The sequence below is a fragment of the Biomphalaria glabrata genome, chromosome 12, assembly GCF_947242115.1.
Source record: "Biomphalaria glabrata chromosome 12, xgBioGlab47.1, whole genome shotgun sequence".
NCBI classification, from domain to species: domain Eukaryota; kingdom Metazoa; phylum Mollusca; class Gastropoda; family Planorbidae; genus Biomphalaria; species Biomphalaria glabrata.
In genome coordinates this window covers 26,120,985-26,672,004 of record NC_074722.1, presented here as the reverse complement: position 1 = coordinate 26,672,004, position 551,020 = coordinate 26,120,985, and the positions used below count along the sequence as shown (strand labels likewise).

The 551,020-nt window shown below is 35.4% G+C and overlaps 25 protein-coding genes, 3 long non-coding RNA genes and 1 pseudogene across 64 annotated transcripts in view; 13 read left to right on the top strand and 16 right to left on the bottom strand.

Annotated features, from left to right (window-relative positions):
• The window catches only part of LOC106079083 (collagen alpha-1(XII) chain-like), a 171,696-nt gene extending 150,076 nt beyond the window's left edge, over positions 1-21,620 (bottom strand). Inside the window, exons 1-2 of one of the 5 annotated variants that reach the window (XM_056007152.1) lie at positions 21,473-21,620; positions 12,287-12,540 (exon numbers count right to left, since the gene is read on the bottom strand). In XM_056007152.1, coding sequence (XP_055863127.1) covers positions 12,287-12,334 — 48 coding nt within the window. In that variant the 5' untranslated portion in view covers positions 12,335-12,540; positions 21,473-21,620. Of the gene's footprint in view, positions 1-12,286; positions 12,571-21,316 lie in introns of all 5 variants that reach the window. The other 4 variants (XM_056007149.1, XM_056007150.1, XM_056007154.1 and 1 more) reach the window with 4 other exon arrangements.
• A 52,726-nt stretch (positions 21,621-74,346) lies between these two features.
• LOC106063029 (uncharacterized) lies at positions 74,347-93,889 on the top strand. The gene is made up of 7 exons (XM_056006334.1): positions 74,347-74,498; positions 82,868-82,981; positions 84,151-84,277; positions 85,771-85,847; positions 87,714-87,858; positions 88,978-89,147; positions 90,425-93,889. The coding sequence occupies exons 2-7, from the start codon at positions 82,946-82,948 to the stop codon at positions 90,650-90,652; spliced, it is 783 nt and encodes a 260-aa protein (XP_055862309.1). The 5' UTR covers positions 74,347-74,498; positions 82,868-82,945; the 3' UTR covers positions 90,653-93,889.
• Positions 93,890-102,128: 8,239 nt separating this feature from the next.
• Positions 102,129-112,017, top strand: LOC106063032 (uncharacterized). Its single transcript, XM_056006918.1, has 4 exons — positions 102,129-102,578; positions 103,987-104,051; positions 108,308-108,445; positions 111,527-112,017. Exons 1-4 carry the CDS (start codon positions 102,349-102,351, stop codon positions 111,784-111,786), a joined length of 693 nt encoding a protein of 230 aa, XP_055862893.1. The 5' UTR covers positions 102,129-102,348; the 3' UTR covers positions 111,787-112,017.
• A 516-nt stretch (positions 112,018-112,533) lies between these two features.
• On the bottom strand, positions 112,534-118,614 carry LOC106063030 (uncharacterized). Its single transcript, XM_013221339.2, has 6 exons — positions 118,436-118,614; positions 117,906-118,060; positions 116,188-116,411; positions 115,620-115,803; positions 113,297-113,494; positions 112,534-112,737 (listed from the first exon to the last, which is right to left on the bottom strand). Exons 2-6 carry the CDS (start codon positions 117,978-117,980, stop codon positions 112,702-112,704), a joined length of 717 nt encoding a protein of 238 aa, XP_013076793.2. The 5' UTR covers positions 117,981-118,060; positions 118,436-118,614; the 3' UTR covers positions 112,534-112,701.
• A 15,691-nt stretch (positions 118,615-134,305) lies between these two features.
• On the top strand, positions 134,306-152,357 carry LOC106072572 (Na(+)/citrate cotransporter-like). The gene is made up of 16 exons (XM_056007092.1): positions 134,306-134,462; positions 137,155-137,318; positions 139,031-139,180; positions 139,318-139,433; positions 140,719-140,873; positions 141,679-141,733; positions 142,824-142,935; positions 143,706-143,899; positions 144,156-144,272; positions 144,810-144,905; positions 147,695-147,799; positions 148,016-148,113; positions 149,671-149,789; positions 149,972-150,133; positions 151,512-151,649; positions 152,115-152,357. Exons 2-16 carry the CDS (start codon positions 137,208-137,210, stop codon positions 152,274-152,276), a joined length of 1,890 nt encoding a protein of 629 aa, XP_055863067.1. The 5' UTR covers positions 134,306-134,462; positions 137,155-137,207; the 3' UTR covers positions 152,277-152,357.
• A 2,153-nt stretch (positions 152,358-154,510) lies between these two features.
• On the bottom strand, positions 154,511-162,519 carry LOC106058570 (uncharacterized). The gene is made up of 4 exons (XM_056005592.1): positions 162,376-162,519; positions 159,213-159,379; positions 158,603-158,780; positions 154,511-156,349 (listed from the first exon to the last, which is right to left on the bottom strand). Exons 1-4 carry the CDS (start codon positions 162,448-162,450, stop codon positions 154,715-154,717), a joined length of 2,055 nt encoding a protein of 684 aa, XP_055861567.1. The 5' UTR covers positions 162,451-162,519; the 3' UTR covers positions 154,511-154,714.
• A 520-nt stretch (positions 162,520-163,039) lies between these two features.
• Positions 163,040-165,215, top strand: LOC129921986 (uncharacterized). The gene is made up of 2 exons (XR_008773914.1): positions 163,040-163,534; positions 163,748-165,215. It is a non-coding gene; the product is annotated as an uncharacterized LOC129921986 (long non-coding RNA).
• Positions 164,974-177,040, bottom strand: LOC129921985 (uncharacterized). The gene is made up of 4 exons (XM_056005593.1): positions 176,888-177,040; positions 173,562-173,734; positions 168,049-168,226; positions 164,974-166,039 (listed from the first exon to the last, which is right to left on the bottom strand). Exons 1-4 carry the CDS (start codon positions 176,960-176,962, stop codon positions 165,116-165,118), a joined length of 1,350 nt encoding a protein of 449 aa, XP_055861568.1. The 5' UTR covers positions 176,963-177,040; the 3' UTR covers positions 164,974-165,115.
• LOC129921987 (uncharacterized) lies at positions 168,106-171,507 on the top strand. The gene is made up of 3 exons (XR_008773915.1): positions 168,106-168,245; positions 168,388-168,531; positions 171,101-171,507. It is a non-coding gene; the product is annotated as an uncharacterized LOC129921987 (long non-coding RNA).
• A 3,323-nt stretch (positions 177,041-180,363) lies between the features above and the next one.
• LOC129922184 (uncharacterized) lies at positions 180,364-184,420 on the bottom strand. Of its 2 annotated transcripts, XR_008774164.1 has the most exons (4): positions 184,309-184,420; positions 183,032-183,157; positions 182,622-182,689; positions 180,364-182,259 (listed from the first exon to the last, which is right to left on the bottom strand). It is a non-coding gene; the product is annotated as an uncharacterized LOC129922184 (long non-coding RNA). The 2 variants fall into 2 exon arrangements; XR_008774163.1 differs by lacking the exon at positions 184,309-184,420 and having other exon boundaries at positions 183,032-183,680.
• Positions 184,421-192,974: 8,554 nt separating this feature from the next.
• On the bottom strand, positions 192,975-193,805 carry LOC129921932 (probable ATP-dependent RNA helicase ddx20). The gene has a single exon (XM_056005301.1). It carries the CDS (start codon positions 193,803-193,805, stop codon positions 192,975-192,977), a length of 831 nt encoding a protein of 276 aa, XP_055861276.1.
• Positions 193,806-195,716: 1,911 nt separating this feature from the next.
• LOC106058571 (uncharacterized) lies at positions 195,717-201,936 on the bottom strand. The gene is made up of 4 exons (XM_056006857.1): positions 201,777-201,936; positions 200,463-200,635; positions 197,049-197,226; positions 195,717-196,701 (listed from the first exon to the last, which is right to left on the bottom strand). Exons 1-4 carry the CDS (start codon positions 201,858-201,860, stop codon positions 195,985-195,987), a joined length of 1,152 nt encoding a protein of 383 aa, XP_055862832.1. The 5' UTR covers positions 201,861-201,936; the 3' UTR covers positions 195,717-195,984.
• A 10,128-nt stretch (positions 201,937-212,064) lies between these two features.
• Positions 212,065-218,125, top strand: LOC106058568 (prisilkin-39-like; annotated as a pseudogene).
• An 8,230-nt stretch (positions 218,126-226,355) lies between these two features.
• LOC106076351 (uncharacterized) lies at positions 226,356-282,301 on the top strand. Of its 5 annotated transcripts, none has more exons than XM_056005262.1 (4): positions 226,356-226,900; positions 277,993-279,370; positions 279,986-280,054; positions 281,587-282,301. In XM_056005262.1, the coding sequence occupies exons 2-4, from the start codon at positions 278,042-278,044 to the stop codon at positions 281,770-281,772; spliced, it is 1,584 nt and encodes a 527-aa protein (XP_055861237.1). In that variant the 5' UTR covers positions 226,356-226,900; positions 277,993-278,041; the 3' UTR covers positions 281,773-282,301. The 5 variants fall into 5 exon arrangements, with proteins under 5 accessions (XP_055861237.1, XP_055861239.1, XP_055861242.1 ...); XM_056005264.1 differs by lacking the exon at positions 226,356-226,900 and adding an exon at positions 245,003-245,089; XM_056005267.1 differs by lacking the exon at positions 226,356-226,900 and adding an exon at positions 245,139-245,217.
• A 1,762-nt stretch (positions 282,302-284,063) lies between these two features.
• Positions 284,064-291,937, bottom strand: LOC106053667 (tektin-1-like). Its single transcript, XM_056005268.1, has 7 exons — positions 291,804-291,937; positions 290,179-290,368; positions 289,906-290,071; positions 288,872-289,000; positions 288,131-288,274; positions 287,067-287,289; positions 284,064-286,000 (listed from the first exon to the last, which is right to left on the bottom strand). The coding sequence occupies exons 2-7, from the start codon at positions 290,366-290,368 to the stop codon at positions 285,644-285,646; spliced, it is 1,209 nt and encodes a 402-aa protein (XP_055861243.1). The 5' UTR covers positions 291,804-291,937; the 3' UTR covers positions 284,064-285,643.
• A 58-nt stretch (positions 291,938-291,995) lies between these two features.
• LOC106053673 (RUS family member 1-like) lies at positions 291,996-309,587 on the top strand. Its single transcript, XM_013209270.2, has 15 exons — positions 291,996-292,130; positions 293,188-293,346; positions 294,812-294,889; positions 295,120-295,234; positions 295,317-295,362; positions 296,210-296,242; positions 297,057-297,162; positions 297,321-297,422; positions 302,308-302,378; positions 302,577-302,761; positions 303,046-303,103; positions 303,286-303,362; positions 303,630-303,739; positions 304,001-304,073; positions 304,944-309,587. The coding sequence occupies exons 2-15, from the start codon at positions 293,197-293,199 to the stop codon at positions 305,114-305,116; spliced, it is 1,377 nt and encodes a 458-aa protein (XP_013064724.2). The 5' UTR covers positions 291,996-292,130; positions 293,188-293,196; the 3' UTR covers positions 305,117-309,587.
• Positions 309,588-310,881: 1,294 nt separating this feature from the next.
• LOC106053669 (acetoacetyl-CoA synthetase-like) lies at positions 310,882-329,313 on the bottom strand. Of its 5 annotated transcripts, none has more exons than XM_056006651.1 (19): positions 329,220-329,313; positions 327,793-327,999; positions 327,282-327,385; positions 327,072-327,189; positions 326,753-326,866; positions 326,196-326,293; positions 325,199-325,313; positions 325,002-325,080; positions 323,129-323,279; positions 322,439-322,519; positions 321,429-321,553; positions 320,635-320,699; positions 320,346-320,468; positions 320,101-320,214; positions 318,959-319,084; positions 317,055-317,124; positions 316,893-316,951; positions 316,481-316,686; positions 310,882-316,027 (listed from the first exon to the last, which is right to left on the bottom strand). In XM_056006651.1, the coding sequence occupies exons 2-19, from the start codon at positions 327,944-327,946 to the stop codon at positions 315,890-315,892; spliced, it is 2,040 nt and encodes a 679-aa protein (XP_055862626.1). In that variant the 5' UTR covers positions 327,947-327,999; positions 329,220-329,313; the 3' UTR covers positions 310,882-315,889. The 5 variants fall into 5 exon arrangements, with proteins under 5 accessions (XP_055862626.1, XP_055862627.1, XP_055862625.1 ...); XM_056006652.1 differs by having other exon boundaries at positions 329,191-329,312; XM_056006650.1 differs by lacking the exon at positions 329,220-329,313 and adding an exon at positions 328,884-329,020.
• Positions 328,935-347,178, top strand: LOC106053671 (isochorismatase domain-containing protein 1-like). 2 transcript variants are annotated; one of them, XM_056006656.1, is made up of 5 exons: positions 328,935-328,994; positions 342,533-342,580; positions 343,815-343,976; positions 344,552-344,668; positions 345,649-347,178. In XM_056006656.1, exons 1-5 carry the CDS (start codon positions 328,950-328,952, stop codon positions 345,793-345,795), a joined length of 519 nt encoding a protein of 172 aa, XP_055862631.1. In that variant the 5' UTR covers positions 328,935-328,949; the 3' UTR covers positions 345,796-347,178. The 2 variants fall into 2 exon arrangements, with proteins under 2 accessions (XP_055862631.1, XP_013064721.2); XM_013209267.2 differs by lacking the exon at positions 328,935-328,994 and adding an exon at positions 329,677-329,889.
• Positions 346,286-367,075, bottom strand: LOC106053670 (lissencephaly-1 homolog). Its single transcript, XM_056006655.1, has 13 exons — positions 366,926-367,075; positions 365,381-365,523; positions 357,589-357,667; positions 357,398-357,472; positions 357,069-357,275; positions 356,198-356,294; positions 355,406-355,477; positions 354,526-354,628; positions 353,828-353,924; positions 352,766-352,897; positions 352,284-352,385; positions 351,563-351,719; positions 346,286-350,736 (listed from the first exon to the last, which is right to left on the bottom strand). The coding sequence occupies exons 2-13, from the start codon at positions 365,410-365,412 to the stop codon at positions 350,663-350,665; spliced, it is 1,227 nt and encodes a 408-aa protein (XP_055862630.1). The 5' UTR covers positions 365,413-365,523; positions 366,926-367,075; the 3' UTR covers positions 346,286-350,662.
• An 8,048-nt stretch (positions 367,076-375,123) lies between these two features.
• Positions 375,124-407,518, top strand: LOC106053666 (putative transporter SVOPL). 4 transcript variants are annotated; one of them, XM_056005529.1, is made up of 14 exons: positions 375,124-375,419; positions 395,497-395,759; positions 395,952-396,050; positions 396,828-396,899; positions 397,476-397,600; positions 397,686-397,749; positions 397,927-398,052; positions 398,189-398,317; positions 398,490-398,637; positions 400,221-400,301; positions 400,688-400,881; positions 401,822-401,911; positions 402,544-402,657; positions 403,707-407,518. In XM_056005529.1, the coding sequence occupies exons 2-14, from the start codon at positions 395,586-395,588 to the stop codon at positions 403,860-403,862; spliced, it is 1,572 nt and encodes a 523-aa protein (XP_055861504.1). In that variant the 5' UTR covers positions 375,124-375,419; positions 395,497-395,585; the 3' UTR covers positions 403,863-407,518. The 4 variants fall into 4 exon arrangements, with proteins under 4 accessions (XP_055861504.1, XP_055861503.1, XP_055861506.1 ...); XM_056005528.1 differs by lacking the exon at positions 375,124-375,419 and adding an exon at positions 383,257-384,170; XM_056005531.1 differs by lacking the exon at positions 375,124-375,419 and adding an exon at positions 384,258-384,372.
• On the bottom strand, positions 407,517-417,294 carry LOC106053672 (protein N-lysine methyltransferase METTL21A-like). Of its 2 annotated transcripts, XM_056005538.1 has the most exons (6): positions 417,178-417,294; positions 415,733-415,755; positions 412,435-412,561; positions 411,994-412,178; positions 411,465-411,576; positions 407,517-409,717 (listed from the first exon to the last, which is right to left on the bottom strand). In XM_056005538.1, exons 1-6 carry the CDS (start codon positions 417,179-417,181, stop codon positions 409,335-409,337), a joined length of 834 nt encoding a protein of 277 aa, XP_055861513.1. In that variant the 5' UTR covers positions 417,182-417,294; the 3' UTR covers positions 407,517-409,334. The 2 variants fall into 2 exon arrangements, with proteins under 2 accessions (XP_055861513.1, XP_013064722.2); XM_013209268.2 differs by lacking the exon at positions 417,178-417,294 and having other exon boundaries at positions 415,733-415,920.
• Positions 417,295-417,732: 438 nt separating this feature from the next.
• Positions 417,733-436,749, top strand: LOC106067731 (SAGA-associated factor 29-like). Of its 12 annotated transcripts, none has more exons than XM_056005532.1 (11): positions 424,762-424,873; positions 427,489-427,604; positions 428,046-428,353; positions 428,465-428,540; positions 429,115-429,187; positions 429,632-429,705; positions 430,129-430,231; positions 431,722-431,907; positions 433,368-433,461; positions 433,740-433,808; positions 435,505-436,749. In XM_056005532.1, exons 3-11 carry the CDS (start codon positions 428,048-428,050, stop codon positions 435,619-435,621), a joined length of 1,098 nt encoding a protein of 365 aa, XP_055861507.1. In that variant the 5' UTR covers positions 424,762-424,873; positions 427,489-427,604; positions 428,046-428,047; the 3' UTR covers positions 435,622-436,749. The 12 variants fall into 12 exon arrangements, with proteins under 12 accessions (XP_013082433.2, XP_013082441.1, XP_055861507.1 ...); XM_056005537.1 differs by having other exon boundaries at positions 427,489-427,608; XM_056005533.1 differs by lacking the exon at positions 424,762-424,873 and adding an exon at positions 425,065-425,083.
• Positions 418,909-424,679, bottom strand: LOC129921981 (TLC domain-containing protein 3A-like). 2 transcript variants are annotated; one of them, XM_056005541.1, is made up of 5 exons: positions 424,480-424,679; positions 422,838-422,921; positions 422,095-422,218; positions 420,041-420,136; positions 418,909-419,814 (listed from the first exon to the last, which is right to left on the bottom strand). In XM_056005541.1, exons 1-5 carry the CDS (start codon positions 424,608-424,610, stop codon positions 419,560-419,562), a joined length of 690 nt encoding a protein of 229 aa, XP_055861516.1. In that variant the 5' UTR covers positions 424,611-424,679; the 3' UTR covers positions 418,909-419,559. The 2 variants fall into 2 exon arrangements, with proteins under 2 accessions (XP_055861516.1, XP_055861515.1); XM_056005540.1 differs by having other exon boundaries at positions 422,095-422,302; positions 424,480-424,677.
• A 934-nt stretch (positions 436,750-437,683) lies between the features above and the next one.
• Positions 437,684-450,388, top strand: LOC106067730 (spermidine synthase-like). 5 transcript variants are annotated; one of them, XM_056007004.1, is made up of 10 exons: positions 437,708-437,810; positions 441,030-441,165; positions 443,175-443,346; positions 443,555-443,675; positions 444,858-444,950; positions 446,548-446,701; positions 447,019-447,102; positions 447,249-447,394; positions 447,931-448,053; positions 448,650-450,388. In XM_056007004.1, the coding sequence occupies exons 3-10, from the start codon at positions 443,183-443,185 to the stop codon at positions 448,674-448,676; spliced, it is 912 nt and encodes a 303-aa protein (XP_055862979.1). In that variant the 5' UTR covers positions 437,708-437,810; positions 441,030-441,165; positions 443,175-443,182; the 3' UTR covers positions 448,677-450,388. The 5 variants fall into 5 exon arrangements, with proteins under 5 accessions (XP_013082428.1, XP_013082431.1, XP_055862979.1 ...); XM_056007002.1 differs by having other exon boundaries at positions 443,143-443,346; XM_013226974.2 differs by lacking the exon at positions 441,030-441,165 and having other exon boundaries at positions 437,684-437,810; positions 443,141-443,346.
• A 5,876-nt stretch (positions 450,389-456,264) lies between these two features.
• On the bottom strand, positions 456,265-469,824 carry LOC106067729 (uncharacterized). The gene is made up of 4 exons (XM_013226972.2): positions 469,667-469,824; positions 468,059-468,237; positions 462,330-462,507; positions 456,265-458,027 (listed from the first exon to the last, which is right to left on the bottom strand). The coding sequence occupies exons 1-4, from the start codon at positions 469,742-469,744 to the stop codon at positions 456,357-456,359; spliced, it is 2,106 nt and encodes a 701-aa protein (XP_013082426.2). The 5' UTR covers positions 469,745-469,824; the 3' UTR covers positions 456,265-456,356.
• Positions 469,825-473,872: 4,048 nt separating this feature from the next.
• Positions 473,873-477,077, bottom strand: LOC129921931 (uncharacterized). Its single transcript, XM_056005300.1, has 4 exons — positions 477,005-477,077; positions 475,511-475,641; positions 475,044-475,290; positions 473,873-474,514 (listed from the first exon to the last, which is right to left on the bottom strand). The coding sequence occupies exons 1-4, from the start codon at positions 477,075-477,077 to the stop codon at positions 474,408-474,410; spliced, it is 558 nt and encodes a 185-aa protein (XP_055861275.1). The 3' UTR covers positions 473,873-474,407.
• A 2,361-nt stretch (positions 477,078-479,438) lies between these two features.
• LOC106058844 (proteasomal ubiquitin receptor ADRM1) lies at positions 479,439-492,938 on the top strand. The gene is made up of 10 exons (XM_056006820.1): positions 479,439-479,681; positions 484,081-484,197; positions 484,445-484,571; positions 487,915-487,977; positions 489,125-489,215; positions 489,579-489,811; positions 490,523-490,549; positions 490,688-490,845; positions 491,759-491,861; positions 492,373-492,938. Exons 1-10 carry the CDS (start codon positions 479,484-479,486, stop codon positions 492,447-492,449), a joined length of 1,194 nt encoding a protein of 397 aa, XP_055862795.1. The 5' UTR covers positions 479,439-479,483; the 3' UTR covers positions 492,450-492,938.
• A 4,113-nt stretch (positions 492,939-497,051) lies between these two features.
• On the bottom strand, positions 497,052-529,881 carry LOC106067728 (sodium- and chloride-dependent GABA transporter ine-like). Of its 2 annotated transcripts, none has more exons than XM_056006818.1 (14): positions 529,624-529,881; positions 528,097-528,477; positions 520,807-520,941; positions 511,292-511,517; positions 510,202-510,334; positions 509,788-509,922; positions 508,338-508,441; positions 508,003-508,127; positions 506,848-506,960; positions 506,132-506,276; positions 505,940-506,035; positions 503,985-504,085; positions 502,579-502,749; positions 497,052-501,660 (listed from the first exon to the last, which is right to left on the bottom strand). In XM_056006818.1, the coding sequence occupies exons 2-14, from the start codon at positions 528,212-528,214 to the stop codon at positions 501,502-501,504; spliced, it is 1,761 nt and encodes a 586-aa protein (XP_055862793.1). In that variant the 5' UTR covers positions 528,215-528,477; positions 529,624-529,881; the 3' UTR covers positions 497,052-501,501. The 2 variants fall into 2 exon arrangements, with proteins under 2 accessions (XP_055862793.1, XP_055862794.1); XM_056006819.1 differs by having other exon boundaries at positions 528,097-528,474.
• Positions 529,882-540,707: 10,826 nt separating this feature from the next.
• Positions 540,708-546,397, bottom strand: LOC106067727 (X-box-binding protein 1-like). Of its 2 annotated transcripts, XM_013226968.2 has the most exons (4): positions 546,043-546,397; positions 542,674-542,901; positions 542,115-542,207; positions 541,548-541,992 (listed from the first exon to the last, which is right to left on the bottom strand). In XM_013226968.2, the coding sequence occupies exons 1-4, from the start codon at positions 546,243-546,245 to the stop codon at positions 541,806-541,808; spliced, it is 711 nt and encodes a 236-aa protein (XP_013082422.1). In that variant the 5' UTR covers positions 546,246-546,397; the 3' UTR covers positions 541,548-541,805. The 2 variants fall into 2 exon arrangements, with proteins under 2 accessions (XP_055862817.1, XP_013082422.1); XM_056006842.1 differs by lacking the exon at positions 546,043-546,397 and having other exon boundaries at positions 540,708-541,992; positions 542,674-542,814.
• Between the last annotated feature and the right edge of the window lie 4,623 nt (positions 546,398-551,020).

Below are 551,020 nucleotides of genomic sequence, written 5' to 3'. Positions count from 1 at the left end.
ACGTGAATCGCTGTTTGAACTGTTTCTACGTGCCCTTCATGTGACCTAACGACAAACGGTTTGCTAGATGGGTGAGAGGTTCGAAAATGCAGCTATTTCATAAAGGCATCTGTTTCATGAAAGCAGCTGTTTCATAAATACAGCAGCTTCATAATTCTTTCTTTTTTTTTAAATGTTATTTCATAAATGCTGCTCTTTCAGAAATGCATCTATTTCAGAAATGCTGCTATTTCATAAACAAATCTGTTTCATAGATGCCTTTATTTTATCCAAACAGCCAACCTCACCAACCCCAAGCTTACTGTTATTATTGCACCTACTTAATACATTTCATAACTCTTATACTGCTAGAAACAAAGTGCATCAGACCACCAGGACGACTTGTACATCCCCAAGTCAGAGGCGTATATTTTACTCGCCATTGGAAGGCTAGAGCGCCCCCCCCCCCCAAACAAAAAAAATAGGGCTCTCGATAATCTGGTTGAATTTAACAAGCTTACAGTACAAGAGTCTGATTGAATTTAACAAGCTTACAGTACAAGACAAATATGGCAACCTTCAAACATTAAACATAGGCCTGGGACATTTTAAACAAAACTGTTGTCTGGTTCTTTACTGTAGGGGGAGAGGGGAGAAAAGAGGGACAGAACGAGAGAGTATGGAAAAGACGAGACTGGGGGAGAGAGATCGAGAGAACAAGTTAGGGAGGGAGAAAGAGAGTGAGAGCGCAGAAAGATTGACAGAGAAGTGATGGAGGAAGAGTGAAGACAATAATGCAAAATCTTTTATTTTTTACACTAAATCAAAGTGCTATTTAATTATTATATCCGTCCCAAACCTAATTGTTAATAATGATGTATACAATAACCTTTGAACACCATTAACAACGAAAGAAACAAATCATCCCTCTACCTGTTTCCACTCCGTCACGCTCAACCGAAGCTGAAAGATTGCAGTGTGCAGTACCATATCATTTGTCTACATTGGACTAAATCTAGTGTCCTCTTCCCCCCCCTCCCCAACCAGAAGTTTCTTTCCCATATTGGTAGTCTGTGTGTGGGAGTGTTGGACAATAAACAGAATGGAAGTCAGCGGCACTAAGACCGAGGGATTAAAGGCAACCCTGTTATAATAAAAGGGGGAGGTGAAGGTATAAAGCTATACGCTAGAATGTAACAGAGAAACACCAAGGACTAAATCAGTGGTTCTCAACCTTTTGCATATAACAGACCCCGAAAAATTTCTTCCGCGCATCTCAATCAATAGAAAGCTAGAGAGTATGAGAGAGAACTGGAAAATCTCTAAACATTTTGAAATCCACAGATCCTAGAGAATTGTTTCACCTTCCAACTACCATTTTTTTTATATTAACCTATTCACGATTTCAAACATAGCAGATCTTGTTGATAATAATGTTCATTTAACTTGAAACTTTGTTAAAATATGGATTCATAACTACACTCCAAAAAAAGCAACAGATTTTTGTTCGTCCCTTGAACAAAAAAACAACAACAAAACGAGTCTTCCCGCACCAAGTTGTGTCACATATGTTGAGAAACACTGGGCTTCAGGAAATCTGGGTCTCTTTATTGGGGAACGAAGAGTCTCGAATAACTATGACTGAAATATATAGCGTTATATTCTTTAATTTAATCATTTATCATTTTATTTCATCTATGCTTTCTTTTATTAGATCAGATTATGTTCATGCAAAATACTTCCTCGGGACAGAAATATTGAATGTTGACGAAGATGTCTTAAGTAGGTCAGAGTTACGGACTTGTTATGACAGTTCTAGTCTATAACCCAAACAAGGCTTTCCTAGACTGTCAGGCTTGTACTACTTTTAGACTACAGCAAATACTTCTATTACTTTTAGACTACAGCAAATACTTCTATTACTTTTAGACTACAGCAAATACTTCTGTTAATTTTAGACTACAGCAAATACTTCTATTACTTTTAGACTACAGCAAATACTTCTATTACTTTTAGACTACAGCAAATACTTCTATTACTTTTAGACTACAGCAAATACTTCTATTACTTTTAGACTACAACAAATACTTCTATTACTTTTAGACTACAGCAAATACTTCTATTACTTTTAGACTACAGCAAATACTTCTACTACTTTTAGACTACAGCAAATACTTCTACTACTTTTAGACTACAGCAAATACTTCTATTACTTTTAGACTACAGCAAATACTTCTATTACTTTTAGACTACAGCAAATACTTCTATTACTTTTAGACTACAGCAAATACTTCTATTACTTTTAGACTACAGCAAATACTTCTGTTACTTTTAGACTACACCAAATACTTCTATTACTTTTAGACTACAGCAAATACTTCTATTACTTTTAGACTACAGCAAATACTTCTATTACTTTTAGACTACAACAAATACTTCTATTACTTTTAGACTACAGCAAATACTTCTATTACTTTTAGACTACAGCAAATACTTCTACTACTTTTAGACTACAGCAAATACTTCTATTACTTCTAGACTACACCAAATAATTCTATTACTTTTAGACTACAGCGAATAATTCTATTACTTCTAGACTACAGCGAATACTTCTATTACTTTTAGACTACAGCAAATACTTCTATTACTTCTAGACTACAGCAAATACTTCTATTACTTCTAGACTACAGTAAACACTTCTATTACTTTTAGACTACAGCAAATACTTCTACTACATTTAGACTACAGCAAATACTTCTATTACTTTTAGACTACAGCAAATACTTCTATTACTTTTAGACTACAGCAAATACTTCTATTACTTTTAGACTACAGCAAATACTTCTATTACTTTTAGACTACAGCAAATACTTCTATTACTTTTAGACTACAGCAAATACTTCTGTTACTTTTAGACTACACCAAATACTTCTATTACTTTTAGACTACAGCAAATACTTCTATTACTTTTAGACTACAGCAAATACTTCTATTACTTTTAGACTACAACAAATACTTCTATTACTTTTAGACTACAGCAAATACTTCTATTACTTTTAGACTACAGCAAATACTTCTACTACTTTTAGACTACAGCAAATACTTCTATTACTTCTAGACTACACCAAATAATTCTATTACTTTTAGACTACACCGAATAATTCTATTACTTCTAGACTACAGCGAATACTTCTATTACTTTTAGACTACAGCAAATACTTCTATTACTTCTAGACTACAGCAAATACTTCTATTACTTCTAGACTACACCAAATAATTCTATTACTTTTAGACTACAGCGAATACTTCTATTACTTCTAGACTACAGCGAATACTACTATTACTTTTAGACTACAGCAAATACTTCTATTACTTCTAGACTACAGCAAATATTTCTATTACTTCTAGACTACACCAAATAATTCTATTACTTTTAGACTACAGCGAATACTTCTATTACTTCTAGACTACAGCGAATACTACTATTACTTTTAGACTACAGCAAATACTTCTATTACTTCTAGACTACAGCGAATAATTGTGTCAACTATTGAGGTATGGTTATTTGGCCTTAAAATTGATTGTTAATTTATTTTAATCTCTAATTAAAGAATCAAGTTTTGTATGTATCAAATGTATCTATTCCTGTTTGGTCCTTCCTACAGTCCATTTACTGATAGTAATACGGAAGTTGTTTTTTTTAAATGGTCGTCAGAGGAGTCACATATTAACAACAGGAAACCAGTGACTGACAATCTTATCTTTTGGTCTTTCAACAACAGCGTATCAGAAGTGAAGAAACTATTTGATCCAGTCTTGTCTCCACTGTTATGTTGTAAAGCCAACACCATGAAAATGTTCTGCTTACGTTATTAAGGGCAGTAACTAGCCTCATCAGACACGAATTAAACGCGAAAGTGTCTCGGACACCTACAAGTGACGGTTTTGGGTAAGAGATCTAACACGTTGTGTCTTAGTGTCATAAACTGTATCAGAGGCTTTTTTTGTTGGGGGAGGGGGGGGGGGCTAGGGACGTGGTGGCTAAGTGGTAAAGCGATTGGCTTTCGAATAGATGAATCTTGAAGTCACGGTGATTATGAATTTCTAGATTTTTGGGATGCTCCTGAGTCCACCCCAACTGATATTAGCTGGGGAAAGAATTGTCGGTAGGTCGTTGTGCAGGCCACATGCCAGCCACATGAAGCCTCGTCCACAGAAACCGAAGACCTTTACATCATAAGCCCTAATGATGGCAAGGTCTGAAAGATGCACTTTATGCAGTTCACTTTTTTTTTTTAAACTTAGTTCTGGACAAATCTTTCAATTGTATCCTGGGGAAATCTTCAAAGAGGTTTCTTAAACGTTTATAAGTCACATTCCTAAAGCTCAGTGTTTCTGCTGTTATGTCTTTAGACTGCCATGTATTTTCCTACCGAGGTTTCGATGATTCGCTTTATGTATAAAGAAAATAAAGATAGCTTCTGTCTGGAACAGAACGCGGATTAAAAACAACATAAATACAACAATCACTAAGAAAATATTATGACTTTCTATACCCTGGATGTATCGTGTGACATAAGCATCTGAACTTGATGTTTTCGCCAAACATTTTGTTGATATAAAATAAAGATGTGGAAATAAAACCAAACGAAACAAAACTTCCCTCTCTTGCCAAACTTTAGTTTATCACAGGTGAGTATTTACAGTTAGGATTACCTTTGTACATCGCGCCTTCAATTCTTCAATCTCTTTTCTGGCAATGTCTGTGTAAGGGGACCAGAGACAGCCTGGGCGAGTGTCATTATCATTGGGCTCTTTGTTTCCCCCTTAGGCCTGGGGCGGTTGCCCTACTCGTATGTAGGAGAAGGTTTCCAGACATCTTTTAGTTGCTCAGCAAGCAAAACTCAAGCACAACTTGGTTCAAACACAACTTGGTTTAAACACAACTTGGTTCAAACACAACGTATTTCAAACATAACTTGGTTCAAACACAACTTGGTTCAAACACAGCTTGGTTCAAACACAACTTGGTTCAAACACAACTTGGTTCAAACACAGCTTGGATCAAACACAACTCAGCTTCAAAGAAATCTCGAGCACAGATTTTACATTGGACATCATGATTTGAACTCAATCCTCTAGTCAAGTGTTCAAGCTGTATATGTGCATAAAATTACTAAGAGTCATTCCATCAGTAAAAACGAATAAAATATTAAAAACGATTTAAAAAACAAACAAACAAACAAAAATAAAGCTTTAACAAGGGAACATAACTCTTCGTTACTGTTATTTTTCTCAAGATTACAAAATGTATCCTCAAATTTTTCTATACACAACAAAATTAACTAATTACCAAATAATTAATAAACTAATTAATGAACTAATTAATCTACTAATTGGTTAATTATTTTTTTTATATATGTGTTTTCATCGTCATTGAATAATTATGTAAAGTTTCAACTTCATCCGAGAATGCAAAGTGGGAGAAATAGCCTGTAAAAGAATCCTGACAGACAGACAAACGGAAGGAATTAATATAAGCTTTGTAATAATCACTAAATAGAAGAAGAAACGGTCAATTTAAAAGTCAAGTAACATTAATGCACACAAATGCTCAACTCAAACTAGTGCCGGATTTTAGTAAGTGGAGGCCCTTACCCACTTCAAGCTTAGATGTAAATGCCCTTAATAAAATAAATATAAAAGTTTGTCATAGTCTATTTGTGAAGTAAAAAAATAGCTTCTTGTGGAAATGTTATCATATTTCCTTTATTGACTCATATTTCATATGCATAATTTGCTAATAGTTTATATTTTTGAATGTTGAGCCCCATTTAATGGAGATTCCCTGTACCTACACTTCGCATGGAGATATAACTAGACCTTGAAGACATTATGGATATAACTAGACCTTGAAGGCATTATGGATATAACTAGACCTTGAAGACATTATGGATATAACTAGATCTTGAAGACATTATGGATATAACTAGATCTTGAAGACATTATGGATATAACTAGACATTGAAGACATTATGGATATAACTAGACCTTGAAGACATTATGGATATAATTAGACCTTGAAGACATTATGGATATAACTAGACCTTGAAGACATTATGGATATAACTAGACCTTGAAGACATTATGGATATAACTAGACCTTGAAGACATTATGGATATAACTAGACCTTGAAGACATTATGGATATAACTAGACCTTGAAGACATTATGGATATAACTAGACCTTGAAGACATTATGGATTTAAAAAGACCTTAAATACATTATGGATATACCTAGACGAAGACATTATGAATATGACTAAACCTTGGTGATATATCTAGACTTTGAAGACATTATAGATTTAATTAGACCTTGAAGATATAACTAAACCACGAAAAAAAATGCTAGATCTTCAAGATATCACTAGACCCGGAAGATATAACTAAGCCTTAAACATATAACTAGACCTTGATGATATATCTAAACGTTGAAGACTTTGCTAAGTTAACCAGAACTAGAGGGAGGTAAGTATAACTTGTCTGATCCTCAAAGAGAGGAGAGAGAAGACCTATGTAGTTAGGTGTGTGTTGTGTGTGTGATGTGTGTGTGTGTAAAGAACTAGCACACCTTTGCTGCCCGATGACAATTCGGGTCGATGACAGCTCTTTTATCCCAATGTTTGATACCCATAGCATGTGTCGCATTGTACTCTTGCACCTATCTCAGACTACACTCTATTAACTCCGTTGTTTGAACTTGCAAGTTTAGAGTCCATTGAATAAGAGAGTAAATATCGCGCTTCTAAAGTAGTAAAACTTGTCTTGTCAGCGATGTTTGCATTCGTTAATATGTTAACGTGGAGGATGGAAAAATGTCATAGAAAAGGGGGGATAAGTGTCTCAAGGGTCTGTGTATTTCAAAAAGTGGTGAAAGCTAGTGTGCATAAAACTAAAAACTTCCTGTATGTCTTCCTAACATCTTGTGTTATCTCGTTATATCATACAAGGTTATCCGAAGGCTAGCAATAGGATTCTTTGAATAATTTTCTCATGTTTTCTGTAAACAGAAGATTATGGTCTGTTTCACAGTTGTGTTAGCCAATCTTGAATGTGTGAGGCATCATGGTTCTGCTAGGCAGCAATTTTGGCGCGAACATTTTTTATTTTTTTTTTGGTGCTTGACGTTTTGACATGAGAAGCTCTAACAATAATTAAAAAAAAAAAACTTGTTATATACATTTTATTTTTCTCTTTGCTTTAGTATATATAGTATCTTCCCTCTTTTTGGGGAGAGGGATTCACAAATCCTTTAAAAGGATTTGAACCTACGATCCTTGACTAACCAATCAGCTTCTCGACCAAAAATGTATCGTTGATGTTAGTAAGATGTCAGTTAAACCAATTAGCCAATAGCCTGCCTTGTCAGTGTCAGGTCAGTGTTGCAATGTAAAATAATTAGAGTCTTAGTATGTCAAGAAGATATTAGTAATTTAGTTCAATAGGACTATAGCCTTTGAATACTTTTATTGCGGAAAGGCTGGTTGGGAGCCACAAAGACATGCCTAAAAATTCCGAGTACTATGTATTACTATATATACATTCTTGAATAAAATTATTATGACATACATCTCTTTACCTAGGCAAGCTGAAAACATACACATCAGGCATTAGTGCTTCGGACACTTACTCTCGCCGTTGATAATAAGGCCACTCAACTAATTGAATGTAGCAGTGTCGATGACGGAACACAACACTGGTCTCACTCAAGGTCACTTCAAGTTATATCATTACCTGATACAGTGATGCTCAAACTAAGACCAGCGGGCCACATCCTACCCCTCGAGACGTCTGCTAACCATTAGAGCTATAACTCCCAAACTATCAGAAATAAATAAAAAACAATCGAAGGGTGCAACTAAGATTCGATGTTGACCATGAAAGACTTAAAATTAAAGAAAGCAAAAGTCGCACTTTAAAGATGAAAACTGTGGGTTTTAATTTTAATTTGGTATTATTATTATTTTTTAACATATTAGTCATTTATATATATTTATTGAATAGCTTTTGTTTAACGAGACTCAGATGATTATGGCTTGTTCAGTGCTCTATGGATCCATTCTCTGTCGTAGACATGTGGGGGAGAGGGGGAGGTATCTGGGAGAAGGTTTCCGTGCTGCCTGTAATCACTCAGCAAAATAAAACTCAGCTCGCGTCAGGATTCGAACTCGATCCCCCACACAAACGTGTTTAGCCACTCAGCCACACATTTCATAACAACAGAAAACGCAATATTGACAACACTTTGACCCCCCCCCTCTCCCCCGGTCGTTCCTCCCTCAACACCACGTGCCCCTGTACTCAGACGTGTGTACGGTAAGAAATGTATCACGTGAAAACACATGCACACAACAACACCTGTGTTCACACCTCCACCAGGTGAGACTGCACGAGCCCGAGCGTGAAACGTGAACATGTGAAGATTTTCTTTTTTTTTTTAAAGCAAGGCAGTTGTAGATGGAGTGAGTTTGTAGAGACATTCACATTCCAAGAGGCGCCCACTCTTTCATACGCCCCCCACTTCTCATTTCCAGATGTGAGACTAACACCCACACTTAATACAAAACACATACAAGCATGGCCTAGATTTTGTGTGACTTTTATTTTTATTCGGACTAGTCCCCACTTCCAGACACAACCTTGTTTCATAACGTCACCCCAGACAGACGTAAATGTTGCAGACAGGTTTTATTGTATTTGTTATCAGTGGATTATTCAGAGACACTTCAGGACAGAAGAATAAAATGTAAAGTCGATTTAATTCATAAAACACTGAACCATAATTTAGAAATAGAAAAACAAAACTTAATGAAATCAGAAAGATACAAAGATGAGAACATCCTACACACTCCATATGCTAGAACAAATTCGTGCTCCTTCTTCCATAGTGAACAGGGCCGGTCTTAGGCCGATTTGACCAATTGCTTAAATCGGGCCCCGGGCATGAAAAAGGGCCACGCAAATTTAGCATATGACTATTAATCATGGCTCTTGTCACAGGCTTTTAAAGATGTAGGACTTTAAGGGTTAACGTATTTAGTGTATCGTACGATTTCGAGTTATTTCGTATGCATGTTGTAGAATAATTTATATAATAATGTAATTAAAAGAAACCGTTGTTATTGAAAAACAAATTAGAAGATGGGTCTCGCAAGCATCCATTAAATCGGGCCCCGCAATTAGTAAGGCCGGCCCGGTTAAAACCCAATGTTGAAAGACTATTTTGAGTGTAAAGCTGAGAAATTAAGGTCCACCTCTTTATTATGTGCGGAGTGGAGTGGCCGAGCGGCACAGAGCTTTGATTCCGAACTGAGGTTCAAGAGATCGAATCATTTCGAAAGACTATGTATATTATTATTGTTCCCTTTTCAGACCTTACGATCCATGGGGCGGATGATGTAAAGGTCATCTATTTCTGTTTCCCAAGGTTAACGAGGGTGTCATGTGGCCAGTACAACGACCTAACGCATTTACTTTTCCCCAACCAATGTCAGGTACCCATTAGAGGTGCCCTAAAGATCCCAAAATTAAAAAAATCCAATATTGACCTGGATTCGAACAAAGGTAGTTGGTCGTTGTGCTGTTCCAAAGACATCCTCGTTGACCCTAGAAACAGGCGAGCTTCACATTCTCATCCATGAACCAGAATATCTGAGAAGTAAACTTTGGATTTTCACTTTCTATGTACAAAAGTATCTGGACGAGTTTCAATCAAGCAAACCGTATTTCAACTCAATAACAAGCAAACCGTATTTCAACTCAATAACAAGCAAACCGTATTTAAACTCAATAACAAGCAAACCGTATTTAAACACAAAAACAAGCAAAATAAAAAAAAATATTAAAAACAAAGCAAAACTAAGATTCAGTGAATCAATTAGTTTAGATCAGTCGTGTTGTTAAATTTGTAATAAATCTACACTAACAATAGAATATTTATGCGATACAAATATTTTTCCCCATTGTTTTTGTTTAGCGCAATTTCATGAAAGAAGTGGTATAGGGGGGATCGCTTTTTAAATGTATTTTTTTTTTTAAAAGGGGGAACAACCTGAATTCGAACTAGTGGGTTAAAGCCTTCTCGAGCTTCTGAAATCAACGTGGTAACCACTCTGCTAGCGAAGTTATCTCTTGTTTCTATTTCATGTTTGTGTTCACTAAGCCTCAGACGACGACCTATAAAGGGGACTAATTCAGCTTATAACACCACTTCAGTCAAGTAATATTTCTTTTCCTTGTTCGAGATACCAAACAAAATAATTAATTAACAATAGTTAATAAAATAAATAATTGTGCAAAAGTTTAGCTTGACCCGAGATTGGGTGTGGGAGAAATAACGTGTACAAACTTTTGGCCAGACAGTCAGAGTGAGTTGATACCATATTTCTAAGAGGGAGTACGTTTGAGAAGGAAAATTTAAAAAATTTAAATTTTGCTGACCAATACTAAAACATAAACGTAAGAATACAAAAAAAGGGAAAACTACCACTTACATTTACGCACAGTAAAATTAATAAAGTAGTGAGACATTAGAGAATTATCTCGACATCGTAATTACAATAATCATATTATCAATTAACTAACTCATCAGCATATGACCTTTACGCTTAATCTGATGAAATGGAAAACTCGCTGTGTACACGTTAAGAAGGAGACTACAATGATCTTTTTTTTTCAGTAACATATTTGAATACTAAACTAGTTGTGTCACAGATTGACTAATAGTATCCTGTGACAATGATTTTTTTTTAAAGAAAAAAGCTTATATTAACTCACTCTGTATGTCTGTCTGTATGTCTGTCTGTATGTCTGTCTTAAACAAATTTTGAACACGCTATTTCTCTTAATTGCCATTCTCGGATTTAGTTGAAACTTTGCACAATTATTTATTATCGAAGATAGCACATGAATCAAATAAGAAAATTGACCAAATAGTTATTTGATGAGTGGTAATCAAGTTATTACTTTTGTTTGATACCGAAATGGAGAAAATAAGTCTTACATTATTGAGAGATGACTGTAAATGTGGAGCTATTCTGCTTAGGTAATTTTTTTTTTCTAAAGTATGTTTTCATTTAATATAGTTATGCTCACAGGCTTACTGGTCGTAAGAGAAGTGTAAACAGGAAGTTTATTTATACATTGACTTCTCGTAGCTTCCAGTTTCTACGCAGAATAGTAAATATGTAAATATATATAATGCATATGTATATCGACTAGCCGGATATATATATATATATATATATATATTCGGCGTATTTGTAAATGCAATAGGCTTACAGATGACACTTTGATCAACAAGACAATCCAAGACACCCGCTAAAAGAGACAGGTTGATAAGTATTTAGAATTCTCTCTCTGTCAGAATGTATGTTTTACTATATGCCTGTGATACACCGACGTAGGCTTCAACTATATTTACGTTCCAAGCGCTGTGCTATCATTTCAGCCAAATGTCTGGAGTGCATATCAGATACCTCATTAGAATGTCAACACTGCTAACACAATGTTCGTTTACTTAACACGTGAACACACACACACAAACACATTTGAACACGTACACACTGCATATGTAAGTATGACAGAACAGGACCATCCAGATTCGAAGACAGGTATTACGTTCCGAGGTCTAGTACATGTCTACTGACAGGTGTGTGTGTGGGGGGGGGGGGGGAATCAGTCAAGAGAGACGGGAATCACTGTCCTTATGATATTGGTCTCTTCTTGCATCCTAGTGCTGAATAAAAACTCTTTTTAAAAAAATTAGTTTTTTTTTTGAGAGAACAAGATAGAGAGGGAGAAATAAATTGAGAGAGAGAGTGGCACACTAAATGTTGTAGAGAGGAAGGGAGATAGAGAGAGAGGCAAATAGAGGAGGTCAGATAGTAAGAGAGAGAGAGAGAAAGAGAGAGTGGCAGAGAAACGGAAACCGAGAGGATCAAATACAGAGAGAGTGAGAGACAGAGACGTTGGCGGAGAGAGAGGACAAGAGGGTGCACAGAGAGAGGTGGAGAGAGAGAGAGGGAGAGCCGGCGACAGGACAGAGGAGAGAGAGCGGAGCGGAGATGCAACGTTAAAGAGCTAAAAGCAGAGAGAGGGAGCGAGTAAGGTTTTCAAATCTATCTTAATGCACAGTAAACAAATACTGTCAAAAAATATTCCCCCGCTAACCTTGAGACTTGTGTCTGCACCATAAATGTATTTCAATTTAAACGTAGATCTAACACACACACATGACAAAACTTACCTGGCAAAGAAATCCAAATACAAGCAAAAATGGGATCAGGAAAGACATGGCTGTCGACGGGAACAATACGAAACAAATAATGTTGTTCGCCTAGAAGCACTCGTCTCTTTCAACGAAAGAGACTCGGAGAGTTAAACCTTTTTTCTAGGCTTTAATATTCCTCTGTTCCTTTAGTCTAGATGTTTATACTCCAAGAAATAGGGTGAATAACTCAGGCTTCACAGTTAATAACTTTGACACTAGTTAATTAGTAGCTGTTTGATTTTGAAAGTAATAAATTTGAACTATTAGTAAAAACAAATATTGAAAACAATCCCACATTGAACTATGCATGCCCTATCTTACCTCTGCCTCATTAACACAGCTAGATTTACCCCCTCCCCCATTAACATACGCAGCTACACCTACCCCGCCGCATTAAGACCCGCCTCATTAGCATATGCAATAGACTTACCCCCCCCCTCCAACCCGCCACATTAACATAGCATGGTAGACCTACCCTCGTCACGTTAACATAAGCAGCTAGACTTTGCCCTTATCACGCAGCTAGACTTACCCCCTATCACGCAGCTAGACTTACCCCCTATCACGCAGCTAGACTTACCCCCTATCACGCAGCTAGACTTACCCCCTATCACGCAGCTAGACTTACCCCCTATCAGGCAGCTAGACTTACCCCCTATCAGGCAGCTAGACTTACCCCCTATCACGCAGCTAGACTTACCCCCTATCACGCAGCTAGACTTACCCCCTATCAGGCAGCTAGACTTACCCCCTATCAGGCAGCTAGACTTACCCCCTATCACGCAGCTAGACTTACCCCCTATCACGCAGCTAGACTTACCCCCTATCAGGCAGCTAGACTTACCCCCTATCACGCAGCTAGACTTACCCCCTATCACGCAGCTAGACTTACCCCCTATCAGGCAGCTAGACTTACCCCCTATCAGGCAGCTAGACGTATCGCACATGTTCATGATAAACTCGAGAATGTCAAAGACGCTAAATAAAACTTGAATACTGCCAACTAAATAATAATAATGAAGAAAGCTAAAAAAAAATTGTTTAAATGGAAGAACTTAAAAAATAGTCATCTGCAGTATAACCGTACTTTTAGCTACACACTGAAACAAACAACTCTAGAGTTGATCGACACTTTCTTTCTTCCGTACACCGGATACACCATAAAGCTAGCTATTTATAGTGTTGTGTTTTTTTTGTTTCCGCCATTGATGAGCATCTCTATTTGTGGTGCCCCCCCCCCCCACCTTGTTATGAAGACTTGACATGAAAATGAAATTGATCATATGTAAGGTTCATTACAAATACGAGTAAATGCACTTATACTTTAGCTTGTTTCATATATTAAGTTTACATATTATTTGTATTAATTGAATTTTTTGTTTTGTTTTATTTGTTGAGGTCAAGTGGCTGAGTGGTTAAGCACTTGGCTTCTGAACCTGAAGTCTTGTGTTCGAATCTCGGTAAAAACTGGGATTTTGAATTTCGGGATTTTTAGGGCGCTACTGAGCTCACCCAACTCTGATGGGTACCTGACATTAGTTGGGGAAAAGTAAAGGCGGTTGGTCTTTGTGCTGGTAACATGACACCCTGCTCGTTAACCGTTGGCCAAAGAAACAGATGGCCTTAATGTCGCAAGGTCTGAGAGGGGAACTTCACTTTACTTTGTTGAGGCCACATTTTGAGGGCGAGGCTCTGCACATTCGTAAATCCGGCACGGAAAATCTCACAGAGACAATTATTAAGATCTATTTATACAAAAACACAAGAAGCGATTTAACATTCTTAAGTTGTTTTTTTCCCCTCTGTCTGTCTGATTTCCGCCAGTTAATAGGGGTAGGTGGGAAGGGGAGGCCAGAGAATGGATGACACTAGCGGGCTAACGTGACGTCATTGGATGACACGCGACAAAACAAATAGTGAACATCGGATTGCGTGTCAGAGAAAGACAGGGAGGGGGAGGGGGGTGGAGATGATGTGTCTGGACTGTCTTGTTATTGCCAATGACTGCAACGTCTGCTCCACCCTTCAGCACCATCCCCCACCCTAACACACACCCACATATCTTCATAAGCACTTTACACACCCCTTTTGCTTAGAAAAATAAAAATTAATCTCCTTTTGACCCGAGAAGAGACGAGACTCTGTTAAAAGTGCTCAATTAATGAGCTGTGCATGGAGCTTTTTCGTGGTGTCGTTGTCAAAGTGCATTAATGTCAAGACATGTGACATATCACAGACACTGATAAGGTTGTCGCGGTAAAAGAAATCTTAACAGAAATCTTAACAGTTGTTACAATAAGTCTTTAGAATGTCTTCAAGTCTCATCAAGTCATGGCGATCTCCTCAAGTAATAATGATGTCCCTAAGGCATCACGATGTTTTCAGGTCACCAGAATGTGCTAAAGATGTCTTCGATTTATCAAATGTCATGCAATCTGGATGTTTTCAGATCACCAGTATGTGCTCAAGATATCTTGAAATTATCAAGATGTCATGTCATTAATTTTTTTTTCAGGTCACCAGAATGTGCTAGAGGTGTCTTATAATCATCAAGATGTCATGTCATGAAGATGTTTTCAGATCACCAGAATGTGCTAAAGATGTCTTCAAATCATCAAGATGACATCAATACATCAAAATATCCCTATGTCATAAAGATGTTTTTAAAAGCTAAACTTTACTTCCTGTATTTCACTCCACTCGTGTCTCGTTCCAAACAAAAAATGTGTTCAACCCGCACACACATCCTTCCTTTACAAAGCTTACTACATCAACTCAATCTGTCCGTCTGTCTGTCTGGTCAACATCTTTTACACGTTATTTTTCCCACAACCATTCTCGGATTAAGTTGAATCTTTTCACAATTAATCATTGGCATAGACAGAACATGAATCAATAAAAAATTAACAAATTAGTCAATTAATCATTGGCAATTAATTATTTTGTTTGATACCATCAAGGGAAGTTATTCCTTCAGTATTCATATGGCTAAATATGTAGGGCTTCGTCACCTTAGATGATTAAACACCTTATCTATCCCGCACCCATTCTAGGAACAATTATTTATTGCACCTAAACAAATCATGACTCAATTTTTAAAAGTATTAGTTGGTGTTGAATGAGGGAGATAGTTTCTACATTATTTAGAGATATAGCCGTAAGTATGGATCTTTTTTCCTTTGATAAAGTTTTTGAAAATTTTTTTTTTTAAGTTTTTCGCTTGTTTTCCATTTGAAAAGACACATTTACGCGTTCTATGCAATTGTTTTCATTAATGTCCTGCAATTATTAATGTTATATTATTATTTAAATATTACTGTATCTATTGACCAGATTTCAAAAAACTATATTGATCAATTAATGGTCATTTAACAGTGTATCTACATTATAAAAACAACAACACGATAACACTAGATCTCCGAAGAGAAGGTCGTTGAGTTCGAGCCCCTAACATTTCCCGGTCTATCAGATGGGATACGCTCTATCTTGAAGACGGTGTCGGCTTACTCTGGGAGTAGTACACTTCAAGACTATCTGTTACAAGGAACACTCTGTCGCAGTGAGTGAATTGTTCGATATAGCCTTAGCCTGTGACTCAGCCTACAGTGTTTGTATCTTGTGTCAGTCCATTTGGCTGTCTGTGATATCTTTCTAATTGTTTAGTACTTTTAAATCTAGTTCAGACATATTAGAGACGATATTATTAAGAACTTGTGGATATTATTTGATATTTCATCTTGTGATAATTACTTTACTGTGGCAACCAAGACTAAAAATAGTTGTTGTTTTTTTCAGAATTCTTACATTTTTTTAATGTAATAATTGTTATGTTTGACATTTCCGATTACGTCACATCCAAGCCCAAAAACATCTCGTAGGACGACGTTGGATGACGACAGGCAAGGTTCGAACCTTGAGTCATCGAGACGACAGTCCAGAGCGCATACCACACGGCCAGGTAAATATACACTATGGAAAGATTATAATCAAGAAATGCGCAGATTTAAAATTTTATATAAAGAGATTAAAATATTTCTGATTATTTATAAGATATTGAGAGTAAAAAATCTTAAAACGTTGGATTAGTGTGTCAGAAGTAACATGGACATATTGCATTGAAAGTCCTCATTTAACTATCACTTTAAAATACTGCAAACAAATGTCTATCTAAAAGTAAATTTTAAAAGTTCCCATTTTCAGACCTTGTGATCTATAGGGCGGATGATGTACAGGTCATCTGTTTCAGTGGCTCACGGTCAACGAAGGTGTCATGTGACCAGCACAACGAACAACCGCCTTTACTTTTGCCCAATCACTGTCGGGGAGGAGTCAGAGGCGCCATTTAAAATCCCAATGGTTCACCGAGATTCGAACCCAGGACCCGCAGTTTGGGAGCCAAGCGCTTAACCACCCATCCACCACGCCTGAACGTTTGTGATAAGAATATGTTTGAAATCAAATTAAATTGAATCATATTCTAGTTCTTTCTAGAAACAAATTTAAACTCATGGTTGAAAACATGAAACGATATAAACAAGCAAAATATTTGTTTAAAATCCTCTAAATAAAAATACAGCTTATTAAAGGGGAAGAACTCCGCACTTACAACTATATTTCTCTTTAATGTAGAAGTTATTTTTCTTATTCGATATAAAATATTAATTACCAATGATTAATTGATTAAATGGTTAGTTTTTAAATTGAGTCAAGCTTTGTTAGATACAATAAATAAGTGTTTACATTTTCAACTTCATCTGAAAATTGGCGTGGGAGAAACAACAAGTACAATTATGTAAGGGGACAAAACCCTACCTATTTAATGATATCTGTGGATACTGAAGGATGAATTTCCCTTGTTGGCATCAAACAAAATAATTAATTACAAGTAATTAATTGAATTATAGGTTACATTTTTTTTATTGATTAATGAATTGTCTGCGCCAATGTTTCCCAGTCTGTGTTCCGCGAGGCCTGAATCGGTGTTCCGCGAGGCCTGAATCGGTGTTCCGCGAGGCCTGAATCGGTGTTCCGCGAGGCCTGAATCGGTGTTCCGCGAGGCCTGAATCGGTGTTCCGCGAGGCCTGAATCGGTGTTCCGCGAGGCCTGAATCGGTGTTCCGCGAGCTAATGCAATAATTAACTAATAGGGCACCGCGTGAATAAATCTATGTAAAAAGAATAAGCATAGTGTTCTGCTGAATACTTAGAATGTGCGAAGTGTTCCGTTAAGGAGTACGTATTGGAAACACAGGTCTACGCCAATGAATAACTGTGCACATTTTCAATTTGATCCGAGAAAGGGTGTTGGGAAATAACATGTACACATTTTTTTACCAGACAGATAGACAGAGTGAATTGATATAAGCTTTGTAAAAAAAAAATGGTTGAAAAATTATTACAATTTATAAGAAAATATTCCAGTGTAAGATCCAATACATTGTAATATAGGTTATATGGTATAGTATAATATAGCGCAAAATATTGATAGTAATTTATGGACCGTATCAGGATCTAATATAATATAGTCTAATATAGGATCAGATAGCGGTTCAGATATAGGTCCACGAATAATAAAGATTATTATTAGTAGTATTACAGAAAAAAAAAGGGCCAGTATAGGGTCAAAAAACAGGGTCTAATGTATTTGTCGAATTTTTTTAGTTTAATATGGGATTTGTTATGTTCAAATTTGTCATATTCAGATTTGTTTTGTTCAGATTTTTATGTTCAGGTTTGTTATGCTCAGATTTGTAATGTTCAGATTTATTATATTCAGATTTGTTGGTTATATTTTCCTTCCCAATGTTCACGACTAAGAAATGACAAGCCCTACTAGAATCAAAGTGGAGATACAATATTTGCTAGACATACGATTCAGTAGAATGTCGTGTTTCTTTTACTTTTGGCTCAGGTTAAACAAATATTTCTAAGAAGGTTTCAAGTCTGTGAGATCAAACTTCTCGAGCTTTCATTTAATGCATTCGTTTAGTGCCATAACAAAAAATGTGTAAATGCGACTCTTGTTTTTTGGTTTATTTAACAAACGGACATCCCTGACATCTTTTGGAAGAATAATTACAAAACGAAATGATTGGTTCGACTCTAAATCAGCTATTTTAGCACCTGTCATCAGAGGAAAGAGAGATGCACTCGCTACATACAAGGCAAAACCTACCCAACGCAACCTGTTAAATCTGAAAGAAGCTAGAGCCACTGTACAGAGGACAGCAAGGATCTGTGCCAATGAATACTGGGTAGAACTCAGTCAGAATATTCAGCTCGCAGCAGCTCCATCCGCCAACTTCAGGAAAAGTTCAGAGAACAAAGGATGCCTTTGTATATTGCGTTCATTGACCTGACAAAGCCTTCAATCTAAGCAGAGATGGCCTCATTAAAATTTTACAGATAATAGGTTGTCCACCCAAGCTACTAAATGTAAATGTCTCCTTCCACCAAAATATGATGGGTACAGTGCAATTCAACGGTGCCAGCTCTGAAAGTTTCAGTATAAACACCGGAGTTAAACAAGGATGTGTCCTGGCCCCAACCCTTTTTGGAATACTATTTTCACTGCTAATCCACAACGCGTTTGACAAATCCACCGAAGGCATCTATCTCCATTCCAGATTTGATGGCAAACTCCTAAATATTGCTAGACTGAGGGCCAAAACTAAAATCAGAACCACCCTCATAAGAGATATGCTATTAGAAGATAATGCAGCGGTAGTGGCACACTCACAAGAGGAATTTCAGTCACTAATGCCAAGCTTCTCTTAAGGCTGTAAAGAATATGGCTTAACTATTAGCACGAAGAAAACAAATGTTATGGGACCACCTGCTACAGCACCACCCTCCATCCTCATTGACCATAACAAGCTGGATGCCGTAAATGAATTCTGCTATCTGGGATCTACTATTCAAGATGACCTTGTCTCTAGAAGAGGAGATAAAAAAAACGCATAGGGAAGGCTGCCTCGACCTTCGCTAGACTCAGGTCAAGAGTTTGGGAAAACCAGAAGCTCACTACAGTGACCAAAATGGAAGTCTGCAAGGCATGCCTTATGAGTACACTACTGTATGGCAGTGAATCATGGACTACCTACGCAAAGCAAGAGAGAAAACTAAACTCATTCTATCTTGAAAATCACATGGAAAGAGAAAGTGTGCAATACTGAGATCCTTGCGCGAACAGGTATTCCCAGCATCTTTACAGCCCTTGCGCTCGCGCAGGCTTGGACATGTTCGCCGGATGGAGGACAATCGTATCCCGAAAGTCATCCTCTACGGACAACTCGCGACTGGCTCAAGAAAAACTGGTCGTCCCCACCTCCGTTTCATAGATGTAATAAAACGTGACCTCAAATCAGTGAACATCAATACTAACAATTGGGAAGACATAGCTCTAGACCGTATCAGATGTAGAGAGACAGTGACCAAGAAAGCTATGGACAGTGAAGACATAGCTCTAGACCGCACCAGATGAAGAGAGACAGTGACCAAGAAAGCTATGGACATTGAAAGAACATGGGTTTCAGCTCAGGGAGAAAAACGTACAATGCGAAAAATGGCCAGCTCCTCTACCACCAAAGCGAAAGCCACCTTAACATGCAATGTTATGGACGGGAGTTCTCTCCAAAGTAGGGCTCCACAGACACACGAAAAAGTGTTCGAGATGAACCATAGTCGTTCTACGACTGAAGGAGGCCAACAACTTAACAAATGGAATCATGAGTTCATCTAACGCGCGTTGTTCACATGTTTTATATTCAGATGTTCATTTGTATTTTCTTTCTAATGTTTCATCTTTCTTTGCATGATATCAACTTGTTGGAGAAGTTGATTTCAAATATTAGCTTACTTTTCTTGTGTCTTTATTGTAGGGTTGTCATTTCTGTACATTTTTATATTATAAAGTGCAAAGAAAATATGTATTTGTAAATCTCTAATTATATAGTTTTTTTCTAAGAAATTATTTCAACTGCATTGAATATTGTTTGATCAAATATTCCACTTCGTTTCAGTTATTTCTAGTTTTGGTAAGAATGCCAAATAAACACATCAGTCATGGTCTTCAGCTGGCCGCCTGGTATTTACACAGCACACAGACAGGACGCACTAAGTAAGGACAAAAATCAGAATAACTAATTTTAAAAAAATGACATTTCAGGGTCTGCTTGTTGGTAATATGTATGTGTGTGCACGTGCCTTAAGTGATCGTGTAACAGATACATTTAATAATTTCCGACGTGGTATTTAGAATCCAACTTCTAAAGATATTTAGATTTTGATTTCTCATGGTATTATGATTTCGACTTCTTATGATATTATGATTTTGAATATTCAAGATATTATTATTTCGACGTATAGGGCAGAAAGGCTTCAATTCGAAATGTGACATTTGTGTTCATGTTGATTACACAGTTATCTCTCATCTTTGTAACTCATTTCCCGAGTTTCAAACCTATTCTAACCATTTATGCTAACCTACGCTAACCTGTGCTAACCTACGCTAACGTGCTCTGTTTTTGAACAACAAGATGTACGCTGTTTAGCACGTTACAATAAGCAGACGACACCAAAATTCAAAATGTAATCGAAAGACACTTTCCATTTAAAACATCACCAGTCTTTCAGCTAAGACATCTTTAATTCGTTTCAATTGTTTGGAATTAAATAACTCGTAGAAATTTGTCAAGTAATTCTTTCGCTTGAAAAAGGAAGACTATTTAGTAATGACCAACTTAATCTGCGTACACTAAAATTAATGTCATAGAATAAAAAAAAATATATGTGTAATTTAATATTGAAATCGAGGTCTAATTGTAACAGGCAATAGTTTATTGTACTCGTAGATCTATACACTGATTCTAAATCTCAACTCATGTTTCTGCTACATTATTCGTTTACACTGGAAAAACACCACACTACACTACAACAGTATTTTGCCGCTTGATTCTAATGAAATGCTATTGTAGTTCCCAAAAATTCAAAATATAGGATTCATTACCCATTCACTATGAAACACAAGGAAAAGAAACAAACAAAATTAGAAATGAATAATTGAATTATCCTTTTTCAAACGAATTCTGGTTGAAGTCAGAAAAATTATCACATATCACATATATATCCCAGCACACAATACAGAAATGTTATAAAAACAGACCAAACAAGAAGCTTAGTTTGGCTTTACTCTCTGCGAAAACCTGGCTACAACTGGTTCAGTCGTCTGCTTTTCCCCCACTCAAATAGTCCGGGACGTTCACGCAAGGAATACAAACTGTTCCTGTTACTTCATATCGCGTCATTCAAAGCGAGGCGATGTCACACCATTATGTTTTCGACCCCCCCCCCTCTCACCCCTCTCTCTCTCTCTGTGATCTTCCACATGTGCATTATATTGACATCTAAGTGGAAAGACAGGATCGTTTATCTACCTATTTTATTTTTTTCTGTCTCCTTCTGTCATCTGGCTTGTAGTCGGTTGAATTGAGGGAGATCTAAATAAAAGATTATTTCAAAACTACAACGCATTCTTTTTTTTATTTCTATTTTATGTGTTCGTCTATCCAACTCTTATCTTCATTCATAGCGTTCATATCATTAGCGAAGCGACCACTATCCGAGTGGCAAGACGCGCGCATTCGCGTTGGGTCGTCGCGACTACTGAGCGTGCGAGAGCTTCACGCGACGTATTAGTGGACCAATCAGAGAATTGAGAGAGAGTCCAATGTGTAATTTGTTTCCTAAAGCGCGGGAATTTATTGTTGAGTGTATTGTGATGATTAGATGTCTAGTTTGACGAGCAGCAATCAATCTCATTATAACATAAAACATCATGGTTAATGCTATAATATCTTTATTTGTGGGCTAGTATCTAAAATGCTGTATTGCCTCCAGCCTGCGGAGAGTACTATTAAAATGATAATTGGCTCGCGCAGGCCAATACCACTCTTTAAACTAAATGTTGTCCACAGTGGCACAGAAGTCTGAGACGGCTGTGCACAACAGATACACTAATATAAAGACATTTTCTTGCCATATTTGCATTCTACGTCACGTTTTTCAGAGTCTCAACCTAGATCCAGCGATAATAGGCTTTATAATGGCATTGAAGCTGAACTATTACTGCGATTCGGTCTCTGGGCAGACTGTGCTCTACAGCCTTGGTCGGCAGCCTGTCTAGGAGATGGAAACTCCGATGTAAAACCTATCTGTTGTACATATAGGTATTAAAAGCAAAACTTCTATTAGCTAAATTGAACAAAAAGTCCTTCATTTCTAATTAGCTCTCATTTAACATGTTTACAGTGGCGTAGCTGGGGGGGGGGGGCGAAATTTGAGAGTCCCACTTGAGGAGGGCTCCCAAATAAAATAAAAATGTTTACATTTAACATTTAAATATTACGCCACTGCTATGTAATTTTGCTAATGTATAAATAAACTGTTTACACTTGTCTTGCCACCTTTAGGTTTACACCACGCAACAACCAGCAATTATGGCCGCCAATGGGTTTATTGCGCCCGGGACCACGACTACACCATGATCACACCACGACTACAGCAACTACACATTGAAAGATAATTGGGTATTACTTTAAGATAAATGTGCACAAATGCTCCTTCTTCCCTAGTGCTAGTAGAGCATTCAATGTTTTGCCTGAATCAGCCAGTAAAACCAATGACTTGGCAGAGTTAAAGTCCTTGACTAACGTGTAGGACTAGATTTCCCCAGAGACACAGTAAGAAGTAATCATCTTCTTTTTTTTTTAAAGTAACGTCTTTTTTTTATAAGATTAGAAAAGATGTGCAATACACTGAGTCATTACAATATAATTTGTAAGACGTCGTTGCTAAACTGAGTGTTAGGGCACTCATACATTCAATGGAATGTTTGTTGCTTTGTTTTGTGTAAACTTACGGATGCATACATGAAGACTCTCAAATTTTTTATGTTAGGGTTTGTTTGGAGAAGGGGGGATTACACCATCGTGGGCATCACAGATTTATTATGCGTCTTCTTGTGTCACGAAAAAACAATGGATGCTCCTTTAGTGTCATGATGTCATGAGTGAACTAGATAGGCTATGGCTATAGTACCGTAGATACAGGAGTGCTCTGAACAGGTATAGTATCATGTAGATTAGAGTGCACTAAACAGGCTACTGCTATTGCTGTAGTATCATGAAGATTGACCTGCACCGAACAAAGTCGTAATATCACAAAGATCAGAGTGCACTAAACAGGCTACTGCTATTGTTGTAGTATCATGAAGATAGACCTGCACCGAACAAAGCCGTAATATATCAAAGATCAGAGTGCACTAAACAGGCTACTGCTATTGTTGTAGTATCATGAAGATAGACCTGCACCGAACAAAGCCGTAATATATCAAAGATCAGAGTGCAGTAAACAGGCTACTGCTATTGCTGTAGTATCATGAAGATAGACCTGCACCGAACAAAGTCGTAATATCACAAAGATCAGAGTGCACTGAGCGTAATTAGAAGAATTGGAAGACGTTCTTATAAAACTGATAACAAAACTAAGTATGCTCCAAAAGCACTTTAAATGTGAATGTTGTCTAATGATATAAGCGCGCTCACTTATTTCTTCTTATCATTAAAACGAGGCTTGCTCAGAGATATAGAAACAGAAGTACTTCAAATACAATCGGTACCTAAACTGCAATATTTCCAATCGACATGGTCGAACTTTGACTTGAGCATATAACCAGGTTTGGGTATTCACAACACTTCCAATTCTTTTATGTCAGCAGAAAAAGCTAAAGAGCAATGACGCTTTTTACCCCCCCCCCCTTTTCCTCCCACGGCCTTCAGAAAAAAAATCATATAACTGATACAAACGACGTTCATATGTTAACGGTTTTACAGCTGTGAAATATTCCACACCTTGGTGAGACAGGCCAGTCTTGCAGCAGTCAATACTTTGCTTAGAGATCTGTTCCCGAAACGTCATGACGTGTCTTGCCAGGTAATAGAATTATACGGGATAACATAATTTAATCGTTTTGTCCTGTTTATCTGTGTCAAAAAGGTGTAACAAAGGTGTGCGTGTGTGTGTGTGTATGTGTGTGTGTGTTATGGGATGAAGACATTATTCTTGAGACACATATTTATTTCTTTTTTAGTGGTGTGCCACTGACCTAGATACACCTCGTGACCCAAATCCTGATGTTGTTAAACGGAAGTTTCACGTGCTTCCCAGCACGAGGACTCTGCCTGCAGTGAGTTTGGTAGTGTACAAGTTACATCCTGGCATGCAGATTTCATGGTAATGGTAGTATGTTTAAGTGCGAGAAGTCAGAATGGTATGATTTAACACCTCGTCTGAAAAAAACAACTGAATTCCTTTTTCTATAAAAACCAAAAACAAAATGCTAGAAATATGTATAAAGAATTCTGTACATCTTTACAAATAACAAATTTTACATTTGTTCAAGTCTGGATATATTTACCATTCATTATCCAGTTCAATAGAGTTCTGTTCCAGTTCCATAGAGTTCTGTTCCAGTTCCATAGAGTTCTGTTTCAGTTCCATAGTAAATGAATGGACAGAAATTTAAATTCGAAAGTCCCTCCGGGACCCCACTTGAGGCGTCCCTCAAATGAATACCTGAAATAATTTTTTTTATATTAAATATTACGCCACTGCCGTGTAATCTTGCTAATTATGTGTAGCCAAAAATACTTGGCAGCACTGATCTAGATAATGTTATAGATGACTAGGCTGCACAGAGCCAAGTCCCTTTAAGGACTGGAAACATTAGTTTATATTCCTTCGGAAATGAAGGTCATTACGAAATTACCCAGACCTCCTGCAGAAGATGGAAGTGGGCAGGATTCGAGCTCAATACTACAGGTGGCCATTCTCGTTTAGATGATTGTCTTTGTTGACATTGTTTAGGTTAGAACTCTGAGTATTTCAGTGTAAGTGGAGCATAAGTTGAGTGTTATGTACATTGCTCTATTCGGCAAGTATATTGTTGACAGAGATAAAGAATCTTTTCTTTTGTTAATATATTTTGAATGTTTCGGATGTTCCTTTCAGATTCTGAAGACAGCCAAAACTTCCGGCAGGAAGAAGGGAGATGGCAGCGGGCTGGTTTCGAACCCTGGAACTTCGAGATTACCAGACGACAGTTCAGAGCGCAAACAACACGACTAGTCCGCCTTTTTATTTTTTAAGGAACATCTATAATTTACAAAATACGATAGAAATAACGTAGTAATAAAATATTATTTTATGTCTATGAAGATTGAGTTTATCTTCTGCGACGATTATAACCAAAAGAATAAGAACACATTTTTTAAATCCAGATCTGAAGAGCAGGGCTTGGGTTCGAATTCTGATCGCTCTATCATAAATACCATGAAACGAATGTATCTTCTGAGGCGGATCAGCTCTTTTCCGCCCTACCTCACATCGCCGTCACTCCGCCAGTGGCATGAAGGGTGAGCAGTGCAGGTATATAAGAAGCAAGCTAGTGCTATGTGAGTCTGTTTATTGTTTGGCTAATAAGTCTGTACGAGAAATTACAAGTCTTGCCAGACACGTCAAGGTCTAGAGAAAGAGGAATGTAAAGGTGGTGCTGGTTCTTGTACAAACGTGTAGGAGTTTGTGTTATTTGCGAGTTCGTTGCTTGGCAAAACATGGGAGTTTGTGGATTTTTAAAAATATTTAATATAAAACGTTATTTTTAAATGGAATCACTTGATTTTGTTGACTTACTGATTTATTTCCATTTTGTTTCAATCTCAAGACTCTACTCGGTATTCTGATAGTATCTATAATGAAACAAGCAAGGTAATAAATAAAAAAAACAACAAAGCTTATGATATGGAAAGAATCACTCAATCTCTTAATACTACAAGATTTGTTCCCCTTCGTATACAAAACAGTATTTATTAATTACAATTAAGTAGTTAAAATAATTAGTTAATATTTTGTTCGATTCCTGTGTTGTAATCGATTATCAATATATGTGCAAAGTTTCAACTTGATCTGAGAACGGGAAGTGGAAGAAATAACGTCTGCAAGATTAGTTCCAGACAGACAGGGAGACTGACTTCATTTAAGTTTATATAAGCTTTATACAAAATAATAGAACTCTTTATGGTAATTTAGAGTCTCTACAAAAATAATAATTGAATCGTAAAAACTTGCCCAAGTTGTTACATTGTAAGATTGTCTTAATTCTTATATATAGATGGTCAGATATTTGATTATGATCTAATAGTTTTTTACTGCTTTGTTTTGCATTATTTTTTTTACTTTGAGCAATAATGGTTTCAAATATTTGCATTAAAAAGAATTACATTTAATTGCAACGATACAAACATGAAATGTGTCGGTGTCAATTAATTATTTAACTATACATCTAACGACTTCTAAACCATGCTCGAGTGTCTCCAAGACGTTGCCATATACCAAAGGAATAAATGACTTTCTCGAACTATTCACATAAATACATCACTTTCACAAATTGACAGTTCTTTGGGCTGGCCATAACGCAAGTGGTTGCAAGCATCACAAATCTGGCACTTGGAGTTTAGGAGCAACCGTTTTTCGTCGAGAAGTTCTGTTTATATTTTAACAAAGAGCTGTTTTAATAAACCTTTTCTAAACACTATACTGTATTGTAGAATATGCAATATACTGCCACTCCTCAAAACATGAATAAAGGTTTTCACTATTTCATGACTACATCTTTCCAACTAAAAGAGCTCAGCTAGAGACAACAATGACGACATGCTAACCCTTCGCCCATTTCCGTATAAATTATAGGCGAAGTTTGAGAGACGCTTAGGATGACATCCATCTGTTTGTATTTGGAGTGCACTTTATCCATAAACATATTGTCTTGGAGTGCAAATGAATCATGAACACACTGTCTTAGAGTGCACATGGTGCATGAGAACGCTGTTTTGGGGTGCACATGGGGCTTAAACACCCTGTCTTGAAGCGTACATGGTTCATGAACACGCTGTCTTGGAATGCACATGATCTGTGTCAGACTGAACATTGTGCATGAAAGCACTGTTTTGGAGTGCACAAGGTGCTTCAACAGGATATGTCTGTATTGGACTTGACGTAGCGTATGTGCCTATCAGCAGAACCAGTCTTCCAGTATCAATGATATTACTTTTCTGAGGCCAATGATCTATGTAAAATGGCTTCTAAGAACTTCAGAAAATTTTTTTTTTTTTCGGTACAAACGAAGTTTCTCTGTGTGTGGCCCGCTGCTGTATATTAATGTTCTTAGTTCTTTAGCACTTACTTTCTTTTTTTTTTACAAACTTTTAGGAGAGCCGTGGGAAAGGTGGGGCATATCTTTGAAAGAACTTGTCCTTTGAATGTATTAATTCGCAACATGCCTGATATGTCTCAGTTGACTTCATTCAATGCGAATGTTGGATGGTCTGCCCTTTCAAATTCTGGGTAAATGCTAGACATTACAACATTGTCATAGGGGCTAAATTGATCAAAGGAGAATACCGTACTAGAATATGTTTTCACAGACCACATATAATATATTTATAAGAACCTTGTTGATTGAAACAAGGTGATATTGGATATTCGTGTAGCAGCAGCAGAATTGAAATACTACTTCTTATTTCCCATTATCTGTTTTTAGTGCTACCTTTATGGGACAACCGTCATTGTTACATAGGGCAAGGAGTGTTATAAGGGACCTCTATTTATTTTTTTTTGACACTATGGCATTGGAGACTCCACATTAAAAAAGAAAACGCAAGAAAAAGAAGAATAATTGGATATGAGTGCTTCTTACAACCAAATCTGAAACATTTTTTTACAACGCTTATACTAACTCGCACTTTATATTTCTGGAATACATTACACTACTAATTACTTTTTCGACCACTTCTACTCACCCAATCGTTATCAAATTTTGCTTACAAGCTCATGATCCATGACAATATATGAATCAATACAAAAATTAACCAATTAGTCAATCAAATAGTCGTAATTAATTAATTTGTTGCAATATGAAGTATTTAGAAAAACATACTAAGCTTGTGTAAAGAATTAGGCGATAAGAACTGAATATGTTACATTTTTTTTTACAAAGCTTCTATCAACTCACTCTGTCTGTCTAGCAAACAATTGTGTACACGTGATTCTCCCACACCCAATCTCGGATCAAGCTGGATTTTTGCACAATTATTTCTTTGACCTGACAAAACAAGAATCAATTTTAAAATTAACCACTTAGTTAATTAACTATTGGTAATTAATTATTTTGTTTGATATCTCGAACAAGGGAAAGAAATTGTACTTGACTAAAGTGGTGGTATAAGCTGAATTAGTCCACATTCAAATATGTTCCTCTCAAAATTTACACACATTCAAATATGTTCCTCTCAAAATTTACACACATTCAAATATGTTCCTCTCAAAATTTACACACATTCAAATATGTTCCTCTCAAAATTTTCATATTTACTTTTAACCTAATTTACACACATTCAAATATGTTCCTCTCAAAATTTTCATATTTACTTTTAACCTAATACTTTACATAAAGCGCACATCTTGTAGGACCCGCCGTAATTTGAACCCTAGGCCACTAAGTCAGTCTGTTATTGATATTATTATAAATAATTAAAATCTCCTTATGGTTTTTAATAATTACATTATAATTCGTTTTAGATACCTTAGATGTAGTTATAATTAGCTTTAATTTATTTGACATACCTTACAATTAATTTCAATTACCTTATAATTTGATTCTATTACCTTAAAATTAATTTAAAAACCTTATATTTTGTTATAAAATTACATTATGATTCTTTATGAGGCCGACCTTATAATTCATTACAATTATCTTTTACTTACTCTCTACACATTTAGTAAAGCGCTTGGTTTCCGAACCGAGGGGTACCGGGCTCGAATCCTGGTGAAGACAGTGATTTTTGTGATTTTTTTATTTCAGGATCTTTAGGACGTGTCTGAGTCCACCCAGCTCTAATGGGTTCCTGACATTAGTTGAGGAAAGGTCAAGGCGGTTGGTTGTTGTGCTGGCCACATGACACCTTCGTTAACCGTGGACTACAGAAAAAGATGACCTTTACATCAGCTGCCCCATAGATCGCAAGGTCCTAAAAGGGAACGTTACTTTACACTTTTAGTACAACAGTATTTAAGAAATATAAAAAAATTTTACACAGTTAGTACAACTGTATTTAACAAATATTAAATCTGAATCTGTGAAGACACCTGTTGTAGGGAAAATTAAAAGGGGGGGGGGGACTCTAAGCTCCCAGGTGTCGCCTGTCTCCACAATTCATTGCACGGCTCAGTAGGCTCGATGTCAAGAAGTCCCTGGACGTTTTCCACTTGAGATGAGCTAATGGCGGGAGACGGGGCATAAGAGGTGGGAGGGGGATGCCTTTCACCCAAGATAACTATTAACTAGTGTCTCCGGTGACATAATGCCTCCAGTATTTCATTAATTAGCCCCCGAGATTAACCCGGAATGTAGCCTTGACGGGACTCACAAAAACAACACAATGATAATAATGAGACAATAAGCAAGGGTGTACGATCATCTGTTTCGTGTTTTGCGCTTTAAGCAGTGCATTGCATCAACCAGAGTCTCAAGTTTCGCTAAGGAAACCCTGTCCACCAGGAGAAATCCTTCGAGGTGTCTGTTGAGAATGCCATCTCAGTAAAAGTATTTTGGGGCTTTTTAAATGTCAAGTGTCTGAAAGCTACATCTCTTTATGCACATATTCTTTCATTCAATGATGCAGAGCGGCAAGGATGCGTTCATGAAGGCAGTGACGTAACGACTATGACATTGAAATAAATATAGATAATAATAATATATATATATATTCACTATTCCGATAGAGCCATGGCTTGCTAAGGCCTTGCTTATTATTTTACATGGAACTTGTATGTCTCTACAATTTAAAAGGGAGAACATTTTAATTAGATTTAGTTATTTTTTTAAAAAAGGAGACTAATCAAGAACGAATCGACAAAGAATGACGAAAGCCTTACAAGAAAAATAAAACATATATATCTTCTTTTTGAGACAAAAATTAATTTAACTTCCAAAAATAAAAGAAAGCAAAAGTAGGGGCCTAATTTATTAATATTAGCTACTGTCCAATAAGATTAATTTCAATACTATGGAGAATATTTGGAAACGGAAGAATATAGAGAAATATGTACAATACCAAGCTCTACCATCCAGACTCTGAACTTCAGGTCGAGTCTGTCCATTCCAAATATGTCCCAAGTTTGTTTCAACAAATCATTCCCAGACCCGGACGTAAGAAAGAAGACAGAAAAAAAAAAGTTGTCAATGATGTCAAGAATAAAACCAAATGCTGGAAATATGTTAACACTTAAAATTCAGAATACAACAGATATATGACTTGTGGAGAAGAATAGCACATATCTATAACCGCCAACAGGGCCGCCCTACGATATCTGGAGGCCGTAGGCGAATAAAATTTTTTTTTGCCCCAAATAAAATAAAAAAAAAAAGAAAGAAATAGCGAAAAATTAAAATTACGAAATTTATTAAAAACCTGTGTGACTATATCTAAAACGACAAATAACTGAAATTTAAATGTCGCAGAGCTAGACAACCAGGCACAGGGTAGTGGTGCTCTACTATGTTTGAGATCGGATCCAAGTTTCGCAATTGTATCTCCGAGTATTTTTTTTCTTTTTTTTTTTAAGTTCTGTGCGAGGCCCCCACCAATTGTAGGCCCTTAAGCGGCTGCCTAGTTTACTTAGGCCTAAGTCCGGCCCTGCCAACACCGACTGGGACTGTGAAGAATTATGGATTCGAGCGATTGAAACACAAGCAAACAGCCAGTCCCTCACCATTTCAATACACCCCTCCTTAACTTCATTGTGTTCAGTTTGCTCCTTCGTTTGAGAATGCCTGGACATTGTGGCCTGGTATTTGATCTGTTACTTATTAACGTGTTGTTTTGGATGTAACCAATCGCTGGCGATGACCTCTGTGACCCCTGCAGTGGTACTACTCACCTGTGACATTAATGAACAATGGTTTTAATGAGCTAGACTACTAGACTAGACAAACCCTACAGAACCAGACCAAGATCTATTAGTATACGTGACTATACTCTCGTTACTGGATGCGAAGTGTATACAGTATAATAAGATGCAAATATCTTTAGCCAATTGCGTATTAATTGCAAGCTTAGTGAGCATGTACCAACTGTCTTGTAAATTAACTACACATGTGCTTAAAGGTGTATTTATGTATGTGTATATTTTATTATATTTATTTTTTTGTTACGAGTCGTGGTGGCTGAGTGGTAAAGCACTTCGCTTACGAGATGTCTCGAGTTTGAATCCCAGTGAAAACTTGACTTTTAGGCCGACCCTGATTCCACCCAATTCTAAATAAAGACCGTGTTGGTCCGACAGTTGGTCGTTGTTCTGGCCTGATAACACCCAGCCCCTATAGATTGAAAGTTCTGAAACGGGTGTCTTCATTTTTGTTTAAATTATTTTGTTTATTTCAAGCACAAAACAGCTTTTTAAAAATACGAATCTTCTTTGTAGTAAAGCATGCATGACTAGGTTTACACATGAAAGCATAGGACGTAATTACCTTCGCCTTTGAAGTAACGTCTGTAATCTGTAAGATAAAACCAAACCAAGCTAAATCCAAACTCAAAAGTAAACTTACAGAAAACCCAAATTAACCGAGATACAGATATATGATATTAATATGTTAATATATAATATTGTTTTTTTTTTTAAATAATGTTAAAAAATATTCGACTAAAAACTTCTTATTTCTAAAAAAAAAAAAAAAAAAAAAAATGTGAGCTCAAAAAAATTCTACCTCCTTTTTGGACTGCTGAGTCTGACACTGTCCTGTATAAATTACAAATACCTGATTAATTCATTCCACCTTTCACATTCTCACCAGCGGCAGGTTTTAATTTAGAATCTGGCACGAGATCTAGTCCCTGACTCCTAAGTTCACTGATGTGTTGATGTCGTTTCTCCGTAAACAGAGCTCAATCTATTCATAGCACCTTGACGATGATCTGAGGAACCAATTAAACGCTATCATTTCATTGCGCTCTCATTAACCACCAAACGAGGTTATGGAATATACACAGCCAGAGTTAGGATTAACCCCACTTCAAAATGTCAACAGTTTTAATGTTTTATTTGGTGATTCTCACGATAACTATTCAACTCTACTCTTTGCTTACATTTTCATTTTTTTTTTTATAAATCTGCTCTAAATTCTTTAAACAATAACACACAATAACACAATAACACAATAATGCAATAAAACAATAATAATAATAATAATAATAATAATACACAGAACAAGCAAAAAAAAAAAAAAAAGAAATATAAAAAAAAACTTTTAAATCTGGAAGCTTTTCTATGGGGAAGAAGTCCACATTTTCAGCAACATCTCTCATTATTGTGATATTTATTTTCCCATTACGATATCAAACTAAAGAAATTAATTACCATTCTTTAATTAATTGGTTATTTTTTAATTGATGTTTTGTTAGGAACAATGAATAATTGTGTAAAGTTTCAACTTGATCCTAGAAAGAGATGTGAGAGAAATAACATGTACGAGACTTATACCAGACAGACAGACAGATAGAGTGAGTTGATAGAAGTATAGTAAACAAAAAAAAAGAAAAAATTAAGAAATGGTGGGGGGAATCTTAACAAACGTTTGTGTCACGTAGCATAAAGCAGCTGTTGCATTAAGTTTATTTTTAGATTTCTGCAGCGCCTGCAGCGCAAGGTCATGGTTGTGTTGTTGACGAGTATCATTGTAAGGCGGCAAGTTAATTCCAGACCATAAAAGGAGCGAGATTGTTGGTTTGAAAGTGCAGGAAGACGTAGATGGTAACAAGTATTTAAAATGACGGAGATATTCAGTTGGGAGCTGGAACTACATTGTATTGTACAGTGGGTATTATAAAAGGGATTCCGTGTGTATTATAAAAGTGATTCCTAGTTCCAGAATTAAAGCTTTGTATTTATTGTTTGAGAATTTCAGTTGTTTGAATATTAATAGTTTACATTTGAATCTCCGGCACCACGATACTGTTTGAGTGTTCAGTAATTGTTTAAAAGTAAAAAAAACTATACTTATTTATAACATCAGAAACGCATTGTCTGATCAACACAATCTCATCGTAACGCCAAGACATCTAGCACTTAACTATAAATGTCGTTACAGTTTTTACCTTTACCTTTACCTATCCCTTAGTCTGTTGGACCGTTGGGCCACCAAGCAAGACTCGTCGACCGTCTTTCTCCATTCCTCCCTGTCTTTTGCCTTGTAGTATCAAAGCAAAAAGAGGAGGCTCACTGTCGCCAACTAAAATATGAATATGTGCTACAAGAAAAGAAGCTTTAGAAATTGTATTTCACAGTGCTGATCAAAGAGTGCAACAGAAATTATCCTGTACTTTTAAAAATACATTCCTAAATACCTAGCTTATTAAAACAATTCTATCCTACACTTTTAAAAATACATTCCTAAATACCTAGCTTATTAAAACAGTTCTATCCTACACTTTAAAAAATACATTCCTAAATACCTAGCTTATTAAAACAGTTCTATCCTACACTTTAAAAAATACATTCCTAAATACCTAGCTTATTAAAACAGTTCTATCCTACACTTTTAAAAATACATTCCTAAATACCTAGCTTATTAAAACAGTTCTATTCTGTACACCGGATAAAACCAAAAGAAAAGCGAGCTGTTTATAGACAATCTTTATTCTAAGAACCTTTTACATATTTCTAAGTATCAGTCTACGGGACTAGCTGAGTGCGGACAAAGTATGGCAGTAATCAAGGCTCTAATGATGTCCTATACTCGAGCATAACAAATTCAATGTATGCATACACACGTTGAAGGTGTCCCCATTTCCCACATTGGAAACAGATTTCTATAATTGTTATCACAGTCCACATTATCTTTTTTGTTTTTTTGTTTGTTTTTTTCGTTTTGCACGTTAATGTTTTTACAAAGCTTATATCAACTCTGTCTGTCTGCCTGTCTGTAAAAAGTTGGTACAACTTATTTCTACAAACTAAATTTTGCACAATTATTTCTTTTTTTAAAGTGTTTTTTTTTCTTCATGTTTTTAACTTATCGAAATGTTGTTGCAGTCACGGCTAGTAGTAACCCAAAAAAGAACGGTCACGCATTAGAGGATACCGAGATAAATGTTTTAATGACAACAGAGGAAGGGAGGGGGGGAACTAGCATGCCAAAAGTAAAACATGCACCGTAACAGTCTGTATGTCTGTGGGGTAGGGGAGAGAGATTGAACATGTACAGGCTGTTTCTACCAAGGTCATTGTTGAATCCCAGGGTCAGGGTGACCTAAGTATAACGTTGTGGATCTAGTAGCATCCCAGGTTGAAGTGACATAGAAAGACAGAAAACAAGGGTCATAGGTTACTGATCAAAGAGGTTTCCTTCAAAAGTGTCTTAGGACTGGACGAAATCTATTTTGAGAACGTAAAGGGAGTGCAGTCGTACTGCAACCATATTCACCTTCACCTTCATCTATCCCTTAGCCTTTTGGGCCGTTGGGGCACCACACCAGATTTGTCGACCATCTTTCTCCATTCCTCTCTGTCTTTTGTTTTCTACACAACCTCTTGCAATGTAACCAAGTTACCTTCAGATTATTGCTAGCCTTAGGAAACTCAAACATTTTAAGAGTTTTGTTTTGTTTTATAAGTTTCGGCTGTTCCTTCAGAAATAAAGATGATCTCACCTTAACCCAAACCTCCTGAAGGACGGTAGGGGGATGGCGTCGGCAGGGTTCAAACTCGGGCCCCTCGTGACGATAGTCCGGTGAGCTTACCACACGACCAGATAACCACGGTGGACAAATTTTAACCAGTGCATGTTAGGTACTTTATTACTTGTGGATTGAATGAACGAATAGCTAGGTCTCCTAGGGGTTGAATAGGGTGTGGTTGTCGTTCTCTAGACATTTGGATTAAGGACTGTAGCAAAATGCGTTGTCTTCTAATAAGTCTTATGGTTTAAACTTAGTCTTGGAATCTTATGTTATTCCGAGAGAATATTGCCCTCGAGTGACGTTTATTTTGGACCTCCTTTCCTGTGATGCCCAGAGCAGGTGCTTCTCGTGCTAACAGATTAATCCAGCACTCTGCCAGGGTAGCGCGTCATTTTGGGATAGTTTAAGAAGTAAGCCACATCTAAATATAGTGTTCGGGAAACTTCTATAATTTAATCCTGTCTGTCTCTCAAGAGAGGTAACTCTTCACCCATCACAACTTAAAGGGGAGACAAGTAAAAAGGAAATACTTAAAGAACCAGTTTAGCGATTAGTTTCTTGTATTTTGCCAATTTTTTCTTTCCTCGTAATGTTTTCACAGCTGACATGTCGAGATCTCGTTTGGTGGTAAAGTTTGGAGAGCATACCCTACGTTAATCCCAGGGTTTGTCTGTATTTATAGAATGCCCGGCTACAACAGCGTGAGAACTTTCAACTGCTCACCTTCAACATGCAACGCAAAGTTTTGAAACTTGATTCTGCAATTTGAAAGACGTTGGTCCCGGATGTCGAAAACTACTTAAAAAGATTTATGCGCATGCCGATTTGAAATTTAACATTCGAGTTGTATCTATTTTAACATTCGAGTTGCAACTATTTTACCTATGTTCCACTAGTGATGCCCAAAATACGGCAATATTCGGCCGGAAACGTGATTTCATCCGGCCCGTCGAAACGTCGGCACAAAGTGTAGAGAATCCCCCCCCCCCTTTTTGTTTTTATCAAAAAAAGTTTGAAAAATGTATCTTTACCTACGTTAGGGCTCTGAATTTTTGGGTGATGGATTGGTACCATGACGTTTAAAATTTGCAGGCTTATACAATGGGAGAGCCGAAGAAACTTAAAGTGAATTTAGAATCTACCAGGAAAAATGAACGGATCCTTACTTTTTTTGTGGAACATGATAATAAACCAACATTTTGTAAAGTGTGTCTGTTATAAAGCTCAACATATAAATGAATTATAAAACATTCTTAGTTTGACTGCGAATTAAAGATGATTAAACTACTCCCGAAGGATCGATGGGAATATTTACCAACAAGAGACAAGAATATTAGTCGTTGGTAAAGATATTTACAATGTTGCTCACATTTTAAGTAGAGAAATGAGGCAGTTTCCAAGTCTTAAAAAAAAGATAAATTTCCAATATCTCATAAATTAATGCAAGTAATAAATGAAAGATTTTATAATAAACTTGTTTTAGGTCAATTTTATTTCGTTTTGTACACTTTCGATCATGTGGCCCGCGACACCAGTGTCGGAAATAAAATTGGCCCCCAGGTGGAACTAGGTTGGGTATCACTGTACCAGAGGAAAGAGACAAAAATCATTTACGTTTTGATTCTATTCTTTATGTTGCTGCTGTTACTGGAAGATGACGAGATGATAAGCAGCGAATGATTGTGAAGCAAGAGCTGTTCCCTGACCTATAAAACAGTTGTATACATTGTAGTTTAGGCTTATAAAAAAAAAAGTTCATGTTTCCGTTGCCCAAGGTTATTAATGACTGTGTCATGTGACTAGCACAACGACCAATCGCGTATACTTTGCGCCTGCTAAGGTCAGGTACTCTCTGGGTTGACTCAGAATTGCCTTAAAGATCCCGAAATAAAAAAAAAACCAGTCTCCACCAGGATTCGAACTCTCGCTTCGGAAGCCAAGCGCTTTACCACTCAGCCACCTCGCCTCACGTTTTATGATTATAAAGTCATTTAATTGTCTTTGCGTATTTTCTTAAACTGTCTGTAATTTATATCAACATTGGGCCTCAATTGGCGATGTGTACAGTTATAACTACTGACCTTATGTACTCTTCGTTGGAATAAAAACATATATGAAAGGATTAGGTATAAAGTTTATTGTTGAAAAAAAAATTGAATTATTCTATTTTAAAATAAATATACATATTCACCATATTTAGAACTAACATAGCTAAAATGTATACAAGATTATAAAACACTTTTTAATATTTTGGTACACCAAAAATTATTAATCAATACTTCGCAACTAATTCATGTTCATTTAATTTACTGTAATTAGGAATGCAAATTAAAAAGAGACAAAGGGTTACGGCAGTGATGCTCAAGCATATTCGGCCGAAGGGCCATTTTAATTTCCAACACTCGTGTCGCGGGCCGCATAAATAAGTTCTTGTAATGATTGTGATCATCGTTTACGGTTGCTTTGGGAGATTTAGAAAAGTTTCTGCAAGCAACACGGGGTGGGGGGGGGGGGGAAGAAATCAATTGTCTGCGTCACATAAAATTTGTCAAGCAGGGATTTCTGGCTTTGTAGGTCAACCAGTTTCAGTTGCACATTGGTAACAGATGGATTTTTGAAAGGACTAACATTGTTCGATCTGAACACGAACATCATCACATGGTCCGAACTGAACACAATCATCTTCACATGGTCCGAACTGAACACAATCATCTTCACATGGTCCGGACTGAACACAATCATCTTCACATGGTCCGGACTGAACACAATCATCTTCACATGGTCCGGACTGAACACAATCATCTTCACATGGTTCAGGCTGAACACAATCATTTTCACATGGTCCAGACTGAACACAATCATCTTCACATGGTCCGGACTGAACACAATCATCTTCACATGGTTCAGGCTGAACACAATCATTTTCACATGGTCCAGACTGAACACAATCATCTTCACATGGTCTGGACTGAACACAATCATCTTCACATGGTTCAGGCTGAACACAATCATTTTCACATTGTCCAGACTGAATACGATCATCTTCACATGGTCCAGACTGAACACAATCATTTTCACATGGTCCAGATTGAACACAATCATTTTCACATGGTCTAGACTGAACACAATCATCTTCACGTGTTCAGACTGTCCACCTTACTACATAGATTTTGTTGGTAATTAATTCAATGAAGACATACACGGTACTTTTGTCTCGACAACTGTTCTAATAACTCTTGCTTGTCAACCATATTTGTGGCACCATCAGAAGTTACCACCACTAGTTTATCCCAAGGAAGAGAAAGAGCCTCTGTGATGGTTGAAACTTTATTTACAGGACTTCGCCAGTGTTGGTTTTATGCATGCTCCTCGTAGCTACTAGCCGCGAATAAATACCAAGATTTGGAGTGGTATCATAGACTCGTCAGCGCCAATAGAAAGCATGTCGAAATTTCTCTTGTCTGTTAGTTTTGAAGGGAGATATTTACCAACATCTTTCACTAGGCATGTAATCGTTGTTGACAGCTACAACACTATTCTTCTTTTCAGGACACATTTCTTCAATCATTGCCAGGAAGCACTTCTTTGTAAGCATTCGCCGAAAGGAAATGGCTTCATGTCGCTACTTGCAATGTGGACAACTCTGTAGCTAGCCGTACTGCAGACTCATTTTCTTGTCTCTTTTCTGTAAATAGTCTCATCAATCCTCCACTCTATGTGTAATCTAACAATCGTGTCTCAAACCAAAAATGCCGCTTTATTTATTGATGTGTTTGGTTTCATAAAGCTGTTATGTTCTTTACAAAGAGCTACTTTTTCCTTATAAAATAAATAGCATGACTTATTATCGGCACCAATCCATTTACCCTTATGTACGGAAATGTAATTATTTCAATTTTTTTTTTTTTTTTTTTGGAGAGGGAATTTTCTACTTTGTCCGATTCACGTGGTGGACCGTGTTTGGCCCGCGGGCGTATTTCGGGAATCACTGGGAATTGTTTTAAAATATTTTTGAAAATAAGCATAGTGCTATTACTTCCCCTCCCCCCATGTTGTTACAGACAGTTGACACTAGATAGCTGTAAGTTTCTATCTACATATATAGCAGATGCTTTGATTAAAGTCAGTCTGTAAGTCTGATTATTTTAAATATACCTTTTTTTTTTCTTAAAAAGATTATTTTCCTTGCCCTGTTCTTTAACCCATTTTCTAAATAACTTTCCATTTTGTTTTCCAAGAGATGAAAAAGTCATTGTCAAAACAAAACAAAAAAAAATTTTGGCTTCGGTTAAAGCCTTTTTTTAAGTTGTGATATATTCTTGTATGAGGTATAACATGTTGACCTAAGCTCTTGAAATCAACGTGATTCTAGTATTTCAGTGTGTGTTCTAGATGTGTGGCTGGGTGTGTACAATTCTACCTGCTACAATATACATTTTGACTACTTAATTTTTTTTTATAACACACAAAATGTCTCCCAGTAATATTATTTTTAAAAAAATATTTTTTTTAAAGAGATCCTTACTAAGCCTTGAAAGAGTCAATTATCAAATTAAAAACATTCCTTCATTAATTGTGGAAACTTATAGCATCATTCTTAACATTGTTTGTTTATTTATTGTTACCTCTCCTTTTATTTTAATGTCAGGAATGTTTTAAAGTATTTCCTTGTTGTCACTGAGTCTGGTGTTAACAGATTGACATTAAGAAAGTTAAGTGTTTTCTTCACACATTGATGTCTATACATCTTTAAGGATCGACCTTTTTTAAATCAACAGTTGCACATAACTCTACATCTATTCTGTGTAACAGCCGTAATTAACATAAGAAGTTTGTAAATGTTTCATTGATTAGGTTTCTTTAGTCTATTCCCTTCGAGTGATTTGTTCATTTAATACTTCAGTATTTGAACATATGAGTTTAACGTGAACGTGTGGGTAAATGAACATATTTACCAGTTGTAACAAAAAAAAAGTAAATCCGTTCATTTGAAAACATTTTTGTTTTAAATGTCAGTAATATTTAAATGCACATATTTCTTTAATCGAATAAGCCACGTGTGGATTACCAATCTTCGACGATACTAAATCACATCAATTGTAAAATAAAAAGTTAATCTTTTTTTTGTTTTTGTCTAAAAGACTGCTATCTTGTAATGTGTCTATTATTTGTAATAATAAATAATGATTATTAATGAAACACTTCCAGTGATACTATTAAACGGATAATTAAAATTTTTCTTATCATTTTGCAAATTCATTGGTAGAACACGACTCTCAAAAGGCTCTAACGATTTTCTTAGAAATTTGGCAATCTGAGTATTTCTTTAAGGAATAAAATTACTAGCTAATTGGACACATAGAGAGAACTCGGCTTTAACTGTTGTTTTTTTTTCGGAATAAAATGATGTGAAAATTAAATTCGGTCCTGGAGTTCAAGCGGGTCAGCGGGTATTCCCGCATGTGTTCATGATGAAAGAGTTAAATCCTGGTGAAATAAATGAAGAGAAGCTCAGTTTGCGCACCGTCTTGTCTAGATCTAGAAGCCTCCTATCAACATTGTATATACTCTAAGTAGATTTATTCGCTCGGTTAGCCAAGATCTTTTTTTTTTTAAAAGAAGGGGGGGGGGGGAGGCTGAATTGGGACAGGGGTAAACAATGCTGCGTTACAATACCTCTATTCAAGTCACACTTTCGGAGTGGGCAAAACCTTCTAAATGAGAAAAGGGTGGGTGGACGCGATGCTCGAAGACGCCTCTAACGATTTTCCTAGAAATTCGTATGTCGATGTATATCGTAGGGAAATAAATTACTAGCATGCCATAGTTGGAAACTCTAGTTTAAAGGCTTTAAAGTATAAAGTATAAAGTGAAACTACTTTAAACTTGACTAGAGGACTAGAAATTGTTTATCTTGAACATACTTACTACTTCCGGTATTTCCGCACGTAGGCAGTATTTAGTAATGAGTTCATTAAATAATTAATGTTCAGAAACATTTTGATCACGTCTTCTAAGTCTAGATCTAAAGGCCAATCATTGGAATATTATAAAGTCCAGTAGATTTATACATTAACCAGGACTTTTGTCTCGGGCTGGAGGAATTGGACTTTTTTTTTTTTTAAATGAAACTTTTAATATTAAAAGCAAAACAATCTGTTCTATAAGTTTTTTTTTGTTTTTTTAAAATGTGGTGTTTCTTTAAAAGGAGTATTTTTAAAATGTTTTTCTTGTTTAAATCTTTTATCCATTCGATGTTAAGAGTAAAATAAGCGCTCTCACAACGATTGGTCAGCTGCATAAAGGAGGCGTGGTCTTTTAAAAGACACTTTTTTATAACTACTTCTTTTATACTTCTTATTCTCCACTGAAAACAAACAGCTGTCACGTGACCCGAGTGCAGCGCAATGTCCTGAACAATGACAAACGACTAGTACCTTGAAGTAACAAAAAGTAAAATAATCCAATCAGACCTTGCGTTCTATAGGGCAGATGATGAGAAGGTCATCTTTTTCTGTTGCCCACGGTTACCGAGGGTGTCTTGTGGCCAGCGCAAGACCAACCTATCCTAAGCTAGAGTTTTTAATTATTTTTTTTTGGGGGGGGGGGGGGATTCTTAAATATCTTTCCATCGGCCTTTACGAGAACTTTTCAGAACAAACATCTAGACATTGAACATAGATGGAGACCATTGGAAACTAATGCCCAACAACTCATTTTAATAAAACTACGAAGGAAAAGTCAAAGACTGAAGTGAGAAAAAAAGAAAAGTTTAACTCTCGACAGGAACAGTTCAGTTTTTTGGTCATCAATATTTATAAACAATACACATGTCTACATTTTTTTTTTTGGGGGGGGGGGGGGCAGGTGATGTGAAAAAGGGAGGGGGTGGAGAAAGAAGGGGAGAGGCAGGGAGAGGGAGGGAGAGGCAGGAACTTCTCTGAATAGTTCATCCTTGAAGCACGTTTACATGTTTGAGTTTCTGTTCAAACGACAACAAAACCTTATGTTTCAGAATTTGATGGCGTGTTACCAGGAGTGGTAAACAAAAAAAGTTAAGGTTTCGAGGGGTGGGAATGGTGGGAGACTGTAGAACGGAGATGTGATTAAAAAATATGACATTTGTCTAATTTAACTACATCACTTTTTGTGTGTGTGTGTGTGTGTGTGTGTGTGTGTGTGTGTGTGTGTGTGTGTGTGTGTGTGTGTGTGTGTGTGTGTGTGTGTGTGTGTGTGTGTGTGTGTGTGTGTGTGTGTGTGAGTGTGTGAGTGTGTGTGTTAGATTATGTGTGAATGAGTGAGCTTGCGTGTGTAAGAGTGTTTCCGAGTGTGTACGAAATGGTGTGTGTATTTGTGTGAAAGAAATTATTTGCTTATCCGTGTATGAGACATATAGTGTGTGTGCGTGCGTGAAAGAAAGAGAATGCGTATGTGTGTGTGTGTGAGTTAAAAAAAAAGATGCGAGTGATCGAATGTGTGAGGTGAGTGTTACAGAGAGATAGTGTGGTTGTGCTTGAATGAATAAGTGTGGAGTACGAATGAGAGGGTGTCACACAGGGTGTGTCAGAGTGAATCAATGTGTGTGTGTGTGTGTGTGTGTGTGTGTATATAAGAGTGTGTTTACAGATCTGGGCCTCTAAGCAATGAAAACTGAAATCTGAGGCACACCGTCTGAGACAGACATGTGGCCCAATTAGACAAGCGACAGGAAACTTCTTTTTTGGCGAGCCATTTCTGTTGATCAGTGACATACAAGTGGAACGAATACAGTTCGAGATCAGAGGGTGAATTAGGCATGTCATGCAAGATTTACCTTTTGACCAACCGGTAACCAGGTGTAAAGAGTCACGGACCTGTCATCTGGATAAAATTCTTTCTGACGGTCACAATGATATTGACGCTCCGATTCACTAATGAACTTCATTGAAGATAGCCAGAGACTTTTCCAATCTAGGCGACCAAAACCAGAACTAGCTTAAAACTACATACAACTGACATTAATATAGCTTATCCCCCTTCTCTTCGTAGGAACTAAAATAAACACCAGTTCGAATGGCAACAGAATTCATGATCTAACTTCAGCTATTGGGCTCTGGCTGTTTGCTATTTCGACTAGGCACTTCTAAACACTTTCGGTACAACCTTAGGGTGACAGGATCTGTTACATACCGGCTTCTATGACCCAAAGCTTTGGGCTTTTATCAGATCATATCTGGTGGGTCTTGAAGTCTGACACGTCTTGTCTGAAAGATCTTCACGTCTGATATTGCTTGTCTGACATGTCTTTTTTTGTCTTTTCTGACAGGTCCTGACATCTGATATGACTGCCTGACAGGTCCTAACGCCTGTTATTATCATTATCAAGTAGTGTACATAATTCACAGCCACAAAATAATGGTAAGAGGAGCTAGCTTCTATGAATTGTATAACTTGATTAGGGTTACCAAATCAGTGGTAGGTTGGTTAGTTAAGAAAAGAGCTGGCCAGAGGCGTAGGCAGTGAGCAAAACATGCTCCGTGGAAACGTCCGCGGGATGTGAGAAAGGCCTTCTTCCCAATCGGACACCCATGGAACCGTACCCCAGCGGGGGTCATACGGGCGGTGATGACCCAATGGCATATTATAGGCATATGAAGGGCCCCAAGTGGGCTCGGCCTCCGGCCTCGCATGAGCGGAGGAACTCATGTCGTTGGCTTAAGGGACCGTGTCCCATGACCAGACGGGTGTGAATAAATGATCACCTTGTCGCAGTGGGACTTCAGACAGAGGGGTCGGTGAAGAGACAACTCCTCGTCCTGGCCACGGGATAAAATCCTTTCCAGGGTCATATGGTTCATAAAATGGATTCGGCAAAATCTCGAACCATAATTTGAACTATCCACGGTAGTTTATTGGTACCCCCTTCCCCCCACACGCAGTTTCCATGAACAACTCATAGAAATATAGGCATCCTTATTGGAGAGGAGCCGACAATTTTCCGCAAATCTGGTGTAGCCCAGGTAGTCTTATTGGAGTGGAACCATTTCACGCAGATCTGATGTAGCTCAGGTAGCATTATTAGAGAGGAGCCAACCATTTCACGCAGATCTGGTGTAGCCCAGTTAGCCTTATTGGAGAGGAACCAACCATTTCACGCAGATCTGGTGTAGCTCAGGTAGTCTTATTGGAGAGGAACCAACCATTTCATGCAGATTTGATGTAGCTCAGGTAGCCTCAATGGAGAGAGAAGACCATTTCACGCAGATCTGGTGTAGCTCAGGTGGTTATCGTACTCCTTTTCTATTCTTGGTGATCGATCCAATAGCCTTAGAAGCCTGTGTGGAATGTTGCAACTCTAATTTCCAGTCTCCCCACACTTACCGCTTAGCTAGTTAACTGTTGCCACTGGACTTTGATGGGGCTTTTTTTTGGAGGGCTATGTGACTTGCATCGTAATTGTGTCTGAAGAGAAAAAGACAAGTTGACATTACCCTCTCGCCCTGAAGTTCATCCTTTTCTGGCAGCATGGTTGGGTCAAGACGTCCGAGGACAAGTTTGAGTGTAGTTGATGACCATGTACTTTCTACATGTCTTATCCTAGTTTTGATGGCTCTGCGGCGATGTGCTGGTCGTTGCTGTCCATGTCCTGCTTGGGTAACATTGCGCACAAGGTGGCAAGTCATGAGCCTAGAGTTCTAAAGAGTCATTGACCTAAATATTATGACAATTACAAAAAAGAAGAAGAAGAAAAGGGGTGTGACAGCTGTGAATGTGAGTCAAAAGTGAGAGTTGTGTGCCGTGTTAGGGTAAACAGTGACCCAAGCTGTCGTCCATGGAGGATACAGCTGTCTGGATACTAAATGTAGTACCTCTCCAAGACACCTACAAACAGCCATAAAGTCTCCCTATATATGGTATGAAGAGCAAAGGGAGATGATGCTTCCCCTACAGGTTCATCACCCGCCCCACTGGCACGCTGAACGTTATTCAAAGTTTTCTGTGTGACGTAATTGATGTAATAGGTAGACAGAGATACCAGGCAGCCTGGGTGTGTTTAATTACACCTACCAAATGAGTTAATACCTTGGCTCAATCAGTCCCACAACATGGGAATACCCAGGACTCACTTGGGGAATAAAAAAACAAACGAAAAGTAAAATGAAAGCGAGGCAGTCTAAGATATTAGAGCAAAAGTAACGGAGGTGGTATAGAGAGAGAGGGGGGGGGGATAGGAGAGATAGAGATGAGAGAGGGGAGATTTAGAGATTGAAGAGTAGAGAGCTAGAGATGGAAGAAAAAAGTCATAGAGGAGAGACCAATGAAGGTGTGCGGGGTGAGAGATAAGAGTGGAGGAAAAAGGGAGAGAATGCAGTGGGAGTGAGAAAGTCTCCAACTTCTACATTTTTAAAAGGTCAACAAGTTCCTTTCGTAATTTTGATCTAATAAGTGAGTGTGTGTGTATATATTACTGTCTATAATTACACTGCCGCAAAGGAAGTATACTTTTATAAAAAAAAATAGACACTTCGTCAGTTTGTGAAATATATTTCCTTTTTTTTTTTTTTTTAGAGAGAGGGGAGCTGCACAATAAAAAAACAACAACCTAGAACGAGCTTCAAGACTCTGACAATTCAAATCTATTTTTTTCTTGTCACTTTCTACTCTTCATCTTCTGAGAGGGCTTATTACCTGCAAATAAAATTACATGCAAATAAAATTATCTGCAAATAAAATTACCTGCAAATAAAATTACCTGCAAATAATAACCATCCCTCAGTAATGGCCAGGGTGCTTTAACGTTGTTATTCTGCATATGTTAACATTAACCCAGATCTGCTAACATTCGGAGATTACTTCTACACTATTTTTCCGTCTTGAGATCAGCGAACTCTATTATTATTGCCATATCAGCACACCTTTGTCTTGCGTCGCAGGACAGCTGTCACCGTTTCACGTAACTATGTCCGTTCACTCTTCCCGGGCAGAAGCTGTCTTTACTACGAAGGATGTGCATTCATCCACATTGTAGAGCCAGCTTTTCTTCGGAAGGCCCTATGTTCGGGCTCCCTTCAGTGCACCTCCAAGGATGCTTTCTGTCTGTGGCTTGTGACTTACATTAGGACAAAAATAGCTCAGCTTTTGACTTTATAGAGTACTGAGAAGCAGAGGCGTAGTGGGGGGGGGGGATGGGTCACGATGCCCCGGGAGCCATCCCCGGGGTGGTGGGCACACGCAGCCAATATTTCTATGAACATGGGGGGGGGGGGGAATAATGTACCTTGCCCTGGGCGCACGTTACACCCACTACCCCTTAGCTGAGTAGTGTTCTTCCCTTTTACCAGCCAGAGTGTTGATTTGTAAAAGTAGAAGTTCTTTTTTTTTTCTATTCCTACTATCTGATACCTAGAATTTTTGGCAGCATTTTCTCTCAAAACCTTGAATTCAGCCTCCGACTTTCCCGAACCTGTTAAAGTGTGAAGAAGTCTTTATCGAAGTCTTAATTTAGCATGAGAGCTGAGCTTACTTCCATATTTGTATGACAACACTTACATCAGCTCACTCGGTCTGTTTGTCTGTCTGTCTGGTAAAATGTTTGTATACGTTATTTCTCTCACACTCATTCTTTGCACAATCATTCATTGGCTAAGATAAGACATGAATCACTAAAAAAAAATTAACCAAATAGTAAATTAATTACTAATATTTGTTTTTGGATATCAACAAGAGAAAAGGATCTTTCAGTATTCAAAGATATAGCTAAATATGTAGTGTTTCGTCTTATAAATAATTGAACACGTTATTTCTCCCCCACTCAAACTGAAACTTAAACAATTATATTGTACTTAACAAAACATAAATCAATTTTAAAAAATTAACCATTTACTCGATTAATGGACGTCATTTACTAATCGTAAACAAACAACATTGAGTCACGTGATTCTCTATCTCTTCTAAAAAAATTACTGTCTAATTTAAATCAACAATGGCTATTACGTGACAGTATTTTTTGTTGTTTTATTAATATTATCACGTGATCGTTCGTTTTGGTGAATGTCATTATTGGTAATTAATTATTTTCCTTGATATCGAATAAGGGAAATAATTTCTACCATACTGATAGATAGGCCTATAGTTAATGTGCGGAGTTCTTTTCCCTTAGATAAGCTTTGTTTTGTCTTTTAAAGCATTTTTACGTTTTGCTTGTTCGCAATTTACTCATGACAAGAAAGGCTGAGACTTCTCTCTTCTTGGGCACTACACAGACATTTTAGTTGCATAGAAGCATAGTTACATAGTTATAGTGTCCCTTTACTCCATTTTACATATGAGTTTTGAGTACTATATCTATCCCTTAGTCTGTTGGACCGTTGGGGCATCACCCAAGATTTGTTGACCATTTTTCTTCATTCCTCTCTTTCCTTTGCCTTGAATAGAACCTCTTTCCATGGCAGGCTCGTCCATTCTTGTATGTTGTCTTCCCATCGCTTTCTCTGTGTGCCTTTTCTTTTTTTTTCTAGTACTGTTCCCTGTAGGAAGGTCTTGGAGAGCCCTGAGGACCTTGTAATATGGCTATATAGTTATTATTTTGCATTTATTTAACACTATTTAGCAGGTTGTCATGGGTCCAATTGCTGTACTAATCCTGTCTCTAAGCTCTGCGTTTGTGATGCGATTTTTATGTGACACCTAAGATCTTTCTGTAGCTTCTCCTCTCTATTGTTATGATCCTTCTCTCTAGTTCTACAGTCAGCATCCAAGATTCGCAAACACAAGAGAATGTGACCATGACCAGGGAGTGCGTCAGTCTGATTTTCATCGCTCCAGTGACATATCATTTTAAGTCGGCATTCAATGACTGTGTAACTGGAAATATCTTTGATTCCAATCGCCTGCGTTTGATATATGTTTATCCTGAGTGAAAGATCTCCTGGTCAGCTTGAGTATTTCTTTTTCTCTCTCGATTTGATCTCTTTCATCTCATCTTTAAGACACACACTCTCATGATCACGCACAAACACACACACTCACACAAACATCAGGAAACAGTTCAGCGACGGAAAAAAAAACAAACTCATAAATCGTTTTAGTTTATTTTTTTAAATACTGAAAAGTAATGTGTGTGTGTGTCTCTATAATTAGACTCTAGCAAGGGGAAGTAAATCTAAATGAAATCGGACATTTCTGCCACGTTTTTTGAAATGCGTTTCCGTTTTCGCCTTTTGGTAAAATGCAAACTACGTGAACATGAGAGCGACTTGACAGCATAACGAGATCAAACACTGGTCTATCTAGAGTTAACTCCCTCTTACATCTAGCCTTTGGACAGGCTTGAATAGAACCTGACAAAGGTAGAGAAAGAGAGGGAGCAAGAGAGAGATTAGAGAGAGGAAAAGAGAGAGGAGGGGAGAGATGCAGAGAGGGAAAAAGAGGGTAAAAGAGAGGGAGAAACAGAGGGAGAAACAGAGGGAGGAAGAAGTAGAGAGAGGGGTAGAATGTGAAAAGAGAGAGACAGAGAGAGGGCAAGTGAGATAAGGAGGAAGAGAGAAAGAGGACGAGGGAGAGAGGAAGAGAGAGGAAAATAAAGACAGAGAGAAAGAAAGAGAGGTTTATGATGTAGCAGCCTATCAATTTTCAAGACCCTCCCCCCTTCAAGCTCATAAGCTCTGGATCCAGGGTCTGCCTTTTCGTTAAGATTATAAGTAAAGATAATTCAAATTTTCATTCGTTTGGCCTCTTAATAGTATTATACACCTATGAAATATGCATGAGCGCGAACACCGATTCTAATGCTATGAGGCAGGGGCGGTCCTATAGATTGCGGTGCCATATGCGAAACGAATTGCGCGGGGCCCAGTCTGGGCAGGATAAGGATAATAAGTGAAAATTAAGATGTTGTATTAGAAAATAAATTCGTCTTTGCATTTTATTCATACTTTACTAAGTACAAAATTAACTTTACGAGTCATCTACAATAGATAGTAGTTTTCCAACAAAATGCCTATAAAAATTCAGATTTTCCTATTACATTTACTACCGACTAGCAAAATATTGCTTTTGGTGGTTGTTTTAAGAGGTCGAGATAGATTTAGATCTATATTTGTATGCCAGTGACTATTGAAGTAAATTAAGTATTTGAACTTCTTGTTTTTGTAAAAATTCGACTTCGCATTGCATTTTTATTAAATGAAAGCTGGCAATGCCTTTTTTTTTTTTAATCGCGAGTAGGATTGGTGTTATCCATACTGAATGCCACCCCGAAAAGACAATTTTGTCTGTTTATAAATAATTTACACCTAGAATTAGCGCGGGGCCTATGAAAGTGCGGGGCCCACTGCGGCCGCATAGGTTTCAGTGGCCTAAGACCGGCTCTGCTATGATGCAAGTGGCAGATCGTCTGCTGTATCTTCTGTTCAAATGTGAAAGTGGATAGTGCAATGACTCAATAGGAAGACGCGTAGAATTTGGGTTTAATTGGGGATTTCCTTTGTGACGCGAAGATATCTTAAAAAACTAACGAACTAGAGAGACCTCTCGTAGCTATAAAATGTTTTTAACTGACGACTGGGACTGTGCCCTTCTCTTTGTAATGAATGTTACATTGCTAAAGAACCGTATTAACATTCTATTCATTCTGTTGTTAGAGTAATTTATAAATAGAACTCGCGACTACGAATAATATCATAACAAGTTACATTAGATTCAGAATCAAGTCAACAGAAATAACACAACCTCCCTCAGCTTAAGTTGAATCGTTTCAAAAGTCTGTTTATAAATACCGATTGAGAGTTGGTGTTAAAGGAGACTGAGTCAATCACTTCACTGAGACTGAAAGACTTTGTGACTTCACTGAAGCTTAGGGACTGATTTAGGCCGAGAGACTGCATTTTTTCCCCATTGAGGTCGAGTGACTGACTCATTTCACTAACGCCAAGGGACCGACTGACTTCACTGAGGCCTAGTGGGTCACTTCACTAAGGCCTCGCCAAAGGAGAAAGGGACTGATTGAGTCCACTGAGGCCGAGGTATCGACTGGCCGACTCCACCGAGGCCTAGCCTTACAGCACTAAGGCTGAAGTACTGACAGAGACCACTTTGGCTTAGCAACTTACTTCACTGAGGCCTCGCCACGCGGGAAAGGTGAGTAGTGCAACTTTACTTTGACTAAAAATTAAAAATAGAATTTTCAAGCTTTGAGGCCAGTATAATGCATTTCAGCTGCTCAGAATGCAGGAAATTAATTAATGGCCTTGTTTCCGCCCCATGGAGCTCACAGTGGCTCACACCAGTCCTCTAGCCCCTCTCTACTCCCAAATTACAAGGACAGGACCGTAAATAGACCCTCTCACTTAGTAATAAAAGGGCATGCATTGCCAATATGCAGTGTTCCTACAGTTGTAGCAACAACTTTCAGAAAAGAAAGAGATTTTAAAAACAGTACCTACTAACTACTGTAAAAAAAAACGCAAAATAAAATTCTATGGATATATTATAAGTTCCTCAAAGCTCGCAAAGACCTTCCTTCAAGGCACAGTACCAGGGAAAAGAAGAAGAGGCAGACAAAAAGCAATGAAAAGACAACATACAAGAATTGACGGGCCTGCCATTGAGAGACATTCTGTCCAAGACAAAAGACGAAGGATTGGAGACGAACGGTCAGATCTTGTGTGGTGCCCTAAAGGTCAAACTAACTAAAGGATAGGTGAAGGTGAACATTTAATATTTAATAGTTCAAAGTTGTTTTAACTTATCTAAAGAAGCTTATCAATTTAAAAACAAGATTACAAAGAGAGTTAGTGTTATCACACAAACTCAGAGGCGGCCCCCATCGGAGTCTGATCCCAGTCGGATCCGCCTATTCGTAATGAATACTCAAGACGTGATTTAATTTCAATTGTCAAAAGTAATAATGTTTCAAAGATTTATATGGCGTTGTAAAAAATGTTTTTTTTTTTGTAAAATGTTTTACTTGTTTTACATGTTCCTTCAAAGTTAAAGATAATTTACTTCCCTATCCAAACCGCCCGCTGGACGACGGGGGATGGCAGCGAGCAATGTATGAACCCTGGACCGTCGAGATAATTAGTCCAGCGCGCTAAACGCACGACCAGGCATTAACTTAATAACAAACTAATAGCCTATTATTGATAAAGAGATATATTACACATTACGCATGACTACTACCGGATATGTACAATATGTCAGACGAGCGATTTCAGATAATCTTTTGGCATTAATTTGTAATTGAAAACAAAAGAAAAGAACAAGACATCGAGCTTGTACTTCGGCAACGTCTGCTCGATGTGCCAGCACAGTTACCAACAGAGCTATTGGCATTTTCATTGTAACGGAATTAGAATGAGAATGTAGATCTACCTAAGCTAAACTTCTGATTTAGCACTCTTAAAATATATATCTACTAGATCTAGATCTAAAATATAAATTTGAATAATGTAGATGAAATTTAGATAATATTTATGTAAAAAAAAAGCTTAGATAATCTATCAATAGACTGAATGCAATATTAAATTTAAAAATAGTAGATTAGTTTTTATAACATTGCAATATTGATCAGACGTTTTGAAATTAAAATCTACACTATAAGTCTAGAAATTGAAATTATAGATCTTAATCAAACTCAAACTCTATATCATTCTAAACTAGACCTAAAAATTCTAAATCTAGAATATATAATGATTTTAATTACAATCTAAATCTAAATCTAGTTTAAAAAATCTAGATCTAATGTAAAAATCTAGATCTAGTGTAAAAAATCTAGATTAGATCTAAATCTATCTAGTATGTCTTTTTTAGCGGCCCCCGAAAGGGGAATAGACGCTATTAGTTTTGTGTGGCCTGCCTGTCCGTCTGTCCCGTTTAGATCTCAGAAACTAGAAGAGAAAATAAAAATCGGACATCATGATATTTTAGATCATTCAAAGTTCTGATGCAATGGCTACTTTTTTCTTTTCTGAAAGCGAAAAATCTAATTTTTTAAATTAATTATGCAAGCAGTTTTTTTCATAAAAATACACCATTTTTACAACTATTCACAATAGTAACAAACACTGGAGGCTTTTTTTTTTTTAGTAAGCTCTGCAATAATATACTACTTTATAACACATTTAGGCAAATATATATATCTATAAAAAAAAAAAAAAAAGAAAAAAAAATATTTAGGCAAATGGATTTAGCTTTTTGGTAAAAAAAAAAATAATTTTACTATTGTATTGCTAAGTTATGTAAGTTCTATCATATTAAATACCACATTTACAAAATATGCTAACTTTTATTTTTTAAAAGGGAAAAAATCCATTTACTATGCAATAAGTTGGACATAATTTAAAACAACAATTAATAAGTAGTTTTTCATATTATCGCGTGAACTGTAGTGTTCACAAAATGGCATAGAACACATAACTAAAGGAATTTTTTGTTTACGGAAATGTTTTATTCTTGAGGCTTTGAATAAGAAAGCGACTGACCCTTTACACAACAATTAGATCTATTAGATACTCATTATAAGACATCAGTTAGGCCAAGTTCACATCTAATTTCACATTCACTTTCACCTATCCCTTGATCTGCTATACCTTTGGGGCACCACACAGGATCTGTCAACCTTCTTTCTCCATTCTTCTCTGTCATTTGCCTTTAAAAACATTTCATTATGATATTCTTTACGAAAATATTGATACCTGCCTTTTTACCTGCCTGGGTGGATCACTTCTAATATAATTTAATACAGATATTCTTCTAAAAATATTGAAACCTGCCTTTTTTCCTGCCTGGGTGGACCAATTCGGGGACCGATTTTGAGTTTGTGTTTCCACACAAACTGTCTTTGTAACCTTGTTTAATACAAGAAATATGTCGGGGGCCACTATAAAAGTAGAGTTCTTTTTACAAAACTTTTTGACTAACAATGTTTTCTTAAACTATTATAATCGAGCAAAGTAGAAACGTCCTCTACAAATCTACCACAAATGTTGAATCCTGATCAGTTGTTTTACCATCGATACATTTCGAACTGCAATGATTTACAGACTTTAAGACCTTTGGTACTCGCTACAAGGCAACAAGCGGTACACTAGTAGTGTCACGAGCCTCCCTTTCCCTTAATATCCCCCCTCTCTAATCTTGCCCAGACATTTCTGCTTTCATTCCTCACTGATGTATCGGGAGGAAACTTCTGGTACGTTCAGGCCAAACAGAGGCAGAACATCTAAACTGTTGATAGCGACTTGCTTGTTTGAACGTGATCATCCTCAAGCTAGTGCACTGGATACGCCCACAGCTCCACTTCTGCCACGTTTATTTGATCGACATGCATGCTGGGAAATTCCCAGACACCTTTTGGAAAGACAACATGGCAACAAATCCATTTTTTTCCCTCAACTGTTTCCTTAAAGACAGTAAATTTAGAGTTATGGCACTTGGCATCAAAAACTTTCTCAACGTGTGCGACTTCAAAAAAAAAAAAAAAAAAATGGAGTGAGATCTTAAAATAGCAAGTGTAACATCCTGGTACAAGGATCATTGAAATAGACAGCGTCGACATTGTATCGCAGAAAACGAATGATGATTTGTTATCATATAATGAATTGTTGTTATCAACATGTCTGTTCTGTGATGTTCTAGTTCTTGTTAGCAAACTCGAAGCTGCTTTGTATTAATAGGAAACGAGAAATGTAAAAAATAAACATATTTCTTTTTGTTATATAAATTCTACACATGGTGATAAATTCTGGTAGAAATAGATTTATCACCACGTGTTTTTTGAATAAATTCCACACGTGGTGATAAATTCTGGTAGAAAGAGATTATCAGCACTGTTGTTTAAAATTCTACACTTGGTGATAAATTCTGGTAGAAAGAGATTATCAGCACTGTTGTTTAAAATTCTACACTTGGTGATAAATTCTGGTAGAAAGAGATTATCACCACTGTTGTTTAAAATTCTACACTTGGTGATAAATTCTGGTAGAAAGAGATTTATTACTACGTGTTTTTTAAATTCTACACTTGGTGATACATTATGGTAGAAAGAGAAGCAGGAGCATAAAAGATGGAAGGGGGGTAAACTGGAAAAGGAGAAGGGCTGCCTCTAATAGGCTCTAATTTACCTATAGGCAACACAAGCTATAGCTTAGAGCCCCCACCCCTACCCCAAGACATATTTAGCACTGAATTAATGATGCCCAAATCTCAAATAGCTTAAGGCCTTTTCAAGTCTAAATAAGGCACTGGCATCAAAGATGTTCGTGCTGCTCAAACAGATGGCTCTCATTCTTGTTTTAAGATGAATGTCTGAAATGATAACTATAAACCAAGTATTACCTTCTCATACATTTCTGATGCGCCTGCGACCTCCCAGCGGCGGCATTTCATCTGGCTACCCCGCTGTTTACGAACAAACATGCAAATTGACATTTTTGGCCGAGTGACAAAGTGCCGTGTCGCGTTCATTTATTTACAGTTTGATATGTGTTCGTGGGTGTATGTGTTTGAGTGAAGCTCTTTCTGCAAGCACGCACGCAATTATAACAATTTACCAAAGAGACTGAACTTAAAGCACTGTGAATATGTTGTCTTACAGTATCACAGGCTATCGCCATTAGTTCGTTGACCTGACTCAAGATTCATCAAGTGAGAGGAAATGTTGAGGTTAAATTTTTTAGTCGAACAATCTGGAAGCTATTCTACATAACAAGCAAGATAAAAAAACAAACTTTATAAAAAAACAAAAACAAAGCGTGAGTGAGACATAGCGTTAACAATTATTTAAGGGGACTAAACCCAACAAATCTAACCAATTCTCGTTTAGAAGTAGTGAAACCTAGAATCTAAATGTAATCTATATTAGATTTATGTAAAAAATATAAGCAACATTTATAAACTTCAATATAATTAAAGCAACTTTACATTTACTCAGAGTTGGCTTAATGACGATAATACGGCTGACTCTAGACCTATATATATGTCTCCAGCCAAATTTATATTTATTAATTTTATACTAAAAACATATAGGCCTAACGGTAAAGCAAGAGTTTTCCAGTGTGGCCAACGAGCTAGTAATTATTTTCTCAGCGATATACATCGACTGTTATATTTCTATGAGAATCGTTAGTGGCGTTTTTGAGATCAGCTGTCTAGGTTACTGGATCCAGGTTTCTGAAGGTTCCATGAAGTTTGGAATAAAACAGAGGTATTGTATTTCCTAGAGATTCTGAAGCTTCAGAGATGGATTTTCTAGTAAGCAGATGGAAAACCTTTTATGACATAAGATAATGTTCTTGGTGTTTCATTTTAGTGTTAGAAAGTTCTTTGAAATTAAAGAATTTTTTTTTTCTATTATCTCTCTTTGGACTCGAAGACAAATGACAGAGACTTAAAAGACGCAGATAGTCTGTCGCGGTGGCTGAACTTTAGTTGTTTACTTTAGATAGCGTTAAATTTCAGGAATTCATTCATTGTCCTGTAGTTAAACTAGTTTGACTTCTCAGTCAGATAGCCTACGCCTCAGTCTAATATCCTCAAAGTCTCACACTAAGACAGATAGCCTACGCCTCAGTCTAATATCCTCAAAGTCTCACACACACTAAGACCGATGTGAGTGCACCAGACTTCATATACTCATAATTAGTGTTAATTCAAATTATTGACCGGAAATCTATGCCGGAACTGAATAGACTTTGTGGTCCTGCCATTTTCTATGACCATGGATCGTGTTTCTTTAACAATTGTTATTTATTTAAAATGAAGACCTACTCTGTAGCATTAGTTGATTGCTCCTTTCAACTAACATTATAGACCTACCTGTTTCACTGTTTCTAAGGCAAAAGTAAAGTCGTCCTGATCTATCTCAAGCTAATCCAATTTCCTCTCCAGATGTTTTGCCAGTTAGCAGGTTTCGGTATCCAAAAGCTAATAGAAAAATAAAAAAAGAATAAATTACAGGAACATTAAAGTGATTTATGTAAAAGAGGAGGGGAGCTGTGTATTTCTTTGCCATCTTCGGAATTCAAAGCTCGTTTTTACTAGAAGTTTTATGAAAGTAAATTCTGTCGGAAGTAATTTACAAATAGTTCACTGAGACTTTCTAGAGTTCAGAGATTGACTTTCTAGAGATTCTGAAGACTTCAGAGATTGACTTTCTAGAGATTCTGAAGACTTCAGAGATTGACTTTCTAGAGATTCTGAAGACTTCAGAGATTGACTTTCTAGAGATTCTGAAGACTTCAGAGATTGACTTTCTAGAGATTCTGAAGACTTCAGAGATTGACTTTCTAGAGATTTTTCTAGAGATTCTGAAGACTTCAGAGTTTGACTTTCTAGAGATTTTTCTAGAGATTCTGAAGACTTCAGAGATTGACTTTCTAGAGATTTTTCTAGAGATTCTGAAGACTTCAGAAATTGACTTTCTAGAGATTTTTCTAGAGATTCTGAAGACTTCAGAGATTGACTTTCTAGAGATTTTTCTAGAGATTCTGAAGACTTCAGAGAGTGACTTTCTACTAAGAAAAAGAAATACCAACTATTATTTTTGATAATGTGCTTGTTGATTTATACATAAAATTGTTCCATAAAATTGTAATTAGGCATAATGGCTTTAGGTTGTTCCCATACAATTCAGATTCTACAACATCTTGCATATTCCTCTCTCCTGAATATTCTGAATTTATCCCCATTCCCGAAATCAATTAATTCTGCAATTGACTTCGTATAGTATTGGTATCGTTGTCAAGGGAAAGATTTGATCAATGGCTTTTATTTTCTTGTTACACTTTTCACGAACAAATGCTTTATTGTTGATTATGATGTGGGTTTTTTTTGGTGGCATTTCGTTCGCTATTAGAATTAAACGGAATATACATCCTTAAATATAAGAGACTTCTAGAGCGTAAGGTTCACCTTTCAGCACTGGCTATCTATGGGAACAGATGACGTAGAGTTCAACTCTTTCTAAGGCAAACGAGAGTGTCATGTGGCCGACACGAGGACCAGTTGCTTCTATCTCCCTAACAGAAGTCAGGTACCCATTAGAACTGGGTGGGCGTTCCAAGTTCAAAATCACGGTCTTCACTCGGATTCGAACTCAAGACCTCTAGTAAGTAAATAAGTAAGTGCTTTACCACTCAGAATTTTATATTTCTATTAATATTGTATATTAGGGTCAAATACTTTTAGAACCATCCTATATCAAGTTCAGTATCATCGTTTTTTTTTTTGTTATGAATTTCTGGACATGTTTATTTACTCAAGATGACTTGATCACAAACCAGTATGAACTTTTACGACACTCAAAACATAAACAGTTCGAGCCAATCAGAAATTAATATCTAGAGAAATATGTTTATATATGACAGTATCTGTTGCGTCGTGTCTAGGTGAGACACTTAACCATCTGTTTATAGAAAGCCATATTTTAGAATGACTAGTAGAGTAATGCCAAAACTACGGCTCGTGGACTCATCCGGTTTGCGCTGTGGTGCTAACCGACCCCTTAAAAATTTTTGCTAAACTTAGCGCTTTTAAAAGTGGTGTTACTCTATTGAAATATGAATTTAAAAAAAAACAACAACTACACCAAGGAAATTTGTGGAAAATTTTGAAACTTGTTGAACAAGTTATGACCAACTGAGGAAATATTTTTGTTAACTGATTACTCGGTCAGACTATATCAACGCCACTCGTTGATCAGGAAACATGAAAAGGACCAAATTGCCTGTGTGTAATCACTCAATGAACTCTTTATGTTGTGTTTGTTTTATTTATGTGTATGTTTCTGTTGTGTTGTCTTTATATGAGAAAAGAGTCCTTGTAATCACAACAAATTTTCATAAGGATCAATAACGAAGTCTTAGTCTTAGTCTTAAAACAAAATAGGATAACAAAATGAAAAACGGTGTTAAGGTTACATTATCGATGTCTTAAAATACGTAGTAGTGGTACTATTAAAACGTCCGGTACTAAAACCAGGTCTCGGGTTCTCATTCCGGTGAAGACAGGGATTTCGTACTTTGGGATTGGTAATAAGCCCATGAGTTTACTCTACTCTAATGTTCTGGCCACATGATCAACTTTTTAACATTTGGCCATAGAAATAGATTTGCATCATTTGCGTCAATAGATCGCTAAGTCTACAAGAGATATATATCGGTGACTCATTCTGTATTTATCGTCCTGTAAATGGAACTCGTATGTGAATCTGATAGCATATTCTTCATACCAGTTTTTTAGTTAACTAGAATTTTTTTTATCAACATTTTGTTTACGAAATTCACACCCTAGTGACAACGCAATATTCTCGTGATAACCAAGTCATTATTCCCCTTTAATTCATACTCTTTATCTATTCTCGTGATAACTAAGTCATTCTTCTCTAAGAGATCATAATCTTTATTCTTATTATTAATAGTGTTTTAATATCTCGCGCAACATGTGCAAATAAAATTGAGGTTCAGTTTGAAGAGTTCTTATCTGTGAGGGTTAAGGGGTCGTGTTAAGGAAGAGGGGACTCAAAGAATGACTTACTGCTTGATCAATACCAGGTTAGGCTAAAATAAACCTTTCCTGACCTTGACATCAACTCGACACAATAGTCAAGGATTACAGATCATGAGTTTTTTGTACGGCTGGTCGAGGAAGTTATAAATTACATGTGCTATTGTATCCAAAGTGTATTAGGCAAATAAAACTGTCCCATTCAGGAAGAGAGAAAGTCAATGAAATAAAGTGTAGTTTTGTCTGACGGTACAAGGATGGAAGAAGCGTCTTTCACTCTCTCTCTCTTCTCTCTCTCGATGAGTCTCTCTTTCTTTTTCTTCACCTCTCTCTTTCTATTTTGCTTTGATTCTCCCCCCCCCCTCCGTCTCACTGAAGTGCTGTATGGGCGACATCAATTCTATCTGATCTAATGCCCAAGTTTTCATTTCTATGAGATGATTCATAGTCTCTTCATAATAATGAAGGAAGCCCAAGAGAGATAGAAGATATACACACATACGCGTATACATATATATACATATGAATGCTAGTAAAAGAGAAATGAAGAGAGAGAGAGAGAGAGAGAGGAAGATTAAAGAAAATGATCTAAAGAATAGATAGAGAGCGTTGGTAAGAAAGGTTGAAGGAGACAGAGAGGGCGAGTATAAGAGAGATCGTGAAGTACAGTGTGAGGAGGAGAGACAGGGAAGAAGAGAGAAAAAAAAAAGAGAGAAAATGAGTAAAAGTAAAAGAAAGCCTGTGCGTGTGTGTGTGACTACACATATTACCGTTCACAAGTTCCATCCTAAGAAAAAAAAATGTTTCATCTCTACCTAAAGTCTAAAAGTTAAAAGAGATGGGAATAGGAAGTGTACGTTTCAACAACTGCGCATGCGCGACAAAACTGACATGCAATTAACATGAAAGAAGGTGAGGTTTAAAAAAAAAAAAAAGTAAACATGCAAACAATTAGCATAATTAGCTAAACATGGATTACATTCTCCTAGCTACTTGCCATGAATGTTTTATCCAGATATGGATCGTCATTTAGAGGCTAATGGTATTTCTTTAGTGCACAGTCTATGTTGTTTTTTTACCCAGCTTCTAAAGCCTGCATTCGTTACATGTACTTGGTCATTACACACTATTATTGATATGCTTTGCTGTATGTATATATTTACATACTTCCAAAATGTGTGAGATGAGTTGTTTTATTTTCAGCATCGTAATGCGTATAACTTCCTATCATGTACCAGCGTTCTTCAAATGCAACTTGTTGAGTGATAAACACTCGCCTTCCGAACCAACAGTAACAAGATCAAATAATGTATTTCTCAATTTCGATAACGTAACTGAGATCATAGAGTTCTACTGGGTAGCTCAAATCGATTGGATGATCGTGGTTCTAAACACGTGTTTCCTTCTTGACCAGTGTTGACATAAAAACATCTCAGTTTTACATCATCTGTCCTATAGACCAGTGAAGCCCAACCTAATTCGACCATTGGGCCATTTTAATTTCCGACACTCGTGTCGCGGGCCACATGACCGAAAAGGTAAAAAAAAAAAAATGAACTAAACAAATTAAAATTGACTTAAACTAATTTTATGAGAAACCCATGGATGTAGTACTTACATTACTTAATAGGATATTGGAATGTTTTTTTTTTCAGGCGTCGGAAAATGGGTTCATTTCTTTACTTCAAATGTGAGCAACATTTTAACAAGTCTCACCACCGACTCATTTTCTTGTCTCTTTTTGTTAAATGTTCCCATCAATACCGCTATATTTGTTTCATAATGCTGTTTATATGTGTTTGTGTGTTTAAACAGCCACACGTTCTTCATAAAACAAATATGTTGGCCTATTATCATATTCCACAAAAAGTAAAGATCCGTTCACTTTTCCTGGTACATTTTCCATTAAAGTGTTCAATGTTGTGGTACCGATGCATTACAAAAAAATAAGGGCCTAACGTAGGTAAAGCTACATTTTTCAACCTATTTTTTTTTTGTGTGGGGGGGGGGGGGTGCTGGGGGATTTATCTAAACTTTGAATTGACGTTTCGGCGGGCCAGGTAGAACAACTTCGCGGCCGGATCTGGCCCGCGGGCCGTATTGTATTTTGGGCATCGCTGCTATAGACCATCAAGTCTCCTAGGAAAATGTAATATTTTAGAAAAAAACGTGTTTTTATCTTTCTCGTATCCTTGTATAATAGTTCTACTCTGTACTTTATGTCAATTAAAGTTTGCTAATTGACTGACAGGTTTACGAAGGGAAGCAACTGCCTTACTTTTACCCCCTGATAAATAAATATTTCAACCGAGATTCTTACAAGTCAGCATTACTGCTTTAATGCCAGCCTCGTTTAAAGTTACCCTCACCAAAAGTAAACCTTATTTTTTAGTAAACTTCGCCTAATTTAATCCTTTTGCAAGTTATATCAATTCAGACTGAGCCTTTTTTAAAAATACAGTCTTACGAATTTGATATCAGGATGGCTCCCTGGTCACTTGGAATGCACTTCGATAAAGTCCAGTAAGAAATCTGCGCCGAAAGTCCATTATCCCGTTGATTGATGGAAAGGCTTTTATCCAACGAACAGGCCTGGACCGGGAGCTCTACATCCCAAGTTCTGTCTGAGGGTTACCAGCAGTAATGGACCGAGTAAGGTACACAGCGTACCGCGCCTCGGTCCTAGGTCCACTCGCTATAAGTGGCCGAATGCAGCGCTTAACGTGGAACCATGCCTCATATTCGTATTCTGTAACCGCCACGTTCCATGCAGGGACCGCCACTCCAGCTTACTGGCAATGATGTCGGCTCCCTTGTGGAACGGTGTGGCGGATCTTTTGGACTGGGTCTACGGCAACTTGTTCTCTTTCTGTTCTTAGCCCATCAAGTTCCACTACTAGACGTTTCCACGGAGGCTCCACGCTGAAGTGAGGGGGCTGAATCCTCCCCGTGGAAAGGCCTAGAAGATGTCACTAATGCTGATGCGTTCCCCTGTCGTCCTACAGCAGGTTTTGGCTAAGACGTAATTATCTTTAAACTTTTTATGTTAAGTCATCTTCTCAGCTAAAGTCAGCTTCTCAGCTAAAGTCAGCTTCTCAGCTAAAGTTAACCTTATTTATCTCAAGTCAGTCTCAACTGGTAAACATTATTACTTTAAAATCATCCTCATTGAGAGTTAGCTTTGCAGGTCTTAAGTCAGACTATATAAAAGTAGATATTTACCTATATAAGTATTATAAGATATATCTTATCTTCTAAATTACAGACATTACTTAAAAAAATATATAAAAAAAATAGATAATTACGTCCTTCGGATTTCATGTGTCAATCTAGTCATGCATGTTAATCAACTACTTCAACTCTGCTTAGTCGTTGGTTTTCCTGGCTGATTCATGCCCATTCAATTCTCTAATAGCATTAGCAAAGAAGGAGCACTTGTACGAATTTTTCTAGTATATGGAATAAGAAATGTGTCTCTATCTTTGTGCCTTTCCGTTGTTTTATTGTGTTTAATTTTTCAATTTATTAATTCCAATGTATTGTTTTATTTATTATACTTTTATGATTATAGTCTTCTGTCCTGAAGTGTCTCTAAGTGATTTTACTAATGTTACTTTAATATGCTATTGTGTAGGTATATCTGAGAATAGAATACTACGCTGTAAACAGGTCGGTTTCTAGATAAAAAGACAACTATTTTGTTATTAGATTCATCTCTTTGAAGTGTGTCACTGAATCAATTGGTATTGTTTAATAGAAAGCAATAAAATTACCTCCCTTGTTTTACATTATTGCATATAGATTTATTTTGATATATATTCTCTTAATAATATCCAGATGACACTAGTATTAGTATTGGAATTAATCTGCCTCCTCTGTCTCTCTCTCTCTTTCTCTCTCTTTCATTCTCTCTATTTCTCTTTCTCCCTCTCTTTCTCTATCTCTCGCTCTTTCTTTCTCTCTATTTCTCTCTCTCTCTCTGTTACTCTCATTCTCTCTCTCTTTTTCTCTCTCTTACTTTCTACCTCTCTTTATCTCTCTTTCTCTCTCTCTCTAACTCTCATTCTCTCTTTCTCCCTCTCTTTCTCTCTCTCTCGCTCTTAATTTCTCTTTCTCTCTCTCTTACTCTCATTCTCTCTCTCTTTCTCTCTTTTTCTTTCTACCTCTCTCTCTCTTTCTCTCTCTCTCACTATCTCTCTCTCTCTCTTCCCCCCTTTCTCTCTCTCTCTCTCTCTCTCTATGTGGCCATCAATTATCAGATACAGATGGTGGCAGGACATCAAAAGAGTCTTTGTTTTAATGTCGTTACGGAACTCATAAATGTACCAAATAACTAATGACTTACATTCTACAGTAGATACTCACCGTGATGCTATAAATAGATGTCCCCCCCCACGCCAAAACTAGCTTAACATTTCTCCCCAATCTTTGGTTGTGTACAGGAAGTATTTGGGTCAGTGGTTCTAACTTTATCAGTAAGCATATTTGATACTATCGGTATTTTTCTTTTCAATCAGAAAATGACATACAGCAGTGATGCTCAACCTTGTACCGAGAATAATTACCGAGATTTTGAGCGGCATCAGATATGTTTATAGACTCGCCAGCGGCAATAGAAAACATTTCTAAATCTGGTTTGTCTGTTAGTTTTCAATGGAGATGTTTACCCATATCTTTCACTTGCCTTTTAATTGTTATGAGAAAGTCTCACGGCTTCAACAGTATTCTTCTTTACAGAAATCTTTTCTCCCATCATTGCTAGCAAGCACTTTTCTATGCATTCGTTGTCGTAAAATGGCTTTACGTCTCTGCTTTCAATGTGACCAACTCTGTAGCTATCTAGCCCTACAGCTGACTCAGTTTCTTGTTTCTTTTTTGTTAAATATTTTCATCAATCCTGTACCCAAGGTGTAATCTTACAATTGCGTCTCAAACCAAGAATGCGCCTTATTCATTTATGTGTTTGGTGTCGTGAAGCTGTTAAATGCTACATTCTTTCAAAAGAGCCACTTTTTTTTCTTCAGAAAACAAATATGTTGGCTGTTGGCTTATTATCGATACCAATCTATTTACTCCAACTATTTTTTTTTGTGGCGAGAGGATTTTCTACATTTTGATCCTACGTGTTCGGCGGGCCGGATGGATTCATGTGGCGGGCCGGAAGTGGCCCGCGGGCCGTATTTTGGGCATCACTGACATACAGGATGATACAGCACTGATTTCCTAATTTAATGACATATAGGATGATACAGCACTGATTTCCTAATTTAATGACATATAGGATGATACAGCACTGATTTCCTAGTTCAAGACGTTCATTGAAACACGTTTTTTTTACGGCCTAACCCTAACCCTAACCCTAACCCTAAACCTTTGCATGAACAGAAGATAACTGAGGGCAGGCAGTGGCGTAGCAAGGTACCTTTGGGCCCGGTCTCAAGAATAGGATTCTTAGGTCCTCCCGCGCCGTTCAGCTCAGAAATCTGTCTCAAGCGAAAATCGCAATGGAAATCGTAGCGTAGCTTTTTTTTTTTTATTGCTCTATCTCTGTTAGAAACATAATAACACTTTTTGTTTTCATTTTTTTAAGTACCTTTGTGGGCCCCTATTCTTCATGGGCCCGGGTTCATTGAACCCCTTCGCACCATGGATGCTACGCCACTGAGGGCAGGGTCCGGACCATCGTGACTACAGTCGGGCGATTACCGCACGAGCAGATTACAATTTAGGATATACGTAGTGTTTGGCTATAGTAGAGTATTAGTGAAGTATCTCTACTGTCAACGGTGTATCCGAGATGGACGAGAGAGAAGAAGAACAGTAGATAAACTATACAAAGCCGAACGTTTAAGTGTCCACTGACCATTGATGTAACGCGCACAAACACACACAAAAATACATCTTATCTTATCAAATAGAGACGTTACTTCAAAAAAGAAGATGATAACGTCATAACATCATTCTCGCCATGCATCTAGTCATGTATGTTAACCAATGACTTCAATTTTGCCAAGTCATTGGTTTTCCTGGCTCTAATAGCACTAGGAAAGAAGGAGCATTCGTACGAATTTGTACATATAGTATAATCATTTTTATTTATCTAATTCCGCATTGCGGCTTTAGAATTTCACAGTCAGGTTAGCAGCAGCAGAGCCGGGTTTAGGAGCAGGTAAACTAGGCAGCCGCCTAGGGCCTCCGATTGGTGGGGACCTCGCACAGGACTCAAAACAATGTTCTTTTTAGAGAAGAAATCACGAAAGTAGTACCCAATGTTATTAGTGTATTACAGTAAGATTATTCTGTTGTCACAGGTCAATACATAAAATAATGTAGACATTAATTAATAATAACAACAATAATTACATAGACTTTGTGTTTATACAAGTAGACATAGAAGACTATCATATTTTTTAATTTCGTCACATCCTTTCAAGCAGTTTTTCACAAAACATTCACAACAAACAATGCTCGCAATATAAACATATTTGCACAAGGTTTTCATTTTTTGATTTCATTTGTGGCCACCAAATTCACTTCGCTTGGGACCTCCAATTATCTAAGACCGGCCCTGGCAGCAGGTTATATATCATTAACTGGAGAAACTGCAAATGTGTTTTAACATATGTGTGAGTGTTTTGTAATGTGTATGTCTATGTTTGAGTCGCTGTCTCGTTCCGTATCCTTGTATTTCTGTCTCTGCTCGTGTGTTTGTGTCTCTGTCGCTCAGCGTATCTGTGAACGAGTCTCGACCTGTTTGTTCCTCTTTGTGTGTCTTCCTTCTAAAAAAAAAATGGGGGGGGGGGGGGGTAACTGGCTAGAATTGTACGATCAAAAATCAAAATAAAATCCGTTGAGACCTAATGATAAATGACTTTCACGGTGTCAAACTGTCCTGTTTGTAAAGTCCAAGGTGAACGTTAGTTAAATCTCGGCAGTCCTCACTGTGACTAAACTGCTCTTACTTGCCTCTTTTCTCCATTTTCAAAAATCCAAAACATGAACACTTAGGTATAGGCTGGCGCAATCGAAGGGAGATAAATTACTTTAATATTCAGACTTTTAATTTCCTAGATTAAGTCCCTTGCTAAATGCAGCCGAATCTGATTATCTTTATGGCAAATTGACATTTCCGAGACAACTAAGAACAACAGCCATTACCGTTATATCTATAGATAATAGTCATAGCTTTCTATCATTCATGTTCACCGGCGACTCTCTCACCTACAAATGTGCCAATCTTTGAATAGGTGTGAACTTTAAAAGCATATTAGCTTTGTTAGGAAGTGTACGCGAGTTTCTGATGTAAACATATGAAAAGAGGGACGGATGTATTTAGTTTCGCGGGCTGAAAAGAATCGAAATCACGAGGTTGTCTGACGTAGTTAGTCAATAAGTGTTAGTGTGAAAGTGGAAGAAAGGGGTGACAATCGACAGGCGCGTGAACGGCTAGACAATATTTTTTTTTGAGCAAGTTAAAACTTGTTTTCCAATGATTCCGTAAGGTTAACTTAATCTTCCAAATATTTATTTATTTATAGCTTTTATATAGCGCTACCTTCATGCTTCTAGCAAGCTCCGAGCGCTTTGGTCCAATCTCATTTGTTGAACAGTGGGGGTGGGGGGGGGGGGAAGGGAGTATCTGGGAGAAGGTTTTTTCGTGTTGCCTTTCGGCTCTCAGTAAACACAACTCGGCTCGAGTCGGGTGTCGAACCTCGAGCCCCCTCATAGGTAGCCAAGCCATGCTAAGTTCAAGCGTACTTGGCCTCTCGACCACGCTTACTTTATTATTTTTAAAGTGAAAATTGAATCCAATCCATGTTTCGTAAATGGTATGTTAAGTTTTAAAAAAATTCATTTTAAATCGACTGATATAATTAACTAAGCTAGGAAACAATTTGTTCTTTACCTGAAGTTTAAATTGACATCCATGAGATGGCAAGTAACATTACACAACTTGCTCTCTCCTCGAGCATCTTTCTAATCTTTCTATTTTATAAAATCATGTACATTATTTTAAGGTTTCCAGATTCTAAGAACTTGTTTTATAGATTCTAGAAAGCCATCGCATTGCAATCAATGACCATATTTTTCATGGAGGCCAATAATTTCTTCAAAGATTCTGAAACATTCAAGCATTACCTCTTGTAAAAAGTCATTAACTATGCGATGTGAGCAGATTCGTTGAAGACTAATGAACAGATAGAACATGAACACGAACACATTCGGAGATAAAAAAAAATAAAAAACATTATCCTACTCTGGACTTTTGGGCTAATTACTAGTGTTGTAACCCTGCCTTGCACCAGTGCTTGAGATGCGCACTAGCGCACTGTTGAACGTAAACAGGAAGACAGCAGAATAGAGAGAACAGTGCCTCAGGGATTGTGAAGAGTCTGAATGTTTGGAAACTAAGAGGCCAACTTTTGTGCTGCCTGAAGGTTGTAGTAGGGACCTGGAGCGAAGCGGGGGTGACTGTCGTTGGTCCACATTCGGGTTAAGTAGCAAAAGACTGGTATACTTAGTAGTAAGACTCTGGGGAAGCTGAAGGATGTTATGTGTTTGCCCTAGTGAATAAACACAACTATTTATTTCCTGTTGAGCTGTGTTGAGTTGCCTGCCTTTTCGTAGAGTGCCTACACTAGAGTTGCAACACTATTCTAATCATGTTGGTCGTAATAAAGTCCTGTTGAGAGTTTTTCTAGAAATCGGTTATTATTATTATTATTATTATTGGACTGAAAAGGATGTCGACATTAGGAATAAGAAAACAAGTTCCGTCCAAGTCTATAGGCGATGTGAAGTGACTGTGCTGAAGGAAGATGTTATTATAATTATTTGTGATGTCCCTGTCAATAAACATCATTGCCTCGCTGAGTTGTCTCCCGTTGATTTCATTTAAGAAATCGTTGTCACGTCTCTCGTCTTGAAAGTCACACCCACAAAAGGTGCCCACAACACAGTCACACCCACAAGACTTGCCCACAACACAGTCACACCCACAAGAGGTGCCCACAACACAGTCACACCCACAAGAGGTGCCCACAACACAGTCACAGACGAGACTCCAATCCCCAACGTTTCTGTCCCCACTGTTTGTGCAGCCGCAGTCCTGACCATGCATATGACTTCTCCTTCACCAACGAGTTTATTTCTCCTTTTGCTTGCGACACCATTTTATCAAATTGATCTATTTGTCCTTTCAAAGTCATAAAGGAGGGGGCTGTGTTATGACCCGGCATTAGTTAGTGAAACAAAAAGTAAAGTTTCCCTTTCCGACCTTGCGATCTATGGGGCAGATGATGTTAAGGTCATCTGTTTGTATGGCCAACGGTTAACAAGTAAGGTGTTATGTGGCAAGCACAACGACCAACCGCTTTTACTTTTCCCAACTAAAGTCAGGTACCCATTAGAGTTGGGTGGACTCAGGGGTGCCCTAAAAATCCCGAAATTCAAAATCCCAGTCTTTACCGAGATTTGAACCCAGAACCCAAGGTTCGGAAGCCGAATGCATAATCACTCAGCCACCTATGGCTTCTCACCATGGTACACAGTGTCGCGCCTAATGACAGTGTGCAATGCAGGGTCATAACAATACTTAACTTAGAACGATGCCTTTGATCTGACTTTTTGCATTTACCATTGACCGTCCAAGACCACCATTTTCTTGTCACCTTTTGCTTTGCTTTATTATGCCAAGACTAATTCGAGTTTTCAGCATCTGAAATCGTTTTATAGCTAATAACACGTTTTCTACACAATTACTCTATTTACGAGAAGATTTATTTCTCAAAAAAAAAAAAAAAAAATTTATAGAAATTTGACAGTTAATGTATATTTTTATAACAATATTTTATTGTACTAAGGACCCTTCAAAATGCCCACCATTTTCGTGAGAGTCGTTAGCAACAGTATCGATTAAAAACTTTTTTGATGAAAATATTTCAAAACTTTTCCGCTAACGTGATTTTTCTTCAACGGTCAGATTGGTCAAAATGTTCTCAAGTGTTTAACATCCATAAGTTGACGACGTTTGTATGACAACAAAACTGAAATGTTGGCGGCAAGTAGTGGTGTCACTAGGGGTGCGGTCCGAACCGGGTCCGTTATGGGGGTGACAACCAAGCAAAACAAATGCACTTTGGCAATAATTGACCTTTTTTTTTAAAATTTTATATCAGTGTCTTAACATCAGAAGGTGTTATTTAAAAATAATAAATAGATCTATATACATTTTTATTTCGGCTTAAGATATTTTAGGTTTTATTTAAATTTCATCAAAATGTCTTAAAAAATTAAATAAAATACAACTCTAATGGGTACCTTACATTAATTTGGGAAAGTAAAGCGGTTAGTCGTTGTGTTGGCCACATGACACCCTTGTTAACCATGGGCCACAGAAACAGTTGACTTTTACATCATATGTCCTATAGATCGGATGGATACTTTATGACTTTTACATCATATGTCCTATAGATCGGATGGATACTTTATGACTTTTACATCATATGTCCTATAGATCGGATGGATACTTTATGACCTTTACATCCTATGTCCTAGAGATCGCGTGGATACTTTATGACTTTTACATCCTATGTCCTAGAGATCGGATGGATACTTTATGACTTTTACATCCTATGTCCTAGAGATCGCGTGGATACTTTATGACTTTTACATCCTATGTCCTAGAGATCGCGTGGATACTTTATGACTTTTACATCCTATGTCCTAGAGATCGCGTGGATACTTTATGACCTTTACATCATTAGACGTGGCGAATTTTCTCAATTTTCGATACTTACAACATTCAAACTATCAGGAAGCTGATGGACAAGGTGTCAAGTTATGCAAAAAAATTAATGTCACTAAATAAAACCATTTCAACAAAGAATATAGTCATTTATTGAAATACAATGTAATTAAAAACTAATTTACCGCGTTAACGAATGAAAATTTTCAACCTTTTTTCGAGGAAAGTCTCGGATGCAATCTAGCTCCGGGACGAAATCCTTTTCAAGTTTTGTCTCATCATCGTTCGAAGAATTTGATTTACAATTTTCCTGTTTGAAAACGAGCAGATCTCAAACGCACGTTGAGACCATAACCAAAAAAAAAATTGTAATTGCACAAAGAAATATGACAGGAAAAAAAAAAAACCTACAATCCACGTAGACTAATAGACGGAGATTAGGAAAAATGTGCATCTGTTATAAATTGTACGCGGCTTCTAATAAACTTTTGAGAATTACTTGGGGGTTCCCCGCTACGGCATGCTACAAGCGGACTACTAAGACGAATGTGGTCGCCACACTTTGTCATCAGTGTATATATAACAATAAGATGCCCTTGTACCTTAGAGAGCTGATTACTCCATATGTCCCCGAGAGAGCCCTGCGCTCAATGGACTCAACGCTTTTAGTGGTGCCACGTTTCTCCCTCAAAAGCTACGGTCTGCGGACCAAAGGTTTGGAACTCACTTCCCATTGATCTCAGACAGACAACATACCACTTTTAAGAAGAACATTAAGACCTACATGTTTAAAACTTTTTTAGATAAGTTTTTGATTTCAATTGTCGTGTTTGTGTTTGTAATGCTATTACAGCGCCTTGAGCCTACATTTTGTTTGTTAACAGCGCTTTATAAATAAAATTATTATTATTATTATTTATTATGTGGTAGCCTCTAGTCATTAATATGTTTATCTTGTATGCATTCTTGTCAAACAGCTCAGCATTTATTTCAAGGGTTAACTAAGACAGTGTTGCCAGGGTTTAAAATATTGTCGGTCAAAAAATATTTGAAAAAAAAAAAAAAAAAAAAACACGTACAAGTTGCTGACCCGTCGAAATTATGATTTTTTTTTTAGATTCTTTTGTTGAGGCCCCTATCTTGTGGAGTCTCCTAGGCTGTAGCCCCGCCTGCACTGGGTCTACGAGACAAAAAGGATTGGGAACCACTGGTTTAAATTAATAGTATCTATATATATAATTCTCTTCATGGCTCAAGAGTTTGGAGTAATGGAAAGATCACTCTTTTAGTTCTGCAAGTCGGACGGACTACGTAATTTTAGAGGCGAAAAAACAAAGAGGGGGGGGGGGAAACGTAGTAATCACCGGTCACTAAATAGCAGGGACGGAATCAACCGTTTTGGGGCCCTATGCGAAACGGATTTCGCGGGGCCAAGTTTGGGTAAGGATACGGATAATAAGTGAAAATTAAGAGTTAGTATTAGAAAATGTATTCGTCTTTGCATTTTATCCATTCTTTATTACGCACAGAATTACTACAAGAGCCTTGCGTGTAGCGAAGTCGTACAGTATATCATAAGAATTCTGTTTCCTACATAGATCACACTCAATAGCAAGAATTACCAAATGTTTCAATCTATCTTAGAGAATTGTTGATCTCAAGTTATTCTTCATTAGTTTGAGGCTCGAGAAGCTTCTTTCACAAGATTCCACAATTACCGGTATTTCATAATGCCGTTTTTTTTTAATCGCAAAATAGCGGCGTATGCTACGCCGCCGGTCGACTCGTTTTTATTATTATTTAACTTCTTCACATGTTCGAATAAAACGTTATATTTACAATTTAATAGTTACCTTCCTTCAATCTATATTTCATTCTATAATAATGTGATATGTGTCTGTTTGTTGTTTCACAGGGATGAATATAATTTAATTACAATAACGGATACAACGATTTCAGTAAAATAATGTTAACAATTTCAAACATTTAGATGTTATAGCCAACACAATTTTTTCACTTACAAGAGGCTGTCTGGGCCCCTCTTGGTCATGGACTGGAGCGCAATGAGGGCCTCTTCGTGCTATGGTTTGCATGGACACTCTACAAAGGAGCTGCCTCTGTCTGGTTTTGTTTACCATTTATTCTAGCTCAAGATATTGTGATTAGCTAGGATAAACAAACACTGACACAAGATGCAATGTTGAACCTTTACGCTGTTTATTCGGAGTGATAACTGTAGGCCTACTGGATAATATATAGCAGGGGTGGCCAACCTATGGGGCATGCACCAAGGGTGGCTCACTACACCAATACAAATGGCGGACTACACCCCTTAGATAATGAAAAAAAGCATGTCTCATCTTAAAAATAAGAAAATCGATCTGCAGAGAAGAGATTAATGGAAATTAAGCTCATTAGCTACTATGATGTCAAAGAGACCCACGTAATAATACTAATGGGCCCTAACCCAGAAGACGATAATTGAAGGATAATTTTAAAAATTTGAAAAACTTAGTGATTAGGTTTGTAATTATCATAAGTAGACCATCATAAAAAGTGTTTGTTCTTCCTTATTTAAGTACACATGATTAAACTTATAATTGGTAGAAAGGTTTTTAAATGTGTTTGTCATCTGTAAGGAAAAAAACATTACACTGCAAACTGTGATCCAGTGCGATGGTATGGAAAAAAAAAAAGAACTAAAAGGACGTTTTATAAGCAATAGTTCAGTGAACATAAAATTAGCTGAGAACAAAACACAAACTAAACAAAGAAATAAACTATAAGATGCTAAGACTCGGAGATTACCAAATATTTCTAAATTTTTTAATATAGTGGCGAGTCCCCAGAACCTGAAATTTTACAAATTTTTCCATTGTAATTTAAAACAGAAGATGTCTTCTAAGACATTAGATAAAAACATGAAGTTAGAATACAAGAAAACAAGAAGATAGTATTCAACTTTGATTTTCGCAAAGAATGTGTGGTCAAGAGAAAAAAAAAAGAGGATTTAAAAGAGGCGAAAACTGTTTGTTAAGAAAAGTTGTGAAAGAAGCAATACTTGAAGTATCCTACGACCTCGCCCTTGTCTTGGGTCAAAGGTTAGAACAGTATTGAAAATAGATAAATGCGGTTTGCACGCTGGACTGTCGTTCGAATTTATCGATGGTCGAGGGTTCAAATCCTGCCGCTCCCATCCCCCATCGTCCTGCGGGAGGTTTGGACTAGGAGCTGCTATCTTCAACTCTGAAGGAGTATGTATGAGCATGCTCTTTCTTGACATTGTCCTTAATAATAATAATTTAATTTATTAAGCGTTGTTAACAAACAAGATGTAGGCTCAAGGCGCTTTAATAACATTACATATAGATATGTGCCATTTGGCTGTGTTGTAATCAAAAAACGTTCTAAACAAGTAGGTCTTAATGTTCGTCTTAAAAGTGGTGTAGCATGTTGTCTGTCCTTGAACGAAACTGCTGACATTTTGGATGTTGCACAGTTAAACATTTTATAAAAGGAATGGTAATGATTGAAACATCTTTGAAGAACATATTGACCTTGATTCGCTACAATAAAAAATAAGAGAACCCAATATATTTTAGAAAGCAAAGTCACGTTTGGAAAATAATCAATTAAATTGAGAAAACTCGTAAGTGTCTGTTTCTATGGAGCACCGCCAGTGATTGAACAGCGACCAAAGTTATGCCTGTCTATTCGGTTCAACATACAGATTCGAGCAAACATTTTCATCCATGAAAATAGTCGAAAAAAAAAATTAGGTCGCGACTGATTCGAATGTGAAGGACTGTCAGTCGCTTTAACGATTAATATTTCAGATTTCTTGAGATCAGAACAACTTTAAATCTCATTAAATCTAATTAACTTGCCCGCGTAAATATTTTTAAAATTTAAAACTGCTAACAGTGTTCATAATTAATTAGTAGTATATTCAGAAGTAATCCATTAAAATGATCAATGCTACCTTAGAAATGTCAATAGAGTAAGTCAAATGTAATATGTTTGTGTCAGTGTTGACAATATCCATTTCTCTACAACTACAACATCTGCCCATCCTTATCATAAATGAATAGGATTTTGATAAAAACGATTATACTGGATATACTGGACTGGATATACTGGATATACTGGACTGGATATACTGGGTATACTGGACTGGGTATACTGGACTGGATATACTGGACTGGGTATACTGGACTGGATATACTGGACTGGGTATACTGAACTGGATATACTGGACTGGATATACTGGGTATACTGGACTGGGTATACTGGACTGGATATACTGGACTGGATATACTGGGTATACTGGACTGGGTATATTGGACTGGGTATACTGGGTATATAAAACTGACAAATATATCAAAATTATCTGTGTGACAAAAAGTTAGCCACCATATTGATCTATAGAGAAGCAGGGGCGTAGCTAGGAATTTTCCATCGTTTGGGGGCCCGGGAGGCATGATCTCTGAGGTGCTCCAGGTGGGATTTTTAAATTCTCCCGTCTCCTTCCCTCACGGGCCCATCCTAGCTACGCCATTGTAGAGAAGTCTACACTTTATGATATAGAATATCAGCGAGCGTCGAAAAATATCCTGCGTAATTATTTCAATAAACAAATTCAGATAATAATTAATATTTATGCCTACGGCTACGGCCAATTAGACTATCAATGCTGTCGTGTGTAGTCACTGTAATTGTGCACTGTCTACTATCAAGTAACAAGATTTTCATTTAGTCAAGTTCTAGTCTAGCTATTATATTAATAAATGTGCAATTATACGTATTTAAAAAATGTTATTGTTCATATCAGTATACAAAACTTGAATGTAATATTTCAGTTTAAATTTTTTTTATCATATCCAGCAAAAAAACTAAATATAAATAGTCTAACGGGAACACGACTAGAAATAAATAGGGAATTTCCATAAATAGGTCACACGACTTATCATGTGACTTGAGCTTGCTCGCTTGATATGTGTTTACAAGTGTGTTAATGTGTTGTTTTTGGTCAATGTTACGTTCCAAGTTTAAGATTTAAATGTAAATATACATTTTAGTATATTCTAGGTCTAAATACCAAGAAAGTAAGTCAACTTTTCTTACTAATAATCTAGATTATTTTTTTTTCGAATCCCGGTAGGCCTAAAATGGCCTAGTGGCCTAGTAGATCTACCTTGAATGCCTTTAATTAAACTAAGAAGTGTAACAAGACAATTACAGAGTAACATTAATTTATTGTAATCATGACGACTATGTTTACTATGTATATTATCATATCGAGATCTCTGGGTCTAGTTTATCCTATAGATCTATCTACTTTCCAAATTTAGAATACATATACTCTAGATGGACTAGATTCTATATTAATATACCTAACTAGATGTAAATATAACTAACTCGCTCTTATTATAAATCTAGAGTCTAGATCTAGATCTATATTTAGACTTTACAGTAGCGCTTTACCTCTCAGCCACCGCTCCTATTATAAATATAATTACGTTTAATTGGGTTTACATGGCGTCCAGCAAAAGGACGACACGTCCAGCATAAAAAGGACATGTCCTCCTTTTTGAGGTTTTTTCCTTCGTCCGGCAGGCATTGGGCCAGACGTGCGAAAATGTTCTGTCTTTAAACGCTCTTGTAAAAATTGTATTTCATTTCATGACCAAACTAATTTAAGACAGCCCAGACACACATGATTTCAGGAAACCTACTGCGTAGGCCTACTTTGTTGACGAAAGCCTAACCTTTATAACCCAGCATTTATTGGCTATACTTGACTTCAATAACACTTACAAACATTACTCACCGGCTATTTAGCCCCTTCATGTGTTCCCCCAGGCTCTAGGGGCATATATTGCTTTTTTTTTTTTTGCTGTAACTTCTGCTTTGAATTCCAATAAAACGGACAGCAATTGAACGCTCCCCCTGACATACTTTTTCTAGCCCCCGCTACATTAAATTGGAAATGTTCTCTCTTTTTCTCTCCCTTTCAATCTCTCTTTCTCTCTCTCTTCTGTCTCCTTCTCTCTCTTTCTCTCACCTTGACCCCTCCCCCCTCCCCGTTTATTTGTTGTTGCATCTTAGCGCTTCGTAATGCTTTCTTACAAGATTTTGTTTACTTGAGTTATAACGGCTTGCTTTTAAACGACCCCCACCCACCCCCAAGATACATGCACATATACCTTTGGTCCGTGAAGTGTAGAACCATGTTTGTTCCCGCCCCCTCCCTGGTCGTGAGGTTTGCGCGCTGGACTGTCGTTCGGATTTATCGATGGTCGAGGGTTCAAATCCTGCCCGCTACCATCCCCCGTCATCCTGCGGGAGGTTTGGACTAGGAAGTAAACTATCTCTGAAGGAACATCCGAAACATGTGAAACATTTGACAAACAAACAAAGTACTTACAAGCTGTGATATTCTTAGGCTCTACGTTGTTGGTTTTTGTCGTCGCATCTCTTTTAAGCCTTAAATGGAGCATTACGCAATTTTCAACATGTACTTTCATTTTGCCCACCTCCTACACCTGTTGATTTGTTTCCCAGGTTTTGTATAGTTTATGGACACCCTCCCTTTCGTTTCTTACTTATAACATGTTGTGTTTTTTTATGTTCTTGATGTGTGTTGTGAACTGATCTGTTCTTGTGTGTCAAAATGTCTTGGTTTCCAGGTCAGCTTGTGTGTGTGTGTGTGTGTACTGTGTTATCGTGACCTGTTTTGTCATTCTTGTCCAATAGAGCCTAGGATCAAGACATGTCTTCTTGTAGTGTTCCATTAGGTGACTACATGACAAGGACAGGCCCGTAAATTCGTGCATCCCCTTTCTCTCCCTTCTCCAATACTCCGCCTTAACCAAGAGTCTTAGTTACACTATCTGGCTATTATTGTGCTTCTAGTTTCTTATTTCGAAATATTTGATAGGAAAGTTAGGGAAAAGTAAAGGCGGTTGGTCGTTGTGCTGACCACACGACACCCTCGTTAACATTATCTATAGACCATAAGGTCTGAAACTGGAACTTTACTTTTTTAATTTTATTCTATTATACGATACGTACACGATACGTACACTTGATAGGCCAGCACTAATATAGGTTCCCTAACACACTCACTTCTGCCGGTCAATACGATATCACAAATTCTCTCCCCCTCCCCCCTTGTCGGCTTAAAAAAAAAAGAATAGTGCTTATAAACGCAAGGAAATACACTCTTGCACTTTTTAATATGTCATGTCATACATTCTCTATATTGATTGCTCTTATCCTACATTTACTATTTACTTCATTGTTACTGTGTGTGTGTGTCTGGCCAAAAGTTTGTACACGTTATTTCTCCGACACCCAATCTCGGATGAAGCTGAAATTTTACACAATTATTTCTTTTACCTGACAACGCAAGAAGAAAACAAATTCACAAATCGGTTAATTAACTATTGGTAAAAAAAAAAATTCGTAAAGGTAAAGAAATAGTACTTGACTGAAAGGGTGGTATAAGCTGAATTAGTCCCCTTTTTATTAGGTTGCCGTCTCAGGCTTAGTGAACACAAACATGAAATAGAAACAATTGATAGCTGTACAATCTTCCAAGTTCATAGACTCTTCGGCAGCTGAGTGGTTACCACATTGGCTTGAGAACCATGAGAAGGCTTTAGCCAACAAGTTCAAATTCAAGTCGTTTCCTTATTTTTTTTTAATACATTTAAGAAGCGATCACCCAGATACTCCGTTCTTTTTTACCCTTGCCAACTGGTCTGAAAAGTGATAGGATCATAGCGTATTGAGAGCGCTAAACAAAAACAATTGGTAACAAAATATTTCTAGTCGCACATATCTATTATTGTTAGTCTAGATCAGGAATGGTCAAACCATGGCACATACGCCAAAAGTGGCGCACTACCCCTATTTGATAATACAAAAGAAATCGTGCTATTAACACTAATAGGTCCCAAACCCAGAACACACATATGAAGATTAATGCTTCTAATTTTGAGACTTAATAATTAGGACTTTATTTTAAGCCCAAAATATAAACCGCAATAACCTGCAAATTCTAAATAAGCTTGATATTCTGCCTTATTTTACTACAGTTTAATAAACTTATATTTGGTAACATGGCTTTTAAATACATTTGTCATCCCTAAGAAAGAAGAAGGAAGAATAAAAAAAAATTACACTACATAAATGTATATATAAATGCATAATGTATGTATGTATATGTATGTCCCCCCATAGAAATCAAAACCGTTTGACCAATCTAACTCAAACTTTAGATCTTAAGATGATAGAGCTACTTTATGCTTGAACACATCAACATACAAAATAAAGTCCATTCATTTCATATTTAAATCAAATTAACATTCAAATGTATGTTTCTGAAGCATTTACATACATTTGTTTGCTATAGCTGCGAAATGTGCCTTTAGTCGTGTTTACATACATTTTATAGTCCCATTCATGTGTCGCGCACATCTAACATGCGCTATGTAAACACATTAGGATTGGGCAGGCTACTTGAGGCTCTATATAAGGGATATTGAATATACTAACAATAATTAACAGGCATCTTGAGCCCTTGATTTTTTGAATTCAGTCTTATAATAGTAGATCTACATCTTTTATAATAGTATGGACTTTAGATCTGGATCTAAATATATGTAGGCCTAAAAGCAAATGTTTTATTTAAATTATGAATTTAGGTCGATTAACTACAGCCACGGAACACTGACCAATTAGATTTATTAGATAATCATTATATGACATTAGATAGGCCAGGATCACATCAAACTTCTCCTTCACTTTCATCTATCCCCTGGTCTGCTGCATCGTGGGGGTACCACACAAGATCTGTCAACCTTCTTTCTCCATTCTTCTCTGTCAATAGCCTTTGATAGAATTTCGTTCTGAAAATATTGAAACCTGTCTTTTTACCTGACCTAAGTTGTGGAACGTAAAGGCGGTTGGTCGTTGTGCTGGCCATAACCATAACCCTCGTTAACCTGATATATCGTAAGGATTGAAACCACCTCAAAGTTGGTGTCATTGAGTGGATACCCCATTTTAATATTATGAATGGTATTCACAAGTCATGTTTTAATAAGGTGATCACTTTTAAGTTATAGTTAACTAGAGTAAAGGGCAGTTAGTTGGTGAGTCAGTTGATAGAGTTACTTGATAGCAGTCAGTGCTTCCCTGGGTGAGCTTTTGTTTTTTTTCTCTCTCTCGGGGTTGGGATGGAAAGAACGCCCGGAACCCAGTCCAAAAAGTCCGCCACGCTGTTCCACATGGGGGCCGTCATCAGTGTCCCGTAGCTGGAGTGGCGGTCCCTACACGGAACAGTGGCGGTTACAGTATAGGAATATGAGACAAGCTCCCCGCAGTTAGCGCTGTTCTCTGCCACTTATAGCGAGTGGACCCAGGACCGGGGACGGTGCGCTGTGTACACGGCACGGCCCGGTCTGGCCCAGTCAACCGATATGGCCGCCTACCGTTGGGTGCCCTCAGACAGGACAGGGGTGAAGAGCCCCATGTCCAGGCCTGTTGGTTGGATAAAAGCCTTTCTAAGCATCAACGGGATAATGGCGCCTACGGCGCCGACGCCCTACTGGACTTCACTGAAGATAGCAGTCAGTTGATACAGGCAGTAGAGAACAGTCAATATGAGTGAGAGTTAGTAGAAGTCAGTTATTGTAAGCAGCCACTATGGAGTTATTATTATAAAGCAGTTGAGACTTGTACCAATTATTAAGTTATTACTTTATTCGCCAAGTGTTCTATATAGGATTACTACTGATTAATCTTGAATTGTGTATCATATTCACTATGTTGTGTTGTTGTATATATTAAACGTATTTCTTGGGGACTGCTATAAAAAGAGTTATTTCCTCATTTGCAAGTGAAGTATGATCGCATGAAGTGTTAATCTTGACATGTATAATATGAACCCAATGTCACCGCGCCTACATCCATGAACCACACCAGTAATAGTATAGTGTCAGAAAATAACATCGGTAACAGGTACCTACTTCTAATGTGAAGTGTAGCTATACATGTTTAAGCTCACACACGTAACGTAGACTTTATTTCATCCCAACCCGAGGTCACTACTTCAGCAGAACCTTCATAACAGTCAAGACATGGATACTAAGTTTTAATATTTTGCCGAAACAAATTGAATACCTTTTTTTTATACCACGTGTTTTATCTTTTTCTAGGATTTCACTTTAGAATTGCAACAAACGCTTTGTGAGCTATTTAGTTTGTTTTGTGGTTCATCAACCAGCTTTCGATTAGCGAGGACAATATCTAGAACTAAGCCTTCAAAACTTAAACGTGAAACAAGCATAGATTTAATAGTTATTCTTCTTCTTCTTGAAACTCTCAGGCAGAGTTGAGCCCTAGGCCAGTGGTCGGCAACCTTTTGAGTCGAAAGAGCCAAAAATTACAATTTACCAAATTTTAAAGTTTTTAAAGAGCCACACATTTTTTTCTTGCCAACAATAAATAGTACTCACACAATTAATTAATATATATATTAATTCATATATACTTGTTTTTCACACCAAATTATATAATATATATATATGGTTTTTATTGGATAATTATTTTTTTCGTTCGATAAAAACTAAAGAAGTTACTTACAACACTAACTTGTACTTCAATAACAAACAATTGAGAAAATTCAATGGGAGGTTACCTTTGCAAGGTTTTAGAAAGTTTGGATACATCAGGCTCATAACTTGTTTTTGGTTTCAAACACGACTCTAGATTTTCATTTGTTAGTTGACCTCTTACTTTACTTAAATTTATAAATGAATATAACACTTGCTCGCACGAATATGTCAATCCGAGGATAGTCAGTACTTCAAATGCCAACTTCACCTCACTCTAGCATTCTGGAAGATTATTCCATGCTTCGAATATAGGCTAAGTGCCTCAACTCGAGATATCTCTTTTAAAGTTGTCATATTTGTTGCGTAAGTGCATATCTTCTGCAAAAAAAAAAAAAAAAAAATTCTTAAAAATAAACTAATTCTTCTACCAAAACAGGATGGGTTTAACTTTCCTTGCAGTTTTAGATTCAGCTCATTTCCTTTCACTGTTATATCAACCATAAAGTAAAAATTTTGCTACCATTTGTCTTTCTCTTATTCAGGGTGATTAATACCTTTTTTTATCATTTAGGAATGTACTTTAATAGTTTAAGCACAAAGCTAAACGTTTGAAATGCACATATCATACAATAAAGAAGGATGTCGAAATACTGACTGTGTCTCCATCTCGTTAAAAAGTTCCTTAAACTGAAGATGGTAGAGTGCTTTTGATAAGATGATGTTTACAATCTTGATTATCAAATTTATGACTTCAGCTATTTCGGCCATAAATGTTTGGGCACAAAACTCCTCTTGGTGTATGTGAAATGTAAGAATTGGGTGATTTGGCTCGAAGAATTGTTGTTGCTCCTTTATTTTTCCTGTCATACTTCTGGCTCCATTAGTTGCTGTTTAAACGATTTTATTTAACTCGATCTTATTGTCTTCAAGGCATTTCTGCATGGCATTTCCCCTCTAGTTTGTCATGAGAGTAGCAATCCTGGAAGTTCCTCTTTTGGACCTTGGGAAAACTTATACCAGACAAAATGAGCAACTTGCGCCGTGCCTCTTATGCCGCAAGACTAGCAAGTGATAAGGCAGAAGAAAGTTGAATATCTTCCACCTGGAAATATGTTACATTTGAAGATATTTTAGCTATTCTATCTTGTACTGTTTTAGCGAATAGTGGCATATCTTTGATTTTTTTTCAAGTTTTTTTTTTTGTTTTTTTTTTTTAAATCACGAAACAGTTCTTCAGATGCACGTAGGAAGCAGTCTTTGACATACTCACTATCTGAAAATGTTTTGCCTTTTTTTGCAATTTCTATTGGTCCCGCAAAGCGTGCCAGATTAGTATTACTTGTAGATTGCTTCTAACTTTGAGAAGATCATTTGCTTCTAACACATTTACTTGAAACAACAAACTATACATCACAGCCAAAGCACGTAGTGAAGATGCCGTTTCGTCTTGCGTCGAAAGCAAATTAAAACCTGCATAGAAACACCCGACGACGGCCTCATTTGAGAGCTTCTGACGACTGACGGCGCATGTAATGGGGGGGGGGGTATAAGGCTGAGAGATAGAATCGGTGCCTATTCTTCGTTAAAAGAATCAGAACTATTTTGAAAAATGTTTCGATAAAATGACTAATATTTGCGTATGGAACTAAAGAGCCGCAGCTTCACATCTAAAGAGCCGCATGTGGCTCGCGAGCCGCAGGTTGCCGACCCCGGCCCTAGGCTCATGGAACTCTTAAGTCAGCAAAAGTGAACAAGAGCTCCCTCTCACCGGCCTGCACGAGAACAGTGTACACTGTTCTGTCTGGCGGGTGGGTCAGACTCGTGGCAAGAGGCCGCATACACTAAGACCCCCGCCATTTTCCTTTTCTATACCAGGCTAACCGTGCGGGCCACGCCATTAATGTAACTGCACCTTGAGGAACACCGTCTAGATTGTGACAAGTTTGTGGGAGCTTTTTTTACAACTCCGCACAGTGCAATGAGGATGCTCTCGCACCCCAACGGGAGTCTTGTTTTGCTACCCTTTAGCCTAATCGTTTCCTCCTACGATCGTTTCCACCCGGGCGCCACTATGAGGCAGGGTAGCATGCCCGGGTTAATAGTTATAAAGGCCCACAGTTAGCTTATGATTCATTTGGAATATTCCTAAAGAAAATAGGTTTCCCAGTGTATTGACTCAGCTATATATCCCCAGCTGCCATACTGCTTGGCTTCCGGCCTCGCTCTGCATGGAGACCAGGCTTGGTTTTATAAGTTGTCGACCCCACCACACACACACACAATAAACAGATACGATTTAATGATCCTCTATTTCAGTGGTGCCCAAACTACGGCCCACAGGTCATATCAGGCCTGTGAAATGGTGCTATTCGGCCCTTCGAAACTCTACATTCCCTAGTGAAGCCGCAGAATATCTGTTTCCTTGGACTTTTTGAAGTGTTGCGGCCAGTTTCACTTGTGCCGGAAATGTAAATGTGACCTGGTGTTTAAAAAAAAAAGGTTGGGCACCACTGACCTAGTTGATGGGTGACGTCAGGTAGAGAGGTTGGTCAAGAGCTTTTTTTATTATCTCATCCCTGTGTAAAAATCCTTCCCTTTGGTCAAGAGGCCTTCATTAAAAGTACCCAAGTCAGAGATCGTTATTTTGCTTCCACCAACAGCAAGTGTATATATTGTCTGAGCTAATAATTACATCATTACATATTATGTCACATTATGAGATGATATGTCAGACTTTAACAAAGAATTAGGTCACCTTAAAAACAAAAGCCTAAACTATAGACTATATCAAAGATTATTTGTCTATTTCTGGCAAACAAAGTTTTTTTTTTTTTTTTTTTTTATTACAGGGACGTTTGCGTAAAGTCATTATGTTCTAGATTCTAATTAATGTAGACTAGAACTCTTGATCTAGACAGCAGAGACTCATGGGAAATATCTGTGACTGCTTCAAGGACCATAAGGTAAGCTGTTATATGATATATATCATATATAGCTGTTATATATAGGTATATATATATATATATGCTGTACGCGCGTTTATTCTTAGGGTTAGGGTTAACTGGGTCTGGGCGTTAGGGTTAGGGTTTGGAAAAAATCCCCCCCCCCCCCCCACTCCAAAGTTCTGGATCCGCTAGTGCATGTACTAGCATCAGATATAGAGTAGCCTTCCCTTGTTTTTGAACCTTTTTTTATGTACGTTTCAAATGTATTTAAAAAAAAATATTTATAAGAACCAAATTATTTGAGACATGAGTAGAAGTAAGATCATTAGGTCTGTCTCTAGAGAGTCTATTACAAATAGATTACTAAATTAGCAAAAACCTTTTGGCAACTGGAAGACTAGCTATAAATTGACTAGAGTCTTGAGCATGTAATTTTATTTTCAGTATAGACACCACGGCTGTGAATTTCTCACCACCTCCAACAATGTTCATAAATCATAGCAATAAAAAGATGTACTTTATTCTGATATGTGATTCACATACACTAACAAACAGTTAGACCTAGAAAAGTATTTATATAGCAATCAAGGAGATATGAATACATATAATACATATAATGATAATGTAAATAGATTCTATATTTTTAGGCCTATATTATCATTTACTTCACTGTTACACTGTGGGTTATATGACATAATTTTTTTTAAATTTTATTTACGAGTTCTTTTAACTTTAAAAAAAATGTTAACATGAGTATACAGCTAGCCAGATATTATAGCTTCAATTTAACTTTCTAGTTACCATACAACAGCATAATGCCTGATTTATACTCATCACTTCTTTAGTCTAATTTAGTTCTTAATATATATCAAATGTATATCTCTGTAAAGTTTGAAAATTTTTACATTCACATAAATGCTTTTGAAATATCTCATAAAAATATTTTTTTAAATTTCATAAAATATTACAATATATATAAATAAACTCACAATATATATAAAGGCCTATATATAACTGTAGCCTACATTTAAAGATCTATAAATAGCTTGCACTTTAGAAAATTTGAAAAATTTGATGTTGTGGTACTTGCAAATTGTGTTTAAAAAAATGTAAATAAGGTAAACTATAATTATGAGATTATAATTATCAATTTTTATGTATGAATGTTTGCACACTTTTGTTTTCAGCCACCATATGAACCTACCTCTAGGACGCCACTTTTGTCAGCACAGTCTGGTCCAGTGAACTCCCAACCAGCCACAAATAATGTTGGTTCTTCAGCTCGGAAAAATAAGCTGGTACAGCAGGAGCTAGGTAGGATGAATTGAACTTTAGTGTTCAGTGCAAACATAAAATGAATGGTAAAAATAACATTTACAGGTCTTGTATAAATTATAAAGAACTTATCTGACTTTAACTTCTGCTTTATCAGAAATTAGTTACTTTTAAAAGCTTTTCAGTTTGAGACAATACCTGTTTAACTCTTTCTCTCCTAATTGATGATGCCAATGTTGATTCGATCCCATTAAACTAAATTGATTTTTGGATTTATAAACTTTTAATTTGTGTTGATAAAAAAAAAGCATTCATTCCCCTATAATTGAATACAAATACAACATTTTCTGATAACAAACAAAATAGTTATTGAAGTTTAATCATATCAGAATAGTGAAATACAAATGAGCAAAATGAATAATTTTATCAGAATGAGAAAAAAAATATTGCGGAGAGAAAGAGTTAAAAAATCAATACATAAGTCCTATGTCTCAATGTCTAGTTATTGATCTTTAAACTCTTAAACTCTCTCCTTTTTTAAATGTTATTCGCTTGAAAGAGAAAGAGTTAAAAAATCAATACCTAAGTCCTATGTCTCAATGTCTAGTTATTGATCTTTAAACTCTTAAACTCTCTCCTTCTTTAAATGTTATTCGCTTGCTCTAAGATGTTAATACTTAATTATTAGTCCATGTTAAGGGCAATAAACCATAAAGTAAAATTAATTACAAAGCATATTTGATATCCTTAAGTCGGATTCATTATCCTGCACAAACTGTGGCAAAGTCTGCTTCTATGAAATTGTATAGAAAATACAATAAACATGCAAATATGTAACCCTGCAGAATCAAGTAAAAACAAGGGACCCTTGTACCACAAGGCCTTCATCAGCTACAAAACAAACAAAACAACTAACAATTAACACAAAATAACTTATATGTCTGATGCTGTTCAAGCCGAAAAGAAATAAGCTATGCTGGTGTAAAAGTATGGGACTTCAGAGGGGGGGGGGATGTCTGACAAAAATGAATGGAAAAGGGTGGAGTTTTGGTGCCCATCTCATTGGAAATAAAAGTGTGTTGGTTGTTGATTCCTTGAGGGGCCTGACATATAAATAAGTTTATTTTAAATTTACAGACAGATGTTTTTGTCATTGCATTATTGTGTAGCAGTGATGAGGAGATCTAGACCTTAGAGATGACCAAAAAAAACATCCTTCTGATCTAAAGTATCTCACCAGTATGCAATTAACACCCTCAGTAATCAATAGTCACATGCCCCAGCTCACAGCCATTCGTGTTCTTCTCTGAAATTGGCCTGTTTAGTTAGAGCAGCATCTGCCCACTTTCTAGCAGCAATCAAGATCTCTAATTCATCTTTGCGCATCCATTGTTTGTCAAGGCAGAAGATATAATATACATGTATACTTAAGTATAAAGGAGCAACAAATACTCTCTTTTTAAAAAATAGCAACAATATTTCTATGCAGACTAAATAAAAGTGACTTGAATATGTTTTGTTTTGTTTATTAGCTTCATCTCTGGAACATCTGACAGCCATTAGTTTGGCTCCTGTGAAAACTGTAGCCACACTGGATAAAACTTTTCAGGTTGGTCAATGCCACTTCACATTCCTACACTTTCTAATTAAATATCTGTATACAATATATTGATTAAAGATCATTGTATGTACTTCTATAAAAATGTCTATCCAGAATAGAGCTTTAAAGACCTATAAAAAAAAGACACTCTACAAGATCAACCATAGACTAAAGGAGTCCAACAACAAAAAATAAATTAATATTCATTGATAAAATTATTATAAATAATTATAAAATTAATAGATGCAAAATGAATCAATTCTTTTCATAAATATATTGAAATGTAAAGTTCCCCTTTCAGACCTTGTGGCCTATAGGGCAGATGATGTAAAGGTCATCTGTTTCTTTGACCTACGGTTAAGGAGGGTGTCATGTGGCCTGGACAATGACCAACCGCCTTTACTTTTCTCCAGCTAATGTCAGGTACCCATTAGAGCTGGTTGGACTTAGACATGGTCAAAGATCCTGAAATTGAAAATCCCAGTCTTCACCAGGATTTGAACCCAGGACCCCCGATTTGGAAACCAAGGGCTTTACCACTCAGCCTCCTATAAATATATTTACACTATATAAATTACAAACAAAAATAATACAAATATTTTTTAAAATATATACCTGGTATATGTTTTTGGATTGTATTTATATAGGGCATCTATTATGCTTTTAGCATGGGGGGGGGCAGGGCAGGGGTATTTGGGAGAATGTTTCTTTGCTGTCTTAAGGTGCTCTGCAAAAAAAAAAACAACTCAGCTCAGATTCAAACTCAAACCTCCTTGAAAACTAGACTAGACTAGTTTGTCATATAGATCTACCTATTAGTAAAGCTGAACATATAAAGGGATACAACAGAACATGCTTAGACATGTACTGTCCTAAAAATGTAATTTTTATTACTATGAATAAAACATAGTAATCCAAAGTATACAACTTCTTTCAAAGCAGAAAAAGCAAAGCTCATTCTAATGAATATATATAAATTGAATTTCTACATTATAGTCCTAATACTTTCCTATTAATCAGTATTCATTCATATTGTTTTCTAGGAATTAAGAAAAAAACTTTTTTCTCTCTTTGGATCACATTCAACTTTATCTTGACCTGTGCAACTTCTTTTTACACATTTTATATCAACTCACTCTGTCTGTCTTGCCAGAAGTTGGTACACATTAATTCTTTGACACCCAAAATCAGATCAAGCTGAAATTTTGCTCATAAATTTCTTTTACCTGACTACACAAGAATCAATTTAAAAAATTAACCAATTATTTAATTAACTATTGGTAATCAATTATTTTGTTTGTTACAATGGAAAGAATGTGCACTTGACTGAAGTGGTGGTATATGCTGAATTAGTCCCCTTTATAGATTGTTGTCTCAGGCTTAGCAAACACAAACATGAAATAAAAACAATAAATAACTATACAATCTTCCATGTTCATAGACTTTTAACTAGTTGAGTGGTTTATACCACGTTGGCTTGAGAAACCTAGAAGTCTTTAGCCCACAAGCACGAATTCAGGTAGTTCCTTTTTTTTAAATACATTTAAAAAGTGATTACCCAGATACCCTTTTCTTTCTTCCCTATCCCTTTCCAACTGTTCCAGACAAGTGATGGGATCATAGCGCATTGAGAAAGCTAAAAGCATGAAATAGCTCTAAACAAAAATACTTGGTAAAAAAATATTTCTAATCACACAGATTTATTATAGTTAGTCTAGATCTATTACAAATTTAATGACATGACTGACCTGGACAGATTGATACACTTAATATAAGCTTTGTTTTTTTGTTTTTTTTTAAAGGATTTTTTGGTATTTTGCTTGTTTTCCTAAAAAAAAGGATTTTTTTTTTTGTATTTTGCTTCTTTTCCTTTAGGATCACAGTAAGCTTTACAATGACTTGTATAACAACTTTTATGAACTGAGGAAATGCTTGTTTGAGTTCAAGAGTAAATTTGTCTCTGAGACTGCTGGGATACCAACAATTGTTGACTGTCTGAAAGTTTTATCCAAGAGATGTGGTCAGTTATGTCCCTTGTGTTATTTTTTAAATTGCCTATCTTTAGACATAAATGAATAGCAGCACCAGGGACCACGTTTTTAAGAGAGAAAGTAGTGAATTAAAATGCTACAAGAATTTTAACCTGTTTATAGCTTAGCAAGAAATAATTATATGATACTATAGTAAGTTATGAGTTCGATAGTAAGTCATGTGTTGAAAATAAATGAAGTTCTCTAGTTTGTGACTCTGGATTTGACACCACCACCTAGCGATAACGCATTAAGCAAACTTAACCTCTTAACATCGGAATTTCCAAAAAAACATTCCACTGATCCAGAGTCATTTTGCCCGTATGCAAATTAACACCCCAGTGGTCAAAGGTCACAAGCCCTAGCTAGCCCCTCCCCCACCTCGCAGCATCCGTTCACTAACAACTTCAATAGAGCCGACACAGCCGTTAGGCATGTATTAGACAAACGATGGTTTTTATCTAATTGTGTATCTCTCCTAATGACAAGTGGACAACATAAACACATTACATATAGAAGCTTCAGTGGGTATGAGCAATCAAGCTGTGAACGTAAATATGGAGTTGAAGCTAGGTGCTGAAACAAATGTGATACACACATATATTAGACATAAATGAATAGCAGCACCAGGGACCAAGTTTTTAAGAGAGAGAGTAGTGAATTACAATGCTAGCAGTGGTTTTCAACATTTTTTGAATAAGTTGGGCCTACAAGTAAACTGAAGTACTATTATTAATTTAGCATTCATTTTTATCCCTTTCCTTTTGAAGAACAAGTCATTATATTCACTATAATGAATGGATTAAGTGATATTGAACTAATTATACTTTAATTATAAATGAATTATTTTATAAATTGGAAAGTGTATCAAGTAACGAACATATAAATAGAGGAAAAAAAAGATCAAGACATTGATTTATTGAAAATAAAGTAACCATTTGGTTTGGCTTGAAGTACTATTTCAGAAGGTTTTCTCTTTGACTATTGGCTATTGCAAATAAATTTCAATATTATATAAATACTGCCGTTTCTGCCAGCGATAAAAAATGTTGGTTTATTTTTATATCACTAGTTGCATTCATAAAATTGTTTCAAAACCTATTTCTTAGGTGGAGCTCATCTGACTGGATCCAGGACCAAAAACTGCATACAGATTGTGTATGATAAGCGAGAGGTGTCAGAGAAGTGTGAAGGTCCACCAGAAGAAGTTGTAGAGATACTGGAGCTGTATAACAGAACCAATAAACTCATTAAGAACATTCTGGATAAGGCTTCACAGGTTAATACATCAAACCTCATGTGTTGACTCATGAATTTCTATCAAACTTAATGATTTAACTCATGATTTGCTATCAATTTTCAGAATTCAACCCATAACTTACTATGAAACTACATGATTTGACCGAAAATTTACTATCAAACTTCTGAATTCAACTCATTACTTACTACCAAACCAAATGATTTGATTCATGACTAACTATCAAACTTGATGATTCAACTCATGACTTAATATGAACCTTGATGATTTAACTCCTAACTTAGTGTCAAACAAAATGTTCAATCTCATGACGTCACTTTCATAACGTACTATCAAACGTAATGATTTCACAAACTAGAGAACTTCATTTATTTTCAACACATGACTTACTATCGAACTCATAACTTACTATAGTATCATATAATTATTTCTTGCTAAGCTATAAACAGGTTGAAATTCTAATTTCAGTGAGTTTAAACATTTTGCAATCTTTTTAGTCCCTGGATAATCAGACCATATAAACTGAAATGTATTATGGACGTCACCATGCAGTAGAATATTGATTTGACCTTTGAAACCATTCAAAGGACTGTAGTGCACATTATTACAACTTGAATAATAAACAAATATTAAAATCTTAATTATTTTTTTAGTAATATTAAGTATAGAAATATTGAGGATTCTTTAAAACTATATGGATGGTTGGTTGCCTGGTAATGAGTTGTGTGCTTCAGACTGTCATCAAAATGGTCCCAAATTTAATCCTTACCAGCTGCCATCCCCTGATGTTCTGCATGAAGTTTGAGCTAGAATGTCGTAATCTTCATTTTTGAAGTAAAGTTCAATGCTTACAAAAGCAGCTAAACAAAACTGGCTAAAGAAGAAAAATATGATAATTTTTTTTATTAAGAGGCATAATTTTTTGTTTGTTTTTGCTTTAAATTGTATTAAAAATTACAATTGGTAATACAAACTAAAACCTTGCTTTTGTATACTTCTCTTTGTTTTTTTGGTTGGTATAGATTGTTTCATTGTTGTGAATTTGTATACCAATAGTTTTATATGATAATAATTTTTTCATCCATTCCACAATCTTTACAACCTTTGATTAGTTTATGGCTTCAGTTGCCCTAAGTTGCATACATTTGGATTATAGCTAGTTTGGTCTAATAATGGAATCTCTTTATTTTTGTTGTTATTCAAATAGTCTTTTGTTTCAACTTAGCCAATGTATTTCAGTTTAAAACCAAGTCTGTATCACAATTGTTAATCAGTTTATACCTTTGTCTTCAATCTAGGTATCAAGTTCTATACAGCTAGTTCTAGAGGAGGAGCAGAAACTGAAAAGGGAGGTAACCAAAGCGGACCCTGATGGTAAACTTGGCCCTGAACCTTTAAAGACTACTGGAGAAAATTTTATCAAACTCCACAAAGTACCAGAATACATAGATACCATTCAAAAATATACCAACAAGGCTTTTGTGGAGATTATGAGTGGTTCTAAAGCTTTGTTTGAAGAAACCTGATTTTTTTGTGTTGTTTTGTATTAGCTAAGACATTATTGTAAGAAACAAATGAAGACAAATACACATAGGACATATGATTAACTAATTGCAGGACATAGGATTAACTAATTTCAGGACATAGGATTAACTAATTGCAGTAAGGTCATCCTTATCATCTATTCTGCTATTTGCTTCTTTTATGATTAGTTTTGTGTGTTAGGGTTGACAATGTAGAGTTAGGAAGTGGAAAGTCAAATGACATCTATAAATGCCATTTGCTCAATCACTTCCTACAGTAGATATACCAAAGCATTATATATATCTTTTAAAATCATTGTCAGAAAAGATACACAGAATCATAGGTCAGAAAAATGGAAAAAAAGAATTGATTGATTACTTTAAAAAACATTAGTTAACTTATGTGCTACTATAAAAACATAAGTTAACTTATGTGCTACTTTAAAAAGCATTAGTTGCCTTATGTGCTACTTTAAAAAACAATAATTACATTATGTGCTACTGATGGACCAAGAATCTTCATGATATACTGTGAATTTATATGATGGAAACATCAATATCAATACCTTATGTCCATAAATAGTTAAATTATCTATTTTTTTTAATGTGTAATGCAATTCATAAAAAAAATATTTTCTTTTCTTTTTTTTTTTACCATCTTCTACCTTTTTAAGTGTGTTCAAATTACTATAATAAATTTATATAAATTTTACTTCTCTGTAAAAGTTTTTTTTTAAAACCCACTTAGAATAGATTGTTAGAGTGTTAAATATCATGTTTAATTATTCTGATTGTCTTCCATCTTGTTATATATGTTTAACGTCTTCCTGTTTTAATTTTTTTTTTTGGAACGTTTTGATTTGCCATATTTCTTATACAGTAAAAGCAGTATTACAAATGTTATTATCATTTTGTAACATAAAAGACATCAAGTTATTTTGGAAATTCATCAATTTTGATGAGAAATGATACAATTTTTTAAAATATATAAATGTTATAAACATGCACATGTTTTGACCACTACAAGTTTCAGAATTGGAGTCAAAAGAAGGTTGTTTTGTTAATATCAAGTTACCATAAAAATCTATATGTTTCATTAGATGGCTGCCATAATATGTCATGGAGTTCCAGTTGATGGTGTTTTATGTTTGAATCCTTTCCACCCCTCATCCCCTGCTGTTCTGCTGGAGGTTTGGGCTTGAATGTTATTCTTTTCAAATCTGAGGGAACATTGTGAAGAAAAAAACACAATATTTCACACAATTCTATTGTTTTGATATTGTCATCATAAATTTCACAAAAGTCTCCATTTGTTATGTTTTTTTGCTTATTAAGCAGAGATAATGTCATAAGATAATGAAGTAAGTATACATATTCTATACTTGAAAAATGTGATATCATCTTCAATTCTCAAACCCCTAACAACCACTAATTGAAATTTTCTTTTAAATAGGAAAATTATTATTGTTTTTTTTTAAATGTTTGTACCAACTGGCAATATTTGATGTGATGGCAAAGTGTTGCTGGCCACAAAAAAATCCTTAGTCTATATTTTACAACAAAATTAAAACTCTAATTAAAATTGATCTTCATTTTTTTCAACCTGAACTGATATGCATTTTATTCTGTGATATTTTACTTTATTTGAATCAGTTTGTGTGTATAAACAGTATAAACAATTTGAATACTTGTATTTGTTATGTTATATTTTTTTTCTTTGAGTTTTTCGTAGCATTCAGATTGAATAATGAACAATGTTACTTTTCTATTTTTTTTTCCAATTAATGAAACCATATGATTTCTTGTTCATTATTTTCTTTTAGAAATTTTTATTGTCTAAATTATCATCATTTTATATGGAGGCTAATTTGTGATGAAATGTAAAACAAGAACTACTCTTTCAGAACTGAAGGACTGCACTATGAACTAAAGATGTGCCACAAATCACAATCTCAGCTTGCCTGTAAGAAGATCCTTACGATAATTGGTGCATCTCTTATTTATAAATCTTATTTATAAAACTAAAATGTTATTTATTTAGAATATGCATCCTCTGTTTAAAAAAAAAGTAAAGTACCCCTTTCAGATCTTGTGATCTATAGGGCAGATGATGTTAAGGTCATCTGTTTATTTGGCCAACGGTTAATGAGCAGGGTGTTATGTGGCCAGCACATCGACTAACCGCCTTTACTTTCCCCAACTAAAGTCAGGTACCCTTTAGAGTTGGGTGGATTCTGGGGCGCCCTAAAAATCCCAGAATTCAAAATCAGTCTTCACTGAGATTTGTACCCAGGACCCCAAATTCGGAAGCCAAGCGCTTAACCACTCAGCCATTGCTCCTCATCCTCTATTTGGGATTCCTCAATTCCAGAAAACATTAAGAAACTGGAACAGACACAAAATAGAGCAGTTAGATTCATAACGAACGAATATTACCCAAATGGGCCGGTAGGACCACCTTATCGGCCTCATGAATGCCACTATAGAACTTATTAAATTGTTAAAGGTTTTATAATATTCTCTTGTAAACGGGGCCCTCTGAGCGTCGTGTTAAAAAAGTCTTCAACAGTCTCTACAGTGAAATGCTAATTTAAGCTTACACATTTTCCGAAAAGCAACATAAGGCCTACTATATTTCTTCAAAAGATACAGAGTTCATTGTATGCATGCGCTCAGTTATCGACACATTATCATACTTAACAAAATGATTTTGAGGACAGGTAGATCTAGAATAGGATGGCCAGATTGTATAGAAATGCCCGGGCCGATTTTAATACCCAGTCCGCCACTGCTAGAACTATTAAATGATGGAATGGGTTGCCTGAGTCAGCCAGGAAAACCAATGACTTGACAGAAGGGACCACAGTCAGAGATGAGATGACAGAATTTGTCATTGATTAACATCCATGATTGTATTTACCTAAGGACACGCGCAAGTCATAATCATATTCTTTTTTGAAGTAACGTCTGTATTTTATAAGATAAGATAATCCAACACTGAAAGAAGAATAAGTTAGACTGTATCTGCAATAGAGTAGCCAACTAGTCCCTGACAAGAGCTTAAATAAATGTATTCTGGAGATTGAAAATTGACATTCATTCATTGCAACGTTTGTGTCATTAATACATATATTTGTTTGTATTAATTAGCTTATATTCTCTCTGAGATTTGATCTATATTTAGACTATTGTTAATGCTTTGTTATGGACAACTTATGGAAATAAAAATATTTAAAGTTATTTTGTAGTTTTTTTTTTCAAATCCTTCTAATAGCTCAATCTTTCTTCTTAGTTGAAGAGTGGTTAAAACCACAAGTTGAAATTTTACCATCGTCCCTTGAGTGAACGTTGCATGATATTCGCGGGACATATCCTTAGACAAGACGAAACACATTTACCAAAGTCAGTCATAACATGGACGCCCAATAGAAAAAAAAGCGAAAACAAGGCGTCTACTTATTAGAGGCCTATGGCATAACTTAGAAGACATAAATCCGTAGGCACCAGCCGAGACCAATCGTTATAAAAGGCCTGAACACTGACCTGCAACGTCACAACCTGTGGACAGTTTAAACCAATAGCTCGTTGCCACGTCACAGGTCTGTAAAGCTGTCGATTGTTCTACTATGATTTATTGATGTTGTATTCTAGTTAAAACTGTTTAAGAAGATTGTAATGCCAACTTTCTTTTGACATTCGATATCCCCCCCCCCCCCAAAAAAAAAAAAAAAACACAAAACAAATGTTCAACACATCAAATTTATTGACTGAGTTTTTAAACAAAATAAAATGTGTCAAGAGAGACGAAAAGAGCCTCAAGTTTATTAATGCTTTTTAATGATGAACAACATCGATTTGTTTTCTGAGTTGATGACAGTAAGATAAATCTTAGCTGACTTGATTATCATCTTGCTAATTCGATCATGACACAGCAGTAATGTGGTCATCAAGTCTTCACATAGGACATCAATACGAGTTACAGATTAATTAGGCCGAAATGAAAAAAAAAAGCATAAGACGCGGAGACCTGCAATACAAGGAAATAAAAAACTTGTAGACACAGGCAACAAGAATGTATATTGTCATAAATTATCACTACACTAATCCAAGAATATTTATCAGTTTTATGGTTCATCATTTTTGGTGGGGCTTTAAGGTCGCTAGACATTGTCCATTGACTGAAAACTTTCTTTAGAACTAATGCTCTCGCTTACTCGAAGTGTTCCTAGAGATCCTAACTTAAATAAACATAACTTTTAGTAATCTAAAACCTTCCCTCGATCTGATTTTTCTCTTTACACATATGGCTTTGAGGAACATGACGTCACATCATGTTTCAGTAGGGTCAATATCTTTGAGTTATCGCCGCTGATTTTTGAATTACGGGATAAGTTGCGTCCCATGTCAGAATAACGGAAAGAGAAAATGTTGAGTTATTAAACCTTGTCTACCCACAATTCATTCATGTTTATTGAACCTTAAATGCTATTGTTGTAAGATCGATACAGATATTGATTTAACTTAACCTCACTTTAAATAAAACATGACGAGATCGCTTTAGTTGGTCTAAACATAGAATATATAGTTCAAGGACTCTAATCCTTGGTCTAAACTTCAATTTCGGTGAAGAATATCTTTTTCAAACAGCTTATTTCAATTCACTCAGTCTGTCAGGTACAATTGACATCTTCTTATGATTTTAAAAGCCCAACCATGTGTCGTGGATGTCTATCAATAATTGGCTTCATTAGTTACTTGAGAAGGGAAGTAACAAGGGTCTGTACGTATAGTCAAAGACTTAAATGCTATAATATATATAAACTTCAAACTATTATTTATTGTACCTAGCAAAACACCAATCAACTAAAACAAATTAACCAATTAGTTAATTAATTGTTGGTTGTTAATTATGCTGTCATTGAAAAAGGGAAATAACTTCTACTTTATTGAAAAATATAGTTGTAAATGGGGAGTTCTTTCCCTTAGTTAATTTTTTTTTTGTGTGTTCGCGTGTATTTTTTCTATATTTCACTTGTTTTAAAATGTTTTGATTCTTTTGTCCATTCTTCGCCCCCCTCCCCCTCACTTCCAGCCTTTCCCGACCAGAATCCAGCTAGTTAATTTGCAGAGCCCGGAGTTAAGTTAAAGCCAAACATTGGATATGAACTTAAACAGTCCAGCGTCTTGATCAGTATCGAACTCTTTAAATAGCAGTAGAGCAAATAATCAAATGGCAAATAACGGAAGCAGTAGAGGACCAGGAAAGAGTCACTTCTGCGTCACTTCTGCAACTCTTATCAACATAACGAGCAGGGCCACGCGCCCTATTATGTAATGAGTGCATTGAAGACAGATGAACACATTTTGTAGGCGGAAAAAAATGTTCCAAGTTATCTTTTTTTTTTAAAGTAAAAGTTGCTAGTGTTATAAATAAAATTACATACATCCATATCTTTAAAAAAAAAAGTGAAATATGAAAAACACTATTTAGAAACCTCGCTAATTTTAAGTGAGAGTGAGCTGATATAGGCCTAAACGTAGTCAGCAGTGGCGTAGCTAGGGTGTTTGATGCCTAGTGCGGCATCTCCTCATGATGCCGCCCCCCCTGGATATAAAACAACGAAAATACGTTATTATAAAGTAGTTTATGTTTGTTTATGTATGTACAATGTGTGCCGTTTTTTTTTCCTAAGAAATTTTGCGATCAGTTTGATGTCCCTCATCACTTGATGCCCCGTGCGGCCCGCACCACCCGCACATGGCTAGCTACGCCACTGGTAGTCAGAAAAAATATCGCAAACGCTAAACCTTGTTGACACCATTTTTAAAGTTTGAATTTCTAATCTCCGGAATGGTTATGGTTAGACGTAGAATTTAAAACCTTTTACTATACCAAATTTGATATATCAAAAAATTCGCAAGATTTGGAATATTGAAAGAAAGCATTACATGTAATTGCCATAAGAACGAGTAGATCGAGCGTTAGGAATAGGAGCAAGGAAGATTTACATATCGTTCTAGTTTATTGTATAGATGAACTGATCCTACGTAGGCCTAAAACTAATCATATATGAATGGAAAGAAGTCTTATAAAGACTTAAGAGCAATAAAAATTTATCAGAAACCTGAAACTAGTCCCCTAGAACCGGGGTCGGCAACCATCGGCTCGCGAGCCACATGCGGCTCTTTGGATGTGAAGCTGCGGCTCTTTAGTTCCATTCGCAAATATTATTTATTTTATCGAAACATTTTTTTAAGAAGTTCTGAATCTTTTAACGAAGATTAGGCGCCAATTCGATCTCTCAGCTACTTGTACTCGCTTTTCACCACACCCCTCCCCCAATTACACGCGTCGTCACTTTCGTCAGTCCGTCGGAAGATCTCGGCCGTCTTCGGATGTTTCTATGTAGGTTTTAAGATGCTTTCGACGCAAGACAGATTGGCATCTTAACCACGTGCTTTGAATGTGACGTAAAGTTTATTGTTTAAAGTAAATGAGTTGGAAGCGAATTATCTTCTCAAAGTTAGAAGCAATCTACAAGTAATGCTAATCTGGCAAACTTTGCGGTACCACTAGAAATTGCACAAAAAGGCAAACCATTTACAGATGGTATGTCTAAGACTGCTTCCTAATTGCATCTGAAGAACTGTTTCGTGATTTTAAAACATACCACAAATCTTGAAAAAAAAAAAATTTGCTAATAGCCGTTGAAACAGTACAAAATAGAATAGCTAAAATGTCTTCAAATGTAACATATTTGCAGGTGGAAGATATTCAACTTTCCTCTGCCGTATCACTTGCTATAGATTAGTCTTGCGACATAAAGACACGGCGGCACAAGTTGCCTTTTTTGTCAGGTGTATGTCGTTCCTAGGATTGCTACCGCTCTCGTGACAAACTTGAGGGGACGATAGAGCGAATGCCGTGCAAAAATACATTGAAGACAATAAGACAAAATCATTTAAATAGCAACTGATAGAGCCAGAAGTAGGACATGAAAAAGTAAAAGGGCAACAACGATTCGTCGGAGCAAAATAAATCAAGAAATTCTTATGTTTCACTGAATAATGCACCAAGAAATGCTTTGTGCCCAAAACGATTCCGACCGAAATAGATGAGGTCATGAATTTGGTAATCAAGATTGTTAACAGAATCTTGTGAAAAGCACTCTACCCTTTAAACGAAATAGAGACTCAGTATTCCGACCGCCTTCTTTCCAAAAAATGCTATGACTTTCCAAAGGTTGAAACGTTTTGCTTTGTGCTTGAATGAAATAAATACATTTCTAAATGCTAAAGGCATTGATCACAGCGAATTAGAGAACGACAAATAGTTGCAAACATTTTATTTTATGATTGATATAACAGCGAAAACTAAAAACTAAAAACAGCGTAAATTAAATGAGCTGAATCTAAAACTGCAAGGAAAATCCAATCTATGTTTTGGTAGAGGAATAGGTTTGTTTTGATGAAAAATTAATTCTTTTTGCAGAAGATATTCAGAGCGGTCAATTACTTCATTTTGAATGTCTAAAGCAGTATCGCGATAAAATCAGTGCCACTTTTGACACGAATTACTTCAGCACAGTTATAAAAATATTCACTGATGAATTTCTTGACAGGTTTAAGCACTTCAAAACCAACAAAACCATTCTAGCATTCCGAGTAAACCATCTCAACACAAATAGTAACGAAATCCACCTTGATTCATTTGTAATTGATACTGGATTACAGAGTTGAAAAGCAAGTTGGAAGAGTTGAAGGTCCAGAAATGTAAGTACGAAACGCAACAAAAGTGGGCAACTTTAAAAGGAAGTCGATTCGACTCATGGAATAATCTTCCAGATTGCTACAGTGAGGTGTATTTGGCGAACAGTAATTTTCATAATTAAAACTGATTTAATGAAGTACCTTTGATGAAAGAAATTACAAGAAAGACCTTTAGGCTCTTTTATTTCATAAAGAAGAATTTCAGAATTGTTTCGCATAAACGAAGACTCCCATGCCTACTATGCAATACGGGTCGTCACTTTAACTCCTGTAAATATTTGGACATATTCACCACCCACAAACAGTGTAACAACTATTTTGAAGTATTAAGACTGTTAAGTTTATTTGCGTTAGTGGTGATATCAATCGAGTTAGCTGTGATATCAATCGAGTTAGCTGTGATATCAATCGAGTTAGCTGTGATATCAATCGAGTTAGCGGTTAGCTAAAAATATTTTTTTTTTGCTTATTGTGGTGATTGTGTTTGTATAGAGCATTGTAGACAGCACTTGATAGAACCTTGGTTGTACGGTTTGAGAAATTGTATGTTTTTTATTATTATTTATAATTATTTCATTGGTTGACTAGGTAAAGTGGGGTAAAGGCCCTTGACTTTTGTTATTGTTTGACAGGGACCAGGGTTTTATGATGGAACTGGAGGAGTAGGCTACAGTATAAGGCAGTTTTATAGTTAATATTTATTTAGGAATTCAGAGTTTGTTGGCGTTATCTACAGTTATAATTCTTCTTATTACTTTATTAACTATATCTTATTCTTAATTCATCCCTGGTGTTTCTTGAAGTCTTGCATACGTTATGTATCCATGTCAAAGTCATAGGCTAGGAGTTCACAACAATCACAACACGTATACTTATCTAAAATGAATTGTATTCATTTAAAACATAGATCTATAGATTTAATAACAAATTCTTGTAAATTATAATTTAAATTTAGCTTTTTAAAATCTTTGGGCTTATAAAATATATTTGACAGGTAATTTAGAATAATGGACATCCCGCTAGTCACTAGTGCACTCATGTTCATAAAAAAATAAACAAAGAATTTTAGCACTTTTTTGTTTTTATTTAGTTGGCAACATCGGGGGTCAATTTGGCGTCCTTGACATTGTTTAGTTCAACTTGAGAATCTCCTATACACCGCAAATAAGAAACTTTAAAATATAGAGTAAGAATTATTTTTTGATAGAAAATAACAAGGTGGTGGGGGGCTTTAATTAATTTCGCGGCGGACCTGATAACGATGAATTGAAATACAGTTCTCTCCCATGACTCTGATGTAGCTACGTCACGTGAGCTTTCAAGGCTACATACCTTGGTTCCAGGTTTTAGATTACGTACTGGTCAATGTTTCTCTCCTGGAGGGTCGATACTTTCCCTCCTCGTGGTCAATACTTGTGTCGCGCAGAGAGCTCGTCAGATACAACAATGCATGACTAGATTGCTATAAATGTCAAGGCTGTCCCCCAGTACCTGGACACTTTTTAATTGGTTCAACGCAATATTTTTATTTTGTCTTTTTGTTTTGTTTTGTCCTGTATTTGTTTTTGTTTTGTTTTGTTTTTAGTTTGTGTGTATCTCTTTTTATTCTTAATTTTTTCCGTTTGTATTATTGTGTGCTGTGCTTATTTTGTCGGCGTTTTTTTTCCTCTGTGTAAAGCGATTCTCTATGGGGTCGTATGGTTCGATTCATATGAACTTTCCAACTGCCATGCTAAAGATTCAGTAATCGAACTTATTGACAATCTGCATGTTAAATATGAAGCCCGTCTACTGTTGTGATCTTAATCTATGGAGTCTCCGCCAGCAACTAGAACAAGATGCTTAATATTAATGGGGGCAGGTCTGAGAAAATCTAAATAATAAACTCTCGAATAAACAACGTTACAAAAGACAGTTTGTGTGGAAACACAAACTCAAAATCGGCCCCCGAAAAGGTCCATCCAGGTAGGCTTCAATATTTTCAGAAAGAACATGCAAATGAAATTATATCAAAGACAAATGAGAGATAAGAATGGAGAAAGAAGGTTAACAGATCTTTTGTAGTGCCCCAACGGTCCCGCAGATCAAAGGATAGGTGAAAGTGAATGTAAAGTTAGATGTGAACCTGGCCTAACTAATTCCCCTTTAAGACCTTGTGGTCTATAGGACAGATGATGTAAAGTTCATCTGTTTTTGTGGCCTACGATTAGCGAGGGTGTCATGTAGCCAGCACAACGACCAACCGCCTATACTTTTCCCCAACTAATGTCAGGTACCCATTAGAGCTGAGTGGACTCAGAGGCGCCCAAAGATTCCAAAGTTGAAAATCCCAGTCTTCACCAGGATTTGAACGCGGACCCCCAGTTCGGAAGCCAAGCGCTTTACCGCTCAGCCGCCGCGCCTCCCTTGGCCTTACTGATGTCTTATAATTGATCCAATTGATTTGAAAAGGCTCAATCTCTTATTTGAATCCTCAAAAAAAAAAAAAAAAAACAATTTCCGCAATAAAATAAAATGTTCATAAAATGAAATTTACAAGATTACTATTCGTTTTAAATTAGGTCTAACTTATAATGCATACTAATTAGCTTTTTCTCTTTAACAAAACTGCTTGCATAACTGATTTTAAAAATTAGATTTTTCGCTTTCAGAAAAAAAAAAGTAGCCGTTGCATCAGAACTTTGAATGGTCTAAAATATTGTGATGTCGGATTTTCAATATCTTTTCTAGTTTACGAGATCTAAACGGGACGGACGGACAGACGGACAGACGGTCAGACGGACAGACGGACAGACATTTCGCACAAAACTAATAGCGTCTTTTCCCCTTTCGGGGGCCGCTAAAAATGCATAGTCTTTATCTCGGGATTCAAACGCATACACCTGCAGTTAATTTTATCCTTGCGGTTCATTCAACTCCGCCATTTAAAAGATAAACGAGGTAGCTTTTTTTTTCGGTGTATCCGGTGTTCAAAATAAGGGTAGTATTGAAAAGCTTTTCGTTAAAAGTAGGCTATAAGATACCTTTTTTTTGCACTTTTTAGCATTGCAGAATCCAACTGTCTCTTATATTTTAAGCACAAAATAATTCCGGTATTGTAAATCGTATGATCATTATTAAATACCTTTTTATTTATAAGCCTATACTTCTATGTGATGTTAATGGAAAATGGGGAGGGGGCGCCAATAAAGTACCTTGCCCCGGGTGCAAGCGTCCACCAGCATGTCTCTCATGCAGTGCATTATAAGATAAGAAGAAACTATCTGAAACTGAAGATGTTTTATCAGCATTGGTTAATAGCAAAGATGTGTAACTCACTAATCATATGTAATGTAACAATCTTATTGAGATCGACCCAATCAACGACTCTATCATCACTGCACAGTAAATTAATTGCTATTTTAATTAATGAAAATTCTTCTTTTCTTTCAACAAGAGAATTAAATGAGTAGCTCAACAACCAAATTCCATTAATGGCCTCCGTGTAGCCTAAATCTAAAAAAAAAAACCCAGAATAATACAGATTTAAAAATTAAAAAAAATAAAAACTCCGAAGGTTTTCTGGATCACTTTGCCAATATTTGTTGTACTTTGTAAAGCTCGATGACCACACAGCCCCACATCCGGTTGGATAACAGAAGTGATCTAACAATCGATACGGTTGACACAGGGCGGAGAAAATTGCGTTAGCACCCAAACATCAGCCAATGTCCAAAATAACTAGAGAGGGAGGGGGGGTTACATTGGTGAACTTACAGCGGATAAAAGCTTAGTGAACTCTGTGATAATTTAAGATTGTGTGAACGTAAGATTGAACTGTTCATTATTCATTTCAAAGTTTTTGTGTTGATTGAGCTCACAGCTGATCTGATAGTCACAGTGAGATATCAAAACGCGTCAATGATCCTGAGAATTGTTTTTGCTATATCATGATATCTCTATGTGATAGAGTGTACGGAGCAGTGTGCTTCTCGCTGTGGGCTTCACTATTGCTAGATCTGGCATTGCTAACAAAGGGGCAATTCTATCTCCTTGAGGACACTCAAAGGAACTATTCCGACGCGGTGATGAAATGCAAGAGCCTCGGCTACGATGGTCTGGCTGTGGTAGACACTAAGCAATCGCTGGACACAGTCTTAAAACAATTGAGATATCCAGCGTAGGTACAATGTACATTTCTTATCGTGTAAGGTACTTTTGATATACTGTTATACTGTTTGATTTGTTAATGTCATTGTGGCTGTCAGGGCCGGATTTGAGTAAGATGAGGCCCAGGGAAGGATTCTTGTAGAGGCCTTTACTCTTTTTCCAATTTCAATTATCGGCTTCTTTTATTTCTTATCATTTGTCTTCGAGTCTCAAGAGGGTAAAAAGTTTTTTCTTTACTGTCTGAGAACATTACAACAATGGAATGAAACAACGAGAACTTAAGTCATAAATGGTTTTCCATCTGCTTACTAGAAATCTGAAGAACATAATATCTTCAAAAGGAATGTATAAGTCTTTATTATCTTCAATGGTCTTCGATATCGCCTTCAGTATCATCTGTGAAGCATATAGTATCGCCGTGTAATAGTACTTGCAAATTTAATCTGATCCTTTTGTCTCGTATATTTTTTATGTTTTGTAAGCATATTATATAAGTTTGGATATTCTTTAGTTTTTAGAGACCCGTTTTGTATATGAGGTCCTTGGTGGCCCCGTGTGCAGCCAAATGAATCATACAATGTTGGCACTTCGTTTAGAGTGACTTAAAATTAATTTGATTTTTAATTCTTTTAGCATTTACAAAGACTCTCGTTTATAGATTTTAGGATTTACTTTTTATTCTGTCAATCAAATGGAAGGCTATCAGTCAGTTTGTAGAACGAAACAAACGCTGACAAGTCCTCTAGGTTGAAAACTTTGGACTTATTCAATTACGGTTCTTCCAAGTGTCATATGATGTATTTAAAATAGTATAAGTGAGGCGACTACACGAGAGAGCAAGGTAAATGATGAGTGATATTTATTACATGGGATAAAAGATGTGAGACGATCACAGTAAACATAAATGTCAGTCTTGGCTATCAGGTCGCCTACACTTTCAGATTGTCTTAAGAACGGTAGCCTTCTCAAACCAACAGTGATGTCTTTCAGTACCTGGAACGGCACTTCACTGTTTTATAAGATAATTCCTTGACCAGACAACCCACACAGCGAACCTACATTGTTTTTCACCTCTGTAACTCGTTTTACTCTTGCGAAGCTCCTTTCGTTCCTCTAGTCAGATCGACCCACATTCTAACCCCAGACTTTTTTTTTCACCTAGGAGGAAATCAAGTCTTTCCTTTTCTCTTGATGTAAACATTCCGTCCATAGTCGGTGAGGAAATAGTGCAGTGGTGCGCACTTTAAGCGGCTTTGCAACAGTAAGACTACTACACAATACTCATTTCAACTAACGGAATGAGTATTTTGAGGTGATACACTTACTAGAGAGTGTCAAAAAGATCGTCTGGGTAGATGGTCACTTTTGTGTGGTCTGCATATAAATTAATTCTCATCGTTTTTTTTTCTTATTGACAGCAAGGAACAGTACTGGATCGGCATGCATTACTCTGTCAAGAAAAAATATCATATCTGGGACACAGGTAAATACATGGAGCAGATACATGTTCCTATACATTCATGAATTATATAGGTTTTGTCGAACCCGGTTAATAAAATAATCGATTTATCGGACTCGCAGCTTATTTGAACCAAATCCTAAATTACCGACAAAAATCCTCTTGTACAACTGAAAACGGTTAATAGGACCAGCCGGATATTAAGAACAAATCAATTGCGTCCCGATGTGGTCTGATTAACAGGATTATATATATATATATATATATATATATATATATATATATATATATATATATTTATTTATTTATTTATTTATTTATATTATATAAATCATTTGTGCGATTAAGTCGCCAATAAACAACGCCATGATTCAATAAAAGAGTCTTAGTGATTTTTTTAATATTAATTTTACTTATCTACTGTAACAAATGGAGTTTAAATATATATTTATTAAGTACATTATCTAATGTCATGTGTCGAATGGGGGCCTAAAAATGTCAAGTCCCCCAATACCTACCTAATAGAATAGAATAATAATAAATTATTGTATTGGGAAGTTAGGTCATGTATTGTCTGCAAGCTTTATCTGTAATATTTTCTTTATTGTGTTTGTATTTTATCGATTATCTGTAGTCCACCAGATCGACCTTGGCTAATTTCGTTTTATCTTTGTTTTGAAAAGGATCAACAACTCTGTAATCACGTGATTACTATCGACAAGAACCGTAAACAATAATGCTGCTGAACTTGTGCAGGCGATAGTCAGTGATGGGCATTGCCATATCGACCGCATGCCAAAGACGATCTCTTTTGGCGAGATAAAAGGAGCTCGATGTAGAAGGGATGCCCCTCTCCCCCTAGGAAGCGCGATAAAGATTAAATCAAGAGCCATTTTGCCCCAACTGGCAGAGAAACAAAAAAAGCAGCTGGTAGTAGACAGCTGGAGGAATGTCACTAAGACCACGTGACACAAAGAGTTGTCCTCGCCGAGCATGCGCAGAAGACGATAGGAACAAATAGACTTCCGGAATACAACGGGATTGTCTGCATTGACATGTGCAGGTCGCAACATTATTTTTCGTGATTAACTGACGTCACTCATCCTTAATCTTCAAGATCGAACCGTAGAATGGACCTACTTGTCAACAAATTATTATTTCATTGTAATAAAGTTAACATCGCCCCCCCCCCCCTCCGGGGATTAATAAGTAAAATACAGAATTTAGATTTGGTTAAACTATTATTGAACTGGAAGTATACACCGGCTATACCCGTTGATTGATTCTCGTGCTTTAAATTGTTTATTATAACCTGAACACGCCTCCACCCCCCCCCCCAACCTTTTTGTGTGCAAATTTTAATAAATGGGTCACATCCTAATGATTTAACATACTTTCTAGCCCGTGAATGAGTGTCTCTGTTACATTGACATTTCACTGCCCGCTCTCTCTCTTTTCTTCTCTCTCTCTCTTTTAACTCTCTGGAACCAACATTTTGTTTTGTTTAACCTGCGCACCGAAATTTCTCCGACATAGACTTTTGACTTGATTTGGAAAGACCCGCTTCATAATGCATCCCTGACAATTACATGCTCTCAAATTTTGGGCCCGCTTATTTTAGTACTTACCAAACGTCCAACTATAAAAAGTGAGTCCTTCGTACACCTTCCCGTTCCCCTTTCTACATTTCTCTTGGTCTTTTGTTCTCTAAATACAAAGCAATATCAATTGGGTTTTATTCAATTGTAATCGTTTATTTGACCCCATTCGAATGTAGCGAATTGACACTAGATTTAGATTTAGATTTTCGTTGCTAGTAGGGTTTTGTTGTTATTGTTATTTTAATAGTGTTGCAAAGTCCCACTCCTTGCTTTCTCTCTCTCTCTCTCTCTCTCTCTCTCTCTCTCTCTCTCTCTCTCTCTCTCCCTCCCCCTCTCTCCCCCCCTCTCTCTCTCTCTATCTCTCTCTCTCAAAAAGAAAAAAAAAAGACTATCTTTTTAATGCTATTAGGATTTGTTATGGTTTTGTGTGTGTGTGTTTTTTTATTTCGACCGCGTCCTAAAGGAAACGAAAAATGACGTGTAAAATAAGTAGACTTAGGAGGGGGGGGGGAGGAAATGGCTTTAAAAAATAGAATAGTGATATTTTTGTAAAGATTTAGACTGCGGCCTTTTGGGGAAATACCGAAAATTAAAATACAAAGGTTTGATAGAAAGCTTGATGTTTTTCACGAATAACAGTCGTCAGGTTACGAATAGGTCAACTCCGGTTCTTAATGAGCACCTGGAAGGTAAAAGAAACCTGTGTACGAAATTTCATTAGGATCTGTACGACAGTTTAAGAGATCTCTTGCAGTGAGTGGTATTTGGTAACGATATAGTATATTTGTACTTTATGAAAATTTTAAAATATAATTTCATTAGAGCTTTTTTTTTTTGGGGGGGGGGAGGTTGTCCTAGGTTGTTTTTTTTTATTATCCGGGGTACATTGATTGTTTTAAACAAGGTTACAGAGATAGTTTGAGAGGAAACAAATTAACTCAGAAACGACAATCGAAGTGGTTTACTGAAGCAGGCCAAATAGCAGGTCTTAATAGTTTCAGCATGAATATCAGAAATTTGTACTACAAACTATTAACAACCACTACACTATCTCCGTCAAAACTAAAGGAATAGACGTATGCGTGTCACAACTGTTGCCGATATTATTGTATTGTTGGGCGAAGTCACGACACGACGCCACAGGATACCGAGTTTTTTTGAATGTTATTATTGTTACATTGTCAATATTTCTGTGTAATTAATGAACTGATAGTTCTGAAGATGTAGTTCTATGTAAACCTGGCCTAATGGATCTTATGGAATGATTAGTGAAGTTCATTTCATTTTTGGATTCGATTTATAATGACGGGAAGAAGGGATTATAGTTTGGAATTATTTAAATGATCAATATAAACTTACTATAGCTAGTATGTTTTTGACATAGACATATGTATGATGGAGTCAGCTTTTAATTAGAATTTGATTTTATCTGTCAGAGAGTCAAATAGAGAGAGAGAGAGAGTGAGAAAGAGAGAGATAGAGATAGACATAGAGACAGAGACAGAGAGAAACAGAGAGAGAGACAGAGATAGAGAGAGAAAGAGGAAAGAACTAGAGAAAAAAAAATACTTTAATAAATCTTTCATGCTTGTAGCCAGATCAGTGCGCTATGGTCCAATCTCTTTTGTGGACCTGCGCCTGCGCAGAGAGGGTCCATCGGGGAAAAGGTTTCCTTGTAGTCTTTAGGCACCAAGCAAACACAACTCTGCTTGAGTCGGGATTCAAACTCGAGCCCCCTTGTTAGGTGTCCTAGCCTTAGCCATTTTGGCCTCTCAGCCAGAGCCAGAAGGAAAAAGAAAGAAAGAGAGCTTAATATGAAGAGTCACCGATAGAGAGCAAAAAAAAAAAAAAAGCAATAAAAAGAGACATAAAAGAAATTCGCCAAAAACTGAGTAGTAAGTAATGTACTTCACTATCAGTAGTATCTAAACTTTCTCAGCTTGGGGGCCATTTACATTTCCTGATAGGTTTAACAGGGGCCGCAATCACAGGTAAAAAGCAAAACAGAAAACTCGTCGATTCAAAATGAACTGAACCACTGCGGCTTAAATTATGCAATGTGGGTAGAAGTTTTGATGGACCGGATATGGTCCGCGGGCCGTAGTTTGTACATCACTGCACTACTGTCATTTAAGTCGAGATGTATTAACAACACTTCTCTGTAATAGTTTCAACAACACGAAAATGTGTTGTTGTTGTTGTTGTTTTAAAGTCAACCAGATCTATTACTTTCTGTTATACTTTGGATTGAACCATACAGGTCCCCATGTGGAATTCCTCCTGTCCGCACTTGACTGTAAAAAAAAAAGAACAAAAAGAAAAGAACAAAAAAAAAAAAACTTACATATTTTTGAATAATGGAATTTGAGATTTGTTGAACATTTTAATTATAATCTGGGTTGAGATTCTAGTGTTAATCTGGGTTTATCTTTAAACTTGTGCAGTTCTACAAGGAAAAACAGAGAGGTTTGATGGCATTGCTAGCACATTGAAACAAAATAGGAGGCGAGGAAGACATGTTTATTATAAACTCCACAACTCCTGTCTCATACACAGCTAAATCTTAATATATGAGACTATTCCAACAACTGACTTCTGTTATGTTCTTTCGACTTACCAGTTGGAGACTTAAGCCATGTTTAACATACCACGGGTAAACGAGCCAATTTATTTTGCCAGGTGTCGACGTCACGTGGGCAGCATGGAACACCGGGGAACCAGACAACATGCCCACAGACAAGTGTGTCCGAATTAGAACAACCCTGAATTTCGGCACGTGGACCTGTTCCGCCCTTTTTATGGCAGTCTGTGGACGTTGTAAGTGTTGTCAACACTTTAATTTCATTAATTAATTTTTAAAAATACATTCTTCAGCTGAACGATTATGACGTTTGAGTCGAGTAGAGTGTGGAGATTAAAATCTAGGGTTTCACAAGGAATGCAGACCTCTTTTACTCTAAGCAGTATTCCACCTGTGTAAGCTTCGCCTCAAATCAGGTTACGTTTTGTATAATTGAAGTCCGAACGCATTTAGCGCTATTTGTAAAAAGTATGATATCTCTTTGTTTCCTTTCAAATTGATAGAAATGTTTACTTGCATATTCTGAAAATTTTTTAGTTTCTCCCAATATCCATTATCGGATCAAGTTGAAGCTTTGTACAATTTTTTTTATTGCAAATGAATCAATAAAAAAAATAATTAATTAGTAAAAAAAAATTAAGTAAATCAATTTTATTTAATATCGAAAAAGTAAAAAAATCTTTCAGTGTTGAGCTAGGTGGACTCAGGGGCGCCCTAAAAATCCAGAAATTCAAAATCTATGTTTTCACCAACATTTGAGCTCATGATCTCAGGTTCGGAAGCCAAGCGTTTAACCATTCGACCACCGCGCCCCCTTTTTCAAAATATAGCCTGTAGTCTTTTAGAATGGCTAATTCTTAGCAAAACAGAAACTGTCAATAATTTTGTTTACTTTTCTTCTCTGTAAATGATTAATAGACACAAATCACGTTTTTTTTTGCCCTATTTTTATTCTTAAAAAGTATTTCTATAGACTTTATTGAGAAACAGCTGAATCACTGAGTTCTTGCAAATAATAGATATTGACCAAAAAGGAGAGATCAATCTATGATTTCTGGGAGGAGTGGATCACTTCCTTCAAGTAGATCGATTGTTTGAACAAGACTGAATGTAAGCTAACAAGGGCTCAGGTATTCATAATGGGTTGGGGAGGGCGCCACAAGGTTCGATGTGACAAAAGGCTATTAGAAAACATGGCATGAAATTTAAATTAGCTCGTCAATATTGGATGGCATGCGAAACACAGTAGATGCAGTCTTGTATGTTCGTGATTGTGGGACTGATTGTATTAGGATCACCGCTTACAGCGGCCAATCGTGCATCCCAAATACTTCTTCCCAATCTAAAAGCAAACAGTGTTTTAAATAATTCTAAGCATTTTTGTCTTTACAAAATAAAATGATAAAATATGATGTGTTTAGAATCTGAATAGTAGCAATTATTTTTTATAATTCTAACTAGTTTTTTTTTTGCAAAATAAAATGATCAAATATTATGTGTTTAGAATCTAAAAGCTAATAATTTTTTTTTTTATAATTCTAAATAGTTTTATCTTTACAAAATAAAATGATCAAATATGATGTTTTAAGATCACACCAGGTTTTCATTTAACTCCCATTTCGTCTCTTGATTTTCGCACAAGTGTCGTGGACGGTTTTGCAATCAGCAGCTATCCGTAGCAAAATATCAAGAGAGATTCCGATCCAGTCTTGTACGTTGTCCAGCCAGCTTTTTTTTTGGACGACACTTTGTACGAACATTTCTTCCTGCTCCCTCCACTGTACCTTGAGGGATGACTTGACTTGCTATAGGAACAAACCAGCTCAGCTTTCCTCAGTATTGAACAGTTCGGGTTTTTTTGCCAGTCAGTGTTCAATTTTATTTGTTTTATTTTCCTGGTCTCTTTTACCCAGCACGCTGTAGCGTTTGCTCTCTAAGTTTTGCATTCTTCTTTCAGCCTTAGCGTTCAAGGCACAACTTTCACAGCCATATTGACCACTATTGACCACTATCGAAGAATACAGTTTCAATTTTTAGCTATACTGCAAGCATTCTACTGACCACTAACACCAGTGCTAGTTAAGGTATAGGGAGGCAGGGTTCTGGGCCAATTTGAAGAGGTCCCTTGCCTTCGTTCTAATAATGACTTCAATGAAGATGGACTTTTTGTACGTGTGTACAGTGAAACATTAGAGTACTTGTTCCCGTTGTTTACCACTAAAGTAAATAGTGTTATGACTCAGCCATGCGCACCGCCATCCAGGCCAGTGCAGAGATGCGCACTTCTAGTAACCAGACTAGAAAAGGATGTTGACATTAGGGAGAGAACGATTTCCGCCCAAGTCTAGAGCTGATGTAAAGATGTTGTGATCAATACATGTTGTTCTACGTGTAGTTGTGATGTCCTGTAAATAAACATCGATGTGGCTCGTTGAGTTTGCCTCACTTCAGTTATTTCATTGGTCTCAGAAGTGGGATTATAGGCAATAGTAACAATAGTTTTAAAAATGATGCAGTTTATGAAAAAATTGCTTGCATTTTTAATTTTTTTTAAACTAATCGCTTCACCAGAATTTTGAAAAATCCAGAATATCATGATATCAGATTTTAAATATCTTTTCTAGTTTTTGCAATCTTATCGGGCTGGTTGGACAAACAGACAGATGGACAAACGTACAGACAGACTACACAAAACTAATAGCTGCTATTTTGTTTCTGGGGCCGCTAAAAAATAAAAACATCCAAAACGTTTTGCACATCTGGTGTTACACTCCAACGACATACCAACAACACCTGGCCTATATTTTTTCCTGGAGGGGGAGCATGTCAATATCGTCTTAAGAATCTGAGCTGTCATAGTTCGCAGTATGTAATTATCAATCGGGCGGGGTGGGAGTAGAATGTGAACTATATGTACCATAGTATGGTATAGTGACCAAACAAAATGTTTATATTGAAAGTTGTGTGTTCATTTATTTATCATCAGAACTTCTCGAGCAAAATAGGCGTACCAGTAACTGTTAAGTAAGATAGTTATTGTTTTTAATAACGAAAGCGCCGTTTTATTGTATAAGAAATATTTGCTTTATGTTATGTATATGTTTCTATTGGGGAGACGTCGTGAAGATATGTAGCTATCTAACTGTAACAAGGCGCATGGCCCAAAGTAAATTGTGATTTTCTTGTAAATGTATTTTGTGCTATTTAGTTTCATATAAAGAGGTTTAGGTGGACACAAGAAATTAGGATCAATGTTTATCAGAAATATTAGAATTCAGAAATAATGTCTTTATTTTTTTTTTCGTACATTCTTTCAGATTCCAGTGTCTACAACGAGATGCTACTTGAAACCCGGCAACACATCACTTTCTCTGACCCTCTGTGGTCAGGCTGGGCTCGTTCACTGCTGGACTGTGCCGCCAGGTGCACCACTGACCTTCGGTGCCAGTACAGCCTTTACGGCAGTGCTGATCTGACTTGTGTAACACTGTCTAAAAACTACAACGGGTCCAGAGTTGGCTCCCAGCAGATGCTTAACGGTGTCATGGTCGCAAAAGACGATGTGAATTTGTCCTGATGCCATGATCTTCATGTCAGGTGGCCACCTGGTCATAGTGAGTAGAAAATATATCGCATGGATTTAATGAGAGGACAACGGAATCTGATTGCCAGACTCGGCATTAGTTTCAATCTCTTGTTTCTAAAAGTACTACTTTCGTATTTTGTATTTCTTTTAGATTCCATTGTTAATACGTGATTAAATTAATTTGCATAATTAAACCTACAAGAATAAAATAACTTTTGTAAACCTTGTGTTTTAGACTTTTGGTGTAAGAATTATCCTATATAACTTTACATCCTCTGCAGTATCGCTGCTTGGTCTTGAAATATTCCCTCTGGGCTGTCGATTCGGTGGTCTCAGGTTCGAACCTTGCCACCCGCCATTCCTCAACGTCCTTCGGGAGTTTCAGGCAAGGACGTAATCATCTTATTCATTATGGACGCCTGAAACGTCTGAAACCGAACAATGCAAATCTGCTACCTTGACTTTTTAACTCTCTTTCTATTACTTAATTCTTTCTCTCCGTAATTATTTACCACATTCTGGTGGAATAAACGTTGGTATCGTCAGTTAGGAGAGAAAGAGTTAAAAACGTTGAGACTGTTAAATTCATTGAAATTAATACTCTTATATTTATAAATGTCCAAAATGATATCACACACATTGAGCAAAGAAATACTATGAAATTCTAGGAACACCAAAGTAAATACCAAGTCTAATACATTCAGCTATTAAAGTTTAAATCACCGACACGATATGTAATTAGAATATACTCTTGAGATCATATTTATTTTATATATTAGAATAATTAGATCAAGTTGTAGAGGAAATGCCAGTCGAGGTAATAACATTAATTGGAATACTGTCTTATTGAACTTGGTTTTGAGTTCTTGCCTGACGTCATTTGTGTTTGGGACGTCACGTTGTCGGTCAGTATCGCCTGGTCGTCCGTGATGACGGCAGACGCTGTGAACAAGAAAGAAATAGCATGATAACTGGATGTTTGACGAGTCCAGGAAGAGATAGGATAACATGTTTTACCTACATTCATTCATGGCCAAATATAGTAAAACAATTTTAATCTTTTAAGATCAGATTGTTGACTTACATAGACAAGTTTAACTTTTCAAAAGTCGACTACCATAGATAAAATAAAAATTAACTTTACATGAGTTTTTGTGATTGGGTGTACTGGTGACCATAGCAATAGATGGTTTGAATAAATAACTGAACCAAAGTTTAGAATCTTATCTTATCTGATACAGACGTTACTTCAAAAAAGAAGATGATTACGTCCTACGCGTCATGCATTTAGTCATGCATTTAGTCATGCATATTAACCAATGACCTAAATTCTGCCAAGTCACTGGTTTTCCTGGCTAGCTCAGGCAACACATTCCATGCTCTAATAGCACTAGGGAAGAAGAAGTATTTGTACAAATTTGTCCTAGCATATGGGACGAGGAATGTGCCTTTATCTTTATGTATTTCTGGGTATTTTATTACATTTTGAATATAATTTTACCGTCGAAGGCGGCATGGAGGTAGCGTCAGGTAAGAATATACTGTAGTAGCCACTTCTGTTACACTTGTCCTTGTAGTTCTCGGTGAAGTCACGTGATAAAGCCGTCGTGATGTATGTAATTTGCTTCTCACTGGACCCTGAGCCAGAGGTGGGGATAGTGACGGTCTTGTTACTGGCGTGGTAGGCCTCAAGCACTGCCTGGTGACAGAAGGATTGGATTGAAGACATGAAGAATTTGTGATCAATTTTGTAGACGCTTATTAAACACAAGAAGTGGGAGATGTTCATAAAATGAAGTCAAATCCAAAAACCAAAATATAAAACGTACTTTAAAACAAGTAGATAAGAGAAAGATCTGCAGATTTACAGTAATATATTTCAACATCGTTAGATTTATTTCCATTTTTCTATATAAACGACACAAACACTCTTTTGTTCCCCTGGCAATCAAATCATTAAATAATAACAATCTGGTATAAACTTTGTCACATGTAAATTATGAGTGAGTCTTGTGTGAATGTACACTTTGGTTTCTTATAGTTATAATGTTTTTTGTTTGGTGTAATGCACAAATTGTAAGACAAATTTCCTTACGGATAATAAAGATTATTATTATTAGTATTATTATTATTAAATAATTACCTCTATTTAATTAAAATTAATTAGGTGATTAAGCTTTATCGATTATAGGTTATTCAGCTTTTTTTCAAGTTCAAAGTAACACCGAATGATTTTTTATAATTCTATTACTTTAGACCAGGGGTTCTCAACCTATGGATGGCGACCCCTTTGGGGGTCGAATGATCATTAGCCAGGGTTGCTTAACACCATTGGAAAATTATTATTTTCATAATTGTGTTTTTGGTCTAACGTGCTATAACAAGCATATTTGTACCAGAGTTGATAAACATTTAAATTTGGAATAGTAAATGAAATGCCCATTACTTAGATTACATTACTATGAAACAAATTATGACACGATCGTTCTAAGAACATGGACACATTGCCGGAGGATACAAGGCTGAACTTTTATCTGCCGAACGTTTGAAGCGGAACTAACAGCCGGGCTTTGACGATAATGACATTAAGTATTTTAGTTTTGAATGCTGATGGAGTCAAGAGATTCAGACTTCACTCAGGTGGCAAGTACCATATTTAGCAATAAAAACATGTCTGTTATGTATGCAACATGAAGAAACACGCAATAGAACAGTAAATAAATGAAAGTCATAAGGATACACTTTTTTTGCAATTTAAGCGCAAATATGTTTCTCACTAAATAAATATGTATATGTTTAGTTTCTAGCAATGGAATTGGCATCACAGATACCAGTATCAGATATATACCTTTTGATAAATATATTATTACTTTAGCTAAAGCACATTTACTTAGGCCTATGAACGAAAAAAAAGGTATGGTTGGGGGTCGCCGCCTAGTGGAAAAAAATGTATTAGGGGGTCGCGGAGTTAAAAGATTGAGAACCACTATCAAAACAAAGCATGACTTTAATATTTCTTGCCAAATGATGGATCCGATGTGCGCCACACAAACTATCTTTGTTTTCTTGTTTTATTTTTATTTTATTTTTTGTTTACATTATTCTTAATGCAATAATACTAAGTAAATAATTAGATCTAACGTTTGTTAAATAAAAATGCTACGCAAATTAGTTCAAAATATCTTCACGGAAGCCTGAACTCAGAACTGGAGCAGCAAGTAAAAGGGCCTGACATGAATTGTCCGTCAGAGTAAATCAAAGAATTCTTAATCTATTTCTAGCTACCTTTCGTTGGTTATGATGGTATTGTGTAAGTCATTACACTAATGCATGTAAGCACAACGCTTTTCAAGATTTACACCAACAGTTGGGGCAAAAATAAAGAGCACATAGTAGACAACATTAGGGCAAGCTTAAAGGAATGGTTCTGGAAAAATGGTTGACACACTACAAGTAAGATTACAAAGTCCTAGCTTGTAACAGTAGATGTGTCTCTTTATCGACATTAGAGGTTACAAAGGGAAAAAAATTGTCTCACAACACGTAAAATGGTAAAAAAAAATCCACTATGTTCCCCAAGACTAAAGCTGGGTAGCTATTAGAGATGAACAGAACACTAAGTCACAATTTAATGGCAAAATTCAACCAAGACTTGGTGGTTAAAAACCTAACATATTATCACTAAACTACATTGTTCAATATTTCTAATGAAACTGGTTAAACCGTTCACACGGGGAAGACCAGATTGAGTAATTCGCCTATAATGTTACCGATACTAATATAAGAGTATTTGGATTACTTAAAGAAAGGTTTTGGCTCTGTACCTCAAATCCAGTTTTGGTGATAGCGACATCTGTGGAGAAGTACAAGGTGAAGGTCTTGTGAGCTGGCACGAGGTACTCAAACACTCTCCTGGAGGCCCAGTCACCGCAGAACTTGACGCCATTCACACACAGCCAATCATAATCACAGGAACCGAAATCCAAGGCCATCTCAAGGTCAAACGAACTTTGAAGAACAAAATAAAAATTAGGGGTCATTTATTTCCACGCTGTGTTTTGTTTTCTCTGCAAGTTTGACTTTCTTGTTCTTACACACACACACAGACGCACACACGCATGCACACACACACACACACACTATACCAGACACTGCACAGTGATTTACTGTCAAGTAAGTTACTTTATATTTCCCCACTACATATTACGATGTAATGTCTGTTGTTGTGTTTGTCACACGATACCCTAGTAAACCGTCAGCAAAAGAAACAGATAAATGTTACATGAATTGCCCTATACATCAGAAAATATGAAAAGGGCACTTTACTTTGTGAGTGTGCGACATACAAACCTATATAGGCTACTGATTTAAAAAACCACATAGTCCACTCACTTGAATTGAAGCAGCACCATCATGGCCTGATCACCGGTACGGAACACCACCATGCACCTGGCGTTGTCCGGATACTCTCCGTCTCCGTAGTTCGGACTCCTAACGGTCACTGTCGTCTGGTTGCCTAGGTAAACCTCAGTGGAATGTCCATCGTCGCATAGCGTGACGTTAAGGCGTCTGTTTCTTGCGTCATGATTGGGAGTGTCGTCGTCTTTGGTAGATGGCTGTTAGAGTGTCAATTGGAATCAGTTGTACGACTTCACCTAGTTCTACGTCCTGCCCTTAAACTAACACTTACATCCTTGGAGAATGATATCTATATCTGCTAGGAATCTAGTTTTAAGTATTGAAATTCTGAACAAAATAATCGATGTATTGAAATTAATTAGCCATGTATTGACTTAAATAGCCAAGACAACCTTTCGATTAAAAAAAAACAAAAACACAAAATTATAAAGAGAGTTTGTGTGAAACACAAACTCAGAGGCGGCTCCTAGTGTGTGTTCCGGTGGGTCCGGTGTTAAACTAACACGAACCACTGCCTAATAAAATTCACAGTTCGTGGCTCTACATTTAATTACATTTTATGAATATGAATGACTGCCTCGTGGGACTAGACCTACGGTTTCACCACGGCAAGGCTGAAGGAGCCGTTACCACGAAAACTCTTTGATAGGGGACTTTCGGAACTGCATTGAGCTTATCGTCATTGCTGGCCACTGAAAGAAATCATTCCCTTTGAGTAAAGGTTTAATGTGCAGTGGATCGTGTTATGTTTTACTGTCATACCACTAGGATTCGAACCCTGCTAGCCACTCGTCCCCGCTTTCCTACGGGATGCTTGGGCTAGTTTGTGATAACCTTCAATTCTGAAGGAACATCTGAAACATGTAGAACAAACAACAGAAATCTAACACAAGACATTTGATATTTACTTTGTATTAGATATTTGCGCAATATACTAATTGATTTGTCGTTTACATATACCACTAGGACAATGTAATGATGTTTATGAGTCGAGCATGGTTATAAGAATAGTTTTGCTTAGTTACAGCGCCCCAGATTCTTTAAAATAAACTGCGATATTACTTTAGACCAGTGATCTCCAAACGTTTACCATAGCTTAAAGACATTAATTCACGTGGTTGCCTACTACTTGATTATCCCAGTAGTTCGTAGAACATCTATTCAGGCCTTGCGGAGCTCTAGGATTCTGCGGAACACAGTTTGGGAAACACTGCTTTAGAAAATCAAAAGAAGACCATTGCTTAAATATTCCTTGTCCAGTGGAGAAGCATTTTAGATATCGTGTACTAACACAAACTTTCTTTGTTATCCAAGACGAATTATTTTTTAAATGTACTAGCTGTAGTTCCCGTACGTTGCTCGGGTTAAATCAAAAATCCAAAATCATTTTCTTTTATATCCCAATTGTGTACTGTCACTTTACAGTAAACAATACAAATCTTAAAAATAATGTACATGAAATTAAAGGACGTGGCGACAGAAATATATTTTACGTAGTGTTTTAATACACTTCATCCCACCCTCTAGGGCTAGGCAGATATTGTGATTTTACTATTAGATACGATTAGAATAATTCTACCATGAGTTAACTGATTACACTGTTTTGTTTGTAAACAAAAGATTATGATATGAAAATAAACAATACTATTCTTTCAACTCTTCCTTGTACAGGTGATATGAAGGTGACTTACCTGTGTGGGCTGTATGACACCGGCACTGACACAGCAAATGACGCTGACTGCCAACACTGACACAGAAGTCAACATTTTTGTTCAAGTCCTTGTCACTGTAATAACTGAAAGTTCACCTTGTGACGTAAGCTACTCAAGAAGTTGTTGTCCTTTCACTTTGGAAAATAATTAATTGTTTCACTTGCAAAGTTTTTTATGTTGTTTTATGTTTTTAATTTCTTTTCAGGTTTTTCTATGTGCTTTTTGGTTTTGTTCCTATTTGACTGTCTCAAATGTACTTGTTATTTCCCTTTCCTAGTATCTTTCACATTCAAATCTCTTTAAATTGAAATGTTTTCTATTATCTTAAGCTTAAATCGTCCTAAAGAAACTTAACTGTAATGATCTTTTCTAACAAATAATAAAAGTGTTTACAAATAATTAAAATTCTTATAACTGTGTTTCTTAAAAAGCCTAAAAAAGTTTGTGTATAAGTTACGTTACACTACTTAAAACATGCCTAAAGTTAAACTAATAAAAATAAAACTGACCGAAAAATTTGTTCCAAATATTTTCAATTTTCCCACGGGCTGAATTTAGAATCTTTCATCAAACGCCCGACATGTCAATCAAATACATGACATTCCGTGTGTAATTTCTTTTAAAAACTACCTTAAATATTTCATCACACGATTCGTTTATCCGGCCTAATTACCTGGAGGATACAAGCTAATTAAAGGATTATTGATTTCCACTTTCGTTCCTCTTAGCCCGAGTTAACTTTTTTTAAAATTTCGTGTCGCAAGTGCGGCGGTTCTCAAACCTTAGTTCAAGGAAATTCTGGTTAATATATAGGTAACTAAATACATATGTGCATTCTATAAATAATATAAAAAAATATCTAGATTATCCAGGAAGTTAAAAAAAAACCTAGATATTTTTTTTTTTCTTGTTGGACAGTTTCCAAATCCACAGCATACAATGGAAAATGATAGTGGTTCTATTATTAATGAGTTCTTCTAAGGTAACAAAATAATGTTAAAACCAAACGAGTGATCACATCCTGTTTCCGCCATGTCGACGAAACAATGACACAAGGCGTAAACCTAATAGTCTTTTTTTTTAATTAGGTTCTATCAACTCTGTCTGTCTGTCTGTCTGGTACAAAGTTTGAACACATTATTTCTGCCACATTCTCGGATCAAGTTGAAACTAAATCTCTAAATACTACAACAGAAACTTCTCTGGATATCTTTAAATACTACCCATTGGATTAGTATAGTCACTTTGCTTTGCATTTGTTCCACACAAAAAAAGTTATGAATCGCATCTTTCCTGCTTATAGCATGTTCTTGCGCTATGGTCCAATCTCTTTTGTGGACCAGTGCGGGGAGAGAGTATCTTGGAGAAGGTTTCCGTGCTGCCTTTAGGCGCTCAGTAAACACAACTCTGCTCCAGTTGGGATACGAACTCGAGCTCTCTTGTTAGGTGGCCAAGTGGTTTTGGTCTCTCAACCACATATCCCACACCTTCTTCTCTCTCTAGTTACTGGCTCTCTGAATATAAAAGAAACTTATCTTTTTCTGCGTTCAGACAATTTGACCACTGACTGAAATGAACTGCGCAGTGGTAGCTAGACCAGGCAGCTCTCCATCTAGTTGTTTTTTTTTAGAGCGATGTCATAGGGCCAGTGTTTTGTTAGGGCCTTTTGTTAAAGCAATTTTGAAGGACAGGGTTAGCATTATCTGGTGACAATTGATACCAAATTTTACTAGTCTTAATCTCGGAACATATGTCGCATGTTTATATGTCGCATGTTCATATGTCGCATGTTCATATGTCACTTTCTCAAGCGAAAAATTTTACGTTCTCCCTGTCGGATAGGTGCCACGTTCATGTTTCTGAGTCTTGACGTTAATGTTGCCAATGTTAATGTGTCCATCTAGTCGTGTATGTTAATTAAAGATCAACTCTACTCACATTTCTGTTCCTGGTTGATTTAGGTTTTATGTTCTAATGGCACTTGCAGCCTACGAATTAGAATGTTTAAGCATTTAGATAAAAATGTGATTTTATAGTTGTGTCTGAGAATTTTATACTAGTGCTACCGCCTTACTCTCAAGTTCTGTTTAATCTTTTGTATAATAAATGAACTTCCTTTATGTCGGATTTTTAAATGACAAATATCTCTGTCGTTGTAGGTTTAGGAAGTAAATTTGCAAACTAAACGTCTTTAATAAATCCGGGAATAAGACAGTTGAACGTTAGGCCCATTTTGTTTTTACTGAATAGTGAGTGACTATATATTATTTTGCGTAGCTCTGGACCAAACTCTTTCATGGGTATATTTGAAGGAAGTCTCTCTCTAGAACGCAATTTAGTTCCAGGAGAAATTGGAATGAAATATTCCTTGCAACCAATGGGATTTAAACTCGAGCTTTTCAGCTAGCCGTGTGGTTTATGACAGCCACACATCTTACAGAGAGAGTAGTATTTATACTCCATTCAGTATAAAACATCGCGCATTGTTTATTTATAAATACCTCAACACCTATAGAGCTGACAAAGGAAAGAGTGTCGGCAAGTTATCGGTCTATAATCTAGGTAGAAGCTATGTCACCCACGCCATATAACGTTTAGAAAGAGTCGGATTGTATTATCTCCCATTTTTATTATTAAATGTAAAAAAAACCAAAGAAATGATAATCGATTTTCGTAGGGACAAGAAGGAAAATGATATTATTTCTGTAGCTGGAGAGACTATTGAAATTGTGCAAACCTTTAAATACCTGGGTGGACCACTTCGGGGGCCGATTTTGAGTTTGTGTTTCCACACAAACTGTCTTTTGTAACCTTGTTTTATTTCTAGACTCTTTTTCAGCTTTTTTTTTTTTTTTTTGAATGTTTATCTCAAACAGCTGCCCAAATGGGGTTTTGTTTTTTGCCAATGACTTTACCAGCAGCATTTAGGATTCTGTGAAGTTTATTTTTATTTGTAATGTTCAGATGTGTTCATGCGTTCTAGAGATGGGAGAAAGGAAGAAATGTATGCATTCATGTGACAACAAGTTCTTGACTGTAAGAAATGTTTGTTGAATGGAACTTCTGGTCAAGTAAAAAGAACAAAAGATAATTTTTTATTATTAAATGTAAAAAAAACCAAAGAAATGATAATCGATTTTCGTATGAAGAGATGAAGAGATGGAGGGTGCCTCAACTGTTCAACAGATTAAGAGATGGAGGGTGCCTCAACTGTTCAACATATTAAGAGATGGAGGGTGCCTCAACGGTTCAACAGATTAAGAGATGGAGGGTGCCTCAACTGTTCAACAGATTAAGAGATGGAGGGTGCCTCAACTGTTCAACAGATTAAGAGATGGAGGGTGCCTCAACGGTTCAACAGATTAAGAGATGGAGGGTGCCTCAACTGTTCAACAGATTAAGAGATGGAGGGTGCCTCAACTGTTCAACAGATTAAGAGATGGAGGGTGCCTCAACGGTTCAACAGATTAAGAGATGGAGGGTGCCTCAACGGTTCAACAGATTAAGAGATGGAGGGTGCCTCAACTGTTCAACAGATTAAGAGATGGAGGGTGCCTCAACGGTTTAACAGATGAAGAGATTGGTGAAGGTGAGTCTAACCTTCTCACCACATATATATGTTCACGGATCTCAATATTTCAGCTTTAAAACATCCCGAAGTACTTCTTGTTCAAACAACCCTAAGCCTCGTTCTGGAACAACAAAATCATCAAGTATTTGTAAACTATTGAATGTTTTATTTCTCCCAATTTCCTTTAGCTTATCCTTTTTTCACTTATCGTGTATTTAATTTGTCGGTAGCTGCGCTTTCAAACTTTAAAAAAAAGGTAGCAATCTTGTGTTGTTTATGCTGATTAGATTGCGTTTAGCAGATAATGGTTAACCAATATTTTAGCTGTAGGCATACATCTGAAGTATTACGTTGGTCCCACCAGCCTTGCATTCTTCAAAGGTGTTTTGTCTTTGGTCAGTGGTCTAAGAAACGTCAGCCTAGAAAACTCATTATTACAATACCTCTATTCAAGTCAGAACTTCATGGAAGTGAGCGAAACCTGAACGCTGATATCAAAAACGTGTGTAACGATTTTTCTAGAAATTTATCAGTTGATGTACAGCCGAATGGGGGAAACCCTACTTTGACCGTTATAATTTAAAAAAAAAATAAATGTAAATTTGTCTTGAATACTAGACTTAGATCTAGAGCCAACATCGGTTTTGAAAGTAAAAAGTTAGGCATCATTGATTCAAGAATTTAATAAACTAATGTTGATGAAAATTTTGCGAATGGTCTTCTATGTCTATATGTAAAGGCCTAGATCTATATCATTGCAATTAGTGATAGATTATCTCAGCTTTGTTTATATTTTCACGTACATGTAATATAGATTACGTCTGAATTCTAGATCCAGAAGTAGATTTAGATCTAAACTAGATCTTCAAAGATTTACATGTAATAAAGGTACCAATAAATACTACGTTTCTTATACAATACTCGCTGACCTAATTGGTAGAATCATTCGAGCAAGAGGCTGGCGGTATCAACATCACGCACTCAATACCCAATTTGAGTTAAACAAAATAGTATTATGTTATTTTAAGTTTTATAATGGAAGTATTTTTAAAATTCATTTTTAATGTTTTTCTTGTTTATTTGGTTTTTTTTTTAGTTGTTTTTTTTTTGTTGTTTTTTTTTTGTTGTAGATACCAGAAAAAGAAGATAAATGAGTTTGTACTTTTCCATGTGAACACTCTGGCTGGCAAAAAGGAGGAGCCTCTAAATACTGTGAAGAGATGAAAGCGGAACTGGTTTGCTTATATTGTAAGACCCTCAAATATCATCCTTTAGTGTGGATTGAGTACGAAGAAATGGTTGTTCAAAGAAAAGCTGGGTGGACATCGCAAAAAAATGGACCGGCCTCTCTCTTGATATCCTGACAAGAACAACTGCTGACCGGGAAAACTGGATGGGGTTTGTTACGAGAACTGTCACAGCACACCTAAGCCGAAAGTCTAGGGAAGAATGAGACGATAGTTTGCCCGTACATAGGCCAATCATAGCTTTGCCTCAATGGACTATACTTCAATGCGCCCTTTTTTACCACAGTTTTCGAGTTCATGTTTGGCAGCTGACAAATAACAATTTGTATTAGTACGCCTAACACTTTAGTCATTATAGTACAGTTTTCTAAAAGCAAATATTATAAAACCTCTCTCTTTCTCTCTCTCTTTCTCTCTCTTTCTCTGTCTATCTATCTATACTTATATACAGTGCTTTTTTTGTAAAATAAAAATAGGTGCTGGTACTCAGTGATTAGGTGCTGGTCCTCAGTAGTTGATTGCCTAGCTTTTAACTACTAAAAAATAATAATATACGTTAAAATACTAGAAAAGTAACATTTTTTTCTAAAAGGTGCCGCCTCGCCGTACTGTCACAAAAAAAAAAAGCCCAGCTTATATACATATATATTAACAGTGCTTTTTTGTGACGGTACGCACCGGTACGGCGTACCTGCACCTTTTTCAATGTGGGAAAAAGATATTACTTTTCTTGTATTTTAACTTTTTTAAAATATTAATTTATTAGTAGTTAAAAAAAGTTAAGCAATCAACTACTGAGTATCGGCACCTAATCACTGAGTACCGACACCTATTTTTATTTTACAAAAAAGCACTGTATATAAGTACTAAAAAAAAACAATATAGATAGACAAAGGAGACGAATTCCTTCCATTGCTCAAGATACCAAACAAAATAATAAATCACCAATAGTTAATTAACTAATTTTTGTTTATTTTCTTTTTATTGATTCTTGTGTTGTCAGGTACAATAAATAATTGTGCAACATTTCAACTTGATCCGTGATTGGGTGTGGGAGATATAGCCGGTATATAAACCTTGTACCAGACAGGTAGAAAGAAAGAGTTCATATAATTTTTGTACCAGATAGGTAGAAAGAAAGAGTTCTTATAAGCTTTGTACCAGACAGGTAGAAAGAAAGAGTTCTTATAAGCTTTGTACCAGACAGGTAGAAAGAAAGAGTTCTTATAAGCTTTGTACCAGACAGGTAGAAAGAAAGAGTTCTTATAAGCTTTGTACCAGACAGGTAGAAAGAAAGAGTTCTTATAAGCTTTGTACCAGACAGGTAGAAAGAAAGAGTTCTTATAAGCTTTGTACCAGACAGGTAGAAAGAAAGAGTTCTTATAAGCTTTGTACCAGACAGGTAGAAAAAGAGTTCTTATAAGCTTTGTACCAGACAGGTAGAAAGAAAGAGTTCTTATAAGCTTTGTACCAGACAGGTAGAAAGAAAGAGTTCTTATAAGCTTTGTACCAGACAGGTAGAAAAAGAGTTCTTATAAGCTTTGTACCAGACAGGTAGAAAAAGAGTTCTTATAAGCTTTGTACCAGACAGGTAGAAAAAGAGTTCTTATAAGCTTTGTACCAGACAGGTAGAAAGAAAGAGTTTTTATAAGCTTTGTACCAGACAGGTAGAAAGAAAGAGTTCTTATAAGCTTTGTACCAGACAGGTAGAAAGAAAGAGTTCTTATAAGCTTTGTACCAGACAGGTAGAAAGAAAGAATTCTTATAAGCTTTGTACCAGACAGGTAGAAAAAGAGTTTTTATAAGCTTTGTACCAGACAGGTAGAAAAAGAGTTCTTATAAGCTTTGTACCAGACAGGTAGAAAAAGAGTTCTTATAAGCTTTGTACCAGACAGGTAGAAAGAAAGAGTTCTTATAAGCTTTGTACCAGACAGGTAGAAAGAAAGAGTTCTTATAAGCTTTGTACCAGACAGGTAGAAAGAAAGAGTTCTTATAAGCTTTGTACCAGACAGGTAGAAAGAAAGAGTTCTTATAAGCTTTGTACCAGACAGGTAGAAAGAAAGAGTTCTTATAAGCTTTGTACCAGACAGGTAGAAAAAGAGTTCTTATAAGCTTTGTACCAGACAGGTAGAAAGAAAGAGTTCTTATAAGCTTTGTACCAGACAGGTAGAAAGAAAGAGTTCTTATAAGCTTTGTACCAGACAGGTAGAAAGAAAGAGTTCTTATAAGCTTTGTACCAGACAGGTAGAAAAAGAGTTCTTATAAGCTTTGTACCAGACAGGTAGAAAGAAAGAGTTCTTATAAGCTTTGTACCAGACAGGTAGAAAAAGAGTTGTTATAAGCTTTGTACCAGACAGGTAGAAAAAGAGTTCTTATAAGCTTTGTACCAGACAGGTAGAAAAAGAGTTCTTATAAGCTTTGTACCAGACAGGTAGAAAGAAAGAGTTCTTATAAGCTTTGTACCAGACAGGTAGAAAAAGAGTTCTTATAAGCTTTGTACCAGACAGGTAGAAAAAGAGTTCTTATAAGCTTTGTACCAGACAGGTAGAAAAAGAGTTCTTATAAGCTTTGTACCAGACAGGTAGAAAAAGAGTTTTTATAAGCTTTGTACCAGACAGGTAGAAAAAGAGTTCTTATAAGCTTTGTACCAGACAGGTAGAAAGAAAGAGTTCTTATAAGCTTTGTACCAGACAGGTAGAAAGAAAGAGTTCTTATAAGCTTTGTACCAGACAGGTAGAAAGAAAGAGTTCTTATAAGCTTTGTAATTAAAGCAGATAGCCATTTCTTTCTTAAAAATCAAAGAATTCTCGAAAATAGGTTATCCAAACATCGATACATCGAAGCGAGTGAATGCATTATTAAAGTCACGGGAATGTAGTCTCCATCTAGACTTATATGAGGTGTAAAATAATAATTACTAACAGGTTTCGATTAACGAACGACCTATAAATAAAAAAAGGCATTTCTTGAAAGGTTCAAATCTCTAGCCTCAAAGCCCTGGGCAGATTCCCTGCAGCACGTCACCGTACAGGTCGAGTATTTGTGGAATGGTTAAGATGACATAGGCATAAAATCCAAATACAACATACACTCTCTTCACTTAATGATGTTTTGAGATTCGCCCCTGAATTAAAAAGCAGGTAAACCAAACGAAACAGAACCATGTCACGTCCAAGGCTATATTTGTGCAGACGACAACGTTTAGTTTTCTATTTAGGGATCAACCATTTCTCAAGTCTAACCTCCGGCTAAGTAATCTACACTTTCCCAGGCAATACAGGAGGGACACAAATACTCTACACTTTCATTCTTAAGAATATTTTTGTATGTAATAAATACCCAGATATTGGTTTATTTCTTCATCAGAAGACAGACTGATTCTACCATCATTCTATCTACCCAATGACTGATTTCTAAACCATCCTACCAGACTACAGGCTGATTTTTACGTGATTGTACCAGTCAAATGACAGAATTTATCATCCTATCAGACTAAAGACTGATTTTTAACTCATCTTACCAAACTTTTGATTGATTCTTACATTGTCTTACCAATTTATTGATTGATTCTAACATCGTCCTACCAATTTATTGATTGATTCTTACATCGTCCTACCAATTTATTGATTGATTCTTACATCGTCCTACCAATTTATTGATTGATTCTTACATCGTCCTACCAATTTATTGATTGATTCTTACATCGTCCTACCAATTTATTGATTGATTCTTACATCGTCCTACCAATTTATTGATTGATTCTTACATCGTCCTACCAATTTATTGATTGATTCTTACATCTTCCTACCAATTTAGTGATTGATTCTTACATCGTCCTACCAATTTATTGATTGATTCTTACATCGTCCTACCAATTTATTGATTGATTCTTACATCTTCATATAAATTTAGTGATTGATTCTTAAATCGTCCTACCAATTTATTGATTGAATCTTACATCGCCCTACCAATTTATTGATTGATTCTTACATCATCCTTCTAAAGAAATTGTACTTAACAGATGAAGTGGCATATGTTGAATTTTTTCCCCTTTATAATTTGTGTAGAGAATTAGGTAGTAGCTAAATGCTTGAAACTATCAATATATAACTTTTTAAAAACTTTTTTCATGAGCACTTCGTTGGCACAGTGGTGGAGAGTAAAACTGAAGAGGCTTGAGCTCGAATCAAATGCACTTTAAAGTGATCACGGTAACATTTCCCCGTGTACCACCTTCTTTCTCCCCCTCCCCCTTTCCCAACTGGTGCAGACAAGTGTGTGTAGTATCATAGCGCATTGTGATAGTAAACAATTCGCTAAACAAACACAGAGTAAACATGTTTCTAATCGCACAGATTTATTATTGTTAGTCTAGTAGATCTATAAAATATTTCAGTACTTGACTGATCCTAATTGATACAGTTACTCTATGAGCTTTCTATTTTTGTTAGTATTTTTTATTTAGCTTGTTACATAATCCAGTTAGCCTACCAACTGATTATTACATCCCCTGTAGTCCCTACCATCCAAACGACTGATTTCAACGTCATCGTATCCACCTACTGACATTTCTTTTTTATGACATCTAATGACTGATTTCTACAATAACCTACCAGCCTACTTGTTATTTAGTTATTGTGCGTGTTTCTGGTGCTGTGTTGGCCTATCGCAGTTTGATGGTTTGGTTTTGCAGGTGAATTAAATTCTGATGTAACCACAAAGTGGTCTGCCGTTAATAAATACTGGTGTAAAAGCTTCAGGGGAGAGATGAATGAGCTATTCAGCTCGTACCATCATGGAACCTGGTACCTGGGTACCACCCGGGAGGAACCTTGACACGGAACTCGAAAACGGCTCTAACGATTTCCCTAGAAATTTTACAGTTAATGTATATTGCTGGGAAAACAATTACTAGCTTGTTGGCCACACTGTGAAAAAAAGTGTAGTTGGCCGTTATAATTTGTTTAAATTGTAAAATTAAATAAATTTAAATTTGGCTAGAGAACAATAACATATTTATTTTGAACGGACCATAAGTCTTTGGGTATTTCCGCACGTTGGCATTATTTAAGGTAGACCGCACGTAGGCATTATTCATTGTAGGGCCGGCCTTAATTGACAGCAGTGGGCTCCGCACTTATGAGACCGAAGTGGGCCCCGCACTTTCATAGGACCCGCGCTAATTCTAGGTGTATAAATTATTAAATTAAACCATTGTATAACTTATAACAGATTTCCCGCGGCTTCCTGTCAATTTACCAGGAGCTCCTGAAAATCTCCTGAAATTGCAAAATATACGAAAAAGTCCTGGAAATATCCGGATATTATTAAAATCTTTAGAAAACTCATACGAATCTCCTGAAATATATAGACGAAAATTGCCATTTCGGGGTGTCATTCAATAAGGAAAATACCAATCCTACGCGCGATAATTTCGGAATGTTGGAATCTGGTGAAAGAAGCTTCTCGCGTCTCAAACTAATAAAAAAATTACTTTAGTTCAACATTTCTCGTAGATAGATTGAAACATTTGTTAATTCTTGCTATTGAGCGTGATCTATGTAGGAAATATAATTTTTATGATATACTGTATGACTTCGCTACACGCAAGGCTCGTAAAGTTCGTGGGATAACTCTATCCGCAGAAATAAAAGAGTGATCTTTCCTTTACTTATTCTTCTCGTCCAAACTCTTGAGCGAAGAAGAGAATTAGATATATAGAATAGATTCTTCATTAGCCCTTTTTAGTTGAATGTCTCACTGGGTAGGACATTTTTTTCCCGTTCCGGTCGAATGTCGCACCCAGTGGGCCATAATAATTAGGATTGAATTTGAGTATCAAACTTTTTGTTCCAATTCCTGATTCCTAAATTTTAAATAACTAATTTATACAGAAAAAAGTAAATGATAATTGTGAAATTATTCCGGAAAATAAATAAAATAGATTGACCAAGATCGTTTTTCACAGCATTAAGGGCAGTGTGGAGGGGATGGGGGGATAACTCCAATCAGAGACTAAACAAAAGACAGCATTTCATAGTTCACTTTCCAAACAGAAAGACTTAAAGACTGCAGTGTTTGCAGTAACAAAAAAAACACCTGAAAGTGGGCGTGACAATATTCTACTGTGAAACTTACAATGTAGGGTCAGCTACGTCACCAAGGATTGCACCCTTGCAAAAAGTGTAAATTCAACTTTAATGCATAATGAGTTACGAATTGCAGAAGTTGAAATTTACATTATATAATAGTTACATTACTTTACTATAACAGTACTATATAGTGAATTTAATTATATATTTATACAACAATATTCTGCAAGCCATCCTTCTTTTCATGTAAATTCATTTTTCTTAACAAAAAAGTATTTTTACATCAATATTTTTCTTCTTTTTAAATCATTTTTAAAACTAATATATCAGTATTAGAATATAAATAAAACAACATAATCTTGAAGACAATATTGTATATTTAGATAAAAATCTAGCTCTTTTAAAAAATACATATATTCTCCTTACTGTCTCCCTTTATTTAAATTAAATCTATTTGATGATTTGGACCAATTGAAAAAATGGAGGAATGTTTTACTTCAGTTAGTGAAGGGACATCTAAATGACACCCAAAAAAAAGTCCTAATTGTATAATGTAGGATTTATTTATAGATAACAGAAATTCAACATTAGAAAATTAGTCTCTCAATTTTTGTTGATTGAAAATATAATTAAAATTAGTGTAATGAAATAAAAAGTGAAACAACAGCTCCCTTAGGACTATAACTCTGCGCTGCGAGGACTTGCCTAGTGTCAAATTAGGTCAAGCTTACGGAGGCATGTTGGCTGGGCCTGCCCTAATAGTTGCGGGCCCTATGCGAAACGGATTGCGAGGGGTGAAAATTAAGATTTTGTTTTAGAAAATAAATTCGCCTTTTGCATTTTACTCATTCTAAGTACAAAATCATGATCAATTTAACTTTACCCATACGTGTAGCGAAGTCATATCATCAAAATTTTGTTTCCTACATAGATCACGCTCAAATAGCCAAATTGTTCAATCTCTCTTTATGAACTGTTGACCTCAAGTAATCCTTGATTAGTTTGAGGCTCGAGTAGCTTCTTCACCAGATGCCACAGTTACCGATATTATTATTAAAAATATTCTGAGTGCAACAAAGTAGTTTGGGAAAGCAGTGTATATTTTCCATTAGTGGACAGATAAGCTAAAATGTCTACCTGTGTTTTAGCGGTATTTGGTAGAATATACCTTAAAGATTCCATTTCATCTGTTAATTCTCGCCCACATATATCTGCTCACTGCTGACTGGTCTATTGATGACGTTCCAAACTTTCGTATTTCATCACGCCGAAGGCTCTTGAAGTGGACAAAAAAAGATTGTGGCCTGATTTCAGCTGTTCAAATCTCGGCTGCAAAGACCAAAAATGCATGGTCCACAATTCTGTTGAACCAATTTCTCATGATAGTGTGTGGGTTCTCCGCACATTCATTTTACTGCCTTTTCGTTTCCTGTTGAAAGATTGCTACAAAGCCCAATTTTTAGCAAATTTTTTTTTTCTGAATCAAGAATTTGAACAAAACGGGGCTTGTGAAACTGCGGGCTCACTGCTGCGGCATAGGTTGAAGTGGCCTAAGGCCGGCACTGCATGTAGGTACAGTGACTAAGCGTTTGGCTTCCGAACCGAGCTGTCACTGGTAACCATTAATAAAAACAAGTTCTTAAAGCTCGCCCAAAAAGTTCGACTTTGCGGAAGTCCCCCCCCCCCTACCGGATGGATGTGTGACCCAGAGCAGCTGTCGTTGTGTCTCAACATCTCTGTCTTACTCTCTATTTCTCTCTCTCACTCTCTTACTCTTTCTTACTCTCTATTTCTCTCTTTCATTCTCTTACTATCTTTTCTCTTTCTCTTTCTTACTCTCTCTTTCTCTCTCTCTCTCTTTCTCTCTTACTCTCGCTTTCTCTCTCTTACTCTCTATTTCTCTCTCTCACTCTCTTTCTCTCTCTTACTCCCTATTTTCTCTTTCTCTTTCTCACTCTCTATTTCTCTCTTTCTCTCTCTTACTCTCTTTTTCTCTCTCTCTCTCTTACTTTCTCTCTCTCTCTCTTATTCTCGCTTTCTCTCTCTTACTCTTTTTTCTCTCTCTATTTCTCTCTGTTACATTCTCTCTCTCTCTCTTGCTCTCTTTCTCTTTCTTTCTCTTTCTTACTCTCTCTTTCTCCCTCTTTCTCTCTCTCTTTTACCCTCTCTTTCTCTCTCTCTAACTCTCTCAGTGTATAACTAAAAGGCCCATAAATATATAACATTTAATATTGTTACGTATTTCTGAATCTACTGGCTAAATGTACTAGTAGGCACACAAATAAAAACACTGCAATGAACTTGACGACTCAACTTTCAGCTTCATATAACTTTATTGACTATTAACTCTAACAATTTGTTACTGTAACGTGTAGCGTAGAAGACTGTACAATATCTGTCAGTTTACAGTTAGCTATACTTCGTTGCAATTCATCTCTTCACTTCGTTGCAATTCATCTCTTCACTTCGTTGCTATTCATCTCTTCTCTACTTGCATCGAGCCGTATTCCACAGAACAGACCAACGACACACTTCCCAGTGTCGCTCCAGGTCTCCCAAGGCAGAACCAAGTCGTACTCAAGTCTACCGAATCAGAGCCGCACACGTCTTACATCGACTGTATCGACTGTAACGGCTCAAGTCCACTGTAGTTCGCTGTATAGACTTTAGCGACAGTAGTCCACTCCAGTTAACTCTACCCTAGTTAACTTGCACCGAGTCGTACACATTTCTCTTCCACAGAGCCGCACACGTCTTACATAGTCTGTATCGACTGTAACGGCTCACTCACGACTCCATACGACTGACTTTCACATTAACTCTCTGGCTTATATAGAGTCCCTAATCGCTTCTCCAAAGTTGCACAAACACGGCTAGTATCCTTTGGAATAACACGTAAGGAAACGTCACATCCTGTCTTTGTTTATACATGTAGATTCCAGAAAACATCGGCTGCAGTGTCATCTTGCCGGGGTCACAAGTTGTGACCTCTATCTGTCACTATTCATTAGTAACTGTCCCCCTACTTATATCTGTTCGTCCCCTGGAACAACACGTGTGGACACGTCACATCCTGTCTTTGTTTGTACATGTAGATTTCAGAGAACACTCGCTTCTGTGTCATCTCACCGGGGTCATACGTTGACCTCTACCTATCACTGTTTATTTGTAACACTATGCATACTAATAATGCAGCCCCAAACCAGGTCCACATTTGGTAACGCTGCTGTTCTAAATGCTGTAGCGTTGTCCAAACGTTGGAAGAACAATCCTTTGTAAAACAATCATCACTGGTTTCTTCTGTTTCTTCATGCAAAGATGCCTAAACTAAGACCGCAGGTCAGACCCGGCCCTTGGCACGGTGATATCCTGCCCTTAGTACAGAATGAATCCACAGAGGCGCGGTTCCATGGACTCGACGTGTTGTTGTTGCGCTATCGCCTCTGATGTTTACGTATCTCCCCTCCCCCCTTGCTCCCCAGGTCGAAACAGGTTTGTGTCTATTTCTTCACCATTTATTTCTGCTGTTATTTGCATTCTTCGTTGTTGCTTTTAATGTATTTTATAATACAATATTATTTGATGCGCTTGAATATACAAGTAAGACTACAGAGGCCTACACTTGAGATCCATCGTTTATTTTTGCATTATTTGTTTGCGCTACAAGTTTAATTGAACAAAAAAACAACAACAGAAAACAAACTCAAAATCTGCCCTCGATGTGATTCACTCAGGTAGATAACAAGAACATATAAAGAGAAAAAAAATTAAAAGATTTATATTGTAAAAACTTCAGGGAGGCAACTCAACTAGGCAAAGATGTTTAATGACAGGGACATCACAAGCCCACAAAACAACATCAGTCTTTAGCACAGCATCTTCATTTTGGCTCTAGACTTGGGCTGAAATCGTTCTCCTCTTCCTAATGTTGACGGACAGACGGACAGACAGACATGTCACACAAAACTAATAGCGTCTTTTCCCCTTTCGAGTCCTCTAAAAAGGGGGGAGTGATTACCTGAGTTGGCCTGAGAAGGCTTGAACCATAGTTTGAATTCAGGTCGTTCCCCTTTTTTTAAATTTTTATAAATGTTTTTTTAGCGGCCCCCGAAAGGGGAAAAGACGCTATTAGTTTTGTGTGAAATGTCTTTCCCTCTGTCCGTCCTTCCCGTTTAGATCTCGTAAACTAGAAAAGATAACATCATAATATTTTAGTCCATTCAAAGTTCTGATGTAACGGCTACTTTTTTCTTTTCTAAAAGCAAAAAAATCTAATTTTTTAAATCACTTATGGAAGCAGTTTTTTTTTCATAAAAATACACCACTTTACAACTATTCACTATTAATAGTAACAAATAAGCGAGGCTCTTTAGTAGAGTAGAAGGGATAATTATATACCGTATTTCTAACAATTTTATGCAAATGGTTTTAGACTTTTGTTAAAAAATTATTATTTTTTTACATTTGTAATGCTACGTTATGTAAGTTCTGTCCTACTAACTACTAAGTTTACTCCAAAATAATGTTTACTTTTTTTTAAGAGAAAAAAAGCTATTTAGTATGCATATAAGTTGGGCATAATTTATAATAACAATTAATAAGTAGGTTTCGTAGGTTTTCATATTATCTGGTGCACTACAGCACAGTAGAATGGTGAAAGAATACTGAACTAAAAGTTTTTTTTTTTTTTTTTTTTTTTGAGGATTTGATTAAGAGATTGACCCTTTCCAAAACAATTAGATCAATTAGATATTCATTATAAGACATCAGTTAGGCCAGGTTCGCATTTAATTTCACTTTCACTTTCACCTATCCTTTTGGTCTGCTGGACCGCTGGGGCACCACACAAGATCGATTAACCTTTTTTCTTCATTATTTTCTGTCATTTGTATTTGATAGAATTTCAACCTGCCTTTTTACCTGCCTGGGTGGGCCACTTCGGGGGCCGATTTTCAGTTTGTGTTTGTACACAAACTGTCTTTGTAACCTTGTTATTGTAATTCTCGATGTATTAAATTTTTCTTTTAATTACATGGCTAATTGATTTGATACAAGTTTGCTTAATATAAGCTTTAGCTATGAATTAGCCATTTGCCATGTGTAAATTGGAAACAAGAGTTTCTTGCCGTAATCCACATAAAATTTTTCTTTAAGCTTCTCACATTAAGGATAACTTAATTCCAACGTTAGATCGGGCTCCCTTTCAAGTTGCATTTATGCTATCAGTACAGTCACAGACACAAACGAACACAGGAATATACACGAAGTCACGATAGTTAGTTAGAGACTACTGTATCACAGGTCATTACGACAGTTACTTAGAGACTACCGTCTCACAGTTCATTACACATTTAAAAAAAAACGTGCTGGTGGCGTGACAATCTCTATTGGTCACTGTCCATTACTGTCCGACAATCGAGTTTAAAAAGTGGACTAAATATTTAGAATCCTAGATAGTGTATATTATCTGTATTCATTAATATAATTGTTAAAGCGTTATCATACAGATCTATTGAGTTTCTTTGTTTTGGTTTTCATCTGACTGACGAGGGGTATGGCTGTTAAATAAATATTTCTTTAGTAAAATATTGACACACAATGGATTCTATGATATCCGAAAGTTAAGGTAATTTAATAATCTAAGTATTCTAGTTCAGAGTTTTTATGTTTGATTTTCTAATACACTTTAAATCCAAGGACATTCGATGTATATAAGGTGTAGTGAGCCTGGTGTACAGTGAGGTTTCCCTTTCAGACCTTGCGTTCTATGAGGCAGATGATGTTAAGTTCATCTGTTTCTTTGGCCAACGGTTAACTAGCAAGGTGTTATGTGGTCAGCAAGATGACCAACCGTCTTTACTTTCCCCAACTGAAATCAGATACCCATTAGAGTTGGGTGGACTCAGAGGCGCCCTAAAAATCCCGAAATTCAAAATCCCAGTCCTCATCGAGATTTGAACCTAGGACCTCAGGTTTGGAGCTACGCCCTTAACTACCTAGCCACCGCGTCCCCATAATGAGCCTGATCTTCGTGAGATAATCTTTTTGTTTTATTACACGCCTGTCGCGATGGACTTGTAGCCGTGTTTTGTTACACGCCTGTCGCGATGGACTTGTAGCCGTGTTTTGTTACATGCCTGTCGCGATGAACTTGTAGCCGTGTTTTGTTACACGCCTGTCGCGATGGACTTGTAGCCGTGTTTTGTTACACGCCTGTCGCGATGGACTTGTAGCCGTGTTTTGTTACACGCCTGTCGCGATGGACTTTTAGCCGTGAACATAAGGTTGTCGAGTGTTTTGAAATGTTTTCTTCAAAATTTTTGGAGTCTATATTAATAATAATTTAATAATAATAATTTTATTTATAAAGCGCTGTTAACAAACAAAATGTAGGCTCAAGGCGCTGTAACAACATTACAAACATAAACACAATTGCCAGAATAACAGTTAATCTAAAAAAGTTTTAAACAAGTAGGTCTTAATGTTCTTCTTAAAAGTGGTATAGCATGTTGTCTGTCTGAGATCAATGGGGAGTGAGTTCCAAACCTTTGGTCCGTGAACTGAAAAAGCACGTAGACCGTAGCTTTTGAGGGAGAAACGTGGCACTACTAAAAGCGTTGAGTCCATTGAGCGCAGGGTTCTCTGGGGGACATATGGAGTAATCAGTTCGCTAAGGTACAAGGGCATCTCATTGTTATATATACACTGATGACAAAGTGTGGCGACCTTGTAATCGATTCTCGCTTTCACGGGAAGCCAATGGAGCGTGCGCAAGAGCGTAGTAGCAGAATCTTGTCTAGTTTTTTTAAGGACTATTCGAGCGGCGTTGTTCTGTATACGTTGCAGCTTGGCTATTTTGTCATCAGGTATACCTGCTAGCACGGCGTTGCAGTAGTCAAGGCGGGAGAGTATGAATGCCACAGCTAGCGTTTTTGTTGACTCCGTTGTTAAATATGGTCGGATCTGGCCTAATCTGCGCAGCTGCAGATAAAGACCTTTGCAGAGCTGATTTATGTGTGGGTCGAAAGATAGTGTTGAGTCGAAGAAAACTCCAAGATTCCGCACTACATGGACAAAAGGAACATGGCAGTTCGTGATAAAGAGAGAATCTGTGCTTTCAACTTTTGAGACATTGTTCCTAGTGCCAATCTTAATTATTTCTGTCTTGTCTTCGTTCATCTTGAGTTTATTTTCAACCATCCAATCGCTCACCCTTGCAACGGTACTACTGATTTTCTCTGCCAGATGCGACACCTCTGAGGGTACTGATGAATCGTATAACTGTGAGTCATCGGCAAAGAAATGGTACAAGATGCCGGTTGGCCGTATGACACCGCTGAGTGGATATGTGTACATAGTGAACAGTACTGGGCCTAGAACTGATCCTTGGGGTACTCCGTACTTCAAAAGTAAGCTTGTTGATTCCGTCCCGCTAACAACGACACTTTGGGTGCGTTCCGTCAGGTAGGATCCAAGCCACTTTAGGACGACTCCTGCTAAACCAAAAGTTGCAGAGAATCTGGCCATCATAATTTCATGGTCTAGCGTATCAAAGGCTGCGGACAAGTCCAGCATAGAAAGAATTGATATGTGGCCTTTGTCGGAATTGTGAAGTAAGTCGTTTAGTACCCTGACCACTGCTGTCTCTGTGCTACGGCACTTCCTATATGCAGATTGAAATTCTTCCAAGAGACAGTACTGTTCAAGACAGTATTGTTGCAAACGTCACTGGTGAATACGAAACACATTTTTAATGGTTTTACTTCGAATATAAACCAACGTTGCTAAATTTAAATTTATAAGTTTTTGAAAGAGTGTCATTTTACTTGGTGAATATTCAAAGCTGGATCTCTAGCTACAAAGAAATCGCAACATTTTTTTTATTCACTTAAAAGTAAATTGAACTCCCTCTCCCTTCTCCCTCAGCCCACCCCCACCCTCCGTAGTCTGGACGTCGGTCCACCCGTTTGAGAATCGCTGCTCTATATGTTGTTAATGGAATATTCCGAATCATTTCTACTTTTTGGCTCCTTTTAATTTAGCCTAGCTGTAGATTAACAAAACATTGACTTTATTACAATAGAAAGCATGTTTTGATTGTGAATTAGTCTTATTAATGCGGTAAATTATGAGTGAGTCTGGTGTGAATGTACACTTTGGTTTCTTATAGTTATAATGTTTTTTGTTTGGTAATGCACAAATTGTAAGACAAATTTCCTTACGGATAATAAAGATTATTATTATTATTATTATTATTTAAATAGTTCTTTTATGGTATTATATAAAATAAACCGTATATATTTATCTATATTTCATAGGTTAGGTCAAACAAAAAAAAATTAAAAAGAAAGATTTAGTCCAGCCAGCTGTCATGGTCGGAAGTGTACTGATATTTTGCAGAACCAGTTGGAAGACTATTTTGGTCATCCTGACCCCCGTTCTACTGTCTCCTCTTGTGTTTCCTTACAGTCAGAGATCGCAGGTACTGGTCGGATGTTACTTGTAATATGTAATAAATAAACTATTTTTCGAACAAAAAGGAAAATTTAACAGACTCAAAATCGGCCCCCGAAGTGGTGTACGTAGAATCTTTACCAGGATTCGAACACGGGACTTCCGGTTACAAGTGCTTTACCCCTCAGCCACAGCATCTCAATATATTCATTTAGCGTACACTTAGCCTACATTCATTTTTTTAAATAATAATTATTAACTTTATCCATACATTCAAAATTAATAACATGTTACATGTAATAAAGAGAAACTAAAAAGATTTATTCTTCTTACAAAATTAGATAAATTGGCAACACGAAAAAAAAATAAATTCTTGACCTACATTTAGGTAGTGAGCTATCTAGAAATGACATGTCGACAGACTTGGACAAGACTTTCCCCTCGCAAAAAAAAAAAGTAATATATCTCCATTGCCATTGGTCATACAAACTAGATCTCGATCTAGTTAGATCTAGACTAAATCTAAGTCTAGATCTAGATCTAGATCTAAGTCTAGATATAGAATTAGATATAGATTAATAATATAGAACTAGATCTAGAACTAAAATCTTGATATAGAATCTAGATCTAGACTAGAATTCGTTCAACCTTAAAATTACTAGACCTAGGCTTATGATCAGGAATAGTAGGCATTTTGGTAATGTGTAATGATGTAGTTCTACTATGGCAAACCATAGCAAACTATGCTGTTTCGTATCCGATTCACTTCTTAATTAGATACTACACTGTTTACATAATAATTAAATGAGCACCCCTAAGCTGTCAGAAGATAAGCTATTGCCTTAATAATAAAAATTTTATTCAAATTATTAATATATTTCTAATATATAGATCAATATCATAAATATATCTAGATCTGGACCATATTTAGTTTTATTGAGACTGTCATGTATATTATGACGATATGTCAAAACTGCGCGTTATGAAAGTAGTTTGTTATTTTTGAAACTTATAACTAAAACGAAGTTCGTATCAAAATTCTTTTTAAAACACATCATTTGAATCAGTATTCCATTCAATGAGATAGTTAATAAATGGAAAATATATTTTAGCATGATCCATTGACACTTTTTCCATTGTGACCTTAGATGCACATTTTTTGTACCAATGCGCGAATCTGTGAATGAAGCTTAAGTTATTAATGAAGAAGTATGTGACCTTTTTAAAAAATAATTACCTTCCCGGAAGTTTTTTTTATTAAATGTTGTTTTTTTTTAATCTGCTTGCAAAGATAATTTAAAAAATTAGATGGTTCACTTTCGGAAAACAAAAAAAAAAGTAGCCGTTGCATTAGAACTTTCAATGATCTAAAATATCATGATTTCCGATTTTCATTTTCTCTTCTAGTTTCTGAGATCTAAGAGGGACGGACGGACGGACGGTTGGACAGACAAACCACACAAAAGTAATAGCGTTTTTCCCCCTTTCTAAAAAGATATATGTTTGTGCACGTGAGAACGTTTAAAAAGTATTTCATTATGCTGTAATAATTGTTGGTTTTACTTGAACTGTCAACATGAACATCAGTTGTTATAACATTGATTGGAAAATCAGTAATTGTTACTAGACTACATGTAAAATCAGTGAATGTTATAAAACTGATTGTAAAATCAATGATAGTTATAAGACTGACTGTAAAAAACATTGATTGTTTTAACATTGTTTGTAACTGCTGTACAGGAATCCAAATGTGGTTTCATAGTTCTAATCATGACAGTTTATTGGGTGACTGAAGCCTTCCCGTTACCTGTAACCTCAGTCATACCCATTGCCCTGGCGCCGCTGCTGGGTGTAGCCTCCTCCTCACGCATGTGTAAAGTATTTCTAGAGGTAACAGACAGATAGATAGATAGATAGATAGATAGATAGATAGATAGATAGATAGATTGATTGATTGATTGATTGATTGATTGATTGATTGATTGATTGATTGATTGATTGATTGATTTTATCATGATAACATGCAGGATGTCTCCTTTCTTCTGATTGGTGGAACCATTGTGGCTATAGCCATAGAGAAAACAATGCTGCATAAGAGAATAGCCTTAAGAATACTTTTGCTGATTGGAGTTGAACCCAGGCGGTAAACTGCTGACTACCTCTCATAACTGTTTTAGTTTTAAGTAAACTATATAAACCTTTAATTTTTCAAGTACGTAATATCACACAAAAATTTGACACGTGGCCAAGACAAAAGCCCAAACAGCTTTAACGCTTAAATAATCTAAAACACAAAAAGAGTCAAAGTCAAGTCTCAGTCACTAAACGATCTTGTCGTAGAATCTAAATGCCAACTTTTAATAATCTATAAATATTCCTATACTATCTTTGTTATGCGGAGGACATCGCTGTCTAAATAGGTCTACATCACAGTACCCTATCAATACTATCTGCTCAAAGTAAGAACAATAATTTTCTTAAAATGTCAGCTCTGAAACAAGAGTTTTAATGAATGAACAAACTTAACATGTACTTTTAAATTTCATACTACTGGCTGATTGAAAAAAAAAAAGGAACGTCGTCAGTAAAGATGAAGAAAAGAAACATCACACCCACAACCTTGATTTACTTATTGATTATTATTAACGGAATTTACAGGATAAAACAAGTGGTGCGGTGACTGAATGGTTAAGCATTTGGCTTCTGAGCCGGGGATCCCGGGTTCGAATCCTGATGTAGACTGGGATTTTTAATTTCGGGATCTTTGGGCGCCTTTGAGTCTACCCAATGGGTTGCTGACATTAGTTGGGGAAAAGTAAAGGTGGTTGGTCGTTGTGCTGGCCACATGACAACCTTGTTACCCGTAGGCCACAGAAACAGAGGACGTTTACTTCCACTGCCCTATAGACCACAAGGGTTGAGACAGTGTATATGGACGTGCTAATGCCAAATCGGATAGCGAAACATTATCACCGAGGTTTAATCTACAAGAACAATGGTTTATACCTATGTGCATAATATGCTATAACTTTTTAAAAAAAAATGCTTTAGGGGCCGCTATAGCATAAAACACAAGGAGAAGAGTCTCCTGAATGAAGTACATCCCATTCAATATCAAATCAATTTATTTCTGCTATTTTGACTAAGTATTCAAAAGAAAATGTCGAATCACAGATATCGCAACAAACAAGCTAAGGAATAGATGTAAATACTCTGCGATTTACATAGATATCAGTAGCTAATCTTTAGATCTAAGGACCTCAACAAAACTTACGCATACATTTGGTAAATAAAGTGGTAGGTCTCAGAAGATTTCTATCAAACTCGTTTGGCAAGGCAAAAATTGTTAGTAGTTTTCTTTTTTTTTTTTTTTTTTATAACATTATTTTATTTTAGCCTTTTCTTTTTTTTTTTTTTTTTAATCGAAGACTTCTCCTGGGTGTCATGGTGACCACAGCCTTCCTGTCTATGTGGATCAGCAACATGGCTACCACCGCCATGATGATACCTATCACTAGAGCGCTTTTGGTCAAACTTTTGACAACCACTTCCGAGGTCAATGGTCAGTCCTCAGAAGAAGAAGGTACAGCCTATAGAGACACTAATTAGGTCTAAAACCTTATATCCATGCTAATATCCATAGGTCTTTCTTTACTGATAGACTATTAAACAAACCTGTTTAAAAACAATATAAAACCCTGCGTCTTTAATGAGTGGAAATGTCACTTAGGTAGACACAGTTTCTTTATCTTTAGTCTTATTTTTAACATTCGAGGGTTTAGAAGGTAATCTAGAGATAAATTGCACGCTGGACACAACATATGGAGGCGACGTGGCTGAGTGGTCGAGCGCTTGAGAACCTAAGTTCGAATCTAAGTGAAGGCTAGGATTTTGATTTTGGGATAAGGTTAGGGTCTAATGGGTACCTGACTTGGAGACAGTAAAGGCGGTTGGTCGTTGTGCTGGCCACATGACACCCTGCTCGTTAACTGCTAGATAAAGAAATAGAAGACATTAACATCATCACAAGGTCTAAAATTTTGATGCACCTAAGTAATCTTTCACAAATAATTTAAATTATTGGAGATCACTGATAATTCTTCTTACAGCTAAAAAAAAAAATAGATTTGCAAAATGAACAATCCGACTTCGTAACTGTTGTTGTTTGTTACTGTAGAAGTCCATTCTAAAAGTTATAATTCAATTGATTCTTTTATAGTAGGAAGACATACTACACACATTGTTTCAAACATAATTTAGTGACAAGGATTTGTTGTATTAATTTTATAAATAGCTTACCAAAGACTTTATTTGTTTATTCTTTGTTTGGTTTTGTTATATATATGTCGGTGTCTGCCCTAAATACGGTTACGTTTTCCTTTCATTAGATATATCAATCGAGCAGACATCATTGCCTTCGAGTGAATTAACGGAGATATTAAGGTGAGTTTAATCTCTATTATTAACTTGAATTATCTTATTGTTTTGTCAGCTGTTTAAGCGACATAAGTGATCTCAGTGTTTAGTTGACTATGTTAACGTATCTATACACCATTCTCCTCAGACATGTGTGATATTGTTGGAATATTCAATCTATTTTAAGACTAAAAAGTCAAATCTATGTGCTTGTTAAGTGAATATAAAAGTTTTAACTTAAGGAGCGTCATTAAATTAGACATTGTAAGAATACTGAAATACGAGACGTGAGCAACAAAACAATTTGTCGATCTACTCCTATCTATCTAGCCATCCATCCATCCACCTACCTACCTAACATATATATATGCTGGGTAGGGCACGTATTCCGTATCGGAGACGAACGTATGCCAAATGCAGTCTTTTTTTTTTTTGGTGAGCTAAAAGGTGTTCGACGTAACAGAGGCGCCCCACGGAAACGCTTCAAAGACCAGCTAAGGCACCAACTTGGCTTGGCTGACATAGAAGAGAGCACCTGGTTGCATGCGGCCCCAGAACGAGACAGCTGGAGGTCACTCACGAAGGCCGCGGGATACACATTTGAGACCAAAAGAAAATCTGCTGCCGAGGACAAACGCAGACGGCGAAAAGAAAATCTAAATCGACCACCTGCGGACAATGGTTATGCTTGCCCTGGAAGTGGCAAAATATTTAGGTCACAGATGGGACTGCGCAGCCACGGGAAATACTGCATTCCTCACTAATCTTCGGACTCGAAGACTAGCCTTACTATCATGTCTATCTAGCTATCTATCTTTCTAGTTTTATTTCTATCTATCTATATAGCTTGAAAAGATTTTAAATGTAAACTTTTTTAAATAATGTCATCCTTGAAGTCAGTATTACTTTACACTAAGCCTTGCTAGGTAACAACAACAGAGAATTGTTTCCTTTTTACACTGTCCACCAGCTGTATATGGTGGAAAGATTCTTTATGCAGTCTCATGTTGTCTTTGTTTTTATATTTGTTGTTTTCAATGACAACTTACCCCCATAGAACAGCTCTCAATTCAATTCTTGTATAATGATTGTGTACCTTTTTCTGTTACATGTGTAGAGAACGACTTGAGGTGAATGACTCCATGACAGTAAGAACTAAACATTGTGAGAAATCCGTGGAATTTAAAGAAACAGTTATTGGGCGACATGAAGAGTCTGGACATTCATCGGTATAATTCAATTCAGAGGGCTTTAATATATTTTTAGCACTTAAAACTTTATATTAAACTCTTCTGAAATTGGATAAAATCAAGGTTATCATGTATGACATTAATATATCATGAAACGTGCAAACGAAATAGTTTCCTTGATATGCAAACGCTGGTCAAATACATACATAAAAACAAACCTTGTGGAATCAAACTAATTGATACAATTATAATTAATATAAGATTTCATTTCTATTTGTCTGTCTTTTTGGTAAAAAATGTCTACACGTTATTTTTCCCACACCCATTCTCGTATCAAGTTCAAACTAACATTATTATCCATTGTCATAGACAAGACAATAATAAACAATAAAAAAAAGTAACCAATTAGACAATTAATTACAGGTAATTATCTATTCTGTTTGATACCAACAAAGGAAACTAATCCTTCAGTATCCACTGATATGGCTAAATTTTTTAGTCCGCTTAAAGAAGTGTTAACTCTATTCTCCAATCAATTTCACACTTCAAACAATTAATCAATAATTTTTAAAATACCCAATTAGTAAATTAATTATTGGTAATTAATTATTTTGTTTGATATGAAATAAGGAAAATAACTTGTACATTATTGTTGGATATAGTTTTAAGGGCGGATTTTTCCCCTTTAGATAAGATTTATTTTGTTTTTTAAAAGGATTGCTTTTATATTTTTCTTCCCTTATATTTTCCTTAAATAGTGACAATGTGAACCTGATTTTCGGACCTTAACTATTAATTCTTTCAAACAGCGACACGAAAGCAAGAAAAGAGAGAAGCGTGATGATAAAGTCGACGAAACAATTGAGCTCCATAATCTGGACCCCAGAAACATGGTTCTCCTGAAGATCTTCAGTCTCTGCGTCTGTTACTCCTCCAACATAGGAGGCATGGCCACACTGACCGGAACTGCCCCTAACATGGTGCTAGCTCGCATGGTCACAGAGTAAGCTGCCAATGCTTGAACCCGTGTTGTGTTGTGTTCAGTCCTTGACGTAGTTGATATAACTATGTTAGGTTGCTTGTATGACAAGGTGTTTATAGCAAATACTTTCTCTTGGTCCATTATGTTTTCTAGCATTTTGCTTTCGGTGCCTTTGTTTGTGCATATAAGTCTCTATCTACACAATAAAAAATAATAATAAACTTTTTCGTTCATTAATATTGCTAACATGAGGAATCGCTTTTTTTGTCTCTTACAGTCTGTACAAAGAAGCGCCTGTCACTTTTGCCAAATGGTTTCTTTTTGGGTTTCCAATGTCGCTGCTTCTACTGTTTGGTACTTACGTTTGGATGTATAGAACAGGTTTTGGATTTAGGTATTTTAACTTGAACAGGTCTTTAAGATTTACATGTTAATTAAAACATTTACTTTGCAATATTAAAAAGCGTTCGTATACTCAAATGAGTCAAGCATTTGATTCCAATCAATCAACTAATGGTGCTCAGTGCAGTGGCTTTCAGGGGGTGGGGAAAGGGGTGCGTACCGCACCGTGAGACACATCAGGGATGATAAATACGTAATAAATTGTCTGAGAGGGAGCTCTTGAATAAGGCTCGACTGATGAGTTATATTTATGTACCAATCAAACTAAACAAACGAACATTTTGACAATATCGACAAAGTTTATTGTGAAAAAAAGGCAATATTCGCAATGCCAGTGATGCCTCATCGAGCAAATAATACATTACTTGTCTTAAAGGTCTAGCGTTTGAGTCTGTTTCTATATTATATAGCATTTGATTAAACACGAGATATTCAGACTTTAAAGCCTAGATCTTAATAATAAAACTAATGACCAAACCCGCTCTTCCTACATGTTGCCAATGAAAGCAGCCATATGACTCTATTGCAGGTCATTCTTCAGATGTTCGTCTTCAGTTTCAAGGAATGAATTAGAAAGAACAAAGCGAGCAGTCAGAGAAGAATTTGACAAGCTGGGGTCATTAAAGTAAGTCAACCGAAATGAATATTTGTTCAACAGTAAGAGACGTTTAAACGTTCAGTGTCGTCGTTAGCAATACACAATGTACAGATAAATGTTCTTTGAAAGTGTAAAAATTGATTAGAAAACACATTCTGTGTGTGAATGTAGTGTTTCAGAATCGTTTGCACCTGGCCTCTTACAGGGGCGAAGCTAGGAATTTGATATCATTTGGGGGCCCGGGGGCTTGACCTCTTTGGAGGCCCATGCAATTTGCGCAATATTTAATATTTAATGTAAAAAACATTCATGTGGGCCCCCTTCAAGTAGGGACCCGGGGATGGGATTTTCAAATTCTCCCCCCTCTTGCCCCACACTAGCTACGCCACTGGCCACTTAATTTTAATATTTTGTTGTCATCAAATTTATTTTCATTGTTTCCTGTCTCCACGTATGAAACAGTTTCAAATAACGGCATTGTAATAACCTGACTTGCTAAATTTGGGCAACAGTTATATACTTCGTACTTGCGTTGAGAATCATGTTGTCCGTGGCTTGGTCTAGCCGCCTAGCGACTAAAATCATAATTGCTTAAAAAATATTTCTTTACCCTGCATGTCTGGCGTTTTGTTTCTGAGTCATGTACTTAAGAACTATTGTCACCTATAAAAGTATAGTGTATGACTTTGTCCACAATGACGAGTGATAGACTTACTTCGTCGATTTTTTAGAGAAAAAAATTGCGACTAATGGAACAAATCTCCTACATAGCGGAACTCTTTGGCTCTATGTATACAAGCCTATCTCTCTAAGTCTCAAGCATGATGTAAGGTTGATTCGCGAATGTTTAGATGTACTCGTTAAGACTTTGTTAGAAGACCATTGCTTCTTCCTTTTTGTGAAATGTCGAAACGTTATTTAGAGTCTTGTCAACACGAATCGTCCATGAAGCACATTAGCGCAAGAATTTAATCTGTTTGTTAATTTTAATATTGATACAGGACGGTTTTATAATTTATTGCGTATAATTCGGTCTTAATTTGTTGTTTTTCTATTTCATTAGGCCCCCCCCCCCCATTTACTTTATCTAGAGCCTCCCTATTCTCTTCACCTAGGGCCTCCAATTACCTATATCCGGCTCTGGTATCATGTTTCTTATCTTATAAATTAGAAGAGTTCCTTCCAAAGATAACATATTTCCGACCTACTCATAATCTAGTAGTGCAAGTTATGCACTATGCTAAGTCATAGGTTTTCCTAGCTACTTAAAACTCGCCCCATGGTCTATTAGCTCTAGGGAGGAGGAGCACTTGTACTGCTTTGTCCTAGCATATGGAATAAGAAATGTGATTTTATCTTAGTGATGGTTAATAAAACAAACTCTGTTTGATAGTTTACTTAATTGTCAAACTATAATACAAAATATAACAATGTCTATCAATATCAAAGTTTAAGATTAAAATGTAGGGCGCATTGAATCATTTATTAATTTAAAAACAAAGTCAGTGTAGAAACCAAAAGACAGACTTGCATTCAATTTCAAAGTTGAATGATCTTTCAAAACGTTTCTACACACACGAAGCTCAGAGCTACATATTTTTAAGCTCAGAGCTATATATTTTGAAGCTCACAGCTACATTTTTTGAAGCTCAGAGCTACATATTTTGAAGCTCAGAGCTACATATTTTAAAGCTCAGAGCTACATATTTTAAAGCTCAGAGCTACATATTTTAAAGCTCAGAGCTACATATTTTAAAGCTCAGAGCTACATATTTTGAAGCTCAGAGCTACATATTTTGAAGCTCAGAGCTACATATTTTGAAGCTCAGAGCTACATATTTTGAAGCTCAGAGCTATATATTTTGAAGCTCAGAGCTACATGTTTTGAAGCTCAGAGCTACATATTTTGAAGCTCAGAGCTACATATTTTGAAGCTCAGAGTTACATATTTTGAAGCTCAGAGCTACATATTTTGAAACTCAGAGCTATATATTTTGAAGCTCAGAGCTATATATTTTGAAGCTCAGAGCTACATATTTTGAAGCTCAGAGCTACATATTTTGAAGCTCAGAGCTACATATTTTGCCTTATCCAACACAGATTGAATATATTTCTTTATTTCTGGAAAAGAAAATAGTCTATGTTAAAATACAATACTTTAAAGATTATAACTACCAGAGACCAAGATTTTATTATTGAGAAAAGAGAAAAAAGTAAAGTTTCCTTTTCAGACCTTGTGGTCTATAGGGTAGGTGATGTAAAGTTCATCTGTTATGTGGCCCACGGTTAACGAGGATGTCATGTAGCCAGCACAACAACCAATCGCCTTTACCTTCCCCAACTAATTTCAGATACCCATTAGAGCTGGGTGGACTCAGGGGCGGCCAAGGATCCCGAAATTAAAAATCTCAGTCTTCACCAGGATTCGAACCGGGACTTCCAGTTCCGAAGTGCAATGCGGAACATTTTCAAGAACGTATATTTGACAAAAAAATTTTTACAAAAGATAAATTGAAAGTGTATACTATAGTCAGTGTCATCTAATTAATGGTATGTACAGGATGGTAGAAGGTGATGTACTCTGCAATATTCTATCCATCTTAGTCATTCTCCCAATTATCTTTCGGTATAGTAAGTATGAATACATTTATCTTTAAAATGCAATATAAATGAACAGGCAACATCTATAAAAGTATAAAATATTATATTACTTGTAATGGCTTTAGTTTTTATGTTTTATATAAAGTTGAAAATACATTTACAATTTAGATAGCCATCTATCATCTGTGTGATTTAAATTCACTTTTCTAATACAGATTTAACGAAGTTATCGTTCTTATTCATTTTGTACTACTAGTCTCCCTTTGGTTGCTACGAACGCCAGGATCATTCCCTGGTTGGGCCACCTTCTTTAAACCAGGGTAAGTATTACACGGCCCAAGTGAGACTTAGTTCTACAATGTTTAGTTGATTTCATAAACGTCAAAATGTATACCTCCACCATCATTTTAGACTCTATTCAACTATTGTAATAACAAGCCGTTAATTGATTATTCTTATTGTAGTCAGAGACCTAATAGACCTAATCAAATTTAAATCGACAAAATCAATAATATACGAATCGTCTCATTTTGCAGACACGTGACGGACGCTTCTGTCGCCATTTTGGTGGCCAGCAGTTTGTTTGTTTTCCCCAACGAGAGGCCTAATGTATTATTCTTTCGGTCAAAAGGAGGTTAGTGGTGATAACATCTTTATGTTTGAGTTCCTTAAAAACTTTCAATATGAAAAATAATAGGTTGCTGTATGAATAGATAGATAGATAGATAGATAGATAGATAGATAGATAGATAGATAGATAAATAGGATTAAAGAAATTGACTTTAAATGAATGCATGGATAGATACAGTTGTGAGTTAACAATTTTATGTTAGCCTATTTTCTCCTTGCAACCGATGGCTTGCAATTATGTTGTATTGCAACATTAGGCGTAATGATGTTTTAGGATATTACCACACATTTTTCTATGTTAGGCACTTCAGTGAAATTCATGTCAGACCACGAGAATATTGTAGAATGCATTAATATGTTAGCCTTTTTTAGTCTTAAAACAACTTTTATCATTTTGTATAAGTGCGTTTATCTACCATACTTCGATGGTTTATCGAGTTAGTTTGATTTTTTTAATGTCAAGTCATTGCAATAAATGTACAAACGTTCATTTTCATATTAGGACTTTTCATGTTGGATTCGCGAGACATTGCAATACGTCTCAGTTTTATTCGACTCTAGCGCCTCAACCGTCTTTCTAACGTCACAGTGGTCAAATGTCTTCTAAGTTGACCCGACTTTCTGACGTTAGAACTTTCTCCCTAATAATTTACCATTTACCATTCTATTGACAATATTTTGTGTGAATGAAACAGGCTAACCACAAGCAGTTTTACTGATCATGATAATGGTATTACATGGATGAAGCCCATAACAAAAGTACTCGTTCTATTGCCTCCAATCTCTTTCCAATTTGAAACTGTCGGGTTGAGCTGAGCTCTTGAAACTCTAGGCCAGAGAATGCGAACAAGAGCTCCCTCTCACTAGTCCGATAGAACACTGTGTTCTGGCTGTCTTACGAGTGTCTAGTTTGACACTGTGTCTAGTTTGACGCTGTCATTTCCAGTGACACGGGTCACTGCAGACTCTCGGAATAGAGACGCGGCCGAAGGCCGTGTACCCCGGGAGCCACTGCCATTTTTCTATTCTACACCAGGCTAACCGCGGGGGACACGCCATTTATGAAACGATTCTTGAGGAATGGTGCCTGGATGTTAACAAGGTTGTGGGATCTCTTTTACAACCCTGCACAGTGCAATGAGGGCAACTCTCTCACCCACTGATGGACTCCCACAGGAGCTTTGTTTTGCTACCCTTTAGCCTAATTGTTTCCTCTTACGATCGTTTCCACCCGGGCGCCACTATGAGGCAGGGTAGCATGCCCGGGCAAATCTCAATCAAACTTAAGAATCGGCCCGTCCAATTTTCTAAATTTCATTTTAAAATAACTCTTGAAATGTGAGAGTTGCATGATAGAATTAGTGGTACATAACATTGATGTATCACTTTCAGTATATGATATTAATTTCGTTTATTTTTCTATGTTTATAAATTGCCATGAATAACAATTGTATATCGAAAATTAATAAACTATTTAACAAATGTCATCACTGGATGACTTAGGACAAACTATTCATGTGTGTCTCTGAACGGCGGGTGAAGGGGTGTAACAATATTTCAGATTCAAGTCCCTCCAGATCCTCGCCTTCGATATTGACGTGGAAATCAACAATGAAAAAATTTCCTTGGGGTGTCATCTTCCTTTGTGGAGGAGGTTTTGCCCTCTCTGAGGCTATCAAGGTAAATTAAAAATAGTTCAAACCTAATTCCCAGATTTTGTATTTTGTAAATGATATACAGAGTTGTCTTGTATGCGGCACTACCACGTTTGTAATATAATTGTGCCTATAAATCTTCATGCAACGTAACCTTTTCTAAGGCTTTTGGACTAAACACATAATGTCAAATATATCATCTTACAGGTGTCAGGGCTGTCCAAAATGATCGCACAAAACCTTATGTTTATCCAAGTTCTGCCTGGGTGGGCCGCCTGTCTGGTAGTGGTTATACTGACCTCAGCTGTCACGGAGATTGTGTCTAACACAGTGGTCACTATGCTGCTCCTTCCCATGTTAAAAGAACTAGTAAGTAGAACAATGACCCACTGGACGCTTACTCGCTTCTTATTGTATTTCTAACATGTGACAGGAAATGTAGGTCAGAATCGGGTCTCAGATCCACAAACTCAAGACAGTGTCTTAGTATTAATTGCTTTATTATGTTTCAACCTTTTTAGAATGTTGACATATACATAGAAGCACGGAACTATAAATCATCGTCTCAAGTCTAAGGATATGTTGCATTTCACCTGACCATGTAGGCAGTGGTGTAGCTAGGAAGTTACCCTCATTTGGGCTCTCGGGGGGCTTGACCTCTTTGGGGGCCCCTGCATTATGCGTAATATTTAATATTTAATGTGAAAACACTCATTTTGGGCCCCCCTCAAGTTGCGGCCCGGGGGATTTTTATACTTCCTACTCCCTCCACCCTAGCTACGCCTTTGCACGTAGGCACAATAGCACCATGCATATTTTGTCACACCAAAGGCAGTCAAATGCCGTTAATGGCTGTAGGTCTATTTAAGTGGATTTTCACAGTTTCTTGTGTTTGTTTTCGTAGCTAGCATATATTTGGCCCCGCGACCTTTCTAGGAGTTCTTTAGTTGTCTCTTTCGAGAACCTATTTTTCCCCAGCTGCTTTCCTTCGTACGAGTTGTCACGTGATGTGAATGTGAATCGGTGAGTTGGGCGTAGTCCCCTTAAAGAATTGGTAACGCTATTTTTTCCCTCACACATTCTCCGATCAAATTGATACTTTTAACAATTATTCATGGAACCTAAATACACAAAATTAATCCATAAACAAAAATGCTCAATTAATCAATTAATTATTGGTAATTAGTTATTTTGTTTGATATCAAATAAGGCAACTTGTACATTATTGGTAGGTATAGTTTTATGGATGGAGTTTTTCCCCTCTAGATATGTTTTAAAATAAAATGATTTTTTTGTTTTGTTTTGTTTGTTGTTTGTTTCTTTGTTAATTTTCTTATGACAAAACAAAAAGAGGATTTTCAGCATCACACTTGGCAACAAACTCAATGTAATCAACTTTTTGAGCTCGATTTCTTTGATCGCTATTGAGAAACTAATCATCCAACCTTTAAACAGCACAATGGCATTCTTTAATTGTTTTTATTGTATATTTTGATTGATTAAATTCTTTTACACTGATATAAGCAACAGCCACTTCTAGTCTTGGGTTTCTAGTTTTAGAAGAATTCAATTGTATCTTGATTTTCAGGATCTAAATTTTACGCTCCCCAATATAAATCCAACTCAGAGTTCTAGTTTAAGTCCTAGTACTGGAATTTATGATAATTTAAAAAAAAAAGAAATTATTTTAAAAATAAACATTTTGGTATGGTACATAGAAACAAATGTTGATTCACTTTTCATATAGGCAATAGCCATGCAGCTACATCCACTTTACCTGATGTTGCCCGCCACTGCTGCCTCGTCTCTCGCATTCATGTTGCCCATTGCCACGCCTCCTAACGCCCAGGTCTTCGCTTATGGCGATATCAAAGTTGTAGATATGGTGAGTAGTGTCAGATAGTGTGGCCTATCCAATGTCTTCACAACAAATCTCTCCTTTTGTCTCTCTCTCTCTGTTTATTTTTTTCTCTCTCTCTTTCTCTGTTTGTTTCTGTCGTTCTCTATTTCTCTTCTCTTTTTGACTCTCTTTGTATTTCGTTCTCTCTCTCTCTCTCTCTTGTCTCTCTCTCTGTCATTCAACTGTTAAATTTCTAGTAAAATCGTTAGAACCATTTTTGAGATCAGCCCACCCAGTTTCCATGAAGGAGTAACTTGAATAGAGGTATTGTAAAAAGAAGATGAATAGGGCCTACATCCTAAGGCTACCCGTAAGTCAATCTAGTCATGCACTTAATGAATGACTTAAACTCGACCAAGTTATTGGTATTCCTGGCTGAATCAGAAGTCAGGAAGTTAACCCTTTAAGCCTACATCTCCTAGAGTTTGTTTTTTTCTATTTCCTGTTCAGGTCAAAAGTGGCTTTATTCTCAACCTTCTGGGCATCCTAGTTATTGTCCTGGCCATCAACACGTGGGGCTACTACGTCTTTGGCTTGGCTGACCTGCCCGTGTGGGCGCTGCGAGCTGCTGCCCTTTCCGCCAATTCTACAAACACAACACAAGCTGGATAAGTTGGGTTACTCCACAATGTTTTGAGCTCTGTCTGTCATTCGTTTCTTTGTTCTAGTTTCATTAAATACATTTTGATGTGAGCTTTAGAATTGCTTCTAATTTTATATTGTTTACGAGTTCAATACAATATTAAGGATTACTAAAGACTTAACAGCGTAGAGAAAAGTATTGTAGCTATCTAATAGATATAAAATTGAATGTAAGGTATATGTATGTTGGCCTATGTATGTATGTTGGCCTATGTATGTATCTGTGTATGTATGTATGTATGAATGTATGTATGTATGTATGTATGTAGTATGTATGTATGTATGTATGTATGTATGTATGTATGTATGTATGTATGTATGTATGTATGTATGTATGTATGTGTGTATGTATGTATGTATGTATGTATGTATGTATGTATGTATGTATGTATGAATGTATGTATGTATGTATGTAGTATGTATGTATGTATGTATGTATGTATGTATGTATGTGTGTATGTATGTATGTATGTATGTATGTATGTATGTATGTGTGTATGTATGTATGTATGTATGTATGTATGTATGTATGTATGTATGTATGTATGTATGTACCACAAAGAAATCAAAACCGTGTTCGACCTATCTTAAGAAAACATTTGGCATAGATGTCCCATAAATCCTGGCGAAGACCGTAAGATATGTTTAATGTTGCTCCTACAACCAGTGGAAGGCGAGGGGAATAGACAATTTAAATACCTAAATTTATCTCATTTAGGTACGAAACTTTTTTAACAAAACAGGTAAACCCTTTTTCACATCATATTATACTAGTCGACCAGCGGCCTAACATACGCCGCTAATTTGCAGGGCCAGCCTTAGGCCATTGCAACCTATGCGACCGCAGTGGGCCCCGCACTTTCATAGGACCCGCGCTAATTCTAGGTGTATACATTGTTAAATTAAACCATTTTATAACAAATTTCCCCCGGCCTCCTGTCGATTTACCAGGAGCTCCTGGAAATCTTCTGAAATTGCAAAATATACGAAAAAGTCCTGGAAATATCTGAAAATTATTAAAATCTTTTGAAAACTTATACAAATCTCCTGAAATATATAGACAAGAATTGTAATTTTGCGATGTCATTCAATATGGAAAACGCCAATCCAACGCTCGATTAAAAAAAATACGGCATTATGCAGTACCCGTAATTGTGGAATCTAGTGAAAGAAGCCTCTCGCGCCTCAAACTAATGAAGAATTACTTGAGGTCAAAATTTCTCGTAGATAGATTAAACATTTGGTAATTCTTGCTATTGAGTGTAATCTATGCCCTGCTATTTAATGGCGGGTGAATACTTCTTGTTCTCCCCCCCCCCTCTTTTTTTCGCCTCTAAAATTACGTGGGGTAACTCTAGTCTGTTCAACTTGCAGAGATAAAAGAGTAATCCTTCCATTACGTGGTGTTCTAACTCTTGAGCCATGAAGAGAATGAAATATATAGATATAGATTTGATATGAATATGTCTAAACGGGTAAACTTATTTTCACAAACTTCTTTTATTTTCGTGGCAAGCAAACAAAACAAATGACTGGAAGCATTTAGACTCATGTTTGGCTTAGATCTAAATCCAATCCACGAGATCAGTAATACCCAAACTAAGGCCCGCAGGCCGCGGGTCATATCCGGCAAGCTATTTATATTGTAAACGATAATTGAGCTTAACAAATTCTAGTTAAGACAGTGGAGATTAAAATATTAAATTTTTTAGAAATTTGATGATGACTTAACACCGAAATTCTATAAATTTTAGACATGCCGTGAAACAAAACAAATTTTAATTGGCTCGAAAAGCAAACAAAACAAGTAATTTAACAGAATGAATCCAATCCTATTTTATGTTCAAATACTGTTTACAAAATTGGCCACTGAGGCATCGAACCCAAGACATTGCTTTATTAGTGCCAGTTAATGTAGCCAACCACTCATACTACTACTGTGTAAATATTTGCCTTTGAATGAACGATTAAATTGGTATTGTATGTTTGTTGTAGCTGTTTACAGATAGACTGGTAGTGCATTATTTTATTGAGAGAATGAGAACAGCTTCGAAATATTTTCATTTTTTTCTCGGGTGGGGGGGGGGGGGGAGGGAAGGGGGAGCTTTATAGTTAACTAAATATGTATGTGAAGAAGCAACACAATGTCGTTAAAATGTTTTCTAAAGAACACACAAGGCAATATAAAGAAACATACACAAGGCAAAGCTATTAGGCAATTTATTTCAAAGAAGGTAAATTTTATTTGGTCTTTAATTTGGTCTTTAAATAAAAAGAAACAGAATCAAAATAGACCAATAAATTTATCTTTAATAACAGAAAGACAGAGAGGGGGGGGGGGGGTGAGAGAAAACGAAATAGAGGGAAAAAGAGAAAAAAATTTAAAGCGGTCAGCATCGCATGGTTCACTAATAGCCCAAATAACGCAGCAACTGGGTCAACAGTAAGCTGGCCTGTTCTTGACTGTACCTCTCTGAATTCAGCTGCTGGATGACCTGCTGGATTAAAGAGGCCACGTAATCTTTGGACGGGAAAGCGGCGAATGGAGGTGAGTATGTGGTGCTGGGGTAGTACCATGGGTAACCCGTGGTGTAGGGGTAGTAGGTGGACGCTTCGTACAAGGGGTAATTTGTAGAGTATGGGTTATAGGTGCTAGTTTCGTAATAGTAAGGATAGCCAGTAGTGTATTGGTAATAGGATGTGGAGTCATAATACCATGGATAGTTGGTGGTATACTGATAATATGTCGTGGTGTCATAATACCATGGATTGTTAGTGGTATACTGGTAATATGTCGTTGTATCATAATACCATGGGCTGTTAGTAGTATACTGGTAATATGTCGTAGTGTCATAATATCTTAGATTGTTAGTGGTATACTGGTAATTTGCTGTGGTGTCATAATACCATGGATAGTAAGTGGTATACTGATAATATGTTGTTGTGTCATAAATCCATGGATTGTTAGTGGTATACTGATAATAAGTCGTTGTGTCATAATACAATGGACTGTTAGTGGCATACTGGTAATTTGTTGTGGTGTCATAATACCATGGATAGTAAGTGGTATACTGGTAATTTGTTGTGGTGTCATAATACCATGGATAGTAAGTGGTATACTGGTAATATGTCGTTGTGTCATAATACAATGGGCTGCTAGTGGTGTACTGGTAATATGTCGTTGTGTCATAAATCCATGGATTGTTAGTGGTATACTGATAATATGACGTTGTGTCAGAAATCCATGGATTGTTAGTGGTATACTGGTAATATGACGTTGTGTCAGAAATCCATGGATTGTAAGTGGTATACTGATAATATGACGTTGTGTCAGAAATCCATGGATTGTAAGTGGTATACTGATAATATGACGTTGTGTCAGAAATCCATGGATTGTTAGTGGTATACTGGTAATATGACGTTGTGTCAGAAATCCATGGATTGTAAGTGGTATACTGATAATATGACGTTGTGTCAGAAATCCATGGGTTGTTAGTGGTATACTGATAATATGACGTTGTGTCAGAAATCCATGGATTGTTAGTGGTATACTGGTAATATGACGTTGTGTCAGAAATCCATTGATTGTTAGTGGTATACTGATAATATGACGTTGTGTCAGAAATCCATGGATTGTAAGTGGTATACTGATAATATGACGTTGTGTCAGAAATCCATGGATTGTTAGTGGTATACTGGTAATATGACGTTGTGTCATAATACAATTGACTGTTAGTAGTGTACTGGTAATTTGTTGTGGTTTCATAAATCCATGGATTGTTAGTGGTATACTGGTAATATGTCGTTGTATAATAATACAATGGGCTGTTAGTGGTGTACTGATATGATGGTGTGGTGTCATAATACCAAGACGTTGTAGGGTAGGTGGCGCTGACGATTCTTGAATCGGTTTTGCATTTGTCCTGGTAGTTTAAGTTGCGTAATGTCAACAGCTGTGATTGAAGAGGCCCACTGTTAGAGCCCACTCCGCCGCTTGTGATGTTGACCGCCTCATTGTTATATAAAGCAGCGCTGACTAGAATCTGCATGGGAGAGAAGGAAAAGAAGACATAGAAAAATACGTAAACATTTTATAAAAGCTTTTTGGATGCGTAGTTGTGTCAATATCAATTAGTTTGGATCAGTCATGTAATTACATTTGTAATAGATCTAGACCAGAGGTGGGCAAATTACAGCCCGCTGGCCACATGCGGCCCGCCGAGTGATTTATGCGGCCCGAGGACACCTACAGAAATAGATGTGCACACAGTATATACATATAAAAATGCTAATATATTAAAAATTGGTTCTAAATATCTGTACTAATTATTGAAATTGTCTAGTTATAAAACGTTTCAAGTAAACGAAGAGTATTCTTCTTGTGTCAAAGACACAATCTCAGGCCAGTAGTTATTCAATGCTATGAAGAACTGTGTTGAGTGTTTGGTATGCTTGGAACAAGATGGCAAGTGGTGGAGCTCGACCTTTGACTGAGAAAATCAGTTTGTTTTTAAAATAATGAATATCCCAACCATAAACTCTAAACAGAAATGTTTGCACAAAGCAGCATAAATAAAAACATAGTTTATATGTTGTACTCATTCAATTGAACTCATTAGTGCCAGAGGTTATTACAATAGGCAGTTCCAAAAATGACTTGAAGAAGTAGAAACAAAATATTCCGATGTATCCGCTGACTTAGCATCGGTAAGGTAATGAGAAGTGACTTAAATCTCAAGGAAGAACTTTATATGTTCCTAGAAGAACATTGGACTGTGACTTTGTTACTAATATTTCAAATGAATAGTGGAAGACAGGCTTCATGTTTACATGGGTTAATTGCATATGAAATACAAATACCGATAGCAAAGACAAACAGACACAAACACTCTTTTGTTCCCCTGGCAATCAAATCATTAAATAAGAACAATCTGGTATAAACTTTGTCACATGTAAACTATGAGTGAGTCTGGTGTGAATGTACACTTTGGTTTCTTATAGTTATAATGTTTTTTGTTTGGTGTAATGCACAAATTGTAAGACAAATTTCCATACGGATAATAAAGATTATTATTATTATTATTATTATTATTATTATTATATTTAATCTTTTCAAACAAGACAAGACTTGTCATTTTCCTTTGTTGAAAGGTGAAACTATTTCTAGTGAAATGGTTGAAAAGTACAATACTTATTTAGAGTCCTTAATTTTGGAATTATTAAAAGCAAATTTTAATGCGCCAAGAACCAGTTTTCAATACCATCAGTTCACCATTTAGCGCAGAAGCTGATTCAGCTCCAGAGGACATAACTCCGAGCAAATTATGACCTGAAATAGAAGTTTCAGTCGGCACTTCCGCGGGAGCCGTATGGGTACCAGAAGCTTTACCTCACTTTAAAAAACTTTGCTGCTAAACTTTCACATTATTCGGGTACACACACATATATATGAACAAGTATTTTTATGTGGAGACTAAACAAGTATAATCAGGTCGAGGGTGACTGACTAATTTGACAGCAGTCACAAGGATAACAACTAGTAAGCTAGTTCCACAGTTCCGGAACATTACAAACGAATGTAAACAGTTTAAATACTTCACTTTAAGTACAACTGTGTACATTTGTGGTGATATGTTGTGATGTAAAAAGACAATAGCAATTTTATTTTTAATCGTAAAATTGGTTTCAGAAATCGCTAATTCTTGTTGTAACTACTCAATTGGGAGTGTGAAAAAAAAAGTGGTTGTATAATACAGTATAAATATGAATGAAAAGACATTAGAAACAGCTAGCGTGTCTCTAAGTTGCAAGTTCATAATATATATCTATATATATGCGGCCCCCCAATTTGTCGATAAACAAGGTAGCCCACCCCTGATCTCAACCAACAACAATAAATTTCTGCTATTAGAAATATTTTTACTATTTATTTAGCACCATTTCATGCTTTAACTTTTCTCAATGGCTCATATTATGAGTTTGAGCGATGGAAAGACAACGAAAAAGAATGGCGGGCCTGTCACTAAACGAGATTCTATCAAAGACAAAACAGAGAGAAGTGGAGAAAGACGGTCAACAGATCTTGTGTGGTGCCCCAACGGTGCAGGTGAAAGTGAAACTTAAAAGTTCTATAATTTATATGTTGGAATAGTAAAGTATTAATATTTAGTAGTTTTCAAGTTTAAGCAAGTGGTGTATTCAAATAGCAATCTCCATTGTTTCTGTGTTGGCAGACCTAGTAAGAGATGTGTCTTGAGATATGTGGTGTCATGTTGGTTTAAAAAAAAAAAACTTACGTCAAATCCACGAAAAGTTTCAGAGCTGTCTGTCAGAAAGTCCAGGGTAAAATTGCTGTTGGACGGCAGAATGTACTGGAACACACGGCCGTTGGCCCAGCTTCCGCAAAATTTGACTCCGTAAATACAGAGACTATCATAGGAACATGCTGTCTGTTGATTTTCAAGTATAAACTCACTGCAATGAAAATATTTTTAAACAAGATTCAATGAGTCAGTGGAATAATATTTTAAAATTAAACAGAATAGTCTCTCACACATGCACCCATCACATTTCTCAGGTCTGTATTTCGAAATCAAGACATTTCTTTCACAATTTCTTGAACATGGCGTAACGAGCCAGACATGGAAACTATAGAAAGATGACATTCTAGAATATTCATGCACTTTTTGCGCTATTAGCCGTATGACATAAAATAGTTTGACCTTGCTTAGTACTTATTCTATTTCTGCAATTGATAGCCTATATATAGACTCCAACAAAAGAAGGATTGCTGGCAGCCCAATCGGCCCCTTAGAGACCTACTTGTCGTGCATTTGCCCGAATACTCATAAGGCCAGTTCAACCTTAAGAACTATAACTCACTGCTATTCAAAACACACTACGTACCTGAACCTCAAGCTGAGTGCAAGCGCCTTGGGTCCACTTCTAAGTGTCACAGGGCAGTGGGTATTGTCCAGATAGCGGCTCGGGTAGTTTGGGCTTTTCAGCTCAATATAGGAGCCTTGTGAAACTCGGACCTCACTGGTAGCGCAGACATTGATTTGTGTTGCAGCCTACATATATAAGGAGTTAAAGAGTTAGTTCTGATAGGACGTTATGTGTATGCTTCCAAGAATCTCACTTCACAAACAATGGAACTAGTTAAAAGATTTAGGTGTAAGTAGTCTTCGTGTAAGCTAAGATTAACACTATAATCGTCTTATCTAATAAAATACAGACGTTACTTTTTTTAAAAAAAAGATGATTACGCCCTACGTGTGTCTCTAAGTCAATCTAGTCATGTATGTTAATCAGTGACTTAAACTCTTCCAAGTCATTGGTTTTTCTCAGGCTCTAATAGCGAAAGGGAGTAAGTAGTATTTGTACAAATCGGTCCTAACATATGGAACAAGGAATGTGCCTTTATCTTTGTGTCTTTTTTGTCCAATATGCACTGATTCTAAATCTTCGGAATCGAAGACAATCCTTTAAGAGGGTTGGTTGGCCTCCTTCAGTTATAGTTTATAGTTTATTCATCTTATAGAAAAGAGTAGAAAGCCTGGGCATGTCTGACACAGCAGATGTGTCCATAGAAATGGCAGGTATCAGATACACTTTGAGATAAGAGGCGTCGTAAGTTCTGCAAACTACTCCCGAAACATTTCCCGTGTTTGGGTATTGCCGCAAGTCAGCCGAGACTTTCAGTCTTTCAATATTTTCTTCTGAGAAAGTTACACTTACAGTTCTGTACTATGATTTTAAAAAATATAATTCAGCTTCTTTAAAATGTTTTTAAATATTTGCAGGCTAATATTTGAAAATGTTGAATCAAATCACATTAAATGATCTGGACTTTGTACAGAAAAATTGTCAGAAGTTAAGTTTTGTAAAATTAGATCAGAAAATCAGCTCAGAAAACTAGCTTAGCCAATCTTCTTTATAAAGAAATAAAACTGCTAAAAATGAAATGTTTGCGAGAACAGAGAAAGATATTTTCTTACTATTTCTATGCTATCTCGTCATCACTTCACACATTTCGTGCCCGAGGTAGAGCAAGATTTAAGACTAGAAACATCAACCAGGAATGAACTGCTACAGATAAGTTGTTGTTTTTTTTTATTTATAAATTAACCATCTATCATTGCCAAATAACTCCTTATCATCCCAAGTAACTGCCAATCTCTACCAGGTAACTAACCACCTATCATTGCAAAGTAACTATCTATCATCGCCAAGTAAATTCCTATCATTACCAAGTCGCTACCTTTCATCTCCAAGTTACTATCATTGCCAAGTAAAGACCTGTCTTTGCCAGTAACTACCTACCATTGCCAAAAAAAAAACTAACACTACAAAGCAACTACCTATTCTTGTAAACGAAAATATCTAATATTGCCAAGTAACTACCTAGTATTGCAAAAGTAACTATCTAATATTGCCAAGTAACTACCTAGTATTGCAAAAGTAACTATCTAATATTGCCATTGAGAAATATTATGGGGAATAGATAATATTGTAAACAACTATTGTCAGTGTTTCTCAAACAGTCCGTCACGCCTTCTACGTACCTGCCATGTGCTGAAAGAAGGAGGGGCGCAAATGTTCTTTTTTTTTTCCATGGACGAAACTCTGTTGTGTCTGTATTGTAACTATACATCCCTATTTAATGACTGAGATCTTGAAGATAGCAATTAATACCTACATCTACATTGTACATCTCCTAAATACACTAGTTGTTTCTGCTACTACCTTGTAGCCAACAAGGTCGAAACAAAATGGCATTTAGATGAAGACATATTCATGTGATTCTAGACTCGAGTCAACAAGTCTTTCTGACATCAAAGCGATCTAAATTTCCACCCCGCTCTTCCCGTTTTAAAAGTGACTGTTTATCATTATGTTGTCTTTTGTGGGAACAAAACTGGCCCGTCGCAAGGAATCTGCAAGGACTCTGAACACGAGCGTGATCTTATGAATATCAAGCCGTTTACAAACTCACATGTTCTACTGCCTTAAGTGTCTCTAGCACTGGAATTGTGCCTCCTTTCCGCAGGTTATGAATTGAACTTTATTTGACCTGCGATTTTTTTACTTAAAGAAAGTTTATCAAGCTCAGAACACAGGAAACCAGGCGCTCCCTGCCCCAGACAGATTGGCTATATGGGCATTTGATGACATTTGAGAAAACGCCCGGTGGGCCATACTTAAATGGACCGGTGGTACTGCCGAAGTGGCCACTTTGAATGACAGTAAGTCTCGTTAGCGTGATTGGCCCTTGCCATACCTTTTCTAATACTGACCACACTTGTACCCCTGTACCGTGGTTCTGATAAGCTTTAATCCATTTTACACTCTTAACGATTACCAAACAACTAGGGGACTATTTGTTATAGTCCTACAGACGTCAAGGTAGTGTAAACCTACTCGGGAGAATCTGTAACGGTCCCTGAACTTATACTATAGTACTACTAATTTCCCGATGTTATGAGCTGTATGCAATAGTCTTAAGTTCCACAGATGAGGAAATTGTCTCAGATGGCGTGTCCAGTAACATGTGCATTATTGGGTTGGTCGCCACCCAGGATCTCCCCAGAAAAAATTCATTCACAAACACTTGAAAACATATAACGTTACTTGTGGGCCTGTTCGTGTGATAATGCCATGGCTAATATCGCCACCCAGTCTGCTCTTGCCAGACTTCCCCTTACGAACCTGGGCGCAAACGTAGATATTTTGGTCTAGGGAGGCTGTCGTCAGTAAAAGTTTGAGAAACACTGGAGTACGCTGTAGTAGTAGATGGACATGGAAGTGGGTAATTAAAGAAAAAAGAATGTTTGTTGTAGTCGAGGACGGCCAGAGCGTAATGTTTACTTTGAAGAGTTGGTTACTTTCCCACTACAAATTAAGTTACTGAGCTCTCAATGCTCTACAGCACTTATTACTAATCACAGCAACTAACAGTAATATTGTTTAAAGGTTTCACTTCGCTCTTATCGCGGTGGTGGGACAGAAAATACACTTCGCCAAACGTTTTGCTAATCCACTGCTAAACATTTTATGGAGAACTTACCTGTCTGGATTCTAGAACTCGAGCGCTACACCAGACCAACAAGCAACTGACCACTAGAAAAAATTGTTTTAACATGGCGGCCGCAGAAATATGACCAGTATAGTAGTATGCATAGCATCTCGTATTGAGTCCTTATATAATTAACGATGTCCACACTGATAGGATATTTGTTACGACATCTGTTCGCCTCCCAGAGCTATTCGTGTACCATCACCTGGTCAGTTCGGACAGATTGTTCACAATGTAATCAACAAAATCTTGACGCTATTATATTGACCCAATGGATACTATCGCGACAAGTCAAACAACAATGTGTTTACAAGCTGAAGTGTACGAGCAATCAAGAAGGAGTTGGGGAATTGTTTCTAAATAATCTGAAGAACAACCTTTTTTTGTTACCTTTGGGGGGAAAATCTATCAGGGTATATATATAGTTGAAATCTCAATTCATTCAAACCTCTAATTTGAAGCGTTATAGAATTCAATTAAAATATAGCGCAATGAAATTTAAAAAACTGTTGTGTGAAGATATAGAAAGCTTACACATCTTTTCTTGGCCAGCTGTGATCTACATATTCGGTTTTATGTGAAGCCATCGACAGCTTTTTTTTTTTCAAGTTTTCTTTTTTTTTCGACTATTTTGTTTCAGGTCTTCAAGGTTTGTGCTAACCTGGCAAACAATGTATGGCGTTATTTATTAAGTCTTTATTTTTATTGTTGAATAAACATAAAAGGTTCCACTTTTAGATGACCTTGCGGGTAATGGGGGCAGATGATGTCAATCTCACCTGTTTTTACGAGCCCATTGTTGACAAGTGGACAGCACAACGACCCACCGCCTTTACTACCCCAGCGTACCAGTTGGAATCGGGTGAACTCAGGCGTTTTAAAAATACCAAACTTTAAAATCCTTGTCTTCGAACTTGAAACCACTCGATTCGAAAGTCAAGCTCTTAACCACTCGGCCACAATGTCCCCGTTTCGTAATTCTTTATATATTGAGTTTGTTATAACAAAGCTTAACTAAAATGGGCTTTTCATATTTTATTTTTAATAGTAATCGTCAAGGACTGGGAAATGTATGCTGCAAAGTTGGCACCTCACAGTATCTTTACTTCATCATTACATCACAGAGATTTGATTTGGAGGACTCTTACATGTATGTGTAGATTTATACGCCAAATTCTGATAAGTAACTGATTAGATAGAAGTATATTTAAATGACTAATTATTAATTCATATTGTAATGTTAAGCTTATATTCAATGGTTATGCTTGCCCTGGATGTGGCAAAATATGTAGGTCACAGCTGGGGCTGCGCAGCCACGGCAAATACTGCATTCCTCACTAATCTTCGGTTAAATTTGTTTAAGTTCCAGTCTGAAATAGTATTCAGTGATGAGCTCCTACGGATGACGCAAGTGTTCAGTTCTGCCCTCTATCACAGTAAAGGTAAGCTGACAATTTTTAGACTAGTACCTAGAAATATTTCTTAATGCCTTTTTTTGTTCACTCTAAGAATTTCTCTACTGGTGGAAGGACAGCAGATAGGGAGGTGGGGCGCAAAGGTGATTCTTTCTTTAAGAGACAAAATCTGTCTTATTCACTTTGTAGTTTGAAAATTGATTTTAAAAAGACACTTTTAGCCATGTTTTTTTTTAAATATTAAATAGAGAGACGTCATTTTATTTCCTAGGTATGTCTTTTACAACAGGGCCGAAGTTTTTTCTTGTTGAATACATGTCTACGTAAGTCTAGCGACGTATTTCTCACGTCACAACTCTCAAATTTCCATCATTAGTTGACAAGCTCAATGAACCTTTATATTGTTTTTGTTGTCATTCATGACTGGGGGGGGGGGGTGTCAAAGGCAAAAATTGATTGTAGAAACAATGTGCTGTGAGTTCACACAAAAAAATAATTTTAGAATAAGGGGTTCTGCCCATGCCATCAAGTTGCGTAACTATAAGCATGGCCAGTAGTATACACGCATTGAGCAGAACATCGCCATGTAGTCACTTGTTCAGAGTTTTAAAATGTTCTCAAGAAATAGGAACGAAACTTTAGCCATTTTGTCGTTGATTTTGAAAGCAGTAAATAAATATTCCGTTTGTTCAGTTTAAAGAAGTAGCTTAGACTGGGTACAGGTTAAATCATTTTTTGTTACAAATAGAAAAACAAAACCTAGTAAAATACTCAGAAAGACGCAAAGATAGAGGCACATTTCTTATTCCATATGCTAGAACTAATTCGTACAAGTGCTCCTTCTTCCCTAGTGCCTTTATAGAATGGAATGTGTTGTCCGAATCAGCCAGGAAAACCAACGACTTAGCAGAGTTTAACTGATTGATTAGCATGCATGATTAGATTGACGCACGAAATGCATAGGACGTAATTATCTTCTTCTTTGAAGTAACGTCTGTAATTGATAAGAATAAGATACCAAGATAACAAGCTCTGTCATATAGCGAGCTCTGTACTTTTAGAAATCTGGTCCAATCTTTTTATTGAACATGTTCACATGTTTATAAACGCAATAATTAACGCATGCATACTTTCACTCAATCACAAGGAAAAATTAGATGTTAAAATAAGATGATTGAATCAATTAAGACAATATTTTATTTAGTCTTTCATTAGGTCGACAGATGAAAACAATTTAAGTAAGAAAGAAATTCGACTTTTAAAAGGGAAAGTGCATACACACATGATGCTCTACTACGAAAGAAATGTATAGTTCACTAATACCCCAAATAACGCAGCAACTGGGTCAAAAGTAAGCTGGCCTGTTCTTGACTGTACCTCTCTGAATTCAGCTGCTGGATGACCTGCTGGACCAAAGAAGCCACGTAATCTTTGGACGGGAAGGCGGACGCTACTGGGGTGTAAGGGTTGTAATAAGGGTTGCCAGTGGTGTAGGGGTAGTAGGTGGAGTATGGGTTATAGGTGCTAGTTTCGTAATAGTAAGGATAGCTAGTGCTGTATTGATAATAGGATGAGGAGTCATAATACCATGGGTAGTTAGTGGTATACTGGTAATAGGATGTGGAGTCATAATACCATGGGTAGTTAGTGGTATACTGGTAATAGGATGTGGAGTCATAATACCATGGGTAGTTAGTGGTATACTGGTAATAGGATGTGGAGTCATAATTCCATGGATAGTTAGTGGTATACTGGTAATAGGATGAGGAGTCATAATACCACGGGTTGTTAGTGGTATACTGGTAATAGGATGTGGAGTCATAATACCATGGGTAGTAAGTGGTATACTGGTAATAGGATGTGGAGTCATAATACCATGGGTAGTTAGTGGTATACTGGTAATAGGATGTGGAGTCATAATTCGATGGATAGTAAGTGGTATACTGGTAATAGGATGTGGAGTCATAATTCCATGGATAGTAAGTGCTATACTGGTAATAGGATGAGGAATCATAATACCATGGGTAACTACTGGTGTACTGGTAATAGGCTGTGGTCTCATTAGTCCATGGAGCACCAGGGTAGCCTGTACTAGTTTCACTCTGGAGTCCGCACCTGTCCTGGTAGTTTAGGTTCTCCAGCGTCAGAAGTTGAGATTGTAGCGCCTCCCTGCTCGTGCCCACTCCTCCGTACGTAATGTTGACAGTCTCATTGTTGTATAAAGAAGCGCTGACTAGAATCTGAACACGTTAGAAGTGAAAGTATTATCAAAAACAGAAGAGAAAGTATTATCAAAAAAACAGAAGAGAAAGTATTATCAAAAAAACAGAAGAGAAAGTATTATCAAAAAAACAGAAGAGTAAGTAGGGGAAGGTGGGGTGAAATGTCACAAGGGTAAGTTGTCACAAACACTATATCAGTACAATGTGATGCGCTATAAAAAATGTGAAACTACAGCTGAGATGTTTACGGAAACATTTACAAATAGTTATAAAATGAAGTCGATACCTTTTCGCATTTTAAAATTATCATGATTCATTGTTTTTGACTGTTCGGAAAGTGGAATTTTACTTTTGTGTAATTTTGTTGAAATACACTTATAATTTTGAGATGATTGTCTAACATTACATTATTTCATGTCTCTGTGTATTAGTTACATATTGAAATTAGTTTTTTTCTTAAAGCTCGATCCAAAATAATGTTATTGGAATAAATGTTCTGAAAATTGTTGTGGGGCAAGTTGTCACACAGGTTGGGGTAATATGTCACAGTTGTGAAAATTTGCCCCAATGAAGATTAAGCATTTTGAAAACAAATTTTAATACTAATATTTGTTCATTAATAATTATTTGTTTTATTGATTCCTTTTTATGGATGATACCTAAATAGTATTAAGCGACTTTCTCTTTAAATAATGCTATTAACAAAGGTTATGCCAGCATCAACATGCAGAAAAGATGTCCCCCGAACGCAACATTTATTTTAGGAAAGAAGTTACCTAGTCTACTATTTAGATAGGTTGGAAGTGGGTGCATTGCTGAAAGAAGTGAACAGATATTGTACAAATATTATATAGAAAAAACAACAACATTATTTTGAAGAAAAACCTACAGCTTTCCTACAGCTTTCCATGTTAGGTCAGAAACTTTTCAGAACCTCCACATATATATAATTCTTTCACGACAGCCAGTCAAGGAAACTACTACAAGAACAAAGTCTTGACTTAATATGCTATTTCTTTTAGACATAGCAAGATATGGTGATTTTTTTTAAAGTGTGACATTTTACCCCATGCCTATGTCAACTTACCCCGGAGTGGGGCTAATTGTCACAACTTCAACCCAGCCACTTTTTTGTTGTATAACTTTGATAAATAAAGAGATAAAGTTTATTTCATTTACTCAAATTGTTTTCTGAATGTTTAAGTTATAGCATGATAAGTTTGGTGAGAATCAAAGAATTCTAAATATGTTTAAAACATCAAATTTGAAAAATGTGACAACTAGCCCCACCTTCCCATATTATAAAAAAAAAAACAGAAGAGAAAGTATTATCAAAAAAACAGAAGAGAAAGTCATAATAGAAGAGAAAGTATTATGAGATGAATGCCTGGACATTAGCTGTGGTCGGAACGATGTCGCCGACACATCAGTTCCCCCCACTCCACGCAGCTGATGTATCCAAAGGAACGGCAGTGCCGATACAGTTTGGGGTCAGCGGCGTCAACAAGTTATCTTACCAAACTGTAAATAGCTTTACCTATTGTGTAAAACATGAAATAGAAATCATCAATTCATATATGTCCCAACGATTAAACGTCTCCAGTGTTGTCTTCAAACCCAGTAAAATGAAAGTTTCCAATTTGAGACCTAGCGATCTATGGGACAGATGATGTAAAGGCCCACGGTTAACAATGGTGTCATGTGACCAGCACAAAGACCAACCACCTTTACGTTTCCCCAACGAATGTCAGGTACCCATTAGAACTTGGTTGACTCAGAAGGGCCCAAAGATCTCGAAATTAAAAATCCCAGTCTCACCAGGATTCGAACTCGGCACCTCCGGCTCGGAAGCCAAGCGCTTTACTCAGCCACCGCGCCTCTTTGCCTACCCTAGTTCTAAAATATACATTTTGGGTTTTTTTTTTTTTTTTTTTTTTTTGCTGACGTCCCCCCTCATCTTTCAGAGAAATGTTTTTTTTTATTTTTAATGCCACAATTGTGTCACGTTGGTTTCAGAAAGTACTTACGTCAAACCCACGGCGATTGACGACGTAGTCAGTCTTGAAGTCCAGCGTGAAGTCGCTGTTTGCGGGCAAGATGTACTGGAAGACGCTGCCTTGGGCCCACACTCCGCAAAGTTTGACCCCGTTAATGCACAGACTGTCCCAACTGCAGGCCCCAACTTCTAATTCAATATCAATGTTGCTAAAATTAATTTAAAAAGGTAAAGCATTAAAAAATATCTTTTAAAAACAAAGCTAAACTACATTGATTATTTTAAATCAATTATGTAATTAGTTGTTAATTTGTGCGATTGGAACTATTTCTATTAATTTTTTTTTATTTAACGCAACTGTCATGATTAGAGCAAATCAATTTTGAGGATCGGAGGGATGGTAGGGAGAAGTTTTCCGTGCTTCCTTTTTCAAAAACTGTGTAGAAACAAAAATTCATGTCTGACTTGAGTCTCCACAAGGAAAGGCCGAGTTCTTAGCCAGTGAGATATCAAGGTAAGGCTAAACGTTGAAGGTTTCTAATCTTCTGTTATTTTAAAAGTTTAGAGAACGAGCCGAGTCTAGACATTGAATGCATTGCTAACTTTTGTTTTCATTGATTCGTGTGTTGATAGAGACAATGAATAATAATAATAATAATATAGAAATTTCTATAAATCAAAAAAGAACATAAAACTAAAATGATATTTAACCTTGGTTAGGCCAATAATAGAATATGCATCCTCCGTTTGGGACCCCTCAACTCAAGAAAACATTAAGAAACTGGAACAGACACAAAATAGAGCAGTGAGATTCATAACAAACGAATATTCCCATTTGACTACAGTAACACCTTTAGTAAAATCATTAAATTTAGACAGCCTTCAGGACAGAAGACTCAAAAGTAAAGTAGAAATTATACATAAAACACTGAACCATAATCTTTAAATACAAAAACAAAATTTAATAAAATACTCAGAAAGACACAAAGATAAAGGTATAGACCTTATCCCATATGCTAGGATAAAATTATTACAAATACTCCTTCTTATCTAGACTTCAGATCTTTTACCAAGAATACTAGATATAATAATTTATAGGAAAGAAGAACAACTTCAAGGGCTCAATTCAGCGAATGTTCGGATCGGTAATATTAAAAAAATATATTTAAATGTGTATGATACTAAATAATATACTAGAAAAAAATTTGAGCCAATAATATTTTTCCATTGTGACCCAAGGAGCTCATTTCTATTTGTACTTTGCACTAACGTGAGAATCCATCAAAGAAACCAGTTATCTACGACCTTTCCGGAGAAACTTACTTCCCTTGAAGGTTTTTTTTTTTCTAAATGTGATGTATTCTAATTAAATAAGTTGCTAGCATAATTAATTTCAAAACGAAATTGTTCGCTCTTGGCAAGCAAAAAGTAGCGTTGCACCAGAACTTTGCATGCTGCAAAATATCGTGAGATCGGAATTTCAATAACTTGTATAGACGGACGGACAGACCAGCCACACAAAACTACTAGCGTCTTTTCCCCTTTCGGAGGCTACTATAATTGGAAATATGGACTTCCTATGACATTAAATATTTAAGCTATGTAGGTAAAAGGTTGTTGTTGTTTTTTTTTAACTAATGTAATAAAAATATTTGTTTGACCAAATTAAAAGTTTACTTTTCTACAAGATGCCAACGTTTGAAATAAAATGTTTACTTTTGTTTCAAGAGTGAGAGAATGCATTTAGTCTGTATATAAGTCGAATGACATTTCAAAAACAGCGTTCCGTTTCATAAAAATAAAGTAGAATTTACGACATAAGATCCTTCACTTCACCGTGAAAAAAAAATGTCCGTGAGGTCTTGAATCAGAGATTGGCTATTTAGAAAACATCTATTAAATAATCATTCACTAACACAGCTAGGCGAGGTTGGATTTAACTCTTTCTCTACGTAATTATTTTTCCACGTTTTGAAGGAATTCTTTATTTGGCTCATTACTATTTCACTACCCTGTTATGATTGGGCTTCAATAGCTTTGGTATATAATTAAATGGGGAATGCAAGCTCTTTTTATATAATTCAAAGTCAAGTTCAAAAAATTAATTATTAATTTAATTTAATTAGGTCAAAATCAACGATGGTATCGTCGATTAGGAGAGAAAGAATCAAGTCAGATCCTGGGGCAGGATTTTGTTTTTTCTTTCGAAAGCTTTAATTAAAATCCAGGTTATTAATAATAACACTTATATCTAAAAACATGCCATATTTTAGGAGAAAGAATTAGAGTACTTGTACATTTCATCTAATTTTTCTTCTTTAACAAAAATATTTAATATACATTATCAATATTATTTTGAGTTTGAAGAGCGTATGGCCCTGTCGTAAATCCGGATCTGTATCTGTATTATACGAGCACGCGGACACTAACCACGACAGTAAGATTGAAAGCAGTGTCGGTCAAAATAAGAAAAAATAAAACAAAAAAAAATTTAACAATTTCTGACACGTCGAATTTCGGATTTTCTTCTCTCTTAAGGAGTTCTCAGGGCAAAAGGCCAGCTGCCCTCCCTTAAATCGGCCCTGCAGCTAGTCCAGGCTCAAGTTGAACTATATCTTCATAATAATCATTTCATTGAATACATATGAATATTAACAAATAATAATAATAACATAATTATAGATTCGTATCCTGTAGAATATTGTCGTCAGCAGAACTAACACTGCAATGACATCGGGCAGCATTGTTGACACGCGCACGTCTCTTTGCATTAGCGGAGATATGGTTGTGGTTGTTACTATATTGAAACCTGCTTTTTGACCTGCCTGAGTGGACCACTTCGGGGATTGGCAGGTTTCAATATTTTCAGAAAGACTATCAGAAATAATGAGCATAAAAACAGTCAACAACTACAACCCTGTCTCCATGGATACAAAACGAAGAGACATGCTTGTGCCGAATGTGTGCCGACTTGATACCACAGGATACGGAGATTTATTAATGTTAGTAGGCCAATTATTACATTGTTAATAATCATAGGCATTCAATGAACTTTTAATTATGAAGATTTATTTAAATCGTAGGTGTCACATACAAAGACCGCATTACAAATGAAGAGATTAGAAACAGGATTAATACAGCAATTACAAAAGGACCTGCTAACCACTGTCAAAGAACGTAAAATCAAACCTTATGAAGACACACATGGTCTTCAGGGCTCGCAAAGTTCATCCTTCAGGGAACAGTACCAGGAAGAAGATGAAAAGGAAGACAGAGAAAGCGATGGGAAGACAACATCAAATAATGGGCTGGCCTTTCAGTGAATGAAATTCTATCAAAGGCAAAGGACAGAGTAAAATGGAGAAAGACGGTTGACAAATCTTATGTGGTGCCCCAACGGTCCAACAGACTTAGGGATAGGTGAAGGTGAAGTTAAATGTGAACCTAGACTAACTGATGTTATTGAATAAAATAAGATACGATAATTTTATTGATCCAATCAAATGGAAATTCAGTTTGACTACAATTAACAACATCAGCGTAACTACTGTACAATAACAGAATAGATGAAAAATTCGAACATCATTCGCAAACGAAACACATACACATTCACAATCAGCGCTTTATGAATTTGACTTCTATGTACTTCTTGATGACGACAGCTGATCTTGTAACACTCTGACCGAAAGTGTTCAGATCTTATGTAACAGTGGTTTAATGGGTGCAGGTTGTCTTTAAGAATCGTGAGTATTTTGGAATGGCATCTTTCATGAAAAAGCTCTTCAAGAGATGGTAGCTGTATGAGTGATATGCGATGCTTTTTAATTAGTCTATTTAGTCTAAGTCTTTGTGCCAGTGAAGTATTACCATACCAGCAGGTGATGGCAAAGTTAATTAGACTGCTGATGGTTGCTGTATAAAAAAAGTTAATAATTGTTTTGTCGATGTTATTTTTTTTTAGCTTCCTGAGATAGAGTCGCTGATGAATTTTTGTGTAGAGGTTTCGACAGTGTGTACTCCATTTCAGTTTGTTGTTCCTAGATATTTATATTCTTGTTCTATGGTTTGATTGTTCATCTGAATTTCTGCAATATGGTCTTTAATTTCCTAAAGTCAATAATTATTTCTTTAGTTTTCTAAATGAATGATTATGTAGTTGATCTAATTGTTTAGTAAAGGGCTAATCTCTTATTCAAAACCCAAAAAAAACTTTTCCTTTTTTTTTACTATAATGGGTACTAATTGTGACATTATAAATTTCCGTAAATAATGTGAAACATTACTTAGTAGTTGCTGTTTTAAATTATATTCCACTGAAATGCATACTAAGAAATTTTTCTCTTTAAAAAAAAAGTATACTATTTTTTGTAAATGATTGTAATATGACAGAAATTACATAATTTAGTAAAATAATTTTTTTTTTATTTTTTTGACAAATAATTTAAATTAGTTTGAAAATGTGCTGAAAATATAGTTAATAGTCATCTTCCTTACTAAATAGTCTCCTGTGTTTTTTACTATTAAGAGTGAATAGTTGTAAAATGGTGTATTTTTATGAAAAAACTGCTTGCAAAGTCGATTTTAAAACTTAAATTTTTCGATTTAAGAAAAGAAAAAAGTAGCAGTTGCCCATAACCCATAACAATCTAAAATATTATGATGTTGGATTTTCAATATCTTTTCTAGTTTACGAGATCTAAACGGTACGGACGGACGGACAGACATTCCACTAAAAACTAATAGCAGCTATTCCCCTTTCGAGGACCACGAAACGATATGCCACAATAATACTACTTATGTGTTGAGATATTTATTACATATTTGTATTAATAACAATGTTAGAAAGACAGTTTGTGTGGAAACACAAACTCAAAATCGGAGCCCCGAAATGGTCCACCCAGGCAAGTAAAAAGGCAGGTTTCAATATTTTTGCAAAGAACATCAGAATGAAATTCTATCAAAACAAATGACAGAGACGAATGGAGCAAGAAGATTGACGGATCTTGTGTGGTGCCCCAGCGGTCCAGCAGACCAAAGGATAGGTGAAAGTAAATGTAAAGTTAGATGTGAACCTTGCCTAAATGATGTCTTATAATGAATATATAATTGCTCTAATTGTTTTGTAAAGGGACAATCTTATTCCTCAAGAAAAAAAAACATTTCCGTAAAAACAAAATTCCTTTAGCTCAGTGTTCTTGCCCTGTAGTAGGGCACTGCAGTTCACGTGATATTATGAAAAACTACTTATTGATTGTTGTTTTAAATTATGTCCAATTTATATGCATACTAAATAGATTTTTTGTCTTACAAAATAGTAAACATTATTTTGTGTAACTGTAGTAGTTGGTATAACAGAACTTACTTAACTTAGCAATACAAATGTATAAAAAAAAATAACAAAGATTCTAAAACCATTTGAATAAATGTGTTAAAAATATGTGCTGAGATATTATCATTTATCTCTACTTATTGTGAATGTTTTGTTTACTATATAGTTGGAACATGTAATCATATGGTTTCCTATATTGCTTGTTTGTTACTTACAGGAAATCGAAAGTGAGTAAAAGATTCTCTGGGCCTGACTTTAGGGTCACCTGACAGCGCGTATTGATTGAGTAAGAGCCATAGTCAAAGTTTGGACTTTTAATATCCAGGACCGCGCCAGGACTCAGCTGTGCTTCACTGACTCCACATATACTCAGCTGGGAGAATGAATACTGAAAAGAGAAATACAAATCTATCTAAGTCTAAAATTCAGACTGGAGCATTAAAAAAAAAGCGTCTAACGCCAATGAAAATTGAACTGATTTGTTCGATTACAAATAAATTTCTATTAAAGTAAACAGATAACAATTTTGTAAGACTTGCAGTTGATGTTTCCACTTTTGTATCCTATAAATGTAAACATTTTTTTTTCATTTGTTTTAAATCGATCTGTAAATATTATACAAGCTCGCTGAAACAAAACAAAAATGCCTACATTTAAATAAACTGAAAAAACAACATTTGGCTAAGAAAGCACTTTTATAATCTGACATCAATGAAAACCCCGTGAATCTTTAATTCAATTAAACCATTTTCTAACCATATAGAAAATCTACACATCTTGCTATATTCTTTGAAAAATCAACGTCTGGCTGGTTTCTTTTTTTTTTTCTTGTAATTATAATACCAAACAATATATTCAACTGACAAACTGCAAGGACCTACATATTTAAAAAGTGTTTCTCAAAAATTGTACTGATGGCGCCCACATCCATCTAAACTAAGAAAATTACGTTCGCGCCTTGCTTAATCAGCTAGGGCAGTGGTCGCCAAACTCGTAATCCAAAAGAGCAAAATTTTAACAAGGTTACAAAGACAGTTTGTATGGAAACACAAACTCAAAATCGGCCCCCGAAGTGGTCCACCCAGGCAGGCTTCAATATTTTTAGAAGAATATCATAATGAAATTCTATCAAAGAAAAATGACAGAGAGAAATGGAGAAAAGGGATTGGCAGATCTTGTGTGGTGCCCCAGTGGTCCAGAGACCAAAGGATAGGTGAAAGTGAATGTGAACCTGGCCTCACTGATGTCTTATAATGAAGATCTAATTAATCTAATTGTTTTGTAAAGGTTCAATGTCTAATTCAAATCATCAAGAAAAAAACATTTCCGTAAAAAGAAAATTCCTTTAGTTAAGTGTATTATTACCAGTATAATACACCGCAGCACAAGTGATAATATGAAAAACTACTTATTAATTGTTCTTTTAAATTATGTCTAACTTACTTGCAAACTAAATAATTTTGTTCTCTTTAAAAAAAAAAAAAGAAAACTTTTTTGTGTAAATGTAGTAGTTTGTACGATAGAACTTACATAACATAGCAATACAAATGTAATCAAACAAATTTGAAAAAATCTAAAACCATTTGCATAAATATGTAAATAGTATTGTAAACTACTATCACCCCTCACGTGTTTGTTACTATTAATAGTAAATAGTTGTAAAAGTGGTGTATTTTTATGAAAAAAAAACTGCTTGCATAAGTGATTTTTTAAATTTTATTTTTCGCTTTCAGAAAAGAAAAAAGTAGCCGTTGCATCAGAACTTTGAATCGTCTAAAATATTATGGTGTCAGATTTTCACTATCTTTTCTAGTTTACGAGATATAAACGGGCCGGACGGCCGGACAGACATTCCACACAAAACTAATAGCGTCTTCGTTTCGTGGGCCGCTAAAAATTACAGAATTAAAGTTGATTCAAATATGTTTTTCTTAATCTAAAGCTTTGCTTTATTGAGACATATTTATGGGAATAATTAGAGTTAATTCTGCAATCTCGAGCTTACTTTTTCTTGTATGTCTTAGTTAAACTAACGGTGCGTCAAATAAATCTTAGTGCCATAATTTTATACATAAAAATATTTATTTGAAATTAAAACTAATTTAATGATATAAAAGTAATCTTTCAAAACACAACTACAAATGCCACGAAGAATAAACAATGGCTTTGGAAAGCTAACGCAAGTCAGGTTTGTTTGTTATTGTTTGTAATTTTAGGCACAATTTCAAATTCACTTCTATAAGCCGATCTCTTCAATTACTCCTTTAAAAGTTGAAAATGATTCTTCATGATTCTTCGCATACACATGTAGACTCGAATAAGAAAAGAACAGCAAACGATAGTCTCTTCCGGTGTTCATACGAGTCGGGAATACTACTCCATGTTAAAAAAAAAAAAAAAACATCTTCCCTCTCCAGATCTTTCGCCTTTTTTTCTCTCCAATAAAATCTAAATCGGCAAAAAGACATGAATTTCAAAGTCCACAATTTTTTTTTTAATTCAGCAAAGCTTTTTAAAGTTATTTATATCAATATTAAAAGACGAAAAAAAAATACCGCGGTAGTCTGTTCGAACACCTGAGACTTCTAAAGTCTTTGAATCTGAAGTTTCCTTCATATTTACCAGTCATGCCCATATTAGAATTATTCTATGGACACGTTTCTGTTTCATACCTTCGTCAAAAAGCGATAATTTTGTTTTCAAATGGAAATACTTCTAACATCGAAACATAAATGTGTTTCCTCTCAAGCTGATATAGATGACCTGTATGGTCACGTAGGTGCACTATGAGTAACAGAAGGGTTTCTGTCCAGGGCATTTGCAAAAGAGGATTTGAACCTTTCACGTCCTCATTCAAACGGTGTTGATGATGATGATATAGATGAGATGTGAAATCCAGCAAAAAAAAATGTTTGGATTTATAAAAAGTTCATTATCACTTCATAGTCAATATTTTCTCAAGAAGCAATGCGTTTATTTCAGTAAACAGTGAAGCGAAAAGTGTTAAAACGTTTCCTCTCGATAAATCAGCAGAAAATATGCAGACCCAGTGACTACGTCATTTAGAATTTCTTTGACAAAAACCTTAGTTACGATGGAGTTGATAACGTTATTCCATTGAGTTGCACTTGTCATAATTTTCTGATAGATATTTGATGCTCTCTCGAAGCTTTCAATGACATTTGCAATATATCCACTTCACGCGTTTTTCTTTTTAGGTGCATTAATACGAAAATTTCCTTTTTAAGGCCTGTAGTGGATATAATAATTTACTAAAGAATAGTTGTGTACATCCCTCACGTCGTCGACGCTTCCATCGTCCAAAGGTACAACAAGAAGAAACACAAGAAAATATTTTATAAAAAATACTTTGTTGATACAACTACTCTTAATATGAACTTTGCTTGTTTGTTTTTTGTTGTTGCTTCCTTGAGTATTTTTTTTCTTGTTATGTTTGTCTAAAGAGTGATGAAGAATATTTTGTTCGAACCTCAAAGATGTTATGCCAAACTCAGTGTACGACAGTTTATCTAGAACTTACCTCTCGGGAGTCTAGAACTCGAGCGCTAGACCAGACCAGCAAGCTACTAATCAGGAGAAAAAGTAATTTTAACATGATGACCTCAGTCAGCTGACCAGTGCAGTACAGATAGTGCCATCAAACATCGGGACTTTATATCCTTGACTGACTGACTTCTTGCGCCAGCTGTCCTCGGACACATAGGTTATCATGTGCCATCACCTGGTCGTTTCAGAAACAGTGTCAACAGTGTAATCAAAAAATGGTTGACGCTTTTTTGTTGATCCAACAGACACCAACAATAGGAAGTCAAACAATAACTATCTAGGAGATGGTGATTGGGTGGGCGGGAGGGGGGGGGGTGATTGGGGGGGGGGGGAAGATAGAGTGCAAGATTTGGTAACCAAAACGAAGAGGCAAAAGAAGGCTGTAGTGTTGAAGGAGAAATAAGATTTATTTTGGGATTCTTGCTGTCGCTTGCAGTCAACTGTTAGGCCTTCATCACAGGAACAACAACGTATATTGTTAAACGTGTTATTAATATTATTGTGGTTACAGTTAGTTTTAATTCTCAAATGCTGTACATCCAGCTCCGTGGTCCTTAGGGGCGGACTGGGTATCAAAATCCGCCCTATCATTAGTATACTGTCTGGCCCATCGCACACAGAAGCAGTGGCGTAACTAAGGGGGGGGATGGGGGGGATAATTTTAAAATCCCCCCGGGCCCCCACCTAGGGGGGGGGGGCCCAAATGGGTGTCCGAAATTTATTTGTAAATACATAAATTAGTATATTTGATTGACAAATAGTGTCAACGGGTGTCTTTTTTTATCAACATTTATGGATTAAATTTATCACAAAGACTAAACCTAGATCTAGGTCTATCAGTACGTTGACTTTGTTGACATTTTAAACATATTTTTACCGCAGAGATCAATTTAAAAAAATAATAAAAAAATATTAGTCTTACATTTTAAACTTTGTTGCCACGAATAAGACTGCATGATATACAGCAAATTCCAGGTATCTTGTTACCTTTACTAATAATAGATCTAAATGGCGAGTATTATATGGCTACACTAATTAACCTTGAAGCAAAATTTATAGAATCGAGTATAACAGATCTAAAAGTTATTCTTAACAATGCTAAAATTGTCCGTTATTCGGGTTTGGCGTCTATAATTTCAGAATTAAACCATGGAACTATACTAATGGAACACCAGCTTCGAGTTTTTTACAAAGCCAAAGATAGTCGAAGTGCCGTCGCGCATCATTTTTGCGCATGGTGCAATGTGGAGAAATCCATGATGATGCCAAAGAAGAGATTTACTCCGTCAGTCCCTTGCAATGGGTGTAAAACTTTCGTACGCTCTATTTGATTAGATGTGTAAAAACTTCATCCATTTTCTGACTATCTGATATAATAGATACAATTTTCCCGAATAAGAGATCGTCACAAAAGTTATTTTTTTCGACCACCCTATAAAATGCCACATTTTTTCAAAAAAATAGAATCTAAATTCCGAAAATACAATCTTTCAGTGTTTCTGTGTTTGGTTTATTTACACTAAATCTGGATGAAGACCTGTCTACCGTTCCTCTAAATGCGTATTTGTTACGATATACTAAATTGCACGAAATAAAAATAAAAATAGGAGGCCTAATACAGTTTTGACACTCCAAGCTACGCATTTCTAATAGTTTTTTTAATTATTATTATCGAAAGGACTAGGCTATAGACATACACGTCTCGTGGGAAACAAAGAAAAAGTTCATCTCGGTAATATTGTAGCCTAAATAAAATGACCAAAAAAAAAAAAACAAACAAACTATAGCCTAATCTAAAATGAAATAGATCTAGAGCTAGATTTCCTTGGGCGAATGATACAAAATAAGTATAAATAATAAGTCATAGTCATATGAATCTGATAGATCTAAAACAAATACTGATAGTCATTCATTAATTAATTATTAGAATTACTTGACTACCAACTGGGTATTTTTATTGCCAAAATACAATGTATTTTATGTGCATTTATTAAAAACAACAACCAAAAATTAAGCGTTCGACGCAACTAGATCTAATATTAATAATATAGATTCTGGTTCTAGATCCAGAAAGCTACTTCTCTAATTCAGTTTTCTAGTTTAATTCTAGTTAGATCTAGATGTCTAGACCAGTAGATCTAAATCTAGCCAGGGTTTTTGTTATGGAATAGATCTATAAACCTGCAGCCGCCTACTGATCACGATATGGCAGATACTATTGATGAGATACTCTCTCTACTTCTATATAATATAATATATATAGATCTACATCTAGATCTAGTAGATCACAGTAAAACTCAATGTGTACTTCCGACTTTAGCTCAACAAGTCTACTCCAAAGTATACTAGTAAAGTCACAAAGTGTAAAGGATCATTATATATTCAAATAAAAAATTTATAGGCCTAAATGAATCGAATAATCAGTCACTAATTTGACTAATCTAAATTGTTATTTTTTAAATGGCAAGTGTTATTGATGACTTCTGACTTGTACACGAGTTGCAGAGATTCTAGCTTTTATTTTGATGACATGTTACGATATATCAATGATATTTAGATAAACGCAAGTACCTAGAGGAACAGAGAGAAGGACCATTTAATATAAGGCAAAGAAGTAAGGTGTTTATAATCCATCAAACTCACAGAGGACTTGTGTCGGCATTTCATGCATTTACAGAAGCTACAAACTATGCTACAAAAATGATAGGCTTGTCTTTGATTCCTAAGACTTATGAGGAATGCTATGTTTCCAGAGGCTACTCAGCCCCAGCTGTGACCTACATATTATGCCACACTGAGCACAGGCATAACCATTGTCACCTGTGGTAGAATCAGTTGTTGTTGTTTTTTTTTGCCATCTACCTCGGCAATTAATTTTCATTGGTGTATACCACACCTTTGTAAGTGACCTCCAGCTGTCTCGTTCTGATACTGTATGCAACCAGGTGCTCTCTTATTCTATTTCAGTTAAAGTAAGTTGGCGCCTAAGCATTTCTCTGGTACCTCTTTATGTGCATATGACATGTTAGGCAAATAGGTTTAGCCTATCAGAATGCCATTTCGGAAAGTATAGGTGCTTAAAATGAAACTCCAAATATCCGGACTTCCAGTTACCAAGAAAATGAGCTTAGGTTTCAAAGAGACGACACTGGCACTTCAGCTAAGATGATCAGTAAAATTAATAGCAACTTTAATTGCAGTCCACCAAACAAGATAAAAAAAAACAAACAAGTGTGGCTTCAATAGCATTGATGATATTTAGTTTACTTTTATCTCATTTACTAGTATTACTATTTCATTGACTTTGGTTTTACTAGTTCCTGCAATTTGATGAAAAATAATAATTAAATTGTGTATAGTCTATATACAAATGTTTATAAGAGATCACAGCTTAGCTTAATTTACTTAATATTTTTAAACTAAGATTTTGTGTTCTGACTCTACTCTAAATAAATTATATTTTATTTTAAGAATGCAAAGTTGGAAATTCTGTTCTGATGAAAAAAAATTATTAAACTAAAGTAGATGTTTATGGTTCTTTTGTATTTATTTTTAAATTATTTATTCATTAAAAATTAATTGCTCATTAACATTTACTTGAAGTAAAGATCAAAAACACAAATTCAATACATTATCAGCTCTCAATTCACGCAGATCACAGCCCATCACTTAAATGTATTTACTGTCAATTCTACAGACTATTCATTTCAAAATGTTGCTTTAAATTGTTATATGACACAATCAAAGTACTGGTACCTCACATTGATGTAGGACTAAAGCAGCTGAAATAATGACAAATTTTCATTCACTAACTTGTACTGTCATTTATTATCAGACGTGTTAAAACTAATGACCTGTATATATAATTGATTAAGCAGGAGCATCAACAAATCTTGAACAATAATTGTCTACAGAAAAACTTTATTCTTATCCAAACAATATACATTTACAATGTATTTAAACAAGTTAATTTATACAAATCTGTATGGCCTAAAGATTATGGTGTATTTTGAGCATTGTGTGAATACCAAGTTACATTATTACATGAAAATAGTGTACTCATTTTTTAAATATTCTGAAGTACAGGCATTATTCTGGGTAATAAAAATTAACAACTAATATGATACAATAAAATTGAAGCATTAGTCAAATAGAAAAAAAAAATTCACTCAAGATCTATGTGAACTCTATGCTTGAAAAAAATCATTTTGAAATTAATTTAAAAAAAAAAAAATTATGGTTCTTTAGTCAATGGAATGATAGCAGCAATTATTTAACAATTTCATGATTATCCATTAATCTCAATATACTTATGACTGAAAAATAATTCATAAAAGGTTTAGATACAACCATTTGAAATAATGATTATAATTTTTTCTTAATTTGCTTAATTCAAATCTAATATAAACAAGATTTCCTCTGTCAAGAAACTTATGAGGGAACAACATGCATATTCTTCTCAGTAAGTTTTGCAAAGGGAATTAAGAATATATGATGTTGCTTTTTTTTGCCAACATTTTAAACCTTCGCACCAGGTTTTAGTTTTAAGGAGAATGCACCATATTTTATGTTTACTTTTGATAGATTCTTATTTTAATTTTAAAAAAGTAAAATTTCCCTTACATATCTTGCAATCTATGGGGCAGATGATATAAAGTTTATCAGTTTCTGTGCCCCATGGTTAGCGAGGGTGTCATGTACCCAGCACAACAACCAACCACCTTTTGAAAAAAAATCCCATTTCAGACGTCACAATCTATAGGGTCATTTGATTCTTTGGCCAGTGCATCATGTGGCCAGCACAACAACCAACCATCTTTACTTTCCAAAACGAAAGTCAGCTACCCATTAGAGTTAGGTGGACTCAGGGGCACCCAAAAATCTAAAAAAAAATTTAATCTGAGTCTTCACAGAGATTCAAACCCATGACTTAACCATTCAGCCATGGATCCCCAAACTGCCTTTACTTATTCCTTACTATTGCCATGTATCCCTAGCCTTTTGAATTCTGAAATTGAAAATCCCTGTCTTAATCGAACCCAGGAACCCTCAGTTCAGAAGCCAAGTGCTTTACCACTCATTCACTGCACTCCCTATTGTTTTAATGGGGCTCAGATTAATAGTTTTCAAGTACAATATCAAACAGATTTAAAGAAATACTAAATCCAAACCTGTTGGCTGAATGACAGGATAAACATAAATATGTATAGAGCTTACAGTATAATATATCTTAAATTAAAATTGGTCCAAGACTTTTATTTTGCAACATGCATGATGGGATTTTCCTTTCTGGTGGTGCTATGCAGGAGTCCAAGAATCTCATCTTTTCTCATAACAGAAAGTTATCTAGTTATAAAAATAAATAAAAGGATTTTAAAAAAATAAAAATATGTGTGACATATGTGTTGACCATGCTAAACGTATACATATGTTATTAAGTATAATTATATAATTTTGCCATTCTAAAAATAGTCTGTACCTAAAAGGAGCTACTGCGTTAATGTGTAGACATGGCCCTGACCTTAATAGTTATGAATTATTACTAAAGGTGAAGGCAGATATTCAGTTAATTTGATGGACATTGCACTCATCTAATAGCAACTGTAACATATATTATGATTTACTTTTTCATGGAAAACTAGTTTTTCAAAAATACAAGTACTTCAGCTTATGAGAAAAGTGCATAGGGAAAAATTGCAATGCCTTACCTTTAGAGGTGCAACCAATCATTGACTTGTTAGGAATGCATGCCTTTTTCTTCCATTTCCAAACATAACTGTAATTATACAATTAGGCATATTGGCTAATTTCTTTTGAAAACATTAAAATTAAAAAATAATATTAAATTGAATACATTGTTGTATCAAACATACAAATTATCAGACATAACTTTGCCTAATTTCATCTAACAGTTTATTGTAAAGGAATGGCCTGCACAACAGCCAAGTTATATTAGGCATTCTTGAAAGATGAATTTGCTTAAGAGTGTTATAAAAAAAAAAATAGAGAAAAATGTTAAATTCCATCCCAGATATTTGGATGTTGCTTGACCATGAAAATCACACTTCATAAAATATCTTTTAGATAACTAAAATAAAAATTGTATAGTAGTACTTACAATAAATATTGAATGGATGCCAATATTATTAATGTCTGCCCAGAGAGTAGAAATAGTATAAGTATGATCCTTGAGCCATTCTGGTACATCATCAGAACTGGTTGGCATGGTTCTACTTGTTAATAACTGAAACATTACAAACATTTTTTTAAATTTATAATTTATCACAGACTAGAAAAGAAATGTTGCGAGGAAAAATACCAATGGTTAGAATACACCTGATGATACTTTTGTAGCCTTAAAATGCACCAAAACTTCATTCATTAAATCTGATAAGAAACATATATGTATCACACAAGTCAAAGTTGATCAGAGTGTCATAGCAAATAATTAACTAGATATGTGAGTTTTATATTAAAGTCCTAAATTTCAGGGGATAGATCCATAATTGACACCACATCATTTATTATTTCATGAACTCATGGGTCTGGGCATGGCATGGAATGGAAACTATTATTTAATGTATGGGGTGTAGGCGAGGCATGGATTATAAATTGTCTTGTATAGATTAGATTGGGTAAAACTTCCCGTCGAAGGTAACTTTTACTGATAGATCTGGATCAATTATAAATTTATGGGATCTAGGCCTGCATAAATTTTATCTTTTATTTATATATTTTATGTACATATATAACTAGTCTAGAATCTATAATTATATCTTAATAATATTTTGTTGTAGATGTTATATAATATCTAAAATATTAAGTATAGATCAGTAGATTTAGAATTTTAGCTAGTAAATATTTTTATATTCCAAATCTAAACTGGATCTATATATTGTATATCTATCTAGAATTTAGATCTGTAGATTTAGTACTTTAGCTAGTAAAATACTTTTATATTCTAAATCTAAACTGGATCTAGATCTAATTATTCTAGAAGCTTAGATCTAGAAGACTAGTTGTCAAGATTTGACTACACTATGGCTAAGGCTAATGCACTAGCTAAGTAGGCCTACTAGATAGATCAAGAGACAGAGTACTAATAGACACTTGCCTCGTTGGGCCTCTCAAATCAGATACAGACTTTAGAGACAATTTAGGAAGGTGAATTTCAATCCAGTCTAGAAGGCTGATCAATTAAAAATAAAATCAATCATTTCTAAAGTTTGTAAAATTATATTTTATAGATCTAATCTATCTATTTATAATATAGAAATCTATGTCTACTATATATTTTAATATTTAATATGATATGGCTGATGATATTAATTATTTTAATTGAGACATTGACATACAAAGTAACAAAATAATTAGATCTTATTATCTTATACTAACTCATAGCTTATACTGTATTGTATTAAACCTTCGAGTTTACGTTCCACTATCTTGACTTGACTACATTGACTAAAAAGGGCACTATCACGGTGACTATGATTATTTATAGATCTAGAATCTAATAGGTCTAGATTATTATCTATGATGATGATGATTATCAACTGGTAGATCTATAAGTATAATCAGTATAAACTATAATCACTGTATTTGTTTCATCCACTGTCTGTATCAATAATAGTGTGATGTGAAAGTGAAGTCTAGATTTAGATCTAGATTAGATAGAATTGATACATTATAAATCTACTTTCTACTATAAAAAAGTATTATTATTATACTATAGATCTACATCTACTAATATTAGTACAGGTACTAGCTAGATCTACAGGCAAGGCAATACAGCTATAGTGCCTATAGCCTATAGTACTGTATAGATGATCGATAGATCTAGACGTAGACTAGATCTATAAACATTCATATTGATCTCATGTATGGTTTAGATCTAGAGAAAATAGAGTAAAAATCATGACTTTATTAGATCTATTGAGTTATTTTTTAAAAAAATATCTTTAAATAGATCTAGAACCATAGTCTAAGACTGGGTGTTGTAGATCTATATTATTCTAGATATAAGAGATCTATAGATAAGTTCGGTTTTTAAAAAATGCGCATTCGAAATTTAAAATACCCAGATTTAAGTATTAATATACCCATATTGGTAGGTCCGCGTTAATCATTTATTAGATCTATTAAAGCATGTCTATATAAAAGATATTATTATTTAAAAATATATTATTATATAAAAGATATAGTTGTGAATATTTACTAAAAAAAATTAAAATAATGAATTTTTTTACTTTTGCCAATTAACACTCTGGCTGGCAAAAAGGATGACTCCTCAATACTGTGAAAAGACAATAACTGCATGAGTTGGTTTGGAATTGTATTTTGTAAGACTAACTTTAAAAAAAAATATCCTTCAAGAGAATAAACGAAAAAAGGTTTGTCAGAAGAAAAGCTGGCTTGACTACGCAAATAATGGACCAGCCTCTCTCTCTTGATATCTTGTTAAGAACATTGGTGACCGGAAAAAGTGGAGGATTTGCTTACGCGGGACAGATGATAATGATTTCATGTACATAAAAAAAATCCAGATTTTGTGTAAAATACCCAAATGTGAAAGTACTGAAAACAGCTATTTTAATGGGGTGGCCTTAAAAAAATAACTTTTGTGACGATCCCTTATTCAGGAAAATTTTATAAATCACAAAACATTGTGAGAAAATGGATGAAGTTTTTAGAGATCTAATAAAATAAAGCGTAGGAAAGTTTTACTCTCATTGAAGGTCAGTCCAAGTGACTGGAGGAGTAAATTTCTTCTTTTGCATCCTCCTGAATTTCTCCATATTGCACCTTGCGCGAAAAAATATGCGCGACGGCACTCCCCTAGTAAAAACTAGGAGCTGTTGTTCCATTAGTATAGTTCCATGATTAAACTTCAAACTCGAGTTATTACCCCTCTATTCATCTTTCCTCAATCCAATGGAAACTCTCTTTCTCTTTTTATTTCCATCTAATCCTTTTGCTTTCGCACAAAACGTAAACAAAAAACAATGACGTAATATCATATAATATTAACACATCCTTCCTTTTGAAGTTATTATCACACCCTTCCTTTTAAAGTTCTTAATAGTGATATCTACTAGCTGGGCCGGTCCTAGCATTTGCGGGGCCCTATGCGAAACGGGTCGCGCGGGGCCTAGTCTGGGTAGGGATAAGCATAACGTCAAAATTATTTTTTTTTTTGAATTAGAAAATAGGCCTACTTTCGTCTTTGCAATAAATTTTTATCAAATGAAAGCTCGCAATGCCACTTTTTATTTATTGGCACCCCAAAATGTCAATTTCGTCTATTCTTCAGGAGATTTGAATAAATTCAAAAAAAGTTCAGGACTTTATCGTATATTTTGCTTTTTCATGAGATTTCCTGGAGGCCCTGAAAAATCAGGAGGTCGCGAAAACCCTGTTATTTTATATACATTATAATTGTTTAATTTAATAATGTACACTTGGAATTAGCGCGGGGCCTATGAAAGCGCGGCGCCCACTGCCACCGGCACTGTCTACTAGAAACTTTAACAATTCGTCCACTTCTGGTTGTCTTGACTGGCGCAACAAGTTCTCTAGACGTTGGTCTATAACTGTCTGTTTCGTTTGTTCCAACAGTTAGCAGTTCATTGTCTTCATCGGTATCATAGTATCTCTGGGAGATGTCTTCATCGAAACTCTTATTTAAAACGCGTTAATTTCTTCTGTATGTTTTTCCATTGTTTGTCTTTATGATGTAAGATCTGGGTGCTGAATTTTTTTATGACAACAGCTTTCTGCCATGTTTGACCTAGACGAACTCTCCGACAGAATAATCTTTAGGTAGTCTTGCTTTTGCGTTCGTTGAGTAATGTCTCTGCATTTTCAGCTACCGATGGTTTCAATAGTTTGTGATCAGCTGGAATGATTCCCTGAGTCTTCTACTCGTCAGCAGTTGTGATGGTGAATACGACAATCCACTTATCGGAGTATTTCTATACTCGAGCATAACGAGATATGGATCTTTCCCACTTTTGTATACTCTGAATCCTTTTGCTTTCGCACAAAACAGAAATAACCAGCAATGACGTAATACCATTATAATATTAGCACAGAATCTTCTTCATGCAGTGGAAAATTAAGAAATTTTGCCTATCTGGAATTCTGGTCAAAGCTTCTGTGCCCAGTTAATATAGTTCGGAAGAAACTACAAAAGTCTGGACTGCATATACGAGAATCTGCTAAAGAAATTAGTACCCTTTCATGCTTTCTGCAAAATGATGAGAAACTGACAAAAACCCAATCCATCGAAAAAGCAAAAGAAGTTATGAATACTATGGATTCCCTGTAATCAAAACAACCATATGAAAGAAAAGACTTGATGGGAAGTTGAGTTCTAATGTAGGACTGTCAATACAACTGCAATTCAAACGTGTTGCGACAGAAGTGCTGGACAGATTTCATATGGAGATGAAGGGCAGATTCCAAAGGCTGGAAAGAAAATGGATACATTTGGGTTTCTTCTTGAACCAAGACACCTGTTAGAAGACACGCTTGTGACAAACTGTGCTACTTTTCCTGTTTGTATGATGAAATAAATGGAAAATCGCTTTTTAAATGATGTCATTGATGCACGAGCACTTTTCATCAACAAACAGTAATACAATCACCAATAGACATATTGAGGAAACAGGCTTCATATGGGAATTACGTGTGCTCAGACTTTGCAACCTCCTCCGAATACCGCTAACTCAGGCCACTTCCATTACGTCATGTGAGAGATCATTCTCAAAGCTCAAGCTCATCAAAAGTATCTCAGGAGCACAATGACGCAAGAAAGGCTTATCATGGTTTTAATGTCAGTGAAGTCACAAATACTAGAAAGTATCGATGTAGTTGATGTTATAGATGTCTTTGCTGCACAGAATGCACGACGTGAAGCGATATCAATTTAGATTTGTCACTTGTGCATTATTTAACTAATAAAACAACGGTATTATTCATTAAGAGTCTTGATGATTACTTTTTGTTAAGTTTACTGATATACTGAACCAATTTGATTTGGGGCTTATATATTTTTGCGTACATTATCTCATGTCATATGTCGAATGTCAAAATGCAAGGGGCCCCCAAAGAGGTCAATCCCTAGTTACGCCCCTGCACAGAAGTATGTTAATCTTTATAATGCATTGAAAACTGAACATATGAATGAATGGATTTACGTAATATATGGTATTTCTACATGTAGCTTGGCTGGTAAGCTATACGAAGTTTAAATGTGAACCAATAATTTAACAAGCGCAGACTGAATGACTTTGAGTTAGTTTGAATTGAATATATGTTTTTACCAAGATGAGAAAAAAAAAGCATTTGAAAAAAGAGAACAAGTGTACGTTCAAAGTTCTTTCCTCCGGACAGGCTCCGGTTATCAACAGTTTTGAGATATGCACACTCCAGGCTCGCCATCTACTAGCTACCACATTTTGATTACGAAGCTTATATCAACTCTGTCTGTCTGATAAATAGTTGGTACACGTTATTTCTCCCACACCCTATCTGGGATCAAGCTAAAATTTCGCACAATTATTCTTTTACCTGACAACACAAGAATCAATTTTAAAAAAATAACCAATTAGTTAATTAGCTATTGGTAATTAACTATTTTGTTTTGTAACGAACAAAGTAAAGAAATTGTACTTGACTGATGTGGTGGTATCTTATCTTCTTATCTTATATAATACAGACGTTACTTCAAAAAAGAAGATGATTACGTCCTACGCGTCATGCATTTAGTCATGCATATTAACCAATGACTTAAATTCAGCCAAGTCACTGGTTTTCCTGGCTAGCTCAGGCAACCCATTCCATGCTATAATAGCACTAGGGAAGAAGGAGTATTTGTACAAATTTGTCCTAGCATATGGGACGAGGAATGTGCCTTTATCTTTGTGTCTTTCAGAGTATTTTATTAAATTTTGTTTTTGTATTTGAAGATTATGGTTCAATGTTTTATGTATGATTGCTACTTTACTTTTGAGCCTTCTGTCCTGAAGGCTTTCTAAATTTAGTGATTTTACTAAAGGTGTTACTCTAGTCAAATGTGAATATTCGTTTGTTATGAATCTCACTGCTCTATTTTGTGACTGTTCCAGTTTTTTAATGTTTTCTTGAGTTGAGGGGTCCCAAACGGAGGATGCATATTCTATTATTGGCCTAACCAAGGTTAAATAACATTTTAGTTTTATGTTCTTATTTGATTTATAGAAATTTCTTTTAATAAATCCTAATGCTTTGTTTGATTTTTTTGTAGTTTCATCAATATGTGGATTCCATGACAGTTTTTCATTTATTATAACACCTAGGTATTTTGCGTTTTTAGTCTGTGTTACTGGTTTGCCATGAATAAGATAAGTGGAATTAATTTGTTTTAGTTTTTTTTGTTACTCTTAACAACTGACATTTTTCTGGGTGGAAAGACATGCTCCAATTTGATTCCCTTTTCTGTAATTCATCTAATTCTCTTTGTAAAATATCTGTGTCCTGTGTTGTTTTTATTGTTCTATATATTATGCAATCGTCTGCAAATAATCTGACTTTTGTTCCTGAACTAATGCAATTTGGTAAATCATTTATGTAAATTAAAAATAGTAGTGGACCCAAGACTGTTCCTTGAGGTACACCTGAGTTTACTGTTATCGGTGTTGATTTAGAGCCATTTATTATTACAGTTTGTTCTCTCCTTATCAGAAAATCTTTAATCCACTGATGCAGTGAACCATTAATGCCGAAAATATTTTAATTTTTTAAGCAAACTATGGTGGTGGACTTTGTCAAAAGCCTTAGAAAAATCTAGTAAGATAGCATCTATTTGTTCACTATTATCTAAACCTTTTGAAAAATCATCAATTAGTCCTATCAGTTGTGTTTCACATGATCTATATTTCCTAAAGCCATGTTGGTATGGTGTGACGACATTATGTTTGTCTAAGTGGTTTATGATGTTGCTAAATATTATGTGTTCTAGGATTTTACATGTGATGCTGGTAAGTGATACTGGTCTGTAGTTTCCTGGGTCAGATTTTTCTCCTTTTTTAAATAGGGGCACGACATTAGCTTCTTTCCAGTCCTTTGGTACTCTGCCCTGGTTAAGTGAAGCCTGAAAGAGTATTTTGAACACTGGGGCTAGCTCATTGCTTAGTTCTTTGAGTAATCTAGCTGGAATACCATGAGGTCCAGAAGCTTTATTTGGTTTGGTGTTGGCTAATAGTTTTTGAATTCCATTTTATTGTACTATGGGTTAGTTCCTGTTAAACTATGTAGAAAGAAAAAGGTGGCCGCTTTAGAGTTTAAAATTAACACTAGATAACTACAAAAATAATTTTAAAAAAACGTCTATTTTCATAAGCACTTTATCAATTCGTTACATGATGCCGACTCAAATCTATATTAACAATGACACATTGCTAGACACTATTGCTTTAGAGCTAATTCGCCATAATGCCTATACAGCCAGTCCGGCGGTGGTGTACCTTTCACAGCGATAACTACAATTTCGAGTAACACAGTGAAATATTGCTTTTGAATAGCAAGTTTTTAGTGTTACAGCAGGTCCATTGGTCCATTCTCTTCCGTGGACATGAGGGGAGGGGTATATGGGAGTAAGTCTCCCTGCTTACCAAAACACAATAAAGCTTGAGTCGGATTCGAACTTGTGCCATCCCCTTCCCTCCCCCAAGCGACTCAATCAAATGCATATTGTAAATGTATCCATTTTATAAACATCAAGTTGAGATGGCTGAGTGGTCGTGTGGTATTTGCTCTGGACTGGGAGATTTGGGTTAGGAAAATATCTGAAGTAAAATAAATGCCCCTTTAGGCCCTTGCGATCTATGGGGCAGCTGATGTGAAGGTCATCAGTTTCTGTGGCCTACAGTTAACGAGGGTGTCATGTGGCCAGCACAACGACCAACCGTCTTTACTTTCCCCCAACTAATGCCAGGTATCCATTAGAGCTGGGCGGACTCGGAAGTGCCCTAAAGATTCCAAAAAGTAAAAATCCCAGTCTTCGCCATGATTCGAACCCGGGACTCCGAGGTTCGGAAGCCAAGTACTTTACCACTCGGCCACCGCGCCACCTCAAATCCGAAAAAACGTCCGAAAATAATTGAATCTGAGATCTGGTGCAGTTCCAAACTAGAATCCAAAAACCGTAACTCACATCCAGACCAAGAATAATGTGCATTCATGCTGTTAGCTCTTCTGACGTCATCTTCCGTTGACGTCGTAGCATTCATTCAGGCATCCCCACCTCGCTGTGAAATCTAATCCAAAGGATAAGCAACTTGAATGATTGCAACGTAGGTGAGAAACATGACAAACTCGTATTGAAATGAATGGGGGAATTTATCGCGAATGTGTATGTGGGTATCTATGGCGACATTGCCTTGGGGCAATATATATATATATTAATGGCGGAAGGGTGGGGGGGGGCAACGGGGGGATTCCCCCGCCCCAAAACTCTCTCCGAATAAAATCTAGCTACGCCCAATTAAGTATAATAATAATAAGGCGTGTCTTCGAGTCTGAAGAGAAGTGAGGAGTGCAGTATTTCCCGTGGCTGCGCAGCCCCATCTGTGACCTATATATTTTGCCACCCCAGGGCAAGCATAACCATTGTCCGTAGGTGGTCGATTTAGATTTTCTTTTCGCCGTCTGCGTTTGTCCTCGGCAGCGGATTTTCTTTTGGTCTCAAATGTGTATCCCGCGGCCTTTGTGAGTGACCACCAGCTCTCTCGTTCTGAGGGCGCATGCAACCAGGTGCTCTCTTCTATGTCAGCCAAGGAAAGTTGACGCCTAAGCTGGTCTTTGAAGCGTTTACGTGGGGCGCCTCTGTTACGTCGACCACCTTTCAGCTCACCAAAAAAAGAACTGCCTTTGTCATAAGTTCGTCTCCCATACGGGATATATACATATCTTATCTTATATGATACAGACGTTACTTCAAAAAAGAAGATGATTACGTCCTACGCGTCATGCACTTAGTCAGACATATGACTTAAATTCTGCCAAGTCACTGGTTTTCGAGGCTAGCTCAGGCAACCCATTCCATGCTCTAATAGTGCTATGGAAGAAGGAGCATTTGTACAAATTTGTTCTAGCATATAGAACGAGGAATGTGCCTTTATCTTTGTGTCTTTCTGAGTATTTTATTAGATTTTGTTTTTGTATTTGAAGATTATGGTTCAATGTTTTATGTATAATTGCTATTTTACTTTAAGTCTTCTCTCCTGAAGGCGTTCTAAATTTAGTGATTTTCCTATAGGTGTTACTCTAGTCAAATGTATTCGGTTGTTATGAATCGCACTGCTCTATTTTCTGTCTGTTCTAGTTTCTTAATATTTCTTGAGTTGAGGGATCCCAAACAGAGGATGCATATTCTATTATTGGCCTAACTAAGGTTAAATAACATTTTAGTTTTATTTTCTTTTTTATTTATAGAATAGAAATATATATTATAAGACCAATCTTCCAGTTACAGATTATCGCTATGGCTGTCTGGTCGTGTGGTATGTACTTTGGACTGTCGTTTGTTGGTCTTGATGTTCCTGGTCTTGAACCCTGCCCACCCTCGTCGTCCTAATTGGGGTTTGGGCTAGAGTGTAATTATCTTTAAATCTGATGATTCATCCGAAATGTAAAAAAAAAAAACTATACAACTTTAATTTGGCAAATGAAATCTTAGAAGAAATAATAGCTATGAGGAGGATGCATGACCACGCGAAGACCTGTTCATAGAGGTTTCAACCAACATAAGAAATATTTCTGTTTTATGGGAGAAATGTGTGGGAGTGACTACTAATGATGGCTGAAGTATGGATGGACGCCACAGCGGACTGGCAACAAGAGGTATGAGAAAGGTTGTCGAGTCAACTTCATTGTTTGTTCATCAACAAATTCTCTTTGCCAAGGTTTTGAACCTGGACCTTGTGATGAGCTACTAAAACGTTGTGTTGTTGATTGTTTTTTTTTATTTGAAACATGAAAAAAAATATTTTGTAGACAGAGAAATCAAAGCAAATATCTCAATTGAAAGATCCGTCATGGCTGTGGGATTTGGTGTCATAATACCACGGGTTGTTAGTGGTATACTGGTAATAGGATGTGGAGTCATAATACCACGGGTTGTTAGTGGTATACTGGCAATAGGATGTGGAGTCAAAATACCACGGGTTGTTAGTGGTATACTGGTAATAGGATGTGGAGTCACAATACCACGGGTTGTTAGTGGTATACTGGTAATAGGATGTGGAGTCATAATACAACGGGTTGTTAGTGGTATACTGGTAATAGGATGTGGAGTCACAATACCACGGGTTGTTAGTGGTATACTGGTAATAGGATGTGGAGTCATAATACAACGGGTTGTTAGTGGTATACTGGTAATAGGATGTGGAGTCATAATACCACGGATTGTTAGTGGTGTACTGGTAATAGGATGTGGAGTCATAATACAACGGGTTGTTAGTGGTATACTGGTAATAGGATGTGGAGTCATAATACCACGGGTTGTTAGTGGTATACTGGCAATAGGATGTGGAGTCACAATACCACGGGTTGTTAGTGGTATACTGGTAATAGGATGTGGAGTCATAATACAACGGGTTGTTAGTGGTATACTGGTAATAGGATGTGGAGTCATAATACCACGGGTTGTTAGTGGTGTACTGGTAATAGGATGTGGAGTCATAATACCACGGGTTGTTAGTGGTATACTGGTAATAGGATGTGGAGTCATAATACCACGGGTTGTTAGTGGTATACTGGTAATAGGATGTGGAGTCATAATACCACGGGTTATTAGTGGTATACTGGTAATATGTTGTGCTGTTATATACAGACGGATGTGGAGTCATAATACCACGGGTTATTAGTGGTATACTGGTAATATGTTGTGCTGTTATATACAGACGGAGCTCCAGGGTAGCTGATACCGGTCTCTCTAGCATCGACTCCGCAAATGTCCTGATAGTTCAAGTTGTCCAGCGTCAGCTGTTGAGTTTGAAGTGAGTTGCTGTCCTTGCCCACCCCGGTGTTGATGAAGTTGACTGTCTCGTTGTTGTACTGGTCAGCACTGACAACAATCTGAATACATTCCAATACCAAAAAAAAAAAAGGGAAAAAGAAAAAGCTAAATATTTCATAAAAAACCTCTTTGGCAATTTTATGCGAAATCGTGTCACATCTGAATGAACCCAGTAACAAACTACTTCATTTGTCTTCGTATGTCTAAGCTAACAAAAGTGCTTTCAAACGAAATCACAACTCTTCATTATGAAGACTGAAACATTGACCTTGTCACTTCCCAACTTGTACATTTCCACAAAATTATAAATAGCTAAATATGTCTTTATCGAAAGAAAAAAATTATCCTACTTTTAAGGCTATTGAAGAATATTTTCAGTGAAATATTTCTGGATTTGTCATAGTTTGACAAATGACATGTGTGTTTTCGAAAATTCATATGCGGCCCCTAAGTGAAATGCCGCCAAAAGTTACTAGAACTGATTGACTTACAAAGCCAGACATCTACGTCTGCAGAAACTTGTCCGAATCTCCGAAAACAAACGTGAAGGATGATCCCAATGTTTACAAGCAGTGATGTGTGTGTGGACCAACGTTTTCAGTGAGGAAACTGGAGACACACGTTACGTCATCGTTTCACGAACGAGAACTCAGTGCTACCACTTGGTGGCTCATCTGTGCAGCATGATATGCAGAAGTTTGTTTAGGATAAACTGCTAACATCCCATTAATAAAAATAGATATATGAATAATAAATAAGAACTAGACCCACGGTATTCTAAAAAAAAGTCTCAAGTTTCAAGTCAATTTCAGTTCGGTTAATATGGCTCGTAGACCGAATTAGGTTGGACATCACTGGTCTATATCTATTACAAATTTAATTACATCACTGATCCAAACTAATTAATACGACTACACTTAATATAAGCTTTGTTTGTTTTTTTAAGTATTTTTATTTTATTTTTCTAAAGTGGATTTCCTAATGTTGGACATTTTTAAATTGTAACAAATCTAATAATTTTCATTTTATTAGTATTATATGTGGTAAAAAAAATGTCTGTGGTAATTGGGAATTGTCAAATTTGATAACCAAATTAAAAATCAAAATGTCCTTGTAAAATGTATAATGTATATAAATATTTGCATTAATCACATACATGACTCCGGGCAGATGAGAGGTTTTCAATATTGAAAAGAAAAAAAAGAAAATGTTTGCGCATCTCTGGAAGACAAAACTACAAAATTAGCAAAAGACACAAGGCAGTTTGAACAATGGGGCCATTGGTGTAATAGTTCGCCTAAGGACTAGAAAGAATCATAAGTTAGAATTTTTATGGGTTAATGTTATGTTTAAGATTTATGAAAATCTCTACATTAGGCTACAATTTGGCTGACACTGCTTTTCGGTTTAGTTTAGTAAAAAAGGTAGTATTAACCCTTTCTCTCCTGATTGACGATACCATCGTTGATTTGACCCCATTAAATTAACTAAATTTTTGGGTTCATAAACTTTAATTTGTGTTATATAAAAAGGGCATGCAATTATCTATACCAATTATAACATGGTCTGATTCAAAGAAGAACGTTATTGAAGTTAAACCCTTACAGGCTAGTGAAATACTAATGGGAAAAATGAATAATTCCTTCTGGGCGCAGGAAATAATTGCGGAGAGACAGAGTTAAAACATAACTCACACACAAAACCTAAAATAAACAAAGAAAATAAAATCAAAATCAAATAATTTACCTAATTTTCAATGTTTATTTTCTTTTTTTTTTTTTTTTAGTTCTTATTGCAAGCAAAAAATTAACCAAACAAAATAGTACGTCCAGAGAAACAAGTAAAGAGAGAGAAGAGAAAGGGGTGGAGGGGGAGAGCAGTTAATTCTACCACACTCTACGACTTTAATAGCCATAGAGAAAAAAAGAAATAAAGAGAGAAAGAGTGACAGAGAAAAAGAAAGAGAAAGCTCAGTAAATGCAGCCATGCTTTACAACATGTCAGGTCCATTAATATCCCAAATAACGCAGCAACTGGGTCAAAAGTAAGCTGGCCTGTTCTTGACTGTACCTCTCTGAATTCAGCTGCTGGATGACCTGCTGGACCAAAGAGGCCACGTAATCTTTGGACGGGAAGGCGGACGCTACTGGGGTGTAAGGGTTGTAGTAAGGGTTGCCCGTGGAGTAGGGGTCATAGGTGGTACTTTCGTAATAGTAAGGATAGCCAGTAGAGTATTGGTAATAGGATGTGGAGTCATAATACCATGGGTAGTTAGTGGTATACTGGTAATAGGATGTGGAGTCATAATACCACGGGTTGTTAGTGGTGTACTGGTAATAGGATGTGGAGTCATAATACCACGGGTTGTTTGTGGTGTACTGGTAATAGGATGTGGAGTCATAATACCACGGGTTGTTAGTGGTATACTGGTAATAGGATGTGGAGTCATAATACCACGGGTTGTTAGTGGTGTACTGGTAATAGAATGTGGAGTCATAATACCACGGGTTATTAGTGGTGTACTGGTAATATGTTGTGCTGTTATATACAGACGGAGCTCCAGGGTAGCTAATACCGGTCTCTCTAGCATCGACTCCGCAAATGTCCTGATAGTTCAAGTTGTCCAGAGTCAGCGGTTGAGTTTGAAGTGAGCTGCTGTCCTTGCCCACCCCGGTTTTGATGATGTTTACTGTCTCGTTGTTATACTGGGCAGCACTGACCACAATCTGAATACATTCCAATACCAAAAAAAAAAGAGAAAAATTAGCAAAATATTTCAAAACAAAAAAGCTTTCAGGAGCACAAAAGTACGAGAAAAAATCTCTCAATATTATAAGATGTGTTTCCTCTTGCGTTAGCAAAAAAAAAATTAATTAATTACCTCTATTTAATTAAAAATTGGAAGTTTTTTTTTTTTATTGATTCTTGTTTTGTTGGAAACAATAAAAGGTTTGTCCAAAGCTTGGTCGTATAGTACATGTTTAATAACTTATCTTATTTCCATCAGCCTTCTACTCAACATAAAGCTATCTGAGAAAAGTCAAATTTGTGAGACATTATAGGATACACTTACATCAAATCCACGAGCATTAACACTATAATCCGTCTTGAAGTTCAGGGTAAACTCATTGTACGCTGGTAAGATGTACTGGAATACATTACCGCTGGCCCAGTTTCCGCAATATCTGACCCCGTTAATACATAGATAATCAAAGTCACACATCACTATGTATAGTTCAAGGTCAAGAGTTCTGCATACAAAATGAGAACACAAATTATAATAAATTTTAAACAATTTTAAAGTTAGCAATAATTTTCTATGCTGTCTCTGGCATTGTAAACTTAGAAAGTAGATAAGATTTAGAAAGAAGAAACTTATTGATGTCTACTTTTAGTCATATTTATTTCATGTGAATCACTTTGGTTATAGCAAAGGATGAGTTCCAAGACGTGTGGTAGACGCTTAGGACTCAGGATGGTAAGAGTTAAACATCCGTCCTTCGGTCATCTCCAGTCGTCAAATAGTGACAAGTGAAATTCTCTTAGACCAATAGTACGTATTGGCCTGATATTTATGTAGGGTTTTTTTTTTTTTGTTTGTTTGTTTGTTTGTTGTTGTGGTTGTTGGTGTGTTCATACCAAACTTATAATTAACTCACTCCGTCTTTCTGTCTGTCTAAGACGTATTCTTTGACACTTTTTTTGTCTCCCACTCACCATTGACTGATCATGTTGAATGTTGCATAATAATTTATAATCGATGACTATACATCAATCAATAAAAAAATTAACCAATCAGTTAATCAATTAATGATAATTAATTAATTGTGTTTAAAATAGAGAAAGGGGGGAGTTTCATCTAGTAATATTGAGATATTTAGCAGTATTTTGCGGTTCTGTCAGCATGTTTAGGAGAAGGCAATGAAAATAATGGAATTGTCTTCCATTCCATTTCAATTTTCGACCTGCATATGTGTCCACGTCTGGTAGAGTTCCATGGAGGTCTACATATTTTTTCCATATATTTTCTTTTAATTTTTTAAGATCTTAACGGAGCGAATAAATAGAATGGACAAAAAGAAAAAAGAGGCTTTTTGGTGGCTAAAAATATATTTGGTACTAAATGGCATTTATTTTGCGGTTCTTCCCCTAAAAATAAGCGTAATTGTTAATAAAGTATTTTTTTTTTTTATTTTGCTTGATGCATGATGAATTTTTTGAGAACCTTTTGAGTTTGTTTTTTGTTTGTTTATTTTGTTTTTCTTTTTATATTTCCTTACACCCACTATCTATGATGTTAACTTAGACATTTTCTTTTTTAGTATCCACACGTGTGGCTGTTGTATGAAATGCTAAACACGTGACTAATTAATGCTTTAAAATGCAGATCCAGCCCAAGAGACAACCAAAGAAGTCCCTCTGTAAACTAAGTATCAAAATGAAGAAAAAGCAACCACAAACTCTTTAGAGGCTGTCAAGCAAGAAGAGACTGCGCCGGCTGGCGGATTCGATAGTTGACACCTGTCATTTCTCCGTAGATACAGTTAAGAAGAAGTCCAATGAATTTTGTATCCTTTAACTAAATCTTGATTCTGGAAATGCCAGTGAAAGCCATAAGTTTTTGTTCAAGATAATAATAAGGCCATGATGTTACCATGATGTTACCATGATGTTACCATGATGTTACCATGATGTTACCAAACTGAAGCTCAGGATTGGTTTATCTGAGATCAAATGCATAGAAAGTAAAGGCGAAAAAATAGGGGAGGGGGTAGGAAACTAACACATTTGATCTCACACCAGGGAGTGCCAAGACAAATACGAACAATAAAAAAAGAATAACTTCAGTGAAGGGAACATCAAGAATCAAGCTATAGTATAGGATATTTCTAACTGGATCTGCCAGGACAGCGCGAAACAAACTACTGCCCGAGGGCCACTGAGAACTCCCTTATGTGTGTACTGTTTATTAAATTTCGTCTATGCTCAGTTTTATTAAACAATTTTCAGCGGCCCCCGAAAGGGGAAAAGACGCTATTAGTTTTATATGGTCTGTCCTTCCGTCCGGCCCGTTTAGATCTCGTAAACTAGAAAAGATATTGAAAATCTGACATCATGATATTTTGAACCATTCAAAGTTCTGATGCAACGGTTATTTTTTTCTTTTCTGAAAGCGAAAAATTTAATTTTAAAATCAACTATGCAAGCAGTTTTTTGGAATAAGAATTTAACATTTTTACAACTATTCACTATTAATAGTAACAAACACGAAAGGCTATTTAGTAAGGGTTACGTCCTTTTACCATATTTTACCACATTTATGCAAATGGTTTTTGATTTATTGTATTGCTAAGTTAAGTAAGTTCTGACATACCAACTATTACATTTACAAAAAAATGTTTACTTTTTTTGAAAGAGAAAAAATCTATTTAATATGCATATAAGTGGAACATAATTTAAAACAACAAATAGTAAGTAGTTTTTCATATTATCGCGTGAGCTGCAATGACAAATAAAATGCACCACAGACATAGGAAACTGAACTAAAGGATTTTTTTTTTTACAGAAATGTTGATTTTTCTGGGACTTTGAATAGGAGAGTGACCAATTACAAAACAACTAGATCAAATAGATAATCATTATCAGTTAGGCCAGGTTCACATCTAGCTTCACCTTTACTTTCACCTATCCATTGGTGTGGTGGACCGTTGGGGCACCACACAGGATCAGTCAACCTTCTTTTTCCATTTTTCTCTGTCATTTGCCTTTGATATAATTTCATTATGATATTCTTCCTGAAAATATCGAAAACTTCCTTGTACCTGCCTGGTTGGACCACTTCGGATGCCGATTTTGAGTTTGTGTTTATACGCAAACTGTCTTTGTAACCTTGTTTGTTTTGTTTTAGTTGATGTGGCCAGTGAGACACACGTCAAAAATGTTTAGGGCCGAAAAAGTTTGGGAATCACTGTTCTATGTCTGGGTGTAAATCATGAGGAACAGTAATAAACAAATGTTTTGATGAAGTGAAGATTTGTTGCCCAAACCTTAAAAATACCACAGATCAGGAACAGAAAGACAGTAGAATGTCCGCCTTTCAGAACTTGCTATATATGAGGCAGATGATATAAAGACCATCTGTTTTTGTAGCTGACAGTTTAACGAGGGTGTCAGGTGGCCAGCACAACGACCAACTGCCTTAACTTTCTCCAACTAATGTCAGGTACCTATTAGAGTCTGGTGGACTCAGGGGCGTCCAAAAAATCAGGAAATTAAAAATCCTGGTTATCACAGAGATTCAAAACCTAGACTTTACCACCTAGCCACCACAAACCCGGAAAATCAGTAGGCGTGCAAAATTACCTTTAGCTAGCAACCTTTCAAAATCATACTTCGTTTAGAAGTCTATGTTTACTGATTACTGATCTAGATTCGATTATCCAATCCGACCTACCCTGCTCCATTTTATACATATTTTGTTACTTACTTGATATTTAGTGTGAGTAAAAGGTCCTGTGAGTCAGACTTTAAGGTCACGTGACATCGCGTATTGGTTGAGTAAAAGCCATTGTCATAGTTTGGGCTTTTGATCTCCAGTGTTGTGCCAGGAATCACTTGAGCCTCATTGTCCAGGCACATATTCAGTTGGGAAGGCGTGGTCTGAAGGGAGTGCCCAAAAAAATAAAGTCTTTTTATAATTTAGATCTTAATGGGACATCATACATCAATCAAAAATTCAAATAACTAACTGGTGACTGTTGTATGCTTTAGTCCTATATTGAATAGGGGGTTTTGACGTAAATAAAATTTGGAGGGGGGTTTAAACTCAAAATCCTCCTTGGTTATGCTCATGGAAATATGTGATTGTCGTTTACTTTAATTTTTTTTTAATAGAAGAAGGTTTTTTTTAGCTCCACCCCCCCCCCTTTTCCGGCTGCACTGGGGTAATTGATGGTTTAAAATTACAATCTCATTTAAAATAAACAAAATCAAAGCTAAAAATAAGTCCAGTCACAAAGTTCCACCCCCTCCCTGAAGGGGGAGGAATTTCAATTTGTTGGAGTGGGGTTTATATATACACACACACCCCATTCTGGCTACGCCCATGCCATGCGTTATATGGAAACTTTGACGATAAGTTGTGTAGGTTAGTATTCACGATATAGCACAAAGAAATGGAAACAAAAAAAAATAGCGTATATTTTTATTTGAAGTTAATATAACTTAGCTTTCTTCTTGGAGGCTGACTGCAGAGCTAGAGAGGAGCAGCCTAGCAATGGAATTGAGATGCTACTGAAGGATCCTAGGTATCACTTTTAAAGACCACATCACAAACGAAGAGATTAGAGACAGGGTTTCTACACAGTTTGGACCCCACGATGACCTGCTAACTATGGTAAAAAAAAAACGCAAACTAAAACCCTATGGCCATATTACAAGGTCTTTGGAATTCTCAAAGACCTTCCTTAAGGGAACGGTACCATGAAAAAGAAGAGGCAGACAGGAGAAAGCGATGTGAAGACAACATAAAGAATGGACGCGCTTGCCATTGAAAGAGGTTTTATCCAAGGCAAAAGACATAGAAGAATGAAGAAAGACTAAGGGATAGGTAAAAGGGAGCTTTCTTCTAGTCGAGTTTTTTTTTTTTTTTTACATCTAATGTAATTCGTTGACTTATTACGATGAAAGTAAAGATTTTCTTATTTAGGCTGTCTGAAACAGTAGAAAAGATTATTTAGCCTAACATCAAAGCTGTTTTGTCAAACTCTACCCTCTGCTAAACAATTGGTATACAATTTACCTGTCTGGAGTCCAGAACTCGAGCGCTTGACCACACCAACAAGCTACTGACCACACAGAAAAATAGTTTCAGCATGGTGGACATAATAAGCTGACAAGTGGGGTACAGATAGTGCACTCACACCTGAAGTCTTTATATCATGGATGAAGTCATCATGAATCATCGGGACATCTGCTCTCAGACACATAGGTTATCATCTCCCATCACCTGGTCATTTCGGAAAGAAGGTCAACAGCGCAGTCAAAGGTTGACACTCAATATTGAAACAAAAAAGACATTCGCCTCTATATAGGATCTCAAACAAAAACATATTTACAAAACGAAGATTAATGAGTGTGTGTGTGTGTGCGTGTTTCTGGTGTAATCTAGAGTAAAGGTGGGTAGATAGTTTAGTTGCGTAGGCGGAATAGATTCTTATGAAAGCTGAAAATGGAGAGAACACGCGAGAGATGTGGGACAGAACGATGTATAATTTTAGTGTGTTCTATCTTGTTTAATTTATCGTTTATTTTATTAGTGTTTCTACATACATTGAGGTTCAAAGCTGTGTATATTTTTAAATAAAATTTATCTTCAGGTTGTTTAGAAAAAAAGTTAGTTCAAGATTATTTGAAGTTCTGCATTAAAAATAAAATAACGCCTAGAACTTTAGCGATCACTATAGTATGTGGGTAGTTAGCATTCAATAGAACAAAGATTATCTATGTAGGTTGACACGTAGCAGACTAGCTGCGTCTAATTTTAACTTTACCCAGCTGTATCTGTTCTGTTGTCACAGATTTGGTGTCAGATCTGGAGTCAGATTGGATGTCAGATTAAGTCTCAGATCTAGTGTCAGATTGATTTAAAGCTGTGGTATCAGGTATTGCTTTCTAAATTGCTAAAAGTACATTTTATTTGTATCAAGTGGTGTCGTTAGTTCATTTTGTTTTAGGTCTAATTCTATACATAGAATCTAGAATCTGTACGAATAATGGAATTATTCGATCCTCCTAAACCGTTGTCACTATACGGTAATCTGTCTGAAAGATGGAAAAAATGGAGACAAAGTTTTGAACTGTTTATGGTCGCCACTGAGAAGAATACGAAGCCCAAGCCAGTGAAGAAAGCTGTATTGTTACACCTGATCGGTGAACCCGCTCGATACATCTACAGTACGTGAAGATGAGACTGCAGACAAAGTAATTAAAAGGTCATTTTTTGCCTAAGTCCAACACTGTGTATGACAGGTGTAAATTCTTCACAAGAAATTAGAAGGACGATGAAACGTTTGAACAGTATTATACTGATTTGAAGAATTAGGCAAAAGAATGCAAGTTTAACAACCTTCGAACTCATCCGAGATCGATTGGTATGTGGCATACAGTCAGATCGAGTGAGAGAGAGACTTCTGAGAGACGTAGACTTAACTTTATGAAAGCAGTAAGCATAATTCGTGCTGACGAGCATACCCAGAACCAAATGATAGATATGAAAGGACTACATGTGGATGCTGCTAATAAATTAAAGAAGACAGAAGATAGAAAGCCAGTCTAAAGCTCACAGGAAAAAATGGCAAAGAATCATGTAACAAGTATCATTAGAGATTGCATATCTTGTGGTAGATCTCAAGGAAAAGACAATTGCCCAGCATTCGGACAGACATGCCCAAAATGTAAAAAGTGAAATCATTTCGCTGCAAAATGTCGTTCGAAACACTTCAAGGCTGTTGATTTACTGGAAGATGAAAGTCAAGCAAGCCAAGTAAATGAGTTGTGGATTGAGGCAATTGGTAAGGACAACAAAGTCAAAGTTTGGTTTGTTGATGTCAATATTATTGGAAAAATAGTCAAAATGATTGACACAGGAGCACAAGCTTATGTCATATCAGAGTCAACGTGGAACACTTTAGAATCTGATAGTCAGTTAAAGCACTCAAATACTACCCTACAAGTATTAGGGGATAAATCATTAGAACTGAAAAGAGTTGCATAGGTCACATGTAAAGTCGACGATGTGGAAGTCCAAGATGATCTGTAAGTGATCAAGAAAGAAATAAACCCAGTTTTAGGTATGAAGGCATCTATAGCTTTAAAAACTAATTGAAGCAAAAGAAAACGTGGAAGTACATGATGTCAAGCAACAGAATAAAGTTCCACGAGAGTTGATGCCGAGAAATCAACTAACAACAACTTGTACGTCAGGTTCTCAATTGCATGAAGAAGATAAACTATTACGTGGTCAAGAGCAATCGAGTCCAGATGATGATATTGTTATGAAAATTCATAACGCAACAGAAAAGTTTCCCGGAAGTGAATATATGGTTTCAACAGCTACCAATATAAAGAGTTTGCTTTTGAGTGGGGTTTTAAGATAACAATATCAAGCCCTAGGTACCCTCAATCAAATGGTCAAAGTGCGTTGTACGTTGACTCTGTCGGAGAGAAAGTGAGAGTTCATCTTGAACAAACATGGCAGAAAGCAGTCGTCATTAAAAAAACATTCATCACACAGATCTTACACCATAAAGACAAATGATGGAAAAACCTACAGACGAAATCAACGCTTTTTGAATAAGAGTTTCGATGAAGACATCTCTAGGTACTATGATACCGATGAAGACAAGGAACAGCAATCTGTTTGGAACAAGTGAAACAGACAATTATAGACCAACGTTTAGAGAACTTGTTGTAGCGGTCAAGACAACTGAAAGTGGCCGAGTTGTTAACGTTCCTTGTAGATATCAGTCTTAAGAACTTCAAAAGGAAGGATGTGCTAATATGTTTATATTACGTCATTGCTTGCTGTGAATGTTTTGTGCAAAGTAATTAACAGGAAATGAGGCAAAAAAAGAGGAGAGTTTTCTATGTCTACAAAGTCTCTGTTATTATTATTGTTATTAGTAATTAATGTCTACAGTATGTTATATATTTATCTTTGACAACAGAACAGTATCCTTAGTAACTAGCTCCGCCTTTGTTCTAGAAACTTCTAAACGGAAGAGCTATGACGTCATCTGATGATGCGATTGGGCGCGGTTTGTCTGGGGAAAGGAAGTACTTGAGTTGACCTCGTCAGATACAGACTGGAAAGATAGTGGTTTGATCACAAAATAGAGGACAAAGAAAGAAACTGAGAGGATAAAAAAGTGCAAAGGTGAGAAGGAAAGAAAGAAAGAAAAAGAAAAACAGAGAGTGGGAAAAGTAAGAGATTGAAGGAGAGAAAGTTGAAAAAAAGAAAACAGTGTAAGAGACAGGAAGAGAGAAGAGAAAAATGTGGCAGAGTGTAAGGCACGAAGCAGTTGGAGAAAAAAAAATGATGACATTATCCAGTTATAGAAACAACAAATCTATGTTTCTAACAGCATTTCTTCAGTAAACAAACTCTCTTGAGTACATTTGTGTCTTTATATATTGAACAGAAAGAAAGTAATATTTTTATAAAGTTGTTAATAATCAATTCCTTCTTGAATCTCATGGTGGCTTATAATCTCTCTTTCTATTTATAATATCTTTATAATCTCTCTTTCTATTTATAATCTATTTATAATATATTTCTATTTATAACCTCTTTAAAATCTCTCTTTCTATTAATTATGTCGTTTTAATCTCTCTTCCTATTTATAATGTCTTTATAATCTCTCTTTGTTAAATTAGTTCTTGTTATTCCTCATTATTGCAAGCAGTCTCTCCAGTGAACATTTCACAATCCAGTTCTTCTATTACACTCCAGCTCAATTAACCCAAGGCTGTGCTCAAAATGTACACCACTTGAACGTCTTTCTATTTATAGCACTCTTTACTGAACACAATGAAACAATTGAGTCGAGTGCGGGAATACCCGCTGAAACGTATTCAATATAAAAAAACAACAACTGGTGAGTGCGGGAATTCCCAGTAAATCGTATTCAAAATTGATAAAGTTTAATTTTAGGATGATTGTATTTTTTTTTTAAATTGTCAAACTGTGTGGCATTTTAGATGATATTTTTTTCCAAATACATATATAAACTGTTATCTAGCCGTTCTTGAAATCCGTGTCCACCCAGACCCCAGTGTCGGTCCTCCACGAAGGGAGTTATAGAGTAATTAATATTAAAAAAATCTTTTAAATTCCTCTTATTAGCTTACAAACTCTTCATGGATTCAAAAAGGTGAATGGACACTGGGTGGACATGGATTTCGAAAAAAAGCTTTAACGATTTTAATAGTTTGTTAATAGTTCGTTAATATTTCGCCATTTAGTATCTAAATCTGTTCAGTGCTTAAAGAAGGTTCCCTGACATCTCATCATACGAGACATTTCATCACTGCAACATTTCATCACCATAACATTTCATCACTGCAACATTTCATCACCATAACATTTCATCATTGCATAAAGTGCATTTTGCAAACATAAGTACATGTGGGTGTCATTAAGTAATTAACATACTGAGCAAGTTAACCCTAACGCTAAATGATGAATTCCTATAAGTCTAACTTACATTTTTCACATACAAATTACATTTGAACAAAAAAAAAACACAGAACAGGAGATGTATCATTCTTTTTAAAGTCATATCATAATGAGCAAATTTTTACATAAAACGAGTAAGCTGATTTGCAACTGATTTTTGGCTGCGACCCCTCAGGCCATAGTAAGTTTTTTATGCGGCCCATACACCTTAACGAGTTTGACATGCCTGCTCTACACTACAGAAAAGTTGTCAAATACTAAAAAGGTCAAACAATGGAAAATATCTAGAGCTGGTTCTTTAAAAAAATAAATAATTCTTTGTTCCAATAACAATATTTAAAAAAAAATATTTCAAAAGCTGTATGTCTCCAGGTTGAATAAATTACATTCTTGAAATCTGCATTTTTTTAATATGAATTCTTATTAATTCTCAGAAACAATATTTAATGTATCATTTCACATGAACTGATACCAACTTTTGATATCTATTAGCAAGATTGTAAAATTATGTCATTGTCAAACCAAACAGACTTTAATAATTGTCATCCTAAAATATCGAAACAAACCTTTCAATCTCTATTGCACTATTGCTTGATAAACATCAGAAACTTAAGAGCCACATTTAAGTTAAAATGACTCAGCAGATACGTCACTCGGCAGAGCTGCAACCCGCAGAGCTGCGGACACTCTTGCAGGACATGAGAGTCTTGCCTAAGTGCATCAAGGTTTAAGCGAAACCAGGCAAGTAGGCACTTATTGGGCAGTGTCCCGTTCCTCTATTATTTTCTCCATTGACCTTTTTAGCCTCCAACATAGATCGCCACGTGCCTACACATGTATCCAACACACCACCAGGACAACTCAGCGCTGAACCTTTTTCTTGAGTTGAATACAAAATAAATATTCCACAAGTACAAGTCACATTTACAATGACTTGAAATAAAACAGAGTAAGGCAGTGTTTCTCAATCATTTCCAAGTGTGATCCCTACATTACAGAATTTTTGTTCGAGCCCTCCTTAGAAGCTGTGGATCTAGAGGAGCGATGTAGGCCCCCACAGTGAGGTCCGTGAGGTGTGTTTTTTTTTTAAAGAAAATAATGAAAAGGAAAAGAAACTTATTCATAATTAAAACACAATTTCTTAAATGTTTTGTTTTTTCATTTATATCAATTTAAAACTATGTTTAGAATCCAAATTGACAGAATAAAATTTCACAACACGTGTCCGTTGTTGATTTTATTTTGTTCAGAAATAGTGTTGCCAATACAATTTGTTCAGAAATAGTGTTGCCAATACAATTTGTTCAGAAATAGTGTTGCCAATACAATTTGTTCAGAAATAGTGTTGCCTATACAATTTTTAAGCGTTGTAAAATGTTCTTCCTGCAGATAGAATTGAAGAAGTCGGCAAGATGTCTAATTTCGGGACGGGGCCTCGACGCATTCCGGCGTTTTCATTTTCAGAAATTCTTTCTCCTTCTTGTAGAAAGAAGAGAATATCGAAAACGCCAATGTTGATGTGCTTTCTTTCAGAACGAAATAATCATCCTAGTAAAAAAAAGTCGAGGGCCATATTAAGTCTATTAATAAAGAGGCAACCCTGGTCAGTAATAGGTCTATTATGCGAGGGACATTCTAGGTACGTGTAGCGCATGGACGTCTGTATTTGGCATGATCATTTTTAAGACCATCTTCGTGTTAAGTACATCTCTATCGCGGACCATTTTTGTACACACAAAAGTTGTCACTATAATAAAGTGCAATAGTCGGAAGAGATTCGACCATTCTGAGACAAGAAAATCCAGTAGAATCTATAACGGAGACGTTTTGAAATGTTTTCTTCAAAAAGTTTTGACACACATCTTTGCATACACCTCTCGCGAAAATGGTCTATATTTGACAAGGTTTTATTAGAAGATGAAACGACGTCTCTTACTTAAGATGATTTAATTTTAAAACATTGGTCATTATGTAATTTTAATAATATTCGGATATTGATTAATAAGTACAATGAAAATAAACTTTGTTTTTTGCCCCCCCCCCCCCCCCTTGTTGGTCGGTCGTTGGCTTGTAGCTCCAAAAAGCTAATACATCTGAACCGATGTAGGCGTATTATATTTTTAATAAATAAACTTTAAATAACTTGAAGAAACTTCTCTTGTGATTAAAAACTCAATATAACTGTTATAACAATATACAGAGATTTAACTTGCTTAAGTACAACCATTTAAAATAAAAAGGGAAAATACTTTAAACATTGACTTTTTACAGTGCGGGCTATTTCACTAAACAATAATAGTCATAGATGTATGGAGTAAGTAGATAATAATACGAAGAAAAAAATTTGTTGAGTGATCTGCTTCTGTAAGTGTCTTTCAAAACAAATAATACAAACAACCCGCCTTAATTCAAGTCCAGAAATGAGTAGGCGCCTATGGAAAATTCCGTGGGAATCCCTACCTTGCCGCTCTATTTTTTATTATTTTTTATAAATAAATTTCCAAAATAAATTTTATCGTTTTTTTTTTGTTTTTCGATTTTAAAGGATTGCGGAATAGTTAGAATTTATATAAAATATTTAAATATTTAAGTAATTTTGTTTATTAAACTAAAAATTAAAAAAAAAAACCTTGGAATAATGATTTGGCCGCCCCCTAACTTCGGCCGCCTGCGTGCAATGCACACATTGCACAATAGGTAGCGGCGGCCCTGCGGATATTGCACTCTTACATAAAGTCATTATATAATTGACGGGGGTCTTAATGACATGATACTTCTTGCGCCAGCTGTCCTCGGACACAGACGTTCTCATGTGCCATCACCTGGTCTGTTCAGAAAGAGTGTCAACACTGCAGTCAGAAGTTGACACTCTAATGTTGAACTAAGGGACACCAACTATTGGAACTATAAACAATGACGTATTGACAAGCTGGAGCGGAAGGGGAGGAGCTTACGATTACGTCACCAAATCTTTGACGAAGACAAAACTATACCGGGAAAGATAAATCTAGAACCCATAAATCCCTAACCCATGTGTATTCTGTAATTTGCTTCTTTTTAACGCTTTAAATCACAAGGCTTTATCACTGTTATTACTATTGTGGTAGATGTATAAAAAGTACTCTTTTAGACCAAGCCACCTATCTAAATTGATATGATACTTTTTTTTAATACCTTACATTTAAGTCCATGGCACAAGTAAAGGTAAAACACACAAATCCACTAATCAAAAGCATCCAAAGCTAAAAAGAAATGTGAAATCTTGTAAATTTAGATCCAAAATATGTACTGTAGAGATAGATATACATATCGCACATTCCCTTGATGACTGTATCTAGCTGCTGATGATGGCGTTACGACATTATCAGGAAAAGTCTAGACTGTAATGAATCGATAATATTTAAAGTCTTGATCTAGGTTGTTATATTTGGTTTTGCTGTGCTTGAAAAGAAATGTCCGCTTGTCTAGTTCACGTCCGCTTGTCTAGTTCACGTCCGCTTGTCTAGTTCAGAAAGAAAATTGTTAGAAACTTTATTGCAGATTTTCATACATGGCAAAAAAAAAATACAGGAATTGGTGATACACTATGTTTTTACAAAGCCTTTATCAACTCACTCTGTCTGTCTGTTTCTCTGGTAAAAAGTTTGTAGATGTTATTTATCCCACATCCAATCTCGAATCGAGCTAAAATTTTACCAAATTATTTCTTTTACCTGACAAAACCAAAATCATTTTTTTTTTAAGTTACCGATTAGTTAATTTATTATTGGAAATTAACTTGAGGAGGCAGTGAGGCCTCGAGTTCGAATTCAGGTCGTTCAACTTTTTTTAAAACATAAATGCATTTTAAAAGGGATCCCTGTTACATTCACCCAGATGCCCCCTTCTCCCCCCCTCCACCCCCACCTTTTTCAAACTGGTCCAGACAGTGATAGGATCATATCGTATTGAGAAAGCAAGAACAATTGGTAAAAATATTTCAAATCGTACAGATTTATTCTTGTTAGTAAAGATCTATTACAAATTTAATTACATGACTGATACAAATGAATTCATACAGCTACGCTTAATATAAGTTTTGTTAGTAGTATTTTTCTTTTTTTTTTAAGTATAGGATCCATTGTGAACATTTTAAGCACTCGGAATCATTTTTTTAACCATTAGTATAGTTCCATGTTTTAACCATGTTTTAACTTCAGTTTATCGCACCAAATAGTTTGAAGATGGAGGACTCATTAGACTTTTGTTCTATGACTTGAAACTATTTTTAATCAAGACTTGATACAAAGGTCAACTGCAACGCATTGAAACATTGTTAAAATTAGAGCACACTTTTTGTTAATTGACAACAGTGACATTTATATCAGCGTCCTTGACATTGTTTAGTCTACCATGGAAATCTCCTTTGCGAATCCTAAATCCACATCAATAAGCACTCACGCTGTCTGCTCTCTCTCGCTCTCTCTCTCTCTCTCTCTCTCTCTCTCTCTCTCTCTCTTTCTCTCTCTCTCTCTCTCTCTCTCGCTCTCTCTCTCTCTTTCTCTCTCTCTCTCTCTCTCTTTCTCTCTCTCTCTCTTTCGTCTTCTATACAGACAGAGAAATGAAACAAAAAGAAAAAGTATACATAGGGAGGAAGAGAACGAAAGAGATGGAGGAAAGAGAGGAGAAAGTATCTGTTTATAACACATTCTGTTTATAACACATTCTGTTTATAACACATTCTGTTTATAACACATACAACACAATCTGTTTATAACACATTCTGTTAATAACACATACAACACAATCTGTTTATAACACATTGTGTTTATAACACATACAACACAATCTGTTTATAACACAATCTGTTTAGAACACAATCTGTTTAGAACACAATCTGTTTAGAACACATTATTCTCTCGTTCTAAAAAAAATTATATTTTTTTTATTATTGAGAATCTATTGAATAAACTTAATCTGGAAATTACAATTACAGAACAATCACCTCGTAAATCTTATTTCCCAGTTATTTTTTCCCACTATAATTAAACAACAACAAACACAACTTTCAAAAGTTCTAAAATAAAAACCAGGTTTGTAACATACAATTCTTCTTAAAAACCTCACTCTCCTTCGTACATTCCGTAAGGCCGCTCGATAAGCCTATAGGCTAAGTCTATATATCTATTTGTACAAAGCTTATATCCATTCGCTCTGTCTCATACAAATTTTGAACACGTTATTTCTCCCACTTCCCATTCTCAGATCAAGATGAAACTTTGCACAATTATTTATTGTCAAAGAGAACACATGAATCAATAAAACAATTAACCAAATAGTTTATAAAACAATGATAATAAATTATTCTTAAATTATTGAGATATATGTAATTATTCCCTTTAAAAAATTTTTTTTAAAGTATTTGTTATAAAATGTTTGTAAAATGTTTTACATGTTTCGGATGTTCCTTCATAGTTGAAGATAATTACTTCCTAGTCCAAACCTCCCTCAGGACGACGGGGGATGGGAGCGGGCAGGTTTTGAACCCTGGACCATCGATAATTCTGAACGACAGTCCAGCGCGCAAACCGCAGGACCAGGAAGCCATCCATTTCTTATATTTTGCTTGATATTATGTCACATAGCCATCGTAAATACGAATAACTAGGTCTACCTTTCCATTTTTATTATCACTTTTTTTTTTTTTTTTTTTTCAAGCTTTTTATTTTTCTTGTTTCTTGAAGTAAAGACTTTACCGACTAGTGCATTTCTTCTACTTAATTAATGAGTTTACAGAGTATCGGAGTTAAGTCACATGGTTGCACTCAATCCTTTATGAGACAGAGACAGGTGTTGACGAGAATAGTGTCTTGTCATCATATGCACCGAAAATATAAATAAAGTGCTGAGTGCCCTTGTCGTGTCTCATTGACTCGCCGCCATGTCCAAGCTCAGTGTCTACCTTGTGGTGAGCAGTCTGCTGGTGTGGGCTGGTGCTCGCGTTCTGGAACCAAGGCAGGTTTGTGTTAGAATGAATTTAGATTTGTAACTCGTGGGGGGGGAGAGGTCTCTCGATAGATCAAATTTTGATTCATGAGCTACAACCGTTATATCAGAGCGCGTCTTGTATGTAGAGCGATTTGACTTCTGAATGGACACACAAACATGCATTTTAAACAGGACCGGTCTAAGGTCACTGCAACCTATGCGGTCGTATTGTATGTGTCAATTATTAATTTAAACCATTATAACTTAAATAAAAATAACAGGGTTTTCACGGCCTCTCGAGTCTCAGGAAATCCCCTGAAAAGGCAAAATATACGAAAAAGTCCTGGAAATCTCCTGAAATTATTCAAATCTCCTGAAAAATGGACAATATTGTCATTTTTGGGGTGTCAATAGATAAAAAACAGCATTGTGAGCTTTCATTTTATGAAAATTTATTTCAAAGACGAAAGTATTTTCTAACTAAAAAAATCTAAATTTTGACATTATGATGATCCCTACCCAGAATACTAGGCCCGCGCAATCCGTTTCGCATAGGGCCCCGCAATTTCTAGGGCTGGCCCTGATTTTAAAATATAACTTTTCAGTCATTTTCTTTTCATACATTGTATTGCCCTCTTATTTCTTATACCTTTAAATTGTTTCCATCACTTTTTAATAGTTTATATTTATTTAAAGTTATATTTACTGATTTGTCTATTTACTGGTAATTTTTAGCCCCCGAAATGGGAAAAGCTGGTATTAATTTTGTGTGGTTTGTCAGTACATCCGTCAGTCACGTTTCATCGCTAAAACTACAAAAGATATTGAAAATCAAATATCATATTTTATATCTTTCAAATTTCTGGTGTAACCGCTTTTTTTATATTCTAAAATTTAGTTATTCAAGCAGCTTTTGCGTAAAAAATAAACCACTTTAAAATAATTTTTTTAAAAAGACATCAGGGAAGGTAAGTCTTTAAAATAGGTCACAGACTTCTTGATTGATAATTTTGTCCTCCCTGATGGGTGCACGAATTCGCAAAAAAAAAAAAAAAAAAAAAAAAAAACTACTAAGGTCAAAATCAAACAATATTAATGGCTCATTATTAATGTTTTTTTTTCTTCAATTTATTAACTTACTTATTGAGTATAATTCACATTTAAAAGTTGTTGTTTTAATTTTTGATCCGAACATTCGCTTCAGTTGTAAATCTATAAAAAGGATTACATTTTTAACGCGCGGCCTTGAGAGGTCATGGTGCACATGACGTCAATCTAATTGGAATCCAGATTGTGCTGGCAACATGACACCCTCGTTAACTGTTGGTCATAGAAACAGATCTGCTACTATAGATCACAGAGTCTGAAAGGGGTACCTTTACTTTACTTACTTTTTTTTTGTATTCGTATCAATGGGGCTTGAGTTCGAATCCTGACTCGAGCTAAATTGTGTCTGCTGAGCGCCCCAAAAGCAGCAAGAAAACCTCCTCCAAGATACCCCCTCCCACAGGTCCACAAATGAATTTTGGACATAAAAGAATAAAAGATGAATGAAAAATAATTTTTAAGAAAATGAATTCAGTAAAATAAAATAAAAATTTCAACCTATCGTAAAGATATCAATGAATACAATGGATTTTATTATATATTATTATGTATTTAAAAATAAAACTTAAGTTCCCCCTTTCAGACCCCAGCGATGTATTGGACAGATGATTTAAAGTTCCTCTGTTTCTGTGGCCCAATGCTAACGATGTTGTCCTATGGCCAGCGACAAACCGCCTTTACTTTTACCCATCTAATGTCTGGTACCCGTGAGAGTTGTGTAGACTCAATAATATAATAAAAATATTTAAATTAGTTTACAGATATGCATAATTATACCAAGACTTTATTTTAAAACACAATTGAATTATGTGTAGGATGTCCATCTAGTAGCTAGAATATAATAATTGTCCATAATGAATTATCTGTTGTTTTCCTGTCTAGTATGGATTCGGATTCAGACCTGTGCAGCTTTGTGTAACCGATGAAGCTCTAGTCGTGCCTGGTGACCTATTTCACGTGACCAGTCCGAACTTTCCAGAGAGAAATTACCTGGACAACACACGATGCCATTTCACCTTCAAAACTGTGTCTCAGCCTGTTCTTCTCAATATCAGAATCGAGTGAGTTGAATATCATTCATCGTTATCTTAAGGACATATTGTAATATAATACAGTTTTAGGTTGTGATAGATGAGGCTTTACCTTCTGATAGATGAGGCTTTACGTTGTCATAGATGACTTATGATAGATAAGGCTTCAGATAGGCCTCATGTTGGTAAAGATTAGGCCTCACATTGTGATAGGTGATGTTTTACGTAGTGAGAGATGAGGTTTCACGTTGTTATAGATGAGGCTTCAGGTTGTTATAGATGAGGCTTTACATTGTGATAGATGAGGCTTCACATTGTGAGAGATGAGGCTTCACGTTGTGAAAGCTGAGGCTTTACGTTGTGATAGATGATGCTTCAGGTTGCTATAGATGAGGCTTTACATTGTGATAGATGAGGCTTCGCATTGTGATAGATGAGGCTTTACGTTGTGATAGATGAGGCTTCATGTTGTTATAGATAAGGCTTCACATTGTGATAGATGAAACTTCACGTTGTGAGAGATGACGCTTCTTGACATTATGGCTGAGACTTCACGTTGTGATAGATGAGGCTTAACTTGTGATATATGAGGCTTTAGGCTGTTATGCATGAAGTTTCATGTTATTTTAGATGAGGCTTCACCTTGTAATTGTTAAGGCTTCAGGTTTGATAGATGAGGCTACACTTTGTGATAGATGAAACTTTATGTTGCTATTAATAAGGCTTCAGTGATAAATGAGGCTTTTCATCGTAAAAGATGAGTATTCATATTGTGTTAGATGAGGCTATACGTTTTGATAGATGCGGCTTAACATTGTGGTGATGAGACTTTTCGATGTGATTGATGACGCTTCTTGACATTATGGCTGAGACTTCACGTTGTGATAGATGAGGCTTAACTTATGATATATGAGGCTTTAGGCTGTTATGCATGAAGTTTCATGTTATTTTAGATGAGGCTTCACCTTGTAATAGTTAAGGCTTCAGGTTTGATAGATGAGGCTTCACATTATGTTACATGAGGCTTCAAGCTGTGTTAGATGATGTTTTACGTTGTGATACATGAGGCTTTAGGTTGCTATAGACGAGGCTTCACGTTGTGAAGTAGCATTATAGTAGCATGAGGCTTCACTTTTTGTTAGATGTTTTACGTTGTGATAGATGAGGCTTTAAGCTGTTATAGATTAGGCTTCACGTTGTGATAGATGTCGTCCCATTGTGAAAGTTGAGGCTTCATTTTGTCATATATGAGGCTTCATGTTGTGATACATGTTTCGAGTGTTTTGAAATGACAATCATTACACCCCAGCCCGAGCCTCTCGCAGAACGGCATGGGATTTCGGCTGTCAGGGATCAAACCTGGGACCATCGAAACGACACTCCAGAACGCATACCACAGTAACCACAGTAACCACACTAACAAGCAGCCGGCTTATAGTCAGGTTAAATCTGAAAATCTTTATTGCTAGGTTTAAGTCTCACTTAGCTCATTTGATTAAGTTTAAGTCTCATATAGCTCATTTGATTAAGTTTAAGTCTCATATAGCCAGATTCTCACATTTCTATTTTTTAAAAAGCCTCACTGATTGTACACGAGATACAATAAAGAGCTAACGAATTATGGCTTTTCGAGTTAATAAATCATTCTAAAGTAGTTAGAGAGTGTGCGTCTTTTCTTCAAATGGTTTTTCGTTGACTTCTTTCAGTACTTTTGACCTCGAGTCTGAGATATCCTCCTGTTCCTACGACAGCCTGTGCATCAACGGAGTCAAATTTTGTGGGAACTGGACCAAAGACCGTGTGTTCCAGTACATTGTTCCCGCGGATAGTTCGTTCACTCTGGACTTCAAGACTGATGGCTCTGCTACTTATCGTGGATTTCAAGTGAGTACTTTAGACTGTCCAGAGATCATCCCTGTAGGAAATCCTCGCGAGATGGGTGTGATGAGTGCAGTTCAAACTTAATGCATGAATTGGTCAATATTATAGAGACTACTCTTTTGATAATTCTTTGTGACTGGCCAGGCCCATAGTCTTATAATGAAATACCAATACCTCCAAGAAAGTTCAATTAAGGAAATATTTTTGAGCTCAAGGAAAGTCATAATTGAAAAAAATTTCTAGCCCGATTCTCAGCTAAAATTTTAGCCAAAATGGCAGTGGAATGTTTTCTATATTCATGTTTATATTTTTTATTGCTACAATCAGACAAGACTTAACCCTAACACTGATAATAGACGTTGATTATTTAAAGGATTATTAAACACAGACGTACTAATCGGGGATCTAGAGGTGATTAAAGTACAGATGAAGAGATCTAGAGTGAAGTGCAATTTTTATAGGAACACTAGCATTACACACCGGCCACGCCCGTTAATTTGTTCCCAGGCTATATATTGTTTCTTTTGGCCTGGACATCGCCTCCCTTTTTAGAAAGCTTATATAAACTCACTCTGTCTGGTTAAACGTTTAGACCTAATATTTCTCCAACAACAAATCTCGGATATGTCGGAAATTATGCACAATTTTATCTTTTACCAGACAAAACAAAAAATCATTTTAAAAAATAATCACTTAGTTAATTAACTATTTTTAATTACATATTTTGTTTTAGTATCCAACAAGGGAAAGACATTGTACGTAACTGATATGGTGGTATAAGTTGAATTGGCCCCCTTTATACTTTATGTTTCAGTTTGAAACTAACCATAGATAACTATAAAACCTTCTATTTTCATAAGCCTTCTGCGCTCCCACAGGATCCAAAGTTAGCTGGAGGGAGAGTGAGGGGGTGAGCGAACAAAAGGTTGTTTCTTAAATTTAAATAACTTTCATACAAATATTATTTCTCTTTTTTTTTTCTCTTGTTTATTTGATTGTAATCTTTGCAGCTTATCGTCAACGCAACTGCTTACAACAATGACGTTGTGACCATCGTCGATGGAGGTCTGGGTACTAGGAACGACTCGCTTCACTCCAGTCCTTATACACTCTACTCCTTGAACTACCAAAACAAATGCGGCATTGAGGCTTTCATGTCTCCCACAAACTAGCCACCAGCGTACACCTCAACCACTGGCTACAACACCGACACTACGCCGTCATACCAATACACTAGCGATTACCCTTTTTATGACAGCTCGACTTATTACCAGTATAGCACTAGCTACACCGACTCAACGAGTTACCCTTGGTATTCTAGCTCCACAAATTACCCTAACAATAACTATACTAGTACGTATTATCCATACACAACGGGATACCCATGGTACTACAGCACTACCTATTACCCGTACTCAACCAGTTACCCTTACAATTATGACACCACCACTTATTACCCTTACTCAACCAGTTACCCATGGTACTACAGCACCACATATTACCCTTATTCGAGTTATTCCCCTTGGTGTTATGACACCACCAACGCTTACCAATACACCACTGGCTACCCTTGGTATTACAGCACCACATATTCCCCTTACTCAGGCTATTCCACTTGGTATTACGACACCACCAACGCTTACCAATACACCACTGGCTACCCCTGGTATTACACCTCTACTTACAGCCCTTACACCTCCTCGCCATCCCGCAGCACCGACTACACGGCCTCCCTGCTCCAGCAAGCCCTGCAACAGATCATCTCAGAAAGACCCAACCAAGAGCAAACCCTGCGTATACTCAACCAAATATTGGAGAATCTTGGCTATTAGTTACCATTATTGTTTAAAGCCTTCAGTCTTGTGACAGACACTTGATGTGTAATTAATGTATTCATTAATAAATATTAACATTTGAATAACTGGCTTACCTTACTACTTTGTTCGTCATCTTAATTATCGGAAAATACTAATGCCGGGGGTGCAGTAGCTGAGCGGTAAGCGCTTGGCTTCCGAACCGAGGGTCCCGGGTTCAAATCCTGATGACGACTGGGATTTTTAATTTCGGGATCTTTGGGCGCCTCTGAGTCCACCCAGCTCTAATGAGTACCTGACATTAGTTCGGGAATAGTAAAGAATACATCATCTGCCCTAAAAGCCAAAAAGTCTGAAAGGAGAACTTTACTTTTTTTAAATATACAAATGCTTTTTTTTATGAATATTTAAAATAAATATTACATTGTTCATATTTTTTCCCTATGGTCTTATGTAACAGAATATATATCTCAAATTAACATAACACGTATCCAGTCTGAGAATATCTGAAACTTTGTTTATGATACAGAGGAAAGTATATAGTAAGACTAAAAATAACCAAAATACGAGTGTGTGAGCCTTAACACTCATGAAGTCTTCTGTTATTGTTAGAAAAACATAATTATACCTCTAAGTTAATCATCTGGCTCTCTAAGTTAATCATCTGGCTATACGTCTAGTTCGTTGACCACCTTGGAGACTGACGCCAGTTCGCTATTAGTTTTAAATGATCAAAATTTTAAATGTTCACAACTCTTGTGAAAAAAAAAATTCGACTTAAAAGGGAAGTAATATATACATTAGATTAACCGTTATCTTTAGTCTAGGTTATAGTTCTTTATTCCCCCGTCTTCGAAATCGCTGTAACTGATTGTAAGCACTACACATTGTAGTCTTGTATATAGTAGAAACACAACAGTAACATTAATTTATTGTTGTATTTACTTTAGAAGTTTGTTAATTACCCACCGTAGGTTCAAAAAGTTTAGCAAATATTCTTCGAAATTGTTTCTTTGAGACTTCTTTCAGAATCATCCGAGTCAATGCCATACGTCAGCAAATCTTTTGGACTTCTAAATGCTGTATACAGTCCCAATGCTTGTTTCATTTAGGGGCATCATTTTCTTTTTAATTCATACCTTTTTTTTTACCCCCCTTTTTCTAGCGCACACGTTCCATGTTGACTCTTTCCTTGTACTTTTAGTCTTCTCGCGCAAAGCATTATCGGATGTGTTCAGTGCCGGATTTAGATCGTTTCGTGCCCGTATCACCAAAATAAATCTATGATAAAATCAAGATCGAGGCTGCTTATTCCTAAATCACTGCTCCTATGAACCAGGCAGTTAAAAATTGCGTGGACATTTTATAATTCTATAAACTGCTTTCCTCTACGCTCTCAGAGTACAGCCATTTCTTAACACGTGTTTCTCAGCCACATTGTTGAAACTTGAAAAGGAGCCCCACCAAAAAAATCATGCCCAGTGTTAACAGGCCCCCATTTACTTAACTCCGGCACTGAAAGTTCATATGCACTAAAAGATGGAGGTGTATTCAATGAGATCGTTACATCGTTGTCCTCTTTCCTATCTCTTGGCATGGGTTAAATGACGGCAAATGCTAGTGTAATTTTCCCTTATTTATAACATCTAACTCTATTGCTTAGATATTTTTTTTTACACTCCTAATGATAAAAAATTGATGGGTGGGTAACATTAATGAACATTCTGGCAGAAGTTTCACCGCTTTAGAATGTTGATTGGAAGATGTAAATTGTTTAAACTGTTTCATAACTATTGCATGGTCGCATGTAAAAAAATCTTATAGAAAACAAATACTTCTAATGTTACCACTCCATCAGCAAGTACCGTACATCTAGCCAAGAAACTTTTCTAATATTGTTTTAACATGGCGTTTCGTTGTGCCAGCTTTCTTGGTGATGCCCTTTTCCCGTTCTTAATATGCCGATAGGTTGACTCTTCAAATCAGTGTTTGTGAAATGCATACAAAGTAAGCAGGTGACCAACCATTTTAAACGTAATAAAATATATTTCCTTACAATAATAAATAGACTGTGTCGCTGACATTTTTCATGTAAAAAAAAATTGAAACCATAAAAAATGTTGACGTCTGCTAACATGTCCATTGTCAAGAGAGCGTGCCGGTTTATGTCTCTGAGCGTGTCTGGCCTCTTGCTATGCATTCATGAACAAGACACACATTCAAATTGAAAAGCTTAAAACATTAATAGCTAAGGAGGAGCACGAAAAAAAAAGTGAAAAAAAAAATGAGGGGGCTGGATTGGAAGGGAGCCACATAAGTGAAACACTACATTGCGAGGTGGGAACTGAAACTATTAATCCTTTAATGCTTGTTGATCTGTTTGTATCAATGTAGACCTAAAAAATAAATATGGGTGTGTGTATTCTTGAAGTTGACGTGGAATTGGACTGTGTTATTATTCCTCAAAAGTACCGTTGGTGAAATCGGTTGAGGAATTCGTGGTATGAATGCATTTACTGCATGAAGAAAGGACAACGGACAATAAACACATTTCTTTTAAGATATCTAAACACCTATTCGAAAGTTTGAAGCATAAAATAACACATTTGAATACAATCATGCTGACATCTTTTTACCTTCTAAATGCTGTATACAGTGCCAATGCTTGTTTCATTTAGGGGCATCATTTTCTTTTAAATTCATACCTTTATTTACCCCCTTTTTCTAGCGCACACGTTCCATGTTGACTCTTTCCTTGTACTTTTAGTCTTCTCGCGCAAAGCATTATCGGATGTGTTCAGTGCCGGATTTAGATCGTTTCGTGCCCGTATCACCAAAATAAATCTATGTTAAAATCAAGATCGAGGCTGCTTATTCCTAAATCACGGCTCCTATGAACCCTGCAGTTAAAAATAACGTGGAATTTTTATAATTCTATAAAATGCTTTCCTCTACGCTCTCAGAGTACAGCCATTTCTTAACACGTGTTTCTCAGCCACATTGTTGAACCTTGAAAAGGAGCCCCCACAAAAAATCATGCCCAGTGTTAACAGGCCCCCATTTACTTAACTCCGGCACTGAAAGTTCATATGCACTAAAAGATGGAGGTGTATTCAATGAGTTCGTTACATCACTGTCTTCTTTCCTATCTCTTGGCATAGATTAAATGACGGCAAATGCTAGTGTAATTTTCCCTTATTTATAACATCTAACTCTATTGCTTAGATATTTTTTTACACTCCTAATGATAACAAAATTGATGGGTGGGTAACATCAATGAACATTCTGGTAGAAGTTTCACCGCTTTAGAATGTTGATTGGAAGATGTAAATTGTTTAAACTGTTTCATAACTATTGCATGGTCGCATCTAAAAAAATCTTATAGAAAACAAATGCTTCTAATGTTGCCATTCCATCAGTAAGTACCGTACATCTAGCCAAGAAACTTTTCTAATATTGTTTTAACATGGCGTTTCGTTGTGCCGGCTTCCTTGGTGATGCCCTTTTCCCGTTCTTAATATGCCGATAGGTTGACTCTTCAAATCAGTTTTTGTGAAATGCATACAAAGTAAGCAGGTGACCAACCATTTTAAACGTAATAAAATATATTTCCTTACAATAATAAATAGACTGTGTCGCTGACATTTTTCATGTAAAAAAAAATTGAAACCATAAAAAATGTTGGCGTCTGCTAACATGTCCATTGTCAAGAGAGCGTGCCGGTTTATGTCTCTGAGCGTGTCTGGCCTCTTGCTATGCATTCATGAACAAGACACACATTCAAATTGAAAAGCTTAAAACATTAATAGCTAAGGAGGAGCACGAAAAAAAAAGTGAAAAAAAAAATGAGGGGGCTGGATTGGAAGGGAGCCACATAAGTGAAACACTACATTGCGAGGTGGGAACTGAAACTATTAATCCTTTAATGCTTGTTGATCTGTTTGTATCAATGTAGACCTAAAAAATAAATATGGGTGTGTGTATTTGTTGAAGTTGACGTGGAATGGGACTGTGTTATTATTCCTCAAAAATACCGTTGGTGAAATCGGTTGAGGAATTCGTGGTATGAATGCATTTACTGCATGAAGAAAGGACAACGGACAATAAACACATTTCTTTTAAGATATCTAAACACCTATTCGAAAGTTTGAAGCATAAAATAACACATTTGAATACAATCATGCTGACCTTCTTATGTGTGTGCTTTGGGGGGGGGGGGGGTCCAGTCTGCCAGGTGTGTTGTCTTATTTTTTTTCCTTCAAATCGCTCTGTTGATCATCAAAAGATGTCAACCATAGCTAAATACTTTTTTTGTAAAAAGGCCTACTAGCAGAAGTGACAAAATAAGTATTGACAGCCCTTGTAAAAAAGAAAGGAAATTCAAGTACTAAAAACTAAATAGAGTAACCTTAGTTCACTTCTCATCAACATGACTAGTCACATAGTTGATACCAGGGCCGGCTTTGGGTCACTGCAACCTATGCGGCCGCAGTGGGCCCCGCACTTTCAGAGAACCTGCGCAAATTCTAGGTCTAAATTTTAAAATTAAACCATTATAACTTATAACAGGTTTCCGCAGCATCCTGATTTTCCAGGAGCTATTAAAATCTCCTGGAAACTAAAAAAAAAAATATCCTGAAAAATATACCAATTGTCATCTTTAAGGCATATTCTACCAAATACCGCCACAACCCTGGTAGAAATTTTATCCGTCCACTAGTACAATTCTTTCCCAAACTACTTTGTTGCACTCAGAATATTTGTACCCGTAACTGTGGCATCTGGTGAAGAGGCTTCTCGCGCCTCAAACTAATCAAGAATTACTTAAGGTCAATAATTCACTAAGATAGCTTGAACAATTTGGCAATTCTTGCTATTCAGCGTGATCTATGTAGGAAATAGAATTATGTTTATATATTGTATAACTTCGCTACATGCATAGCTCGTAAAGTAAAATTGATCGGGATTTTATACTTAGTATTAAAGAATGAATAAAATGTAACAAGAATTAATTTCCTAATACAAATTCTTAATTTTTACGTATTATTCTTAACCCTACCCAGACTGTGCCCCACGCAATCCATTTCGCATAGGGCTCCCCCCCCCCCTGATTGTTAGAGCAGGCCCTGGTTTATACACTCTTAAAGAGAATGTCTACTCACATAGTTAATACATTCTTAAAGAGAATGCCTAGTCACATAGTTGATACATCTGTGGCTTAAAAAGCCCCTACTAGAAAATAAAGAAAGTAGGCCTTTAAACCAACTCTGTGTACATCAACCGCGCGTCAGTGTGACGTCAATGTCAACAGATAACGTCATGATTACTGATTGACAGAATTCTAAACATCTTCTTTTTTAACCCATCCCCTCCCATTACATTTTCTTTCCACTCCCTACCCAACACATCTGGTCTGATTCAAGGACAAGGTCAAAGATGAGACTAGGATTGCCAGTGAACCAGTTAGTAAGCTATACGTAAGTTTAGTTGGGAGCTCGGTGGCTGAGAGTTGACTTCCGAACATGGGGTCCAGGGTTCAAATTTTGGTGAAGACTACGTATTTGAATTTCGGGATTTTTAGGCGCCCCTGAGTCCATCCAACTCTAGTGGGTAGTAATGGGTACCTGACTTTAGTTAAGGCGGTTGGTCGTTGTACCTGACAACACAAGAATCAATTTTAAAAAACACCAATTAGTTATTTAACCATTGATAATTAATTATTTTCTTTGGTATCTTAAACAAGGGAAAGAATTTGTACTTGACTGAAGTAGTGGTACAAGCTGACTTAGTCCCCTCTATAGAAGTTCGTCTAACTCTTAGTGAACACAACCTGAAAAAATAGGACGAGACTATATAAACAATAGATAACTAAACAATCTTCCATGTTTATAAGCTTTCCACTAGCAGAGTGGTTACCATGTTGGCTAGAGCCATGAGTTCAAATTCAGGTCGTTCCCCCCCCCCTTTTTTTACAAATGCTTTTTATTGTTAGTCTAGATCTATTACTAATTTGATTACAAAATTAATTAATGCAACCAGTGCTTTTTTTGTAAAAAAAAATTTAAAAAAAATAGGTGCCGGTACTCAGTGATTAGGTGCCGGTACTCAGTAGTTGATTGCCTAACTTTTAACTACTAAAAATTAATAATATACGTTAAAAAACAAGAAAAGAAATATTTTTTTGGAAAAGGTACCAGTACACTGTACTGGTGCGTACCGTCACAAAAAAAAAGCCCTGGATGCAACTATTCTTAATATAAACTTTGTTGGTTTTTTTTTTAAGTATTTTTTTTTTTATATTTTCTTGTTTAAGAGCATGTTTGTCTCAATTTTTTTACCGACCATCAGAGTTAAAAGCTTAAAAGAAATTTCGTCTCTCCTTTGCCTCTTGAATAAAAGTGTTTCAGCACTGCAAAGTTCAGAAAATCGCAAGCGCTCCGATTAAAACACCCATTGAAAAAAAAAATCTCACATTGCTCTATCCAGTCTCCTTACCTTCATGGGTGCACCTGGGGGGGGGGGGGGTCAATGTATACAGAGTCTCAAAATTAAAAAAATTCGAGCCTGAAATAAAAAATAATTGTGAGAGTGTGACTGACCCACAGGGGCCTCTGGTGAGTTTTGTGTTCGTTAACTCCCTTTCTATTATTTTTTCGCCAGATAGGTATTCAATGTTTATGAGTTTGTACTCAATACACATATAAATCATCATGGATGAAAGATCGAATCAAACTCAGTGAAATGTTTCTATTCTTAAAGAAATAAAAAAAAATTTAAAAAAGTAGCGTTCGTCATACCACATACCTCCTAGTGATGCCAAGGGCTGCTACCACAGCTGGCCCACTCAACCTTAGCTCATTGCCATGTATGATTTATGATTCCTGAGTCTTTATTAAATTTCAGAGAACGGTTTTTAAATGACTTTCCTTGAAGAGTTATATATCTACCCGAAACGGGCCGTTGAAAACGGGCCATAGTTAAAATACACGACATCGAATGTTTTATTTATTTCCATTGAGCTCTGTCAGCAAACTTTTTTTTTAGTATCCAAGAAGAAAGTAAAGAATCTTCTTCCAGATCTTTCGATCTCTATGGCAGATGATAAAAGGGAATATTTTTAATGACCAACGATTAACAAGGGTACCATTTGGCCAGCACAACGACCAATCCCCTTTACTTTTCCCAACAAATGGCAGATTAGAACTACTTGATAGTTTTTTTTTCTCTCGTAGCTTCATTTGTACCGGTGGTTGGGGGGTTGAGGGTGGTGACTGAAAACGTTTGATTTCAGAACCGAAGGCTCTCGGGTTTAAACCTTGCTGAAGGCATGGCTTTTATTTTCGAATCAGTACGTCATCCGTAATGGGTACGTTGCATTTTTTTTTTTTTTTTGCTGTGTGTTGGTCTCGCGACACCCTTGTTAACTGTCAGCTATAGAAACATTGATGTCATTTATCCCATGGATCGCATTGACTGATTGGAGGAGGAGGGGGGGGGGTATTTATCTTTTTTTTTTCTCTAACCAACTAGTCGTGATAGTATTTTTACATATCTTGATTTACATTAAAACAAGAGTCATTCAGTGGCGTAGCTGGGGGGGGGGGGGAGGTCAAAATTCGATAATCTCCCCAGGCCCCCCTTGAGGGGTCCCCTAAACGAGTGTCCGAAGTTGTTTTTTTTTTACATTAAGTATTAAAAGCCACTGTCATGTACTCTTGCTATTCATGTTGTTATATTAGTGACGCTGTTGCGTGTACACAGAGATTAACTCTTTCCGTGCTGGGTTACTCTCATGAAATAACCAGAGTTATATGAGTTATATATTTAAGTACATTATCTCATGTCATGATGTCGATTGTCAAAATGCAGGGTCCCTAAAGAGGTCAAGGCCACCGTACCCCCAAATCTCTAGCTACGCCACTGGAGCAGCGGTTCTCAACCTTTTAGGCTCGGCGACCCCTTTTTACAACCCCCCACTCTGCCGTGACCCCCCCCTCCCCATACACACACAGCAATAGAAGAATGGACAAAAACAATTCATTTTTTCGATGGTCTTAGGCGACCCCTGGCAAATCGTCATTCGACCCCCAAAGGGGTCGCGATCCGCAGGTTGAGAACCCCTGCACTGGAGTCATGATAGTATTTTTACATACTTGATCAACATTAAACCAACCACAGTCATGATAATATTCTTACATATCTAGATCTACATTAAAAGCTGCGAAAATCGATTTATTAGGCTGGACAACTCGATCAGCATTACGACATGTCTACATATAGATCTACTGCTCTATAAACATATTTGCTGGCGACTACAGCCTTGTATTCGAGTTATCTCTCCGTTTCATCAAATGTCACGCAAGGGCAGGTAACCCAGACTGCCGAGGTTGCAGACACGCAAAAACACTGACAAGAGTGACGGTCCGCTGAGGCTTCGTGAAATTAGTGCTTTTAAACACTTCCTGTGAATGTCGTCTGCTGAGAAAAGATAGAGAGGGGTTTTACACTACCGTGTAGCAGAATTACTTCTGCTTTACAGCAAGCATTTTATAGTGAATGTGTTTGTTGTTATATTGGAGAATATTTAAAGCGAAATGTGGATTATTTTCTCTTTAGTGAACTTGGACTAAATTTAGATTCTGTCTCTAGATTTAGGTCTAGAATCTTAATTAGATCTAGTATCTAGTCTAGACTTTGATGGGATCTCTGTATACTATTAGTCACAATTAGTGTTTAGTTAATAGTTATAATATTAAATAATTAATACAATATTTTCTTACTGAAGTGAAAGTGTGTCATTACTTTTCTATTGCCTGGCTGTAAGGAAAATAAGATCTACACATTTGGTCTTACATTTTAAAAGTTTAAGGATATCTGAAATCGTTAGGTAAGTTGTTTAGCCTCTATATATCTAGATCTATTGGATTTATTTATAAATTAGATGAAGTCATTAGATTCTGCAACAGGGCCGGCCTTAGATAATTGGTGGCCCTAGGCGAGGGGTTTTTTGGCAGCCGCAAAGGAAATAGAAAATATAAAAATAAATTTAGGCAATTTATTTAAAACCTTGTTTACTCTAATGATAACATTGGGCACAACTTTCGCTATTTTTTTTTATTAAAAAAAATATAATTATTATAGAGTCCTGTGCGAAGCCCCCACCAATTGGAGGCCCTCGGCAGCTACTTAGTTTGCCTATTCTGAGGCCTGCCCTGTCTAAAATTGCATTGCATTGACCCCATACATATACTATGATAGTCTCCTAAGCATATTGCAAAATTCAATGCAACTCTTGTTTGGTTAGGGTTACGAGACGTCCGACAAAAGGAACACATGCTGTCCTCCGTCTAAAGTACTCTCAATTATTAAAGTTTCTATATATTATTCGGTTGTTTACTGCTATTTCATGCAATCTATCAAATGAATTCTATCGTTCGTATTTTCTTATTCAAACTCATTAACTCAGAAACAGTAGAAAGCTAAACCTTTTTTTTAAACCTATATTCCTATATTCAGAGGTGTTCCAAAGTAACCTGTTAGTGAGTTCTGGGGGGGGGGGGTGTTCTTTTGTAAAATGTATTGCATTTTTCGGATGTTCCTAGTCCAAACCTCCCGCAGGACAACGGGGATGGCCGCGGGTATGAACCTTGGACCATCGAGAAGTTCGAACGACAGACCAACGCATACCACACGACCAGACAGCCATGCTAACTTTGAAGGAGCGACTACTCGTTAGTTGGACTAAAGGAGTCAGTGAGAGACATTTTTCACACAAAGTACTAGTTAAGGAACATGTGGTGCTTGGAGTTTTGGACAAATCTTTGCGTAAAATATGGACCTCTGCAAAAAAAAAGTAGCGTCATCTGAGAAATATGATACTTTAAATAGCCCAGTAGTTTTACAGCCTATAATATACTGACATGCTTCATTGAATACATCGTAATCCTAAGTCTAGTTTTTTTTTTTTTTTTTGTCTTAGTCCTCTTTTGTAAGGCTTTGTCCTCCTTTATAAGCATTTTCCCTCTATTGTAAGATTTGCCCTCTTTTGAAAGGATTATTCTGTTTTGTAAGGTTTGCCCTCTTTTGTAAGGTTTGCCCTCTTTTGTATGGATTTGTCCTCTTTTGTAAGGTTTGTCCTCTTTTGTATGTTTTTTGTCCTCCTTTCTGTCCTTCATTGAGCCCGGAGGTGTCTAGTAAAACTAAGTTTGGTTCCTTAACAAAGCATGGGTTCAAATGTAAAAAATTTCTGTAAGATAATGTTATCACGAGATGCTCTTCTACAAGTAAAGAAGGTCAGTTTTAATCACAGCTGTTGACTAGAATCTTATTTATACCTACCTAGACGGAAAGCTTACTTATATCTACTAGACCAGCGATGCCCAAACTACGGCCCGCGGGCCAGATCCGGCCCGAGACGTGCTTCAATCCGGCCCGCCAAAACATTGGAACAAAATGATTTTAAAAAATGTAAAAATGAGAAAGTTACGATTGATATTTTCTTTAAGTTAGAATTCTCACTCTTTATTTGGTGAATTCCATCTTTATGTTTGGTATTCTAATATTCATATTCAATATTTTTTTTATTGTAAGAACACAAGTGTTGTTGTTTTTTTATGTAGATAAGACTTGACAGCTATTTTTAAAATCTTGAAAAATTCCGCTACTGTCTTGAGCTAGCCGTGTCCTTGACACCTTGTATGTACAACACAGAGCATCATTGATGCCTCGTTTTGGGTCGTGTTCTTTTAATGTCAAAGCGATTGGTACCGTATTGTTTAACGTTTGTGATTTAATAAAATGGGAAAATCTAAGAAACGAAAAGTGGATTCTGCATGTAGAAAAGTGAACAGATCTTTACTTTTTTGTGGAATTTGATAATAAGCCAACATTTTTCATTCGTAAAGAAAGTGTGGCTGTTTTTAAAGAACATAACATTAAAAGGCATTATGAAACCAAATACATAAACACAAATGGTGACATTCTTGATTTGAGCCATGAAGACAAGATTGCCAAGTTACGAATAGAGATCGTGGGATTGACGAGAATATTTAACAAAAAGAGACAAGAAAATGAGTCGGCGATAAGGGCCAGCTACAGCTCACATCCTAAATAGAGCAATGAAGCCTTTATCCAATGGCGAATGTGTAAAAAAAAGTGCTTGCTAGCAGTGGTGGAAGAAATGTCTTGAAAAGAAGAATGCATTAGAAGCTGTCAGCTTTTCTCGCATGACACTACAAAATTTCCGTTCACATTAAAAGACAGAGCAGCAGAATTCGAAATGTTTTCTATTGCTGCTGACGAGTCCACTGACATAACCGATACCGCGCAACTCTTGGTATTTATTCTCGGTACAAACAGCAATTTTGATATAAGAGTAGTTAGCAGCTATGAGGAGCATACATGGGACTACAACTGCAGAAGACATGTTCAAAGAAGTGTCAGACATCATAGAAGACCTTGCTCTTCCTTGGAATAAATTAGTTGGAGTGATTACTGATGGCGCTAGAAATATGCCTGGATGTCACAGTGGACTGACAGCAAGAGTTATTTTAAAAAGTTGAGTCGAATGGAACTGAACCCTTGCGGCTTCACTGCATCATTCACCAACAAAATCTCTGAGGAAAGGTTTTGAATCTAGACTATGTGATGCTGATTATGTTCAGTACTGTGCATTCTATCAAATCACAAGCGTTGAATCACAGAACTATCAAAGATTTTCTGACAGAAATATGAAGACGTTCTATTTCACAATGAAGTGCGGGCTGGTTAAGCTGAGGAAAGGTATTAAAAAGTTGTTTTTTTTATTTGAGACACAAAATTTAAATATTTAGGATGGAATAATCAAAACAAGTGCCAGAACTGAACGACCCCTCGTGGTTGTGGGATTTGGCTATTTTATGCGACATCACATCAAATCTAAATGAACTCAATAACAAACTACAAGGGAAAGACACATTGCTTTCGCATGTGTGTGCAGACATGAGCGCTTTCCAAACAAAATTGCAACTCTTCATTCAACACTTCCAACCTGAACCACTCTACAAAATGATGAGCAGCTAAATTAAGAAAAAATTATCCAACTTCTGAGGCTCTTGATGAATAATTTCTGTGAAAGATTTGTGGATTTTCATAATTTAAAAATGAAATCCGTCTTTTTCAAAATCCATTTGCTGCCGATGTGTCAAGTGCCCGACAACTGGAACTGATTGACTTACACAGCCAGACATCCCTGCTTGACAAATTTCAAGTGATGCAGACTATTGACTTCTACTGCGTGTTACCTAAGAAACTTTTCCAAATCTTCGGAAACAAGCGTTAAGGGTGATCACAAGTTTTTCAAGCACTTATTTGTGTGAATAAACTTTTTCAGTGATGAAATATGCGAAATCCATGTTACGTAATCGACTCACGGATGAACATCTAGATTCAGTGCTCCGACTTGGTGTTTCATCTATGCAGACAAAATATTCAGAAGATGGTTTTGGATAAACTCCATGCATCACATGAATTTATGTAAGTAGGTCCACAAATAAAACTTATAAAAATAGCTTATTGTATTTTTTTTCCCTTTTTGGTGATATGGCCCGCGACACGAATGCCAAAAATTAAAATGGCCCGCAGACCAAATAAGGTTGGGCATCACTGTACTAGACATGAGTGTATACAGTTAAACTAGACGAGCTAGCTTTAAAACAGGATATTTATATTCATGTTGACCTGTCTAATAGAAGGGAAGCAATACAACTGTAACAGACGCCATGTAGATAAATACATGCATAACTTTTTTTTAAATACTAAACAATAGGATTCTTTATTTAATAAGACACAAACACTGTATATAAAAATGTATATCTGCGAAATTTGGGATGGGTAATAGTTAGCATTCTTATTGTCATGGTATTATGGAGTGTATGTCTGTGTTTCCAGGGTAATGATGAGTTTTTTGGTGGCGTAGAATGATGAAACCATGAACTGGTCAATCATAATTTATGTTAGGAAGTCGCGTAGTTGATAGTTGAACGGAATCAAAGACGTGGGGAAGAATGTGTTTTTGTTGAAATATCATTTCATTCTGTTGCTACTAGACCAATATCTCAAGTTGAATATACGTATATTTATAAATAAAAGTTTTATTCAGTTTTGTTTTCATAAAAATTATTTAAATTTATCTTGAGGGTTTTGACGTTCGAAAAACGCAATCAGCCAAAAAAAAATTTTAGCATTTATTAAGACTCAAACCCTATGTCTTTCTTTTGCAACCAAGAGAATTGTATTACTTAATCACATTTATAAAGTGAGGTTTGGGGGGCGAGGGGGTAGTATTCCTGTTTTGTTTTGTTTTTTTAATTTTATTATTGATGTCCACATAAAGAGATGCTTATTTAATATCACCTCATTTTGTAAGTACTAAAGAATACTCAAGTTGATTAGACTTGAAGAGCTCATTAGTTCACAACTTAGAGGATAAAAATAAAGGGAAAAGAATGACTCCTTGCATAGTTATATTTGGATGTTATATGGAACAAAATAGTTTTTGTTCGAATGTACGCGCCTATACCTTTTAATTAAGGAAAACGATTTTTTTTTTTAGAAACATAGGGTTCAGTGGCAAGCTTTTTAATAAACTTTTCTTTTTTTGTACAGAATTTCTTTTTAGTTTTTTTTTTGTTTCTCTTTTTCTTGTGTAATGTTCCATAACGTTAGGAACTAGTGTACACGTAAGTTGAAACAAATATGGTAGCTGTGTACAAGTTGGTGTCAACGCAGCAGTCACTCGTCATAGTCCCGTGTCAATCACCTGTCACTGTCAGCACGTTAGAGGACTGGGGAAATGGACATTTTTCCATCTTGTAAGTTATGTTCATCCCCTGTCCTCCCCCCCCCCCCCCATCTTCAAGCAGCTTTGTATCTAAAAAAAATTCTGACTTAAGCAGAACAAATGTCTGGAGCTGATTGTGGTCGATATCTTCGGAGCCCTCAACAAAAAATTGCTTGCGGAGTGGGGCATGAAATGGCTGTGTTAAGACCGAAGCGAATTCATTGTTAAATTAAGCAACTAGATCTAGATCTGTAATAGTTGATCTTTGCTCTTAGACCGTGACAAGGCGCACGGGGCAGACCGTCTGCCCGATTTCCAAAGTCATTTCTGGCGTACCTTGTTTCTTCTTTAACGGGTCACGTCATCTCGTGGCAAGGTACCACATCGCAATCCTAGTTGAAGAAATAGATCTTGATCTTGGACAATGATTTAACACTGAGAGTGGTAGATCTAAACTAAAATTTAGGTCATCAAAACAACAACAACGTGAAAATGGCTAAGCCTGGCGTTTGTTGGTAGCACAAGAATTCGGCATGCTTGATGTACATGACCTGTACATTACTCACCGACACTTTTTACAAAGCTCAACTCACTCTGTCTGTCTGTTAAAAAGTTGGTACACATTTCTCACACACTCATTCTCAGATCAAGTTAAAATTTTTGACAATTATTTCTTGTACCTAACGAAACAAGAATCAATAAAAAGAAAAACAATTAGTTAATTAACTATTGTCAATTAATTTTTTTGTTTGGTAAGAAATCGTACTTAACAGATGTGGTAGTATAAGTAGAACTAGTCCCCTTCAAGAGACTTCAGCCCTGAGTTCAAATTCAATGCGTACAACTTTTTTTATGCATTTAAAAAGCGATCACGGCAACATTTACAAGATAAACCATTCTCCCCCCCCCCCCAAAAAAAAATCCCTTTTCCAGCTTGTTTAGACATGATAGGATCATAGCGTATTAAGAAAGCTAAAAGCATGAAGTTGCGCTTAACAAAAACAATTGGTAAAAATATTATTATTCGTACAGATTTATTGTTGGTCTAGATCTATTACAAATTTAATCACATGACTGATCCAAACTAATTGATAAAATAACACTTAATATACTATTTGTTTGTTTTTTTTTTCTGAAAAAAAAAAAGTATTTTTTATGTTTTTATTGGTTTTACTTTATTTTTATAAAGTAGAGTCACAACTTGTTTTCATCCACTCATTTCTTTATAGTTTAATAGTTCCTCTCTTTGAATGTTGCTTCTTAAATTAGGTATGAATAATATATGCATATGCTTTTTAACCTTTTTAAAAACAAATGGGGTAAATAGTTTTGCTACTACGAGATATCTCCCCTTTTAGCAGTTCAAACTGGTTTCAGACACATAGCACTTATGTTAATCAGAAGCCTATTTAATAGATGGCAAGACTATCCCGTACTAAAAATGAATTCCTATAACACCAATGGAATTATCAACATCAAGAACCTACTTTCATTCAAGACTGTACTATCTATAGATTAGTGCTAATCTATCTTGAGACGTTGCATTAGCGTTTTAACCCAAAGGGTCAACAGAGAGCTCCAGCGTACGGCCCTGCCCTCCCCCTTCTCACTTGCAGGTACACACGCACATACTTTAACCATAATCCCTTGCAATGTTAGTTCTTCCGCTCCACACCCCTCTCCCTCCGCCCTCTCCGTTAAAGTCATGTCCTGCTTGATCCAGTGAACAGCACGTGATTTGAAACATCTGAAGGCATTGTCAGGTCCCCGGGTTGAAAGACTTAACTCGGGGAACTGACGGCAAACTTTGGGGACCATGGCCAACTGAATCAAGATGATTCTATAGATTATTTCCCCACACACACAACCATTTATATACAAATAGGCATACGAGCATGTCTCACAATTAGCTGAGTATGGAATTTAATTTAGCAGACGACTATTTTATTGAAACAAGCATTCTTCATTGGATGGAAGAAGAGCAAGTCATAGTTGACATTTTTTGTTTGGTTTTTACACAAGAATTTTCGCGCCAATTCCCGAGAGAAATTTTATTTAGAGAGTAAAAAACAAGTAATATATATATATTTTTTTTTTAAATTATATATTTGATTTGTCATTTTAAAAAAATATTTAAAAAAAAAACGAAATGTGGATCGAACTCATCAAATTAACATTATTAGCACGATGCTCTAACAGATTAACTAATCAGACATACTACTTAACGTGAAATAATTGATTACAATTTTTTTTACTTCTGGTTTTCATTTTTTTTTTATCTTAAGACTTTGAGAATAACAAAAGTGTGAGTCAATAGTAAGAATTGAAGGTTCTTATACTATCACCAAAAACAATTTACATGGACATTGGCGCAAAAAGCTTTTTTGCGGGCATGCCAATCGTAACCAATGTTTGTTTTGTTTTCTTAGAAAAACTGAGAATAAAAAAAAAAAAAAAACAGGTCTGAGTTTTTCTCGATTTTTCTCGCGCATTACCGGACTAAGAATTGTTATCTCAGCACGTTTTCATTCTTAATTGTCCTGTTTTCTTCTTTAAAATAAATAAGGCTTAATTTTTTTTTTTAATGTAGCAAATATTATTTTGATACGGGCTAAATCTCTGAAAACAAATCATGTGTAAAACTGACCAGTCAAAAGCATTAACTTAAGGACATGTCACATGACGACCTGATTACATATATAAACTTGTTGAGTTTTTAGGCTGTGAGCGTGTCTCTCATTTTGCTTTGCCCACGTGTTTGTTTATAGCAGCTGGTGTTTGGGTTAGAGAGTGCGTGCTGTGTTCTTGCTGCACAGCTTTGCACGTGTCTTTTTTTTTTGTTAGAGAGCTCTCTGTGTATGGTCAATATTGGTCGCGTGTCAGTAGATATAAGGGATCAATCTGAGCCGAACTTGTCCTTTTTGCGATACTGGATTCAGAGGCGTAGTGAAGGAGGGGGGGGGCAAAGGGGGCACGATGCCCCGGGCGCTACCCTAACTGGGCGCCACACATAGAGAGGCGCCTATATATGTTCATTGTAAATGGGTGAGGGGGGCGCCAATAAAGTACCTTGCCCCGGGCGCACGTTTTGCTCGCTACATCTTTGACTGGATTAGTCTTTTTTTTTAAGGTTGATAAAGAATAAGGACTTTGAAAAGGTAAATGATTGACGCTATCGCTAAGGATTTCCGGAAATATTAGTAATAGTGTTTTGGAAAAAAAAACAATGCCAATTTTGTAAGACGCTTTCTGATTGGCTGGAAAGTGCGCTTTTGTTTTGCAGTTCGAGATACTGACCAATAAAAATTACCTTTTCATACATAACAGGAATTAAAAATGGTGTTAATCGTATTTTAATTCTGATATTTTAATTCTGATTAGTGAAAAAAAAAAGATTAAAATCGGTTAAAAAATATACAATTTATGCTCTATTGAATTTTTTTTGCATAATGAACGAGCTAAAATGTACCTTTAGTAGCATCTTTTAAAATATTTTTAAAATGTAATTTAAAGTATATAAATAATAATGAATACATAAACTTTCATTACAGAATCATTTGTACAAGTTCGACTTTTTTTTGTCCCGATTCTTTAAAAACAGCAGTTCAAGCTGTTCTTAACACCAAAACTGCTCTGAAACAGATCTCATTTGAAATGCTTAGGTGCTGTTCATTTCCCACGAGTCACAGCGAACAAATCACACCTACAGATCTGTATAGCTTCATTAGAACTATTGTATTCTATAGTGACATTCATAGCACGTCTGTGAAAAACACAAAATAAAATGTACTGGGACTACACAATAGAAGTCAATGAAACGTTGATACCGTACAACCGTCTATGAATGTGAACAATGGGGATGCAAAGGGAGACAAATAAAGGAAAGAACAGAGCCAAACATTCTTATAAGAGTCGTCAGATAAATATCGTAGGTTGGTGTTGTTTTCTTGTGCAGGTGTTAGCTAGTTCATATCACTCTTTTTTAGCGGTCCCCCGAAAGGGGAAAAGGCGCTATTAGTTTTGTGTAGCCTGTCTGTCCGTCCGTCCCGTTTAGATCTCAGAAACTAGAAGAGAAAATGAAAATCGGACATCATGATATTTTTACCTTTACCTTTACCTTTACCTATCCCTTAGTCTGTTGGACCGTTGGGGCACCAGGCAAGATTTGTCGACCGTCTTTCTCCATTCCTCCCTTTTTTTTGTCTTGTTCAGAACCTCTCTCAATGGCAGGCCTGTCCATTCTTTAATGTTGTCCTCCCATCGCTTTTTCTGTCTGCCTCTTCTTCTTTTCCCTGGCACTGTTCCCTGAAGAAAGGTCTTTGCGAGCCCCGTAGATCTTGTAATGTGGCCAAAGGTTTTAAGCTTTCGTTTTTTCACAATAGTAAGCAAGTCGCCATGGGCTCCGATCGCTACAGTAACCCTGTCTCTGATTTCTTGGTTTGTGATGCGGTCTTTGAATGTGATGCCTAGGATCCTTCTGTAGCATCTCAATTCCATTGCTAGGATCCTCCTCTCAAGCTCTGCATTCAACGTCCACGACTCACAAGCATATAAAAATGTGGCCATGACCAGAGAGCGCATCAGTCTAATTTTGGTGCCGAGGACTAAGCCCTTATCTTTCCATATTATTTTAAGTTTTGAAAGGGCTGCAGTGGACTGTGCTATTCGGGCCAATAATTCGGGTTTTGTTCCCTCATCTGAGACAATAGCTCCGAGGTATTTGAAGCTGTTAACACTAGTTAGCTTTTCACCTCCAATACTGATGCCTCTTTTAAAGCCCTGATGGCTATTGGTCATAATTTGAGTTTTTTCGGCATTTATTTGCATGCCATATGCTGCGGAAGTCTTGTCAATGCGCATCACCAGGTCAGCTAGTTCTTCTTCTGTCCCTGCTAGGCCGTCAATGTCATCTGCGAAGCGCAAGTTAGTAATTCTTCTTCCTCCAATGCTAACAGTACCTTCATAGCCATCGAGGGCATCTTCCATTATCCTTTCAAGGAAGATATTGAAGAGTGTTGGTGACAGTAGGCAGCCTTGTCTTACTCCAACTGTGGTTTTGAACCAGTCCCCAATATTATTGTTGAAGTACACCGCACTGGTGGCCTCCTTGTAGAGGTTCTGGATAACTTTGATTATGTTTTTATTAATGTTGTACTTTTCCATTGTCGCCCAGAGTGCTCCGTGCCATACTCGATCGAAAGCTTTCTTGAAATCAATAAAGACATGGAAAAGATTCTCTTGGTGTTGGAGATATTTCTCACAGAGTATTCGGAGGTTTAGGATTTGCTCTGTTGTGCTGCGACCTTGTCTAAAACCTGCTTGTTCTTCTGATATGATGTTGTCTGCTATCGGTTTTAGCCGGTTTAATATGATTTTTAACAATACTTTGCTGGGATGACTTATGAGGCTGATGGTGCGATAGTTTTGACAGAGTTGTAAGTTGCCTTTCTTTGGAAGGGTTATTATGAGTGATTGGGTCCAGGGTTTGGGCCAATCTCCTGATTGCCAGATCTTGTTGCAAATCATATAGAGTGCGTTTATCATAGTTTCTCCTCCCGCCTGAAGAAGTTCGCCAGGAATGTTGTCAACTCCGGCCGATTTTCCCTTTTTCTGGGCTTTTACTGCTGCTGCTACTTCCGAGCGAAGAATCGGATAGTCGTCAATGTTGGAAACTGTCGGGACATTTAGTATCTCTGGATCTCCTGAGATTTCAAAGTTATACAACTCTGAACAGTATTCCGTCCATCTTTTCAACACATCCTTGTCCTCGGTTAAGCATTTGTTGTTTTTGTCTTGTATTGTGTTGGTTCTTCCATGCTTTGAAGTAGTGAGGTCCTTTACTAATTGGTACGCTTTTTTGCTGTTGTTTCTATTAAGTCCTTGTTCAATTTCTTGACACTTATTCTCTATCCACTTTTTCTTCGCTTCTTTCATTCCCTTTCTAATCCGTTTGTTGACGCTTTTGTATTCTTGGACATATTTTGGGTCGGACAGCTTTTTCCCTTTAAGCTCCCGTCGCTTGTCACAGAGTTGGAGTATATCCTCTGTTACCCAGGGTTTTTTGGGCGGGCGGAGCTTCCCTAATATTTCCAGGGCTGTATCTGTGACTGCTGTGTTTAGCATATTGACTTGCGTATCGATATCCTGGTCATTGGAGTCCAAGATGTTGAGAGCTGCAAAGCGTCCTCCTACTTGTGCCTCGAATATGGCAGCTACTTGGGGGTCTTTCAGCTTGTTCAGGTCAAATTTTATCCATGATATTTTAGATCATTCAAAGTTCTGATGCAACGGCTACTTTTCCGAAAGTGAACCATCTAATCTTAAAAATTATCTATGCAAGCAGATTTTTTCATAAAAAATACACAACTTTTTCAACTATTCACTATTAATAATAACAAACACGGGAGGCTCTTTTGTAGGGGATGTGATAACGTATCATATTTTTAACACATTTATGCAAACGGTTTTTTATTTTTTGTCCAAAAAATATTGTTTTTACATTTGTATTGCTAAGTTATATAAGTTCTGTCATACTACATTTACAGAAAAAATGTAAACTATTTTTTTAAAGAGAAAAAATCTATTTAGTATGCGTATAAATTGGACAGAATTTAAAACAACAATTAATAAGTAGTTTTTCATATTATCGTGTGTACTGCAGCGCTACCCTGCGGTTATAAAACACTCAACCAATGGGGCAAAATTGTTTTTTTTAGGGAATTGTTTTTTTCTTGAGGATTTGAATAAGAGATTGACCCTTTACAATACAATAATATCAATTAGATATTCATTAAAAGACATCTGTTAGGTCAGGTTCACATCAAACTTCACATTACTTTCGCCTATCCTTTGGTCTGCTGGACCGCTATGGCACCGCACAAGATCTGTCAATCCTTTTTCTCCATTTCTCTCTGCCATTTGTCTTTGATAGAATTTCTTTTTGATGTCCCTTCTGAAAATATTGAAACCTGCCTTTTTACCTGCCTGGGGGGACCACTTCCGGGACCGATTTTGAGTTTGTGTTTCCACACAAACTGTCCTTGTAACCTTGTTTTTCTCTCTTTCTTGATTTCCCTCAAATTTCCAATCAGGTTCTGATAATAGTATTTGCCCAGTTAACTCTTTCTCTCCTAACTGACGATACCAACGTTGATTTGACCATTTAAATTAAATTGATTTTTGTTTTTATAAACTTTAATTTGTGTTATATAAAAAGAGCATGCACTCTTCGATAATTATATACCTAAAATATCATTTCCTGATTAGGCCTACATACAAAAAAAAGTTAATGAAGTTACAGGGTATTGAAACACAAATTAGCAAAATGAATAATTCCACCGGAATTTAGAAAATAATTACGGAGAAAAAGAGTTAAAGCATAACTAGATTTAATTTAATTTAATTCATTCTCTAGCACGTATACAATCACTGACGTAATACTCACATTAGTTTACTACAATCTAGAGATATAGAAATTCAGCGTTTTAGCAAGAGAAGATTATCCATACTTACTATAATGAATCCCTTCTAACGGACTATGATTGTCAGGTCAACTGTGACACTTGTTATGTAGTCAAAGGTGGATAAAGAAGACGCTTTAAGGACACCCGCAAAGCTTCTCTGAAAACCTTCAGGATTGACCCAGCCACCTGGAAGACAGAAGCACATGACAGAGCATCATGGCGTTGCGCTGTGAAAACTGGTGCACACATTGCTGAGGAAAAGAGAACAGCGCTGGCAGAAGAAAAGCAAGGCCAATGACGCTAGCTCCATCTGGAATAAGCTGCCCAATGTGCAGCCGAACATTCCGGGCTCACATAGGTCTCACCAGCCACATGAGGAGGCACAAAGCCCCAGAGCAAAGCCCTCAGCTCCCTGGATGACAAAAGTGGTCAGCATCGAACCACGATGGACGAACTATAGTTTCACTGCATGTAAAAAATACTAGATCTAAAATACAGTACTTAAAGAAAGATCGTAATACTTATTATAAGTTTATTAGAATTACATAAACACTTTCTTCGTTGAGCGTTGTCACGATTTGAATACCACACGTTTTCTACTTCTCCTGGTCAGAGGTCACTCGTGCTGGTGTAACAAGAGACATGATAGTCAATTACATTATTACATGATATGCACATGACCTTTGACCTTTAACTTGAAACTTTTGCTTGCATTTAACTTTTCCTAGCCTAATTTCCTCTGACATTTATATCAAGCTAGCATTTTGCTAGATAACTAAGTTGGTAGAGCGTCGCGTTGCGCGAATGTCCTGGGTTCATTCTACGTTTCTTGTTTTAATCACTCTTTTATAGGCATCATTCTTGTTAGAGCATGCTCAGTGCGCTATGGACTAACCCCTTTTGTGTACATGTGGAAGAGGGATATATCTGGGAGAAGGTTTTCCGTGCTGCCTTTAGGCACTTACCAAACACAACTCAGCCCAGGTCAATTTCAAACTCAAACCGCCTTGATAGGCTTCAACTCCTTCTCTCCTTGTTCTCCCATTAGATCCCAACTAATTCAGCTACACTAATACTTTGGTTTCGATTGACCTGGTAACAAAAAAATATGGCCCCTTGGTAAGTCCCTTAACTAGACCTGGACTTGTTTTATCGCCTGGTAAGTGTTGGGTTACAGTTTGAACCTTAGAAGTGACTTGTCAGAAGAGTTCAGGTTTGTTTCTGTGTTCAATGTTTTGACATTGTTTTTGGGTCCATTAAACGTGGAGACAGGAGATCGTTAGTACAACAGTAAACTGAGAGGTGTGAAGTTTATAGACTTCCACGGTGAGAGAGAGAGAGAGAGAGAGAGAAGGTCAGTGAAAGAGATATAAAGAAACCTTGGTATTGAGAGGTAGGCTGGGAAGTAGAAAGAGAGAGAAAGATATGAGAGAGAACGCGAGAGATAGAAATGGAAAGAGAGAAATAGGGAGAGAGAAAAATAATGATAGGGAGAGCAAGAAAGAAAATTAGAAAGAGGGGGAGGGATAGAGAGAAAAAGAAAGAGGGAGAGGGATAGAAAGAGAAAGAAAGAAACAGAGAGAGAGAGAACGGGAAAGAAAGATAAGGAGATAACGAAAGAGAGAGGGAAAGAAAAAAAGAGTGAGAGGTTGACTGAGAGGGAAAAAAGTACCAGAGATGTAGGAGTAGGAAATGAGTAGAGAGAGGTAGACACCGAATTAAACCAAGAGATGGACCTGGGAGAGAGCTGGGAAGCAGAGGTAGGCATTGAGTACATACAGAGAGCAGGGAGGTAAAGTGGCAGTGAGGAGAGATACAGAGCAGACAAATGTAATACAGAGTTAGTTATAGAGGGATCAATAGAGAGGCAGGAGGTAGAGTGGGATATAAACGAAGAGGAAGACAGAGAGGTAGAGAAACATGGAGAACGAATACAAGGAGGATTTCTTTAAAATGCACATACACACATAAAATACAAATACATACTACAGGCCTGTTTGTCTTTTTGTTTGTGTTTGTTTTGTAGCTGATGAAGGCCTCGTGGCCCAAACGTGCTTTGTTTAGCTTGGTCCCGCATGTTTATTGTATTCTCTATTCAAGGCTTCATAATACACAAAAGTAACCAAAGAGGAAGAGAGAGATTGGTGGTTACAATGTATCAATAATTCCCGCACGCGCACACACACTTTCTATTAACATTTTTCCAATTTATTATCTACACACTTGCATAAAGCGTGTCCCGTTACAGCAATGTGCAGATAATGTTAGTAGACCCAACCATTAATGGACCTCATTGACCTAAAAACGGCCACGTGATAATATTGATAAAACAACGAAAAAAATACCGTCACGTGATAACCATTGTTGATTGAATTTATATCGTAATTTTGTTTCTTTACGATTGATGAATGAGGTCCATTACAACGTTTTTACAGTTAATATAAATATACGGATTTTTACAGAATCGTTTACTACGGCTACAAAATTAAGTCCCTCTTTCAGACCTTTGAGATCTATAGGGCAGATGGTGTAAAGGTCATCTGTTTCTGGGGTCCACTGTTTACGAGGGTGTCATGTGTCCAGCACAACAAACAAACGCCTTGACTTTGCACAAGTAATATCAAGTACTCATTAGATCTGGGTGGACTCAGATGCACTCTAAAGATCCCGAATTTCAAAATTCTAGTCTTCACCAGGATTTTAACCCGGGACCCCTCGCGCTTTACCACTCAGCCACCGCGCCTCTACCTACTACTGGATTTATATTAATATTAGTGAAGAAACTGCTGACACAGCATAATATCATTCGGATAGATAGATAGATAGGTTTAGCTTTGTTTTTTATTAGAAGGCTAAGTGTAAGACAGTTTAGTATTATAAACGCAGCCATTCTATATTATAATTATGACTATGTTTGGACAGCTTTGTATTTTTATCAAGCGATGCATTAGTAATGTTACAATGGATGGGCTAAGACAGTTTGAGAACCACTTTCCTGAAGAGCATTTGAAAACACTACACTAAATGAGTCCATCTCCCCAGCTGACATCACACACCACTGTTGTGTACTTCCTTTTGTTAGTCCAATGTAAAGTGCAGTAGAATCGACTGACAGGAGTGTGGACCCTGTGGACTGTGGACAACTAATAGCAAAACTACTTGTGCAAAGTGGAGAATTATTTAGGTCACTGGGTCTCAAGCAGCTCATAGCCAACCCTGACCACTAGTGGGACCCTAGCCCCGTTTCTATAGTGATTTGGACAATGTTAATAAGGATTCAATTAGCCCAAGCTTGTGGAGAATATGGATCATCAGGAAAGAATTCTGTGTCATAAAAAACTCATTAAATTTTGACATTTTCTGATTCAGGAGTTAGACTATCAATTGTATAGATTTACCAGAGATAAGGATCAATCGAACTTCTGCAAAAACATTTTCGCTTTGTTATATGACCCCCGGAAATATAACGTACTTGCACCGTTTAATGTAAAATAATATGCAGGAATTCGAAAGGTACATTTTTCAAAATTAGTTTTAATAATATATATATATATATATATATATATATATATATATATATATATATATATATATATATATATATATAGTAAGTCGATACTGTCTAACCGAGAAAGAGCGCGGAAGTCCATATTGTCTAACCAAATTAATATTGGTGTCCGGTCATTTCATACCCTGGTCACTTCATCCCCGTGCCATTTCATCCTAGGTCATTTAATCTCTGGTCATTTCATTTCTTGGTCACTTTTTATTTCATTCTTGATTTATAGTTGAACTATTAATTAAAAGATGTCGAGGTCAGTCGGTAAGTTTGAGTCTACTGAACTGTTTGCCCTCTAGTTGGATGATTGTTTAAACTTCAATCTGCACAGGGAGACCGCACATTGTGTAGGAAGCTGTGCAATGGAGACTACATTCTATTAGTAAGCTCTTGAGACAAAAACTAATAAGAACACACTTGACTGTACCAGAGGCTACTTATCAGCTCATCTGTATTGCTTTATTAAAGCTCTGTTAGATATCTCTTGAGAACCAGTACAACAATAGGCAATATATCTACCTTGAGCTCTATTTTAAAACGTTACGTTCAGTTATTTGAGACTTGTTTATGACGATTTATGGTAATCTATGGTGGTTTGTTGTGAACTTTTGGGTTATTTTCAACTACATTATACATGCTTATAGTTACACACACGCGGTTGAATAAATATTTCTATTATACATAGCTCATTGTTATGCATCGGTTTACCAAGGAGAGGGATAGGCCTTCCAAATCCAATTTATATGGGCATTTACACTGAAGGGACCAACATGAACTAACGTATTTAAATGATGTAGATCCATGTCTAGGGGAGAATCCCCTGGGGACACTTCTGTTCAAATAATTGGGAGAGTGTCAGCTGCTACTCCTGGTTAGAACTCAATGCACTGTTGGGACTTGTGTTGTATACGTGCGTATACGTATAATGGAACCAAGGAAGATATAGAATGATGGGCTTCCCGATTACATTAATAATATACTCATAATACGTACACTTTTTTTTCTTTGATTAGTAATATCGGTCCTAGTGTTCAAGCTAAGTAGTGAAGCGAGAGACTGACTAACTAAAGACTCACAATCCTATTTAATGATGTGACTGTTAATTCTTTATTTGATATCTTTAGAGTCTGTGAGACCCAAGCCACGGCCCGAGGGTCATATTCGAGCGATCTTTCAATATAGCGCATTGCATTTTTCTATGAAGTGGCCGGTGACACATTTGTTGAAATGTAATTGTCCTTCATTCACTTATCGTTGGTAACAGCGATCTTTAAAATAGCGCCATTGCATTGTTCATCTTATCTACGTCTTTGTACATCTAAGTCTCCCCCTTTTTCCTTTTCTTGCATTGCCTCCACATTTCTTCAAATCACTTTTCCTTCTTTTTCTCTCTTAGCTCCCCTTTCAGACATTGTGGTCTATATGTAAAGGTCATCTGTTTCTGTGGCCTACTGTTAACGTGGGTGTCATGTAGCCAGCACAACGATCAATCGTCTTTACTTCCCCAACTGTCAGGTACCCATTAGAGCTGGGAGGACTCAGAGGCGACCAAAGATCCCGAAATAAAAAATCACAGTCTTAACCAGGATTCGAACCAGGAACGCCAAGCGCTTTACCGCTCAGTCACAGCGCCTCCGTCTCTCTTTATATTTATTTTCTTTAAAAAAAAATATATTTCAATATAAACCGGTTCTTAACAATGAACATGCAAACAGAGAGAAAAGTACTAGGATTAACTACTTTTTGAAAAGTATTTATATACCCTCTAAAGCACTTTTTATTTAAAGTAGAAATAGATTTTAATACAAAATGTAAATCTTTGAAAACGAATTGTAAAGAATACGTTATCATTTCAGTGTCAGGTAAAGGGTCACGTGTCGACCTGGACGTCTATTGAGTTCCAGGTTGAATTGAATCTGACTCCATATCACAAAGAACGTCAACCGAACGTCTCAATCATTGCATTGATTTAATAAAAAAAATTACTCTTTATAAAAATCCCCCAAGACTACGGCGTCCTCAGAACACGGCTTTCAGAATGTTATTGTTTATTTTGTTCTGCTCTCCTCTGCTATCTCCCTCTCTCCCCCCCCCCTACCCCCAGGCCCTCCTTTAAGCACTCGTGTTTCTCGAGTACATTTAAGTTTCTGCCGAGCCGAAGGTCGAGCTCAAATTAATAATTCAGTGAATACACTCCACCGTAAGCTCATTCACAAAGCCAACTTGACTTTTGGGGTAAGTTGAAGCCTCTTGTATGTATGCTCCCATTGTGTACAATTTGCGGACAGCGTTCGCAATTAACTCGCGGGAGTGAAACAATATTATGACTTCGACTGCAGTGCGTTGCAAGGCTTGTTCCAATGGTGAGATAAGCGAGTTATTGTAGTTTGATTATTGATTACGCTATGCCAAAATGAACATACGTAAGATTAGGGGATTGCTATGGCTATTTTCCATTTGTAAGAAAGAGCAGATAATCTGTTTCACTATGTCAGAATGTATAGTAAATCAAAATGTATTCTACATACACCTTATAAACGCAACTATTTTAGCTAAAGTTTAGAAGTAAGGCGATCGTGGCAACTGCTGACTAAATATATATATATTTAAATTACTATTATTATGATTTAGCAGATGAATCTACTTAAGGAAAAAGAAAAGCACACTTATTATAGAAGTGACCTAAGTCGATTAGTAATTTTTTTTTAAATAACTATTATTATATCGTTTACAAAACATTTTACATGCCATGGATTTATGATATTGAGTACCGCCAACTCAAATGGGTACCTGACTTTAGTTGGGGAATGTAAAGTCGGCTGGTCGTTGTGATGGCCACATGACATCCTGCTCCTTAATCACTTTTCCTTCTTTTTCTCTCTTAGCTCCCCTTTCAGACCTTGTGGTCTATATGGCAGCTGATGTAAAGGTCATCTGTTTCTGTGGCCTACTGTTAATATGGGTGTCATGTGGCTAGCACAACGACCAACCACCTTTACTTTTCGACAACTGTCAGGTACGCGTAAAGAAACTGATGACCTTAACATCATATGCCCCACAGATCGCAAGGTCTGAAAGGGGAAACTTTGCAACTTCTGTTTGTGATATATATGATTAGCTAATAAATGAAGCGTTAAATGTATATGCTACATCAAACTAATTATTTAAAATAGGAAATTGGTTTCCTCCCACGTCCAGCTTGGTACGACCTACTTCGCGTAATTCAATTTTTCCAATGGGAGAAGATACAACACGATTAAATTGAATTTTGCATTTCTTCTTGAATCTTGACTTTCAAAGTCATTAAACATTTTTTTTTTGTATTTAGCGGTTTCAATTTATGTGTAGTTGTAGAAGAGAAGATCGCGCTGTTTATTCCTGACCTACCTTTTCTTCAGGTCAGTTTTACAGAAGTAAAAGAAATGGTACAGCCTCCTTTTGTAATAACTATTTATCTTGATTTATCCTGACTTGTCTTGACTTATCTTGACTTATCTTGACTTATCCTGACTTGTCTTGACATGTTGGTGGAGTAAACAAAAGTATGCTTTGCTTCCAAAGTATCAAATTCATTCTGCTATGAGATTGTGTTCCCAATACGCCACCGGCTGCATTTCTGCTGCTCCTTTCTGATATGTCAAAGCCGAGACTGTCGTGTGACATTCTTCTCTTGTTCGGTGAGTTCCGTGAGTGAGAATTTGACACCGTGAAACCAGCGGGTCACAAATATTGCCAGAGCTTGACCTGCTAAATACTTGCAGCGTTTCAGAACATTCTGATGAGTCCACTTGGTGGCTGTGTCCGACCAATTGGTTGGGCATCGGCATCATAATTATTTGTCAAATTTTATAGTTCGACTTCTACCATCTGTGTGACAGCAAAGACATGTTTTGGGAGGAGGAATGATGGCTACGAGGGTGGAATTGTTTGCCTGCCGATGGTCTTGAGTTTAAATCTTAATTTCGGGAGAATTTTTCAACAGATAAAAATATGAAATCAAAATTGCCAGAGACATTCTTAAAAAAATGTGATTGTTAACTAGGCGCTTTTCTTTTTCTGCAGCTATTTGGGAGCCCCATGGGGAAACCACCGCTGCCGGTGTATACATTGCACAAGGTATCTCCCAAAATGGAGATCTAGATCTTAAGTTAACCCGAGATGATATAAATCATCGAGCGAAACAGATGAGCAAAGTATGTGATCTTGGTTTTGAGACAGGGGGAGAAACAAAGGGAGGGACTGCAAGGTTGCACATGAGGAGAGACAAAGGGAGGGACTGCAAGGTTGCACATGAGGAGAGACAAAGGGAGGGACTGCAAGGTTGCACATGAGGAGAGACAAAGGGAGGGACTGCAAGGTTGCACTGGGAGAGAGACAAAGGGAGGGACTGCAAGGTTGCACATGAGGAGAGACAAAGGGAGGGACTGCAAGGTTGCACATGAGGAGAGACAAAGGGAGGGACTGCAAGGTTGCACATCAGGAGAGACAAAGGGAGGGACTGCAAGGTTGCACATCAGGAGAGACAAAGGGAGGGACTGCAAGGTTGCACATGAGGAGAGACAAAGGGAGGGACTGCAAGGTTGCACTGGGGGAGAGACAAAGGGAGGGACTGCAAGGTTGCACATCAGGAGAGACAAAGGGAGGGACTGCAAGGTTGCACTGGGGGAGAGACAAAGGGAGGGACTGCAAGGTTGCACATCAGGAGAGACAAAGGGAGGGACTGCAAGGTTGCACTGGGGGAGAGACAAAGGGAGGGACTGCAAGGTTGCACTGGGGGAGAGACAAAGGGAGGGACTGCAAGGTTGCACAGGAGGAGAGACAAAGGGAGGGACTGCAAGGTTGCACTGGGAGAGAGACAAAGGGAGGGACTGCAAGGTTGCACATGAGGAGAGACAAAGGGAGGGACTGCAAGGTTGCACATGAGGAGAGACAAAGGGAGGGACTGCAAGGTTGCACATCAGGAGAGACAAAGGGAGGGACTGCAAGGTTGCACTGGGGGAGAGACAAAGGGAGGGACTGCAAGGTTGCACATCAGGAGAGACAAAGGGAGGGACTGCAAGGTTGCACTGGGGGAGAGACAAAGGGAGGGACTGCAAGGTTGCACATCAGGAGAGACAAAGGGAGGGACTGCAAGGTTGCACTGGGGGAGAGACAAAGGGAGGGACTGCAAGGTTGCACTGGGGGAGAGACAAAGGGAGGGACTGCAAGGTTGCACAGGAGGAGAGACAAAGGGAGGGACTGCAAGGTTGCACTGGGGGAGAGACAAAGGGAGGGACTGCAAGGTTGCACTGGGGGAGAGACAAAGGGAGGGACTGCAAGGTTGCACAGGAGGAGAGACAAAGGGAGGGACTGCAAGGTTGCACTGGGGGAGAGACAAAGGGAGGGACTGCAAGGTTGCACAGGGGGAGAGACAAAGGGAGGGACTGCAAGGTTGCACATGAGGAGAGACAAAGGGAGGGACTGCAAGGTTGCACTGGGGGAGAGACAAAGGGAGGGACTGCAAGGTTGCACATGAGGAGAGACAAAGGGAGGGACTGCAAGGTTGCACTGGGGGAGAGACAAAGGGAGGAACTGCAAGGTTGCACAGGGGGAGAGACAAAGGGAGGGACTGCAAGGTTGCACTGGGGGAGAGACAAAGGGAGGAACTGCAAGGTTGCACAGGAGGAGAAACAAAGGGATAAGTGGAAACGAGATAACTAAATACCATGGGGGGAAAAGAGAGAAGGAGAGGGAAACTAAAAAAAGAATAAAAGGGAACGAAGTAAAAGTAAGACAGGGAGTGAAGGTAGGAGTGGGAGGAAAAGAGAGGAAGGGAGTGATAGTAGGGGAGGGGGAAAAGAGAGGAAGGGAGTGATAGTAGGAGAGGGAGGAAAAGAGAGGAAGGGAGTGAAAGTAGGACAGGGAGGAAAAGAGAGGAAGGCAGTGAAAGTAGGACAGGGAGGAAAAGAGAGGAAGGCGGTGAAAGTAAGAGAGAGATGAAAAGAGAGGAAGGGAGTGAAAGTAGGAGAGAGATGAAAAGAGAGGAAGGCAGTGAAAGTAAGAGAGGGAGGAAAAGAGAGGAAGGGAGTGAAAGTAGGAGAGAGATGAAAAGAGAGGAAGGGAGTGAAAGTAGGAGAGAGATGAAAAGAGAGGAAGGCAGTGAAAGTAAGAGAGAGATGAAAAGAGAGGAAGGCAGTGAAAGTAAGAGAGGGAGGAAAAGAGAGGAAGGGAGTGAAAGTAGGAGAGAGATGAAAAGAGAGGAAGGCAGTGAAAGTAGGAGAGAGATGAAAAGAGAGGAAGGCAGTGAAAGTAAGAGAGGGAGGAAAAGAGAGGAAGGCAGTGAAAGTAGGAGAGAGAGGAAAGGAGAGGAAGGGAGTGAAAGTAGGAGAGGGAGGAAAAGAGAGGAAGGCAGTGAAAGTAAGAGAGAGATGAAAAGAGAGGAAGGGAGTGAAAGTAGGAGAGGGAGAAAAAGAGAGGAAGGCAGTGAAAGTAGGAGAGAGAGGAAAAGAGAGGAAGGGAGTGAAAGTAGGAGAGAGAGGAAAAGAGAGGAAGGGAGTGAAAGTAGGAGAGGGAGGAAAAGAGAGGAAGGGAGTGAAAGTAGGAGAGAGAGGAAAAGAGAGGAAGGGAGTGAAAGTAGGAGAGGGAGGAAAAGAGAGGAAGGCAGTGAAAGTAGGAGAGAGATGAAAAGAGAGGAAGGCAGTGAAAGTAGGAGAGAGAGGAAAAGAGAGGAAGGGAGTGAAAGTAGGAGAGGGAGGAAAAGAGAGGAAGGCAGTGAAAGTAGGAGAGAGAGGAAAAGAGAGGAAGGGAGTGAAAGTAGGAGAGGGAGGAAAAGAGAGGAAGGGAGTGAAAGTAGGAGAGAGAGGAAAAGAGAGGAAGGGAGTGAAAGTAGGAGAGGGAGGAAAAGAGAGGAAGGCAGTGAAAGTAGGAGAGAGAGGAAAAGAGAGGAAGGGAGTGAAAGTAGGAGAGGGAGGAAAAGAGAGGAAGGGAGTGAAAGTAGGAGAGAGAGGAAAAGAGAGGAAGGGAGTGAAAGTAGGAGAGGGAGGAAAAGAGAGGAAGGCAGTGAAAGTAGGAGAGAGAGGAAAAGAGAGGAAGGGAGTGAAAGTAGGACAGGGAGAAAAAGAGAGGAAGGGAGTGAACGTAGGACAGGGAGAAAAAGAGAGGAAGGGAGTGAACGTAGGACAGGGAGAAAAAGAGAGGAAGGGAGTGAAAGTAGGACAGGGAGGAAAAAGAGGTTTGGAGTAAAAGAGAGGGAGGAAGTGAAAGGGAGAGATGGACGGAAAAAAAGAGACGGGGGTAGAGGGACAGGTAGAAAGGGACGGCGGAAAATAGAAGGAAGGAAAGAGAGGGAAAAAGGAGAAAGAGTGACTGAGGAAAAGGGCGGGAGGGAGAAAGGTAAAAAAAAATGATACGGAAGAAACTCGACAAAAAGCCAGATAAAAGAGTCATTTGTCTATTTCTGCGCTCCAGATAAGATCTCAAAGAATGATTAAACGAGTTTGTTTTTTTAAGTATAATATACGATCTCTTCAAGAATAGTATTACCTCCTATTCGTGTTCACTTTCCAACTCAATCTTCTGATAAAAAAAAATACATTTATCTTGACTGGGAGGATAGTAAATAATAAGAAGAGAGTAGTTTAAAAATAGAAACTTTGAGACCGTAACAAGTGGACAAATTCAGTTCTATCAGAGCTCTTTGGTCTAGAATACATCTGATATTTGGCTGCGAAGAAATTGATTTATTACATAACGCTAGAGTAGCTAGACCAGGGGTTCTCAACCTGTGGTTTGCGACCCCTTTGAGGGTCGATCGACGATTTGCCAGGGGGTCGCCTAAGACTATCGAAAAAATGGATTGTTTTTGTCCATTCTTCTTTTGCTGTGTGTGTGTGCGGGGGGGGGGGTCGCGGCAGAGTGGGGGATTGGAAAAAGGGGTCACCGAGACTAAAAGGTTGAGAACCGCTGAGCTAGACCATCAGAACTATGCAAGGTGTGTGCGTGTGTGTGTTATGGTGGAAATGAGTTTACTTATCTCATTAAAAAAAAAACAACTACATAAGTATGTGCATCACTTGTGTATATGCATGTATGTGCCTGTGTAAGCGCCTGCTTCAGTGTTGGGACATGTGTACTTTATTTTCGTAATTTAATGGTGTGTGTGTGTGAATAAGTGTGTGGAGGTTTGATATCCTCCACTAACAGGAAGAAGAAAACTGAGATAGTTAATCAAAGTACTTGTTGTTAAAACATCCCAATGCTTGAGCTGATGCATGTCTCAAGTTCTACTTCCTTAATAAAGTTAAAATAGAAAAGTGTGTCAAACTCCGTAGTTTAGTTACCAGCCTGCTTCCCACATCACTCAGACATTCCTCGGTCGATTGTTTCAATACCTACCTCGTGCGGACATCTTCTCAATACAATGCTTGCACTTCTCCCCCCTCTTCCAATACATTGTCTGTGCAGTTGGATAGGTAGATGAAGGTGAACTCAACGGGGGCGGACAAATGTGCACCCGGTGAGCAAACATGAACGCCCCCCACCCCCCCGCTCTCGGTGTTTCGTTGTTTGCTCGCGGCTCAGTCGGTACATTTTGCCAGGTAAGATTGTCAGTGAATGTGTCATTGTTTTAAAACTGTGACACTAAGAGATGACCCCGGGTGGGGGGGGGGAATGAGGGCCGGGAGGGGGTTGAGTTGGCTCAACGTTTGTCATTATACGGGTAACGTAAATTGAGTACTTTCCAACAATTCACTGTTGAATGAGTGGAATACCAATTATGAGATTTAGAGGAAGTCGGCTCCTGGTGGACATGCAATGACATGTCTATCAAAATAGTGAACATTTCCTAGAAAGGTCAATGAATTCAAATTATCATTACAAATCTAACCTTTCGCGATTGTCGGTTGCCCTTTGGGAGCTTCAAATAACGAAACGATCCATACTTGTTTCTCTTTATGGAGTCCCGTAGGCGAAAAATATGTAGCTGGCTCCTCCGCCCTCCCCTAGCCAGTGCAACTTTAACATATAAGGCTAGTCATCGAGTCCGAAGATTAATGAGGAATGCAGTATTTCCAGAGGCTACGCAGTCCCAGCTGTGACCTACATATTTTGCCTCCTAACCCTCCTAACCCTAACCCTCTTCCAGGGTAAGCATAACCATTGTCCGCCGGTGGTCGATTAAGATTTTCTTAATTTAAAGAAAATCTTTAACATAGAAATAAAACACAATTTTCACATTTATATATATATATATATATATACCCGGTATATATACAAAATGTTTGCAATCCAAATTAACCAAAAAGTGCCAAGTAAATCTAGTCCGTTTTTAGTTGTTTTTTTTTTTTTTTTTTTTTTGGAAGTAGTGTTTCGTAATTATTTTTCAAGTCTTTTGTAAACTAGATGATTCTTTCTCAGCTAAGTTTTTGGAATGGCTGCAGGAAATCCCTTCACCCGTTTCCAAGAGCCAGCAAATGGGGTCCTGGGAAAGCGCTGAAAGTCCATTATGCGCGAAAGTTGTATTGGTCAGTCAACATTCTTCACTAGGTTCTGTTTGTCCGACAAAGTTCTCCTCCTCATTGTCTAGTGATGCCCAAGGTACGGCCCTCTGGCCTTGGCCGGCCCCTGACGAGATACTATCCAGCCCATCAAAACTCTTCCCCCAGAAGCTCAGTTCCATTGACTCAATGTTTTTGTTGTTTTCGTTGATTCGTCCCGAAACACTTGGACTGAAAAGGGTTAAAACATTATCGTGCTGTTCAATTGCACGTGGCTTATTCGTGTTTCAATAAGTTTACCAAAAGAATGACAACAACATAACTACGTTTTAAAAAAAAAACTAATTTATAACATTTGACATATCATTCGATCATATCTTTATTATTAGATCTGTCTGTAAGCTAAAATCTTATGTGCTACAAGGAGGGACTTGATTTATTTAGTAAGCACGGAAGGGTGTCAATTCTTAATCATCTAAATTCAGTGAATTTTAAATAGGCCTTACACGAGAGGCTAAAAGAAAAAGTAGAAAAAAAAAGCAGCATAAATTTTATTTTCATAAATTATTTACTGTTGTTTTTTTTTTGTTTTTTTTAAGACATTATTTTATGTTGTTGTTTTTTTTTTGGTCTAAAGATTTTTTTCTTTGTATTTTAGGCTCAATATTTTTAAGTACAGTAGAGTATTTAATTCTGTAACTCAAACTTATCATGTTTTTTTTTTTTTTGGGGGGGTGGGGCTTTCACCTCCGTTTTCCGTAAATAAATGATGTTTGTATGATTTAGTGAGGTTTAACGTTGCCGTCCTGAAGTAGGTTTCGGCCTAACACTAGGTTGTAATAACCCTTGTGTCGGAAGGTTAGTCTAAAACTTTTAAAAGAAAACAATATGAAAGTAATTCACGGTCCCGACGTCCTAAGTATCTCTGTCTATGGGTTAAATGATATAGATATGCTGCAGGTCCTCCTGGCCTTGTTTTCTTTGACTCACTTAACACTGAATACACTTAACACTGAAGTGACTGAATACACACGCAATCTTAACTTTGCATTTTAATTTTTAAAGAATTACAACTAAAATGTATCTTTCATTGGCGCTTTGTAAAAATATAGGAATTAAAGCGTTGGTTACACGAATTACGTTTTTATGCTGATATTTTAGCAGATAGTTACTTAAGACTTATCAAACGTTGTTGTTGTTTTTTTAGTTACGTGTACATATACTACCAGGGACGTGGTGGATGAGTGGTCAAGTTTCCGAACCTGGGGTCTTGGGTTCTAATCTCGTTGAAGACTGGGATTTTGAATTTTTTGATTTTTAGGCTGCTCCTGAGTTCATCCAACTCTGATGGGTGCTTGACATGAGTTGGGGGAAAAGTAAAGACTATTGGTCGTTGTGCTGGTGACATGATACCCTGCTTGTTACCCGTTTGTCAAAGAAACATGATCGCTAGGTGATGAAAGGGGAGCTTTTTACTTTACTTACATATATTACAGTAACACCCAAACTATCTGACGTGGGCTATATCCTGTCCTATACGTCTAACTATCCAGCCACTGTCCGAACCGAAACAGCATCGGTTTAGTCCGATTGGAGTCGACTTTTTTTCCGATAATGTGTACCGTTTCTTGAGTGTTTGAAATTTATATGACCTTTTGATCAAAGTAAAGGTTAGGTGTCATTGAAATACAATAATGAGTCTCAAGAGAAAGGGACAGCTCATTATTTCACGTGACCTACACATTCCACGTTCATCGTCCGCAAACTCTCCATCTCTCGTTGACCTCTATGCTTGTGTTTTTTGTGCAAAATATTTATGCTTAATTTTAGTTCGCCTAAAGCACTTACCTAGATCATTTTAAAAGTTAGAGTGTGTGTGTGTGTGTTTCATTTTATTTCTGGTAACATATTTACACTTTAACTACTTGTTCGTCTTTTGAACATTAGTAATTATGGACGCCACCCTCACCGTGGACATTTGAAGCCACTTGGACCACTTCGGCCACTACTTGAGAAAGTCACTAAAAAGAATTAGTAATCCTTGTGTTTTGTATGATCCTGTGTCTCCATCTTGAACTTACGTCTAAGCCAATGGTTCCCAAACTTTTTTTAAATCTCGTGGACCCCTAGCCATGTTTTTTGGTTTTCGGTAGACCCCAGGCTTAATTTATATTGCATAGTGTATAAAGAATTACGTTAATGTGATGTAAAATATTATTGTATACCCCCGTGGACATCTCATAGACCCCCAATTTATTTTTTCACTTTCGTAGACCCCTGGAAGTCTTCGTAGACCCCTGCGGGTCTATATAGACCACTTTGGGAATCACTGGTCTAGACCTACTATTCATTGTATTGCATTATAACTTGTGAATATCTTCTCACTCGGTACAAAGCGTATGTATTAGTTCAGATACTATCGTCCTGTTCATTCAGTGTTCAATACAGAACATAGTATCATTGTATTTCTTATGTATTACTACTGTACATACTGAATCACATTTATTATGTACATACTATCGCTTCATTTTGTGTGTGTTCATTCATTTATGTATCTTCACGAAGAGATACTCGTGCTACGCTACGATTGAAACCATCTAATATAAATATATATATATATATATATATATAACTCTTCGCTCAAGAGTTTGGACGAGAAGAAGAAGTAAAGGAAAGATCACTCTTTTATTTCTGCGGATAGAGGTATCCCACAAACTTTACGAGCCTTGCGTGTAGCGAAGTCATACAGTGTATCATGAACATTTTATTTCCCACATAGATCACGCACAATAGCAACATACAACTTTTATTTCAATCTATCTACGAGAATTGTTGAACTAAAGTAATTCTTCATTAGTTTGAGGCGCGAGAAGCTTCTTTCACCAGATTACACAATTACGGCTAATGCATAATGCCGTTTTATTTATCACCCGTAGGATTGGCATTTTCCATATTGAAAGACACCCCAAAATGACAATTTTTGTCATGAGATTTGTATGAGTTTTCAAAAGATTTTTAATAATTTCCGATTTCCATGACTTTTTCATATATTTTGCCACTAGAAATCTGTTATAAGTTATAAAATGATTTAATTTAATAATTTACACATAGAATTATCGCGGGTACTATGAAAGTGTTGGGCCCACTGCGGTCGGATAGGTTGCTGTGGCCTATGCCCGGTCCTGCAAAATAGCGGCGTATGTTCCGCCGCCGGTCGACTAGTAAAATATACACAAACATTTCTTAGGCCCATCATTTGTAGCCTTCTCACCTGCCTGCATTATAGCGCCTTTACACACACACACACACACATACACACACTACTTTCACCCAGCGAGTGTTTTGGTCCTTGTCTATTCAGTGGAACAGCTAACATTACAATAACATCGCATAATTGTTCTCTTTCTCCAACAGAAAACTCTCATTCCCAACGACGAACTTTCATCCCTCTGATGTAAGACCAGTAAAGCAAGGCTTTAAACAAAGCATACCGTTCTTTGAATCACCCGTTGCATCCTACCATATAATGATGCAACCGCACTGCACACATTTTTTTTTTACCCTTAAGTCATAGAAGTACTGATAATTTCTTGAAGCTTTGCTCTTCTCACGAAACAGTTTGAAAGAAGAGATATCACTAGTAGTAGCTTAGTCCACTCTTTACATTTTTGTTTTAATTTTGACAGTCATAGATCTAGAATCTAGATCAAGAAAAGGCACCTTATTTGGAATAACCCATCTTCACAAAACGTATTAAATATCCCCCCCCCCAAAAAAAAAAAATTTAAACAAAGCAACACACTTATTTTTCGATCTGGAAAAAGGCCTTCTTGTAGATCTAGGTCTAGAGGAGAATTAGATTTAAGATCTAGATCTAGAGGAGAATTAGATTTAAGATCTAGATCTAGAGGAGAATTAGATTTAAGATCTAAAACTAGAGGAAAATTTAAGATCTAGGTCTAGAGGAGAATTAGATTTAAGATCTAGATCTAGAGGAGAATTAGATTTAAGATCTAGATCTAGAGGAGAATTAGATTTAATATCTAAAACTAGAGGAAAATTAGATTTAAGATCTAGGTCTATTAGAGCATGGAATGGGTTGCCTGAGCTATCCAGGAAAACCAGTGACTTGGCAGAATTTAAGTCATTGATTAATATGCATGACTAAATGCATGACGCGTAGGACGTAATCATCTTCTTTTTTGAAGTAACGTCTGTATTATATAAGATAAGATAAGAAGGTCTAGAGGAGAATGTATCTATATCTGAAGGAGAATTAGATTTAAGATCTAAATCTAGAGGAAAATTAGATTTAAGATCTAGATCTAGAGGAGAATTTGATTTAAGATCTAGAGGAGAATTTGATTTAAGATCTAGAGGAGAATTAGATTTAAGATCTAAAACTAGAGGAGAATTAGATTTAAGATCTAGATCTAGAGGAGAATTAGATTTAGGATCTAAAACTAGAGGAGAATTAGATTTAAGATCTAGATCTAGAGGAGAATTATATTTAAGATCTAGAGCAGAATTAGACTTAAGATCTAGATCTAGAGGAGAATTAGATTTAAGATCTAGATATAGATTTGTGTAGAAAAAATAAACACACATGTTAAAAAAATATAACGAAAGAAAGTTACACACCAAAAAATTGTGTTAATAAGTGTCTTAAGCAGAATTAATTATAGCTTTGTACTTTAAACATTTAAATGTCGGCTTTCAAAAACAATTCAGTCGAAATTGCGAATAAAAATTGATTTGTGTAAATTTAACCGCTGCGATTTCGATCTTGAAAATGATTTAGTTGTTCTAGGCTTAAGTTAAATAATAACAGGTGACATTTTCGTACATTATCGTCCACGGCAAGTGGGAGAATTAGGGATTGTCAGGCTGTCATCAGGATTTTTAAATTTATATTGTAGAATATCTATGTTTATCTACTACTATGCTTTTCATTGTAACCATTCTTTTCATTGTAACCATTCTTTTCATTGTAACCATTCTTTTCATTATAACCATTCTTTTCATTGTAACCATTCTTTTCATTGTAACCATTCTTTTCATTGTAACCATTCTTTTCGTTGTAACCATTCTTTTCTTTGTAACCATTCTTTTCGTTGTAACCATTCTTTTCATTGTAACCATTCTTTTCATTGTAACCATTCTTTTCATTGTAACCATTCTTTTCATTGTAACCATTCTTTTCGTTCTCTTAAACGTTATCTTTTTTTCTTGTCTCCGTTATTTTTTTTTTGTCGCTCTTTCAGCTTTTCTATTCTCTCTCTCTTTTCACTCTCGTCTCCAATCCGTTGTATTTTCCCTCCCCCTCTCTCTCTCTCTCTCATTCTTTCTCTCTCTCATTCTTTCTCTCTCTCTCTCTCTCTCTCTCTCATTCTTTATGCTTTTTCTATCTCCATCTTTCACTCTTTTCTTTATCTCTGTTTTGTTATCCTTTGTTGTTTTTTTTACTTTCCTCTTTGTTCTTTATCACTCCAACATAATCGTTAACGTAGTTTGACATTTGTATGAAGCTTATATGAACTCCCTGTCTGTCTGGCCAAAAGTTTGCACACGTTATTTCTTCTACGCCCATTCTCGGATCAAGCTGAAATTTCGGGCCATTGTTTCTTTTACCTGATAACACAAGTATTAAAAAAAACAAAAAACCAATTAGTTAATTAACTATTGGTAATTAATTGTTTTGGTTGGTATCGAACAGGGGAAAGAAATCGTACTGGACAGATGTGGTGGTATAAGCTGAATTTAGACCCCTTAAGGAGGCTTGAGACCTGAGTTCGAAATCAACTCATACAATTTTAATGCATTTAAAAAGCGATCACGGTAACATTCACCCAGACACCCCCTTCTCCCCCCACCAATACAATTACACTTAATATAAGCTTGGTTTTGTTTTTTTTTTTTAAGTATTTTTTATGCTTTTTTTTTTCTTGTTCTTTCCAATTTTGCATTTTAATATTATTGTTCAAGTTAAATTTATTTGAAACAAACTTTTTTTGTTGTTGTTGTTTTTTTCTTTTTGCATTCCTATCGTCTTAAGGACATAGAATAAACATTTTAACTTGCACTACATCTTGATACAATGGATTATATCTTCTTTTAAGAATCATTAGATAAACAAAAAATATCAATAGCAACAACAAGATCAATAACAACAAGGCGGCAAGCTCAAAAAGATGTATTGACAAGATGAGATGTTCATGATTTGAATCAACATGAACAAATTTATATTTCTTTGAAGAATAATAGACGCTTGTCTCTTTATAGTCTTTTATCGTCTCATTTTCATTTTTTGTTCAGACGTTTAAAGTGGGCATCATGTTCAGGTTAATCTCTTTGTAATCCAGACAAGTTGGTAACGATGTCTTGTTTTATCACCAAACTGACATATTGGAATTTCTTTCATTGTTAATCTCATAGCTATCTTGTTTGGGTGTTTTAATTTACATTTAACAAACACCCCCCCCCCCCCATTCCCCTTCTTCACTTGTCTAATCAGAAAAGGTTTCTGGGTTAGAGGCTTTTGATGACGCAAACAAAAAGAAAGCTATTGAGAATTTCACGTGTATAGCTTCTTTTTTTCTTTTTCATTATCATAGAAACAACATCCGGGTAACTGTGTTTCCACATTTTCACAAGTTCAATGTTATGGACTATGAACCTAATTTGTTTTTTTTATTTTTTAGCGGCCCCAGAAAGGGGAAAAGACGTTATTAGTTTTGTGTGGAATGTCTGTACGTCCGTCCGTCCCGTTTAGATCTCGTAAACAAGAAAAGATAGTGAAAATCCGACATCATTCAAAGTTCTGATGCAACGGCTACTTTTTTCTTTTCTGAAAGCGAAAAATCTAATTTTTTAGATCACTTATGCAAGCAGTTTTTTTCATTAAAATACACCACTTCTACAACTATTCACTATTAATAGTAACAAACACGGAAGGCTCTTTATTAGGGGAGATCACTATTTACCATATTTTTAACACATTTATGCAAACGGTTGTAGATTTTTTGTCAAAATTTTTTTTTTTGCATTTGTATTGTTAAGTTATGTAAGCTCTGTTATACCAATTACTATATTTACAATAAAAATGTTTACTTTTTTTTTTAAAGAGAAAAAATCTATTTAGTATGCATATAAGTTGGACATAATTTAAAACAACAATTAATAAGTAGTTTTTCATATTATCCCGCGAACTATAGGTGTTCATGGGTACCATTGAACACTTAACCAAAGGAAAAAAAAAAATATTTTTTAATTAATTTTTTTACGGAAATGTTTTTTTCTTGAGGAATAAGAGATTGGCCCTTTACAAAACAATTAGATCAATTAGATTCTCATTACAAGTCATCAGTTAGGCCAGGTTTACATCTAACTTCACATTCACTTTCACCTATCATTTGGACCGCTTGGGCACCACACGAGATCTGTTAACCTTTTTTTCTCCATTATTTTCTGTCATTTGTCTTTGATAGAATTTCATTTTGATAATATTGAAACCTGCCTTTTTACCTGCCTGGGTGGATCACTTTGCAACATTGTTTGCTTTGTTGTTGTTGTTGTTTTTTATTAAGTGTCTAATTTATTTAGTCTAAAACAAGGAAACACCGAACAACACATTTAGACTAAAACACTGAAAGATTTCTAACATAGTAATTTCTAGATAGGCCTACTTCTCTATAACTACGATTATTCTATGATTAAGAAAAGACGATGAAGGCTGCTGGGATACTGGTACGAATTGGATTTCTGCACTCTTGTCAATGAATCAGTAATAGTCTAATTAATAGTGATCGTTCTAAAGATCTAAATACATTTAGTTGTTCTTTTTTTAATTAATACGTGTGGGCATATTAAATCGCAGAGCTTAATTAACAAGAGAAGAAACAAGACTGAACACAAATTCCCGAGACATTCTTTGATTACAATTGTTTCGTTTAGTTCACAACTCATATACAGGATTTATAATTGGTCCTGTAGTCTGATAGACATTTAGGTGCAGAGTAGTGCAGACCTAGTTCAATGCAAAGTAATAGTTGTGCTACGAGACTGACACTCTTATCGACGCCTTATTTCGTAGATGACCCAGCGGCGTAGCTAGGGTGTGGAGGGGGGGGGGGAAGGGGTCCAAATTTGAAAATCCCCCCCGGGCGCCCACTTGAGGAGGTCCCCCAAATGAGTGTCCGAAATCTGTTTTTACATTAAATATTACGCCATTATCTCATGTCATGATGTTGAATGTCAAAAAGAAGGGGCCCTTAAAGAGGTCAAGCACCCCGGGCCCCCCAATCCACTGACATGGCCTCATTGCTAAAACCTCTAACAAGACGGATGTGTGTGTCATTCGTCGTTATGTTTTTAAAACTCGAACATCTAAAAACAAAATGTGATATTCTGTATTTGTCTACCAACTTGAATTAGCGTTTTTACCATTATAGTCTAAACCTATGAATGTATTCTTCCTTTAATGCAGAGTTTTTAAAAATGTATCACATTGAAGGAACACGACCTAAACTGTAACTCAGCGATTACACGCCATAGTTGACCTTGTTCACCAATGTATTGGGCATGCAGACTATTTTTCAAGAGAAGAGAAAAAGGAGAGGTGGATGCAGCTTTAAAGTCCGCTTTGAATATGTCTGTGTGTTAGCGTGCGATGGGTCACTGCATCAGAATAAAACATTGTTGTTAACTGATGGATAAGCCCCTTCCCCAATTCACCGCTTTTAATAACCTCTTTTTTTTTTTTTTGTATTCAAAGACATTATCATGAATGGCTGTACACCGCTTTAGCAAACTGAATACAACTTAACAGTTTAAAAAAAAAAAAAACCTAACATGCCGCTCTGAATGTTAAAATAAATCTTGTGACGTGGTGTAGGTACTTCGCGCGAGCTCGTGGCAAAGGTAGATAATCTAGAACTGAAAATGAGAATAAATTATTTGGATATATCTATTTTTGACATGGTCGTATCCGGTGGCTAAAAAAATAAATTTCATGGACATGACTGTTGTTACTTCGTCACATGTTTTAAAATTACAGTTCTAATTGAAATGTCATTTAGCTGCAAAGTTCTGTATTTCTTGTCGGACACAGTTAAAAAGTAAGTAAATTTCCCCGTTCAGAGATTGCGATCCACAGAGCTTACCATTAATTACCTGTAGTTTATGAGATCGTGGTGGCCGAATGATAAAGCGGTTGGCATAGAACTGAGGGGCCTCGAGTTCAAATTCTGGTGACAGAGATTTTGAATTTTAGGACGTCCAAGAGGGTTGGTCGTTGTATTATCTACTTGACACCCTCAATAACCGTTAGTCATACAAACAGATGGCCTGAATCTGATGTACATAAGGTATGTTGTTTTTCAATCTAGAAAAACATTTAAAATATACTTTAAAAAAAAAACATTTTTTATCGTAGTTTGTAATGCACAAATTGTAAGACAAATTTCCTTACGGATAATAAAGATTATTATTATTATTATTATTAATAGACTATTCTAGACTAACAAGTAATCTGCGCGATTACCAATATTTTTACCAATTGTTTTTTGTTAGCGCTATTTCATACTTTTAGCTTTCATATCACAGCATGATCCTAACACTTGTCTCAGTTGTCTGGACCATTTGGAAACGGGGTAGGGGAGAAAGAAGCGGGTATCTGGATGATCGCTTTTTAAACATATTTTTTTTTAAAAGGTGAAATACATGAATCCGAACTCGAGGGCTCAAGCCTCCTCAAACCAACACACTAACCACTCTGCCAGCGATTTGCTTATTAAGATTATTCAACTTATACCATCACATCAGTCAAGTACAATTTCTTTCCCTTGTTCGTGATACCAAACAAAATAATTAATTTCCAATGGTTAATTTACTAATTGGTTAATTTTTTTTCCTAATACTTGTGTTGTCAGGTAAAAGAAACAATCTTAATCTGAGATTGGGTGTTGGAGAAATAACGTGTACAAACTTTTGGCCAAACAGACAGAGAGAGTAAAAAATTGATATTTATTTTGTTATTATTTAACCTTAAATCTATAAAACCCTGAAACGATGTAACTTCATTGTCTGGAACAATATCGCCAAGGAGACCATTGCGTCTCATACTTCACCGAAAGTTCATTTGGATTGGAATTTAAAGACAATAAAGGTACCTACAAAGTACAAAGCTATTGAGCTGAGTTAAAAGTTCCGCCATCCATCAAGTCCAGAATATTTTTTTTCAAGTCAATTTATGCGGTCTAGGCATCGACTCTTAAAGAAAATTGATTTGGATCAGTTGAGTTACTCTTTTATAAAAGTAAAAAAATAATGTGCTATAAGCGTCTTCAATGAAGGACATCAATCATTCTACACAAAAGATCTTAGTGCAAAGATATAGGCAAGCAACGTAATAATAATAATAATAATCTTTATTATCCATAAGGAAATGTGTCTTTTCATTTGTGCATTACACCAAAAAAAACATTATAACCATTAGAAAACTAAAATATACAATCACACCAGACTCACCCAAAATTTACATGTGAAATGTTTATATCAGATAATTGAATCGTATTTAATGATCTGATCGCCAGAGGGACCAAAGAAATTTTGTTTCTGTTTGTCTTTGCTATCTGTGTCTTGGTAAAATCACAAAATCCTGACCCACAAGGTCATTTTTTTTTTATTTCAAGAATCTTTTTAGCTTTTTTTAATGAATGTTTTTCTCAAACAGCTGCCCAAATGTTGTTGTTTTTTTTTTTTTTTTTTTTTTTTGCTAATGACTTTACCAGCAGCATTTAGGATTCTCTGAAGTTTATTTTGATTTGTAATGTTCAGATGTGTTCATGCGTTCTAGAGATGGGAGAAAGGAAGAAATGTATGCATTCATGTGACAACAAGTTCTTGACCGTAAGAAATGTTTGTTTAATGGAACTTCTGGTCAAGTAAAAAGCACAATATTCACTTCCGCCCATGCAATCTTTGGGGATAGTCGATTTAAATTCATTGTTTCACTGGCAGACCGTTAACTAGGATGTCATATGGACATCAAAAGCCTTTATAACTACTTATGACAAGTTATACATAAGACCTTTAGAAGCCTTCGGGAAATTCCGAAGCTCAAATTGAACAGTTCACCTGATTGGAATAGATTCTGTTTGGATTTTTCTATTACATGCGTATAAAAGAAATGTTCTTTTAAGGTTTTCTGCGTTTTATTCAAAGTGTCAAAAACAATTGAGGGTGCGGTTTGCCGTTTGGCAAAGAGCAAGAATGTAGAGGATTTAAAGTTTAAATGGGAGATTGGATTTTCCTTTAAAAGAACCAGTCAGCTCGATCTCTACTCTATACAAGACTATAACTGGGAAAAGTAAAGGCGATTGGTTATTGTGCTGGCCACATGACACTCTAGTTACCCGTGTGTCCGGTTCAGTGTACCTCAAGATCTTGAAATTGACTTTAAATTATTGACTTGATGATTTGTTTTGAATTAGAAACAAATACTTTCCACTAAAAATAGATTGTACCAGTTCTTTAAAGGCCTAGTCTTAAAACGTCTGCGCCAACAAAACTTTCTACTTCGTTTAGCGCTGACGATATATTCCATTTAATTTCCCTACAAACCAATTCAATCAATTCAAACTATTTTCAAAGGCTAGGCTGTTGTTGTTTTTGGCTTGACTCCAACCATCCTACCAATGTTTCTTGAGTCATCTCGGCGGTTTTTTTTTGTTTGCTGCTCGATTCAAGAATTACATTCTCAAAACAATAATGTATCTACAATGCTATACATCAGTGGTTCCCAAACTGTATCTCCAATGATATACATCAGTGGTTCCCAAACTGTATCTCCAATGATATACATCAGTGGTTCCCAAACCTTTTTCCAAACACTTCGCACATTCTGAGTATTTTGTCGAACACTTTGCTTATTTTTTAGAGAGGTTAGTTCATATAGTGGCCTACTAGTTAATTAGTCCAGTAGTTCGTTGAACATCTATTCAGGCCTCGCGGAACACTAGGGCTCCGCAGAACACAGTTTGGGAAACACTGAACTACATGTATCTACTTAACCTATAAGTTTCGGACATTTCTTCAATAACGAAGATTATTATTAAGTCCTAGCTCGAACCTCCTCAGTGGGAATAACTGTGGGCAGGGTACGAACTCGGTACTTTCGAGAGTCGATAGAGCATACCACTTGAACAGGCAGTGTTAGATAATTCGTACGTTCTTTGTTCAAGACTCTTGCAGGACGACAAAGGATTGTTTCAGAAGCAGGGTCGTTGTCTGGTAGTCACTACATGTTTTTAAATTCTAATAAGAATTCTAGCCAATAACCCAACCTTGGGAACAAGGGAAGTAGATGTCCTCAGAAACTGTGGATTAATTTAGTGTGAGCTACACTATATGAAGGACCTGGCACATAGCTTTAAACTGACTGCTATGTGTACCTCAGACATTTCTAGGGTAAATTCGAAAGGATAAAGTAAAATGAAGTAAATCATTGACTGAAAATGTTTAGACACCAAGTGCACGTGAGTTGGCAACACGTGAATGTGGTGGCACACGCACGCTCTCACATTATAGCAGAAGAGAAATCAATGTGGTGTCAAGTCAGCCTGAGATTTTTCTGGCTTAATTTTGTTGTTTGTCTCATTTACCTGTGACAAGAGGGTCAAGTTAAATGTTAGTGAAGCCACAGCGTTTCGTGAAGAATTGTGTTGTCTGTCTGTCAGCAGACGGAGGTTTTTAACTATCTATTCATTTCCTAAAAGGCATTAGTATTAGTAAAATTACAATACACATTGACTCCAAGGGGCGTAACTAGCTGTGAGGGACAACGGATGTGGTTGCAAGGGGAAGAGAATGAACTCTGAACATTTTGGAATGTTCAAGAAGTAAAAACAAAATGAATAATTGTTTAAGGGGGCGCTGCTTAAAATGCCGGAAATGGGCGATATTTAAAAATTGTTATTTGTAAGTAACATTGACTTTATAAATATAGAATGGATAATCTCTAATCTACAACTCTTTGTGAAATAAAAAATAATGGAGTTTGAAACTTTAGTGCTGACACAAATGATGAATAAACATGAGATGTGACACGTGACAGCAGCACCAAGGTACTGGTACAAAGGTTATTGAGAGAATCATCTCAGGTCAGATGCTAGACAGGTATCGTTTTGCTGCTAAGTGATGGGCCCCTTCGGAAGTCCGAGGTTCGAGTCCTCGGCGGAACTAATTTGTCTCTCCTTTATTTCTTCCCTTCTTTTCCAATAACCTTCGTACCTTAGTGCTGCTATCATATGTTCCATGGGAAGTGTATTCATTTAGTCATAATGATTCATTTCTGCATCCTGATTTCAACCTTCATCCAGTCTTTCTTATATATAATAATGTAGACATTTTTTAAGTATTATTTTTATTATTTAAAGGTTCGGAGCTCAATTCTCTCCACCCCCGAGAAAAACTAAAGCTAACTACACTCAACGAATTCCGCCAGTGCAGCCAAGGTGGGTTTTGAGTTTTAAAACCCCCCATCAGAGGGTTTTAAGTTTAAAATCCCCCTCCGGGGGGGGGTTTTGAGGTTAAACCCCTTCTTCAATAAAAAAAAAAACTCAAGCAAACGACAAGCACCAAATTCCCTGAGCGTAGGGAGTTGTTAGATTAAAATCCCCTCCAGAGGATTTTGAGCTTAAACCCCCCTCAAGAGGGTTTTGAGTTTAAAAAATCCTCCGGAGGGTTTTGAGGTTAAACATCCCCTCTTCAATATGAAACTAAAGCAAACCAACACAGAAGACTAACTAAAGACTAGATCTAACAGTCACAAACATCAGTCAAACGTATTAACTTGAGCTGTTACACAATTCAGGCAGACAAAGCAAGAGGTAGATTCTTTCAGATTGAGGAACAAAGGAAAAGGTTTTCTACAAAGCCTGGGGAGAAACACATAGACCACTTCACTCTGATCTTTTGACGCCATTGTTGGAATACCATTTCTTTTCTTCTTTTTTTTTTTTTCAATATTTAGACGGTGGGCTCTGTTTAAGAATGAATTTTATAGATTATATTTGTATTTATTTATAGTATTTCATATTGTGATATGCCTATATATAACCCTTGACCAACACTCAAGCACGCCCAATTATCACCTTTTAAGCATTTGCGCACAACGTTTTCTTTAACTGTTTTTTTTTTAGTGTTGCTTTTCTTTCTATGTAAGATTACATAGAAATAACCTCTTTTTATTTTAGGGGTTTCTCCTTTACATTTTCTTTCAACTTCTTAAACCGTTAGCTGCTTGATTTTCTCCCTTTTTTTTTTTTTTTTTTTTAAACATCACAATCCCAGATCTGGGTTTTAGTCTATGACAATAATGGGTTTGTTGACGCGACAGTTTTTGCTTACTGGCCTGATCCGCTTGTTGTGTGTATCCCAAAGTAAACACTACATTACGTCGACGTTAACTAAACAGTAAATCTAGATCCACATGCTGTTTTCAGTTTCACTATAAAGCCCCTTTAGAAAAAAAAAGATAATGTTTAATTCAAGTTATCGGGTCTCCTGTATTGTTTTTGTATAGTAACATCATAAGAAATATTGAACAGACTATTCTCACAATATTTGTCTGGCACGTGTGTGCATCCAGCAATATTTAGAATTCCCACACACGAAACACCTGCGAGGTAGACCTCGATGACGTCACCCGTCCTTGTTTCGATTCAGGGTGAAAGGTGAGCTCATCTTCTTCCGTTACAAAAAGTTTCCGCCCTCTCCGCCCCACCTATTTCTACTCTCACCCACATTGAACGTTTGGCGTCTTTTCTTTTTCTCTTATCTTGCAAGGAGCAAACATTTTCGGACTTTCAAAGGCGTGGATTGATGGGGGAAGATTTCAGGGCTAACTACACCTAGACAAACTGTGTGCGTCAGTAGTGAGTGGGGGTATTTTTCAGCAGGAGATCATAGTATTTTTTTTTTAACATTACAACCAATGTAAGAAATTCATGAGTGGCGTCTATGAAACATACTGCCTGTCAAGATATAGGATAAACAAAAAAAGGCTAAATTAGGGATAGTATTACTTTATTATGTAGAACAAGTTCATTGCTATGGAAACTACAGCAAGTGAAAACAACATTTCTAATGGATTAGAAACTTTTTTGAAGCTAGGCTTCTGTAAAGTCTGGAATACACATATAGCGAACAGTTGTACTGGACAGAATGGTTGGTTCCGGACAGAATGGTTGGTTCCTGACAGAGCAGAGAGATTAGTTCCTGGCAGGATGGTTGGAACCAGACAGAGGAGAGTGAATGGTTCTGACAGACCGGTAGGTTTCTCTCGGAAATAGTTGGTTCAGGACAGAATGGTTAATGGTTTCTCACAGAATGGTTGGTTCCTGACGGAATGGCTGACTCCTGACAGAATACTTGGCTCCTGACAGAGTAGTTGGCTCCAGGCTGAATGTTTGGCTCAGACTATACACACAAAAAATACAGTACTTCTCTGCCAAACGCATGCACTCCAAACTCGTACACACAATGTATCTATGGTCTTTGAGCAAAAAAGTATCGTCACGTTACTCTTTATTGTAATTCGACACTAGATACACGCGCAAATATTTGGGGCATCGATCTTTTCTATTGAATTTGATAAACCTATTCGATACCAAGGGACTAGCTGAAGTAGTCTTATTCGTTACAACAGAACCCTAGAAATGTGAGATGTGTGGCCAAAAACAAACGACTTCGCTGAGCGCCGACAGACAGAACGATAGTCTTCTCAACAATTATCTTCCCCCATATTTAGAGAGAGAGAGAGAGAGAAAAGGAGAGAAAAAAAAAAGAGAGAAAGAAAAAGCGATAGAAAGAAAGAGACACAGAGGGATAGAGAAAGAAAGATAGAGAGAAAGAGGGAGAGAGAAAAAGAGAGAGAGAGAGTGGGAGAGAAAGAGAAAGAAGGAAAGAAAGAGAGAGAGAAAGAAAAAGAGATAAAGATAGTTCAATGGTGATGACGGCTTATCATAGAAAGATTTAACTCCCTGTCCAGTATACAATTGATGCGATCTTCACGAAATTAAAACCCCAACATGTCTTCTAGCTAATCAGTTTTATTATTTAAAAAATAAAAAGAATCAGTCCTGGCAGTTTCATTGGCTTATTAAATTACTATGACTCTTTTGTTGATTTATTTTAAAGAAGAGCTTAACAAAAGGCCCAAAACCTATTTGTAATTTCCAGACTGGCCGAAGGAAGTAACTTCAAGTAACTTGAAAACATGTATATCTATTGTATTCGGATTTCCGAATTATGAACAATTGCAGTATCTTCTTTCTTAGAGATTAAACAAAACTACACTGCCTCCTTATTTACAATATATATATAGGTGTGTGGCTGAAATAGATATGAATACTTAACTTTTATACTGCTCATAAATGCTGTATAATAAACTACACAAAATTGCAAGTCACAAATTTTTGTTTCATAAAACTCCTTAATCGGCCAGTCTATAATTTCCATAATTTCTTTGTTTTTCCAATATTAAAAATTACTTTTAGTATTATCTGGTGTGTAATCAATAGATTGCAACCCCTTCTACAGTAGAGGGGCCATGGAAACATACTCAAATATATGTTATGGCGTCTTATCGCTTTTCTATCACAATCGCTTGACTGTCTTTTATCTAGACTTTAAAGATTTTAAAAAATGCAGCCTTTGTTTCCTCCAATAGAATTGTACTAAAGACTATCTGACGAGTGTATTCTTTCACAATTGACCACATTTTGTCTCCTTCGTGAAACGGGTGACCTGAATCAGCCTGAAATACTAAAGACTTAATATAGAGTCTAGATGTTTGCTCAGCATGGACAAGTAGATTTAACACGTAGATAAGTGACATAGGTCATCATGTTAGTCTTTGAAGGAACGGTTGTAATTTTAGAGATAAGATCTAGCCCTGGAGGATAAAATAAAGTTTATTTGCCTCCCCCCGTTGGCATTGACACCCCCTTCCAAATATTAGGTCATCTCTCAGTTTCATCTCGCTCTCTCTCTCTCTCTCTCTCTCTTATTTTCTTCCTCACACACTTATGCGCACATAGCAAACAATGCAAGTCTAAGTTTTCAATCAATGGAAATGTTTGCTTTTTAAAGCGATGTTGTTTACTTTGACAGGGCGTCATCAAACGTAACATTTTTTAAGTTCTAGTTATTCCATGGACACAAGGAATTTCTTTTTATGCCAAGTTTTGTATTTTTAGATGATTCTCAAGTGATTCATATGTGTCAGTGAGGTCTATTGATTTGATAGTTACAGACTAAGACAAACAAATGTAAGTTTGTGACCACGCTTCCAGGACTGCTGTTTCAATGGTCCCGGGTTCGAACCCTGTCCGCCGTCGTCCTCCCTGCAGGAAGTTTGGTTTAGGGCAGTGATGTCCAAAATACGGCCCGCGGTCCACATCCGGCTCGCGATGTGATTTGATCCGGCCCGCCGAAACGTCGTCATAAAGTGTAGAAAATTACCTCTCCACAAAAAAAAGTTTGAAAAAAAATTTGTTTCCCTACTTAAGGGTGAATGAATTGGTACCGATAAGCCAACATATTTCTTTCACAGAGAAAGAGGGGCTCTATCTAAAGAACGTTCAACAGCTTAATGAAACTCGTGAATTAATGTATTTACGATTTTCTAATAAAAATGGTTCATCGTCTATTTCTTTTTTTTTTTTACCTTTGTGTTGATGTGGCCCTCGGCGCGAGTGTCGGAAATTTAAATGGCCCGCCGGTCGAATAAGGTTGAGCATCACTGGTCTAGGGTGTAATTATCTTCAAATCGAAGGAACTTCAGAAACAAGTAAAAAAAAAAAAACTACAGCAGTTCCAAGTGTATCGAACTAGAGTTACTTTAATAATGATTTATTTATCTCTAAATCCCATGGCAGGTCTTCACTTGGAATGAATAGACGTGTTTGAGCCATATTTAAGGTAAAGTTTGGGGAATCTGTAAGTCTTTATCTAATGTGATTTCAAGTTAATAGTCTTGTGTGATAACTTTGGTTTCGGTTAATCTGTTTTTTATATTAATGCTGTAAATGCGCATTTATTCTTCATGATTGGATTATACTTCCGGTGCCAGTTCTCTCTAACTTCTCAATGAACTGGGCTATTTTATATATCTTATCCTGTTACTAAGCATCGGCACCCTGGTTATTCATTTGCTCTCATTATGTGTATATTTGCTACCAACATGTTGTTCTAGACAGTCGATGTATTCATTAGTTGTTCCATTATGTTACTACTTTTCATAATTCAATCAACATCGTTTTAGTTTCTACCCTTACGTCTACATTCCACATTATGTCTCTAATATCTGTGTCACGCTGGCTGTGATTGATATGTGTCACCCTATGGCACAACACTTAGTAGTAGGGCGTGTGACATGCGCCATCGCCAACAGGTGTGAAGATAACGGTTAAATTAATTCACGATGAGGGGGCAGCCAAGTATGAAATTACTTTCCCTTTCTTAATCTTCTTTTACGTTTTGGTCTTACACATTTTACCAGGCATTCATGTAATAGTGCTTGCTTAGAAGGGTACTGGTATTCTTACCAAAAATACAACTGTAAATTTAATGATAAGTGAGATGTAATAAGGTAAAGTTTCCATAAACCAAACTCAGCAATAATCGTCACAAAGCAACAAAATAAATTTGTAGTTAAAAGCACAATTTGATTAGAGCAACACCACAAGTAAAATGACTTAACTTGGAGACACTTCAGGACAGAATGATCAAAAGTAAAGTAGCAATAATACATATAAGACTGAACCATAATATACAAATAAAAAACAAAACCTAATGAAATGTTCATAAAAACACAAAGAAAGAGGCAGATTTCTTATGGCATACGCTAGAACAAATTGGTACAAATGCTCCTTCCTCCCTTGTGCAATTAGAGAATGGAATGGGTTGCTTGAATCAGCCAGGAAAACCAACGACTTAGCAGGGATTAAGTTATTGATTAGCTTGCATGACTAGATTGACGCATGAAATGCGTAGGACGTAATTAACTTCTTTTGTTAAGTAACGTCTGTAATATCTAAGATAAGAAGATCAGAACTAACACTTTATGTATCCATCCTTAGAGTATTGAGGGTGTTGTAGAAATTGTAGAAAGGGAGTTAATCTCAAAGTAAAAATATTTCAATTCTAAATTATCTCAGAATATTGCATAGGATACAACTTGCGTGACAAATGTATGTAGATTGATGACCCAATTAATCTGTTGTTTTGTTCCCCTGATATACATGCATTCCTTTTCCAAGCCTATGACAATTTTTTTTTATTCTAGTGACGCCCGTATAAAAAGCCGCATTGTGTTTTGTAATGTCTCCCTGTCCGTCCGTCTTTCACGTCGAGATCTCGAAAACTAAAAGCGCTTTTGAAAATCCGTTTTATCACTGCATGTCTTGTGCTCAAAATAGGTGCAGAAGCTATAATGGTCTTTTAAAAGCGAACCCATTTGTGTGTTGTTTTTTTAATAATTAATTAATCAAACTTTTTTTTTCAAACCAAGATTTAATAGTCGTATGTAGTAAATACACTGAAAAATGAAAATATTTCATTGAATGAAATTTAGACCGTGTTAACTATATTCATGTGTTCAAGAGCCACTCATGGTGCTCTAAGCGTACAGTCTTGTTGTGAAAAGATGTATTATGCAGATTGTTGTTTAAAAGAATCATTGTTTTTCCCCCAAAGACACTAGTTCGTGTTCTAACTATTGGATTTAGTATTCCTTTCGATTTTGTCCTTTCTTATTTAGATCGTTTTAGAGTTGGAAACTGTTTCCAGTGTAAAACCCTACAAATACTTGCCAATAATGCTTCAGATCGTGTGTTTTTTTCCCTTGAGTTGTCTAGCCAGCCTAGCTTGTTGTATTGGACAAAAATCAAAATAAGACAATGTTGTTGCCAACATTCGTTTCAAATTATTTATTTTGTAACCAAAAATTTAATATATGTCGTCGTAAAATCTGGCCAAATTTTGTGCTCGTCTCCAAGACATGTTGACATTGCCAGATTGGGCACATTTTTTTTTTCTAACAAAGGTGTGTGTGTATAACAAGCTCATGGTCCTAAAATAAAACAAGACAACCCAAAAAAATTAAAATCAACATTATGTTAGTACACTATGAAAAATATTCCTCTCTAATAACACCCCCTACATCCCCTTCCTTCAGCCCTGATCCACGTCACACGATGAAATCCTCAACATGCGTCTATTTTGGGTCTCGATTCGATTTTTCATCACCGGAGAAATGCTTAAGTTGACAGCGTTTTGTTTGAGTGCACTGACCAGTGACACGCAATTTTTGTCACCCAGTAATAACTTCGTTCCATTGTCAATAGTGGGGAGGAAAATACCGCAATAAGGTTCAGGGGAGATAACTTGACATTGACAAAGTAATCGCCCTTTTTAAAACGAATATAATCTAAAACCGATGTGCGCCAATAAGCATTATCTTCTCTTCCCCTCTTTTTCCTTTTTTTTTTTTTTGCACACAATTCTTAAATTTAATTTTTCTCATTTAATGATTCCACTTCTTCTTATGTCACCTGCAGCAACTACATTTCTAATGTCATATATTCCACTTCTTCTGATGTCACCTGCAGCAACTACATTACTAATGTCATATATTCCACTTCTTCTGATGTCACCTGCAGCAACTACATTTCTAATGTCATATATTCCACTTCTTCTGATGTCACCTGCAGCAACTACATTTCTAATGTCATATATTCCACTTCTTCTGATGTCACCTGCAGCAACTACATTACTAATGTCATATATTCCACTTCTTCTGATGTCACCTGCAGCAACTACATTTCTAATGTCATATATTCCACTTCTTCTGATGTCACCTGCAGCAACTACATTACTAATGTCATATATTACACTTCTTCTGATGTCACCTGCAGCAACTACATTTCTAATGTCATATATTACACTTCTTCTAATGTCACCTGCAGCAACTACATTACTAATGTCATATATTACACTTCTTCTGATGTCACCTGCAGCAACTACATTTCTAATGTCATATATTCCACTTCTTCTGATGTCACCTGCAGCAACTACATTTCTAATGTCATATATTCCACTTCTTCTGATGTCACCTGCAGCAACTACATTACTAATGTCATATATTCCACTTCTTCTGATGTCACCTGCAGCAACTACATTTCTAATGTCATATATTACACTTCTTCTGATGTCACCTACAGCAACTACATTTCTGATGTCACGTTTAATTAACCCATTTCACGTGTAGCAAACACACTTTTGATGTTACATACAGCTAATACTCAACTGAGGTCACGCGTAGATATAAGCTTTGTAATTATGCTTTTGTTCCATTACTTACCTAACTTAATTCTTGGTATAACCAAGAACTACAACCAACAAGCCTTCATTGACTAAACATGGCAGAGTACACTGTCCTGCTACCATGGCAACGCTTATCTTCGAGCTCTATTGCGTGTGTTGTATTTGTGTAGGCGTGTCACGTCTGAGAGCTGAACACATCATCAAAATAACCTGAACAGAAATTCTGTCGAGCTGGTTTAGACAGTTGACATCTTGGAGTAGTCTGTCTATTTGTCTGTCACCCCTTCGGTACTCTAAACTTTTGTCGGCGGTGGTATGTTTACCCCAAAATGTTCTGTCTTAAAGTTTAAAGGTCGGGAATGAATGCAATGAACCATTGTGTTGTTTGTGATATTCTCATACTGTAGATAAAGAGAACAGAGTTACCCCCAATAGTTATGTAAGGGTCTGACAAAACAAACGGACTGGAACATTTTGACTCATAGTTACCAACTATTTCCTTGTTGAATAAATTATTTTAAACAACTATTCTTGCTTTAAAAAAATGAAAAACAGTGAGGCCTTCATGGGCCTGATTCACCAATCGTAAACAAACAACATTGAGCCACGTGCTTCCCTATGTCTTTTATGCAACTTACGATCTCATTCGAATCAACAATGGTTATCACGTGACAGTTTTTGTTGTTGTATCAATGGTTGTCACGTGATCGTTCGTTTTGGTGAATGATCTCCATGAAGTCAACCATTTAACCTTTTAAAGATGCCATAGTAATAATCGGGAATGAACCAAACTATGGTCCGAAGGTCACATCCGGCCTAAGACCCTTAAATTTTTTACCCATAGTGCATAATGAAATCACAGCGACTAGGTTCCAGTGGACTCTACTTTTTTATTTTACAAAGCTTAAATCAACTCACTCTGTCTGCCTGGTAAAAATTGTGTACACGTTATTTCACACACACACACACAGATTCTCGGATCAAGTTGAAACTCAATTCTTTGTTGTACCTAACGAAACATGAATCGATGAAACAAATAACCCATTAGTTAATTAATTATTGGTAATTAATTCTTTTGCTTAGTATCGAACAAGGGAAATAAATGCTACTTATTGAGAGAGGTGGCTGTACATCTGGAGTTATCCCCTTATTACATTTTTTATACGGTTTTCTCCCACTTCAAATCAAGTTGACACTTCGTATAAATATTCAATGACAATACATAAATTAATATAAAAAAATCAACCAATTAGTAATAATGGTTGTATGTGGGAAAAGGGGAGCTTATTCATGCAAGATTGATATATATTCCAGAAAGTTTTGTGGTTCTTCCCCTTAAATAAAGTTTGCTTTCTTTTTAAAAAAAGATTTTTTTTAATGTTTTGCTTGTTTATTTATTTATTGCGCGTCAGAAAGTAGCCACTGACAATGCTTCTGACTTTTAATGGTTTCTACTTGTAGGAGATCATAAGATAAGATAAGATAATTTTATTGATCCAATCAAACGGAAATTCAGTTTGACTACAATTAACAATATCAGCGTAACTACTGTACAATTACTGAAAAATTCGAACAACATTCACACACGAAACACATACACATTCACAATCATCACTTTATGAATTTGACTTCTATGTACATCTCGATGACGACAGCTGATCTTGTAACATAATTACAAAAACATTTCTCGTACGGTAGCATTTGTTTTGTTAATTGTTCATACCATTACATGGGCAGGGGAAGCTATGCCGGAAGTACTGATGAGGACCTCGAAGCACTAGATTACAGGTCCTAAGTGTCAACCGAATGGCGGTCTGCGCAGCTGTTTACTTTCAACAAAAATTGAATATAAAGAAGACAAATTGTTTTTGTTTTTTCCTAGCATAGGTTCCCGTGGCATGGTGTGGTCAGTGCGTTGTTGTGGTAATTCCCCTACCACAGATGAAATTGCTAAGTAAAGAACTAGAGTATTCCTTCCAGACCTTGCGACCAATAAGGCAGATGATGTAAATGTCATCTGTTTCTATATCCGGTGGTTAATGAGGGTGTCATGTGGCCAGCCCAATATCAGGTACCCATAAAAGTTGGATGGACTCAGGCGCATCATAAAGTTCCCAAAATTCAAGATACCAGTGCATCGAGATTTGAACTTGAGACTCCTGGGTCGGAAGTCAAGTGCTTTACCACTCAGCCACCATGCCCCCCCCCCCACATCAACTGATACACAACCGAGCACCTTTGTTGAGTTAAAAAAAAAGTTTTAAGATATTAGCGATCATGTTGAACCCATTCGAACAGTGGATACGTCTGCATGTAGACAAATCTTCGAACATCTCTGATGTCGGAATTTAAACTCGAAATAAGGCCAACTCCTTTTTGTCTACACGTGTCAACACTTATCAACACTTATCAACACTTTACTTCTGTGTGCTAGCTAGAGATCACAAAAAAAGGCCGGGGAGGGGGGGGGGTGTAATTACGAAAGACTCCCTTTCATTTGCTTACCTGCCTTGATGGTTAAGTTATAAATGAAAGAGCCTCGGTCGTAAATTAAGATAAGGTTGTGTCATCAATGTGTATATGGCCTTTCGGAATGACATGTGTTAGTGCCCATACCTGCACCTGTCATAATGTGCGTGATCATCCCCTTTTTATGACAGTGGTTCTTAATATTTCATTCTGTCATCGTAATTGTTAGATGAATATAGGTTTTATTTTTAAATTTAAAAAAAAAAAAACATGTCTTGCAATCTTCAACTTCACCTTTCTTGAAGTTTGTTAAACCTTAGCGGTAACATTGGTATCTTCTGGCCGGATCACTCAATTCTTCTGTTTTTTTGTTCAAACTTAGGCCCGTTCATTTCTTGATATTGTCTTCGATCGTTGTAGAACTATTCCTTACATCATCATTTATACAAGCATTAAGGAAATTGAGAAATACGGTAGTACCCCTTTTTTTAAATTTTACAATAGTCTGTAGCTTCTCAAGAGATCAATAGAGTGTTCGCAAAGTTTTAATATAGCTTCTCAAAAGATCAATAGAGCGTTCGTAAAGTTTTAATGTAGCTTCTCAAAAGATAAATAAAAGTGCTCGCAAAGTTTTTCTCATTACCTGTTAATGATGATTCTTAACGTCATAAAGAATCTCATCTGCTTGACTTTTCTGTTTTCTCTCTTAAACTGCTGCTACAGTTCGAAATTCATAGCCATTTAAAACTTGTGTGATCATAGAAAGAGCATGTCATCCAAATCCCTGCGTTTCATATTATATTTTCGTCACTCTGACCCATTTCCCTGTCACAGTGCGGGTTCCTTTGATTTGAGAACCCCTGCATTGCACCTTCAAGCTGTGGTTTTCATCTTCGTTCTCTGTGAAGAATATTTATGATGGCACTCGTTTCCTCTGTGTAAAATGTTGAACGCTAAACCTCCCCGTTGATCAAGATACAATAAATAGGCTGGCACAGCGGCGTCGACGAGTAGGTCCATACGTGGGCATCATTTTCTTTCAAATGACTGGGGGACGTCAGCAGGATATCTAGAACTGAAAATTTCAGTCTCGACTTGGATTCACAATCGGGACCTTTGGTTCGGAGGCCGAGACTTTTAACACCTATTCTCCTTGCAGACTTGTAACTAAATCCTCCACGTTTTCCAGTCAGCAGATGTTCTTTGCGTAAATCAACGAGAGGCCGGTCCATTCTTTTCCATCGTCCAGCCAAGTTTTCTTTGAACTTTGAACTATCCTTTCTTCGTGCTACCTCCTCTGTATCTTAAAGGATGACATTTGATAGTGATATAAGCCTTATAACGTTATGTGTTTGAGGCATCGACAACGACCGCCCAGGTTCTCATAAACTAAGACTTATAACTTATTATTTTAAAATCCTTTTCCGGCATCTATACCAGCTTAACGTGAAAATTTCAATTAGGTCCTTCGGTTTCAGATTTTACGCCGAGTCAGAAAACAAGATTAGTGTAAGGGATATCCTACGCTATCGAATTAAGTCTGCCACACATATATCCCTCGGCCGGGGACCCTCGTAGCCTACTGCTATAGCCGCCTCTGTTTGTCTATCTTTTGTTAACGTTTCATGTTCAGTGTGCGGCGATACATGAACGTAGATATAAGTACGATGCTTTATGTTTTCATTGTATCGGCTGCTTCAGAAAATCTAGGGGTCGAATTATCAGTATAATCCATTCAATCATTTTTACCGTTTATATATTTGGCTTTAGTTTCATTTTATTTTCTTTTTTTTTTCCTTTAAGCTCAAAAGAATTTTTACAAGAAGGCATTTGGTTCAATTAGTCACTGTCGATGACCAGGCCGGATGTGACGTCATCAACCCCAAGCTCGACCATGGGCTCACGAGCTGACGACCCAAGCATGACGCCCAGTCAGCGTAAGCGACCCTTGTCTATTATCGAGGAACATGACAGCGGCGATGATGCGCCCTTACCGGATACACCTGGTGAAGGGAAGGCGACTATTCGCGCCAAAGAAAATATCTCTCCGTTGGTCGTTTGTGAAGAAACACCACACTCGGAGCAGCTCTCAAACAAGAAGCATAAAATAATTACCAATTTCGCGACTCTTGACCAAGGTCCAGTCAAAGTTAGCGCTCAGAAAAATAACACTTCAAAACAGAAAAAGGGGGAAGCTAACATCAGATCGACGTCATTGTCGCCTGCTAAATCCAAAACGAGTCAGCCAATCCCTGCAAACCCTAGCACTGATATCAAAATACCCGGATGGAAAAAGAAGAAGCAAAGGTCTCCAAAGAAGAATGTTGTTTCTCCCAGTCTGTCTGACCCAACAAGTAAATCATTCCAAGATAAACAGAACCATACAGAACCACGGACAAAGTCCCAACGCAACAAAAGAAAATCTCAGGAAGAAAAAGACATTTCCAATATATTGACCACGACCCACACAGACACAACTAGTCAAACTTCCCCATCTAAAATCATTACTGACGGCAACGGGCTAGCCAGAATAAGGGAAACCGCTGAGCGGTTGAACTTGACATCTTCCTCTACGTCGCCGCCCTTGGTAACGTTGACAAGTCCCAAATTCAGCCACAGGCTGAGGCTAGCTCACGCCTCTGGTGGTGCACGGCCTTTTTCAGAGGGCGGCGCCATAGTTGCCGACAATCTACCTCAGATAACTATCACCTCCAGCTCAGGGACTTTAAGACTTCCTCCAGATGAACAAAATGCACCCATGCTAGATATACAAAGTCGCGGCGGTGTTTCTGGGATGAATTCCAAGATGCCTTGCCGTGTTCCTTTCGTTTCAAAGTATGCCTCGTCAAAGTTCGGGAGCTCCTATTTCACCAGGCGTGTCCGGAACGACTCGGTCGGCTCTCTCTCGGAAGGCGAGCTCAGCGAGGGCAGCGTTGGCGTCAACGACAGCTTCGACGACGTGTCGGTGGGCTCAGACCTGAAGAGAGTGCAGGAGACGACAGAGAAGCTTCACCTCAGTCCCAGACGGCCCAGCATCATGCAGTGGAGGCAGACGTACATGGAGAGCCCCGATTCCCCCATGTTGAGAACAGCACTTAATGGCGACGCTTCTGACGAGGGTCTAACAGCTGACCGGAAAGAAAGAATAAACTCAGCCCTTGATTGGCTGAGAAATGAATTGGTAAGAAGATTATTAATTTATGTGTGATTGGTTCGTAAACATTTAATGACTTTTTGAACTTCTCGTCTAAATCTCTCATTAGTTTTATGTTTTTAAAAGATTAATTTTTCTCACTGATCATTTGCGTAATTAGACCCCTGTCTGACAACAGACTTTACTGTGTTAGTTGTCACTAGTATGTATTTCCTCAAATTGGTCTGCATGGCCACGTGAAACATTGTACTTTTCCATAATCTATGAACTCGAAAGTCAATCTGTGAATTATATTATTTTAATAATTTGTATATAGAGTTTATAAAATAAATTGTTTTCACTATAATACGTTAACCTACAAGCCCACAAACTGAACTCCAAAACAAACGAGCTCTCTTCTTTCTCCCACATTGATGGCCTGAACTCAATCCCTGCCCACTGCCATCTCCTGCCTCTATGCAAAAAGGTTTGTGCTGAAACGTAATAATCATTTTCTTCATTAAAGAATGTCTCAAAACTTACACATGAAACACACACAAAAAAAGAAAAAACAATGTTTCATTTAAATCTAGTACATCAATGTATACATAACAGGCTATTTTCTAATTGTAACTGTTTTTTTTTTGCTTCATATGACTACAGCAAGAAATGAGAAGCCAAGATCAGACGCTAGCTCGTCAACTGTTGAGCATTAGGCAGGATCTACACAAGGTAATCTCCTAAGTCTTGGTATTAGCCAAAAACTATCATATTACCTTCTGTGATATTAGCTAACATGTTTGTTTTTCTAATTGAAGTAAAGTTCTTGGTGCTAGTCTAGGGGATTCTTGGCGAGTTTGCAGATTCTTTTCGCACCCTTGGTAAATAGGCGATTATTTTTTCGTCGAATACTCAAGCCAGAGGAGATCATGTCGGAAATGTTCAGATTATTGATCCTTGTGGTCAGTTCGTTAACTTTTACACTATGCAATTAAAATTCCTAGAATTATGTATTTATGTGTTTGCAATGCGTTAAAAAAATGTAAAAGCAGAAGTCCTGATTTGAATACGTGAGACTCCATAGTCTGTCAAAAGGTTAACTAAATGAATTGTAAGCGAAATTTTGTTCCCTTCGTTCCCCTTTTTCATTCTTTCTCTGTCTCTTATCTTATAAATTACAGAAGTTACTTCAAAAAATAAAAAGATAATTACGTCCTAGTCTTTCAGACGCTCTCTTTTTCTCTCTTTCCCTTCTCTTTCTCTCTCCTTTCTCGCTCTTTGCCTCTTTCAGTTTCTCTAACTATTTCTCTCGTTTTTTTCTTTGTCTCTCATTCTTTCTCTTATTCTTTCGCACACATTTTCTTTCTCCTTCTCTCTTTTTCCCTTCTGCTCTCTTTCTTTCGCTTTGCTTCTTTTTTTTTTTTTATTTTTCTCGCTCTCTCTCTCTTTCTTTCAGTCATTATAATTGAATAGCTCCTTTGTTAACAGCAGTAGCCAACTTTCAATGACTATGTAACTTATAAATGAACTTTGTGGAATTACAAGTTTTACAACTGAGTACAGTGTTAACACTGAGCCACATTTTTCAATAGCTCAAGGCTCAACTGATCAAACAAACAAAATTTCATTTAGAAGTTAAGACTCTTAGCAATCAATATTTCATGTCTATCAACTCATCCTTACACATCATTTCTATAACAAGAAGTATACTTTTTTTTTTCATGGCGTCCCATTTTAAGTTTCTATTCGAATTTACGTATAATCTGAAATTTCCCACAGACCACTGCCTTTGTGTTTGTGATCCGTGGACCGTGCGGTACCCAACTTTGCGAATGAGACTGGGCTGAGCTCTGAAATGTTACGCTGTCTTAGCTGGTTCGACTCTGGCTACTGTTCATTTCATTTCCTCAACGAATGATTTCGGTTTTTCAAGGCAAAGTCTCTCGAATGGCATGGAGAATCCAAATAAATAAAATTATAAATGTGCAATCATCTTCGTGTTCTTTTGTTCTTTTAAGTTACTGTGTATAGTTTGATTCACTGTTGCGCGAATTATAATTAATTCACTATTTCATTCATGAACTATCATTTATATTTACCTGGTCAGGACAATGTCTTTCATTTCATTTATGCCTAGATCTATACACCTAACATGCCTATGTTTTATCTATCATCAATTTATCTACAATGAAACCTATTTATTTATATACTACATACCTTGTAGTTCGCACACTTGAATTCAATGTGTTGTTCTTCTCTTAAAGCTCAAACTTCGGCGATGCACAGAGCAACACCAAGACCTGATTGATGACTTCCAATCAGAGCTAGAAGATCTCCAAGAGTTTTCTTACGTCCTTGACATCCCCCAGCCTGTTTACGGAAACAATCCTTTAAAGCACATCGGAGTCACACGCATGAATCTCAGTGCTAGGCGGTTCTCTGCATGCTAGCATACTACACTGACATATATATTTGTACATGTGGATGTGAAACCTATATAACAACCAAGTCGCAATTTAGTTTTCAAGAAGCGTTAGACTTTCTGTTTCCTGTTGTTCATACTTCATCTATGTTTTAAGTATTGGATTGTGTATGTTCTGAATGATGGTTGGCTGACTGGCTTTGATCTAACTGTGTCAAAGTATTGATTAACCTATCAAGTTATTTTTTTGAAAATCAAAACAGCCTTGATGCTGAATGAAATTTTTTAGAGGGAAATTTAAAAAAAAGAGTGTAACCATTTTACTTTTGATGTAAACAATTTTTTTAAATTAATATTTTGAGTAAAAGAAAACAATCAATGAGGGGTTTTTTTTTGTCTTTTGTTGTATGCACGAAATATATATGCAAGTGTTTCAAAATTATGTTTCTAGTTGACATTCCTTCTGATAAACAAAATTGTGATAATGATGATAATATCCCTTGGCTATGATGGTCTCTTCTAGCCTTACAATAAACAAAGTGACTGATATAATAGAACTGTTAATAAGTTATAAAACAGTACTATACCTGAACTGTCAAAAAACATTGAGACAAACTAAAAGACATGTAGACATAACAAGTCCAGATATCTACATTGAATTATGGGATATGTAGACAGTTGTCCAGATATCTACATTGAATCATGGTATATGTAGACAGATGTCCAGATATCTACTCTGAACCATGAAATTGAATGGGATGTTTTGGTATAGTGATTGACTACCCAGCAGAAGACCTTATAATTTTTAAATCCAGATTTCATTTATCATATTTGCTATTTATTCCTGGATGATTATGTGTATTTTCCATAGATGTACCTACTTTACAACATAGTGGAATGCCTTGTGGCTGTTGTACTGGCCACACAATGATATGTCTTAGACACTATTATAAATTCATTTTGGTTTCCATGTCATCTGTTGGAGAAACTAATTTATTCTTATATTAAACGTTTACAAATGTTAGTTATTTGATTGAAATGAAGACTTTTTATTTCATAGTTTCAGTTAATGTAAGTGAAGTATGAAGCAAAGTGGTCAAACAATAATGACTCTATATAACTTGTAGCATTTAATAGCAGCACTAGGGAACAATTGTTATTGATAGAAACTTAAGGAAAATATGGAGAAATAGATATATCTGATAGGTACTTGAAAGACGACTCCCAACATCATCTAGCAGTGACAAGGTACCAAACCAAGAACTGAAATGACAATTCTGGTCTAAAAGAAAAAGTGCCTTGAAGTCAGTAATAAATAATGTCATGTTAATTCATCTTAAATTTAATATATTAAAAAAATGTTAGTTAAATAGCATTTTTTTAAACATCTTAAGCTGCACACAGTAGAAATGTAAATATTTTGAATTCAAAATTGTCCAATTATATCTATTCATTGTAAGGCTAAATCAGAAATGCTTCTCCTAAGTCTTTCAAGATCAAAGCTACATATTTATTATATTCATATCTATGTCATTATATGCATCTATATGTTAACAGCCTGTACTTGCAGTACATTTCTGAAAAGCTACTAGACATTTCACTGAATATATTCAGATAAATTAGAAATGATTTAATTTAAAAATTTTTAAAAATTGTCTTGGCATGTTCTAATGTGTATTTGTTTAAATTGTTTTTTCTATTGGAAAAAAAATAAAAATTATGTCATAAGGGATGAGGAAAGTTGTTTGATTCAGTAATCATATTAATAAATAATTAATATAATAAAATATAGATTTTGAATAATAATGTGAATATTTTTTCAAAAAAATTTCCCTGAATCATAGCAAAATAAACCAAAATTTAAGAAAATTTAAAAACTGGAATAGAATTTGAATTATACATTGTTTAATAAAATTTTCCAACAAAATTTAATTACTTTTAGCAATATTGTATGCTCCAATTTAGCAGCTTTCTGAAAAGTAACAACTTTTTGCTAGATTCTGCTAGCATAATAATTCTTTACATAGATATTCAGCCATTTTATCTTATTTTGACATCAGTCATGGATGTATAAAGAGTGTAACTGTGTTCAGAAATAAGTGTAGGTAATATTTTCTAGTTCTTATTAACAGCCACAGTATCATTGCCAATAACATTAGTTGCTCTTTAAAACTTATGAAAAATTACTTGTTTCCAGTGTCCACTTACCTTTAAATAAAAACTACATTCTGAATCAACTCTACACTATCTTCTCGATATTTTGGTTTAAATTTTTTACCAACATGTTCTCTACTGAAACACTAAACACCAACTCAACAGTCGCTTGTTTAAATACCATTTAATGTACCCCGAAACTTTGTTCCCTGCACTTGTGTAGATACATTTTGATTCAGCCTACACAACCAGAGGTGAACATATTTAGAAGCTAAATTTCAGAATATTATTACTTCAGTGTTTCAACTTGTAATAAAAACTTTTTACATTGTGAGTGGAATTGTTATTTTAGACTATTATTACAAAAAATGAGGAGGAGCAGAGTTGGCCCATGGGCCCTAGTTTACCCATCACTGCTCTGATCCATCTATACACCTTTTTCTTTGATTGCCTAATTATGGACTTGCTGCAAGTTTTAAGTTTTTCTACTCACAATTTTTTGGAGCACTTCCAGTTGAATCACCAGCTTTAGCAACCATATAAAAGTATGGAAACCACTAGTGATGAATAGCATTTTAATTAGACTGAAAAGTTAATGTTGGTTTTCAAAATTCTCCATAGTTTATTTATTATTAGAAAAGAAGATTTAGTCAATTTAACAAGCAACTAGATTAAAGAGCATCAGAAAACAAGATACTTTAGTGTAAAAAGTTTCAAAATAATTTTTATATTGGCTTGTCTATTGTAAATTTTCAAAATAATTTTCTTTTTTGTTTAAAAAATTATTCAAGCCTACATATGGGCACCTAAAACTTTGATAATTTAAATATGTATGAAAAAGATAACGCAATATAATAACAACTTTTAAAAAGAAATTAATATAAACAAAAAATGTTTTGAATGATATAGCAACTGTACAATTTACAATTAAACAATATTATAACAACTGAAAAAAACAAAAACATTAATCTTGCAAAAGAAAAAAAAGATAGTTATATATTCTTTTTTAAATTCATTCACAGTTATTATCACAGAAGTGAGCTGAAATATAACCAATAGTAACCTAGCATGGAGGTCAGTTTGAAGAACATCAAAATGACATGATAAACAAGTTCAAACAAAATCAAACATTACTATATCTTTTATTTCTGTATATATCAACAAAATTTGTTTTGTTTGTTGTTTTTTTTACAACAATTAGAATATAATGGACCTATTTTCTTTCTATTTTCTCTTTTAATTTAAAGGAATAAGTGAACTAATAGTGAAAGCAAAATATAGAATCATACAATTCTGTATGTGATGTGATGACATTTGCATGTATTACATGCAACCAAAACATTGATCTTTACATAAGAGAAATAATCCTTTTAAACATTTGTTATTATTTCTAATAGAAACCATTCTATTCTAAAAAATAAAAAAAGCTGTACAAAGCTTAATCTTTACTTGAACTAAACATTTGTACAATTTATTTGTACATTTCATTGTTTCTTGTTCTATATAGGTTATGAATTTAATTATAAATTTTAAAAGAACTATACAATACTGTAGCATTTTCTTGAAATATTTCAACTGAGGAACTTCAGGTTTTTTTTTTATTTAATAGCTATTTTTTTTTTGTATGGCAACAATTTGGTTTAGAGCAGATTTATTGCAAACTAATATTGATAATCATAGATTAGTATGTTGCAGGCATGTTTTGAATGTTAACATTACCAGTCACAAGTACTCAAACAAGCCCTTTAAAAGGTCTGAATGTTGATACTTTTTCTCATGCCCATACACTCCACTTCATCAATGAACAGAGTGTTAGCCTTAATTGCAATGTCTTCCTCAAGCTCCAGCTGGTTTCGGACAAGACCCTTGAGGGAGCTGTTGGCATCACGCAGTCGTGCCTGCAGCTGTGCCACAGAGTCGCTGATCTCATGGACTTCCTCAATCAGCTTGTACTGTGCTGCATCCCGACACAGCTCAACATTAGGTCTGTGTTGCCTGGTCTCCAGTCGTGTTTGTGCTACTTTCATTGGAGCTTCCTTTGCTTTGATAGCCATCTCAAGTGTTGCAATGTTTTCTTCTTGCTCTTTAATTTGTGAAATAACCTGAACAACAAGAAATATATATATAATACACGTAAAAAAAAGGCTTATCTAAGAGAAACAACTGCACATATACAACTATATCTTGATAATGAAGAAGTTATCTCCCTCCTTCAATATCAAACAAAATAAATAATTACCAATAATTAATTGACTAATCGGTTCATTTTTTAATTGATTTATGCTTTGATAGGTACAATAAAAAAAAATTGTAAAGTTTCAACTTGATCAGAGAATGGGTGTAGGAAATATAACATGTTTATTTATCTAAATATTTAGCCATCTCTCTGCATACTGAAAAATTAATTTCAAGTAATTAATTGACTAATAGTTTTTTTAATTGGATTCTTGTATTGTCTCTGCCATTGAAACATTTTGCAAAGTTTCAACTTGATTTGAGAATGGGTGAGACAGACAGAGTGAGTTTATAAACTTAGTAAAAAGATTTTTTACAATTCACTAAAATGAAAAAATAAATCCCTAACGATAAGGAACATACAAAATGACAAAATGAGAATATTTTATAATTTTGTTTTAGGTAATCTCCATTTGATGTAAAGAAGATGACAATTAAGTGATGGAAGCTTTGGAACTGATGACCCTAACTCTCAAGGATTCAATCAACACTTGCATTCTTTCTCTTGAATTGAGGATGATTGTCTAGTCAGATTAATTGGGTTAAATGCAATGACGAATGCCTGATTAAGAATAACATTGGATGCTAAAAAGATACAACTACTTTATTAATTACCTGGATCTAGAGGTTTAAATTAATTATGGAAGAAAAGTCTATTTTATTAGAAGGGAAATAACACTAAGTTTGAGAGAATGAGATGAAATTTTAATACTTTGAATATTTTGAACAATAGCATAAATAGATTACAGTATATGCCTGCTTCAATAATAGTCTACATCTAATAGTTTGTGAATGTAGCTAGAAATAATTTTTTTCTTTTTTTTAAATTAGATAATTTTTGGTTTCAATGAATACAACTAAAAAAAAAAAAAAAAAAAAAAAAAAAAGCAAAGCTAATAAGAACAAATATAATGATCTACATATATATATTACCTTGTTAAGGTTATCTTCCAGCTTGCCTTTAGCATCTTTGCACTCCCAGATTCTATTGGCAAATGCCACATTAGTATTGTCCACCTGTTTGAGCATGTCATTGCTTGTCTGCTGTAAGAGTCCATCAATGCTAGACCTCAAGTCAACAGAATTCATCCTTTCCCTCTCAGCATAGTTGATGTTATCATTGGAGAAGTCAACCCACTGCTCAGGAGCTACAGAACTATCATTTGATTTAAAGTGGGAAATAACCATAGAAATAGATTGTATCAATTACATTTGCATACTTCTTGATTAAAAAAAAGTTTAAAATCTAAAATATTTTTGAAGGTATATATATATATATATATATAATATCTATTGTATCTAATAATAAAGTTTGCAAATAATTGTAAGATGTCTTTACAAAATATCAGTTTCAAAATGCTACTATTTTTTGACATTGTAAGTTTGGCTATACAACAAAATTATTTCGTGGATGAGGTCAAAGATTTAGCTACCATAATGAGGCTCTTAAAGTTTGAAACTCTGTTAAGGCTGGAATTTCAAACTCATAATGTTGGTGGTCCCTGACCTGACCTAGCTTATTAGAATACTTGATGGTAGTTAAGAAAAGTCCTAAATTAACCTAGCTTTATTAATTTTGATGGCAGTTGAAAAGTCTCTGAATTGACACAGCTTAAAGAATATTTGAAGGTAACAGAGGAAGTAGAAAGTGATTGGTTTTTGTGTTTTTCACAAGACACCTTAAATAGCCCCTGGTGATAGAAACAGATAAGATTTACAATACCTGTATCAATATTACTTGGTCTCAGAAGGAAATCTAACTAAATATCCCCAAACAAAATAAATAATTGAAAATAATGTACCATAGATGACACTAGAAGGTCTTACAAAATAAATCTATAATATTAAAACAGTGGTCTAGGACCATTTACAACTTGCAAAACAAACAAAAAACATAAGCCTATTTGCTCTTATGGAAATACCCAGACTTTCTATAATATAGCCTTTTATTCTACATCTTAGTCATACTCAAATATGTTGATGAGTAAACAACTTACTTTGGCTCAATAACAGCAACAGAATCATTGAAATGAATTTGTTGAGAATTATTGCGAAGGTTCTCACAATATTCATCTATAGTTTGTGCCCCAAATTTGTCTTTTAAATCTTTCTCCAGCTGATATTTAGCTTTACGATTTAATCTGCATTAGCAAAAAAAAAATTTATAGAGTTGGGCAAAATGTAAGTTAGTATAAACTCTGAATTTAAAAGACTATTTTAAAGATGTAATGTTCTCTTGAGTTTATAAGAAATATCAAACCCAGTAGTTTGTGGTAAACACATTAAGATTTTCTTTTTAATTTTGTTTCTACCCTTATTATAGAAATATCAATTTGCAAATTAAAAAATGACGAATTATGTGTGTTGAATTAAAAGTCTCTTGCAGTGTTATTGAGGTTTGTGTTTTTTTACATATCAATTTCATTTTAATAAACATTACAAGCTAGTTATTTTTATTGAATTATGAAATACCTATTGAACTATTTAATGCTTTTATTAATAATAAACTGAATCCAATATTAGATACATTAATATCACCTCAGAGTATGAACATCATTTACCATTTATTGTATTTAAACCACTATTTAACCACTCTTGTAAAAAATAACATTTCTCATTGAAAAATCTTGTTTTGTTAATTGAAGTGACATTTTTTTAATAGTCAAAACGGGTTTTCATTTTAGGCAAACAGATATAGACATTATCCTTATTCATGACATAAATTAATATACTATTACCTGAGTTGCTCTGTGGCTTGTTCCAGGGTTCTCTTCAGCAGACTTTGAACACCTTCAATTGTTTCAATTTCTTTTAACAATTCCTTTTGTACATCATCATGGACTAGGTCAATACCAACACGCTTTTCTCTGAAGTAGATTTTAAAAAGTTAAATCATTTAAAGGCAGCTTTTTAAATGAATGCTTTTGACACAGCTGAATTTGGATAAACTTTTTCAAAAGATAAAACAACCTTACTTTTTTTTTCTTTTTTTTCATTGTTTTATTAAATCAGCAACACATTTTCATCTTATTAACAACCCAAGGTCTTAAAACTATGTAATTTTATAATAAAAAATCACCTTTTGGATCAGGATTTTGTGATTTTACCATCACAAAAGAGATACAAGACACAAATAGCAAAGACAAACAGACACAAAGACGTTTTTGTTCCCCTGACAATCAAATCATTAAATAGAAACAATCTGATATAAACTTTTCACATGTAAATTATGAGTGAGTCTTGTGTGAATGTACATTTTGTTTTTTTATAGTTATAATGTTTTGTCTGGTGTAATGCACAAATTGTCAGACAAATTTCCTTACAGACAATAAAGATTATTATTATTATTATTAATAGCACTAGTTAAAATGATTTTTATTCTTAATTCAACATAGTCACTAATTGGTATAATATAAATATTAAAGAACAGTAATCATAAGTGGTAGTTAGAATATGACAGCTAGAGTTACTGGTCTTGAAATCAGATTTCAAAATCTTAATTTCAGCAGTCCAACTTTGCACTATTAAATGATATGGTAAAGTATTTTTAATGAACTTTAAACTAAATTGCAGGTCAAATCTAGATCTAAAAAAAACACCCACTAAAAAAAACCTGATGGTCACTATTGTGTCTCATGCAACATGTATTACATTTTTCCTAAAAGATTTTTTACACTAAAGCACTTAAAGTTACATTTAAGTTATTTATTCTAGTCGCAAAAAAAGTTTAAAGCAGTAATAGGAATATTGTTTTAAAATTATACATATTTACCTATTGGCAAGACACATTCTGGCTATATGCAAAGGTTCCTCAGTTGCTTGAAGAGCTTTATCAACCCTCTGCTTAAAAGCCACTAAGTTTTCAATTTCTTTAACTAGTCCATCAAGTTTATCGTCAAGCTCCTTTTTCCAGTAACGAATATCTGCCAATCGCTGTTCTAGAGTTTAAAAAAAAAAAAAAACAACAACATGATATTAATCATTTGCTCTTTTCCATTTATACTGTTTTTAAATGTATATTAACTAGGTCTACTATTAAAATTACCTAATTTTTTGTTGACATCGCGCTGGGTTTTCTCAGTTTTTTTTGCTGTCTCATCTTTGAGTCTATCTGACTCCTTAATGAGACGTTCTGCTTGCTGCCTCTCCACATCAGCATTAGCATACTTGGTCAGGTTTGATCGTGTCCAGTCTTCATGTGTAAAGCGTGTTGGGGCTGTGATTAGCCTTGCCATCTAAAAAATATTAATAGTTTTATTTAGGCTTTGATTTTTAATTATAGACATTTCATTTATAGAAAGAATACTTCAAAGGTCTTAAATCACCAAAGCTGTGCCTGGTTATGACAATAAGTATATTATGTGATTGTGGTATGAGTACTGTTGACGTGATGGTTTCGATTGCCCAGAATATGCATGAATTCTATTCATCATCATCATCAAACTTCATTTGAGTGAGGGCTTGAGAGGCTCAAATCCTCTCTTGCAAAAGCCCTGGACAGAAACCCTGCTGTCTTGCGTAGTACATAAATGTCACCATGCAGGGCGAGAATTTTTGGTTTCCCAGACCTGTCGAGATGCAGATCAGCAAGTCTGGGGCAGTCAAACAGAATATGAGGGACGGTTTCCTCTTCTTACCCGCAGTGGGGGCACAGTGAATCGAAATTTGGCCATAGCCATATTATGAGAAATATGAGCCAACAGGACAATGGCTTGTCCTGCACTAGGCTGTGCTATAATAGCTTGCTCAGGCCTGGACAGCCTCCACCACGGGGAAGTGCGGTCAGGGCACCTCATGCACTCCCAGACTCCACTGGCTTTTTAGGACTTGTCCCAGCACTCAAACCACTTTTCCATTTCTGTTTTTTTTAATTATAGCCAGAGCGTGATGAAAACTTACAGCCTGTTCAGTGGATGGAAATTGCCCACCCTGGTGGGCCAAGGAGTCTGCAATAGTGTTGCCAGCCACACCTATATGTGACTCTGTACCCACTGCATTATTACAGGGGTGCCATAGCATTGTTTTATGTATGAATTCTATTATCCCTTGCCATCCTGAGGAAAAGGTTTTGGGCTAGGATGTAATAATCTAAAAATATGAAGGACATCAGTAACACTGTAGGTCCTTTTTTTTCTGTGTAGAGCACCTTTTAAACTGAATGAAAGATGACAATATCACAATGCATTTTTTCCAGTGTAGCACATAATAGGTATATATCTTATCTTATATATATTAGGCTATAGCCTACGCAGGCTGTATATCTATTGAATTCTATTGTCAATATAAATCAAGACTCCAGATCTAGTCACTAGATTGCATAAAGTCATTAAAGTTGATAAAGAATAGATGATAGATCTAGAAGTAGCATTCTATCTAGCTTTCCACTAGATTGCATAAAGAATAGATGATAGATCTAGAAGTAGCATTCTATCTAGATTTGAATAATTAATGAGTCAATAATGATACATATGGTTATTATTATTATTATAGAAAAAAAAATACAATCTTCAATAAATTGAAAATTCAATTTTAATGTTAAATGTTTTTGTAATCTTTATGTTATAAATTACAGACGTCAGAGAGACTATCGAATATTTTTAATATATAGATCTAGACTAGATAAAGTTAATATGTAAATCAGGATCTATGTCTTTATCCATATCAACTTACATCTAAGAAATAAATAATTCCTTGTAAATGTAAAATATCTTTCTGTGACTGGTGTGTACACAGGCCACCTTAGCAACCAGTTACTAACAAGACAGAGCAATTCTATTGGCTCACACATGGAGTTTAAAAAACACCTAACGAGAATCTTTTATGTCCTGAAACAAAATTAAATGTTTTCATTTCCACGTTTCCTGTACACTTGGTGTACTACGAAAAAAGAAACAACTAACCCTAACCCTATTAGATCTATATCTAGATTCTAGATATACCATTATATAGATTTAGATATATGTAGTCTGGATATAGAATCTAGATCTATCATTCTATGTAAGACTTTGATCTCGATTTAGCTCTACAGTGACAGGGGCGTAGCTAGAAATTTTTAATTTGCCCGGGGGGGGGCTTGACCTCTTAGTCTTAGTCTCACTTACTAACTTGACTTAGTCTTTGTCTCTGCATTTTCATGATTTTGCTTAATATTTAAAGTGACATTTGGGGCCCTGGGGGATTTTCATATTCTCCCCACACACACACACCCTAGCTACTCCACTGTACAGTCAATTCGTCATTTATTTGTGTGACTTGTGTCTTGTCTGATAATGATAAAATGATTTGTTATAATTAGACTATAATAATCATGATTAGACTTAGATTTATCTATATCTAGAGTCTTAGACTTGCAAGTTTTTCCAACCCAATCATCATGGACAAAGTTGGGCTGATAGTTCCAGAACCAGAAATGGTGTGCAGACTTCATCAGACAGCTTGGCCATGTTCTTGAGCTTGACTCTGACCATCATGTTCCCTGACAACAAAGAGTCTGGTAGTGGAATGCTTCCTCGCCACCCTAGTGAGATTTCTGACACTGGAGATAATAAATAAATGTAAATGTCTAAAATCTCACCTTGCTTCAGGAAACTCTTGCTTTACTTTGATAGTGACCTGCAGAGCAGACTTCCCAACTCTCGAACTAGAGAAAGACCTCCTTCCCTCTAAAAAATAAAGTTGTTTTTTCCATACCTACCCATCTCATTAGTGACACTGTCACACTCACCCATTCTCATCAGTAGTCATACCTCCTTCAAAATTGCCAGTGCTTTTTTATTATTGTGTGCTTTTATTTTTGCAGCTTTCATAGTCAGCCATAGAATTCAGCAAAAGATTTAGCTAAGAAAGCTAACTAGATCATTTATTGATGTGTAGCTGCTGAAAATCTTATGGTTGCTTTTGTTTTAATTTTGGTACACCAGTGATTCCTATGTCTATGTTCATTGTATTTCTCTAAGAATAACATCTATAGCTTAGATTTAATGTTTTGATATGATTTGCTAATTGTTAACATAGCTTTTTTTTAAATAGAAATTTGATATTCTCTTATAAATAGTAAAATAAAATGGCAGAAGCTTCAACAGGAAGATTGGTCTGTCAAGAACGCTTTGGTTGCACCTCACGAAAGTATGATTATATTCTCAAAGATGATGAGAACAGATTAAAGCAAATTGATACATCTGTCAAGCACAGCTCTATAACCCATTTATTTAAGGTGATTATTTTAAAGACAACCTGCTTTCTGGGTACTTCTGTGGTGCTTCAGTTGAGAAATGTTTATCTTTTATAGTATCCAAAATTAAAGTTTGATGACCAGTTAATTGATTTATTTTTATAAAGAAAAAAACATAGCATCTTATCTTATATAATACAGATAAAATAAGATGCTATGTTTTTTTCTTTAGCATGGGCTCCAACAGCTAAAAGTATCTGGCCACATATTCCCAAGGTAGTGAGCTAGTATTGTCAGCAGTAAACAATGCACCAATGAGTTTTGTGTTCTCTAAATGCTGTAAAAAATTTTTGCTACAGGTCAGTCTAGTGGGTGGAGTGATGTTTGTTACGGGTCAGTTTAATGGGTGAAGTCTTTAGCACTTAACAGTATCAATGGTATTAAACCTTATCTGGCCCAAACTATATTTGTATGGCATTCCTTGCTTCAAGAACATCTCTTCATTTTTTGAAGCAAATCTTACTTAGCCTTTTTTTTTTTGCAGTTTATTATATTGATTTAATGAATAAAGATCTAGGGTATATTTTGCCCTCTATGCTTTTCAGTCTGCACCATTCTTTTACCATACAATGCTTCTGATTGGCTGTCATATAAGAGTACATCAGTAAATAGTGTAAAGGAAGAAGGGATTGTTTTGTGGTACTGCATATGGAATAACTTTCACATTCACATAGGTCTCACCAGCCATGAGGAGACACAAAACCCCAGTGCAAAGTCCTCAGCCCCCTGGATGATAAAAGTGATATATATATATATATATTTATTTTAAAGGAGCGTAGCTTTTTAACCAAAGGGTGAGAAGTTCAAATCCTTGTGGGGATTTTGAACTTTATAATTTCTAAGATGTACCTGAGCCCAGCCAACTCTAATCGCTGGCTACCTGACATTAGTTATGGAAAAGTAACATCAGTTGGTCATAATACTAACATCCTGTCAACTGTTTTCTTTAAAAATAGATAAGCTTAATATCATAGACTGCAGGGTTTGATAGGAAAACTTCTTTAATATTAATTTTAGTTACCTAGCAGCTGTTATTTAGAGATATCTTAAGAAATACACCCAATCAGAAGCTTTTTTTAAACATACATTAGTAGTGTAGTGAAAAAGTGGTATACTTAATAAATATCTATTTTCTAAGGTTTTTGAAAATATATATATTATCATACAGAAGTTACCATAATCAACTAGCTTATATCCCTGTATTGTTTTTTTTACATGAAATTTAACAAGTCTGAATAAAATGTGGAACATTTATCGTTTTAATACATTTGAACCTTACAGTGCAGAAAATGTGTAGATGTAGCTCATAATCAAAACTGTATGTATGATCTGATAATGTTGTTTATTTGTTATAGGGTTTGTTTTTTGGTGATACAGTGTATATATATTAATATATTGTTTGATATTGTATAAGCTATTTACATGTTGTTGTTGTTTTTTTTAACAGAATGTCTTCCTGCCGCAAGGATATCCAGAGAGTGTAAGTCCAGACTACTTGCGATATCAAATCTGGGATACTATACAGGTAGTGTTGCACTATTCTGGTGTCTTGTATTTAGCTTTAATGATCTGGTTAGAGTTGTTCAGTCGTTTGTGCTGTTGCTTAGCATTGTTTACTGCAACATAAAACTATTAATATTTGTTTTTTATACTGCTGGTGGTTATTGCTTCCATTATCTTATAATACATTTGTATGTAATTTTATAAATTTTGTTTCATACCATTGTTTCTTTTCTGGCATATTCTTTTCTTCAGGCTTTTGCCAGCAGTATCACTGGAGCCTTGGCTGCCCATGCAGTTTTGAAAGGTGTTGGAGTGGGAGATGAAGAAGCTACAGTTTTGGGCGCTACAATATCCTGGTTGTTGAAAGGTATTTCAGTCCTAAAGATGATAAACTTAGACATAAGTGAGTGGAAACTGTAAGATTTATAAACTTCCTTGTTTATTTCCAGATGGAACTGGAATGGTTGGTCGTATTCTGTTTGCCTGGGCTAAAGGGTATGTACTTTTTTAGATTTCAATTTATAATTGAAGGAGAGTAATGAAAAACAACAAAAGATTTTATAAATAAATATATAGACATACTTAAACATAAATTTCATAGCATGTTATGATAAAATATATATTACTTAGACAAAACTGTCATAACATGTTATGATAACGTATATATATTACTTATATAACATAGTATATATGCATGTTTTATCAATCAGTATCATAAAGTGTTTTATCAATCAATATCATAAAGTGAACAGCAAATTTTTCTAAAGTTACTTGACCTAATAGTCCTAGCGCATGTACATTAAAGAAATCAGCTAAATATGAAGAAAGTTAAAAGTTGCATAAGCTACCATATGACCTGTCTCAAAATATAAATACAATGCAATTCTATCATCCAGTCTTTTAAAAAGCCTATCTGGTGTTTCTTTCATTTTTTTATTTGAATCAGGTCTTCTTCAATCTTCCCATATATAACTTTTTAATTGTTCCACCACATTTTTTAAAGCATCAACTCATATCATACATTACCAACAAACAAAAAAATCAAAATATACCCAGGATGTATTGTTTTTTAGTCTATGTATTAACCTTTTGGATATTATTTAGCTACATAGTATGCTTTACAGACAAAAAAAATGAGATTATCAGAATTAATGATAAAGCATACATTTCTACATACACTTATGAAACATATTTGTTGAATTTTTATTTTAAAAAATTACTTTCTTAAGATCTATATTTGCTCATTTTTTCTGAAACAAAAATTGTTGATGGTTGAAAAAAAAATGTTGTTTACATCCATAATTTTTTATTGGTGAGTTTTCTTTTGTTTTTTTTTCTTTAGAAATGGACTTGACTGTGATGCAAAGAGATGGAGGTAACCTTCATACTTAAACATTTGACATTGTTTTATTTAATTTAATTTTTAAAGTTATCATTTAACATTTGGTGTGGGGTTTACTAGAATTGATGTGGGGATGAGTCTACAAGAGTTGATGTTAGGTTGGGTCTACTAGATTTGATGTGGCATTGGATCTGCTAGAGTTGATGTGGCGTTGGGTCTGCTAGAGTTGATGTAGGGTTGGGGCTACTAGAGTTGATGTGGGGGTTTCCAGAAGAATTGAAGAAATTAACTGTAAATAAAATAAATGAGAAATGGATGAGCTCTCATCCAAATCACAAGAAAGATGACGCTTACTATAAGCTATCTCGACAAGACCAACGTCTAATCTTTCGACTCAGGACCGGACACAACAGAATGCGACAGCACATGTACCGGAAGCTCAAAATTGGAACCAGTGAAATTAGCCCATGTGGAGTATCACCAGAGAATGCCGACCACATCCTCCAAAACTGCTCTCTTTACCAAGAGGCCCATATAAGACACTGGCCCCAAAACACCCCAATAGAAAGAAAACTATATGGAGAGCTCCCTGATTTGGAAACCACTGCGCAGTTCATTTCATGTATTGGTCTAGTCTTATGAACGCTCCAACATAACAATGAGAATGAAGAAGAAGAAGATGTGGGGTTGGGGCTACTAGAGTTGATCTGGGGTTGAGGCTACTAGAGTTTATGTGGGGTTGGGGCTGCTAGAGTTTATATGGGGTTAGCTAGAATAATTTTGAACTAATTTTTTTTTTAATTGTTTTCTCAATGTAAACACTGCTCACGTCTACATTTTCAATCAGGCTGTTTGCTGATGTGCTCAATGACACTGCCATATTTATGGACATTTTAGCTCCTAGTTTTCGAGGTTACTTCACTCTTATTGTTTGCACTTCTGGTGTCTGCAGGGTAGATGCCTTTTTTTTTTATCTTGTTAATATTACTTTAATGAAAGGTGTGTTTACTTTTGCATGATTTAAATTATATTTAATTTGTCCATTTTGTGTTTTATTTTGTCAAATTTATAACAAAAACCAGATCAATGTTTTGACATTTTTTACCTTTAGAGTATCGTGGGAGTGGCTGGTGGTGCTACACGGGCTGCTCTGACTCAGCACCAGGCTCGTCGCAACAACATGGCCGATGTATCTGCCAAAGATGGCAGTCAGGTTAGACAATAGTTTGTTAATAGTAAAATCTTTATTAAATATATTTTAATATATATTTAACAATAAGTTAATTTCCCCTTTCAGTATTTGCAATTTATGGGACAGATGATGAATAGATAATGCTTAGATTAAATAATTAATATTATAATTGGATATTTTATTAAAATATAATTGCAATTAACATTTTTATGATAAATTAGCATGATTGTTATTGATGGTCAATGACTTGTAACACCAAACTGCTGGTAGGCAACTAAACCACTGCAGGCATATTATATTTTAATTTGTAAAACTTTAAATAACTTGAACAATACTATAGTTACGAGCAGATGAGACTCTTAATTATTCACCAACAGACTCATCTATAATAAGTTATGGAGGCTTTAATCTTGGCTAACAAACAATACTATGTCAATAACAACTTCATTTGCATTACTCCATTTTTAGATTCTTCTTTTCTAACCCTTTCAACATGCATTGGCACCATTTCACATTCACACTTGTTTGACAAGTTCAATGTATATCCAAACATATTAGTTAACAATTTGAAATTCTAACTTCTCAAAAACATGTACTAAGAAACACAAGAATCTTAACAAAGTACATATTAATTATACCAACAACATATACATTCTCATCTTATGCCTGTACAAAACACCCTCATTCCAGCTGCAATCAAATAGTTAACAAACCAAGTCTATCCTGCTCTATACATGTCCTAACCCCAACAACATGACCCTGCATATATTTAACTCACCACACTCATAATACCACAGATTTAAACCCAATCTACTTCTTAGTATCATCAGGCCTATATAATGATTCCCTTTCTTTAGGTATTTCTACCACACCATTTCGATAATTTTCTTACAAATATAATTTTAATAGGATAATTATAATCAAACAAAATCAAAAACAAAATAAAATACATTGTACAAAATCTACATATCTTTTTCTCCTACTTCTACTCTTTCACATTTCCTATCTAGCCTTAACAAAACTTCTATAATGTAGTAGCCTTAACATTTGCAACAATGATATCCAATTCATTACAAATATATTTGTTCAGTGTAGATTAGAACAATAATTAGTATTCATTATCACCACCATTCCTAATCATATTTATATAATTCTAACATTATTTACATGCAATCCTTTCCATTTCCCTCCTTTGCAGTGATCTCCCATTGTGATCCCACTACAGAATGGTCTAGCAGCACTAGCCGTACTGTTTTCTAGCCTGCTAATAACCCTTTCTTTTCTTGTAGACGCCTCTCCACTATTGTACTGTTGACACTGTCTCATAGTATGTCCCCTTTTCCCACAGTTAAAGCATAAGATGTATGGATTAATTGTATGTGGGTTTATACCATACCCCTGATTGTCTTACTATATTTTGATTCTGACCCATTCCAATTGCATTTCTTTCTACCTTATCTGTTACTTCTATCTTCTCCTGCTCTCTGCTACCCGTGTCATCTGATTGATGGAATTCTGTCGTCTTCCACATCCCCCTTTCTACCTCGCGTAGACTTTATCCCATAATATTTCTTCCAATTCTCTATCTCCATATCTGAACACATTTTCACCCCATGAATGTTCCCAATAATTAAATGTATCTCACCCTGTTCTACAACACAAGCTTCCACTGTCCCCATAAAATATGGTGTGTCAATACTAACTCTAGCAATTGGTAATTGTATAACTTCCAGTTAAACATAACACACTTCCTAGATTCGCCTGTATATTCATAATCTTCCACTAATTTCTTATTCACTCCAATAATAGTGCTCCCTTTGTCCCTATTGGTCTTGGCTGTCTTGTCTTATCTTATCTTATATAATACAGACGTTACTTCAAAAAAGAAGATGATTACGTCCTACGCGTCATGCATTTAGTCATGCATATTAACCAATGACTTAAATTCTGCCAAGTCACTGGTTTTCCTGGCTAGCTCAGGCAACCCATTCCATGCTCTAATAGCACTAGGGAAGAAGGAGTATTTGTACAAATTTGTCCTAGCATATGGGACGAGGAATGTGCCTTTATCTTTGTGTCTTTCAGAGTATTTTATTAAATTTTGTTTTTGTATTTGAAGATTATGGTTCAGTGTTTTATGTATTATTGCTACTTTACTTTTGAGCCTTCTGTCCTGAAGGCTTTCTAAATTTAGTGATTTTACTAAAGGTGTTACTCTAGTCAAATGTGAATATTCGTTTGTTATGAATCGCACTGCTCTATTTTGTGTCTGTTCTAGTTTCTTAATGTTTTCTTGAGTTGAGGGGTCCCAAACAGAGGATGCATATTCTATTATTGGCCTAACCAAGGTTAAATAACATTTTAGTTTTATGTTCTTATTTGATTTATAGAAATTTCTTTTAATAAATCCTAATGCTTTGTTTGATTTTTTTGTAGTTTCATCAATATGTGGATTCCATGACAGTTTTTCATTTATTATAACACCTAGGTATTTTGCGTTTTTAGTCTGTGTTACTGGTTTGCCATGAATAAGATAAGTGGAATTAATTTGTTTTAGTTTTTTTGTTACTCTTAACAACTGACATTTTTCTGGGTGGAAAGACATGCTCCAATTTGATTCCCATTTCTGTAATTCATCTAATTCTCTTTGTAAAATATCTGTGTCTTGTGTTGTTTTTATTGTTCTATATATTATGCAATCGTCTGCAAATAATCTGACTTTTGTTCCTGAAGTAATGCAATTTGGTAAATCATTTATGTAAATTAAAAATAGTAGTGGACCCAAGACTGTTCCTTGAGGTACACCTGAGTTTACTGTTATCGGTGTTGATTTAGAGCCATTTATTATTACAGTTTGTTCTCTCCCTATCAGAAAGTCTTTAATCCACAGATGCAGTGGACCATTAATGCCGAAATATTTTAATTTTTTAAGCAAACTATGGTGGTGAACTTTGTCAAAAGCCTTAGAAAAATCTAGTAAGATAGCATCTATTTGTTCACTATTATCTAAACCTTTTGAAAAATCATCAATTAGTTCCCTATAAATGTCTGAAAAACCTCCAATGTTCCAGTATCAGATGACAATGATAAACCTTGTTCTACTCCATCTTTCTCCCAGTCCTTTCTTTCCTGTCTGTTTCCTTGATATCGTCCATTAAAGTTATATTGTTTTTCATATGTACTACATCTATTATGCCTATCCTGTGTCTCCCTTGTTCTGTGAAAGTTATTCTGTGTCTCACATGTTCTGTTAAAGGCAACTATTTCTTCTATATCACTGCCTCTAGATAATTTCTTCTTGGGATGTGCCTCTTTATAAGCCCTTATCAGTCTTACTATGTCTTTCGGTTTCCTCTCCAACAGAAATATTTTTAATTCCTCCTGACACTGATAAATTACTTTGTCCATCATGAGAAATGTCTTAAGACTGTCAAAGTTCTTTTCTACCTCAGCTGTCTCTATCCAGTTATCGAAATGGCTACTGATTCTGTCCAGAAATGTCTGCGGGTCATCCTCTGGTTCTATCTCACAATTAACAAACTGTTGATAATAGAAAGCCTCTGTTTTCCCAAAAGTTGGAAGTTGCTGTTTCACAACATTGTAGTTACCCTGGTTCATATATATTATTGAAGGTACCTTGCTGTAAATGATCTAGACAATAAGAATGTCCATTTGTCTTCAGGGTATTCCAGTTCTCTCATTTCTATTTTGACTTCTTCAGAAAAATGTCAATGTCCATTTTGTCTTCGTTGAATATCAAATCTTTATATTTCGCCAGTTTATTCCCTGTAGTGTCACTCTTTCTTTTATCCTTGATCTATTTTCAACTTTTTCTCCGCCGTCTCCTTTTCCAAAGCCAATCTCTCTCTTTCAATAGCAACTAATTCGCTTTTCTTTTCCTTTTTTAATTGCAATTAATTTGTTTTTCTTTTCCTTTTCAATTGCAATCTTTTCATTTTCTCTTTTTTCCTTCATAGCTAATTGATCACTTTCTCTTTTGTCCTCCATTTCTAATCTCTCCTTTTCTTTTCTCTTTCCTTGGCTAATCTCTCCCACTCTATCAACCTTTCTTTAACATATTTCCTTAGTTCCGATCCTTCAAGATCCAACAACCTCCCCTCTTCCTTCAATGCTGCTACCTCAGCCCTGCCCACCTTTGTCTATTACCAATAGTGGAATAGTATCCTGTAGCTAGGTCTAGACTTTTATATCTGTACTATCTGTTGACAGGAGATCAACTATGTACAGAGGAATGCGTGGGTTTTACCTTTATGTTGAGCGCCACTTGTTACGAGCAGATGAGACTCTTAATTATTCACCAACAGACTTATCTATAATAGGTTATGAAGACTTTAATCTTGGCTAACAAACAATACTATGTCAATAACAACTTCGTTTACATTACTCCATTTTTAGATTCTTCTTTTTCTAACCCTTTCAACATGCATTCGCACCATTTCACATTCACACTATGCTTCGCACGTAACAACTATATATAACTTTAATTACATCAAAAAATCTGTTAAAACACACATACACAAACAAAACATAAATATGTATAATTTTTTTTTTAATGTACATATATAATGGGGGCTTACACATTTTGCACCGAAATGTCCCACCCCACAATGTCCTGCTTTGTGGGCAGAATATGGCACACTGGTTGTAGTTTGTGTGCATCACTGCCCTATAAAAACGTATAAACAAATATAACCTTATTTTGACTAAAGTTAATCCACCCTCTTTGTTGGATGCCATATATTGTGTACAATTCTCAATTTCCCATTATTGGTTACAGTTTTTTTTTGTGTAAAGACAAGTTGAGTAGTGATGATAGGAGATGTTATATGCTTCAACTATTAATCTTCTGTCCACTTCTACACTCTCTCTATCTTTCCTCTTCCAGGAGACTTTGGTTAATTTAGCAGCTCTGCTTTGTAACCTCATGTTGCTTCCCCTTGTGAGTGGTCAACAAATGTAAGTTGTCATAAGAAAATGATTCTAGACAAGTAAAAACTAATTACTCTTGACATGCATAAACTTTTATAGATTTAGATTTTTTAGAGAATTTTTTGACTAGAAGTTTTCTATGCACATACTTCAACTTAAAACTAATTTTCCTTGGAAAACCTGTTGATTGATCCTCTGTTTACTATTGCACTCAATCCCCAACAGTGTCATCTGGCTTTTATTCTTCTTGTTTACACTGCTTCATCTGTTTGCCAACTACAAGGCTGTGAGATCTGTTTGTATGGAGACACTGAACCAAGCCAGACTTCACTACATTGTCAACAATTATTTGTTAAAGGAACAGGTCTTAGATGTGGCTACTGTCAACAAAATGGAGCCGGTGCTCTTTCGTAAGCTTATCTATGAAACAATTGTTGTAATATTTATTTATTTATTTTTTTTTACAGTTCATACATTTTTTGTTACAATCATTTCAGTTCTCTAAATGTAATCACAAACATTTCTTCTAAAACATTTGATAACCACCATTTAAATTAACTTCTTTTCATTTCAATATAGAAAATTTAGAATCCTTAGAATGACTATTATTGCCCTCACTTGTGTAAAATGTAAAATAAGACTATTGTGTTGATATGTTAGTTCAATTAGTTGTTGTTTTTGTTTGTTTGTTTAGCTGTTAAACGACCTTTAAACCTCAGACTTGGAGTTTCTGTAGGAGAAGTGACAAAGAGGTAAGCATTTTTCTTGGTCCTCATTTTAGTTTTCTTTATACAGAGATTTTCTTAGAAATATATTGAATTGTTTTAAGAGAACTGACCTGGTCAAATAAATGTGTAGAGATTTAATAAAACTAAACATAATGATATTTGAACTAATTATTTCTTTTTTTTTTTTTCCTTGTAATTCCAAACAGCATATCTTTCAATTCCTTGATGGATGTTTATGAAAGAAGTATGACTGGCTACATTCTGGCCCTTGACTTCAGCAGAAGTAAAACAATTTTCTCTTTTTAGAACTGTGTTGAAGTTTGTTTTTTTTTTTTGTTTTTTTAGTCATATTTTTTTAAAAAAGAAGTATGTTTTTATATTAAGTCTAATGGCAAAGAAATTCATCAACAATAACAATTTTATACACATGGGCAATGACTAATTTTACTACATAAAGTCTGTAGCTAATATAATTTTTATAATAAAAAGTTTGCTTACGCTAACATAAATGTCACTCACATTATATGTCAGATTTGACTCTTCTTTGTAGAGAACATCAATATTGTACTGTCCCAGTCATCTGATATGCTCGATCAAATCCAGGCCTGTTTCCATGCAGAATTGTTGAATTTTATCATTGAGCAGAACAAAAAGGGGCAGGTAAACATGATTTTGTTTTGAAACAGTTAGTTGCTTTTTAGTTGTTTGTTTGTTTTTTATTTGTAAGTTTGTCAAAATATTTTTACACAAATTTTCCTCTGTTGCAAATTTCTTAAAAGTGGATGAAAATTTAGCTTAATCAATCTTAATTTGATGAGGTTTGAGCTTAATGGTTTGTTGTTTTTTGTTTTTTTTATTATTTCCACTTGTATCATGCTGTATTTTTGTTTGAAATAATGGAAGCATACCTGTGTTTTTTAGGAACTGAGTCCAAAATTAAAACACTTGGGAAAGTTGGTTGCTGAAACTCAACAGACAAAAGTTGTGGACGAAGGTTAGTTTATATTATTTTTTGTTTCTTTATTATGATTTTAAGTTGTCTTGTGAAAACTTTTTATGTTTTATCTGATGCACTCACTAGTTTATTAATGCTTAATTGGATATGATTTCTTGAAGATCTGTTAAAATCTTGTTGAAGACTTAATTCTACTGTAGATTTGTAAAGGTTCAACCTTTTTTATCCTTATTGATATTGGCAGAACCTTTACTGGGCTCAATAGATGTACTTAGAAACACTACGATAATATATACTAATTAATGTATCAATATAAACTTATTGAACCACGAAAACTCCAACTATCCAGGAAATAACAAGTTTAATAACTGTAGAATAAACATAGAAACCCTTGCCTTCTTCGACTACCATAGAACAACTAACTCTAGTCATCCATAAAACTCCTCTTCTCATAAAACAAACTCAAAACATTCAGTCCACATCATGTAGAATTAAGTAACGTCTGTATTATATAAGATAAGATATGTGTAAACTGTTCCCATTCATATCCTTGGAATATATAAACAAAGGGATTTAACTCTTTCATACCCAAATAACAACAAAGGAACAATGCATTCAGTCTTGCCCTGAATGCTAAAGACACAAGTATCAAAATATTCTCATATACCAAGAGAGTTTGTCATAGTTTGGGCCAGTGCCTCATTAAGACTTTGTTAAGGTCAAGAAAGAAAACATGGCTTGAACAAGTATATGATCAAATTGTGTGTGTGTGTGTGTGGCTATATATTATGTGCTCTTTTAAATACTTAATTATACTTATATATGATTATAAAATTGATGTCCATGACAGAGGGTGATGAAGTCTTTCTTTTTGTACTTATATTATTCTTTCTATACTTCTGATAACAGAGATGATGAAGTCTGTGTTAGCCACATCCTTACACTTTGTGGAGAGCTGGATTTCTCCTTTGACTAAAGATCTCCACAACAAAGGGTGGATCACTGAGATAGCACTCCTTGGAGCCAATGAATGGAGGGCATTGTGGGATTATGAGGAACTCATCAGCAAGAAGTCCAATTAAACAACAGTCACTTGACATGTTACAACAGTTTCTTCTAGTCTTCTCTTGTTATGCTGCCAAAAAAAAACAGTTAAAATTTTTTATGCACAAAAATCAGAGTTTGTCTATTGGCTTTCTCAATCTAACAGGATATTTGAAAATAGGAATAAAACAAATGGACCTCTATATTTATATAATAGATACAAAGGTGCCATATAATGATATGATTATAATTATTAGTCAATGAAAAGGGATGAACTCATTAGTAATAATAATAATCTTTATTGTCCTTAAGGAAATTTGTCTTACAATTTGTGCATTACACCAAACAAAACATTCTTACTATTAAAAAGCAAAATTAAGTGCCATTTACTTATAAAACATAACAATAAATTAATTCTTATTAGTTAAAAAAGAAACGATTGTTAAAAATTAATTCTAAATCATAACAAATGTTTCATATGTATAAATGTGTATCATTGTTATCTACTATTATCTCCCTTTCAAAAAGTATTTGAAATGTGTTAAAACAAAACAGAATTAAGTTTAACTTCATATAAAAATCTAAAGGAGTTTAACTTCTAGTTTTACTATTTTATGTTTAAAAAAAATAAATTAGTTTCTTGTTTAATGTACTGGAGAATATCTATATTATATTATAGTTTACATTATCTCTACTTATTGAGAAAAGTTGTTTCTGTTATTTTGGGTAAGCCATGACAGTATTTCAACACTTCCAGTTTGTTTGAATGTATTCAGTTTTTGTTTCACCTCACAAAAAGTGCAGATTTTGTTTTAAAATGATGCAAAGCAGAAATGTTTTGAATTGATGTTAGCTTACAAGGGGAGATAGCTCCTGCACTTGTTCTCTTGCAGTGTTAATCCCTGTAATGTTGTTTGTTTCCCCTGCAGTGTGCAATAACTTGTGTGATACTAGCCTCAACCCCATCACAATGTGTGAGTGATGCAATTTTTGTAAAATAATTAACCAAGTTAAATTCTGCTGTCATTCAATGAATCTCATTTACTGAAGCTACATCATAAAGGTATATCTCAGTAGATAGAGTTTTACAAGAAAAAAGCAGTAGAATTCAACAAAAACTAATTGTCCTCCAGTTTAGTGTTCATATTTTTATAATGTAGAAAAGCATATATTACTACTTTGACCCTTTAAGAGGGTGGGCTTGTTTTTGCATTTACTTTTGACATCCCTTTTGTATAGACTTCTTATTGTTGATCTAGGTCAGTGTAAGTTGGGTTGTTGTTTTTTTTATCAATCACTACCAATATTACTTATTTTAGATCTTGTCTCTATTGGATTTTTAAGGCAGACAAATTTCTTCTTTAGTTTAAAGTCTTCATGTTGCTTTGTTTTGTTTTTTAATGTGTAAAAACTGTTATTTTGTGTAATTTCATACAAGAAATCTATTTTTCTTCCCCTAATCTTAAGGGTGTTTGCTATAGACCAGTTACTTTCTGTTCAAATTAAACATTTTTTTTCTTTTATCAAATTTTCAGTGCCTTCAAATATATTTTTATACATAAGTGACTGCATACAATGAATTTAATGGTGATGGGGAGGGGGTTGATTTGTGAATTGGCCAAGGTCTTGTAATATGTGAGTTGGCTTAAGGTCACATAGTTAGTTACATATGGTGGTCTGGGTACCCAACTAGTTGCATCATATTAAATGTGGCTCCATCATGCTACAATTTTCTCCAATACTTTTACCAAATGATTACTTGTTACATCATGTGTTAAGCATTAAACATCTTATTTGGAGCCAGCATTATCCGAAACTTTTTGTCTGGGGTCAAGGTTGTAAAAAAAAAACCTTACATTTTCATATATTGATATAAATTAACTACATATAATTATTATTATAATGAAATAATAATAGTTGTTAATGTAATCAACATTATCGTATGTGTGTAATATGTAGACAATAATAATCCTATTTATACATTTTTATTGTCATGTAATTATACTTATCTTAAACGAAGTCTCTTTTAGTTTGATATTTAGACAACTATAATATAATCTCATCGTATTTATATATTAGCATAGTTAAGTAATTAACCACATCTGAAATAGAATCAGGCTCAAAAACTTAGACTGGATTTTTTCCTTTTTTGTCTTTTTAATAGTAAAAAAAATATTGCATTTTGTATTTCTGTCTGATTCAGTTTATTGTATTTGAGTGTAACTAAAAATGTTTAAATTTGTATCAGTTTCTATAAGCTTTCTAATGGAATTTCTGTTTTAATTATTTTGTTTTATGTTTTTTTTTCTAGTATGCATGTGGGGACACATGATGTAATTCTTACTTAGTCAAAATTGTGTAATTTGTCTTGCCAGGTCATCCGTCCTATTTATGTCAAAGGTTGAGTTCAACCTTCTTGTTGTGAAGTGATTTGTCTACTAATTAGTTCTGTCAGAGCACATTTGATAACTGTCCAAAAATCATAATTTCATGTGATCTCCATCACCTAGACTTACCTTTTAAATAGACAGTTTATATTAGAAACAAACAACTCAAGTATTGGGAGAAAGAAAAAAAAGTATTTTTTTATTTATTTGTAGTGAACGCACAAATTTATTTTACGAGTGTTTTATTTTTATTTGGACCCAAGTTTTGTTTTATTTTCTCAGAGGGATCTGTGCTGTTAGTCTTTTTTTTTTTAACCTTGTCATTCCAAACTGATTTTTTTTTACATTTTTAATTTTCCAAACACTTCAACATGCCTGTTTGGATTGATGTAAATAAAATAAAAAATGTTCTCCATATTGATAAAGAGAATATTGGTTTTTGTTGTTTTTTTTTGTTTGTTTGTTAAAATTTTTCCATCAAAATGTATATGGTAAGAAATCAACTACTCTCAAAATTAAATGAACTATATTCTGAAAAAGTTCTGATCAATTTCATTTGAATTTTTTAAATATTTTTTTTTAATAAGTCGTATCTTTTTGTATCAAATTTATAGGACAGACTAAATTGTTTAGTTTATCCAAAGTTTAAAAAAAAAGATCAGCCCTACCATTAATGAGATCAAACTTATTTCAGTTATAAATCCATCAGCTAACAATGAATGCATTCAATTGATGTCCTAGTACTAGATAATGCAATTCATGTTTAGTAGCATTCATTCTTGGGTGGTTAAAATTTTCAAACCTTTAAGCTAACTTCTATCAGAGTTTGAGATTAGGAGGGATGACTAGTTTTCAAGAACAAGTTTGGTTATCTACCATTAAAAATGTTTACCAAAAATTATTGTGACATTCTTAACAAAAACTACATTCTTATACATTATTTGAAATTCATTGATAACCTTTTGTAGACATCTATTTTTTATGCTTTTTTTTTTATATTTCATTTTGTCAAATATAGTCTATCTACATCAATTTTTTTGGGTTTTTTTTTAGATTATATTCTGGGGAACAACAAACTCCTGTTGTTTTCAGTTGCACCACTAGATATTTTCTTAATTGTTTTATTTCATTAGATTTTATTCTATCAAATGTACATTCATAGTAAATTCTTTAAGCCACACCTATTTTATTTGATCAGATCTGTCAAGGAAGAGAATGATACTAAATGCAGACTCTCCATTGGTATTGTCTTAATGCCAACTATAAAACGATGTAACATTTTATTTTTCTGCACAAATTCAGCCATTCCCTCTGAGTGCGTCCATTAAATTTGGAGTGATGTTTGCTGTGGATACTTTTGTTTTGTTGCACTTTCCAGAAGATGTCTAAAATGTTTGACTGTCTACCAATAGTCAATATAATACCACTATATCAATAAAGACATTTCCCCAAAAGTGTCATAGTGTTGGTTTTATGTAAATTTCTTGAGCTACTTTAGACTTTATTATTAAATGAAGCATTAGCATTCTAGTTCATGTTTTTTCTTTGAAATGGTATTTACTATGGAAAAAAAACATAATATTCAATAACAGTACAAGTAAGTAAAGTTCCCTTTTTCAGACCTTGCAATCTACAGGGCAGATGATGTAAAGGTCATCTGTTACCCAGGGTTAATGAGGTTTTCATGTGGCCAACACAATGACCAACTGCCTTTATTTTTCCCTGCTAATGTCAGATATCCAATATAGCTGTGTGGACTCAGAGGCGCCTTTAAAATCCCAATATTAAAAAACCCATTCTTCAGCAGAATTCGAACCCAGCACAAGTATGTGATAGTTAATATGAGAGATGGTAAAGAAAATTCCATCATGAATGTGTTCCATCTTCACACTTTTCAATAATACACTTAAATGTATGTATTGGCCTCCGTCAGTCGTAGAACGACTATGGTTCATCTCAGAAGTGAGATGAAAGCCTGGGCATACACTTAAATATAAAAGTGAAAACCTGAAGGCTGCTTCCAATTGAGAAATATTTTTTTTAATCAAAGGTGATGTTAAAAATTGTTATTCTTAATGTTCATTGTTCATCTTGAAACCAGAATAAACCTTGCTCAGTTCAATGACTTGGATGTTGTATTAACTAAATAGAAGTGAATTACAAAGTTTTTCTTTGATCACCAATAATTCCTCCATTGCAAATAATATTTACTCTATACACGTTGAAACCAGAAACAATTACATCTATGCACGTCTGAAAAGTGAAGAATTGCATTGAAGCTTATGGTGAATTAATCTAGCTCAGGACAGCTGATAACAATAGTCATAGTCGACAAAATATCGAAACTTCTGATTCTTCAAAGGAGCTATTTAGGATCACCGCTGAAATGTTAGGGGGAGCAAATAACGAAAGTTTGCCGTCATCTGTCCCAGTATCTGAACTTCCTGATTCCTTCAATAGATTCTTCATTGGCAAGATTGAGCAGATCAGAAATGACATGCCATCGCTCTCGTCACAACTTGACCACTCTCCAATCTTTCAAAATTCTCCTTTTTGCAAGTTTCAACGTGTATCTGAAGATTATGTCAAAAGTACTATTTTAAAGATGCCAAATAAGTCATGTGACCATGATCCCATTCCAACTTCCTTGCTTCTTGAATGTTTAGATGAGCTTGTACCCACAATTACTAACATTGTGAACTCTTGACTGACGTCAGGCATTGTACCACAGCAATTTAAGCATGCACTTGTCAGGCCCTTATTAAAGAAATCCAGTCTTGACCCGTAATGTCTAAAAAACTATCGGTATCAAATCTTCCGCTGTCAAAGTTTCTGGAGCGCATCGTGACTTAGGCCACATATCAATACTAGATCTACCTGTTCAAAACTTTTTAGATTAGTTTGTCATGACAAATCTCGTGATTATGATTGTGTTTGTAGTGTTATCACAGCGCCACGAGTCTACATTTTGTTTCTGAACAGCTCTTTATAAATAAAAGTATTATTAACAAATCTATTCACACAAAAATAAAGATAAATTGTCTTCATCAAAACATGGTCAGATAAATTGTAGAACGTTTTGTTGATTATAAACTAGGTGTGCAGGACGGCAAGAGATCATTGTGTGGTCCAAGTCTCTAGGGTAAAATAACCTTTGGGATGTGTAAACCAATAGTTTGTATCAATACAAAGTTAAAGGATGTTTGATGTGTGTTTCTGACATCAATTTAGCTGCTAAACACAAGGCTTTTTTTTCTTTCTAACTCAAGTATTGATTATATTTCGTTGGGTCAAATACTAAAACCAGTCATACTTTAGTTTTTACTACACCATATCTTGGCAGCTGAAGAACTACAACTAACATTCATTACTCAAACAACAATCATTTACACAAACATTAAAAAAAACAAAATAAGTTTTACTGTTTGCCAAATTGTATTTCAATATTGTACATACAAAACCAAACAAAAAAATCACTGGGACAATTTGTTGACAACTGAAAGATACACTCAAGATTTTATCACATTCAGAGGTGCAAAATGCTAGTTTGACAGGTCAATGAAAATATTAACAACATCCCATTGGCAGTCCTAGAGAAGTAAATCGAATGTCAACTGTGGTTTTTAAGTTAAGATTACCATCAAGGCATTAAGCTTTAAGACCTTGAAGACTAAGATCAGTGTCTCAACTCGGAGTAGGATCCTAGTAATCTCCACCATTCCCAAAACTAAGAGCTAAAGATTGTGAACTGAAATGGAACTACTGAAGAACAGTTGCAAGTATTACAGCGTAAGTTCTTTGAAATAATAATTCTGATAGATGATAATTGAAATAACCACATAGCTCTAATGTCAGCTTGTGTTTCCAATGACATTTGGGTCAAAATAAAACTAAACATGATTGTGATGTCTGCCATTCAGCTTTTACTATAATACAGTTTGAACAGCAATGTTTAACTGCAATACAGAATGAATCTCAATATCAAAAATAAAATAATTTCATTGGTATCAAAACCGTTGGGGATAATTTCTTTACCCAGAGTTGTTTAGAACAAGACTGTGATCTAACAGCACTTTATAATTCATGTTAACTGGTAGTGATTGCTATTAATCAATGTAAGCTATGATTTAAGAATTGCACTGGTAAAAGGTTCTTTTCTACCAGAAGAACAAAAAGTATTTATTGCTGAGTGATGCCACTCAGAATGAAAATAGGAAAAAAACTTCAAAAGAAACAACTCATGATGTAAGCAGATTATTGCCAAATATTAACCAGTGTAAAAAAAAAAAAAAACCATTGGACAGAATATGAATCAAAATCAAATTAAAACCAAAAGTCAAATGGCCAGAACAGTAACATTAAGCAGACGTCTAATCACTTATATTGTTAACAAGAAAACTTGGTGTGTAGAAGTAGGAGGTTTCTCAACCTATATAGATACATCGTATTTAGAAAAAAAAAACTTTCATTTAACACTCCTTATTCTTCCTATTTTTGTTGAGCCTGTGGATTGGGTTTAAAATAGATATAAAAGTGAAACAAACATATGAAGGCAAAAAATAAAAACAAAATACAAGGCACCAAGTGGTTGAAACCAGAAAATACACACAAATCTAATACAAGAAGAGAATTTGTTGGTTTGTTTTGCAGAGCTGAAAGTAGTAACCAAAAAATTCTTTGTCAACTATTGTTGGTAACCAAATATTTGACAGTTTAGTGTCATTAAGTTTAGTAAATATAAAAAAATAATAATAAAAATTGATAAATTTGAGATGTTTTCTATATGGATCACAACTTAGGAACAAACCTTTGCATAATGTCTGTTTTATAAGAAATCTTATAATAAAATAACCCTAATAAAAATACAGTGTTAACAACTAATGAAATGTCCACATTGGAACTGAATAACTTAATTGTAATCTAAATTTATCAGACAAACATTTTAAAATATGTACTTCAATAAATAAACTCTTCAAAATTTGATTTTCCAAGTAAACATTACACAGATTAATAACTTTGTCTCTACAGTTTTAGTTGAATGTAACTTATAACAAGCCATGATGAAAGCAAACAAAAGTACTTCAGTAGAACATCTCTTTCTCTAAGGTCATTCAATAGAAATGAGGGCATTGAATATGAAAGAAGCAGTGTGATTAATAAACACATTTTTTTTTAGAATCATTTAGATTATTTACGTTAGTTCTAAGAAATTAAATAATTTAAATCAATTTTAGTCAATGATTTAAAGTAACTCAAAAAAATCACACAGATTCTGTTTTTAAATAAAAATGTCTTTCATCATTGTATGCTTAAATAATAAAATTTCCATAGAAATTCTTTAAATATAGTATCTGATAAAATGAACTATTGTATATAAAATTTAATAATAATAATAATAGACTAGAAATGAACCAGTAACCAAACCCCCCCCACCCCCCTGTATATTGTTTCTAATATCTTACAAATAGGTAAGAAAATATAAATAAGTTAAAATTAATTTCATGAAGCTATACTATATCAAGAGGCCCAAACAAGACTCTGGTCCCAAAACCCTCCTATATAAGAAAAACTGCCTGATCTGGTAACCACTGTGCGATTCATCTCAGTTATAGGTTTACCCTCTAACATGTAAAATAAGAAAGAAGAAAATTGAATGAAAGTGACCAAACATCTCCATCTCTATGATGCAGCAGTTTATTTTTCGATTCTGATTATATTATTCTGAACAATACAAAAAAAAGCTCACTTTTATTGAAAAAGATATAATAAATTCTAAAATGTATTAACATGATTTTAGAATGATCAATAAATAGTCTTTCATTAGTAATAAGACATAATATAAAAGTATAACTACAGATGTTGAATAATTAGTTACCTTATAAGACATTTCATTGTAGTCAATAAAACAATAATACTATGTGAGTTGTTTGATTTTTTTTTCTAATTAGAACATGCTTTTATTTTCATTCTGATATTTCTGGAGTTTTTCTCATTATAATAATGATTGTTTACTTAACAATAACATTAATAAAAATTTCCTAAATTACATAAATTCTAAATGGAAAATTAAGAAGAAAAAAATAATATAATAATTATAATAATAATATAATATAACCAAAGTTAATATAAATTTGAAAATGTTGGCGTCAATGTTGCTGTCTAATGTGCAAAAAAAAAATATTCCCTTTGAAGATTTCAATCCCAGAGACCACTCTATGTCAACAATGTTCCATGATATCTTATCTACTAGGACTTGAAGACTGGCCGAACAAACTTTAAAATAAAGTAAAAATAAGTAACAATATATCCACGCTATGTCAGTCTTCACACAGAGATGATAATACGTATTGTGCTATGTAGGGATCATGAGGAAAGGAATGTGTCACATTTCACTGCTCAAACTGTATCACAATGAATTCATAACTCAGACACATGACACAACACCTTGACAGAAACACACTAAATTAAATCTCATTAACTCCTCTGTTGTATGATTATTTTTGTTTTTATGTCAGTTCCAAAGCGATATTGCTCAACCAAATCAGTTGACTGAAAATAAAGTTGACTGAAAATAATTATTATAAGAAAAAGTTATGAGACTAGAGGTCATGTTGTTCCTGTCTGGATGCACACTTGATTCATCTTTTAGTACAACTTAAAACTTAATAGATGCTCCCCCATTCAAAACACAGGCAACTACTCCATCAGACTTCATACACATACAGTTATGGCACTATATCAACAATATCAATCTTTGGAGTATATACACACACATATTTCAGCACATAGAGTATTCAATATGAGATTCTATGACTCTATCTATGTCATCATGCTATGAGTTCCCAGGTCTACTAATATCAAGCACTCCACATTTGTTAAGCTATCCATCCAACTCCCATGTTCTTCTTTAACAAGCCTTCAACAGGACAATGAGCAAGTGTTGTTCGGCACTTCCACACTGTTTAGATTTTGCTATTCTTCCAAAAATCCTGCCTTGTTTTTACTAATAGTGTCAATGTCTCCCTGTCTATAAAACAAATAACTAATTCCTAATCATGACATAACAGTGTTTAACCATTCTGTCAACATCAATGCATAAATATCAAGCATTTAAGTTTAAAATTAGAGCAAACCAGGAGTTACTGCTTTAGACCCTACCTGTGCCCAGAGTGGAATAAGACTTTACAGCCATCTAAGACTAAGACTAAGACTGCTTTATTGATCCTTTTGGAAATTTGTTGTGATTACAAGGACTCTTTTCTCATATAAAGACAATAGGAAATGAGATTGTGTTGGGCTTATCAATCCTCTAAGTATTTTCTATTTTGCTTGTTTACTGTCTAATATCAACCCCGCTAGAGTCTCTTACATAGCCATTTCTAAGGTCACTATCACATCACAATCTCTATAATTTGTTAGACAATTAGTTTTGTTTAGTTTAGAAACGCACTATAGTGGACTGACTGTGAACGCACACTTTATAGTGACAACATACACATTGGGGTTAGAGATTAGTGTAAACTTTAAGATCAGTTATTGCTAGGCTCACAGAGGGATAACATCATTGTAGTGACTAACTCAACTGTGGCCCATTCTGTATTAAAGATTGTTGTATTTTCATCTGGAGTAAACTTAGTCATTGAGCCTTTGATCCTGTTTGTTATCGTATACCGTTTTTGTGACGGAGTATGTTAGAACTGGTATCTGTAATACACCTTACAAGGTACTCACGCTTCTAGATTTATCAAGGTATTTTAGTAATACTTCAAGTACAGCTTATTACACATACATCATTACAAATCACATAGCAATCAATTTATTTCCCTATTACATTTCTATCAAGTCAGAAACCAAAGTCTTTACAACAAAATAAAATACAGTTGAATGAGAATTATGCTGCTGTGGTATGAAGATGTAACAAATGAGAAATGAGTTACATAATTGAAAATAAGTTCAATCAAGTAGTCACAATAAAAGAGACATTAAGCTTTGCAGATCATTGAGTTACTAAAAAAAAAATTAAATTAAAAAAAATCAATGTGAAACCAAACATGAGTCTTACTTATAAGTCAACATAGTGAGTAAAATGCCATAAATATATATCTATTGCTAACACAAGTAGTGTAAACCAAAAAATTGATTTAACCCAATAAATAGAGCATTTCTTCAAACTGATCTAAGAAGATTGTAGAAAATGTTTACTGTACATTTTACAAAACATTCCCACTGTTTGTTTGAACTAACTAACAAATGTATTTTTAAATCAATTTCAATGACACTAAGTGTAATTCAAAGGAACTTGAAAACAACAAAACAAAGTTGACATGAATGTTACATATAAGTCTTGTGTGTCCTTGAGTTCTTGTTCAAAGTGTGTTGGTTAATGCTTGAATGTTTGCCTTTAGACTGTGTGTGTGTGTGAGCTCAATAGCCTTGAAGTTCTGGGATGTTGTAGTACAGGTCTAAGCAGTCTGGGTTAGCCAGGGCACCTCTCTGTAACACCTCCTGGCCTGACAAAGCTTGCTTGATAGCCACCTCCACCTTCTTCCCACTGATAGTGTACTGCAGAGAAGAACAAACTTAAAAGAGTTGCTGCATGGGGCCTCTATGTCTATCACATAAAGAGATGATTACATCTTGTAGTTAATTAGGGACTTAAACTCTACTAAGTCACTGGTTTTTCTTTCTGATTCAGACAACCCATAGCATGCTTTACTGGCATTTGGAAAGAAAGAATATGAACAAGAATGTCAACAACCTAGATAGATTTCACACTGTCCAAATAGCATTAACTCTTTCAGTGTAAATTATTTTGATGAAAACAATTGAGTTTTGATAAACAAACAAAAATCTGCAGGGTGGTTAGAGTTAATAAAACTAACATAACTTTTTTATTTTTTTATTTTAAAAAGAAAATAGGTCTCCACCAGCAGCGCTAGTAAATTTACTCCCTGAGAGTAACCCCGCACTGAAAGAGTTAACAACATTATGAAAAGCAGTGTTGATACTACTCACTGGAATATCAGCTATCGGCAGAATGACAGCTGGAACATGTCTAGCAGACAAATATGTTCTGATGTGGTTTTTGATGCTTTCCACAACTGTGGAGCCAAACTCACTGCCAGGAGCCATCTTGAGGAACAGGACCACTCTTTCATCTGAGCCATCTTTACTCTTTTGTCCCACACAGACACTGTCTTGGATCTCTTTGAAACTCTCCACTGAAATCAATAGGTGCAGAAAAGAAATGTACCTTTTAAAATGTCAATAAGTTTCTCACATTCAAGTAAAAGAATCTGACTTTTTTTTTATACTGCACTAGTTCACCTAAATTATCCTTCCTCCACAAACTATTTAAAATAGTCTCCAATAAACTATTCCCTACACACAATTATACATACAATCAATGTAAAAATCTGAAACTAACCAACATGATAGATCTCAGCACTGCCAAACCTGACACCATTAGGGTTGAGTGTACCATCACTGGAAGGAATTAAACACCAATAATGATCATAAAATCAGGAAGAGAAAACCAATAATGAGTTATGAATAAAAGTTAATGAGTGATTGTAATCTATCTACTCACCTCCTGCCCAACATAAGGACACCTCCTGTTTCAGAGTTGATCAGACAATAATCTCCATGAGCCCAGATATCTAAAATGTAAAAAAAAAAATATTATTCTTCTTATCTGAATGTTTATGCTACTTAACATCAAAAAGGTTAATCGCTGTTTATTCAAAGATCACAGTTTTGAGCCCATAGAGACGTAACAGGATTTCATTTGTGATTAGAGGTCATACGTGCAACCACATTCAAATAGGAACCTAACCTCAGCTGGAAGTTAAGGCTGTCATTGTATCCACATAATATCAAAATTAACAATAAGACTAAAACAAAGTTAACATCATCTGTCTGACCACTTAGGATTTACCTTTTTACAATAGGAAATAAGTTTTTCAGTGTGCTGTCAGATGATCAATTTAACAAAATGAAGAACGATATATCTAGAGTTGGGTAGTTATTGAAAAACATTTTTAATCAATGACTTAAACTCTGCTAAGTTGTTGGTTTTCCTGGCTGATTGAGGCAATCCATTCCATTCTTTAATGGCACTAGAGAAGAAGGAGCACTTTGTTCTAGAGTATGAAATAAGAAATGTGCCGCTATCTTTCTGTCTTTCATTTGTTTTGGTTTTCTGTTCGTAAATTATGGTTCAATGTTTGATGTATTATAGCTACTTTAGTTTTTATTCTTCTGTCCTGAAGTGTCTCTAAGTTTAGTGATTTTACTAAATGGTGTTGCTTTAGCGTCATGACTTATTACGGTTCTATTAAATATCAAAGGTTATGTAAAGACATGTTTAGTGTTTACAACATTCCCAGTGAATGACCCGAAAGTGATATTCTTTATTAATAACAAGAATAAACATACATAGATAAATTTGCATAATACAATAATAATAATGATAATATACCACAGTTACTTTAATCAAATTTGAATATTTGTTTGTTATAAATCTCACTGCTCTATTTAATATGTGTTCTAGTTTCTTTAGGTTTTCTTGAGTTAAGGAATCCCAAACAGAGGATGCATATTCTAATATTGGCCTAAATAAAGTTAAATAGCATTTTAGTTTTATGTTCTTATTTGATTTGTAAAATATTATTTTAATAAACCCTAACGTTTTGCTTGATTTCTTAATAAATTTTAATTCCATCAATATGGGGATTCCATGATAACTTTTCATTTATTATTACACCGAGATATTTTGATATTTTAGTCTGTGTTACAGGTTTAACATGAATAAAGTAAGTAGTTTTTATTTGTTTTAGTTTTTTGTTACTCTTAATAACTGCATTTTTCTGGGTGAAAAGACATGCACCATTTCTGTAATTCTAATTCTGTTTGTAAAGTCCTGTTAATAATGCCATTAAATTGGTGTAAATGGATCTAAATGCTAAAACTTAACTCATACTATACTTTACACATTTATTTAACACACAAATACCAATGCATACACAAATAAAAGTTAACAGGCAACTTGTTATTGATCAACGCGTCCTAGGATAACAATGTAAATAGTATTGATTTTTTTCAGCAGACAGATGTCAAAATACAATAGAACAAACATAAGCTGCCCCAGCAGCCTTAGTGAATTATTTCTATAAAATTTAGTATAATCAGCAGATCTACACTCTTTTGCATTAACAAGAGCTTATGTCCTTGTCTTTGTGTATTCATCTAAAATACTAAATTACCATGAGTTTACAGATCTATAATAATATATATAGTTTCTATGGTCAAATAGTTTGTAGCTGGCACAGCAGCCTAGACTTTTATCAATTCCAACTAATGTCAGATACCCACAAAGTTTTGAGAATCCATTTAAGCTTAAGTTTAATTGAGTGCTCTTTACTCTCCTCCCCCTTACCAATCAGGAACTGATGAATACTTTGCTGAAATTTAAAAGGAATAGAAGAAACTCACTTGGAAATTTATTAAAATAAGCTTTTTTGTATTTAGTTCCATCATCATCATTCCAGAAATAGACGGGCATAGAGGGGAAGGGAGTTAAACAGACCAGTTCACCATCTTGATTCCAAACAGGTTTTCCTAAAAAAAAAAATTGTCTGTATTATTATAGAGAATACTATTTACAGTGAGAACAAGAACTATTGGAAACTGTTAATGTCAGTTTTTAAATAAAAGTTATAGACTTATTTCGATCACATTTAAAAATTTATTTATTTTATGACTACAATATGAGTCTCTGTCTCTGTGCTAAAATTTGGGAACTTGGAAAGTGGCCAAGTGGTACATCACTTAGCTTCTGACACCAAGTGGTACATCACTTAGTTTCTGACACCAAGTGGTACATCACTTAGTTTCTGACACCAAGTGGTACATCACTTAGTTTCTGACACCAAGTGGTACATCACTTAGCTTCTGACACCAAGTGGTACATCACTTAGTTTCTGACACCAAGTGGTACATCACTTAGCTTCTGACACCAAGTGGTACATCACTTAGCTTCTGACACCAAGTGGTACATCACTTAGCTTCTGACACCAAGTGGTACATCACTTAGCTTCTGACACCAAGTGGTACATCACTTAGCTTCTGACACCAAGTGGTACATCACTTAGCTTCTGACACCAAGTGGTACATCACTTAGCTTCTGACACCAAGTGGTACATCACTTAGTTTCTGACACCAAGTGGTACATCACTTAGTTTCTGATACCAAGTGGTACATCACTTAGCTTCCGACACCAAGTGGTGTATTACTTCACTACTGGACCAAATGGTCGCAAGTATTAAGTCACAGTTTAAAATGGGTATCCACCCAACTCTAATAGGTACTTTACTTCTATAAACAGCATTGATAACAACAAGGATGAGACAATGGTGTATAGCCTAACAATGTTTAACGTGTATGTACATTGTATTCTATAATCATCACCTGTAATGCCATACAGAGCTATTTATAGTTTGTCAAGTCAGAATTTAGTGGTATTATGTCAAGCAAAGTCTGAGCTTCAGAGAAGGTAAATTCTGCTTGTTTCTAAATGGGAACATCATAGCTACTAAACATAGTTCAAAAGTGGACATAAAATGTGAACAACTAACCTGTTTCATGCCAACTCTGCATGTCACATCCCAGAAGCAGACACTGGATCTCCCCTCTGTAAACTGGTACTGTCCAATTCTGGCCCATGAAACAAGCAATAATGTCTGTACCTCCTGTGAGTTCAATAGTACTCCCAAGTTAAAATGTACACAAGCCAAGATGTTATATACTGGGGGTAAGCATGTACTGGTTAAGTGTGGAGACAACAACTATTTACAATCATAGCTTTTGTGTTGGCACATACCTGATATTGAGCCCAGTAAAACATTAGATTTAATGTCTCTATAAACATAGTCAAAGCTCTGAGTCTTCAAGGGGGATCCAGTGGAGAGAATAGCTTTCAGTGATGCCAAACTATGTGTTCCCTCTGAAAAACAGAAAACAGGTACATTTGCAGGTAATATCATGGTGTAAATGATGTCTATATCACAAAGAAACTCAGGCCCAAATACACAGTTAATTTATTAGTTTATAGTCATGCAAACAAATCTTGAACAAACTGAACAGAAAACACAGAAAACAGTTGTACTTACTGGGTTTAACACCTTTGTCTTCTAGGACTGCCAGCCATTTAGCTCCAGTTCCAAGTATTGTCACCCTAAACAATAACAAACATGGGGGTTAACTGAATACAAGTTAATTAAATTTGCGAATTAGATTTTAAATTGATTTAAAAGTAGGTATAGATATTGTGCAAAGTTACTTGATTTGGCTACACCCATTGATTTTTTTGATGGGTATATATTGTTTTCTTTTTTTTTTCTCTCAATTTTCTCATCTGCTGACAAAAAATAGTTAGGAATTCCCCCCCCCCCCCCTTTTTTTTTTTTAAATTTGCATTGTTCGCATATTTCCACTCTCACACATAGTTTTCTGACAGGAACTCCATCTTGTTTCCAATGAAATAGCCCAGTTTTTTCAATCCAATTTATATCTCTCTCCCACCACAAAGCTAATTTTAGCCATTGAATTCTATTATCACTTTCTTTTCTTTTGATCAGGAGTTAGAATATGCTTGAATGTGTATATTTCCAGTGGGAAGGATAGATTTTGTGGATTCTTTGTCCTTTACAAGAACACAACAAACTGTTCTCTGTGTACATATGTGCAATGAGTATATTTGTAAATTAAAGTCTTCCCAAACCCCAAAACAAAGTTTTTATTAATAATATATAGCTCTTCATTTGTCTAATCAATAAAGATTGCCTGTAATCCTAGATTTATACCTGGTATTATTTAAAGAAATCAGCTAATCATGTTGTAGTAGGCATCTTTGCCTGACTTAATATAAAAAAAAAAAAAATTCAGATCATTCCATGTTACTTACCCCAACTTGTCTACTATATCCCATAATATGTTAGGGTGTGGAACAAGTGGAGAACCATCATACAAAACTATCGCAGAGCCAACTGCAAGGGCGGTAACCATCCAGTTCCACATCATCCAGCCAGCCTAGAAGAGAAACAAACATTAAGTTATGCTAAGACTTCTTGTTATTGTGTAAAAAGAGGGAAGGCATGTAAGCATTTTGTTAGAGCTTCTAGCAATTTTTGGCACCATCCCTGCAGACTCCATTTTCACCTACAACCACCTCCCCATTTGGCTTACTTTTCTACCTAGCCAACCAACATTGTGAACTATTAAATATTTTTTATTTTAAACTACTGCTTTAATTTATCCATCAATAAGCTCTACAGGCTATGGTGAGATTCTTTCAGGTCTATCTACTTCTAAAGCATGCCTCATTACTTGTTAATAGCGATTAACTATAAGAAGTTCATGACTTTCATGTATAAATTAAATATTCAAATGGATTCACTTTTCCAATATTGAGATGTCTAGTTTTACTTCCTACTATCCTTTCTCTTGACAATGTCACAGACTTTTTTGTCCTGTATTTAGTCAAGTATTAATAATGTAGTGCATTCTTTTATCTGAACACACATTCACCTCTCTCCCTCTTTTGCTACATCACTTTTAAATTAGATTTTACACTTTCCTTAATTATTCTTTTGCAACCACCTAATATCCAATACATGCTTTCTTAGACTTAGACCCTCCAGTGCTGATTGGCCCATTGAGCAGCAAGCTGTCTCTTTCATTTCTACTTTTTTTTTTATAATAGATACACTTTTTTTTTAATTATAAACCTTTTTTAAGCTACATTTGAGATTGAATTTTAGATGTAAAAAAAACAAAACAAAAAAACAAACTGTTCAGTAGTGTAGAAATGGTTTATGGTTTTAGCCCATTTGTACCTGGATTATAAGGAAGCTGTCATCCTGAAAAAAAAAACTCATGATAAATGGCCTGTTGGTTGACAGCCCTTGTACTTACTGTAGTGTAGTACAGCATAATATCACTCCTGTCCATGTTGCCATGAAACAGATGTTCTGAGAGGTGTTTCATTAGAGTTCCCTGGGAAAGGATCAGTCAAAAACAAAACATTGTTACAGAAGACAAGTCAAACTATTCTATCCAGCATTACATCATCTTAGCTGAATATATATTAACTTCATCAGGATGACAAAATACATTCTGACTCTTCCATTACATCTTATCTTAACCATTATATTTATCCTACCTCTGATGAAATTTTGCTCTTGCCCAAAGCATTTATCAATTAACCTTTTAAGGTCATTTACCCTCAATCTCGGTTGCAGTTTGATAATGGACGATAGTTTCACCCTTGCTTATCATTTATGCTCAGTATTTCATGTACTCTCATAAACCAAATAAAGAACAACAAAAATCTAAGTTGTCTAATAACTTATAACATATACTTGTTATGCAAGATACTTCAAAAAAACAGAAGGTCAAATTGTGAATAACTTAACTTTAAATAACTTAAGTCAACTTCTATTCAACTTTAAAAGGGAACAATTGTTCTCTGGCATTTATTTGTTTCAAAAGAAAATCTATTCCCTTCCCTATCTTTTTGCTTTCCACCAAAATCCTTTTTTTTCTTGTCTAGTTAAGTGAAAATTAGGACAAAAAACTTAAAGAACACATCTACATAACACATACCCCTGCTGAATGAACCATACATTTTGGAACACCAGTTGTCCCTGAAGAATACATAATGACTAGAGGATGGTTGAATGGAAGTTGTTCAAACACCAGTTTAGGAACTTGACCCTTTTCAAGTCCAGCTTGAAGAAATTCCTCTAGTGTAATGCTAAACATAAAAAGGTAACAAAACATATTGTATTAAATGTAGTAGATTTATCTATAACAACATCTTTGGTGTAACTTTAAAGACATATCTTTCATTCATAGTATAACTTTACTTCCATTGCATATCTTAACTCCTAACCACTTAGTTATAATTTCCATGACTAAATACTCCCTTAAACTTCTAAACCTTTCAAATAGAATATAAGTGTTCAACTTTACCAAATTTCCAACTGACTGACTTATTACTCCCTTCCAACCCCATCAGTAATATACATATCCCAGGTTGAAAAATACTGCAAAAGAAAACTATTTCTTCTAATAGCAAAATTTGGGGAATTTTCTTTAATGTTTTTAATTACATAGTTGTAGTCTTTTGTGTTTCATCAGTTAAAAAAGGTCAAATTAGTGAGTTTTGCACATTATTTTATAAGTTACATCTTTGGCTGTGGAACATTTGACTCTTTTCATTTATCCATCTAAGTAGCTCTATGGCCTTGGAAAGTATGAACAGTTTTGACACATTCTTCATTTCAGATCTTTCCAAAACTTGTCCAAGTTGTTGTAGCTCTGCTTCAACATCATTCAGCCATATTATTTGTGGACTGCCTTTTGGTTTTTACCAATACATTAATATTTGAGATGAAAAAAAAAAGCTCTTGCAATGTGAGGTGCAGTTGAAATAAAAACTTAAATAGACTCATGGTGGACTTTGACTTTGTCTGCATCAAATGGTCGCAACAAGTTTTGCGTGGTCACATTAAATACTGAACTCATCCTAAATCTTTGGAATCAAAGACAATGCCTAATTATTATTATTTTTGATTTTCTATTTTCTAGCACTCTTAAAGTGACCTCCACACTATTAATTTCTTTTTTTTTTTTTATTTCTGTCTCTATAGCTTCATATAGCTGGTATGTCAATCCAGTTTCTTCTTGTAAAAAAAAAAAAAAGGTCCCCTTTCAGACCTTGTGGTCTATAAGGCAGGTGATGTAAAGGTCATCTGTTTCTGTGGCCTACGGTTAATGAGGGTGTCACGTGGCCAGCACAGCGACCAACCACCTTTACTTTTCCCCAACTAACGTTAGGTACCCGTTAGAACTGGGTGGACTCAGCCCGAAGATCCTGAAGTTAAAAAGCCCAGTCTTCACCAGGATTCGAACCCCGGTGGTATAGAGCCCCTATTAACTGTGGTCCACATGAACAGATGACCTTCGCATCATTTGCCCTATAGACCATGTGATCTGAAAGGGGAACTTTACTTTTTAAGGGAAGGCAGGCAGGGGCTACACATTTTAAAACTAAAATATGCATATTAAATATTTTTTTTAGAAGGAAATTGAGATTAAATTGACAAGAACTCTGTTTCTTTCTTCTAAAATATAGCAGGCTTTAGATACAAGTTTTTTTTATTCATTTTCATTCTGACATGGATCTTTATCAAAGCTTTCAAAAAATTGTAGAGGCCTCCACAAAATTCCTGTGGTCCACATGAACAGATGACCTTCGCATCATTTGCCCTATAGACCACGTGATCTGAAAGGGGAACTTTACTTTTTTTTTGTGGCCCTGCTTATTACCTTTCCCTTCCCACACTACAATAATAAAAATAGTTCTACTAAGAAATGTGATATTTATATACTAATTAAACATAATTCAAATGACCAGAATTTATGTAACATAGCTCTTAAATTAGCTGATTATGACCATATTTGATTTATTCACCTGTGTGGTACTATTGTCAGATCTACTGCTCTGCCAGTGACAAATGGAATAATAACAACTTTTTCTAGGTCAGGCAGTCCTGTGTTAAAAAAACAACATCTTAGTGAATCAGTAAAAAATAAAGAGTTCTACAAAAGAAAAGATGATACATTATGAGTATTCTATGAAAGATGTAAACAAAATCTGTCTAGAGTTACCTTTTACAACTTGCTCCAATTTTTCCATATGACTGTGAACTTTGCCATTGTAATTGACTGCATTCACACTAAATATTAACTTTGGTCTGATCTGGGTGAATCTTTCTAAAACACCCTTAAATAAAATAAAATACTCTGAGAGATGAGTTCCTTATCCCAAACAAACAAACAAAATATATGCTTTTTCTTTTCTTACATCTTAAAAACTCATTAGTTTGTGATTTTTAAACATTTAATCATTGGCCGTGTCAGTTTATCTGAATGGATGTAAAACATGGTTACTTATTGAGAAACTTAAGTGATGGATCCAGGCCTAGCAATAAGATGTTTCAGTAAATTTCTTAAGCTAAACTCTGACAATATAATTAATGAAAAAGCCTGATACAGATTCATTTTAATACATTTGGTCCCCTATTCAACATTCTTCAAGCCAATAAATATCTTAAATGGGAAAGTCTTTCAACTAGATCAGCCTTTCAAAACCTTTGACATGAAAATGAGAGCTTAAAAGAATAGTAGAGAGATTTCATGAAGTCATGAAGGAGTCAGCTTGGTGTATTCTCTCATCAGGCTCAAAAGATACAACAAGAACAGCTATATTAAAAACTTAAAAACAATCATCTGTTAAGCAACTTCTGCTTATTCTTCTTCTAGCCAGCTTTTTGCTGCTGAGCTGTGAGCTCTTTTGCAGACTGTGCCAAGGAAAAATAGTGTGCTGTTCTCTTCAGTTGTTCAGCACTGCCGTACAGGGTGTTGGTTATGTTGGGCTGCAGCGGTAGTAGGGTCTGCATAAGGTGGATTAGGAAGGGGCATTCAAAGAGGATCTGCAATTTTCACATTTAGTTTAAAGCAAATAAGAATGACAAGAAAATATTAAAAGTTGAGTTGAACAAAAGTTTTTAATAATATTTCTTTCTGTCCTCTCAGTTAAGTTACTAATGCTATCATCTTTTTAGTGAAAATTCCATTTTATAATAAGAAAAAACTAAGTCCTCACCACAACACCAAAATCAGGTGACGTTGAGCTCCATATGGCTCCAATACTGGATGCAGCCAGCATACACTCTACAGCCTCCATACAGTTAGGGATGTAGCCTAGATATAGAAAAAAAGAAAAACCAAGATTCGTATTAATGAAACATTGAACAAATAATGTTTTTAGGAAACTCAGTTAAATATCATTAAGTAGAACATGCTCTCAAAATTATCATCTTTCAATATTTAGAAAAAGTGTATAAAAGATGAAAATAGTGCAGTGTTTTCAACCTTCTATGTGGATGACATAAACAGATATTTGTTTTTTTACTTTACTTCTAAAGGGCAGTAAATAGATTGTAAAGCCCGAGGCAGATGTTAGAGCAATGTTAAGTACAACCAATGTCACTGGGAACTTGAAATTTTAGGGAAGAGTTAAGATAGTTTATTTTTGAAGTAAGCTTATTATAATACTTGCAGTTACCCATCAAGTTTAAAGAATTTTTATTATTCATGAAGAACATGTAGCAATGAAATATAATATGTATATTTAGATCAGACAAAAAAAGGTTAGCCCACCAACAACTCTGTCACCCTTTTCCACTCCATATTTCTTCATGGCAGATGCAAACTGAGCAACAGACTGACGCAGCTCTCTAAAAGTTTTCTGCTTGATCTCGTTTTGTCCTTCACCTATTAGACAATTACATTTTCTAAATCTTTGAAACCGAAAAATTTAATTTATTTATTTATCATTCAATAAACTATTATCTAAAAAAAAAACTTTAACATGACAATTTTTTTTTTAAATGTCAAAAAACATTTTTTATGAAATAGTATTAACTTAATTATTTAGTTTAAAGACTCCAAGAAAAAATTGGAAATCCATTATGATCACCTGTAGCATAAATGGCCACTTTGTCATCATCATAGCGAAGCAAATTCTCTGCAAAATTAAGTCGACTCCCTTTAAACCATTCTGGTATTGCTGATATATTTAACTTTTTGTCTATAACCTGAAAGAATAAGTTAAAGTGCCAACTTATTGTTATAAATATAATTTCTTTATTATATATTAAATTACAGTTTGAAATAAATGCTATCTTACCTCATCGTAAGGTTTGGAATGAATTATATCTGCATATGCCCACACTTCTCCCCAGAACTCTGGGTAATTATCACATGACCAGCGGTGAAGATCTCTGTATGAATCTGTTTGATTTAAAGAGAGACAGGATGATAATTATTCAAAGTTTTTCTTTGTGTTAGACTAGCATGATGTTATTTCTTGATTTCTCTGTCACTAGCTAGAAAACTAAAGTAGCTCAGGGGAGATAATTTTTTAAAAGTTAAACTAGAGTTCAAAACCTAGTTAGAATAAGAATTCTTTAGTTCAGTCAGTTGTATAGTATGCTTTATATCAGTGCTTTTACTGTGGATGTATTATTTCGCATATATAAGGCCCTATATATTTATATATAAATATAATATAAAATTTGTAACTTTTAATCCCACAAAAATAACAATCCTCCCCTCCCTCAAAAGTTTGTGCATCAACCTATGTCTGTGTCTAGGCAGTATAACTAGCTACCCGGTACTGAAATAGATTGCCTACTTACTGAATTGAACTCCATACTTTTGATTTATGAGCTCTCTAAGTTTGTCCATTTGTGTGATCTTGTCATTTTTGGGTGCCCACATCTGTTGAGGCTTCCTTGTGCTGTCATGATCTTTGGAGTTGGTCAAAGAATTTTCACTTTCAGAAGTAATCATTTCCTTTTACTTGAATTGTAACAACTTTTGTCTTTCTCCTTTTCCACCAAAGTCTTTGAATACAAAAAATAATAATAAAAAGTTACAAGTAAATAATTTGCAATTTTAGCTACAATAAATGTCTTTCAAACACTAATATGAGCCTAAATATTATATATATACATATAATATAATATATATATATATAAATATATATATATATATATATATATATATATATATATATATATATATATATATATATATATATATATATATATATATATATATATTTAAGTTTTAAAATGTTATTTTTAATAAGATATGATAATAAGTCCTATAACTACAGACTTTTTTTTTTCATACAAAAAATTAGTCTATTAAAGTTTAAAAGCATGTATTTTATTCTTTATGTATTGTTTAGCATTATAACTGTATATACTTGGTTCAGATTGTAATATATAATATGTATTATCTAAGTCATGTAAGTTATGTAAGAGTCTAGTGATGTTATCATACTAATCAGCATCAACTAAGCTGTCATCACACAAACAAAAATAAAATCTATGTGATCATTAATGATAGGAAGCACTCTAAGCTTTAATTTTAAGGCTGACTAGACATGAGGTAGACTACTCAACAATAAGTTTAATATTCAGATTTTGCTAAACCTGTAGCCTATTTGGTTACTTGGCCTAGATCTATCTATATTTATATATTGCACCAAATTACAATCAAAATTGAAGATCTGAAATCTAGATCTTAACAGTAAATAGAATAGATCTAGATCTAGTCTAGATTCTAGAGATCTAGACTCTAGATCTAAAAATGAGACTTTAACTTTTTAACTACTTTAAACTTTAAGAATTCAACACATGACCGGCAACCTATTTTTTACTAATCCAACTACAATCTAGTCTAGATTACTAGATCTCATCTAGCAAAAGCCAGGCTTTACTTTAGTTTTATTCAGCTTGAATTTCACTTCAATACACAATACTATTCAAGGCCACCGCGAAGTGGTATGATTATCATACCACTGATACACACAACAAACACTGTGAAACAGGTTAAGTTAACAGGCCAAGAAAGACTACACTAACTCTAGTACAGTAACAACAGTCTGGTTCAAATACTTCAATATTACTTTATTAGTCTCATATAATATGGGTACACAATAATTGTAATTAAACAACTGATAATTAATCTAAACTAGAACTTTATATAGAATAGATCTATAATATATTAGATATGTGGCCCTGTACTTTTATAGCTAGCTACGACATGTATCAACCTAGAATCTTGATCAATGGGCTTATTTTACAATAAATATTCTAGATCTAGACCTATAGTCTAGATATTTGCAATGCCACTGGCCTGGCCTGATGCATTGATTGAATGAATTTCTTAGGTGTTGTTTTAGACTTTCAGCCATTATATTTTATATATTAGAACGTTTTCTATATTTTTGCAACATTATAATTAATTATTTATTATATATAATAACATAATATTATATTTTGATAAACTGATCTGATCCTTTCAATCATCTTCTTTTTTGAAGTAACGTCTGTATTATATAAGATAAGAAGATATATTCTAGATCGATATTGATCTAAAAATCTAAATATAAGGTAGCTTTGAAAGAAAAAAAAATTTGGTGATGAAACTTACATAACACCTCCAAGTTGAAAGTTGAAAGGGCAATATTTTGACTTCCAGTAAGAATCTACATAGATAGTGCAGTGAGTTACTGTGTAGATTGGCTTTAGTAAAATTGTCAATAACAATTTAATACTATAGACAGATCTAGACTAGATTTAGATGTACAAATTATAATGGCTAATAAAAAATTGGGAAATATCAAGTTAAACGAAACCGTTCTATTTGTGTGTGATATTCAAGACAAATTCAGAAATGCTGTTAAATATTTTATTGAAATAGCCCAGATTGCCAATCGACTGGTGAGTGAGACTTGAGACAAGTGTGAAGTGAGTGTGTCACCACTCAACTCACTCAGACTCACTGTTAGTTATTTACTAGTATTTAGATCTAGTAAATACCCTAGTAAATGATATACTACTGTGAATACTCTACTTACTCTTGAATACTCATACTGAATGAAAGATCTAAGTCCTTAATCCTAGTAGATCTAGACTAGACTGACTAGTAGATGTAGAAATACTAGAAAATTAGAATCTATATAAGTATATAGATGGTACTCACTCACTATAATAATAAAGTATTGTATAATAGTAATAATAGTGTACTTTGAATAGACTTTGATTATTATCTTAATGATTATGACATATAATATTATAGAATATAGGATAGTCCTAGGCCTACTAGGTAGTAGTAGTAGTAGATCTAATAGTCAAATAGTGTCTATAACCCTAGTGGCCTAGTACAAGTATGTATATATATATATATATATATATATATATATATATATATATATATATATATATATATATATATATATATATATATATATATATATATATATAGATGATATAGTATAGACTGAAGTATACTATAGTATCTAATATAGTAAAGTAAAATAATTTCAATATTTATGAACAAAATAAATAAATACCACAATGTCTTGAAATACACACTGATGGTCACTGATCACATTAACTTTGATGATCTATAATCACTTGGCACAGACTTCTTAAATTTAAATTAATTTAAACTGAACTGACACAACAACAACAACTGCCTTAAACAACTGCCTTACACAACTACAGGACTGACTATTAACTGTCTTGCTACATGGTCACTCGTTAACTGACTTGCTCCCATACTTCGGGTCATTCATACTAGTGTTCACAATTCATACTATCACTCTCTATATTCAACAAAATTCACCTAAATAAAACAAGGTTAAAAAAGTTCAATATTTTATCTGTGACAATAGTCTACAGCTTTGCCTAGATCTAGTAAAAATTTATTTTTATTATTATTATTAAAAGGAAAAGCATAGCATCAATATATTAACCTTTGGCAGTGTGACTGTCTTTCAGTTTGTGTCCAAAAGATTTTAATGTGTACCGGTATTTATGAGTCTATAATATTTTATTTCCATGTGGCTACACCAACCCAGTTGTTACCTAGAATCTAGACTATATATATTATATAGTACATCCAAAGCCAGTGTCTACTTAGAGTTCTATCTTAAGTCTTATGTTATAAGTTACAGACGTTTCTTCAAAGAAGAAGGTAATTAGGGTCTATGTATGTTCTCATTTTACCATCTGTACTTGTCTTCACCAGTAGCTTTTCTCATGGCCAGATGTTTCAAAACAATTACTGCCAAGTGTTCTTCGTTATTAAATGGCAGTGAAGGAAAGTTGACTGGTACACTGCTAGTCTTAAATGTCTGTGGTGGGCTTCTTCTGTTATGTCTTTTACCAAAAAAAAAAAGTGTCTTTGAAATAAATGGTATTCCTTCATCTAGGGCATAAGTTCCCTACTCAGTGTGGCTAGTGTTCTGTTGTCACAGATAAATAAATTAATTACTGTAGACATTAATTAATAATAACATTAATAATTAATAATCTTTTTAAAGTTCTTAAGACTGATATCTACTAGGAACTTTAACAACTCGACCACTTCTAGTTGTCTTGACTGGCACAAGTTCTCTAGATGTTGATCTATAACTGTCTGTTTCATTTGTTCCAACAGTTTGCTGTTCATTGTCTTCATCAGTATCGAAACTCTTGTTAAAAAAGCATTGATTTTGTCTGTAGGTTTTTCCATCGTTTGTCTTTATGATGTAAGATCTGGGTGATGAATGTTTTTTGACGACAACTGTTTTCTGCCAAGTTTGTCCTAGACGAACTCTCACTTTCTCTCTGACAGAGTAATCTTTAGGTAGTCTTGCTTTTGCATCGTATTTCACTTTGCTTCTCATCTGTCGTTCTTTTAGTAATGTCTCTGCATTTTCAGAAACTGATGGTTTCAATAGTTTGGGATCAGTCGGAATGATGTCCCTGAGTCTTCTACTCATCAGCAGTTGTGATGGTGAATACGGCAGTCCGCTTATCAGAGTATTTCTATACTCGAGCATAACAAGATATGGATTTTTCCCACTTTTGTATGCTTTGTTGAATATCTGCTTTACGATACCAACGTACACCTCACTTTGACCATTTGATTGAGTGTACCTGGGGCTTGATGTTGTTATCTTAAAACCCCACTCAGAAGCTAATTCTCTATAATGATAGCTGTTGAATGGCACATTGTCACTCACTTGCCATGTCTAGCAAAAATACCTTTCAGTACCCTGATAACACATTCTGCTGTTTTGTTCTCCAGTCGTTTTATTTCAGGGTATTTAGAGAAATAGTCAACAACTAGTAAGTTCAATTCAAACAAATCTGTCGCAACCTTTTTCCATGGTCTGTCTGGTACAGCATGAGGTAGCAATTTTTCCTTCACATTATTTCTTTTGAATGTTGAGCATTTCATTATTGTCGAAAATATATCTTTGGACAATCCTGGCCAAAACACACTCTGTCTTGCCTTCAATCTGGTTTTCTCAAGACCAAAATGACCTGTGTGCAACTTGTCAAGAATTTCATTTATCATACTTGAAGGAATTTCTGTTCTCATAAAACAATATTCCATTCTCTTCATGAATACTGTCTTCAAATGACCAATACACTTTTACTGTTTCATGAACTTGAGTTTTTAACTTTTGCCAACCTTCTCTGACATAATTAATTAGTTTCAATTTAGCATCAGATTCAGTTTTCTGAGGAATTTCTTTTATCTTCTGATCACTTCCGGGAAACGTTTCTGTTGTGCCATGAGTTTTCATAAGCGTATCATCATCTGGTCTCGATTGCTCTTGACCATGTAATAGTTTATCATCTTCATGCAATTGAGAACCTGATGTACAAGTAGTTGTTAGTTGATTTCTCTGCATCAACTCTTATGGAACTTCATTCTGCTTGACATCATGTACTTCGACGTTTTCTTTTGCTTCAATTAGTTTCAAAGCAATAGATGTCTTTATACCTAAAACTGGGTTTATTTCGTTCTTGATCACATACAGATCATCTTTGACTTCCACATCATCGACTTTAAACGTGACCAATGCAACTCCCTTCAGTACTAATACTTCATCCCCCTAATGCTCATAGGGTAGTATTTGAGTGCTTTAACTGACTAACAGTTTCTAAAGTGTTCCACATTGACTCTGATATCACATTAGCTTGTGCTCCTGTGTCAATCTTCATTTTGACTATTTTTTCCCATAATATTGACATCAACCATCCAAACTCTGACATTGTTGTCAGTACCAATTGCCTCAAACCACAACTCATTTACTTGGCTTGCATGATTTTCATCTTCCATTGAATCAACAGCCTTGAAATGTTTTGAATGACATTGTGCGGCGAAATGATTTCTTTTTTTTTATTTTCGACATGTCTGTCCAAATGCTGGGCAATTGTAATTTCTATGAAATATCTGCAATGTCTAATGATACTTGTTACTTGATTCTTTGCCATTTTTTCCTGTGAGCTTTTGACTGGCTTTCCATTTTCTGTCTTCTTTAATTTATTAGCAGCATCCACATGTAGTCCTTTCATATCTATCATTTGGTTCTGGGTATGCTCCTCAGCACGAATTATGCTTGCTGCCTTCTCTAAAGTTGAGTCTACATCTCTCAGAAGTCTCTCTCTCACTCGATCCAACCGTATGCCACATACCAATCGATCTCTGATGAGTTCCTCTTGAAGGTTGTCAAACTTGCATTCTTTTGCCAAATTCCTCAAATCAGTATAATACTGTTCAAATGTTTCACTGTCCTTCTTATTTCTTGTGAAGAATTTAAATCTGTCGTACACAGTGTTGGACTTAGGCAAAAAATGATTCTGAAACCTTTCAATTACTTTGTCTACAGTCTCATCTTCACATACTTAAAAAGTATTGTAGATGTCTCTAGCAGGTTCACTGATCAGGTGTAACAAAAAAGCTTTCTTCAATGGCTCAGGCTTCGTATTCTTTTCAGTGGCGACCATAAACAGTTCAAAACTTTGTCTCCATTTTTTTCTATCTTCCAGATAGATTACCGTCTAGTGATCGTCCCGAGACATGACGTTAAACTGCGCTCCTCTTTCCTTAGCACTTTTGGAGCTCAAAAGTGCCCTACTTCTTTTCTATCATTGTGTCTGCCTCCTCTTTTCCTAAGTCTGCCTTCATTGATCATCACACTGTCTCCTTAACTTTAAATTCTCACTACGTCCTAGACCAGTCTGTTTGCCGTGGACTGCGACGGGTAAGGGGGGATAAAGAGATCCTGGTGTTTGAGTGGTGGCTATCTGAGGATAAACCACAACAACACAATACTTTGGCTCCAAGTTCCCCTAGACCTGAGACCCAGATGGCCCGCTCTGGGTCAACCGGCTGGTCATGCCGAGCTACCAGCATAGGTCGTCGACCTATGCTGGAGGGCGGTGGCTGGAGGGTCAATCAGGGAGCTGCTGTATCGGACACATGTCCGATGTAGCAGCTGACTGAGTATAGCACCTGTGTAGCCCTGGCGGGCTCATTCTGGACATCCGAATGGCCCGTCCCCTTGTTGGACTCGATGGCGGGTGGGGAGCACAGGTGCCGAATTAACCAAAATATATATGGACAAAAAAACACACACAAAACTACTTGCCCCAGACCTATGTCTGGGCAAGAAACGACGAATTGACGATAAAAAAGAGGAGGTCCCAAAAAGCTGTGCCACCTGGCCATCATTTCTGGTGGTTAGATGCACAGAGGAGGGAAAAAGCCTGACCAAGTTGAGCCCTTTTATTATCTATAAGGGACTCAAGTCAGTAGTGGGAGAGCCCAAGAGTGTGTCTAAGCTACACAAAACAATGGAACTCCTTGTAGAAGTAGACAGCAAGACACACTCTGATGGGCTTTTAAGATGCAGAAGACTCTGTGATCTCCAAGTGGAAGTCATGCCACACAAGAGTCTGAACACCAGCAGAGGTGTAATCAGCTCTAGGGACCTACTGGAATGTTCCGAGAAGGAAATAGTGGAGGGCATTGAAGGAGTCACCCATGCCCGGCGCATTACCAGGCGCAGGGAGGGTGAGGAGGTCAAAACCGCCACTATTATCCTCACATTCGGAACTAGGACACCGCCAGAGTATGTGAAGGCAGGATACCTACGAGTTCCAGTGAGGCCCTACATACCTAACCCCATGAGGTGCTTCAAGTGCCAGGGTTATGGACACGGCGCGGCAGTCTGTAAGAGGAACACTGTGTGTGCCAGATGTGCTGGAGAGGGTCATGAGGACAAGGGCTGCACAGCCCAGTTCAAATGCCCAAACTGTCAAGCTGGCCACTCAGCCTACTCCAAGGACTGCCCTGTGTGGAAACAGGAGGTTGCCGTGCAGGAGTACAAGGCAAGAAACGGATGTACCTTTAGCCAGGCGAAATCGGCTGTACTGGCCCTACCCAAGGGCCAATTCGGCTTGACAAAGACCTACGCCCAGGCTGTTGCTAAGAAAGGAAGATCCATAGCCACACAGACGGACACATTGACCCCACCACCCCCTCCTCCTCCCCCAACTCAGAAGAAAACACCGCCAAAGAACACACCTCTGAAGAAACAAGAAAGCCCTGTTGTCATGCTAAAGAACAGGTTCTCTGTGCTCGCTGATGAGAGCATGGAGACTGAGCAGCATGTCAAAACCAATACTCCGGGAGAACCCGGAGACATCATGTCTGACACAGGTTCTCCTCAGAGAACCCAGCCAGACACCCCAACCTCTACTGAGTTAGAGGTTGACCAACTCCCTAAGGGGAGAAATCAAAGCGGAGATGATGCCCGAGGTGAGAGAGGAGGAAATAACCTCCGCTCTAACCAGAGGGATCTCCCCTCTCTAGAGAGAAAGACTTCCCCCAAAAGGGGGTTGTCCTCCTCTCCATCCAAACCCAAGAATAAAAATACCAAGGTCACTGGAATAAAGGGAAACCTCTCCGGGGGCCTCCCAAGGCCAAATAGCTCCAAGTAGGTCATCTAGAATAAGCCATGGATTCCAGAATTGTACAGTGGAATTGTAGAGGCCTCAAGGCCAATTACGAGGAAATGCAGCTACTGATGGACTCTGAGACTCCTGTAGCTGTCTGCTTACAGGAAACATTTCTAAAAGATTGCATCAGCTTCCGAAGCTACCGTGCTTACACCAAGAATGTTGAGGATGCAGAGAGAGCATCAGGTGGAGTCTGTATCCTTGTGAAGGATAGCATCCCCCATGAGAGGGTAGAACTACAGACCACACTACAGGCCGTAGCAGCTAGGATAACCCTTCACAAGGTTATCACTTGCTGCAGCCTGTATCTACCACCAGGCGCTCCATTAAACCGAACAGACATGGAGGACCTATTGAAACAACTCCCCCGGCCTTATTTAATCCTTGGGGATTTCAATGCCCATAACACCATGTGGGGATCCAACAATACCGACACAAGAGGTCGTATGCTGGAGGATATCTTCCTCCAACATGATTTATGCATACTTAATGATGCATCACCGACCTACTTGCACCCAGGAACTGGATCATTCACATGCATTGACCTCACCGTATGCGTCCCCGGACTTCTGGACGATTTTAAATGGTCAGTTAGCAATGATCTACGGGGAAGTGATCACTTCCCAATCATCATTACTAACAATCTCCCTTCATTGGGACGACCTCAGCGGTGGAAACTGAATAAGGCCGATTGGGAACAATTCCAAAAAGATGCTCTGAGGATATCACAGAAAATATCCTCCATGAACAGAACCCAGCTGATACCTTTGCTAGCAAGCTACTAAGTATAGCCAGGAAAGTTGTACCCCTAACCTCTGCAAATCCAAAACGGCCTAGCAAACCATGGTTTGATACAGCTTGCAAAAGTGCTATTGGTGATAGGAAAAAACGACTGGCTGCATTTATAAAGAATCCTTCCCAGGAAAACCTAAAGCTATTCAGGATAGCTAGAGCAAAGGCTAGACAAACCATACGGTCAGCCAAAAGGAATTCCTGGAGTAGTTTTGTCGGCAGTCTGGATGCCAAAACTTCTGCTAGAGCGGTTTGGAAGGCAGTAAGGCGAATCAAAGGGAAAGAATCAAATGCAATAGGGCATTTGAAAAACCAAGGACGAACTGTCACGTCCCCCAGAGAAATAGCTGACTGCCTTGCATCCTCAATAGCAGAAAAATCATCCACTGCACACTACACGCCAGAGTTCCAAAAAGTCAAAACCAGGGAGGAAAGACACCCCATTGATTTCAGGTCAGAGAACAATGAAGACTACAACAAACCGTTCTCGCTTGAGGAACTGAGGGAATCGCTGGACAAGTCACATGACACAGCGCCTGGAGAAGACGAAATCCATTACCAGTTCCTCAAGCACCTTCCCGAACCCTCATTGGCAGTCCTACTAGGGGTCTATAACTGTGTGTGGCAAACAGGCGCTTTCCCAAACAGCTGGAGGAAAGCCACAGTTATACCGATACCTAAACCGGGAAGAGACGGCTCTGACCCAGCTAACTATCGACCAATAGCACTAACAAGCTGCATCTGCAAAACCATGGAAAGAATGATTAACAGTAGGCTGGTCTGGTACCTGGAAAGGAATAAAGTGATCTCAAACTACCAGTGCGGATTCCGGCAGGGGCGGACAACAAACTGACCACCTGGTAAGGCTGGAAGCTTATATTAGAAATGCATTACTCAGAAGAGAACATCTAGTAGCTGTATTCTTCGATATAGAAAAGGCCTATGACACAACCTGGAAACATGGCATTCTACGTGACCTGGCGCTTATGGGGCTTAAGGGACACCTCCCCCGTTTTGTGGAGGAATTCCTGAAAGATCGAAAATTTCAGGTCCGAGTGGGCAACTCCGCTTCTGACACTCATGACCAGGAAATGGGTGTACCCCAGGGCAGCATTCTGTCAGTCACCCTGTTCAACATTAAAATAAATAGCATCATAAATGCGCTGTCCCCTGGCATAGAGTGCTCTTTGTATGTTGATGACTTTGTCATTCTTACTTATGGGAAAAACATGAACACCTTAGAAAGGAAATTACAGTTATGTTTAAACAAAATTCAGGGTTGGGCAAACTATAATGGTTTCAAATTCTCTGACTCCAAAACAGTTAGTATGCATTTTTGTAATCTAAGGGGGCTCCACCCAGACCCTGAACTATTTATACACAAAAAGAAGATCCCTGTCGTGAAAACTACAAAATTTTTAGGCCTCACCTTAGATTCCAAATTTAATTTTCTCCCCCACATTAAGGAACTTAAGAAGAAATGCCAAAAGTCATTAAACATACTAAGAGTACTCAGCCATACGGACTGGGGAGCTGACAGAGATACCTTGCTGCTGCTCTATCGGAGTCTAATTCGATCCAAGCTAGACTACGGATCCATAATATATGGAGCAGCAAGGAAGTCGTACCTAAAAATACTGGAACCAATACAAAATGCTGCCCTGCGTCTCTGTCTCGGCGCGTTTCGTACATCACCTATCCCAAGTCTCCATGTGGAGGCTGGAGAACTCCCCATGGATATAAGAATGAAAAAGCTTGCAATGCAGTATATAGTCAAGCTAAAATCCAACCCCACGAACCCTGCTTTTGACTCCATATTTAACCCCACAGAGGTAGAATTATACAATCGAAGGCCTAACGTCATACAGCCGTTGGGCCTTCGAATGAGAGAACCCATCCAAAATTTAACCCCACCCATTGACCAAATCTCTAAAATAGAAACCCCTCAGAATCCTCCTTGGCTAATGAATAAACCTAAATTAAATTTATCCCTCCTTAATTTCAAAAAAGAAAATACAGACCCAAGCATACTACAAGTCCACTTTAGGGAACTGCAGGAGAGCTACGGAGATTGTGGCACCATCTACACAGACGGATCCAAAATGGAGGGAAAGGTCGCGTGTGCCTGCTCCTTTCGGAACAAAACAATCTCCCGTAGACTCCCCGATGGCTGCTCCATCTTTACGGCCGAATTGCACGCAATATTGCTTGCACTTATGGCCGTAAAAGCATCAGAAAGGAGTAAATTTATAATCTGCTCCGACTCCAAATCTGCATTGCAAGCTTTGGGGCGGATGAAGACTGACATCCCATTGGTACATAAGAGCCTGAAGCTGTTGGACCTAATAACAGCCGACCGTAGGGATGTCACCTTCATCTGGGTCCCCTCCCATGTTGGCATTGAGGGAAACGAAGCCGCAGACAGAGAAGCAAAGAGAGCCCTAAATCATGCGGTGTCAGGAACCCAAATTCCCTACTCGGACCTGAGACAAAGTATTGCCTCTGCCACCTATCGAGAGTGGCAGAACCGATGGGAGGCTGAGACTCACAGTAAACTCAGGCAGATTGTGGCGGATGTCAGGTGGCGGCCCACATCTAAGGGTCTGACAAGGCGTGGTAGCACAACCATGTCCAGACTTAGGATTGGCCACACCTACATCACGCACTCTTTTGTACTGAAGAGAGAGGAGCCCCCACTTTGCGAGTACTGTGACTCTCGCCTCACCGTGGAACATATCCTCGTTGATTGCCCCAGATACCAGGATGTCAGGGCGAAACATTTTAGAGCCACTAATCTAAAAACACTATTTAATAATGTCGACCCTGGGAAGGTACTGGGCTTTATTCGGGAAGTGGGGCTATCTACGAAGATCTGATTTCTGAATTTGTGAACATGCACTATTAACATTAGATTTTTACCAAATATTTAAATTTTTACTACCTTTACTATTTTAACTGTGAATAGACCTTAATTTTAATTATATTACTGTATAGAATCTGGCCCTTGTTGTTTAGAGAGAGAGAGTAGTCCTTAAGGGACTGCAGGCACGACATGGCCTAAATTGTGCCGATGTGCCTCAAATCAACAAATCAAATCAAATCAATCATGAACACCTTAGAAAGGAAATTACAGTTATGTTTAAACAAAATTCAGGGTTGGGCAAACTATAATGGTTTCAAATTCTCTGACTCCAAAACAGTTAGTATGCATTTTTGTAATCTAAGGGGGCTCCACCCAGACCCTGAACTATTTATACACAAAAAGAAGATCCCTGTCGTGAAAACTACAAAATTTTTAGGCCTCACCTTAGATTCCAAATTTAATTTTCTCCCCCACATTAAGGAACTTAAGAAGAAATGCCAAAAGTCATTAAACATACTTAGAGTACTCAGCCATACGGACTGGGGAGCTGACAGAGATACCTTGCTGCTGCTCTATCGGAGTCTAATTCGATCCAAGCTAGACTACGGATCCATAATATATGGAGCAGCAAGGAAGTCGTACCTAAAAATACTGGAACCAATACAAAATGCTGCCCTGCGTCTCTGTCTCGGCGCGTTTCGTACATCACCTATCCCAAGTCTCCATGTGGAGGCTGGAGAACTCCCCATGGATATAAGAATTAAAAAGCTTGCAATGCAGTATATAGTCAAGCTAAAATCCAACCCCACGAACCCTGCTTTTGACTCCATATTTAACCCCACAGAGGTAGAATTATACAATCGAAGGCCTAACGTCATACAGCCGTTGGGCCTTCGAATGAGAGAACCCATCCAAAATTTAACCCCACCCATTGACCAAATCTCTAAAATAGAACCCCTCAGAATCCTCCTTGGCTAATGAATAAACCTAAATTAAATTTATCCCTCCTTAATTTCAAAAAAGAAAATACAGACCCAAGCATACTACAAGTCCACTTTAGGGAACTGCAGGAGAGCTACGGAGATTGTGGCACCATCTACACAGACGGATCCAAAATGGAGGGAAAGGTCGCGTGTGCCTGCTCCTTTCGGAACAAAACAATCTCCCGTAGACTCCCCGATGGCTGCTCCATCTTTACGGCCGAATTGCATGCAATATTGCTTGCACTTATGGCCGTAAAAGCATCAGAAAGGAGTAAATTTATAATCTGCTCCGACTCCAAATCTGCATTGCAAGCTTTGGGGCGGATGAAGACTGACATCCCATTGGTACATAAGAGCCTGAAGCTGTTGGACCTAATAACAGCTGACCGTAGGGATGTCACCTTCATCTGGGTCCCCTCCCATGTTGGCATTGAGGGAAACGAAGCCGCAGACAGAGAAGCAAAGAGAGCCCTAAATCATGCGGTGTCAGGAACCCAAATTCCCTACTCGGACCTGAGACAAAGTATTGCCTCTGCCACCTATCGAGAGTGGCAGAACCGATGGGAGGCTGAGACTCACAGTAAACTCAGGCAGATTGTGGCGGATGTCAGGTGGCGGCCCACATCTAAGGGACTGACAAGGCGTGGTAGCACAACCATGTCCAGACTTAGGATTGGCCACACCTACATCACGCACTCTTTTGTACTGAAGAGAGAGGAGCCCCCACTTTGCGAGTACTGTGACTCTCGCCTCACCGTGGAACATATCCTCGTTGATTGCCCCAGATACCAGGATGTCAGGGCGAAACATTTTAGAGCCACTAATCTAAAAACACTATTTAATAATGTCGACCCTGGGAAGGTACTGGGCTTTATTCGGGAAGTGGGGCTATCTACGAAGATCTGATTTCTGAATTTGTGAACATGCACTATTTACATTAGATTTTTACCAAATATTTAAATTTTTACTACCTTTACTATTTTAACTGTGAATAGACCTTAATTTTAATTATATTACTGTATAGAATCTGGCCCTTGTTTAGAGAGAGAGTAGTCCTTAGGGGACTGCAGGCACGACATGGCCTAAATTGTGCCGATGTGCCTCAAATCAACAAATCAAATCAAATCACCGTCTAGTGACAATGGTTTAGGAGGATCAAATAATTCCATTATTCATATAGATTCTAGATTCTATGTCTAGATCTAGATCTAAAACAAAATGAACTATTGACACCACTTGATACAAATAAAATGTACTTTTAGCAATTTAGAAACCACTATCTGTTACCAGCACTTTAAACCAATCTGACACCAAATCTGACATTAAATCTGACACCATCCCACTTCTGACACCATGTTCTGTTGTCTCAGATAAATAAATTAATTACTGAAGACATTAATTAATAATAACAGAGACTTTGTGTTTATACAAGTAGACATAGAAGGCTATCTTTTTTATATTACGTCGCATCCTTCTTTATCACAAAACATTCACAACAAACAATGACACAATATTAACATATTTGCTCAGTTAGTGTATTGCCCAAGTCAGCACATTCTTCAGAAGATCATTATTAGTAGTTTGGAGTTGCCATCTTAAGCGCCATATCAAAGTGCAGGTACCTTTGGTGGAAACACTTGAGAAGCCTTCTATTAGTTATTATTATTATTGTTGGGGCTTAATTTTTTCATCAGGAACTCAAAGTTCAAGAAGTTCTTTTGTTGACATTATTTATATGAGTAGCTTGAATGATTCTCCTTGACTAAGGGAGTGAATGTTGGAATGTTATGTGTCATGTGTGTTAAAGTGTGTAAAATAAATTCACTCATGAATCTGGCGTTATAATGTTGCCGTTGTTTATGGTTATCAAATGTAGCGTTTATAGTCTATACTTTTTACAAGATTACTTTTATTTTCACAGACAGAAGCATCAAGAATATTGGAAATCCCTTTGATTGTCACAGAACAGGTAAGTAGAGGATTGCTTTATGTCATGTTTTTCAATGGCATTTAATATCTCTACTTCTAAGCATGGGCATACCCATGATTTTTTTCTTGCACACATGCATTTTTTTTTCAGGGTGCTGGCTACACACATGCTTCTAACACTTGTCAGTTCAAAAGTCTTAAGTCTTCAGATAAAACCTTCTTGTGATTGTTAATAAGAGCAGTTATGTTTATTTAAAAAAAATAGTACAGGTATCATTTGTTTGTTTGTTTCACATATTTCAGATGTTCATTAAGAATTGAAGATTATTACATCCCAGCTTAAACCCCTCAGAAAATCGATGCATGGTAGTGGGCAGAGTTTGAACCCAGAACCATGGAGATGACAGTCCAAAGTGCATATCACATGACTAGGCAGTCAGTCACTTGTATCACTCTTGCCATTTTTTGGTAATTCTGCGCGGTATTCAAACGGAGGTAATAACTAAACTTCCAAGTAATTGTTGAACACAGGCGAAGACCAACAATGTAATAAGACGCTCAAAAACACCATCCAGTGATCTTCTTGCTAAGTCAGAGCCTCAGGTTGTTTTCAGTAATATTACTTTTGGTCCTTTAAACCAAATTTTACATTTTAGAAGTACATTTTATCAATGGCATAATAATTAGTTTTGGAGAGTAGTGTTGCCAAATTACGTGACTTATGTGAGTTCTTAGGTGCCTCTCTTTCAGTGTTTCACAAACTTTGCACATTCTGAGTATTTAGCGGAACTCTTAGCTTATTTGTTTAAAAAGGTTAATTCACTTGGTGGCCTACTAGTTAATTATTCCAGAAGTTGTTCCATTTCAGGACTAGTGTTTCACTGAACACAGTTTGGAATCACTGGTGTATTTGAACACAATGAACAATGACCTCAATAGTTAGTTTTGCTTTCATTATACAGCATCGTACAAAATCTATTCCGAAATGTTTACATCATTGTTAATCTTTTCTTCAAGTTTCTATATTTACCTTCATTTTCTAAATATTTCTAAATTATATTTGTTTACATCATAACTGGTAGCTCTCCAAGGTCTTTGAGACTTTTTCAATCTAACAAGTTTTTTTCTTACACTTGAACATCTCATACACCTGGCCAGCTGCTATGTATGTTGTCAATCATGACATCAGGCCTTTTTTGTACATTGTTTATTGTCAATGCATTTGTTTATTGTTTATATAATTTTTTCTAAACCCTTTAATTATATGTTTTCAGTACCCAAAAGGTCTTGGCAGCACTGTGCCTGAAGTTAATATTGCCAATGCAGTTGGAGTGTTTCCAAAGACCAAGTTTAGTATGGTCATACCAGAAGTTGAGGAAAAGTTGAAGACATTATGTTCAGGAAATGTTCGGCATGTCATTTTATGTGGAATTGAGGTTTTGATCTTTTCTACATGATCTTTAAAAAACTTGGTTATGTTCATTTATTATGTATCAATATGGAAAGTGGTGGTATGTGGATTTAATTGTTGGCTGCAGAAGTAATGATTCTGTGCTTGCATACTGCTGTTATGCTTAGATTTTGTTTTACTCAAGATTTGAGAGTGTAATTTTGTTCATTCTAGCCATCTGTTATGAGTTTTAGGTAGTTAGTTTATGTTAGTTACTTACAATCAAAATTCATTGGATTATAAAAAATACATAAGAATCTTTAAAATACCTGCTTAAGCATAAAGACGTGTAGATCTGAAGTATTTTTTTACAACCATAATCTTTTCTGATCTTTGACAAAAAAACAACAACACTGCTTTATATAGGCTGCTCAAGAAGTTGCAACAAAATTGTTTTTTGATTATGATTTAAAGAGAGATAATTTACAATAGAGTTATGATATCACTTCACTAGAATTTTTAAGGATGAAAAGACCAGTTGCATTTTTTTTGTGACAACTGAATTAATCTCAAGATAATTTTTATCACCATTTTAATTTTTTTTTTCCTGCTCATATCCAGACACATGTGTGTGTGCAACAAACTGTTATCGACCTATTAAGTAAAGGCATTGAAGTTCATGTGGTTGCTGATGCTGTTTCATCCAGGAGTCAGATGGATAGAATTTTTGCTTTAGAGGTAATACAAATAAACTTATTTTTTTAAGGTACTACTTAATAAGGTACAATAAACAAAATACAGCATTTTAACTTGAGCTTTTTAATTCCTGTTCATTTGGTCAATAGTATTTTGAAGCTTAATTGATTAAGCACACTAAATGATGGAGTACCACAAGGATTACTTTTAGCCCTTGTGCTGTTTACCATGTCCATCGTCAGCTCAACAATGTTATAAGCTCTCCTGTATTTTTATATCACTTTGCCTACGATTCACAATTGTATGATACTTCCACTCCCTCGAAGTCTGGCAACCAGAATTTTAAAGGGGGCCGTTGTAACTTTAACATCCATGGTTAACAATTAACTCAAGGAGAATAACACTGAAGTCATTCAAGTAAGCACTTTAAGCAATAAAATGAAATTGGAGTGTCCAGACTCAGTTATCATAACAAATTGAGAGGTTCATTTTGTGGATACTATCCATAATCTGGGAATTTCGATTTAAGCACAGCTTCTTGCTGCTGATGATCAAATATGGCTTATTGAACTAGTCAGTAAAGTAGCTGGCTGACCATAGAAAAAATATTGACCTTAAGAGTATTTACACATTTATTTTTGTATACATACCACTCATGGCACCACATAACCAACCCAAAGCTGGCCACTATCACCTTATTCTCCTCACAAATTACCACTGGACAGAATTATCACCTTATTCTCCTCACAAATTATCACTGGACAGACTTATCACCTTATTCTCCTCACAAATTACCACTGGACAGACTTATCACCTTATTCTCCTCACAAATTACCACTGGACAGACTCAAAACTGCAAGGGATAAGAAAAGGCTTTAATAGTCAGCACTGACTGAGGGAATTGAATTTTTTCTATGGAGGGTTTATAGATCAAGTGTTCACAAAATACTTTTTTTTCAAAAAAGTATTTTTTAATGTTTTTCTTGTTTTCTTCTATTTTTTTTTTGTTTTGTTTTTCACAGCGCTTCAGACAAATGGGGGCAATAGTGACAACCAGTGAAGCTGTATTGTTACAGTTGGTAGGGGACAAAGACCATCCAAAGTTTAAAGAGATTCAAGGCATCATTATGGTCTCAGCACCTGAATCTGGTTTAGTCAATAAATTGTAGCCTGATGTCTACAATTCATTACAACCTATGATCAAAAAACTGTTTCTGACATTCCTTATTCCTATCTGCTGTTGAAATAGTTCAAACACCCATTATTATTGTTATATTTTATGGATAAACAAATCAAAGTTTTTTTTACATAAAATAATTATGCGTACGATGGATTGCTATTAACAATGTTACCTATTCAGTCAACACATTTTACTGATTTTCAAAGGACTAGTTTGAATCAAATAAATGGTGCATATTGAAAGCTCATTTTATTAAAATGTACAAACCATTCAAACGATGTTTGTTCAAATGCTTGCTCCTAGTATTGGTATCTTAAGATTAATTTAGATTACTTCCATGCTCATCATAATAGAATTACTATAAATAGATTAATCTAGATTACTTCCATGCTCATCATAATAGAATTACTATTTCTTGCAAACCAATGTTTCATTTAATATGAGGAAGTAGACGTCTATGTTGAAACAAGAACACTGTGTGTTTTCAATAGAGCTATTTATTGACTGACTATAATCAGCAAGTAGGCGACAAAAATAAAAAGGTTACACACATTAATTATCATTAATAAATTATATTGAGTTTTACACCAAAAATAAAACATATGCATATATAAAAAAAATACATGAGCTCACCAACAGAAGCATTCAAGACAAAGACATGATTGTTTTTTGTATGCACATAGCATTTTCTATTAAAGATAGGAAGAATGAGATAGGGCTTGGTCATGTCTATAATAAACTCTTCATTTTCTTCTCATGAAAACTACTGCATAATGGCAACCTTACAACAGGTAGCTATAAGTCAAGAGCTTTTTATTTGTCAAAAATGTAGGGCTCCAAGGGTTGGAAACCAATCAAAATTTCGAAAGTTTAGTTTTCGTCCCTAACTCCACATTTTTATTACAGGTATTCGAAAAACTCATTCCAAACCTTTCAACTCATTAGAAGAAAGCAGCTGAAAACTGACATTGGTGCAACTCGTAGTTTACTGTGTGCCTTAGACAAAGTCTAGGGTGTTAAATAAGCTTTAAAAACCAAGCTATTTTAATGATTTGTGTAACTTCAGATGATTGTGCTTTATGTTTAGACAAAATACCTTTAGCAACATGGAACAGACATCACACTGACAATAAACTAGTTAGTATACAACAGTTAATAAACTAATGATAAAAAGATGGTGAACAATAAGTATATATCATGGTTATAATAATCTTGGGTTGATCTTGAGTTTTAAAAATGCTACTGAAATAATCGTTTAGATGCACACATCTTTTAGCAGTGCAGCAGTGAAAATGTAAGCTGATATTATTCAAATATGATTGATTTTCAATACATTGTGTTACTCTCTGTATATTCATACCCCCCCCCCCCCCAGCCTCCCCCACAAAAAAAAAACAACACTTTTTAAGCTAGAAGCACTGTACCTTTTTTTTTTTATAACCAGGAAATTAAAAAATCTTTGTGCAATAGTAGTGCAACAACAAACAGCTTGATAAGAAGAAAATTTTAACTTGCCAGGTACCAGTATGTTAAATAATTTAAATAATTGTTTTTATGCACATACATTGAATATATCAGGACATCAGCATGTGATGAGTGGAACTGTTTTCCACCAGAACTGCACAAGTTACTGACTTTGAATATTTCCTATTCTTACAATGAGTTTGATGATGTGTAAGAAATAGAGAAATAAATTCACCCCAATGCAACAAAAGACATGGTTTATACATCTTTGGACCATACAAGAAAACATTGAAGGATGTGCAGATGAATCAAATGTTATATACATTCCATTTAATGCTTCTAGATAAGGACACCCTCGTCCACTGGGGATATACCAAGACACAGGAATAAGTGTATCATTCAAATGCAAAGCTTTTATTGCTATTTAAATGACAAAAAAAATGATTTAACACCATTTCACTTATCTAATAGATATCCGCCCAACTGAAGAGATTTTTTATGTAATAATGAATTGGCTTACTTTCTTTTCCAATGAGTTAAAATTTGTTTCTGTAAGATTTACTTAAGGCATGAACTAAATATCTTTTGTGTAAAAGCCCTGTGCTGAATGCTTTAGTCAAGTTTTTCTTTTTTAACAGCACCCATACTTCAAACTTCATCTACTCAATTTCTAAAAGTCATTTTCCATTAAGTTTAATTATCTTCCTAAACAACTTATTTTATAGTACCGCTAATACATTATGTTATAAGACTATTTTAAAAATAATTACCATTTTTCTAGTTACTAAGACTATTTAAAAAATAATTACCATTTTTCTGGTTACTAAGACTATTTAAAAAATAATTACCATTTATCTGGTGAACTGCCAATGGAGATTTCCCTAAAAAGAAGTAACAGTTGAGTAATGAGATTGATGACAGAAAACGAGATTAACACTAACAGTATAGAAATAAAACACTTTGGCAAAATTATAAGTACCAATTGATTAAACACACTTTGAAAATGAGTTTACAATAAAAAGCATGAATCTTATAAATAAAATGAGATGAAAACATAATGAGGGTGAGACACATACTGGGTTGCTGTCCTCTGCCAAGCTAACTGGGCAGTTTCATAGGAAAACATAGAAACATCATGAAATTGGAAACTGCAGGTAAAGAGACAACAGAAGAAGATATCACACAAGGGTACATGAACATTTCAACGCCTGAAAAAAAAACAAAATTGCACAAAACCTTTCCTAGGTAACTAGAAGGTGGGCTAGAAGGTAGGAAGAGAGAGAATTGGGAAATAAGAATAGTTCATTCCAGCCCCTGATTTCTGTTTTCTTTCAAACTTGGTTTCATTTTCAGTGAACTTTATATACTAGGATTGTTAAAGAAAATTTGATGACTCAATTATCACTTTGTCAACTAACCTGAAGCTGTAAATTTAATGTACTGAATAGTAGAATGAATTAAACATTATTTTAGACTAATGATTACAATAGTTATATTCATTTCTATCATTGTGTTCAACTCAAAACTAACATAATTGTTGGTGTTTTTTTGTTTTGAATTATACTACTGGCCAAAACACAATCTAAACCTAAATCTTTTATCTTCAAACTTTGACTTCAACTAGTTCAACAAATAGATTCAACAGAACAAAAGAAAATGTCATTAAAAAATGATACAGACAGCTGTAATAAAAGCCATATAAAATATTAAAAACTGAAAGACTATTTGAACTCAATTTGGGGACCAGTGCCGCCCATTGATAAGATCATGTAAGACTGTCACAACATTACATTTGCTGGAGAAGCCAGATGACATTTAGCTGAACTTACAATGCTTTAAAAAGGAGAGCCTTTCTATTAGTTAACACAATTTTATTTAAAATTTTAATTCAATATAAATTAACAGTTTAAAAATAATACAAACTCCATTCTTTGTGATGACTAATGACATTTATTTTTCTTCACAATTAAGTGCAAAAAAAAAAATATAGTAATAAAAATAATAATAAATCATAACTTGCACTTTTGAAGAGATTTCTACAAACAATTATGCATCTATTTACATTGAATTATATATACAAGCTAAGTCTCATTAAATGAAACAAAACGTCGTCAGTGCATCTCAGTACTTCAGTTAAGACATTAGTATTAACTGTCAAAACAGAAGAAAACTTGGCCTGGGCATTTTTTATATGCACCAATTCAACATGAACAGTTAAGCTCTTAAATGTAAGAACTAAAAAAACAATTTTTGAAGGATTTTTTTGTTTAATATTTGTACAAAGAGGCGAGGTCAACACAGCCTACATTTGCATAAATGCTGAAATGCACTGACATTTTTAATGGGTGACCTGCTCAGTGAAGTCTGCCATTTGAACCTTCACGGGGGTTTTATGTATTCGCTAAAACATATACTGTCAGTGGCTAGATAACACAGACATAGATTTGGCCATTCTGAACTGAAGCAGTAGAAATACATTTGAGTAAGGAATAGTAATGAGAACAAGTCTACTATGGCTAGATAATCCTTTGTGTCCATTGGCTTCATTGAACTCTCTAAACAAAGTTCTGAAATCAATTCTGCTTTACTGATTTAGTGTTACAAACAAAGAAACATGATTTCAAAACAAGCGATAGGGATTGCAGCAAAAGGGGGGGGGGGGGGGTGAGTTGCCAATTGGAAACGAGAGGGGGAAGCAACTAATGAGACTACCAACTGGCAGGAGGAATGAACTCTTGATTGTGAAATATTTATGAGAAAAGAAAGTCATTTATGACCGAAAAAAAAAGAAGGTAATTAATTAGAATAATTTTAAGCAGCACGTTTAAAACATCAACACTAAGAAATGCCAATTACATTGATATCACAAATAAAAAAAAAGTGAAAACTATGGAGTCCTTCAGGTACATTTGACCATCATTGTTTAGTTTTGTTTAAGGATTTTATGCCTTTGTGTGTTATTACTAAGAGTCAGATGAATAGATCTGTTCAAGAAGGGTATTAAAAGAAAAACAGCTCAATCAACAGCTTTAGACCAAAGTGTCATGCATTACACACACACACACAAGAAGATCAATTTTAATATATTGACCATTGGATACCCATATTGTAAGTTGTTAAGGATTTATCATTTAAAGACCTGGGAATGTTTTGATTTGGTTTTCCAAAAGAAAACAAAAAATGGGGCAAGGTGAGAGCTTGAGGCAGCCAAAACTAAGATGGTATGGTACATACATTTGAAGTTGAACTGAAGCACTACAACATAAAGTCTGTTTGGTTTTAGATTAAATAAATAGATTTTTCTTTACAGCCTTTGCGTCTTGTCTTAATCTGTCTGTGTGGCAGGTAGTTCTTATTTCCCTCTTCTCAGCGGTACAACCCTGGCTGTTTTTTTAACGGCATTCCCAGACTTTGACAGACTGGTCAACACTTCCTGTGATCACATAAGGAGCATTTCTATGCATATCTGGAAGAGAGCATAGAGGACATATAACTTTCAACACGCTACCTTTGACTAACTAAAATGGGAATTCAATAATTAAAAGTAGATTAATAATTAACATTCTAAACTATATGTTACTCTTAAAATTGTCATTGTATTAATAGGAAATAACAATTCCTAAATATCAATATCAGACTTGTAGGATGTATAGTATATATATATATAGTTAAGTATTATGTACAATTCAGTATTTCAACTGTCGATGTATTTCAGAATCTTTAAAATTAGGTTTTACCTTTTATACTATTTTATTTCAGCTACTATGGGATAGAAGACATTTACAGTAGGCTACTAATGCAATAATAATTTATATGTATAATTGTTTTTTCTCTGAAAGATATTGAAACAAAAGTGCTTCGGCCTCAGTTTATAATTCTACCCAGGACATTTTGAAGCTTGTTTTTATTCTTAAGACAATGTATACATTTTTGGAAACAAGAAATGTATTTTTTAAAGTGTATTTTAAATTTGGTGAATTTTTTAGTTTTAGAATCTTCTGTCAACTTTTTTTTTTAAACAAACACTGAGCACTGCATGATTTTCTACATGTTAACATGGAGAGATAAACTGATGGCAGCTTGGATTTATTAACCAAATGTACAACCATTATCAAATCACAGAGCCACTGCCTGAATCATTTTTTTAAAATGTTTTTAAAAATATATATCCATACATTGCACCTACATTGTGCATTTGTACCTTTTCAAAACAAAAATAATTTCTGTAAACTTTAAGTAAATATGTATATATATATATATTTTGTATAAAATAGAGAGAGAAGTCTTCTCACCAATAGAAGTCACAAAATGAGGGTGTGCAATCAATGTCTTGTGGTTACGCTTGTTTTGTATGTCCCACACTCTGATTGTTTTGTCATCAGAGGCTGATAAAATAAATTTGCCACCTGGATGGAAGACAATGCCTCGTATCCAGTTGTCATGACCAGCCTGAAAGAATAGAAGCGAATCATTTTACATTGAATAAAAGCATTACCTACAACATTAGACATGAACTTTGTCTCCTAACATAGCAGGACAGCAAATATCAAAATAAAAGATATATGACATATGATTTAAAAATGTGTATAACAACATAAAGTCAAATTTGAAAGTCTTTTTCATTATGTACATGAACAAACATGGATAAAATAATCTTATCTATTACAGAAATTACTTCAAAAAAAAAAAGAAGATTATTACGTCCTACGCATTTCATGTGTCAATCTAGTCATGCATGTTAATCAATGACTTTAACTCTCCTAAGTCATTGGTTTTCCTGACTGATTCAGGCAACCTGTACCATTTTCTAATGGCACTAAGGGAAGAAGAAGCACTTGTACGAATTTGTTCTAGCATATGGAATAAGAAATGTGTATCTTTGTGTCTTTCTGAATAAATAATTGAACCTGCAGCTTGGTGAATGAGCCTGCCAAGTAGCTGACAGACAAACAAACAAAACAAAACAAAACTTCATTGGTAAGAGTGGTGTCAAACAAAAAAATGAGAACATACCAAAGTAAAGAGACAAATTCCTACACTAACATCCCACATTTTTATAGTTTTATCTCTGGATCCAGACAGCAAGAATGGACCTGATCGTTTGGCACTCTTACTCTGGAACAAAAGTAATAATATTTCAAATATAATATAAAAAAAAATTTATTTAAGTCTATGGACAGTTGAATAAAATCTTTATTGGCAGTTGAAGTTTATTTATAAATTTTAAAAGTGCAGTCGTTTTAAACTAACAAAAAAAAAAAAAAAAAAAAATAAGAATGAGAAAGAACATTGTAGGATTAAAAAATTTTTTAAACAATTTTTGAAAACTTATCACAGAATTGGATAAGTTAAGAAAATGACCTTCCCCCAAAAAAACAACAATTGTATGCAAGACAACCTAGATTTAAATGTAATATAATTCAATAAATTACTCCAGAATTTGGAGTATTGACATAACAGACATAGCATAAAAATTAACAAGTGTGCATAATAACCTCTGTCCCTGCAGCATCATTGATAGCTGGCTGTGCTGAGTCAGGAGCCCAGGCAATACATTCCACAACATGCTCATGTTCTCTGAGCTCTGCTTTGCACTCTTTAGTGGCGGTCACCCAAACTCTGACAGTCTGGATACAAAAGAAAACTTAGATTGACATTCATTTTTGTTATTGTATATGAACATTTTTCAGACACCAATAAAATGAACATTTTAAAAAATATTAACATCATTAAAAGCCGAAGTTAATTGTATACATTATAAACCTTAAAATGCTAATGTCAATTTTTTTTTATCCTGAAGTCATTTCACACATTTAATGAACCCTAAAACCATGCATCCATGATGCTTAAAATTTTGTGATAAATGTGTGAACCACTAATATTTATCATAGGTTATTATTAATAGCCATTGGTCTTTATAAACTTCATGTTCAGATATTATTTCTTATTTTTTAAGCCGCACACATTAACCACATCAAAATGAATTTCAACAAAGAAATAGGTCTAGACCTACTAGGGGCATCAATTTACTTGTTTCTCAAATTTTTACCTGGACAATGGCAAGAACAATCAGCTTTTAATCACAGCCATCTTCCCTTTTAACAGGGAACCCCAGACTAATGCACCTTTACAATTTAGAAACTGCACAAAATAAATCTATTGGAATGTAAGTGACATTGTTCTGACAAGAAAGGTTCACACTCAACAATTCAGCAAGTAATGTTTGACACATAAAACTAATTACAAATTTGTTAAATGTACATCTTGTAGGATGCAAACATTTTTTAAAAATTAAAACTCTATGATTCAATCAGACTTGAGTTAACTAGGGCTTGGCTAGACCTAAAAAATGGGAAGTGAGGATATTTGTATAGCTCTACCTATCTCCAAACTGGTGATAAAAAAAAATTGGTTGAACCTCTGTGAGTAAAGCTAGTTGTCTAAAATGGACAAAAACGTATCAAATATAAATCTTGGTCACTATTACCTAGTATATAAACATGTAATAATACACAATTAACCTTATTATTTTATTTTTTGAACATAAAAAAATCTACCTGATCATTAGAACAACTGGCCAGAAGAGATCCATCCTGATAAACTCTAACCATTCGAACCCAGTCTCTATGACCAGTGTAGGTTTTGACACAATAACTGTGAAATAGAGCAAATATGGTGTCAACAACTGAATGGAAAGCAATGTGATGGTGCGATTGATTTATGTTCTCAACAAAAATAATTTCACCAGAAATCTTTGGTAAGATCTTTGAGACTAATTTCATGTAGCATTCTTTAGGCCAAAAGATATAATGATCTTGGCATTCCTTCCATAGATTAAGTATCAGAAAGAAGAAAAAGACAAAGAACATTGAAAAACTAAGATCACAATGAATGTATGAGACTTCAAGATAGAGAAAAAAACAAAAAGGAATGTTCAGCAGATCTGATAACATGCTCTAGCTAGAAGAAATGCAGAGCCAAGCTTCTGTATGGTTCAGAGCTTTGAGATAAACATTATGTTTTAGTCATTTTATTTATTCCATTTAAACTCAACCACATGATGTTTCAATGTCTCCTTAAACATCAATTCTTTCCTTTCATCAGATGGAAAAAAAACTTTGACCATATAAAATGTTCAAAGACATCCAGGTTAAAATAAAAAAAATTGTAAGGCTTTTCTTTAGACAGCAAACATGTCAGATAATGTCCAACATAAATAGATTACATGTAGAAACAAGATAAATGAAAAACTTACCCGGTGGCAACTTCCCACATTTTAATTGTTTTGTCTCGAGATGAAGACACAACAAAGTCTCCAGATGGCATGAAAGTCACACTTGAGACATTATGATCATGACCTGTACAGCACAATATATTTATATATTGTATTTCTCATTTAAATAAAAAAAAACATGATGCACAAACAATAAACGCAGATATACGCTGGTTAATCACAGACATTATTCTTGGTGCTACTGTTGCTGTTTGGTTTAATCAGTTCACCATGTGAAAGGGAAGACAAACAACTAAGACACCGGGAAGCTTTGATGTCAAAGACAACATCAGTGGTATTTAGTTCAACAAACCAATGTTTTTGATATGTGGCTCAAACAAAAACTCTTCACACAACTTCCTACTTGTAATGATTGATGAAGTTCAAGTGGTACAGCAAGTTGCTCATAGTCCAGATTGAAGGCCTCAAAGTAAAATCCAGGGGAAATCAAGGATTTTTTTGTAAAAGATTAACAACATACTTACATAGCTTTGTTGTACATGTTTTGGATGTTCCTTTATAATTGATTGTTACATCCTAGCTCAATCCTCCCACAGGATAAAGGGAGGGGGGTCAAACCTAGTTGCTCAAGACAACAGTCCAGAGCTCTTACCACATGACCAGGCAGACAATCTTGCCTGAGATCAACATTTATTGGCAGAAGTCAAAGCAGTGGGTTTGTTGTACAGCCACATGAAATCAACAAAACCATATTCTTTGTTTTAAAATGGAAACTTCATTTCCATATTGTAATAGTTGCTTACAATGACTTTTTATTGTTTCAAAATAATACCAGGTGACTACTACATGGGATGTACAAGAAAAATACAAAATATCTAAGTATATAGAAAGCTGTACTAACCCATCATAGTTTTGATACACTCATATCCATTGAAGTCCCAGATTTTTATACTGAGATCAGCTGAACACGAAACTGAAAGCATAGAAAATAAAGTCAACTAAATTACACTTTCTTTTTTGTACAATGAATTCATAAAGATTTAAGCCTTATTTTTTTTACTATACCACATCACATTAACAGATTCATCCGCCTCTAATGCTGTAGGCCTTATTATTGTTACAAATAATATATAAATATTATATATATATATTACTTCTATAAGTACTGTTTTATTGGCCATTGTGTATTCAAAAGTTGCAAAGATTTTGTTACAATAATATCTTAAAATGATCAATGACTCATTCATATAAAAATAGCTATAGCCTTGAAACTGGTTCAAACTTGATAACTACACGTGTTACTATTCAAATCTGTGTCAATGTTTATTAATGAAATAAACTAGATTGGTTGCTTCCAGACAATTTTTGTATACCAAGGTGAACTAATAAAAATAATAGCCTCTAAGAATTAATAAGACACCCTTGGTCATAAACTGAAAGTGCAATGTATATGGTGTATTTAAACCAAAACTGTCATGGTAATTCGTTTCAATTCTGTGCCTGAAAAGCTTCCAAAATATTGAGTAACAAGTCTTCGTTAATGAGAACTGGTCTGGTTTCCGAAGCTGATGTCTCAGGCACTGTGCCTGGGGCCAGTTGCCCGAGTCCTCATCCCAAAAGGACGGGTTTGAAGAGAAAGAACTTAAATTTGTAAAGAGAAAAATAATAATATACATAAATTACAAACTGTTACCTAAAAACTTTCCTGCACTATCAAAAGCAACATCTTGAACAGAGTCTGTGTGACCTTTTAATGTTCTCTCATAATCTCCAGTTTCATAGTCCCACACCTTGAAAGAAAAAAATATATCAGGATTAAATGAACCTTATAAAACAAGCACAACAAAATTAAGGTTTACTTTTATACCAGCAATATTGGAGATTTTCACACTAAAAGTTAATCACAAAAATCTGCTCTTTGATTTTTAAGGTCATGTTTAACTCTTTGACACCGGAGTCATTGTTCACATAGGGAATTAATATTTTTACCCTTTCAGGGCGAGAAAAAAATGCTTTGATTAAAGTTTTTTTTATAACTTCTTTATAAACATTTTAAATAAATAAAATAGACACGTTCCGCTAATTCTCCATGTAGCTACCACTGATCCTAATTAATACAAATATTTGTTTTATGAAAAGTATTCATACTTTTACAAAACTTTATAGAGAACAGATTTAAAAACACATAATGATTGGAGGCGCTGTTGCTGAGCGGTAAAGCATTTGGCTTCCGAACCGGGGTTCGAATCCTGGTGAAGACTGGGATTTTTTAATTTCGGGATCTTCGGGCACCTCTGAGTCCACCCAGCTCTAATGGGTACTTGACATTAGTTAGGGAAAAGTAAAGGCGCTTGGTCGTTGTGCTGGCCACACAACACCCTTGTTAACAGATGACCTTTACATCATCTGCCATATAGACCACAAGGTCTGAAAGGGGAACTTTACTCTTTTTACATAAAATACTCATTAACCTGTGATATAGATATTGGTGAACTTAACAGCATCTGCTCTTTAGGTCTTGATGTGATTTACTTTTATTGTAAGTGAAGATAGGTGAGACTTACCCTGATTGTGGCATCTTCACTGCACGAAACCATCAGATTGAAAACTGGATGAAACACAACCCGTGTGATTGGACTGCGATGTCCATTTAAACTATAGCGCTCAGGGGGTCTAGGAATCCACTCGCTAGGAGTACGTCTGTCTCTGGTAGGAGCGCCACTGTTTACTTCCTCCTCTGCTTCTTGTAACTTTGTTTCCAGGTCCATGACCTTGTTAGAAAAATGTTACAAAGTTTAAATAATGAAATATAAATGTAGTAGGTACATAAAATAAAATAACTATTACATCAAGTTGATTTCTCTTTAATCAATTGAGTTTAAACTTTCTTTACCTTTTTCTGTAATCTGATTACTGAAGTCCATCTTTTCTCTAGTAATCCACTGAATTTTTTCTCTAGTTCTTGAGGCTATAAAATTAGTGTTTCAAAGTTGTTTAAGAAGAACTAAAGCTTTTACTCTCTCTAGAACATGTACAGTGAACCAATTCAAATACAATTAATTTACTAAGACTTTATTATCTTACCATGCCTGCCTCTTTCTGAAAATGTTCCAAAGCACCCTGAAAGCCATTGCTGTACAGGTAATCTGCAATTGCCTTGTTTCTGAAGAGAAAAAAAGTATGAATTTATGTACATTTCAAAAGGACTAATGTTTTTTCAAGAATTTAAATATGTTTTTTTTTTCTCATTTAAAAGCTTTGTGCCTGGTGCTGCTTTTCATTTATGTTCAATTATGTATGTATCATTCATTTGTTTCAGCACCTTGCTCAACATTGATATGTAGGAAACATTCATGTTTGGAAATCAGAAACTATGAAATACAAATCATTGATAATCACAAATATTATTGTCCTCCAGACAAAATGTATATATATATATATATATATGATGACATCCAATGCACAAAGTCCAGCTTTTTGCTTGCCTGAATAAAAGATCAACATGAACATATTGCAGGATTTTCAGACATGTAGACGAGAAATTTACAAATTGATAGTTTTTAACATGAAAAGTAAATATGTTGGAAAAACATTTGATAGATACACATTATTTTGACTAAGAAAAAAATCTACAATTAAATAATATTTTTTAAAAATACTTTAAACCTAACCCTATCATGATTATTATTAGAAAACAGTATCACCAGTACTCTTATTAGTAAATACTCTAGAATTCCTTTTTGTTTTTTAAGGTGTATTTGTATGAAAAATAATCACTGAAAATAAATTTTAAAACCAAATGGGCTTGCAACAAAATAAGGTGAAACTGAATTTTCAAAAGCCCTTTGTAGTTGTTGTTGTTTTTTGAGACAACATGATAGACAAGCAGACTAAACAAAACTAATAGCCCTTTCAAGAACTGCTACAAAAGAATGTTGTAAATACTCTAGCACTTGAATGAATTCAAGCTATTACATGAAATAAGAATGGTATGGATGAAGAAGCCCTACATCTCAAACTCAATCCAATGAACTGTATCCCTCTACTTGTCTGCAAAAGTCTGAGATTTCACAAGGCATTCTAGCTTTGTTGTCTCTCAGTGATCAAATAAATGGAAGTTTGGTAACTTTGATACAAGCAAACTATTTCTGCCCATCTTAAAATATTTGTAACACAAGTTTGAAATAACTGGAGTTTAATATACAGACACATTTTGTAAACAAAGTAGGACTGTAATGTGCCTATGGACCTTTGTACATAGAACTTCAATGATAAAGTGTGAAATGAAGGTTACAATGATAAAGAAATAAAGAAGAAAAAAAAGGGGGGGGGGGCAAAGCAGTAAATTTCTTCAGACAAGAAGTGTGCAGCGCATGTAGCTGTGACGTCATTCAAGTATCAATGAAGACTATCGGACAGTGTTTAGCATCAAGATTAGACAACCACCTTTCCTCTCCCCTTTCAGCTCGCTAAAACTGAGCGTAACTTTCTAATCATAGCTCATAACTCTCCAAGGGGAGACAAAACCGGGCAGACGGCTTAACTAAAAGAGGCCTGCGTTAGTCATCGTTTTGATTAGGCTTTGGCCTTAGCTCACGCCCTGAAACTATTCCTCGGTGATCTGGAGTTACCTCCCCCTCACCCAATCCAACGCATAACACACCAAGTATGATTTGCGAGCCGCTACACTTACACTTGTGTGAGCCGTGGAACGGAATGTCATTCAGCAAGCAGGTAACTCTCCCCCCCACCTTTCCCGTTTTTTTCTCAAGTAGATCTAGATTGAATGTATCTATATAAGCATACAATGGACTCGATGTCAACAGACAGCAAACGACTTCTGTAATGTGTACGAAGCGCGGCCTTGTAGATGCAATCAGATAAGACACACACACACACAATCGATACACAAACTGAAGAAAAAATGGGAGAGGGGGATTGATACTCAACGTGAACACTATCTTCGTATATTATAGAGAGTACAATGACATCTCATTGATAGCTTCAGTCACAGTGAGAACGAAACGTGAATATTTGAGCGATGAAATATTAGTTTCTGCTTTATCCTAGCTAAACCACAACTCCGCGCAGTCTTTATAACATGCGATAACAAACGCGTGTACTTTAAAACAATGACGTAAGTGTCGTACTTAGAATAGATCTTCCCGCGTCGCATAGGGCGCAATGTGTCAGTCCCCGAAGATGTTTACAGTCTTCCCACCTGGTGTCCACTAGGTGGATTAAGAGTCTACAACTTATATAATCCAAAGTGAGACTTTTCATAAGACTAAACACTTCAGTAAAGGAAAATCCCTACAAAATATAGACGGTTTAGCAAAACAATGAGATTAGCCAGTAATACCCAAGCCCCCCCCCCCTTCTTTTTTAAAATACTACACAGTTTCTTCCCAATATGAAGCAGGTGTAGCTTTGTACTTTGTGGTATCACATCCTATGATTTTTGACAGACATTTAGATATGCACCCAATCCGTCTTTGTGCAAACGATGCCTTCAAGTGAAGCCCCCGACACACAGCGTCCACTTACAAAGAGTACTTCCATATCTCAAAAGAACATCTCCAGATTTTAAAGTGTTAGTAAAGTAAGACTGTTCGTGGGAACAATTAATTACACTGATATAAAGATAGGAAAGAAAAAAAAAGGGGGGGGGGGGTAATAAAGCTGCACATAACGTTTGAACAACTTGTTGATCCTATTACATGTCGTATATCCAACAACAGTTATCGTGAATACAGGGACTAGATCAGTAGGTGAAGTCCCGCACCTAGAAGTCCTTGGCCAGCGCGGTTAATTCCAATGCTTCGAGGCCAGCTCAATGAGTCCCCCGCCCCTGCCCAGACAAGTACCTATAAAAACTGTAGGAAACACTCAAGGACGTCCTAATACTCCGAATAGAAACATCTCAGCCTACACTAGGACTCATGTTCCACTGCCAAGAATCAGTCTCTCTCCATTTTAGACCATAAATTAGTAGGCTAATGATCATTGCCACCAAGTTTTGTACAAAAAAATGATAATAACAACAATAATAAAAATAATAAACAGGTATTCAAATGAATCAGCAATTTTAAAAAAAGGACACTATGTTATCTGATAACTAACGCCAAAGAATAAAACATGTCAATAACGCCTGTCAGTGATTATATTCAGTTCAAATAATGTTTAGTTATATTGATCAACTAAGAAGGGAAAAAAGTTTAAGTTTCTGGACACACACTTAACATTACTTGTACGTATTCCTTTATAAATCTAGAACGACACATTGATATCATTGCAAAACATAATAAAAACATCTCTTATATCATTTCGACCAACCTTGAAAAAAAAAGGGGGGGGGCTTAAGGCGCCCTTCATACGAACCAAGATTTGGCTTGGGGTTATTTTGATTTGAGTTGCATGTGTAAAGTAAATGACGGCCTTCACTGGCCTATTTGCAGTACCATACTTTCAAGTGAAATCTACTACTCTGTGTGTGTATGTCAGTGCAATGACCCGAACCTTTTCCTCTTTGTGTTGATTGAGTCTTGCGTCACAAGCACAGAGTGTATGCAGTCCACGCTCTATGCTTTATTTATTCCAAGGTGCCTGGCAAGCAATAATAACTAAGTACCACTGAATTGGGTTCAGTCTTCGATGTCTAGGTGTGGGTCAGGGGGAACACTATCGCAATATAATCTAGATCTCTTTTTTTCTGAGTAAATTAGATGGGGTGGTGAAAACGTTGGTCCAAGCGATGGCTGGGAGAATGCGAGAGGCTGTGGCACATGTTGCTGGTGTTATTAAATGTGATCACAGACACCACAAGAACACGAAGCAATTCAAACAAAATGAGCGCTGAAGGAAAAGATAAAAACCGTCGACTAGCAGCTACACTATTGGTGACACAATCCAAACACTAAAAGGCCACCCTACTTTGACCTACTTTTTCATTTATCCAAGCATTACCCCCCGTTTTAACATTCCTATAACGCGCGGGAGAAACATTAAATCCAACACATTCAATTGGGAATACAAAAGGCTGTATTGTCAGATAACAGCAGGAGAAAAAAAAAAAAACGAAGATAAATGGGGGCGCCAACACTTCAGAACAAGGGGCTCTGACTTAATTACTTGTTCTCACTACACCAATATACCCCCGTTTAACCCGAGCCTCTTTTCAATGCTAGCGGCCATCAATAACCTGGACGGTGACACACCAATTAAGGCAGCGTCCTGAGACAACTGCCATTCAGCGAGGACGTGTTTGCGATATCAGTGACCATCACGCTTGACCATTCTTGCAGCTTTAAGACATGGATGACCACTAGACAACAATGCTTTACCGACACTAAAGGCTCAAAAGTTTGGACGAATGAGACTTCAACTAGAACGACACGGCCATCTCGATAGCGTGCACGACAATTAGATCTAAGTGCGAGCTGACCTGATCGATATCACGGTGCTTTAGCCTAGCCGCTGAAGTAAGGATATCAATGCGAAATACAAAAATAGCCATTGAACTATCTATAAGAATAACAATTCTACTCTACGCATCAGTGATGACATTCAGTGGCGTAGCTGAACTCTAAAGATACTCAGCAAATATATTTAGATAACCTCTTCCTAATATTTTATTTTAAATGAATTTTGGTCGTTTTGACAGGAAGAGGGGGAGGTTTCCAACGTCATGACCCCCCCCCCCTTTTTTTTTACCGATTAGATACACCAATTAAGAAGTAGTGATCATAATTATGAGTAAAATGTATTTTTTTTTAATTAAATGTAGACCTTTAACATTACATATCCTGAAGTCGATTTTTCGATTCAGTTACGGTGGTATTGGCTAAATTCTTGTTAGAATGAAGACAGCGTAGTGATTAATCCATGGATTAGATGAGAAGAAAAACATGATGGTAAAAGATAATGTACAACTTAGTAGTAAACCTCAATAGCCTCCCTTTCAAAACCAAACAAAAGAATTCCTGTAGTAGAAAAATAAAAGGTATAGTTTTTGTAGCGCTCATATGTAGGAAAATCAGTTGTATGTTCTTTGCTACCTAGCGTTGCTGGGGACTAACTACGTGTGTATGAAGAGAACATGGAGTCACTGGAAGCTTTGAACAAATAAACCATGGCGTATACGGGAGAGGGGAAGGGAGAATAGATCACATGTATAGTGTGCTTTTAAAACATCACATTTACTAGCGGTGTATACTAACTGCCACCTTTTATGTTATCTCATTACAGCACACAATTAGTGGATGTGGACCAAAGAAAGCACCACAGCTCTCACCACGAATGCTTGTCACAAGTTATGAACTAAGCAGACGACGCGACACGCGGATTTTCGAGAGAAACAATGTAAAGCATTACACAACCGTAGTGTTTGTCTGCCCTTGTCATCTGATGGCTTTAGTAGGGGCCACAGCTACTGAACTAGTCAATCTTATCAGCCCCAAAAGGCTGATCCACAGTTGAAAAGTTTAGTCATTCATACCAGAATGTAAATCTAGGTTATAGGTCTACATAGGAGAACGAGGGAGGCAGTGACCAGAGAGATAGGAAAGACTGATTGCCTTCAAATAAAATGTGTTGACTGTTGATCTAGCCCTAGCACTCATCCAATCCAATAATGTAGTGTCAACAAAGATGACATGAGTGAAAGAGGAATGAGCTTTATTTCTCCATTAAAAGTTGTCCCTATTACCATTTTTTTTATTATAAAAATTACAATGTCTATTCCTAGAACCTACTTCTATCAAACTATTGCACTGTCACATAATGCACTGGAAGTTAGAACTAAAAGTGACTATGATAAGCCATTTAACTGTTTTGTGAATGAAAAATATATACCTATGTATGCATTTATGTCAATTTAAAAAAAAATCTTTTTACAGTTACACCTTAAAACAAAAAAAAAAAAGATTTTTTTTTTTAAATCCATCACAAGTGTTCAAAAGAAATAGTAAATGGCAAAAAGCTACAGAACAAGAAATAAATGTTAAGAAGGCTAGGTAAAAAGGAAATGCCAATACAGACAAGAATGTATTCAATACCTGCACATGGGCTGAACAAAGCATTAAGCATCAATGTATCTTATGTATTGACTAATGCTCAGGCCAAGTTATTGATCACACCCCACCTTCTCTATACCCTCACTAGGCAGTGACTCAAGTTAATTACAAAACAACATGATTCCCAATGGTCTCACTGACAGATGCTATACATGCGAGATTCATTCTGATAAACACATGGGACATTGCAATGTCTTCAATGCTCCATAGAGATTAGTACCCAGAATAGTGTAATGTAAACATCAACCAATAATATTTTGCAAGGTAAACATAGAACTGGTCAATCAAGACATAGCACATCTATAGACATGTTTTGTATCAAGACAGAGCACTATAGAGTTTTTAAAGATGTCTGTTCTCTTATGTGAATTTTTTTGCGTTTGAGTCCTTGAATTTAGTTGTAATCACATAAAATTGCCAATAAAAAGTAAAAAAAAAAGCAGTCTTAGTCAAAATGTTTTTAATAAAGAGAAGCCATTTTAGCATTTATAATGTGGACATACCACTGTAACGTTTTGTAATGTGGACATCTATCTATTTATATAATTCTCTTCATGGCTCAAGAGTTTGGACAAGAAGTAAAGGAAAGATCACTCTTTTATTTCTGCAAGTCAGACTAGAGTTACCCTACGAAAAAAAAAAAGGGGGGGGGGGAACAAGTAGTATTCACCCATCACAAAATAGCAGGGCCGGACTTAACCGTTGAGACCAAGAAGTCATGAAAAAATCACTCTTTTTTATTTCTACCCCACGTAGTTTCAGCGACGAAAAAGAGGCGCCGGGGGGGGGGGGGGGGGAAGAGAACAAGTAATCTACTCTGTAATCACCCGTCACCAAATAGCAGGGCCAAACTTAACCATTGTGGGGCCCTATGCGAAACAGAATTCGTGGGGCCCAGTTTGGGTAGGGATACGGATTATAAGTGATAATTAAGAGTTTATATTAGAAAATACATTCGTCTTTGCATTTTCTTCATTCTTTACTATGTACAGAATTACTTTACAAGCCTTGCGTGTAGCAAAGTCATACAGTATATCTTAAAAATTCTATTACCTACATAGATCACGCTCAATAGCAAAAATTACCAAATGTTGCAATCTATCTACGAGAATTGTTGACCTCAAGTAATTCTTCATTAGTTTGAGGCGCGAGAAGCTTCTTTCACCAGTTTCCAAAATTAAAGGATAATGTCGTTTTTTTAATCGTAGGATTATTGAATGACACCCCAAAATGACAATTTTTGTGTATATATTTCCGGAGATTTGTATGAGTTTTCAAAAGTTTTTAATAATTTCCAGAGACTTCCAGGACTTTTTCGTATATTTTGCAATTTCAGGAGATTTCCAGGAGCTATAAGTTATAAAATGGTTTAATTTAATAATTTATACACCTAGAATTAGCACGGGCCCTATGAAAGTGCGTGGATCACTGCAGTCGCATAGGTTGCAGTGACCTAAGACCGGCCCTGCAAAATACCTGCATATGCTACGCCGCCAGTCAACTAGTATTACTATGATGTAACTTAAAATGTTTCAGGATCCTGAAATAAAAAATCCCAGTCTTCACCAAGATTTTTGCCCAGGACACCCTGGTTCAGAAGCCAGGCGCTTTACCAGTCAGCCAACGCGCCTTCACTCATTTTAACTTATAAAATAAAAATGTATTGACTTTTTATATCCAATATATTTTGTTCATGCTTAGGGTCATTTTCTTTGTAACATTTTCCCACCTAATGGAAAAGATAAAAATAAAAAAAATGCAGAGAGAACATAAATAAAAAATGTTTGTTTAAATCTACTCACAATTCATCCTTTTGCCTTTGAGACAAAACCATCTTGAATAATCCCAAGATATGCTTTAATTAATAAAACAATACCACTTTAATATCACTCGAAACTTCAGGGAAGATTTAGCAGCAGTTGTCCATCATATAAGATTGTAGCACCTGAAAACAGAAAGTACAAATATATATATATTATTCATTCTTTATTTTATTGTTCTAATTATTTTCATTGTTTAAGATCGTTTTTATTAGTAATTATTAAAATTCTTATTATAATATTATAGAAAGGACTCATTAGTTAGAGATGAAAAACTGAAACCTCTGCTGCCTTGCAGCGATATATCCAATGATGGGAAAGGCTTCAGGAGTCAACCTTAAGGAAAAATCATGGTCTTAGGCAGTTTGCAGCACTCAATGCCATACGGACAGAGCCTGCAACGCACTTGCTGTTCCTTTTGGATACAGCAGCTGCCCATAGAGGTGAAAACAGCTGTAATGCTGTGTGGGTGACATCCTTCCAATCATAGCCAATGCCAATGCATTAATCTCATTTCCATAAGATGATCCATATTAGTCGTATAAATTAATATAATTAAAATAATAGTTATAGCTCTAGATGTAGTAGAGCTATAACAATTTCACTAGAATGTGACTAGATTATTTGATTATATTATACATTAAATTTAAATACATTATCTATATAGTAAGGTAGGAATTGATAGGCTAATAGGATTAAATCGTGAGGTTTTTTCCTAAATCAAGAATAGACTCTACTAGAGTCTAGATATATCTACATACTATGAATATGATATAGATCTATAGACATAGATGACAAAGTCAAAGTGGTCATCATCGAACCACGATGGACGAACTATATTGTCTATATATAATATAGAATATAGATCTAGAATCTAGATCTATATTTATAATTAGATTCTAGTATAATAATATAAATCTAGATCTAGATAAAAGCTAGATATATCTAGTTCAGTACTATTTTACTTTTAGATCTAGAATCTAGACACGATCTATTATAATATAAATTCGCCAGTCTCTAGATCTAGATATATAACATACATACACAGGCTACAGGGGCTACAGTGGACTAGATAGATTCATTTAGATCTAGTTGATTTAGATTCAAATTCAAAGTAAAAAGATTCTACACCCGTAACTACTAGATTCTAGTCTAGCTAGTCTAGCTGGCGTAACACATAACACCCTACTCTACTTACTACTACTAGTACTACTGACTACTGTCACTACACAGTCACCACAGTGCATTAATGATTAAACAGTTAAACACTAATAAGTTTGAGTTACAGTAATTTGACTTAATTTGAGTAATGAGTAACTTAAACTTACACTACACTTCACTACAGACTGAGACTACACTGTAACTGAGTGTAACAACACTTAGCACTACTACAGTACAGTCCTACATTCCTACAAGTAACTACAGTGTCTACAGTAGTCTGAGTAGTACCAGTAGTCAAACAGTGACAGTCAGAGTTCTAGATCAAATTAATACTAGATTTATAAATAATTAGACAGTCTAACTTACTTAAAATGTGGATACACTATAGATTCAAGATATCAGAGGAGAATAATTAGAAAATCGAAATGTTAATTTGTAATGTGCTAGAACACGTAAACTACAATCTTCCCTAGGACATTAAATTCGCGCATACAGTCTGCGCTTTTCCGGAAACAATTGATTAAATATCGCGAGAGACGACGTCATTTGTCGGTTAGGCCTTTTAGTTTGTTTACAGCCAGAAACATTTAATTTTAATCATTTGATATAATAGAGAGAGAGATCGAATCGTAGACCTGAGAAATGCTAATAAAAGCTTAAAAATGCAAAGCTAAAATATAAATATCTAGTATGGGATAGAAATAGCTCTTTTATTTTGTAGTTGTCACAATTGTGTTCTTAAGTTAAAAGCAATTGCATGTCGTAAAGCCATAGTATTAGCCTTATTGTAAAAATGAAAGTGTTATAGGGAGATAACACATTGCTTAGAAATTATTATTTTTCTCACACGGTTGTCTAACATTAATTGTAAATAATAAAATTTACATTCGGATCTACCACACATATCTACATTCATATGTAATTCATATGTCTATGGTTATATATAACCCCGCCATGCACACCACCTTCCAACATAGTGCAGAAGGTGCGCACTTTTAGAGACTAGTCTAAGAAGGATGTTGACATAAGAAGGAGAGAAAGATTACCGCCCAAGTCTAGAGCCGAAAAGAAGATGCTGTGCTCAAGGCAGATGTCCTTTATGTCTTTGTCGTGTCTCAGTGTAAATAATAAGTTTCGTTGAGTTTCCTCCCTTCATTTATTCTGTGGCATTTTACGTCTCGCGAGACGATCTTTTCCCTTTGCAACTTCTTGTGTGACTAAAGAGGCCAATCCTTGATACACAGCTGCGATCACAGGTTGGGCATATAAAATCACCAGGCGCCATTGCATTTTCACCCTTCTTTCTGCTTCTGTTGTGTATGACATCTGCAATCTGTGACCCTTCCTTTATGCTCTCTCTCCATGTGGATCTGTCCAGTGCCACCTCTTCCCAGTTGCCAGTGTCGATTTTGAAGAGCTTCATGTCGCGTTTGCATACATCCGTATAACGTAAAAGTGGGCGACCAGCGGCTCTCCTGCCTTCAATTAGATCGCCATACAGGATGTCCTGTGGAAGTCGACCTACTGGCATTCTACGAACGTGGCCAAGCCAGCCAAGGCGTCTGCTGCTGATAACAGAGCGGATGTCCTGGCATCCTGCTCTATGTAGCACTTCCTCATTTGTTATCTTATCTTGCCACCTTATTTTAAAGATCCGCCTTAGGCATCGGAGGTGGAAGACATTCAGCTTTTTTTCCTGCCATGAGTAGGTTGACCATGTTTCACTTCCGTACAGCAAGGTGCTCAACACACAGGTCCGGTAGACTAGGGCTTTAGTCCTGCTAGTCAGCAATATGTTGTCCCAGACTCTTTTCTGCAACCGTGACATGGTGGCCATTGCCTTGGCTATCCTGTTGTTTATGTCTTCATTTATTACACTATGTAAAACCTGGGTAGCTATATTTTGATACAAGAGATGTTCTTCATAGTTTCAGTGTTTAAATGTATTACATTGGTTTTTATTTGCATAAAATGAGTTAAAACGTAGCATTCCAAATTAAAAGTACAAATTCAAATCAAATGTTCAAATTTAAAAAAAAAGTATATATTAACATATATATATCTAATAGTCGTAAAGATCTAAATAATTATAATAAGGCTTGTCTTGAGTCTGGAGATTAATGACGAATGCAGTATTTCCCGTGGTTACGCAGCCCCAGCTGTGACCTACATATTTGTGAGTGACCTCCAGCTGTCTCGTTCTGAAGCCGCGTGCAACCAGCCAGTGCCGGTCCTAGAGATTGCGGGGCCCTATGCGAAACGGATAGCGCGTGGTCTATTCTGGGTTGTGAAAAGGATAATAAGTGAAATACAAGATTTTGTATTAGAAAGTAAATTCGTCTTTGCATTTTATTCATTCTTTACTAAGTACAAAACCACTGTCAAATTAGCCTTACGAGCCATAGTAGATGATAGTTTTTCAACAAAAAGATAAACATTCAGATCTGCTGTCTTTTAGATTTACTATCGACTAGCAAAATATCGCTTTTATTTTTTTTTAAGATAGATTTAGAACTATATTTGTATGCCAGTGACTATTGTTTTGGTTAAAATTCCTCTTATTATTAGGCCTATATTTTTATTAAATGAAAGCTGAAAATGCCGGTTTTTTGTTGTTGTTTTGTATGATTGGCGTTTTTCATATTGAATGACATCCAGAAATGACAACTTTGTCTGTTTTTTAAGGAGATTTGCATCAGTTTTCAGAAGCTTTTAATAATTTCAGGAGATTTCCATGACTTTTTCGTATATTTTACAATTTCATGAGAATTCCAGAAATTTAAGTTAAAATGGTTTATTTTAATAATTTACACCTAGAATTCGCGCTGGGCCTATGAAAGTGCGGGGCCCAATGCTGCCGCGAAGGTTGCAGTGGCCTAAGACCGGTCCTGCAACCCGGTGCTCTCTTCTATGTCGCTAAAGATCTAATGAAACTATAAGCGCTCTGTAACCTTATGTTCATTATTGTATGTGTTGATATTACCGAAGGTGTCGGGCGAATTCGCAAGAGGAGATTAAGGGACAAGGGAGACAGTGCCCGCCGACCTTGCCGTGGTGTCTTCTGGGAACTGGAGTAAGTTCACCCCCCCCCCCCCTTTGCTCTCGGAGTGTTCTGGAAAGGGCCAACGAAAGACAAAAGGCAGTAAATCTTTTAACATTTTATGTATTGATCTTTGAGTATTGGTCATATATATAATATAAGGCTTGTCTTCGACTTCGAAGAGGAGGAGTGCAGTATCTAACGAATAGAACAATTAACAATGTTTTAAAATTGAGCTAATAAAACGATAGCCTTAACAATGTTTTAAAATTGAGCTAATAAAACGATAGAATTAACAATGTTTTAAATTTGAGCTAATAAAACAATAGCATTAACAATGTTTTAAAATGGAGCTCTTAAAAATAAAAGACGCATTTTCCCTTCCAATTAAGACCTTTTAAATAATTTTCATGTGAGTCATCTGTAGCACGATTGACTCACAATATCTGGCAGAAGACATTTCAGTACGTCTACGGCTAGAGATGGGAAATGAGCCGAACCCGAACCGAACGAACCGAACTCGAACCCCACTAACGACCGAACCGAACCCGAACTTTAAAACTGATCGGTACAAACCGAATGGAACGAACTGTCCACTCCTTAACCAAACTGAATCAAGATTTTGCAATATTCTTGTACGAAAAAAAAACAAACTTAGTTTTCAACGAGATGATTTGACAGTTATATTTAATTCTTGAAAAGTTCTACTGCAGTCTTGATCTGGTCGTGTCCTTTCCAGCTTGTGTGTGCATCTTTCCTGCATCATATTCAGTTGTCTTCTTTTGGTATTTGGACAGATTTTTACGTTTTTGTGGAGCATGAAAATAAGCCAAAATGTTTGATTTGTATAGACCTGTTTGTGGCTGTTTCTAGAACGTAAGGTTATACAACGTTGTGAAATCAAAATCATGTACAATTATGGTGGCATTCTTAGCTTGAGCCGCGAAGAGAGGATTTCTAAATAACGCCTAGTGATTAGAGGATTGACGAGAATATTTACCAAGGAGGGACAAGAAAATGAGTCGGAGCTGAGAGAATTCTACAGAGTTGCTCACACTTTAAGTAGTGAAATGAAGCCTTTTTTTCGACGGTGAATTCGTAAAAAGGGGGTAATTATCAGTGATAGAGGAAATAAGTCATGAAAATAAGAATGCAGTTGAAGCCTACACCCTTTTTCGTATGACAATTATTAGAAATCTGAATTAAAAAATAAGCCGACATATCTGATACCGCACAAGTCTTGGTACTTATTCGCGGTACAAAAAGCAATTTTAAAATCACAAAGATGAAAACTGCTATGTGGCGAGTACACTACTGGAAATACCTGCATAAAGAAATTTTAGAGAGGGTGTTCCCATTCTTTGTAAGAAATTGGAAAGAGTGATTACTGATACCGCCAGAAGTATGGCTGGATGTCATAGCGAACTGGTAGCAAGAGCTATTAGAAAAAATTGCCAAGTCGAGCGGAACTGTGAGAAGGTGTTAAATCAGACACGGGATGTCGTGTTTAGCTCTGTCAATTGTATAACATCTCAAGCATTGAATCACAAAACTTCTAATAATTTTCTGATAGAAATAGAGTCCGAATTCGAAGACGTTTTATTTGACAGTGAAGTTCGCTGGATAAGCAGAGAAAAATGTTGTAAAACTGTTTTTGATATGAGACATGGAAGTGACATTTGTATGACGGAGAAATGAAAGCAATTGCCTCAATTTGAAGACCTCTCACGGTGGAGGGATTCGGCTTTTTAAAGTGACATTACATCATATTTAAATGAACTCAACAAAAAACTACAAAACATAAAAACACATTTATTTCACATGAAATACTGTAATGCTGCAGGATTTTCAGAAGTTGGTTCCTGAAAAACTTCCTATCATAGACTCATATAGTACATATAAGTCTATGCTTCCTATATACATTGAATTAGTGTAAAAATGGTGTCAGTAGGCCTACTATATCTACGGGTTTCTAAAAAAAAGTGCATTATTATTTGTTAAATGTGGGTTTTTTTTATCTTTCCTTTTATGTGGCCCGCTAAGATAGCCCGGATGTTAGGTAAAGTTTGACATCATTGTCTTATTAAATAAATTGAATTGAACATTATTACATGTACATAGCTTTTGCTATTATCTCTTTCATAACATCGAACCGAACCCGAACTTTAGATCTGACTGAACTGAACCAAACCCGAACTATAATCGTCATCGAACTGAACCGAACTCGAACTTAAATCTGACCGACCGAACCCGAACTTTAAAAGCTGGGTTCGAGTCCCATCTTTATCTACGACCAAGCGAATTTTTGTTGTTGTTGTTTCTTTAGTGTCAGAAAGGACTGTGCTCCCGAAATGCGATTATCAAGCGCCTTTACATCGTTTTGATGCCTTTTTCCTTATCAAAACAGGCCTGCTACAAGCAGATTGGCAAGACGTTGAAACTCTATATGGCTGGCTGCCTGCTCGTGCGGTATGCGCGCTTGTTGAGTCGTCTCGACCGTCCTGAGTTCATACCCTGCCCGCAGCTATCCTCTGTCGTCATGGGGGAGATTTGAACATTATCTCCAACTCTGAAGGAACATCCGAAACATGTAAAACATTTACAAACAAACATCTAGACATGCGTGCTCTACACGAGCAACGAAATGTCTGTCACATTTCAGTAACGCTTCCGCACCCTCTATATATTAGATTGGATGTGACCTGGCCCTTTTTTACTAAGGTGACAAGTTTTCTGTAGACGTCGGGAGAATAAATTTCAGCTTCTCAGCATCAATGAAATTGCAGACCACAGGCGCAAAATCCCTACTTTTTTTTTATTTCTTTGGGAGAGATTTGTGGCACCATAAAGAAGAAGGTTGAGATACATTGAGCAAGTATTGAATAAAAACAGGAAAAATGTTGACATCCATGTAATTAAACTCTAAAAAAAAGGTGGTAGTTATATTTTTTAATGTGGCTCACGTGTGGCTAATAATAGTTCTCAGAAGTGTGGTCGAGAGGCTAAGTGCGCTTGAACTTGGCTTGGCTACCTATGAAGGGGGCTCGAGGTTCGACAGTGGAAGAGTTGTGTTTACTGAGCGCCTGAAGGCAGCACGGAAAAACCTTTCATAGATACCCCCCCCCACACTGGTCCACAACTGAGATTGAACCAAAGCGCTCTGAGCATGCTATAGGCTAAGCATGAAAGTAGCGCTATATAAAAGCCATAATTATTATTATCTTATTCACTCTTTCAAAGAAAAAAAAACGTCCTTTGCGTATCCATGTGTTGATCTATTCATTTATATTAACTAGAGACTTCAGCTCTACAAAGTCTTCATCTTTTTTGAAGTAATGTCTGTATTTTGATAAGATAAGTCAATAGTTTTCTTACGTGATTTAGGCAACCATTGATAGGCCTATATGTCTCCCATGCCACACGCACAGGCCTTTTGGTTTAAGAAATCAGGTAGTCGTTCTGAATAAATTTTTTTTTTTTTGGGGTGGTGGGGTGTCAGGTGGGTTTTTTTTTAGTCTAAACTTTGAATATTGCTTTACAAAAGCGTAGGAGCCTACTATTGTTACTTTACTACTTCGTCCTCTGTCCTGAAGTGTCTGTGTTTCTGTGTTATATAATTACACTGTTACTTTAGTACTGTAAATCTTGGTAAGCTTCGTGACGTTTATTAAGCCTATAGGTTAATAATTATTTCTTAGTTCTAATTTAAGGGCTCCCATATAGGCAACGCTTATTCTAGTATTGAAATAAAATTTTAGTCCTCTTTGTTGATTTGAAAGAATTTCTTATAATATATCACACAAAGACACATTCCTCGTTCCATATGCTAGGACTAATTTGTACAAATGCTCTTTCTTCCCTAGTGCTATTAGTGCATGGAATGAGTTGCCTGAGCCAGCCAGGAAAACCAATGACTTGGCAGAATTTAAGTCTTTGGTTAACATGCATGACTAGATGTATGACGCGTAGGACGTAATCATATTATTTTTTGAAGCAACGTCTGTATAGTATAAGAAAAGATGTTGATAGACTTAAGCTAACATAGTAGGCCGCATGCTAGATTTGAAAGTCTGGGAAAGGCACTGATGAAAGATCGACTTTTAAAAAACTCATTAGCAGTAATAACATAAACACTCATCTAGAAGTAAAACAAACAAGGTCACAAAAGACAGGTTGTGTGGAAACACAAACTCAAAATCGGCCCCCGAAAAGGTCCATCCAGGCAGGCTTCAATATTTTCAGAAAGAACATGCAAATGAAATTATATCAAAGACAAATAGAGATAAGAATGGAGAAAGAAGGTTAACAGATCTTGTGTAGTGCCCCAACGGTCCCGCAGATCAAAGGATAGGTGAAAGTGAATGTAAAGTTAGATGTGAATCTGGCCTAACTAGTTCCCCTTTCAGACCTTGTGGTCTATAGGACAGACGATGTAAAGTTCATCTGTTTTTGTGGCCTACGATTAGCGAGGGTGTCATGTAGCCAGCACAACGACCAACCGCCTATACTTTTCCCCAACTAATGTCAGGTACCCATTAGAGCTGAGTGGATTCAGAGGCGCCCAAAGATTCCAAAGTTAAAAAATCCCAGTCTTCACCAGGATTTGAACCCGGACCCCCAGTTCGGAAGCCAAGCGCTTTACCGCTCAGCCACCGCGCCTCCCTTGGCCTAACTGATGTCTTATAATTGATCCAATTGTTTTGAAAAGGCTCAATCTCTTATTCGAATCCTCAAAAAAAAAAAAATAATAAAAAATTCCGCAATAAAAAAAATGTTCATGAAAATGAAATTTATAAGATAACTATTCATTTTAAATTAGGTCTAACTTATAATGCATACTAATTAGCTTTTTCTCTTTAAAAAACTGCTTGCATAACTGATTTTAAAAATTAGATTTTTCGCTTTCAGAAAAAAAAAAAAGTAGCCGTTGCATCAGAACTTTTGAATGGTCTAAAATATTGTGATGTCGGATTTTCAATATCTTTTCTAGTTTACGAGATCTAAACGGGACGGACGGACAGACGGTCAGACGGACAGACATTTCGCACAAAACTAATAGCGTCTTTTCCCCTTTCGGGGGCCGCTAATAAAGGGATTACGAAAGCGACAAGTCCAAATAAGTTTACTAACTCACAAGTGACTTGTGGAAAGACTAACTTAACTAATTTCATATCGCACGTACTTTAAGAATATGGTTAGTGTTTATAGCAGTGGAATGCTACTTTTTGAAACACCGATTTGTTGAGTTTCCGAATATCTAAGCTATATAGATAGGCCTAGATGATTAGATCTATATTATTTAGTAGGCCTAATGGAGAATCGCAACTAGATCTAGACGTAGCCGGTTTGGATCGACACTCTCTGACATTTAGAGTTAATAAACTATACCAATTTGTAAAGGGGGGGGGGATATTTAATCATGGGTGAACGAGGGGTCAAACGTCCAGATGGATTATTTTGGAGGGTAACACAGCGTTGAGCCGCGCCAACCTAGATATTTGCAGGCTTTTGTTGTTTTGCTTCGTAAACACACTACACAGCATGTCTGAGATATCCAGTGCAGCAAAGGAGCTTTAAAATAGCTTGTTTTTTTTTTTAGTTTGCTTGTTCAGGAGTAGGCCTACTTTTCAGAATTCGTATGGGGCCTACTTACTACAGCAATAATAATCCAGTATACAGCCATCATACGTTGACACACCCTATTCAATAAATACACACTAAGACGGGAAAGACTAAACTCCTAACGTTAACCATAATTGATGGCAACTGCAAGCATTGAGATGAATATTATCAAAAACACAAATCATCACCACACATCAGGTAAGAAAGTTGTTCTCTTTATACTAATGATTAATAAGATCGGGGAATCTTAGGGGTAATAGGTGCTTGAATACTTGGTGAAGGTTATGGAAAGCAGGTGAGCTCGGGTCACTATTTTGGAACCTGGACGAAGCTACAATGTGACCGACACCATCGCACGGAGGTCACGATGGGCCCGGATGGGACAACTGGTGCAGACTTGGGAAGTGCCAAAATAGGGAAGGGGCATAGTAACGTACTCCTTCGTTTAAGGAAGCCAGCGAAGCATAACATTCATGTCCATTCATCGTGGTGTCATAGGGCAACATATTATAAATAGCTACGTTATCCTGACCTAGTTACAACATTTCAAATTGTTATTATTTTATTAAGGGAAAACATTTGTGGTTTTCTTCTTCTTGTTCTTCTTCTTCTTGAAGAAGTCCAAATCTCCCGCAGGACAATGTTGGATGGCAGCGAGCAGGATATGAACCCGGGACCATCAAGACGACCGAAAGGCAGTCCAGCATGCATACCTATATTTAGTTGTTTAATTTTTTTTTTTCTGTTTTGAGAGTCTATCGCCGGAATTTCTAGCGCCAAAATAACTTTCGTCAAACGGCGGCAAACCATTTATGAAAAACCCACATACACATTAAAATATAAGGATGTTGTTCTTGGTGACTTCTTTAGGGGAAAACAGCATGACTTTATGCTTCACTGGCGCACATATTGCAGAGGAGAAGAGAACAGTGCTGGCAGAAGAAAAATGTCAGAGAAAAGAAGCAAGGCTTTTGACACTAGCTCTAGGTGGAATAACCTACCCATTAATCAACCGGACATTCCGGGTTCTTAAAGGTCTCAAAAGCCACATGAAGAGGCAAAAAACCCCAGTACAAAGCTCTCAACCCCTTTGATGACAAAACCATGATGGACGAACTCTCTCTCTCTCTCTCTCTCTCTCTCTCTCTCTCTCTCTCTATATATATATATATATATATATATATATATATATATATATATATATATATATATATATATATATATATATATATATATATATATATCATGGGCGTAGCCAGGGGGGGGGGTGGGGTTCAACCCCCCCCCCCCCCCGAAATGAAATGGTGGGGGGAATCGGAATTTAGTGAATGATTTTTTGCTTTGATTTTGTTTATTTTAGGTGAGATTTTAATACTAAACCATCAATTGCCCCAGCACAACCAATGGAGTTTTGAGTTTAAAACCCCTTACCAGGGGGTTTTGAGTTTAAAACCCCCTACCAGGGGGGCTCGAGTTTAAAAACCCCTACCAGGGGTTTTGAGTTTAAAACCCCCTACTATGGGTTTTGAGTTTTAAACCCCCTACTTGGGGTTTTTGCAATTAACCCCCCCCCTCTTCTATAAAACAAAACAAAACAAAAATGCAAACGAAAATACCCTAATTCCAAGAGCACAGATAAGGGAGATTTTGATTTTAAAACCCCCTCCAAAATTTACGATAAACCCCCTCTTCAATATAAAAAAAAAGTTAATTACGCACTCAAAATGTTATGAGCGTAGCTAAATGGGTTTTGACTTAGTTTTTAGTTTAAACCCCACTTCAGCGGGGTTTGAAGGTAAAAAATACCTCTTTAATAATAAAAACAAAGCAAATTATACACTCAAAATGTTTTGAGTGTAGTCAAAGGGGTTTTGAGTTTAAACTCCCCTCCAGTGGAGTTTGAAGCTAAAAAGTACCTCTTCAATATAAATAAAAGCAAATTACTCACACTTAAATCTATGAACGCAGCCAAAGGGGTTTTGAGTTTAAACCCCCCGCCAGGGGGGTTTGAGGCTAAAAAATACATCTTCAGTGTAAGAAAAAAAGCAAATTACGCACTGAAAATGCTATGAGCGTTGCCAAAAGGGGTTTTGAGTTTAAACCCCCATTCAGAGGGGTTTAATGCTAAAATACCTCTTTAATATAAAAAAAAGCAAATTACACACTAAAATTATTTGAGCGTAGCCAATCCAATCGGGGGTTTTGAGTTTAAACCCCTCTTCTATAGATGACGTTTGTTTAAAGTTTAAAACCCCTCCAGATGGTTTTGAGTTTAAGATCCCCCTACAGAGCATTTTGAGGTGGAAAACCCCTAACAGATGATTTTGACGATAAAACTTCTCTTTTCGATATAAAATCTAAAGCAAACTACAGTCACTTAATTCCAAGAGCGAATTCAAGAGTGGTTACACATTTTTACCAGTGGCAGGACTCCCTCAATAAACTGCAGTGAATAGTCATCTGCCGAAATTGAAAAACACTAAATGTGGCTCAACAAAGATGGCTAACACAGATTTTAGGAGTCAGTTATAGAGATCGGGTTTAAATCAAGGAAATCCTATGCCGAACTGGGAGTCGACCCTTTAGTAAGATTGTGAGAGAGCGACGCATGAGGTTTGCGGGACATGTTCTCCAACAAAATGAATTACGCATAAGAAGAGTTGCAATGATATCCTAGTACAGTGATGCTCAAAATACGGCCAGCGGGCCAGATCCGGCCCGTGAAGAGGTTCCATCCGGCCCGCCGAAACGTCGGTATAAAGTGTAGAAAATCTCCCCACCCCTTTAAAAAATATATAGGTTGAAAAATGTATCTTTACATACGTTAGGGCCCTCACTTTTCCTCTGATAAATTGGTACCACGAGCTTTAACATTTGTACCTTTATGAAAAGGAAATTAATGAATCTTTCAGAACCATTGAACGGATCTTTTTTGTCGAACATGGTAATTAGCCAACAAACTTTTTTTTTATAAAGTAAGTCTGGCTGTTTCAATAAACAACATATAGCAAATTGTGACGTGGAGGATCCATGGGATTAAAAAGAGACAAAAACATGACTTAATGGCGAGGCTAACTACTAAGTCGCTCACAATTTAAATAGAGAACTTAAGCCATTTCCAGACAGGTAGAAAACAATAGATTAAGGATAAACATCAACTATACCAAATTATTAATGTAATTACTAGATCCACGGGTTTTTAATGAAATAGTTTCAGGTCAATTTCAAGCTGTTTTTTTTTTAACCTTTTTTGGTCATGTGGCCCGCGACACGAATGTCGGAAATTAAAATGGCCCGCAGGTTGAATTAGGTTGGGCATCACTGTCCTAGTACAACTTGACGCCACTCATTCATTGAGGTCCTCATGGCAGGTGGGAAGAGGCTTCAGGCATTACCAGTGACAGATTTTTATTTTAGCGCTCCCCAGACCCCATTGCTAGTAATGGCAGGGAATTTACAATTTTATGGAAACAGCTTGACGGCAAATGCGCCAAACGGCGCGGGAGGGTCTAAGTCAGTAAGAATAGCACATTAGGTTTTTGAAATAAAACTTTTTAATAGAGAAATACCTCAGAATATGCATTTTGTTGGCTTTCAATATCAGAAATCGTGCTTGGCGGCGGGGTTTCGCCCCGCGCTGAGGGAACTCCTAGCGCTCCCCCAGACCCCCTTGCTAGTATTGGCGGGGAATCTACAATTTTTCCACAAACTACAGGAAGAACCTATTCTAGGGCACAAAAAACGTCTTCCGAAAGAATGAAGGGTCAAAATGCAATAAAGATTATGTACACACACACACACACACACACACACATAAATACATATAAAAAAAAATTCGCGGGGGGGGGGGGAGGGAGGAGTCGGGGGGGGGGGAGAAAAAAAAATCCACCCCCCCCCCGAAAAAAAAATCCTGGCTACGCCCATGATATATATATATATTTGCGGATTTTCTGGCATCTTCTATGTCTGGCAAGTTCACATTAAGTCCAGTTAGTAAATTACGCACATTCCATGTTAAGAGTGGAGCTCCTTTTTTTTTCCTTCATGTCGACTGGTACATTGGCTTTGTGCTTGCTTTTCAGATTTTGTCCTATCCTCGTGTACCCAAACGAGGCAGGCATGACGTGACAGCACCTTAGTGACTGGGGGCTGCCCAACTTAAGGCGGGTGGTAGCTGTCCATTGGTATCCTAGGATCCCTCCCACCCTGGCGCTCTGCTCTACGTCAATTGAGCATTTGGCTTATAACCGGTAACTGCCACTTCCCGTGTTTGGCCGACGCCAAAGGCGAAGCTGGAGTGTCCGCTCCAGTTTTTGGATTTGGGCTTTGAGTAAGCGAGAAGAAAGCCTGGGCATTGTTTATGGTCGGAACGATGTCGCCCACACAGCAGTTCCCCCCTCTCCGCGCAGCTGATGAGACCAAAGGAACGGAATGTCCGATACAGTTTGGGATCAGTAGCGCCGCAGGCTCTGTCAGTTTGCAGCAATCTGCTTTAGCGTCACCAGCTCGTGATTTTCCTCAGGGTTTTCTCCCGAAGCCTTTCCCATGTTTGGGTATAGCCGCAAGGCAGCAGAGGTTTGGATTCAGAGTTTTCCTTCTCCTAGATGGGTAGCCAACCAAAGCCCCTCCTGCCCGAAGCTTACTGATTTAGGCGCCAGTTGTTCGCCTTTCCCTCTTCTCTCTGGTCAGATTAACCGGTGATCGTTTTTTTTTTTTAAGTACCAAAATAAAAAAATTAATAAAAATTAACTGGCAAATGGTGTTAACCTTCAATTTCTCTGTGGTTGAAGTATTTGAAGTACCATACAGGATTGTATGCAGCGTACGAGTGAGCCAGATAGTTTCTCAGAAGTTGTCTACGTTGCATTCATTCATTTATTTTGTTACAAAGCTTATATCAACTCACTCTGGTAAAAAATTGTACATGTTATTTCTCCACACCCAATCTCGGATCTAGTTGAAACTTTACACAATTATTTATTTTACCTAACAAAACATGAATCATAAAAAAAAACAATTAGTCTTTTAATTATTGATAATTAATTATTTAGTTTGATATATAAAAAGGAAATAACTTTTATATTATTGAGAGGTTTAGTTGCACACGCAGAAGTCTTCCCCAAAGTTTTTGTTGTTGTTGTTGTTTTTCAAAGGATTTTCTATTTTGCTTGTTTGTGTTTCATTCAAATGTTAATTTGTGTTCACGAGAGTATGTACATAATATGCATGTTGTATGTCTAGCTTTAGGATTGTTCTCGTCACGCTAGTTTTTTTTTCGAATAGGCTACTCAAGTGTGCGCTAGTGGTGACAACTACTTAGCTACACGTCAATACATTGTTTTTTAAAGTAAAAATAATCGCTTACAATGAACCATTGTTGATCAGTGCTGTTCCTGGATTTGAACAATGCCCTGCAAGCAGAGAACGTATAGATCGGAAGTGCACAGGTGTGCTGGACTGAATGGGGAGTCTGAAAGCTGTAAACAAATCTATAAATACATAAACTTTTATGCTAAGGCCAGGCCAACAGAGGTCGAGAGAGAGAGAGAGAGAGAATAGGCATGTATCAGATACCTACAAGAGTTCGGTAGACAAGGTGCATTCTGAAAATTCCTAAGTTGAAATTAAACCACAGTCTTAAAGGGAAACTCCGATGGTTGTTCAAATTTGAGTTATTGACATATTTAAATTCTGCGTAAAAAGTTGTAATACTAAACATTTTACCATTTTTTATTTAAATGCTTAGAAACATTTATATTTAATCAATTAGTCAGTAAATTCTTGACATCTCAAAAACAAAACAAAACGGAGATCTTTGAGATTTTGTTTTTAGGTTAGGCATAGGTCACTTTCCTCAACAATACTGAAAGGAAACTAGATTTGACCAATCGTATCGCTTCATTCTTACAGTAGCTGTTAGGCTGTTAGTCTTAGTGACGGCCTAGTCAAGTGCTATGGTACAGTTATATATAGATAGATAGATTTAAAAGCATATATATTAGGATAACCAACTCAAAAAAAAAGTAACATTTTCATCTAAGCCCCTCCCTGTCCCAAGAAGTAAATAGATCGCAGGTCTGACTGATTCGAACAAATTGGTCAGTGTAAAGTTAGTCTAGAATACGTGTAGTCAGTCATGACAAGACAACCAAGCGATAGTGTTTGTTGTGTCTTGAGTGGTCAGGCGAGTAGATACACACTGCCGTGGTTAGTCAAGCATGTAAATCTCCTTTAACACGCATTTTTTTCTTTGCTTACAAGATCTAGATCTATAACTGCATAGACGAAGATATATTTCTTTTACGAGAATGTAAACTTTGCTGTATGGTTTTCCGTTATACAGTAAGTCAATAGATTAAATTAATAGGTATGTGTGACGTCACATAGAAACCCGGTGAAAGTCTGACCGTTTTGGATGCGCAGGAAAATTACGTCAGAAAAATATCAATTACTAAGTTATTATTGCTAATAAAAACAAAAGAATAATATATTCATTATCTGTAAATCAAAACACATATTATATCAAAAATTGTCAAAACCATCTGAGTTTCTCTTTAACTAGGATTCACATTCGAGCCCCGCGGTACGGAAGCCAAGCGCTTTACTACTCGACCACCACGCTTCAAGAGAAAGAGAGAGGGGGGGGGGTGAAGAAAAAGAAACTTGAAAATAAAATTTAAAAAATTCGAGCGTAGTCCTTAGAAAAAGAGTGAGTAGGCCTGAGGTGGGGGGAAAAGGAGAAACAAAGTAGTGAAAGAGAGGACATGAAAAATAGAAATATGTGTGAGAGAGGACAAGAAAATAGAAATTTGTGTGAGAGAGGACATGAAAAGAGAAAGTAGTGAAAGAGAGGACATGAAAAGAGAAAGTGATGAAAGAGAGGACATGAAAAGAGAAAGTAGTGAAAGAGAGGACATGAAAAGAGAAAGTGGTGAAAGAGAGGACATGAAAAGAGAAAGTGGTGAAAGAGAGGACATGAAAAGAGAAATAAGGGAAAGAGAGGACATGAAAATTGAAAGTGGTGAAAGAGAGGACATGAAAAGAGAAAGTGATGAAAGAGAGGACATGAAAAGAGAAAGTGGTGAAAGAGAGGACATGAAAAGAGAAAGCGGTGAAAGAGAGGACATGAAAGAAAAAGTGGTGAAAGAGAGGACATGAAAAGAGTAGTGAAAGAGAGGGTATAAAATGAGAAATTAGTGTAAGAGCGGACATGAAAAATAGAAAGTGGTGAAAGAGAGGACATGAAAAGAGAAAGTGGTGAAAGAGAGGACATGAAAGAAAAAGTGGTGAAAGAGAGGACATGAAAAGAGTAGTGAAAGAGAGGGTATAAAATGAGAAATAAGTGTAAGAGCGGACATGAAAAGAGAAAGTGGTGAAAGAGAGGACATGAAAAGAGAAAGTAGTGAAAGAGAGGACATGAAAAGAGAAAGTGGTGAAAGAGAGGGCATGAAAAGAGAAAGTGGTGAAAGAGAGGACATGAAAAGAGTAGTGAAAGAGAGGGTATAAAATGAGAAATTAGTGTAAGAGCGGACATGAAAAGAGAAAGTAGTGAAAGAGAGGACATGAAAAGAGAAAGTGGTGAAAGAGAGGACATGAAAAGAGAAAGTGGTGTAAGAGATGACATGAAAAGAGAAAATGGTGAAAGAGAGGACATGAAAAGAGTAGTGAAAGAGAGGACATGAAAAGAGAAAGAAGGGAAAGAGAGGACATGAAAAGAGAAAGAAGGGAAAGAGAGGACATGAAAAGAGAAAGAAGGGAAAGAGAGGACATGAAAAGAGTAGAGAAAGAGAGGATATAAAGTGAGAAAGTAGTGAAAGAGAGGACATGAAAAGAGAAAGTGGTAAAAGAGAGGACATCAAAAGAGTAGTGAAAGAGAGGATATAAAATGAGAAAGTAGTGTAAGAGCAGACATCTAAAGAGAAAGTAGTGCTTGAAAAAAGAAAATAGTGGAAGAGAGGACATGAAAAGAGAACGTAGTAGAAGAGCGGACATGAAAAAGAATAAAGTAGTGAAAGAGAGGACATTAAAAGAGAAAGTAGTGAAAGAGAGGACATGAAAAGAGAAAGTGGTGAAAGAGAGGACATGAAAAGAGAAAGTGGTGTAAGAGATGACATGAAAAGAGAAAATGGTGAAAGAGAGGACATGAAAAGAGTAGTGAAAGAGAGGACATGAAAAGAGAAAGAAGGGAAAGAGAGGACATGAAAAGAGAAAGAAGGGAAAGAGAGGACATGAAAAGAGTAGAGAAAGAGAGGATATAAAGTGAGAAAGTAGTGAAAGAGAGGACATGAAAAGAGAAAGTGGTAAAAGAGAGGACATCAAAAGAGTAGTGAAAGAGAGGATATAAAATGAGAAAGTAGTTTAAGAGCGGACATCTAAAGAGAAAGTAGTGCTTGAAAAAAGAAAATAGTGGAAGAGAGGACATGAAAAGAGAACGTAGTAGAAGAGCGGACATGAAAAAAAATAAAGTAGTGAAAGAGAGGACATTAAAAGAGAAAGTAGGGGAAGAGGACATTAAAAGAGTAAGATCTTAGTCTGTAGCACGCATAAAGGTTGAGTGGGCAAGAGGAGAGGAGAGCCAGGTAGACTCTCGTGTGATGTGTTGAGACTGTGTCATTGACGTTTCATCCCCTCCCTCTTACGACAACGCGAAGGTTCACAGGCCTATCAACAAGCCTCAGTATACTGTCAAGTCACTGATTCGAACATTGATTGCCTCTACAGTGCACCTATTTTAATATTCTTTTACTGCTGAGTATTATTGTTAGCTGTCTCGTCCAGTCCTGGATGGTCTCTCATAAATTTCTTTATAGTCCTTACGAAGCTGACTCATGCATTTTGTGTCATAGCGTAGACTTTGGCTATTCATTCGTCTTGTGTAAGCCTGTGGTCTCTTGTTGACTAAAGGATATTTATTACATACAGGTGGATTATATTTAGCAACATCATGATGTAAGTTAGTTTTTACACGTTTTTTTTTTATCATGCTGTTATTGTTTACTACACACAATTTCTGCCATAGCTAATGCACTTTTTGGTGTTATTTTTTGTGAATAAAAGAGGTCTGGTATATTAACATTTTTTTTCTTCGCTCTGTTAAATCTGTTTATTAAGTGTAGTAGCCACGCTCTGGCACCGCCAGGATCGAGTATCGGTAAGAAAACAATACTCATTAGAGTTCTCTTTATACAGTTATTACAATGGAATAGTGGGATGAATGTCACTGCACATTTAAAAGTTACTTCTGATGACCAGTGTCCGATGTAAGCTACGCATCCTTGTTTAGGCCGACATAGAACAGAAGTCCTCTTTACCAAATAAAACAGTTGAACCCTTCAAGTAGAAATCACGAAAAGATTGAACACAAACTATAATTTAATTTCAATAAATTCACTTAAGTCGATTTAATTAAACCAAACATGAAGCTTGTACCTTAGTGACCGAACCCCGCGCATTGTCTTCGCTTGTAGTTATACCTCCCACTTCTCCAATAGGCAGAAAGAACAATTGGGTTTGCATTGTCACGTGGAATACTGTGCATTCAGTCTTCATCTTCGGAATCGAAGCCATTGCCCGTGTGATACTGCAATGTCAATATGTATCACGGACTTTCTCTTGTTTGTCAATAAAATATTGATCTGGTCGGTTCAACTGTCTAGTCTGTTAATACCGACATGTCCCACTAGATTCTGACAATGTCTAGTCTGTTAATACCGACATGTCCCACTAGATTCTGACAATGTCTAGTCTGTTAATACCGACATGTCCCACTAGATTCTGACAATGTCTAGTCTGTTAATACCGACATGTCCCACTAGATTCTGACAATGTCTAGTCTGTTAATACCGACATGTCCCACTAGATTCTGACACTGTCTAGTCTGTTAATACCGACATGTCCCACTAGATTCTGACACTGTCTAGTCTGTTAATACCGACATGTCCCACTAGATTCTGACAATGTCTAGTCTGTTAATAACGACATGTCCCACTAGATTCTGACACTGTCTAGTCTGTTAATACCGACATGTCCCACTAGATTCTGACACTGTCTAGTCTGTTAATACCGACATGTCCCACTAGATTCTGACACTGTCTAGTCTGTTAATACCGACATGTCCCACTAGATTCTGACACTGTCTAGTCTGTTAATACCGACATGTCCCACTAGATTCTGACAATGTCTAGTCTGTTAATACCGACATGTCCCGCTAGATTCTGACACTGTTTAGCAGTGAGGAGGTAGGCTATATTTAAATCATTCAATAGTCTGTTGTTGATGAATTAGCTTTGCGGAACTTGGAGAGGCCGTCCAGATACGCCTATTTATAACAGGAATGTACATTTTTTGTTATTAAGAGATCAATCGACTCATCCGTTAGGCGTTGCCCCACATTTTGTTGCTCGTGTCACTATATTTAAGGTTAAAGATATGCTTTGCATGTTTTGAAGTTCCGATAGACAAGTCCCGAATTTCGATATCAAGACCTCCACATCTAGATCTAGGTGTCCAGATTTTAACCACCTTAAGTAGCCTTGCTACTAATAAAACCTGAAATACTTTCTATACAACAGTGGGCTGAGAAAACTGAAGAGCCTGCAGTGTTCTCTAAAACGTATCGGGTTATTATTTTTTAAAGATCTACAAATCTTCGAATAATGAAATAGTTTGTCATCGTGACTATCATATTGTAATAACTTAAGTGAGGCATCTCAACGAGGCACATATATGTTTATTTACACGATATCACAGGTACACAAAACAACATCTTCTCTTAGCACAGTCTCCTCATATTGGCTCTCTAGACTTGGGCTGAAATCGTTCTTCTTTCTAATGTTGACATCCTTTTAGGTCTAGTCTATCACAGTGCGCACCTTCTAGCACTAGCCTGGATGGCGGTGCGCATTGTAGAGTTATAACATTGCCCCCTTCTTAGAGCTTTTCGTCCCGAAAAGAAACAGTGCAGTGGAGGTTTGACAGTTCAGGTGGAGGTCGATCGGAGGGAACCACAGACGGTAGGGTGCCTGTAGTCTACGAAGCCATCTGCACAGTTTTCTGCGGCCGTCGCTTTCTCTTCTTCCAGTTGGCCAGTCTATGCTTGAGACGATGTCGTGGTCGCTGCTTCGACCTCATGAAGATAGTCGCTGATGCCAGCCAGCTGACAAAGAGAAGTAAGTGGAGGTCAGGGTTGCCATCCACTTAACACAAATGGAGATTGTGGCGACCACTGTAGTTCCCAGGGCCGTTGTTCTAAGACGCCAAGTTAGTGGATCTTTTCCATGAACGTATCGTGACAAAGTTGTAGGCCCACAGGTAGCCATGGTTTCCAGCTCATAGTCTTTCTCAGCTTCATCTGTAAGGTATGCCCATGAAACATCCTTGTAGTGTTCATCCACCACTACACCAGGTTTCGCTGGAAATAATTCCCCACCGTTCAAGTCACTCTCACTGATGTGGGCAGAAGTACACATTTCTGTCAAGTTCAGATCTTGTAGCTGGGTTTCTTGGCATGGGCACTGTCCACGCAGGTCGCCGCCTATACAGTTCTTGTCAATCGCCTGGATGCAGTTGCCAAGCATCGAGTTCTCTCTTATGCCGCTGCCAAAGTCAAATACGTTGTTTCTTTCTCGGATATTGTTGGGGCCCATATTCGCAATTTCACCCGACGACATCCAAGGCAAGAAATCAGAAATGGTCTTGAGGCTTTCATGGTTTGTCTTGATCTGTCCGGCTCGTTGCAGGTATATCAGGAACAAAAGTTTCAGGCACATAACAGAATTCTCTAGTTTCTTCAATTGTTTCTTTTCTTTCAATTCTGTATATCCCATTGAGATCGTCGCAGCAATCCTTGTCACGTTTCTCGCCCTGAAAGTCATCCCGCCAGACTTGCCCACAACACAGTCACAGACGGCGCTCCAATCCCCAGCGCCTCCATCACCACTGTTTGTGCAGCCACAGTCCTGACCAAGTAACTGCCCTTTCATTAACGAGTTTATTTCTTCTTTCGATTGCGATACAATTTTATCACTTTGATCTATTTGCCTTGTACTTGCAATACACTTTCATCTACCTTGTTCAACATTATGTTCCTACTCATGTTCCCCATCATGATCCTAATCGTGTTCATTTGTTCCTTAAATACATCCCCACAGTCCTGGATCTTGCCAATGACATCAACAATCCCAGGTTCAATTTCAAATTGATAGGTCTCCGGATCTTTTTCTTCATTGATCAGAGCTTGATGCAGACGAGCCGTGAGCGTTTCCCTGCTACTGACGGGTTTTAAACCTCGGTCCCGAAGCTCTTGTCTAAGCTCTTTAATTAAGAGCTGATGTAATAGCTTTAACGATGCCAGAGATAGAATCCTACCTCCTCTCGTTGAGTTGCCTATTATCCCACTTCGACACCAATGTAATAACTTAAGGGAGGAAACTCAACGAGACATAGATGTTTATTTACACGATATCACAGGTACACAAAACATCTTCTCTTAGCACAGTCTCCTCATATTGGCTCTCTAGACTTGGGCTGAAATCGTTCTTCTTTCTAATGTTGACATCCTTTTAGGTCTAGTCTATCTTCTAGCACTAGCCTGGATAGCGGTGCGCGTTGCAGTTATAACAATATTTTAAAATGTTATCCTCCAAACTCGAAACTCCTAAACTCTTTAGTAGTTAATCGCTAAGCGTCACAGATGGCATTTTTTTTTAATTTTTGAATTCATTTCATTATAAATAGGCTTTTTATACGCTTCAAAAAAAAATCAAAAGTTTCTTTTTTAAAAATTCATAAATAGAGAAGGTGGAAAAAATTGTTTAAGCCCTAAAAAAATATATAGGCCAACAATATAAAATCTTTCTAATGTTCTTTCTGTGTTGATCCAACACAAAAAATGTGTAAGCACAAACATAAAAGCCCAGTCCTATTTTTTGTTATATAGATCTAGCGACAAACCAATGTAATTGCCTTATAAAAGTTTATAGTTATTAGTTTGTCTCGAGGGCAAAATAAATTATAGTTACATCAACCTGGTATTACACCCCTTGCACACAGAGACACGGAAATAGCACACACTAGTGTAAGTAGGATCTCACGTCTCTCCTAAACAGTCCCCTGAACCTTCTTCTCATCTAGATGCAGAAGTTTAAATATTACAGTATTTGTCAATTAGTTGAATCTTTTGACTCCTTACGTATGACATTTATGCATGTTGTTTTCGAGTGGTTTAATAGAGGAGCTGCCATATCAAAGGTAGACTCTAGCAGCTAGCGCATTCAGTTTTTAATTTTCTGTTGTTTTTTTTTAACTTTTCAAAAAAAAAAAAAAAAAAAAACCTTTACCGTGTCCAACTGTGCTGAACACTTACCAATGACGTGGCAACCTGTGGGCAGTTTAGACCAATAGCTCTTTGCCACGCCACATGTCGTGACGTTAGACAGGTTGCGGCGTCACAGGTCAGTGTTAAAGCTTTCTATAACGATTGGTCTCTGTACAACAGAGTTGGGTTGCTACAATTGTATAGGCCTGCATAACTGCACGAGTTATTAAGAAGACATTTTTTCTCGTTATTTTCATAGACTTATTCTTATGATTCTACACACCAGCACTCACAAATCGCCAGTCTGGGGAAAAAAACAAACTGTTCTAACTGATTACACAAGTCAACATCTGTTCCTATTGCACAGAATACATCCACTCGTTTTTAGCTCATGCTGTAGGGGGGGCGGGGAATGGAGGGTGGGGCCTTGTAATCACTATCAACCTTTTTTTTTTAAAACTTAGCATGCAATTAAATGTGAACCAGGTGTAGTGGTTTAACAGGCCCACAGTGCCACAATTAAACACATATAGATTCTACACATTCTTTTGTTTGTAATAGTATGCCTAGTAGTGGTTAGTAGTCTAATTAAGTTACCAAAATTGAAAAAAAGAAAGACTGTCCGAAAGATATGGTAAAATTAACGTTACAGCTAGCCTAAGGCTTAAACTATCGTTATAAGGAGATGTTCCTGTACGAGCTGATATTTCCAAACTATTTTATAAAAGGTTATCCTTCAGCCTAACCATTATATCGGACAGGGTAAGAATTTATAGGTTTAAGAAACATTACTTATTATTATTAACATAGATAGACAGACAGACAGACAGATAGATAGATAGATAGATAGATAGATAGATAGATAGATAGATAGACAGATAGATAGATAGATAGATAGATATAGATAGATAGATAGATAGATAGATAGATAGATAGATAGATAGATAGATAGATAGATAGATAGATAGATAGATAGATAGATAGATAGATAGATAGTGATTTGATGCTTGAATCAGACAAACAGAGAGATGTTTGTGGATGGATGGATAGGCCCTTTACAGGTGTAGATACGGATAAAGATAGATGACATGAATGATGCATATAAATCATGGGCGGACTGAGTGGTAAAATCTGTCCTGGCATTATCATACCATCTGGCTCACAAATGGATAGACATACGACGCATATCTATTGTTATCTGCCCTTAAAGTTTTGTTAGGCTAATGCATCAAAAACAACGCAGGCATGCAAAAGTGGGTTCATTCAGATAGGCCTCAATTAACACGAAGGCCTATTGTATTTCTACAACCAGGTAACTTTCACTCATTACTTGCGTAAGCGCGAACTTAACCCCCCCCCCGAGTCTCCCCCGTCAATTCATTGTACCTCTAAGCATTTGCTTGGTTGCCATATAGCCAGTCCGCCCCTGATATAAATAGATCATTCTTAGGTTTTTAACCCTTACCCTGCATGTCAAAGTGATGGGTTATCTCTTTTACAAAGCTTATATCCACTCACTCTGTAAGTCTTGCACTAATTTTGAACACGTTATTTCTCCCACACCCTTTCTCGGATCAAGTTTAAACTTTGCACAAATATTCATTGGCGACGAGAATGCACGAATCAATACCAAAAAAAAATTAACTTATTTGTCATTAACTACTTGTATTAATTATTTTGTTTGATACCACCAAGAGAAATTAATTCTTCAGTATTCACAGATATGGCTACATATGTGGAATTTTGTTCCCTTGGGTAATTATAGACGTTTATTCTCCAACATGCATTGTCGGATGAAGTTGAAACTTTGCACAATTATTTATTGTATCTAAAAAAAACTTGAATCAATTAAAAAAAAACTTTTAGTTAGTTATAAGTGTTTTTTTTTAATCGAATAAGGCAAATGACTATTACATTATCTTATATAGTCATTGAGAGATATAGTGTAAATGCGGAGTTCTTTCCATTAAGTAAGCTTTATTTTAAAAAAAATTGCTTGTTTAGTAGGATGTTTTTAGTTTACTCTTTGTGTTAAACGTTTAAAAAAATTAATCTAAAGAAAACGTTTTGAAAGCAATAGCTCTGTTTCTTTGGTTCAAATTGTGTTTCATTGGAAATTAATACTGTGGTTATCATGACTAATAGATCAGAGATGCTACAATTTTTTACCATATCGTCAAATAAAAAAAAAAGTGTTGTATAGTGGAGTCATGTGACTTTGCGCACAGCCATAGCTCCCCCACTCCCCTTGGTCAGAAACCTTTCACCTTTCATTAGGCAGTTTACTTCGTTTCTTCTTGTTTTTCCAACGAGCTTTAATCATTCGTACCATCGCAGTACTAGCCAAGGGCCAAAGGTTAAATGATTATACAACAAAAAAATTGTGTGGATTATGTCAAAGACCTAATCTAAATAAATGTCTTGGTGTCATGAAGATCCTGCTAATAATGTTAGCGGTGATTAACACCACGAACGGATTTGACCCCAAAAAGCTTTACTTGACTTCACAATAAATCACTTCTTCACATTTCCGAGGAGCTCCAGCTGTTTCATACATTATATAGATCTAAATCTTGACTTGAATCTTGTATCATTTCGATTGATATAAACATTCACACTTGAGTTTTGAGACAGTAAATAGTATCGGGCAGTGTCTGTGGATGAAACATTACGTTTAGATCTAGTTTTTACTTTAGGTTTTGTTTGTTTTTTACTGGTCACAGTTGGACAAATTACTTTAGGTTTTGTTTGTTTTTTACTGGTCACAGTTGGACAAATTACTTTAGGTTTTGTTTGTTTTTTAGTGGTCACAGTTGGACAAATTACTTTATGTTTTGTTTGTTTTTACTGGTCACAGTTGGACAAATTACTTTAGGTTTTGTTTGTTTTTTACTGGTCACAGTTGGACAAATTACTTTATGTTTTGTTTGTTTTTACTGGTCACAGTTGGACAAATTACTTTAGGTTTTGTGCCGTCTGTTCGTGTCTGTCTTGATCAAATATAGATCTCAGAAGCAGTGCTGTTCAAAAATACGATGTCATCATCACCTACACTGCGCTTTAAATAAATGCTTCGGCTAGTGGGCTACATTTAGTTATCTGAAGCGAACCTTTTTTTTAAATCTAAATATGCAAATAGTTCTCAGCTACATGCACAAACTGAAATGCTTTGTCTTCGTTACATCTAGATGTAGATCTATACATGGATGTAAATGCTAGTCAAATGAATGTAATTACAAAATGTTTTTTTTTTAAAGTAGGCCCCATATGTTCCTCTTAGTGCAAATGCTACTTACGATTTTCCGAAATTGAATAATTTATATTTCTTTTACATATTGTTGTTGATCTGTCGTTGGATTGTTGTACCAGATTGCTAGTATAATGAAACCGATGTAGGCGTATTATATTTATTAAAAACAATTAAAACAAACTTTAAATAACTTAAAGAAACTTCTCTTGTAACCAAAAAACGAATATAACTTTATGTATGTTTTTTTCAGACCTCTTGCCGCACATGGACCAGTATTCTCTCTCTATATATTTTTTAGCTTCAAACCCCGCTGAATGGGGGGTGGGGTTAAACTAAAATCGCCCTTTTTTTAGGGCCCTTTTTTTTTTTTGAGTATTTTGAGTGTGTAATTTGCTTTTTTTATATTGAAGAGGTATTTTGTAGCTTCAAACCTGAAATCTATTTATTTATAAGAAAAATATCAATTTATAATAGTCTTTTACTCAACAAATTATAAATATATATGGTATTATTAGATAATTACTTATTATTTAAGTATAAAATCTAAACAATTAAACATTTACATGCAACACTAACCTGTACTTCAATAACAAACAATTGAACAAAAACTTTGCATGGTTTTAGAAAGTTGGGATAAATTTGGCTCATATCTTGCTTTTAGTTTCAAACACAACTCTAAATTTTCATTTGTTAGTTGGCTTCGTACTTTACTTCTAATTTTATTTATGCAAGAGAACGCTTGCTCGTAAAAATATGACGATAGTCAGCTTTCCAAATGGCAACTTTTTTTTACCTTACTGTAGCAATCTGAAGATTTCCGTGCGTCGAATATAAGTGCCTAATCTCGTGGCATTTTGTTTAAAGCTGTCCATTTTTGTTGCGTTACATACATTTCTGGACCTTCAAATCTTCCAAACTGATTTTCAACTTTTAAATCGATCAATAGCATGTCTAGATATCCAGTTTCAATTCCAAATGGCTCAGGCTGAGACTCACCGTAAACTCAGGCAGATTGTGGCGGATGTCAGGTGGCGGCCCACATCTAAGGGTCTGACAAGGCGTGGTAGCACGACCATGTCCAGACTTAGGATTGGCCACACCTACATCACGCACTCTTTTGTGCTGAAGAGAGAGGAGCCCCCACTTTGTGAGTAGGCCTACTGTGACTCTCGCCTCACCGTGGAACATATCCTCGTTGATTGCCCCAGATACCAGGATGTCAGGGAGAAATATTTCAGAGCCACAAATTTAAAAGCACTATTTGATAATGTCGACCCTGAGAGGGTACTGGGCTTTATCCGGGAGGTGGGGCTATCTACGAAGATCTGATTTATGAGTTTGTGGACATGTACTATTTACATTAGATTTTTACCAAATAATTAAATTTTTACTACCTTTACTATTTTAACTGTGAATAGACCTTGATTTTAATGATATGACTGTATAGAATCTGGCCCTTGTTGTTTAGAGAGAGAGTGGTCCTTGAGGGACTGCAGGCACGACATGGCCTAAATTGTGCCGATGTGCCTAAAATCAAAACCAAACCAAACCAAATGGCTCGATGTGGATTTTGGTAGGCCTACTATTAATGTTGAGATTTTTAAAATAAATGCTACAGTCGTTTTGTTTGTTTTGAATTGCTCAAATCTGTCAATAAATTCATCTGTAATTTTTCTTTATAACTGTGCTGAAGTAACTCGTGTCAACAGTTGAACTGGTTTTTATCGCAATATTGCTTTACAAATAGAAATCGAAATAACTGACCGCTTTGAATAATTTCTGCAAAAAGAATATTTTTTTCTTCAAAACAAACGAATTCTTCTACCAAAACATAGATCCCTTTCCCTGCAGTTTTAGATTCACGATGTTCTTAGGTTGGAACGTGACCTCCGTGACCCTATCAAAGGTGCCGGTTGGAACCCACCCCGTCCCCAACACGTCCTCCTTTTTATGTTTCTTCTTTCATAGTGTGTCTCCATCGATATTATTTTACAAATATGTTGTTTTTTATCAGCCCCCTAAAGGGGAAGAGACGCTATTAGTTTTGTGTGGTCTGTCTGTCCAACCGTCAGTCCGTCCCATTAAGATCTCGAAAACTAGAAAAGATATTGAAAATTCAACATCATGATATTTTAGATCATTCAAAGTTCAGATATAATGGCTACTTTTTTTTTTTTTTGAAAGTGAAAAATTTCATTTTTAAAATAAACAAGCAAGCAGTTTTTTTTTCATAAAAGACACCATTTTTTACAACTATTCACTATTAATAGTAACAAACACGGGAGGCTATTTAGTAAGGGAGTTGACTATTTACCATATTTTAAACACATTTATGTAAATGGTTGTAGATTTTTTGTCCAAAAAATATTCTTTTTACAGTTTTATTGCTAAGCTAACTAAGTTCTGTCATACTAATTACTACATTATGTATATAATGTATACTTTTATTTTTAAAGAGAACAAAATCTAGTATGTATATAAGTGGAACATAATTTAAAACAACAATGGATAAGTAGTTTTTCATATTATCACATGAACTACAGTGCAGAGCATTTACCTGGGAACATTGAACTAAAGGAAGGGGAGATTTTCTTTTTCTTTTACAAAAATGTGGTTGTTGTTTTTTTTCTTGAGGCTTTGAAAAAGATATTGATCCTTTACGGAACAATTAGATTAATTAGATATATATGACATTAGTTACGCCAGGTCCACGAACGAACTTCTTCTTCCCTTTCACCTATCTTTTGGTCTGCTGGACCGTTGGGACACCACACAAGATCTGTCAACCTTCTTTCTCCATTCTTCTCTGTCATTTCCCTTTGATAGAATTTCATTCTGACATCCTTTCTGAAAATATTAAAACCTGCTTTTTTTCCTGCCTTGATGGACTACTTCGGGGGCCGATTTTGAGTTTGTGTTTCCACACAAACTGTCTTTGTAACCTTGTTTTTGTTAGGTTAAGTGTAAAAAAATCTCTTCTGATAAATCTTACTGTTTTTTTTTTATGATGTGGGAGTCTATTAATGATAATAGTTGGCTGAGTTGAAGTCATTGGTTAATATGCATGACTAAATGCATGACGCTTAGGATGTAATCATCTTCTTTTTTTAAGTAACGTCTGTATTATATAAGATAATAATGGCAAGGTCTTCGAATCTCAAGATTAAGAAGTTTAGTGTTTCATATGATTTCGCAAACCCAGTTGTGACTTGCATATTTTGCCACATCTGATACAAATAAGTTTTCTTTTTGTCTTCTGTGCCTGTCTTCAGCAAGGGATTTTAAGTCTATTATTTTCCTAAAACGGAGGGATTCTTAACAAAAATGGTGTACATTATGATATTAATTTTAAGTATCATGGTGTTATGTACTAATTGAATAAGATAAATTTCTATTAAGAGCCATAATGTTTTGTTTGATATTTCAATTTTTAAAATTTCATTTAATATACAAATACTATGATAGTTTTTCGTTTTTATATCACTAAAAAGTAAATACATATACTCAGAATTACAGTGCGTATATATAGCACTATTACATCAGAAATAGGTAAATCTGGTAAGCAGATTCTCATATATGCATTCATTCAGTTCTTGTGGTGTTTCAGTGTATGTGATTGTATTTAGTGTTCATTGATATTTGCACTAAGCAGTCGTTTGCGAATAATCTAAGGTTATAACATTCGAGAGAAATATTTATTAATATTACAGAGAAACAATGAGATGAAGTGGCTTAGGCAGCTTGCAATTCGAGTAGATCTAATACATCTTGGCTGAGACAACTTCACAACTAGTAAAAAATGCGGAGCTCTGAGACAACAAGGCAGAGGAGTACTCCTTCTAGTGGGCGGAAAACCGAAAGCAATGGACACACGTTCGACACCATTCATACTTATACAGTGGAAGACGCCATAGAAGCCATTGGATTTGGATGGTTTCAATTGAAAATCTTTTTTGTCGGCAAACTAATTTCAGTAAGTTAATTGAGACATAATTGTCTTATAAACTCAAGGGAGGTCATTACATTTTATTTGTAGATGATTCTAATTGTTATTTAAACAGTTATGAAATCAGTATTATTTAAGGATTTAATTTTTTTTTGTGGTTGAATTTTATTCTATTTTTGTCTCAAAAAATAAATTTTTTATTCATTTATTTTTCTCTAGGCAGCTGACTCCATGGAGATGATGATGTTGTCAGTATTATCTCCCTTGGTTAGATGTGAGTGGCAGCTGGAGGACTACAAAGTGGCTTTCATTACAACAGTTATGTACCTTATATAATCAGTCGCAGTGCTTCTCAAATGACACATAACTATATGTATGGGTCTTTGTGAGAATGTTTGCCATGTTCTTCTTGTCTAGACCCTGATCTTTTTTTTTTTATCTCTTCCCCCTCTATCCTACACACAAACCATACACTTTTCTACAACCCATTTTAAAATTGTCAAATTATTGAAATGGAAATTTAGAAAATACATACTATTCATATCCTATTATTGTGTCTCAATGGTGTCATCCTTGTGAAAACACTAAAAACACTAGATACTCCCAAATTAGTGAATATGACTTTATTATCCAAACTAGAGACCTAATAAAAATCATTTATGTAGTTTTAATTGAAAACTTGTGCTCTGTGTATGTTTTATTTAACACCTCTAATTTCCCAAAAAAAATGAAAATCAATTTCCACCTCCAACAAAGATGATTGCCAGGTCGTGTGGTATGCGCTACGGACTGTTGTCATGATAGTCCTTTGTTTGTACCAGTCCTGCTGCCATCCCCTGGTTTGGAATAAAATGTAATTATCTTCATTTCTAAAAGAATATCTTAAACTGGCACAAGATTTAAGCCCAAGATTTTTTGGCCATCTTATTCTCTACCCAATCACCTACTTTGTTCTTTGCACCATATTTAATTATTGTTTTTGAGATTGACAAAAACCAGATGTAATTTTATTCCTCAATCTTCTTTTATCTTAAAATACCATTTTAAAACTAATCTTTCTTATTGTAAATTTATCTTCTTTTTTTTTTTTTTCAGGCTGTATTTATAGGTATGGGGATTAGTGCCCCTTTATTTGGCATAGTGGGAGATAACTATGGCAGAAAACCAGTAAGTTTTATATACATTTATATTTTAAAGACATGTTAATTAATTTGTAATAGATCTAGACTAATTATAATAAATCTTTGCAATTGTAAATATTTTTACCAATGGTTTTTGTTTAGCGCAATTTTATGCTTTTAGCATGCTCAGTGCGCAACAGTCCAATAATTTGTATGGCCAGTTGGGGGAAGCTTAAAATTGTGTTGATTTTCTATTTAGTGTTAGAAATATTATTTATGTAAAAGCAAGTCCTAATTTAGTATTTTTAAAGCACTTTGAAGCTATTAATGTTTTGTAATATGTACTATATAAAATACAACAATTTTTTGTTGAGAATATTGTAAACTTATCATAATTTAAACAACATGTACTGTTGGAGATTCATAAAGTATTTCACTAGTAATTTTTATACAAGAGATGCATGTATTCTTTGCTATGTTTTTATTACATTTGCATTAGTTTTAAACAATACTTTAAAAGTGTGCATGTGTTTATCTCTTCTATTTAAAGACACAGTAGGAAGAGAGAAATGTCAAGACAGAAGTAGGCTATATTAAAATATGTCTGTAATCCTTATTTCAGACTCTTATCATGGTAACTGTCTGGATAGGCTTTTTTGGTTTTCTTGCCACATTTAGTCCAACTTATTCTTGGATAGTACTTCTCCGTGGCTTAGTTGGTGTTGGAATGGGAGGATCTCCACAAGGGTAATAACATTATTTCTTTATTTGTGTGTCTGGATGACAGAGTGATATGCTGTAGCTGCTGTTTAATAAAAGTATTATTTTTCAGTTTTTCACTAACTGCAGAATATGTGCCTTCAAAATACAGAGCAAAGCTTCTTGTATTTGGAACAGTAAGAGTCTTTTCTAAGTTATATGTACATACAATTTTGTAAAATGTTATTTATATTAAAATCAAATTTATCTGTAAAATAAAAATTGTATTTGAATCTTTGTTAGTAGAAAGTTTTATTGTTTTTTTTTAGTTTTTTTAAAACTCAGTCTAAATATTTTTTTTAATTTTTTAAAAGATTTTCTGGACCATCGGTGGTATATTTGAAATACTTTTAGCCATGATTGTGGTTCCAGCATTAGGATGGAGATGGCTTTTAGTATTCTCTGCAATCCCAGTTCTTTTAGCAAGCTTTGGATTGTTAGTGAGTATCCTATTTTTTCAACAAAGAAGTTTTATTTTAATTTTGTTTAAATTTATTTTTTTAATTATGTAAATAAAAAGAAAAGTATGATGGATTTATTAAAGTTGAAACAGAATTTTAAAACTTTTTTAAAAAGTTTATTCCAGAGTCAGCTAGATTTTTAGCAGGTGCAGGCTATATAGATGATGCTGAAAAGATATTGGAAAAGGCAGCCAAAATAAATAAAGCTAAGTTACCAGATGGTAAATTGACACAAAGTCAAAATGTAAGTCAGTCTCTTGATAATTCTCAAATAAGATTTGTACTTTGTTAAAATTTGTATCTTATTTTTTTTAAATATTCAATAGATTAAACATTATCACAAATGCTATTCTAGATCAAGAATTCTTTATAAAGATTACTTTAAATGGTTGGTTACTCTGTTTTCTCTCCAAAAGGTTCCACTTGGTAGACTAAAAGACGTGTTCAGCAGAGAATACTTGAGATCTACACTTCAGCTCTGGTTTCTCTGGTTTGGTGTAGCATTTACTTACTATGGCATGGTTCTTGCTAATGCTGAAGTCTTAAGAATCAGAAATGAAGAGTGTGAGTATTTTTAACTTCATTTTTACAAAGCTTATATCATCTCACTCTGTCTGTCTGCCTGTCTGGTAAAAAGTGTACACTTTATTTTTACCACACCTATTCTAGGATCAAGCTGAAACTGTGCTTAATTATTCATTGACCTAGACAAGTCATGAATCAATTAAAAAATTTATCCAATTAAACAATTAATTACTGGTAATTCATTATTTTGTTTAAGGGAAACTAATACGTCAGCATTCACAGATATGGCTAAATTTGTTGTGTTTAGTCCCCTTAAATAATTGTTAATGCTATTTTTCCTTCACACATTCTCTGATCAAGTTGATTATTTATTGTACCTATTTGGAATTGGCCTCCTTCAGTTGTAGAATGACTATGGTTCATCTCGCACACTTCTTCATGTGGCTGTGGAGTCCTATCTTGGAGAGACACTCCCGTCCACAAATATTGCAGGTTAAGGTGGCTTTCGCTTCAAAGGTAGAGGAGCTGGCCATTTTTCACATTGTACATTTTTCTTCCAGAGCTGAGGCCCATATTTTTTCGCTGTCCATAGCTTTCTTGGTCACTGTCTCTCTCCATCTGGTGCAGTCTAGATCTATGTCTTCCCATTGGTTAGTATTGATGCTCACTGATTTGAGGTCCCGTTTTATTACATCTATGTAATGTAGGTGGGGGCGAACAGTTTTTCTTGAGCCATTGCGAGTTGTCCGTAGAGGATGACTTTCGGGATGCGCTTGTCCTCCATCCGGCGAACATGTCCAAGCCAGTGTAAGTGGTGTTGTCTGAGGACTGTAAAGATGCTGGGAATACCTGTTCTCCATCACTTTTATAAAATTGTGTCTTTACAGAATGTTGATGGTTTTGGTGTGGTCTCCTGAGATAATTAGGTGATTACATCTTTGAGAAGGGGGCAGGGTATTTTTTAGCAGCTCGATAAGTTTTGCTCTTGTTGATGAAATTTTTTTTTTACACTTTTATTAGCAATTATTATTATGGCTTTTATATAGCGCTACTTTCATGCTTATAGCATGCTCAGAGCGCTTTGGTCCAATCTCAGTTTTGGACCAGTGGGGTGGAGGGGGTATCTAGGAGAAGGTTTTTCCGTGCTGCCTTTGGGCACTCAGTAAACACAACTCTGCCCGAGTCGGGTGTCGAACTTCGAGCCCCCTTTATAGGTAGCCAAGCCAAGCTAAGTTCAAGTGCTCTTAGCCTCTCAACCATGCTTCCCACAATATGAAAGCATGACCTATAGAGATTAACACATTTTTTAGTCCCTCTCTATTCTTTGGTAGGGAGTGAGATCTTTTTCTATTTAGTATTCTGAGTATTGTTTAACCAGGGCTTTGTATCAGTTAAAGTTGAGATTGCTTGAACATTAATTATCTTACTAAGCAGTTTTGACATAATTTTTGCATTTTTGAATAACAATTTGTAATCTGATGACAAGATTTGTAGAATCACAAAAGTGATATTTGAAAAATATTTATATGAACTAAAAATAATTATAAAGTTGCCTTATTTTTTTTTATATAAACGTATTATTAGGAAAAATATGCTTTACGACTCTTTTTTTTGTTCCTCAGCTACATCAAAATGTAAATGTGTTTATTTAACTACAGATGATTATTTAACAATGATACTATCTTCATTTGGAGAGTTGATTAGTAAGTATGGTGGTGGAACAATTTATCTCTATATGAATTTTGTTTACTTGTAGTATCATGAGTCAAATTTGTCAAAGGTAGTGCTGTCAAAAGACAAATTGAGCCCTGCCTCTCCTCCAGCCAATCTGAAAATTAATATGTATTTTATATATTTTAGAAATACATTTTTTTTTGTTCCATTATTGTTTCGTAGTTAATTTTTTGATTTACAATTAGAAATACAATGTAAATTTACTATGGCACATCAGAATAAGCAATTATTTTCTTATAAATAAAGGACAATCCTTTTTTTAAAAAAAAGTATTGTATACATATCTGTATATCATGCCTTTGTACATTTTAAATAAAAATTGATTTATATAATAATCAATAATTTCTTTCTGCAGGTCTGCCCATCAACTTTCTTTTATTTGATAAGATTGGGCGACGTTTCACAGGAGCTCTGTGTTATTTTGGTGCTGGCCTCTTTTTTGTTCTCCTACAACTCCAGGTGGAGCTTGGTGTCCTCACTGTCTTCATGTTTTTTGTTAGAGGCTTTGCTACAGCTTGCTTCAATTTTGTATATATATATTCATCTGAGGCAAGTATTTGTAGTCTGGCCAATTAACTTCTAAAAATAGTTCTTGTTTTTTTTTTTTACTTTTACCTGACACTATTTAGTCCTTTATATTTCCTATTAAATGATGTTAATTTCATATTTGACCATGAGCTGTGGAGGATTGTATGCAATAAGGGGAAATTATTAATCATGTATCATTGACTTCATATCCCCAGTCTGAAAAATTCCAGTTGCAGTTAAGTAATAGCTATATAATTCCTGACCATCACTTCAGATAGAGTAAAAGTAAAGAAAAACTCAGTTAAATAATATAATTTAATTTTTCTTTTTTGTTCACAAAGTAATAAGAACTAGTCAGCTACATAAAGTTTATTTGTTACAGAAGGTAACATATTTGGCAGCTCAGTAATTTTCTGTCCATTTGTCATGGTAAATGTATAGTAAATAATATTTGACTATATTTTGACTACAATTTATTGTCATAAACAAAATGGTTATAGAAAACTTTTGTTTAAACATATTTTTTTTACATTAAATTTAGGGAATCATTTTCATTTAACTTATACCATGAAACCTTTATGATGCTATCAGAATATTATGAATATCGAATCCTACTTTTTCAAAAATGTTATGGGATTTATTAGGAATGTTTCATTTGCTGCCCAAAAATTGTATACATAAATCCATAGTATAAACATATTTACAAAGAACCTGTGATGAATAAGAGGAATTTACACAATGCCTGGGGAAAGGCAATTCAATGTTTCTTTTTACACTCAAATATATTAAACCTTAAAAAATAATGACAAATATTCTGTCTATTATTTAGTGTAGTAATAGTCTTAAGGCAAAAATGTTCAATTATAAAGGAAGCACAAACAAAACTAAACTAAAGCATTCAAATAACAAAGAAGCAATGTTTACTTGATTCTTTTATCCACTTTTATCTTTGTGCCTTCAGCTGTATCCTACATCAATTAGAACTTTAAGCATAGGCATGGCATCTGCAATGGCTAGAGTGGGTGCAATGTTAACACCTTTTATATCTCAGGTAGGTAAAATACTTTTCAGACATGTAGACTCCACACTTATGTAATTGTTTATTTAGTTCCATAGATGGACAAAACAATGATGCTTTCATTAATTATATTCACAATTTGTAGTGTAAGCCCTGACATTTGTGGCTTATCTTTTAAATTCCAGATGTTCCTATGAGAAATAAGATAATTATGTCTTAATCATATCCATGTGTTAGTCATGCATGTTAATTAAAGAAACTCTGCTGAATCAATTTTCCTGGCTGATTTAGGCAACCTGCTCCATGCTCTAATGGTACTAGGGAAGAGGGAGCACTTGTTAGAATTTGTCTTAGAATATGGAAATGTGCCTTTATCGTTTTATCTTTCTTAGTATTATGTTAGGTTGTGTATTACTGCTACTTTTACATTTTAGTTTTCTATCTTGAAATGTCTCTAAGGGATTTTACTAACAGTGTTTCTCTAATCAAATGTGAATATTCATTATAAATCTCATGGCTCAAAGAAAAAGAATGACTAAGTATTAATAAAAAAGCCTTATAAATAAAATATATTTAGTGGCATGATAAGTTAGTCACAGCATTATGGTAGGAATGAAATATTCTTAAAATATTCAAAGTTCACAAATATAAATTTTTTTTTACAGGTACTCATATCACAATCAGTTGCTTCTGCAACCTGGGTGTATGGAAGCATCTGCTTACTGTGTTGTATTTGTTGTTTACTGTTGCCAATAGAAACAAAAGGAAGAGCACTACCGGTAAGTGTTAATCTTTAGTTTAATAAATTTTTAACATTTATTTTCAGGTAAATCTTGTGAAGATTCCATTGAAAAAATTAATAAAAAGTTAAACCTTACAGTATTAGTAAAAGATATTATCCTAATTTTGTAAGACTTCTTAGAAGACAGGTTTAAAGTAATATTTAATTTTCAACAAACTTCTTGCCCTGGTCACCTTCAAATGTACAATGACTATGGCTCATTAGGAAGATTTGAAAGAAATGAGATACTGGGCATTGGTTATGACCTGAATTTTGTTACCCACAAAACACTTCCCCCCTCTCCATCCAACTTTTGGGTTGAAGAACAGCAAATAGTCAGTATGGTTTGGGATCAGCTGGTTCACAGAGTCTGCTAGAATGAATTTAAACACTATGTGCAACAAGTGGCCTAAGGATCACCAGCTCCTGACTTATTAGATATCAAATCAGTCACTACAGACTCCTTAGTGACATTTTTAGCTACAAAAGAGAAAGATATAATTTCCATGGGAATTTACATCAGACTGAATGGATAGCAGTTTTGATGTGCCCTATAGTATAGAGAATTGTAGTGGTAAATACAATACAATACAGAGAGTAACACAGAGAATCAACTTGTGTTTTAAAAAGTTAATTCCACCATCTCTCAATTCCAGATTTTTCTGTCAGAAATATTTACCTTCGAATTAGTTTGCTACTAAAGTCACAGGGTATCAGAGGATAAAAAATAGATTTATTCATCAACTTATAGATAATTGAAAAGCTTCAGGGAACAACTTCATTCCTTTTTCTGTAAATGAAATTATGGATGAGAGATAAGTTTGAATTCTACTAGAAATACACTAGAAGGCATATGTCTCTAGTTTACACTTTGAATCCATTTATAGTCTGGTCTAAAAATACAAATAAAAATGTTGGAGGTTGCATGAATAAATCAAAAAGTTTTTCTTAGTTATTTTTTGACACTTCTATCTTGATGTATGTTATTATAGGCTTGCTGTGCTTTCTCTACTAATGCAATAATCATATAGTCTTTATATCTTTCAGCAATCTCTTACCTTGGAATATAATGAAATAGAACTTAGTCAGTCTTCTAATGCCCTGGAGTCTGAGGAGGACTTGGTAAAAAATATTTCAACTATAGAAATGGAAAGAAAAAAGATAAAGAACTCCAAACAGAATGAACATGATTCTGAAAGTTAAAAATATATTTGGAGCAATTGTTTGTTTTTTTATGAACAGGGGAAAAAAATTAAATAAAAAATGGCATTAAAATGCTAGAATAAAATTTGTCTCTGACAATCTTTTTTTAAAAAAGTTTTGTCTATAAACTGAAAATATGATTATCTTTGATCCCTGTTGATCAGGATTGAAGTAGTCTAGTTACGAGCTCCAATTTTGTGTTTTGATATTGCTGGTTTGTGTCTTAGTCTTCTCTACAGTCAAATAAAATGTTATTATTTTATTCACACTTTTATTTTCTCTTTCTTGTCTCAAAAGACTCAAAATGTTGACAATGATTTTTTCCAAGCATTATGTTGTTGTTTTTTGTAACATGTGATATTACAATTAAATTGAATGCATAATAATTATTTCTTTTGTGAATGATGAGATTGCCTAAAAATAAGATAATGGATTTTTTTGTATCCACTTACACAACTTATGTTTGTTTTTGAAGCTTAAAAAAAAAGTAATAACTTGTACATATAATCCACTATTTTAATATCTTTTATTGTTTATTTCTCATAATCAAGAAAAGCAAAAAAAAATAATTTTATTAAAGGTATAATTAGAATCTTGACCTGTTAAATTATAAACAACTATCACTTTACTATCATCAGAAAAGTTGAATTTCATTTAGTCTTATTTTATTCAACGTTGTCTAGTTGGTTTTTTTTAAATAAAAAAGTAACAAAATAACAATTACTTTGTGTTACAAAGGTTGTTTTAGATAATTCATTTCAGTTTAACTTCATTACTTAAAAGGGGGTTTGAGTTTTGAGTTTTTTGGTTTTTGGCACATCTGCACACTTTAAGCCATGTCGTGCCCATAATCCCTAAAAGGTTACTCTTCCTTCATACCACAAGAGCTAAATTTTATTTAGATAATTATTATTAAAAACAAGGCCTATTCACAGTTAAAATAGTAAAGGTAGTGAAAATTTAATAATTTAGTAAAAATCTTTTGTAAATATTATATGTTCACAATTTCACAAATCAAATCTTCGTAGACAACCCCTTCTCCGGGACAAAGCCCGGTACCTTCCCAGGGAGCAGTTGATATAAAATTCTTAAACCACAAATCTGTGGCATTTTATGGTTCTCTTTGTAACTTCTCATGTGACTAAAGAGGCCAATTCTTGACAGCTTAAGTCAGAGGTGGGGTATCTGTAATCACCAGCTGCTGTTGCACCTCTCTTTCTTCTTCTGGTGTGCTAGCCATCTGCAATCCAGGATGCAATCCAGTACACTTCCTTTATGCTTGCTCTTTATATGGTTCTATCCAGTGCCTCTTTTTTTCAAATTGTTAGTGTCAATTTTAAAGAGCTTCAAGTTGCTTTTGCATACATCAGTTTAAATTAAATGTGGGCAACCAGCAGCTCTCCTGCCATACAGAATGTCTTTTAGGAGTCAACCTTGTGGCATTCTGTGAACATGATTAAGCCAGCCAAGCATCAGCTGATAACAGCATGGATGTCCTGGTACCCTGCTCTTTGCAGCACTTATTTAATCTTGCCACCTTATTTAAGAAATCTGGCTTAAACATCGGAGGTGGAAAATATTCAGGGGCTTTGGTACAGTAAGTTAGTCAACAAGATATTGTCCCACACTGTTTTCTGAAGCCCTAACATGGTGCCTATTTCCTTGGCTATCCTGTTGTAGATGTTTTTATCCAGTAGCACATCGTTGGAGATGATAAAGCTGATATAACAAAAATGGTCAGTCGTTGGCCATTATTGGTCACGTAAGGTGCAGTACTAGTTTTCTGAACTAGTATTTTGGTCATGATTTGACTAATATATAAACCAAACCCATGCAGTAGATAGTTTGTCAACCAGGGTCTGAAGCTGAGTAGCAGATTCAGCAACTATAGCTGCATAGCATAGAGGAGTTCCTTGATTTGTGGGAAACCACAAATAACTCCAACATTAACATGCAGATAACTAATTTATTTTAAAATATGCTATGAAATCCTAGTTGTTATTGTACTAATTTTAAAAGTTGAATTTATAGGGACCAAATTTTTTAACATTATTGTATAATTCCTAAAAAAAAAAAGTGACATCAAATTAATGCATTCTATATTTTTTTAATTGGTTGTTCAATAGTTGCAAACCAACTCTTCCTAATAGGAAATCTTTACATGAAATATATTTTATTATTATTTCATTGTCAAAAACAAAGAATCATCTTTATCATAAAGGCTAGAATAGAAATATTTATTAAAAATTTTTAATTTTGATATTCTTTCAATGTATGGGCTCATGTTGAGTTTGTTTCACTTTGTTCTATTAATTCTCATTTACTTTTTTTCTTCTTTATTCTTCATTTGCATTTTTCTTACAATTGTTGAATGAAACTATGCCAAGTGTAATGTTGGTTTCATAAGAAAGTTTGTCTAATAGCTCTTACAAAACTATGTACCTTTTGGGTAGTTTAGACCAATAGCTTGTTGCCACGTCACAGGACTGACATAGGTCTAAACTGATTACCGGTTGCAACTCGCAGATCAGCGTTCAGGCTTTCTATGAGATTGGTCTTATTTTACTTACAAGTCCTAACCTACTGTAAAATTTTTGACCTAATTGTTTTTATACTTTCACCATTTTAAGATAATATCAGTTGAAGTTTTCAGAAAGTTGATCTGACTGAGTTGGTTTTATTCCATGGGCCATCATCATAAATAAGTTTTTTGTTTGATTATGTATCAGGCTTGTACATTTTTTTTTGGCTTGTAAATGCTACACAATCACCTGTGATAAACTTAAGAACAATATACATCTGTGTATGTATACTGTTATGTTCATAAGACAAGAGTTACAATTTTCATAGGAAAATAAAAATACCCTCAGTACTAAATATCTACAATATTTACCAGTTTCTTTCATAACTTACTGAAATGATTGATTTGTAGCTAGCTGCATTGCAGAATACAAGATTGATAGATTTTGTCAAAAAAATCTTTTTTTTCTGTTTGACAGAAAGTTCTAAAAAAAAATAAAAAAGATTTTGAAAATGGTTAGGTAAAAGAATTTTTTTTTTTAAAGAAATTTGTTTTTACATGCTTAAGCCTTCTCTTGCGAAAGATGTACTTTACAAAAAAGTAAAAGTGATTTTACATCATTATGGTGAGTTTTATTTGATATATTCATGTGCAAGTACAAGTAATTTAAACCACAATATTTAGCACTATAGAGTTCTTGGACTTAAGGTTTTGTGGATATTCATATAACTTTCAATGTTTTCACATTAACTAAGTATGGTGGCTGAGCTGTAAAGTGCTTTGTCACCAAACTATTACAATCCTGGAGGAGGCTTTTTTTTTTACCTGTACTTATGTTTACTCAGCTTCAAAGAGTACCTGACAATTGTTGGTAAATATGCTAATTCACCCATGACTGAAAACAGACTGAAAACAATTAGTCCACCAGGACTTGTAAGTAATTTTTAACATTTACTTTAACTTGGGGTTTTATCAACTTGACTTTTATATTTATAAATATTTCTATGACAACTTAAGTAGACTTAATGGAATGTAAAATATTGTATCTTTATTTTTTTTTTTTACCTAAAACAATTCAATCATACTATAATATACATCCACGTATATGAAAAAATTAATAAAATTATACAGAGTGTGTGTCTGCATTTTTTATTTGATTAGCCAGCAAAGTTATTATCATAATATAGACATAATATTGATGTATAATGTTTACCGTCATTCAAAGAAAAGAATAACTACAAACCAGCTAGCCAAATAGACAAGAAAAAGTACCCTTCTTTTTTTTTCATATTACATCAAGCTAAGATTCAGAGTTGCAAAGAAATGAAAAATTAATTTTAAAACAACAAGAAAAACATCAGATAGGATATATGGGTGAATTTTACCTTTTGTGGTTTTAAAAGGATTTACAAAAAAAAAAAAAAAAGTCAAATCATGCCTCCTCAAGTAGACATACTGCTAGTGAGATGCTTATCACTATAGATGATTATATAGTTATGTATAATTTAATTCAAACTTACTTTGAAGTGGCAACCAATAAAGGGGACTAATTCAGCTAGTATCCCCACTTCATTCAAGTAAAATGTTTTCCCCTTATTCGAGATACCAAACAAAATAACTAATTACCAATAGTTAATTAAATAATTTGTTAATTTTTGTTATTGATTGTTGTGTTGTCAGGTAAAAGAAATAATTGTGCAAAATTTCAGCTTGATCTGAAATTGGATGTTGGAGAAATAAGGTGTACAAACTTTTGGCCAGACAGACAGTAATTTGATTTAAGCTGTGTAAAAAAGGCAATGTTGCATTAAACTTTAAATAAATTATACAGCTCAAGAGTCTGAATTGAAAAATCAATGTTTAGAAGGCGCTTTTGATTATTTTTTTCTGCAAATTTCCATTTTTGAATGGCAATTTCTTTTGAGTGTGTGTGAATGCAAGCTGTATTGAAAGGTGATCACCAATCAAAAGCAAATGAAGTTTTTGTGGTATAACTTTAAAAAATGCATTTTCCTATATAAGTTACAACTTAAACCATTTACAAAATAAATAAGAGTGACTATTGTCAAGTTTTCACAGACTGCAATGGGAAACTGACAATAGGCTTGCAAATAATTGAAAAATATAACAAAATGAGGCTTATGGAGTTCACAAAAATGTATATAATTATACATCACAAACAACCAACTTCTACCCATCCTACCAATCTTGTATAAAATATTACCCTTAACAATTTGATTCACAGAGATAACATAAAGAAAATGGTGGCTGACATTGTTGGGGTAGGGGGTCTTCATAAGTATGAAGATTTTAATATAAAAAGAAAAATAATGTTCTCACAACAAAGCTATCCCAATTTCAATTCTTCTAGCCTGCTTTTTGCTGCTGATCAGTAAGCTCTTTTGCACTTTGCTCAGCACTGCCATAAAGAGTGCTGGTTATGTTATTAATAGGGTGTGCCTTAGGTGAATTAAAATAAAGCATTCAAATAGGCTATGATTCAGTTTCATAAAAGTAGGCATGTGGGATTTATTAAAGTGATAATTTAAAGGTGTGTGTCCTGTTCTTAGTTGTAAGATTGAAGATGTCTCATTGCAGGGGAGTAAATTAATACTGTGATCCCAATAACACATTAAAAACAAAGCCTGCAAGAATCTCATTAAAACTTTTTCTTTCAAGAAAATTAACTCATTTTGCAGCTTGATCTTCTTATTGTGATGTTTATAAGGAAGCTTAAATGTCTTAGAAGTACTGGTACTTCAGATTAAAAATATTAAGCATAAACAAAAACTTAAACTCTTATAAAACAAGTCTCTGTTTAATTAACAATTATTTTCTAAACTTTTTTTTGGAATGTATAAAAAAAATTATACAGCAACAAATGAAAGTCAACAATTTTTATTAAATCAACTTGTTTTCAACAATACATAGCACTCATTGTTTTTAAGCTATCACAAACGCTGCAAGGATAATATTTTTATATGCCGTGAATGATCTTCATAAATTTCATTAATACTGAAGTGCTCTTCCATCATTTTAAGAAAATTTCTATCTCTGTCGTATCTTATTTTACATGACAACAAGACCTGCACAATTCTATTATAAGTTAGAGACATTAACACTTTCAAAAGGTCATTGAATGTCTCTTCAATATATATAATGTCTGCCCCTAGCACAACGTCCACATCTGAATAAGTCTTGTAATGTATAGGCTGGGTCCAGTCCAAAACGCTGGCTTTAATTTTCCAGTGTTTTCTGTTTGGTGAATTAGCCAACACTGTGCTGGTCAAGTGTGGCATGGCTGACTCTCGCTCTGTTACAATGACATCAGCACCTATGGGAACATATTTCTATGATTAACACGAGCAAAGCAAGTAGTTAATAGATTAGTAGCACAATGGAACCTCTTAAGCAGGGCTGCCACCCATGAGACCAAGTAAACCCTGAAATCCAAATTTCCAAATTTTACAAACCCTGAAACCATAAACCCCAAACTTTACCAACCCTGAAACGTACCGCATATACAATTTAAGCACAAAATTTTACGAAAGAAGAACAGTAGTAAATTACTACCTAGATCTATATCATAATATGCCCCCCATGTTTTAAATATGTAATTGGTAAGCCTATCATTATAATAAATAGAGTTTGTGTGTATTTATTGATAAAGCTTGTAATACAAGTTAAGAGGATTTAGTACAATTTTATATTTGCAATGTTTGTAGCGCCCCCCCCCCCAACACACAGACACAGTTATTTTAAATGATGTTTCTCTCTTAACATTTTTCCCTCATTATTCCTTTGAAGCAGCCTACTTTAATCAACATTGATAAAACTGATTCCATCAATGTACATGCATTGAGATTTAGTCCAGATCTACTCCAAAATGAACATTTAGATTTAGTTTCTAATATTTAAATGTAAACGTAGATGGCTAGAATGTGCTGGACTGCTTGTACATAATTATAAATTGTATAGATCTATTGACCAATCGATCTATTTTTTCTAGCCTCTAGTGACTAGTCTTTAGATTCTAGGTCTTCAGGCGAACGCAAACTTATTAATTTAATTCTTCAATCATTGATTCTAGTTCTGATCTAAAAACGATGTAAATATGGTTATCTAGTCCATCCTAAATCTAGACCCTACCTCTATAATACTCTAGACCAATATAGCTCTAGACATGATAGGCTAAGCTAAGGCTCCATATGGAACCTATACAAATATTAAACTATAAAACACAGAAAGAAAAAAAAATCTAATTTCGCACTCGAGAATTTTTTTTCTTTCTATTTCTACTAATTTCTAGATCTACTCTAGGACTAGGTATGTGAGTAGACAGTAGATCTAGACTAGACCTCGCCTTAATCTAGACTATATCTATACTAAATACAAGACTTTACAGTCTAGATCAGATCTAGATTGATCATAGGAATAGATCTAGACTCTAAATCGAGCCGATTCGAGCCGCGTTCCGTACATCTATAGAATGTTTACACTTTAAAAAAAAAAAACTGTACCGACCTGTAAATAAAGCTTAGTGCGCATGCAAAGTGAAAGTCTCGCGAATAGCGAGATATGAGACTGGTCGATTTTGTTTAAAAATGGCGGCTTGAGCGATCGGAACTGGCAAACTAAAATTAGCGGGGAAAATTATAAGAAATTTCGAAAAAATCTAAATCAACTAAAAAGCTGAATTTTAACAAAATTGTATAAGGCAAACCCGGAAAGGAGGGGGGGGGGGGGGGGGGTCGGACCCCTCAATACCCGGATTTCCGGGTTATTCCGGAAAAGTGGCACCCCTGCTCTTAAGGCAAGAAGGACTTAATGTCATGGAAGGGTACTGATTTTCACTCACAGTCAACAAAATAGGACAGCTGTTGTAGTAGTTACATAATTCGCTATCAGGTTTTGTCTTTTATTTGTTTGACGTCATTGAATAAAGAGCTAGCATAACTTTCCACAAGCTAAGAAAAACTACCAATATTTTAAAGACATTTTAACAATAACAATATCCTTGTTATAAAATAAAATAAAATGTTTTGACATGCTTTGAAAACAACAACAAAACATGGGCATACCCAATGCAGCAGCCACCATGCCAGCAAGACCTGTTCCAGCTCCCAGCTCCAGAACCTTCTTCCCTTGTATCAGGTGTCTGTGATCCTGTAAGTACTCTCCTAATACAACAGCCTACAGGTTCAACAAAACAGAAAGCAATTTTTTTTTCTTTACCACACGACAAATTTTAAAGAAATAATAAAATACCAAAAGCTTCATTATAAATATACAAAGAAAAATGTATCTTTAAACTGCCAACTAAAAGCAATCCCTTAAATAAAAAAAAATAAAAAAAAAATATATATATATATATATATATATATATATATATATTAATAAAAACGAAAAAAAAGTTATTTGAAATTTTTACTTTGACAATAGAGGTCATTCACCTCAACACCAACTTCCTGTTCACCTCTTTAATTCATACAGTAAATATCCACAAATGCTATATTTTTAATGCTTCTATAGGATAAGGTCGTGATAACACGCTATAAATAATTTTCATTAGTATAACGGACAAGACTATAATCATTAAAAACAACTTACGCTATCCCAAACTACTGCAGCTACTCCCACACCTTGCCAGTTTTGCTCAATGACAAACTTTTCATCTGCCAGGTAAAATGTCCGGCTAGTCAGCTCATGTGGCAAAATTTTATCCTCATCATAAAGTACCACAGCCAGGGATGTTGTTGTAGTCATATCTTCTGAGTTTTTCAATGCTAGGTTACCTGTTTAATGAAAATGTAAGCGATAAAATTTTAAAAATTTAGTTCACATTTGACATTTCTTACGGAAAAGTAAAACTGGTTGGTCGAAAATCTAGCCATGACACACCTGCACACTTTTGATGGGTGAGTCCCACATATATTTTCAGGCTTGGGCCTCAACATTTACTTTGTAGCAACACTCTTTAGGGCCGAGCTCTCTATGCTTTATGTTTTTAACGCTAAACAAAATGAGACAATGAGTCAATAGATTGCTTACATGTTGCTAGACTGGGTGAGTCGACATTTAAAACATGATCAGCTGGAAGATTGTTTTTACAGAGTCCTAGATTTTCATCAGCTTTTAAATTGGAAAATCCTGTGACCAAGAGACAAATGCTCCAAACCTAGATGATAAGAAAATAAAAAGTTAGAAACGGGTATGAAATATTGCATTGCATTATAAATAGTTTTTTAATGATAAGTTTGCATTTTAGGTTACATGAGTCTCTCAATGATTATAATGAAGAATAAGCTAAAGAGAACACTTTAAAAGCCAAAGAAATACATTAAATAATAACATCTTGCACAGTTTACTGCCATCTTCTCTTACACATTTCCCATATATATAATTGTTTTGTGTGGTCAAAATTTGCAGAGCTGGTTTATTGGTGATAAAATATGATAATAAAATTATATTATTTTTTAAGGTTCTATATTTTAACTAGCATTATTTAACAATCTAGAGCAGGGGTGAGCAACATTTTTTGTATCGAGGGCCGCATTAAAAAAAGTTTGGAAATAGCGGGCTGCATATATATATATATATATATATATATATATATATATATATAGAGAGAGAGAGAGAGAGAGAGAGAGAGAGAGATAAGCTTGCTGTGTAGAATGTCTTTTAACTTATATATACACTGTATTACGATTTTTTAGAAATTGCTGTTGTCTTTTTTATCGCAATATCCCCACAAATATACAGTTGTACTTAATGTGTAGTATTTTACTTCTTACACTCTTGCATAATGTTCAGGAACTGTGAAACTATCTTACTAGTTGTTACCCCTGTGTGTGACTGCTGTCAAATTACAGTCAGTCAACATTGACCAGTGATTATACTTGTTTAGTTTCCACAAGAAATGCTTGTTCACTGAATGAGACAATTTTATTCCGAAAGTTAAATGTCGGGACGAGCGAATCCTGCCCTTGCATAGCATCACCAGAGAATGCTGACTATGTCCTTCAATGGTGCATACTACATCAAGGGACCTGAACAAGACTCTCCAAAGACTATTTGAAGAACTGCCTGATCTAGAAACCACTACGCGGTTCATCTTAGATATAGGATTACTTGATCTGAACCCTTCAACATGTAAAATGAGAACAAAGAAGAAGAACTGATGTATGTGTACCCAAATAGTGTGAACAGCAGCAAAGTTTTTTTAAGTGTGGAAATACAGCTTCTGGCACCCATAAGGCTCCCGTGGTAGTGCTGACTGGAGCTTCTCTTTGCTTTGAGTTATATAGAGCTGAATCGGCTTCTCTTAATAAGTGTTGTACTTTTAATCATTTCACTAAAGATATTTTCACCTTTCAGCAAAGGAAAGTGATAAAAACATTTTTTTTTTGCTGGCCTGTAGAAATGGGAGAGCCTTGTTTAAAAAGATTTAACATTCATTAGCATTTCATATGCAATTGCAATGACTATCTAAGTAGACATGAAATTTTGTCTTCCTCTCTTTATTAGAAATATTGGTAACAAATTCACAGTCAATATCTTTCAAGTAACAACAATTTCTTCCTTGAGATTTTATATTCTTCTCATTTGCCTTGCCCATGCTAAGCTCGCTGATACATTGGATTATTTTGTTCATATATCAGAACTACCCGTGGTTAACTCCCCTAGCTTTATTTTTTGTTGTCATGTCATACTATTGGTGTCTGTAAAAATTATATATGCAGCTTTGTGCAAACTTTCCTGTTTCAAGTTTATGGTTCTCAGACATAGATCGAGCTCCATCAGTTGTTACACTTGCCATCTTGTTCCAAGCCTACCCAACATTCAGACATTGTGTCTTTAATTGAGTGTATTGATGTATAGCCAATAAGCATAATCTTCGTTTACTTAAAACTTTTTATAATGAGACAGTTTCTATAATTTATATAGATATTTTTGTAATATCTATATACTGTGGGCACACCTGATTTATGTAGGTGTCGGCGGGCCGCATAAAACACCTCGGCAGGCCGCATGTGGCCCGCAGGATGTAATTTGCCCACCCCTGATCTAGAGTGAAGTCAATTGTCTTTAAAAGTGTTTATTTATGTATTTGTGATGTCACAAAAAAAAAAACTAGACAAAATTAAACAAGTCAATTGTATGCTAGTTTTACTCTACATGAAAATACATAGGAGCCAGATCTATACTGAACCAAATCTATATATAAATATTTGGTGGATAGTGCTCACACACATTCATGTGATGTCATCTGGTAACTGGAGTAAGTTCACCTTCTTGGGTGTTCCAAAAAGGGCTAATGTTGCAGGAGCTTGCATATGTGCAAGTTTGAAAGATGCAGAGCTTTGCAGGTAGAAGTGGAAGAAATGCCAAAATAGACTTTGTATGATCTGGTGTTGGGGCATATTTTTATGTGAACAAATTCTGAAATATATCAGCAGCCACCATTGTGACACAAGTTTTTTCAAATCAATCTACGGCAAAAACTGGTGGTATCAAGAAAGGTCTCTTATCCTTCTCCACTTTTGAGTGACCTAACAAAATAGTGCCAATATTTTTATACATTTTATTTTATCTTTATTTGTCCTTCCTTTTGCAGTAAATAAATATCGTAAAAAAGAATATGCAAACATAATAGAATACAATTCATAATAAGCAAGAATTAATAATGTAAATACATGTATAATTCATATTTATCTATATTCCAAAATTTTTCAACCTGTATGGTGACACATGTCCACTAAGCATAACTGCAGAGTTTCTATCCAAGGCTTTTGTACGAGAGGGTTTGAACCTCTTAAGTCCTTACTCAAATGGGGTTTCATGATGATGATAATGTTCCAATATTACACTTCAAAAACATGCAAGCAAACTTCCAGACTTGTCAGGTTTAAAAAAAGGACTTTTACAAAGTCAAATTGTATACACAAAGTCACTTAGAAACTCCATAAGTGGCTTGTTTACATACATTGGCAATATAGCTGCAAGACATCTATAAGTTGGAGGTAGTTTGTCTTGCTAGCAGTTTTACTTTATGCTCCAGCATTTTATTGTATCAAAGAATCCTGTTCTCTGAGGAAGTGAGTGACCATATCATAGGTCCATCTGAATTGTTTTCACTAGACTCAGATTACTTTAAATTAGCTTTCCTTTGGCATTTGGTAGAAATAAAATTAAAATGATTTTAATAAAAAAAACTAGATCTAGAGTCCAGACTTAAAATCTTAAATGATCTATCATCTAAAGACTAAATAATCTTAAATATAAAAGAGAGTCTAGGATTCTAAGATTAAAATAAGATTGTAATTCCAATTTTAAATAAATGACTTACCAAGGAATTATACTTGCGTCTGCCTATAACAATGAACATGGATTAGAATCTAGATTATTCTTCTATAAAAATCTAGATTCTATAACTAGATCTATATAGGTATATTTAGACTAACCAATTTAGATCTCTAGAAATAGATCTAGTAGAATAGACTGAGTATAATAGAATCTATTGCTGGTGCTACTAGTTGAGTAAATTAAAACTATTTATGTCTAGAATATATCTAGACTGGATCAGTAGATCTGGATATAAAATATCTCTCTAGAACTAAATCTTCATATATATAATATAATTATAAATGAATCTTTATAAATATTATTTAGGCCAAATTTAGGCCATTAATTTATTTTATTATTAATTTTATAATTTAAAAAATATTTAAAATATAGAATCTAGATCAGTAGTAGATCATCTCTAAAATCTAGTAAATAGTTTAGATTAGAGATAAATCTAGTATAGTAACTATAGATTTAATAGATCTAGATTATTCTAGATCTAATTTGAAATAGATTCTAGATCTAATCATCTAGATCTATTTAAATTTATGGTAATAGTTTAGATACCCAGAGACATTTACTAATATAATTATAATATCTAATCTATTATATTATTATATATATAATATATATAATACACAATATAATAGAGAAATTTAAGTTGATTAAGTCTAGAGTCTAGACTAGCTACTATTAGTACTATTAATATTAACTATAACTACTATCTAGACTAGATATCCAAATCTAAAAAAGCTACTTTTAGCAGTTTAGCTAGGCAAGAACATCTAGATTTAGAATCTAGTATGATCATCAACACTAGATCTAGTTACTCTAGTCTAGACACTCTAGTAGATCTAGATGATACTGATACTGAGTAATCTATCATAATCTAGTCTACTGATCTACTCTAGACTCTAGACAGTCTAGCTGACTAGTCAAGAGTTAAAGACTATTCAGTATTCTATATTCTAGATCTAGTAGTACTAGATCTAGTCTGAGTAGACTACTGACTAGTACTTTTTAGTAGTAGATAGTAGATAGATCTAGACCTAGATCTAGGGCTAGATCTAGTAAGTTAATTATAATAGTATAAATAATAGACTCTAGAGACACTAGAGTAGACTTAGACGTCTTAGAGTAGAGACTAGTACTCAGAGTCGACTAGACTGTCACTAGACTTACTTACAGAGTACTAGAGTCTAGAGTTAACAAGAGACTAGATCATAGATGATAGATGACTAGACGAGAGTGACCTAGCAGGAGCACTAGACGACTTTACTCACTAGTCTAGTACTGTAACTGTAGCAGCTAGCTAGCTGAGCTCTAGACTAGAATCTATTCTAATTCGTAGAATCTAAATCTATGTAGGCTATGATACTTGATAGTGACAGATATGGGATAGTCTAGATCTACCTCTACCTAATATATATCAATGTGAATGTAGCATACTCATTCATAGACTCTAACTCTACTGTTATTACTGTACACTACAGTTCAGTGTTAAAGATCGTGTGTATTCTGCACTGTAAATCCATGGTAATGGTAAATCTGATGTCTAGTTACTTAGAGTTATTCTTCCTTGATTGTCAAAATGTTTCCACTTTGTGATTCGTTTTTTTGTTCTTGCTGTTGTTGTTTTTTTTAAATTAATATCCAGATTATGAATATAAAAGCTCATTCAAACTTCTTTAAAATCAAACTTTACGGATATGCATAAGTTAAACAAACAGTTCAAAATTAAAATGATTTTCAATTTAATGCCAGGCCGAACACATTATCTGGCATTAGTTTTTAATATTTGACTGTCATAACACTTTGCATTGCAGCCGACAATACTAGTATAGAAATAGCGTTCCATTCTGTTTAGAACTTAGAAATAGTTATATAGTGATAGTATCTACTATCTGCACTTTCTTAAAGTAAATTTAATTTGAACAAGTTTCAGATATTCTTCCATAAATGAAGACTATTATGTCCTATCTCTTGCAGGAGAGTAGAGGATAGCATCAAGCAGGATCCTTAACAGAGACGTGGTGTTTTTTTTTAGTCTGTTGAATGATAACAAAGCTATGTGCAAATGTTCAGTCATAAGAGGTACAAACCCAAACTGGTAACTATGTAGAGTGTAAAAAACAACAAATAAACACTACTTATCTTATTCATGGTAATAACCAGTTGTCAGGACCTTAATTATATATTTTATTAAGATATTTTAAATGTCTAGATAGATTAAGTATTACTGTGTGTATTAAAGAATAACTATATGTTTTCTTTTTACTTTATAATTATATTGGTCATGAAATTCAGCCTAACAGATGCACCATACATACTTAGTTGTACATACATTTATAAACAGTGTGTATTTCTAATAAATTCTAATAGAAAAATTACATAATTGTCCTAGAAGAAAGCAGTGTGCTCTGAACACCATAGAATAAAGTGGTGCTCTCAATTTGATACAAACTAACTGCAACACCAGTTACACAAAAAAATAAAAATACCTAAGTGTTATAATAAATGAAAAGTTACCATGGAATCCCCATATTGAAGAAATTATACTAAAATCAAACAAAGCATTATAGGGTTTATTAAAAGAAATTTTTACAAATCAAACAAGAACATATACAATATTAGAATATGCATCCGCTGTTTGGGATCCCTCAAGAAACTATAACAGATGCAAAATAGAGTCACAAACTTTGCAAAAAACGAATAGGCCTATTCACATTAGACTAGAGTAACACCATTAGTAAAATCACTAAATTTAGAGAAACTTAAGGACAGAAGTATTAGTAAAGTAAAGTAGTAGTAGTAGCACACAGAACCATAACTTAAAAAAAAATATACAACTAATAAACAGAGAGACACATAGATAACTGCTAATTCCATATGCTAGAATAAATTCATAAAAGTGCCCCTTCTTCCCTAGTGCCATTAGAGCATGGAGCAAGTTGCCTGAATCAGCCAGGAAAACCAATGAATTTTAAGTTTAAATCTCTAATTAACATGCCTAGATTAACACAACTACAATGTAATTATCTTCTCTTTTTAAGACATGTCTGTCATTTATAAAAAGAAACACATGTCCTTGATCAAGTTGTCATTAATACTTTTAAATGCTCAAAAGTGATTTTACCTTCTAAAAGTACAAAACAAAACAAAGCTAAACAAAACCAACCATATGTTAACAATTTTATTACTATTAGATTGATCATTATTAATGTAATAATGAACAGAGAATATCATTCTTATGAAAAATAATACAATGGTGAACTATGTAATTCAATCATCAAAATATAGCTAAGTGTTTTCATTTACAATCTTTGAAAATTAATAATAGAGACAGACTGCTCATTAATATAATGAAATTTTTATGTTGGTACAGGCTTATCATAAAAAAAAAATATGGAGAGAAATGGTGGCAAGTAAATGTTGGGTTTTAATACTAATAAGGCTGAGATGTTAACAAGTCATTGAATCCACCTAGCTCTAATGGGTCCCTTAGAGTCAACTTAAAAGTGCTTGGTAAATTTTCTAGTCACTTGACAATTTCAGTAACTGTTCAGTGCAGAAATTAGTGAGCATTACATTAACTTTATTATTCTAGGCATGAACTTTTACTTTTTAAGTTGTTTTTGTTTTGTTTGTTTTGTATTTTTATTTTAGAAAATACACAACTTAAGAATCTTTTATCACAGCACAAAATGATAAATTGTCAGAATTATTTAAAAACATTTCCAATATAAATTCTGTGGATTAGAGTCAACTTCTTCAATTAAAAAAAAATAAAAATATTACATTTTAAAAGTGATGTAAAATTGTTAGTAGTTGTTAATACTTGTTTGTAAGTGCTCTGAACAGAACTCTAATCATCAGCCCAAACCAATACACCTGTGGGGCCAGAATCAAGAGACATGACAGGGTACATTTAAGTGGAATGTGAAATGGCACTTGTGTCAATGGAATGTCGGCGTAAACAGCATATCTATAAAACAGATATGGGAAAAGTGAAATACGACAAGCAAAGAACATCACTACCATTCCTAGGCTTGTGTAAACATACATTCTTGTATCCTTCATGTTCAACTGTCAAGAAGAAATGGAAAAAACTATTTTGAATGACAAAGAATACAATAATCTCTTTATAATGCTTATAATTAATGAAACAACAACTGAAGTAATATTAAAGCATAAAGAATAATTTGTCATCTGCTATTGTTAGCTTAGTTGAATTGAGCATAATAAATTAAAAGACTACCCTTGTGACAAGCTTTTTAAGACTGAAACAAAAAAAAATGTGTATATTATTTACCTGAGAGAGTATCTCTCTTGCAGAGATAAATGGGATAACTAATTCCACTGTGAGCATCGCTCCAAAGAAATAGTCTCCCTTTGTATTTTTCAAACACTTAAAAAAATAATTAAAAAGTGTAATAGTTAAGTTGTTCAAATACTTTATAATAACTTTCTATCACTTTTATTTTAAAATTCAGGAAACTTGATAATATTATGACACTTTGGACCAAACTTTAAAGGGTGTGTTAACTGGGGGAATGTTGTAATTTAAATATACAAGAGTGGGATTTTCTCAAAGGATGTGTATAACTAAAGAATGTATAAAGACGTAGTGTTTTGCTTTGACAATAATTATATTGAATCATCATATTAGTTAGCTCAGTTGCTTATATTTAAAATATTTTTGTAATTATACATATTTATCTATATATATTTATATATATTTTTAAACTCCATATATTTTATGTAGTGAATATTATGCCTATACAGCATATATTCAATAGGCAGCCAGACATGTAACTTTCCTGAGACAGTTTTTACGTGACCAGAGGAAAACCAACAATTCTGTCAAGATTTTCTTTAATATGAGTTCTGCTCTTTTAAAATATAATGGATATAATTCTCAACAATCATTGTGACTGTCTTAATAATGTTGGCCTCAGGGGTGGACTGGCTATATGGGCATTTGGGCAAATGCCTGGTGGGCCGGTACCCAATTGGGCCACCAAAAGGGTCGCATGAATGCCAGTAAATTGTAGATTTTTTCATATTCTCTTTAAAAGCAACACTTTGAGCATCATGATTTAAAAAAAACATCTTATACACTTTAATCTAATACTAATTTAAAACATTGTTGTAAATACCGGACATCTGTATTTAGTGCTTCTAGAAGATGTCAATTCCTTAAACATACTAAAAGATAAACAAGAAACTTAAGACCTTTATTTCTTTAGTGATTGACATTAGTGTATATATATATTGAATATATTCTGAAGAATCTATAAAAGGACCAACAACAATGTTTCCAATCCTATAGAAGACATGTCCAGTCATATACGAATTCTGATTGGTTTGGTGGAGTTGTCATATGATCTCGAGTTGGTCCCGCTACAAAGTCCTTCATAAATCACAAATACTATTTTGAACAGTGTAGCAATGCATTGATTGGAATCAAAATGCAAAAGAATTGAAAAAGAAGGAGCAGAAAATAAGCAACTATTGCTAGAATCCCGTGTAAATAATGTAGTAAAATTATTAACGTTTCCTCGCAAGCACCAGAGATTCACCAACCTTATGATGACAGAATTTATGAATGAAACACTAATACCAAGACACAATGAGATATTGACATAAGTTGAAATAATAAGAGGCTTTGCTAAAATATGAAGAGGCAGACACTTAAACTAGGTTTCCAAGTTATTGAGAAAGTATTATATAACCTTGTGAGTAAAGTTCTTCTTTCAGACCTTGCAATCTACAGGACAGATGATGTTAAGGTCCTCTGTTTCTGGCCACCAATTAATGAGAAGCTAGTCATGTGGCCAGTACAACAACCAACTGCCTTTACTTTACCAACTATAATTAGGTAAAGAGTCTTCACTGAAACAAGATTTGAACCCAGGACACCAGGTTCAGAAGCCAAGTGCTTAAACATTCTGTCACTGTGCTCCCAAGACCATGTGAGATAGGCAGTTAAATAATGGAGAATGAAGATTTCTGAAACTTAGAAAATAAAAAAATAAACTGAATGCTTTTGCTTCATCAGCTGAGATCATGTACCTATTTTGAACTTGCAAAAACTCAGGGGCTCAGATACTCTTAACCTAAGTAAAAACTCCAACTGGATTTAAATGTGAGACCTTTAATTCAGTTTTGAAGGACTCTTCCACCCCATGAATACTACTTTAGATGAAAACAAAAGAAGGAACATTTTAAGGAATAGCATAACAAAGGCATACCAAAAAGAAAATTGAAACCAAGATTTAAATGGCTAAGCATGGTTAAAACTTATTACTACTACAAAACATTTAGTAAGAGGACAAAAAGAGATAAAATAACCTCACTGCTTACCAACACAAGAGGCATGAGCACACATGGTATGACAAGATGGTGAGCAATCATCAACTTGTTTAGTTTTATAAACAGCACGATCCTATCCTCCAGATTCAGATATTTATAGAGATCATCATGGACTCTGATATTGTAAGCATACATTGCCCACAGATCATATGGGAAATAGGGCAAGACAAAAAATGCATAGTTTAGGGTGAGCCAATGTCTGTTGAAATAAAAGGCAATTTAATGAAGTGTTTTTTTTTTTAAGAAAAATTGTGTGAAATATATATTTAATAATATTGTTCTACAAAGCTTAATATATCCACTAACTCTGTATGTCTGGTAGAAAGTTATTCATTTGCAAAGACAATACATGAATTAATTAAAATAAATTACTGGTAATTAATACTTTTTTGTATTCACAGATATGGCTAAATATTTAGGTTTTTATCATCTTAGAGAATTTTACATGTCATTCCTCCCGCATCCATTCTCAAATCAAGCTGAAACTTAAAACAATTATTTATTGTGCTGGTAGCTAACAAAACATGAATCAATTAGAAAATTAACCAATAAGTCAATTCAATAGTTGGTAATTAATTATTTGTTTGATATGGAATAAGGGAAATAGCTTCTACATTATCCAGAAAAGCTGTCTGAATTTCTTGATGGAACACAGACTCAGTGAAGTAAACCAAAAATTGAGTGTAGCAAATAGCAAGGACAATATCTAACAATATGTAGAAATAAAGACTTACGTATCTTTAAGTATATCTTTACAGGATGATGCAATTATGATACCCACAGTTGATGTTAAAACACCCTGAAGTGCACTCACTAATCTGAAAACAAAGTCAATATGTAATGGATTATTTGCTGTATAATTTATAAAAAAAAAAAGGTTCTTAAAATGAAGTGGCATAAACTTAATAACTTTCAAGTCCAAAGTAGTACAAAATAAAACTTATTTTAAAATCATAAAATGCAATAACAGAAAGAAGCCTAATTAGAATAGAGGGGAAAAAAAGCTTAATTAGAATAGAGAGAGAAAAAAAAAAGTGACAACAAATCATATTTTTAATTTAAATTCAGTTTGACATGGACAGTATGTTCCACTTTAAAGTAAATGGTGCAATTTGTTCCACTATATTTAGGGCAAGAGTATAGACCTATTTACAATTGGATAGTCATTTATTGGGTATCTATTTTCTACATTTAGGAAGTCTATATTAAATTTAATGTAAAAATCTGCATCTTCCAAACTACATGTAACATATGATTGTAGGCAAAATTTATATAATTGGAAGTTCTGACTTAATTCTTATCTTATATAATACAGATGTTATTTCAAAAAAGAAGATGATTATGTACAGTCCTACGCGTCAGTTTTAGATTTGGTGTATTATCATAAAATGCATTACTTGTATTTTTTTTTAAATGCTAATAAAAATTCAGGTATGTTCAGCTTAGTTGAATAAGTTTGATCTAGAATTTCTAAATCTAGCCTAGTAAGACTGAAAAAATGTACAAATTGAACATTAGTTCGCAACTTAGTTTAAAAAAAAAAACAGGGGGGGGGGGGTCTAGATCAAGTAATATAGACAAATATAAATTTAAGGATCTAGTATATCTAGTAAATCAAGTAAAAATTATTTCCGCATATTAATAAATTCAATATTTCTAATCTAGTATTTGTTTTATTGTAATTTATAGGTATTATGTTATTATCTCAATGTTTTTCAAATTGTGGCATGCAAAACACCCTCACTCATCATATGGTACCGTACTACCATCCCCATATGCTTGTATGGTTCTTTATTTTTTTATGATCTAATGATGAGACTATAATCTATAGTCACTATAGAAACTATAGATATTAAATCTAGATCTATGGCATTTTAAAATTTAAATTGAGTCTAAATTTTTTTTAGTAGGCTATATATATATTTATATATTATTAGGCCTATATAGATTTATTAGATTTGCTACTACAACTAGACTAACTATGGATTATAGACATATACTATAGTATAGTATTGTTCTAGACTAGACTCATACTCTGAACTCATATAGTATATAGTCACATTCATAGTAATATGATTTTTATGATAGTACTTTTACTTAGAGTTAGAGTAGACTTAGTCTTAGACTTTAGAGTCAGAGTGACTTAGCCCAGGTTGTTCTCTAAACTCTAAACTTGAGTTATAGCCTACTTCAGTCTTCACTACTTCAAGTTCAAGTACTTGTCTACTTAAAATAAGTTAATAGACTTAAGACTTAAGTTAACTTATTTACTTATAAAAACTTATTAATCTAGAATCTACTTTTAACTTTAGTAATTAGTATTAAGTTATTAAGTTTAAGTACTTATCGACTTATCTAGCGGCTTCTAGCCCTTACCGACAAGAAATAACGTAAATGCTAGTGTCTGAAAAAATGTCTCGAAAGCGACTTTGGAGAATTTTTCGTATAGTTACGTGAGAGCCCACAAAAAATAATGTCCCAAGGCCAGATAAAAAGATACTATGCATTATCCGTTTAGCGGTGACTTTTATTTTTATGTTGCTAAGGTATAAGATCTAAAATGTTTACTATTTCTCCGGTTGGGATTTTCATATTTCCCGCGGAGTTGGACAATTCTTGTTTTTAATACTTTCATTCTAGGCTTTAGTTTACATCTATTTATCTAGATCTAGAAATCTAGATTCTAAAATTAATCTGTCATCTAGTCTAGATTAGATCTAGAATCTATGTACTAAGGCTCCAAACATTGTTTAGATCGAGATCTATAGAGGTCTGACCTAAGTGGTCTAGATCTAGACTTAAATTAATTAAAAAGTCACATTTTAAATTATTGAATTAGACTAGAAAATCTAATTAATGAAGTGACTAAGACTAAAGTCTAAAGTAAGTCACTACATCTAGATTAAATCTAAATAACTCTAACAGACTGTACTTACTCAAGTTAGACTCAACTCTAAAAGTAGTCTAAGTGAGTTTCTGAGTGGTCCTATTAGTCCTAAACTAAATTACTAAATTAATTAAATTACTAACTAGAACCATTCATACTAAGAAACTTCAACTTCTAAGACTAAGTCGTCTAAGTGAAGTCGTCTAACTACTCAAACTCATAAATTACGCTAGCAGAGTCTTAAATAGTCACATTTTAAATTATTGAATTAATTAATGAAGTGACTAAGTCTAAATAACTCTAACTCAAGTTAGACTCAACTCTAAGTAGTCTAAGTGAGTATCTGAGTGGTCCTATTAGTGATAATTAGTCCTAAACTAAATTACTAAATTAATTAAATTACTAACCAGAACCATTCATACAAAGAAACTTCAACTTCTAAGTACTCTAAGTGAAGTCGTTTAACTACTCAAACTCATAAATTACGCTAGCAGAGTCTAGCTGCTAGCTAGATGAGATCTAGATTTAGATTTATCTTCTTTTTTTTTTAAGTAACGTCTCTAATTATAATATAAATATATATATAAAAATTATAGTATTTATAGATCTATACATTATATTAGATCTAGATCTAGTAATTTTAATCTAAATCTTAAATCTAGATTTATTATTTAAATTAAGAGTACTCAGCAAGACTCTTTTAGACTAAAAAAAATTAAACAAAATGATTTTTTTAAAACCACAATGATTATATTATATATATATAATTAAGTGTATTAATAGGTTTGGATCAGTCATGTTAATTAAATATGTATACTAGTATTAGAATAGGGTACCTGGGTGATCATTTTTTAAATGTATTTATTTTAAAAAATGGGAAACGACCTGAATTTGAACTCGTGGGCTTAAGCCTTCTCAGGTTTCTCAAGCGGACACAATAACCACTCTGCCTCTGCTAGCAAAGAATGTATGAACATGGAAGATTGTTTAGTTATCTGTTGTTTCTACTTCCTGTTTGTGATCACTAAGCCTCAAATGAGGACGTTTAGAGGGGACTAATTCAGCTTATACCACCACTTCAATCAAGTTCAATTTCTTTCCCTTGTTAGAGATACCAAAAAAATAAATAATTACCAACAGTTAATTAACTAATAATTTAATTTTTGTAATTAATTCTTGTGTTGTCAGGTAAAAGAAATAATTTTGGGAAATTTCAGCTTGATCCGAGATTGGGTGTCGGAAAAATAACGTGGACATACTTTTGGCCAGGCAGACAAAGTGAGTTGATATAACATTTGTCAAAAGGCGATGTTGCATAAAACTTTAAATAAATTATACAGCTCAATGGTCTTAATTGTCATTTTCTAGATTTTAGGTGTTCTCACATTTTTTAGCTAGCTTGATAAAAAAAAAACACAACTAGATTATTATTTCTTGCAATAATTGGATGATGTAGAATCTATACCTATTCTAATCTTTGTATTTATATGCTGTTAATGCTGACTTTGGTTGGTGAGGCTTTTTGCAAACATGGTGACCTGGTTGCATGACTCTTTCTTTAGCATTGGTTTATCTTTTTTTTTATTTTGTCAGTTGTCCTTTTTTTTTGAGACCCATGTTATGTAACCTCATTAATTCTTTTCTTTCTTCATCCATAGCTCCCTTGCCTGATTTCAATCTTTATTGTAGGTGTTTATGAATGATAAGAAGGCCTAATCATTGTTGGATCTTGACTTTTGTTTCAGGAGTTGGATATTCCAGGTCTAGCCATTTCTTGTATGGAATTCTGTGAAAACATCTCTAGCAAGCAATGCTTAGTTGAAGGCATGTCTATTGTAGATTGTTTATGTTATGCTGGTATATTGATCTATATAAAAAAGGAGTAGTGATCATAGCTCTGTAGACTTTCAATTTCATGGTAAAGTTAAGATCTTTCTATACATTTACTCCTTGTCTACTTGTTACTTGTTAATCTTGCAGCCTTTTTTTTTACAAAGCTTATAAAATATCAACTCACTCTATCTGTCTGCTTGTCTGGTAAAAAGATTGAACTTGTTTTTTTTTTTTCCCATTCACGGATCAAGTTAAAACTTTGCACAATTATTCATTGAACCTGACAAGACATGAATCAATGATGAAACAAAAATTAACAAAATAGTTATTTAATTGTTGGTGATTAATTAGTTTTTTTGATATCCAAATAAGGAGAATAAATGCTACTTATTGAGAGATGTGGATATATGCATTTAATTCCCTTATTACATTTTGACAATTTTTTTTCTCACATTTTCCAATTATTCATAGTCGATGACAATTCAGGAACCAATCCAAAAATGAACCACTTCTTAATCATTTGGTACTAATTAATTAATTTTGTTTTATATAGCAGAAAGGGAGCTAAACCATGTAATGCTCAGATAAAGGACAATAATTAGCAGTTCTTTCCTTAGATAAGCTTTGTTTTCTAATAGTATCTTTTTCTATTGCTTGTTTTATAGATCTTGACAATGTGCTACAATACTTCAACAGGAAACTCATCCATTCTTAAATCATTAGTCACTTGAAAGGGCTTGGGTACAGCTATATTGCCTAGTACTTATTAACATTTAACCCTGTAGGTAGTAGACACAAATTTATTTTTTTATAGAATTTTTCTTTAAATGCCTATACAAACTATATATCAAATATTTTTATACACAATCATGTATTGGGACAATGTCAGGACTTATATTTTTATAAGAGAAAATTGTCTTTTCTTTCCACAACAGATGTCAGCTTATTGATGGCTGAACTTTGAGATTAGCTTAATATTTATCCTTAGTAAGAGAAAATATCCATTTAGTCAGTCCTGCTCATGTGGTATGTGCTCTGGACTGTCATCTCGATGGTTCCGGGTTCATAACCAGCATGCACCATCCCTTGGGAGGTTTTAATTTTCAATTCTAATGGAACATCCTAAATATATAAAACAGATTGTAATCCTATATCTCAACCTTTTTTTCCTTTTGTTTTTGTGCCCTTGACAATTGTTCTATTTTTTAAATTTTATTTCCAGAAATGGCTAGAGGGTCAAAGGGGAAAAGTGGAAATGATAAAGAAGCCAAAAACGAATCAAGCTCCAAAAGTGATAATAAACAGGATCTCAAAACAGAACACAAAACAGATAAATCAGACAATGGTTCTGGAAAATCCAGTGAATCAAAAGCAGACAAGATATCTTCCCTATCAACAGGCAGCCCCACCTTATCTGCCAGCTCCTCGTGTGATGAAGTTAAAGGAGCTATAGGTGTGGTGCCCCCTTCCTCTAGGGAAAAAATACAGACCCTTCTGGGAGCATTGTTTAAAAATGTAAAAGATATTCAGGTTTGTATAAATATAAATCTGTCTGAGTTGATTGCATACAATCGTTTAAATTTTTTGATGTATAATAATGGTTACATACAAGTGATCATTCTTATTGTTCTGTGACTTTAGGTTGAGCGTGATAGAGCAGAACACAACCTTACTAACATCCATAAAACACATGAGAAAATGAGAGAAGAAGGGAAAGGTAATTCATATAGTATCCAGATATTTGTAAAGACTTTTTAGAGTACCATTAAGCTCTCTTTAAGACTAAGAGATTCATAAAACAGATGACTTAACATTAGCCTGTCTGTTTGGTCTATTATTAACAAGCTTCCTGTGATAATAAAAATCATTATCTTCCTCTAGGAATCAAAATTAAAAACTCAGTTCTGCATCAACTGAATATAGCATTCAGTCACAAAATTCAATACGTATATTCATTTTTTTTAATGGTGTGACCATTTTTTTAATGGTTTGATGTTCCAAAGCAGAAGTTGTTTTAAGATATAATATGTATGATGATTAAGATACCTGTTGTACCTGGGGCTACCAAAATTATAATACCAACCATTGAAAATTTGACTTAGCTATCATACACAAGTAATAATTTTTGGGTAGGTCTGTTTTGTTGTTGATATTGAAGGCTTATCATTTTTAGATAACAAACAGTGAATTTTTTTTTTCTATTCTATTTTCTTCTTTTTTTGGAACTTACTTAAAATAAAGAGCTTAACAAAGTCTACATTTAAATGGAGAAACTTTTTTGTTTGGTACAGTCACACCTTACTACAGACAAAAGCTGAAATCTTTGTACAGTGCTGCTACAACTGATGCTGAGGCAGAAGCTGAGTAAGTTGTCACTGAAAAGTGAACTTGCATTTTATTTCATTTCCAACCGAATCATGGGAGTAATATTATATATATAATTTTTCCAAAAGGGCTTCTAGAATAAACATGTCCAGGGGAGTGGCATAAACCAGAGAGAGGGTTATATAAGTTTTTTAAAAATATTTCTGTGGCTGTTGGTCTACTATAAATATCTGGTTCCCTGATGGGTGAACTCATTTGTCATATGACTAGTAAAGATTATATTGGGTTATTATATTATTTTTATTCTACTTACAACTTGTTATAATTTTACCAACCATTGAACTCATTGAAAAGATTTGTAAAATCAATAGATTACTAATCTAAATGTGGTAGATCTAGTTTGTCATAGATTTTGCTTTCCAATTAATAATAAATGCTGCACATTTGTAGTGCCTTTAAAAAATCTTTTTTTTTGTCCTACAGGGTAATTAGATCAGCTCTAGACAAGATCAAAGAAATTAAAAAGCTACAAGAGAAATCAGCCAAACAGAAGCATGGTGAGTAGAAGCTGTACTTTTTGTGTCTTTTATGTGTATGACTAACATTAACAATCTGGTACTTTAGGATATATGCTAATCAAACAAATTCAAATAAATGGAAATTATTGTAACATGAAATCAATTATTTAACTGACTTTAATACTTTGTTCTAAATAAAATTACGACACTATCTGTAGCTTGATTTTTTTTGTCCAAATCATCTCAGGTTATTAAATACATTGGTAAGTTCAAAATAGGGACAAATAAAAATATATGTATATAGTGAGTTTCTCATTAGTAAAATACCAAACAGAACAAGAAATTGATTTATTTTATCCAATCTTAAATTTGACTAAACAAAGTGTAACTAAATCTAAAGCTTTTCAAAATGAAATTGCCCCTTTGTGTTGTATAGATTTTGGTTATCTGCATCTTATCTAGATTCTGGTCGTCCAAAGCAAATCATGAGAAGAGGTGTTCTTATGTCTCAGCTTCAGCAGAATGCCACTACATTGCCTTTGTGGGTGAGCAAACCAGGAGAGAGGTAAACTTGCACTTAATTAAAATCTCTTTTTCTTACATTTTTAATAGAACCCACACATTCAAATAGTAGAACGTCATTTCTCCAGACATCATTTATCTGGAACATCAAATTCTGGACTGCCTTTTTGTTTTAGAATATGGTATTTAAGAGCTCTTGCTGATGTGAAGCGATTATTTCTCTCAATAATGATAGGCTACTATGTATAATGCTTTTTTCCCGTGTGTATTTTACTTAAATTTTATGTTCATGTTTGGTGCAATACCCCCATATGAATTTTCTTTACATCATTGGTGAAATGGACTGTTCATAATATTCCGCATTTGGTTATCCGGATGATCGATTATCTGGACAGACCCTGTTCCCAATTGATCTGGATAATCAAAGTTCTACTGTAATACAGATGATCTATTAAAATTTGTTAAAATAATAACTTTAACACAAAATCTGTCTGAACATTTTGCTTGGATTTATTTTAAAGTGTTACCACTTTTAGCTAAATAAAGATGTTTTGTATTTTCTTAAATAATAATTATAAAAAAAGGATATTCTTTTCATTTTATTATTAGGCTAATGTCACACATTTACTTGCTGTCCATAGTCATCTACTTTTTGTATAGTTCAGTGATGGGTGTCTATTGTTTGCTATAAGATAGTTAATTTGATTATTTACACTTGTCATTTTTAAAGCTAAATAAAAATATAATGAATAAGGTGGCATCAATTAGCTGGCATAACAATGAATTGGAGTTATTGAAAATATAGGATAAATAACCTAATCAGTGAAATTTCAGTGAGACTCTGATCTGAAAACATTTTCAATTATTATTCATTAATTTTTGAGCAATTGCCTCCCTTTTCTGTTGACCATTTACATATAGGCTTTATTTACATATATAATATAGGCTTGAAAAAAATAGTAAAAAGCCTGATAGAAAGAAATGGTCATTCATTTATTTACTAAGAATTTAGTAAATTATAAAAAAATTGAGTTAAGCTTTCACATGCTTCTACGTAATTGTAATTAGTTAGCTCTTTTTTTTTTTCATGTACTGCTATCTAAATAGATAAGCTTATTCTATCTATATGGCTATATTAAATGAACATTTATTGTTTTATTTCTTATGCACTGTCACCATTTTGTTGTATGGAACTGCAGTCTATTAATCTTAATTGTAAACTCACAAACTCTCAACTAAAAAAGTCAAAATGACAGATGTTCCCCCCATTTCAGTAATGTTGTTAAGTTGTAAAGAATAATTTTAAACACTGTTAATTTTTACTCACAGCTACATACTCTTTTTCTTGTTCCTCATTGCCAACTATGTGAAGTTCAAATTCAATTCTGATTAAGCTTCTAGAACTAATGTTATTTATAGGGCAAGAAGCTTATGGAAAGGTTTTAAGAAATTTGTGGCAACTGAATTTTAAGCTTGTTAGTGGTATATTGATGCAAGTTTAATTCTATTGCTCTGAAATTTCTCATCAATAAGTCCACCTCCACTGTGTGGTGCAGTACCAGCAGATAGTAACTATATATCTCAGCCTGAAGATAAGGTGGCAGCTAGGGTCAAAGGTCAGGATGGAGAAGAGAACTGGATCTTAGCTGAAGTTGTTCATTTTGATGCACATACTGGCAAGTATGAGGTTGATGATGTAGATGCTGAGGAAGGAAAAGAGTGAGTGTCCACATTTTTCTTTTAGTTTAGTTCTTTATTGTCAGCCTAATGTGATATGCATGGATCTATTTCAATTTTAAAATAATTCATTTCATAAAATGATTTTTAAAGTGTAATTTTTATTGCTGTATAGGTATTACCACTCAATTAAAATAAACCGTAGCACTGTAAAATATTTTTTTTGCTACGATATATAGTCACTGATGTTAGGAAAATTCAAGTTAATACATTGGTTCTTCCTTTCTTGACTTATTAGCTACAGTAAACTGAAAACATTAACACTTAGATTATAATCTAAAATGTCTTACATTTAATTTTGTCCCCAACTTATATGTGTTTAGAATAATATTAAAAAAAAAAAAAAAATTCTTTATCACAAAATATCATGATTAGTAAGGATTACTAAGTTTGTAGAACAATTTTAAAACTTATTCTATATCTCCTTGCCACACTTAACTTTTATTTTGGGGGGGGGGGGGGGGGATGACACAGATATTTTACCATTGTTCATCTGTTTCATGAATATGTTCGTCTATATCACTTTGCCACACTTAACTCTGGGGTTGTTGTTTTTTTTTTTTTTGGAACAACACAAATATCTTACTTTTGTTCATCTATGTCATGAATATGTTTGTTTATATCAATTTTAGCCACTTGTGTTTGTTTGTATTTGTGAACTGAAGTGAGATTGTGTGTCTGTGTCTTCAGCTTTACTATGTGGGTAGTTCAGTGTAATAGCTTTAAATGTTAACACTGTTTTTGTTATATTTAAGTACTACAATTGGCTAAAAAGTTATTATTAGTGCTAACCCATTCATAAAGCTTTTTTAAGATTAAATAGCCAGTGAAAGTTATTTCAATTTTTTAGTATTATAATACTTGTTTATTGTGCTAGAAAGTATATAAAGAGGCTGTCCCTTTGTTCTAAGTGGCTTTACAAAATAAAAAATTGTGCTGTTTACTGCAAATTTTTTTTTTATCAATAAGACAACATTCTCTGCTCGTTTTTCAAAAGTCTCTTTGAAGTTTAACTTAGCCTCACTTTTTATGATAAATGTATGTTTACACTGTAATAAAGACTCGTCCTGATTTCTGCCACATTTTTATTCTTAAGAAGTACTACAAAAAATGTGCTAACCAACCAGAAAAATCTTTTTAAAAAAGTATTTTTAATATGACAGTAATCTTGTAATTGTATGAAAGTGTGAAACAAAATATTTCATAAAAGGGCAAAACTTTGCTCATGAATAATTACATAGGAAGTTTTTTTTTTTATTGAATATGGTTGGATTAGTGGTTGGGAGACATAGCTCAGACTTTTAGAAAAAAATGAGGTGACCTCTTGTATTTTTGAAAACTTAACACTATAAACAAGTTTTGTAGAGATGAATAAGAAATAAATGCAATGGCTGCATGACCAATGGTAAAATTAAAAGTCACTCTGTTCCCGTACTCCCCAGGCGACATTCAATCAGCAGACGGAGAGTTGTTCCTCTTCCCATCTGGAAGGCCAATCCTGAAACAGATCCAGGTGCATTGTTTCCTAAAAAAACGGTATGTTTTAAATAAGTTATCCCTCACTATGTCCAGTTTATTTAAAAGGTTATTTTATTGACAGATAAATTCTAATACTAAGTTGAATGCCTGTTTTTTTTAAATTTTGTTTTTTGTATGAGGAAAATAAAATAATTATTTACAAGTTTATAGATATTTTACAAGTACATGAATTCTTAGATTTTTCTCAGTAAATTAATGCATATTTTCTCAGTAAATCACTGCATAGTTTAAAGCTTTTTCTCTTTGTATATTCTGTACTTTTATTTTTTGTGTAGCTTGTGCTGGCTCTGTACCCGCAGACAACTTGTTTCTACAGGGCTCTGATAGATGAACCACCAAAGAAGGTCAGTACACTTAAGTGTGCAGAGAATCCCCTGTCATACCTTATTGCATTTCTTTATCTCAACTTTTTAAATAGCTGCAATAAACCTACTGTAGCCTAACAATTAAATGTGTACTAGGATTTAATAATAAAAAAAAAAAGAAAAATTTTCTCTGGAAGTAATAATTCAGTCACTGTTCATTTTAAAATCTATTTTCAGTTGTTTGTCTTGTTCAGTTAAGGGGGTAATTGTGTGTAGTGTTTAATCAAGTATTAAACAATTACTCTAGATACAAGATTAAAGAGTTATCCTATGCATGGTTCATGTTTTGAAAGATTTAGAATTGCACTGCTTCATGCATTGTGCCTTCTCCCATAGAGATGAAACAGGTCACAAAACATAACTGCTGTATTGTTTCATTCCTAATGGTTGAGTATTTGACTGAAGTTGTACTGTAACTGCTTTGGCTACATTTAGATCTAGATCTATTAATGTTAAAACTGCTTCCAAATGCTGTATTAAAATGTGTTCTAGTGTTTTTTCAAAGAAATCATTTATTCCTTAATTTTGTTTATTTGAACTTCTTTTTTTTTTTTAACTTAGACTTACTATGGTGGTTGTGTTGTTTTAGTGTATAAGTCAATTTAATTCACAAAGGAAAAAGAGTATATGACATTTAGCACTGCCATTTCATTGTTTGGTAATATCATTTTAGCAACAGCTACTAAAGCAATAGGAAAGGGAAAAAATTATGATAAAACACTTTTAAGATAAAAAAAATATGCAATCAAACAGATTATCACAGTCTTAAAACATCATGTGATTTTTTTTTTAAATGTGACATGCTTATAATATTTATGTGAAGCTGTTGTTTGTCAGCTGACTTCAGGACTATGGTTCTAATCCTTACTTCACTGAAGTTACCAATCAATCAATAAAGATAGCTTGATGTGTACATGTGTAGTCTTATTAGAAATAGCTTGATCTTATCTTGATTTATCCATGAGATTTTTTTTTTAAACATTGAGAGCTTACACTGATTATAAGCATGGAATCAGCAAACTTTTCCATTTATTTCAGTTTGTGATCTTAAAATTTAGCAACTTACTTACCTTAAATTATTAATTTTTATATTTAATTTAATGATTCAATATCTGTGTGATATTCAGTTAATGTGAAAAGTTTTAAATTTTTTTAGAGATTTTAAAATTGTTTCTTAAAAATGTCTCTCTTATTTGTGTACATTTCTGTCTATACTCACTAAAAATCAAACATCAGATGTGCAATAGTAATTTATACATAATGTTTTTATTAATTTTGATACTTATAAATTAGTTGTATTTTTAGCAGATTTTTTAGTTACTAAAAAAATGATGTTTTAGATTATTCGAATCCTGGTGAAAACTGGGAGTTTGAATTTCAAGATCTTTAGGATGCCTATGGGTCCCCCCCCCCCTTCAACTCTAAAGAGTACTTTACATAATTGGAGAAAGTAAAGATGGTTGGTCATTGTCCAGGTCACAGAGCACCCTTGTTAACCACTGGCCATAGAAACAGATGACCCTTGCATCATCTGCCTTTAAGATGGCAAGGTCTGAAAAGGTTACTTTTTAACCCTAACCTAGATGGATAGTGGGAGAGTATTGAAAGTTCAGACATTTAACCATCTTCTCCCCGCCTCTTTTTTTTTAATGGTTATGTTTGTTTTGTTTTACAGCCTCTTGATGACTACTCTGTTTTATTTGAGGACACATCCTACAGTACTGGTTACTCCCCACCTCTTATGGTGCCGCAGAGATATGTCATAGCTTGCAAAGAGGACAAAAAGAAATAGTGGTGTTTTTCTAAACATGCTTGTGTCTCCCTGATTGTAATGCTTGAATTTTGTCAAGGCAAATTATTTTGCTCACTGCCAAATAGTTCTAATTTAAGTTGTGCTAAAATGTTGTTGTTTTTTAAATAACTTTTTTAATAAGAACAATATGTCAGTATGTTCTGGCACTTGACCTTCTGACATAAATTTTGCCTATTGAAACATGACATTTTTTTCAAGATTTTTAATATTCTTGAGAACTAACCAGGCTTTATTAGCATCTGACATATTTGGACTACTAATGATTGTTGTTCAATGTGCTAGCCTCATAATATTGGTTTACTATTGGTCTCAGATTTAACATTTAATATGACCCATTTCACTTAGGGATATCTTTAGGAAAAATAATTATCTGAAGATAATTTCATGGTCTACGGAGGCCCAGTGGTAAAGCGCTTGGCTTCCAAACCTAGGAGTAGTTAGAATTCCAGTGAAGACTGGGATTTTGATCTTTGAAATTATTAGAAGTCCCTGAGTCCTAAATTTTTGGAAAGTAGAGACAGATGGTCCTTGTCTGGTCACATGACACCCTTGTTAATCTTTGGCACCATAGAAACAGATAAGCTTCACATGAACTGCCCCCAAAGATCACAAGGTCCTAAATGAATACTGTACTTTAATTTATGTCATGGACTACTTTGTGCCTTTATTATTACTTGATTGTTGTGTTTAGCTACAACAGCTGTATGCTCAATTCTGGTCCTATCACCTTTGTAGACATTCCTGGAGAAAGAGTACCTTTATCTAGTATCCATGCTGCCCTGAGATGATAAAGAATTACGCTAATGAAGTATTTTCTTAAGAACCAATTCTGTGTTAAATCTTATTAACAATGTCACCTCTTCTTTCGATATTTATTGCAAGATCTTAGATGGGCAAACAGGTCTTCTAAGTTGCACGTCCCATACTTTGACAAAATAGCTTAACGGAAATATCATCTTTCTTTTTTTTTTTTCTAAGTTCATGTTGTTTTAGTAAATCTGTTGCCAAGTTAAAACACACAATTGTTAGTTTATTTCTTAATGTTCAATACATTTGTTTTTGATTATTATATCTTCAAATGAATAAAAGGAATACAAAATTAAGGGCTTCATTTGTTTTTATTAATTTTATTTTTTAATGTAGATAATTATACAAATCTTTTATTTATGTTGTACTTTGCATATTAATACAAATTTTATTGAATTTTTAAGTTATTTATTTATGATAAAAATATATGAATAGCAACAGTTAAAAAGAAAAAAATTGGCATTTAATTTAGTGTTCAGGTCTAGATATTCAACACATTCTATACAATGTGTATATGGAATCTATGTTTTGTTTTGTGTGTTTTTAATTTTTTTGTCATTTTTATTGTTTTTACTTTGTTATAGTAATATAGTGAATATAATAATAGTGAATTATTAGGTATAACCTTTGAACTCTACCTATTCGTTGGCCCACGCAACCATTCCATGCTCTAATAGCACTCGGGAAGAAAGAGTAGGCCTATTTGTACAAATATGACCTAGCATATGAAACTTGAAAATGTGCCTTTATCTTTGTGTCTTTATGAGTATTTTATTAGGTTTTGTATTTGAAGATTATGGTTCAGTGTTTTATGTTTAATTGTTACTTTGCTTTTTAGTCTTCTATCCTGAAGAGTCTCTAAATTTAAAGATTTTTACAAAAGGTATGAATCTCACTGCTCTATTTTGTGTCTGTTCTAGTTTCTTTTATGTTTTCTTGAGTTGACGGATCACGATTGCTAATTAGCTCTTATTTTTGCATGCAAAATTCTAAAAGATGCTGAAAAAAATAGAGAGGGGGGGGGGGGCGGAGTGTACTTGCTAAAGTGAACAAGTTCATTTTTTGATAATACATAGAAATGGAGGCACAAGTATTTAAAAAAAAAAGCGTATGCCTATGACACGTGTCACTATGGTGGACTGTATCCAAGCCCAGTGATAGCCCTACCCCCCCCCCTCACGACAATCTAGCTCACGCGTGATTTCTGTGTGCCTTCTTAGACCTATCTCGCTTTGCTGTCCAGAACAAAGAGGGCTGACCTGCTTTTTTTTTTTAATCTTATTTAATCTCTTTGTTTAGGGCTGTGCACTTCAGACTACCAGCAAGATTGATTGTTAACACAGGTTGGAACATTAAACACGGTGGGTAGTAATTTTAGGGAATACGTTTTTTTTTTCTCTTGTTGTTTTCTAAACGAATTAGCCTACAGTTTATAGGTTTTTGGAGGCCTCTGGGTGGTAAAGCGCTTGGCTTCCGAATAGGATGGTCCCGAGTTCGAATCCTGGTAAAGACTGGGGTTTTAATTTCTGGATCTTTAGGGCGCACGGCTCTAAAGGGTACCTGACATTAGTTGTGGAAAAGTAAAGGCGGTTGGTCGTTATGCTGGCCAAATGACACTCATTAAATGTGTTACATCATCTGCCCTATAAGTAAAGGCGATTGGTTGTTGTGCTGGCCACATGACTCTCTCGTAAACCCTGGGTCACAGAAACAGATGAATTTTACATCATCTGCCCTATAGACCACATGGTCTGAAAGTGGAACTTAATATTTACATTTTTTTTATGTTTTAAAATATATATATATATAATACCATTTCTCATCTCGACCTACACTAAAATAAGCAAACTGTTATTGTCTTTTTACACGATGATAGCGGGTTAACAGTTAACTTTAAAAATATTTTTTTTGCGTCTTTTTTTTAAACGATTACATTCAGTAGTTTAATATTTAGGTCTGATACAGTTAGTTTTTGAGTTTGTTAATTTCTTCTTGTGCATTTCATTAGCTATCTGCTCATCTCTTTGCTTCACGTCTAGTAATACATCTCTGTGTGTTAAATGGAACATGCATGACTTGAATGCACTTTCTTTGAGGGAAACATTTTAGTGTATCAGACCCTCTAGAGTATTGAACAGTTTGTATTTCCATAAGTTTCATTGTACACCTAGCTTAGCTATCCATGGAATAGGCCTACTATTTTATGTTTAATAACTTTATTGAATGCTTGCAGGCCAATATATTATGGGAGATCTTTAATCACTATTTTATACTCTCCATATGGTAGGCCTATGTGACAATGGCGGTATCAGAGGCGTTGCGAGCATAACTGGCCCATCCCCCCTCACTACGCCTCTGGGCGGTGGACTTTCTGTGATGTAAAGGTTATATGTTTCATGACACCAGCACAGCGAACAACCGCCTTTGCTTTTCCCCACCTATTGCCTGTTAACCATTGGAGTCTTCACACTGGAGTCGAACTCGAGACCCATTAGCCGGGTGTCCGACATGGTTGTTGGGCGTCTCTTTCATCCCCGCCAGTGCAATGTACTTAATCATTAGGCCCCCCTCGACGGAGGTTCTGTATTGCTTCCCTAAAACGACTGTTTCCACCTGTTTAAAAAAAAAAAAAGTTAATTTCCTGTCTCCGACTTAGCAGCACACGTGGAAGTGATGTAAGGTCAAAGTTAATGTGTTTTGAACTCGCGACCTCCTCCCCCCACCCCAACTTCAGTCCTGCTCAAGTTTAAAGGTCAAATATATTTTGCAATGACAACTAACGGATAGTATTTCTAAATTAACTAAAAAAAAAAGTAAAAAACATCTTTACATCTTTCTTGGTGGAAGATAGTTAATATTCCAGCAAATGAATTTAACACATGAACAAAAGAAGAGACGGTCATGAAGACGCCCAACCAAACACCATTTACAGAGTAAGGGACCGTTGCCCAGCAGTGAAAAATACACAAGCAGCTTTTTTTTTTTTTTCCTTGACGAGAAAAAGTGAGCGAGGCTTACACAATATGAAAAATAGGCATTCTAAATATAGTAGAAACTAGAAACTCGAACTCAAAATACCCAAATTAGTGGAAATAACAGCTGCTCATGTAGCCAACAACATCGTCTCATAACAGAATAATAGAGGTATTCATGCACTTGTATGCTGAGCATTCCAATATTACAGAATGACTTCAGTGACGTGTGTTGTGTGACCCAACCATGAGGTGCCCCTCTCCCCACATACACACCATGCCAACTTCAGAGCAAAGTGTTTTTAGAGAGATAGAATTAATAGAAGTAAGATGGTAGTAGCCTTTAGTCAATGTAACAGGTCCAATTCAATGTAAAATAATGTATTGTTTTTACTTGCATGTAAAATGTCTTGCGGTGGCGTAGCTAGGGTGGGGGAATGGAGGAGAATTTGAAAATCCCCCTTTGAGAGGGCCCCCAAATTAGTGGGTGGTTTTTGACATTAAATATTACGAAAAATGAAGGGGCCCCCCAAAGATGTCAAGCCCCTGGGGCCCCCAAATGATGGAAAATTCCTAGCTACGCCCCTGATGTCTTGGGTAATAAGCTAATTCTAATAATTATTTCATTTGTAGACCTAGCCCATTATTTTAAAAACTTTAATTTTAAAATGTGGAAGTCTTGGGTAATAGGCTAACTAAAAGTCAAGTTAGTCTAGTTTGTAAACTATTTTTAATAAATACTTATTTCATTTATAGGCCTAGCCCATTATTTTAAAACTTTACTTTTAAAATGTGGTGCCTATTTACTTTTGATTTGATTATTCAAAAGTTGAACTACTCTCATTCATTTGTTTATCGAATCATTGAATGCTCCTACTTGATGTGACAAAATCATGATTTCTACAACAATTAACTCTTTTGAAGTCGTTACAAAACTTCTCTTGATGCTGAGCCGTTCATCTATGAAAGATTTTGGATTAAAAAATGTATCATTAGGCTTAGAAAAGGCTTAGTAGAAAAATCGTCTTGCCAACAAATGCAATTAAATCTGGCAACATTCGCCAAGACAGTTTGAAATGCATTTTAAATACATGTAGAATCTAAAATGTATAACTAGATCTAGATAAGATCTAATGCAATAATATTAAATTAAGATATTGGGGTCTTGGGTTTTTCCAGAATGCACAATAAATCATTTAAACTAAAATATTATCACCCAGAGGCATGAGGATTTTAAATTCTCATTTAATAATTAGAGATAGCCTACTGTAAAAAATAATTTTACATCGAAAATAGTATATAGGCCTACCGGTAGCCTACAGTTTTCTTTAAAAGTTAAGACCTAGACTAGATCTAGATCTTGTTACAGTTTTCTGCGATAAAGAAATAAAAATAAATTTTCATGTTAATTTCACCTCCCTCCTCCTTTTTTGTTATTAAAAATAATATATATTTTACATATGTCTGTCCCCCCCCCCTTTTTTTTTTTACCCTGAGACACTAAGACTGGTAAAATAAAATAATAAAAACTACTCTACGTAATACAAGGGAATGTATATAACATCCAATCTTATTACTAATTACTAATGTTAATTATGTCCCTTGTAGGCCTAGATCTGTTGGTCAACATAATATTAACATTACATTGTGCTTCGATTCCAAGTCCATAAATAAAACGTCTTCAACACAGCCTCTGTTGGGCGCTCGCGGTACCGTTTGATTGCCAAGTGACAGTTTTACCGCAGTAAGTTGCTGTTTGTCAACAGACGACAAAAACGAAACTTGATATACTGTCTAGATCTAGATATTATAATATATTATAAATTTTTTATTTCTAGAATATGAATATCTTTGAATCATAGATCTGGAATTATTCAATTAATTAGAAAAATAATATTGTATAAAGTATAAATTAATAGATCTAACTAGACTAGTAGGCCTAACTATTAGATCTAGACTCTAGTATTAGTTTTAGTCAATGACACTAAGTGCACACTGAGTGACACTGTCTACTCTTACTCGGACTATTAGTCTTTTTTTTTTTCTTAGGGTGGTAGTAGTAGTAAAGTAGAGTAGGCCTACTTAGACTGACTCAGATTAGAATAATTTAATTATCATTAGATACTTCTATACTAGACTATCGTGTCTATAGTCTAGACTCTATATAGTCTATAGTATATACTATTCTAGATCATATAGACTAGGTCTAGATACTAAATCTAATCTAGATTATAATTTATATCTAATCTAGTACTAGATCTAGTAGAGTAGTAGATGATATCTAGATCTACTGATCTAGATTCCTTTAAGACTAAATTGAATTTAAAATTTAACAGTCTAGTCAGTGAGTGTTAGTAGTGTCATTAGACTCTAGATCTAGAATCACAGGCTATATATAATATAGGCTACAAGTTATATGCCGGATTGTATAGGAATCTAGGACTATAGGGCACTATAGGCCTAGATCTATATCTAATCTAGGCACTTTGGTGGAAGCTTCTACTTCTAGTAAGCTTTAGTAGTATAGGATCTACCATCCTGGTCTCCAAGCCATTCTGATTATTGTTTGCGACATGTACAAGTAGGTCACATATATAGGTTGAAAGGACAGCCCAATACTAATAGAGATGCCCCTAGGAAATGCTTAAAGGGTCAGTTTGCCCCACTGGCATAGAGGAGAATATTTGGCAGCAAATAATTTCTAAAAGACACAACTAGAGAACATACTCTTACAAAAGGTTGCAGGACAATTAAAAGAAAGCGATAGCTTGAGAACCCTCACAAAGGCTGTGCAGGACAAACATATGAGCCTAAAAGAAAAGCCTTCTATAGATATCTACAGTTGTATTGTCCAATAGTATCTGTGGCATTTTACGTCTCGAGAGATGATCTTTTCCCTTTGCAACTTCTTGTGTGACTTAAGAGGCCAATCCTTGATACACAGCTGGAGTCACAGGTTGGGCATCTGTAATCACAAGGGACCCTTCTTTCTACTACTGCTGTGTATGGCATCCGCAATCAGGGATCCTTCCTTTATGGTTGCTCTCCATGTGGATCTATTCAGTGACACTTTTCCCCAGCCGAAAGTGTCCAATCCTATAGTCTACACTAATAGTCACTATAAACTAAAATTAAAGTTCTAGAATAAGTCTAGAGAAGGTTGCTTGTAGTTACCTAAGTGCCATTTACCTAAATAATAAATGAGCTAACTCTCAGGTTACTCTCCCAGACTATGCCCATAGTAATGTTTATGTGATTAGCCTGTCATACTATCTGTGGAATAAGCAAGTAAAAAAAAATTAATTAGGGCCTAATATAATTTTTAAAAAATAAATCAATTCCTACTTTATTGTCAAATAATACAGTAAACTAAACATTCATATTTTATTGTTTATTCTGTCAATTTTTTACTTTAACTTTAACATTCCACCATTTTACCATCTATGATGAAAGTGTCAGCTAAAAGAAGGAAATAAAATTGACATAAGCTGTAAGCCATATATATCTAAATAGTTTGTATGCATTAATACTAAAACAATGAGAACTGTGAAGCTTTGGCATAGATTATTAAATGCTAGAAAATCTAGTTATATGCTTGTCTGCTGAATGTTTTCATCCTTTTAAAGAAAGTTTACTTGCTCTAATTTTTCAAAGTTTTTTATTTTTTTTTAGTTTTTATTTGTAAATTTAGACTTTTGTTACATTGGACTATTTTTAAGAGACTTAGACCTAAATACAGTGTTATGTCAAAAGCTTCACCAATGGATGTCAATAATAAAAGCTGCTACTTCAGCTTGTCAGTGTTAGAAAATGACTGGTTCAAGGAAATCAATGATGGCTGGCCTGGTTACAGTATTAACATACAGGTGGAGGAGATTTTGTTCAATGGAAAATCTGATTATCAAGATATTTTGGTTTTTAAAAGGTAATTTTTCGTTCACCAACTCATTATGAGAATATTTAGAATTTTACAATTTACTTTTTTGATTTGATCCATATTTAATTAAGTGCAAATAGTCCTATAGCATAGTTCAACTTTGTAGCCACCCACATATTGAGAATGTTACATAATTACCCTATTTAAGTAATCATGCCTTACACAAACTGTTTATATTTTTTGATGCTGCTGGTAGCAAGAGATTTGGAAATGTCCTTGTGTTAAATGGGATTATACAGTGTATAGAGTGGGATGAGTTTGCCTATCAGGAAATGATCACTCACCTGCCAATGGCACTTCATCCAAATCCACAAAAAGTTAGTACCAACATTCATTATGAAATTTTATAAAGGAATGTCTTAGTACTGGTATTTAATAGCAAAATTATAATGATGGAACTTGTCAGCCAAGTGAAGCAATTCATCTAGGAAATATCTTAAACTCCCCCTTCTCACCAAGAAGAGGTACCATAAAGTATGGGTCACCCAATATCTCAAATTTTTCTTAAGCCCAGGAATATGCCCTAGATAGGAGTGACCTGAGTGCAATCATTTTTTCTCAAGTGAATCTAAATGGTTGCTTTTTAGCCTGTATATTTAATAAAATGCTTCTTAACACCTTAAGGACAATAACTTGTATATCTATGAAATACAAGATTTACCAAGAACCATGTGGTTGATCTCAATACCACTAACCCTAACCCTAAAAATAGCTCATAAAGTCCAGAGAAGTAAAATATAATTTAACTATGCAATATAATAATCCAGAATATTATATAAAGTATTGTTAGGTCATAGACAATCAAAAAAGTAAGCAGGAAAACTCATAGTCCATTGTTAGTTGTATTTCATTTTGACTTTATTGTTACAACTCTTCTTTATTTTCTAATATGGTCATTATGTAGATTTAGACCAGTTACTGTTTCACCAATACTATCCTGGTCCCGTTTAAACCAAAGAATTCAGTCTCAATGAACACACTGTCTTTATTCTCCCTCTTTTTACATCACACTCTGTGAATTCTTAGAAAGTGACACACTTTTGGTCATTCTCTTATTCATTCCAACTGACCTATACAAGTAAAATTACATTATCCAAACAAACATACTCTCTTTGTAACATCTGTCTCTGTTAATTCATTACTTAAAGTGATTTATGTTGTGTACATCTATACTTGAAGCATTGTGAGGGATTAGTTGATTTGTGATTCCAATGTGGGATTTTAAAGTATTCAATTTCATATAGCTGATGTCCCTTCATCTAGCACCTTTGAACATATTCCCGCTATTTTTGGATATTATGTTGCTAAAGTCACATCTGGAAATATTGATTTTTATTAACCATGCAATACCAGCATTACACTCAAAAGCCTGGGCAAAAATCTGACAATGCTTCTATTTTAAAACAGCACACTGTCATTGTTTACATAATGAAAAGTTTTGCTAAAGCTCTTTCTTGATTGTATTGTATGTCAGCATGTATTTGTTCAATCTTTCTTAGGTGTTGGTGATTGGTGGGGGGGATGGAGGAGTCGTACGGGAGCTATTGAAATATGACTGTGTTAGGAAAGTGATCTTGTGTGAAATTGATCAGGTAACTTATCGTCTTGTTCTTCTTCTCTAGTTTCTAATTTCTAAAGAGATTTTGGGGTTTGTCCTGTTTAGACATAACTCTGCAAATAAAAGAGCACATTGAAACAGTTTTAAACCCTGCTCTATTTATATGGTAACAGACTGGCCAGAGCACTACAGAAGGAGTAGTCCTTCCTGCTCTGTTTACAATGGGAGCCCATCGCAAATAGCAGCCTGGTTATGAGTACAAAATACAGGTTAATATAAATTATGGGATTCATTCTTACAACTCATTTTTTTTAAATGTATTCTTGAGATATAAAATAAAATCTAGGGTTTCTTCTTTAAAAGTTTAATTTTGATCAGTAAAGTGCTGGTAAAGCATTGCCTTCATTACATTTGACCACATATATAGTTAGCTTTATTTCACTTAGACTGCAAAACAGTCTTCTGTGTCAACCCTATTTGTAAAATAGTACCAGACTAATGTAAAAAGGATTAATTTGAAATTTATTCTACAACTTGCTCATTATCAAATGCTCTACCATTTCTCTTAGTTTAATAATTACAAGAGTAAAAATTGAAAGAGAGATAACTCCTAAAAAGTATTTTATACTTGTATAGAGTCTTCTCATGTTTTTTCCATCATCTGCTGCTCATAACACTATGTGTGCATTAAAATGTTTCTACATTCTTTCAAATAATTTTTGATGACTTTGATACATTGCTGATGAAGTAGAGTGTTCATATATTGTTTTCCCATCTCTGGTGAAATCTAGAAACAGATAATATTTATTTATCATAAAAATGACTCAGTAAAAAAAAAAGGGGGGAGAACATTCATTAAGGAGAGTTGATTAATAGCAAATAATATTGACATGTCACTAAGATCAGCTGTCAATTAACACAAACAAACTCATTAGACAGTGTTGACATTCCACTAAGTAATACAGAGACTACCAGTGGTATGTGTAAACAAATAAGATATGACTGAATAGAATACATGTCTATGACAATGTAAAGTCAGGTTTATAAAGCTCAGTGAAGAAAAACTTTAATTTTTAAAGTTATCTTTAACTACTAGAAGACAAAAAGATGTAACGATGTGATGAATGTTATATTTCAACTACTTTGCATATCCTCTTGTTTATTTCAAAACTTGGTCCATCCTCTTTGATGCCCTTTCAGTCAATTTAAAATAATATATACATTTTAATAAATGAACTCATAGAGAATTCAATACAATCATTAAGCTATTTTGTTTTACATATGTTCCTTCAGAGTTGAAGATAATCTACTTCCTAGTCCAAACCTCCCACAGGACAACAGAGAAGTGGGCAGGTTATGAACCTGGGACCATCGAAAAGACTGAATGACAATGCAGTACGCATATCAAATTACATTAAACATATTACTTTTTTTTTTTAGTTAAGCAGCAGTCATTCAGCAGTTTTTCATCTTGTCTACTTTACGTGGTTGTTAAAGTAATTTAGGGCATGACAAAGTTCTACAATTTTATATAAGTGGGATTAAATCTATTTTTTCTATTGAGTATATGCTAAATAAAAGATTTGATTTGTGTTTTTGTTTTAGCACCATACAGATACTTTTTCCTCTAGGTTGTGTTGGACCTTTGCAAAAAGCATCTGCCTAGCATGTCCAGTTGTCTGGATGATCCTCGTGTTACTATTAACATTGGAGATGGTGTAGAATTTATCAAAAAGCATCCAGAAGAGTTTGATGTCATTATAACAGATTCACCAGACCCTGAAGGTGATTTACTAGACTAATGTTACTTTGTTGTTGTTTTTTTTTAGTTTTGTTTGTTTTAATTGTTGTTTTTCAATAGTAAAATGCTTGACTCTTATTGTGTAGCCCTAGGTTTAAATTCCAAAAGGATATTTTTTATTTAAGATGTAAGGATTTTTCAAGTCCATTTAGTTCTTAAAGGTACCTAGCATCTGTTCCATAAAAGCATAAATAAGAAATAAAAAGCTAATGGGAACTAAGCTATTGTACTGGCCTAATAATATCCTCCTAAACCATTCTTCACCTCACTTTCACCTCTATATTATAAATATATATTTTAGCTGATGCAGAAGCACTATTCAACAAAAGTTATTACACTGATTTAAAAGGTGCTTTGAAACAAGATGGCATAGCTTGTAGCCAAGGTAAGAGACAATTAATAAACCAATTGTCATTCTGGTACAATACAATCCAATACCATTTTAAAGGGTATTTGAAAGTATTCCTTTATAACATAAAATTTCATTCATATTCATAGCCTAAAAATCATGCACATTTTTTCTTCTTTTAGGACTCACACCATACACTGATTTGCCTTTTATAAGAAACCTAGTTGCTCAGTGCAAAGACATCTTTCCTAAAGTTGGCTATGCTACTGGAAACACACCTTTGTATGCAATGGGAACATTAGGATATCTTCTTTTCAGTAGTATACCAGTATGTATTATGTTCTAGAATTAAAAAAAACAAACATATATTCAGGAGAAATAATAGAAATGACTAAAACGTTAAAGTGATTAACATAGTATTACCCAGACCTATGCTATTCCTTCAAATATGCTTTGTTTGTGCTAACAAACATACACCCTCAGTGAGTGAAATTGATATAACAATTAATGTAACACTATAGTCACTTAAGAGACTCAGGTATAACCATTATTATTATTATTATTATTATTATTGCTGCTATCTGTTTGTATGGAGCTTGTTTCTTTCACAACATTGAAGTCCCACACCTTGGTCTGTTTTTCTCATTTTGGAACAGCTAATGATGTCTGTGTTTCAGTGATAATAGCTGCATGTAATTATAGTGCATACATATAGTTAAATAGTTGTTATCTCTGAATATAAATGAAAATAACTGGTTTAGGTTACTATATTAAATATTAGCGTAAAAACACAGGAATAAAAAGATTAAAACTTAAAAGTTTATTAGGTAATTAACATGATGAATCTTTGTTAATTGGATTTAGGACATTGACTTTACCAAGCCTTTAAGAAAATTTTCAAACAGTGATCTGGAACGCATGAAGTTGAAATATTACAATTCTGACATTCATGCAGCATCATTTGTTTTACCAAACTGCTTCAGGAATGTAAGTATAGATAGCTTGATATTGTTCATTTGTTTTAACTAACTGCTTCAGGAATGTAAGTATGGATCAACTGTGCCTTAGGATAGTTTGATTTTGTTCATTTGTTTTACCTAACTGCTTCAGGTTGTAACTATGGATAAGCTAAGCCTAAAGATAGTTTGATATTGTTCATTTGTTTTACTGAAATGCTTCAGGAATGTAAGTATAGATCAACTGTGCCTTAGGATAGCTTGATATTGTTCATTTGTTTTACCTAAATGCTTCAGTAATGTAAGTATGGATAAATTGTGCTTAAGGATAGCTTGATATTGTTCACACATTATTTCAAATATAAATGTCAAGAATCTGCATTTCCAAAGCTAAAAAAGTTTATATATTTTGTAAAGGCTGCTTCTTTTCCCAGAAAAATCCCATCTTTTGGACTATTCAGCAGTTTGGTGGTTACTCAAGACTATTATAAGTTGTAGTTGAAGTCTTCTCAATACTTCTTTTTTTTTTTTTTTGGTATGAATCCCCCCCCCCCCCCCCCAAACCCTTTTTTTTTTTTGGGTAGACATTTTGTATTGGCCATAAAAGAGCATTTATTTTGTTTTCAGGAGCTGCAAGATTTTCTGGATACTTAAGTTTGTGTTTCAATAACTCAGGTCTTAAAGTTAATTTGTTTCTTCAATAAACACAAGTGGTATTTTAAAGTTGCTCCCAAAAGAATATTGTAGAAATATGTTTTTGTGTAATCTTTTTAATAACTTGTATGTATCATGCACCTTGTTAGCAAATATTTGTTGCTCAATCCATTTCTCTGGGATTTATGGCCTTACTTTTTTATTTGGTGTGAGAATTTTTAATATTGCAACTCTGTTTAAAATTATTTTTTTTTTAGCATTTTAAAAATATTGTTAGCTTAAACATTTTTTTTTACCTTTAACACAATTTTCTTTCCATTCAAAGTTGTTACCTCGAAGTATGACTCCTGACTTGCGAACAAAACAGCTGTGCAATGCTAAGCAAAAAAATGTTTACTTATATTCCCATCTTCACTTTTCTCATATAAATCAAGGCCTTACTTTTTAGAATAAACACAACACTTGTCCTGAATAAAACACAATAGATCTGACCATTTAATTGTATGCACTACTTTGAAAATAATTTGAAACACTGATCTGTTTATCTCTTGTACAAATGTTGAATATGATTATTATGAAACAGAACTTGGAGCAACTTCAGAGTTTACTATGCCATAGTGTATATAATAGAGTGTGATTTTGTTCCTACATCATAAAATGGCACTGTTTGTGTGATAGTTTTGGTTCCCAGTATTTTGAATGTGATATAAAAAAAAAATTCTGTTCTATAAATTATGTCCCAATGTTTTATTTTTGAGTGTGCACAAGTTAAGGTGTAAGTCATTCAAAGAAATCCATGCCATGTCCATGTTTCTAGAGTGAAATCTCTTTTATATTTATCTCCCTTTCATTATGTGATTTAAAACTGCTAGAAGGCATTTTCTTATTGCAAAAATGATTATGCTTTTGACATTGTAATTGAATTTAATTATTTAAAGAAAGTTTTTTTTTGTGTTTTTTTTTCTTCAGATTCATTGCTTAGCCAAACAGGTTCCACACTATGCACTAATTCACTATTTTTTGTTATTGACTATAAATACTTTGACTTAGCAGAAACTATCTGTGTGGAAAAAAATACAGAAAATCACTTTACTAAGTCACTTTATCTTTTCTTTTTTTTTTTTTTTTTCTTTTTATACACATTGTGTAAGTTCATTTATTATTAGAAATATATGGCTAGAGTTAGGTAATCAGCTGAACAGAAGCCTAATAAAGTTATTTGTTGGTAGTTGTAGTATTGGTTTCCACTCAGCCAAATGTTATGCCTATTTTTGGAATGTTAGGATCGTAATATTGATTATTATTATATTGTTATTATGTTGTTCATTGATTGCTTTCCTGGAGACCATGGTACCCATTTTTTAATGATAGCCTCTAAGAACAATTGCAACTGTGCCTGATTGGAGCAATGGATTGTTTTTGTAAGTTTAGGCTTTTATGTGGCAAGAGTTTGCCATTGAGCAATGATTAATATTAGTAGACTGCATTAGTATACTAATATGTACATGTCCCCACACAGTGACAGCATCGAACCCAATTGTTTTAAGGAGTTTTGTTTTTAATCATTCCTCAATCTCTCTGATATTAAATTATAAGTATTAGTAAGTTATTTTCACCAAAGCCTTTTCTTTGCTGCAAGGGCTCAATTATTTGTTTCATGTCATTGTTGATTGTAAAACTTTTTATTTTTATTAAACGAATTCACTATTTAACTGATACTGTGTTCTGTGCTCTTCACACTAAGAAATCAACTTTACTTTAAACAAATCTTTCTATAGCATTGTAGTACACAATTCGCTAACATAGCCTGTCTTCAAAATAGCCTAAACATATGTTACTAGGAAAAGATTTTGACGCTTTTGATTAGTTTTGTTTAAACTTCACCTAATGACATTACAATATGTAGAGAGCAGTCATTGTAGGCCTATATCGAATCTGTTAGTGAGTGGCCATGTAAGAAAGTATCTAATTTTAATTTGCATCTTCTTAGAAGCTTGATGGCTTTAGTTTTAGCAGCTACTGGATACATGTAATCATGTTTGTACCATGTTGATGAAATAATAATATAGGGGGAAAAGCCAATCACATTTAAAATTATGCCATAGGTCCAACATTTGGCAAATTTGAAATCTAGTTGCAGTGTAACTTTAATGACAACCCAAGCCTTAACAAATTGTGTGTACCTGTAATCAAATAGTTAACAATCAAGTAATAATAATCAAGTAATACTTCATAGAAGCTGTGTTATGCTAATAGTTAACAATCAAGTCATATTTCATAGAAGCTGTGTTATGCTAATAGTTAACAATCAAGTCATACTTCATAGAAGCTGTGTTATGCTAATAGATAACAATCAAGTCATTCTTCATAGAAGCTGTGTTATGCTAATAGTTAACAATCAAGTCATACTTCATAGAAGCTGTGTTATGCTAATAGTTAACAATCAAGTCATACTTCATAGAAGCTGTGTTATGCTAATAGTTAACAATCAAGTCATACTTCATAGAAGCTGTGTTATGCTAATAGATAACAATCAAGTCATACTTCATAGAAGCTGTGTTATGCTAATAGTTAACAATCAAGTCATACTTCATAGAAGCTGTGTTATGCTAATAGTTAACAATCAAGTCATACTTCATAGAAGCTGTGTTATGCTAATAGTTAACAATCAAGTCATACTTCATAGAAGCTGTGTTATGCTAATAGTTAACAATCAAGTCATACTTCATAGAAGCTGTGTTATGCTAATAGTTAACAATCAAGTCATACTTCATAGAAGCTGTGTTATGCTAAGTGTTTCATCTAATTGTATGAGACTGAGCACTGGATGAAGGACTGGATTTCCCATCAATATAGCTACAGTGTTCCTTCCATTGTTATTTCACTTCCCAGTGAGAAGGGCTAGAAAGGCTTCAAGGGTTATTGCCTAATTGGACTAGCACAGCTGCATAACAGTTCATGATGATTTATCTTGCTTCTCAAAGCCACTTTTCTTGTGTTTTTGGTTGAAGAATTTCGTTTTATTGTAAATTTGCTGCTGTTCTGTTTATTCTTTTCAAGCCTTTCAGATACCTGTTTAATCTTACTGTCATTACTCGATCAATATTAACGAAAATAACGTGTATATATATATATATATATATATATATATATATATATATATATATATATATATATATATATATATATATATATGTATGTATGTATGTATGTATATACAGTGGCGTCACTAGAGTGGGTGTCACCCCCCCCCACCCCCATTTTTTGTTAATCTGTTGCGCTGTAATACATATAGTTTAAAATTAACAACGTTATTTGATTGTTCAACAATTTTAAAATTCAGTTGTTGTTACAATTTATCTACAGTTCACTGAGTTTGTGTTAAGGGTGCACCCGATAGTACTTTTTGATATAGTAAAATATGATATGGGGGAGGGTCAATGTAAAATATGTAAGTATTTATTTAACTAGTTAATAATGTAAATCTATCAAAAGTGCAATCTGGCTTGTATAGGGGTCGGAAGTATGTGTTTATGAATTTCAGACCAACAACTCATCAGGCTTATAATTTGAAAGTCCAAGGACCGCTTCTGATACTGGCTTCAAGGGCTTAATATTGATAGTAGCTGTCAGTTTATAGTTGGAATCTGAAGCGTTCTAGGTCAATATTTATAGTTTTAGATTAATCCATTTGCGTCAAACGATATTTTATTAACAGCAGGAACATCAATTATATTTATTTATATGCTAACTTGAATCATAGATGATGTCGAAGCATATATTTAATTGTAGTCTGTATGCCTGTTATTGAGATTTAGTTTGAGATCTAAGAGCATTAGGAAAACCAACTATTAAAAAAAACAACAACTCATCCATACACCCCCTACCAAAAAACATAATTAGACTGTCTGTTCGACTGATTTGAACAACCTCTTCAGATAGACGAAGTGGGCCTACATATGTAGTCCTAGACCAGTGTGTAGGCCTATAGTTGATGGTGTTGACCATATCGCGCGTTTTTTTCCTTAGGCATACGCAATAGTGTTGAGTGGTCAGGCAAAAAAGAGAACACATTGACATGGTCAGTCAAACATGTAGATCTATTATACCCGTAGGCCAACACTAGTTACAAAGGTCAAGTGTTTTTTAACACCCCAACAATTTTTTTTTTTTTTTTTTTTTTTGTGTTAGATCTAATTGTAGTGCTTTAGATCAATTTAATTTCTGCGATATTAAACTGTACTGTAAGATTGTCCGTTAAATTGTAAGTCAATAGAATTAAACAATGAAATAAGCTTTCTTTCTATAGGTTTTAATACAAGGCAAAAAATACACACACACACACACATCTTTGTTTTATTTTATTGTGCAAATAACGTGTGTAAGAAACATCTTCTTTAATTATTATTGATTTTATCGTGATTTATTTTTTTATATTGAGATTTATATCTAACTAACTCGGCACACGTGAAGAGGTAAAGCCTCTAAGTCCAGCCAAGTGATTGAGATTTTTCTGTAAATAAACTAACTCATTGTCCTGTTATCCGTGTAGGGGTGTGGCTTAAAGTCCAGCCCCCTAATTATGATTAACTACTAAGTAAACAAACTTAGTTCCCTCGTGTGACCTCTAGAGAGTGCCTACGTCCATCGCATCTGACTTGTCTATCACCTGTCTATCAATGAACTCAATGTGATGATGGACTAAACAAATAAAAGGGGGTGGGAGTTGTTCATCTCTACCTCTGGAGATATACCTGGTTACCCGTGTAGAAGTGTGGCTTGAAGTCCAGCCCCCTACTAAAATTGTACTACTAAGTAAACAAACTGAGTTCCCTCGTAATGTGCGACCTCTAGAGAGTGTCAATATGTTGACATTAAACTTACGTCCATCGTATTCGACGTGTGGTCTCTATCAATTAACTCAATGTGATAGACTAAACAATTAAAAATGGGGTGGGAGTTGTTCATTTCTACCTCTGGAGACTGGAGATATACCCACACAAGGAATATAATATGTTAACTAACCCACTCAAAGGTCAAGACAAAATGAAAAAATGTTCCCGCCATTTCTGCTCTGTATGTAACGCGAATTTATAATGTAAAGTTTCATTTCTATTTATATTAATATATGTCTTTATAATAAAAGATGTTTGGTGCATATTCATAATGGCTCTATTTTTAAGCACATTATTTTGTTGTAATATAAACATTAATACATTCTACAACAGACATTAATGGAACGAGGTCCACTCTATGCAAGTTAAATATGTGTACTTTTTACTATTCGGCCAACTATTCGGCACTGATATTCGACCGGAGCCGAATAGTGAAAAAAGGCCGAATATTCTGCCGAAGCCGGAGCGACTATGCGGTGCACCCCTAGTTTGTGTAGTCATGTGAAACTGCAAGCATCTTTAATCTTTGGAATCGAAGAAATTGCCATTAATCTATAGTTCAATTTTACAACAATGCAACCATAAGTAAATTACATTTTTTCTCCGCTTTTTAGATTTGAAAACGTATAACTTGAAATGACTAATAATAACGATATCTCATTTTTAATAAAATTCCGCTTTGTGAAAGTGTCGTTTGTCTCAAACAGTTCTTTATTTTATTTTTAAAAATCCTTTTTCACATGAGACGCCAGGGATAAGCAGATGGTAAGAAACGGTTGAAGGCTTTGTTAAATGATTTAGAGATATTTGTTAAGATCTTAGTGGCATATGAATCATGCACTGTCAACTTTTATTTTCTTCAAGAATAAGTTTTGTTGCCTTTATATCCTTTCTCAGTCATGGTAATTCTGTTCGAAAGTCACCAGTTGAAAAATCATCATATACGCCACTATTTTGAAACTGACATCTACAAAACTTTGTTGGTTGTTGAACTAAAGAATGTTTCGTTTGGATTGCTCCTTATTAATCTACTACATCAATGATTGCTTCCAGTAGGAGTTGAAGCTCAGAGTTAAAAAACGATCAATGCACATAAGAATGAACCTCTTTTTCTCTTCTTAAATAGTGAGTCCGCATCTTGTGATCTCTCGCCTGGCATTTTCTTCTTGTTTTATTTTTTTTTCTTCTGAATCACAGTACGTTGTTTTTTTTTTGTTTTGTTTTAGAAGAGCCTTTTTTATAACACTTTGCGCTAACGTGTTAAAGAAAATGTTTAATTGGTCACCACATTGTCAATAGCTTAAAGATAGACCTACTCTTGTGTATCTTACCCCCCCCCCCCCAAAAAAAAAGGTAAAAAGTAAAGATAGGTAAAATAAAAGATCTTAAGCTGCCCCTCTAGAGGCAATAATTTCAGATCGAACAAAGCATTTCAATCGTATCAAAAATGTTAGTCAAAAAGCTAATTTCTGAAAAAGAATGTTGACCACATAGATCGGGTGAATGATATCTATTAAATAGCTTTTCTGTTGGTTCTTAATAAATCTCCTGTACTCCTCCATGGTTCCAGACATTGAAGCTGCATTTTCATATATCTTTGAGCTCCATTATGATCAGAGTGGAGTAGTATTATGATTGATGCTTCTTTTGAGACACGTTTCACTGCTGTCTCACCGATCGAACGTGACTAGTGGAAACAACACGTGATATGTCCAGATAATTGACAATGAGTGACCAAAACCGCTTGGCTATGGCTTGGACCTTGACCGAAGGATATCGAAGGTGTCGCTTGGCCACCTAACAAGGGTCCCGAGTTCGATACCCGATTCGAGCAGCGTTGTGTTTGCTTAGCGCCTAAAGACAGAACATTCTCACTGATACCCCCCCCCAAACCCCGTTGAGATGTCCACGTATGGTTCGAGATGACTGCATCCCTTTTATGAACCATGTGACCCGAGAAAGGATTTTATCCCGTGGTCAGGATGAGGAACTGGCTCTTCACCGACCCCTTTGTCTGGAGTCCCCCTGCGACTAGATGATCATTTAATCACATCCGTCTGGTAGTAGGACACGGTCCCTTGAGACAACGACATGGATTCCCATGTCCCATGCGAGGCCGGAGGCCGATTCCACGGGGGGGCCCTTCATATTCTTATTTTGTGCCACTACCCCCTTGGGGAGACCATCACCGCCCGTATGGCTTCCCGTTGGGGAACGAAGCAATGGGATTCGGACTGGTTAGCAAGCCTTTCTCACATCTACACCACTAGAAGGTACACTCGCTAGAGCATACAGTGGTAGCTCACTAGGAGTCATGTTTGCTCTCGTTCTATTCCTTTCCGCTTCCCCGGGCGGACGTTTCCACGAGCTGAAATCCTCCGCCCCACCCCCAACTGGTCCACAAATTAGATTGAACCATAAAGCAAGCTATAAACATGAAATACGCGCTATATAAAATCAATCTGGGCGTTCGTTTCAACCTATGTGAGCTCAGAATACTTTTCCTCAGTACCATAATGATTGTATTTTTACAATGTTTTTTTTTAAACTCACTCCGTCTGTCTGGCAGGATTCTTTTACGCGTTTTTTTTCCCGCCCACTTACCATTTTCACATTATTTATTGTCGATGAACAGGAGAGACATTGACTATAAACACATAACACAATTATTAAAAAAACAACAACAACAGGAAAATTGTTTTATATGTTAATGAGATATTTTCAATTAACATCGTGTGATCTTAAACAATTCATTTTCCAACTTCAAAGTAAAGATTGTTTCTTTTTATCCTATTATCCTTTGTGTTGTATTGTAAGAGTTGGTTGTGTTGTAGTAAGGATACGAGGTTGTGTTGTAGTAGGGATAATATGTTGTGTTGTAGTTGGGATAATATGTTGTGTTATAGTTGGGATAATATGTTGTGTTGTAGTAGGGATAATATGTTGTGTTGTAGTTGGGATAATATGTTGTGTTGTAGTAGGGATAATATGTTGTGTTGTAGTAGGGATAATATGTCGTGTTGTAGTAGGGATAATATGTTGTGTTGTAGTTGGGATAATATGTTGTGTTGAAGTTGGGATAATATGTTGTGTTGTAGTAGGGATAATATGTCGTGTTGTAGTTGGGATAATATGTCGTGTTGTAGTTGGGATAATATGTCGTGTTGTAGTTGGGATAATATGTTGTGTTGTAGTAGGGATAATATGTTGTGTTGTAGTAGGGATAATATGTTGTGTTGTAGTTGGGATAATATGTTGTGCTATAGTTGGGATAATATGTTGTGTTGTAGTAGGGATAATATGTTGTGTTGTAGTTGGGATAATATGTTGTGTTGTAGTAGGGATAATATGTTGTGTTGTAGTAGGGATAATATGTCGTGTTGTAGTAGGGATAATATGTTGTGTTGTAGTTGGGATAATATGTTGTGTTGTAGTTGGGATAATATGTTGTGTTGTAGTAGGGATAATATGTCGTGTTGTAGTTGGGATAATATGTCGTGTTGTAGTTGGGATAATATGTAGTGTTGTAGTTGGGATAATATGTCGTGTTGTAGTTGGGATAATATGTTGTGTTGTAGTTGGGATAATATGTTGTGTTGTAGTAGGGATAATAGGTGGTGTTGTAGAAGGGATATGAAGTTGTGTTGTAGTAGGGATAATAGGTCGTGTTGTAGTAGGGATATGAGGTTGTGTTGTAGTAGCGAGTTGTATTGTAGTTGGGATAATAGGTTGTGTTGAAGTTGGGATAATATGTTGTGTTGTAGTTGGGATAATAGGTGGTGTTGTAGAAGGGATATGAAGTTGTGTTGTAGTAGGGATAATAGGTCGTGTTGTAGTAGGGATATGAGGTTGTGTTGTAGTAGCGAGTTGTATTGTAGTTGGGATATGAAGTTGTGTTGTAGTAGGGATAATATGTTGTGTTGTAGTAGGGATATGAGGTTGTGTTGTAGTAGGGATAATATGTCGTGTTGTAGTAGGGATAATAGGTCGTGTTGTAGTAAGGATATGAGGTTGTGTTGTAGTAGGGATAATAGGTTGTGTTGTAGTAGGGGTAATAAGTAGTGTTGTAGTAGGGATAATAGGTTGTGTTGTAGTAGGGGTAATAAGTAGTGTTGTAGTAGGGATAATATGTGGTGTTGTAATAAGGATAATATGTTGTATTATAGTAGGGATATGACGTGGTGTTGTAGTAAGGATAATATGTTGTATTGTAATATGGATATGAGGTTGTATTATAATAGGTAGTGTTATACAAAGTTGTGCTTGAGTTGTTTTTCTGTGTCAACCAGCTCCTTGAGATGTAATTAATCTGAAAGTCGGCTTTACATTTGTCACTGTAACTTGTCAGGGAAGCATTATTGACAGGAGAGTACACCAGCTGACCTTTTCCAGTACCCACGCCCCCTGTTGGAGAACTCACCGATGTTCCGCTATAAGCACGAGAGCTCACCAAAATCTGACGATAGAAATATGAGTTAATAAACTTGTTATGTAGTTCATCAAATATAGCACTTTATATAAGTGCTTCTTAAAATGTGTGAAGCTCCCCCTTCCAAAGCGGGATTATTTTTTTTTTTTACAAGGGCTATTTTTTTATTTTTTAGCGGCCCCCGAAAGGGGAAAAGACGCTATTAGTTTTGTGCGAAATGTCTGTCCGTCCGTCCCGTTTAGATCTCGTAAACTAGAAAAGATATTGAAAATCCGACATCACAATATTTTAGACCATTCAAAGTTCTGATGCAACGGCTACTTTTTTTTTTCTGAAAGCGAAAAATCTAATTTTTAAAATCAGTTATGCAAGCAGTTTTTTAAAGAGAAAAAGCTAATTATTATGCATTATAAGTTAGACCTAAATTAAATGCGTAAATACACTGTTATTTTTTTCTTTTGAGCATTCGAATAAGAGATCGAGCCTTTTCAAAACAATTACATCAATTATAAGACTTCATTTAGGCCAGGAGAGGCGCTGTAGCTGAGCGGTAAAGCGCTTGGCTTCCGAACCGGGGGCCCCGGGTTCGAATCCTGGTGAAGACTGGGATTTTCAACTTCGGAATCCTTGGGCGCCTCTGAGTCCACCCAGCTCCAATGGGTACCTGATATTAGTTGGGTAAAAGTAAAGGCGGTTGGTCGTTGTGCTGGCTACATGACACCCTCGTTAACCGTAGGCCACAAAAACAGATGAACTTTACATCATCTGCCCTACAGACCACAAGTTCTGAAAGGGGAACTAGTTATGCCAGGATTACATCTAACTTTGCATTTACTTGCACCTATCCTTTGATCTGCTGTACCATTGGGGCACTACACAAGATCTGTCAACCTTCTTTCTCCATTCTTATCTCTCATTTGTATTTGATATAATTTCATTTGGGTGTTCTTTCTGAAAATATTGAAGCCTGCCTGGGTGGACCACTTCGGGGGCCGATTTTGAGTTTGTGTTTCCACACAAACTGTCTTTGTAATCTTGTTATATTATTAGCATTGTATTTACAAAACAAGAAAAACTTACGAAAAAAAAATATTATATGAAGTGTAGGCCTAATTGTATCAATTAGTTTGGGTCAGCTTTGTAATTCAGTTTGTAATAGATCTAGACTAACAATAATAAATCTGTGCGATTAAAAATATTTTTACCATTTTTTTAGCGCAATTTCTTGCTTTTAGCTTTCTCAATGCGCTATGATCCTATCACTTGTATGGAACAGTTGGGAAAAAAAGGGGGGGGGGGCTTTATGTGTGTATGTTACCGTAATCACTTTTTAAATTCATTAAAAAAAGTAGTACTAAGCTACTTGAATTTCAACTCAGGGTTCAAGCCTCCTAAAGGGGACTAATTCAACCTATACCACCAAATCTGTCAAGCTCAAGTTCTTACCCTTTGTTAAAAGCTTACAATTGAAAAGCACCATAGTTAACAGGGATAGTGGTGTCCCGGTTTAGTGGGTTCTAGTTTATTTATGTTATCATTTGTCAGTTGGTGTTAGGAATTTAAGGCTCAAGGCGACATCTTATTGCGGACAGAGACTCGACAGTTCCCTTTATATCCAGTAAACTTTATTCAAGTACCTAATAGAGGTCTGCACTTAGTCCCTACATCTACTTACTTCGTATTTTAAACGTATCTAATACACCCGCATAATAAACCCAGACATCTCCAGAATATCAGTCAAAGTCAGACAGCCATCAACAAATACAAGATCAAGATCTATCACAGTGGCGAAATAATTAATTAACAACACCGGTAGTTAATACACTAATTAAAAAAAAAATTATTCTTGTTTTGACAGGCACAAGAAATACGTGTGCAAAATTTTAACTTGATCCAAGATTGGGTAAGGGAGAAATAACGTGTGCAAACTTTTTACCAGACAGACAGAATGAGTTGATATAAGCTTTGTAACAATATTAAAGTAGGCCAGTTGATGAAGCAAAACCCACATTATTAGGCTTACCAAAGTTTAGACGAATTAAATTATTTAATTAAGTAACGTCGTTTCAGTTTCTAAGAAAGACCTTCCATCTCGTCTGCAATAAGATCATTTCAAAACTTAAATTTCAATACATTTTTCAACAAAGCTATTTTAGAATCTATTCGTCTTTCATACGCCAGAATGGCCAGATTTATTTAGTGACGTTTAAATCTTACGAGTGAACGAAACAGGATGACTTTACGACGACCCCATTACAAAAGTAGGCCTACATCCTCTTCTGCCTCAAATTGATCCCGCCATTCAGCATAGGCCCATCCATACATTCATAATTTAACTTTATTTGACATGCTCTCTTCTTACTAGACGCAAGGATAATGCATTTGAACCTAAGAGCGTCGGAAAAGGCTTGGTGCCTCGGACCCGCTGATGGAACTTAAAGCTCTCATGCAGATCCTCTCCCCTCTCAGCAGACTAAAAAAGGAGGTGGGGCGAAGGTAAGCCTAACTTTTCTGTTGTAGGGGGGGGGGCGTCGCCTTGTGGTTGAGAAATACTGACAATATATCAAATTCGAGGTGATTAATAAAGTAAAATTTTAACTTTTGGATTATTGTGGGTTCAAATGATTTTCAAAACCATTGCTACAGTGTTGTTGTTTTTTTGCGTTCTTTTGTTTTTTGGAATAGACCAACATACACTGTTAGTTAATCTAGCAATTAACAGATACTTAATGAAACAAATGTAGGATGAGGTCACGATACTGAGACAATTAGTTCAGCATTAGGTTATGTACAGGGCTGGATGAGACGAAACAAAATGTCTCGTAATTATCTAACACTAATTGATACTAGGGACAAAGAAGAGTACATGCTGATGGACATGAAGATTGAAAGTGAAGACAAGTTGCAATGTTTTTTTTATAGAAATAGTAGAACGTTATTTGGCCTCTTCGTCGTTCTGGTACTAAATGTTTTAGATACATTAGGGGTGTTGTATTTTGCCTATAAAAAGAATCTAATCATTGTAATGTCATTTTTGCATTTGTGTTTGTATGTAAACATTTTTGGGAGAAAAACAATAGTTTTTTTTTTCTTAGTGACCTAGTAAGAATCAGAAACCCCATAGTAAAAAGTTTGTTTCAACTCTGAAGGAACTCATGAAACATGTCAAAGAACATTTTACTAACAGTTGTACTAGTAGGCGTAGGCCTATGTATCTGTCACTTAACATCATACTAGTATAAGGCCTATGGTATTATCAATTAAAAACCATGTGACTTATCATTTATGCATGTTTATGTGTTTAAATTTTAGCTTGTGCATGGGTGCATATTTAGAATTTAGAGTCATGTTATTATTTTCCAAAACATTTTTGTTTTTAATTAGCGTAGATGTCTATTAGTTAGGGTAATCTTTTCTGTCTCTTATCTTTTAGCTCTTGCTTTAGCTTGTTTAAATCTCTCTGTGCACTATCCTTATTTATATATACCTGAACTCTCGTTAAGAAAGTTGAGAGGGTATAGGACCACAAGTTTGAAAATGCTCAAACTTTAAAATATCTAGGAAGTACGATTAATTTGAAAATGTCCTATTGGCAGAAATAAAGCAACGAATAGCAGGAGACCACAGAGCGTTCTATAGAATCCACCATCTACGAGAAAAACAATATACAAAACCATAGTAACACCAGTAGGCTTATATGCAAGTAAGACCTGAACACTGACAGACGCCACATAAAGACTTGTAAATACTTTAGAACGAAAAATTACTACATGGTGCTATACAAGAAACTTTATAAGGACACGCACTAACCATGAGACATACCAATTGTATAGTGACGGAAAATAACAGAATTTACTGTGCAGATCACCTTTAAAGAATACCAGATAACAGAGGAGCAAAAATAGTATACCGGCAAAAAAAAAAAAGGCAGCTGTAGCGTAGCTAGGGTGGGGGAGGGGGGAGAATTTAAAATCCCCCCCCAGGCCCCCACTTGATGAGGGCCCCCAAATGAGTGTTCACAATTGTTTTTTTTTACATTAAATATTGAATATTATACAAAATGCAGGGGGCCCACAAAGAGGTCAAGCTCCCCCACCCGAGCACCAAATGATGGCAGATTTCAAGCTACGCCACTGAAAGGCAGGCGCCCCAAAGGCAGACTACAATTACGTTGAAATGACGAGGTGGAAGGGAACACCAAAATGTATATAATTATTGCCATGGCATCAAATGTTCATAACTCTGGCACTACAGACAAGCAACAACATCATATATCATTTTTAATTCACATCTCTGTAAAACAAAACTATTAGTGGTGTTTGTTGTTACCTCAAATCCACTGCCCGTTACTGAAAAATCGGTTACAAAGCTCAAAGTAAAAATTGAATTCTTGGGAACGACATACTCAAACGAAGAATTGCTAGCCCACGATCCACAGAATTTGACTCCATTCGCACATAGGCTGTCATAAGAACATTGACTGCTTTCCATCTCAAGTGAAAAGGCCCTGAAAAGAAATAATTGCGATTTTTAAATGAACCTTTTCATAAAGATCTACTGTCAGTTTAAGATTTAATGCAAAATAGGTAGAAAGAAATAGGTTGTAGCATGGGCGTAGCCAGGGGGGGGTTCTTGGGGTTCAAACCCCCCCCCGAAATGAAATCCCCCCCGCAGGGGGGGGGGGGAACGGAATTAAGTGACTGATTTTTTGCTTTCATTTTGTTTATTTTAGGTGAGATTTTAATACTAAATCATCACTTACCACAGCACAGCCGAGGCAGTCTTGAGTTAAAAACCCTCTACTTGAGTTAAAAACCCTCTACCAGGGGGTTTTGAGTTTAAATCCCCCTACCAGGGGGTTTTGAGATTTAAAAAACCCCTATCAGGGGGTTTTGAGATACAAATCCCTCTACCAGGGGGCTTTCAGTTTAAAACCCCTTACCAGAGGTTTTTGCAGTTAAATCCCCCTCTGCTATAATACAAAACAAAAAAAAAATGCAAACAACAATCCCCACATTCCAACAGCACAGTTGAGGAAGATTTTGATTTTAAAACCCCCTCCAAAATTTACGATAAACCCATCTTCAATATAAAAAAAAAGCAAATTACACACTCAAAATTCTATTAGCGTAGCCAAAGGGGTTTTGAAGCTAAAAAGTACCTCTTCAATATAAAAAAAAAGCAAATTACACACTATAAAATCTATGAGCGTAGCCAAAGGGGTTTTGAGTTTAAAACCCCTCCAGATGATTTTGAGTTTAAAATTCCCCTACAGAGAGTTTAGAGTTGAAAACCTCTCTCTTCAATATTATTTTAAAGGAAACTACAGTCACCAAATTCTATGATCGTAGCTAAATGGGGTTTTGAATTAAAAACAAAACAAAAAAACTCCAGAGATTTCTTAGTTTAAAACCCCTCAACAGATGATTTGACGAAAAAACCTTCCTTTTCGATATAAAATATAAAGCGAATTACAGGCATGTAATTCCAAGAGCGTAGTCAAGAAAGGTTACAAATTTCTACCAGTGGCTTGGGCTCCATTAATACAATGTGAATAGTCTTCTGACGAAATTGAAAATCATTAAATGTGTCTCAACAAAGATGGCTAAGACAGATTTTAGGAGTCAGTCATAGAGATCAGGTCTAAATCAAAGAAATCAAATGCCGAACTAGGAGTCGAATCCTTAGTAAGGTTGTGACAGAGCGTAGCATGAGGTTTTGCGGGACATGTCCTCCGACAAAATGAATTACGCAAAATAAGAGTTGCGGAAACAGCTTGCCGGAAAATGCGCCGAACGGCGCGAGAGGGTCTAAGTTAGTAAGAGTAGCACATTAGGTTTTTGAAATAAAACTTTTTAATAGCAAGATAATGCACTGTAGATACCTCAGAATATGCATTTTGTTGGCTTTCAATACCAGAAATAGTGCTCGGCGGCGGGGCTTCGCCCCACGCTGGGGGAGCGCTGTGAACTCCCCCAGACCCCCTTGCTAGCAAGGGCGGGGAGTCTACAATAAACAATAAACGTCTTTCGAAAGGGTCAGAATGTAATAAAGCTTAATTATGTACACAAACACACACACATATATATATATATATATAATATTTTTCCGCGGGGGGGGGGGGGGGGGGTCGGGGGGATCCCCCCCAAAAACCCTCCCCGAAAAAAAATCCTGGCTACGCCCATGGGTTGTAGTAGGGATAAGAAATTGTATTATAGTAAGGAGATGAAGTATTATAGTAAGGAGATGAAGTATTATAGTAAGGAGATGAAGTATTATAGTAAGGAGATATTGTATTATAGTAAGGAGATATTGTATTATAGTAAGGAGATATTGTATTATAGTAAGGAGATATTGTATTATAGTAAGGAGATGAAGTATTATAGTAAAGAGATATTGTATTATAGTAAGGAGATATTGTATTATAGTAAGGAGATATTGTATTATAGTAAGGAGATATTGTATTATAGTAAGGAGATATTGTATTATAGTAAGGAGATATTGTATTATAGTAAGGAGATATTGTATTATAGTAAGGAGATATTGTATTATAGTAAGGAGATGAAGTATTATAGTAAGGAGATATTGTATTATAGTAAGGAGATGAAGTATTATAGTAAGGAGATATTGTATTATAGTAAGGAGATATTGTATTATAGTAAGGAGATATTGTATTATAGTAAGGAGATATTGTATTATAGTAAGGAGATGAAGTATTATAGTAAGGAGATATTGTATTATAGTAAGGAGATGAAGTATTATAGTAAGGAGATATTGTATTATAGTAAGGAGATGAAGTATTATAGTAAGGAGATATTGTATTATAGTAAGGAGATATTGTATTATAGTAAGGAGATGAAGTATTATAGTAAGGAGATATTGTATTATAGTAAGGAGATATTGTATTATAGTAAGGAGATATTGTATTATAGTAAGGAGATATTGTATTATAGTAAGGAGATGAAGTATTATAGTAAAGAGATATTGTATTATAGTAAGGAGATGAAGTATTATAGTAAGGAGATATTGTATTATAGTAAGGAGATATTGTATTATAGTAAGGAGATGAAGTATTATAGTAAGGAGATATTGTATTATAGTAAGGAGATGAAGTATTATAGTAAGGAGATGAAGTATTATAGTAAGGAGATATTGTATTATAGTAAGGAGATGAAGTATTATAGTAAGGAGATATTGTATTATAGTAAGGAGATGAAGTATTATAGTAAAGAGATATTGTATTATAGTAAGGAGATATTGTATTATAGTAAGGAGATGAAGTATTATAGTAAGGAGATATTGTATTATAGTAAGGAGATATTGTATTATAGTAAGGAGATATTGTATTATAGTAAGGAGATATTGTATTATAGTAAGGAGATATTGTATTATAGTAAGGAGATATTGTATTATAGTAAGGAGATATTGTATTATAGTAAGGAGATATTGTATTATAGTAAGGAGATATTGTATTATAGTAAGGAGATGAAGTATTATAGTAAAGAGATATTGTATTATAGTAAGGAGATGAAGTATTATAGTAAGGAGATATTGTATTATAGTAAGGAGATGAAGTATTATAGTAAGGAGATATTGTATTATAGTAAGGAGATATTGTATTATAGTAAGGAGATATTGTATTATAGTAAGGAGATATTGTATTATAGTAAGGAGATATTGTATTATAGTAAGGAGATATTGTATTATAGTAAGGAGATTTTGTATTATAGTAAGGAGATATTGTATTATAGTAAGGAGATGAAGTATTATAGTAAAGAGATATTGTATTATAGTAAGGAGATGAAGTATTATAGTAAGGAGATATTGTATTATAGTAAGGAGATATTGTATTATAGTAAGGAGATGAAGTATTATAGTAAGGAGATATTGTATTATAGTAAGGAGATGAAGTATTATAGTAAGGAGATGAAGTATTATAGTAGTAAGATGCTGTATTATTGTAAGGAGATATTGTATTATAGTAAGGAGATATTGTATTATAGTAAGGAGATATTGTATTATAGTAAGGAGATGAAGTATTATAGTAAGGAGATGAAGTATTATAGTAAAGAGATATTGTATTATAGTAAGGAGATATTGTATTATAGTAAGGAGATATTGTATTATAGTAAGGAGATGAAGTATTATAGTAAGGAGATATTGTATTATAGTAAGGAGATGAAGTATTATAGTAAGGAGATGAAGTATTATAGTAAGGAGATGAAGTATTATAGTAAGGAGATATTGTATTATAGTAAGGAGATATTGTATTATAGTAAGGAGATATTGTATTATAGTAAGGAGATATTGTATTATAGTAAGGAGATATTGTATTATAGTAAGGAGATATTGTATTATAGTAAGGAGATGAAGCATTATAGTAAAGAGATATTGTATTATAGTAGTAAGATGTTGTATTATTGTAAGGAGATGTTGTATTATAGTAAGGAGATGAAGTATTATAGTAAAGAGATATTGTATTATAGTAAGGAGATGAAGTATTATAGTAAAGAGATATTGTATTATAGTAAGGAGATGAAGTATTATAGTAAAGAGATATTGTATTATAGTAAGGAGATGAAGTATTATAATAAAGAGATATTGTATTATAGTAGTAAGTTGTTGTATTATTGTAAGGAGATGTTGTATTATAGTAAGGAGATGAAGTATTATAATAAAGAGATATTGTATTATAGTAGTAAGTTGTTGTATTATTGTAAGGAGATGTTGTATTATAGTAAGGAGATGAAGTATTATAATAAAGAGATATTGTATTATAGTAGTAAGATGTTGTATTATTGTAAGGCGATATTGTATTATAGTAGAAGGTCAAGATTTCCGACGAATGTCTAGTATTCAGATAGCAGAGTTGTTGTTATCAATTGAAGCAAATTTCCAGGTTGTGAACAGGAAAAGTTTCCCTTTTGGGGAAGCCTGCAGCCTGGTCGTGTGGTATGTGGTCTCGATAGTCCCTGTAGGCTGGTTTCTACCCTGCCGGCTGCCTTACCCCGTCTTCCTGTTGGAGGTTTGTGCTAGAGTGTACTTATCTTCAAATCTTTTTACAAAGGTTTGGGCTAGGGTGTACTTATCTTCAAATCTTTTTACAAAGGTTTTGGCTAGGGTGTACTTATCTTCAAATCTTTTTACAAAGGTTTGGGCTAGGGTGTAGCCTACTTATCTTCAAATTTTTTTTACAAAGGTTTTGGCTAGGGTGTACTTATCTTCAAATCTATTTACAAAGGTTTGGGCTAGGGTGTACTTATCTTCAAATCTTTTTGCAAAGGTTTGGGCTATGGTGTACTATCTTCAAATCTTTTTACAAAGGTTTGGGCTAGGGTGTACTTATCTTCAAATCTTTTTACAAAGGTTTGGGCTAGGGTGTACTTATCTTCAAATCTTTTTACAAAGGTTTGGGCTAGGGTGTACTTATCTTCAAATCTTTTTACAAAGGTTTGGGCTAGGGTGTACTTATCTTCAAATCTTTTTACAACACCAAAGAAATACTATACGCTGAGAGGGACAAAAAAAAAGCATACGGGGAATTTTAGGAAGGGAAGAAATCCACGTAGACAATCTTTGGAAGAATACTATAAAAAAAAAAGGAGGTATCACCAAGATGCACAGAACAATAACATATAAAAAATGAACTATTCATATAAAAACGATTCGCTTTGAGCCAGTGTCATTGGAAGTTTTGTTTAAACTTTGCATCACATATAACATGACGATGTACCTTCGTGGGGCATTTAAACACGTGGATACCGGATGGGATCAGGGTATGATCAGGCTAGTGACTGAGCCCTGTGAAGATAGCTGGGCCCGAATGGCGCGGAAGGATCTAAGTAAATAGTATGTATTGAATTTTAATTACAAACGAACACGTTTTTTTTTTTGGCCAACCCGAACTAGCAATGAAAAAAAAATGTATAATTATAAAACTGGAGAAAAAAAACACACACACACAAAGGTATAACATACATGGCGATTTTTGTTTTTTTCAAGGGACGTTACTAAGTATGGCTGAGACAGGGGTCTCACTATCAGAATAATTAGGTTACCTGTACAAAAGATTGATGACCAGGGGTTGATCCTGGGTTCGGAACTTTACAGAACATTGTGTGTTATCTTGGTAGTAGCCTGGATAGTTTGGGCTTTTGACGAAGCCCACAGATTTGTCACCGATGTCCACTACATATGTCTGTGAACCACTGCAAAGTTGTACAGATGGTGTAGCAATCTGGCAGACGTACAGTAAAAGTAATTATGCTAAGAAAGCAGCGGTGATGTGCAAAGACTTGAAATAGGACATATTTTACAAGGTTGCAGAAAGATACTTTTGGCGGCTAAAGAGGTAAATATACCATAATTACGTAAAAATGCTTTTTGCGAATAGCAAAATAGGCCTACACATTGCACAGATACAGAATGTGCCTTCTTTTTAGTAGCAATTAAACGAATTATTATTTTGATCAATGTAACATCTAAACTCTTAATTGCTTATGCAAAGTGGTGTCTCCGGTTCAGACTAGGCCACTAGGCAAAATAGACCTAATTAGCAATTACTTTGGGGTCTTATCTTTGTCTTGTATTGTGATTACTCGATTATTTTCTTATTTTTTCTATTCTATAAACTGGAGGGTTGCTATGACATGATTGTTAACAATAAGTTAACATTATCCCAGGTTCAAGCCTTTTGTCTTGTTTCTGCAAATGTATGACCAATAACTCCTTTGTCTTATATCCACATATCTTTCTTTTAATTTCCTTGATTACTTTCACCTGGCAATGTGCTAGTTAGGATTTTGGCAAGTTACTGAAAGTAATACCAAAATCATTTAATAGCATTAGTTATTGTAATTAATAAGATAAGATAATAACATTAATAAATCTTCGTATTCTGTGGTATCATCTTGTCAGTCGGACTAACAATACAATAGTATCGGCAACATTTTCGATACGTACACGTCTCCACTTTTGTATTGTCGGAAATGTTGTGGCTTTGGTAGTTCTTAGCTCCTGACATTCATGCTGAGAATATTGAAAGCTGCCTTTTTTTTTTTTTACCTGCCTGAGTGGACTACTTCGGGGGCCGATTTTGGGTTTTGTGTTTCCCACAAACTATCTTTGTAACCTTGTTTCTTTCCAACTTCAGGGCCAATGGAAAAAGCTAAAACATGAGTTCTTACATGAGTATTTCCATTTAAAAGTCTTTTACACATAAAAAGCCTACATTTTTGCATGTGGTCGTAGACGAGTTAGAAGCTAGTATTGCAGTACTCTGAATCGAGCCTCCTGAAAGATTCACGTTCGTTATTCTCTCATAAATTTTTCTTTGTCTTTTACATTGTCATTTAGAAATTATTGAACACTTAAAATAAAATTAAAAAAGTAGCTACACCAAATAATTACCCAATTATGTTACTACTATGCTCTAACGGCAACTTTATGTTCCGTGCTGATACCAAACAAAAATTCATTAATTGATTAATTACACTCAGAGAATATTCTGTAGCTTGTAGAGGCGCTCCCTATCTTCCCTAACCAAAATAATGTAGAAAACAGCCCCAATCTCACTGGATCATTCAATGTCTCGCATCCGACACCATTTAAGGAAACAAATGTGCTTGCATTGTTTTTAACTTAATACTAGGGTGTAAGACGCCTACCTGTCGCTTCCTTATTTTCAAAGCTTCAGTACCCAGCAGCACAAAGGCCAGGCACAACACCCAGAGTACAGGCTGCATGTCCAACTTCTGCACAACGTCCAAACGTCCTAGAGATGAGCAGATGAGGCTTCACCACGTGATCAAACACTATTTATACACAACGGGATTCGGTGAACTGATCATTTGACTATACACCAAGTGTAACGCACCTGCTTAATTCTCGGTAAGAAATCCATTAACAATTGGAAGAGAAAACCACATTGACTAGACTTGGTCAATAAAAAAATGTGATTAACTCTAGTCTTCATTTGTTTGTCTTTTGTTCTAGGACAAACAGCAGGTGCCTGAAAGGAGAAAATCTATGACCCAATATGTTTTAGCCCAGTTTCACTTTACAGCATCATGTGTAAAATATTGAAACTCAAATTATATCACGTGTGAATGAAAAGCTATTTAATACATTCTTTTTTTTAAATAAATATTTACATGATGTTAAATGGATGTCACTAAGTCAAGAATACCGTTCAAAAGCGTTTATTAAGGGTTTTTTGTTGTTTTTTTTTGCCGAGCTTGCCCTCTTTCTCCAGATGAAATCCATCTGTTTGGTGTCGCCGATAACTTCTTTTAAACGTTTTTTTTTAAAGCTTGAATGTATACTTCCAAATAGTTGTTTTATGTTAGACTAAGCCGGACATTGCCCGCGGCCTGCGGGCCTTAGTTTATGTATTACTAATCTAGTGTAGTGGATTGGATTTAGATGTATGTTAAACTTAGCTAATAATCCTTTCAAGTTTTTCTCTTTCGCCACGAAAATAAAAGTACTTTTGCGAAAATGGGTTTACCCGTTAAACCGATACATTCATATCTATTAAAAACGAAAGGAGCGTGAGATAAATACGATATAAAGAACAATTAAAACGGGTTTACCCGATTTGTTAAATGAATGGGATTATAAAGAACGTCAGGACGTCTAAATTCGCAGATATAAGGTACAAATTTATGTAAAAATGCTTTTGAAACACAAATTTGAAGGTTAATTTTTTAAATAATGAAATCAATAGACTATATTTTTGTATTTTCATGCGTCAAAGTAAAAAACTATCTGTGCAAAGTCTCACTGGTAAACATGGCCTAGATCCATGAAATAGTAATACTTTCATAGAGTTGGGCAACTTTTTTTTTTGAGGGTTTTTAGTTTGTTTTAGGGCTACTATACATACCTCACGGTTCCAGTTAGTACCCAAGGAACATTTGTGCAAAGTTTCATCAAGATTGGTCAAACGGTTTTGATTTTTATTCGGGACATACATACTCCTTACATTCTACTTTATGTGTTTTGACTATTTGGGAATTATAAACTCCATATTTATCAATGAATCTCTGTTGGACGTCGTGCAAGAAATGTGCTCCTTACTCTAGTTAGGGTTAAGCTAGACTTGAACAAACTCTACCAGGAAGAAGGCAGGGTTAATCTAAGTAAAGTAAGAATTTCCCGTTAGCACCACTAGATCTAGACTTATCTAATGGGCATCATTATACTATTCTTGTTTTTTTTTAAAAAAGCTACATTAGGACAGTGGCACCTCCGTAAGCGTACCATGATTGTTTGATCCATACTTTTCTTTAAAGACGCCAAAGATGTCTCTTATCTTCCCGCCCCAGCTTCTGAATCATTTGATATTTCTAGTCCAGGTCATTGTATTGACATTTTAAAAGAAGGGATGGGATCAGAAGAATCCCCCCCCTTTTTTTTTTTAAAGAAGGGATAGAATCAGAAGAATCCCCCACCCCTTTTAAAAGAAGGGATGGGATCAGAGGAACCCCACCCCCTTTTTAAAAGAAGGGATGGGATCAGAAGAATCCCCCTCTTTTAAAAGAAGGGATGGGATCAGAAGAATCCCCCTCTTTTAAAAGAAGGGATGGGATCAGAAGAATCCCACCCTTTTTAAAAGAAGGGATGGGATCAGAAGAATCCCACCCCTTTTAAAAGAAGGGATGGGATCAGAAGAATCCCCCCCTTTTAAAAGAAGGGATGGGATCAGAAGAATCCCCCCCCCTTTTAAAAGAAGGGATGGGATTAGAAGAATCCCCCCTTTTAAAAGAAGGGATGGGATCAGAAGAATCCCCCCCCTTTTAAAAGAAGGGATGGGATCAGAAGAATCCCTCCTTTTAAAAGAAGGGATGGGATCAGAAGAATCCCCCCCTTTTAAAAGAAGGGATGGGATCAGAAGAATCCCCCCCCCCTTTTAAAAGAAGGGATGGGATCAGAAGAATCCCCCCCCCCTTTTAAAAGAAGGGATGGGATTAGAAGAATCCCCACCCCCTTTTTTTTTTTAGTCAAGCAGTCAACCCTTTCGTTGCCTGAAATGTTGCTGAACTCTTTCTCTCCATAATTATTTACCACATTCTGGTGGAATCAACGCTGGTATCATCAGTTACGAGAGAAAGAGTTAATTTTGTTGGTTCTTCAAAGTCTGTGCAAACGTAGTTTTTAAAGAGGACTTTTGAAGCCTTCGGGCTGTATATGATAATGTATATGGTAGTAGAATTTTTTTTTCATAATAAGAGATTCACCATTCCAATTTTTATACTTTATTCATAGTGCTTATCGGGTAGTTTCATAATCATCTAATACATTATTTATATAGCTAAATACTGGGCCGCAATCTGGACCGGTCTTAGGTCACTGCATCCAAAGCGCGCAGTGGATCCCGCACTTTCATAGGCCCCGCCCGAATTCTAGGTGTAAATTATTAAATTAAACAAAAATTTACGAAAATTCATGAACATCTCCTGAAATTATTAAAAATCATCTGAAAAATCTCCTTAAAAAAACAGACAAAATTATCATTTTGGGGTGTCATTCATGTTTCAATATGGAAATCGCCAATCCTACTCGCGATTTAAAAAAAAACGGCATCGTCAACTTTCATTTAATAAAAATGTAATAATAAGGCGAATTTTTACCAAAACAAGAAGTTCAAATACTTTATTTACTTTAAATAGCAAAGACATACTACCTAACTCTTGAAACCACAAGAGACAGAAAAATGATACAAGGATCCTCTACCCCAGAACAATCAAGACAATATCAAATATCCCTGACCCCCAACACACCATTTCAGGAATACTGCCTGAGTATTGTACAAGCATATGAAAATCAAACTAGATAATTCTCTACCCTAAAATCAATAATTTTCCTAAATGTCTATTCTAAGTGATTAGGATCAAACACTTTATGATTATCTAGAGCTTACAGCCAGCTATCGCAAACAAGATTCCTGTATTCGGAAACAATAATCAAGTTGAAGTTATGTACCATTTTATTTTTTAGTTTTGGCATCTTGTTTAAAACAATAGACAAGTTAACATTCACATAGTTGCCACAGCTTCTAATAAGTCCCTTACAGTACTTTTAACTTTAAGGAATAATGGACATTCCAAATAAATATGTTTCTCGTTATCAGCATTTTCAAGATGGCATAATTTACATTCACGGACATTTGCCGCTATAAAAGTAGTTTGTTATTTTAAAAAGAAGTTCGTATCAAAATTATTTTTTAAAAACAACATTTGAAACAGCATTCTATTCCATGAGTTAGTTAATAAATGGAAAATCTATTTTATAATGCGCGAACCTATGAATGAAGCTTGATTTATTAATGAAGAAGTCTGTGACATTTTGAAAAAAAAAGACCTCCCCATAAGTTTTTCATTGAAAAGTGGTGTATTTTTTTTTTAAATCAGCTTGAACAGATAATTTTAAAAATTAGATGTTTCACTTTCGGAAAAGAAAAAAAAGTAGCCGTTGCATCAGAACTTTGATCTAAAATATCATGATGGCTCTTCTAGTTTCTGAGATCTAAACAGGGCGAACGGACGGACAGATAGGCCACACAAAACTAATAGCGTCTTTTCCCCTTTCGGGGGCCGCTAAAAAAACAAGACTTGAATATTCCTGGTTTATTGGTGAATTCGATTGGGGCCGCCTGTCTTTGTAATCTAGTTTTTTTTTATGAGTTTCTACTCTTCGTGCCGACGTTGAAAAGAGGCCGAATACCGCTAAGTCGCGTCAAGCTATGGCCCGCGTGCTGTCATTTGTTACTTTTTCAAGTAACGTCTTTAGCTATACTAAAAGATGATGGAGGTGTCTTGGTTTCGCGTGAAAGTATTGTACAGTTTTATTAATCTAGCCCTAGCGTTTTGTTGTGAATAAGTCCCTTAAATAGGAGTATAATGGTGTCGCGTGGAAGTATTGTACAGTGTAAAGTGTTAGCCCTAGTGTTTTGTTATGAAATAGTATCTTGAATATGAGTTTGCTGGTGTCTTGGGGTCGCGAGGAAGTATTGTACAGTTTAAAGTGTCTAGCCCTAGTGTTTTGTTATGAAATAGTATCTTGAATATGAGTTTGCTGGTGTCTTGGGGTCGCGAGGAAGTATTGTACAGTTTAAAGTGTCTAGCCCTAGTGTTTTGTTATGAAATAGTATCTTGAATATGAGTTTGCTGGTGTCTTGGGGTCGCGAGGAAGTATTGTACAGTTTAAAAGCAATAAGCATATATCATAGAGATAACCAAAGGTACTTTATAGCTCTCTGAACAATAGCTCTCAAATACAAGATGCTTATGCAAGTGTTAAATTTATTGTTGCTTGGATATATCAAACCAATACAATTCAATACAAAATCACCTGTGCCCAGGTCACATTGTAAGACCATAAATAACTTTGAAAGTATTAAACTTACTAACTTACTTTTAGACTTTTGTAGATTTCTTTCACCTTTGTTTTTTCCGCCCAACTGTAACTGATAAATATATGTTTACCAACATCTTCCCCCACATTATCTGAAACTGGATGATATAAATTGTTCAGACATTTTCAGAATTGTATGTTTATGATTTGAAAAGGTACATGAAAAAAAAAGCCACCTAGATTATCTAGGCTACAAAGATTATAGAACAAATTTAAGTAAAAAACAAACAAACCCTAAATCAACAAAAATTTCACATAAAGATAAAAACATGGTCATATGACCAGCACAATGATTATTGTCTTCATTTTCCCAATTTTTGTCTTTGACTTCCTAAAAATACTAAAGTTAAAAAAAAAAACAGCCTTCAGCAGGATTCAAACTTGAACACTTCACATCAGAAGCCAAGCAATTAACAACTCATTCACAACGCCCCAGCTTAAAACTGTTTTTATATAGAGTTTGTTTTTAATTTTTAGTGCTAAATTAATATCAGAAGTGAAATGTTATATTTAGGCAGTAATAGAGTATTTTTGTTCATGTAAGCATACTCTTTAAATAGCATTCAGACTTAAAAACTTGTTATTTATTCCTGCCATAAGTTGAAACATAAATAAAAGAAAAGCAACCTTTCGAGGCTTCCTTTTCTTCATTGATTAGCCACAAAGCTCCTTTGGCATTTTTCCTTATCTTCTCATTGTCAGAATTTTTCAAGGAGTCTAGAGCTGTGACAAGGCCTGGGAAGTCTTTAATCACCTGTCCTGCACTTTTGTCAAAGCATAAAGTCCAGAGACATTCAGTAGTGTTCTCCAATTCTCTTGCATCATTGAACGAAAGCATTTTGCTGAACTCCTGGAGGGCATTTGCTTCTATAATCTGTTGTTTTGGAAAAATATTTATATGTGTTATTTGATTTTTATAAAGTCAATATATTTAGTAAGAAAAATAATAAAACAGATGGTAGAAATAAACAAAAACTATACTACGTTGCAAATAAGAAGATCTCAATAATTCTTATATTAGTTCAAAAATAATTCGAAGACAATTTTGTATTTATACTTAATGCCAAACAAAATTATAACAAGTTCAAATTTACTTTTTTCTTGTTAGAATCATTGACTGCTAATTTAGACAGCCCCCGTGTCAGCTCCCAAGGTGTAAACCCCCGAGCTCTTCTACTCGGGTGGTTCAAAGACTGACTGAGCCATGTCACAATGTAAATGATATCTGAATTTAAAAAAAAAGTTTATTTCACAGCATATTTCAGCTGCAAAGCGTCTTCCTAAAGAACATTTCCAATGTATAAAATTTAATATGAAATGCTGAATCTTATTCTCCATGTGCACAAAGATGACCATAGAGTCAAATCTTTGCTTTTAAAGCTCATACGTTTGGGGCATGTGGAGGTTCTTCCTAATTTAGCTTATTTTTTTTAATAATGTCAGTTTTTAGCTAAGGCTGCAAGTCTATCCTCATATCAACAATTGCCTGTTGTTACAAGTCTTAGACATGAAAGATTGTGTTATGAGCAATGAAAATAATAGTATAAAATCAAGGAGATAATTCAGCTGAGTTTTGAAAATTTAAAATACTTTGGTAGGATACATTTATACTATAACAGAGTCAATGTTGTTTTTCATTACAATAAAATATATATATATACAAGTTTTTTCAATTATGATCATTTACAACATAAGATATGGTATCTTAGTTAGATATTTGGTAAATATAAACTTCTCTTGTAGATCCAAGGGTTACCAAATAGTATACGGGTGTGGAATCATGGGCGTAGCCAGGATTTTTTTTCGGGGGGGGGGGAGAACCCTCCGCGAAAAAAAAAAATTGTATTTATGTGTGTGTGTGTATATAATCTTTATTACATTCTGACCCTTTATTATTTCGGAAGACGTTTATTGCCCTAAAATAGGTTCTTCTTTGAGTTAGTGGAAAAATTGTAGATTCCCTGCCATTGTTAGCAAGGGGATCTGAGGGAGCGCTAGGAGCTCCCCCATCGCGAGGCGGAGCCCCGCCGCCAAAAACTATTTCTGGTATTGAAAGCCAACAAAATGCATATTCTGAGGTATCTACGGTGCATTTTCCTGCTATTAAAAAGTCTTATTTAAAAAAATAATGTGCTATTCTTACTGACTGAGACCCTCCCGCGCCGTTCGGTGAATTTGCCGTCAAGCTGTTTCCATAAAAATCTGTCACTGGTAATGTCGAAGCTTCTTCCCACCTGCTCTGATGACCTCCATGAATGTGTGGCGCCAAGTTGTACTAGGATGTCATCGAAACTCTTCTTATGCGTGATTCATTTTGTCGGACGTTTAACTGCCTCGTCTCTTCCTTCTCTCTTTTATTTTGTCTTTTTTTCTATTTTTCTCTTATTCTTTTTCTGATAGCCTACTCAAGTTATTTTTCTTTTTCCCTCTCTATTTATTCTCTCTCTCTCTCTCTCTCTCTCGTTCTTTCTTTTCTCAATCTTTTTTTTTTCTATTAGTATCCTCTCGTTTTCTTACTTACTGTCTCTTTCAGTTACTTTTTTTTTGTTTTAACCCATCTGTCTTTCTCTCAAAGTCTCTCTTTCTACCTCGTCCTGGGTCTGACGTTAAACTGCCTCGTCCTGGGTCTGACGTTAAACTGCCTCGTCCTGGGTTTGACATTTTTGTCACTGACGTCAAACGGCCCCGTCCTGAGTCGGACGTTAAACTGCCTCGTCCTGGGTCTGACGTTGTGCAGCCGTTTTGGCGCAGCCGTTTTAGCACGGCGCTTTTTTGCGAGGACGTTCTGTCGTGAGTAGTTCTGTTTTTACAAAACAGAAAACATTTTGTACTTTCTTTCTTAACGATAAACATTATGAATGTTAAAAACAAAATTCCTTGTGAAAAATTACAAGAAAGGCGTAATTTTTTGTTTATACAAGAAAGGCGTAATTTTTTGTTTATCAAATAATAAGAATAAATAAAGCCATTTTAAACCCTTAACCTAGTGTTTTGTTATGAAATAGTTTTTGAATATGAGTTTGTTGGTGTCTTGGGGTCGCGTGGAAGTACAGCTTAAAGTGAATGCCTTGAATTTGAGTGTCAAGTACATATATGCCTACGGCGTCCACTCGTCGATCCTTTCTTTTAACATTTTTGGACTGTATATGAGGCTAGCAGTTTGTATCTTCGGTCGAGTCAAGGAAGTGAACAACAGCTCTATACCCCGACGGAGATCTCACTTCTTATGTAGATCCATCTAAAAGCATGGACATGAGCGATCAGGGTATAATGCATGCAACGCCTGGCACAGTTAGTTATTTTCGTATCTGTGGTATTGGGTGGGCAGATGCCGAATTAAAAAAAAACAAACTAAGACTCCAGGCGCCGACTTCATTTTGCAGTTCTTCTCTTTGCATTTTAACTTGTATTGAAGCTAATTAACAATTAAAGTTTTACCAGTTTCGAATGTTCCTTCAGAATTGAAGATTATTACGCCCTATCACAAACCTGTTACTGGGCAGCAGGCAGCAGGATATGACGATGGGCAGGGTTCGAACTCAGGACCGTCATGACGACAGTCAAAAGTGCATACCATTAAGCATGCAGGCAGCCATCCTGTTTGCTCACTACGCAGGACCAGATAGAGTATATCGATCTTGATAGAAGAAAGGAAACGTACGTCCGATATCCCGCGTTTCTAATGTATGTGTGGTGGGTTGGGCACAGAACAAACTAAATGACATGACGAAGGCAACTCGTAGGACGATTCCAAACTGTTTATTACAGACTAAAGACCTGCAGCCATCCATAAACACATGGTGTAGAACCAGGCACAAACAGGGAGTGGAGACGACGTAGGTCCAGTAACGTACGGACACTACAGTGACAAGAGATGCCGGTCGAATGGACAGTACCCACGTTGGTCTGCCTTTTTTATGCGCGGACACAAGGTGCCATCTAGGGGAAAGGGTCACGTGGATATCGGGGTGGCCGGTGTTTTCTTTAAAGGTATCCACTCCACTACATATGGAACTTAGACTGCTCGTGTTAGCCTATTAGAAAGAAAAGCAACGGATTGCATCTGAACAGGATGCTATGTTGTGTGTGTTTCTATGGTGACGGTGAGAAGTTTGATTGGTGGTTATGCAGTGTAAATGATGCAAGATAAGCGGTAGGCCCTATTGTCGTAAACTGTCTTGGGTGCACCGAACGACTCCAGAATGCCATTTATTTCAGTTCAGTTAATCTCAAGATTGTCTATATAGTCTATGTTGTAATAAAAGTTATATATATCTATATATATTTAGTGTTGTTCACAAAGAAGTTATTCAAGTTTTCAAGTTTTTACAAGTTAAAATATATGCGCATACAGTGGTTTGGTGCTATAAGTCAACAATCGTCACAAACACAGGGCATGTTTAGACACGAAACCCGATCGATCAGGATACGCAAGCAGTGACAGAACAGAAGGTTTCCAAAAGAATAACTTGAGACGCAAGGCCGAGTCGATTTTAATTAAAACGTATCTTACAGGTATTATTTTGTGAACCTGATCGTTTTATCTCATCAATGCCAGTGTGGGTTATAGGCCACTAACCAGCTTCCTCCTTGTGTCTCGGTTCTGTGAGAATCTCTACAACTGTCGCCACGTCTTGCCCATCTTATCTTCTTATCTTATATGATACTGGTTTCAAATCGCGGTTCCATGTATTCCTGGACCGTCCATTCTTCCTCTTTCTTTGGGGGTTCCAGGTGAAAGCTTGCATTGTAATATTGGACGCAGACTTACAAAGTTTCTGAAGGATTTCTTCTTCAAAGGGTTGCTGGTTTGATCTTTGTCATAGTTCTTTATAGATCTAGATCTAGACTAGATCCAGCATCTTATTTTTTGTATCCAATCGAGATTTATGCAGATTATTGCAGATGTATCTCTTTTCTCATAGACATCTCACTCTTTCGGCTGTAGTACATAAAAGTCTATATAAACGGTGTTCACATCAATAGACATTTTCCGATAAAGTTGCTTCCGGTGACGTATATATCTTTCTCAAAAGTCAAAGCTCATCCATACATCACTAAAAAAACATGGCCGCCCTGTTTGGCAACACCGCTTCTTCCCGAAACCAAAGTAAAAATCTTGTGGAATTTCGTGCCGGAAAAATGCACATGAAAGGAAAAATGGTTCACCCCGATAAAAGAAAGGGCCTCATCTATGTCTACCAATCAGACGATTCTCTTATGCATTTCTGTTGGAAAGATCGTTCTTCTGGGGTAGTTGAAGATGTAAGTTTTTATTTTTTATCAAGTAATCAACTCAAGTTTTAAATTTAAAGTTATTAAAAAGTGACTAAACACTTTTTAAAAATTTTGTATTAATTTAGATGGTTAGATTATAGATATGTCTTAGTTGTTGTTTTTTTTTGTATCTTGAGTCAAGAATTGAATTTTACTAGACTCTAAAAACTAGGGATGTGAAATAAAAAATTTATCTTTGTCTTTAAAAAATACATTTTTCGTTTGTACATCATTAAAATACTTTGAAAGAACTTTCCAATGGTGTATAAATTATGACTTTAAGTTGAATAGTTAGAAAGTTATGATTTTTTTTCTGGCGTTTTGACCTAGCATTGGTTGACATGGAGTTGGAGCATGTAAGATGAGAGCGTCTCGCTCGCTCAGCCAGCGAGACAGACCCCCCCCCCTCAAAAAGTTAAGAAATTGGAATTGAATTTCGTAGAGAATAAATCTACTTATTAAATAAGAAAATTAATTGTAGGCCTAGTATTCGTAGTAAATTTCTAGCTCACAAATGTGATTTCATTTATATTTATGAACTCCACTTGTTTAGAATGTAAATATTGATGAAATGAACAAATTATCAGGTCTAGAGTTACAAGAAATGTCAGAGGGGTGTGGACAAAATGGCGGCTTTGTGATGGCAGAAAATAACAAAATATAATATCTCAAAAGTGGGATCTCGTCGGAAACAATTATTTTTCAAATTGGCTTTAAAATTATAAATAAAATAGATTAAACCGTAAAAACTCTTTTAAAACTATTTAGACACATGTATGCATAATTATTATATCTACTAGCCTATGCATGATTTTATTTATTACATAGTTTAGTTTTCAACACAAAAAAAATCCCATAGGTAGGGAGCAGTGCAAACTTATGTTTTAACATTGTAATCAATCAAAGCAATGAATGATGTATCGTGATAAAACTTGGCAGAAATATGGCCAGATATATAATCTATTACGGGGGAAAAAATCAACTTCTTGGGCCTTACCTGAAATGAGTATCAGTAAAAATAAAAATACATATATACCTTCAAGTTAAAAAAAAAGTAAGAAAATACACATTTTTTAAAAATTCCACATGAAAAAAAATGTTCCTCATTATAAAATGTATCCATATTCACCCATTTTGGCAACGATTTCAATGGATTTAAAATCATAATCGATTTCAATCAAGGGCCTATGTACAGAAAGTAAGAAAAACGGATGCCATTTTTTTACTTCCGGTTTTACGGATTTTCACATATCTATAATAACTAATTTAAATTTTAGTAAACTAGCCTCTTTATGACTTTATTAGACTCTACTAGTAACTAGGAGCTCTAGAATACTCTAGTCTAGATCTAGCAGAATCTAGCTTCTAGATTATTTTAGATCTAGAATCTAGTACTTAGTAGTAGTAGATGTAATCATCTATACTAGATGTCTATATATCTATAGTAATTTCCGTCTTCTGGACAACCCTATTTTCTGACATTACCGAATACCCCACAATCTTTAAAATGAGCGTGTATTTTGATAGCTATGGCTATGACGAAACTAGTCTATTATTATTTATACATTTCTTTATAGTCCAGACACATTTAGTTTTGTTTACTCTGAAAAATAAGGGTTTTACACTGGTTCAAAGAGCACTGGTAGGACGATGCAATTTTTTTTCTTCTAGGACAGAAGGAAGGTAGGTCCAGGGTCGGCAGGGTGAAGGAGATTTTTTTTTAGAAAATTTAGGTACCAGCTAAACAAGACCTATCTAAAACTCTTCTAAATAGGCCCTTTAAACACATAAATGTCATAACCTTTAAGTAAATAGGGGGTGTTCACTAATATCCGTTTATTACTATCAATGAACGCTAGATTGCAGCCAAATCTACACTTTTTTTTACACTATTTTATTACTATTTAGCTACTCATCACAAATGCTCTACAAATGTAAAAAAAAAAAAAAACATGGAGGGACAACTATTGATCGATCAGGTTCCAAATTAAGCCACAGTCACTGAGCAGAGTGAGCGGGCTAGACAAGCGGGGAGTCGTGCAGTTTTTTTTTTAATTTGGGTCAACTAGACCTAGTACACAGTATAGGTAAAACTAGTGTCTAATGGCCTTGTTGTGGCATCAGTTATAAACAGAGAAGGAAGCAATCAAGAGTGGGAAAAGTAAAACTGACCTGTCTGACCTAAGTTAAAAGAAGATGTAAAAAAAGAAAATTAAAGGTAATATCATTTCTAAAATACAATAACTATGAGGTGTTCGTTAGCACGCCGAGTGTTCATCAAGTTACAAAACGGGGGAAGGTGTTCGTTAATGTCAACACCGGACCTCGTTGACCTGACCCTCTATAACATCATAGTTTATTGTAACTATGCGTAGCGTAACAAAAACCATACCTATTTTTATAGACAAATGGATGATGAGTTTATAATAGATGTTAACAGTTTTTTCTTAGGGCTGCGGCAGGGCTTAACATGTTTGTTAGACGGAAATGACTATAGATCTAGGTCTGTAAACCAGTGTGGCTGCCTTGCTAGTTGCTGGTCATATGGTATGCACACTGGACTTTCATTCTGGCTTGTTGATGTTCCTGGGTTCATACACTGTCTGCTGTCGTCCTGCGAGAGGTTTGGACTAAGAGTAAAATTATCTTCAACTTTGAGGGAACATCCGAAACATGTTTTAAATATTTGTAAAACAAATGACTAGAGACTAGAGGTCTACTTATGATGAATACTAGAGTAAGTTCTTATATTTGGGACACCTCATCAAATTCTCCTTCGCTGAATGCGTCACTTTTTTTTGTTTGTAATTTTTCTGTTTGGACGTAAGGAGCAAAAATTTACTTTTGGGACTGCGCATGCCCAATTTTAGATACGTTCCGGTATTTTTGTTCTGTTTTTCCAAAGCTGATGGCAGTTTTTTAGATTCTCTATAACCAGTTTTAACCTCCACTGGCAACTCACACCCATTTAAAGGATGAGGGCTAGATTATAAGCCTGTTAAATCATAGGCTGGTGGGCATATCAAAATAAGCTTCTATTCATCTATGGAAAGATATTAACATCACATTTATACTGTTAGCTGTTAATGAAAATTTAAAAAAATGAGATCTCCAACAAATATTAATGAATTTAACTCATTCTTCTTCCCAGGACACAGCAAAATCGTGATTAGAAATATTATTGGGATTTATAAATATATGATTTTTTCAATTAATAAACATGACCTAGATGGAGATATCTAGAATATATAATTTATGAATGAAAGAAAAAAGTGCGAGTTGCTAATTTGAAGCCAGAGACCATGCCCACTGAAGGTGATCACTCCAGGTGAGCTGGCAGTGAGGAGAGAAATATAAGCATGTAGTGTCAGAACCTAACAAACAGGCAGTGGAGGGAAGGGGGGGGGGCGAGTCATTAAAAGAATTATAAGCATCTATGGGAGGGAGGGTGTGTTAAGGTGCATCAAAACAAACATCCAAATTATAAACAAGAAGAGAGAGAATACATATAGTTGAAAATGTCATGTTTATTAAATTATAATAATTAATTTATAGATCTATAATCTATCTATAAATGAAAAAAAAAAGATCTATATCTATCTAATACTAGAATTAGATTAATTATTATTATATTATTAGAGAGATAGCTACTTCATCATAGTTCATTGAAGAATGTAGAATAATCTAGGTCTGGTTTAGGCTAAGGCTTTAGGTCACCAGATTGGGCCAGATCATGCAGATACCATTAAATTTAATTGAAGAAATTGCAATGAATCTCAATGATAGTTTCATCACATCCATGGGCATAGTCATGAGAAGAGGCAAGACCTGTGTGTCAAAATGTATACATTGTCGCTGAGTTGGTGCATGCCATGACAGATTACTAAGTGTGTTTTATTAAAAAGTGTTGGACTATCATGGGTCTACTGTATTTACAATTGCATCAGTCGCACATTAAAACCAAAAAGCTACAATATAGTTATATGTTAAATGACCCTAAATGACTTTCTAATTCCTTTCTTTGTCATTTGCCCAAACAGCAAGATAGAAAGATTTTCTATATCTCGCCTGCAAAAGGTTATCACACTCAGATTTAATTGAAATAATGTTACATGAAGCATTAATCATCATGTACATTCATTATGTATCATCATTGTTATTGATTAGAAACTATAAAAAAAAATAAATATGTTTTATATGGATGAGTTGCAGATAATAGCCTTTTTTAGACCGTGTAGCCTTATTAGTGGCTTCCAGTCGTTAGGTTTTCCCCACCCAACATCTCTTCCTGTAATGCATAAAGGTTCTTATTCCTTGTATTAAATAGAAGCTTACATAGTTTTTAGTTAATCCTGTGAAAGTCAATTTTTTTTTTTTTTTTTTTCAGGATTTGATTATATTTCCTGATGATATTGAATTCCAGCATGTAAGCCAGTGCACCACAGGGAGAGTTTATGTTCTCAAGTTTAAATCCTCCTCTAGAAAATTCTTCTTTTGGCTTCAGGTGCCAGTATAGAATTTAAAACATTTACTGTTGTTCCTTTTTTTTTTTTTTGTGTGTGCTAATTTTTAAGTTATTAGTTTTAAAATGTAGCCTAAAATACCACATAATGTGAATTTGTGTGTGCAGGGATGTAAAAGATTTTAGGTATTTTCTTTGTGTAGGTTTGAAAATTAGAATTTTTGTTTATTTTGACATATTTTCTCTTTATAATTAATGATATGATTGTGTTTTAAAATGTTAATTCCAGGAGCCTAAAGCTGATAAGGATGAAGATAACTGCAAAAAAGTGAATGACTTTCTCAACAATCCACCCACCCCAGGGTCATCTAGAGGAAGTGGTGGTCATGGCTTACCTTCTGACCTGAGCTCTCTGGGTGAGTCTACTAGTCAAGGGATTTTTTTAGTGTATGTGTATGGTTATTCTGGCCAAATAAAATTTTCTTTAATTCATTTACTTTAATTTAAAGTCCAAGCACTAAGCACCTGGTTTATTTTTTATTTATACTTTTTGAAATTATATCTAGATATTATTTGAATTTTAACCGGATCTAGTAATACCTGAAGAAACAATTTTGTACACTTCATGTCTAATATAGAACAGTCTCTAGTATGATGGCTTTCACTTGTGAAATTTAATGATATCTAGCAACAGCAGAAGTTTTGTAGGTTGTAGGCACTATATAATGGATGGATGGCTGCCTGGTCTTGCAGTTTGCGCGCTGGACTGTCGTTTGGATTTATCGATGGTCCTGGGTTCAAACCCTGCCCGCTCCCATCCCCCATCATCCTGCAGGAGGTTTGGACTAGGAAGTAAACTATCTTGAACTCTGAAGGAACACCCGAAACATGTAAAACAAACATGTTACAAACACATGGATGCAAGATCGCCGGCTATAGCCGGCATGCCGGCAAAATCGAAGTTTAAAAAAAAGCTTGCCGGCAAACGCCAGTCCGACTGATTGCCGATTCAGTATCGGACTTTTTTTTTTTTTTTTCACATTCACGTTTTGTACTTTCAAACTAAAACTTAATAAGTCGAATTCAAAGAAAGACAGGAAGTTACAATTCTTAAGTTACAGCGCATGCACTATTTCCGAACTTTCGCTTTGTATCAAAAACGTAAACAAAAGTTAGAAACAAATCCGTATGGCCCCGCCTGAGACGCCTAAGACTAAGTTAGATCTAGCAAGTAGATCTATTTATCTAGATCTAATTCTAATAAGTTTGATCTGGCGGCATAAAAATTGAAACCAGACCTAAAGGCTAGATCTAGTCTAGAGATCTAGATCTATTTCTACATTTTAAAATGATCTTAGAAGTTGAACGTATTTACCCGAAAATGCGAAATTACCGTACCGGATCATCGCCGTATTAATAATGATAGTAACGATAGTTATAAAACTTATAGAGATCTATAATAATATAGATCTAGTCAATTCTTGTCTTGCCTTTTTTAAAATAAGTTTTTTATTATTAGATCTAGTCCTAGAATCTAGATTTAATTATATCCAGGCCCAGGGACTAGACCTAGTCAGGGTAGATCTAGATAATTGGAATAATTATCTAGCTAGAATCTTACAGTTACAATCTACCACTACATCTAGATGTAGCCTTACTAGGTCTAGTCCCTGGGCAGAAGCAGCATAGATCAAAAGTAGATCGTATCTATTAGTATTATTTTATAATCTATTATCAGATATAATATTCTACTAGTAAAGTCTAGATCTAATTAAATCTAGATTCTAGATCTAATAATAAAAAAAACTTATTTAAAAAAGGCAAGACTCTAGTCTAGATTTAGATTTTAGATCTAGTAATCTAGATCTAGTAGATCAGTGATGCCCAAAATACGGCCCGCGGGCCAGATCCGGCCCGCGAAGTGTTTCCATCCGGCCCGCCGAAACGACAGCACAAAGTGTAGAAAATCCCCTCTCCAAAGGGTTGATAAAGTTATTTTTTACCTACGTTAGGGCCCTAACTTTTCCTCTGATGGATTGATACCATGACCTTTGACATTGTGTTTATGAAATGTGACTAGATGTATAATCTAACAGGAAAAGTGAATGGATCTTTACTACTTTTTTTTTGCGAACATGACAATGAGCCAATGTATTTGATTTGGAAAGATAGTGTGGCTGTTTAACAAAACATCAAACAAATATGGAAGCATTCTTGATTTGATTCGCGAATAAAATATTATTAAATTTCGCCTAGAGATTGAAGAATTGAAGTTGCCAAAAACAGAAAAGAAAATGAGTTGGCGGTTAAGCTAGATAGAATGTTACTCGTATTGTAAGTAGAGAAATGAAGCCATTGTTCCGAAGTGTATAAAAGAAGACAAACTTCAAACATCTCACTAATTAATGTAAGTGCTAGATCCACGAATTTCTAATAAAATAGTTTTAGTTCTATTTCATTACGTTTTTGTATCTTTTCGGTAATGTGGCCCGCGACACTAGTGTCGGAAATTAAAATGGCCCGCAGGTCGAATTAGGCTGGGCATCACTGTAGTAGATGATTCTAGCTAGGGCTAGTAGGGCAGGGCTCACTTCTATGATCTAGCATTACTAGATTAGTGTATATAGATCTAACTTCAAAATCTGAAACTAAATCTAGAGTATATAATTTGGATTTAGGTCTAGTCTATACCTAAATCTAGAGAAAATCTAATATCTAGTAAAATCTAGTTAAATAGTAGCTCTAGTGACACTCTATTCCTAGACAAGTTAAAGTCTAGACTTAGACTCAGAGAATATTGTATGTATAGATCTGTAATACTTAATTAACTTAATACTTACTAGTTTCTTTATTAGACCTAGATATAGATAGATGTAAATTGATGGATCTACTTTGTTACTATTATCATAGAATTAAAATAACATCTTGACTAGATCTAGATATCTAGTTAATCTAATATAAAAATCAGTCTAAGACTAAGTTCTCTAAGCTACTATTAGTTAGAAGATCCAGTTAACTAGTTCTATATTTGGTAAGATCTACTGACTACTCTGTCAGCCAATAAATATTTAGATCTATTAGATCTTTTATTTGAAATAGAGTTAACTTTTAACATAGGTGCTACAAAGTTTGATTTATACTAATATAGTGGTAGTAGGTAGGCATATTATATAGAAAAAAAAATGAAATGTTTAAACATACATGTAGATTATAGTAATTTAAGTAAAAGCTTAGAATTTATAGTTTGTATATTTAAAGACATATATATTTATATATATATATATATAGCGGTAAATGTTTTATTTATGTCGAGAAGTATAAGAGGCATCATGCTTGCAGGTTTTTTGGGATTGCCGACCCCCCCTTGCAGGCAAAACGGGGTTCTGTTGCTTGCATCCATGCAAACATATGAACTATATTTTTTTAAACACTTAATGTATAAGTTTATGTGACTATATGCTGGGTTTTGATATGGCCAACTAGTTCTCTACAGAGGCTTAGTTTATGCACCGAAGCTTAAGTATACTAAGAAAGAAATCAAACTCCAGATGGAATGAATCTGAATGCTCCACTCAGCTCTGGCTCTGTCTTTTGTTCTTCATCTTATTATATTGGTGCCATGTTGCTTACTCTGTAATAAATTAAAAAATGAAACAAGCCATCACTTCTTGGTACTGACAATGTCACCATACTCAGCAGTATTTTGCAATATGATGCTTATAAAAATTGAGATAATATTAAGGATGTTCTTATTATCAGGGGATCAAGACCTGCAGAGTATTCTTGGTGGCATGAGCCAACAACAGTTGATGCAACTTCTTGGTAAGTATGGTACCAAGTTTAAACAATCTGTTACACTTTCTTTTTGAAAAATTAATTTAAGATATTAAATAAATGTTTCTCCAATGCTTTTATATGATTTAATATGTCAGAATATTTGTGTCTTACGTATGTGAGTCACACTTTGAAAATATCTAAGGGCAAAAATATATTTTTGCTTACCTGTAACAAAAATGCAGACAATTTCATATATTTCAAAATCCTCCAGCATATTCAATTAAAGTAATAAGTTCTTTCCCTGTTGGTGCTTCTTCATTCCTCAAAATTTGAATTCTGATCAAAGTTTATATTCCAGTGACAGTTACAGTCATTTATTTAATAAAATGCAAATTGAAAAATAGCAATTAGATTTAAAATGTTGTTACAGTAGCAGTATAAATCTAATTAAAATTTGCAGTGTGCAATACTGAGATCCTTGCACAAATGGATCTCCACAGAAACTTTACAATCCTCAGACTACGCCTGCATTGGCCTGGTCATGTTCGCAGGGTGGAGAACAATCGTGTCCTGAAAGTCATTCTCTAGGGGCAACTCGCGTCTGGCTCAAGAAAAAATGGTCACACCCACGGTTCACCCACCTATGTTACATGGATGTAATCAAATGGGACCTCAAAACAGTGAACATTGATACTGACCAATGTAAGACATAGATAGCCCTACAATGCACTATGTGAAGACAGATGCGAAAAATCATGGGCTTCAGCTCTGGAAGAAAAGCATTCCAACTGAAAAATGCTGGCTCCTCTACCACCAAAGCGAAAGCCACCTTAACCTGTGATATATGTGGACGGGTGTGTCTCTCCAAAATAGGTTTCCATAATAGTCACATCAAAAAGTGCTCACCGAGTCGAACAATAGTCATAGCGACTGAAGGAGGCCAACAAATAAATCTTATTCACATCAATATTTTGCTTTTTGAAATTAAATGAATACATAAAAATAATCATACTTATATTCTAGTACAAACGTCAACATTAATTTAAAAATTGTAATTTACAATTAGAATTATTAGTATTTAATTCAATTTTACATAAAAAAACATTGGCCCTTATGCAGTGTTTCCCCCTTTCTGAGGATATTTAAACTGTTTTTCATTTCCAATGTGATTTCCTTATTTTATTTGTGACAGGTGGTATTGGTATGGGAGGAGGATCAGGATCTAATGTACTTGGCTCTTTGATGGGACGGCCTAGTAGTGCACAATCCATAGTGTCTGAACCGTAAGACCATACTTTTTTTTTAATGAGATAGAGTTGAGTGAGCACTAGTCTTTCTCACTTTTGTTCGTTCCTGTGTGTTTTTTGTTTTGTTTTTTTTTTAGATTGTTACTGATTGCACACACAAAAAAAATATTGTAAATTTGAAACGATTAATTTGTTTAAAAGGGTAAAAAAAAAAATTCAAGATTAAGTTACTACATTTTTTTTAATATAGTTTACCAATGTGCAACCTTAATGAGGGTCAACTAGTGGTTCCAATGTAAATAGTGGTTCACAAGTCTTAACCACCCAAAAACTGTTAAAATATTATTTTTTTTAAATGTCATATATGTGATTGATTGATTTTGTTGTATATTTTCTAAGTCCTCTTCGCACCCAGTCATCTGCTGGTGCTAGGGCTACCTCAGGAGAGAGCACACCACCACCTCCCCGCCCTGTGACTGCTGCTGCTTTACCCTCCCAGCCAACCAGTGGTGATGCCTCACGCAGCATTAACAATTCTCTAGGAGCAACTTCTGTGTCAGCCACCACTGCTGCTGGAGCCAGTGCCCAGATTCAACTCAGTGATTTGCAGAACATACTTTCAACCATGAAAGGTGAGCTCTGTTTAAGCTTTAGCTCTATTATTAGCCTTGAGTTTCTGTGGTATTGAATGTATTTTTTGCACCATTTGAGACTTGTTTAATATTTCAAAGAGGAAAATAAAAATATGTTCTGAACCAAGTAGTCCGAAAAATATGTACAGAAATATTTGGGTGGCTGAAAATGTCTCTCTGTAAGTGTAGCTTAGCACAACTTATTTCATATAGTTCAGAGGAATTTATATGTTGGCTTTTACTGCTTTGTGTATGTTCCGTGTTGTACAAAGAAACCATATCCTCTTTGAATGCCCATTCCAAATCCACCTAAGGCAGACTCTACTACCACTACAGCCTAACATAACTAACTCTCTGTAATGGCAGTGCTGAACAACTGATAAAAGAACTGCACACTATATTTCCTTGGCACAGTCTGCAAAAGAGCTCATAGCTCAGCAGTAAAAACTGGCTAGAAGAAAAAGTTAAGCTAGTATTTTTTTTTTTAAAGACACATTGATATAAAAATATTTGAAGTGGATCTTTTTCAACTTCAGCACTCTCTTTGCCTTGCCATAGTGAACTTGCTGGCTGTGCATTGGTGTCTGAGAATTGCTGTACAAGACAGGGATTGTTCCCACCCATTTTTAAGTTAAAAGTAAAAGTTTGCCTTTTGATGTCTTTTCTTAGTAGAAAATGTCTAGATAATGTCTAATTTTCTTTTCTTTCTAGTTCCTTCAGATGGTGCTGGAAAAGAAGGTAAGATTTTTAGATTTATTACTATACAAATTAAACTACAGTTTAACTATAATTGATGGATATTGTTTTATTACTATTGCTTTTAGACAAATGTGCTAACTGTTTGTTTTTTTGTGTCTACCTATCTGATACTTGCAGTGGATCTGGCTAAGGCTTTAAGTCCAGAAGCCATGATACCTATTTTAGCAAACTCTGAGGTTCAGAAGCGGCTCATCCCCTATTTGCCAGAGGGAGAGTCTCTGCCTAAGACAGAGGAAGAACTACGTAATACTGTCCAATCCCCCCAGTTTCAGCAGGTAGACTTAATGTTCAAAATTCTTTTTGCTACTAATATAAATATATACTAGTCAACCGGCCGCTATTTTGCAGGGCCAGCCTTAGGCCACTGCAACCTATGCAACCGCATTGGGCCCACACTCTCATAGGACCCGGGCTAATTATAGGTGTATAAATTATTAAACATATTGCCCGATTTGGTGGGGTTGGGAGGGGGCGATGGCATCAATCCCCCCCACCACCACTTTTGAGTGGGGGAGGGGACAGTCCAATTTATTTGTAGAAATCACAGTTTGCTAACAGAATCAGATAAATATCTATATGATTAAAACGTGTTATTGGTGTTTTAACCGATCTTTCTATTATGTCGTTCCCCTGTTGGCCGATTTGGGGGGCGAATACTTCTACTGTCCTTCCCACCTAAACCCTTTGAGTGTGGGGGGGGGGGGAGCAATCCTACTTTTATGGGGAAATCATAGTTTGTGAACAAAATTTGTTGAATTAAAATATAATTTTGATATTATGTCGCTACCCTTCTGGTATTTTTACCGATTAGGTGGGGTAATCTAACACACGTTTATGCATAGGGTTTACTGGGCGTTAGGGTTAGGAAAAAATCCCCACCCCCACTCCAAAGTTCTGGATCTGCTAGTGGTGTGGGGTGATAGATATTGTTGAAAAACTCGTTCCCCATTGATATCACATTCTTCACTACATTCAAGAAGAACATTAAGACCTGCCTGTTTAAAACTTATTTAGATACAAGTTTCATAGACAGCCTTAATTAGATTCTAGCACATGATAATATCTTTACATTGGTAAAGCTTATCTTTTTAATTTAATAAAAATGGATTGCTTGTATATTTTGTAAGTAGTAACTTCTCTATGTTTCTAAATACTCCATGTTTATCTATGTAACAATTTTATTTACAGGCCTTGAGTTCCTTTAGTTCAGCTCTTCAGTCGGGACAGTTGGGCCCTCTGATGTCTCAGTTTGGTCTAGGCGAGGATGTGGCTAATGCTGCTGCCCAAGGGGGTAAAGCCTTTTATCATAATCCTTTTACGCACAAAAAATATATAATTTTTGCTTTGTAGCTAGCTACCTTGCAAACTTGAACTAAATGGATAGTGCAAAATATGTACCAGGACCTATCTAATCCAAAGATTTTTTTCATCTTGGCATTACATGGGAAAAAACTTAATGTTTGCGTTTTCATAAATCTTAATACATTATGTTTTCAATTTGAGCAACCAAAAAAAAATGTTCGGTTCAAAGTTAGTGAAATAACCACTTTTATATCAAAAGGAATGGAAATAGATACTAATACTGGTAATTAATTTGACTTTTTTGGCCTTTGTAGCATATATGTAATGTTTAGGGAGGGTTAAAGTATATTGGACAAGAATGCTAACTGTTCTTTTAGTTGACTGAAAAGCCATTCTGCATTGTTAACACATTCTGTTTTTTCTTTTGTGTTTTTCCAATGCATAATATTTATTTCTCAAGACATTTCAAATGTATTTTGTTCTGCATGTTCTGTTTCTAGACATGGAAGCCTTTGTGAAAGCCATGCAAGAAGCCGGCAAAAAGAAAGAAAAAGACAATGATTCCATGGAGCATTAGCTTGATCCTAGCTCACAGAACAGACCAGATGTTTCTAGCAGCCAGAGTCTGATCAATTCTATAGTACTTTTGTTAAGTGAAAATGTTTCAGTTCGAGAGAATTTCTTTATTCATTTAAGTAGTTGTCTTCTGTCTTCATTTACTGTCTGTAGTAGTTATGACAATCAAATTTGTAGTTGCTATCCCACTCAGTTCACCAACAACCATCAATTTGTTGATGTCTTGAGGAGTATATCTGGTGATGTGGATTCAGGGGCAGTGCCCAATGGGGATGATGGTGATGAGGAAGTGCAACCTCCGTGCCCCATGCTGTGGTTAGATGGAATCAGCAATGAGGGAGATGCTGTGGACTACAATGTTCAGCCCAGTCAGTGTTGGGCCCGAGTAACTTCAAGATTGGCTGTCAAAAAGTTATGCTCTGGGGAATTAGCAGTTGCCATTGAAGAAAGTGCGAATGTCCCTTTAGAACAAGACAGGAATTCAGAAAAAGTTAAACAAGTTGGAGATAAATATGAAGATGAGATTAAGCTGACAGATGATATTAGCCAGCCAGTGGATCAAGTGGACACATCTCCTGACATCTTTTGTTCTGATGTAGCTGATACTGATGAAAGACAAGATTCAAATGATGATGACAGGCCAGTATGTAAGAATGTGGAGAGTATTGATGACTTGAGAAGTGAATTGACCGAAGTTGTGCATATTGAGAATAACAAGGATGCCAATGAAGGAGACCGGGAGACAAGTCAAAATATTGTTGGCATTGACCACCTGAGTCAGGATGTCACTATACCTCCAAGGGCCCTCTCTTCACACAGCCTGGAACATCACCAAGACCTAAGTGTTTGCTTATCTGTCTCCAAAACTGATGCTAAAAAGAAATCGGCCACTAACCTTCACCTTGAGATGAACATTCTAGCTGACTCTCTCAATGTTCACATGAAAGTTGATGGTGTGGAGCAGGATGCCTCCCTTGCTCCTGCAGAGCAGCACTTGGCCCTGGACTTGAGCTACAGTAGATCAGTTGGTGATGTTGCCCATCAACACCAGGCTGGTGAGATAGAGGCCAGTCAGAGAGGCATGTTGCAGAGTAGTAAAGAACGAGATCAATCTTTAGTGGAGCTGTCAGAAGAAGGCATGCTTTTAGAACCGAAACAAAAAGAACAGATAGGTTTAGACTGTATCAAGCTAAAGCTTCACGTTCAGGAAGATAAGAGCAGCAGTGGGCAAGAAGGAAAGCTTGTACCGTGGTCTGGTTTAGTCAACTCAGGATTTCAAGCTGAGACAGGAGATGATGAAGCTCAGCAGATGAGCATATGCCACCCTGGGAAATTGTGGCTAGCAGAGGATGTTCCATCAGAAGCTTACAACTATGATTCTGACCTGCCTGAGATCAAGATAGATGATGGGAATAGTGACGTAGGAGACACAAATGAAGACATTAGAGATTTCCAAAGTACTGAGAATGCAGCAGAGGAAATTGATTCTTTGATGAACTCTGAGGCCAAAGGAGCTGATGTAGCTGGGGATGAAGTGGACACCAATGAAGATATCAGACCAGTATTTGAGAACATGGCTGCTTTTGACCACTTGAGCAGTGAAGCGAATGAAAAAAGTCTTTCAAAGTCCAGCTCCCACTTAGACTCCAGTGTTCACCTTTCAGATATCAACCTTCATCTTAATGTCTGCAAGGAGTCTGTCAAGATAGGCTTGGCATTGACCTCTCTTCCAGACACAGTTGAAGAACATGGTACATTTTCAATGAAAACTGCAGTTTCTGATGTCAAATATCATGGCGTCCAGAATGCTTTAGATCTGGTTGTACTTGAAGGAGATTTGAACAGTCCAGTCAAACATCTCTACGCGGATGAACTCTACACTGGAATTGATAGTGATGACAGCAGTTCCACATCTATTGGGGGTAATCAGATGACAGTTCAGAAAGCTAAATCTGATGTTAGCAGTGAACTCAAGAGAGTTATTTCTGCTGACGAAAGTTCTGAGTCATCTCTATTGAATGAATCCTCCAGGCATCTTGACAATCATAGTGACATGTTAGTAACACAGTATGAAGTGGTTTCTGCAAAGGTTCATCAGAATAATGAGCAGGAGAATTTAGATTTTAGTGTTCAGCTGAATCCTTCCCACAGAAAATACAAGAAGGCTGGCTCAGTGAAGCTAGATGAAAGAATCAGCGTGAACTCTGGGGCCAGGAACAATAAGACAGTTACCAGAAGTACACATTTAGACATCTCAGGGCTGACCTTGCAGGCTGATATCATTGTCCAGAAAACTTTAGCAGACTCCAGTTGGTCTGAGCTAGGAGAGTTGTCCTCCACTCAAGATGGCCACCATGACAGTATAATGGTGTCAACATCTGGTGCCCACTGCATTGTCACCAATGAAAGTGAAGAGAGTGTCACTCTTACAGGAAACCATCATTCTGATCTCTCAGATGTGGCCTCCTGCGCATTTACTTGTGTGGACACAGTGTTTTGGGTTTGCCTACTTATCACCATCATCTTGTTTGAAATGTGCAAGTGTTATTGGGTGTTCGTTATTCCAGGTTGTGTCTTTCTTTTCTCTTTACTTGTCTCAGAAAACTCAAAGCCTAATGACTAGAGCTCATTGCTTCTTAACATCTTGGTGAAGACATACAATTATTCATTTATCCATAGTCCTTTTTCATTGAGCTCTCCTGCACACCATTTTATTTTGAGTTTCAGCTTCTTTGTGTCTATTCGATTGAAACTAGATGTTCATTAATAGAGATGATTCTTTTTATACTTGAAACTTTAACATGTAGATATTTACACAGACATTTGATATTAAATAAGTAGTTTGACAACTATTTTCAATGTTTATGATTATATCTTTACCATTTATCAGTTAACATTAAGCGCAGCAGACTTATCTTACTAGGAGTTGTTTTCCTATTTAGATAAATCTATTTTCATGATCAAAACTTTCTTCATTATGATGCTTATTTTAAAAAAAAAAAAGAATACTGTAAAACAAATTGATCCTATTGAAAGTGTCCATTTTGACAGTAGCTTTACAAATGTATATTACTTGAAGTGAATTCATAGATAACTTTATAATACCCCTCTAAACATTATCCTCAAAACATTATTTCTACTGCTATGTACTGTCTTTTTTGAGTTTCAATTAAAGTTTCTTGCTCTAATTAATCAATTGAAGTTGTGTTTGAGCCTGTTTACTTTAGAGTAGCACCATGTGTCAAACTTGACATTCCCAAAATTAAGTAACAGAAAGTGTGGTCAAGCAGTGACATAAGTGAATACATTATCAGACAAAATATGCTAAGGATCATGTAATAAGCAGTGTGGTGATAACCATTGTTGTAGTCAATTTGACTATCTTTTTGCATACATATAACCTGGCTGTAGTCATGCTTTTTGATAGTTTGTATATGGAGAACTTCTTCCAATCCAGTCAAATAGAACAAACACAAAAATATGAAGAAATGCAATGGAGATATGGGGGCTTTAGAAAAACAAGAAGAGTACTATTGTGAGAGGTTTTGAAGGAACATCTGCAATTTATAATTTGAAGCAAAAGTAAATTTCCCTTTCAGACCTTGTGGTCTATAGAACAGATGATGTAAATGTCATCTGTTTCTGTGGCCTACGGTTAACGAGGGTGACATGTGGCCAGCACAACGACCAACCGCCTTTACTTTTCCCCAACTAATGTCTAGTATCCATTAGAGCTGGGTGGACTCAGAGGCGCCCAAAAATTCCAAAATTAAAAATCCCAGTCTTTGAACCCGGGACCCTCGGTTTGGAAGCCAAGTGCTTTACCACTCAGCCACCGCACTTCCTAATTTGATGCAAACTAATACTTATGTGCTTCAAGCTAAAAAAAAAAGTAATTGATTCTACTGCGCTGAAAAAGTGCAAAAAAAAATATGGTTTATTAAAATGTATTCTGTACAGGTACATAAAAAGTTGTGTGCGGCCCTCCATAAAAAAACGGTTGCCAACCCCTGCTTTAGACAAAACAAAATTGTGGCTTGAATATTCTTTGCCCACTGAATTTGCAAAGTCCATCACTTAAAAAAAAACAGTTTCTAATTTGTTGTAAAGAAGACAGAGCAGTTCCTAACAGTATGTTCTTTAAAAAGAAAAACATTTTAAACCTAAGCATTATTCAAAACCTAGATGAAATATTCTTATTTTAATAATAAAGGGGGTGGAGGCGATACATTTAATGGTGTTTAAATTTTAATAGAGGATTACATTATCATTTCTAAAATACACTTTTGATAGTTCTATTAGGGTGCCAAGTCAACAGACAAAGTTTAGAAGTAGAAAACAAATGGCAGAAGTGCTAACAGACTGATGCTTATTTAATTTAGACATTCTGTAGCTAAACCAGCTGCTTACTTAGACATTCTATAGCTAAGCCAACTTTGTTTCATGACATTTTGTATTTATTCCTGGTTTCTCTTTTGTTTTTGTATCTCTCAAGTCTACATTTTGTAAACTTTATTACATAACATTAATTTTTTTTTAAATTAAGTTCTTGAATAAAATTAAAGGCAGTTACACAAAAATGAATGACTGAATAAAACATGCATTTAAAAAAAAGTCAAAATGTTTATTTGTATATTATTACATTTATTATCTATTTCTAGCAATATCTTAGCAATAATTAGAAGAAATAGCTTTCACTTAACCATGTTTCTATTTTAAAAAGAAAAAAGCATTAACAGAATAAAAATACAAATCCTTTAACTCCAAATGTAAAAAAAAAACCACAAACTTATGAACCAGCTAAGGTCCCATCAGGTAGAATTTTAGATGTGCTTTTATTTATTTGATTTTTGAGAACACTTATTACTAGCAACATTAAAAAAAAAGAAAAAAAAGTGGAACACAGGTCTGAAGGATAATGAAATGAAGATGGGGATAAATGTGATGTGGAAGCTGATTCAGCCATAAAAATGAAATATTACAAATTTGCACTACAGATGTACAAAGTAGGAGTGAAGTGGTGAATGTAAGTAGATAATGTAACATCTACAAGATATATACAAATACACTTGTAACAAAATAAAAATAAACTCGTACATAGTGTGAGAATAAAAAAAAAAGTGGCAGAGATAGTATGAGGAAAGAAGGAAGGGAGGGGGGGTGGGCTAAAATGATTTACCTTATAGAATGCTGACAAAGAAATAAGAACAACTTTTTTTCTTTTTTGCAGACAGCTCAGAATGTTTAAGAGTTGGGTTGTTTTTTTTTCTTCATTTGCACAAAAATCAGTCTAGAATCTTTTTTAAGATTCCCGATATATCTAAAAAAAATTAATAAAGATCAACTAGTTTTAAACTATTTACTAAAAAAAAAATGTTTTAGTGTTATTCATTAACATACTTTTTATCTGTTCTAAATTGTCCTATACTTTTTTTTTTGTCTTCCATTTATTTGTATGTAGTTAAGATAATAGTGGTTATAATTGAACAGAATTTCACACACTTGTGATAAAGTTATCATTCCACCCCTTCCTTATTCTTTCCATGCACTAATCTTAACACTTTTCTGATGAAAGAATCATCAAAATGTGCTGGCAGTTTAGCTTAAACAATTATTTTCATGACAACAAAAATGTGCCCGTATTCTAATGAAAACATCACAGACCAGGTGATTAGTCAACATGATATGCAACATTAAGACTTACTGTCATACTCAAATCATGTACACACCTTACCCTTACATCAACAACAGTCTTTTATATATATATATATATATATATATATATATATATATATATATATATATATATATATATATATATATATATATATATATATATATATATCAGAAAGTAAGGCATATCCATGTATGTCCTGAATAGAAATCAAAACCACTAGACCAATCTTAATAAAACATGGCATAATTGTTCCATAGATCATGGCACAACTGGAGGGCCCTCAAAATAGACAAAAAGTACCTAATGGTATCTCTGTTAAACTCTGTTAAACTTTTTAACAAATCGGGTTAACCAATTTTCACAGTATTTTATATTTGATACGACCAAATGGGTAAACCAATTGTCACACTCTACTTTTATTTTAAACAAAAATAGAAAATTAGTTTTATCCTCATCAAGATAAACATCAATTTGAATCAATACTAAATTTTAAAAATCTTTGAATTAAAACCCTTAATAAACCTAGGAGAGGTTTCCAGTAGAAAAAAAGACTTAGAAAACATGAAACTAATATTTATCTGAAAAAAAGAAGTGAATGCAAAATTTAACAATGACAACATTGGAACCATTTAAATATTTTTAGTTAATCATCATTGAACACTCCTTGCCATAATTAGACTAATTGTATTCTACCACCAGAGATGAGGCCAGATGGAGTGAGGTGATAGTTTAAATAGTCATTGCTTCACAGACCTGCATTAAGTTGGGAGGTGGCTGATGGGATGGAATACTGGTTCTTTGATTGCTAGATCAACATGACAGTCATTTAGTCAAATGTCAACAGTAATAAAACATACATTGTTCAATATTTTATTAAGCATTTTACACATCAAATGTATTTATATCAGTATCATTTTGGTTTTGTACAGAATCTAAAAAAAAATTGAACATAAAACTTTAATGCAATTCCATAAATAAAAGTACTACTTTTACTCAAAAGTGACCCTGGAGCACAACTTAATAAACATAAAGCTGATTGATTTTTTTAACAAAAACATTTTTCACTTTTATCAAATGAATTTAAAAAACTCAAAAGTCAACATAAAAAGGTGAAAATAGTTAGAAATTCAATCAAAACAGAGAAAGGACACAAGTGTTTCACTTTTATTTGATATGACCTCAACAACACGGAGACAAAAAAATGTTCACAGCTCTCCTAGTAGTATTGAAATAATTAAAGTTCATTCTACACTTGTATCTTACATGCATCAAAAATGAACTTGGATGGCTTTTGGTCCTTTACATATTTTGTTTTATACTACCTGGCAACATATACTCTTAACTGTTTAGTGAGGGAACCACCCACTGGCTAAAGAGAAATCAATGACATTGATTATAAGATGAATTCACAGCCAATAATCTTTTTAAAATTTTTTTTTTTTTTGTGCAATAAAAAAAATGACTTCTTTATCAATGGCTTGATCACAACACCAAATATTAAACAATAAAAGTTGAAAAAAGAAGATTGACTTGTTAAAAATTCTGAATAATATGGCTATGAAATGTTCAAAGTATATATATATATTATATACAACTCAATAAAATGTTGAACTTGTGATCAAAATAAAATATAATTTTAAATATTAGTCAGATAAAAACATAATGGAAGGTTAAAATGATTTCTCCTTTTTATTTTGTATAGCTACTTAAGCCTGTATCCAGGAGAAGGTTTCCCTAATGTCTTTAGGAGTTCAGTATACAAAACTTATGTGTTAAATCTAGAACTTAAAAAAAAAAAGATAGTTTTCATAAGGATTTCAAGTCAAACATCCTCAGTAGTGTAGCCAATCAGAGACATGCTCCTTTCAAAGGCACATTCCTCATTCCATATGCTAGGAAAATTTGTACAAATACTTGTTCTTCCCTAGTGCTATAAGGGCATGGAATGGGTTGCCTGAGCTAGTCAGGAAAACCAGTGATTTAGCAGAATTTAGGTCATTGGTTAATATGCATGACTAAATGCATGACGCATAGGATGTAATCATCTTTTTTTAAGTAACGTCTGTATTATATAAGGTAAGATAATTATCAAAATTCAAAACAAGAAGAACAAAAATTTCATTTAAAAAAACATTTTAAAGAGAATAAACAAACTTTGATTAGATCTTAAACAATACGAATTAACATTTTCATTCTCATTCAAAACTTTGTGCTCATCAGCATTTGCTTTCAAGTTTCCATTTGTGATTCAAAAGAATAAGAGTCCCTCTTACTATTAGTGCAGCCAGTATTTTATCAATTCAAACAGTTCTTAAAAGAAAAAAAAATACATCTAAAACAATTTCGTCACCATCAACCGTAATTATGCTTGAATCTGACCCAGGAAATAATATAGTGATGTTTGACCCAAAAGAATTATATGACCAATTACATGATCAATGTGAGAACTATCTTGATATTCCTCACCAACTGACTAGTTTGAGTATGGAATTTCACAAATATAATGTTCAAAATTTACTTTGAAGTTCAGGGAAAAAATATATAGATTTTAAAATATAGATTTTAACAAATTGTTCTAAATATGTATAAAAATATTAAATTGTTGTTTGAATATATCAGTATTAATAATCAAGAACAAGAATGTTTATTGTATAATAAAGTAAGTTTTTAAAAAAAGTGATATAAATATTTTGGTTGGAAAAATAAAAAAACAACACTTTTTGGTTGAAAACTATTCATCCAAATAATACTGATCACAAAGAAATAGTTTGAATCAATATATCTAAATAGGGCTTTATTCTGTTCTCTTATTTTAAAAGAATGTGATTTTCAGGCGTAGAATTATGACTGTTGCTTTTTAGTTTGTATAAAATACACATTTCCTATATTGCATAGTACAAGTGACTGAAGAAGGACAATTGGTACATATTTTTGAAAGATTAACTCCAGGTTATAGCAGCCATGTCATTATGTTGTTTAAAGTTTTCAAACATCTGATTCTATAGCTGATATTTTATATAGTTGTATATTTTGAGGACTAAATTGTTTTTTTAAACATCCTTTTAAATCAAAACAGAAATATTCACATGAAAATCAAAGATGAACTTTTTAAAATATCTCAAAAAAAAAAAAAGGAAACATTCACACACAATGACCATAATCTGACTTGCTTCAAGCTAGATACTAACAACTATATCCAGATAAACCAACAGTATTAAGAAGAAAAAAACTCTTTACAATGGGCTGAAGAGTGTCCTCAAACTAACTCATAGCAGAGGCCATCACAGGGAGAGGTCCCATTGAACTAAGTGATCACTCAGAGAAAATCGATTTTGTTCCAGTTATGCAACATGCTCACTACCGTTAGTTATTTCCATTACATTCGAATGCAGTCTTTTGATTTAATTGGTGGATCTGCCTGGTCAGCAAACTGACCAGTGGTGACTTTGGTCAAGACAAGATCATCCTCAGATTTCTCATTGATGGGGTTGCCTGTTTCCATCTCCACTTTGGAATGGAAGCTGTTGATAAATTTCTGAAATAGAAATGGAAAAAAAAAATTGTGTTCAAAGCAATAGCCATTATTGTCATGTCCCCCTAGATACAGTCAACAAAGCAAAAACAAACAGAATTTTTCCCACATAGAATCTAACTACATCCTAGAGAACATTTAGTACACTTACAATGTATCAAATGGTCCTCCCACTTACAATCTAACTACATCCTAGAGAAATTTTAATATAGCCTACTTACAATGTTTCAAAAGGTTCCCACACATACCATCTAACTACACCCTAGAGAATGTTTAGTATTCTTACAATATATCAAAAGGTCCTTCCACTTAAAATCTAACTACATCCTAGAGAACATTTAGTATACTTACAATAAGATTCCTTACATACAAACTACTCTCCATTTTTAAAATATATGTTTACTCTAGGCTAAGAGTAACTGCTTTCAATTTTAGTCTTATAAACTAGCAACCTCTGTCATATAATAGCTTGACTGCAATTTCTTTGAAAATCAACATAGGCTGGTTAGGACTGGTTTCTAACACAGATGTAAACATAGGCTGGTTAGGACTGGTTTCTAACACAGATGTAAACATAGGCTGGTTAGGACTGGTTTCTAACACATGTAAACATAGGCTGGTTAGGACTGGTTTCTAACACATATGTAAACATAGGCAAAAAAAACAAATCCTGGTAATAAAAAGCATTATTAAATAAGGCTAAATGAATCCAGGAGCATCTTCGAACCAAAAAGTTACAATTTCAGAATACACCAGATTTGAACCCAGGCTATTTTCTCAACAACCAGCTTCTCTACAACGTTGGCAGTCTTACTACTTCATAAGGAAATACACAAAAATAAAACATACAGTGACTAGAACATCCAAATGTATTTCTGATCACATACAACCAAGAAGGAAAACAAAAGGACTTGGTAATACCTGTATTAGATTGGTTCCCTTGGCAGAATAAACTGCATGAGCCATTCCAGCAGGAATGCAAAGCACAGATAACAGAGCAATAATCCATCCAAGGCCAGTAGCCCAGTCTGGATATGTATAGTTTGCTATAGACAGTGACTGATACTGAATCATACTGAATATCCATATACCCTGTGAAACAAACAATAAAACTTATAATGATGACCAGTTCTTACACATTTCTTTCTATATAAAACAAATCACAGGCAAAGTAATGAGCAGCTCTGCCCTGTTTAGAGGATAAAAAGTTGATTTTGGAGGGCTAGCGACCCAACATCACACTATGAAACATTTCTATAGAAATAGTAACTAAGAGTATCAAATTACAAATGGAAATATTGATAAATAAATATATTAAGTTTGCATAATATTCTTTATGATATAATTTTATATATTAAAAAAAAAAAGAATATGGAGTTAGCTTCAATAAATTTAGGGTAGAAAATATCACACCTATGTTAGTTTAACTAAAACTCCAGGTTTAGAAATGCATTAAAAAAAAAAACATGATAGGAACAGTAAATTGTTAGTCTTATAACATTGGATCTCCACTTTTCTGATGACTTTTTCTAAACAACCTCTCACAAATAGGTCCAGAGAGTGCAAGGAAGAAATTGTAACAAGACATTTTATCACAGAAAGAGAGAAGAAGAAACTGGAAACGCTGTTACAAATCTGTATCATTTTCTTTTTGATAAATTGTCAACAAACACTTGATAACACAGTCTTAGATTTTAGTTTATATCAAAATATTTTGCCTTGGTGTGAATGAATATATCATGCAGATGTTTGCCAAAACAATCAATGACTAAGTTTTAAACAAATAAAAGATTATAATTGATAGGGAGACCCACAGTTAATGTGGCCAAACTTTTATTCACTGTCCTAAACAATAAACATGTGAATGAATAGTCAACAATGTAAGAGATGATGTCTTTTTAGATTACATTCAATGAAGTTGTTGCAAACAACTAAGACATGTAGCTTTCTATAACAAGTAAACACTTAACAAAGAGACAAAGGAACTTGATTTTAAAAAATTAATTTAAATTTAAGATAGATAGTTATTTCCAGAATGATAGTAAGGTATTCTCCCTATACTTAAAGATTAAAGATTACAGAAATTAATGATTAAAAATCTAGATTTGATATTAATATTTTGAAACACCTGAAGCAGTCCTCTGTTAAATCTTGCAGTAATGGCACATTTTAAACTAAGGTATAACACATTTCAAGTAAATCAAAATGTACTTAAATCCTGTTTTATTTATTCAGACATTAATAAAAAAAAAAGGGTCCAAAAGAAAAGTTAAAACAACTGATTATAAAAAGTTAGAATAGTCTGATTACCAAATGCAAGCACTTACCCCAATAAGTAGTGGTGACAAGACAAACCAACAGATGATAAAGAAAATGTTAGGCTTTGTTCCAGTCATAACCCTAATGTTGTCAGCTAATCTATGAGCACCTGAGGATTGTAGATATGAAGCTATTCAGCATTTTAAATGAATAGCATGAATACAATTGCATACATATAAGAAAAAAAAGACATACACAAGTCTTTTTAATAAATTCAGCTAGATAAAAAAAGAGACAGGCATCTAACCAAACATTTCCCTTAAGATCTAGAGGCAGGCGCATCTAACCAACACATTTTCCTCAAGATTTAGAGGCAGGCATCTAACCAACACATTTCCCTCAAGACCTAGAGGCAGGCATCTAACCAGCACATTTCCCTCAAGACCTAGAGGCAGGCATCTAACCAACACATTTCCCTCAAGACCTAGAGGCAGGCATCTAACCAACACATTTCCCTCAAGACCTAGAGGCAGGCATCTAACCAACACATTTCCCTCAAGACCTAGAGGCAGGCATCTAACCAACACATTTCACTCAAGACCTAGAGGCAGGCATCTAACCAACACATTTCCCTCAAGACCTAGAGGTAGGCATCTAACCAACACATTTCCCTCAAAACCTAGAGGCAGGCATCTAACCAACAGATTTCCCTCAAGACCTAGAGGCAGGCATCTAACCAACACATTTCCCTCAAAACATAGCTGCCTATAAAGCAGATGATATAAGGTTCCACTATTTCTCAATGACAGAATCTTCCATTATTTCTCAATGACAGAATCTTCTCTTACTTAAGAGACTTGGCTGAACACTGAAGAGCTGACTGAAATACACTGAGAAGTTTCTCTTTCAGGCCTACTTGAGTAATATTGATACTGTTAATGAGAATAAAGAAGACCTCAGCTCTGCATTTTCTCCCCCCCCCCCCACCTTCCCATCCATTCTTAAACATTTTTAAACTCATTTTGTCACCAAATTTGAACCAAGTTTAGAGCACTACTAAGTAGACTTATTTACAAGAACAAAATGCTATAAAACACAAAACCTAAAACTGAGATCTACAATAATTAGATTTAGCTACTTTCAATCACAAGCACTTTTTAAGTCAGGGGGTGAATGATAACGAAATAAGCTTAATTGAATGCAATGGTTCTCAAGCTTGGTTAGCTTTGGATTCTATCAATTTAAAATATATCCATTTCAATGAAGGTAATATAGTTCGCCCATTGTGGTTCGATAATTACCACTTTATCATCCAGGGGGCTGAGGGCTTTGCACTGGGGTTTTGTGCCTCCTCATGTGGCTGGTGAGACCTATGTGAGCCCGGAATGTTCGGCTGCACACTGGGCAGGTTATTCCAGTTGGAGCTTGTGTCATTGGCCTTGCTTTAATTCTCTGCCAGAGTTGTTCTCTTTTCCTCAGCAACCTTTGCGCCAGTTTTCACAGCGCAACGCCATGATGCTCTGTCATGTGCTTCTGTCTCCCAGGTGGCTGGGTCTATGCTGAACGCCTTTAGAGAAGCTTTGAGGGTGTCCCTGAAGCGTTTTCTTTGACCGTCTTGTGAGCGCTTTCTTTCGCTTAGTTGGCCATACAAGAGTCGTTTAGGGATGCGGCGGTCTTCCATTCTGCAGTTGTGTTCTGCCCATCGCAGCTTGGACTGCATCAGGATTGTGTGGATGCTTTGTAGACCCGCTTTTTGAAGGACTTCAGTGTCTGGTATTTTGTCTTGCCATTTGCCATTCAGTATTTTTCTTAGACATTTCACATGGAAGTGGTTCAGTTTCTTTGCATGTTTTCTCTACACTGTCCACGTTTCTGAGGCATAGAGCAATGTAGGGAGGATGGCAGCTCAATAGATCCCTAGCTTTGTATTTGTATCCATTTTAATGAAGGTAATATATTACTCCTAAGTGACTGACATAAATTTGGACTGTTGAAGCTATGAGTATGAAATAATCCTACTTACCATAAAACCAACAGATGGCAATCACCTCAAAAAAGGCTAAAACCATTAATGATAAGGCAGCTGCATAGTAGTCTAATAATTGAAAAAAATAAAATCCTCCCTATAAAAAGAATAAAGGAAGAAGAATTAGAAAAGGGAAATAAAAACACTAGAATTTTCTACTATTTACTGAACACTATTAGATCCTATGACTTGCCTGAGTGACATTTGGAAGCCCAAATAAAAAGGACACAAAACAAACCACAGCAACAAGAATTTCTTTCTTCTTCAAATATTTCTCCACCTGGGCACTGAAATGGTCCTGTATCGTGGTTACTATCACCTCAACAGAAGCAAACTGAAATGTGAATACAAACATGGAATTAGTATCAACTTAAAGTTTGATTGGCACAAGTTAGTTCACTTTTACTTCTTTCTACCTACTGAAATCTACATCAGGATTCTTAAGTTTCCATTGTTTCTCCTATATAACACACAAGGAGACTCAGACAATGATTTAAATGGTCGAAATATTGAAAATATGATCTAAAAATATTTAGTATCAAAGAGTTTGCAGATTTTTTGTGTGTGAAAGAACAACAATTGTATACTTAACCCAATTTGGTTTCAAGTACATTGATTGGAATGAAGTTCATTGTAACATTTTATCTATTTTAATTGACTCAAACATAAGCAGCTCTGAACAAGTTAACATACACTACTAAATGTCTCATTTTCCCAGGGATGATTACTCTGTGGGCTACAGTCATAGGTCAATAAGGATTTTAAAAAACAAATAAACATTAATAATTTTTTTTTCTTACTTCGAAGATTTAAAAATGATGCTTAGTAGACAAATGATTTAAAATGAATGACTTAAGTACTTTTAAAGACCAAAGTTAAGATAAATCATTCTAAAATTCAAGTACCTGACTATCAATTCCTAAACAGACAAGCATGAAGAAAAACAGAAAAGCAAACATCTGGGACACTGGCATTGTATTGAAAGCTTGAGGGTAGATGACAAATACCAAACCTGGACCTAAACAGGGAAAACAAGCCAATTCTTGAATGAAACATTGCAGAATAAAATAGCAACATATCAAAAAAGCAGAGTAAGTGTCACAAACATGTTCAGACAATGAGAACATTACAGAGCTAATGCAAGCCAAGCTGAATCTACTAATGCCCCAAATCTAATCCTGTTTTCAAAATGAAAATATGATTCTATCAGCAACTTGAGTACATAAAACAGAAATTTGTGCTTATCTTTTATCATAAAGGAACTTCATGAGTCATAAAAACACATAAAAGGATGAGAAAAGCAACAATCATCCTTTTTAGTGAGACTATCACATTATGGAATGTATTGCTGAATTACATGAGCTGTAAGGCTCCCTAGGGGGTTTCAGTTCAAATTCATATGTAAGGTAGGAATTACATTTTTTACATAAAATTTAAGCAGAGTTGTGTTGAGCACCTACAGGCAGCATAGAAATATTCTCCCAGATACCCCTTCCCTCCTGCATGTCCACAAAAGAAAAAGAAACTGGCACACTGAGCTATAATGCATGCAAGACCTGTTATACAAAGTCAATAATAATACCAATATTAAAAATATTATGTGATTGGAACATTAATATCCTATAGTGAGAATAAACATTGTTAGATTATCAAATACTTTTGTATAATTAAAACAACAAAGCGCTATAAAGATCAACTCAGTAGGGCTCCATTTTGCCCTTGTTGTCATAGAGGAAAGTAGCTGGCAGCAAATGGCCTCTGAAAGAGAAAGTTGGAGAGCTTTCATGAAGGCAGTTGGGAACACATTTGAGGCCCAAAGAAAATGTAAAGAAAACTTAACAACATTTATCTGCATCAGATAACAACATTTATCTGCATCAGATAACAACATTTATCTGCATCAGATGTGGGAAAAAGAGCAGCTGCAACTGGGTTGGCTAGTTAAGTGAAACATTGCACTCATCCTTTGTTTTCAGATTCAAAAACATTGCCATTAAATTATATAAAATACAAACATGACATCATGAGAATATTAAATACATGACTAAAACATTTCTCACCTTCCTGAACAACATCCTGCACATCCTTTCCTTGGTTTAAAGCCAAGTTGCCCAAGATAGAGAAAATAGCAAAGCCAGCTAGGATACAGGTGAAGGCATCAACTACAGCCAATACCAGGACATCTCTAGAGCAAAGCATTCATATTAAGTCAGGCTATAGTAATTTAACTTACATAAATAAAAATTTTAAATTTTAAATGACAACATTTTAATTTCAGATATTCTAACAAATTATTTCAGATGTCTAACCTAACCTTACCTAAATATTATTTCCGATGTCACTAATGCCTAACCTAAACTTACCTAAATATTATGTCACTAATGCCTTAACTTACCTAACTATCTTGTTATTAAATTTGCTGTAACTTGACATAGTTATGAGACCTCCAAATGCCACACCCAGAGAGTTGAAGTTCTGAGCTGCAGCATTCACCCAAACCTAGATTCAAAGAAAATATGTGAATTCATGTGAACCAACAAGCAACCTGATGCACAAGTCTGGTTTCACTCAATTGAAAAAAATTGAATGTTTTGAATGTAACCTTCCCTTTTTAATGAAATAAAGAGTAAACTGCATTGTACAAGATAGCACAACAGGGTTTTTTTTGCTGTTCAAGCCTTTTGTCACTAGCCAGAAGGATCAAGACATTAATTCACCTCCATAAGACAGGCATTGTTGGAGAAAAAACAAGTTTTATCTGCATTGGGTTGTGCCAAAAAGATCACAGCTAAGACTGTGAAAAAATACACTTCTTAATCTTTGCACATTGTATTATATGTATGTATATGTGTATATCTATCTATATCAATCTATATCTATCATATCCTATATATGTAAACAACAACAGAGGTAACATGTCAATGCTTCCATGTGCTTTATAATGGGATGGCCTATACAGATACAGACATTTTTACAAGGATACAAATAAAGATAAGCCACCTTTACACAATCATGTCTAACAACATACTATTCATCTTTAAGCTCAATGAGCTTCTGTTTGCTGATACATTGATTTTGTGTGTGTGTGTGTCCTTCTTGGTCCTTGTGAAAAGATTAAAACTATTTCTCCATAAAAGACTATTTGAATAGCTATGTGGGATGCCAGCTGTTATTGATCATGTGCACTTTTATATCTTAACTAGATAACAGTAAACTTAGTTTTGAAATTTTGTATAAAACAAGATTTTTTTCTAAAAACCTAATTATACTATCAGCGTATATTTCCATTTCTAAGACAGCACTAATTAATTATAATACCAACTTTAAGTGTGTATCATACTAAATACCTAGTACTATTAAATTATATTACCAGCTTATACTGTGTATTATACCTTGCACTAAATTAATAATATCATCTTATACTAATTTTAACTATGCCTAGCATAAACAAATTACAATACTAGTTAATAGTATGTACTGTTACTGCTATGCTATACGAATCAATAATTAATGGTAATGCATGACTATTTTAAATAGATTTCCACACTTCCTGGCATTGCAAAGATTTGAAGATTATAGAACCTGCATGTAGTAGTTTTTCAATACAGATCAACATTGTCTTTTTTTTCAGTCTTTTTAAACTTTCAGAACTAAAAGATTTTGTTGTTGTGTTATTGCATGAATGTTTACTAGAGGACACACAGGACAGTTGATCTATAAAAGCAAGGACTGGTGGGAAAGCATGTTGATAGTAAACGAGATGTATCAGTTGCACAGTGGTTAAGTATTTTAAGGTTTTATAGACCTAAGCACCATAAACAATCTCTTAACAGTCATGAGATTACCTTGGCATCCAGCAGCAGCTCCCAGCGTGGTTTGATGAAAAAGTTAATCCCTTCCTCTGACCCAGGCAACGTCAGTCCTCTGACTAGAAGAATGGTTAAGACAATGTATGGGAATGTTGCGGTGAAATAAACAACCTGCAAACAATTATTCAATCAATATATGACTCTTAGTAACTAATCTATTAAATAAGTCTAACAGAGGATCTCAACAGTCTAGTACTTTTGTATGAATATGAATTATGGCAGGGACAGTACTAAATAGTTCATGGTGACTGTCAAATGTATAGAATGAACTTAACCCAGCACCTAAATTTTTAAAAAAATTAACTAGTTAATAATGTAAACTATTTCACAACTATAACCTAGACATGCAACAGCAAGAGAATACAAAATAGAGTAAAAGGATTGAGTTACCTTGCCAGTAGACTTTGGACCCTTCCATATACAAAAATAAACAACAATCCAACACATCAACAAAATCAAAACAAGTTCCCATCGCAGCACGCCTTGCTTATCAATACCACTGGACCTCTGCAACACATTCTCACTGAAAAGATTTTTTCATTTATAATATGAAGACACAAAAATATCAAATTAAAATAAAAAAAACTTAAAAAAACAAAACAGCACAAAAACAAACAGTGATGTTCAAATTCATGACTACAAACTCACAGATGTTTTCTTCTTTTAAAAAAGTAGCTTGCTGTTTGATACTGTTTTCAAAGGTTCATTTTATTCTAAGAATGTTGGGGGTTTTTTTTTAGTTCATAGATCTATCAGTTGTGGGAACAAGTGCTTTGTCATAAAGACACTAATTTTAAAAATGTTGACAACTGCAGTTAATGTGTAGTCTACACTAGGAGAAAAGATAGAATGAAGTTTCTCCTTAACTAGTAAAAAAAAATCTTCCACTAAATAGAACCTAACCAGAATTCGTTCTGACATCAGTCTTCCATTCTACAAGTGCCTCATGTCTCATTATGAAGTTCATTACACTCCCAGCAGCTAGAGTATCCTCTGATATTTTGCCCACTAATTGGCACAGTGAATTCTTTGTGGGTTTTTTTTGCTCCCCCCCCCCCCCCCCAAAAAAGTTTGTTTCGATGTCCAAACAAGTGAGATGGCCAAGGCATGAACAAGTGAAAATGATGTGTACTGTATTCAAACAGTATCTTTGTTTTAAAGAAAAACCTTATTCCTTAATATTCCTAAGCTAATACTAAATAGCTACTTTACCACGCAGACTTCATAAAAGCCATTATGTTCAAGGTCAACACCAGTGCAACTAGAGGTTTAATTATTTGGTTAATTGTGTGTTTGTGTGTGTAGATATTAAAAAATTACTAACAATATAAATAGGTTACTTTAAATATTTGAGACTTCATATATTTGTTTGTTTTTAAAAGGGGAAAAAAAAGTTTCTGTTCATCTTTTGTGTAAGAAAAACAAAAATCTTATAAGAAAATGCAGGTGTTTCATTACATTTTAGAGCTACAAAACTTACATAAAGAAATCCTCAGTGGGTGACCTGGAATCATTAGGCTGCAAGCCATTGGTGGCATTGGCTAGAGAGCCATCCCAACAGTGGTCTGAGTTCCAGGAGTGGTTGCAGTGCATCCATGGCAGTGTCTCAGTGAAGCAGCTGAACATGTAGTAGCAGGACCAGGTGATGATGACAATGTAGTAGGTAGTGAAGAGAAATGAGATCATGACAGTGGCAGCACCAGCACCTGACAGGAGATAACAGCAAGTCAACCATCTATTACATTTTCTAGATCATTCACCACAATCATGGCTGCATTAAGTCACTATTAATGAAATACATTAAATTATAAATCTAATACATGATATTATTACCACATTTAACAAATGTCTTCACTAACTCAGATACATACAAAGCTTCACTAACTGAATCTAAAACACAACTTCACTAAATTTAAAATACAACTTCACTAACTTAATTTAAAATACAACTTCACTAACTTCACTAATCTAATACATGACTTTACTATCTCAATATAAAACATAACTTCACTAACTCAATCTAAAACATAACTTCATTAACTCAATCTAATACATGACTTCACAAACTCACAATTTAATAAATGACTTCACTAACTAAATCTAAACATATCTAGTACATAGCTTTACTAAAACATCTAATAATACAAGCCTTAAGTAGTTCATCTCTGACACAACCACAAACACATAGCATCCTTAATTTAATTGGCAATTTTAAGAGGCATGCTTTTATTTTGAACACTCTAGAAACACTCTTAGACATAAGAGCTGAATGAAACCAATAGACAGATTAGTTCTGATGGCAGTCATCTTCAACCATTATTTTTTCTTAAGGAAATCAAGATAGTAGAATGGTGGAACAACAGACGACCTATTCAATGTTTTCAAAGGTACCTGCAGAATGCATTATGGAAAAGGGATTCTTAAACTAAGAGCCTTAATTCACATTTAGAAATGTGAACAATACATTTTTTTTTTCATGAATTACAATATAGGGGCCAAACTACACCACCCCCTTCATCCCTTGCACTGAAATAAAAAAAAAATTACTAAGAAATTATGTCCACAAGATATTATCTTTCATTCTTCATTAAAGGTCAAAAAATTTATTTATCCTTAACTGTTGACAAACATGTGGATGCATTGACTAAAAGTACTTGTTAACTTGATAATAAACGCAAAAGTCAGCTCTAATCAACAAATCTGATGTTTAATTATTTTACAAGAGAAATGTTTATCTCCTCTTTGATACAAACAACTTTATCAATAAAATCACATGACAGGAACCTGGATTTCACTAAGACAATTTAGTGTTTCAGTGATATTTCATAAAGTGGCAAGGGTGACAAATGCAGTAGTAATAATACCCAACTTCCCTTAAAGGGATGACACATGATTATGTAAAGATTGTGACTGATTACATAGTCACTGAGGAGAACAGCCTTTTGGATTCCAGACTGGAGACCAGGAGTGAAAACCTGCCCAATTTGAACTTGATAGCTTAGCGTCGTGTTGGCATTTCCCTTTCCTCAATCACCCAAAACATTTTGAACATAAACTAATGAACTTTGAACTTTATTATGGACCTTACATTTTTATTTATTGTATATGGGGGAAAAAAATCAAAATATGAGAGAATCATTCCATCAACTCCTTTCCAAAATATTATTCTGTCCCCATCAATGACTTGTATTCATACACTATGTTCTGTCCTCCATCAATGACTTGTATTCATACACTATGTTCTGTCCCCCATCAATGACTTGTATTCATACACTATGTTCTGTCCTCCATCAATGGTTTGTATTCATACACTATGTTCTGTCCTCCATCAATGACTTGTATTCATACACTATGTTCTGTCCTCCATCAATGACTTGTATTCATACACTATGTTCTGTCCTCCATCAATGACTTGTATTCATACACTATGTTCTGTCCTCCATCAATGACTTGTATTCATACACTATGTTCTGTCCTCCATCAATGACTTGTATTCATACACTATGTTCTGTCCTCCATCAATGACTTGTATTCATACACTATGTTCTGTCCTCCATCAACGACTTGTATTCATACACTATGTTCTGTCCCCATCAATGACTTGTATTCATACACTATGTTCTGTCCTCCATCAATGACTTGTATTCACACACTATGCTTTAGCCCTTCCCTAACTTGTAATCATGCACCACCACTGACTGGGTTATGATAGTATTGTGGTGAGAAACTGCAGCAAGCTTTAAAAACCACAGACCTATATAGATAAGCAGCTTGTAAGAAGACCAGGGTCCATGTGTGAACAATTGAATTGGTGGAGATAGGACCATACCGTGAGAATTTACTTCACCAAAACCATTATCAACAAATTCTCCCTGGTAGCACAAGTATGCATGAACAAGTGTGTGTATATATATAAATATATATATTTCAAAGTCAGAATCATTATCTTCTTATATAAATTATGTCCTAGGCATATCCTTGTCATGCATGTTAATAAGAGACTTAAATTCAACAAAGTCATTGGGTTTTCTGATTTCTGCCTAGGACATAATTAAGTTCTCTTTTGAAGTAATCTATAAGATAAGATTCAGGCAACCCCTTCCATGTTCTAATGACATAGGGGAAAAAAGCACTTAGGTCAAGAAAAAAAATGTTTTACAAAACTATGTAGAAACTTTGATTTATTAATGTCCACCTACATTAAAAGTTATAGTGCTACTACTGAAATTATTTTATTTTTTTTACATTTAGCCTCTTGACCAAAACTAATAGACATTTATGTACAGAAATATAAGTTAGTTGTTCCTCCTAATAAAAAATGTTTTGAGTTAACTTTACATGTCAAGGCTTAAGTTGTAAGATAAAGAAGTCAAATATATCTCTGGAGTAAAAGCTTAAAGAAACAAAGATTAGAACAAGCTGTTATGGTCAAGAGAAATCTTGACATTCAAAAGTGGTGATAAAATAACAAAAACAAAGATAAAACCACACCAAAAGTACATCAAACTGGGATCTCCATCAGTTTCAAACTGAAGTCTGGAGACTTTGGTTGGGCACCTCATGTGTGGTATGGGCTGTGATATTGTCCTTGTCCCGCAATCTCTACACCATCACTTGCTGCATTACAGAGGAGGATATTTAAAAGCAGTGCAGTTCGCTCATAGTGGTCAGTTGAGTATGAAGATGTGATCTAGATTAGAAAGCTTACACACAAACTCTACTTTAGGAAAAGTAAATGATTTGCAGACATAAATCTAAAGTAGAATTAAATGGACCTCATTCACCAATCGTAAACAAACAACATGATTCTCTATTTCTTCTATACAAATTACGATTAAATTTTAATACACAATGGCTATCACGTGATATATTTTTTCCGTTGTTTTATCAATATTATCACGTGACTAAATGTTGTTTGTTTACGATTGGTGAATGAGGTCCATTTGAAGAGAACACGAGAATGAAGTCAAAACAAATGACCGGCTAGAATAAAAAGATAATCACGACCCCCTTCAGTAACCTTAGAATGTCTTTAAAAGACATCTCCAAAACGAGGTGCCTTGAAAGCTCAAGGTGAGAACCCTCGTCTAACAAGATCGCAATAAACAGGATGGACTTGGTTCCTCATCAAAGGGCTAGTGTGGTGGCAGGCTGATAGCAGGTTGTCCCCGGATGTTGCCGAGAGCACATGCCGGCAGTTCATAAGCACAAAATAAACACATGTGTGAGATACGCGGGGGTGGTGCTCAAGTTCAAGGTAGTTTAAACGATGGACTTGCACGCAGTCACATGACTTAATTTCTAAACACTATCCATACTTTACCCGCGACCAGCGGGTCTTAATTTGCGTATCACTGTCGATATAGTCACTGAGAGTGTTTTGGAAACAATTAAACGAAATAATAATGTTATAATACGCCTTCATATATGTAGATCTAGAATGTAGAGTCTAGATATTATTATAATAGATGTAGACCTATTATAAGACTGAATTCAAGGGCTCAAGAAGCTTATTAATTATTGTATGTTAGCGTATATATATGCAATATCCCCCATATAGAGTCTCATGTAGCCTGTCCAATCATAGTGTACGTGCGTGGTGTCCCGCATGGCTGGGCGACGTAGAGAATTATTTATAAAGAAGATAATCAAACGTCCCCGCGAATCCCAGCCCCTAATTTTGTTTCCGTGGCAATGACTACACAGATATAATTATAAGTAGAACTAAAGTCATTAAAAGAGCTAACACTTATATAAAAAAAAAAAACACCTCTATTTCTCCCTGCTTAAGTTTGATTAGCCACCATGACAACAATCTCGGAAGGTGGGCGACGGTAAAGCTCGTTTCTTCTAGAACACAGGGACATCGCATGAACCCAAGGCGGGAAAGTACTAAAAAACAACAGACTTTCTTTAGTGTCTTAGGAATACGATATGAACGTGAAACTAATATTTTATTTTGTAACTAGGTGGGCTCCACCATTACTAATAAACATTTGGTATTAGCTTAGCATCAGTAAGTCTCAACTCCAAGTTTGACAGCATTCAGAAACAACAATGGAGGGACTAGTTTGCCGACCCAGGTCTCAATGCTCTACGGTGCAATCCACGTAGGCTACTCATTCATTAGAATGGAAATAAAAGTTGCATCGTCATGGTCTTGTGAAACGGGAGGGGCAAATGACGTCATCGAACTCACGTCTGCTTGTATTGATCTGGCATAAATCCCTAAGTCATGCTAAAGAAGCAAAATGTAGACCTTTTTTCTTTTCTCAAGCTGCCGATATTTTTAGCACAATACCCCCTGACCCTGTCCTAAGAGAACGGTTCAGTGAATGCTTTCTAGCATTTAGGCCTACGTTCTGTTGCTGCTTCATCTAACAAAAACAAAATCATATGTCGTTAAAAAACAAACAAGAAGGGTACCCCTCCCCTTGGATCAGCTATTCAAATATTGTGGTAGTCTGACTAGATCTATATGTTATTATAACTAGGGAGAATTTGAAAATCCGCCGGGCCTCCACTTTAAAGGAGGGGGGGGGGGCCAAATGAGTGGGGGGGGGTTTAATTAAATATTACGCAAAATGCAGGGGGCCCCAAAGAGGTAAAGCCCCCCCCCGGCCCCCAAATGATGGCAAATTCCTAGCTACGCCACTGTGTTACTGGGTATACGTTGTAACTGAAGTCGTGATGTAACTCCAGTGCTCCATATTGCTAATAGAAACGCCATTGTAAGGTACAAATAAAAAATCATTTGAATAGGAGCTTCGTGTCCTTTGCTATGTTTGAAATAAACTCCATTTGTATTCACAAATATCTACAGGGTTATACTATTAACTCCATCAACTACCCTTTCTACTTGCTAGACTCCACAAATCTTTCATCCGTCATCACTCCATGTTGATGATCGCGTGTACAGCTAAAAAGAATTTTTGAAATCCCCCATTCTCTAAAAATAGCATCCATAGTTCATAGTACATGTATTGCATCAGTCACTATACATTCATTCACTCCGTGACACGATTTAAATATTCTAATGTCTGTTTTAAAACAAACGAAAATAAGGTTACACCTTTTTAATTTTAAACACACAAGAATAAATGAATCTGAATGAGGCCCAATCATGTAACGAGATTTTCAAAGCGATGAGCATCATTCACAATAATCTCTATGTGTAAACAGTGTACGCCTACAGAGAAAACGAGCTATTGCTCATCTTTCTGTGCACGCACACACACACACATGAGTTTGTAATCATCTTCATGTACACACCAATAACTGTGTGGTTATCTTCATGTACACACCAATAACTGTGTGGTCATCTTCATGTACACACCAATAACTGTGTGGTCATCTTAATGTACACACCAATAACTGTGTGGTCATCTTCATGTACACACCAATAACTGTGTGGTTATCTTCATGTACACACCAATAACTGTGTGGTCATCTTCATGTACACACCAATAACTGTGTGGTCATCTTCATGTACACACCAATAACTGTGTGGTTATCTTCATGTACACACCAATAACTGTGTGGTTATCTCCATGTACACATCAATAACTGTGTGGTCGTCTTCATGTACACACCAATAACTGTGTGGTCATCTTCATGTACACACCAATAACTGTGTGGTTGTCTTCGTGTACACACCAATAACTGTGTGGTTATCTTCATGTACACACCAATAACTGTGTGGTTGTCTTCATGTACACACCAATAACTGTGTGGTTATCTTCATGCACACACCAATAACTGTGTGGTTGTCTTCGTGCGCCACATAAATTGTCAAAATGTTGACAGCCGCCGAACACGCTGATCCAATGACCAAATGCCGAGGAATCAATAAAAGTATTAATTATATTTAGACATGAGCTTAAGACGTTAAACATAAGTAACTATGAAATAGACTGACAGTAATAGATTATTTGACGTCTTATGATAATAAACATGAAAACAAACGGATTAAGTATTTTAAACAATAAATACGCACAAAAAGACTGTCACCGTGTTTTTTTTTTTTTTGGAAGGCCGTGTTGGTGACATAGGGTTCATGATTTATGCAGTATATAGATTCTAATCTCGGCAATCAGGATGAATGTACACTTGTATCATAAATGACCAAAGAACACTTCGAATAGCAGACACAGATAGTAATATGTTTATTACATGAAATATCTTGATATCAGCACATAGCCCAATATAATAATCCAAGCTAAGAAGTACTATCCCTTTATAGAAATAGATTTAATAGAGTGGAATAATAGGGTGACAGGTACAAAGTAACTTTCTACTAAGTCTTATACTAACTCTATGTAGTGAGTGCTACCAAGTCTCAATAGCTACTGACCGCTTGTCTGGACTACCTAATAGTAACTGCTTTCAAATCTGGACAGCTGAAAACATGAGTGTTGTGAATTAAACTGACATATCAAAATATGGTTTTTGAGGTGGTGACAAAGGCTAACTACATTTGTGAATGTGAGTTTACAACTGGTCTAAGTGAGTTCTAAAATTCTATTTTTAATCATTTTTATAGCAATCAAGATTCATTGTTTCCTTAACAGTTTTGGCTGGTGAATGGTATTTCATTTTGACAGACTAAAATGGCAAGGATAATTTGGAAGTAACTGAGCTTTGTTCTTGTCTGTGAAAAAAAATTTAAGGCATCAAATTCTTCTATGTGTGTTATCGTTGATGATTGCATCCATGTATCTCTTGACATTCGTGCACAACCAAAAACCAATGAAAAATAATAATAAGTAATAATATTTTTTTTATTATCTTTGTGTGTCTAATGTAAACCATCACAACCTTATTCATGTCTTCTTTAAAAAAAAAACTGGCCACTAGACTAGTTCTGTGTGATTGAAAAACCAATGAGATGAACCCCACACAGAGGCGAACAAAATTAAGAAATTATGGTATTATTTCAAAAGTACTTTATATTATTTAAAAAAAAAAAAACACTCAAGTTTCGACTGTGCACAAATTTTAACCTTCCCCCCTAGAGGCTAAAACGTCACTGTGGCGCACCCTTTAACGCTATTTAGAGCAGCTCCGCCCCCCCCCCCCCACTCCATCATGCAGCTTCTAGACCAGGGGTCGGCAACCTTTTGAGTCGGAAGAGCCAAAAATTACTATTTACCAAATTTCAACGTTTTTAAAGAGCCACTCCATTTTTTTCTTCCGAACATTTCGTTAAGAATTCTTTCAACTGACGATGGTAGAGGGCTTTTAAACAAGTTGCTGTTAAAAATCTTGATTAACAAATTCATGACCTCCACTACTTCGTCCGGAAATGTTTGGACACAAAGCGCTTCTTGGTCTAGTAGGTAGTGAAACGTAAAAATTTCATGGTTTAATTTTGCGCCAAAGAATCGTAGTTGTCCCTTTTATTTTTTCCTGTCATACTTCTGGCTCCATCAGTTGCTATTGAAACGATTTATTTATATCGATTTTATTGTCTTCAATGTATTTTCGCACGACATTAGCTCTATCTTTTTCTCTGGTTTGTCACGAGAGCGTTAGCAATCATAGAAGTTCTTCTTTTGGAACTTGGGAAGACATATACCTGAGACAAAAAGGCCAACTTGTGCCGTGTCTTTTATGTCGTAAGACTCATCTATATCAAGTGATAAGGCAGAAGAAAATTGAATATCTTCCACCTGCAAATATGTTACATTTCAAGACATGGAGAGGGGTGCGCTGAAAAGCGAGTACAAACGGCTTAGAGATATTATTTGCGCATGGAACTAAAGAGCCGCAGCTTAACATCCAAAGAGCCGCATGTGGCTCGCGAGCCGCAGGTTGCCGACCCCTGTTCTAGACGACTCTCAATAGCCTTTTATCAATGCAGGGGAGCCTCCACCAAAGAGATCTAAACAAACAGATTTAGTGTACAGCTGTGCTGAATAAAAACCAGTGGATACTGGCTACGGTTTGACAATGAGTTAAGCTAACATGCAGATAAAAAATGACCTGGTTAGGGGTGTGGTACACAAATGATCAATGGCATTTTTTCTGTTGGTTCGGTCGAAATGTGTCAATATTGGCCATGTTGGATCAGGACTCTTACGCCAACCCTAGGATTTAGGACCTTGTCATCATGAATTCATTAAATTCGACGTCGATAGTCGGCCTTATTTCAGGAGACGAAACTCAGTATCGAAGTTCGAAAGAAGACTTCACAAACTGGTGCACTGACAATTTTTTATAACTCATAATGTCACAAAAACTTAAGAAATACTAGATTTCAACAGGAACAATCTACTGAAACATGAACAGCAGATAAGCAGTAAACACAAACAACAAGTGATACAGAGATGGGTATCAATGTTGGTAACAAGCTTTCGTGGGAGGACCATCTTGAGACTGGCATAGAAAATCGTACAACGGTTCTTTTTCTAAGATAAACTTAACAGCCTTAAACTATATAATAAGATCTTGGATAAATATCACTGTGCGACAATGCAAAATCTGCTAACATATGGAATATAATATGAATTTCATCTAAACTGTTGCGTCGTCGTTTAGACAACCTTATAAAAAAGCATCACAAACCACATGCACTATACTACCATATTTAAATGATTTTTTTAACAAAAATGTCTCAGCAGGGTCGGAGAAATCTTAGACGACAACCGCCACCTGCTCCTTTAAAACCACATGACGTAGCGAAGTGGGCGAATTCTGTCAATCAAGACTAGAATTGAACTGTACAAAAACTCGTTCGTTCCTTACTCAGTCAGACTGTATCAGCGCTATTCGTTGACTAGGGAACATGAAAAGAATCAAGACGTCTGTGTGTAGTCACCCAATGCACACTTTATGTTGTGTCTGTTCTGTTGATGTGAATGATGTTTTATTTAGTTAAGAAAAGAGTCTCCTTGTATTCAAAACAAGTTTCCAGTAAGGATCAACAAAGCAGTCTTAGTCTTACAACTGCCAATAAGTTGAATGTACTTGGGAAAAAAAAAACTATGAACTTACCTTTGAAGAAAGGGCAAAGTTTACTGAGGGCACCTACGGGCCCTTGTCTTGTGTACTGCCCAACAGCCATCTCCATGTAAGCCAACGGTATCCCACAAATAATGAGCATGATGAAGAATGGAATAAGAAACGCCCCTGTAAACAAAAATAAAACATTGTCATTCATTGGTCATAGTTGATAGACGACTTTTGCTACAGAAGTCCTACCTGCTCAAAGTAGAGCAAAGACAAACTGAAATAGAATTCGAACAAGAGAATTAGGAAACACTTTGACCTTGTCTGATTCAATATTCACTAGCCTGTATAATTTGTACAATTTACGTCATGTGGTTAAACAATCTGTTGAGTTTAATGTTTTGTTTGCCTCGTAACAAGATCGTCATTCTTACATCATTCCCTTGTGGTCAAACATTATGTTTTTAAATAAATAGCTTTAAGGGTTCATTCAAATGTGATCAAACATTATGTTTTTAAATAAATAACTTTAAGGGTTCATTCAAATGTGGTCAAACATAATGTTTTAAATAAATAACTTTAAGGATTCATTCAAATGTGGTCAAACATAATGTTTTAAATTAATAACTTTAAGGGTTCATTCAAATGTAGTCAAACATAATGTTTTGAATTAATAACTTTAAGGGTTCATTCAAATATGGTCAAACATAATGTTTTGAATTAATAACTTTAAGGGTTCATTCAAATGTGGTCAAACATAATGTTTTGAATTAATAACTTTAAGGGTTCATTAAAATGTGGTCAAACATAATGTTTTGAATTAATAACTTTAAGGGTTCAAGCTGAAAGTCATTGTAAGACATCATGTCGTGTTATGGCTGCCTGGTCGTAAGGTTTGCGCGCTGGATTGTCAATTAAATTTATCGATGGTCCCGGGTCCATACCCCGTCGTCCTGTGGGAGGTTCGGACTAGGAAGTAAACTAAGTGGGAGGTTCGGACTAGGAAGTAAACTATCTTCAACTCTGAAGGAACATCCGAACAAGTAAAATATTTTACAAACATTCCGAAAAGGCTCTAAATGTTTAAGTAAAGGCATTTCTGTATAGTATTAAGGCCTCAGAGACATACAAAACCACCGACTAGTAGACATAGATATTTATCAAGAGACGTAGTGAAAATGCCTTGCTGGAAATGCTGCTTCATTTGGTTAAACATTACGCCAAAAGTAAAACTCTGTTAGCAAATACACACCCTTGCTTTGCATAGCTCTCTTTGCTGAAATACGGGCGTGGCTGAAGAATCGAGGGTTCCAATCCCTGAGGAAACTTTAGGATTTCTGTGACGATCTGAGTCCTAATGGGTACCTGACCTAAGTTAGGTTGGGGGGGGGGGAGGAGGAATTCGTTGTGCTGACCACAGCTTTACCTCGTTTATCCGCAAGGTCTGAAAAAGGAATACTATAATGAAATGAGTAGATCCCATAACTTGACCTATTTGTACCTCACGCAGCAGCCCGAGAAAGGCAATGGAAATGATCCAAACTTAGAAAAATCCTCCACAAACGATGGCGATCCACTGCATCAAAAGCTTTAGTGAGGGCGACAAAGGCAGCGTACAAATCCAAGCTTTGCTCTTTTCTAGCATTTGAGCATAACCCTAATCATGTCTATTATTACTTTAAGTCTATATTTGCTGCAATTACATCTAAATCTATGTAAGTATATAGATCTATTACATCTTTATCCAAGGATTGATCAGACACACAAATAAAATCCTTTTGATGTTTACCTACTACCCTGACATCTGTTTCTTTACATCATCTGCCCTATAGATCGCAAGGTCTAGAAGAGGTACCGGGGGGTACTTTACTCTTTATTTTTCGTTTACCTACAACACCGTCGCATTCGCGTTAGTGCTAAAGGCGAGCAAATATCGTCTGCTATTCGATGTTCTGACACGTTTCCGGTTGAAAGTAGATGCTGTCGCTAATGATGTACAAGTACACCGCCCTGACATGAACAAATAAAGATAGAGATCGAGATCTGCTGACGAACATGTTATTAAAAAAAAAAAAAACAGGTTATCTGGGAATACACCGTCATGGAGTAGATATTACAAGAATAAGCCTAATGTAATCTGTCTCCCTTAACGGCCATGTTGTTGGGGCAAGGAAGACCAAAACGAGATAACGGCGTCTAGTCATCGCCTACGTGAGGGGGGCAGAGTGTACCGAGTGAAGAACAAACACACAAACAACATAGTGATATCTCGTAGTAAATAAATCATTAGAGCTTTAAAATGTAGGCCTACTTTCTATATGAAGATAACCTGAAAAATTAGCATACATCTAATGATAATCTAGTGTTAGAATGTATTACATTTAAAATATGTAGATCTGATCGAAATATTTAGGTTATTGTAGTTTTTTTTTTATTCAAACTGCTCTATGCTAAGACAGGGGCTAGGAGACAATATGATGGAACTGTTAGGTTGTAGAAGTCTAGTGTTATTTCTTATTGTCACCTCGTTCTTAGCCAATAGCTATATGATAAAATCTCTTGCTTTCAAAGCTAATAAAACAATGAAAGCCTTTATTTTTCTAAATTATATATACATACATACACACGTAATACTATAGTCCTCACATGTACTTTAGATCTAGTAATCACCACATGAGTTCATTAGTCAACAGATGATGATGGTGGGAAGAGATATTTCTTATCAAAATCTAACTCTCTACAATACCACAATCTTTCAGTCTCACGTTCTGAAGTCGCCTGTCCTAACTAAGACCGAGTGACGACAATGCCACCTATGTTGCATCATTCACAACTAATCTCTAACCTCCTTCCCACCGTCACTATATAAACACACACACACACTCCATAACACCCAGTAGGCATCATTTTCATCGGATGAAAAAAAGAATGATCCGCTGGCCAGACAAGATCTGGAATGAGGAACTGTGGCAAAGAACAAAGCAGCAGCCCATTGAAGTAGATATCCTTCAAAGACGCTGGAGATGGATAGGTCACACCCTTCGCAAACCTAACAAGGCAAGCCCTAACCCGAAACCTCAAAGGAAAGAGGAAGAGAGGACGGCCCAGGAATACATGGCGCCGTGATTTGGAAGCAGATGCCAAGCAGATGGGCAAGACATGGGGACAGTTAAAGAGACTCGCCCAGAACCGAGATGCCTGGAGGAAGCTGGTTGGTTGCCTATGCCCCAGAAAGGACCAAAAGGGCAGAGATGATATAAGAAGATGAGGCATCATTTTGATGATTTAAATTATTGTTATAGCAGTAATGCTGTGGTGGACAATTGTAATCAAACTGAATTCCCATTTGTTTGGACCAATACATTTATCGTATCATAAACGTCAGCAGTAAGGACTAGAAGAACAAGAGAAAAGATGAGTGTGTTCCGCCCGCCTGCAGCAACATTTAATGAATTATCACAAGTGGATGGGCCAGCCGAAAAGCTGACAAGTGACTGTAGTTTTAAATAGCTCGGAGCTATCGTCTCAGATGAAGAAACCAAACCCGAACTACTGGCCCGAGTAGCACAGTCCACAGCGGCACTCGCAAAACTATATGGAAAGACAACGGCCCTCGACACCAAAATTAAACTGATGCGGTTCCTGTTCATGTCATATGCTTGCGAGTCTTGGACGTCGAGTTAGAGAGGAGGATCATAGCAATGGAATTAAGATGCTACAAAGGGATCCTAGGTGTCACATTTAAAGACAGCCATCAAAAACGAAAAGATTAGAGACAGTGTTACTGGAGCGATTGGACCCCACGATAACCTGCTAACTATTGTTAAAAAAAAAAGAACGCTAACTAAAAACTCTATGACCATATTAAAAGTTCTTAAGGGGTTTGCTAAGACCTTCCTTAGGAAGGGGCAGACAGAGAAAACGATGGGATGACAACATAAAAGAATGGACGGACCTGCCATGGAAAGAGGTTCTAAGACAAAAAAACAATGAGAAATGTAGAAAGACGATCGACAAATCTTGTGTGGTGCCCCAACGGTCCCACAGACCTAGGGATAGGTGAAGGTGAAAGATGAAGGTGAAAGGTGAAGGATGGACCAGCAGAAAGGTGAGAAACAAGGTGCTCTAGGAGACTGTCAGGAAAGGGAGGCGTGGCAGACATTCCTGGTGTTTTGGGGAAGGCAACCGCTCCTGGGACAACTATAGAGCGCCACGGTTCTGTGACTCCGTGGCAGTGGCGATAGAGGTATTCCCATGATCTGTGTAAGCAAGAGAAGACCAAGATTGCTGCTTTTGTGTGTGTGTGTGTGTCCCCTGATATCTTTCATGATCACCTGTAAATAAACATCCTGTTTGAGTTGCGTCTCGAAAATTTACAACCATATGCTCAACATTTGATGTAAGGTCTGCCACAAGCTAGCACATATATGTCACGTGGGAGCTCTACACCAGGCTACTTATAATTTACATGGGCTCTTAACACCCTAAAACCTTGCTATCACATAATGTCACATGTCAATTTCCCCATGAAAGTGGTCAATTCAACGCGAATCTAATTACCTTCCTCACCGGAAGATCATATACGGACCCCCACCCAATATCAAATGGGGTAAAACAAGCACGTGTCCTTGCCCCCACACTGTTCGGTCTCACGTTCTCCTCTTCGCTGACAGATGCATTCAGAGATAGTGGTAGGAGTGGAATATATGTAACGTACAGGTTTGATGGTGGCCTATTCAACTTAAGTGGCTCAAAGTCAAATCAAAAACAAAATCAGCAACAATCAGGGACCAGTTTTTAGCTGATGACTGTGCCCTAAATACCTGACCTGAAACTGAAGAAAATCGCAACTTTTCAAGAGCATGTTCAGACTTCGGCCTCAATATGAACACGAAACAGTCTAAAGTCTTATACTTGCCAGCTCCGGGTAAAACAAACTCGGATCCAAATATCAAGATAAATGGACAGGAAATAAATGCAGTGGACAGATTCACCTCCCTTGGCCGCACACTTTCTCTGAACGCAAACATCGATAATGAAATCGACCTGAGTATCTCCAAGGCCAGTGCATCCTAGACCTATGGTAGACTGTCTTCAAATGTCTGGAGTAGGCGAGGTATTACCACAAGTACTAAGCTAGAGGTCTGGTATGTTATTCCCCCCACCCTCCTTTTTTTTTCAAGGGTAACGTTTTGAGTAGCGGAGCGTTATTTTTCAACCAACTGGTATAATTTTTAATAGGCTTATTGGGGTTAGGTAGTAATGCTTAAAGGCTCTGAAAAAAAAATGAGAAATGGAAAACAAATTTCTAGGGAAATTCGAGAAATAGCCGTGACATAAAAAAAAATTCCTGCCGAAACATAATACGGCGTCCTCGCGTGACAAAATTCTGCAATTTTACCTTTGAGATATCCTAAAATTGTACATCATAATAGATCTAGATCTTTTTTATTTATTTTTTTTCAAGATTGGCCAGTTCAAAAATTGAAAGTCTTGTTATAGGCCAAAATACACTTTAGATCAGCGAATATCTTTACTCGGACGTGACCTGATTTATCAAGTCCGAGATCCGGGTAGATTTTTAAAAAAACTCAAGACCATTTTTAACTACCTCCTTCCGAAAATAATAGCAATAATAATGCTGCACACTCGTGAGGTACTGAACATTTAATATTGGAAAATTTGCTCTATCACAAAAAAATATAATAATAATAATACAGATTTGACATAGATCTATAGCATTACCCTAGCCCGTCACATTGTCAAAAGAGTTGAGCCGAAGGCTCTTCGAACTCTATAAGCGTGTAAGCCTGATTGAACAAACCGCTCTGTCTGGAAGAGGTCTAAGTCAATGACTATATAAAACATTGCTATTTCCAATGTGTCTGACACTCCGGGCGGATGGACTCGAATATGTGGCCGAAGGCCGAGCATAACGGGAACCCCAGGTATCTTTCTATGTTTTACAAAGCTAACCGTGCAAGACTTGCCATTAGTGTAACGCTCCTGTGTAATGCTCCATTGAGGAACGTCGCATGGATTATCGACAGGGGCGTGGAAGCTCTCTTTCAACTCCGCACCTTGAAATGGTAAAGCTCTCGGATTCCTGAACACACCCACAGGAGTCTTGTTTTGGTATTCATTTAGCCTAATCACTTCCTCTAGCGATCGTTTCCAGCCGAATGCCACCTTGAGCTAGAATAGCGTACTGGGGTAACCCTAACCCTGTAAACATACTCGCACCAAGGTCACAAAAAACGGTGATATCAACCCATATAAATTACCGTGTCATGGAGTGATTACCATAAAAAAAATCTTAGTATCCTATAGAACTGATCCTCTTCAACTAAATTGTGAACTGTGAATAGAAGTTATGAGTTTCGGATAGCATCGCATTTAGGGCTGGATATGGCCAGTGGGCCAAACTATGGGCCTCACTAATGTAAAAATATATACAACAATCCTACACCACAATTTTTAGAGGCTATGGCAAGACTGAGATAGAGCTTGAGATAGAGCTGTTGTTGTTAGGTAGCACTACAATGTTCCTGAATTGTGTAGATTAAGTATTAAACAAATCTTTACATTGCTAGTATGCAGGATGCTACTTGAATTATTAATGGATTATAATATAATAATACCCCCCACTACTTTCTTGTTCAACCCCTTAAAATAACATGTACATTAGAACGCCATTCATCCAGGCGTCAGTCATCAGCACTGCCTTTATTAGTGTGAGGCATGAATAACAATCTGAATGCTGCCGCCCAACCCAGTAGTTGTTAGTTCTTTAAAATGAATTTGAGACCTGGCAGCAAGTTAACCAATTATTTCTTTCAATAAAGGAACATTCCGACATATAATGCTTTGTTCCATTGCATATTTTATTTGAATTGTATGTTTACAAACAGAGTTTCTTTATATTGTTGGTAAAATGGACCATTTATAATATTCTGCATTCGTTTATCTAGAAAATCAAGTGTACAGAAAGACCCTGTTCCCAATTAATCAAGATAATCAATGTTCTACTGTACATCATTTTATCATGTTATTCGACAGTTACAAGAAGCAGATATCAGCTAAAATGAATTAAATTCTCCAATTTTCAGGCGCTCATTCAAAAAGGATTTATATATATATATATATATATATGAGTTCCTTCAGAAAGAAAGATTATTAGGTTTCTTCAGGGAGAAGATTATGTAGCAGGATGGCCTCGAATGATTGAAGGCATGAACGAGTCCTATGAATGCAAGTCGACCATATAGCCATAAGTTTAATAATTAACTAAAACAAAACTAAGGAAAATTAAATTTTATGTCTAAAATTACTTACCTCCTCCACTTCGAAAGCATAAATAAGGAAATCGCCAAACATTTCCAAGGCCTACAGCATATCCAATAGTGGCTAGTAGAAACTCCATTTTCTTTCCCCAGTTTTGCCTTTCTTCCATTTTATACTACTATTAAGAGGTACTTCAATTAAACAGTTAAAAGTAGAATTATTATCATACAATGCTGGGCTCGTGCTGTGTTGTTGGGTAACGCATGTTGATAATATGTTGATAATACTTTAGTCAATTAAAACTTGTGATTTAGTACTGACTTTTGACTAGAAAATTTTCTTGAAGAAGAACTTGTATTCCACTTAGACTTGGTTGTATAGAGTTTAGATATCTGAAACATTGTGTAGGCTTGAACTCAGACACAGTGGCTGCTTAAAAAAAAGACATAAAAAGAAATCAAAATCTGCATATTAAGTTCTATACACCTTATAACATTAAAGACATTTTCAACAGAAAAAAAAAGTACTAGATTCTAGACTTAGAAATAGCTTGTCTATCGAGAGCTATATTTAAATATTACTATCATCTAGATTAGACTCTCAAAGATTTACTACATGTTAGTTATAGATATAATTATAAAAAGATGGCTGCTTGGTCAGGCAGTTTGCGCAATGGTCTGTTGTTCGGACTTATCAATGGTCGCGGGTTCAAACCCTGCCCGCATCCATCCACCGTCGCCCTGAAGGAACATCCAAGAAACATGTACAACATTTTACAAACATTTTTAAATTTTAATGTAGATTTCTAGATGACAGATCTAGTCTAGAAGTTACTAGAAGTCAAGACTTTACTACTTGATCTAGAAGGATTCTAGATCTAGATCTATCTACTATCTAGCAATACACTTATAGTTACTAGTAGGCCTACATAACTAGATCTTATCTAATCCTATATAAGTCATTATAAGTATATTATTAGTCTAGATCTAAAATCTAACACTATTACTAGAATTAACTAGAACTTGAAGTTCTATAATCTATAATTTATAACTAGATCTAGATCTACTATCATCTACAAATGATCTACATCTACATACTATGATTATAGATATAATACTTGATACACTCATACTCATACACTTCATTATGAAGTGACATAATGATAATGAACTTCATACAGTTTATGAGTTTATAGTATACTCTAACTCTATAATCTATTAGTCTGTCTATAATCTATAACAGTATAAGTTATAAGAACTTATATTTATAGTAACTTATACTTATTATCTAATACTCTTATACTATACTGTCTATACTTACTATAGCTATACTATAGACTATAACTAAAGAATACTAGATTTCTGAAATTTATGTGACAGTGTCAGTTACAGTGTCTTTATTTTTCTTGACTAGATCTAGATCTAGATCTAGGTCTAGCAAATTGTTAACAATTTTTTTTTAAATGAGTTGTCAATATCAGCATACTGACACAGTAGGTAATCTTGTACAAAAAGTCAAAATAATTATGAATCGAAATTATGTAACGAGTTTTTTTTTCTACTGCTATACTTGACCTACTTTTTCTTGGCGTATTCTTTTTTGGTCAATGAGACTGAATGTGAATAAATCCTACATAGATCTTGATTGTACTCCTAAATCAATTTTTTTTTTAATGTAAGAGAAAACATTCAGAATGCTTGCTTGTCAGGCTTTTAAAAATAGTTATTAGAAATATAAACTACTAGATCTAGACTCTATAATAGTAGATTCAGATTTAAAACGAATGCGCTGAATCATTCGGCACTCGGTTTATGTAAACCTAGAGTTGTATAACTATTATTCCTTTTATATAGGCTAGCACACAACTAGGCCTACTTTCATTTCATTGGTCCTTTTTTTTAAACGGTTCTTAAGTTTACATAACATTGAATTCATCAGACATATGAATCTTGTAACGATATAGATCTATATCAAGATTTATCTACTTCTTTTTTACTTATATACTTATTCATTCACTATTCTGATGGGTATATATATGTATGTATGCTGCTGGTAAGATCACTGGCAAAAAAACAAACCCCATTTGGGCAGCTGTTTGAGACAAACATTCATAAAAAGCTAAAAAGATTCTAGAAATTAAAAAAAAATACCATTTGGGTCAGGATTTTGTGAGTTTACCACAAATCTTTACTCTTATACTGAAAAAATTCGTATGAATTCTAAATTTTCCAAAGCAAAGTCTTTCTTTAAAAAAGATTATAATAAATTCATGTGAAATTACATAAACTTTGACTTTGACTATCCTGTTTTTAAACATCATGTTTTCGTCTGGAAAGGGGAGCGTGAAAACGATATTATGTATATTATGTCGCACACACACTCTATCTCAAATTTCATGAGTAGTAAATATAAAATGAAACAGGGTTGTACCAGGTGGGAGAGGCGAGACATGTAATCGCCTTCCGCCCATCGGACAACCAATACTTTTTTCTTTTTGTAGACTACATAAGAATTACAAAATTAAAAAAAAATTGTCACTTATATAATTTGTATATGCTATAAATTAAATTATTTAATCGAGTCATCCCACCCCTATTCTTTAATGCCAAATGCAATCATTAGCAGAAATTATAAAAAGGGGCGAGGATTAACTTGTTCACTCTACCGCCCTCTCCCCTTTCTAGATGAAAAGATGACGTTTTAAAGCAGAAAAGTCAAATGTGGCGTCAGAGTTTATGTAATTGCATACCTTTTACCACAGAGAAAACATCTGAAGTAAGTGATGATGAGTCAAGTGATGGTCTTCCAAACCTGGCAGCTCTTAATTCTGCTGAGATGGATCCAGCAATTGTCACCTCTTTTTTTTGGAACTGTACATGAATTGTTCAACTTTTTTCCGCAAAATCGAAAGAAGCTGGAGCCGGGAATTTAAAAAAGGAGAGTAATACAAGGTGGTCCGCAAGAGAAAAGCTACGTCGGCAGTTTCCTTGCATCTCGACAAAATCATCTCCAAGCTATTGGAGAAACTTTCTGACTCAACAACTGAACGAAGGGGTGCTTGAAGAAATGCACAAAATCTTCTTCATGCAGTGGAAAATTGTGAACTTTTTGCTTATCTGGAATTCTGGTCAAATCTAATGCGCCAAATCAATATAGTTCAGAATAAAATACAAAAAGTCTGGACTGCAAATACGGGAATCTGCTGAAGAAATTAAAACCCTTTCATGCTTTCTGCAAAATGATGAGAAACTAACGAAATTGATCACCCAATCCATCGAAAGAGCAAAAGAAGGTAGCAAATGCTATGGATTTCCTGTCATTAAAACAACCAGAAGAAAGAAAAGACTTGGTGGGGAATTGAGTTCTAATGTAGGACTGTCAATAGAATAGCAATTCAAACGTGCTGCGACGGAATTGCTGGACAGACTTCATATGGAGATGAAGGACAGATTATAAAGGCTGGAAAATCATGTGGACACCTTTTGGGTTTCTTCTTGAACCAAGACACCTCTTGGAGTCTATGGATGATGACACGCTGATGAAAAAACTGTATTTCTTTTTCATGTTTGTATGATGAAATACAGGGAAAATGGCTTATTCAATGGTGTCATTGATGCACGAGCACTTTTCAAACTAATACCACAATCACCAATTCAGGAAGCTGGCTTCATATTGTAATGATGTGTTCTCAAACATGGCACCATCCATCGGAATACTGCTAACTCAGGCCATTTCCATTGCGTCATGTGAGAGATCATACTCAAAGCTCAAGTAATCAAAAACTATCTCAGGAGCACAATGACGCAAGAAAGGCTTAGCATGGCTTTAATGTCAGTGTGTTGCAAATACTATACACTATAAAAGTAGATGATGTTATAGATGCCTTTGCTGCACAGAAAGCACGACGTGAAGCGATATGAATTGAGATTTATCATTTGTGCATTATTCATTTAAAGAGTCTTAATGATTATTTCTTGTTAATTTTACTGATATACTATAACAATTTGAATGTAGGGTTATATACTTATTAAGTACATTATCTCATGTCATGATGTCGAATGTCAAATTGCAAGGGGCCCCCAAATCCCTAGCTACGCCCCTGCATCAAGGATGTAATTGTGACCCATGGCTAAACTTCCCTAGGATCTCAGAGGCTGACTGGTGTAATCCTATTCTGATAGTATCCGTGTGAACATCTTGTACAAGGTTGAGAGCTGAAAATCCCCCTCTCAAGTGGCCTCAAACAATTCAACAATAATAATAATAATAATGGTAGCCGTACACTTTTTAGCGAGATAAAGGAAGTAGGCCTACTGCTAAATGGTTGTATGATCTGCATGTATTTAGGATGATCACATGCATTCGGTTAGAAGATTTTCTAAGATTTGAAGTAATTTCTTATCCTAGACTAGGGACGCCATTTTCGCTGCGTCACTTCCATGTTGGCTAGATCTGGATCTTAAAAGCTTGTTTACGAAGATAGTAGATCACAATAAACAAAATAACGCACGTTTAAATCTGATCTCATTTTTGAATTTTGAGGAGAATTAGAACGGGCTCATTGTTTCTTCCAGGACAATGTTGACTGAAATAAATTACACAGGCGGTAAATGTTATTCACCAATGAGTCGAGTGTTTAGGCCTACGAAGGTAATTCACAACCTCATGACCAAACACAAGAGGTCGATCTATTCCCTGACTCGCACACCAAAAGGATCAAATGGACGAGAGAAATTAATATTGGCATTATCAAATCGTTCCTCCGTATAAATAACTGTGATGATAAACCTCTCCCAGGTTATAGGCAAAAACTCTTCCGGGAATTCAACAAAATATATCCTAATCAAACCTTACAGAGCAGAATGTTGTAAACAGACGGTCTGTAATAATTTTTTAAAATACTTTTTGACTCCTATAGAAATTGACGTGATAAGAAGAGAACCAAGTGATGAGCTTCAGATACAAGAGCTCATCTCAGATATAAATGACACGCCCACTCAGCCGACCAACGAAAACGTTTGTAGACCAGCCAACCAACAAGAGAACGATCCAACATCTGCAATAAGGAATGAGCTACACTCAAAATTTTCTACTCATAGACTGTTATAAAAACACCAATCTTAACTCTAGGCCTCGTATCCCTAAGCTAAATGTCAAGAAAGAGACAAACGATTATATTAATAAAATAAATAAAGTTTTAGTCCAAGATCAAGAAATTTGTTTGAGATACACCTCGCTACATTCTGCGCTGCTGTGGCTGTTACGGAGCTCTCTGGACAAAAGACCTTCTAGCTAGGCCCAATTAATCAGGGATAAGAAAAACACAACATATACCAGCATGGAAAAGGTGCCTTGAAGACAATATTAATCAGCTGAGGAGCCAAACGGACAATATCTTGGACATAACTATTCCGCGAAAATTCCTAACAAAATGAAGTCCATATTAAGAAAGATACGCTGAGACAGAAAGATAACTAAAGTGATCTAGGTTAAAGCGCTACAACCCAAGGAAAGAGCATAATGCTCTATTTCAACACAAAAGAAAACAATTCTTCCATAAACTAGCTGATAATAATGCTGACGAAATTCAAAACATTGAACGGTGCGTTCATCGACTATTGAGCAGCGCTTTGGTCCGACCCTCTACATTACAACGTACAGGCTGAGTAGATCGACGAAATCCAAACTACAAACAACCTAATACCAGAAATGCCTGATGAAGATTTCACAGCTGAGGAAGTCTCAGCGGCTATATCAAAAACTCACAACTGGACTGCTCCTGGGCCGGACAACATACACAGCTTTGGTTGAAAAAACTTACAGCCATACATATGTACCACTAACATCAAGTTTTAACGAGTTAATATCAGAACCGTCTTCAATGCTGTTAGAACTCACTGAAGGGAGAACATCTCTCATATCCAAAAAGGGTGATCCGAATCAACCATTAAAACTAAGGCCCTATTACTTGTCTGTCAGTTGTGTATAAACTATTAACGTCGCTATTAAAAAGTAAAATGTATAAATTTTGCTCTGCCTGTAAGCTACTAGCAGAGGAACAACAAGGCTGCATTGAAAAGTCGATGGGCTGTAAATTACAGCTAACAATAGATGGTATTATATTGCACTAAGCTAATAGAAGAAAAGAAATACATGTGCTACATCGACTACAAAAAAGCATTTGATTCATTTCCTCGAGAATGGCTATGGAAAACCCTGGAAATTCATAGAATCAACCCAAGAATAAAACAACGATTAAGGTCTGTATGGATAATTGGAAGATAAGTCTACACCTTAATCGTGATAAACTAGGTTCTGTGCACATATATATAGATGATTTAAAGCTATATGCAGAGACCGAGCAAATGTTACACACATTAATCAAAACGGTAAAACGCTTGAGTGACGATATCTGCATGTCTTTTGGCTTGGATAAGTGTAGCGTTAAAAATGTCAAGGCAGCGACACTAACATTACATTTGAAGGCATCGAAGAACTGAACCCTGACTCCCTTTATAAATATCTTTGAATAAACCAGAATGCCTCAATAAACCATAAAAAAATTAAAAGAGGACTTTCTTGGTAAATATAAGCAAAGAGTAAATAAAATTCTCAACATTTAACTGTCTAGCAGTAACCTCGTCACTGCAATAAATAGCTGGACCGTCCCAGTGCTCCTTTACACATTCAGTGTTATCAAACGGACTGACACCGAACTACATGACATTGACAGGCTCTCGAGAAAATTACTAACCAAATTCCGATGTTTAAAGTCCTCCACCATAAGGTTATACCTGCCCAGAAAGGACGGAGATCGTGGATTGCAGAACATCTTCAAATTGTGTAAGATGCAAGTTTTAAAATTTACGATCAAAACTGCACGCTATGAACTGGTTTCCTTCCTACGGAAATGCAACTCCGAAGCAACCCCTCTGAACCTACACAATGCTGATGTTAATGTCGGTTTGGATGACGTAGGGCATTGTCGCAACTATCTAATTAGTTGTATAATAAAAATATTCTCAATCTAATAGCGCCGAATTCATCAATAGGTGATGACGTCATTTTGTTCTTGTGTACTAGTTCCTCTCTCCTTGTCAATTCGGCGTAAATTTGCTTATGACGTCAAATTTTTCTTTTTGATGGTTTGGTAGACTCACTCCATCTTGAGCTGTAGAGCTAAGTATATCTTTTGAGTTCCTGAAATATACTTGTATCTTCGTTACTGGGTAGCCTTAGCGTTGGCCTTGTTATATATTCTTGAAGGATTAATTGACCCCTGTTTAGGGTGAATTTATTTTATTTCACATTGTAAAGTTATTTTAATTTGGATTAGGTCGTATTTGTATTTTGTAGTTAGATTAGAGGATTACAAGAATCAGTTATTTGTCTTTCTATAGGGTTTTCGTCTCAGGTTTCAGGACTGAGGTTTTCGTCTCAGGTTTTTCGTCTGAGGATTAAGTTTTGGGTTTCAAGACTGTGGTTCCTGATGTCTGCATTTAGTCTAAGTGTTACATTGTGAGTTTTGGTGCTACTCTTAACCTTGATGTTTCATCGTGGTGAACATTCGTCTTGGCTAGAAGACACCTGTGATATCTTGATCAGTTTAGTGAAGTGAATCGTCCTCTTACAGAATCTTTGTATTGGAATGAAATATAGTGAGAACAATACTATCGGATACCATATCACAAGGTGGTTAGCATTGTATTGGAAATATTAATTCAGTATTTAATTGGAACTAGACTATGATTTAGTAATTTCTTATATCATTCTATAGGTACTTGTATTCATTTATCATTATTATTAGTCGTATGTCATTTTCATTGTATAAATTTCATTGTATTAAATTCATAGTTTAATTTAAATCATCATACACATCGTTTATTGGTTTATGTACAACTGGGTGTGTCTGTTGGGCTAAGCTTTGGGACTAAAAGTAATAATCAAATATAAATTAATTACAACACACAAACATATTGCAATTAATATTACTTTTAATACTTAGACACATTAATATTCAGTACCTAATGAAATCTTAAGACCTGACAGGCATGAGATTCGCCAATGGGAGAAAAAAAAACACTCCATGGAAAACTCCAGGCTTTATTAGACGGGGATAACTTTGATAAGGATGTTTCCTTAGCCTGGCTCAAAGCAGGGCATCTCTACCCTGAAACTGAAGGCTTTGTTACAGCAATACAGGACAGAGTAATTAGGACGAAAAATTACGAGAAACATATCTTAAAACTCAAAATTGTTGACAAATGCCGAAAATGTGGGTGAGTCAATTGAACACATAATGACAGGATGTTCAGCCCTATCAGAATCTAGAATCTGCCTACCTAGGTCGCTATAACCAAGTTGCAAAGTTAATACACCAGCACTTTGTCTTCGACACATAATTTGATAGGTAAGGATACTCCTCCTTAATACAAATACTCACCCCAAGAGGTTCTCGGGTCTACTGATCTTCTGCTGTACTGGGATAGGCATATTCTGACCAACAAAACGGTAGATTTTAATTGCCCTATCTGCTGCTCATTGATAAAAAAGAGTCGCTACCATTACTGACATCACAGAAAAACTGAGTTGGAAAAACAACGAAAATATGGGAGATTAAGCGTTTGTGGAAGTTATCTAAAATAACAATATACCCCATTGTTCTATCAACCGAGGGGATAATAACAACTGACCTCACAGATACTTTCAAGGCCCTTTACATTCCTAGGAACGTTCTCGTTGTCTGTCAGAGGGCGCTACTGCTGCAGACCTGCCACATCACCAGAAAAGTACTCAATGGAATACAAAGAATTTTGTTTCCCTTTAACGAAACTCGCCCCGCAGCGCCAGAGAATGAATACTCGTTCGTTTCTAAAATAATAATTAATCTTTATTATCCATATGGATGTCGTATTTAATGTGAATCAAGTAAAATCATCCGAATCATCACATCCCTGGACCCAGGGAGAGCAGGTGGGGTTACAGCCCCGGGAGACTCCACACACACACACAAATATATATTCGAATTTCGACGAGTCAGAAACTTACGTTTTTTTTTTGTTTTGTTTATTTTTCCAAGTTTTTTGTTGTTTTATTTTTTTTACAACAAATGTCGTGATAAAGAATAGTAGGCCTACACCATCTACACCAGGGGTGGGCAAATTACGGCCCGCGGACACCTAAAGAATTCAGGTATGCCCACACATTACACATATGAAAATCCAAATATATTAAAAATAAATAATTGTAAATATCTATAGAAATTATTGAAACATTTGATTCTTAATGAAGAGGCTAAAGAAACATTGTCTCTAAACGTCATTCTAAAAAGTATAAAGTAAACGAAGATCATTTTAAATGGCAATATTTCGAAACATTCAGTCAAAGACAAAAGCCCAGGCCAGTATGTATTTAATGCTATGAAGAACTATGTTAAAAGAGTTGGGTTGGCGTGTACAATATTGCAAGGGGAACAACTGATGGAGCCCGTGCTTTGACTGAGAAAAACAATATTCCAACCATAAACTCATAACGGGAAAGTTTACAGAAAGCTGCATTGAGTTTCTAACAATTATGTAGCACAGCATCACAATTGCATTATTGTTGATAGAGGTCAGACTTTAGGCATAGGCAAATTATGTAGTTACTTAGCAGGGGTCCCCGCACAGGATATATTATTAATTATTATCGAAAAGAATTGGCAAAACTTGTCTTAATGTTATTGTGGAAGTACACTAGTGTTTTTAAAAAATAAATTGCATAATTATATTTTTTTTCCCTGTTTATTTCTCTAATTTTTAATTATTTTTTTTTTTTGGAGGGGGGGGGGAGGGGCTACCAAATTCACTTCGGCTAGGGCCTCCAATTATCTAAGGCCGGCTCCGACTGGCAGTTCCGAGATGTACTTGAAGTATATTCCGATGTTAGGTAAACACAGTAGTATCAGCTGGCCCAGCATTAGAAAAATTTGGAATCTCAAGGAAGAAATTGCTAGATTCCTTGAAGGACATTGACTGTGACCTTGCTACTAATGAAGAATTGAAGACAGACTTCATGTTTATCATCGGAAGCATTGCAATTTGTTGTCTGCACATGAAATGTATGTGCATCTTGAATCTTTTCAAACAAAGCTATTCCATTTCTTGAGGCCAGCGAGTGAAATAGGGTTTTGTCATTTTCCTTAGCTGAAATTATTTCTAGTGAAATGGTTGAAAAGTACAAGACTAATGTGGATTCCTTGATTGTGGAATTAGAAAGCCAATTTTAAGACGTCAAAAACTTGGAACCAGTTTTCAATACCCTCAGCTCACCATTTAACGCAGAAGCTGATTCAGCTCCAGATGTCATAACTCCAAGCAAAGTTTGACCTGAAAGAGAAGTTCCAGTCAGTTCTTTCGCAGGAGCTTCCTGGTGCCAGAAGCTGTATATCCACACTTTAAAAAACTTTGCTGCTAAACTTTCATATTTTTTAAACCACATTCATCTGTGAACAGGTCATGCTGATTGACTGTAATTTGAAAGCATTCACAAGAAAAAAAAAACTAGTAAGCTAGTTCCACGGTTCCGGAACATGCACGAGAAAAAACACTTCAATACTTCACAACAAGTACAACTGTACATTTGTGGTGAAAATTGTGATGTAAAATGACAATAGCAAAAATAAAGAAAAATCATTCGTAAAATTAGTTCAAGAAATTGCTAACTCTTGTAGTAATTCCTCAATTGGGAGTGAAAAAAAAACAAAAAAAAACACTATATATTTTTGCGGCCCCCCAGTCCCCAATTTTTTTTTTTTTTGCGGCCCTCGGTAGTAAAAGGTTGCCCACCCCTGGCCAGGCCTACACCATAGATGGCCTACACTTGCTCGAAATAAGTAAATACAGCTCCGGATTCATGACAGTGCGTCTACTAAAGCCTTAACTTCCACGAACTAAAAAAATTTACACTTTTTAAAACTAAAATATACATATTAAATTTTTTTTAAAAGGAAAGTGAAATTAAATTTACAAATTACAAATAAGCATTTTCATTCATAAGTGTATCTTTATTAAAACTTTAAAGAAAAATTGTAGGGGCCTCCACATACTGAAAGCTGACGAACCCAATCAGCACGAAGCAAACTGGTTTTCCGACGCTTCTCCTGTCGGTTTGTAATAACGGGTTACGACTGATTTGTAAGGAAATCAGACGTAAGGCCAGGAGCTGAATTAGACTGTCATGGGCGACTCGGGGGCCTACTGGATGGCTGCCTGGTCGTGCGGTTTGGGCGCTGGATTGTCGTTTGGATTTATCGATGGTCAGGGTTCAAACCCTGCCCGCTCCCATCCCCCGTCGTCCTGCGGGAGGTTTGGACTAGGAAGTAAACTATCTTCAACTCTGAAGGAACATCCGAAATATGTAAAACATTTTACAAAACAAACAAACATTTACTTGGAAACCCAAGCCATGAGGACATTTCTTGGACAATGTAAGTTATCTTCCCTTTAACCTCGGCATTGACAACCCTTCCTTTATGATCGCTCTCTATGTGGATCTATCCAGTGCCATTTTCCCCAGCTGTTAGTGTCGATTTTGAAGAGCTTCATGGCGCGTTTGCGTAGGCCTACATGACTGGGTACATGTATAAAGCAAGCTGGCCTACATGCCATGATTTAAAAAGTCAATAAATTTAACCCCATTTTCTGTACCTGCACTTTGGACAGTTATTACAAGACAACACTCAACTTATAAAGCATCTCTGTGGCATTTTAAGTCTCGTGAGACTATCTTTTCCCTTTACAACTTCTAGTATGAATAACACTAATCGTTAATACACAACTGTGTAGTAAGTAGCCTAGCTCCTGGATTAGGGATGTGGGTAATAGCATAGGTTAATTAATGTCGGCCTATACGGTTTCATGAAATGTCATGAAAGTTCTATTTTCAAAAAAAAAAAAATTCCACATTTTCAGAATCTGGTCATAAAGTAGCCAATTAAGGTTGCACTACATTTTGCCTACCTACATGTAGCTACAATACGTAAACCCACGCATGCACAAGATCAGTTTTTGTTGTAGGTCTGCAATGAATCTTTTTCAGAGCTCAAAAGTATGTTAAGGAGATCGTTAAATTGTGGCTTCAATTTTAATTACGAAAGAAAAGAAACGATAAAGGAGTTTCCGGACACTATAAATCATGAGATCGAATCGACCGGTTTGTGATGCTCGCCTTTTCATATTAGGACAAATAGATTTGAGCAACGAATTTGTTTCATTGTATAGTAGTGTCATGGCCGATTTTAACATCCAGTCTGCATGGATTAAATGAGAACCCCTCATTATTAAATGTGAATAGGAGAAGTGATTTCATTGTATACAATCGTCAATAAACTATTTTATGAGCAAAACTTTACTATTTGAATTCCTATGGACCGAAAGAGTATTTGTTCGACTCCTATAAAGCTTATCTCCCTTAACAACAGCTACACAAGGTCTTCTGAAAGCAAGTGACCTTTTACAAAGTAGCATAGGCTACCAGTACACACAACGGTACCACTTTTAGTTAGAAATTTAAATGAAATGACAGTCGGTCTTTCAGTGGTAAAAATACAAATGAACAAGAACACTAGAATGATATAATGCAAAGCAAGCAAACAAATAAATGATGCAAGTCAAGCCAACACACATTTTCTGCCCTTTTAATTTTTTTTTTTTTGGTGTGTCTTAAGCACATTAAGAGGGAAAGAGAATAGCATTATTTACACTGCCATAATGTAGTGACAAGACAATATGGTAGACAAATGACAACCATGAATAAACACATTCATTTTTGGTTTGAAACATTTATATATCACAATAATAAAATTAATACAATGCACTCAAAAATTTTACTCTTAAAAATAACTTTTCAATGCATTTTTTTTAATCATTCACAGCCTACTAAACTTTAAAAATAAGACAATGATAGTTACATATTTAGACAACCTATATGAATAGATTAATAGAACCATTATATCCTATGTTGTTTTATGAACTGTGAACTTAGTACAAGTAACAACAATAATACACAACTTGACAAAAATTGCCCCTACTGAAGATCAGGAAATAAATCTGTGAAACTTGTATCCTGCCACAAGAGAGTGTCATGAAATGCTTCCCCATCAAGGCTATGTGGGGACATTGGTTCTGTGTCACTGCTAATACCTGAGTCACTAAATGCTGTTGAGTTAGGGGAGGCAACAGAGGATTCTCTTATACTCAAGTAATGTTCATAAATTTCATCAAATAGTTTTGTGGAATTAAGTTCCTCTGTTTGTTTAAGACTGTCACTTAGAAGAAAAGAATAGTTATTGTCTTGACTAGACATATTCACTTGTCTATTAGCCTCCGCCATGTCTAAATCAAAGTTTTGAAAATAATTTAAGGAGGTCTCCATGTCTGAATCTGAAAGTGTGCTTATAATGTCATCAGAGTCATCTTGCAACTCTAGTTGTGACTGCAGAGATGTTAAAACTGGTAACTCAGGAGTGTCACTATTGTCTGGATTAATAAGGTCTAATGTTGGGACTGGACTCAACTGAACCACAGGAGATTTGACATTGACAGTAGCCCCTTCGTGGTTTCTTTTTAAACCCGACAAAACAATATACTGTTTACTGTGTTGGGTGGCAGCGCTCTCACTGACATCTTGTTTGATTACAGCAGTCGTAGATTTGTGCTGCGCCTCTTTCCCTATTAATGATTTCAAGGGCTGAGGTTTTACATAAACATGATCTATTTGTATTAGTTCGTTGAGGGATTCCAACTCCGCTGATGAGAGCCCCACCATTCTAGATGTGGGGCTTCTGTTGTTGGTTCTGTTGCTGCAATCTGTTCCACTGACACCCTGCGTGATGGGTGTGGTTGTTTGCGTTTTCGTGCATTGCTGGTCTTCTGAAAATTCTTGCAGCAGGCAGAGGAAATCATCAGGCTGTAGGAATTTAGAAAGTCTGTATTATATATCAAGTCTTTTATATGTATAATAATTTTAAAGTAAAAATAAAGCTAAAAAAATATTTGACAATTTTAATTATAGTAATACCCTTATCTTACCTGAGAGTTATCACCAAAGTGAAATACTGAACCATCCATCGAGACAGAATCTGTACCTGCTCCTTCTGCAGAGGAACAGCAGGTGCTGCAGACCTGAAATTAAAATTTTAAGATACTATTAATGTAACTAAGAACAGGAAATTTTTTTAGAAAGCACTACTTAAAAACAATTTGACAATGTCGACCCTGGGAAGGTACTGAGCTTTGTCTGGGAGGTGGAGTTGTCTACAAAGATTTGATTTGTGAAATTGTGAACATATAATATTTACAAGATTTTTACTAAATTATTAAATTTTCACTACCTTTACTATTTTAACTGTGAATAGACCTTGTTTTTAATAACTTAAAAAAAAAAAAAAAGCTCTTGTGGTATGAAGGAAGAGTAACCTTTTAAGGATTACGGGCACGACATGGCATAAAGTGTGCAGGTGTGCCAAAAAACTCAAAACTCATTTCATACTTTCTTCAACTTCTGCCACCAATTGAGGTAGACCTTTTAGCTATATATATAAATATAAAATGTCTATCAATCAGTATTATAGGATTTCTGTAAACAAACCTGGTATCAGATTCTGTTTTGACAGTGGCCAGTGGAGATTCACTTAGACGTGACTTCAGTGCTGCATTTTCCTTGGCTAATGTGCTTGAAGTTTCTTTTAATGTAAAATTCTGACGCTTTAATAATTTGTTTTCTTCCTCTAATTTTGCTACCTTTTCTTCAAGCTCTGCCATTAGAGCTTTTTTTCTGTCCCGAGCTGTTTGTGCAGCTACCCGATTTTTTAACTTCCTGGTTGATGAAACAAAAAATACAAAGGTTATTTTATTAAACATTAATGAAAAAAAAATTTCTTTGACATAAGATCTCTAGATTTAAATCTAACCCAGATCTATAATGTTGTTCTATTATACATTTAATTTCCTAGATCTATTTGATGAGCTTTTCCTTTGGAGTTAAGGCAAAACTGGTACACCTAGATAGATATAGATTTAGAATTTAAAATCTATCTAGAATTTTCTAGAAACTGTAATCAAGGATATTGCAATAGATCAGTTATGCCCAAAATACGGCCCGCGGGCCACGTCCGGCCCGCCGAAGTAGAAAATCCCCTTTCCAAAAAAAACTTTTGAATAGATTGGCACCAATAGTTATCCAACATACCCGGAGAGTGGATATTTTTAAAGAACATAATATTAAACAGCTTTATGAAACTAAACACATAAATATAGGCGGCATTCCAGGTTTGAAACGCTATTGTAAAATACACCTAAGGTGGAGGATTTATGAAAATATTGACCAAATAGAAAATGAATCGACTGTAAGGCTAGCTAGCTAAAGAGTTGTGCACATTGTAAGTAGAGACATGAAGCCATTTTCCGACAGCGAATGCATAAAAAGTGCTTGCTAGCAATGATGGAAGAAATGAATCCTGAAAAGAAGAATACTGTTGAAGCCGTCAGTCTTTCTCATAACAATTACAAGGCGAGTGAAAGATATGATTGAAATTCTCCATTCAAAACTAACAGACAAACCAGATTTCGAAATGTTTTCTGTTACCACTGACGAGTTTACCGACATATCTGATAACGCCCACAATCTTGGTATTTATTCGCGGTACAAACAGCAGTTTTGAAGAAGAGAAGTTAGTAGCTATGAGGAGCATGCATGGGACCAACACTAGCAAAGTCCTGTCAAAGAGAAGTTTCAACCAACGCTGAGGATCTTTCTCTTGCTTGAGAGAAATTAGTGGGAGTGATGGTGCCACAAGTATAGTTGACAGCAAGAATGATTAGAAAAGTTGTTGAGTCTAATTGAACCGAGCCTCTGTGGCTTCATTGAATTATTCACCAACAAAATCTCAGTGGCTAAGTGTTCTGTCTGAACCAAGTGATGATGATCGTGGTTCAGATTGAACAATGTTCGTCGTTTCAAAAATCCATCTGCGACCAATGTGTCAAGTGCCTAGACAGAGCTGCAACTGGAACTGATTGATTTACAAAGCTAAACATCCCTGCTTGTGTAATTTCAAGTGAATTGATTTATACCCCGTGTTGCTTGCAGTAACTTTTCTAGATCTCCGAAAACAAGCGATAGGGATGATAATAATAATTAACAGCCCCCAAGTGTGAGGACAAACCTTTGCAGTGAGAATCCTCCGGAACCCGTGTAATGTACTCACCTCACGTAGGAACATCTCGACATTTTGGAGCCAATGCTCATCTCGTGCAGCGAATATTTAAAAGTTGGTTTAGGATAAACTTCACATGAATTTATGTAACTACTAGATACACAGGTTTCTAATACGAATGGTTCACTGTCTTATTTCCTTTTTTTTTTTTTTTACTTTTTGTTGATGTGGCCCGCGACACGAGGGTCGGAAATTAAAATGGCCCGCTGGCCGAATAAGGTTGAGCATCACTGCAATAGATTGTATTATTGATTATTATTTTTTAATTTTGGAACTAATCTAGATAACAGATCATATTAGATCTAGATCTAGATAAAAGTCTAGTTCTTGATCTATCTAGATCATCAAGTCAAGTGACTGTCATCAGTCAATGTCATTTTAAGTAAGTACCGGTACCTAGAGATCTAACATAATCATAAGTATAAGTCGTGATAAGGTAGGGAGGGGAAATAAAAAATTGATCTTTGAAAAAACAATTTTTCGTTAGTACATCATTAAAATACTTATATCGAACTTTCCAATGGTGTTTAAATTATGACTGTATGTCTAATAGTTAGAAAGTTATGAATTTTTTTTTGTCGTTTTGGCCTAACATTGTTGCCATGGAACAAAAGAGATGAGTCATCATGAGAGCGTCTCTCTCGCTAAGCCAGCGAGACACACCCCCCGCTCAAAAAGTTAAAAAGTTGGAATTGAGTTTCGTAGAGGATAAATCTACTTATTAAATAAGAAATTTAATAGTAGATTTAGTATTCATAGTGAATTTCTAGCTCACAAATCTAATTTCATTTATATTTATGAACTTTACTTGTTTAAAATGTAAATATTGATGTAATAAACAAATTATCGGGTCTAGATCTACAAGAATTGTCAGAGAGGCGGGGACAAAATGGCGGCGTTCTGATGGCAGAAAATAACAAAATATTTAAAAAGTGGGATCAAAATCGTCTGAAACAATTATTTTTCAAATGCGCTTTATAATTCATGCGACGACGATTAATACATAAAATCTATTTGAATATATCCAGAATATTAGGCCTTACATGGCCTCCAGTGGTTTTACATTGATGACGAAATTTTCTTATCAAAATTCAGTAAATTCTGAAAAACCCATAGCCCCCAATGGTAAACCGTATTTTCAAGTTTGTGAGCGATGCGACGGAGATATCGAGATAAAACTTGGCAGAATTATAGCCAGGCATGATATCTACCATAGGAAAAAAAATGAATCATTGATCATTTTCCTGGACCCTGCATTGCTAAAAACAAAAAATGAGTATTTTTTATAATAAAAGTAAAAATGACAAATAACTTTTAAAAAAAAGCCGTAATTAAGCTTTATATAGGCCATGGTCTAAAGTAATCGATAACACAAGTTTAAAACTTCTCTTATTTCATTCAAAAGTGTACTAAATTTGCAAGTGTGGTTTATGTGAAAAAAAGTCAAAAACGCAATCTCAAGTTTATCGGTCATTTTTTACTTTCACACTTCCGCGTTTTTTCGCCTAACTAGATAAGGCTAGAGTCTAGATCTAGACTAGTCTAGTCAGTCTAGACTAGACAGATACATATATAACATTGTTATATTTATGAATAAGATTATAAGTTAAACTTATAATCTTATTCATAAATATAACAATGTTGAATAGTGTGGCATAGTCGACATAGAATCTAGAATCAAGGATTATAACACACATCATGGGCGAAAAAAAACAGATCTAGGTCTAGGTTGCCTTACTAACCTTCTTAGCAGTTTTTCATCAGGTGACAAATGCGTCAACCTTCGCCGTTTTTTGGGACCCCCAGCACCACTCGAGTTGCTGTCATCACTATCGAAGTCAACAGTATCAAGTAGAGAATATTCAGCATTATGTGACATATTAATTGTACCATGTTTACCGGGATATGCCGTAATAACAATGGTGTTTGCTGTGATCGCAGACATTTTGAATTCCTGACTCTTCCAATCGAATGGGAAAATATTCAGTTGCCTGGGATGGCTGTGGACAGTTTTTACAAATATTACATTAAGTCATTTTGTTGTCGTCCTCTTAGCTTCTGGTCGCGTTCTGGCTGAGGATGATGTGGTGCTTAATGATTGGTCGACCCAGAATGACGTCACTAAGGAGTGATTGGTTGTGAACTATTCTACTTATTTTTAGAATAATTTACAGTAAAACATCCACAAATATCTAATATTTCATTGTTAATTCCCAAAAATAATTTATTAATTTTTTTTTACTTAAAACGTATTATTTTAAAAACATTATTTTAAAAAGAAAAAAAAATAATTAAAATGCAATAATTATATATTTAAAGGGTAACTCCGATGGTTTTGACAATTTTTGATATAATATGTGTTTTGATTTATAGATAATGAATATATTATTCTTTTTTTTTTTATTTGCAAGAATAACTTAGTAATTGATGTTTTTGTGACATAATTTTTCTGCGCATCCAAAACAGTCAGATTTTCACTGAATTTCTGTGTGACGTCACGACGGTGCACTCAAATCCTATTGATACTCATTGATAGGGAGGCGAAAAAGAAATTATCTTTGATAAAAAAAATTTTTCGTTATTACATCATTAAAATACTTTAAAAGAAATTTCTAATGGTGTATTAATTATGACTGTATGTTTGACCGTAAGAAAATTATGATTTTTTTGTGCTGTTTCGACCTAACATTGGTTGACATGGAAAAAGTGATGAGAGAGCTTGACGCTGGCTCAGCCGGCGAGACACACCCCCAAGGTCAAAAGTTAAAAAGTTGGAATTGAGTTTCGTAGACGATAGATCTACTTATTAAATAAGAAATTTAATAGTAGATCTAGTATTCGTAGTAAATTTCTAGCTCACAAATCTGATTTCATTTATATTTATGAACTTCAGTTGTTTAAAATGACTCAGTAGTATCATTAATTGAATTCTTTGGCCTGGAAATCCAATGTATTGTTGGTACTGCACCTGGTATTAACTTCAATTTTTTTTTAAAATCCCATTTCCACAGCAGTGAAGTTGCTGAAACAGCTTCTCTCAAAATGGTTTGAGCATAAACAGGAATTAGCTAATGCCTTTGTAAAATATTTGCTCTTCAGGCGAATAAATTTTCCCCATTTTCCCTTTAAAACTTCATCTCTTGGAAACAAATGAAAAGAGACACTAATTTCTGTATCAGCATACTTGCTGATTTTATCTTTGTGATTGGAACTACTGCAACAAGCTGAAGAACAATATTTAATTTTCTTCAAGTAGAAATAGAGGTTTATAAACAATGACCGATTATAAATCAACGTGGAGACTAGATCTAGCTGTGAAGCGTAACAATAAATGCGATCCGATAGGTCTAGATCTAGACTAGAGAGTTTATCGGTTATATAGGTCTAGATCTATATTTAGCCAGCACCTTCGTGACGTCACGTTTTTAAAAACTAAAAACATCTCGCAGAATCCCGTTTTTTGGGGGGCGTGGAGAATTTTCTGTCTAATTTATTAAATATAAAATTTTCCGAGCATTTAAATAAAAAATGATATAATGTTTACTATTACAACTTTTTACGCAGAATTTAAATATGTCAATAACTAAAATTTGAAAAACTATCGGAGTTTCCCTTTAAAAATATTATTTATAACAGTTTCAAATAACGTGTTTTACAGTAAATTTAGCTAAAAATGATGAAAGTCTCCACACTTGTTGCCAAAAGCCCAGCTGACGTGTCATTCTGCGACACATAATGTCAATAATTCGGATCCTGCTGCTTGTGTATTTATAGTAAACCAAGTCGGCAGTCGGATTCATAAAAAATAATAGCGGTCCATACTAAAAATAGCTGACCATTCAAATGAATAAAGATAAGCTAACAATGAATCAAATATAAAATAAACTGGGATCAATACTTCAATGCCGTAGATCAGGGGTGGGCAAATTACTGCCCGCGGGTCACATGCGGACCGCCGAAGTGTTTTATGCGGCTCGCGGACACCTAAAGAAATCAAGTGTGCCCACACATTACACATATAAATTTGAAAATATATAAAAAATAAATAATTGTAAATATATCTATAGAAACATCGAAACATTTTATTCCTATCACTTATAATGAAAGGACTAAAGAAACATTGTCTCTTAACGTCATTCTAAAAAGTTCAACGTAAACCAAGATTATTTTAAATGGCAATATTTCGAAACATTCAGTTAAAATACACAAGCCCAGCTTTTAGGCCAGTATCTATGAAGAACTGTATGGCAAGTGTTGGGTTGGCTTGTACAAGATGGCAAGGGTAACAACTGATGGAGACAGTGCTTTGGCTGAGAAAAACAGGCTTTCTAATAAAATAAAGAACAATAACTCAACCATAAATTCATTACGTGAAAGTTTACACAAACCTGCATTGAATTTCAAACATTTGATTGCCCACGTACATTTTCGTTTATAAAGGCAGTGGGCCGGCCTTAAGCATAGGTGAACTATGCAGTTGTTTAGGGCCTACGATTGTTGAGAGCCCCGCACTAGGTACATATGTTCTTAATTTAGAGAAGAAATAGCGAAACTTGTCCTCACTGTTATTGTTGAAGAACATAAGATGTTTTATAAGCTGCATAATTATAGTTTTTACACTGTTAATTTATATTTTTCTATTTTACTTGGAGCCACCAAATTCACTTCGCTTAGCGCCTCCAATTATCTAAGGCCGACCCTGACTGGCAGTTCCGAAAAGTACTTGTAGATTTGGAAACAAAACATTGCAATGTTCGGTAACACAGTGGTATCCGCTGGCCTAGCATTAGAAGAATATGGAATCTCGTGGAAAAAATTGTTAGGTTCCTTGAAGGACATTGACTGTGACTTTGTTACTAATATTTCTAATGAAGAGTGTAAGACAGACTTCATGTTTATCATCGGAATTATTACCATTTGTTGTTTATAGGCCTACATGAAATGTATGTGCATCTTAGATCTATTCAATTTCTTGAGGCCAGCAAGCAAAATTAGGCTTTATCATTTTCCTTAGCTAAAAGGTGAAACTATTTCTAAGGAAATGGTTGAAAAGTACAAGACATGGATTCCTATGACATGAAAGAGAAGTTCCAGTCAGTTCTTTCGCGGGAGCTCATGGGTGCCAGAGCCTGTATATCCGCACTTAAAAAAAACTTTTATGCTAAACTTTCACATTATTTGGAACCGGATTCATCTGTGAACGTGCTTTTTTTTTTTTTTTTTTTTGTTTGTTTGAAAATGATCGAGGGGACAGGTCGATGTTTATTGATGTGCCAAAAATCCAAAATATCAAATATCACTTATTGACTGTAATTTGACAGCAGTCACAAGGATAACAACTGGTACGCTAGTTCCACGGTTCCGAAACAACATTATGCCTAAGAGTAAACAGTTATTTACTTCATATTAAGTACAACTATTTATTGGTGGTGAAATGTGATGTAATCAGCCAATAACGAAAGTTAGAAAAATCATTCGTAAAATTAGTTCAAGAAATGGCTAAATCTTGTTTAAATCTAAATTACTCAATTGGGATTGCAATATATAGGCCTATATATATATATATATAATATATATATATATATATATATAGGGCCTATATATATATATTATATATTTATGCGGCCCCCCAGTCCTCAAATTTTTTAAATGCGGCCCTCGGCAGAAAAAGGTTGCCCACCCCTGCCGTAGATGATAGATCTATGATTAAGAAATATATCAATATTTGAAGAAGAAAAAAAAGATACAGGCTACAGGCATATATGAAATATATATATATATATATAATGTGGACGTAGTCGGGGGGTGGGGTGGGGGGGGGGGGTTGGAGCAATTTTTTGACTGATTTTTTGCTTTAATTTTGATTATTTTATGTGAGATTTTAATGTTAAACCATTACTTGCCCCATCGCAGCCAAGGTGGGTTGTGAGTTTAAAATCCCCCTCCAGGGGGTTTTGAGGCTAAACCCCCCTCTCTTCTATAAAACAAAAATAATGCAAACGAGTCACCAAATTCCATGAGAGCAGCCAAGGAAGAGTTTTTAGTTTAAAACACCTCCAAATTTTTTAAAAATGATAAGCCCCCTCTTCAATATAAGACTAAAGCAGTTGCGGCCTTAAGGGATGGCAATTAAGAGGGACATTAACCGCCCCAGGCCCCGCGCCTAAGGGGGGGGCACCGCAATAGGAGATTCCCTTGTCACCGTCAGGTCAGTTTATATGTTTGGTCGAAGAACATCTTCGGCGAATTAAGAACGCCGAGACTCACGACAAGTAAACCTACCTCGGATATAGTATTCAAAACGAGCTTAAAGACATGATGGCATATTTTCCTGTCATATTTGTCTGCACGCTTGATGTCAGCCACAAAAAAAAAAAACACATGTCTTTTACATAGCGTTTTGTGGACGTATCAGATCCAGAAGTTAAGGTGGGGAACACTTCGAGTTTAAGCAGTTACAAGGCCAATAGTACAGTAGGCTACTTACGTAAGATAGTACGGTACGTTTTGTAACAGAAATAAGGCCTTCAGCTTTAGAGGCGGACGATATATAGTCTATAATCTTCCCTTACGGCTCAGGGCCCCGCATATGACATTCGCCCAGGGCCCCACGCACTGCTAAGACCGCCTCTGGACTAAGGCATACAACAGAAACCATATTCTATGGGAGTAGCCACGAGAGGGTAAAGAGTTTTAAAAACCCTCCAGAGGGTTTTGAGT

Coding starts and splice junctions, on each gene's coding strand:
- LOC106063029 (XM_056006334.1), top strand. CDS start 82,946: ATGGGAAATATCTGTGACTGCTTCAAGGACCATAAG. Junction 84,278..85,770: donor GCTGGTACAGCAGGAGCTAG/GTAGGATGAATT, acceptor TTTGTTTATTAG/CTTCATCTCTGGAACATCTG. Junction 89,148..90,424: donor TTCTGGATAAGGCTTCACAG/GTTAATACATCA, acceptor TCTTCAATCTAG/GTATCAAGTTCTATACAGCT.
- LOC106063032 (XM_056006918.1), top strand. CDS start 102,349: ATGATATCTCTATGTGATAGAGTGTACGGAGCAGTGTGCTTCTCGCTG. Junction 102,579..103,986: donor AAACAATTGAGATATCCAGC/GTAGGTACAATG, acceptor TCTTATTGACAG/CAAGGAACAGTACTGGATCG. Junction 104,052..108,307: donor ATATCATATCTGGGACACAG/GTAAATACATGG, acceptor TTATTTTGCCAG/GTGTCGACGTCACGTGGGCA.
- LOC106063030 (XM_013221339.2), bottom strand. CDS start 117,980: ATGTTGACTTCTGTGTCAGTGTTGGCAGTCAGCGTCATTTGCTGTGTC. Junction 116,412..117,905: donor GTGTCATACAGCCCACACAG/GTAAGTCACCTT, acceptor ACACTCTAACAG/CCATCTACCAAAGACGACGA. Junction 112,738..113,296: donor CCTCCATGCCGCCTTCGACG/GTAAAATTATAT, acceptor TCTTGTTCACAG/CGTCTGCCGTCATCACGGAC.
- LOC106072572 (XM_056007092.1), top strand. CDS start 137,208: ATGGTCGGAAGTGTACTGATATTTTGCAGAACCAGTTGGAAGACTATT. Junction 143,900..144,155: donor CTAGCTCGCATGGTCACAGA/GTAAGCTGCCAA, acceptor TGTCTCTTACAG/TCTGTACAAAGAAGCGCCTG. Junction 151,650..152,114: donor ATATCAAAGTTGTAGATATG/GTGAGTAGTGTC, acceptor TTTCCTGTTCAG/GTCAAAAGTGGCTTTATTCT.
- LOC106058570 (XM_056005592.1), bottom strand. CDS start 162,450: ATGTTAAAACAATTTTTTCTAGTGGTCAGTTGCTTGTTGGTCTGGTGT. Junction 159,380..162,375: donor GAGTTCTAGAATCCAGACAG/GTAAGTTCTCCA, acceptor TTATATATGTAG/GCTGCAACACAAATCAATGT. Junction 156,350..158,602: donor AAACTTTTCGTGGATTTGAC/GTAAGTTTTTTT, acceptor TCTCCCATGCAG/ATTCTAGTCAGCGCTGCTTT.
- LOC129921985 (XM_056005593.1), bottom strand. CDS start 176,962: ATGTTAAAATTACTTTTTCTCCTGATTAGTAGCTTGCTGGTCTGGTCT. Junction 168,227..173,561: donor TTACTCACTTTCGATTTCCT/GTAAGTAACAAA, acceptor AATTAATTTTAG/CAACATTGATATTGAATTAG. Junction 166,040..168,048: donor TCAATCGCCGTGGGTTTGAC/GTAAGTACTTTC, acceptor TAACGTGTTCAG/ATTCTAGTCAGCGCTTCTTT.
- LOC129921932 (XM_056005301.1), bottom strand. CDS start 193,805: ATGACTCCACATCCGTCTGTATATAACAGCACAACATATTACCAGTAT.
- LOC106058571 (XM_056006857.1), bottom strand. CDS start 201,860: ATGTCCACCATGCTGAAACTATTTTTCTGTGTGGTCAGTAGCTTGTTG. Junction 197,227..200,462: donor TTACTCACACTAAATATCAA/GTAAGTAACAAA, acceptor TTTTGTATGCAG/AACTCTTGACCTTGAACTAT. Junction 196,702..197,048: donor TTAATGCTCGTGGATTTGAT/GTAAGTGTATCC, acceptor GAATGTATTCAG/ATTGTGGTCAGTGCTGCCCA.
- LOC106076351 (XM_056005262.1), top strand. CDS start 278,042: ATGACCAGGCCGGATGTGACGTCATCAACCCCAAGCTCGACCATGGGC. Junction 279,371..279,985: donor ATTGGCTGAGAAATGAATTG/GTAAGAAGATTA, acceptor ATATGACTACAG/CAAGAAATGAGAAGCCAAGA. Junction 280,055..281,586: donor TTAGGCAGGATCTACACAAG/GTAATCTCCTAA, acceptor CTTCTCTTAAAG/CTCAAACTTCGGCGATGCAC.
- LOC106053667 (XM_056005268.1), bottom strand. CDS start 290,368: ATGGCAAGGCTAATCACAGCCCCAACACGCTTTACACATGAAGACTGG. Junction 288,275..288,871: donor CAAGCCACAGAGCAACTCAG/GTAATAGTATAT, acceptor TTGCTAATGCAG/ATTAAATCGTAAAGCTAAAT. Junction 287,290..288,130: donor GTTGCTGTTATTGAGCCAAA/GTAAGTTGTTTA, acceptor ATCAAATGATAG/TTCTGTAGCTCCTGAGCAGT.
- LOC106053673 (XM_013209270.2), top strand. CDS start 293,197: ATGGCAGAAGCTTCAACAGGAAGATTGGTCTGTCAAGAACGCTTTGGT. Junction 302,762..303,045: donor AATGGAGCCGGTGCTCTTTC/GTAAGCTTATCT, acceptor TTGTTTGTTTAG/CTGTTAAACGACCTTTAAAC. Junction 303,363..303,629: donor GGCCCTTGACTTCAGCAGAA/GTAAAACAATTT, acceptor TCTTCTTTGTAG/AGAACATCAATATTGTACTG.
- LOC106053669 (XM_056006651.1), bottom strand. CDS start 327,946: ATGATTACTTCTGAAAGTGAAAATTCTTTGACCAACTCCAAAGATCAT. Junction 327,190..327,281: donor ATTCCAAACCTTACGATGAG/GTAAGATAGCAT, acceptor TTATTCTTTCAG/GTTATAGACAAAAAGTTAAA. Junction 316,028..316,480: donor TGCCGATAGCTGATATTCCA/GTGAGTAGTATC, acceptor TCTTCTCTGCAG/TACACTATCAGTGGGAAGAA.
- LOC106053671 (XM_013209267.2), top strand. CDS start 329,764: ATGGCTAATAAAAAATTGGGAAATATCAAGTTAAACGAAACCGTTCTA. Junction 342,581..343,814: donor CTTTGATTGTCACAGAACAG/GTAAGTAGAGGA, acceptor ATATGTTTTCAG/TACCCAAAAGGTCTTGGCAG. Junction 343,977..344,551: donor TCATTTTATGTGGAATTGAG/GTTTTGATCTTT, acceptor GCTCATATCCAG/ACACATGTGTGTGTGCAACA.
- LOC106053670 (XM_056006655.1), bottom strand. CDS start 365,412: ATGGTTTTGTCTCAAAGGCAAAAGGATGAATT. Junction 357,473..357,588: donor TTCAGAAAGAGGCAGGCATG/GTAAGATAATAA, acceptor CTAATTTTATAG/CCTCAAGAACTAGAGAAAAA. Junction 356,295..357,068: donor GTGAAGATGCCACAATCAGG/GTAAGTCTCACC, acceptor TTTTCTTTCAAG/GTGTGGGACTATGAAACTGG.
- LOC106053666 (XM_056005529.1), top strand. CDS start 395,586: ATGCGGAGCTCTGAGACAACAAGGCAGAGGAGTACTCCTTCTAGTGGG. Junction 398,053..398,188: donor TAGCAAGCTTTGGATTGTTA/GTGAGTATCCTA, acceptor TTTTTTAAAAAG/TTTATTCCAGAGTCAGCTAG. Junction 398,638..400,220: donor AAGAATCAGAAATGAAGAGT/GTGAGTATTTTT, acceptor TTTGTTCCTCAG/CTACATCAAAATGTAAATGT.
- LOC106053672 (XM_013209268.2), bottom strand. CDS start 415,771: ATGTTCATTGTTATAGGCAGACGCAAGTATAATTCCTTG. Junction 412,179..412,434: donor CTCACCCAGTCTAGCAACAT/GTAAGCAATCTA, acceptor TTCATTAAACAG/GTAACCTAGCATTGAAAAAC. Junction 411,577..411,993: donor CTGCAGTAGTTTGGGATAGC/GTAAGTTGTTTT, acceptor TTGAACCTGTAG/GCTGTTGTATTAGGAGAGTA.
- LOC106067731 (XM_013226979.2), top strand. CDS start 417,798: ATGTGCAAATGTTCAGTCATAAGAG. Junction 417,823..428,045: donor CAAATGTTCAGTCATAAGAG/GTACAAACCCAA, acceptor TTTTATTTCCAG/AAATGGCTAGAGGGTCAAAG. Junction 429,188..429,631: donor GATGCTGAGGCAGAAGCTGA/GTAAGTTGTCAC, acceptor TTTGTCCTACAG/GGTAATTAGATCAGCTCTAG.
- LOC129921981 (XM_056005540.1), bottom strand. CDS start 424,610: ATGCATAGTATCTTTTTATCTGGCCTTGGGACATTATTTTTTGTGGGC. Junction 420,137..422,094: donor TGCTCATGCCTCTTGTGTTG/GTAAGCAGTGAG, acceptor TATTTTTTTAAG/TGTTTGAAAAATACAAAGGG. Junction 419,815..420,040: donor CAAGAGAGATACTCTCTCAG/GTAAATAATATA, acceptor TCTTCTTGACAG/TTGAACATGAAGGATACAAG.
- LOC106067730 (XM_013226974.2), top strand. CDS start 443,165: ATGTCAAAAGCTTCACCAATGGATGTCAATAATAAAAGCTGCTACTTC. Junction 447,395..447,930: donor TTCTTTTCAGTAGTATACCA/GTATGTATTATG, acceptor AATTGGATTTAG/GACATTGACTTTACCAAGCC. Junction 448,054..448,649: donor TACCAAACTGCTTCAGGAAT/GTAAGTATAGAT, acceptor TTTTGTTTTCAG/GAGCTGCAAGATTTTCTGGA.
- LOC106067729 (XM_013226972.2), bottom strand. CDS start 469,744: ATGCAGCCTGTACTCTGGGTGTTGTGCCTGGCCTTTGTGCTGCTGGGT. Junction 468,238..469,666: donor TGAAAATAAGGAAGCGACAG/GTAGGCGTCTTA, acceptor TACGTCTGCCAG/ATTGCTACACCATCTGTACA. Junction 462,508..468,058: donor GTCATCAATCTTTTGTACAG/GTAACCTAATTA, acceptor ATTTCTTTTCAG/GGCCTTTTCACTTGAGATGG.
- LOC129921931 (XM_056005300.1), bottom strand. CDS start 477,077: ATGTCAAACCCAGGACGAGGCAGTTTAACGTCAGACCCAGGACGAGGC. Junction 475,642..477,004: donor AACGTCAGACCCAGGACGAG/GTAGAAAGAGAG, acceptor TTTTAAATTCAG/ATATCATTTACATTGTGACA. Junction 475,291..475,510: donor ATGATTCTAACAAGAAAAAA/GTAAATTTGAAC, acceptor CCAAAACAACAG/ATTATAGAAGCAAATGCCCT.
- LOC106058844 (XM_056006820.1), top strand. CDS start 479,484: ATGGCCGCCCTGTTTGGCAACACCGCTTCTTCCCGAAACCAAAGTAAA. Junction 484,198..484,444: donor AATTCTTCTTTTGGCTTCAG/GTGCCAGTATAG, acceptor TGTTAATTCCAG/GAGCCTAAAGCTGATAAGGA. Junction 490,550..490,687: donor AGATGGTGCTGGAAAAGAAG/GTAAGATTTTTA, acceptor TGATACTTGCAG/TGGATCTGGCTAAGGCTTTA.
- LOC106067728 (XM_056006818.1), bottom strand. CDS start 528,214: ATGGAAGAAAGGCAAAACTGGGGAAAGAAAATGGAGTTTCTACTAGCC. Junction 508,128..508,337: donor TTTAATAACAAGATAGTTAG/GTAAGTTAAGGC, acceptor GCTTTGCTCTAG/AGATGTCCTGGTATTGGCTG. Junction 504,086..505,939: donor TGCCATCTGTTGGTTTTATG/GTAAGTAGGATT, acceptor TACAATCCTCAG/GTGCTCATAGATTAGCTGAC.
- LOC106067727 (XM_056006842.1), bottom strand. CDS start 542,153: ATGGATGGTTCAGTATTTCACTTTGGTGATAACTCTCAG. Junction 541,993..542,114: donor ACTTTGGTGATAACTCTCAG/GTAAGATAAGGG, acceptor AAATTCCTACAG/CCTGATGATTTCCTCTGCCT.